The sequence below is a fragment of the Mytilus californianus genome, unplaced genomic scaffold, assembly GCF_021869535.1.
Source record: "Mytilus californianus isolate M0D057914Y unplaced genomic scaffold, xbMytCali1.0.p SCAF_1, whole genome shotgun sequence".
NCBI classification, from domain to species: Eukaryota; Metazoa; Mollusca; class Bivalvia; order Mytilida; family Mytilidae; genus Mytilus; species Mytilus californianus.
This window is the reverse complement of record NW_026262581.1, coordinates 11,230,561-11,705,687: the sequence shown is the minus strand read 5'-3', so window position 1 is coordinate 11,705,687 and position 475,127 is coordinate 11,230,561. Positions and strand designations below refer to the sequence as shown.

General features: G+C 31.7%; 15 protein-coding genes and 2 long non-coding RNA genes across 35 annotated transcripts; 9 read left to right on the top strand and 8 right to left on the bottom strand.

The window, feature by feature from the left end:
• Positions 1-12,367: 12,367 nt before the first annotated feature.
• Positions 12,368-17,162, top strand: LOC127732711 (uncharacterized). The gene is made up of 5 exons (XM_052242221.1): positions 12,368-13,179; positions 14,065-14,527; positions 15,537-15,623; positions 16,309-16,343; positions 17,093-17,162. The coding sequence occupies exons 1-5, from the start codon at positions 12,932-12,934 to the stop codon at positions 17,160-17,162; spliced, it is 903 nt and encodes a 300-aa protein (XP_052098181.1). The 5' UTR covers positions 12,368-12,931.
• Positions 17,163-17,398: 236 nt separating this feature from the next.
• Positions 17,399-25,797, bottom strand: LOC127702750 (uncharacterized). 4 transcript variants are annotated; one of them, XR_007982560.1, is made up of 6 exons: positions 25,619-25,797; positions 20,183-20,335; positions 19,321-19,521; positions 18,486-18,524; positions 17,785-17,942; positions 17,399-17,579 (listed from the first exon to the last, which is right to left on the bottom strand). It is a non-coding gene; the product is annotated as an uncharacterized LOC127702750 (long non-coding RNA). The 4 variants fall into 4 exon arrangements; XR_007982561.1 differs by having other exon boundaries at positions 25,168-25,796; XR_007982562.1 differs by having other exon boundaries at positions 19,348-19,521; positions 25,168-25,794.
• Positions 25,798-28,365: 2,568 nt separating this feature from the next.
• LOC127700068 (uncharacterized) lies at positions 28,366-104,240 on the top strand. Its single transcript, XM_052203563.1, has 54 exons — positions 28,366-28,607; positions 36,242-36,295; positions 36,860-36,916; positions 40,285-40,571; positions 43,460-43,625; positions 46,664-46,783; positions 47,484-47,593; positions 48,304-48,442; positions 49,131-49,239; positions 49,788-49,943; positions 50,464-50,620; positions 53,980-54,043; positions 54,340-54,427; positions 55,720-55,886; positions 57,370-57,534; positions 57,876-57,993; positions 58,529-58,606; positions 59,974-60,103; positions 60,814-60,964; positions 62,072-62,277; positions 62,626-62,791; positions 63,551-63,670; positions 64,094-64,169; positions 64,617-64,650; positions 70,521-70,659; positions 70,974-71,082; positions 71,734-71,880; positions 74,445-74,610; positions 75,329-75,392; positions 75,720-75,807; positions 76,351-76,502; positions 81,403-81,567; positions 81,845-81,956; positions 82,325-82,390; positions 83,072-83,201; positions 84,405-84,561; positions 85,525-85,730; positions 87,118-87,283; positions 87,750-87,869; positions 88,502-88,577; positions 90,095-90,128; positions 90,434-90,575; positions 91,242-91,350; positions 92,735-92,884; positions 94,494-94,650; positions 95,896-95,971; positions 96,639-96,726; positions 98,148-98,338; positions 98,974-99,144; positions 99,949-100,084; positions 100,325-100,396; positions 101,453-101,597; positions 102,259-102,409; positions 103,160-104,240. Exons 1-54 carry the CDS (start codon positions 28,572-28,574, stop codon positions 103,295-103,297), a joined length of 6,777 nt encoding a protein of 2,258 aa, XP_052059523.1. The 5' UTR covers positions 28,366-28,571; the 3' UTR covers positions 103,298-104,240.
• Positions 104,241-105,867: 1,627 nt separating this feature from the next.
• Positions 105,868-138,081, bottom strand: LOC127700498 (uncharacterized). Its single transcript, XM_052204034.1, has 23 exons — positions 137,973-138,081; positions 135,739-135,873; positions 133,723-133,811; positions 131,263-131,421; positions 130,429-130,558; positions 128,827-128,895; positions 127,310-127,433; positions 124,298-124,352; positions 123,814-123,912; positions 121,519-121,675; positions 120,839-120,953; positions 120,504-120,593; positions 119,821-119,943; positions 118,926-119,128; positions 117,292-117,403; positions 116,552-116,712; positions 115,438-115,563; positions 114,395-114,515; positions 113,111-113,267; positions 112,276-112,313; positions 111,199-111,342; positions 110,306-110,357; positions 105,868-107,166 (listed from the first exon to the last, which is right to left on the bottom strand). The coding sequence occupies exons 1-23, from the start codon at positions 137,996-137,998 to the stop codon at positions 106,991-106,993; spliced, it is 2,661 nt and encodes an 886-aa protein (XP_052059994.1). The 5' UTR covers positions 137,999-138,081; the 3' UTR covers positions 105,868-106,990.
• LOC127702085 (transmembrane protein 115-like) lies at positions 124,703-282,826 on the bottom strand. 2 transcript variants are annotated; one of them, XR_007982290.1, is made up of 4 exons: positions 282,099-282,826; positions 280,343-280,516; positions 278,319-279,642; positions 124,703-125,051 (listed from the first exon to the last, which is right to left on the bottom strand). XR_007982290.1 is itself a non-coding variant. In XM_052206147.1 (3 exons), the coding sequence occupies exons 1-3, from the start codon at positions 282,797-282,799 to the stop codon at positions 279,468-279,470; spliced, it is 1,050 nt and encodes a 349-aa protein (XP_052062107.1). In that variant the 5' UTR covers positions 282,800-282,826; the 3' UTR covers positions 273,801-279,467. The 2 variants fall into 2 exon arrangements, 1 of the variants encoding a protein (XP_052062107.1); XM_052206147.1 differs by lacking the exon at positions 124,703-125,051 and having other exon boundaries at positions 273,801-279,642.
• On the top strand, positions 138,464-149,061 carry LOC127702581 (RING finger protein 11-like). Its single transcript, XM_052206883.1, has 3 exons — positions 138,464-138,714; positions 139,497-139,648; positions 142,819-149,061. The coding sequence occupies exons 1-3, from the start codon at positions 138,595-138,597 to the stop codon at positions 142,988-142,990; spliced, it is 444 nt and encodes a 147-aa protein (XP_052062843.1). The 5' UTR covers positions 138,464-138,594; the 3' UTR covers positions 142,991-149,061.
• On the bottom strand, positions 163,344-171,461 carry LOC127702252 (uncharacterized). Its single transcript, XM_052206406.1, has 4 exons — positions 171,199-171,461; positions 168,582-168,785; positions 168,042-168,148; positions 163,344-164,424 (listed from the first exon to the last, which is right to left on the bottom strand). Exons 1-4 carry the CDS (start codon positions 171,425-171,427, stop codon positions 164,251-164,253), a joined length of 714 nt encoding a protein of 237 aa, XP_052062366.1. The 5' UTR covers positions 171,428-171,461; the 3' UTR covers positions 163,344-164,250.
• On the top strand, positions 176,457-197,023 carry LOC127700995 (cysteine protease ATG4C-like). The gene is made up of 9 exons (XM_052204792.1): positions 176,457-177,273; positions 177,944-178,027; positions 182,103-182,315; positions 185,194-185,380; positions 187,655-187,731; positions 188,666-188,935; positions 189,567-189,643; positions 190,373-190,492; positions 194,796-197,023. The coding sequence occupies exons 1-9, from the start codon at positions 176,511-176,513 to the stop codon at positions 194,988-194,990; spliced, it is 1,986 nt and encodes a 661-aa protein (XP_052060752.1). The 5' UTR covers positions 176,457-176,510; the 3' UTR covers positions 194,991-197,023.
• On the top strand, positions 200,564-216,810 carry LOC127701512 (uncharacterized). Its single transcript, XM_052205435.1, has 4 exons — positions 200,564-200,715; positions 205,868-206,037; positions 208,779-208,917; positions 210,729-216,810. The coding sequence occupies exons 1-4, from the start codon at positions 200,568-200,570 to the stop codon at positions 211,775-211,777; spliced, it is 1,506 nt and encodes a 501-aa protein (XP_052061395.1). The 5' UTR covers positions 200,564-200,567; the 3' UTR covers positions 211,778-216,810.
• Positions 231,130-245,203, bottom strand: LOC127701301 (serine/threonine-protein kinase Nek1-like). Its single transcript, XM_052205217.1, has 8 exons — positions 245,043-245,203; positions 235,460-235,726; positions 234,944-235,044; positions 234,043-234,139; positions 233,610-233,717; positions 233,058-233,192; positions 231,420-232,172; positions 231,130-231,178 (listed from the first exon to the last, which is right to left on the bottom strand). Exons 1-8 carry the CDS (start codon positions 245,136-245,138, stop codon positions 231,152-231,154), a joined length of 1,584 nt encoding a protein of 527 aa, XP_052061177.1. The 5' UTR covers positions 245,139-245,203; the 3' UTR covers positions 231,130-231,151.
• Positions 245,290-268,623, top strand: LOC127701406 (sugar phosphate exchanger 3-like). Of its 2 annotated transcripts, XR_007982062.1 has the most exons (17): positions 245,290-245,507; positions 248,148-248,262; positions 248,656-248,748; positions 252,053-252,084; positions 256,202-256,253; positions 256,822-256,967; positions 257,505-257,601; positions 257,828-257,912; positions 258,356-258,427; positions 258,740-258,885; positions 259,653-259,794; positions 261,646-261,747; positions 262,432-262,536; positions 262,809-262,903; positions 263,907-263,972; positions 264,721-266,474; positions 266,786-268,623. XR_007982062.1 is itself a non-coding variant. In XM_052205308.1 (16 exons), the coding sequence occupies exons 1-16, from the start codon at positions 245,443-245,445 to the stop codon at positions 264,859-264,861; spliced, it is 1,554 nt and encodes a 517-aa protein (XP_052061268.1). In that variant the 5' UTR covers positions 245,290-245,442; the 3' UTR covers positions 264,862-268,623. The 2 variants fall into 2 exon arrangements, 1 of the variants encoding a protein (XP_052061268.1); XM_052205308.1 differs by having other exon boundaries at positions 264,721-268,623.
• Positions 282,827-284,388: 1,562 nt separating the features above from the next.
• On the top strand, positions 284,389-297,360 carry LOC127702396 (ras-related protein Rab-7L1-like). 3 transcript variants are annotated; one of them, XM_052206626.1, is made up of 6 exons: positions 284,389-284,561; positions 285,328-285,527; positions 287,647-287,718; positions 288,566-288,747; positions 290,195-290,316; positions 294,895-297,360. In XM_052206626.1, exons 2-6 carry the CDS (start codon positions 285,410-285,412, stop codon positions 295,037-295,039), a joined length of 639 nt encoding a protein of 212 aa, XP_052062586.1. In that variant the 5' UTR covers positions 284,389-284,561; positions 285,328-285,409; the 3' UTR covers positions 295,040-297,360. The 3 variants fall into 3 exon arrangements, with proteins under 3 accessions (XP_052062586.1, XP_052062658.1, XP_052062735.1); XM_052206698.1 differs by lacking the exon at positions 284,389-284,561 and adding an exon at positions 284,570-284,779; XM_052206775.1 differs by lacking the exon at positions 284,389-284,561 and adding an exon at positions 284,791-284,969.
• Positions 297,361-301,331: 3,971 nt separating this feature from the next.
• LOC127699199 (ankyrin repeat domain-containing protein 26-like) lies at positions 301,332-413,109 on the bottom strand. Of its 12 annotated transcripts, none has more exons than XM_052203063.1 (56): positions 412,823-413,109; positions 408,010-408,124; positions 398,258-398,431; positions 397,501-397,607; positions 396,596-396,690; positions 396,092-396,286; positions 395,597-395,691; positions 394,767-394,802; positions 393,568-393,606; positions 391,987-392,062; positions 391,476-391,514; positions 389,752-389,942; positions 386,448-386,540; positions 385,445-385,514; positions 384,023-384,049; positions 382,463-382,677; positions 381,694-381,762; positions 380,748-380,795; positions 379,183-379,908; positions 376,265-376,327; positions 374,892-375,185; positions 374,210-374,353; positions 372,164-372,547; positions 369,198-369,263; positions 367,251-367,313; positions 364,357-364,661; positions 352,434-352,562; positions 348,343-348,518; positions 346,706-346,838; positions 345,713-345,892; positions 344,363-344,447; positions 344,111-344,140; positions 342,617-342,757; positions 342,167-342,178; positions 340,818-340,913; positions 337,381-337,620; positions 336,596-336,675; positions 331,293-331,434; positions 330,763-330,882; positions 330,208-330,254; positions 329,687-329,828; positions 328,694-328,882; positions 327,886-328,101; positions 327,253-327,372; positions 326,150-326,221; positions 324,817-324,843; positions 323,977-324,075; positions 323,248-323,298; positions 322,305-322,378; positions 319,948-320,017; positions 319,290-319,301; positions 317,541-317,639; positions 314,993-315,199; positions 314,601-314,779; positions 304,396-304,562; positions 301,332-303,613 (listed from the first exon to the last, which is right to left on the bottom strand). In XM_052203063.1, exons 1-56 carry the CDS (start codon positions 413,050-413,052, stop codon positions 303,495-303,497), a joined length of 7,413 nt encoding a protein of 2,470 aa, XP_052059023.1. In that variant the 5' UTR covers positions 413,053-413,109; the 3' UTR covers positions 301,332-303,494. The 12 variants fall into 12 exon arrangements, with proteins under 12 accessions (XP_052059023.1, XP_052059090.1, XP_052058954.1 ...); XM_052203130.1 differs by having other exon boundaries at positions 314,993-315,196; XM_052202994.1 differs by lacking the exon at positions 319,290-319,301 and adding an exon at positions 316,936-317,106 and having other exon boundaries at positions 314,993-315,196.
• Positions 413,110-421,330: 8,221 nt separating this feature from the next.
• LOC127698855 (urocanate hydratase-like) lies at positions 421,331-441,427 on the top strand. Its single transcript, XM_052202593.1, has 20 exons — positions 421,331-421,453; positions 421,822-421,952; positions 425,051-425,204; positions 425,903-426,031; positions 427,134-427,195; positions 427,382-427,448; positions 427,709-427,765; positions 428,279-428,365; positions 431,160-431,311; positions 431,597-431,705; positions 433,012-433,082; positions 433,580-433,677; positions 434,299-434,407; positions 435,366-435,454; positions 436,100-436,269; positions 436,674-436,773; positions 438,370-438,451; positions 439,584-439,632; positions 440,295-440,345; positions 441,281-441,427. The coding sequence occupies exons 1-20, from the start codon at positions 421,331-421,333 to the stop codon at positions 441,419-441,421; spliced, it is 2,031 nt and encodes a 676-aa protein (XP_052058553.1). The 3' UTR covers positions 441,422-441,427.
• Positions 441,428-441,629: 202 nt separating this feature from the next.
• LOC127698769 (mediator of RNA polymerase II transcription subunit 20-like) lies at positions 441,630-448,402 on the bottom strand. The gene is made up of 4 exons (XM_052202476.1): positions 448,366-448,402; positions 447,272-447,414; positions 445,718-445,989; positions 441,630-442,130 (listed from the first exon to the last, which is right to left on the bottom strand). The coding sequence occupies exons 1-4, from the start codon at positions 448,377-448,379 to the stop codon at positions 441,918-441,920; spliced, it is 642 nt and encodes a 213-aa protein (XP_052058436.1). The 5' UTR covers positions 448,380-448,402; the 3' UTR covers positions 441,630-441,917.
• Positions 448,403-448,615: 213 nt separating this feature from the next.
• Positions 448,616-455,310, top strand: LOC127698696 (small nuclear ribonucleoprotein F). Its single transcript, XM_052202350.1, has 4 exons — positions 448,616-448,704; positions 451,398-451,523; positions 452,035-452,099; positions 454,925-455,310. Exons 1-4 carry the CDS (start codon positions 448,699-448,701, stop codon positions 454,989-454,991), a joined length of 264 nt encoding a protein of 87 aa, XP_052058310.1. The 5' UTR covers positions 448,616-448,698; the 3' UTR covers positions 454,992-455,310.
• A 13,778-nt stretch (positions 455,311-469,088) lies between these two features.
• On the bottom strand, positions 469,089-474,910 carry LOC127714105 (uncharacterized). Its single transcript, XR_007987559.1, has 3 exons — positions 474,800-474,910; positions 470,015-470,143; positions 469,089-469,205 (listed from the first exon to the last, which is right to left on the bottom strand). It is a non-coding gene; the product is annotated as an uncharacterized LOC127714105 (long non-coding RNA).
• Positions 474,911-475,127: the final 217 nt, after the last annotated feature.

Here is a 475,127-nt window from a genome sequence, read left to right as displayed (position 1 = left end):
GTGGATTTTTCCAATAACAAATAAGCGGCAACAAATCTTTCACGATCCTTTTTACGATCGGCATCAAAATGCGGTACTCTATCTTTCACGATCCGAAATATCAATTTTTACAAATAGTACCATTTTTGCAAAGTTTCTGATTAAACTGAATCAAAATAACTTAAAGAACTATTTTAAACAGTAAAATAGAACGATATATTTAAAAGAAAGGTAGTTTATGCATTAGAAATTTGAAAAAAAAAATCTTGTTTGTTTTCATTTTTATTTCTCTGAAATTTCGATGAGCAATCTGCCTTTTGTAGTTTTGTAAAAACGGTGTACTTTTAAGCCTTAGTTTTTCTCGGATCCTGATCATTATGTTGAACCAGTTTGACAGACAGTTTTATTTTTCCAGTATTTGTCACTATAATTGATTAAATTAGATTATTTACTGACATTGCATGTGTCTTCTCGATAAGATTTCATTCACGATCCTATAGCAGATCTTTCACGATTCAATCGCAATACTTGACCACCGTTACGTATTCTTTCACGATCATTTTTCTCGATATACCGAATGACAGCCGTGGAGGTGCCCTTTATCTTTTCGAAATCAATTGAATTTGAACGTGAATCTTCAGACTGCGTATCAGATATTTAGTTTAATCTATTCTTAAAACATAACAACATCACGGAGTGGACATGTAAGCGATTTTTGTGAAAGATTTAATGGTGAAAATATACTCTGCCTATTTTGCTATTCCTTCTCTAATCTTTTAACATTTTGTTGGAATGCCTATACAAATTGCAGCGATTGAACAGCAACAGTATAATTATACATGACGATGGGTGGCTGTTTAACGTCCAGTGGCAAATTAAATGTATATTCAGGACGATCACTTGTTATTGCGATATGGATGTTGCCCTGCATTGTATTAGATCGACACACTGATCGGGATTTTTAACGTGCTAGTTAACAAGCTAACTATCCGCAGGTAGAAATGACACCTTACTCGGACACACTATTCCGACTCCGAGTCAACCAGGCTTTGCTCTTACTTCTCAACTCCTCGTACTTTTTGGAGAAGTAAAAAATACAAATTTTAAAGTCTTTGGTTCGACTCGGGCGGGGATCGAACCCACAAACCACTTAGAATGTCCTTTATTAGTAAGTCTATTAAGCAAAAGGGGCATATATCTATTTGAAGGACAATTCCTAAATTTGTAAGCTGTATTAATGATATTCACGTAGACAAATGGATGCACATTGCAACTTCTTATAAAATGTCTGCACTTTGAATCATAATTTTATAATAAATCTCTATATTTGTGATAAAATTAAGTAGAGGTTTTGACAAATTTATGATATCTTTTTTCCGAGGTAAATTTTTTTAGATAAAAAAGTAATCCTTATTTCATCTGTTTTTTTTTGCAGTTTAATCGATTAATAGTAATCAGAAAATGTATGATTACATGTGACAACATTGTAAAATGTAATTGATTACTATGATTACGATTACTGATTATGATTACCCCATGCCTGGTTTAGTAAAAGGACAGGTTCTGTGGTGATTAAACAGACTTTTCTAGTAATTTATTTATATTGATTAAAAAAGGAAGTATACAACAAGCAAAACCTATATATATATATACAACCTGTAGAGACAGACAATTGTAAAACACGTAATGTTCCTTTTAAATAGGTGGAAAGTAGTATACAAATCTTGAATGGATTGAAACTAATTGCACAGTATTTTGATTCAAATGTGTCGGACAAAATGCAACATTTTCTGACGATTTTGGCTTCCGTAGTCATCTATGACATGGATATACTCATGATAACATTCAACCAGATCATGTTGACATCCTTAAAATCCAACGGGGAGAATTCATTTGTATCTATGATGAGTTTATTTACCTCAAGGAATTCATGATTTAGAACCTGCCTTGTAAGAAGCAACACTCGTCCAAAATATGAGAATACAGGTACAGCCAAACTTCCAAACCAAACCTTCATCATATACGTGTATGTGAAAGGTTTTACTAAATTTGTGGTAGCAAACCCTGATTGATAATTACCATATATGTCACACAATGCGGGTCAGTAGAACATTATTTAATTACATAACGACAAATGTGTAATGCATTAACAGACTATACAAGTGGTGTTACAATTATTTTGATAATCGTATAATAAAATAACATTTGGACAATTTGTAACAGTATTTCTTTACATACAGACAAATCATGTGTATTTCATTAATAGACGGTACACTTTATTATACAATCCGTTTTGACTTCAATTACGCTGATACATGTATCCTCAGTGCAGCAAATTAATAACCTTACACAAGACTGACCAGGAAGATTGACCGTATATAAATACTAGGAAAGAAAAATAAACATTAGATTCCAACAGGTCTCCCCCCTCGTGGGTAGGCTGGAATTGATTCACCACCAGATGTCATTTTAGTTAGGATCGAAATTATACCACTATACGATTACGTGTCCGTGTAATAATTTGTGAACCTCGAACATTTGAACTCTAGAAACATTCTTAACCAAATACAATGAAAGTCCCAACTATGTATTGGCTTCCGAAGCTACACAAAACACCTTACAAATATAGATTCATTTCGTCTTCAAGCCATTGTTCCACTACTAAATTGTCTATTCTTCTTACCAGTACACTTGGTACAATCAAAAACCTGATAATAAATTGTTCAAATAAGGCCTTCGAAAATAGTGGAATTAATTACTTTTGGAGTGTCAAGAACTCGTTGGAAGTACTTGATAAATTACATGCATATATTGGTGATTTTGAATCTGTTCAAAGTTTTGATTTTTCTACCCTATATACCACATTGCCTCACATTCTCATTAAGAAAAAATTCACACACCTAATTAAATGGGCATTTAAAAAGTCAGAATGTGAATATATGTTCAAACTCTTTTAGGTCATTTTTTAGTAGCAATAAACAAAGAAAAACTATGTCAATTGGAAATGCTTTGATACTATATATGCCCTTGAATTTTTACTAGATAACATTTTTGTTCGCTTTGGAGATTCCGTATATCGTCAGGTTATCGGAATTCCAATGGGGACTAACTGTGCACCACTTATTGCGGACCTTTTTTTGTATTGCTATGAGTTACAATTTATGACAAAAATCAGCAAAGACACATCGAAACAACATCTGATACACAAATTTAATAATACTTTTAGATATTTGGATGATATTTTGGCTCTCAATAATGACGACTTCAGTATGTATACTAAAGAAATTTATCCTGTTGAACTTACTTTAAATAAAGCTAATACTAACAATGACCACTGCCCTTTCCTCGATCTTGATATCTATATCATTAATGGAAAGCTTAATACTAAAATATATGAAAAAAGAGATGATTTTTCATTTCCTATCGTTAATTATCCATTTTTAGATGGTGACGTTCCCTTGTCACCATCTTACGGTGTTTATATATCTCAACTTGTACGATTCGCTCGTGTATGTAACAATGTTTTAGATTTTAACGAGAGAAATTTATGTATTACTGAAAAATTATTGCACCAGGGTTTTCGATATCACAAACTAGTCAAAACATTTACTAAATTTTATCATCGGTATAAGGACATCATTCGTAAATATAGCTCAACATGCACACTTCTTATACGTTCAGGTATTTCACATCCAATTTTTTATGGAAATATTCTTTATAAAGCACAAAAATGTCAGTATTCACCTCTGAAGCTAACAAAACCTTTAAATAGACTTATTAAGAAGGGATATAGTTACGATATTGTTGTCAGGTCATTAAAGATTGCATATTTTGGCGTTAATATTGATTCACTTATAGGGTCTTTGCATCGGCACTAAACACATTTATTTAAAAACCAGTTGTTGGCATGACACGGGTTATGTTCTTCTCATATATGTTATGATGGTATGATACTAAACCCCTAACGGGAAGGATTGTGCCTGATATTCATATGATGAAGACATAATCTTTCAATCAGTTTAATTGAAGTCTGGAGCTGGCATGTCAGTTAACTGCTAGTAGTCTGTTGTTATTTATGTATTATTGTCATTTTGTTTATTTTCTGTGGTTACATTTTCTGACAACAGACTCGGACTTCTCTTGAACTGAATTTTAATGTGCGTATTGTTATGCGTTTACTTTTCTACATTGGCTAGAGGTATAGGGGGAGGGTTGAGATCTCATAAACATGTTTAACCCCGCCGCATTTTTGCGCCTGTCCCAAGTCAGGAGCCTCTAGCCTTTGTTAGTCATGTATTATTTTTAATTTTAGTTTCTTGTGTACAATTTGGAGTTTAGTATGGCGTTCATTATCACTGAACTAATATATATATTTGTTTAGGGGCCAGCTGAAGGACGCCTCCGGGTGCGGGAATTTCTCGCTGCATTGAAGACCTGTTGGTGACCTTCTGCTGTTGTCTGTTCTATGGTCGGGTTGTTGTCTCTTTGACACATTCCCCATTTCCATTCTCAATTTTAACTTTGTAATTACATAATAGATTTTATTTATTTACTGACTTCGTGATAATACTAGTATACATATAGTTTGCGTTTGTTGAAATTTTAAAATTAGTCACTACAGACACGGACATAACGAAAAAGCAGGGAAATAAAAAAAACATTAGAAGGGACCAAAAGGAAACATCGTTATCTTAATTTAAAATTGAAAATGAACAATAGGGAACGAAAAATCGTCTCTTTTTCGTAAATTTTAGCATACTGTTTTACATATGAAACTGAAATAATCAAATCCAGAAAGAGACAAATATTGCTCTTCATATCCGATTGGTCCAGATTGTATTTTTTTACAACCTCCTATGTGGTCTTGAGGTAATGTTCTGGCCTCGCATATTTGTGCATATATAGGAGAACGGATTAAACATAATTGAGACTTAAAGGAGACCTGACACGATTTTTAAAATAAACAAAAATCAATTAATTTTAACTCAATTATACTATATAAACACATTTAAAACAAAATAATTGTATTAAATGCTTCTCCGTCGAGGAGTAATAATAAAGACTTAATTGTCGGTTCGGAGTTGGAATAATGCCTTAGGTCAAGTGGACAATTAACTCAAGTTGTACGCAGCACGTTAAGAATCAGTCTCAGATAGCAATACACAGCTAGGTATGTGGTTTCGCATTTTGGCCATGGTGGATTTTTCAAATATGAAAGTTATTGTGCAATAAAATTAATTTTTAGACAGCTGATCCTTCAAAGTGGGTTTATAAGAACATCAAGATTACTTTTTATCATCGGATGTGACCTTGAGAGGTCATACCGGTGTTATGTTAATGCAAAAATTTCCTTGCCGTTTGACTGAAAACCGAACGTATTTCGTATAATTACGCGGATATTATCGAGTGCAAAAGAACATTCCTTATCGCTTGTGATATATTAATTTCATCAATAAATATTCATGAAAATAATTTTGAAGAACATAGATAAATGTATAAAAATGTTTTGTCGTGAGAAATATATATATCAATAACAAATCATGGATACTGAAAATTTGTGTTAACGCATGCGGAAGAATATCTCGAGAACGTTTTGCAACAAAATGGGAAAATATGAATGCCTACTCAAATCCAATCTATTGGGAAAAAAGGAATTATTACAGAAGAGTGTCCACCATGCACTTGCACTGCACTATCATTAGAATAGTAGAATAGAATGATATATAAATGGATGAAAATTTGCCTGTAGAGTTATTAAGATGATCTGCTATATATATATAACTGGTATACAAATATTAATATAATATATAACAACAAACCATAGTATACTGATAACAAATGATTATATCACTACAATATAATAATTATTACGGTGAGGTTGAATTCCCTGTCATTTATTCATCATCCACACAGGAACTGGTCTCAGAAAAAATATATCTTTGAGCCTTAACCTAACTTTCAGGTATAGATATGTGATATGACCATTCACTAGAACTTGCGGGCATCCGATGTTCAGTACTTCAGTACTTTGATTACATGTTATGGGCTATTTTCTGTTTGACTGTCCGTATTTTCATAGCCAGACCGGCCATGGGTCCAGAAATTATTGTAACGTTTACAAACACTTTTTTTTCACACGAACTTTTTGACACAAATTTACAACAAAAAGTGAGACCAAAGACATACGATTTTTATTTGATCTCTTGATAGATATATGTAAACAGTTTCAGAAAAGGTATCATTCCAAGGGATTGAAATTCCACTTTTGGTCAAATTTTGGGGAAATATGTGACATTTTTACCCCCCTTTTTGCAATATTTTATAGCAATTAAATGCAGATTGTTGCCATGGATACACCAAAAAGAAATTTTATTTAACCATTTTAACTACTGTAAATCAAATCTTTGGAACATACTGATTACATACATATGCACATAGTAGGCTTAATTTGTAAGAAAGCAAGGAAAAGGGGATGGTAAAATTTATTGGGGTAATTTTTATTCCCCCCCCCCTAACTGTATATTGCTACCTCAGCTTGTCGCTTTATCCAAAGCAGGGTATCATCGTCTTGACTATAAGTGCAATATTTGTCATTTACTTTTCAAGCAACCATCAAAGTATCAATCAATCTACAGTTTACTTTACTGTTAACGTTATGAAATAAATAATTATCTAACTAGATTAGATACCCATCTTAACAAATATTTGGTTTAGTATATCAGAGTGAAATACTTATAGTAAGAATTAAAAATTAAAGATGAACTTAACTTCAAGGTTATTTTCTATATAATACTGAAGAACAAAGTCACTTGCTAAAACAGGAACACACTTATCATATCAGCTGAACCAACTAACGGATAATAACTGTTTTATACATTTTTAAGACGCAGAAGAAGGACAAATATAGATTCTACCACTGCATCGAGTGTGATACGATATTTATCCACTCGAGACAGTTAAATTTTCAAATTTAAAACGCGAGGCTCGCCGAGCGTTTTAAATATTTAAAATTTAACTGTCGAGAGTGGATAAATATCGTATTACACGAGATTTGGTGGTAGAATTTGTTTCTTTAATGATTTTCAAACAATACGCAGGCAAACTTATTCCTTCTTTGCGACTGATCTGCGAAAAGATGTGTTCTTTTTATGTGACGTCATCAGGCATGGTCGCCTTTTTTCATGCCGTCACAATAGGAAATTCAGAGGAAAACAAGAAAATTCGACGTCATAATCGGATTTTAACCAATGAAGAATTTAGATCAAACGAACCACACGTTGATTAATTTTTTTATACAATGGGTGCAGAAAGGGATAAATTGACGAAGAATTAGAGAAAACTGCATCGAGTGTGATACGATATTTATCCACTCGAGACAGTTAAATTTTAATAATTTAAAACGCGATGCCTGCCGAGCGTTTTAAATATTTAAAATTTAACTGTCGAGAGTGGATAAATATCGTATTACACGAGATTTGGTGGTGGAATCTGTTTCTCTTATGATTTTCAAACAACACGCAGGCAAATTTATTCCGTCTTTTCGAATGATCTGCAAAAAGATGTGTTCTTTTTATGTGACGTCATCAGGCAAGGTCGCCTTTTTTCATGCCGTCACAATAGGAAATTCAGAGGAAAGCAAGAAAATTCGACGTCATAATCGGATTTTAACCAATGAATAACTGAGATCAAATGAACCACACGTTGATTAAATTTTTTTTATACAATGGGTGCAGAAAGGGATAAATTGACGAAGAGTTAGAGAAATATAGATTCCACCACTGCATCGAGTGTGATACGATATTTATCCGCTCGAGACAGTGAAATTTTCAAATTTAAAACGCGAGTCTCGCCGAGCGTTTTAAATATTTAAAATTTAACTGTCGAGAGTGGATAAATATCGTATTACACGAGATTTGGTGGTGGAATCTGTTTCTCTAATGATTTTCAAACAATACGCAGGCAAATGTATTCCTTCTTTTCGAATGATCTGCAAAAGATGTGTTCTTTCTATGTGACGTCATCAGGCATTGGTCGCCTTTTTTCATGCCGTCACAATAGGAAATTCAGAGGAAAGCAAGAAAATTCGACGTCATAATCGGATTTTAACCAATGAAGAACTGAGATCAAACGAACCACACGTTGATTAAATTTTTTTTATACAATGGGTGCAGAAAGGGATAAATTGACGAAGAATTAGAGAAATACATTTAATCAACAGGAAAGTTTAAAGTACACATATAAAACAATTTCCGGGGTATAATTTAAAAAAAAAAATATTTCTCGAACAGTTTTAAATCATTTCTTGAACCGTCCTAAATCATTTATTGAACAGTTTTAAATCATTTCTTGAACAATTCTAAATCATTTCTTGTACAGAAGTGGACCACAGCAAACAGCTGTAACCGATCATGACTTCACAGTTTTGTCAAGAATTGATAAAAAACTTCTGTTTAAACAGGTCGGAGTGTTTGTTCTTCTGTGATAGCATAGACACACGGTAATCTGCCCTTTGGTTGGCAAGAGTTGGTGTTTCCTAACTTCCACGAATGCATGTTTCTTTCATAAAAATTATTTGGTAAATTGTTAAATCTTGTTTTCGCTTTATTTCTTGTACTCCTTAAGCTTGTCTGTAATTTAGCTTTTAATTTATTCAAAAGGCAATGTCGAAAATGGTATTATGGTTGTTACAGGGTCCTTTCACAGGTCACGCGGCGAATCCAGCCATTTTTAAAGGGGGGTTCCAACACATGCAAGTCATATAAAAAGGGGTGTTCCAACCATATGTCACCATATAAAAGCATTAGTTGTAAAACAAAAAGGGGGTTCTAACCTCCGAAACACCCGCTGGATCCGCCACTATTTTCCACACGACGTGTTTGCGTTTGCTACACTCGACTCCTAAAAATTGCGATTTTTCTATGGTAACCCGAAATCAAAGTACTGAAGTACTGAACATCGGATGACCGCAGGTTCTTGTGTATGGTCAAAAGCACATGTCACAGAAACAGATCACATCTCTATACCTGAAACTGAGGTTAATTTACAGAGATTTTTTTTTCTGATACAAGTTCCTGCTTGGATGATGAATAAATGACAGTAAATTCAACCTCACCGTAATAACTATTATATTGTAGTGATACAAATCAGTATACCTTAGACTATTATACTAATATAATAATAGTTCCAGAGAATACACTGGTTTGTTGTTATATATTATATTAATATTACGGTTGCATGTATGTATAATTTTCATCTATTTGTATATCATTCTATTCTACTATTATTATAGTGCAGTGCAAGTGCATGGTGGACACTCTTCTGTAAAAAAAATCAAAGCCTTAAAGGCTGTAAAAGCAATTGCTGCCATGTTAATGCTTTGTGGACTTTTATTTTTCATCCATATATATAAGAATTAAACCTGACAGGACAGGAGTGTTGACTAGTGAGAAGCAAGACGGTTTTAACTTTATATCAATAAAAGACTTTAGCAGGAAATCATTTTAAATATGTTTTATATTTCACAAGGAGACAACAAGTTTACCAGGCTAAAGTTGGGGTTAATTATACATGTGCTGAAACATATAACTTAAAAAAAAATCAATATGGATTGTCCCCTGGTAGTGTTTGTAACTGGGCAATAATTTCCTTTATTGATTTAATTTTAACAATTTTCATAATTAATTTAAATTAACCATTCAGTTAAAACATTTCAACTTTCCAGACGCAAATGTTGAAAAACGGGCAAGAAATAAAATATCTTACAAGACATAAACATGTAAAAAATAAAAATATATTTCAGCTTACTAAAAATATTTTCATAATGTTACTTTGACATCATTTCTTAAAACTAAGTCCCAAACATAATTGCTCAGTTGATATGTGTCATCCTCATGCGATACGAGATAACTATAATTCTGATGCAATCCCGAAAAGGGGGGTCATCACAAACAAACATGACATTAAATTGTCATTATACGAACTAGAACAAACAGCTCTATGTTGCTTTGATATTTATCAATTTTCAGGAAACATGTGAAATAAATTTCAGGTCCATTTCATTATAGTGCCTAACAAGATTGTGTGAGGTAGACGAAATTGACCTTAAAACGATCGTATTGTCTTTTGATGTCCAAAAATAGGCAGATCGGACATATAAGGACTTTATCTAATGACTACATAAATTTGGGATTTATTATTATTATAATATTCTAATGAAACTGAAAATTGTATTTTTTTGTTAAGATAAACAACAATTTTACCTGGCGTAGCCGTGCATAAAATGTTTTTCTGCGAAAAATGGCGTATTTAATGGAATAGAACGTTAATACAGTAAACTTTCTCTTTTTTCTCCGCAATAGGCTATCAAAAATAATTTATCTAATGTGTATGTGGAAAATTATGTGAAAAGATAAAAAGTGGCAATTGTTACCTTTCATACCTTAAGTTTCATTCATATGCCGCTATTATTGTTGTTGTTGCCAATTATGCAAATCAATTGTATCTGATTTTATGCCCTTTATGGGCCCTGTAATTTGGAAAATACAAAAAAAAAATCTATTCATTGATAAAACGTAATATGGACTGGTCCAGTGTCCAGTTTGCAGGTCATTTAATTTACTGTACACATTCATGCACGCTCTGATTTAATCGATATACTCGTACGAAAAAGCATGAACAGTTTGAAGGTAATCTAATAATAACTTAATCCAATCAAATTGCATAAGATTCAATAACAATGTCCAGTCCACATCATAATGCGTAATAGGGGTAAACTTGGTAGGGAGAAAATGACAGATATTTCAAGTTAATATTTATGCAATAACGAATTAAAATTTGTCAACCAAAAGTTTTGCTACAATTTCAAAAACATGTCGTTCTGTATGGGTATAGTTTTCGGATCTTTCATTAGCGTATTTAAGGCTATAAAAAGTTTGGGCTTCAAAAGTTCACACAATTATTGACTTTATACAGAAAATTCGTCCTTGTAAAACATTTAATAGTTCACAAATGATACGCGATTTTAAAGTAAAATTATTTCTTAAAACACTGCAAAAAATTTCATTCATATTGATAAAGTGGTATCGTCATAAAGTGCGTTGAAATGAACAGTGGTATAGCAAACATCGAATTTCCTCACAAAATTTTATCACACACTATAGTAAGGGGAGTCAGTTAAGTTTGTTTATTTTTAGATTACAGGTAATCATTTGACATTACGTATACAACCTGTGTGACCTGTGTAGTGATTTTGATTTTACGATAAATTCATGAATGAATGAACGATAATTTTATGAATGAACATGAGCACCTGACCTCTTTCTTAAACACCAATTAAACATATAAAACCGTATTTAAAAGGAGATAATTCAGTCAAATTTTCAGTACTAAATCAACAACTGAAATGATTCCATTTTTTGATGAAACATCGTACGAACGGAAAACGGAATCGCAGGTATAAAAATGCACTTTTTCCCCTTGTAATGACCGCGGATCTATAATTTTTATAGATCGGTTGAAATCCCAAAACTAAATGGCATAATGGAAATTTAGGCGATAGCAATACATCGGAATGACCTGAAGGTCATCCTCTGTAAAAACAGAACACATTTTTTAAAGAGGCAAAAAAAATTAAGAACACGAATGACAATCATAATGTACTGTACAGAAAAAAAGTTTCATGTTTTATCAATATGTGATTAACAAATCTAAGTCACTGTTGTTAGGAAACTAACGTAACTTTGCTTGGACAACACTAATTCCCTTCCATGGTAACTAAAATTTGCAGGTTAAACCGAATCGGAGACAGTCATGGCCATATTGTGTTAACATTCTCCTTTACCACGAGAGACAGAAAAACTAGTAAGGACACTTCTTCTAGTTCTTTTTATTGTAGTACTTTTAAAACAATCGCTCACACTTGTATTCGTATATCAAAATATTGGTTCTCAATTTCCTCATAGGGATAGGTATAGCAAGCCGTTCTCGTCAAAACTATTGAAATGCGGTTCCTTCAACCAACATTCGTAATACATTTCAAGACTCAACTTCGTTTTTTGCTAACTCATATTCATAAGTTTGTTGCCTATAATTCAGATTATTACTAACAGTGTATCGGGATTTTTTTGCTTAAAACTGTTTATAAGCGTGTTCCTTTTCAAAAGTCTTTCAACTGTTTCCCTGATTTCGCAAGGTAATCTTTTTATATTTTTGTTACGTTTAAATGCTATAATAGGCACTTGGGTCAAAATTTCATTGCACTGTTTGTCTTTTTGCAGATTGTTCCAATGTTTTCTTATAATTTTAATAAAGTTTTTCACCATTTGCCAACGGTTATATTTTGTAATGAGAGTAAGTGGGTATTTTTCTTGTTCTATTGGTCTTTAACAGAGGTCGGATGGGAAATATTCTGCATATGCCCAAATTAATATTTAAATTAGGTTAAGTTGCGACGGCGGTTTTCATTGGCTGCTAAAAGGATACATGGTGCTCTCAAACTCCCATCATCCAATGCTGCATCCTACAGCGTCCATCTTCCGACACATTTCTTACCACTGCGATAAAGAAAAAGCTATATTTTGTCGACATTTTGATAATATATCTGAATAGATATTGAGAGTCTGTGTATATATATATTTCCTCTTTTATACGGCATCGTATTTTTGAGACAAACTAGCAAGAAAACTACGACGATAGCGTATTTTTCTGTCTAAATCTTTTGGTACCAAAACCAAAATTATTTCTGAAAATATATTTGTATATATTTGTAAATAATTGTTGTACATAAAACGAGACATAAAGTAGCCAGCTAAGTTTTTTATTGACACAGAATATAGTCCTTTTGATTGTTACGTCTTAGTGTTTTGTATTTGCCTGCAGTTGAAGGAATTTTGTAGTATTTAAATTTTTTAACATATAATTTTGATCGATATTGTTTCATACTTATATTATAGAAATGTTCAACACTAACCTTAATAAAGTTTTGAGAAGCGTTTTAATTGCAGGGGATTCCAACCTGAAGCAGCTTGTACCAATGTTTGAATACCCAGTTAGAACACTGTGCATACCTGGTGCCAAAGTACAGAATGACCGGAAAGAATTCTATTCCCAACTGATGAGTGCCATGAAGACAGAAAACCCGGACCAGATTGTTCTGCATCTAGGTTCGAATGATGTATTTGGTGATGTTGAATCAACTTTGAGGTAAGGAGGTTTAAAAAAAACAAATACAAAAATTTATACCGGTAGTCAACTTTCGATTTGTGCACTTCCCTTAAAATCCCATTTAGTATGTAACAATACACCTAATCGCTATTTGTCCGCCATTACTGGACATCACAAAGGTTCCTGTGAAATTTTGACGCCACAATGGAAAAGTGATTGTTGTATGACATCAAAAGTTAAAGCGGCGCAGATTCTCAGGCCCACTGGCGCAGATTTCCAAATATCGATAAGGTGTATGATTATGTTATTACGTCACAGTAAAAACGGATTGTTCAATGACATCATTTATGCTGATTGACCCCGTGTCAACCAGCGTTGCTCATTCATTAAAAAACAACTCGAGATTGGTGTATTGTAAACCTGTTTGCTGATACTATATAAAAATAAAAGAGATGAGGTATAATTTCCCATTAGATGACTATCCACCAAAGTTCAAATGTAGTGTATGTAAGCAATCATGAGGTTCGTAATAGGGGACCTTCATGATGAACAATGTTAAAAATTCTTGCCAAATGATGTTTTTGGTGCATTACCATGATTACGATAAAATTTACATGTTTTTTATGACGATAAAAAAAAATGAATGAATTTGGCCGAACACATTAAATTCTTTCCCAAAATAATGGTAACCGATAATTATTTGAGATCTTTGACAAATCATGTAATTTGATTGGCTGATTATTATTGATTTCAAAGAAACATTTGTTATATATAATATAAAATTACCTAGTTTCTAATGGTAATGAATTTGGCAGATATAGCTTACCTTTTAATTATAAACAATAGGTTGAATAATCTTATTTACTATAAAGAATATGATGAATATTATTTGCCTCATGTACAAGTTTCTTATTTTGTCTTTAGATCTTATAGATTCCTGATAGAGAATTTGCTGCTGAAATTTAAATCGTTGCAAATAGGTATTTGTGGCATACTTCCCCGTGCAGTAAACCACTATGAGAGTAGTTATTGGAACATGTCAGCATTGCCAAGACTGCAGAGAGATGTCGAGAAATTGAACGCTGGTATACAGTCTTTAACTTGTGGTTACAGTAGATGTTTTTTTATTGATTATGCACAGCTCTTTAAACCTGCTGTTCATCTTGGAAGGGACGGACTTCATGTAAATAGAAATGGAGCTTTTATTTTGAAGATGACTATAGAGAACTATTTAGCAGAGAGACAAAAGTGTGTTACATCCGTGACTGCAACTTTATCTCACGTACATGTACCTGATGTAGAATCTTTGTCACCCAAGATGACCTATGCAGAAGTGGTGAGACTACCAGTACCTTCTTCTGATACAGGAAAGAGACCTTTTGACACGGTATTTAATAGATTGTGTATAAGAATAGATGAAAGCATATTTGTATTTGTCTATCACTATCTTGCATGTCTGACAAATAACTTGTTAGAAATTAACATTTGATTTTCTATGATATTTTTTAAATGGTCTCCCTGGCATTTTAATTCAGGTTTTTAAATGCAGGCTCTGCCTTTGAAAAAAATAAAAGTACATTTGTTCATTGTACATGTTGATGAACTAGATAAGAAATGGAATTATAAACAAATCATAACATGATAATGACATAAGTATTACAAAATAATGGATTTACTCTGAATATTATCTTTTTGTGAAGTGTTTATTATAGTTAACACAATTGAAACAGTTTCCTTACTGTTTATGCAGGAACATATATATTGACGGGACTTGACACTACCTAATTGTAGCCAATTTTATCGTCATGTCATAGGTAATAAAGATACGATACGGAAACGGACATGTTTCAAAAACGTACTCGCTATTATCCTAATAATTTCTGATAATATCAATAAAATGTCATTCAAACTAGTTTTACAGTTGTATCAAACTTGTATTCTGTCACTTCAAGTTTGTTATAATTGCATTCATTTTATCACAGAATGGTACAGAATGCAAACGGTATTAAAAAAATGGCGCCGATTGTATTCCCAAATTCAAAAACATTATAAAACACTTCATATAAAAAAAATCACACTTATTTTGGTCATTTTATATGACAAAATATATCTACTTTATGATAAAACTTGTATTTATTTACGATTAGAATTATGTGATTACTTTATTGAGCAGTTCCGATAAATTTTCAGTCAGACGCCACCAAAATCCATAAATCTTGCGAAGTCTCGAGGAGTCCGAGATTTTATCAATTTTATACTGGAAAGCCTATCCGATTCATTTCCCGTTAGACATACTGTTCCCAGGTTTATGTAACTGCTGATTTTATATGATATGTACATGTATTAACATTTGTCTTTGATTGATGTTGAGAATTACATTTGAATGTTTATTACAGGATGCTGAACATCAGAATTCCTCTAGAACCCCTTCTAAGAGGAAGAGATTGTCTTCAGCTGGGGCAAGAAGATCAAATAATAAAAGAGTAAGTGAAAAATTAAAATTTGTACTATAGATTAAAATTTCTATTAAAATAGAAAATATCATTTTATAATACAAAACAAAGATAATATCATAAAATCATAGATTCTCTATAAGTTCATAAGCAGCTATGATAGACCCTAATTTAAAGTTATAGGATAAATTGCTAATAGATAAAAAAAAAATATAGGGCTGCTAACATACATTTTATTGACATTTCATGGGAAAATATACCTGTCATAATTTATATGTATATATGTATTTTGAATTAATAAAGATGGGATGTTAACAAAGTTCGGTGCTATATTTTTTAAAAGACTTATAAATTTATAGTATATAAATAAGTTAAAAAAACATAACTGATTAAAGGTTTGTGTCCTTGTTTTTAAGATGTAAGCCATTTAAAATTTGGTGGGAATTTATTCTCTCTAGATTTTCCATACATTTAACATTAGCACCTTTTTCTTTTAAAAACTATGTAAAATAAAAATAAAAGGCTTTTTAAACTATATGTTATAAATTCGGAAAAGAATAGACGGAGTTAGCATTCTAACTTTTTGATGGAACTACATGTGAATAAAACCAGAGGATTACCAATATCTGTCAAAAACAAAGACTAGCAAACATCCTTAAATGATTTGAACAAAAATTATATAACTTTATTTGTTTTCATTACCTTCTTAATTTAGTCTCACAGAAAACCAAGAGGAACTTATAAAACAGGGTTTGTCATCATTGCATTATTGTGTTACCTTTTAATGTGTTTTTGTTATTGTAATTACTTGAATGAAGAAGTTTTTTGATTTACAACTCCATTGATGTCTTACTAACATGAATGCATGATGTTGAACAAAACTTTGAAAGTTAATCGTTATAAGTTGAAGTATTCTAATTAATTTTAAATGACCACTAAATACCATGGCATGCCTATAAAAAGTTGATATTTTTTTCACTTGTAATTACTTGAATGAAGTATTTTTGTGGTTTAAAACTTCATTGATATCTTACTAGCATGAATGCATGATGTTGAAGAAAACTTTGGAAATTTATCGTTATAAGTTTAATTATTCTAATTTTATTTTAAATGCACACTAAATACCATGGCATGCTTTTTAAAAGTTAATATTCAAGTGTTTTAAATGCTTGCATGTTAAAAAAAATTGCAACAAAACTTCATGAGGCAACAACAATTTTAGTGTTTCTAATTTTAAATACTATCAAGGAGCTTTTACTTTAAAGGAGAGGTTATATAGAAGTCTGAAAACAAGTACACATATGATGTATATATAAATACTATAGCACATTTGAATTTATATTGTATTGCAGAAGATTCATTTGTACATGCTTAAAAAAAGGTTGAAAACAATGAAATATGAATAACAAAATCCTTTAATCCAAGATTGTACCACAACTTAAATCTCTTCATAGTTTTAAACTGTTATACTTTTCTAATTCTACTTCCACTTCTTATAGATACAGTTTAAAGAGGAATGAAATAGTCCTAGATGTTACTGAGGATCTGGCTGTTATCTTGTCATCATGACGGACGGAGTGCAAACCTAAAGTCCCCTTCGACTTCGTCGATAGGGGACTAATAAACAGGTTGAATTTTATACTTGCTTTATAATGATTTAACATATAGAACTGTTTAGCAAAAAGGATTTCCAGTAGGGAACCTCATTAGGTTGGATTTAGAGCAAAAACAATTCTATATTCTATCTGTAATAGAATGGTATAAAATGATGAAAAAACAAATAAATGAATATATTGTATTCTTACATATTTTGAAAATGGTACTATATCGTCCACCATTTTCAGCACTGAAGCCAGCTTCAGTACCACAGCCATATCTTCATTTCCATAGAGGATAATGGACACTGCATTATAAATGCAATTTCCATTTGCTGTGGACTGGTAAGCTGTACGTTCCCCTATGGAAAGTGGTATAAAGTCTTTATACCTGAAAAAAAAGGACATCTCTAATATTATCTGATTTTCAAAGAATATTAACTATAAACAAAGCAAGATAAACAAGGATTTATTTCTAATCTTGATGTAGGATTTAATTAAGGCTATATTGAAAAATCATTTTAAAACCAGCACTTACATGTAGGTTATCAACTCAAATTCTATGCCCACTAGATGAAACTAGATTAATAACTTACTTTTTGTTGGTATCTATTAAGGTGTTGGGCCTCCAAGTATTTGACAGGGTGTCTGGAAAAACAGGAATGTAATCCCAAATAACTTCTGCCAAACCCCACAAATCAAACCACAATGTAATCAAACACCTCACTTTTAAACATTTTTCTTCTAATGTAATCTAAATAAATATAAATGAAAACAATTGTTAAATGAAGGAAACAAATCTAAAAAAAAAACAACTGTTTGTTACTATATATGTGATCAATAAGTTTTAGCAATTAAAAACATTTCAGACATTTCAAAATTAAAACCAAGGAATTTTATAAGCGCAGCAAGAAACAAGGAAATGTTTTACAGTTATACACAAATGACTTTTTCAAATAGGTGAAGTACTTGTAAGATCTCAGAATATACATGATACCATTTTTCAAGTGTGTCTCTTATAAACATGCATCATTTATTATATTTGTCATTTATTTTGTCATCCTGAACATGCATGAAATATTCAACACTGGATGTTTAACAACCAATTTTCAATCAATCAATCATTTTTTTGTGTTAATGGTATATACCCAACATTTATGTTTCAACTGACCAATTTACAGCTTTCTTTGTACATTGTATTTAGTTAAAGTATAAGGCCATAACAGTGGCCTCTATGTGTAATGGTTTAAAATAAACTTCAATTTGTGCATTATAAAAAATTTAAGTTATATTTTACCTCTTCCATGAAAATTGAGTGTATTCTTTCTCTTTTCACCTATAAAATACACTTCAATATTTAAATGTTTTCAGTGCATATACTTTTATATAAAAAAAACCCCACACATTTTGTAATATAAACAGAAACATAATAAAAAAAAAAGAAAAATTTTCCTGCTTCTTAATATCTCCTGTTGCTGAAAAGTTAAAGACTTCCTTAAAAATAATGTGACTGTTCATATTGATTTTCCTACTTTACCTTGTTGTTTACCGAGCCTGGAAAATTTAGGTATGCTCTGGGTGAAGTTATCAATCGTTAAATAAACTTATTCTAAAAGGATAACAATTTAACACTGTAATTAGATCTTTAAATATTGTTTATATTGGAATAAATATTGACTATTCCATCAGTAAATTAAAATCACACTAAATATATACGCACATCTTTTGATGCCTGGATCGAGTTATTTCACAAGGTCATGTTTTTCTCTAAATGTTAATGACTGTTAATGATGTATTTACACTAAATCCAGTGTAATTCATTGGTTCTCGTTTGTTATCATAATTGTATATTGTTTTGTACACGAATCAGGCTGTTAGTTTTCAAATTTAATTTGTTTAACATTTGTTATTTCAGGGCCTTTTATGGCTTGATAAGCGGCATGGGTTTTGCTCATTGTTGAAGGCTGAACAGTAAACTATAGTTGTTAACTTCTATGGCATTTGGTCTCTCGAAAGTTGTCTCATTGGCAATCATACAACATATTTAATTTTTTTTTAATATATACAATGAATGACTTTAATTATATATGAAAAATTAAAAGTTCCTAAACATAAACAGACATAAAAAACACCTGTATCGAATGATCTTCATAACTTACGTGTGTTTCCCCCTCCGGCTCTTGCCCTTTCTCCTGTCCTGTCTCTTGAACTATTACTCCCCCTTGTTCTTCATCGGTCTCCTGCACTACCTTGTCCCCTTCCCCTGTTTCCTGAGGCTCTATTTGATCATGGTGGCCAGTTTCTATACATTCTTCTTCTGTACCATTCATATACTAAAAGATATTCAAAAGCAAGTTGCATTACAACTGATTGAGGAGACTACAAAAGTTGATGGATGGTGTAAAAGATAAGTAAAATAATGATTGTTAATTTTAACACTGTTCCATCAAAAGATTATGCCCATGGAATACACCAATTTTAAAATAGTTAAGTGTGTTGCTGAAAGAACAATTAAACCCAAAGAGCCTGTATCTTAAAAGAAATATGTAAATAACATAAATATAAGCAAAAGGCATTACAAAGAATTAACTGCCCAAGGGAAAAGAAATGGGTCAACATGCTGATGTTTTCTAAGCCAAAGGCTTTCAATATTACAATACACAAGACCAATAATCACTGTACATTAATAACAAAACAATGTTATACAAAATGGCATATAATACAATAATTCAACACTGTAGGGATATATATATTCAGTAATCTGATGACAAGTCCATCAAAGTTTTGATGTATGACATGTCATTTACTCTTGCGTCATAGCCCCCTTTATCAAGGTTAAATAGAAACTTACTATATCCTATCAGTAAGTTATAATGGTAAACCATTAAGAATGTGCTATTATAAATGTTTTCAACTTACAAGGATATAACAATGGAAACCATACGTTATTAATATTAAAGAAAGGAAAATACATAAAAATATATTGTGTCATACTAGATAGAGAAGTCAGTGGTCCAGCTGATTGGGATATCAGCGATCTCATGATGCCAACATCCAAATCATAGACCTGAGTTTCCAGCACAGAAGAGGATGGTATTGAAACAATATTATTATCATCTGGAGCCTGATCTGGAGTGTTGTCTGCCTCTGAAAAACAAACACTTTATCAGTATCATAAAATTATGGTTTAACAGCTTTAAGTTACAATATGCCCCTTTTCCCTCCCACTAAAAAGATTTATAAATACAGGTAAATATTTATATGTGTGATTATAAATACAGATATAACATAAGAGTTTTACTACAATAATTTCAGTAATTTTACACATTACTAATTGAGGTAAAAATACTTATCGTCCATGCAGAAAATCTAAATAAAACAATTGTATACTTAAATCTTCCATATTAAAACATTACATTATGAAACATAAGAAATATATATAAATAAAGAAAAATAACTTCCTTTTGTCAATAGTAGACTGGTTCTATGCTGGACAAAGTAGCTTTTGACCACTCAGCATAAGTTGAAAGTGATATATCAGCGTTTTAACAAATTTTTATTGAAAAATAACTTCAGTTATCAAAAGTATTTAGCTTAAAAAAATTATTAAATGATTTGAAATACTTAGAGGTTACACACATAACGCATAGATACATTTGCTCTTTCCACTAGATCTCCATTGTCATTAAAAATTAATGTCCCTCCTAAGGGAGACAACCAAAAAAGTTCTCTAATTACAGGAATTGGCAAACAGACTAGTGGTCCATGGTCTTCTGTTTCATTGTGGTATAAGAGTCTATGATGTGTTACTTACAGATATATAGGTCCATGGTCTCATGTGTAATATGCATATAAGACCATGGCATGTTTATGAGTCTAATTGGTCCATGGTCTTATGTTTCATTGTGGTATAAGAGTCCATGATGTGTTAATAACTTATGTATAGGTCAATGGTCTCATGCTTAATATGTATTAAAGAGACCATGGCATGTTACTTACAGTCTAGTTGGTCCAGGGTCTTCTGTTTCATTGTGATCCAGGAAGTGTTAATAGATATATAAATTATAAGTCCATGGTCTCATGTGTAAAATGCATAAAAAGAGACCATGGAATGTAACTGACAGTCTTATTGGCCCACACTCTACTGTTTCTTTGTGGTATAAGATTCCATGATATGCTTATAACAGATATATAGGTCCATGGTCTCATGTGTAATGAGTATAAAATAGACCATGGCTTGTTAATGACTGTCTAATTGGTCCATTGTGTTCTGTTCCATTGTGGTATAAGAGTCCATAATGTGTTACTAACAAATATATAGGTCCATGGTCTCATGTGTGATATGTATAAAAGAGAAAATGATATGCTTATAACAGATATACAGGTCCATGGTCTCATGCGAAATATGTATAAAAGAGGCCACAGCATGTTGTTCTAATTGGTCCATGGTCTTATGTTTCATTGTGGTATAAGAGTCCATGATGTGTTAATAACATTTGTATAGGTCCATGGTCTAATGTGTAATATGTATAAAAGAGACCATGGTAAGTTACTGACAGTCTAATTGGTTCATTGTCTTCTGTTTTATTGTGGTTTAAGAGTCCATGATGTGTTGATAACAGATATATAGGTCAATGGTCTCATGTGTAATATGTATAAAAGAGACCAGGGTATGTTACTGACAGTCTTATTGGTCTTTGGTCTTCTGTTTCATTGTGGTATAAGAGTCCATGTGTTAATAACATATGTATAGGTCCATGGTCTCATGTGTAGTGTGTATAAAAGAGACCATGGCATGTTACGGTCTAATTGGTCCATGGTCTTATGTTTCTTTGTGTGTTGAAAACAGATACATAGGTCGATGGTCTCATTTGTAATGTGTATAAAAGAGATCTTGGCATGATACAATCTAATTGGTCCATGGTTTTATGTGTTATTGTGGTATAAATGTCCATGATGTGTTAATAACATATGTATAGGTCCATGGTCTCATGCGTAATATGCGTAAATGAGACCATGACATGTTACTGACAAGTCTAATTGGTCCATGGTCTTCTGTTGCATAGCTTTATAAGAGTCCATGATGTGTTAATAACAGATATATATGTCCATGGTCCATGGTCTCATGTGTAATATGCATAAATGAGACCATGACATGTTACTGACAGTCTATGGTCCATGTTTTTATGTTTCTTTGTGGTTTAAAAGTACATGATGTGTTATTAACGTATATATATGTCCATGGTCTCATGTGTAATATGTATAAAAGAGACCATGGCATGCTACAAACAGTTTAATAGTTCTATGGTCCTATGTTTCGTTGTGGTAAAAAAGTCCTTCATGTGTTTCTAACAGAAATATAGATCCATGGTCTCATGTGTAATTTGCATAATAGCGGAAATGGCAGAGTCAACAATATCTAGTCTGATTAACCATTTGACAGTCTTAATAAAAAAAAAGTGCAAGTAAGGGGGGGCGTACGCCCTCTACGCCCCCCTCTGGATCCGCCACTGACCAGTGCTGATTATTCCCTCTCAAGGTTATAAACTGTTTTTTAAAATTTGAAAATGTTATCATCATGATTATTCACAATCCTAACCACAGCCCAGTAAAATTTTCCTCAAAAAAGCCATCATTAATTTATAGCAGACAAATTTTCTGTGTTTATTCATTCTGGATCTTACAAACACTTTTAGTTGTTGTAATTAATCATCTCAGAGTTCTCGAAATCTTTTTTTTCCTGGTGGTCATTGGGACCACCAAGACTAAAAATCTGGTGGTCCTGTAATTTTACTTGAATTTATCAAACACCTATTAGTTAAATGAAAGTCATTGCTCAATATATATAAACTCCATCCTAGTTTCTATGTTATATATTTGGTGGTTTTCAATGAAATTTTGAACTTTGCATTGTTCACTAATTTTTATACTTTGTCAGTTTGATAACATGTTTGATTTCATTTTTGTGTTAGTCTCATGCATAGTACTACCTGTAGAATACCTGTAGAGTCGTTTAAGGGCTCAAGTGTAAAGAATTTCAATAAAAATTTGTAATAAAAATAATTTATCACTAGAACTGGTACATAACATCTTCCCAATGATGATCAAGTTGTAATTTAAAGTTATCAACGGTCTTTGCAGACACAACATTTTGGGTAAACTGTTCTAATTGTTTATAATTCGTTAGGAAAAATGTCTTTTACGAAATGATGAATTACATCGAGGCTTAATAAGTTTAACAGGTTGGGTGGACTCAAGTAAGGAAAAGTGGGGTATTCCCTGTTTTCATGTTACACCCCAGTTTTCTGGTGTTAAAAAAAAACCAGTATATAGGGACTTCTTTTTTCCTATTTTATGGTATGAAATCTACAAAAGTGCACCTTTTACATCTGATAACAATGTTTTATGTTAGCAGGTGTTTTTATAAGTTCAAAAATCAAACTAATTTCAAGTCTATTTGGTACTCAACTCACAACAAAACAACTCCTTTGTTCACCAATTCATACCTTGATCATCAATAATTCAATTATGAGATGACAAAAAGATAGGTTAATCAATTGGGCATTTAAATTCAATGAATAGAAACTTTCAATAGAAGTGAACATAATTCAGTAATGGTCAGTTACACCTGGAGCATGCATCTTGGTCAGTTGATTCCTAAACAAAAGATTTGTATGTTTTTGAGTTCTAGAAAAAGAAAGGCCTCACTTATTCATGCTTTGTTGTTCATGAAATACTCTAAGTATTTACAAATACTACTGATTCATGCCATAAATTGAAATAGAAATTGGAAGTCCCTGTAAACTGGGATGTCCCTGAAAACAGTGAATACCCCACTTTTCCTGACTTGTTCCCAACCTGTGTCCACTACAATCATTTACAGTGAAAAGTGCATTAAAATTAAGAAATAAAAGAAGTCTGATGTTTATTCCTCAGCTGCAATTTTTGTAATATAGAAAAAAATGTTCAGTCTCTGTCTGTTCAAATACAAAGTCCTCTGGTTTAGCACCCCCTTTGAACGAAATGAGCCATGTGGATGCCATGATGACTTTTATGTCTGGTTATTTTTCAAAAGTATTACCGTAATTTTAAGCTAGAGGCTACAAAAGTTAAATTACAGTAGTAACCAGTTCAAAAACTATCTGAATACCAAAGAAACCGACGACTGGTTCTTTTTCAAAAGTAGTACCGTAATTTTGACCTATACAGTTAAAAGTTTGTTTACATTAGCAACCAGTTCAAAAGCTATCTGAATACCGAAAAGATGTGAAAACAAAAGTGAACAACCACCAAAATATTGTCGGTCATCAGGACTGCCACTACACATGCAATTTTCGGTCCTGGCTGATTTTTGGCGGTCAGGACCGACGATTTTCGAGAACACTGTCATCTTACAAGTTACATAGAAGATATATATAACTGCCCTCCATTAGTTAAGCTTACTTAACTCAGTTTGTATAGCAGTGGCTTACTATGCCAGGTGTTTTAGGTTCAAATCAAGGCTGAATCAGTAATTTACTTTATCAGACAAATCATGCTTTCCGGTTACAATCGGTGTCTAACTAAAAAACCAAGGGTGTTTAAAAGTAAAACCTACAGCCAGAGTAAGTGTTGTTGATATTGCCCGTATGTCATTAGGTATGTTGACGCGGGGGAGTGTAGCCGTGCTTCCCCTTCGGTACCTCGAATGACCAAATAACACTTGAAATTTTAATATTAGCACATATTGATGACTTTTAAACATTGATTATTAAATGATATTATATTTATAAGTGTATTTTATAACTTAAAAATGATTTACAGAAAGCAGGTAATTTCATAAAGATCATTATAAATATAGTGTGTACATCCAACATGGCGACCAAGGAAATCACAAATAAAAGAATGATTGCATAGGATCCCTCAATGTGTTCATTTTAGACCACAAAAGTGGAGCCCTCACGCCACTTCATGGCATTACCCCTTCCCCTTAGTCTCACCTTGTCAATACTTAACCATGTGCTTGTAGATTACTGTTTAGCTGAGTTGGTAGTGCAGCGACTTTCTTCTGTGCAATGGGTCACAGGTTCAAATCACGATTGGTTCAGTAATTCATTTTGAAAAGCAAATAATGATCTCTGGGTTACGTATTATTACTATTAATCATAGTGAAGTTAATCATATTAAGTTAAAAGTCATGTACAGCTGTGGGAGCGGTACAGCCTCTTTAAAAGGAAAATCCTATTTATTGTCGCGCGATCTTTTTATGCCTTATCCTAGTCTTTTCTTATATTTCTTCAATTCATTTATGTCATTGTTTGGGGTATCTGTAGCCGTAGATAACTTCAGTAGGCGACGGTATAAAACTATGCAAATAACTTTTGTAAGTGCTTTTTAGAGAAATCCAATTAAAAAAAACATCACTGTAAGTTTCCTCTGCCACTAAAATACATAATTGTTCTCCTTCTTCTGACTTGGCACCGCTTAAAAACACAGGGGTTTCGATGCAGGACCGTCGCCATCTTAATTACAGCTTCACCATAATGCATAAGTATCTGCATCTCCGATTGGCTCCCTGAAAGTGACGTATTAGATATCTTTATTTGGCATTTGCAGGATATTTCCCAACTATCTAGTGTTAATAACGTAGTTTTTCTATACGTTGTATTTCTAATGTTTTTTACAAAACATTTGGCGCCAAATTGAAGGACTAACGAATTCTGTCCCCTAGTTGTTTTAAGCTTGTAATAGATTCAGATTAAGTTTGCTAATTAGATTATGTGCGCATAAAAAGTGCGCACATATCTCAGTGTGTAATTTTAAAATCTCAGTGTGTAATTTCAAATTCTCAGTGTGTGTTTTTCAGTTTATTTCATCTCAGTGTGTCTTTTTGAAATCCCAGTGTGTAATTTTCAATTCTCAGTTTGTAATTTTCAATTCTCAGTGTGTGTTTTTCATTTTTTTGTAATCTCAGTGCGTCTTTATGAAATCTAAGTGTGTAATTTTTAATGTTCAGTGTGTGTTCAACTTTAGGTTTTTTAATCTCAGTGTTTTTTTAAAATTCTCAGTGTGTAAATTTTTCGAAAAATTGTTTAAACATAGTTTTGACGAGAACGGCTTGCCATAGATAGGGTCGTGATATTTCTGAGATATAAGATGGGCGGTATCTAAATATGTTATTATACATTGCTTTAATATACTCTAAGAAGTCAGTATCGATTGATTGAAATGTGCTTGCTTTTGAGTCCAGTGGCAAATACTTAGCGCATTTTTGGACAAGAACAAATTAGCAATACATACTTATGTAGGTCTGCTAAGTTGGACTGCCACTAGAAAATGAAGGCAACTCAGTTATATCGGAGCAAAACTTTTGTCTTGCAGCAGGGCACCTAGAAGGATCCATCAGAAGGTTGTTGCAAGGGTTTGTTGATGTGTAGTGCATGTGGCACTCATCTTACACGAAGCAACGGATGTAACGTCCCAGTTCTGACCGTACGTGGCTGCGAATATATATATATATTCCGAACAGCCAAATGGACGCCACATTTTAACAAGGGTTTTACTTTCGGATGCGAGAAGTCCAGGGATTACTATATTTCTATACCAAAGTCAACCTTTAGGGTGACAGAATGAGTAGTTAAGAATACAACTTCCACATATAAATACCGATTCTATGAAATAGATTTTATTAACCAATTTTGGACTAATGGGGTGTCGGGCAAATGGGGATGTCGGACGTATGAAGCGTCGGAACAAAAGGGTGTCGGAATATTGGGCGACTACAAAAAGGTTAAGTTTCGGACAAAAAGAAAATCGGACAAAAAACAACGGAAAAAAGGCAAAAATTGCGGACGAACTCAAATTTCCAGACAAAAAGTGACGAATATAAAGCAAATGCTTCTGACAAAAATCAAAATTTTTCGGACAAAAAGCAACGTCGGACAAAAAAGCAAATTACCAACAAAAAGCACTACGTACTACCCATTAACAGTTTTGTTGATTTGGCAAGTACAATTAAAAATGCTGACCATTTGTTTGACGAACAATATGGTGTTTTTTCTAACGATGGCTATCAAAAATACCTAATAAGATCTTTTGAATTTAATACACATTGTTATGCACCAAAATACATGTCAAGTTTGATTTAAGATTGCATACTTGTCGTTGAAGTATAATTCCACGGTCACTCAGATTGAAATGTCTAAATTCATTTGACTTTCATTGACTCCACATCTCCTTTTATTTATCTACATTATGTTAAAGTTTCCTTTAAGTTGGACAATCTCTTTATCTGTAATTAACTATGAATAGGATTAATCCATAATGACCTTGTGGTTTTTTTTCAGTTAGAACAAACTTGCAACTGGATTTAACATGCCACCTTATCAAAATTCGGCCTAGACAACATTGGAATGACTATCACTTGAAATGTAACAAGTTATGTTAAAACTATTAAACCAACTGGTTTTAAGTAGTCCGTTATTCGTGCCACAGAAGTAGTTTCTGAAATGATCCCAGGCATACCATATATGACAATCGTATCCGTAAACACAAAACTCTTTAAAAGAATACTACTTCGTATATTTACTTTAGATATTTTGTTTAGTTTGCGGTAGACATATGTTGTCTGCGGAGGATGACCAAGTCTTGTTAAGTGTACAAAATGTTGAATAGATAATAAAAAAGGGGAAAATAAAAAACACAGCTGTATTCATTTTCAAGTAACTACTTAAAAAACACAGCTGTATTCATTTTCAAGTAACTACTATTTCCATAATCCAGTACTCTGTTTTACATTATAATACTGTTTGGTTCCATCTGGTTTTATTTCATTTTAGAGGTCAGGCTACTGAAAAAGGGGAGGGGGGGGGGGGGGGGGGGTTGAAAATAAGTTTGTCGAACTATTCTTATAGATCATTCGTTACTTCATTTTATCACGCAGCAGAATTTCATAACTTGGAACTTCGGAGTTCCACTGTCCGAATAACTAATACAATCAGAAAGTATTCTTATATTCGTTGAAAACTTGTTTTCGTCGCTTATTTGCTGATATGATACTGCACCCAATCAATCAATAACCATATTCAGAAGAGATCCTGTTGCATACAAGCAGTTAGATAGTACGTAGTTACTGCGTCATTATTTTTTATTTCATGAAATAATATATGTTACGTTTAGTTGACATTTCAAATAAGGTGATATGAAAAGTACATTTACTATTAATATTCATATAGGAAATGTACTTTGGTTTGAATTGTTGACAATTTTTAAGTTATGAATTATATATACGCATTAAACTTTTACCATCCCAAGGAATTAGTGTGTCTCCATTTTATCACACTGTCACTCGTGATTTAATATATGGGAGAAGAAGAAAATAATTAGGACGAAAGGAATAAGCAATATGAAGGCTAACAAATACGGATTCGAATTAGTACAGGTAAGACACTTTATACATGTGTTTTGTTGTCTCAAATTTACTTCACCTATTTATATAAAAATGACTCGGTTAATGTACCATTTATGCCTTTTCGAGTGTGACGTAAATAATGTCACATTTCCGTATTTCGGTATGAAAGTACAGAAATGCATGCAAAAAAAAATGATTGCTCTCGAGGAATAACCCGAAGTATCATCACCATAAGGAGAAATGGCTCTTATAACTATTTCATTACTGTTCAAAAAAGAAAATCTGTCGATGAAAAAGAAACAAAAGTTGTAATTCATTCACAAGTAGCAGTCATATTTTTTCTATAATCATTTTCAATGTATTTCATAAGGCTAATTTGATTATGAGAAACAGAAAAAAACCAATGCTTCTAAAAATGTTCATAAAGTTTCAAAAAATGATCTTTTTTTTTAAATTGGTAGAGGGGTTTATGACTTGTATGAAATAATAAAGCAACATAGTTTTTTTTCTGTTCAGTGACATTCTATTTTTTGTATGCTTAACCCAATTTATTTTGTCTGAAATTTACAAGGACACAATGTGTACCATTTTGTTTTAAAACTACACGATAACGTAAAAATATTCAGATACTACTGTTTACAGTAATCCAAGTTCTTTCTGTAAACAAATTAGATAAATGTTATACAATTCATGCACTTAAATCTTCCTGCATATTCAAATCCCGTTTTCTCTCTCAATATAGTTATTCGGGTTGATATCTGATTTCTTTGCTTATTCATAGACGTACAGTTTTATGGCACCAATAAACCTATCTAGCCTATCAACCATTTTTTCCATTTTAAAGGAGTAGGGCCAATTTCCACCAAATTGATTTAAAACTGGGGCCATTTCCAAAAAGTCTTTCAATCTTTACATAAATTCATAGTATCAAACATCCACGGAGCTCATGCACTGTGATCACCCTAAAACATTAAAAGAGTCTTCGTGATTCAAACCCCCATTGTTTATTGGGACAAGAAAGCACTGAGTACTGAGATGATGATAACCTCTGGGACCAATAGTCCACCAGCAGTAGTATCGACACAATGCTAATAAATGACAAAATCACTTAACTTTCGTGCTTCCGATGCTCTTTTCTGTATTTAAATTCATCAGGAACGCTCATATCTAAGCATTTGAAAGCCAGGCCGCCGTTTAACAAAGCCTTCTTAACTTACGATCATCGTATCATTTTACGATCCGTTTACGTGTGGTTCTACGTTCCCGTTACGTGTGTTTCACAAAGGCATCGTAAAGGACTACTAAGTTGATCGCAAGTTACGCACTGTGTATCATCGTAAGTGTATCATAAAACGGAACAACAGGAGGTGTGAATCGTAGTTTATTTACATCGGAATATGGCACACTCTTCTTTCACAGATCGATGAGTCGAGCATGCCGATGAGAGCGGACGTGAAAATGTTTGCAGAGAGAATCATTCAACATCATTGAAATTGTTTTGCCAAATTGGTTTCATGGATAAAGATTGTTATCCTTACATCTTATATTTTATGTTTTGGATCTATTTTTTTGTTGAGAAAAGTCTCTGCAAATATTTTCAGGTTTGTTTGAGACATGTAGTCAGATGGAATCCATTAGTAGTTTCCATGTGGGAAACTATCAGACCAATCTGTTTGATGTCTGAGGGTTTTAGCTGTTGTTCCCCTAATGGATCGGTAGTTTCTTTCCGAAATGCTTTATCGTAGGATTTTCGGCTTTACTCTACCAGGAATACAGCTGGGCATTTAGCGGCATCGGTTTGGAATCCAAGTATGTCCTTTCCGGTTTCTCGTTCGTTGCCTTGGCATTTGTGCGGCATCCGGGGTGACCTTATCCTTTATTTTGCATATAATTGTTTTTATATTTTGGATTTTTATATTTTTGAGGACGAGCTAATCAGGTGAGTGGGTGTGTTCGTATGTTTTTCATTTGTAGACGAAACACAAGCCTTGTATCTTTGATGGGTTACTTCCTTTGATATTCAATAATACTTTTTTTCTTTGTATCGGAAATTTGAAATAATAGGAGAGTGACGAGACGTGTTTATATCTGATCAAAGGATTAAACGAATTTTTTAACAATTATTTGATAATGTCTAAAGTTATTATAGTACTGCAACTTTAGAGGAGATATGATTGCTTGATTGCAGTTTCTGGACGTACAGTGGCAAATATTTCATGCAGATTTATGACCAGGAGAAGAATTTTCAAACAAGAAATAAAAAGTTGCATGCGTTGTCGTTGAAAAAGAATTAAAAAAAAGTCCAATAAAAATAAACAAAACCAGTGTATATAATGTGCGAATCCTGAAATACCATTTTCATTGTATCCGTTATGAATTTCTAATGTAGAATGATAAATAAACAGACGACAAATTCATGATTTTTGAATAGAATAAGAAATCAGATATGATGTGTACTGTTTTTTTTTGTAAATTCATGATATAGGTATGAGATGCGGACGAGTTTTCATCGCGCCTACAGCCATCCAGGTGTAAAATTGATACACACATAGATAGATATTAAGAATAGTTCACGAACAGAGCGTGCAAGAGATTTAAAAGCAGCAGTTAAGTTTCATTTGCAGAAAAATGTACCTTTTAACATAATTATTAATGTTGTATAACTTAAAACATGCAGGTTTTGTTATTCAGCTTGTTGATATTGAATTAAATTCCACTATGCTGTTTTCGTTATGCGATTCATGTTTACTGTCGAATAATGATACTAGACTTTCATTTTCACTGTAGGGGCGATTCATTTCTATTGTACATGCGATGCATTTTCACGGAAGGAAATTAATTAATTTTCATCACATAACGTCTTAATTAAGCCGACTCTCTAACAAAATTTATGAAGTCAGAAGGATTGATTATATGTAACCCGCCACGACATTTCCAGCCTTATGGAGGTAGAACATCATTGTGAGAAAAACGCCGTTAACTATATGTGACTAGCCACTTCCAGGCTTATGAGGGTACATTGTCTAAAATTTGCTTTTTGTATATTTATCTAGAACATTCTGAAGAAAAAAAAAACTCTGTCATGTTATTATGACCTATTTTTTGTAATAACAATGAAACGAGTCATTTCGAATACCGACATGATAATGAGACTGTTCGATGACGAATTTTTCATTATCGAAGACACTAATTTATAAAATACAAAATTATTGTATTTTATTGGCGCTTAGTAATCTTCAACAGCGTATTTGAATAAAAATTTCAAACGAATTAAATTTACAACATTAAAAACAGTTCTTAGCTCTGTTTTAGAAAATGTAATTTAAACTTGTTAAAATGAAGTTAGTATAAAATTTGTCAAAGAAAGCTTTTAGAATTCCCTTTTTCTTTTTTTAATTTGTTTTTTAACTTAGATGTATGATGCATGTCTCTATACATAGTATGCGACGCGTAGCAGTTTATTAGTAGTTGTTCTCATATATGCATTTGATACGGTGCATTTGTTATGGATATATTTTAGACTCCATTTATGAAAATCTATAATAGAGCAGAGAATTTTGATTTTTTGTATCAATTTAAAATGTAGATTCAAATATTTATATGTCGTTGATACAGACAAAAAGATCTATCATGTCAAAATCATGATACAATAGGAAATTTTACAGAATAAGCCTATTTCTTACTGAATAGAGGAAGATGGCCAAAAGAATTACAGAATACAGAAATGTAAACCCCCACCCCCTTTTTCCCCTAATCCAGACCCCTCATATATCATTGTGACGGATAGTTTTGTTTGTTCTATTTAACTGTTTTTATTTTCGAAAAGAATATTTGTACAAGGTGTTGTTAATAAATGTAACGGACAATATATACCATGCCCTCTAAGCCGACGTCGTAATTTCATTTTTAATGAAAGAAAGTATTTAAAAGCTTCTCTCCCTGTCACAGTGCAATATGATTTATTAAACTCATTAGGCAGAGCAATTTTTATGACTACTTGCATAATTGTTTAATCGTATTAAATTCTGTATCAAATTTATATTAATAATAAAAGTTTCAGATCTTTAACATTGAAAACGGGTTAAAATTATTTACTTGCGTTAATATTGATATAAAAACAATTTTTTGTGTTTTTTTTGTAGATCTAAGAAAAAAGCAACTCTGTTACACTAAAACAATTGTCACATGGTGTCTTCTTATGTCGTCTGAATTACAATGTAAGATGCTGATCTGTAATTTATATATTCGCCATCCGTAATTATTATCTAAAATGTTTATTTGGCATGCCATACTCGATAGAAGTGCGGACGTGAAAGAAAGCACTCTTCACAAAAACGTGAACATTACATTTCGATGATTTCGTCATTTATAAAACATAATACGTGAATCTGAAGATAGAAGTTGTATTAAAATTGAATGTTGACACCGATATCGACCTGTTGGATGTAGAATTTATTTTCAAAATAGGTGTTTGTTTAGAATATACCATTCCACGTAGTCCAAATAATTATGACGTCTTGGAAGGCTATTTTAAATTTTTGCTTTGACGCCTTCCTGCGACGTCGATGTAAGGCGTCAAAGAAAAAAATATAATAGCCTTTCAAGACGTCCTAATTATTTGGACTACATTCCACGGAGATTACATGCAAATCTCTGCAGTTTTCAACTTTGTTTAGTTTTCAAGACTGATATGATTTGGAATAAATGACCATTTTTAAAACAAAATTATTTATGGTAACCTTAAAAACAAAATTATTTATGGTAACCTTATAATCAAATTTAACTCATATCACACTCTATGTTGTGCTAAATATTTAGTCTTGCTTGGTCTTCTATCCGTTAACGGGAATTACAGGTTTACGAAGTAAACATTATGACGGCCGGTACGATCACTATCGTTGTGCAATATGTACTAAACTTTATAAAAATTAAAAATATAGTTAATAAAGAAATATAAAAATCTCAGATATAAGTATAACAAGCTACGGGTATATATAACTCGAAGTCGTTAGTTTTGCTTTGTTACGGTGGGACAAATCAGTGTCATAAAATAGGCGCTTTACCGGGGAACCAGTGAGTAGCGCAAAGCTAACAAAACCTGCGTTTCAGGAGTAAGTGCATGGGACCTATTTGTATCATGTTTTATATCTGGTTCTATTGCCAATGTTATTTCATTGATACCGTGTCTATCCAGTCTGTATCTGGATATAATATCCATTTCATTTTCAAAATGATCAAATGAAGAAAGTGTGGTTCTAATATTGAAGATTCTTCTTCGTCTTCTAACATTTGCGAAATCTTTGATCGAGAATAAAGCCATCTTAGATATGATTTAATTCATATTCGCGGAAAAACTACGATCGAGATACGACTGGGTATAGCTGTAGTAAGTTACGCCAGGATTTGCGTATTATTTACGCTCATCTTAACTTACGACGGCTTTGTGAAACGGCTGTAAAACCTACGATTTATTTACGATGAACGTACGATGACACGTAGACTTACGAAGGCTTTGTGAAACGGTACTCAGGGATTTTTAAATACGTAAATATGTAAAATTGTGAAATAATAGTTTAGTTGTATGCTATAGAATTCAATTTCCTGTAGGATTTGACAGCTTTAATAATTTGACCCCGTGAGTGAAACAAATACAGTTGAAAGTGGCCCTAATCCTTTTGAAAATCTTGGCTGACGATACTGTAGTACATCACAAATTGTCATTCGCAGCTTTGATTGAATGAAAGGAGATATAGGTTATACATCAATGAGATAGCAACCCAACGACACACATAATGAAAAGACATCTAGAGATCAGCATACATAATTCAACAATACAACAATAGACATGTATTTGTACAAAGCTACCTTTGCATGTGTACCTTTGTAGTTATATACATTTTAAATACTGAATTATACCTCAAGAATGTAGGATTTTTTAAGTACATTTTGTACTTCGAAATTGTACTACTCCAGTACCATAATTTAACAATACTGGATGTTGTACTGTTTTTTTTTTGGTCTAGATCGAACGGTTATGTCATCTCTGGGGCTAGGACCGATGAAATCCAAGACGACTATCATTACATTTTCGTCAAGTGAATTACTAGAAAATATATACCAAAACTGTGTTTGAAAATACAAACAGTTTACAATTATGTTATCTCTTTTCACCAAATAATATTTATTTCAGTATATATAAAAATAAGGAGATGTGGTATGATTGCCAATGATACAACTACCCACCAAAGTTAAATGAAGTAGATGTAAGCAATCATAGGCAACCGTACGGCCTTCAACAACGAGAAAAACCCATACCGTATAGTCGGCTATAAAAGGCCCCGACATGAAAAATATGAAACAATTCAATTAACGAACTAATTTATAACAAAGAAATGACTGTAGACAGTAGTATAAAATAACAATTTACGAAAAACACATTTGACAGACATAACCAACGCCGACAACCACTGAACTACAGGCTCCTGACTTGGGATAGGAACGTGCATAAAGAATGAGGTAGGGTTAAAAATGTTTATGAGCGCTCAACCCTCCCCTAACCTATTTACTCATTCTTTCATATATGTACTGTACAATACACTACTGTTATTAGTTTATGAGAACGATTTTTTTCATTGAGTATGTAACAGATCAGTAATATACCAGTAGAATACTTTTAACTCAGCATCGCAGCCGGTATTTGAGATCAATTTAATTCCATCATTGAATATGAAGGAAAAGATTGAAATGTACTCCCAAAATATAGATATCCTTTGTTTTGACAATAGTAAGTACAAATACAACTATCCCATGTTGCAAGAATAACAAGTACGAATATCCCTTACTGTAAAAAATCAAATCAAATCAAATCAAAAGCTTAATTTAGAATCGGTACATATACATATGTAACATTACAAACATAAGCTTGTTTTAAAACCAACAAAGATACTACATAAATGCAAATTACACACATAAGACATTACATGCACAATAATATATATAGATAAAACATAAACATTTTAAAAAGCAAACACATGTCATTACACAAGTCATTTCGTGCATTTTTAAAGAGTTCAAAGCAAAGAACATATATTATATGTTTAAAACTATATAGCACTAAAACAATATATTAATGCACTAAGCTTAAGTAGTTAAAAAGTAATTGTCATTTGTTAATCTGAAGCACAAAAGTAAATAAAAGGCACAAATAATTTGAGCACATAAAACAATAAAACAGTAAAATATTGATTCATGAAAATTAATGTAAGCATTGTCGCGGCACGAGTTGCCATTCCATGAGTTTATTAAATTTTGAACTGGCCAAATGATGTTTGTGATCTAAAGTGGTCTGGCAACTCTTTAGCAGCAGCATATCGAAATTATTTTAAGCCCATACCTTGTCGTTCGTTCTGACGGAGTTTCTGTAATGTTCTGGTACTCAAATTAATATTTTTTTCCTGAATAGAAGTGATATACTGTAAGAATAAAAAGTACATTAATCTGATAAAATTGTTTGTGTGTTTCTGTGTTTGTTATGTGTGTTTGTGTCAGTGTGTGTGTGTGTTGGTGTTGTGTGTGTTATGTTAATTGTGATTGGTATAGGGGATGAAGAATGTCAATATATGAGTTCTGAATTCCCTCCACTTAATGAAAGTCATTCTTTTTAGCCCGGAGAACAACAGTCTTCGTACAGTATCGACACCATAGGATCAACACATGAGGTATGTCTTAGATAGATTATAAAAAAAATAAACTGAAATGCAAACTTATATAGGAGACAGTTTAATAACAGATTTGACAGTGGTTTCGGTTTTTGTGTACAGCTACTCAAAAGCTGTTTTACTGAATTGAACCATTTGTGCAATAAATAGAGATTTAAAATACAGTAACAGTTTCCTCAATAGAAGAAAAAGGTTCAAACAAACTCAATATCCCACCTTGCCGCCACTTCTTCCGAAGTCTATGAGTCAAAAATTATTTCAGGACACCCTTCAATCTGTTGTTATGTAGGATCCGAAGCGTTCTACACTCTTCATGTACTTCATATTAAAGTACAATGAAAAAAGTACTCTGTATTGCGACGGGCCGGAGATTGAGATGCGGATACCGCATGTCCTTACCTATTGTTCTATAATCATGATTATGTTTATTCGCAGGTACTCGATACTATTAATTTTAATTATTTATAACGCGGAGTTCCCTGGGTTGATTCTGACTGTTGTTAAACAGTAAATGAAAAACGCCATGAATAGCCATGAATATTCAAGCCAATTAATCTTTTTTAGTTGATAGGAGAGAAGAGTAATAAAAAGCCAAACAATAGACTTAGAATAGGACTTGCAGTAAGTAGCCGTTTATTTTTGTTATTTGTGTTTTATATAATGATAGTATCATACCAGAATCTGTGTTATTTTGTATGTCAATGCTACTAATGATGATGTGTCAAAAAATCCCGAAACATTGAAATCCGTTATCGGTGCAAATTTTATAATAGAGGTTTCCGGTTTGATTTTTCCACACATTTGATTTTTCACAACAGATCTGACAGTTGAAATTTTAAGGTCATGTTTTTTTTTCTTTTTAAGCCAAACAGGACATATTTATTAATGCTTTATTAATTATCATAACTGTTGCTATAGAACATACATGTAGATCTTATGGGGGATTTTAATATTAATATTATTGGCAAGGTTCCAGTACAATGTAAATATCTAAAGATCCTAGATCCAAGCTGGATATATATGTTCCTGATCCAAGGATGGATAAAGATATCAGTTTAAGATTTATATATGTTTTTTTTTGCTCAATATTATAATAGTAGTAATACAGTCTTTTTGATAAAGTTGGATAAGGTGGTTATAGCCAAATTAATTAATTTTGATACATATCCATATATGTGTTCCCATGGCCTAATCTAGGATTTGAGAGGGAGAAGTGACTTCTTTTTCTATGAGAGAATAGGGAGAAGTGAAATTCCATAACCATTTCGATTGTGTTGTGTTTTTCGTTCGTATTTATGACATATATAGGTTTTCTACATGTACATTAAGGAAATTGTTTGATTTATGCAATAAAAAAATATCTGCAGTGAATTTATATGATACTGTATATATTGAAAACCCTTAATAAAATAGCATTGACAAAGTAGTTGTTATTTACTTAGTCATATCAGTTGTACTGATAATTTGAATTTAAGTTTATGAATAAAATGTGTTGCTAATATATCTCATGTGCATCTATTTCAATTTATTTTAAAAACTCCAGAAACAAATTACACTCAGTTTGTATCTGATGACTTATTTTTTGTTTTTGTTTTTTTTTATCAAGAACTGCTTAAAAATGATTGGGCAATTTAATTTATATCACCACTTGTCCTTATTTTGTAAAACATTATTGTATGTCCAGTACATCATGTCCATTGTAACAGAGACACATATGTATCAATGGTTGTAATTTGAGATTCTCATGAATGATTGATGCCTATAAATGAAGATATCTGTCAATTAAACGTACTTTACAATTGAAAAAAATGCATTCATGATATCAAGGATTTTCAATGGTCTTACTATAAAAATCCTTGATGACACAAACTGAAAATAAAGGCCCAATTGACTCATATTTTCTGCCTAACAATTCCATTACCTACTTATATTGTACATGTATGCATTGAAGTTTTTGCATTCACAAATATGATAATTTCCAGTAAGTAAGATTGAGATGTTTGTGTATAGAAAGTGTGACCTATTGATTTATTATTGCACCAAACTTGTCCCTCTTTACAAAAATTAATATGTTGAAATAGGTTAATGACCCTATCATATAATTCACAGTTTGACATAACAGACCCATTAAAGCTTTACAACTGTACTAAATTACTACGTATAAGACTGATAGTCTGATATAAAAAAAGAAGATGTAGTAACTGTATGATTCCCAGTGAGGCAACTCTCAACCAAAGACCAAATGAAGTAGACATTAACAACTACAGGTCACTGTACAGCCTTCTACAATGAGCAAAACCCATACTGCAGAGTTAAGCTATAAAAGGCCTGAAATGACAATTGTAAAACAATTCAAACAAGAAAATTAATGGCGTGATTTATGTACAAAACAATAAACAAAAAACAAATATAATATGAGGCAACAAACAATAACCACTGAATTACAGGCTTCTGACCTAGGACAGGCACATACAGAATGTGGTGTAGTTAAACATATTTGCTAACGCCCAACCCTACCGTAACCTTGGACAGTGGTGTAGCAGCACAACATAAGAACAAACTATAAAAATCAGATGAAAAGGGCTCAACTCATCAGATCGATACATAGCTCAAAAACAACTGATAAAAATTGAAAACACGAAAGACACAAAGTACAGATCTGAGGGTACTATCAGTTACTGAAAGCTACATTTGTTTTGTAGTTTAAAGCCAAAAACTACTGATAAAAAAATCATGCATCTAAGCCTGATACTCCTGTTCCATGTTCTTGGTGTATTTTGATTATTTACATTTTGTTTCATTACATAAATGGAATAAAGCACTAATATCAAAAATATTCAGAAGCTACTTAAAGAAACTGTTTGTAAAGATTGATTAAGCTTGAGAGATTATAAGTGTGTATTCCTTTAGCTGTTGTCATGAGTAAAATTCAGGCCATTATTTCGGGCATTTAGAGAGAAGCTTATGAATGACCTAAAGGGCATAAAAAAGGTCCAAATCTGGACTTTTGGTCCTAAATGAACCAAAGCATCAGAAAATTTTCATACATATTTAGTATATGAAGAATTAAAATATGACAATGCCAGTTTACCTCCGTAATGTTGCCCTTGATTGTCTCATGGAAAAAATAATTTGTTATTATTGAAATTTATTTTTTCCCAAACTTTTGTGTTGACCAAACTTCTCTAAGTTATTTTACTGCTATAAAACAAGCTTAAATCTGTACCATGAGTTGGAGGTGTTGGTGTAAATTTAGAGCAAAATATATCCTTTTATTCATATCTGTCATTTTTTTTTTATGATACATTGTACATGTATTTTTTTTCTCAGAAATTGTATATCTTTTTATATTTTGAAAGTTTTTCTTTTAATTTGAAATTTTTAATTTACTTTTATTCTGTTCTAACCTTTACTTTTTGTCTGAGTTTCAAAGAATTATTTAATGAATGGATATGTCACATATATGTGGGGTAAATTTCAAGAAGACAGCAGCTTAAAAGAACACAATGAAACCATAAGCACACCTTGAGGTGTGGATTAAAATATTTTGAAAAGGGAGGTAGTGATTTGGTATTCAACCTGGATAAGGGATAGTTCCAATCTAATTTTTATCTATTTTAAAGAGATTACAAAAATCTTGAAAAAAGGTGGTTCCTTGATCTGCCAATATGTTCAACAAATTGTATTCAACAATAGACTAAATGTCCAAACAATTTGTTTATCTCTCAGAGACCAGTTATGAAATTATTCAACAGAAAACATCATAGATCAGCAATCACATAATCAAATCCAAAGAAATGTAAAAAACTGTAAGACTCTACACATTTATATACTGGTTTTTAAGAAAATTGAATGTTTTATTGATTGGTTTTTTCCCCTATTAAAGAGTATATATATATATTGTGCATTTATAATAATTTTTTTCATCCTGATTTCATACAAAAAATGTCTATCTGATTCAATATATTAATAAATACATTTCATTGTAGGTAGTTCTTATATCAATTGTCATACTAGTTGTTGTGTTAGTCTTGGTATTTAATAAAAAGAACGACTCTAATAAATCTGGGGAGAGCTCTGCTCAAGATCATGGTAGATATACAACATCCAGGCTTACTTCATCAACAGCAAATCAACAACCTGTATCTACAACAGATCATTATACAACATCAAAACATTCAACTAAACCACAACCAGAGTTGACAACAACTGATCCTGGGCAAGATTGGTTAAAGGAGCCATGCCAACCCCAGGATGCTGTCACATGTCCATGGAAGTAAGACTATTTTTTTATTAGCTCATGAAATAAAAGTCACATTAGTCTATAGTCTTTATCTTGATGTAAGGTTTCACGCACATCAGCTTTTTGTGGAAGATTGACGTCGAAAGCACTTGCAACATGTTGGGTTTGAACTCACAACCTCAGTGTTTACAGGCTAGTGACAGTATACTTTTTAATATTTTTTGTTTCTGACCTTATATCATGATTTTGATTGCATGGATATAAAATGGATTGATTATAAGGCAAGGAGAGAGACAAGTACCGGTATTCAAAACTCTGCTATATGTTTAATATGGTGTAGACCATTAAGAAATATTAAAAATGAAGAATAACAATAAAGCACTTCTTATTTAATTGCTAGTTTATGGTAGAAAAGCTCTTCAGTCACATTGTACTTGGTCGATACCACTGCTGGTTGACTGTTAATTTCCAAGGGTATCCCCAGCTCAGTAGTCAGTGATTCAGTACTGACATGAATTATAATCTATTTTATTTCAAAATTTTATGTTGATAGATAATTAATATATTTAGAAACTAAGGTTTCAACTCTGTCATGAAAGTTGACATTAGATGACTATTTTATTAGGTTCCTTTTGGTCCTACAGCTAACATTTCTACATTTTTATATATCCATGGTTTTCATATATTTGTGGTTGATTGTTCCTGTAGAATGTTTAAATCTTGAAAAGGGCTGCAGATGCACAAAAGTAATAAAATGCTATTTTCACTAATTTCATGAATCCTTTCTTTGATGCTTTAGTCAGTTAGTACATTGTAGAAAAATTTACACACAAAAATAAAAGTTTGCTAATGCTCATGAAGTATTTGATGCATGTTGCACTTTATGTTCTTTTACTATTAAGAAATTGGATTACAGAACACTCTATGTGCATTTTTTAACTGATATATGGAATTCATAATGTAACAATTGACAAAATTGTTATTTTGGAATCATAAATCTTGTACTGTTTTCATAGGTTGTTCAAAACTTGAATAACAGATAGTGTTAAACACACATTGTAAAGTAATTAATTTACATTTTATTCACCGGCCAGGACACATTCTGTGATAAAAGCTTAAGAAAACATGCCTAACTGATGTATTTAATCTTTTTTTCCCAAATAAGATCAATTTAATATCTGGGGTAAACAAAATTGGTGGGTCTCAGGCTTATTTATGAGATTGAGTTCCCATGCCATCATTATGCTTCTAAGTTCTTCTTGATATGTGTCCCATATATCTATGTAAGTCAGTCAATATTTAAAGGTAGATAGCAATGTCTGAGTGAAATAGAAAATTTAGTGTAAGTGTCCTTATCATGTGTGGAACAAGGATTTAAGGTTATGAGGTGCACGGAATAATCATATGGTCTGATGGTCTGGGCATCTCTCAGCACTTCCATGATAGTGTAAAATTTAAATTAAGAAATATTATACAGACTTGTTGGAAATTTTCAAATGACCTGGGTTGTTATATTCTATTTTTATTCTGAACATTGGGAGTCTAAAAATTAACAGGCATGATTATGAAATGATAGATGAAAATATCTTTGTAGGAAAGTTCTTTATGACTTGAAATAAAAAAAGTCCTAATTTGTATTATACCTGTTGAAAAATGAATCCATCAGTTATACTTGCTGAAAGGGTTTGCATAATTTTTACTAGTAAATTAAATTTATGGATAGTTTACATTGACATTTCTTTGTTCAAATATGTGTGAAAGAATAAAGAATATAGATATAAAAATTCTTTTACTGCAGGTTGTAAACCAGTTTATTTAAAGTTGTGTTACACATTGTAATTATATTATAATCCTATTTCATCTCAAATTTCCAGAATTGTCAGATTTTAACCTCAAAGTTGGGGCAAATTAACATCATCAAAAGATTATAAAACGGAAACTTTTAAACTTTTTCTCCACTTTATAAATGGGTCTGATATCTTTATAGCAGAAGGGCCATGTGAGCTTTTGCTATCACTTTGTGTCTGTCGTCTGTCCTTCTGTGTTTGTAAGTAAACTTTTCTTTAAAAATCGTCTGCTCTAAAACAGCTCAATGGATTGAAAACAAAGTTTGTCTGCTTCATCTATAGGAGGTTATCTATAGTCTTTGTGATTTTCATCCAGATTGGTCAATCAACATGGCTAGGTTAAAAGTGTAAAACTGCAGAAAAGATCAGCATGACAAGATTTATCTTCTCTGAAAATTTGACAACCCATTTTGGAGTTATTTCTCCTGAAATCATAGGAACTAGGTTAAAAATGTAAATTGCAAAAATGATCAGCAACACAAAAAGTAACTATATTATGTGCATATAAAAGTCCTAATTAGAAAATTGTTATTTGTTTCAACAGGCAAGCCTCACAGGCACAAATGTTTAAAGATAGTACTTGTTTTTGTTGATTTTAAATTTGTCAGATATGCTTGGGATAGTTGTAGATTTTTGCTAATTTTTGGACAAATAACCTGAAAAAAATCCCCTAATACAGAGGGGAATCTCTTGGCCTCACCCCAAAGTAAACCACTACATTTAAATGCTACTTTAATTCTAAGTTATAAAGTCATCCATACTCAAGTATGAAACATGGGAAGCCTCTATCAGTGTCTTACTAATATTTTTGACAGTTATGACTTCCATTTCAGTTTTTAAATGGACATTTTGGCCTTTCTTCTTGTCATTATATATTTTTATGTTTACTTTGTAGGCAATACTGACACATTGAGCTAAATCATATATGATTTTTTGAACTGATATATATATAAAAAAAATTTAATGTTGCCTTTATTCTTTTAAAAGATGTTTTTTTGATACATGTATATAGGTATATTTCTTTGAATTTATTAGTAAGAATTAGGAAAAAAAATTAGGCACATTTAATTTCAGATCAAATCCTATGTTGCTAATTTCATTGGATGGTTTCCGTGCAGAATATCTGACGAGGAACCTGACACCAACACTTCAGAGATTAACTTCCTGTGGAGTACATACACCATATATGAGGGCTGTATATCCTACATTGACATTCCCAAATCACTACACTATAGTCACAGTAAGTGAAACAAATTTATACACTATAAGATTTGAACCAATAAAAGTACATGTACCAGTATTGTCCTTTTATCAGTACATCCTTAGTCCAAATAAGTCTGAATAAGGCTATATCATGGTTTTTTCTTTGAATCTTTTTTCCCCTTTTTTCTTTTCTAAATTGAAAAAATTGCCTTCAAAAACATCATGAATATGGAACTAAACTTATCATAAACCAGTGATTAAAGTTTGAATAAGACTTCCCCTTTTTAATTAAATATTTCTGCTGTGCAGCTTTTATTTTATTTGATGATCATAATGATGTATTGTATTTCTCTTTTCCATGTCCATACATTGGCTGCTAATCCATTAGTGTGCATGCTCTCTATAAAGATGTATCAGTAGTGTTGATAAAAGTTTTTAATAATCGTTGATATTTTTACAATCATTGGATTGTGAGTTCTCTATTGATATCTGCTGAAATGATGTGGTCTTATTGTCGAGCCTGCCACTTCTGGCGCAGAAAGCTCGACAAAAGGATAGTGATATGTTGGCGGCGGTGGCGTTCTTCTAAAAACTTCTTAAAAGCTTAATATTTCAGAAGGTAGAAGACATGGATGCTTCATACTTTGTATGTAGATGCCTTATGTTATGAAGTTTCCGTCTGTCATATGTCCATTGTCCTTGACCTGATTTTCAAGGTTCAGTGACTACTTGAAAAAAAAGTTAAGATTTTTTGTAATGTTATTTTCTCTCTTATTATGAGTAAAAAGATAACTATATTTGGTATATGCGTACCTTGCCAGGTTCTTATAAATAAAATTGAGAATGGAAATGGGGAATGTGTCAAAGAGACAACAACCCGACCACAGAACAGACAGTTTTCACTTTACCTCGACCTCATTTCATGGATCAGTGAACAAGGTTAAGTTTTCATGGTCAAGTCCATATCTCAGATACTATAAGCAGTAGGTCTACTATATTAGGTATATGGAATGATTGTATGGTGTACATATCCAACTGGCAGGTGTCATCTGACCTTGACCTCATTTTCATGGTTCAGTGGTTAAAGTTAAGTTTTTGTGTTTTGGTCTGTTTTTCTAATACTATATGCAACAGGTCAACTATATTTGAACCATGAAATGATTTTAAGATGTAAATGTCTGTCTGAAAGGGTTCATCTGACCTTGACCTCATTTTCATGGTTCATTGGTCAATATTAGGTTTTCCTGTTTAAGTTTGTTTCTTAGATACTATATGCAATAGGTCAACTATATTTGATCCATGTAATGATTGTAAGATGTACATGTTTAACTGGCAGGGTTCATCTGACCTTGACCTCATTTTCATGGTTCATTGGTCAATATAAAGTTTTCATGGTTTGGTCTGTTTCTTGTATACTAGAAGCAGTAGGTCAACTATATTCAGTGTATGGAATGATTGTAAGGTGTACATGTATTTCTGGCTTGGTTTATCTGACCTTGACCTCATTTTCTTGGATCATGTTAAGTTTATGTGATACATTTAGTAAAACTTTATATTTAGGACTATCAACATAAAAGCATTGGTCAGTAAAGCAGGCGAGACTTTTCAGCGTGTGCACTCTTGTTTTGAAATGTTTAGAAAGGCAAGAATACTTGATTCTTGTCATGCAAATCTGTCTGTCTTTATATGTCAGATTCCAGGCATGTTTGTTATGCCTGTTTTTCATTAACTGATTTTTAGCTCACCTGGCCCGAAGGGCCCAGTGAGCTTTTCTCATCACTTGGCGTTTGTCGTCCGTCGTCCGTCATCGTCGTCGTCGTCGTTAGCTTTTTACAAAAATCTTCTCCTCTGAAACCACTGGGCCAAATTTAACCAAACTGGGCCTTAATCATCATTAGGGTATATAGTTTAAAAAATGTGTCGGATGACCCCGCCAACCAACCAAGATGGCCGCCATGGCTAAAAATAGAACATAGGGGTAAAATGTAGATTTTGGCTTATATCTCTGAAACCAAAGCATTTAGAGTAAATCTGACATAGGGTAAAACTGATTATCAGGTCAAGATCTATCTGCCCTGAAATTTTTTAGACAAATCTGACAACCTGTTGTTGGGTTGCTGCCCTTGAGTTGGTAATTTTAAGGAAATTTTGCAGTTTTTGGTTATTATCTTGAATATTATTATAGATAGAGATAAACTGTAAACAGCAATTATGTTCAGCAAAGTAAGATCTACAAATAAGTTGTCATGACCAAAATTGTCAGTCAACCCCTTTAGGAGTTATTGCCCTTAATAGTCAATTTTTAACAATTTTTCATAAATTTTTGTAATCTTTTACAAAAATCTTCTTCTCTGAAACTACTTAGACAAATTTAACCATACTTGGCCATAATCATTATTAGGGTATCAAGTTTAAAAGATTTGTCTGATGACCCCGCCTTCCAACCATCATGGCCATTTTGGTTAAAAATAGAACATAGGGGTAAAATGCAGTTTTTGGTTTATATCTCTGAAACTAAAGCATTTAGAGCAAATCTGACAGGTGGCAAAAATGTTCATCAGATTTAGATTTATCTGCCCTGAAATTTTCAGACGAATCCGACAACCCGTTGTTGGGTTGCTGCCCCTGAGTTAGTAATTTTACAAAATTTTGCAGTTTTTTGTTATTATCTTAGATATCATTATAATATCTAATATCTAATACTATTAATTATGATTTTAACCTTATTTTACATGATTTCCAAAGCATCAGTAAATACAGGTGAGCGACACAGGCTCTTGAGAGCCTCTAGTTCTATTTACAGGGGTTATATCCTGAGTCCCATGGTATTGTAGATAACAATATGTATGATCCAGACTTCTCTATTTACAGGGGTTATATCCTGTGTCACATGGTATTGCAGATAACAATATGTATGATCCTGACTTCTCTACTTACAGGGGTTATATCCTGAGTCACATGGTATTGTAGATAACAATATGTATGATCCTGACTTCTCTATTTACAGGGGTTATATCCTGAGTCACATGGTATTGTAGATAACAATATGTATGATCCTGACTTCTCTATTTACAGGGGTTATATCCTGAGTCACATGGAATTGTAGATAACAATATGTATGATCCTGTCATTAATGAAAAGTTCTCTCTTGGTGGATCCTCAAAAATGAATCCAGCATGGTGGGGTGGTGAACCAGTAAGTTATACAGTTGGAAGTTACTCTTATACTGTATGCATTTAAGCCAGTTCTATTCAATTTGATAAATTTTGAAAACCCTTAAGTGATCAAATAGTCTTGTTTAATTTCCTGCCGTATGCATTTGTCAAATTGCACTCAACATTTTCATTACATCCTTATAGAAACAGATTCTACCACTTTATCCTGTTAATTTTAATATTTTTCAACTACGAAAGTTTTTTAAGATTTTAATGTGCTTGGTAAACATTGCATTTTAAAGATTTAGATTTAAGTAACTTGAGTGGATAGATATAGTCATCAATAGGGTGGTATGGTAGAATCTATATATCTTTCTTACTTTTCTGTTACACCATACTTAAAGGGTTGGTGTTGGTTAAATATTGGCTGCATTTGATATCTACAGTACGTTGTTTAACTATTTAAAAATCTTCTATAAACTGCTTGGCTTGTTTTAACCCAACTAATGGCTTGAAGCTTCCATAGGGTATCTTCTTCATTTATTTAATTTTTTAATAATTATAATTTATTATTTGCATTTTGTGTGGAAAAATTGTTATAATAGGCTATATAATTTACAGAATAAACAAACATAATCATATTTTGAAAGTGGTTAAGTGAAAGAACTACCTTTTAACCAAAATAAGAATCTTTATTTTAAAGATTAAAAATATTATAATACATGTTTCATATTTTATAGATTTGGTCAACAGCCAAAAAACAAGGAAAGAAAACAGCCACCTATTTCTGGGTTGGATCTGAGGTCAACATATCTGGTATAATGCCTGATATATATTATCCTTATGATGGGTAAGGTATTGGAATTAAGTTCACATACCTTTTCAGTCTTTAGAAATTATTTTTTTAAGTACATCAAGGATAATCATTTAATTCAGTTAAAAATCTTATAAATTGCATTAAAAAAAAAGAGTTATCCTCCATTACTCAGTGAATTCACTGAGTAATGGGAGATAACTCATTGATAAATCTTTAAAATTTACCTCTGTTCAGGTGTGGCTTTATTTGTTATTTCTATTGCTATGAGAAGGAAAATTTGGATTAAAGTTTGAAAAGAAAATGGAAGTGTATTCACAAGATGATTAAAAAATATCACCATCATAATTATAATCGTAATCACCCTAGTCTAATACTCTTTGATCTGAACTGATTTTACTGTAAAGGAGAACTTTTGTTTGGATTTAAATTTTGTTTATTTCATGGATAAATATTATTTATAAGATTAAACCAAAATGATAATTAACCTGTAAAGAAAAAAACTTTCTCAAACTGGAAACCATGAATATTAATCCCAAGGAAATCAATTCAAGAAATCAAAACCTCAAAATTCTGCAAAAATTATATTCTACAGTATATTAGAATTGATTAAAATCCATTTGATTATACAGGATTTTTGAATTGACTTGCAATTAAATGTGCAATTAAAGAAATATTTTTTTCACCATATGAAAGCCTGACTTTATGATGACTTAATAATTTTTGACTATAAAACTATGTATCAGATCTGTCACATTTGAAGAACGTGTGGACACAGCATTAAAATGGTTGAGTTGGCCAGAGAATAAAAGACCTGATTTGATTACCCTGTACTTTGATGAGCCTGATCATACTGGACATGGGAATGGCCCTGTTAGTCCTGAGGTAAATGGCTCTGTTAATCCTGAGGTAGAATTCCACTATCTCTTATAATGGACATGGGAGTGGCCCTGTTTGTCCTGTGGTATATGGCACTAATAGTCCTGATGTAATAAAATCACTATCTCTTATAATGCCCTGTTTGTCCTGTTGTAAATGGCGCTAATAGTCCTGATGAAATAAAATCACTATCTCTTAAATTTTATAACATATATGTTTACTTTTTATTGAAACTTCATTTCTTAATCATGCACATATTGTTTTACCCATTTTAATCATTTTTTAATTCAGTGTTTTGTGAAAAGTACAATACTTATTGTTGAAAAAAATGAATGAAATACATGCATTTCTCTTTTAAGAATCGTCCAGATAGCTATAATAAAATGGTTTTAAATCTCACAGAGTCTAGAGAAGACAAAACAAAATCAATCCCATCTTGTTAATCAAAGTAATTAATTTTCTATGCATTATGAAGCAACTTAAAATGATCTCAATCAATTTTAAAGAGTGTCAAATTGCTTTACATACAACATTCAATTGACCTTTCTGTGAACTCAGTTCCTCTACTGTGAAAAAATACGACCTCATGATCCTTTTAGTTTAAGTTGAATTATCATATGACTTTGCCGAGGATTTTAAAATAGAGAAATTTAAGACTTTAATGATATTTATGTTTTCCTGATAATTCCTGCAGGTAGATGCCATGTTGGGTAGAGTAGATGGAGTTATAAACCGTCTGATGAATGGATTATACAGACGTCAGATACACAACTGTGTCAATTTGATAGTGCTTGCTGACCATGGTGAGGACTGATTGATTTATTTTTAACAAATTGTACTTTATTCAAACCTGCATTGAAAGTCACCTCTAAAGCCAAAATCTGTCTTGTCAGTTCATCCTCTTTTTGTCCTGTTGTAATAATAAAAATGCATTGTGAAACTCAATTCAATGGTCACCTCTCTTATAAGGTCAGTTTTCTCTGACCATGAGGGTGACCTTTATATACAGGTTTGACTATATTTGTAGATTAAATATCTTCAAAACATGAACAATGTTTTAATCACTTCAGGGATCGGTAATTTTATTTACCCTATGATAGAATTAATTTGCTCCAAATTACAAGAACTTACTAGATAACTAGGCCATGTTGCCCAAGATTTTAAAAAATGTATTAAGTTTAAGCATGTAGGTGTTCAAAATGTGTCATGATCTTCATTTTCAGAGTTATCATGTTGTCATAAGTAAATGGTAAATTGTGATCATTTAGAGCAGTTACTACAACTTTTTGTTCAATTTCTTACAGAACTTTTGCACAGAAATCTAAATACTGCAGATTTTTTTTCGTTTCAGGAATGGAATCTACCTCCTGTGACAGAAGAGTTTATCTCAATCAATATATGAATACTTCACACTTTCTCATCTTTGATGGAACAATAGGACAGTTGCATACAAAGTTTCATGAAGAAAAAGTTGGTAGAAGTTATGTAGTCAAGAAGACTTCTAATCGTGTGTATACATTTTACCAATATATAGTATTTATACTTAAAATCTGAAGTAAATTTTAATTTTTCAAATGTTTTTTCTCCACTATCTCCTAAAACAATCCATTTAAAACTGAAACAGTACAAGAATATTTCAAAATCAGTATATTTCAGGTAAGCAAGGATTTATTGCATGCAATAGGTTGATAATAAGGACAACTAACTATATAAAGGAGTAAATTTGAATAAATTGTTGTATTTCAATGGTGTGACCACAGAAATCTTTTGACTCATAAACTATTACGAGACAGCAAGAGTAGACTGTATATGAATTCAGAGAAGTTGCATGTATGAAAATCTTGAAGTCTGTAAATAATTTTGGGTACTATATGTAAAATGTATGTGATATATGAATAATGAGGTAGAAGCAGATTCTATATTTTGGAGAGTAGGTTCAAGTGCAAGGGATATGTCTTGCATTCACATGCTAGGGCATGCTTTTAATTCTACTTTAATAGTAAAAAATGTCATTCATTTTATTATAGCTTTATCATTAGAAGAAGTTAATAAATTGCTCCAGTGTAAAAGTGGACACATTCAGATGTTTGATAAAACAACAATGCCTGTTAGACATCATTACACAAACAATCAAAGAGTTGGTGATGTTATACTAGACATGCAGAACAGATGGACTGTTGCTAGGTAATGTTGTATAGTCAGACATTTAAAACAATTGAGCGTTGGTGATGTCAAACTGAACATAATGGGTTTTTACCAGTGGTCATCAATGTGCGATCTTTCTAATCACTTTAAATTGTAAAAAATTGAAGAAAACAAAATGGGAAAGATCAGTTGACACATATTTATGAGTAGGAAATGTCAAGCCTATTCAAGAGCCATGGAAGTATTTGTAAGTTAGGTGTAGTTTATATATAGACGAAAACTCTGATAAATATTTAATCCATTCTCACATGCATTCTATATTTTCGATACCAAGAACCATCTTAAGATCTTCCAAAATAGAAGTATGTTGACCTCTAGATGTCTTTTGGCTTTCTGTGTTGAAGTGTTTCTGTCTAATTGACATATACCCCACATCAAGTTTTAGTCATATCTTCATGTAAAGCTTAAATAAGTTGTTTTGATTGTGTTACAAATTAATTTATTGTGACATGGTAGCTCCTAAACAACTTGTTTTCAGTTTTGTATAAACTTTAATGCAAACATACTTTCATGAAACCCTATATTAAATGTTTTTTGTCTCCCCTGGGATTACAATCCAGCCACGTCGAAGACGGCGGCGTAAAATATTCGTATAAAGCTTTTATATTTCAGAAGCTAGAAGACCTGGATGCTTCATTACCTTGTGAGCAGATACCTTATGTTACAAAGTTTCCGTCTGTCATGTGTCCTTTGTCCTTGACCTTGTGTTCATGGTTCAGTGACTGCTTGAAAAAAAACCTGTTTAATTGAAAAGTGAAATACTTTTTATAATGAGTAATAGGGTAACTATATTTGGTATATGGTCCCTTGTGAGGTCTACATGTCTGTCAGGTAGGGTTCACCTGACCGTGACCTCATTTTCAAGGTTCATTGAACAATGTTTAGTTTTTGTGGTTTGGTCTCTATCTCAGATACTATAAGCAATAGGTCAAGTATATTAGGCGTATGGAATAATTGTAAGGTGTTCATGTCTGTCTTTCAGGTTTCATATGATCTTGACCTCATTTTCATGGTTCATTGGTCAATGACAGGTTTTTTGTGGTTATGTCAGTTTATCAGTTACTGTAAACACTAGGTCAACTGTATTTGTGGTATGGAATGATTGTAAGGTGTGCATGTCTGTCTGGCAGGGTTCATATTACCTTGACCTAATTTTCATGGTTCATTTGTCAATGTTAAGATTTTGTGGGTGATCTGTTTCTCAAGTACTGTAAGCAGTAGGACCACTATATTTGGTATATGGAATGATTGTTAGGTGTACATGTCTTGTCAGGATAAGGTTCATCTGATTGTGTCTTCATTGTCATTGATCATTGATAATTTTAAGTTTATGTGATACTTGTAGTAAAACCTTCATATTATAGACTTTCAACATGAATTCAATCGTAAATAAAACAGGCGAGACATTTCAGCATGTGCACCAAGGCTTCCAAAACGGTCATATATTCCGGACATTTGTATGATGTTCGGTAAAAGTCCGACTGGGCAAAGCATGAAATGGACATCTACTTTTTAGTTTTCAAGGCTTAAGAGACGGTCATTTTAACATAATTCGCGATCTTTTTGACCCAACCTTTTGCCTTTAACAGCCACACATTTCTGGTCATAAAAGTGACATGATCATTAAGTACTATCAAAACAACCCCTACTTTAATACCTTTTCATTTTAATCCAGGCTAATTAGTTGTCGAACAGCTGAAATTTACCTGTTCAGGTGACAGGTAAACTATTTTGAACCGGACATTGATCGGTCTATTCAAAGTTATTTTCTTACATTTCAGCGGTTTGCATCTAATTAATTTAGTCAAAAAGATTTAAACTATAAGAAATACGTTGACAAATATGATTTGATGAAAAAATTAAAAAGGTGAAAATGAAAAATCGTCATAACTACGTTGTTTGAACCAGAGAGACATGTCTCTGTTTGAACTAGTACACGTGTGCACATGTGCGCAGGTGTGAAATTTAATTATGCATCCTAATTTCTTCAAAAAATGCTTAAATTGTCATAGATACCTATATCTCACGTTTATTTCGAATATTTTCTTGAAGAAATAACGTAGAAAGAGCTACTTACACTCATTCATGCTTTGCAAACGTACACGGAATTTACGTATCCGTCTCTGGTCCATGTTTTATCATTGTCAAGAGAACATCCGGTTTAGATTTAAAAAAGAAAGTAAAGTTTTTGACAACGTTATTTTGCACAAATAAAGAGTCTAAGCAGATATAAGTACGCTGATGTTGCACACTTCGAATGATGCACTGTAAATACATTCTTTCAAACTTTTGCTTATTTTATTTTGGATCATTATATTTCAATTTTCCTGTTACATGTACTGTTTTCGTGATTAGTTTAACAGTTTACGTCAGAACTTCGAATTTGAATCAAAGAAAGTTTAATATCGTTTTTTTTTTAAATGTCAATCATTGGGATGGCCAACTCGGCAACTGATTACCATAATTGCCTTTTATTTATTTAGTCTTTAGTGGTTAAAATCGGGATAATATATAAAATGTCCGGCTGGCTAAAAATAATTTTGGAAGCCCTGATGTGCACTCTTGTTTTATTTCAGTAAAAAAATAGATTTGTAGTTTTTCCATGTCATCTTCCAATGACTACTGTAGTGGTTGATTGGTTGGTAGGTTGTTTGGTCGCTTGTCATATAAGTTTGATAGTAAATTGAGATCTGAATGAGATTTTGTTTTGTAGAAACAGTAGAAGCTATTGTTTGGTGGCTTGGTATATAAGTTTGATAGTAAATTGAGATCTAATTGAGATTTTGTTTTGTAGAAACAGTAGAAGCTATTGTTTGGTCGCTTGTCATATAAGTTTGATAGTAAATTGAGATCTGAATGAGATTTTGTTTTGTAGAAACAGTAGAAGCTATTGTTTGGTCGCTTGTCATATAAGTTTGATAGTAAATTTAGATCTGAATGAGATTTTGTTTTGTAGAAATAGTAGAAGCTATTGTTTTGTCGCCTGTCATATAAGTTTGATAGTAAATTGAGATCTGAATGAGATTTTGTTTTGTAGAAACAGTAGAAGCTATTGTTTGGTGGCTTGTCATATAAGTTTGATAGTAAATTGAGATCTAATTGAGATTTTGTTTTGTAGAAACAGTAGAAGCTATTGTTTAAAAGGAAGATTTTGTTTTGTAGAAACAGTTGAAGCTATTGTTTAAAAGAAAGATTTTGTTTTGTAGAAACAGTAGAAGCTATTGTTTAAAAGGAAGATTTTGTTTTGTAGAAACAGTTGAAGCTATTGTTTGAAAGAAAGATTTTGTTTTGTAGAAACAGTAGAAGCTATTGTTTAAAAGAAAGATTTTGTTTTGTAGAAACAGTAGAAGCTATTGTTTAAAAGGAAACCATGGATTTGACAATTTGTACAAAAGTATGCAGGTAATTTATCTCCAAGATTTTTTATTCTTTTGCACAATGCTAATTATGATAGTTATCTGTTATAGTTAATTCAGTTCATTTTTATCTCCTAGTCTATCTGAATGGAGATCTAAGCAACAAAACACTATTTTGTTTTTGAACATGCCTTGGATATATAGCAGTTAAACTATCAAAATAAGTACGTTAAAGTGTGTTTGTCTGAAAAAGTTTGAGATGTTGAACTCTGACGCAACAAATAATAATTAGATTAACTTCCAATTGTCATACTCACATGAATGTGTATCTTTGTATTACAGGCTTTATTCATGGCTCATGGTCCAGATTTTAGACAAGGAATACAAAGTGATCCTTTTGAAAATATTGAACTTTATAACCTAATGTGTGGTAAGGCGGAATTTCATTGTTAAGATTAAACTTTTTACGCCCCCGCGACAAAATGTCGGGGGGCATATTAATTTACCCCTGTCTGTCCATCTGTCCATCCGTCCATCCGTTCGTCCATCTGGATTAGGATACATTGATTGCCCTGCTATCTCCTCCTACAGTTTTGACGGTACAACTTTAATATTTTGTAGGATGTTCATACACATAATGAAGGTGTGCATGGCCACAGGATTTTGATTTTTTTCAAATATTCTGAAAATGACAGGTAGTTGGACTTAGTCATTTTTTTGGTACTTAAGTCATTTTTTTTTGGTACAAGCTGCAAAAAGAGATCATGGTTTGTCAGGCTATCTCCTCCTACAGTTTTGAAGATACAGCTTTGATATTTTGTAGGATGTTCAAACACATAATAGAGGTGTGCATGACCACAGGATTTTGATTTTTTTTTCAAGTATTCTGAAAATGACAGGTAGTTGGACTTAGTCATTTTTTTGGTACTAGCTGCATAAAGAGATCATGGTTTGTCCGGCTATCTCTTCCTACAGTTACATCATCATACATATGGTTAAATTTATAATTTCCTATGGTCAGGCGGGGGCATCATTTGTGTCTTACAGACAGCGTATCAATTTCAAGTTGTATGCCAACATCACTGTTTGTCAGATCTAAAATATGTGGAACTATACTCATGCATATGGCAGAGCAGAAAGAGGGGGGGGGGGGCATTGTCCATATCTAGTATAAATTATTTTTGGTATGAGCAATTTCTCTAGTTTTTCGGTAAATGATACACGATAACTTTATGATAGAAATACTTCTGTAATATTTCAAGTACTGCATCACAATTAATGGTAAATACTTTGGGAAAAAATTACCATAGAGCACTTAAAATTGGTTATAAAATTGCCTTGTTTTTGCTTTATTGGCATCTTCTAATTCATTGGATAAGAACTCCCCCAATATATCTAACAGCTATTTCACTATGACAACAATTACCACAAAATATTTTTTTTTTTATAAATTGCACAGTCATCAAAGGCATGTTGTAAGTCATAGCTTACTTATGGTTTACTTACTCTAAAAAAATCTTTTTTTTTTAATACTTAACCAGGGGAAGTGTACATTGTGCTTTAATATTTGTGTAACTTCACTAATTGTTCATATCGTATCTTTTATTGTTGAAATGACCAATTACCAAGAAATAGTTTAAATCCACTAAGTATTATTTGTTATATGTACCTATGTATCACTGGTACAGGGCCTGACTTAAGCATACTAACATTTCTTTACAGAATTGTTGAAAATTTCTCCAGCACCAAATAATGGTACAATGGGATCATTGAATCACTTGTTACGTAGACCTCCAGCAATACCAACATCAAACAGAACTATGTCACCAGTATGTAGTCACAACAAAGCAGCCAGTATCCCTGGCCAAGACTGTTTTTGTAGTCATAAGGTAAATCTTCAATGATTAATATCAGTCAAAACCTAGCATCCATCTGAGAGTTAAAAAAGTACTTGCTCAGAAAATGATTGAGTATATAGATAAAAGAGATGATTTTTCATTTCCTATCGTTAATTATCCATTTTTAGATGGTAACGTTCCCTTGTCACCATCTTATGGTGTTTATATATCTCAACTTTTACGATTCGCTCGTGTATGTAACAACGTATTAGATTTTAGCGAGAGAAATTTATGTATTACTGAAAAATTATTACACCAGGGTTTTCGATATCAAAAACTAGTCAAAACATTTACTAATTTTTATCATCAGTATAAGGACATCATTCGTAAATATAACTCAACATGCAGACATCTTATACGTTCGGGTATTTCACATCAAATCTTTTATGGTAATATTATTTACAAAGCACAAAAATGTCAGTATTCACCTCAAAAGCTTACAAAACCTTTAAACAGACTTATTAAGAAGGGATATAGTTACGATACTGTTGTCAGGTCATTAAAGATTGCATATTTTGGCTTTAATATTGATTCACTTATAGGGTCTTTGCATCAGAATTAAACATATTTATTCTAAAATCAGTTGTTGGCATGACACGGGTTATGTTCTTCTAATATATTTTATGATGGTATAATACTAAACCCCTGACAGGAGGGATTGTGCCTGATATTCATATGATGAAGACATAATCTTTCAATCAGTTTAATTGAGGTCTGGAGCTGGCATGTCAGTAACTGCTAGTAGTCTGTTGTTATTTATGTATTATTGTCATTTTGTTTATTTTCTTTTGTTTCCTATTCTGACATCGGACTCGGACTTCTCTTGAACTGAGTTTTACTGTGCGTACTGTTGTACGTTTTTTTTTCTACATTGGCTAGAGGGGGAGGGTTGAGATCTCAAAAAACATTGTTTAACCCCGCTGCATTTTTGCGCCTGTCCCAAGTCAGGAGCCTCTGGCCTTTGTTAGTCTTGTATCATTTTTAATTTTAGTTTCTAGTGTATAATTTGGAGTTTAGTATGTCGTCCATTATCACTGAACTAGTATACATATTTGTTTAGGGGCCAGCTGAAGGACGCCTCCGGGTGCGGGAGTTTCTCGCTGCATTGAAGACCCATTGGTGGCTTTCGGCTGTTGTCTGCTCTATGGTCGGGTAGTTGTCTCTTTGACACATTGCCCATTTCCATTCTCAATTCTATCCCTAATGTTATGTCTGAGTTAAAAAAAAATGATAAAAAAAAGTTTATAAAAGTAGCCCCAAAGAATCATGATAATTGTTCTTATATCTCTTTATAAATATTTTCCAAAATGATTTAATATTCATTATGCTATTAAGGAAATGCAAACACTCTTATAAAGGCTACATTGCCAAATTCATAGCAAAAACTTTGAAGTGTATTTTGAAAGAATTAACCCTAGATATTTGGAAAAAAATTACTAACCTTTTAAAAATACTGTTTGTAATTTTTCTTTAGGTACAATCTTTTACCAGTAATACTGTTTATAGCAGCCCATTTGGTAAACCAGAGATGAGTGTAGCTGAAGATGTGTGTATATTGGGTACTAATGATACAGTCATTGGCTACAGTAAAACACATAGGATGCCTGTATGGACTTCATTTATACTCTACCCAAATAAGGTAAGATCTACAGTAAATCACATAGGATGCCTGTATAGACTTCATTTATACTCTACCCAAATAAGGTAAGATCTATAGAAACCATATCCAGCAATTCTTGTATTAGAGTTCTCAAATACTGTTCCAATTGTTCATTTGCAATCTTTCCAAGAAGAGAATGGAGGCAGAGGCAGAATCAGTGACATCAATAGATAACCAAACAAAATGACTCACTAAGACTGTTCAGAATAGTCTACCCTATTTTATGGTACTCACCAACTTAAGTTTATCGAACAAAATGTCATCATTTAGCTGGCAAATATTGTGAAGTCATAATCATAAAAATAACTTTTTCTTTGCAGACTATAGACAATATGACTGGTAGTTGTGTGAACATTGATCCTAGAGTACAGTCACTCTCCTGCAGTAGTTATAGGAGTGATAACATGTCAATATCACACCATTTTATTGTCAATTCAGGTACGTGAAATATTGTATGTCATCTAAAGCAGTACCGTTAGTCATTTTTCACTTTGACTTAGTGGAAGATTTTTTTCCAAAAAAAGTACCATTTTATTGTGTGTTTATGACTTTAAATTATTTAATAAATAAAAAAAAAATGTTACAAAAAAGATTTAATTACACAAACAATCTTATATATTAATTTTAACTTTCATTAGACTAAAATAAAGATTAAATACATGGTTTAATAGTTACCTATCAAAGGCTTTTTATAGTGAACTAGATAGACCTTTTAAATTTTTCTTTAAACTTTATTTTTAGTTAAATTTTTATTTTGTTTTTTTTTTTTGCTTTTTTTTTAAATTAAAAAAAAACTTTAAACTTTTTTTTACTTCTTTTTTCATGTTTTTTTTTCACTAGCCTTTTTTGACGATTTTTGAGGGATGAAAAGGGGTGCGTGTTATACACAACTGCATTATATACACCTATATCATAAAAAAATATTATTAGTTAGTTGGATCAGGAATTGAATAACATTGCTATATATTTACAGGCTTTTCTTTTAAAAACTCTGACCTGGAAAACAGTCTAAGCTCTAGTCTTGTTCCTATGTATCATGGATTTAGAGATGGTAATTTATTATATTGAATTGTTTACAAAAGAAGAAATAACTATAACAATTAACCATTAAATGTTTAATTGTGAATAATAAAAAGATGTGGGGTATCCATCAATGAGAAAGCAACCTAATGACACTAAAAACCAGGAGCTAAGCATATGATCTTCAATAATAAACAAAATTGGCCTCAGTCTAGAAAGGTTGAACACAATTATTGCAATTATCCCAAAGAGACATCACTCCAATATTGGTGACTACTAAATAACTTGGTTTGCTTGATTTCAGCTCTTCATTGGTCAAAATTAATTATAATGTAAATTTTCATGATTCCCTCAGATTTCCCTTTTATGACAATACAAAAAAGGCTACCATGATAGAAAGAACACATTTTTTTGGCAGATCAATGAAAAAGAAAGATAAGTTTTGCACACATATCATCTTAAAATCATAAGAGAAACAGATTCCACCACTGTATCTTGTGTGATACAATATATCTCAGCTTTCAACAGTTGAATCTGAAAAAATATTAAATGCTTGGCAAGCCTTGTGTTTAAAATGAAAATTTATGTAACTGTCTCAAGATGGAATAAAATGTACTGTGGATTAATTTATTTTTTTTGAATTGAGGACAATTTGTCTTTTTGTGGATATTTCATTTTCATGGTTTTGTCAAAGTCTGCATACAAGCCTATAGAAAATTTGTACCTTGTTAAATCATTTAAATTCACCTCCGTTACCCACGAAATCCACAAAAATTAGTATCCCACAGATAATAATGTATCCTTAGTATCACACTTGATGCAGTGGTATATATATCTCATCCTTATCCCTCCTGTCCTGAACATGCATGAATTATTTGCCACTGGATGTTAAGCAACCAACCATCAATCAATCAATCATCCTTATCTGATCAACAAAGTATAGAAATACTGAGCATAAAAATCAGTAGAGCTAAACAGTAGAAAAGAGTGATGGCCATCTTTGCAAGGGAGATAATATTTACTCTCAACTATACAGCGGTTTTATCATCACCAAGTATGTGTTATTCTGTTTCGAAAAATGTTTTTAATACTAAAACTCCTGTCTCTTCCAGTTTTTCTGAAACTAATAATTTTCTTTCCATTTTTTTTATTTCCAACTTGGTGTTCATAAGAATTAAAAATAAAATGTTCAGGAATTCACACTGAAGATGCATCAAGACTATTCTATTAATAAATGGGGGATTTCCATCACAAGTCACATATTACTTTCTCCAACTTGCATAAAACTTTAATGACAATGTCCTTTACTTCTTAAAGTGCAGATTTTAAAAAAAATAACCACTTTATTTGAGCCTTACAAGCATTTATTGTAAAGAAATAATCAGAGGTACTTTTCAGGAATATGGGAGTACACAATGAAGTTGATGCTTGACTATAGTAATCAGAGGTCTGGTATGGAAGTGATCATTGGTTCAGCTTTTGACAATAACAGAGACGGATTATGGGAAGCTGTTTCAAATGAGACAAAGTAAGAGTTTTTTTATTTTGTATTTCCTTTTAATGTTGTCCAAATCTTAAATAACATATCTTGTATGAATAACATATTATCAAATGATTTCCTTTGGTATTTTATATTGGTCTGCATGTTGATTGAAATGAATGAGTCTTGTGAACAAACTTAAAAAGGTTTAAAATGTGCTGATCATCTTTTACATGATATGCAGAAATAATGTCAGTCTGTTATTTCTAATTTCAGTGTAGTTCTTAATTGAAAACATAGTTATTTATATGTTTAGAAAACTTCTAAATCCATTGGTCAAACTGATATCTCCAGGTTAAACTAGGTTATGTCTTTTCAAAGTAAAAGAGCGATAGAAAATCTGAAGAAGAGCAGAGCCCGATAACATGTAGACACAATGATTAGTCAAGGTACTAATCACAGTAATCTCAGATCTCCATGGCAATGAAATTAATTAACAAATAATTACTTTTAGTTCGAAGATACACAAATTTAGCAGTACAATTGTGTGTACAAGAATGTGCAGGTAATTAATAGAAATTAATTGAAATTAAGGAAAAAAAAATTTCTGAAGTATTGTTTTAAATGAGCCCAACTGGCCAAATTTATTGTAATATAACTTTGAGCTTAACAATAATTGAACTGCGATAGTGTTTGTCTCTGCACAATCATGTTATCATACTTACAAAAAATTGACACTTAAATATTTACTGTTTCAGGTATGTCAGTGATGATGGAGTACCTATACCTACACATTATTACATTATCATAATAGCCTGTAACCATGGAGATATTCTCAACTGTAAAACAGCTGATATTGAACTTATGTCATTTGTATTACCACACTTACCTGCTGTACCAAACTGTATGGTAAGTTGTTGATCCTAGATCTTTAACACATCCGATATAGAAGCTTTTATTACATTATACCAAATATACCTAATGTATCAAACTGTATGGTAAGTTGTTGAACCTAGATCTTTAACACATCCGATATAGAAGCTTTTATTACATTATACCAAATATACCTGCTGTACCAAACTGTATGGTAAGTTGTTGATCCTAGATCTTTAACACATCCGATATAGAAGCTTTTATTACATTATACCAAATATACCTGCTGTACCAAACTGTATGGTAAGTTGTTGAACCTAGATCTTTAACACATCCGATATAGAAGCTTTTATTACATTATACCAAATATACCTAATGTATCAAACTGTATGGTAAGTTGTTGATCCTAGATCTTTAACACATCCGATATAAAAGCTTTTATTACATTATACCAAATATACCTGCTGTACCAAACTGTATGGTAAGTTGTTGATCCTAGATCTTTAACACATCTGATATAAAAGCTTTTATTACATTATACCAAATATACCTGCTGTACCAAACTGTATGGTAAGTTGTTGATCCTAGATCTTTAACACATCCGATATAGAAGCTTTTATTACATTATACCAAATATACCTAATGTATCAAACTGTATGGTAAGTTGTCAAACATTTACTGGTATTTTTCATAAAACTGAAGATACAGAACTGTCATTTATATTGCTTAAATATATTGTCAAATATTGTTGTTGTTTGCAAGTACAAAGTTACTGCATTGTAAGATGTTGATGAATGTATAAAACTTTAAAAGGTTAATCAATAAAAACACAAGAATACTTTCAAAATTAAGGAGAATATAGAGAATGGTTCAAATAGGATAAAGATGTAATAAAAATAATATAAAACACTCAGTCTAATGGACAACTTATTTTGATACTCATTGTTTCATCTACCACCACACAATTTGTTCTGAAACATAGAAATGTCATTCAATACGAGCAATGCACAATATTATATCCCATATTGGTTACCTTATTTGATGATGGATGATAACTAGTGAAAAGAGGAGTTAATGTATTGACATGGCATGGTTACTAAGCTAGATTACAGTAACATTTCATTCTTTTTTATATATTTCTAGCCTGATGAGGATTATTTAATGGAGAATGTTGCTAGAATAAGAGATATAGAGTTATTAACAGGGATCCAGTTTCTGACAGGTTTACCAGATGACACGGCTGCCAGTTTAAGGACATTTTTATCTACATCATTGTGGAATCCATCAAAGATGTCCCTTCATTGGAAAGACATACCATGTAGTGTTCCAAGTACTACAAAGTGTCAAGGGTAAATTATGTTATATCCTTAAATTTCCCACCCACAATGAAATTTGAATAAAAAGATATCCGTAATTGTTTGTGAGGATCTAATATTTTATATTTTTGTGGCAGAAATGACAACATTGTTTAAAATGAAAAGAAAATGATATCTGGTTATGTTTTACTTCCAGTAAAATATGAATCAACATAAATTTCTGTCACATGACATTTTCTCAACTGCATATTTATTTTTGTTACTAGATACAATGCTGCTGACATTTATACATTGTAATTCTTTGCATTTTTATACTATCAATTTTGATGTCAATATTTTCATAAAGGCAATATTAAAATGTATTAGCATGATTATTTTCAGGAAAATTCCACTATTATTGATATCATTAGATGGGTTTAGAGCCGATTATGTGAAGAGAAAGCTAACACCTGTCATAGAGAAACTGAGGACCTGTGGTGTACATACACCATACATGAGATCTGTATATCCTACTGTCACATTCCCAAACCATTACACAATAGCTACAGTAAGTTATAATCACCATACATGTGGTTTGTATATCCTACTAAAAATCACCAAAAGGACTCAGAGAACTCTTTAAAAAGCAAAACATTTGTTATTTATATGCAGAGTTTTGAAGATGTGACTTCCATCTCAAAGCTATCTTTTAATGTTCAGTTTATTGCCAGTTTCAGTTTCAGGAATACTACCTACCTATCTTCTTCATCCAGGATGGGACATTAGGCCATAAATCTTTATGGAATATGAGCTTTTTGAACAAGAAAATAAACAATTATCCACTGCTGTTTGTTCTACTTCAAAAATAAAAACTTTTTATACCCCCGCTTTAAAAAAGTGGGGGTATACTGTTTTACCTCTGTCTTTATACCCAAGCTTTAAAAAAGTGAGGGTAAACTGTTTTACCTCTGTCTGTCCATCTGTCCATCCATCCGTCCATCCATCAGTCCGTCCGTCAGTCCGTCACATGAATATTTTTCGTCGCATCTTTCTCAGGAACTACATTACAAGGATTTCTGAAATTTGGTTACAGGGTTTATATGAATCAGCTATACCATGTGATGCGATTTCAGATTCATCACTAAACAACTTCCTGTTTACCATCAAGTATTTGGGCGGGGGTATCATCAGTGATCAGTAGCTCGCAGTTTCACTTGTTTGTTATTGTACTATTGCATGTAAAAAATAAATTTTGAATTCTGTATTAGCAGCACTTCAAAATTGCATGATTTTGTATATGTTAGTAAAAATAATGACTTGTTTTCAGGGTTTGTATCCAGAGTCCCATGGTATTATATCTAACAACATGTATGATGCAAATATAGGTGAAGTTTTTTCACTCTCAAGTCATACAAAAATGGACCCTCGATGGTGGGGAGGAGAACCAGTAAGTTTATTACTGTAACAACATTTTTTATTAGTTTTGTTATTAATATATTTAATCTAAGAAGGTTAATATGACATAAAAATGTAAGCGCCTATGAGACAGAGACCCAACAACAGAAGTAATCTAAAGACTAGTCATCGTCAAGGTCTTCTTTTTTCTGAATGTTTTATGTCAAAATTTATGTTTAAAGAAGCTATGACAACTGACAAGCTATTGTTTAAAATGGTGTTGCAAATTTCATTTTCCAAAAGAAGTTAAATTTTCTTTTTAAATGACTTTTGAAAGTACTTTATGTTGTTCATGCATTTCATCCCATTAATTGCTGTTTTTAGCTTTTCTCTATGAGATATTTCAGTGTTACAATAAGTTTTGGATTGAATATACATCTAACAGTTCATATTACAAAGTTTTGATAAATTTTAGATTTGGAATACAGCAAAGAAGCAAGGAAAGAAAGCTTATACCTTCTTTTGGCCAGGATCAGATGTTAATATCTCAGGTGATCTACAAGATATTCAATTTTCAAAAAATTATGACTTTTTTTTTCATCCAGATGGGTCAGCTGACAAAAAAATCATTTATCAGATTCCCTTGGCTCTTAGATCTTTCGATTTAGATATAGCATTATCTGTTAGAACTTACTTTCATAAAGACTTTTGATTTGAGATATTCAATGGAAATAGAACAATTCTGACCTCAGCTGGTCCTTTACCAATCAACTGCAAATTCATAGCTTATAACCTTTTTAATCTTATTTCATAATAAAGTACTCTTTTTTTTAAAGCTAAGATAAATTCATTTGTGTATCTGTTCCTGATTCCTAGGTTTGTAAAGATTTGATTAAAGAACTGCAGTTTTTCTTTTTTTTTTGAAGGGAAGGACTCCATAATCCTTTTCAGATGTTAACATTTAACTTACATTAATAAACTTTTTTGTTTTTGTTTAGGAAGTTATCCAGACGTGTGGGTAGGATACGATGGGTTAGTAAACTGGAGTTTTGTTTATTGTTTTAAGACTGTTAGAAATGCAACAGATAGATGACTTTCACATTTTTTTGGTTCCGGTTTTCAGGTACATTTCAAATGTCTCAACGCTTATGTTATTACCTCATAGTAAGAGCTGATTGTTCTTTAATGTCATTTACACTGATTAACATCAGATCAACCGTTTTTACTCATTCATATGAAAAGGAATTTGAAATATATCTATTGCAAATCATTACCTTCTTACTATATCATTCATAATACAGTATAATATTACAAGTCTTACAGGTATTATAGAAATAATTTGATTACTCTATTCAGTTATCTTTATGTTGCAATGTTTAACCAGCTTGTCGTAATTTCTGCTTCTTGCTATGTTTTTGTATAGTTTTAAAGCCAGCAAATATGAATAAACTCACAAAACTTGTGACTTAACTAAGGGATAAATAAATACGGCCGTCAAATCTGTTGTCTGTTCTCTCTCATCATTGGTAGCGTGAATAAATAATCAATAGTAGAAAATGATACTTTTATTGAACTTCTAGAACAGCCGATATATTTCCATACATGTACAATATTCGAGCAACAATTATATAATTTACATACGGGGCGGAGCTACTAAAATAACATTCTTTCTCTTGTATTTTTGTACGGACCAAACGGGATTATCTTAATAAATTCTACAATGACAACGTAAATAAATGCAAGGCATACAGCTATCTGCGCTGCTTCTTACCTCTAAACGACGACCTTACTTGTAATATAAACTGCGAGGCATACAGATAAATGCGCTGCTTCTCACCTCTAGGAACCCCCGGGCTGAGCCTTGCTGCTAGCCAAATGTAAACACAGCAAAGACTGACGAACGTGACGTTGCACTGGTATTTATTTGAAATTCCCGGAAGTAAATATTCTAAGCAAGAAGAAAAACATAACGTCAAACGCTGACATAAAATATACAAGTCCTCGACTCAAAATGCTTATAATAATACACTTTTGTTACTAAAATAATCAAGACATATTATTTCTTCCAGTTGAGAGCTCACAAATGAACACTTTTGGGTTCACAATTACAATATTAACCCAACGGTAACGTTCTGAATAATACATGACAAATTTGCGCCATATATGACGTTATCGATACATCTAATAACATAAAGTAAAACGTACGTTAATTACTCATTCAATATACTAGAAATACTAGAAATAACTTCTGACAACTCATATAAACTCTCTTAATACAATAATAACAATATTTCTTTACTTGGAAATAACCAATACACACATTTACAACACTGCCCCTCCCCCAGAATACATTTCGTCCTCGAAATATGGTCTTGTCAATTCTGACAATACATTTAAAAAAAATTTTCACAATATTGCTATGTACGTAATACTCTATTATACAAATAAAAAATCTCTAATTTGCCAAAAACAAGCAAATATTACAGCTATCTTAAAACTTAAACTTAACCATACATCAACAAACTACTGCGCCTGTTTGTGTCATAAAAACTAATGTCTGTGTTAACAAACTAATGCGCCTGTTAATACTTAAAAGGCAAAATATACATTTTTCTTCATTGTGTCATTATCGAAAATATAAAATAAAAGTCTATTTTTGCATCCAGTTACAGCACTAATACCGTATACTCCATTTAAAGTTCAATCCAAGATTCTCCATTCTATCAGACGCTAGAATTATAAACATCATGAAGCTCAACTTCTTCTAAACACCAGGCTTTAAACCATAAGCCAACAAATGTCCTATCAAGTTCTATACCACAAGGGTACCCCGCGTATAAATTTATACACAATCTTCGATACTGATGTACCATACAAACATAAGTATAAAAATAGGTACAAAAGTACAACTAATAAAAAATAGTCATCAGTATTCCCCGAGAAATATCTAAAATGGTGTAGACTATAGCTCAGCATACCCATGGTGTAACCAAAATGTATATTGCAATCTAGACTAATCATTAGCCTTAACTTAATCTCCGCCAAAACAAAAATGGCTCCTTATAAGTATCCAAACTGTCAATATACACCCACCGAAAGCAGCTTCCCACCAAAATAGTATTAAACAATCTTTACTGCATTAAGGACAACAACGCCAATAGGACCATCAAATTCTAGATTCTGATAAAAAATCACCTCTTTTCTAAAATCTTAAAAACAATTTCAATATCACAATATATTTCTTAAAGTGCAACAATCTATACATATTTGTGCTTAGTGTACTGTATACTCAGTGGATAAACAAATATTACAAGTCTTCTCAATAAACCATTAAATCACTTTTTACATTTTATCAATAACAAAAAAATCACACAAGTTTCATATATACATTATAAAAAATCCGAATCTACACAAAAATATTCTGATATTTGGCCAGTAGGCTTATCTGCTATATAGGCCCAACTATTTCTGATAATCCTGACTTGTAAATCCAAACTGGTTCCCTCCGGAAGTATTTGTATTTTCTGGTTTCCCTCTTTTTCCTCTGGAGAAAGGACAATCTCTGCTGTAATGTCCCTTAGAATCGCAATAATATCGTTATTATTCAAATTCGTCTTACTTTCCTCAATCGTCCTAGTATTCTGCACAGGCGAGTTTATAGGACTTACTGTGGGGCTGGAGGTAGATAAATTAACACCATCTTCTATACCAAAATCTATTAAATTACAGGGCTCAACAGTTCCGCTCTGTGAAATAATTATATTCTTCATACTTTCCCCCTTCCAAAATTTGGAGCTGGGATTTTTCTATTTCTAAGATCCATGTTTAAAATCAAACAATGTTCCCAATAATATGCCAATAGAAGCTAACTACACCTCTATTTCTCTAATAAATAATTATTTGGAAGCTAAATGCACCTCCTTTATATTTTTTTTTCTTGCTAGGAAGCTAAATGCACCTCCATTACAAATATTCTTTTCTTTCTAGGAAGCTGAATGCACCTCCTTTTATAAATATTTTAAATTTTTTTTCTCTAGGAAGCTAAATGCACCTCCTTTATAAATAAATATTTTCTTTTTTCTTTCTAGGAAGCTAAATGTACCTCCTTTATAAATATTTTTTTTCTAGGAAGCTAAATGCACCTCCTTTATAAATAAATATTTTCTTTTTTCTTTCTAGGAAGCTAAATGCACCTCCTTTATAAATATTTTCTTAATTTTAGAAGCTAAATGCACTCATATATTTTCCAAAATATTCTATTTATAACAGTATAATGTATAGAGCTAAATGCACTCCATACACAATATTTGTCACTTAGTGTGTTCCATAGAAATTAATATTTCTAAAAATAGACATGCCAAATTCCTTGAAACGTGAGAACTAAACCGCTGCCACCATTGTCGTAATTTCTGCTTCTTGCTATGTTTTTGTATAGTTTTAAAGCCAACAAATACGAATAAACTCACAAAACTTGTGACTTAACTAAGGGATAAATAAATACAGCCGTCAAATCTGTTGTCTGTTCTCTCTCATCATTGGTAGCGTGAATAAATAATCAATAGTAGAAAATGATACTTTTATTAAACTTCTAGAACAGCCGATATATTTCCATACATGTACAATATTCGAGCAACAATTATATAATTTACATACGGGGCGGAGCTACTAAAATAACATTCTTTCTCTTGTATTTTTGTACGGACCAAACGGGATTATCTTAATAAATTCTACAATGACAACGTAAATAAATGCAAGGCATACAGCTATCTGCGCTGCTTCTTACCTCTAAACTACGACCTTACTTGTAATATAAACTGCGAGGCATACAGCTAAATGCGCTGCTTCTCACCTCTAGGAACCCCCAGGCTGAGCCTTGCTGCAAGCCAAATGTAAACACAGCAAAGACTGACGAACGTGACGTTGCACTGGTATTTATTTGAAATTCCCGGAAGTAAATATTCTAAGCAAGAAGAAAAACATAACGTCAAACGCTGACATAAAATATACAAGTCCTCGACTCAAAATGCTTATAATAATACACTTTTGTTACTAAAATAATCAAGACATATTATTTCTTCCAGTTGAGAGCTCACAAATGAACACTTTTGGGTTCACGATTACAATATTAACCCAACGGTAACGTTCTGAATAATACATGACAAATTTGCGCCATATATGACGTTATCGATACATCTAATAACATAAAGTAAAACGTACGTTAATTACTCATTCAATATACTAGAAATACTAGAAATAACTTCTGACAACTCATATAAACTCTCTTAATACAATAATAACAATATTTCTTTACTTGGAAATAACCAATACACACATTTACAACACAGCTGCTATGATGTTATTGTCATTATTTACAGATCAATTATACAAGGCTTCCAAAATGGTCATATATTACGGACATTTGTATAATGTCCGGTAAAAGTCCGGCTTGGCAAAGCACGAAACGGTCATCTACTTTTTAGTTTTCAAGGCTTTCTTAAGAGACGGTCATTTTAACATAATTCGCGTTCTTTTTGACCCAACCTTTTGCCTTTAACAGCCACCCATTTCCGGTCATAAAAGTGACATGATCATTAAGTACTATCAAAACAACCCCTACTTTAATACCTTCTCATTTTAATCAAGGCTAATTAGTTGTCGAACAGCTGAAATTTACCTGTTCAGGTGACAGGTAAACTATTTTGAACCGGACATTGATCGGTCTATTCAAAGTTATTTTCTTACATTTCACCGGTTTGCATCTAATTAATTTAGTCAAAAAGATTTAAATTATCGGAAATACATTTACAAATATGATTTGATGAAATAATTAAAAAGGTGAAAATGAAAAATCTTCATAACCACGTTGTTTGAACCAGAGACATGTCTCCGTTTGAACTAGTACACGTGTGCGCATGTGCGCAGGTGTGAAATTTAATTATGCATCCTAATTTCTTCAAAAAATGCTTAAATTGTTTTGATACCTTCATCTCACGTTTATTTCGAATATTTTCTTGAAGAAATAACGTAGAATGAGCTACTTACACTCATTCATGCTTTGCAAACGTACACTAAATTTACGTATCCGTCTCTGGTCCATATTTTACCATTGTCAAGATAATATCCGGTATCAGATTTAAAATGAAAGTAACGTTTTTGACAACATTATTTTGCACAAATAAAGAGTCTTGGGCAGATATAAGTACGCTGATGTTGCACACTTCGAATGATGCACTGCCAATTTAACAGTTTACGTCAGAACTTCGAATTTGAATCAAAGAAAGTTTAATATCGTTTTTTTTTTAATGTCAATCATTGGGATGGCCAACTCTGCAACTGATTACCATAATTGCCTTTTGTTTATTTAGTCTTAAGGGGTTAAAATCGGGATAATATATAAAATGTCTGGCTGGCTAAAAATAATTTTGGAAGCCCTGAATCAATACCCATTATAAGTGTTTAAAAAACCTTTTTTAAAAAGTATGAAATAGTTGACTTCTTTGAAGATTAGTTTTCATTTTTTGCTTGGACACCTCCCTAGGATGTAGCAAAAAAATTAAAATAGCTATTCAAGATGTCTATTTTATTTGGACTTAAAGGATACCATAAGCATAAATATTAAACTCTCATCAATTATTTGATTGAAATTCATTTGCTTTGTAAAATCGATTTTAACAAGACTTATTCGAGCAAACAAATCTTTCATTTCCTGACATATATAATTATATATGACAACAGATTTAATTTGATGAAACTGCATAGAAAATTATATTAATGCTTTAGTTCCTTTGTAAAATTAACCATGGTAGACACTGTTTAGTCTGTCAAACTTACGGTTAATCTAGTTCAGAATTAAGGTTTTTACTATAAATGTGGCATGTTATTGTAATGTCTTATTGTTACAGTAAAATAGGATTCCCAGAAAGACTTGAGAAAGTAATGGAATGGTTACTACTACCTGATGACAAGAAACCAGACATAATTACATTATACTTTGATGAACCAGATCATGCAGGGCACCAGAAAGGACCTGATAGTGAACTGGTATTTACTTTATGAATTCAACTTCAAAACGGGGTTCATGAAACTTTTAGTACTAAAATTTTGTTAAAGACAAGTAAATGCAGCAGAAACTTAAAGAGTAACACATGGTTGACTTGCTAAAGTATTTAAAAAAAAAATGATTTTACTCCATAAAGTACAGTATTTGACCACTCATGAAAATTAAAAAAAAAACCACTATCTTGGATTCAGTCATTGAATGAAAAAAGTAATTTTTGTGTGGAAGATAACAAACTAGTCATATGTTTCAACATTAATCTTAATGTATATAGTAATGCAAATGATTTTTTCCATAGCTTAATGGTCAGTTAGAGACGGCTGACGAGATGTTAGGTAGATTGATGAACACTTTATATCAGGAAGGACTGCATGATTGTGTCAATCTTATTGTTATAGCTGATCACGGTAATTTTTTTTATTAGAATTAGAATGGCCAAACTTACCTGATTATCAAATGAGTCCATCTTTTTGTCTATAAAGGTAACAGCTGATAATAATTTGTTGTTCATGGAAAAGTTTAAAGTATCCAGACCATACTGCTGATAATAGTAAGAGTAATATACGAGAAGGATAATGGGAATCACAATACTGAACAGTACACATCACATAAACCACCAACATTTAACTTCTCTGACAAAAACAGATGCACAAACAAAGTCAAATAGACTGACTTGGTACAGGCACAAAATGTGGAGGGGTTAAACCAGTTTTATGTGTGAAACACACCCCCCCCCCCCCCCTTTTTCCCCCAAATCATATGTGCTAAAACTAAAGCACACAATAAAGAAAGCATATTATACATTAAATATTGGATATCAACACAATATGATTAATGCTGTACTGTACATAACTTTGCTCACACTTAATGTTTTTTTGGTGATCTGTTTTAATATGTACAGATGCCTTTGTAATATTTGCCAGAAAATATCTTTTTTGCAATCAATCAGTATTTCCTTGCTTGATTGATTGGACCAATTGTTATACAGGTTATTTGTTAAAGCATTTTTACAGTGAAACCTACATTACAATGAATGGAAGTTTGTCATATTTTTACAGGTATGCAGCATGTGTCTTGTAGTAACATAGTCAAGCTTCCTGAGTATATGCCTGATGACATAAAAAAAGTACTTGTATTCGATGGAACATTTGGAAGAATTGAAAATGATTATGCCAGGATATCAAAGTATAAAGTCAAAACAGAAAGTAAGCTAAATTTAATCTCAAATAATATGTTTCATAGGCCACATGGAACTGTACTAATTCTTACTTTTCAGTAGACTTTATGATATGACACTGTAATTTTAAAAGTGTGGAACCACATAATGTTAGTGTTGATAAATATTTTGCTACATAAAAGTATATGTACTTTTTGCTTCAATTTCGACCAAATTTCACTGTAGGTAAGACACAAGTCATTTTTTTCCCAGTGTAGTCATTAACATCTTATGCTTATTTCTAGGCTAGTTCTATTTCAGAATAAGCACTTATAATTGACCATTGATATTGCGTCATGTTTAAAAAATGCCAGCAGTATGTTAGACACTGTGTATATTAAGAAGCACTGCAGAATGATAAACCAATGACATTTAGAATGCTGTTCAATAAGCAATAAGCAAATCTATCATTTTTAAGGAGTATGTTAGGTAATGGCCATATTTGGCTCAAAATATTAAGTCCATTGTTTCAAGTTAAAAAAAGGTATCAAGTTAATGAAAAGACATTTAAGAAAGTGAAAAAGAACTATTTTTGTCATGCTTTTCATATAATAATAATAATAATATAATAATAATAATAATAATAAATTCTTTATTTAAAGAGGGTAAACACAGTTAGTTACAATAACTTATCTTCCATGAGGCCCTTATATACAATACAAGTAAAAAAATAATAATAAGAGAAAAAAAGCAAACATACAACATATTAACACATAGTCAGTTCACAATCGTATAGTCATGATAGTTTGAAGTGTACATGTACCATTAGAACATATAAAACAGTTACAGAGTGCATTTAGTAAATAGATATTATATACAAATCAAAATCATACATTCTAAAAAAGTAATAGTTGCAATCATTTCAAGACTGAATATTGGGACTGCCTCAAGTATCATTTTATAATTTGTTTAAAACAAAAAGTGTTTTGCACTTTACTCATCTCATATGGTAGTCCGTTCCATAAAACTGATCCAGAATAAGCAAAAGATTTTTTAAACAGTTCAGTTTTTGTCTTAGGAATTATCAAATTACCTTGAGTAACACCCCTTAAAGCATAAGGATTATTAACAGATAATAAGTAGGTACTGTGGTGCAGTAAATATTTGTGGTATTTGATTATATTTTCTACTGTCATCCATCCAAGTTCTTTAAATAAGGGGGCTGATGGGGATAAAGGGTCTGCATCAAGAATTAATCTTGCTGCTCTTTTTTGAAATTTTAATATTCTTATTATCCCTTCATTTTTAAATTCTTTTCAAACAATACAGCAGTAATCGATGAGCGGCAGAATATTCCCATTATAATATGCTTTCCTGGCATTAATATCTAAAAATTTCTTTAATTTAGAAAGAAGGTATATTCTTGATGAAATGCTAGCAAAAATTTGATCAATTTGATTTGTCCAGCTAAGTGTGCTGTCAATTTTAACACCTAATAATTTTTCACATAATGAATTTTGTAGTGTTTCTGAATTTATTTGTAAATTTGATTGAAAAGATTGAGTTGATAACTTCTAACTTCTGACTTGTTCCAGTAACCAAACATTTTGTTTTTTTAGTATTGATGAACATATTATTCATTTTGCACCATTCTTCAACTCTGCATAAATCTTCTTGTACATCATCATGTAAATTTTCAATGTTTTTCCCAGTTTTATGAAGAGTAGTATCATCAGCATACAAGTCTGTTTTACAATTTTTAATGCAAAGGGGAAGGTCATTTATAAATAAGACAAATAATAGAGGACCTAGTATAGATCCTTGGGGGCCACCAAATTTCACATCTTTTTTATCAGAATTAACATTGCAAATGTTTACTTGCTGTGTTCTATTACTTAGGTATGACCTGAAAAAACCCTACTGCATACTCACTGAATCCATAAATAGCAAGCTTTAAGCAAAGAATGTCATGATCTACAAGATCTATAAAACTATAACATTTACACCCAAACTAGGCCAAAATAGAGGTTTTGGTGAAAGCTGACAAAATTATCTGGATTTAGGGCTAGGAAACATAAAGCGTAGGCTTAGACAAACGAACTATTCAAGTTAGATATGTAAATTCTTATAAAAATATAATGTTAAAAGATCTTTTTTGTTGTAAATTTTCAGCAAAAAGATCTTTTTCCTATCAATTTATAGTTTTAGCTTTGATTCATTGTGGCGTCAGTCAGTAAATCATGATTTGAAATTTAATCTACAAATAAGGGCCATATTAAGGTCTTATAGAACCTACTCATTTGTGCCCTGGCAACCATGATTCTCAAACAGATTTAACTTGTTATTTAATTTTTATAAAAACCTTTTACAGAATTCTTAAAGCAAATGCCATAACTTTTTTGACAATATTGTATTATCTTATGAAGATAGTATCACCTCCGGTATGTCCTCTCATTATTAAAACACACAACCTAGGAGTTGATCACTATAGACAAGCTACTTAGACAGCTTGGCCTCTAAGGCCCCCAAAAACATGATGACTTTGTAATTTATTGACACAATATTCTTCTATAATGATAAAGTTTTCTGATGATTTTTATTGTATTTTTCTAGATGTCACTCATGTACCTGTATCTAAGATAACGGATGAGTTAATGTGCAAAAACCCAGCTATGAAAGTGTTTACCAAAGAAACAGCACCAAAACGCTTCCATTACCTTAACAACAAACGAATTGGTGATGTATTATTAGATATGCAGGATCAGTGGCTAGTTACAGAGTAAGTGTGGCTTTTTTTTACTTGTCAATGACCTTTCTCTCTAGATCTATGTAATTATGTAATACCAAGCAAATTGTGTTTTGTTGGCAATGTCAAAACCCCCTCCCCCCCCTCCCCCACCAAAAAAAAAAGAAAGAAATATGAATAGCTGTTGGTTGAATTAAAAAAAATATTTGTTTATCTTTTTATATAAACCTTATTTTCTGGGTAGTTGATTTTGTTCAGTTTATGTCCAGATTTCATGACAAGTATAAATTTTCATAACTAAAATCTTGTACTCTTTTGCTTGTCTTACCCAATATTGTTTACGTCTTGATCTTGATTGCTTGGATGTTAAGAAACAACAATCAATCAAATTATTGATTAAAAGCTGTCCATGTAACTATGGAAATATAAAACGAAAATAACACTATGTAATTTTTTTGTGTCCAATGGGCTTTTCTGGATTTACATTCATCAGGAAAGCTCAAAGCCAAATATTTGAAAGCCAAGTGTGTATAAGTACTGAAACTAGTGAAGAGCTATATGACCAAATCCATCTAAGGTCAACTTTGCCTGAGGGAGTTATAATCTTAGTTTCTTAATAATTTAGAAATTTATAAACGTACAATTTGAGAAATTTTGTTATAAATTATGTCAGTACAGATGTATTGACTACCAAGCTTATGATACCCTCAGGAACTAACAATCCACAATAAGTGGTTATTGTATATTTCAGTACAAAATCTTTTTGGTGTACTGGTGGAAACCATGGATGGGATAATCTTTACAAATCTATGCATGTAAGTTTTATGCACAGTAACTCAACTGATTTTATTAAAACTTTATACAAGAATGATTGTAGGGTAGTTTTCCATATGAAAAAAATTAATGTGTACTGTAAAGATTTAAAAAAAAGAATTAAGTAGGACTTGACAATTTTTTAAACAATGTAACAGGGAACACTACTTATCTGCAAGGGATTAACAAATTTCATTCTAACATGCAGATAGAATTCTGTTTTGTATTTATTTGATAGAAATAGCCTTGTCCATTGTTTGGTTATGGAATTGAGTTATAATTTATGAACTCTGTTGGCAGTATGTTTATCTGCATAATTCATATTGTAGGCTTTGTTTTTGGCACATGGACCAGCATTTAAACAACAACTAGAAATAAAACCTTTTGAAAATATTGAATTATATAATCTTATGTGTGGTAAGTACTCAGTACCTTAAGTAAAACACCTCTGAGTAAGATTGATAGCTACAACATTTCTGTTCAAATTTGATGCAATCAACTGTTTTTCTATATGATGTCATAATTTGAGGGATCAAGCATAAGCGAACCCTGTAGTGGTATTTTTTTTTATAAAGATAAGATACTTGTATAAGGCTAGATATCAATAAAATTAAGAACTTTCTCATTTAAAACGAAATAAAACTTAAAGTTTTTATACATATATTCAAGCAGTTCTGTCCAATGAAAATGATAAAAAAAGTCATCTCTCAACATAAAAAACCTGCAATCAGGTTATACTTATGAAGATATGAAAAATGCACATTTCACATAAAATAATCAAAACTGTATGAATCTCAAAGGTTTTTACCTGTTCTTTATGAATAAATTTCATTCCAGCATACATTTGTCTGCTACTTAAAGAGCCATTACTTGAATATATAAAATTGTGCCATTACAAACAAGAAAATTATCTAGCATGAAATCTAAAGGTTTAATATTTGTAAAATTGCTTTTTTTCAGAGATAGCAAGTATCACTCCAGCACCAAACAATGGAACAGTAGGAGCACTAAACCATATTTTAAATCAACCTAATATTATACCTCGAGTAAAAGCCAATGAAACTAAGAGTAATGTTACTAAACCTATTCCTCTCTGTGGATGTGATTCAAAGGTGAGATTCGTATAAATATGCTTAGTTTGATACTTTTTATATATGCAACTTCCTCAAGCAATAAAAGTTTACTGCCAGAATATAACTAGGTGTGCTGCAAGTGGTTTTAAACCAAGGCTTCCAAAACGGTCATATATGCCGGACATTTGTATAATGTCCGGTAAAAGTCCGGCTGGGCAAAGCATGAAACGGTCATCTACTTTTTAGTTTTCAAGGCTACAAGAGACGGTCATTTAAACATAATTCGCGATCTTTTTGACCCAACGTTTTGCCTTCAACAGCCACCCATTTCCGGTCATAAAAGTGACATGATCATTAAGTACTATCAAAACAACCCCTACTTTAATACCTTCTCATTTTAATCAAGGCTAATTAGTTGTCAAACAGCAGAAATTTACCTGTTCGGGTGACAGGTAAACTATTTTGAACCGGACATTGATCGGTCTATTCAAAGTTATTTTCTTACATTTCAGCGGTTTGCATCTAATTAATTTAGCCAAATAGATTTAAATTATCAGAAATACGTTTACAAATATGATTTGATGAAAAAATTCAAAAGGTGAAAATGAAAAATCGTCATAACCACGTTGTTTGAACCTAGAGACATGTCTCTGTTTGAACTAGTACACGTGTGCGCAGGTGTGAAATTAAATTATGCATCCTAATTTCTTTAAAAAATGCTTAAATTGTCATTGATACCTTTATCTCACGTTTATTTCGAATATTTTCTTGAAGAAATAACGTAGAAAGAGCTACTTCCACTCATTCACGCTTTGCAAACGTACACAGAATTTACGTATCCGTCTCTGGTCCATGTTTTACCATTGTCAAGATAACATCCAGTATAAAAACGAAAGTAAAGTAGTTTTTGACAACGTTATTTTGCACAAATAAAGAGTCTAAGGCAGATATAAGTACGCTGATGTTGCACACTTTGAATGATGCACTGCCAATTTAACAGTTTACGTCAGAACTTCGAATTTGAATCAAAGAAAGTTTAATATCGTTTTTTTTAATGTCAATCATTGGGATGGCCAACTCGGCAACTGATAACCATAATTTAATGGGCATAATTGCCTTTTGTTTATTTAGTCTTAAGGGATTAAAATCCGGATAATATATAAAATGTCTGGCTGGCTAAAAATAATTTTGGAAGCCCTGTTTTAAACAGCAACAATTAATCAATCAATCAACCTATATGCAGAAAAGTAATGTACATTTTGTGCCTACACTCTTGTATACCAGTAATTGTTTTTATTTAAATTTGTAATTCAGTTTATATCTAGACAAATTTTTGTTTTTCTAAAGATTTTTTTTCACCCCAGAATTTTACAGGAAAATCTCCAATAATGTTTGTATGATATATAGAATAAATGAAGAGCATTTTTACTCTGGCTTAAATCAAGTGAAATAGACTTTATTTGAACTTAGCAACTTATAGATCACAGAGAAATAGAGACTCCAAAAAATGCTTTTGTTTATGTTCAGAAGTACATGCAAAGAAAATGCTCACTTTTGACATAAAAACGAACTATCTTGACATATTTGTTCTGTGTCGACTACTGGTAGGCACTTTTTATACGACTGCAAAAAAATTTTGCGATCGTATATTGGTATGACGTTGGCTTCGTCGTCGTCGTCGTCGTCGTCCGAAGACACCTTGGTTTTCGCACTCTAACTTTAGTTTAAGTGAATGGATCTTTATGAAATTTTACCATAAGGTTCAATACCACAAAAGGAAGGTTGGGATTGATTTTGATGGTTATGGTACCAACAGTTAAGGAATGAGGGGCCAAAAAGGGGCCAAAAATAAGCATTTTTGTAACTTCCAGACATAACTTGTGTGTTAGTGTATGGATCTCTCTGACATTGTACCACAAGGTTCCATATCACAAAAGGAATGCTGGGATTGATTTTGGGGGTAATTGTCTCAAAATTTTAGGAATTAGGGGCAAAAAAAGGGGCAAAAAACAAGCATTTTTATATGGACAAATACTTTAGTACAAAACATAATTTAAAGCAGTGTAAGGGAGATAAATCAAATACATCATTTGTATTACCTCCCTTACACTGCATTTAAATTATGTTCAAAGTAATGGTTAATGAACAATTAAGACAATTTAAAACAGTGTAAGGGAGGTAATCCACGTACAACATTTTGATTACTTCCCTTACACTGCTTTTAAATTATGTTTAAAGAAATGCATTTTTATAAAGGAAGAACAGTAAAAATATCTGCAAATGTTGCATCTTTTTTTTTTTTTACAAAAAAATCCATATGAAAGATTTGACACCATATTTTAAATTCTATTATAAAATAGATTAAGTTAGCACTATGGTAAATTTAAATGGGTAATTATGGTTGCAAATTCCATTGGAAATATGAATTGGATTATGACCATTATGATTATTGAGGGAAAGAATTTTTTTGGGTGAAAAGGTGGGGGGGGGGGGGGGGGTAATAAGAAATTGTGGGGGGTCAATTTTTTCTCATATCAGATTTCAGAAATTAAAAAGAATTATTCTTCAAATATTATTTTTTTTTCAAATTTCAAATATTGAAAAATTTCAAGAAGTAATCTTTAATTGCACAGTATGGCGCATTAAATTTGAAAAATCTTTGACCACATTTATTTATTTGTCATGCCAAATCTGACCGTGTATTTAGATTTTTTATTTTGGGTCCAGTTTTCAAATTGGTCAACATTAAGGTCCAAAGGGTCCAAAATTAAACTTAGTTTAGTTTTAAAAAAAATTGAATATATGGGGTTATTTGATATGCTGAATCTAAACATGTATTTAGAATTTTGATTTCGGGCGCAGTTTTCGAGTTGGTCCAAATTGGGGTCCAAAATTAAACTTTGTTTAATTTCAACAAAAATTGAATATATGGGGTTCTTTGATATGCTGAATCTAACCATGTATTTAGATTTTTTATTTGTGGGCCCTGCTATCAAATTGGTTCATATTGAGGTCAAAAGGGTCCAAAATTAAACTTTGTTTTATTTCATCAAAAATTGAATTATTGGGGTTCTTTGATATGCCAAATATAACCATGTATTAAGATTTTTAATTTTGCGTCCAGTTTTCAAATTGGTCTACATTTACTTCCAAAGGGTCCAAAATTAAACTTAGTTTGATTTTAACAAAAATTGAATATATGGGGTTCTTTGATATGCTGAATCGAAACATGTATTTAGATTTTTAATTTCGGGCCCAGTTTTCAAGTTGGTCCAAATTGGGGTCCAAAATTTAACTTTTGTTTGATTTTAACAAAAATTGAATATATGGGGTTCTTTGATATGCTGAATCTAACCATGTATTTAGATTTTTTATTTGTGGGCCCTGCTATCAAATTGGTTCATATTGAGGTCAAAAGGGTCCAAAATTAAACTTTGTTTTATTTCATCAAAAATTGAATTATTGGGGTTCTTTGATATGCCAAATCTAACCGTGTATTTAGATTTTAAATTTTGGGTCCCGTTTTTTAAATTGGTCTACATAAAGGTCCAAAGGGTTCAAAATTAAACTTAGTTTGATTTTAACAAAAATTGAATTCTTGGGGTTCTTTGATATGCTGAATCTAAACATGTGTTTAGATTTTTGATTATGGGCCCAGTTTTCAAGTTGGTCCAAATTGGGGTCCAAAATTAAACTTCATTTGATTTCAACAAAAATTGAATGTATGGGGTTCTTTGATATGCTGAATCTAACCATGTATTTTGATTTTTGGGCCCCATTATCAAATTGGTCCACATTGAGGTCAAAAGGGTCCAAAATTAAACTTTGTTTGATTTTCATCAAAAATGGAATTCTTTGGATTCTTTGATATGATGAATATAACCATGTATTTAGATTTTGGATATTGGACCATAATAGGTAAATTAAAAAATTTTAAGTTCTTAGCCCACATTCATTCTGTGTCAGAAACCTATGCTGTGTCAAATATTTAATCACAATCCAAATTCAGAACTGTATCAAGCTTGAATGTTGTGTCCATACTTGCCCCAACTGTTCAGGGTTGGACCTCTGCGGTCGTATCAAGCTGCGCCAAGCGGAGCATTTTATTTCTCATACATTGATTTGCAGTAAGTTGTTTCTTTTGCTGTGTGGGATGTAAAAATATTCAACCATGTCTGTTTATATTTCGGAGGTAAATTTGATGCCTTATGTAGGTAGAGTGCTAAGCTGTCTGCATTTTAAAGAACAATTGCAGCAACTCTGAAGGATCTGTTGATTGTCGTTGAAAAGTCACCACACGCACAATTATTTTTCTGCCCATATTCCTTGTCCACCCACATTTAACAATCTCAGCTAACATGAACAAAACTTGTTTCTTAATTGTTGGTTTATTCAAATTGGCTATATTTGAGAATATATGTTGAGGAGTGTTTCCGTTTTGTTTTAAATTCTATGTTTCAATCTTACTGGGAACTAAGAGCTTTTCTCTTGTTCTTAAAAATTGCTTTTGAAGTTAAGTGCCAATCTGCCTAAGAATCAGGCAGTGGTGAAAATATGACAAACAAAAACCTGCTCAACTTTACATTAATTTATGTTCAGAATGTATAATGGTGCATGAATATAACATTGGTTTCCTTTTCCTGTTCTGGTATTTGAAGATATAATTTGGTTGAAATGTACTAGAAATTAACAACTAAGCGGAGATAACTCCATAATTTGCTATCATTCTAACCAAAATTTATCTAGATATTTTTCGATTTACCTGACCCACAGAAACGAAAGACCTACCATCTCTAACTCAGGATGAGGTTACCTTTGAAAAAGGGTGGCCATGTTTTGAAATTTTTATAAATTGCCTGTTTCTTACAAAGACTGGCACTTAAAAATAAAAAGTCCATTTAGTAATGGTTGATAAAAATGCAAATTTTTTTTTTTATAGAATTTAAATTTACCAGATACATTACCCGATTCATCCAAAAGCTTACCATTTGGAGTACCTGTATCATCTCATGGCACACTGTATACAAAACTCTATATAGACTTAGCATCAGGTTACAATGACAACAGACCTTTCTGGGCAACAGCTGTCATATCACAGACACGGGTAAGAAAGCAAAACTTATTTTTTTCTAAATTTTGTTAACCTTGTATTATTAACCATTGAACACAAAATATGATATCACAAGATGCTTTTTAATTTATAATTCAAACATTCAAATTGTTTGAATTACAAATATATATATTTTATACATTCCTTTATTAGAATTTTTTTCTCAAATGTATCTAAGTATATGTCGTGTTAAAACTATTTATATTTCTAAGCTTTGTACAGTTATTGTAAACAATGGCTACATGTGTGACTTTAAGACTTCTATTTCTAGGGAGACTTGAATTTGACAGAAATATGTTATGTAAATGACCTGAGCAGTAGAGAACTAACCTGTGATAACTATGTTAACAGAGACAGAAACATCTCATTACAAACTTTGTATCGTAAGTTAATTACTGATTTAAGGATAATTCACCAAAAAATGTTTTATTTTAGAACACTCATTCTAAAATATTGAATTTTCAAATTAACATTAATGTGAATATAAAAATATTTTAGTATGTAATTGTAAAATTTTAAAATTTTAGAAATTATATTAATCAAGATCTTGATCTGATGTATTATGTGCTATTTATATACACAGTACATGCATTGAAATTTGGTATTTTTTTTTTATGTTAACAGGGTTTATATGCTAATTTCATAAAATTTCAGATTTATTCAAAGAAGATTGTGTCAGTTTTTTCCACAATTGCTTCAATAACTAATTGATTTTACCTTGCAATTATAGTAATTTTGATTTCTCCTTTAGCGAGACCAGTTGCAGGTGCCAATTTTCTCAGTTCTGCAGTGCCAATGTTTGATGGATTTAAACATGGTATGTTTTCATAAAAGTAAATTTGTAAGTGTTAAGAGAGAATAGTCTTAATATTTAGCAAAAGATTATTGCTTTATAAAAAGGAAAAGATGTGGTATGATTGCCGATTAGACAACTTTCCAGCAGAGACCAAATTACTTAGGAGTTAGCAACTATGGGTCACTGTATGCCCTTCAACTCCAAGATGGCAAATGGTATATTGTTTTACAGTTTAAAAATCATACCATTCAGTTAAGTACAACCAGTAATACTTTAATATTTCACCTATACAATGCATTCTGACACAGAAACAAAAGTAATGTAAGCATAGATTCTTTTCACACATACACTATAAAAACTGCTCACCTTTTGGGCTTGGTTTAATTAATAATATTTTTTTGGTAATAGATCAGTTTGGTAAGGTGTTACAAACTGCAATTTGATAAAATGAGTTCAATTAGTAGCAATGACAAAACTACAACACTTATAGTCAACTCACAGTTAATGAAACTGTTGGCATAGTTAGTATAAGGTATTATTGACCACTTCTGACTTGCAAAGAGTAAGATGGTTAAACCTTGAATGGTTTATATTGCAATTTGCAACACTGTTATTGATTTACAAGCATGAGAGGTATATGCAAATATAAACATTATTGATAATATAAAACATATTTAATATTTGAATAAATGTACTTTATAGGTATATGGGAGTATATATGGCAGTTGACTAGAGATTACAGTAAAGGATATGGTAACATGAGTGTCACGACAGGACCTATATATGATTATAATGGTGATGGATCAGTAGATGTACTGTTTGACAGTCAAAGGTACATCAACTATAAGCTTTTTATTGTTGTTTATTAGTATAACCTTGCAAGTTCTGAAAAAGGGATTAAGAAATGTATTGAAATTCAAGTATTTTCTGGTACAGGCACTTTCAAATGAAAGCTGAAGGTTGTACTAGCTTTTGCATTGCACTACCAGCTTTTGCATTGCACTAAACACTTGTATGACATTAATTTCAGTTCCAAATTACCATTTACTGTGAAAGTACTTTAATTCGTGTGTATCAATTTTCGTGGTTTGAGCAAAAGTTACATGTTCATGGGTTCTTAAATTTGTGGATTTTAGTTTTCTGAAAAATTCAGGTGAGGAAATTGAAGTCATCAGGAACGAAGATTCTTGTAAGCTGCAAAATAAGGTGTTCATTTTCACTTACTTGTTCGTCTTTCATTATCGACAACATTCATCAAATTTTTAATAAAATAATTGTTTTATAAATGTACTTTGAATTGTGAATTAATATGTATAAAATATAAAAGCAGACCCAATATGATTTTTTTTCGTATGAGACTAGTGTGTGGAAATCAAATGAACACTTTATCATTGCGTATAATCACCAAAATTCTGACTTTCATTGATCGAAAGTCATTTTTCATGAACATTAAAACCATTAAAGTCGTACAGTTTAGGCTTTTTAAAGATTAAATGGGTAAAATCCTGTCTGAAGTTGTCCATATAAACAACCTGTAGTTCATTTTGTTGATATTTGATGTATTCTTTATATGCCCGTATCCATGTAGTCAAACCTACATGGGTCTTCTTCCATGTCTTAATTTGGACAACGGTTGTTATATTTCTTTGGACACTTAAATTCGTGGATAAAGCCATCCACGAAAACCACGAAAATTGGAACCCCATGAATAAAAGTACTTTCACAGTAACTTGGAATCAATGAGTTAAACTGATGTTGCTGTGCTCACAGCCAAAAAGGTTAATGATATTTAATTGAGAACTTACATATTGTTATAGATGGCTTTAAACAAGATAGTTCAAAAAATAAATACAGTTTTTTCTTATATTTCTGTCTTGAATAGGAAGAAGTTTATGTAACAAATCTTTATGTTTCAATATTTTTAAGTTAGTTGTTGATCATGTACAGTTTGCTCTTATCAAGATAAATAGAATAGAATGATTTCATCTGTCTTCTGTATTAAGAAGTTCATTAGAACTTTTTTTTTACATTTTAGCACAGTAAACAGTAACAGTACAGTAATTTTACCAACTCATTTCTATATGATATTAATGAAATGCAAAGATAAAACTCTCAATCTTCCATGTACCAATGGTGACATTGATGTACAGTCATACATATTACCACATGTACAGAGTCAACCCAATTGTTTGGTAAGTATTCTGGTGTATAGCTGTCAAAATCTATGCTAAAGATGTATATTTCACAGTAACCTGTGCCAAAAGTGCATAACTATTTTTTGGCATGTTTATTCCTTTGTTAGTGGATGACACTAACAAAGTTATATATATTTTATATATATGTATATACATTTTTGTACAACATTTTGATTATAGACTGATTTCAAGGAAACTCTCAGCACTTCATATGACATACATAATAGTTGCTTTACACCCAAACTTATAGAAGGGTAAACTACTTTCCTTCCAAATTCTAATTTGAACTAGAAACATTGCTTAGATAAAACATCTCGTTTCAGGGGATTACCTGAAAAAAAATTCATGAATATACTTGTATATCCTTTTTCTATTATGCCTGCAGATGTTTGGTACATTGGTGTATTATGATGACTTACAGATTGAGTAGGCATTTTTTTTCTGGTTGTTCAATTTTGGGAAGAATTACAGGGGCTTGGACATAGAAAACTTCATGCAATTGTTCTTGTCTGGACTTTTATGTAATTCCTGCAGATCTGGATCTGATTTGTTTGTTGAACTTGTTCATAAGTTTATAATGATAACTTAAAGATTGAGGTTGGGTTTTGTTCAGGTTGACAGACTTTTGACAGAATTATGGCCATTGGACTATTTCTGTTATGCCTGCAGATCTGGAGCTGATATTTTGGTAAAGAAATTAATATTAATGACTTACAGGCCAAGTTTGCATTTCATTCAGATTGACAGACTTTTTACAATCTTGCAGGCAAGGACATACATGTAATACATACACTCCTAATTTAGATAGCTCTACATAATAGCAAAACAGAATTGACCAATTGCAAAAAATTGGTTCACAGTTTTATGATTAAGAATGTTAAAAAAACATTATGTTGATACTCTAATAGCTAATGCATTGCTTTTGGAAGTTTATAAATTTATATTTTATGTTTATTTCAGTATAATTTGGAGTATTTAAAAGACAATGTAGCCAGGATAAGAGACATTGAATTATTAACAGGGATCAAGTTTCTCACTGAAAACATTGATCAAGCATTAGCTGCTCAACTTAGAACATATTTACCTGTAGATCTATGGCCAACAGAACTGACGGAAACCTGGTTAGATAAACCATGCCCTTCTCAACAAAAAACATGCAGCTCAGAGTAAGATATTTGCTCAGATTAAGATGTTTTTACAAAAAGGGGTTTGATAACAATATTACTGCCGATGGATTTATGTTGTTTCGTGACTTATTATAACAAAAATTGTATGGTTAGTGGATTATTAAAAAGTAAGATTTTACATTATTATACCCCATGCAACGAGTTGCGGAGGGTATAATGTTTTTGACCTGTCCGTCCGTCTGTCCTTCCATTTGTCCGTCCGTCTGTCCGTCCGTCAGTCCGTCAGTCCTATTTCTTGTCATCGCACTCCTCTCAAACCACACAACAGAATTTCACGAAACCTTTTTAGATAATAAGGACATACTATGTAGTTGAGCATATCGACAGGAAATTACGAGTCAATTTTTTTTCTAGGAGTTACGCCCCTTTGAACTAATTTACTTTAATGTACTACTGCAACCTTTTGTCATCGCAACTCCTCTCAAACCACACAACAGAATTTCATGAAACCTTTTCAGATAATAAGGACATACAACGTAGATGTGCATATTGACAGGAAATTACGATTCATTTTTTTTCTCCAGGAGTTACACCCCTTTGAACTTATTTGCCCAATATACTACTGCAACCTTTTGTCATCGCAACTCCTCTTAAACCACACATTAGAATTTCATGAAACCTTTTCAGATAATAAGGACATACTACATAGATGTGCATATCGACAGGAAATTACGATTCAATTTTTTTCCAGGAGTTACGCCCCTTTGAACTTATTTGCCCAATATACTACTGCAACCTTTTGTCATCGCAACTCCTCTCAAACCACACAACAGAATTTCATGAAACTGTGTAGATAATAAGGACATACTACGTAGATGTGCATATTGACAGGAAATTATGATTCAAATTTTTTTCCAGGAGTTACGCCCCTTTGAACTTATTTGCCCAATATACTACTGCAACCTTTTGTCATCGCAACTCCTCTCAAACCACACAACAGAATTTTATGAAACTGTGTAGATAATAAGGACATACTATGTAGATGTGCATATTGGCAGGAAATTATGATTCAATTTTTTTTTCTGATAAAATTTTTTTTTCTTACACTTATTTTATTTCTCCAATGACAATGTGGGACGTGGGGTATGTGAGCGCGCTCACTAAGGTTCTTTAATTTTCAATAAATTTTGCTATAGTCAAATGAAATAAAGTGCATATGATTTTTCCATTTGTTTGTCATTACCTCAATTTGAATTGTTCTTAATTTTTCAATATTTTAAGATAGAGGTTTACAATCAATAATTCAAATTTCTGAATATATTAAATGACTTAATTGTTTACTTGGACATAAAGGCAGTTGACATTCAGTCGTAATTTATATTAAGATTTAAGGCTATGTTTTCTAATTTTAAATGTTTATTTTCAGTTACCAGCCTCTGATTTTAATATCATTAGATGGATTTAGAGCTGATTATTTACTGAGAAACTTTACTCCTTATGTCAGAAAACTGAGTCAGTGTGGAGTACATGCTCCATATATGAGATCTGTATACCCAACAAAGACTTTCCCAAACCATTATTCTATTGTTACGGTAAGACAATTTTCTAACTATTTTTTTGACTTCAAAGTTTGAAAAAATACACACAGAAATAAACAAAATGGTGAAAAATTTAGTGTAAACATTAAAATAAAAAAAAATCTTGTGAAAAATTAAATGAAGTTTATCTAGAAAAATTGATATTTCAGTCATTAAGCCCAGGGGAGTTACAGATAATTATGGATTGCAGAAAATGGTATTGCTGCATGTAAAAAACATTTTTTTACATTATACATTCATGTTCATATGTAATGGTGCTTAAGCTAAGACTATAACTTCATCAGGCCAAGTTGACAGTATAGACTTTGCTGTTTGGGCACTTAGTTTATGTGCTCTCCAAGGTTTATATCTTTAGCTTTCCAAAATGTTAGTCTTGAGTATAGCTAATGAAGGTTATTCCGGAAATGTTTTGTTTGGATATCACTGATGGTAAAACAGATATTTATTGCCTTTTTTTCAGGGAATGTATCCTGAATCCCATGGTGTGATAGACAACAATATGTATGATGATTCTATTGGTACTTGGTTTGGTATGAGTAAAGCTAACGCTAGTGATCCAAGATGGTGGAAAGGGGAACCAGTAAGTAAAGGAGACAATTTGGTAAACTGAATTTTTCCTATCACATGGACACTTTTCCAGTTATGCTTAGTAACATTAGGAATGTACTGGAATAGTTCCAATAGAACATGCTCTACTTTATGTTATATGTTGTTATAACCTTGTTATATCTTACTGTTCTGTCATTTGGGGAATTTTGTGTTATGGTAGATTTGATGTTCTGCTGGCTTAGATTTTTGGGGAAATCCTGGAATCAAGTACATGTGTACCAAAGTAAAGTCACTGGAAGAAATCTGTTTTTACTGAGGGTTATTTAGGTTAAATTCAAATTAAAAACTAGTTTACACTGTATTAGTTTTGGTTAAGTCCGAGATATCAGAAAATGCAAGTTATAGAGGAATTATATTTTGTCAGTGGACACATCTTAGAAAGTTATGAAGAATGCTATACCATGTGATGCTTTTTCACAGCCGTTGCTCTTCAATTTCCTGTTAACCAAATACTCAAATATGGGTTACATCAGTTAAAAGATAGAACAAAAAAACCGAGCAATAGCTCACTGTTCAATTTTTTTGTTGTTTAATTGTAATCTTTGTACTAGTCATAATTTAAAATGAAATCTTTAAAATTCAACACATAGTTAAATCTTCTAGATATGGAATACAATAAAGAAGAATAATAAAAGATCAGCTACGTATTTCTGGCCAGGATCTGATGTACAGATTCAGGGTAGGTATGGCTGTCTGTACAGGATTTTGTTAAAAAGGGGGATAAGATAGCAAGGGGCATTGAAAATAATAATTTGAAAGAAGGAAACACAACACAATGACAAAAAGAAAATATTTGAACAGACAACAGTTTACAAAGCAGGACTGAAAAAAATGAGATTGAAAAACAAGAACCAGACTAAAAACTTGAGTGTAACTTTTCAAAATACTAAGCACTTCTTGCTCCATTTATGGCATCTGCATTGTTAACAAATTATGCTTTATAAATATATATTTATAAGGCCAAGCAAGTTGGATTTAATACAAGTAATACCATATAAGATTTCCATATCCATCAGTCTCTTAATCAATCTTAAGGATAACTTCAAGAAAATTTCAGTCTTAAAATCAAGCATAGGACAAGCTCTGTATTGTGGTTCAAATTGCTATGTGAAGAGGTTGAAACATAAAAAAACTGACATGATAAGTTACATTAATATAGTTATACAGGAAAATATTCAGAGTGTTTTGTTGCTAATATGTGCATACTGTAAATTCAGAAAAGGTGGGGTATCACAATAATTAGAACTCACATCATGATATTAGGAACATATAAATGTATGGAGATTTTCTTGAAATCACAATAATTAATTTCTCATTTTTGACCATTCTTCAAAAATGTCAAAAATAAATGCATGCAGTAATTTCTGAATTCACAGTACTATCCACTGGTGGCGGTGGTGGCATTGGTGGTATGAAGTATTTGTATTAAGCTTTTATATTTCAGAAGGTAGAAGACCTGGATGCCTCATACCTTCTATGCAGATACCTTATGTTACAAAGTTTCCGTCTGTGAAATCTCAAAAGAATCATTCATAGTGGTCACGGTCTGTCATATGTCCATTGTCCTTGACCTCATTTTCATGGTTAAGTAACTGCTTGCAAAAAAAATATATTTTTTTGTTATCATGTGAATTGCTCACTTACCATTATTATGAATAATAGGATAACTATATTTGGTATATGGGTTCTTTGCAACGTCTATATGTCCATCAGACAGGGTTCACCTGACCTAAACCTCATTTCATGGATCAGTGATCAAGTTGAAAGGTGCATGATTAGGTCCGTTTCTCAAATACTGTAAGCAATAGGTCAACTATAGTTGGTGTATGGAATGATTGCAAGGGTACATGTCAGTCTGTCAGGTTTATCTGACCTAGACCTCATTTTCATGGTTCATTGGTTTATGTTAAGTTTTTGTGTTTTGGTCTGCTTTTCAAGTACTATAGGCAATAATAAATCAAAATAGTACATCATAAAGATCTTACATTGTCATTGTCAGAAAGAATTCAAATGTTTCTCTTGATTAGACCACTCTGAAACCATAACATTTAAAACTGAGGTCTTCTACATATAATACCAATTAAAAATGTATCAATTGATAAATTGTAGATTCAGCTATAGATTGTATCCATTATGCCATAATTTTTTGCCATTGTGTAATATTTGTTTAATCTAATATAAAGTTTGATTTTCTAGGAATGTATCCTGATATTTGGAAGAAGTATGATGGGTAAGATTAGTTTAAATCAATGTATCCTTTCTTGGTTTTCTAATTAATATTGTATTCTCATTCAACTATTTTGAACCTATGTTATCAGGACATTACACAATGATGGATATTTATAGTGGTATGATGTGGATAGTCATATAAACTTGACCCTTTGGAACACATTTAGTATTTAAATTACATTGGTTGTATATTTGCAATAAAGTTTCTTGAAAATCTAAGAAAACTGAGATAATTAAGATCTATAATTGAAAAAAAATTCAGAATTCCAATTTGTTTTTGATAAATTTGGTATTTTTATTTTACAGAAAAATTCCATTTGACTCTCGAGTCGATGAGTTACTAAGATGGGTAGACTTACCAGCGGGACAGAGACCAGATTTTATCACATTGTATTTTGATGAACCAGATCATTCTGGACATTCCTATGGGCCTGACGATATTCCAAAGGTATATTAAATGTCATACTCTCTGATCAATGATTCATTTTTGTTACCTAATAAATATCAGAGAGACGATTTTATTCTGCTTTTTAGCAGATTCCTCAGATATTGATAATCTTGATTTGTCCTTATAGATTATCGTTGATCATCTCAACGAGATTGATTTTCTCACTTGAGCCAGTACGGTGAAAGTGAGAAAAGCAATTGAGTTGAGATGACCAATGATAATCTGTTTATCGCTATTTTACCTATGACGACATTGTTAATTTCATTGACAACGGGCACGTGCGCCCTTAGTTTCTTGCGATAATTTTTCATATCACTCTACTGTGCTGAGAAAGGAAATTATCAGTCAGTAAGATCAAAGGAAAGTTTCGTAAAATAGCGATAATTTATTATTCATTTATTATCTATTAGTAATAGGCTACTGGTATATCCATTTCTGCTTTTATTTTTGATTACCAAAATCATATGCTCTTATGAATGAATATATAAACAATATATATTTGTTGTCAGGGATATCATTGATTCAATATTAAAATATCAAAGACGTGGTCAGAATCAATACATATTAACTTGTTACTAGATTGTGGAGAGTTACAACAATAACAAAATATCAGAAGTATGAACTTACCAGCAAGGAAAAATTTTAAAAGTTATTTTCTGATTTCAGATTGGTCAGGCACTAGATAAAGTAGATGAAGCAGTAGGCAGATTAATGGAAGGGTTATATCGCCGTAACTTGCACAATTGTGCTAATATTATAATAGTAGCCGACCATGGTAGGTGTTTGAGGAGACATTCAACAAGGTTTTATAAAATATTAGACCTGTTTTTTAATTCTAAAAACTTTTTTATTCTTCCTTAGAATTTTTTCTGATTTTTGTCTCGCCTTATCGGGGTCAAAAAGCGAGACATAGGTATGCTGTTTGCCGGCGTTGGCGGCGTCAACAATGTATTAGTTTGTGATTAGGTCTAGTTCATGGTGAACCACTAGTGGTAGGTCAATGATATTTGGTATGCAGTTGTATTAGCATTGGCACATCTCATTACCATGGAGATTATTTGGCCCCGCCCCCTCAGTCAAGGTCTATTGACTTTGAAACTTTTCATAGTTTACATGTATTAGTTTGTGATTAGGTCAATTTATGGGGAACCACTAGTGGTAGGTCAATGATATTTGGTATGCAGTTGTATAAGCATTGGCATATCTCATTTCCATGGAGATTATTTGGCTCCGCCCCCTTAGTCATGGTCTATAGACTTTGAAAATTTTGCTAAGTTTACATGTATTAGTTTGTGATTAGGTCAGTTCAAGGGGAACCATACGTGGTAGGCCAATGTTAATTGGTGTTCAGTTGTATAAGCATTAACACATCTCATTTCCTTGGAAAATATTTGGCCCCGCCCCCTCAGTCATGGTCTATTTACTTTGAAACTTTTGCTTAGTTTACATGTATTAGTTTGTGATTAGATCAGTTTAAGATGAACTGCTAATGTTAAGTCAATGATATTTGGTATGCAAATTTATTGGCATTTGCAAGTATGCTTTATTTTATCACCTTGCACTTTCATGACTTGATTGTGGTTTTCTACAGCAGTTTGTCCAAATTTCTGACCAGTTGAACAGTTTGGTTTAATAAAACAAATTGCAATTTGGTCAGAATTTTGAATAAGTTGCAATAGGTTGAGAGCAACACTTACAGTCAAGTCACAGTAATGCTTTTATAATGTTAATAGAATACTTTCTACACAACTTGTGCGTTAAACCAATTTATTGGTTACTTTCTACACAACTGGTGTGTTAAACCAAATTTAGTGGTATCTTCAGTTTTTAAGAATATATATGCATTCCTTTATTTGATATAGAGTACTTTTTTTTTTAACAGTCTTTGGAATGTACAAATGTACATGATCTTAGGTACTTTTTGCATGATTTTTAATAGTACAAACTGACATCATCTTTGGTAATTTTTTGCATAATTTGAATGAATGTACAAATTTACAAGATCTTTTAAAGAAAAAAAATAGTACACATTGAGTCGAAAAACCTCTGTAAACTATATTTAATTATAAAATAGTTTTTTCATCCATAACTTACTGGGTAAACGTAACTTTAAATCAGATCTGCACTTACATATGAATTAAACACTGTATTTTTTTCAGGAATGTCAGATACATCATGTGACAGACTGATAACTGTGAGAGATTATATAACAGATTATAATAACATGTATGTCTATGAGGGAGCATTCAGCAGAATAAATCCTAAAATCAAATATGGGAGAAATCATCCTAAACCTGTACCCAATCCAGGTAATATATATGAGAAGAATAGTAAAATATGTTATTGGAGGACACATCCTCAGCTTATCTTAAATGGAAAAAACATGTTCTATATTTTGGTCACCATGACCTACATACTTCTCATCATTGACAATGATCAATTGCAAGTTTAGATCAGGGCTTCCAAAAAATATTTGAGCCAGCCGGACATTTTTTTCAATCCCGTTTTTATCCCTTTAGACAGGTTCCCCCATAACAAAAGATGGACATAACCATATGATAAAGCCATTAAACTATTAAAAGATGATAAACTTCATAGACTTCATACTTTTTTCAGTTTTTATATAAATTCCATGTTTGACATTAACAATTACATTGATAGTGCATGGTTGAATTGGCATATAACCGCAGACTTAACAAAGTGTATTAGTTAGTCGAGGACTAGCTGCGAAACCGTAGGTCATAGGTCCTTATGATATTTTTTGACAATTTGTGGACCATATGGTTCCGCAGCTAGTCTAGGACCAGCTTTAGTTATTTGATAAACACATTTTCCAATACTGGATATTTACTTGACGACAATAGATCGCAGAACGGAGACGGTTGTGCAAAATCCGTGTATTTTTATCAAGCATTGTTCCTTCCACGTTATTTCTTAGGGAAAATACTTGAGTAAGATAATGGTATAAATGACATTATTATTGTTTTGGATGAATTCAGACGCATTATCAAATAACAAATATCATATACTTGTGCACATGCGAACACTTGTAATATTTCAATCAACGTGGTTCTGTCTGTTAAACTTTTTTACCACCTTTTGTAAATTATGAGCTCATCGTTTTAAATACGTTTTTCTGATAGTCTAAATCTGTTTTGCTAAAAAGAAGTTAGATTTAAACCAGGATTGTTTTTAATTTTAATAAAAAATAATTTCCAAAAAGATCGATTGATATCCAGTACAAATAGTTAACTTGACACAGGTGATCACAGGTAAATCTCACCTGTTATAGACACTTAATTAATCTTGATTGTAATGAGAGGGGATTATAGTAGGGCTTGTTTATAGAGTACTGTCACTTTATGACCGGAAAAGTGTGGCTGTTTAAGGCAAGTCAAAAATGTTGATTTTTCTGAATTACATGAACGTTGAAATGGCAGACCCACGTAGGATGTCCGATTCACGCTTGGCCCAGCCGGACAATGTCCGATAAATTTATATTTGTCTGGCAAATGTGACTGTTTTGAAAGCCTTGGTTTAGATTCATTTTAGGAAAACAAATTACATCAGTGGTGCATGTGCTTTAATCTACTATCATCACCTATATTTGTTCTCAAATGACTTAGATTATTTAAGGGCTAACTAAGATTCATTTCATCAAATACTTTTAAAGTATTTCATCAGTGTTTCTATACCATTACTTACATCTCTTATGATCACCACACCACTATCATATATTGGTCTACAACACCTGAAACTATAATTTATACTTGAGTTTTAACTTTTGCTTAGAAATAACTCGGTAATTTTTGACAACTTTGTTTTAGTTTTTAAAGTGATAACTTATTACTGGTCATTTTTTAAACTATTAGTTAGTTTGTTTATAACTTGATATTTTTTTTAATTTTTATTTTCCAGTGCCTGTTTCAAACATTATAGCCAATATGAGTTGTAAAACACCACACATGAAAGTGTATAACAAACTTTTGTTACCAAAGAGGCATCACTATGCCAACAGTAAAAGGATAGCAGACATTATAGTTGATGTGGAAGATAAATGGTTGTTTACTTATAGGTATTTACAGATAAAAATTGCAATGCTTCAATGGATAAGGTGTAATTTTGAGATCAAAATCTTGTAATGAAATAATTTTTTTCTTTTAATTTTTAAGAAATTTTGTTTGCTCCATATATACAGTCAAACCTGTATTAAGCAGTCACTTTTTGGAAGTATCAAAAATGACCGCTCAAGAGAGATGACCTTTGAAACAAGGTTCCAAAAAATTTCAATTACGACACTGTCCGTGGCCGGGATCTGGTCAAATTGTTTAAGTGTTTTCAATCAGTAGAGTTATCGTACTTGTGAGAAGTGAAATAAAAAATGGCGTATCCCATGGAAACTGAAAAGAATGGAAAAAACTGTTTTCAAATTTCTCCTTTTATTTTGCTATCTGGGATGCAAATGGGTTTCGATTTTCATTTTGACTTCGATATTGACACCATATATTATCGTCATGTAGATTTTTGGTAGTTAAAAACATTAAAATGACTGTTGTTAAAAGTTGAAATGACGATTTTGTTTGAAAATAAGCTGACCGCGTTAGACAGGTGACCGCTGAAATGAGTTAAATTACATAGAGAAAACTTTTGGGAGGGTCTGAAGTGACCATTAGAGGCAGGTGATCGCTGAAATGAGGTGACTGTTAAGGCAGGTTTGACTGTATATGTTTTTTTTTTTATATGGCTGCAATGACTAACATTAGAACATAAGGATAAAATGCAAATAATTGTCTAATACAAGTATCTAGAAAACTCACTCACTCACAGTAGCAGACAGGTAAAATCTGACATTGGCAAACATTCTAAAAAGTCTCTATACCTACTGAAAATTTGTACTCACCAAAACTGTCAGACTATATCTCATTGAGATTCGATATTATCTTAAAAAAAATAGTCTTTTCTTATCTTGTGATCAATATCACAAAAACTCTTTCGAGAAAAAAACTCTTAAGTGATGAACATTTCAGTATGACTTCCAATCAATTTTTGTTATAAGATTTTTTATGAAAAGAGCCCCTGATATTTATGTAAATAAAATGTGATCCTGGCATTGATTAAAAATTAAAAAAATTAAACTTTGTTCACAAGAAATTTTGAATTTGGTGAAAATGAATTTGAATATGGCATATCAATGCTCATATGAGTTCTAAGCCCTAAATCAACCTATAATTTAAACAGTCCTAGAAGGTATGCATTGATGAATAAAGAATGAAAATATTATGGAATGGAGCTTTATTAAAGAATTCACAATTTTTTGTAGAGCACTTGCAGGTTATAAGAAGCGCTTCTGTGCTGGTGGAAACCATGGATATGATAACATATATAAATCTATGAACGTAAGTAAAATATATTTTTAACTGCTAACATTCGCTTTTTTCAATTAAATATTATTTGTATATGATGATTATTTGAGACATCTTTTTTGGCAGTAAAGAAAGAATAAATATCGGATGGACATAAATGAGACAACATCTCATAAATAACTAGAACTGAAACAAGGAATATATCAAAGGGACAGTGCTTTAATGGCTTCTTTATAATCAATGGAAAATCTTTAGTAACACAACTTACATCAAAGACCAGATTGTCTGTAGCATCGATTTGAATGATACTGTTTGATATCTATTAATAACTGCTATATTTTTATTGAAGAAATATAAACATGAGTACCAAATTGCATATAAAATGGGTGAATAGTGCATACAGAATGATTCAAAAATTGGAAAACTTTTTCTTATAAGGGGAGATAACTCAGATAATTTTTAGTTTTATGAATAAATGTCCTGTGAATGTATCCATTTGTTACTTTGTGCACTGAAAAAACTAAAATTGAATTTCATGATCAACTAAAAATAATATTCCTCTTATGCTTGGAGCAAAATGGTAGTTCACAGAAGACAATGAATAACCAACTTTAACTCAGTAGCAAGTTTAACAAAAAATATTGATAGAAGTACCTCTAAACCACCTGCATATAATATTTAACAATTTTGATTTTTTCAGGCTTTGTTTTTGGCACATGGGCCATCCTTTAAACAGAATCTAATAGTAGAACCATTTGAGAATATTGAGCTATACAATTTGATGTCTGGTATGTATTCCGTGGATTGATACATGTGGTTTGGTCCAGTGAACTCACACCCACAAGTTGGGGGCAAGACATTTGTACTAAATCACAAGCGTGGCCATGGTATCATTTGGGCTAAAAATTTACTGTCATGTTTACATTTGGGCTAATTATTTGTGTTTATCTGTACAGGTAATTTAAAGGTTAACATTATACCTATATCAATATTTGATTTGAAATATATAAGATCTGTATTAAAAAATTATTTAAAAAATACAACCTAAATAAAATTGGTCATTGGGAAACCATGCTTGTTTGAAAAAAAAGAACTTGAAGTTTACACCACTTTATAGAAATGAGTTTACAGTTTAGATCAGGCAGTATCACAAGATTATATTTGTTTATGGTTGTTAGCTTTAAATTCAGGACCTGAACCTGGGAAAAGAATACTGACAATATATAATGTTCCAGCCTGAACCAATCTTTGAGGAAACTTTTTATATTCTATCCTATAGTTGTTTTAAACCTTCATGTCATTCCTAGTTGTAAACAATATCTAATGCTATAGAGACTTATGTTTCTCAAAATCCCACTTTCACCTCCCTGTGGTGATCATTCACGTGCACAAACGTTCAACGTAATGGGTACATAAAACCAGAGCATGTTATTACTAGAATATCCTTTATAACTTATAGAATATCAATTTATAATTAGAATAAAGATATTTAACATGTAATTTACCTGTACATGGGAGGATTAACCCAAATGTAAATTTTAAAATTTAGCCCAAATGTAGACTTGCCATTGGCCCAAACGTAACATATTTTTAGCCCAAATGTTACATCAGTTAGCCCAAACATGCATCTCCCCTCAAGTTGTACTAGAATGGCAAGGTATTGTAAGGGCTGATACCTGTGTGATATTCTTTAGTATTTGTTCTACTGATTTCACATATAGAAAACAGCACCAAAGTCATTACTTTGAATTATGTTTCACCATATGTTAATAAATTTTTTTTTTTTTTAAATAAATTTTTTTATAAAGAAAATTAATAAAATAGACTTTTAATGAATTGTGTGAGAAGTATATATTAAGATTCCTGCAAGTTGTTGAAGCAACTTATCATAATGTTAATGATATTTGATATAGTATAGTAGAGCTGTAATACAGTAAGAGTAATCACCTCTGTATATTCAAAGACAAGATTTAATACATATGATATCTTTTCAAATAGCAATTGTTACAGATTTATAAGATTTAAAACTCAAATTCCTTACTATAAAAGTTTTTAGTTTGAATTGAATTTTCTATCAAATGGTATGATGATAATAAAGTGTTGTAATTTCATATGAAATCAATTTAAACAAATGACCACAATGAGCATACATGTTGTTGTTGTTTTTTTTCTTTCTCTTTACTTAAAATTTTACCTATAAATATTCCAGCTATATTGAATATAACTGCTGCACCAAACAATGGAACCCAAGGATCCTTGTATCAACTTCTACGACAACCACCTGTTACAATGACAAGTCCTCCCACCAATGTATACAACAAAACTATCACTGATACAATCAATATAACATTGTCATCAGAATGTCTAAAGAGATGTCCATCATTTAGAAATATAATCAAGGTACTTTTTTCTTTAAATGAAGGTTTGATCGCATGAGCTGAAATATGCATATTGCATTATCTGACTGAATGAAATATATTTTGTATCTGTATTTAAGATGTTTTCAACAGGATCTAAAAAAAAACCAAAAGACATAGGTTACAGCTGAATAACTGGAAAAGACCCTTCAACAAGAGATATATGTGCATGTAGGATTATTAGATTACAGAACAGACAGAAGAAGAGTGCATGAAAAAATGAAAGATGTGCATACAGCATGCATCCAGATATTTGGATGATATAAATATAGGTTCTTACACAATAGATAAATGTCTAGGCAATAATATATTAAAGCTCTAAACTGCCTTGAGTCTTGAAAAGAGAGATCTGCCATCATGTCTTTCATTCAAGGGTAGAATTCAAGGATTTTTGTTTATAAATTGCAAATATTACACCACCCCAAAAAAAAATCAATTTCTTTTTCTGTTAAAGGGATCATGTGTTTTTCATTTGAAGGGGATAAGATACCTTTTAATTGAACCTCATCAGTGTTATTTAATATAAGGTCTACATTTTAAGACTCTCTTTGGTGATCGAAATATAAAGTAAATGAAAGCTGTGCAGCATTGTGAATTGTCTTTAAATTCTATTTACAGTCTGCCAACAACAGGAACAGCACAGAAACAAGACACACACCTTTAGGTATCCCTGTGTTGCAGACATATCCTAGATTATCTGTAGATTTGTTATATCAGTCATCACATATCACTGGATTTGATAGAAATCTAAAAAGTCCTGCCTGGATATCATACACTATTGGTCAAAATGTGAGTATCATCAAGTTTTATATGTATATATGTATTAACTATCTAGAGGTATACATTACCTGCTGAGAGGGTCATAATCATGAAAAACTAACTATTTATGTTTTCATGAATGATAGAGAGTGTAAAGAGCTATATGTGGCCTAAATAAGTCATAATAATGGAAAAAGCAGATACCAAAGATGATATAGGGGCTATGATAACATTAAATCAACAACTTTTCAGAAATATTATATCAAATGTTTGAACAGTAGTTATTTAATTACATTAGAGTTTAACTGCCTCAACATTTGTTAAATAACAAAATCTATAATCAAATTAGATCCCTTGACCTTTGACGTCAAGTGCAAATAATTGAGATTTCTATGACATTTTTGTGTCCACCCCAAAGCTATATACATCCTTGTTTGCCATGGCATGATCTGTCTAGTGCACCATAGTGCTTGTTTTTTTGGGATAAAAAACTGTTCACATCTCCATATATGTTCTAAATTAACATAATAAGACCTTTCCAGTATACTATAGGTTTTATCCAAGGGAGTCATGCCTCGCACCCTCATATCATGAACTATTTAAATATCTCTGCAACTGTAAAAGATTTCCACCTCTAAAACCCTATACCATCTTTCTTGTGCAACATAGATTTTTACCTTTCCTTTATGGCAGTGACTTCTGTAGATGAAGGGGAAAACACAGATTCAACCACTACAATAATTTCTCCTTGTGTGTTTTCATGTTTTTTACAAGCTTTTGAAAATAACAATTATTTGTGATATGATTTTCAATTGAATTTTGCTCTTTTTGCAGTCAACTACCAGAGAGCTAGATCCTGGGTGCATGTTACCAGACAAAAGGACAGATACTCTTTCTAGTGATAACAAAACATGTGCAATTGATAGTAACTTGCCTAATAATTTTACCTGGGCATCATTTATGATTTCAGGTAAGTTATTATAGCTTACAAACACTAAGCAAAAATAAATCTTACTGTGCACAAGGATTACCTCAGGTAAATTGATTCAGGTTCTTCAGTTGTTACTGTTATTGTGATAAAATATTAAACTTATTACTTAATATGCAAAATTTGAAAAAGAAATATGATCTGAAAAATGAAGAAATTAAAATATAGTATGCCTTTACTTCTATAATGTTACAATTGACAATAGATCCATTTTATTTTCAGATGACAAAGAAGAGACGGGTTATAACAGATTATCATCAGTATTTTTACCTGTCTATAAAGGCTTTTATATGGGTAAGAAAGGAATATTTGCCCATTACTTTCAATCATTTTCATAACAAAAATCAGTACATGCCATGTGTTTTTTGTAAGTACAGGGCTCTATTGTTATTGTTACAGCTTCTCCATCTAAACCCTTAATCATAATTTAATGAAACTTTTTCAAACATTCTTAACAATATAATGATATAGTGCACCTTTTATTTTGTTTTTTATCAGAATCATTTTTGGGGTTTCCTTTACCAAATCATAGATTTGCAAGGGACTGGGGGTATCATTTTATGAGCCTTGCGCGCAAAATTTCTAGTTTTAACTATTCTGAGGTTAAACTGTATAGGTGCTGAAGAAGTAGTGAATTTAAATGATACAGGATATGAGGAATACAACAATCTATTTTTGTTGATTTCTTGGGTAAAGGTAAACCATAAATTTAAATGTTCAACGAAAATCAAATTATCTATAGGCTTGTATGGAGATTTGGCAAAACTACAAAATCTTATATCCATGAAGATACACTTTTCCACAATCTACGAAAATTGGTATCCACAAAAAATAGATTAATCCACAGTAGCATTATTATACACAATAAAAATGACAAGAATTAACAAAAATATTAGACAGTACAGCAGACCGCCTGTCACCAACATTGTACTTCTCTAAGCAAAGACGAACAATCAGTTTTACATACACACCAACCTCCTCTTTGCTTATTGAGATCACATGTCTTTAAAAAGTAAAATACACAACTAAACATCTGCACAGACAAGCTGCCAAACAGGATGACCATTAACTTGAAAAAAGAAAGTAATAATGTCACATAATTTTGGGAGCTAGGTCAAAATATGCTTGCTACAACAGGGTGCTAGCTAAAGTAGCAACAGATTTTTTTTAATTAGTGTATATGCAAGTGGCTTCTCTTATGGCCATGACTTCATTTCCTAGCTCTTTGATAAAAATCTAAATAAACTTGACACAAAATGTCAAAAAATACTATGAATGATTGCATTTTTATGCTGTAAAAAGAGTTTTTAAATCAAAATAGTTTTTAAGGTTTCAACTATTTTTCTTCAGGAATCTGGAATAAATTGAAAGAAAAAATTAATCAGTGGTCGGCAAAATACAAAGCAGTAAACATTATAGCAGGTCCTGCATATGATTATGATTATAATGGCCAAGCTGACACAACAGATATTTTACAGAAATATATTAAAAAATTGTATGTATTATGATTATAATAGGATCATTACACAAGAACACTGGTGTATATTTCTATTGGATATCTAAGTCTTAACAATTCGTTCAGAAAAAATTTAGCAAAGAAAATAAAAAAAAACATGTGCAAGGTTGACCTATTGAAAGTTCATATTTCATATTTTATCTTTTACATGTAAATATAACACTTTATAAATTTGGTGCCTCTGATGGGGTTTCTGGATCTACCTTCATCAGGAATGCTCAAACCTAAAATTTGAAAGCTGTGGATGTATAAATACTATGGACATAATATAATAGCTAAAACCATCTAAGGTAAACTTTACCAGAGGAAGTTAGAACCTTGGTTTTTCATAATAATTTCTGAATTTATCAAAAAATGTATGTTGTTAATCATGTCCGTTGCAAAGCTGTGACTACTAGACTGAAGATACCATCAGGGACTAACAGTCCACCAAGCTGTAATCAACATATAACATACACTTTTGAAATTCTTATGCATAATTCATTAAATAGTTGGACTAATGATAATATTTTGTTTCATTTGTAACTACTTGTTGATGCCAAATAATTAAATGTTGACCTTTAGTTGATTTCTGGATTTTTTTTTTTTTTCTATAAATGAAATGGCTTCAAGATTTTAAGAATTTGTTTTGTATTTGTAGCCATGGTAACAATACAGACATTGCCATACCTAGTCACCTTTTTCTTATAGTGACTAGATGTGATACTTCAGGGTCCAATTTAAATTTGTGTTCCAGTCTCAGGACCATGTCATTTATTTTACCTAACATACAATATGATAATAATTGTCAGGTAAGGTCATATATTGTCATGGCAATGAAACAAGTAATAATAAGTTGATAGTTGATATTATATGACTATAAAACTTCTGTTTTCTTATTGGCTAAAAGCATAGGGAATCTTCTTTCGTAAAACATTATAATTACTGCAGGAAAAATCTTGAGAGGTTAATAAAAGATTTGAAACAAATAACATGTGCCTAAATATAGTAATGAAGAATTTTGTGAGCTATGGTAACTGATGTATAAATAAAATGTTTTTTATGGGATAACTGAATAAATATCAACCAATCAGCTCTTTCGTCATAAAAGGGTTTTGATATAGCAGACAGAACCTAAACAAAAGTGATCACAGACTGGTAAAATGAACCAATGGTCTAATGGATATATTTGACAATCTGAAAATATTAAAATGACACTGAGAACTAAATCTAATACATTCATGCTTTCAATTAAAAAATATGCATTTCTGCTTATATCACTTTGTTAATCTGCAACTCCTTGTAGAATTGAACCAAACTTGAAGTTGTACACCTACTAATTTAATTTTGATCCGACTTGATTTAGGGTAACACATACCAAAATGTTGACCACCATTTCTGCTTATATTATTTTGAGCATGAAGGTGACACAAGTCTTTCAACGTTAGTATTCAGTATATTAAAAAAAATATAACTAAATGTCATCTAAACTGATATAATTTAATTCTGCTTGAACTTGTGAAGATTTTAAAATGAAAATCAAATGATATTTTTATTTTCAGAGTGCAGAGGACTATTTGACAGACAATGAGGCCAGATTAAGGGATATAGAATTATTGACTGGTTTACAATTTTATGTTAATTATAAAAACAGTTTACAATTGAGAACATTTTTACCTCATGGTTTATGGAGCATTTAAAAACCTATCTGTGATCTTTTTAATAATATCCAAGATTTTTTATTAATATTCAGAATTTATGTGTATAAAGATATATCTTTAATGTATAATTTAGTTTGATAGAGACAAGACATATTTGTGCAAAAGAAAAGCCAATTACCCTCTCTATTTTAGAAATAGTGAAACTGATTACATTTTTGTATGTTTGAGGAATCAGAGTATATAGTGATGACGTCGCATTGTTATCATGGGTGATAGACTATACTAAAACATGATTTGTATCTTTTATATAAAACGACTGATTTAATGTAGAAATGATTTTATAATTACCAGTTTGAATTTCAAGAAACCTTAGTGTTAGCATTGACTGTTTCTGATAGTGCTACATTTACTATATTATAACATGAAATTGCATTTAATTGGATTGTTTAATATTTTTATGTCTGAAATATCCCTCCGTCCAAAATTTTGTCTCATCAGCAAAGTAGCTTTAATAAGGAAGGATGAAACTGGTAGAGAAAAGGATAGTAGTACAAACTCCAAATTGACATATCTACTAAGTATAGAAAATAAAGACATCAACACCCATGTTATACCGATTAATAAAGAATTAATAATGTCTATATGTCTCACCACATCTACTAAGTAGTTAAGTTCATATGGCTCATTTTGTCTTCGATCAAATTTAACTCAGGGTTTTGTACCATAAAGAAAAAAATAATGTCTTTTTTCAACAAATATCTTGACTGTAAAATCCTTACTTTTATAGTGTGTAACTTTTATGATTTTGTACATTTCTTAACACAGTTTTTTTTTTTCTAGAAAAATCGACTTTTTTAGCTTTTATTTGTTAATAATGCCTTGTTTTGTCACTCAAGTCTTAATGTTCAATGATGTTTTGTGTTTATATATATATTTGCATACAAAAAGGAAAACCATTCAATAAAAGAGATGATATATTTAATTGACTTATTACTGTTATTATGAAAAACATATTGATGCTTGTTATAACTGAACTGCAATCACCTTGTCCATCTGTCCTTTCATTACATTTTAGCTTCTGTATTTAGGAATTATTATACCCTGCATTCACCTTCTTCATCTGCTTATCCTTCCATCTGTTTGTCTGACAAATATTTCTGTTGCACTTTTCTCATTGAGTACTGAAGAGAATGACTGTATATTTGGTCAGCAGCTTGATATGGATGAATTGTAAAGTTTGAGCAATTTATCGGATTTTGCTGATAATTATTTAATATGCTGAATGAACTTTATTGTCACACATTCTCCAGTACTACATAACACAATAATTTCATATTTGGTCAGCAGCTTGACAATGATAAGTTGTAACGTGTGAGCACTTTTAGGATCTGTCAGACACCTACTTCCTGTTTTCCAATTTTTAAAATTACGAGTGGGGGGTATGCTAAGCACCATAATGCATGTTGTTTGATAATTGGTCTGGAACTTTATACTGATAAATGTACCTTGTAAGTGATTTTTAGATCTAATGTGCAGTCCCTTCCTGTTTCACAATACATGTTCTATGAACTTTTATCATACCCACTGAACATTGAATGTTTTGTATGACTTAAGTAAGAGTGGTGGTAAATTTTGCATGACAGCACATGTAACTTCTTGTTATTATTAACACTTTTTCTCTCAGCTTTTAACTATGATATTGAATTTCAATTAAATAAAATACAGGTCTTTCCTTCAAATCCAAATGAGAGCAGATATGGCTGTATGAGAAAAAGAACCACAAATATCTTAATGGTATAAGAACTGTCCATATGAGAGTCACAATAATATACCAAACATTCGCTTTATATGGTTTTTAATCCACCAGCCAAAATTACTATAAGTCTACATAAGTTCTGACCAAGACAAGCCTTCAGGGAAAACAATAAATTGATCTCAAGTTAAAGGTCAAATGTCATCATTATAGTATGCTGTATATCACCATATAGTGATGCACACACATGCCAAAAAATAACTTTATTTCAAATGGTAATGGTCTAGTTTCAACATCCCAGTATGTAATCAAAGAGCTCAATAGATCTAAGGGAAAAGAAGATACATGAGAAAAAAAATTACCGGAATAACCTTTAATAATGACAGTAAAACTTTCAACACCAAACGGCAAACCTGGACTACGACAAAAAAACCATGAAAACATACTTTAGTTACTTTCAGACATACATGTATGAAATATTACCTAGTTTTTGACAATTAAAACTACATAACTCTGAAACAACAAATAAAGTGAACACAGTTCAAACATATTCAGACCCCAAGACAAGGATTCCTAATAATTTGGTGAAGTTTGAATTAAGTACACTACCATGATCACTCATCAGGGAAATTTGATTTTTGACATTTAAAAAATTACTAACTTTTGAAGATTGAAGTTCCATGAAGGTGAAAATTATTAATATGTTTGCAGAGTCCCAAACCACAATTCTTAATTCTAAATTTGATAAAGTTTGAAATAAAACAAAAGTGAAAATGGTCAAAATGTAATTTTCGGATGGATATTGCTAATAATTTTATAATAGACTTGTTTGTTTTCAATCAAAATACAAGACCAGTTCATTCTCATATTTTATTTCTGCTCAGATAATAACAATATAATAAAACTTCAACAACAGTTTTTAATAATTAAAAACGATAAAAAACATGTGCATAATTATTTCATACAATTCAACTTCTCTATTCAATGTAAAAATAATTCTATTTATTTTTCAAATAATTTATTAAGAAAATGTATCAGACTTACTTTAATGCCATCTAAAGATTTTCAAGACAATCTAATATTAACACTATTCTTAACAATTGCTGTACTTTGATCAAAATATTTAACTAAAATCCAATAATTTGAATAGGTCAATTTTAGATCCATCTGAATTCTACTGCTCTTTTTGTAAGTATGATGATATAGTTCTTGACTCCAAAAATGTTTAAAACAAAGTAACAGACAAGAGAGTCAAATACTGGTTACACTTATTGCTGAAATAGGTAGAACAATACACACTTTTAAAATTTCTGCAATGCTGGCCAGTTGACCAAATAAAGCAAGGTGCTTATAAATAATCAGGAAATGAGACTCTTTTGAAATAGTATCTTTCTGAGGCATTACATTTTTCAATAAAATGTTTCAAAAATATTCAAAAATACATTCTGTGTTTAGAATTTAACAAACAAAATTGACACCACACTAAAAAAATAATCTAGAAAATGTGTAACTACATTCTAAAATTGTAAAAAAAAACCAATGATCTATGCATCAAAGTGATTTATGTTTACAATGAGAAAATGTGGAATTCAATGAAAAAATTATCAAAAATCACTCGGCCATAAAATGTAGGTCAAAGTGACTGATTTAAGCAGGTGATCAACACCATGACAGTCTTAACAAATGGTAAAGTAAATGTCATGCTATCTATATAGCATTTTGACTTTATAAGTACAAACAGAGTATATATCATAAGACAATGGAAAATGTTAGTGGTGGATATAAAATACTAATAATAATCATATTATCTATCTCCCCACTCACCCCCTTATTTCTTTTAGGTCTTAAACCAGCCTATATTTAAGACACATTCAAAATATGATTGTGCAAACAAACTGAACCCAGACTTCATTCAGAAGTATGCTAGCTGCTACTTTTAATATTATCAACAGTTCAACAATATGAATAAATATATGATTTCATCCAACATCCATTTCATTGTGCATATTCACAGTTAATGGAAGAGTTCTTCCACATTCAGATCCATCAAGAACCAAGGAACCGTTACAGTCTTCTAAATCTTGATTCAGGTTGCAACTGGATAAATTTACAACTACTAAATTGTCTATGGCTCTTCCAAGCTCACATAAATACTCTGAAACATTGATAACAAAACAACATATTTAACTTTATTTCAATAGTAAAAGTAGTAAATTAAATAAAGATATTAATACAGTAAATTAAACTAGAGGCTCTAAAGAGCCTGTGTCACTCACCTTGGTCTATATGCATATTCAACAAATGACACTCTCCAACATTGTAGACGAGAATAGAATTAATAACAAAAATCTTTGTTTTTTTTTTATCTTTTATTGCTGATCATTGAATTCTGTTTAGTTTCTCTCTATCTTATTTAGCTTTTGCTCATAACACAAAAGAGGGTTAAAAAAAAATCATAATTTAAGGGCAATATTTCCTATAAAGAGTAACAGTCTACTAATTATATCAGCAAAATTTGACTTGTTAGTAGGTCTTGTCTTGCTTTTCATTTTTGATTATTTCAGTTTCTATCTATTATAATTTTTATCATATAAGGCAAAACACAACAAAATGGTAAAAATCGTCATTAAAGGGCAATAACTCCAATAAGGAGTTGATGACAATTTCCGCCATTTGTCTGAATTGTAGATCTTGTCTTGCTGATCATTTTTGTTAATGTTAGTTTTTTTCTATCAGGTTTTAAGATATAAGACCAAAACGCAAAACAAATTGTACAAATCGTCATCAAAGAGCAATAACTCTAATAAAGAGTCAACTGACGATTTCAACAATAGGACTTGTTTGTAGAAATTGTCCTTCTGATCATTTTTGCAATTTAAAGTTTCTCTCTATCTATTAAAGTTTACAAGATAATAGGTAAAAATGAAAAAAGTGGTAAAATTTGTCATTTAAGGACAATAACTCCTACAGAAAATCGTCTGACAGTTTTGACATATATGGACAATTGGTAGAGCTCAACATTCTGAACAATTTTACCCTTTTCAGATTTCCTCTATTTATAACCGTTATCAGAATTATACACAAAACTTGCATTTTACCCCATATGTTCTATTTTTAGCCACGTCATCCATCTTTGTTGTCAGGCAGAGTCATCGGACACATTTTTTAAATTAAATACCCAAATAATGACTGTGGCCAAGTTTGATTCTATTTGGCCCAGTAGTTTCAGAGGAGATTTTTGTAAAAGGCTACAAAAATTTACGAAAAATTGTTAAAAATTGACTATAAAGGGCAATAACTCCTTAAGGGGTCAATTGACAATTTTGGTCATGTTAACTTGTTAGTAGATCTTACTTTACTGAACATTATTGCTGTTAACAGTTTATCTCTATCTATAATAATATTCAAGATAATAATCAATAAATTGCTTCGCTGAGCGCAGTTGTATACGACCACAGATGTCCAACTGGACCAACCCTGAAAAGTTGGGGCCAAAATGGACACAATATTCATGCTTGAAACAGGTCTGAATTTGGATTGTAATTAAATTTTTGACACATAATAGGTTTCTGACACAGAATAACTGTAGTCAAAGAACTTCAAATTGGTTATATGATTTGAATTTATATTCAATTTTTTGCTTTTGTGCAATACACTATGCGAATTGACCCCCCCCCCCCCAAAAAAAAAAAATTTACCCCGTTTTTTTGCGTTTGTTCAATACACTATGCTGTTGTATATTAATCCCCAAAAAAAAATATTTGCAGAAATTTTCTTTTAATTTCTGAAATCTGAAATGAGAAAAATTGTCGCCCTCCAATTTTTTTCACCTCCCCCCTTTCCCTTATTCCAAAAAATAATTGTTTCCCTCAAGTTATGGTCAGTATCTCAGACAATCATCATTTCTTAATACATAATTTACAAGCAGTGTAAGGGAGATAATCAAACATTGTTATTTAAATTGATTTGGATTACCCCCTTACACTGCCTTTAAATTGTCTCAATTGTCCTTAAACCGGAAAAACCCTTGTTTTCCCCCTTTTTTTGCCCCTAATTCCTAAATGGTTTGAGCCATAACCCCCCAAAGTCAATCCTAACCATCCCTTTATAGTATGGAAACTTGTGGTATAATTTCAGAAAGATTCATACACTTTAACACAAGATATTGTCTGGTAACTACAAAAATGCTTATTTGAGCCTCTTTTTTGGCCCCTAATTCCTAAACAGATGGGACCATAACCCCCAAAATCAATCCCAACCTTCCTTTAGTGGTTATAAACCTTGTGTTAAAATTTTAATGATTTCTATTTACTTATACTCAAGTTATTATCCTGAAACCATCTGTCTTCGGATGACGCTGACGACGACGACAACGTGATACCAATATACGACCAAAAATTTTTAATTTTTGCCGTCGTATAAAAACTGCAAATTTTTTTTTAAATTACCAATTTAGGGGTAGCAACCCAACAATGGGTTGTCTGCTTTGTCTGAAAATTTCAGGGCAGATAGATATTGACCTGATGAACAATTTTACCCCTGTCAGATTTATTCTAAATGCTTTTGTTTCAGAGATATAAGACAAAATCTACATTTTACCCCTATGTTCTATTTTTAACCATGGCGGCCATCTTGGTTGGTGGGCCGGGACATCAGACACATTTTTTAAACTAGATACCCCAATGATGATTGTAGCCAAGTTTGGTTAACTTTGGCTCAGTAGTTTCAGAGGAGAAGATTTTTGTAAAAGTTAACGATGGATGCCAGACAACGGACGTCAGACGATGGACGCCAAGTGATGAGAAAAGATCACTTTTTTAAAGAATATGTGAGATTAATTATTAATTATTATTAATTATTAATAATTATTAATTATTGCAATTTCAAAATGCTACATACAAATAATGCTATCAAATTTCAAATGCAAGTTTTTATTTTTGCCAAACCTATGCAATTTTCACAATGATAAAAAATATGCAACATAATATTACAAACAAAGAAACAGACTAATTGATAACAACTGCGATATTCCTGACTTGGTACAGGACATTTTAAGAAAAAATGTGGGGTTGAACCTGCTTTTATGGCTAGCCAAACCTCTCGCTTATATGGCCCTGTAGTTTCAGAGGAGAATATTTTTGTAAAAGTTAACAGATGACGACTGACGACGACGGATGCCAAGTGATGAGAAAAGCTCACATGGCCCTTTGGGCAAGGTAAGCTAAAAATTAACTGCCATTACACTTGGCATAATTTCAATAAAAAAATAACATGTGCAAGATCTATCTACTTACCTTTTGTTACATAGCTGCCTTTAAATTCAAGTGTGGTCAGGTTAGGTGAATACTGAAAAAAAGGATTACCGGTATAGAAAAAATAATCAAATGGTTCTGAAAATGTCTTCATTTTCTTCCAACTCTAATACTTCAAAGTACATTCAAATTTGAGAGTGACAGTGTAATGTACTAAGTCTGCTTCACTAAAATGGTCTTCATGCAATATTGTGCTAGATATTTGAATATGTTTAATAAACTCTAGTTTGTTCACGTTTTTTGCTATGGTTTTGTCAGCTTCTTTTCCACTTTGAGTTTTGATTCTTCCTTTGATATCTTCCACCTCTTTTTGTTTTGATAATGTCATTTAAGGTGGTACCCAACACCTTGACTAATATTAATTTGGCTCGTTTAATTTTCATAAAATTTTGACAAAATGTTTACTTTGACCCTCTGACAAAATTATAAAAATTTCAAAAAATTTGAACCAACCACTTTATCAGAAAAATTTCATTGGTTATATAGCAGTTTGACAAACACTAATTGTGATCATTGAGAAGCTTAATATTTCCTAAACAATACAACGTGATTAAAATGTTTAGCTGATTTTTACAGAGTTATCTCCCTGTAGTGTTAGGTACCACCTTAAGTAAGTTTATACAAATCTGTTGTCATAGACTTTCAAACAGTGTCATATAGGTGTGTTCAAACACAGTTATTGTCCTTGACTATACAATGCCCTTCAAATAGTGTATAGGTTTGTTCACACCAAACTGATCCTCCCTAGATGTTTAAATGTCATGAAAGTTTATCAATATACAATTACGTGTCCTAGAAGTTACACAATGTTATGTAAGTTTGTTAAATATGTATTAAATTTGAATAATATGTCAATATTATATATTCCTACTTACATGAGCTAAAACATTGGCAACATGCTGAACATGTAATACATGTAAAACCATGGTTTTGAGGGCCAGTAATGGAGAACTATGATTAACCTGTAGCTGAGATAACTTGTTTAGCTGTAACAACATGTGATTCAGTCTAGGACATCCCTATAAGTAAATAATAATAAAAAAAACTCTAATTACAAATAATATTTCTTGGCATTTCTGAAGGTTTGTGGAATAATGACACATTTTTACTTCCAAGAGTAATCATATCAATTAAGGATTTAGATGATATGAATGAAGTCCAAGGGCTGTAATTCTTTGGAATGTAGGCCATTCAAAATTATCTGTTATTCACCATTATAGACCAATAAACCAAAATTCAGATCAAATGTACAGAAAAAAGTCTGAACTGCTGTTGGATTTAAAAAGGACAGACATAGGTAATACAATATGCCCAAGCCACAGAATAGCAGAGGTATAAAAAAATATCTGTTTTTCTAAACAGTACATAATGCAGACACAGCATCAAAGTTCAGGTATGACAAGTCCAACGGTAAATAGAGATACTAATTTTTTTTGAAAAACATGTATTCAAACAACAATTTTTTATTTATGTTTTATTGTGATTACTTGTATATGTGAATTAACATTATGTTGTAAAGCGCTAAGTGTAATTTTCATATATAATGCCCTGTTAAAAATACTGCATAATAATAATGCAACTTAATGTATATACATACAGTTTAATACATGGCCTTTTCCATATCGGCCCGGTTATCATCCCGAGACCCCCATATCAGCCAGAGACATTAGTTGAGGGCTGATATGGGTCTATAGATGACACTCTGGCCAATATGGAAAAGGACATGTATAAATCGTTTTATCATATACTACCGATGTATGAACGCACCAAGGCTGATAACCCCATATCAGCCAGACCATGTGACGTCACACTGGGCTGATATGGGGTTATCAGCCTGGGTGAAAATTTATGGCTAGGTTACTTCTGCTCGTTACACATATGCAAAAACTATCATTAATGCTAAGAATATGATAAATCATCTTAAATCAGTGAACAAATTTGTAAGTATTTACCTGTATCCGAAGGTATAGTAACTTTGGGCAGAAAATTTCTGTAAAATAAAAATGTTGTATATAAAACCACATGGTTTAAAGAAATAGTATCAGTTTAGTTACAAAATCCATGCATATTAATATGTCATCATTCTCTGTATAAAGAAAGTGGTTGTCTTTAGTTTATCTTTTTTTTTTTTTTTCTTAATTTTGAGTTAACAACAGATCTTTAATATTTTTGTTATATTCAATCAAACTTTTCTGGACATATGTGATTAAGAGATGTGATTTAGAGAAATAAATTTTGTATATACACTTGTTTATTATAGCAGTAGATGTGTTGACCTTTAGATGTATTTTTGTGTTGTTGGTTTGCAGTCTCATTCACATCATTCATCATATTTTTTTCATGCCTACACTTTCTTTCAAATAAATTAAAATTATGTTATACCAATTAATACCAAAAAAGTCATTTCCTACTTAGCAAAGTTTCTTAGCATATCTTACAGTAACCCTTATTAATCCCTAACTTTCTTCAACAGTTCCATCTGTTGTTTTGGTGAGTTTGAACCCTGCACATGGCAAGTGAGCTCGACTCCAATCTTATTTGAAAAGGATTGTCAGTTTTCTTGCTGAAGGTCAGTGGTTCTCGACAAGCACTCCGGCTTCCTCCACCAATAAAAACTGACTGCTACAAAACAGCCTATAGTGCTGAAAGTGGCATTAAACACCAATCAATCCATCATCTGTTGTTTTGTAAGATAACAAATTCTATCTTATGAGCAGTATTATTTCACAACTTTAAAGAGACAGACTAGATTCATTTACATAGTTTAAAATCATTGATGGAACATACCTAATTCAACTAAATCTATGCCTTGATCAAGAGTTAATGATTCTAAGTTAGGTAGTTCTAAGCACAATGCTTGCTCTTTTGGAATTGCCCTAACTTCTAGTTTAGTTAGTGTTGATGAACATGTCTTCAGTATGTCAACTCTGCTTGAGGGAGTAAACTGAAAAGATAATCATTGTGTTAAATTATCAACAGGTTAATCCATAAAAACCATTGCATCCATAAATTATAAAAAATTCTTTCACAAATTTTGTAAGCATTTCTATTATTAATTTAAAGTATTTCTTTGTTTTTTATCAATGTTTATAGAATTTTCTTCACTCATTTTTCGAACTTATTGGTGAATATCTTATAATGTGTACAATATAAAAATAAGAAGATGCGGTACGATTGCCAATGAGACAACTTTCTACCAGAGACCAAATGATTTAGAAGTTAGCAACTAAAGGTCACTATAATGCCTTTAACAATGAACAAAACCCATACCCTATAGTAAGCTATAAAAGGCCCTGAAAAGACAAATGTAAAGCAATTCACACGAGAAAATTAACAGCCTGATTTATGTACAAAACAATAATCAAAAAACAAATATGATATATGTACTGAGGAGAGAATCAGTGTGTAGAGGTTTGTTCATTTTCTGCATGCACTAATGTGTAGTCTTTATTTGGTAAGATATTTCCACATGTTGCTGGGGGAAAACCATCAATTTTAGTGTAGCTGTTATAACAAATGTGACATTTTTGTAATGCCAATGGTGGAACTTAAATTTTGAATAAACATCAATTGAAACAGATATGTGATCAAGGATTTATAGCTGTTCAATTGAAACATATCTAATACCAAGAAAAGAAATTCTTACATTCACATCATTTGGACTCTGGTGGATAGTTGTCTCATTGGTAATCATACCTCATCGCCATTTTTTTTATATTGATTAAAGCAAATCACTTTTTAAAAATCTAATGAAAAATGAACGAAATTTTCTTCAGTTTATACTAAATGTTGTGATAAGCCAAAAACAACCTAAACAATGGTTATCCAACCAATGGCTTGACGTTATTTTCATTTTGAAATTCCAACGATGAAATTACTCATAATCCTTTTATTTCTGAAACGGTGAATTCTATCACTTCCCATTTGTTATCTCTACATCAAGGGATTGTTTGTAACAAGTAGAACAGATACCAAAAAATACTATCTTTCTGTAAACATACAAGCATACCTAAAAACTAAAAATTTGTAGTAAACTGTCAATTACTTTGATCTTAATTTCAGCAAAATTACCTTTATAAGATTATTGAGTTTGAGATGCTGGATTTTGATTGGTTTTTCCATAGTTATTGATTGCAGTCGTTTGAGAGCAGTAATACTGAAAGATGTCAATCCTGATGGCACTGATATACATCTGAATAAAATAATTAGAAAACAAATTTTTGAAACGAAGCAAAGGTAACTTAACCTTTTTACTACGAAATACCTTCTACAGATTATTTTCCCTAATAAATGTCCAATCAACTTAATGACAGATAATGTAAAGACAGGTAGTATTACAATTATCTTCCATACCTACTTAAAAAGACCAAAATATAAACTATAGCGGAAAGATAAAACTTGGACTACCCTTCCTACCCTATAAGATTATACACTGACAATTGGCTGTGTTTGGATATACGCCAGAGGCGGCCTATGGTTATCCATAGGTACCTTTGGTTTGATATTCTATATATCAAAATATCAAACCATGGGTACCCAAAGATACCTATGGGTAACCATAGGCCGCCTCAGGCGTATATCCAAACACAGCCAATGTAAGATAGATAATGTTTGGATTACCTCCCTTACTATAGAGCAGATGCTGACGATGGTAAAGAGATGTAATTTAGATTATCTCCCCTACTTCCCTATAAGATCAGACACTGTCTAATAGGTTATATTAACATTACCTTCCCTACTTAACCTATGCGATCAGACACTGACAATCCCAGAGGTATTTCTTTTTATTATCTCCCCTATCTTACCATGGTAATATTTGGATTATCTCCCCTATGAAATCAGACAATGACCATGTCAGACATGTTATATTTAGATTATCTTCCTTACCTACCTCATGTAATCAGCCACAATGTAAGAGTGGTAATATTTGGAATATATTCACAATCAGAAACAATGTCAGACAGTAGATATTTGGATTATTTCCGCTACCTTTCCTATAAGATCAGATTCTGACAAAGTGAGATAGCTTATTTTTTTCATTATTTCCCCTTATCAACCGTATGCGCTGAAATACAATGTCAGAGAGGTAATATTTGATTATCTCCCCTACTCACCTTATATGATCAGAAACAGACAATGTTAGACAGGTTATATTTGGATTATCTGTAAAAAGACGATGTAATGTCACATCATCAAGTGAATTACACTTATTAATGGCTAGCTCTGTCATCTTCGGACATCTGCAATGTAAAAGACATCTTCAAATTCACTTTGATTGTAATATTATTTGTTTAGTTGTTGTAAAATTAAAAGTATTATACATGAGTAGTTGTGACCTATAGGCCTGTACAGATCACTTCACCTCTACCTTTTGTTTTCAAGCAATTTGTTAACGTGACAAAACTCATTCCATACATTTAAAAGGAACTTATAATAGATAATTGGAATGTGCAATACAGTTGCATTGGAAACGATATATTTCATATGGTGAAGAATATGAGACTCCTCTCCTCAGTTATACTGCAGTGACTTTGAAACTGTTGCATTGTTCAAAATGATGTACATATGTATTTTGAACAGGTGTGATCATAAAGAAGTATTTATAAGCCATTGATAATTGGAATGCTATTGCCTATGCATCTCTGTACTCATGGATGAAAGTACAGAATGAAGGCAACTTAAAATTAAGTTTAGGAATATATAGGGACAAAATATGTTAATATCAGGAAACTTTCATATACATATATATTATATAAATATATATATTGTTTTCTGTTTGGTATTAAATTTATAATTAAGATCCATTGTGTTACATCTGTGACCCGTTTATTTGGCAATCGCCATGGCAGTCAGCAGGGTTTAAGAACATTCGTTGTTCGACCTGCTAGTCAAATGCGTTTTGTTAAAATATACTTTTTCACTTTTTTGGTCTTTTGGAAAATGTTGTTTGTGCTGTATTTAGACCCCTCTACAAAGAAATTTGTTTTGAATGCACACATATAAAAATTGCGTTTTTTATCCAACGCAATCATAGGTTTGAACGTTGTTTTCAATTTAGACTTGTTTATATAAATATATATATATATATGTATGTACAGTTTTAAGCAGAATATAAGGCTTCAGTCCGTCAAATTGCTGGGTCTTTATATTCAAACTATCAATAAAACAATTTGAATTAATTCCATGTCACTTAATGTTTTTCCTTAGTAAATTGTTTTGAAAACTTACTTAAGAGACAAGGTATGAGAAGGTTGGGTACAAACTCCAGACAGACTAAGATCTGACAATGTTGCTGAATATAAGGTAAAGTGAGCAAAGTTACATCCAGTTACATCCAGTTTGAGCAGGTTCACATCCACAACATTGAAGTAATTTATCATACTGCACCACTGAAATTATAAATATCAAATTCTTTTTGAACAAAAAATAGTTTGAATAATCTGTTGATTCATCTCTAGTTGTTATGGTGTAATTTCTAGTTTAATAAATCATACATTTAACAGGTGTGAGATTCAGTCTGTCAAGTACTTGATGATGGCTGAGAGTTCATTGCTATAAAAGGACCACCAATAAAGTCAACTGATGTACAGAAAGAGGTGTTGAATTAAAATAATTATCAGTTAACTAAGAACTATTATTTTTCGTAGCATTCCACCAATATGGATATTAAAATTGTTAGATCACTGCAAAATGACGTTGTGTTAATAAAATATATTAAAATGCAGCAACTGTATTATAAAAAGTCTTACAAGAAAAAATACTGGCAGGTCATGAATGTTTCAGTTGAATTCATAATAAATTTTTATCATAAGAATTTTTGTAAAAAAATCTTAAAGCATGTTTGAATTAAGAGACTATGTATACTTAAATTAAAATGTAGATATCTAAAAAGTTTAAGCTTACATTTTTTAATCTTATAAAAAAACCCATTATTGAACAGAACAGTACAATATAACCATGAATAATACCTTTAAAGTCATAATTTTCAGGTTGCTAACACTGTGGACTTTAACTGTCGACAGATGATTACAACTTTCTATTGTCAAGGTAGATAACTGCTTCAAGTTTCGGAAGTGTAGTCTATAAAAAATATTTAGAACAAATTATATCACTCTACAGACAACTGAAATTTATTTTAAGACTCCAATGGAGAAAATAGCCAACATTGATATTTCATTAGCTGCCCATCAATGGAACCCTAATAAATGGAAATAAAATGCTCCGCTGGGGTGCAGCTTGATACAACTGCAGAGGTCGAAACCTGAACAGTTGGGGCAAGTATGGACACAACATTCAAGCTTGATACAGCACTGAATTTGGATTGTAATTAAATATTTGACACAGCATAGGTTTCTCACACAGAATGGAAGTGGTCTGAGAACTTAAAAATTTTTAATTTACCTATTCAAACCATATCTTTATTATTTGCTTTTATATATAAATCAGAAATAACCAATTTAAAATGGAAAATTTTAAAGAAAAAAAATGAAAAAAAAATCCCCCAACAATTTTTTGAACCCCCTTATGATTCATCACCCCCAAACTCAATCCCACCTTTCCCTTTGTGGTATGGTACCTTGCAGTACAATTTCAGAGAGATCCATACACTTGAACACAAGTTATTGTCTGGAAACTAGAAAAATGCTTGTTTTTTGGCCCCATTTTGGCCCCAAATTCCTAAACTTTTAGGGCAATTATCCCCAAACTCAAACCCAGCTTTCCCTTTGTGATATGGAACCTTGCAGTACAATTTCATAAAGATCCATACAATTACACACAAGTTATTGTCCCGAAACTAGAAAAATGCTTGTTTTTTTGCCCATTTATGGCCCCTAATTACTAAAATTTTGAGGGAATTACCCCCAAAATCAATCCCAGCATTCGCTTTGTGATATGGAACCTTGTGATACAATGTCACAGAGATCCATACACTAACACACAAGTTATTGTCATGAAACTAGAAAAATGCTTGTTTTTTGCCCCTTTTTGGCCCCTAATTCCTAAAATTTGGAGGCAATTACCCCCAAAATCAATCCCAGCATTCCCTTTGTGATATGGAACCTTGTGGTACAATGTCAGAGAGATCCATACACTTACACACAAGTTATGTCTGGAAGTTACAAAAATGCTTATTTTTGGCCCCTTTTTGGCCCCCAATTCCTTAACTGTGGGTACCATAACCCCCAAAATCAATCCCCACCTTCCTTTTGTAGTATTGAACCTTATGGTAAAATTTCATTGAGATCCATTCACTTAAACTAAAGTTAGAGTGCGAAAACTAATGTGTCTTCGGACGACGACGACGACTCCAACGTCATACCAATATACGACCACAAAAATTTTTTTGCGGTCGTATAAAAAGTCAGGGATTAATGAAAACTATACTAACTAGGCACAAAGAAACAATCTAACACCATATACTGATATTCAAAACAAAATAGGTTGTACACAACATCTTTAGTTTGGCAGGAATCATTTCCCTTGTTCATAGTCATATCACTTTGGATGAACAGAAGTATGGAAAAAAACATAACTTTTTACTTTCCTTAAATCAAAATGGAAAGATTTTTCTCACATATTTTTGGCTCATATTTATACTTACTCCTTGAGACAGGCACAATTTTTCAACTGAACATCTGTCAGATTTTTAAAATAAGACAGGGAATCAGACAACAAATGACCTTGAATCCCTGGTACCTGTTGTAGAACTAGCGTCTCTAAACCTGGTACCCCTACTCTTCCTTTAAATGGAGTATAATCACCTATACCTTTTATGAGAGTTTCTAATCCTTCAACTCCATGATTCTGAAAATATTTGAGTAACATTTAATTGTTCTGATTTTAAAGAATATGTAAGGTTTCTGAAAACACAAGAGAGAATAAGACACTAATATATAATATTTTCAATTTGAATATATCATATTGTTCTATACTCTTGTGTACATTTCTATAAACATTAGAATCATCTTTATGACAATGAAATATTCTATATTCTTATGCAATTTGTTTGCAATCAACATTTTTATTGGAAAACATCATATATTTTGAGGAGGTAAAATCAGGTTTACAGGTCTGTAACTTAGTGGACATTATTACTCTGTGATTTCTTTATCAATAAACCAAATAATCACAAGTCTCATGTGAAATCTCCTTTTGTCAAATTCTATTTCATTCTGAAGTGGACATAAAGCCAATGATTCCCTGGTATTTACGTTTGATGCCGCTAGCGTATCTTTGACGTGATACTATTAATGTTTCAAAGATGAGAACGACATTTTATGGAAGTTTTTAATTATGAGGATTCAAACCAAAATAATACTGTCCCAAATATCAATCGCAAGGTAATCTCAATATGTGACAGTAAAACCTATGTTTTACATAGCCAAGTGTTTAATCAGTCCATTTATCACCTAATTGATATGTATTAACTTTTTATGTAATTATATTTATTTGAAAGTAATGCATTGTCTACTGTGAAAAAAATCAACATAAATTACCTTTTTCTCACCAAACAGCAACCCATCCATCAAGTGTTGTTCTGTTAACCCAGAGCACTTGTCACATTTCAATGTCTTTAAGGTAGGAATGTTCAGAGCTAGGCAAGACATGATTTTATTTGTCTAAAATATAATTACAACAAGTTTCAGTTAACATCAATAAGAGATGTAAGGAAATGAAACAAATCTATGCATTTACTATCACAAAATGTCTACTGCAATATGAAAATAAGACTATAACAAATGAAGCCAGAATACAATGAAACAGAAAGCTATTTTCAAAATCATTCATAATTCATTCAATTTTCATACAATAGAATAAAAACACAAATTCTACAGATTTTGTTTGCATCATAAAACTTATGTGCATCCCAGTGATTCTTCTTTGCATCTATTTAATACTTGTCTATATTCTTCAATACACTGGATAATCTGTATATTTTGTCATAAACAATACAAACTTATGTCCTCTATTTGTCTCAGATTGAATTATGTTCATCTTGTCCCCTCGTACATGCAAACACTATACAATTCCATACCTAGGTGACTTTCAATAATGTATGAGAAATGAGTATGAACTCACTTAAATTAACTGTACAAAATTTCTTTTACAAGCATCTTTCTACCAATTAAACAACAAAACTTTAGTATTCCTAAAAAATTGTAACTAAATACTAACAAACCTTAAAACACAATGTTGTTAAATCTACTGAATTTATTTCTGTATTTGTTAAGTGGTCTCCTCCAAACACAAAAGAATTCAGATTTGGAAACTGAAAAAGATGAATTTGTTTACATAAAAGACAAAAATATAAACTAAGTAGCAATGCTTCAGTGTTAAAATTGAAAATCTGTAAGAAAAGATTTTTAAATGTTTTTAAAATAATTAGAATCTGTTTGAGTGACAGATGTAAATTAAAGCTAACTATTAGAATTTTAAAAAACCTCATTGAATATTCAAAATATCACAACAAAACTGACTGATTAAATAATAAATACGTCTGAAAATAAAAATTACCTCCTTTATAATACTATCAATATCTGCCGAATTCATCTTGTTGCATCCACTCATGTTTAAGAAGTCTACACAACTCTTAATATTTACACCAATCAAAAACTGATCAGCAGTCAAACTGCAAATAAAAAACATCACACTTATAAAAATGAATTTAATTTAAATATTTAACTATTTACGCAAAAAAAAATTATTGGCTAAGAAAGAATAAAAACAAAAATATGATAAACTTTAAAAGATCTATAGATAAAACTAGCTGATCTACAGGTGTCTTACTGAACCTGGGGATAGAGGAGGGAGGGGAGGGAAAATAATAAATTTTCAATTTTACTGGTAGCAAGTAACCAGTAAAATTGAAACTCCAAGACCTCATGAGCCACTTAAATTTTGACCATTTTTTTAAAGAAGTTACCTAAAGATTTTTGTTGATATTTATCTGAATTTGAAGCATTTTATCACAAGATTTTAAACATTATTTTTTTTGCATGATTTGCTTAAAGAGTTTGCCATTAAGAGACCTGTTTCCAACTGGCTTCCTGCTTCTAAAAAAATACTGTGAAGTGTATTGTACAGTCTGGTGTATATCATTATATCTACCTTTATTTAAAAGAATGTATACAAAAGAATAGGTGTGAATCATGGTATCAGGGAAGTTAACAGCTATATGATATAAAATGAAATACCTTTTACAATCAGAAATATCTATTGACTTTAGAACAGGGCTGTCAATGCCTATCAAATTGAGATTTTCACAACCAGACAAGTTTATTTCAGTTAACCTGACATCATAGAAATTCACAGACTTTAGATTATCACATTTAGCAATCTGGAAACAATGCACTGCAAAAAAATAATATATTATAAGTTTTCAATCTAACATACAATATTAACAATTCACAATATAGTTTTTATAATTTTATCTATATGGATTTACTGTTACATCTAACTTCTATGATAAATATAAAATTATGCATTCTCTTGTCACATTCCTAATATTGTAATCCCAATTATATGCAATGAAACAATATCATTCCACTGGATGTATTAATATTCATAGCTACCGTACATAAATATTTGATTGAATGACTTTGAACAATATAAACATACTGCCCTTGGATGAAGGTGTTAGGGTAGATTAACACACGAGGGAAAAAATTATCACCCAAGACGAAGTTTTTTTATTATACAAAATGCCTTATGATTCAAGTGTGGACTATATTATTAGAAGGACAATTGTAAAAAAAATAAAGTCATAAATTAAGATAGTTTACTAATAACAACCACAAAATGATGGAAATGATGTAGAAATAAGAATCGGTAAACCTTGGGGGGAGCAGGTGTTATTTGTTCCAGATCGGGAAACTTCGGGCTCAGCGGGTGTTAATTTTAGGCATTAGCACCCGTTGCTATGGGTGGGCAGGGCTGAAGAAAGGTTAGTGAAAATTAACAAATGTCGCGTGTCCAATGAAATGAATGGATAATATAAGAAATTCGTATAAAGTACCGTATAATAAAACATATTATTCCACTTTCTGTTATTATTGAGTGTGAAATCAATATTTGATTGGTTGAGACTATCCCATGTGAAATTGATTGAATGGTTGATTGTTGTTTGCTTAATGTCAATTGGTAAATATTTCAGGCAAGTTGAGGACAAGAACAAAATAACAATAAATAAAATAGGTCCTGCAATTGTAATCGATAGTTGTCATATTGAGAATCATACATGTACCTCATCTCCTCATACATGTTAAACATGTTATATCTATATGCTGGTTCATAAAAAATCTTAAAAGGAAATTATTCAATTGTTATATGTTTGAAAACTCTTTCCTATAATGCAAAAACAATAATTGTTATAACGAAAATAAATGTATTTTATTCCCCTCTGAACATTGTCTCTACCTTGAAGTAATTGTGGTTGATATAATGTTTCAACCCTTTTTACACAGCAATATCATTGACAATATAATGCATATGATTAAAACAGAAAAACATGTCATATAATGATGACGCCCTTGGAAAACTGTTTAACATGAACTTTCTTGGGTCAAAAAATTTTCATATTTCTCTAAGTTTAATGAAATAATTATATAGAGGACAATGTTAGGCAATCACCATATACAGGTTTTTTTTTATGAGCAATGTATTTCTTTATCCCACAGCCTTGAAGGCTATATATAGAGTATTACATGGCTTTTTCAATATCACATCCATATCAACCCAAGACACCAATATAATCCCAAGAGCTATCATATACACTTTATTATATATCTCAAGTAGATTTTTATCATGTGACGTGACGTCATACAGATTAGGTAAGGGGTTTGATAAAGCCTTTGCAACGGTGACTGATGTCGATGATGTGACATCATACAGATTAAGGGTGTGATAAAGCCTTTGCAACCGTGCTGATATCAATATCATCATGGATGGCTGATACAGCACGATTGCCATTGATCGTATTACACATACAATTTACATGTATTTACTACTAAGTATATATATGTAATAAAATGCAATATCGTATTCTTCTAAGCAACTCTTCATGTAATCAACATCATCATATTGATTTACTATATCTTTGAATTTCAATGTGACCAATGAAATAGCAGGTTTTTTTTCAGTGGAGTGATAATTCTTTTTATACTTCTTAAATGTAATGACAAGTAGACTTGGTATGATTGTCCTAATCCATGACAGAACAATGCTAAGGATGTAATCAAGTAAAGGTCACTGAACCACATTTAGTGATGAGCAAAACACATCCATATAATGGATTCTATAAAAGGTCTCTGAATAGCAAAAATTGAAAAAATCAAAAGGAATAGCTAAAGGCTAACCTTAGTAAATGTCTCTTCATGAAAACAATTATGTCCCATTCAAACAAATACAATTTTAAAAAAATGACAAAGATTTACATTTTGAAAGCTATCAGTGGATAAAATGTTCCACTCAATATTATAACTGAAACTTACATTTCGGGGCCCACATATTTACATGAAGTAACTGTGGACAATCTTTTACTCTCAAACTCTCTAACTGGTCCATCTTTTCAAAATTAACTTCTCGCATATCTGAAAGAAAAAAAACACAAACGAATCAAATTTCATACATAGTTTATTCAGCTGACCTTAAATATAAGTAATCTAATTTTCTTTCTGTTGAATTCTTTCAAAACCTGTCGAGACTCAAAGGAATAAGAACATGACATATGGATATTTGTTTTATAACGAAAATTTTTTTTTTTTCTGACATGGAAATGTGTTGTTAAATTGAAGTAGCCCACATCTCTTTTTTTATTCATTATTTAAAAACTTAATTTAACTTTTGCTCTCTTTTTATTTCTAAGTGTTTTGTTTGTTTGTTTGAATGGGGAATGGGGGTTAATATTATGTTGAAAGTTAGTACATACAAATTACAAAGTTAAGTTGTGTATATATTGATACACACATAACATACCTGGCTGAGAATATAATTTCAATGTTTTTAAAGTATTCATTCCACTTTTTTCTGTCTGAAATATAATAATAAACTGTTAACACAGAGATATGTCTCGCCTATTTCTTATTTTGATAATGCAAATGTTGAAATTAAAATAGCAATTCTTTAATATGTAAGTTATGCAAATATTCAAAGTCAATGAACCATGACTGAAGGTACATGACTTAACAATCTCCATGGAAATGAGAAGTGCCAATGCTAATACAATTGCATACCAAATACCACTGAAATCTCATAAGTCTCAAAAGTTTCAAAGTCAATGAACCATAATGAAGGTGTGGGGTTATATAATCTCCATGGAAATGAAACTTGCAATGCCAATACATTTGCATACCAAATATCATTGACTTAACATTAGTGGTTCCCCATAAACTGACCTAATCACAAACTAATACATGTAAACTAAGCAAAAGTTTCAAAGTCAATAGACAATGACTGAGGGGGCGGGGCCAAATAATCTCCATGGAAATGAGATATGCCAATGCTTATACAACTGCATACCAAATATCATTGACCTACCACTAGTGGTTCCCCATAAACTGACCTAATCACAAACCAATACATGTAAACTAAGCAAAAGTTTCAAAGTCAATAGACCATGACTGAGGGGGCGGGGCCAAATAATCTCCATGGTAATGAGATGTGCCAATGCTAATACAACTGCATACCCAATATCATTGACCTACCACTAGTGGTTCACCATAAACATGACCTAACCACAAACTAATACATTGTTGACGCCGCCACTGTCGCCGGAAACAGCATACCTATGTCTCGCTTTTTGACTCTGTCAAGGCGAGACAAAAATATATGTCAGTAACTACATTTCTTTGCATCATTTTTAAATATAGTGTCAAAGTAGTTATAAGTTTTAAATCTAATAGCTATTCTCATTACTTTGAATTAGTAGACACATATTTTTTCTATCTGTAAATAACTAAGCAAATGTGCATAAGTTTGGAAAGAAGGATTTTTTTCAAACCTGAGACTTCTGCACACAGATTTTGACATATTAAGTGGTTATCATTCCAGGAAGATCAAAACCATGTACTGTTAACCTGTTGGAAGTTAATATTAAAATGAAACCTAAGTGGAAAACTTGTTTTTTGCATTCAAATTTCCATATATTTTACCATAGCTTTTCATCTGACATATCAATGCACAACATCTGATGTACAGAAATCTTAAAATCTTTGCAATATAAAAATTTTGGTGTTGATGGCAGATCTTTAGTAGTCTCTGGTAAATGTATTCAAAACTTGTCTCAACTCCAGGACATTTAGAGCTTGACATTTGGTAGAGACACTTGGATATTATTGACCAAATCTATATTGACCACTTTATGGCTTTTTGTGGTTCTTGATGCTTTGTTTCATTGATTTTATATGAAGACATTTTGTTCAGTAATTTCTGAGAAAAGTATGATGAAAATATTTGTTGGATGAACAGATGGACTTTCAGATCAGGTGATTGCAATATAGCCCCTTAATATTGGACAAACTTACATTTGGTATAAGCCCCCTAATATTGGACAAACTTACATTAGGTATAAGCCCCCCTAATATTGGACAAACTTACATTAGGTATAAGCCCCCTAATATTGGACAAACTTACATTAGGTATAAGCCCCCCTAATATAGGACAAACTTACATTTGGTATAAGTCCCCCTTATATTGGGAAAACTTACATTAGGTCTAAGCCCCCCTAATATTGGACAAACTTACATTTGGTATAAGCCCCCCTAATATTGGACAAACTTACATTAGGTATAAGCCCCCCTAATGTTGGACAAACTTACATTAGATATAAGCCCCCTAATATTGGACAAACTTACATTTGGTATAAGCTCCCTTAATATTGGACAAACTTACATAAGGTATAAGCCCCCACTAATATTAGACAAACTTACATTAGGTATAAGCCCCCCCCTAATATTGGACAAACTTACATTAGGTATAAGCCCCCCTAATATTGGACAAACTTACATTTGGTATAAGTCCCCCTAATATTGGACAAACTTAAATTAGGTATAAGCCCCCCTAATGTTGGACAAACTTACATTTGGTATAAGCCCCCCCCCCCCCCTAATATTGGACAAACTTACATTAGGTATAAGTCCCCCTAATATTGGACAAACTTACATTAGGTATAAGTCCCCCTAATATTGGGAAAACTTACATTAGGTCTAAGCCCCCCTAATATTGGACAAACTTACATTTGGTATAAGCCCCCCTAATATTGGACAAACTTACATTAGGTATAAGCCCCCCTAATGTTGGACAAACTGACATTAGGTATAAGCCCCCTAATATTGGACAAACTTACATTTGGTATAAGCTCCCTTAATATTGGACAAACTTACATTTGGTATGAGCCCCCCTAATATTGGACAAACTTACATTTGGTATAAGCCCCCTTAATATTGGACAAACTTACATTTGGGATAAGTCCCCTTAATATAGGACAAACTTACATTTGGTATAAGCCCCCCCCCCCTAATATTGGACAAACTTACATTAGGTATAAGCCCCCCTAATATTGGACAAACTTACATTAGGTATAAGCCCCCTAATATTGGACAAACTTACATTTGGTATAAGCCCCCCTAATATTAGACAAACTTACATTTGGTATAAGCCCCCTTAATATTGGACAAACTTACATTTGGTATAAGCCCCCCTAATATTGGACAAACTTACATTAGGTATAAGCCCCCACTAATATTAGACAAACTTACATTAGGTATAAGCCCCCCCTAATATTGGACAAACTTACATTAGGTATAAGCACCCCTAATATTGGACAAACTTACATTAGGTATAAGCCCCCCTAATATTGGACAAACTTAAATTAGGTATAAGCCCCCTAATATTGGACAAACTTACATTAGGTATAAGGCTTCTATAAGCCCCCCTAATATTGGACAAACTTACATTAGGTATAAGCCCCCTAATATTGGAAAAACTTACATTAGGTATATTGCTAGGGAATCCTTGTAGAACTACATTATCAATCAAACATAGATGTTCTAACTGTACACAACTTTTTAACAATGTGGATACATTCGCTTTAAATAACTCACAGGACTCTATTCTGAAATTTAACAAACATTCTGTTTATCCTGCAAGCAATACAATTCATGGGTTCTAATTCTGTAAAAATAGGCAAAATAAACTATGAGTTCAACTTCTCTATAAATAAATAATCAAATCCATGAGTTGTCATTCTGTAAAAATAGGTAATACAACCTATGAGTTCCATTTCTCTTAAAAGTAATCAATAAAATCCATAACTTATAATTCTGTAGAAAAAAAAATATAATCCTATGTAAAATGAAATTCAAACGTAATCTCTATCTTACTTAAACACAAAATTATTTACCAAGAACCATTCACAAAACTTCTATGTGCAACAGCTGAAAAATCAACCGATGAAGAAGCTCTAGTATAATGTTTTAACATGCCAAACAATTAGATATTACTGTCATTAGTTGTTTGTATTTCTTCTCATTAATCGTATGGATTTAATAAGTAATTTGACATGACATGAAATTTTGATGAAAGCTGTTTATCAAATAATCAATTGAAATAATCAGAGGACAATTTCAAGGTGTAACAGACAAAAGATTAAAAAAGCAACAAACTTTATGTAGTCTTAAGATGGAATGCTCATTAGATGATCTAGTGAAGTTTCTGTAATGTATTGAGTTATGAGACCATTACTTTATTTTGGGTATTCAAATCTCACTAAGAGAAATAATTGTTAATGCAAATAGTTTTTGTTAAAAATTTAAATCCTTTACAAATTTCAACAAATATTACCAAAACAATTGTAGATTTAAATCAACCAAAATATAGTCATTAATATACATTTACATGAATATGAATAAGTAAGCACTTTCTATTTCACATATATTCTGTCATCTAAATTTAAAATTAATTGCATTGCAATCTCTACTGCAGCAAATTTCATTGGTAAGTTTAAAGGTGTAATTTTTACAATTTCTGTACAAAGTTAGCCCAAACTAACAGTTTTAGAAAGATGTATTAAAGCAATGGAATTGTAAAGCTTCAGTTCCTCTGAAAGTCTGTTAATTTCCTAATCCTGATAATTCAGTCGTTTTATTCCATGACTCTATTATGGTTACATTAATGCATGAAGGCCTAGTAAAGGAAAATTGTCATTTGTAATTAGCTTGAATTTTACCTACATTGATAACATTAAGGCACCAGCTGATTGGCTCTCTAATTCCGGAGAGCGCCAATCAAAATCCTGCATTTGTGACCATTTTTATCGTATAAAGTGTTCAGGCCCTCATTATTATTATTCAAGGTAATAACTTCCTGGATGAACTGGATATGATACACAAGTAATCTTGTAATATTCATTGCATAAAAGACCATGTCATTTAGATTCTGGAGGATAGTTGTGTCACTGGCAATCATACCACATCTCCTTATTCTTATATTGATCTGATTATTCATACCTTATATCCTTTAGAGTCAGAACTTTTCCTTCATCTTTATGTTTTATCATGGGAATCACATTTGTGCATCTGCAATGCAAAATAAATAAACTAAAAAAAATATAAATATCTCTTCAAATGTTTTTTCTGGTAGATGGTATCATTCATATAACTTAAAGGATCATTATTGAATGCCTTTCCAACAAAGATATACATCGAGAAAGATAAAGCAACTTCATGTTGTTGACGAAATTAAATTTTAGTCACAGAAAGAATAAAAAATTTGTACGGGGATCTGCGGAACCCTTTGTCTCACCTGCAATTGCTGCTATCATTGTAAAAGTGTAATGTTGACTTAAAAAGCCAGTCTATTTATCAGTAAAATACAGAATTTTAACAAAATTTCAAACTTTTTCTTTTGATGCTATTTCATGGTCTTGAAGATTAGCTTCTGTCCAAGTTTCATAAAAATCCACGAAGGTTTAAAAATTTATCATGTCTAAAAAGTTTAATCCCAGACTGTCTGTAAATGTTTACTGTAAAAAGTCCATCTATCAGAAAAAAACTTAAAATGAAAAAAAACATTTTCAAAAGTTTGCTTCAAACATTATCTCTTAATCATAAATAAAGCTTGTGCCAAAGTTTCATAAAATGTTACGAAGGTTTGATAGAGTAATTGATGTGTAACAAACTGTAACTCCAGACAGTATTTACTTGTTAAATGTAAAAAAAACTAAGTAAAACACTAATATTTTCAAAATTTTACTCTTGATACTGTCATAAACATAAACAAGCTTTTGTCCTAATTTCATAAAATTCCATGTCCGTTTGACAAAGTTATTGATGTCTAAAAATCTTTAACCACAGACTGAACCTAAATGTTGATGCCGATGATGCTGACATCGAAATCTAGGATCGCTTTGTCACACTTTTGCGAAATAAATTTTGCAGGCTCGACAAAAATGAAAATTGTTGACAATTACTAAATCTCATCAGCTGAGGTAAGTGATGTGGTTGAAAGAAAATATGGTAAAAGTTTTATCAATAACAGGGAAATTTCAGTGGCAATTCATATATCATTTTATAGCTATTTCCTAATGCTTGTAGTTTAAAGGTTTGGTTGGCTTGCTTGCTTTGTTTGTATAAATGTTTGCTCAAGCATTGTAATTAGGATTGACAACTGCAATCAATAGATAGGCGGGGATTCAGCTTGTATACATTATACTCTGCATTATACTTAACATCCAATAACATTTAAGTATAATGTATACAAGCTGAATCCCGCCTATCTATTGATTGCAGATGTCAATCTTAATTACAATGCTTGAACAAATATTTATACAAACAAAGCAAGCAAGCCAACCAAACCTTTAAACTACAAGCATTAGGAAAAAAGCTCTTAAATAAATTCATAGGTCAAGGTTTCTAGAAAAGGCAATTTAAAGTTATTTGCCATATTTATGTTTATTCTTTGCTTATGTACTTGGTATTTGAAGAATGTATCAATTTCTTTTTTCTCGAAAAGTATAAAAGTTAGATATATATGCTCTAGTTAATGGCAAAAATTTCATAAAAATCTGTGACATCATTCATTTATGTACCTGTTACCTTATCTAAACTTACCTAATAATATGAAGTTGACTAAGTAGTGGAAGATAAGACAGTAAATTTACAATTCCTTCATTACTGATGAAGTCATTATCTGTAAGAGTCAGACTGCGCAACTGTTCACATTTGGAACATATTGCATTTACTGAAAAAAAAATTAAAAAGACTTTTTTTTAATTATTTGTGACATAAGAGTTCTATATAAATCAATGTAACAGCTAGGTTCCAAATTAACAATGTTCCATGCGCATTTCTAAGATCAGATACAATACAATTTGAAATAATATGTCTGAACCATAGAACCAACGATTAAAAGCTATTAAAAGTATTTCACATATTGTTTACTGATTATAACTTGAAAAACTGATCCTTTACTAAAAACTGCTAAATTTATGTCTGTTTCTTATGGAATGCAAAATCTTTATAGTGAGACTGATAGGAAATCAATAGTCACCTGACCTTTAAAGAAGATGATGGATGTCTGTTTAATATGTAGCAGCAAATTAAATGATTATTCAGGATGAGAACATGTCAATGTATAAATGTGAATATTAACCCTGCTTTGTATTAGACTGACACGCTGAGCTTGATTTTTAATGTGCTAGTTCACAAGGTAACAGTATGCAGGAGGACATGTCACCCTACCACGGAATATTATTCTGACTCCGAGCCACCCAGTCTTACTTCTTAATACCACATGATTAGCATAGAAGCAGCAAATACCAATTGTTTGGTATGACTTGCTGGTATTCAAACCCACAACCTCTCGCACTTGAGCTAAACAAGCTACCATGAGACCACTGACGCAGTGTAACCTGACCTTTAAAGAAATAGTAAATAATGTATTACCAGAATTGTCAGTTAATTCTGTCATTGACAAGTTCAAATTGTATAGACTCGTACAATGCCGTAAGACTTCCAGAAGAAATCTGTCAGCAGGAGTTGTCTCCTCTTCTCTGAACTCTCTAGCATTTTCTGATGAAACCACATTAGTCAGCTTCAAAATTCCTACAAAATTAAATGATGTAAAAATTTTACCTAATTCAAATTAAAAAAAAAAACAAGAAAAAACCACATTAATAATATGTGGCAGAGAGGGCACTAGTTGAAATTACGCATGTTTTTGCCCTTCCTTTTCAAGCCAATATTTTTAGAAAGCCAGTGAAAAAAAGATAATAAATAAATCATGGAATATAAAATAAACTGCTTCGCTGAGCGCAGCTGGATACGCCCGCAGAGGTCCAACCCTGAACAGTTGGGGCAAAAATGGACACAATATTCAAGCTTGATACAGGTCTGAATTTGGATTGTAATTAAATATTTGACATTTTATAGGTTTCTGAATAAATGTAGTCAAAGAACTTGAAATTGGTTATATGAATTGAATTTATATTCAATTAAAGATTTCTTGCTGTTGTGCAATACACTATGCTGTTGCGCAATACTTAGTAAATCTGTTGCCAGACTATAAACAAATAAAATTTATAAAATTCTTAAGGGAGCTTACATCAATAGATATAATCAATTCACCAAAGTTTCATAAGAATTGCTGAAAGCATTTTTGAGTTATTGTCTGAAAACTGGAAAATCCCCCCTTTTTTAATGAATAAAACCCCATAACTCGGAAATGTAAAATCTAAAATTTATAAAATTCTAAAGGGAGCTTACATCAATAGATATCAACAATTCATCAAAGTTTCATGAGAACTGCTGAAAGCATTTATGAGTTATTGTCTGAAAACTGGAAAATCACCCTTTTTTTTTTATGAATAAAACCCCGGAACTTGGAAACGTAAAATCTAAAATTTATAAAAATCAAAAGGGAGCTCATGTAAATAGATGTAAACAATTAACCAAAATTTCTTGCAAGTTGGTGAAAGCATTCTTGAGTTATTGTCCGAAAACTGGAAAATCCCCCTTTTTTTAATGAATAAAACCAACTAACTCGGAAACGTAAAATCTAAAATTTATAAAAAACGAAAGGGAGCTCACGTCAATAGATATAAACAATTCACCAAAGTTTTATGCAAATTGGTTAAAGCGTTTTTGAGTTAATGTCCGACATGTTGACGACGGACTGACAGACGGACAGACAGACGGACAGAGGTATACCATAATACGTCCTGTAAACGGGCGTATAAAAACTATTATGAATATAACAAGGCATTTTCCCGCAATAATTATCAATTAATTGAGAGATGTTTAATGTCAAGTGGCAACTATAACATGCATTTTCAAAATGACAACATATACATGTATTTGAATAAAACTAATGTGGGGTTTACATCAATTAAACAGCAAACCAACAACACAAAAAACTAGACAACATCTAAAGGTTAACATTAGACTAGCTTCTGTCCAATATGTCAGGCTCTAAATTGACTGGAATCTATAGAGGTCTGAATAACAGAGACTACCAAAGATCTGTAATCAACACCAAAATTCAACCAGTCTTACTCCTAAATGTTTGTGCTTTAAGTAGCAGCTGATGTCTTTGGTTTGGCCTGGCAGCTCTAGAGGATCAAATCGACACTATCTCCTCTCAAGGTGAGCACACTTCTATGAAACCACTGATTCAGAAGTGGTTCTAAGCAAAATTAATTAATTGTCTTTTGACCAGAACATAAAAATCAGTAGAGAAAATTTTCATGTTGTTGCTGTATTTGTTAAATTTTCATAAATTCAAACAGTCGAATTCAAGATTTAAGTCAGTTCACTTTCAAAAGTCCAAAAATTAAAGATTAATTTGTATGCTCTCTTATTGGTGATTAAAGGTGTAATACCACCAAATCATAGTACGTCACATCCGGTTGCATACGAAAATAGGTTAAAAAAAAAATATTCCCTTGAATTTGACAGTTGTAGGTAATTAATCCTACATTTCATTGCAGTAAAACATTTCTGGGTCATAAACATATATCTTGGGTATTTCAAAGCACCATTGATTTTTTATTTGGGATTTCTATAGAATATTTTGGAAACTTGAGGTTACATGGTTACTAAAGCTTGTACACAGGTTAAAAAAAGGGAAAATTTGATTGGTTAACTTCCAGTGATGATTTTCTTATATGCAATGAAATGTTATGTGAATTTTTTTCTATAGTACTGGACAGGATAAAAATTTACACATGCCAAGTATTTCTTTATTTGAAACAAAGATAAAGTCTGCACAATTTTTTGAAAAGTGCAAATTTAACAAAGACTAATAGGGTAAAATCAATGGTGGTATTACACCTAAAATAACTTACATGTTGTAAATCTTAATTCTTCAGGAATTGGGAAACATACGATTTGCATAAAGATATTTACCTATTTGAGGACATCTTTTTACAACATCTAGAACTTTAAAGTCTAATGGAATCATACATCTACTAAAATCTAGAGATTTCAACTGTAGCCTGAAAATACCATGATTCAAAATTATCATATGAAAAACTAATGCAACAATCATAAATATTAGTCAAGAATTAATAGTGTTGATTCATTATTACTTGTGGGATACTTATTTGTATGGATTTTGTGGATGTAGGTAAACCATGAATTTTTCAACATAGCACATATTTTCTATAATCTTGTTTGCCGACTTTGGCAAAACTTTGAAATCTGATAGCCACGAAACAAAATTTTTCCTCAATCCAAGAGAATTGATATCAACGAAAATAAATGAAACCACAGTATCAGTAATAATACTGGAATTAATGCATCATTAACATAATTTCATATATTTCCCTACATCTTATTGAAAAGAAAGAATATGTTGTATAAGGTAATGACACAAAATCCCTACACATACTTAACAAACCCAAACGCAAAGGAACATGAACAATGCATTTATTGCTGTGCTTCATACTTAAATCATTTTGCAAAGTTTTTCTCAAATCCTATATCATGAACAAGAAATTTGACCTGATGACAGCCAGTATGACCTTGGAGCTATCCCATTGCCATTATGTTTTTGACCTGACATTATTATCATGATTGCAAAATTCAAAAAAATAAATAAAAAAGAACTGTTCCAATATCTATAAACTAATCTGGATACCTTATAAACATAAATTGTGCTATGAAAAAAATATTGCACACAATTCACACACAACATGTTTTTTAGTTGTAACCGTCTTTGAGTATGCTCTATGCCAACATATTACATTAGAACAAAATAAAACACTGAGAACATATAAACAACTTCATGTGCTGTGCTAAAAAGAAGACCAAACCATCTTAGGTCAGATATATCAGAGGGAACATTAGAACAAAATAAAACACTGAGAACATATAAACACCTTCATGTGCTGTGCTAAAAAGAAGACAAAACCATCTTAGGTCAGATATATCAGGGGGAACTATGCAAGGGTTTTAAAATAAATTCTAAACTTGAAAAACTGTGAATTCAAACCAGTGGCGGATCCAGAAATTTTCATAAGGGGAGGCCCACTGACTGCCTAAGAGGGGGCCCGCTCCAGTCATGCTTTAGTGATTCCCTATATAATCAACCAAATTTTTCCCACAAAAGGGGGGGCCCGGGCCCCCTGGAAAACCCTTTAAATACTCCTCTACAAACCACCTATTATCTTTTGAATCATATCAGAAAGAAATATATGTAGTATGAATTGGATAATATATACATTAGACAAAGATAATGTTGTAAATGAGACAGCTGACCAAGAATATATGGTAGCCAAAGATGTAACATTGTAAACAGGAGTAGGCAAGTATATCCTGTCCATGAGGGAGTAAACTATAACCATTGAATAACAATATGCCTTTATTATTTTACATCTTTTCAGTAAAAGCTAAAAGATAAAATACCAAGAAGGCAATACAAAGTCATTCAGTCAAAGAAGAATGCCAGAAAACATGACCAAAAGTAAAAGACAATAAAAAAAACAATAGTCCAAAAACAATTTTAGAGAAGACCAAAAAAGAGAGGTGAGATACCAAAGGGACATACAACTCACAAGCCCAAAACAAACTGATAACGCCATGGCAAAAACCAAAAGGACAAACAACAGTGCACAAAACACAACATAGAAAACTAAAGACTAAATGTTGAGCAACAGAAACCCCACTAAATATTATATAACCTTCCCATAATATCATGACCAGATGGGGCTGGGAAGTTATATATCCTGCACAGCCAATCTGACACCCCTTTTTAGAATGATTCAACTATTGGATTGGAGAAGTCTAGGTGACCTCATTTCTATACCCAAGTCAAGCCTTTGGGTTGTAAACTATTAGTCAGTTAAGAAATTACATGAGTGTTTCATAAATGTAGATTAGTAGATAATCACTGGTATAAAATTAAGATGATATTTCACTTACCAGATAGTCGCTTTGTCACATAATTGGTTGAATCTCCTACATGTCTGACTAATGTGAAAAATATCTTGCCAAGTCAAATGTTTGCAGATTTCAAATATAACACCTGATGGAAGATACTCAAGCAGGATGTTTGACCTAAAAATAATTTATAAATTTATGTTAAAATAGTTCTATATTTTGAGGTGCATTATCATCTTAAGAATATGTACATTGTAATGCATTTGTATAAACCACTTAAGAATGTTACTAGTTAATGACTTGAAATCAAACAGACCTAGAAAAATCATCACTATATGATTGCATGTGCATGTCTGTCTATTTACACTTACATGTTTATTTATGTTTAAATAGGGTCATATGCATTATAGCATGTCTTTGGATTGTTAATTGTTTCTTTCAGACTTTTTCTAATTTGGATATAAGTTTTCGCATGTTACAAATCAAAGATGAAAATCTTAGTGAAATGGATGAACATGAATTCTAATGTAATTTGTTTGGAACGATAATTTTCATTGGACATTGACAAATATTTTGAAGGGTTCGATTCCATGTTCTACCAGTTGTTAACTAAGGACAGCCACCATTTTGAATTCTGAATTTGTTTGGTATGTAATTTCTCAAAAAATAAACAAAAAAGTTGCATTTTGTGCCTCAAAATCTTCTTTTTGTCGATATTTAAACCATTCAGAAGCGTATGAAAAGTATAAATACGTCTAGTGTTCATGTTTGACTACATGAGTATACCTATGATGTCACATTGTTTAGATGCCAAAGACGAAGTAACAGTTTCGCAGACTTTTTCATTAACGGCATTTTAAAGCCAAAATATTTACTAAAATGGAATTTATTTTAATATGTGGCATTAGAATGGAGATAACTGTATTGTAATTTAAGCTTGGCCTTCTAAAAACTTGATTTAACTGTCGCAAATATCCATTTACCTAGCTCCACTATGCATTGCTAGGTAAACCTAATTTGTGACAGTAAAATCTATGTTTTACGAAGGCCAAGCTTAAAATACAATACAGTTATCTCCTAATTCGACAGCTAATTAATGCTTTAATTTTTGTTTGAGTAAAGAAAATATATTCCTGTTTACAAATTCCAAAATGTTCACACTTTTTGGTAAGTATTCATAATATAGTCTACTTCTGCTTTGAGATCTTGAGTGAAGTGAAAGAAACTTTGAAAAATAAAATAAATATAAAACTGTAACATTTTTATATGTTAGGTCAAGAATGTTACGTAATTGTGTGTATAAGGTTTACATACATTTGTATTTTCACAAATAGCCATTTAATACAGTTAGAGATCATCAGAGATATTAATTAAGAGTTATATTTAGATTTCTTTGTTTGACTAGTGAGCCCTAATGATTTGCATATGGTGCCCAAGTAAATTTATGTAAGGAGCATGGAATGCTAGGAGCCCGGATTACCAGAGCACCCGGATTACCGGAGCACCCGGTTGCCCTAGTAGTCTATATTTGTATCCGGGCTTGTAGGAGTGATATAAAGGAGAGAAAGAGCGTGAGATAGGAAAGTAGAGAGAGAGAATTTATAGTGAGGAGAGGACAGTTACGTTTATAGTAGAGAGGAGACCCGTATTGTTGAGCCTAAAGTTAGATGTACATTTTGTTATACTTGTAACTTTGTTATAGTCGTGGGATTTTGATAATACAGTATTGAACTTTTATTCGACTTCGTGTTTATGTTCACTTACAAGACTTTGTTCAGACTACACCAGGACCCATTTATTTATTTATGTGACCAGGATTCCCTTAATCACGCTACCAGTAGATTTCAAGGGTAACCCTGTTAAAGAGTATACTCGGCATTTGTCATCCGTGTAGGAGTGAAAGGCACGACCTGAAACTTTTACACCCAACAACACACCACAAACACACGGATACACACTTTAGTCAAGTTGTATACCCAACTTTTCGTCACAAAACTATCAGTTTTTTTATTTATGGGCCCATACAAATTGGATTCAAGCTGGAGGTGGTGCACCTGATAAATTCTGTGACATTGCAGCCAACAAGTTAAGGAAAATACATTTTGGGAGCTCATCAGATAGCACCTGCTTTATTTGAGGAGATGTGTATAGTTCCAAACGACAGCAAGCAAACAAAACAACAACAAAAAAGACAGAAAAAGAAAGCATTTTTCTATCACTGTATAGTGTTTACACAATAAAATCCAATGTGACATCACAAAAAATAGTTAGTTTACCATTCATATTTGTCTGTTCCTTCCATATTCAACTACCAGCAGACTAAAGAAGATTTTCTTGGGACATAATGCAGTTTGTTATTCCTGAACAACTTGCAAAATTGACAAACTGAAAGTAGATCAGAGTATCACAGAAGCTTATGTGTAGCGTAAATGTATTATACACTTATAAACATTTATGTGTTGTGATTTCTGCTGTAAAATATATTGTCCAGTAATTGGAAATAATTATGTATAAAGAAAACCCTCTCTTTAAAAGAGATTTAAAAAAACTTAAAGTGATTTAATTAAATTGCTTTCCCGTGTGCGTTTTTTTTTCTAAAATGAAAGTAGACATATTCATACGCTATGAATATTATTTCTTCTCAACAACAACAAAATGTTATTCCCCTATATTTTTGTGTAGTACTTATATATACAAAATTTCAGATGTTCCATCAAGTATATACAAAATAAGAAAAAGATTTATTCTATTTCATTATAAAAAATAATCCTCTTTATTTACGTCAACATATGCGGAAGGATAAAAAATATTGGTGTTGTTTGATGTGTTTTGGTGCAGAATTTCGTCAACAATGACCGATTAAATAATCTACTTTGAATGACAAAATATTTGTGAGATATGGGCAACTGTTTTAAAACACCAAGTACGGACGACATTACGCTGTTACATGACAATGACAGCCAAGATGGAACTCAGCAAGCAGCTCCTGTTCCAGTGGGACCTCCACCACCATATCAGGTCAATATTTCTTCTTTTATTGTCATCATGAGAAATGTATACATCACCACACACATTTATTTTCCATTAAGACTAGAATTTAATGTATATTTTTAATGTTTTGAAAATAAAAAAATATCTTAGCTGATGTCAGTATATTTGTATATTAAATGTACCCCATGATCAGCTGATCTTGACAACAAAGACAGTCTTTGTCCTATTTTTAGAACAGTGACACACACAAACACATGGACCTGTAAACAATGTATGTTTCTGCCTAATATTAAAATTCATGTTGGTTCAAAAATTAATGTCAGTTTAAAAATCTTTACAGAGACTAATAATGTATATAAAGTTATTTTAATATACAGACTACAATATAGATAAAGGTAAAATTGCATTGACTGAGAATTTTGAAAATTTCACTTCCAGAATAATGATACATGTAGTAAAGATGACTTATAAAGGAGATGCATGACATACTGGCAAAAGTAAGGTTAGGATTTGTTTCAGGTTAGGGTATTGGTTAGTTTAGTATAACTCCTTTTATAATGGGTATGGACCTCTAAAATCAAAGTAGTCCTAAACATGTTACATGTACCATGTACATGTAGAAAATAACATGTTACACTGATGTGTACCAGTGTAGACTATAGAAATTCCATTAACTGGCAATAAGGATTGTGCAGTTTGAAAATTGTGGTTCTTAAACCATTATCATGACATGTAGAAGTACATCATGTACATAGGGCTTCTTCTTTCATCAACTGTTTAACTTGTAACTTTTGTCTTGGTCATTTCAGGAGCGAGCTCCAGTGTATTATCCATCACCCAATGTCAGTCGACCAGCTAATATGCTTACAGAAGATGAACAGATAAAGATTGCCCAGCGATTAGGTCTTATAAGTCATTTACCTTTAGGAGTTTATGATGGATGTAGTAAACGAGGAAAAGAGTAAGTTGATCATATTTATACATGGATGTCACTATTTAAGTGGTTACCTAATATCATGCTTTGAATCAGGTCATATAAATGCACCTTATGATTTTCTTTAATATTTGTATGAATCGAAGTTCTCTGAAACAAAGCATGTCAACTATTTTATATAACTAAGAAAAAAGTTGAGAGCAGATTATTTTGACTAGACCATTTTCCATAACAAAGGAACACTATATTGATCATTAAAATGACATGAGAGTATTAAATTCTGTATCTCAATAATGTTAGCAAAACAACTATGACTTAGTTTTTCAAAACAGATTAAACTCAAAAGGTTTTGAAGCATACAATTTACATAAACCAAGTATTATACATTGCTTATGCACTCAAGTGCACCTGACGCACAGATTAATATCTTCATCATGTTCATGATGAATCCGAAAAGATTTAAAATGAATAAATGAGCTGCACCAACTGTCTTATTTTTGCCTAAGTTTTTCCTGAAAAAAGAACTGCCACAAAATGGGTGTTATTAAACAATGGTTAACTTTCTGTTAGTTTGTTATTGCAGTAATATTATTATCATTAATTCACATGTGTGACCCTGTCCATTATCTCCCCATGGTTACCCTGAATGGCTTGAATGTAAAAATTAAAAGTTATCAAAAATCTCTATCTTTTTTTTTAAACCTGTATGCACATATGCTTGGTTAAAATATGAAATCATCAAAATACAGACAACAAACCGGTACTTTATATATTTGAATGCTATCACAGTGAGTGAGTAACCTTCATAAAGAAATAATTTTCACCATTGAATTGGTAGCTAATGATAATAGAAGTCTAATATGAATTTTATCAGTAACTAACTGCTTTTACAAAAAGCTTCATCCACTGACATGCATACATAAAATAGAGAATGGAAATGGGGAATGTGTCAAAGAGACAGTAACCCAACCAAAGAACAGAAAATAGTATGTTTACATTCACGATAGATCTGTAGAGACAATGCAATTTCTCCAAATTTTCATTTGAAAGAGTTAGTAAAAATTTTATTTTATGACAATTATGAGTTTAAATGAAGATATAGAAGCAGGATAAAAAAGGGTCTTAAATGCTAAATCTCTACAGCAAATTGGCCAGGTAGGAGGGGACATGAAAATTGCTTGTATTTAAATACTAGTGTAATAAAGATAGTACTCAAATATTGTAATTCATTATTTATAAGGCAAATAAAATGTGGTCCCCTTACTTATTTTCACAAAAGAAACTATTTGACATCACAGATCAGAATTTTTATGCCCCCTCCGTAGCAGAGGGGGCATTAAGTTTTACCCTTGTCCGTTCTCTAACTTTAGTTTGCCAAAACCATATGTTATGAAACTTATACACAATGCTTATTACCACAAAACACAGATCAAGTTTGAATTTTGGTGGCGTCACTTTTACCGTTCTAGAGTTATGCCCCTTTATAAATGGAAAAATTGCAATTTTTTTCATTTCCGTTCTCAAACTTAAGTTTGCCCATTCCAATTGTTATGAAGTTACTTATACACAATGCTTATTACCACAAAACACAGATCAAGATCAAATTTGGGTAGCGTCACTTTTACCGTTCTTCAGTTATGTCCCTTTATAACTATATGATATGCAAGCGGGGGCATCATCTGTGTCCACATGTGGACACAATCCACATTTATTTTGTTTTGCAAACGTCCTTATGTTAATCTGCTAAAAAATGAGTTCAATCAGAGTAAAATTTATGAATTCCAAATAGGGGCAACAGGCATTTTGCTTAGTACTTTGTGTTCATAAGCTATGTTTTACATTAGGCCAGAAGTTTTAGGCTCTTTTTATAAAAAACCTAATAGTAAATTTTAAATGCTTATTATAAGATTTGTTCTGAAGAGTTACTTAGACATTGCACATAGGCTCTGAAATTTTTATTTGCTGTATAAAGATTCTGGTTATTCTAATAAAATTATCTATAGGTTATATTTCAGTTCACATAAATTTTAGTACTGTCTGCCTAATATGTTTGAAAAGTATTTATTAAAGTGTTTATTGATTTTATGTAACTAGTCATAAAAGAGTTCAATTGATTTACATTTATTTTCTCTACCATAAATAAACATACATTATTTATATTTTCATGTAAGTAGACAGGTTAAAGAAAATACACTTGGCTAACTATCTCCAAATCTAGCTTTACTAAGCACTTTAATGTGACCTACTTATTAGACCATAAGGAAGTACTCATATAGTAAACAGGAATTAGTTATGAATTGTTTCATTTACATTATTTAGTCAAAACTTCCTGTTAAGGCCACATGATATTTTTAAAGTGCATTAAAAGGTTTATTTGTAAATAAATTTATATAAAGGCCAACAAAAAATATTCATATTTTTACTGTCACAGGATGAAACAAATTAGGATTGTTAGATAAGTTATTTATTTTATATTATTTTACCCTAGTCTATTGCATAGACATTGTGTCCTTCATAGTGCTTAATGGAAATAGTAATAGAAAAAAAAGGGTAGGAGTTAAAATGGTGAAGTTTGGGTGACTGTATGCACAGGATTTTTTTTTTGGCCTAAGAAATCATTTTAAACTTTGTTTTTAAAGGATAAATATTGTCAGAATATTTCTTTAGTAGAAATTCCCCATAGCTGTGACCTTCAAAGTTTGAACTATTGCAAAATACATTTTGTTTGTACCAGGATATTGTCAATTTGATTGTAGCACATACTACTGTTTGTACTTTTAAATGTCAACAAATTGAAAAATATAAAAATGCAAACAATACAAACAAAGATGATAAAAAAACTTTTTATTTTCTTATTTAAATTGTGGTGTGCACATTAGCCCTTTCCTGTCTTACTAAATCCTTAATCATTTGTTGCAAAAGTGGAAAGGCCCTCATGAAAAGGTCATTTGTCAAGATAAGAGGCCACTCCAAGAACAAATCAGAGACAAGAAAAACCCATCCCATAAACAGTTAAATGGTAAAAAAAAGCCACTTCAGACAATAGGTCATCCAATGAAATTCATGATGGCTGATTTACTTATTGATATCATACATATGCAGGAGTCTTACATATTTCTGACCCTGACAGACCCTAACATATATATGAGGCATATGTAAATTGTTAATAGAATAATTATTTTTATTATCATTTGTAGGTGTGCAATTTGTATGTGTGAGTTTGTTATGGGTGAAGCCTTACGATATTTACCTTGTATGCATGTGTACCACAAAGACTGTATAGATGACTGGTTAATGAGATCTTTTACTTGTCCATCTTGTTGTGAACCAGTAGATGCTGCACTTCTTACGACGTATGAAACTAATTGATGGTACATTCTTCGTTCTAAAATTCGGTGCTACTTGGATGAGGGAATAATTTGTTTACAGGCTGTGATCTCACAAAGGATAACAAAAAGGGCTTTCAATATTGTTGCAATTTTTAATGTTGCAGATTAAGAAGTTGAATGTATTCTGATTTTGTTATAAAGTGAAGGAAGACATTTTTAGTCAGTGATTTGTCCATTAGATTAGAAGTTGTGTAAAATGGCAGTCAAACACTATTTTTTGGTTTGAAAAAAAAGATCTAGCGTAATATTATTAGATTTGCAATACCAAGGCAAATTTTAAAGATAATTTTAGCTTTTTTTTCGAAAGAAAATACATGTGCAATGAAAACTTATGCATATACATGTAGTTATTGTCTAGTTTGAGTATATATGTGTGATAATGTACATCTGTGATTGTATGTAACAAGTTATACAGGTCTGTTGTGTGTGAGTGCTCAAGTGTTCTTTTTTCACATGTCTGTGTGTGAGTGCTAGAGTGATTTTTTTTCATGAAAAACTCAATGATATTTGAATGCTTCAGGTTATTATGAGTTGAAACTAACATGTCTTCAAGAAAGCTCTTTGAAATATTTTCTTATCTTGACTTCCTCTGATATTCAACTTAACATTTATAAAGTTTTTTTGTGGCTTTCTCACTAATATTTTCCAACAGTATTTCACATTTTATCACTAAAATCTATGTGCCTACAGTGTTTTTTCTAAGAAAAAGGCAATATGCATATAAATATAACAAAATATTCACTTTAGATTTCAGAAAAAAGACAAATTTACTTATTCTTGTTTAAGCTGCTTTTTGTGTACAGAATGAAAGGATGAGGGAAATAACGTAGTTTTTGCATTCCAATTTGTATCTTCTTTAGTTCTGTTCTGGAAAAAATTCTACTATTTTATTTGTAATTTCTTTTGTCTCAGTTTTTTTATTTGGCTGTTGTTAATTCAGATCAATGCACATTTCAAGTATCAATATATTACGTATATTTAGGGAATTCTATCTTGCAAAGTATATAAATTGTTACAATCATTTTTTGTGGTCTTTGTCTACCTATTGATAATTTCTAGTAGATAAAATGGACAGCTGTGATAATTAAATTTTGTATAATGTAATAACATATGAATTATTGATTATAAAACAAATAATGTTAGAAATTTGCATAATGTTGAAATTGATTTTTGAAATCCATCGCAATCAGTATTGTGATTGAAGATAGGAAAAATATATTAGTCAGGAATGTTGTAGATGTTATTAAGAAGTATGAAATTGAACATAATAATATAAGATTAATCTGTCTCAATGTTTTCCTGGAAATCTTTGGAATTTTCAAGGTGTTTAGTTTAAGAAATAATATCTGATTTATGAGTTAGTCAGACTAATTTAGTTCTTCAATTTAAGGGGATAAACATATTTGAAAAGGAAAACAATTGTATTGTCCTTTTGAAAAACAAAAACCATTTTTAAATAGAAAAATTGTATGGCAACATTTTGTGTCTTGATAATATTTGTAAAAATAAAGTCTGCTATTTAGCAATACAGTAATATGAATTTTTATTATTAATTATAGAACAGGGAAGTAAATTTTGTTTTTTTTTGGTTTCCTTTTAAATATCAATAGATACATCTGAAATTTTTTGTGTTTTGTCTGTCGAATTCTATGAAATTATTAATGGCATTGGTGAATGAAAATTCTAGTAAATAAAAATCAAACTTTATCCGGCCTTACAGAGAATATTATACATGAAAATGAAAAAAAAGATGGATGTTTAAATATTGTTTGTTTTAATTCGTTATCAAGTGGGGATTGCAAATTTGAAAGGACTTGGTTCTTCATAAAAGTCACTCTCTATAATTCTCTGGCTGGAAGGATGTAAATTTTTTTAAATGATCTGAAATTACTCATTCAAATTAAACAAATTTCTGAATTAAAAGAAAGACTCCAAAATTTCCTTCTTCTGTTTTTATTTAAAAGGATAAGTCAGATGGTGGTTTTTGTAAAGAAAGACATATCCACCTTATATTATGCATGTTGTTTTTTATATAAATATTTAATGTGATATGAATAAATGGTAATCTATGAGACAGTATTGCTGCATTTAATTATGACTCGCCAATTCTCCAAAATGCATTTGAATTATCTCCCTTTGGCCATTTTCATCTCAATAATTGATATTATAGATAGATGGCATAATAAATTCCATAGCTGCATTTATACATGTAAGTGAGTGTTTTAATCTCCACAGATTCCTTAGCATACAAGGTCCATGTGTTTAAGTTCATCAGTGAGAGTCCTCAGTCTTAAGATTACTGACTGTTTATGTTGTTTTATAGTGATTCAGATTAAAAGTATCTCAATCTGTAAATACATTTTACAAAAGTTATTGTTAAAACCTTAATAAATTATTATCATTCAAAAATGGATATGCTTATAAAATAGATTATGTTATATTGTTATATACAATGTATAAAGTTTTTCCTATTTTTTTGTGCAAGGGTTGAAAATATAGCTTAAATGTAGTATGAGGTCCCGACTGCCCTTTTCAAGTGATACCTCTGAAAACTGTCCTTCAAACTGTGAATTTATGTTATTGACCTTTCTTCTACTTCAATTTTTCTAGAATATAGGCATAGAAGTGCCACATCACTTAAATTTATTTACGGTCACAAAATCTGTGTTGATGTATTTCAGATAATGTTTGTCAAATTTGTATAGTGGGGAACCAGTTCCAGTTTATTAGTAATTTAGTTACATCGATTTCAAAATTACTTTATCTTCCAATTTAAGTCGAGATAAAAACCTCAGAATGAAAGTAGACAGATAATTTGTTTCAGAGTAAATATAAATAGTAAAAAATATCAAAATTCAATATAGGAGTAATAATGGCAATATATATCTCAAACCATGGAAATGGCTTTATTTCAAATTATAAATTATGGTATTGCAGAGTTTTTTCTGCTTCCTGGGATTTCCATTTATATTCAAATTATCTTGAATGATCAAAGCTATGTTGTCTTGGGATGAATTTACATAAAATATATTGCACTGTCTGCTGAGATAAATATTCTGTCAAAAAGATATACATATTTTAAACAAATTATTTTTGAGTGCAGTTTGTGAACTTTGTATGACTGCATCTGCATGAAGATTTAAACATTTGTATTAAAATGTTCAATATTTGAAGGTTGAGTTGTATGTTATAAGAAATAGTACCAATATTAGGATTTCTCTGAAGCATCTGGTACAGTTCCAAAACTTTTATGATTTTACTGTTGGTAATAAGTTGTAGATTAAGTTGTCTTTGTGTTTCAAAATGAAATACTTCAGTCATTCAGAACCTGAATGTGAAACCAATATATTGTAATGTTATAACTTAATTACTCAATGTAAATATTATATTACAATGTTATAACTTATTACTCAATGTTTTTCTTTCTCAAATAAGTTTTTATGCATGAAACAGAAATGACAATATTTGGACAATTAAGGATGTTTGCTACTCTTCTTCAAAATAACAAGCTTTTTAAAAGACTGCTATAAATCGATAGTATATAAATAAAGGAACTAAAAAAGCAGAAAAAATGAAGGGTCTGTGTGCTTGTTTTCAAGATATAAGCCATTGAAAATTTGGCTGGAAAAAATTCTCTCTTGACTTTTCATACATTTAACATTGGCACCTTTTTTGTTTCAAAAACTGTGAAAAAATAACAAGGATTCTATAGGATTTTCAAATATGGCTTTTTAAACTATATGTAATAAAATTATAAAGAGAAAAGTAGGGGTTAGCGGGCCAAATTTTTAATGGCACTACATGGATAAAACCAGAGGATTCCGAATATCTGGCAAACTTTTAAATAGCCTGGCATCCTGACCCAATCTAGTACTTCGTCGATAGGGCCAGGCGTAATACAATCCACATGACCAACTATCAGCTCTGAACAGGACTGAATTACTGCGCATGTGCATGTTCTATAAACAAGAAATATATCGATCACATCGTTAATTAACTGGTGATTCAAGATGTTAATCAATAACGTTTGGATTATATTGTTAAATTTTTCGAAATTTGCATTTCATATGAAATTTGAAATAATTTTCAATAAATTCGTGGCAATACAAATATTTCCCGCCATGTGTCAAGAAATGACGCTATCCCAGGATGCATCATTCTAACATCCAATTAACGAAACCATGTCGTTGTACTTCGCCTGGCTCTACTGTCGAGCAGTGAGCCAGGATCCCAGGCTAACATTTAAAAACAAGAGGAGTGAACATCCTTAAAGCAAATATTTTAATGTTAAAATTCAAATCGACATTTTTAATGGTAAAAATTATTAGATTAGGAACTTTTTTTCTTGAATCCTTAAACCATAACTCTTATCATATCCATGTAATATATTGTTTTTGTAGAGTTCTATATTTATTTCCTGAATTATCTTGGAAGTTGTCCAATTTTCTGTAAATCCTTTTGATTTCTTACATACTTTGCTTTATTTTTCCTATCCAGTTAAAAGATGGAATATTTAATGGGTATGCCATAGTTTTAACATTTATTTGATCCTAGTTAAAACTCACCTTATAGCTAGCGAAAGATTTGAATTTATATGCCAGATGTGAATTTTTCTCAGATTTATCATTAACTAAATTCAATTGAAATTAATTTCCTGGTAGCTCAGTAATATGTTTTAAAATTTAAGGGGAAAATTGTGTTCTGGGCCTTTCTATGTTCATGACCAAAATTTCAGCATTTGGTTACCAAATTTTGGTATAAATCACCCATTTATAATTTTATTTCTTATGAATAAGAAAAAAGTCTTCATATTAAAATTCATAGTAAAGTCATTACAGATTACTTGTGTTCATTTTCTTTACCAAATTTTAAAATGTGTCCATATATACTAGTTTAAAATTTAGATACTTGTTTTTGTACACAAAAATATTTTTACATAATTTCTTATACATGCACTAGTTAAAATTTAACAAGTATATTAACAGAAGTAAAAACTTGATTTCAAGTTGGGAATACTTCGTTTTTCTTGAAAATTCTTTGATTTTCTTGACTTGTCATATTTTTCATCTACAATCGAGGGTCTGGATTGAGGTCTTCATTTCTTTGTTCTTTAATTATTTAGGCCATTCTTCTCTATTCTTTGTTTCCATTATTTATTATTTTGGCCAATTTTTCTCTATTCTCTAAATCCCATTCAGACCCTCATATACAAACCCTTATGGGATTCAGTGAAGGGTCGTTCGTTAATTCAGATATGATTCATTTGTTTGAACGAGGGCTCACGTTATAATGGTTCTATTTATTGGTTTTTGTTAAATTTATTTATTAAGGTTTATGTTGTGTTAGATTGTATTCAGTTTCATTATTTTTATTATGTTATTAATATTTTAAGCTTGTTTGTTAATTTTATGTAAAAATATGTGCTCTTATGTGATTTTCTTTATGATTTATATGTACAAAATGTAGCTTTACTCTTATTGTTTTCCAGGGCTTTAAATTCTATACATGCACTTGCATTCATTGCTTTGAACTCCATATCAAGAAAAATGTTTAAAGCATCTGTAATACGAGCCTTCATGACCTTGATTTTCTTGAAATATGTGTTAAAATTCCATATATTAGGTTGTTTTTTTTAAAATGGCAAAATGTTCATTTCATTTTTGGAGTTATAAACTATTATAATTGTGGTAATTACAAAAAAAAGATATACATCATTTTAAACAAAGAGTGAAAATGTGAAAGATCCTCTTTTTTCCAGGTCACAATTAAAGTAAAAAGGAACAATTACTTAATTGTTTGATAAAATGATGCGATAATTTTGTTCTTGCATTTCTATTATCAAATTTTTTATATATTTATTGTTTACGATGGACATAATGGCTTTGTTTCTAGGAAAATCAAATGATTTTTTACATTTCAATCATTATACATTTGTATGAGTGGTCATATTTAAAGTAATCGTTTTACATGTTTTTTCATCTTGACTATGTTATATGAAATTTTTCTCTCACAACATAATGTGAGAAAGATGAATAAAAGATCTTTAAATAATCTAATTTATTTTTATTTGACATATATTGCTATATTGGATGAGCATGAAGTATTATATACCTGGCAAGGATTGCTAGTTTTTCTGTTGAAAGTAGTGGTTCTATCTGGTGATTCCGGCTAATCCTCCACCAATATAACCTGGCTGCCATGATATAGCAAAGATTTCTGAAAGTGGTGTTAAACACCAACAATCAGTCAGTCAATTATATACCTGGTTTGTCTACCTTTTTGTTTTCTTGAGCAGCAGTATTCAACCAACAGCTATATCTACCAGCTGCCAAACAGTGTCCGTTCATTAACATGAAAATGCTTTGACGAAATTTTTTCAAATTTAGATATGTTGTTTCCTGTGACTAAGTAAAGGTCAAGTTCAATTTTCAGGATTTTAGCTTTTCTTGTTGTTGAGTTATATCCCTTTCCAATAGTCAAAAGTGGTACTTATAATGTGATTGAGTTATTTCCCTTTGAACAGAAATGGTTAATTATATATATAAAGTTTGATTACACTTACAGATAAGTTTTATAGATTTTTAAGACATTGTATAAATGATAAATGACATTTTGGATTTTGTTATGCCCCCACTAAGCAGAAGGGGGCATTAAGTTTTACCCTTGTCCGTCTGTACGTCCGTATGTACATATGTCCATCCGTACTTACATCCGAAAAATTGGGTTCTGTTCTCTAATTTTAGTTTGCCTCGACCAAATGTTATGAAACTTATACACAATGCTTATTACCACAAAACACAGATCAAGTTTGAATTTTGGTGGCGTCACTTTTGCCGTTCTTGAGTTATGCCCCTTTACAAATTGAAAAATTGCTGAATTTTATGTTTCCGTTCTCTAATTTTAGTTTGCGTCAACCAAATGTTATGAAACTTATACACAATGCTTATTACCACAAAACACAGATGTAGTTTAAATTATGGTGGCATCACTTTTACTGTTTAAAGTTATGCCCCTTTGCAAATGGAAAAATTGCTTAATTTTTGTCTCGCCTTGACGGAGTCAAAAAGCGAGACATAGGTATGCTGTTTCCGGCATCGGTAGTGTCAACAATGTATTAGTTTGTGATTAGGTCTAGTTTAAGGTGAACCACTACTGGTTGGTCAATGATATTTGGTAAGCAGTTGTATTAGCACTGGCACATCTCATTTCTATGGAGATTATTTGGCCCTCCCCCTTCAGTCATGGTCTATTGACTTTGAAACTTTTGCTTAGTTTACATGTATTAGTTTGTGATTAGGTCAGTTTATGGGGAACCACTAGTGGTAAATCAATGATATTTTGCATGCAGTTGTATAAGCATTGGCATATCTCATTTCCATGGAGATTATTTGGCTTAGCCCCCTCAGTCATGGTCTACTGACTTTAAAACTTATGCTTAGTTTACATGTATTAGTTTGTGATTAGGTCAGTTCAAGGGGAACCACTAGTGGTAAGTCAATGATATTTGGTATGCAGTTGTATAAGCATTGGCATATCTCATTTCCATGGAGAATATTTGGTCCCGCCCCGGCAGTCATGGTCTGTTGACTTTGAAACTTTTGCTTAGTTTGCATGTATTAGTTTGTGATTAGGTCAGTTCATGGGGAACCATTAGTGGTAGGCCAATGTTAATTGGTATGCAGTTGTATAAGCATTAGCACATCTCATTTCCATGGAGAATATTTGGTCCGGCCCCCTCAGTCATGGTCTATTGACTTTGAAACTTTTGCTTAGTTTACATGTATTAGTTTGTGATTAGATCAGTTTAAGATAAACCGCTAATGTTAAGTCAGTGATATTTGGTATGCAAATTAATAGGCATTTGCAAGTCTTGTTTCCATGGAGATTATATAACCCCACCCCCTCATCATGGTTCATTGACTTTGAAACTTTTACATAGTTAACAAGTCAATGTTTGTGTTTAGGTTTGTTGAAAGGGAACGACTTATGATAAGTCTATGGTTTTTGGTATGCAGATGTATTAGCATTGGCACATCTCATTTCCATGGAGATTGTTTTGCCATGTACCTTCAGTCATGGTTCATTGATTGTTTAGCCTTGTTCCTTCAGTCATGGTTAAAGTATTTCTATTTTAATTTCAACATTTGCATTATCAAAATTACAAAAAGGCGAGACATATCTCTGTGATAACAGTTTATTTGTTTCCGTTCTCTAACTTTAGTTTGCCTCAACCAAATGTTGTGAAACTTATACACAATGCGTATTACCACAAAACACAGATCAAGTTTGAACTTTGGTGGCGTCACTTTTATCGGTCTAAAGTTATGCCCCTTTACAAATGGAAAAATTGCTGGATTTTTTGTTTCGGTTCTCTAACTTAAGTTTGCCTCAACTAAATGTTATGAAACGTATACACAATGCTAATTACCACAAAACTCTGATCAAGTACAAATTTGGGTAGCGTCACTTTTACAGTTCTTGAGTTATGTCCCTTTATAACATATGCAAGCAGGGGCATCATCTGTGTCCCATGGACACATTCCCCATTTATTTTTCTTTTCTTTGGTAAATTGTTTGAAGAATTTTGTCAAAGCCGGGCTTCAAAGTTATTGTGAAACTGCCTATTCTAGAGGTGGCGTGAATCAGATGTGGATACTAAAAAATTCCAAAGATCTTTTAGAGTACATACAATCTAAGACTCTTTCATCTTGCAACAGTATTAAAACATTTGACTTTTCTTCACTTTACACAAGTATTCCCTATTCCAAACTAAAAGACAAATTGAAAGAGTTGGTATTGCTTTGTTTCGTAAAAAAAGAATGGCCAACATAGATACAAGTATCTTGTCTCAGGGAGGGATAAATCCTACTTTGTAAAAAAATCACTCTGATTCAAACAAAAAATTCTCTGAAACTGACATTATCAAGATGCTTGATTTCTTGATTGACAACATATTTGTTACGTTTGGAGGACGTGTTTTTCATCAAACTATCGGCATTCCCATGGGAACCAACTATGCCCCTCTTCTTGCTGACTTGTTCCTTTATTCTTGTGAGGCTGACTTCATACTGGAACTTCTTAGGAAGAAGGAAAAGAAGTTAGCAGTATCCTTTAACTTTACTTTCCGCTATATAGATGATGTTCTCTCACTAAATAATTCAAAATTTGGTGACTATGTTGAACGCATCTATCCCATCGAACTAGAGATAAAGGATACAACAGTTAAGTCTGCCTCATATATTGACTTACATCTAGAAATTGACAATGAGGGTCAGTTGAAAACAAAACTTTACAACAAAAGAGATGATTTCAGCTTCCCAATTGTGAACTTTCCATTTCTATGTAGCAATATTCCTGCAGCGCCTGCATACGGAGTTTATATCTCCCAATTGATACGATATTCCTGGACTTGTATTTCCTATCATGATTTCCTTGATAGAGGGTTGCTGCTCACAAGGAAGCTATTAAACCAAGAGTTCCAAATGGTGAAGTTGAAATTTTACGGACACCATCATGAGCTGGTTGACTGTTATGGAATATCAGTTTCACAGAAGATAGCGAATATGTTCCTAATGTCCTAACTACAATCCCGTTCCCTTTTCACGAATGTGACCTACGGAATTAGACTATTTACCGGGTTTGTTATAACATGAGCAAGACGGGTGCCACATGTGGAGCAGGATCTGCTTACCCTTCCGGAGCACCTGAGATCTCCCCCAGTTTTTGGTGGGGTTCGTGTTGCTTAGTCTTTAGTTTTCTATGTTGTGTTTTGTGTACTATTGTTTGTCTGTTTGTCTTTTTCTTTTTTAGCAATAGAGTTGAAGTTTATTTTCGATTTATGAGTTTGAATGTCCTTCTGGTATCTTTCGCCCCTCTTTTGTGATAGGTTTGTTTGTTATTCTGTATAAACTAATTTTCTGAATGCTATATATACATATTTTTTTTGGGATGAAGTGAACTCCTTTAAAAACTAAGCTCATATTGTCTATTAATAAACATATATTTAGATTTCTGATTTTGGTTTAATTTCATCAAAAACTGAATTCTTGGGGTTCTTTGATATGCTGATTCTAATAATGTTATAGTGGTTAAATCATATCTAATTTTATTGATTATAATTAGAAAATATATAACATCATATCTAATTTTAGAGAATTATTTTTTAGTGGTCAAATCATATCTAATTTTAGAGAACTATTTGTTCATCATTTATTCATTTTGAGTTATTTCCCTTTGAACAGAAAATTAATAAGTATATGGATAACATTAATATGTGTTTCATTTCAACATAAATTTAATATATATAGGGTTCTTTCAAATGCTGAATCTAAACCTGTATTTAGATATTGGATTTTTTGGGCCCAGTGTTCATGTTGGTCCAAATCAGGGTCCAAAATAAAACTTTGTTTGATTTCAACAAAAATTTAATTTATTGGTTTTTTTAAATGCTGAATCTAACCATGTATTTAGAGATTTTGGATTTTGGGCTCCTTTATCAAATTGGTCCACATTGAGGTCCAAAGGGTCCTAAATTAAACTTTTGTTTGATTTCATCAAAATTTTTAATTTTTGAGGTTCTTTGATATGCTGATTCTAACAATGTACTTAGATTTTGGATATTTGACCATAATAGGTAAATGTCCAATTTCAAATTTTTCAGTTCTTTGACCACATTCATTTTATTGTGTCACAAACCTATGCTGTATCAAATATTCAATCACAATCCAAATTCAGAGCTGTTTTAAGCTTAAATGTAGTGTCCATACTTGCTCAACTGTTCAGGGTTCGACCTCTGCAGGAAAACCAGTTTGCTGTCACTCTGACAGCCTCTTGTTTTTATTTGTAAAGCAATTAAAGATTCGATCATTTTCACTTCAATTGGGGACCAGTCAGCCTTTAAAGCTGTAATGCTTAATAGCAACAAACCATATTTCCAATCTTTGCTCCCCTTTGACAACAGCAAAGAACTTAAGCTGCAAATGTCAAAGATCAAACATTCACTTGAGTTCATTAGAACAAACAAATACTGTATGTTGACCTCTTTATAAGACGATGTAGTATGATTGTCAATGAGACTATCCACCAAAGACAAGAAAATGAATAACTACAGGTCACCCTTTATCTTCAACAATTAGTAGAACTCGTGCCAAAAAGTAATGTATAAACAATTCAAAATTCAACAACTGATTGAATTACCTGGTACACTAAAACAATGAAAGAAAAGCAAATATTGGAGACAAAAATCTACAACAACCACTGGACTACAAGCTATGGGCTTAGGACAGGCACAAACGAATAGGGTAGGGAAAACATGTTTGTGAGTGCACAACCATCCCCTAACCTATGACAATATTGAAACAGCACAACATAAGAACAGATTACAAATCCGTTGGAAAGGGCTTGACTCATTTAAAAAAAAAACTAACAAAAAGACAAGACCCAAAGAAGTAAGAGATTTTGCAGTTACCGAATTCAAATTAAAATAAGTTACAATAAACAAGCCAAGTTCAAATCTTTTTTTTTGTATAGAGGAATAGCGGTTAGTTTTATGAAACAGTCTCAATCACCTGGTCCCACTCTTTCAGAATACAATTAATTCAATGAAATGGATGTATATAGGGGTCATCAGTCTGTCTTTGTGTCCACAGCAAATCATCATGGATTTATAAATGTTGAAACCAATTTAGTTGAATTGACCATACTTGGTATTGCCTTACTCATACAAATACAGAAACTCAATATGTTGAACAGCTTATGTCATTTGCTACTTTCTCATTAAATGTTGACTTAAAACTTCTTTAAATCTGACATATTGAAATATGGAACCCTTCTGTATTATAGCCATAAACAAATTGCAGAAGTCAATCACAATTTGCTAATTTTAACTGACCTGACCAAAAGTTCTAGCCTGGCATCCTGACCCAATCTAATACTTCGTATACTGTCGTGCAGTGAGCCAGGATCAAGCTTGAGCTATTTTCACTACATGGAGCCCAGCGTCTTCATCTGCTTTTAAACCTTTTTGAAAAAAATCCTCTCTGAAACCACAGAGTCAATTTTTGATATCAGAAAATTTGAATTTTTTATATCATTCTTTATTTTTTTATATATCAAGAATGGATTTTCTTATATCCAAATTTCCAATTCCTGATATCAAAAAATAAGAAAACAATGAAGGATGGCTCCCTGTGTGTCAACAAAAGCCTCCATACTCACCCATGAGCCCAATCATCAGGAAATATATGCAAATAATGTTCCAGGTAGACCAATTGTTTCATAATGTGGAACACTGCTACAAGATATTGGTTATTATATTGATGACATCGGTTCCCTTATTACAAAAACAATAAACTTATATCAAGGATACTTCCAAGTTTTATAAACATGATTTAAACTTCAAAGCCTCCAGAAAACTGCTATTTAATAACATTTGAAGCAAAAAACATGTACAATACTCCTCAGCTTGACGAAACTGAACGAGTACTGAATTAACTCGTTATTAATAATTATTACAAAATTCGAGTCCCACCAAAAGACAATATATTGAAACTTTTAGAAATTATTCTAAAAAAATAAGACAAAATATTGAAACTTTTAGAAATTATCCTAAAAAAATAAGACAAAATATTGAAACTTTTAGAAATTATCCTAAAAAAATAAGACAAAATATTGAAACTTTTAGAAATTACCCTGAAAAAAATGACATATTTTCTTCTGCGTCAAACACTTGGAATCCCTAGTTGACCTACGACTTTACGAAATACTGGAAAATGTTTTACAAAGCTTGACACATCGAATTAGAGATTTAGAGACGATGGCTGGATGATATAATCAGGTTCAACTGACGTAATACACGATATTTTCACCTTATATATCTCTAATACAATACATACCCACCTTAATTTTACATACTTGATACGGTCGTTTACAAAGACGACGACTTCCAAAATGAAAGTATTTCAGATATATAAACGTACATCAAAACTATTGAAACTTTTCAATACTTCACAGAAAAAGCTCATATCATATAAATGTATCTAAAGGATTTATTCAAGACGAGGTACATAAGAAATATCAAACTAGCAGTCTTTCACGAAATATACGAAGTATTTGAAAATACAAAACATGCAAACAGAACCAACTTAACTAAATCCGAAACATAAACAACGGAAAAAACTAAAAACGAAATTACCAAAATACTGGGGCGTAACTTCACTAAATCCTGGCTGCACAAATCTGTCTAAGAGTAAACCAATAGTTGCTCATAACAGAAATTGGAACTTTTACGAAGTATGCGAGCACTATTCGGATCTGTCATATACCTACTCCCTGTGTTCCTATACTTTAAATTACTAGTCGGATGTGATATGCACGACAACACGTGCACTCTTTATCAGTTCTGTCATTGATTTAATGAAAACCCTTTTTTTGACGATCAATGATCCTTTTAAAAATGGCTGGATCCGCCCCTGTGTATCCTGTCGATACTTATATTTTAGAAAAATATAATGTTTTTCTCAAACTGCTTAATTATAACCTATTTATACTAATTCCGTTTGGTGGTGTACTGATTGATATTTAAGTAACTAACTAACTAACTAACTAATTTTATTCAGTATAAAATCCAGTACAAAAGGATCATCGCTGAAATACATGAAAACATAGAAAAACAAAACAAAAATAAAACATAAAGAGACAACAATTGTGACACTTATAACAAACAATAGACAAAACAACCACTTCAATATTATGCAATTCTTCCCACTGATGAATTTCTAATCAAAATACATTTGTCTATATATAAAAGAAATCTGTTGAGAACATCAGTCTCCGAACAGTTCATTAAATATCTAAATTTATCAAAATTATCTACATTACAAAAACACGGTATAATATTAACAATGTCATCATTAAACTTTTTCCTCTCGTCTTGATAGAGATTACATTTCGTTTTAAGTATGAGAGTATTGTCCTTACTGCGACCATTGCTGCAAAAGGTCAGATATACGGATGAGATAAAATGAAATTTGTTTGTATTCTTTCATCTGAAGATTTGTTTGTTACTTCAAACTTATTAAAATTATTGCACTCCCTATTCGAAGAACGAAAGAAACTCTAGAAAATATCAATGTAGTTTGGAAAAGAAAAAAAAATATCAGGAGTTGTCTCCCATAGGCCTATAAATCCAATAAGAAAACGTATTTTCTCTAGGTCACACGGTGGCTTCCAAGAGACTGTTTTGTCAATAACATTGTTTATATATTATCTGTGTCAGGCATAAGCGGCGACGACGGATTTAAGGTAACACGATACCGAATGGCATATCTCCCGATTTCTAAATTTGTTTGCACACTGGTACTTTGAATCGAGTTACATCGGAATATGAAATAAAAACTGGGGGTCACCATTTTTGTTTTTTTGAAATTTTTATAAGAAAACGTCAATTTTGGCGACAAATTTACCTAGATATATAGGGAAAATGCCTTTTTTTTTACTTATTTTTATAGATTATGGATGGCTATGTTCTTATATACGGAGATAGACTAAAAACTAATTTAAGTAACATAATATCCAGGATTGCATACTGAATCCATGCATGTATAGAAACATATATGTCACCACCCTTGTTTTTTAGATACATTGCTTCAAAAATTACCAATACGCTTAGAATTTGGCAGAAAACGTGTGACGTTACTGAATACAGAATAACGTTATTTTTAGTTATTGAAAAAATATATGTAACGGGATCTGACTGATGTTTGCGATTTTATTTTCATTTCCCCTGTCGTAAATTTCCTAATAATTCATCATTCGACTGAGTTAATTTTATTTCGTCCTAACTGGCTAACTGGGTGCACTTTTAGCTTTTAAAAATCAACATCCTGATAAAATACACATTCTAAATATAGTATACTCTGTATGATGTAAACGTTTGTGTTGTGTGCGTTGTATGTTAGTCGGACAAACCTTGCAAACTGTAAGCAAAATTTCACTTAAATAGAAAAAGTTCAACATTCTGTCATTCGTGGAAACTTGTTTAAAAAAATGATCCGGAGAATATATATGCACCTTGAATATAGGTAAAAAAACCTCGGCGCAATATATTATCAAAATGCCAAATTCAGCGGAACCTGTCATAAAAACAAATCTGACAAGACGTGCATCTTTAGTATATGTACTAATAAATGGAACATAACTTGAAAGTTTAAGCTTTAAACTGTAGTCCTAAGAAATCAGCCGTACAAACCCTTTATAACCAAGTGCGGGACGGACTGTCGAACGGACACGGGTAAAACAATATGCTCCAAGCATTTTGTCAAGGGAGCAAAATACATATATTTAGATGATATATTGGCTCTTAATAATGACGATTTCAGTATGTACACTAAAGAGATTTATCCTGCCGAACTGACTTTAAATAAAGCTAATACTAACAATGAACACTGACCTTTCCTGGATCTTGATATCTTTATCTTTAATGGGAAGCTTAATACCCGGGCAACATTTATGATAAAAGAGATGATTTTTCATTTCCTATTGTTAATAATCAATTTTTAGATGGTGACGTTCCCTTGTCGCCATCTTTTGGTGTTTATATATCTCAACTTGTTCGATTTGCTCGTGTATGTAACAACGTATTTGATTTCAACGAAAGAAATCTCTGTATTACTGAAAAATTATTACATCAGGGTTTTCGATATCACAAACTAGTCAAAACATTTACTAAATTTTATCATCGGTACAAGGACATCATTCGTAAATATAAATCAACATGCAGACATCTTATACATTCAGGTATTTCACATCCAATATTTTATGGTAATATTCTTTACAAAGAACAAAAATGTCGGCATTCACCTCAAAAGCTAACCAAACCTTTAAACAGACTTATTCGGAAAGGATATAGTTACGATACTGTTGTCAAGTCATTAAGGATTGCATATTTTGGTATTAATATTGATTCACTCATAGGGTCTTTGCATCGGAAATAAACACATTTATTCTAAAACAAGTTGTTTGCATGATACGGGTTATGTTCTTCTCATATATATTTTATGATGGTATGATACTAAACCCCTAACAAGAAGGATTGTACTTGATTTTCATATGATGAAGACACAATCTGTCAATCAGTTTAATTGAGGTCTGGAGCTGGCATGTCAGTAACTGCTAGTAGTCCTTTGTTCACTTACATATCATTGTCATTTTGCTTAGTTTCTTTTGTTACCTATTCTGACATCGGACTCGGACTTCTTTTAAACTGAGTTTTACTGTGCGTATTGCTATATGTTTCTTTATTCTACATTGGCTAGAGCTATAGGGGAGGGTTGACATCTCACAAAACATGTTTAGCCCCGCCGCATTTTTGCACCTGTCCCAAGTGAGGAGCCTCTGGCCTTTGTTAGTCTTGTATGTTTTTTTAATTTTAGTTCATTTATATGTTTTGGAGTTTAGTGTGACGTCCATTTCCACTGAACTAGTACACAATTTTATTTAGGGGCCAGCTGAGGACCAACTCCGGGTGCGGGATTTTCTCGCTGCGTTGAAGACCCATTGGTGGCCTTCGGCTGTTGTCTGCTCTTTGGTCAGGTTGTTGTCTCTTTGACATATTCCCCATTTCCATTCTCAATTTCATTAGCATTTATGATGAAGTTCTACTTTATAAATCCTTTGGTGACAAAATATCATTTTGAATATGCAGTTCATAGTGGAATGGTAATTGGGAGATCTCAAATGTAGCAACGTAAGCAAGCTAACATCTATATCATTTGGTCTATGATGTAAAGTTGTCTCATTGGAAATCATACCACATCTCTTATTTCATACAAGAAGTTTAAAGTCTAACGAATACGTTCTAGGAGACTGAAATATGTTGCTGTTATAGTTAAAATCTTACTTTTGTTGTAAGCATGTGATGTTTTAATTTGATAGATTTAATACTTGCCATACTAAATATACTTATTAACTTTCCAATTCAAGGGACCAATGAATCTTAACTAAAACAAAACTACAAATAAGCAGTAAAACAAATACTTGTCCATCCTACATTAGTCACGTGTTATCTATATGTCTTTGGTTTTGTCTGTAGTTAATTGGCCAGTTGCTGTTTTATTGTATATCCCACATTTCCATTTATGCACACAAAGAAATAACAAAATTACCCCTTTTAATTTACATAAACACTTGTATACGGTTGTTGTCTCTTTGACACATTCCCCATTTCCATTCTCAATTTTATTGTTGTAAAAACTCCTTACTGCGAATACTCTCACGCTTTTCCCGACACCTATGTGAGCAATAGGGCCATCCCTCAAAAGGCACTTTTGGTAATCGTCTGTGAGTCTTTTTGTCTCCCCACCTTGTGAAAAGGTGTGTTTTTTATCAGGTGTACCTGTACATCATGTCCAACTCAAAACACGAAAAACACACCCATCCACGAACACCAAAGTGCAAATTAATATGAATCTAAAATCAAAATGAATTTAAGATCTCGTTGGATTTTTGTCCCCCGCGCCACGCATTGTTGGGGACATAGAAATATCGGGCGTCCGTCCTTCCGTCCGTCCGTTTGTCCGTCCGATCTCGTAAGCTCTCTCACGTGTACAATTCTTGCCAGATTTTTATAAAACTTATAAATGAGGTTTATATCAGCATCGTCGCTAACAAGTTTAAAAATTAGTTACGATCAATTAATCTTTAAAGAGTTATGCCCCTAGGAAATATTAATTATATCGGAAATTGCATTGCATTTGCTCTCAAGCCTACATTTCTCTATCAACGATATTGATAAAAAAAAAATCGAAGAACAATTTTTTTTAAGGGGGCATTGGAACTTTTGATCAGTTTGTTTTTGCCGTTTGAATAAAACAGGTTAATGGAAATATCTTTTTCAACTTGTTTGCGTTCGAAGCGCTTTTCTGGTTTTACCTACACAGAAGCTCCGATCATTCATTTATTGTGGGCCGCACGTTTTTAATGAATCGTTTGATTGTAAATTTCAAGAACATAATTTATTTCAGAATGGAATTGAAAGAAAAAAATGTAACGGGATCTGAATGATTTAATTTTATTTCGTCCGAACCGAGTGCACATTTAGTTTTGACATCTCATATGTTTAAGCGTTTGTTAACTTTCTCTTTGTTCCGATGTGACGGTCCTGTTTAGACTGTGCTTATAAGATAACAATGCCATTAGTTTATTTTAAACAAGCTTCTGAAACCATATCGGATTTTTTCTGTACAGTCCAATAAATTTCAAAGACTGTTTACACTTGAAACATAGGGAAAGTTGTTTGGCCAAATAGCCGAGTTCAACTACTCTTCTTTTTTCATTCCATGGCAACAAACCATTTTCTGTCTGAGTTTATACGTCTGCTTGTACGGTGCATTCGTTCGCTAGTTTCTATCGGAATCCTTTTCCAAATAAATTTCCTTTTTGTTTTTTACTAGCGACGTTTTTCGGTGACTATTTAAAAACGAATGGGCTTCTTAGCGGAAATGCATTTTATCGGGAAACGGCGTGTATCAATAGTAAGAATGTATTGCAAAAAAAAAAAACCCAACACGGAATTAAAAACCCAGTCTGTTATGCATAAGAACACATATAGATAAATCGTACAAATGCTTAATTATCAATAGAAAAAGAACATTTCAAAAGTATATATTTAAATGTAAAGAATGAGAAGAAGAAGAAGAAGAAGAAGAAAGGGAGGAAAACGACGAAGCAATCAATGCCAAATAGCGTATTGCGTCAAATCCCTCGACACTGCATCTATGCAAGGTTACTATTAAAATGTTTATTAGGTTAATTTATTATTTAAATTTCACATAAGTGTGATTTTTTATTATTTCTCAATAGAGCAAATCTGACATGGGGTAAAATTGTTCAATTGGTCAAGATCTATCAGCTCTGAAATTTTCAGACGAATCGAACAACCTATTGTTGGGTTGCTGCCACCGAATTGGTAGTTTTAACAAAATTTTGCATTTTTTTTTTTATTGTTTTGAATATTATTATAGATATATATAAACTGTAAGCAGCAATAATGTTCAGCAAAGTAAGATCTACAAAAAAGTTAATATGACCGTAACTGTCAATTGACTCCTTAAGGAGTTATTGCCCTTTAAAGACAATTTTACACAATTTGTTCATCAAGTTTGCTAACATTTAAAAATCTTCTCCTCTGAAACTCCTTGGCCAATTACCTTCAAACTTTAACTAAATGTTCCTTAGGGTATCTTGTTTATAAATTGTATCCGAAGTTTGTATCCATCGACAAATATGGCCGCCATTGCTAAAAATAGAACATAAGGGTCAAATGCAGTTTTTGGCTTATATCTCAAAAACTAAATCTTTTAGAGCAAATGTGACATGGGGTTTAATTGTTAAATTGGTCAAGATCTATCGGCCCTGAAATTATCAGACGAATCGAACAACCCATTGTTGGGTTGCTGCCACCAAATTGGTAGTTTTAACAAAATTTTGCAGTTTTTTGTAATTATTTTGAATACTATTATAGATATACATGTATATAAACTGTAAGCAGCAATAATGTTCAGCAAAGTAAGATCTACAAAAAAGTTAATATGACCAAAATGGTCAATTGACCCCTTAAGGAGTTATTGCCCTTTAAAGACAATTTTACACAATTTGTTCATCAAGTTTGCTAACACTTAAAAATCTTCTCTGAAATACAGGTGAGCGATTCAGGCTCTTGAGAGCCTCTTGCTTTTCTTTCGTGTGAATTGCATCTTTTAAGTACAGGTTTGTTTTGTGATTGTATATGATACGATTAGAAAGCGACGCTAAAATGAAGGTATACTTAATATATAGTCATGTATATTTGCAAATTTGAAATAAAGAAACATTTATCTTTCAACTATTGAGGCAAATTCTTTGTTTAATTTGTTCTAAGTTATTATAAAACATCAGATTTTACGTTTGTCGTAGTTTTCTATGTAGTGTTTAGTATACTGTTGTTTGTCTTTTTGTCCTTTTCTTTTTTGCCATGGCGTTGCCAGTTTATTTTCGACTTTTGGGTTTGAATGTCCCTTAGGTATCTTTTTTTTAACATGTCACACGACGGTAGAATATCGTCTCATGGTGATACTACTTCGTACCTATTATCATAATAATATCAAAAGCCAACACAAAAATTTGGCCCGCACAATGTTATTGGTTGTACTATTTATACCGATCATTTGGTGTTTACAAACGTTTTGTGTATTTGTCGTCCTAAACTACTTGTGATCTCAAGTTAAACTAGTGAAGGTTATTCCCAAAACATATCATGTACCTTCGTTTTTCTCACATTTATAATAATAATAAGCAAACAAAAATAGATAAAATTTATGTAAAAATTTTTTTTTTTATAAAACTATATAATAAAGCAAAGTATATATCTAAATGATATAGTTCTGCCATCAGCTTACTTACTGTATTTTTTTAACCAGAACTTTGAGTCTATAATATATTCTAAGTAGGTGAAGGCGTGCCTATGCTTCGCAACAAGCAGGAGCAGGAGGATTTTGTAAACTACTGTTCTGCCCTGGTAAGAACAGAACAAACAATAACAATGCCCAAGACATGACGAAAATGAACATGCCACCAAACACAACACAGGCAATAATTACGTACAAAAAAAGTGAAAATAACAAAATTTTCGTATGGCTCTGTCATTCACAAAAGTAAGCCAGTATAGTAAGAAAAATCCTGCTTTCCTCCCAAAAATCAAATGGTTGTCCTCCTATCTGTTGTTGGTTAACTACACATAAAAGATACAAACTGTGTATTCCGGAATGAGGAATACGGTAAATAAGATATAACATAGCTATGCACATTAGACAAAAAAAATATTACTAAGGGAATCTGTTCAGAACACATATGTCAATAGAGAATATTCTATATCTATTAAGAGCTTTTGTTTCTTATTTTGTCAAATGAATTACAAAAGGCGTATACTTAACTTTTCCTCTTTAAAGTCATTTAAATGTCACATTTATATAAATACAAACAATTAGAATTATTCCAAGTGAATGCATACTTGATAACAAGAATACTTCCTGAAATGAGATGTGATTGTTGATTTTATCCTGAAACAAATAAATATCACATTTATTCAAGTCCGATTTTTGAAAATCAAACCAAAATCATGTTCGCCTACAGTGTGTGTGCTGACAAAATGAAACACTGCAAATTAGAAACATGTTTAACTTTATCGAATGCAGTTCTGCATAAAGACTAGACAAATTCACTACGAGGCTGTTTGAATGAAAGTTTCCATTGAGCATGTTTCTGGACATGTACTGCGAGGGTCTTCGAATCATCTTCTGGATCAGAATCTGTTTCCACTATTTCATTCAAATGAAAACGTCCTCTCTTTATTTGAATAATAACAATATCTGCAAGAATTACCTACAGAAAAGAGTAGCTCAACTTATAATTACTATAAAATTGTAATCTTTATTGAATTTTACACTCACGTGAATCAATGCAAGTACAGACAATAATGACGATAAAAGCAGTGAAATAACAATAAACTTGTTTTTGTTGGTCATCTAATCAATCTATCATCTATAAGTTTATCGTCCTGAATATGGATGAAATATTTCTCACTGGACATTAAGCCTACAACAAGTTATCAATCACTCAGCCTTTTCTACTTGTATAAACATCTAACAAAAAGTCTGCATATTTGTAATGATAATATTGTATTACGTTTTATATAAGATTGACGTAGACTTATACTTATAGTTTGAATCCGAATCGATACATACAAGATGTGAATGAATTCAACAGAAATAGTTCTTTTAGTTAGTGTACAAAAAAAGTTCAGAAAACAGGCTTAATTTCAATTCTACGGTGGTAAAAATATAATAATGTACCTAGTTAAAAATATCAGATTTTAATTTTACTGAGTAAAAGACACATAAAAATACAATTTTACTAAGGTTTGAATATGGTTTTACTAAGGTAACAAAAATTTAGTGTCTTAAAGACTGCTGTTTGTATTTTCGTCGTTATTGTCATGATATGGCAGTTTTATTTGACTAATGGTGTTACATGGTCCCGTTGGTGTCTTCTGTCTCTTTTTATATCGTGTTAGATACTATATATACGTCTCGTATTGTAAATTTTTTTAGGAAAAGTAATGCTTTTGAAAATGTATATGTATATACTTCATTAAAACATGCATGCTTTCCATGTAAGTATTTTACATTATGTAATACGCTGTACAACATAAAACGAAGCCCTACAGGCAAAGTGAAAGAAATTCTGGAAAAGACCTGATGGCAGTCTGTAAATATTGGGCTTTAGATTTCATATATCAGTGGAAATCTAGTAAACTAGAACAAAAGAAAATTCACTCTTTTCATGATAAGAGTCGAGAAAATCAATAATAAAACAATGCCGGTGACGATACTGATCAATAGTTATTTCTAAAGAACAATTGTACATTTTAAAGAAGTTATTTATTAAACTGTAAAATTAGAAATATACATGCAAATGTGAATGCTCTTTTGATCCGACGTTGGAAAGTTCCGGGCGGAAAGAACTAACAAGCCGAAAAGTTCCGGAGGAACTTATTAACTAGTTACTTTGTTCTTCCTCTGGTTTAAAAGTTCCACCGGAACAAAGTGACTAGTTGAAAAGTTCCAACGGAACATATCAACTAGTTTGAAAGTTCCTTTTTGTCAAATTAGTCAAAACCGGAACTAACAAACTAGCCCAAAAGTTCCAACGGAACTTATCAACCAGGCAGAAAGTTCCATTTGGAGAATTGATGCAAAGTAAAAGCGCAACATATTATATTTGAACCTTTCAAAGGGAAACCAAGGTACTGATTACAAAAGTCAAAAGGAACTTATCAACTAGCCACAAAGTTCCTCTTTGGCAAATAAGTCAAAACCGGAACTAACAAACTAGCCCAAAAGTTCCAATGGAACTTATCAACCAGTCACAAAGTTCCATTTGGAGAATTGATGCAAAGAACCACATGAGGAGGAGGGTATTCTTCCCTCTCTTGAGGGTACTATGAATACTAAATTTGCATGATAATGCAACTTATTCCGTTTTATGTGAGCTATGAAATACAACTTAAATTTTGCATATTTGTCCCCAAAGAAACCCCTTTCAGTGCGTTGGGTATTCTTGTAAATTAATGATTTGCTCTTATATATACTGATACTCATTCTTCCCCCTCTTTCTACAAAAAGGACGAAATATGGTATATTTGGAACGATGTAACTAGTTGTTCTGTTCCGCCAGAACTATTCAACTAGCTACATTGTTCCGGGACTTTTCAACTAGCTACTTTTTTCCGGAACTTTTCGACTGCACTCGGAATAAAACAACTAGTTGGAAAGTTCCATCGGAACGAAATAACTAGTTGAAAAGTTCCGCCGGAACAAAGTAACTGACGGAACATAGTGGCTGTTACACAAATACATGATGTTTTATGTTCAGTATTTATCGAGATAATTGTATTGAAAGCTTGTGAAACTGAAATCTAAACAATGTTAATCTTTGCTGCATGTTGATAAAAGAAATTGGAAAAAATCATGAACATACAAAATCTAAAGATCTTTCTGGTCACCAATTTTCGGAGTGTTCCACAAAGTCCTTAGCATGTTATCATTTCCCAAAATATACTTATTTTTCACATCTAAGTTTTCCAGTACACCGGTCTGCTCTTGGCACATGAACATTCAATATAGAAATATTGTCTTTTCGTGAATATAACAATTTAAAAGTCTGTCTGTGCAGGTTAAATAATTAAAGATAAATATTTTTCATAAAGGAGGTATCTATTTTTTGTACAATTGTAAGAAAAGGTCGTCTCGATTTTGGTACATGCATTTGAGGTCATCTCGGTCTATTCACATTCAATGTTTACATCGGGATGAGGTCCGTTTGAATTTGCTTAAGTTACTTAGGCTGTGTTTGGATATACGCCAGAGGTGGCCTATGGTTATCCATAGGTACCTTTGGTTTGATATTCTATATATCAAAATATCAAACCATGGGTACCCAAAGATACCTATGGGTAACCATAGGCTACCTTTGGCGTATATCCAAACACAGCCTTAATTTCAAAAGTGTTAATCTTTGCTGCATATCAATCGATTCCTTTGGAATTTTTCCTTGACTTTCTCTGAGCTAGCTGCATATATATACGGATAATTACCATGTTCATGAGAGGTATACAGCCAGCAGAAAAATAAATTGAAGTTGGTACTCAAGGAATTTATTCGCATAGCAACAGTTTAAAGCAACTTTACTTCAAGATCCTGGCTGTGTTTGGTTATACGCCTAAGGCAGCCTATGGTTACCCATGGGTATCTTTAGGTACCAATGGTTTGATATTTTGATATATAGAATATCAAACCAAAGGTACCTATGGATAACCATAGGCCACCTCTGGCGTATATCCAAACACAGCCAGAATAGCCTGCTGTACTCGTCGTTTGATATTTAAGGAGGGAAAGGATAAAATTAAATGGAAGTTTTTTTTTTATTTCAACTTATTTCTATTTTTACTATTTACCAGAACGTTTCCCCGTGAATTTATATTTGATAGCGTACTTGCTAAAACGGGACAAACATTGAACAGATCTATAGGCTGTGTTTGGATATACGCCAGAGGTGGCCTATGGTTATCCATAGGTACCTTTGGTTTGATATTCTATAATATCAAAATATCAAACCATGGGTACCAAAAGATACCTATGGGTAACCATAGGCTGCCTTAGGCGTATATCCAAACACAGCCCTAGGCTGTGTTTGGATATACGCCTAAGGCAGCCTATGGTTACCCATAGGTATCTTTGGGTACCCATGGTTTGATATTTTGATATATAGAATATCAAACCAAAGGTACCTATGGATAACCATAGGCCACCTCTGGCGTATATCCAAACACAGCCAATGTTTTCAGTGTTTACAAGGGAGGTAATATTTTGTAGATTTCCCATATTGGTCTAACTAAATGCTAAAACTTATTGTAACATGATAAACATGTCAGTGCATACCATAATTAATGAATATATTCCTCCAGCACATCCTAATCCAAAAGACCATGAAAGCTGTGATACGTGATGAGTAGCTAGTATAATACATCCTATGAGAGTTAGTAATCCTGGAAAAGATAAAAACATTGCTATTCAAATTGGTTTGACGTGTAATAAACTCTCTGCAAATTCTGAAAGCTTGAACATTTTAGATTATCCATAACCATTCTTTTTTCATTGTTTTAGCAGAATGTGAATTCTTTTTGAAGAAGATGTTTATTATTTTATCAACAGAGCCCAAAAGGAACATAGGGCTTTATCAGACATTTTTTCAGGCAAAAACAAACAAGTACACTGTACAAACAGTTTGAACATGCATTATTGCCTATTGAATAAAAAAAAAATTAGATCCACGTTATATATGTGGGTGCGTGTTCGTCATTTAATATCGTTTTGTGACGCCTATATCTGTAAGTGTAAATTAAAACCTTGAAAGATATTAGTAGTTTATACCGTATATTTTATACCAAAGAATGCGTTAAAATTAAAGCAATTACCTACCTGAAATTGTATAAATTAAATTAAAGATACAGCCTGCAATGATTTCATGGAGCCAGTCGTAGTCAAATGGGTTCCCAGATTCCGAACCGTCACCCACCACATCTCGTACATAGAAACGCCACAGCGTGAAAACTATCAAGACAACCAGCAGGCAAGTATTGAACAAAAGTGAAACTACCTGAAACCAGAGATTCACTTCGTGATCTGAAAATAAAAGTGAAATGTATAATGTAAAAAATATCGATATACATGGACAGTTATAATGCAGTGTAATATGGAAAATAAGGAGATGGTCGGCCATTTGGTTCTCTTCTTCACGACTTATTCCTTTATTTGTATGAGGCAGACTTCATAAAAGACTCTCTTAAGAGAATGCAATCCTCAATAAAGATGTCATTTTACCTAAGAATTCAGAGTTTGGTGACTATAAAGATAAGGAAATGTGGTATGATTGCCAACGAGACAACAATTCACCACATTCCTAATGACGTTGATGTAAGCAACTATATATGTCACCGTACGCCCTTCAACAATATGAAAAACACAACCGGTCGGTTATCTATATAAAAGACCCTGACATGAATCCAATCGAGATAACCAACGGCCTGATTTGTGACAAAACATTAAACTAAAAACTAATATGACAGACAGCAACCAACGACAACCACAGAATAATGGAGGCCTGGCTTTAACGAATAAAGAATGTGACGGGGTTACACGTTTGTGAACGCTCAACCCTCTCCTAACCTAGTACAGTAGTGTAACAGCACAAAATAAGAACAAACTCAGTTGGACATGACTTGGCCCTTTAGTTTGGCACGAATCAGAAAAAGCTAACTTAAAGACAAAAGACACAAAGTACCAATCTAAGAGTAAACGAAGTTACTGAAAGCCAGTCCAAAGCCAATTACAAGTTATTAAATCATCACGGTTCTCCTAGACTAAAGTATCAATCAGTACACATCCTACGGATTTAGTATAAAGACGTCGTAAACAGTCTGAAAAATGTATGACCTTGTGCAATGACAAAACATAAGTACATAGAGATGGCTGCCATATTCTTCTTCTATACACTGCACACAATCACGACGATCAAACAATATAACATCAACGCCTAATTCAGACTTTTTTTCCCCGAGCATGCAATTTATTTTTTTCGATATCCTTGAAATGTCTGGTTTTACGTAAAGATGTAGGACCTAATACCCACTTGTTTTATGCCAGGCCACTTTTAAACGGTCTTTCAATCTGGACTAAAATTTGCAGAATCACAGATTCTTGAGGTAACAGTGAGGTTCTAGTGGCACATGTAGTATTTTTCAAAAAACACTCAAAATATAAATGCTTAAGCATAAATCTTCAAAGCATATCATTGAGACTCTATTGTTTGAATTCATTGAGGTTCATTCCATCAATTTTCAGATTTTGACCCTTTGGAAATTATTGCCCCTTTCTTTCTACAAGAAAGAGGCTTAGGATCTGTAATATAGAGACGGAAGATACCAAGGGAATATTCAAAACTCTAAAGTCGAAGATAAACTGACAACGCCATCGCAAAAATACGAAAGTCGACGAAAAGACAGAGAAGTCCACAAAACACTACATAGAAAACTAAAGACTGAGCTACAGGAACCCCATCACAACTGTAACATTGTTAACACACAATTGATAAATGTGCAAGTGATTATTTGCCATCGGTTGCATCGCTCTATGATGCAACCATTGCCAGATCTGACCAATTACAAACTCTCGTTTCATTCTTATATCAAATGTTGATGCGATCACTTTTTCTTCACACCGTGACCGTGCTTTGAAATGAAAAACCGGGAATAGTAAAAGCGTTGTTCCATTGCTCTGGGTTTTGTCAACAGCATAAAGTGATTTGGTGTCATAAATTAAGTAGCATTCCATATCTATTCTTCCATGTTCTAAAAGCTACCAATATTAACTGTATATGCGAATTAAATGTTAAAGCACGCAAATCCACGGAACTAAATTGTATAATAATATAATACAACTGATAGATTAAACAGATTAAATATGAATGCGTCGATAATTCAATAAATTGTAAATAACGAATTAAATCTTAGTAGTATATGTTGCATATGCATAACTGCGTTTTTAACTCCGTTTGAAAGCAATCATACTCTTAATGTTTTGTCTATCCGTCTAAAAAGGTGATGCCAATGACTAAGGCATTTGTGTTTTAGTCGGTATAAGTACAGGTATGTAAAGTCGGTGCTTATGAATCGTGCTCGAAAAAAAAAAATTGTGAAATTACAAATTGTTCGGGTTTCAAAGAATAAAAGGGAGATCTTAGACAAAATAGGAATTTCCAAATATTCATGAGAATGTTATCTTATTTGCACCAACAACTTATCCGTTGTTTTCATGCAATACTTTTAAAGAAGAGCCATATCTGTTTTATATATTTACATAACAGGTATATATAACGGATACCTTTGACTATTTTCCTTCCTCCTAAAACTGTAAAATGTTTAGATAATTAGATCTATACAACCGAAATCGAAAGTACATGATTTGAAATAGTCATCAACGTGTGGTAAAAAATGCTGAACTATACTTAAAAATGGACTTAAAAGTTATGAATACTTACATGAACTATCGTGAATGAAGCATCCCCTTACACTGCTTGTATGATTCAATGTCATGCAGTCACTACAGCTGTAAAACAGTCCAATTTCGTGACATCCTTCGATCACCCAGAATGGTGAAAAGAATCCTATGAAATGTAGTGCATATCCGAACAAAAATATACTTAGTAAAGTGCACGGAGTTATTTGGAACACACCTATATCTATACGTACAGTTCGTCTTTTCGCCATATTTATTTTTACCTATATTTATATATATATATATACCGGTATATACCTGTTGTAAGGTCCAATGATTTCTAAAATAGTTATTATATGAGTGTAAAACGATAGCGTGGGAGATAAAAGGGACGAAAGGTGATATTTAACTAAATTGTCGATTAAATGTTAAGTTCACGTATTTTCCGTATGACTTTTTTATAACACTTTATAGAGAATAATAATAAAAACGAATATATAAAACATGGAACTACTGTCGTTTTGAATTACAGTGTTCTGATAATTGCCCACTGTCACGAATTATATATCAAGAGCGTCATTCGATATCGAGGAATCAGTCCGTTGACCTATGCGTTTGTATGAAGGTACAAAGGAGAAAAGTCCGTTGATCGAGAAGGACAAGGGTTCGTTGAAATAAAATTGTGAAAAGTTGCCATGAATTGTGTAGAATTTTATAATTTTCTCCGTTATTCATATTGTTGTAGCTAGTAATAATGAGTATTAATTAAGAAAAGAAACCGACCCGGGTTACTGTAAATTCAAGAGCCAAATGTTGGTTATACTGTGACCTACATGAACCTAAAAAGGCGACAAGACATCCATGCAAATCCTCATTCCAATGTGTTTGAAAATTTAGGATGAAAACCCGAAGAGCGATAAAAAAAAAACCGGTGAAATTTGAATCAAATCGTGACTAGATCGACAAACAACCTTAATTAATGTTTATATGCATTTTAACTATTTCCAGAGCAAAGAATGCAAAAGATGAAATATATTTAGGTTATATCAACAATATACATGGGTAATTACAAAAATCCATTATTCAATTAAAAGTAAAACACAAAACCCATCATCGATCATTGAATTTCAATACCTAAAAATAATGCTGGATATTTTTTTAACCAAGGATAACACATGAATGCCATACAGCTTATTTCCAATGGGGTCCTTTATAAGTATCGCCTTAATGTGGATATTCAAAGATGAAAATGAATAATAAGAGGGACATGGTGGTATTTAATAAAGAAAAGTGAATCCAATATTCAAAAATATACTTTCATCTACAGAAGACACGTTCCTCGCTGGTACATTTCACATGACATTTTTAAACTTTCGTAGCTGGAATTAAGATGGATTTAATTGAATCAGATGGGGAATTCCAATCCTGGATTGCATTATGATAAAGTGTAGTGGATTCGATACCTCTTATTTTAGGTCTAAAATACAATATATTTGTTATAAAACTACTAATAAACCGTCCGTTCAATGTTGAGTAATATGCATTTACTCAGTCCTTCACTATTTGTAACCATCAAACTTTCGTACATTTGATATACCAATTTTTTATTTCTACAACTTAACATAAATGTTTAAGTGGTCATAAGAAATAACTTGCTGTGCGTGGTACTTTAGACTGTAAGCTGATTGAAATGAACAAATAAGTGCAAGCTACCTTCAGTGTTGCATTTCAAATCAATCAGATTTTGAAAAAAATAAATTATCATCCTGGAATAAAAGGAGATATGAGCTACACAATACGGCATTTCAAAATCAACCAGCGCCTAAAACAGAAGATTAAAACAAGCTATGAATGAATTTAACAAAGACTTCAAAATATTTCACACCCTGAACAACATTTGAAATCCTGAATATTCTACAAACCCAACGTCGTTTGATGAAAACATAGAATCAAGCGTTATGTTACGTACCTTGAGAGTCATACAAATTTATTGTAAACAGATTTTAAACCCGCAATTTACATATACTTCGTCTGGAATTTAGCCGAACAATGTTAGATTGTCAATATGTTCTTTTCCCTGTAAGTTTTTTTAACCCATGCTTCTGTTCTGTGACATTGTGGCAACACCACCAGCACTAATCTATCATTGGGACGTTTCAAATATTCAACTTCACTACAATGAGGCTTTTTTTTATCGTACAATACAACGGACACAAGGAGATCAACAAAATCCATTTATTGGCCTACAATTCACAATTAGCTTTAAGAATCTAGCCATGGTGGCCTTTTCTCTGTTATCATTCCTAATTTAGAGAATTAGCTGTGAGAGAAAGACAAAGGAAAGAAAATTTAGAAAATAATATTTATAATTACAATTGTGCTATAACACCTTTAACCATCTTACATGATATAATATGTCATATTCAGTATAAAAGGAAAACATCAAAGTGTTAACATATATGTCGATTCCTTGCAAAGATATAGCCCTGAGTGGAGAATTGCAGTGAACATAAAAAGATATACATGTATATATATATTTTAAACAGAAGATAAATACATGCAGAAATTTTCATTTTTATTACAGCTGTAATGCAATCTAGATTGTGATTGTTATAAACACTTATGAGTTGATTTTCACTGTTCTAGAAAATGTGTACAAGTAGTGTATAGACTTTCAGATAAAGCTAAAGAAGAGTATATGTTGCCTTAAAATCTAAACTCCATATAGTGATAATGTGTATGTAAAACATGGCCTCAATTAAACAAATAAATAATTCCTAAATTAAAATTGGATCAAAAGAATGGATTTCCGATTTCAACCCAAATTGTGTAGCCCTATAGAAAAAAGTTAATTTGAGTTAACACAAAACTCAATTTTCAAAAAACATACTTGGGGTTCATGGAAAGTTTTCTTACTTAGCAGTAAGTTGTGAATTAGGTTCATTTCCTGTTAACATAAAGTCTTATAAACTTACTAGAATGTATAAATATTATGTGTGTCTTAAGATTGATGAATAGTCTGGCGGTCCACCTGGAATTCTTAGTGAATTTGAAATATATAAAACCCTCACAAAGTATAGACAGTTCATGGTCAAATAAATTATCTGAATTATCAAAACATATTGGAATATGAATTTTGTTAACAAGAATAAAAAAAAAAAGACTAGACGATTTTTACAAAACCAAAATAAAATATAGAACTGTCAGACATATATAGCAGGGTACTATATATATGTCCATGGAACTGTCTAACATAAGAGATGGCAACTCTGGGAAACGTTTAGTATTTTTTGTATTCAAATCTGTAAGGATTCAAACAGCAAAGAATATTCATTAAACTATGATGTTCCGACGGATCTTAGAAAAAAACTTATGAATGAGTGCACGCAATAGCCATAGAAACTGGTAAATATACTAACACCCTCTAGTGATAGATTTGGTAAATTTTGCACGGGACACGTTGAAAATGAGATACATTTCTTGCTCAAATGTCCGCAAAATACCAGAATTGTCCGCAATATACCAGAATTAGAACTTCAATTACTATGGAATGAAAGAAAAAGATACAAATTTTACGAATGTAATGTTTATCAAAATGACAAACCCTTATACCGAAAAGAACTAAAATCAGTTTGTATGTTTATATAAGAATCTGTCCCAAAGGGCCAGTGCACACCAGATAGAGGGGACAATGGATCATGCACCCACCCATGGGACAGGGGTCAGTCTTTCATCAGGCTTAAAGAATGCATGTTAAGCATAACTATAAGGCACACAACTATTTTCAACAATTTAAAAAAATACTGTTTAACGAATAATAAAAGAATATAAAGCCAAAACAATAATGAAACAAAATTTCCAAAATAGTCCTTTAATGTTCTTGTAATTCACAATTAGTCGTACGTCACTAATCTCATAGAACAGTCAACTATTAACGTCCAAAAAGTCCAGAAATTCGAATTGTTGAGTCGTTAAATTTGAGTTTGTTCCTGTGGTTACGTCCGAAACACGGCCACATCTTTCACAGCTATAGTGAACATCCTGAGTTGCCGCGACGGTTCTGATACTTAAGATCGTACTGCTTATTCACAGTTTTGAATCAAACTTCTTTCCTCCTACTATTATATCACTTAAAGGTATTTTGTTCTGGAGCTCAGATAACTGCTGTTACTTGATGGTCACCTTAAGTGACTATGATGTTACTGCCTCTGCATGGTGATTCCGTCTGGTGACTCTCTATTGACTGATTTCAACGGTCGCGGTTATTTTTTTTTTGATGGACGGCTTGCCAACTGGTAAATGGGCCCTGATAACTAACTTTTTGGAATAATCCATTACATTTTAATTAACATTACTGTTGAATAGAGTTTGATGAAGACTATCCTTGCGGATAATGCGCCGGAAAGCCTTATTATATAAATGTATATATGTATTTCAAAAATTTAATGTTAATGAGGAATTTAAAGACCTGTATATTCTATTCGTTTTTAATGTTGTGTGAGTTTTGTTCTTTTTCTTATTTTTTTCTTTCTTAACTTTATCTGTTTAACGTATTAAAACATTTATACGGTAAATGTATTACCAAACAATTATTCTGTTTTTATTCTATAAGAATAATGTTTTTAAAATAAACAAATTTATGACAAGTATGGATTTCTATAGTGAGACTCACTATACAAATCCTTGGTATTACTAATTTCAACTTTCATATAATTGCAGTTATCAAATTTATTACAAAACTTCATAAGTAGTGCCATTTCAATTAAGCTAATTAAAAGGTAAAACTGAATGTGTTAATGGTGTCTAAAGTCATTAATAATTAGTTATTCTGACAGAACCAAATTTACCTGGCATAATTTAATTTGTTTACAATTTTCTTAACAAATAATTTCAAAATAAAATATTAAATAAACTTAAAACACAAAAATAACTATATTAAAAAGCACAAAAATAAGCAGAAACGTATATATTATGTATGTCTCTGAATTAAGAGACCACAATACCGTTTCACCAAATATAAATTATTTAGATAAAAAAAAATTACCAATCGTACACACGATATATCTGATAAAACTATTAGTTGAAATTATTACTTATATACCATATGTAAACTAATAAGATTTCTTTGTACAGTCAGTTTATTTGTGTAATGTATTGGATCACGCCTTTGCTGTGTTCTTTTTCATGATTGCCTTGAAATATTGAATTAAATATAACTTTGGGGACAGGTTCGGGATATAATCTGTCTTTTAGAAATATCTACCCCTAGAAATAATGTCATGTGACCAATGTACACAAAGTTCAAGATGGCGGAAGACAAGTTTTGACGTTTCAGTTTCTTGTTCTACAATAATCATGGATTTAAATTCAACTTGGGGAATTCAGTCTAAAAACTTATCGAAAAACAGAAAATGCTCAGCTGACGTAACCTCATTAGACTCATGGAGTGAAGCAATTGACGACGAAGAAGTTAATTTAAAAGCGAAATCCGAACGCGAAACCGGTACAGGACAATATCTGAAAAAACAAGCTAAATCGAAAACTGAGTCACAAAAACATCTAAACGATTTAAAAAATCGGAAAAGTTTAAGTAAAACATCTGTCGTTTTGAATCCAAAAGCATTGCATAGCATCAATAATGAAGAACATGTAAGGTGGAGCTTAGATTCGAGTCCAGATAATTATTCCAATGAAACTGTACAAAATTCAACTCTACAGACATTAGACCAAATTCCATCCACCTCATCAAATAGAGTTAGTGGTTGGTCAACTTTCTCATGTGAATCTGATCAGTTCAATTCATTAGACTATTCGTCTCTTCCATTACCCCTGAACTTGTCTCTTCCGTTACCCCTGAACAGGGAATCTTCAAGTTTCCAAAGTGACATTATGAAGACACAAGGACAATCTTCAAAACTCAAAAGTAAATCTTATCAAGGGTTAAGCAAGAACTTATCTGCTGAAGTTAGTTCTTTTTTTGCTGGAGATGAAGATGAATCTGATCAACCTCGATCTCTACCTCCAGATCTGAATAGAAGTTACTTGTGGACAGATGATGTGGATCAGAAAGAAAAAGTTAAAAATAAGCTAATGTCAGTTTGGAACAACATGAAATATGGTAAAAAAATATTTAGAGGAAAAGGGCCGTTTTGAAACATAACATCTTTGGCAATTCAATGTATACTCCGTATACAATGTGTACTTTCTGAAAATACAATGTACTATGTTGTACATATTTAATTTATTAATATTTACAACTAGAGGAGATACCGGTACAATCGAGTTGATACAATCAATGTATATGTTCTCCCTCTGACCTATGTATAATTTATAAATAATAGATATTTACTACTAGAGGAGATACATGTACTGTACAATAGAATTTATACAATTAATGTTCTCATCAGACTTTTGATATCTATGTAGCACCATGCTGGTAGCATGCTATGGTCCTATAAGCTTGAGTCAATAATTTTAGTTCTTGCTAGTAAATTAGAAGTCTAATTTCAAAGATTGTGCATTTTTAAATAATTCTCCACAATGTTGTACTGTACATTGTACATCAATATGTTATTAAAAATTACGACCTACAGCTAGTATACAGTCTACCATGTGTAATTCATAAAAGCATGTACTAAAGACACTTATAGCACATAAAAAATTAATGATTGATGGTACATGTACTTTAAAGCTTAATAGAACTACAATTCTGATTTATGATGTCAGTGACTGCAATATACAATGTAGGGTATTTTATGTACATGTATATGAGCTCTTTTGAATTTTAGGTTGGACTTTAAAGACAAAAACAGCATTTAAATGTGACAGTCCAATTTTCTTATTGGGGACCTGTTACCATATAAGACCATCTGGTATGATTATTTACTAATAGCTTATATTACAAGACTACTTATATGTTTAAAACATTGTTATGTTTTACTTTATAAATATATTAAAATATTGTAGCATTTGTGCTAAAAGGAGTAGGGGCATTAAGGCCCGGTTTTGGCCCAAGAAAATAAACTGGTTGAGAACTTTTTAAAATTTGCACAAAATGATTGGAAATGCATAAAATCAAGAAATATAATTTGAGTTACATAAGATTCTCTATGTTATGACATCACAATTACGTCATGATATGCACCATTTTCATGAAAACAAAAATAACTGCAGAGTTTATGCAGTTTTTAGCTCACCTGGCCCAAAGAGCCAAGTGAGCTTTTCTCATCACTTGGCGACCGTCGTCGTCTGTCAACTTTTACAAAAATCTTCTCCTCTGAAACTAATGGGCCAAATTTAACCAGGCTTGGCTACAATCATCATTGGGTATCTAGTTTAAAAAATATGTCCGATGACCCCACCTGCCAACCAACTGACCAATATGGCAGACATGGCTAAAAATAGAACATAGGGGGTAAAATGCAGTTTTTGGCTTATATCTCTGAAACTAAAGCATTTAGAGCAAATCTGACATGGGATAAAACTGTTCACCAGGTTTAGATCTATCTGCCCTGAATTTTTCAGACGAATCAGACAACCCGTTGTTGGGTTGCTGCCCCTAAATTGGTAATTTTAAGGAAATTTTGCAGTTTTTGGTTATTATCTTGAATATTATTATAGATAGAGATAAACTGTAACAGCAATAATGTTCAGCAAAATAAGATCTACAAATAAGTCAACATGACCAAAATTATCAGTTGACCCCTTAAGGAGTTATTGCCATTTATAGTCAATTTTTCATAAATTTTTGTAATCTTTTACAAAAATCTTCTCCTTTGAAACTACTTTGCCAAATTTAATCACACTTGGCCACAATCATCATTGGGGTATCTAGTTAAAAAAATGTGTCCGATGACCCCACCTGCCAACCAACATGGCCTACATGGCTAAAAATAGAACATAGGGGTAACATGCAAGTTTTGTCTATTATTTTGAAAACCATTATAAAGAGAGAAAATCTGACAAGAACAAAAATGTTCAGAATGTTGAGCTCTACCAATTGTCCGTACATGTCAAAACTGTCAGATGACTTCTTATAGGAGTTATTGCCCCTAAATGACAAATTTTACCATTTTTTTTCACTTTTGCCTTCTATCTTGAAAACTATAATAGATACAGAGAAATTTTAAAATGATCAGCAAGACAAGTTCTACAAATAGGTCAACATGGTCGAAATGGTCAATCGACTCCTTATTAGAGTTATTGCCCTTTGATGATGATTTTGACCAATTTTTTGCGTTTTTGTCTTATATCTTAAAATTATAATAGACAGATAGAAACTTAGCTAGGCAAAAATGATCATCAAAACAAAATCTACAATGAAGACAATATGGAGGAAATAGTCAGACGACTCCTTATTGGAGTTATTGCCCTCAAAAGACGATTTTCACTTTTTTTTTGCATTTTGCCATATATGACATGTATGATAGAAAATTATAATAGATAAAGATACACTTTAAATCACAAATATGATCAGCAAGTCAAGATCTACTAAAAAGTCAAATTTTGCCGATATAGTTTAGTAGACTGTCACTCTTTATAGGCGTGATTGTCCTTAAATGAGGATTTTTTTATCCTCTTTTGTGTTATGAGCAAAAATTAAAGAAGATAGAGAGAAACTAAATAGGCTAAATTATAAGCTATACAAGATCAACAAAACAGATTTTTTTCATGAATTCTATTCCTGTCTACAATGTTGGAGAGTGTCCTTTGTTGAATATGCACATAGACTAAGGTGAGCGACACAGGCTCTTTAGAGCCTCTAGTTCATCTTTATTTCCATTGTGGATACTGCATGTGCAGCCAAGAAACAACAAAATAATTTCAGAGAAGCTTTATTATGACTATTGACATAATCTCACAAAAAAATAAGTTGTTTCTTGAGTGTGCACATACTTTTCCAATCTAATTTATACTTAAAAGATGATGTAAAACTATGAAATCAAGACATTTTACAAAATTTACAAATTTTGTCATAGTTTGTTGCCATGGTAACTTGTTGAATTTGAAATTTGTTCTTATTTTTTGAACACCTTAACTTGTACCTTGGTGTAGTTGGGACAAATTTAAGAATATACATGTATAGTAACTTTTCATTTTAAAGGGATAGTAGCTACGATTTTGACAAAATTATGACCAAGTTTTAAAGCTGCTAAAATCAAAGATATGTACTTTAAATTAACAATAAGATCGGTGGAATGTTTATATATAGTACAGAAGTGTTAATAATTGATAATTAATATCGTGTAGCGTGCATTTTCATCTCATTAATTATGCATCGGGTTTACTTCCCGAACTTTGCCGACACAGCGAGTGCGATGACCAAGATATAAATAGATATGAACGTGCTTTTGTTTTCTTACGTATTTGACAATATCTTTAGATTAAACGTACATATTTGAAACCATTTATCAAATTATGTAAACAACAAAATATACCAAATGCCTGCATATTATTCGAACCCAAGGTTCTCCAACAATGGCGATATTATACACTTGTTTTATATTTGTATGACAAAACAATGCCGATAACGTATACACGTGTTTGTGAATTGAATTTGGGCCTTCATGCAGGGTACACCGAAAGAATAATATTAAATTGTAAGAAGTTGATTTTTAATGTCTTCTAAGTTGTGAGATCACTGCTCTTAAATTTATAAAAATATTTTGGACAATAATGATTTGAACACGTCGCGATTTATTTTCATGTGATCTGGATTCGAAAAGTTCAGAAATGTTTTTTACATTTCGCAAACCGTCCTAATGTCGACTGCTTATATAATGACTTTATCTGCGTGACGGGTGTTTGTAAATGATTCTAATGACCGATCTCATCGCCGTTATTTATTTTCAATTTACAATAACTTGTCTGCACCTCTTTACTGTTTCTTTTTCTCGCAGAAACTGTAAACACACGTTCCATTTCCGCGATAACATTCCTCTGTTCGACATTTTCCCTTCGAGGGACAACTTGCGATTGCGCATTGGGAACTGCGGAGTTAAGGTCAACATAGGTCATATGAATAAGGGTTGGCTTAACTTCGAATTTTTGTCTATAGATAAGAATTAAATTTAGGTGTAAAACGTTAAAAAGCTTCTAAATGCTAATTGGAAAGTAAACAGTGATGGTTTTATTCATTCTAAATAAACCTTTTGTACAAAATCCGGCATATAGATTAGAAAAATAATTTTAATGAAAATCGTAGCTACTATCCGTTTAAACTTATATATTTGGTCCATATAAAGGCCTTATTGCCCCTATTCCTCAAAGGACAAAAGAACACAATTTTAAACATACATTTTGTACATGTATGCTAAATTGCCAATACATACATTTTTTGAAGTCACAATTTATTCAAATGGTTTTTATCTTATACACATTATATTATAATTTTGTACCCTGCACATGTACACACACTTTTATTTATTCATATCTTTTATCATGACTATTGCAAGTGTTTATGGTTCTTTAATAGATATATTTTATCCCTTGATTCTGCTTATATCATGGAAATTGTAAAATTTTTGTGTAACAATATGTGTAGGCTTTTTTTTTTTTTTTTTTTTTGCGCCTGTCCCAAGTCAGGAGCCTCTAGCCTTTGTTAGTCTTGTATTATTTTTATTTTTAGTTTCTTGTGTACAATTTGGAGTTTAGTATGGTGTTCATTATCACTGAACTAGTATATATATTTGTTTAGGGGCCAGCTGAAGGACGCCTCCGGGTGCGGGAATTTCTCGCTGCATTGAAGACCTGTTGGTGACCTTCTGCTGTTGTGTGTTCTATGGTCGGGTTGTTGTCTCTTTGACACATTCCCCATTTCCATTCTCAATTTTATTTACTATAAAAAGTTTTAAAAACAATTATAAAAAACCTGCATGTATAAGTAAAATAGACCATTGTTTTGTTTGTAATTGAATGGATTTATAATTATCCCTTAATTTTGAACAGACGAAGAAGTGAGGCCAGGTGAAAGAAAGAAAAGACCACCAAATGTTGAGATGTTTAAACAAGATTTTGCTAGTCAGATCTGGTTTACGTACCGCCAAGATTTTCCACAGATACCAGGAACAAAGATGACATCAGACTGTGGCTGGGGATGTATGTTACGAAGTGGACAGATGATGTTAGCTAGAGCTTTCCTTACTCATTTCTTAGGAAGAGGTAAAAAATGTTGTTTTATGTACATTGATTAATTTTGGAAAAGTTGACTGCTCTAATGTACTAAAAAATCTGTACAGAATCTGTTTAGGGCTTTTACCATGAAATGTATGTAATCCAAAATAGACTAAATCAAGTAAGATTTGGAAATTGCCAGCATTGATTTTTGAAGTCAGTTGAAGTTGTACTCTATCATACATAGTTACATATACAAGCCATCATTTCTTAGTAAGTTCTTATAAGTTCAAAATTTCCTTGGTTTCTTTTCACTCATTTATAATCATTCTACATGTTCTATACATGCAACAGTATCAGTCATTCAACACACACATGAACAAATATCTATGAACAAGTACAAATGTATGTTATAAATCCATACACAATAAATTTTTTGATGAATATGAAATTTGTTGATTTTATAAATCAGCTGCAAATATATTTTCAAATTGATCAAACACATTGCACATTCTGAAGTACAATGTAACTTCTGATTGACCTGACAAAACATAGAAAAATGATATTGTTTTTTGGATGTTTAAAAAATATCTGATGTAAAGGCTGGGTTTTCAACAAAAATCTGGTCATTAATAGGGGGTGGTACAACAGGTGGAAGAATGGCTTCAGCTGTTTCCATGTCATAACTTATAACTGTTCAACCAATGCTTGTCAAATTTATATATGTTGTTATTGCAGATAAAATGGAGGTCAAGTTCGATATTGACTGTTTTCACCTTTGCCATGCTAAAATCGAGAGTTATGATCCTCAATTGATTGGAAAATGGCACTTTATGTCATTTTCGTGCAATAAGTTGAGTTACTGATGACAAAAATTGTGGTCAAGTTTGATTATGACGTTTTGGTTTTCATTTTTACTCTTCAAGAGTTATGGTCTTTGATTGATTGGATTATGGCACTTAATAACAACTACGGGTGGTCACTGTCTGGCCTCCAACAATAAGCAAATCCCATACCATATAGTCATGATACATGTAGACAGCTATAAAAGGCCCAATATGACAAAATGTACAACAATTCAAACAAAAGGCCTGATAAAAGAAAAACAAATATGATGACTGCAACCAACACTGAAATACAGGATCCTGACATGGGACAGGCACATAAATTATTTGGCAGGGTTAAACATGTTTGTGGGCACTCAACACTCTCCCTAACCAGAGACAGTCATGGAACAGCACAAAATAAAAATCAGTTGGTCCATTTTTGTCTCGCCTTGACGGAGTCAAAAAGCGAGACATAGGTATGCTGTTTCCAGCGTCGGCGGCGGGGGCGGCGGCATCAACAATGTATTAGTTTGTGATTAGGTCTAGTTCATGGTGAACCACAAGTGGTAGTTCAATGATATTTGGTATGCTGTTGTATTAGCATTGGCATATCTCATTACCATGGAGATTATTTGGCCCCGACCCCTCAGTCAAGGTCTATTGACTTTGAAACTTTTCATAGTTTACATGTATTAGTTTGTGATTAGGTCAATTTATGGGGAACCACTAGTGGTTGGTCAATGATATTTGGTATGCAGTTGTATAAGCAATGGCATATCTCATTTCCATGGAGATTATTTGGCTCCGCCCCCTTAGTCATGGTCTATAGACTTTGAAAATTTTGCTAAGTTAACATGTATTAGTTTGTGATTAGGTCAGTTCAAGGGGAACCATTAGTGGTAGGCCAATGTTAATTGGTGTTCAGTTGTATAAGCATTAGCACATCTCATTTCCATGGAGAATATTTGGCCCCGCCCCCTCAGTCATGGTCTATTTACTTTGAAACTTTTGCTTAGTTTATATGTATTAGTATGTGATTAGATCAGTTTAAGATGAACCGCTAATGTTAAGTCAGTGATATTTGGTATGCAAACTTATTGGCATTTGCAAGTATTGTTGCCATGGAGATTATATAGCCCCACCCCTGATCATGGTTCATTGACTTTGAAACCTTTTACATAGTTTACAAGTTAATGTTTGTGTTTAGGTTTGTTTAAAGGGAACGACTTATAATAAGTCAATGGTATTTGGTATGCAGTTGTATTAGCATTGGCACATCTCATTCCATGGAGATTGTTTAGCCATGTACCTTCAGTCATGGTTCATCGACTTTGAATATTTGCATAACTTACATGTTAAAGTATTGCTATTTTAATTTCAACATTTGCATTATCAAAATTACAAAAAGGCGAGACATATCTCTGTGATAACAGTTTATTGTAAAATATATATCTCATCTAAGCACTCATGATGAATTTAATGTCAATATTGAGATTTTGACAAAAAAAATCTTAGATGTCAATATTATGATGCTTTCCAGATGATGTTGAAAATATATGTTCCATCACTGCATCAAGTGTGTTACGATATTTCTCCACTCGAGACAGCTACATTTTGATATTTAAAGCGTGAGGCTTGCCAAGCTTTTTGAAAAATTAAAGTTTAACTGTTGAGAGTGTAGAAATATTGTAATACACGAGTTATAGTGGTGGTATCTGTTTCTCTAATGATTTTTAGACGATGTCTAAACAAAGTTTACCTTTCCTCATGAAAGATTTGCAGAAAGTTGTGTTCTTTTTATGTGACGTCACCAGGCATGGTCGCCTTTTTTCATGACGTCACAATAGGAAATTCAGAAGAAACCAAGAAAATTTGAAGCCATAATTAAATTCGACCAATCATTTGCCAAGAACAAAGTTTTCTCTAGAGATGAGAAATATTTTTCTCACACAATATTTCTTACACCGATTGAGAAATGTGAAAAAAGCATGAAAATTAGAGAATACATTTTCTCCTCACCATGACATTTCAAATTTTTTTCCTTTTATTTATACTTTCCTTCTTTATGGTAAATAATTATTTGATATTTATGGTTTTAGATTGGAGTGTATTTCGGCAGCAATCAAGAGAGCATGATACATACAGAAGACAAATCATTCGTTGGTTTGGTGATTTTCCCAGTGAAAACTCACCATTTTCAATTCATCGGCTAGTAGAAGCTGGGAAGTCACATGGTAAACAGCCAGGTGATTGGTATGGTCCTTCTTCTGTGGCTTTTATACTCAGGTAATCTAACATTATGTGTGTATAGTATTCTGCTCTGGTTTTGTCTTGTGACTGCATTGAATAAAACAAAGCCAAACATAGATGTTGCTTTTTCAATAATTGCAATTGTCAACACTAATCTCAATTATTTGTAGTAGTTGAGGTCTCATCCCTTCAGCATATTGCAGTGCTGTGTTCTCCCCAGAATTTTCAAATAGCACCATGGAAATTAACATAGCACTGGATTTCCAAAAAATATAGCACCATGGCCCCTTTACATTCTAAAATCATAAAATCATCCAAGATAGCACCATGGTAGAAAGTATAGCACCAGGGTATCACAGTGCTTTAAGGCCCTGGGGAGAACACTGCAGTGATTTTACATTGTTTAAATGTTAAGTTTTTGATTATGTACATTTATATTTAATTAATTGGCCATTGATGTATGGTATGCTGTCATTTCATTTACAAGCAGAATGTTAGGCTGTGCCTTCTGATATTGCTCAGTGGCTTATTCATTTTGATTTTATAAGTGATAAGTTTTGAGATAACGTCAGGGGTCTCTTCCTAATCTATATAAAGGTATACACAGATGTGTCGCTTGGTGGGTCACTTTTTTGGAATGTCAATTATAGCAATGTGATGCAATTTCTTGGAGGTAATATAATAATGTTTAGAAATTTATATGTCAAGGGTCATAAATGTTGTTAGGATGTCTTTAAAAACTGTGTGCTGATCTTTTCATCTACTAATATGAATGATCCCGATCCCATGTATTTAACATCTAAATAAGATATCACATATTGTATGTCTGATAGCCAGGAAATGTATAAATTGGTTATCATTTATGACATTCCTATGAAATATATATGTGGGTAAGTATTTTCGCAAAAGTCTATATATGAAGGGGTGGGGGTGTTCTAAACCCCAGACAGCCCCCTCTAAGTTTATTTGATAATACATGTAGTACATTGAATGTTAAGTTTGCTGCTGCATTCATGTTTCATTGGATTTCAATTAAAGTTATGATTTGAGGCTTTGACTGTTTATTCATGCTTCTGTGATTTTGAAAATTTTGCTTTTCTTCAAATGTGTGTTTTCTGATTAGGTATGTTTCTTACATTAGACCATTGAGATTTCGTATACTGCTGTATTAATATGTAGCTTGTCATGTAGGAGCTGCATATATGCATCTTTTGTTAATATATTAATTTGGAACTTGAAATTATCTCCCTTATATGACAGTGCAAAGTAAAATACCTAGACAAAACAAAATTATATGTTTAGAGTTTCCCAACTGACCCTCTTATTTTTATGAATATTTCTTTCAACAATGAGCAAAAGCCATAGTTAGCTATAATAGATATAAGAAGATGTGGTATGAGTGCCAATGAGACAACTTTCCATCCAAGTCACAATTTGTAAAAGTAAACCATTATAGGTCAAAGTACGGCCTTCAACACGGAGCCTTGGCTCACACCGAACAGCAAGCTATAAAGGACCCCAAAAATGACTAGTATAAAACCATTCAAACAGGAAAACCAACAGTCTAATCTATATAAAAAACGAGAAACGAGAAACACTTATGAACCACATCAACAAACGACAACCACTGAACATCAGGTTCCTGACTTAGGACAGGTGCAAACAAATGCAGCGGGTTTGAACATTTTATCTGGCGCCAATAGGTCCAGGTTTACAAAATTCAAAAGTGAAAACCAACCACCAGATTCAAACAACAACAAACAAAAAAAAATTATGACAGAGGACAAGCAATGCCAACCACTGGATTACAGGCTCTTGGCATGGGACAAGTACTTGTGAGTGGTTGAGCACTCAACCTTGAATGACCTTTTCTTCAATACTTGAATTATGGGGTTGTTGAACATCACTTTAATCCCAGTTGGCACAAAAATTAAATTTAGTTGTTTACACTCTTGTCCTTTTGACTCTGGTGGATAGTTTTCTCATTGACAATCAAACCTCATCTCCTTATTTTTATATTGATCAATTTTAATTCAGCAGTCTTGGTAACATTCAATACAATTCATTTGTGGCATGTTTTAAAGTTTTTGAGAGAGAGAGAGAGAGAGAGAGAGAGAGAGAGAGAGAGAGAGAGAGAGAGAGAGAGAGAGAGAGAGAGAGAGAGAAGTTTTTGAGAGAGAGAGAGAGAGAGAGAGAGAGAGAGAGAGAGAGAGAGAGAGAGAGAGGAAAAGAGGAAAAACACACAAATATTATTCCATACTTTTAATTTTGATTTTGAAAATATTATTTCTAAAACTTATTTCTTTACAGAGAATCTATGCAGAAAGCAATAGAGACTCAGCCTCTTCTTGAAAACGTTGTAGTCTATGTGGCACAGGATTGTACAGGTATGATAAAACTGTAAAATAAGAATAAAAAGAATACCATCTGGCCCATGAAAGCTAGAAAGGTGACAACTATACATATTTTTACTTAAAAATAAAGATATAAATTTTATTTTATTTCAACCCTTGCCTTTATCATGTTTATTATTTTTTTGGACTGAATTGGCCAGTGCAGTTTAACATTCTGCTTTGGTGGAATTTTGGCATCTTAAAATTAGCTGATCTCATAGTGGTAGATTAATTTATTTAAAACAAAATGAAAAATTACATTTTGTGACTTTTGTTATGAAAAGAGAAGCTGTTAAAACATGAAATACTGTGTATTGATAATATACAGCTATGAAATAATATTTTTCCAAAAATTAAAAATTATAGTATTCAAACAAATTCTATGTAACCAATTTTTGTGTGGAGGTTGTAGGGAACATTTTGTTCAATAAAGGAGAATTTGACCTTTTTTGAAGGGAACATTCTATTGGAATATGGAGTGCATTTAATGTGATTAATTAGGTTTGTGATTTTTGGAGCACTTCCAGATGATTTTAAGCAAATTGTATAAATAACATGTTCAAAGATCTTTTCAATGAAGTAACCAGGGCTTTAAAATGACAAAATGCATTAATTATCTTTTAAAGCTGCATAAAGAAATATAAAAAGAATATTAAAGGTGTGAAATTATCATTAATGAGACAACTATTTATCAAAGACCAAGGGATGTTCTAGTAAATCCTTGTACATGTAGTACAAAATGTATATGATGTAAATTTTAAAGTATTTTATCAAAACACTTGATTTACAAGATTGTGTCAGCGAAAATGTTGTTCTTAATTTCTGCATGAGCTTGATAAAATATTTTTATGAAATTTGTTAATAATATACAGGGGTAACTAAGGATGAATAAGTTGTGCCATGACTACATTATTTTTTTCTGTTGTAGTATACAAAAATGACATCCATGAGATGTGTTGTGCTAGAGGAAGATCTACAACCAAATTTGGCAGTTCTGATGACTCGGCAGATACAGTTGTGGACACACAGACAGAGGAGTGGAAGAGAGCAGCAATTATTCTAGTCCCAGTCCGACTTGGAGGAGAGGAATTAAACCCTGTTTACATACCTTGCATTAAGAGTCTGCTAGCACAGGATGGTTGTATTGGTATCATAGGAGGAAAGCCTAAAACGTCCCTATATTTTGTAGGATGGCAAGGTAACTATTCTAATGTGAAACAGATATTGAAAATGAATATTTATTGTATTTTGTGAAGCATAAAAATAATGCTCTTTGCAAAATTGATTTAAGGGACATTTATCAATTATAACAATAAACTTTACCTTGAAATAGGGGCGGATCCAGAACCTTGATGTCTGGGGGTCCAAATAATGGAATGGCAGACAACAGTCTAATGGTGCTTAAAAAAAGATGTTTTTTATTCTTATAAAACCCAAAATCCATAATTGCATATGCTCTTCATGACAAAGTTACAACAATGCATAGTAATATTAAAACAAAGCAAATGAATGGCTTGATTTACATTTTTAACTTGAAGTTTTCTGGGTTTTTTTCTGTATCATATTATTAGGTTGTAATGTATTGATTGTGCACTCCTTATAAGTATGAAACACTTCCATGTTTCATGCAATATGTGCTTCAGTCAATGATTGTACACCCAAATAAAACTACAAAAAGAAACATTCAATCCATAAACATTATTGTTCAATAACTGTTAGGTTCCTCAGGTTTAGGTAAACCACACATGCTTTACAGAAATCCTTAAGAGAAAACTAAACCATTGAAAAGAAGTGAATGTTTTTATGATTTTATCTTTTTCTGTTTTCAGATGACAAAGTTATATATTTAGATCCTCACTACTGTCAAGATGCAATAGACACTAGAGAAAGAAATTTTCCAATTCAGGTATGTTGTGTTGTAGATCTGTCAGAAATTTACAGATACATATCACTTCCTTCTTCAGACACTGAAAAATATTTAGAAAAAATCGTAACCAGTTTTGAATCACCAACCATAGTCACCTCATGCAAATAACTAGGTAGTGATCTTTTGTTTGACTAATATATTTACCAGTAGATGACAAATTAATATAAATATCTTAATGTTTTAATTATTTTTAGGAATTGGGTATACATTGCAGATGTTTGAGTCTGAATTGTCAAAAGTCTTGGCTGAAAGTTATTAAACAATGAAGTTACTTGTCATGGAGTAGAATTTTTTATAATATTATTTTTGAGCTTGGTCACTACCTTCTCCTGTCAGAGTGTGAACACAGGTAAAATGTGATAAGCAATCATTAACCACTATCTCATGGGTGATTGAAATAGTAGTTAGGAGGGCCCTTCGGATTATCATACAATTCCAGGGTGGCAGTTTTATTACCAGAAAAGCATTTCTGTACAAATTTTGCATGACCTATATATCCAAGATACCATTTCTGTAATTGGCCTTTCAGATAAGGGGTTGACTGGCAAAAATGACCCTTTTCAACTTTGAGGTTACCTGTGAACACGAGAGTTGTTATTGTTGATTTTTACAATTAACTTTAAACCATTTTATTTCTACATTTTAACCTTTGTGAAATATAAAGTTTTACATAAATTTTCTCTTAATTCCATTATTTTATTTTTTCAGACTTTTCACTGTTTATCACCTAGGAAAATCTCTTTAACAAAAATGGATCCTAGCTGTACCATTGGGTTTTACTGTAAGACAAGAGCTGAATTTAACAGTTTTGTAAAGCAAACAGAAGAGGTTTGTACATTCACATCTAGTATTATATAAATCATATAGGAAGAGAGTAAGTAGCTGAAGTGGCGAACTTTGCTACAGCTAACAGTAACAAGACACATTTACTTGCAACTTATTTTTTTCTACTATTTTTATACGACCGCAAAAAAATTTTGTGGTTGTATATTGGTATGACGTTGGCGTCGTCATCCAACATCGTCGTCGTCCGAAAAACACATTGGTTTTCGAACTCTTACTTTAGTTTAAGTGAATGGATCTCTATGAAATTTTACCATTAGGTTCAATACCACAAAAGGAAGGTGGGGATTGATTTTGGGGGTTATGGTACCAACAGTTAAGGAATTAGGGGCCAAAAAGGGGCCAAAAATAAGCATTTTGGTAACTTCCAGACATAACTTGTGTGTTAGTTTATGGATCTCTCTGACATTGTACCACAAGGTTCCATAACACAAAGGGAATGCAGGGATTGATTTTGGGGTAATTGCCTCCAAATTTTATGAATTAGGGGCCAAAAAGGGGCAAAAAACAAGCATTTTTATATGACCGCAAAAAAATTTAGTTGTATATTGGTATGACGTTGGCGTCGTCGTCGTCGTCGTCGTCGTCCGGCGTCGTCCGAAGACACATTGGTTTTCGCACTCTAACTTTAGTTTAAGTGAATGGATCTCTATGAAATTTTACCACAAGGTTCAATACCACAAAAGGAAGGTTGGGATTGGTTTTGGGGGTTATGGTACCAACAGTAAAGGAATTAGGGGCCAAAAAGGGGCCAAAAATAAGCATTTTTGTAACTTCCAGACATAACTTGTGTGTTAGTGTATGGATCTCTCTGACATTGTACCACAAGGTTCCATATCACAAAAGGAATGCTGGGATTGATTTTGGGGGTAATTGCCTCAAAATCTTAGGAATTAGGGGCCAAAAAAGGGGCAAAAAACAAGCATTTTTCTAGTTTCATGACAATAACTTGTGTGTAAGTGTATGGATCTTTCTGAAATTTTACTACAAGGTTCCATATCACAAAGGGAAAGCTGGAATTGAGTTTGGGGGTAATTGCCGAAACGTTTAGGAATTGGGGGCCAAAAAGGGGCAAAAAATAAGCATTTTTCTAGTTTCCAGACAATAACTTGTGTTCAAGTGTATGGATCTCTCTGAAATTGTACTGCAAGGTACCATACCACAAAGGGAAGGCTGGGATTGATGATGGGGGTTATTGCCTCAAAATTTTAGGAATTAGGGGCCAAAAAGGGGCAAAAAACAAGCATTTTTCTAGTTTCAGGACAATAACTTGTGTGTAAGTGTATGGATCTTTCTGAAATTGTACTACAAGGTTCCATATCACAAAGGGAAAGCTGGGTTTGAGTTTGGGGGTAATTGCCCTAAACGTTTAGGAATTTGGGGCCAAAAAGGGGCCAAAAAACACATTTTTCTAGTTTCCAGACAATAACTTGTGTTCAAGTGTATGGATCTCTCTGAAATTGTACTGCAAGGTACCATACCACAAAGGGAAGGCTGGGATTGAGTTTGGGGGTGATGAATCATAAGGGGGTTCAAAAAATTTGGGGGGGGGATTTTTTTTTTTTCTTTTAAAATTTTCCATTTTAAGTTGGTTATTTCTGATTTATATTTAAAAGCAAATAATAATGATATGGTAGGAGATACACACCAAACAGGATGTGTAAATTATTATATAATAAGTAATGTGCAATAGCAAGAAATTTTCAAGTGCACAGTATTGCACAATAGCAAGAAATCTTCAATTGCACAGTATTGCGCAATAGCAAGAAATCTTCAATTGCACAGTATTGCGCAATAGCAAGAAATATCCAATAGCACAATATTGCGCAATAGCAAGAAATTGTCAATTGTACAGTATTGCGCAATAGCAAGAAATATTTAATTGCACAGTATTGTGCAAGAGAAGATACTTCGTATAAATTGCTTATTTCTTGACCAATTTCAATGGGGTTTTATTCTTGAATTCTTGAGGTTTTTTAATATGCTGAATCATACCGTGTATTCAGTTTTTGGATTTTGGGCCCCGTTTTTAAATTGGTCCACATTGAGGTCCAAAGGGTCCAAAATTAAACTTTGTTTGATTTCATCAAAAATTGAATTATTGGGGTTCTTTGATATGCCGAATCTAACCGTGTATTTAGATTCTGAATTTTTGGTTCCGTTTTCAAATTGGTCTACATTAAGGTCCAAAGGGTCCAAAATTAAACTTAGTTTGATTTTAACAAAAATTGAATTCTTAGGGTTCTTTGATATGCTGAATCTAAACATGTATTTAGATTTTTGATTATGAGCCCAGTTTTCAAGTTGGTCCAAATCGGGGTCCAAAATTAAACTTTGTTTGATTTCAACAAAAATTGAATATATGGGGTTCTTTGATATGCTGAATCTAACCATGTATTTAGATTTTTGATTTTTGGGCCCCGTTATCAACTTTGTCCACATTGAGGTCAAAAGGGTCCAAAATTAAGGTAAAGCTTTGTTTGATTTCAGCAAAAATTGAATTCTTGGGGTTCTTTGATATGCTGAATCTAAATGTATTTAGATTTTGGATATTGGACCATAATAGGTGAATGTCCAATTTAAAATTTTTAAGTTCTTAGACCACATTCATTCTGTGTCAGAAACCTATTTTCCATTTTAAATTGGTTATTTCTGATTTATATATAAAAGCAAATAATAATGATATGGTTTGAATAGGTAAATTAAAAATTTTTAAGTTCTTAGACCACATTCATTCTGTGTCAGAAACCTATGCTGTGTCAAATATTTAATTACAATCCAAATTCAGTGCTGTATCAAGCTTGAATGTTGTGTCCATACTTGCCCAACTGTTCAGGGTTCGACCTCTGCGGACGTATCAAGCTGCGCCCCAGCGGAGCATTTTATTGTGAAATATTTTTAAATACTGAAGTGTAGTTTATGACTACTTGTTGAAAAGACAGCAATTGTTACTATAAACAGATTTTTTTTTAGGAGTGTTGTTGATGGTTTAATGAGTTATACATGCTCTCAGTAAGATTTTTGATTAATTTCATCCACTGAGTTGTTTCAAAGCTTTGCAATTGAAAAATAAGGAGACGTGGTATGATTGCCAAAAAGACAGCCAAACATAAGACCAAATAACAATGGTGGGAACAACTGCAGGTCACTTGTCATGCAAATGGCACCCTGCAAATAAGAAGGTTTCATATTTTCATCTCAGGTCCATCTCATCATAAATTTAAAATAATAGTTTGAAAAATATCATTTTTTGTCTCGCCTTGATGGAGTAAAAAAGCGAGACATAGGTATGCTGTTTCCAGCGTCGTCGTCGTCAGCGGCGTCAACAATGTATTAGTTTGTGATTAGGTCAATTTAAGGTGAACCACTAGTGGTTGGTCAATGATATTTGGTATGCAGTTGTATTAGCACAGGCATATCTCATTTCTATGGAGATTATTTGGCCCTGCCCCCTCAGTCATGGTCTATTGACTTTGAAACTTTTGCTTAGTTTACATGTATCAGTTTGTGATTAGGTCAGTTTATGGGGAACCACTAGTGGAAAGTCAATAATATTTGGTATGCAGTTGTATAAGCATTGGCATATCTCATTTCCATGGAGATTATTAGGCTCCTCCCCCACAGTCATGGTCTATTGACTTTGAAACTTTTGCTTAGTTTTTCGTGTATTAGTTTGTGATTAGGTCAGTTCAATGGGAACCATTAGTGGTAGGCCAATGTTAATTGGTATGCAATTGTATAAGCATTAGCACATCTCATTTCCATGGAGATTATTTGGTCCCGCCCCCTCAGTCATGGTCTATTGATTTTGAAACTTTTGCTTAGTTTACATGTATTAGTTTGTGATTAGATCAGTTTAAGATGAGCCTCTAATGTTAAGTCAATGATATTTGGTATGAAAATTTATTGGCATTTGCAAGTCTCGTTTCCATGGAGATTATATAGCCCCACCCCCTCATCATGGTTCATTGACTTTGAAACTTTTACATAGTTTACAAGTCAATGTTTGTGTTTAGGTTTGTTGAAAGGGAACGACTTATGATAAGTCTATGGTATTTGGTATGCAGTTGTATTAGCATTGGCACAACCATGGAGATTGTTTTGCCATGTACCTTCAGTCATGGTTCATTGACTTTGAATATTTGCATAACTTACATGTTAAAGTATTGCTATTTTAATTTCAACATTCGCATTATCAAAAGTACAAAAAGGCAAGACATATCTGTGTTAATAGTTTATGATAATAATGACACATATTAAATAACTGCATATTTTTGTATATTTTTAGATGATTTCACCACCTAAACAAAAACTTTCCTATCCAATGTTCGTATTCAATGAAGGAAACGCAACAGATGCTAATATAGAGAGTGATAGCTTTGAGAAAGAAGACCGTCTGCTTAGAGTGAAACATTATAAAATGGATCAGTATGGACGTATTAGATCTGGAACAGAAGAAACAGAAGAATTTGTTGTATTATAACAAAGATTTTAATAGGGTTGACATTTGTTTTTTAACAGCTATGTTATTGAAATGCTAAATATTAGGAAACTTATTTTGAATTTGTTTTAAGCTTTATTGTTTATAAATAAAACACATTATTAGTCAAGTAGATATAATTAATATCTAATTTTTAAAAAAGTTGAAAAGAAATTGAAAGTTATTTAAAAAAATTATTATGGAAGTTTCAGCTGAAAAACTTGTTATTTACATTCAGATTTGGGACTAAAAAATTTTCAAATTATGAATATGATTCTGCATTTGCATAATATTATTTTGAATATGGCTGGGAAGTACTTGAATGTTTGAACACTCTTATCTAAGTTCTAAATTATAATAAATGAAAACCAGTTATCAATCTTGATAAAATATTGATTAATAAGCAATATAAAATAAATTAACCTTTATAATCTGGACTGTTGAGAAAAGGCAGATTTAAAAAAAAATTGTTGCATTGAAATGTCACGGGTCAGCGCTAGTGTTTAAATCCCTCCAATCTGTTTTCAGATTATGTTCAGTTGGTCAGTAACAAATAAATATGTTTTAAATAGATTATTTTATTTGCATTTCATGATTTTAAAATTATTTATATACAAAAGATGACATATATTCTATTAAAACAATTTTAAGCTGTTTTAAAAAAACACTTTCATGGATTTTTAAATTTGTTTCCTTAACTCTGAATGAAAAATTAAAAATGCATAAGAAATTAATTTATATATTAAGAGTAAAAAATTGGCTTGTTACTTTTATATTAGCAGTTCCACCATCCACAAAAAAATCAGAAGCAAAAATTTTATGTTTTGGATTGGAAAGCTATATGGATATTGTTCTCCTGTGTTTATAGTTTGAACCCTGGTGAATGTGTGATGAAATAGACTTATTAATAATGTTGTTAGCATTTTAGCTACATATTAGTATCTGTCCTAATTCATGTACAGATTTTAGATAAAATATAAATTTGGAAAACAATGCTACATTTATTATTGTAAATCTTTGACAGTTAAAAAAAAATATATTACATTGTGATTTACATTAAACCATTGTAAGAAATGGAAATGAAAAAACATTCTAAAAATTTTACTTTTTATACTTATCATTTCCCATTTACTAGTAGGATTGTCAGTGGTCAAATGTTTTCATTATTTTTGTTTCTTTTTCTTAGAAATGTCTGCAGATTCTATGGATTTAGGTTAATTTTTAATCATAATTGTTTTTAATGGTAATTTAAATACAAATTTACCCTATTTTTACAATTTTAATTCAATTGATTTGTACAGAAATTTTCCAGGTGAAATTTTATACATTTAGTAGTTTAAATCAAAAAGAAAAAATAATGATTTTTTCATTAAAAACAAATGCACTATGATCAATTTTGAAACTTTTATCTCTTATTTGAAGAAAAATAGACCAGACAAGATTATTTCCCTTTTATATTTCATGAGATTACAAAGGGAAGATATATAAATCATGATGAATACTGATGAAAAGTATAATGTAGCATAAACCTGTAAATTTACAATATTAGTCATGAGGTGCAATATTGCCATAATATATTTATATATATATAATCTGTTAAGAATTTTGTTATGTACATAATGTTTGAGATTTGTAGATATGTTATTTATTTTTTTCTAATTTTTTTCAGTGTTGACTGTATGTTTTGTTTTTCCTCTACTTGAAAACATATAGTATCTGTCATTATTAATTGTTAAATTGGTGATAATTCCAAGTAAAAAAAAATCTTTTAGATATTAACAAGAAAATCTTTTAACATTAAATCATTGCTCTTAACTTGAAGAATTAAATTCTTCCCTTTGATATTTTTTCCCAGTAAATCAATTTTTTTTATCAGCTTTGTGTATGCATTGAACAGACTTTGGGGACTCTGGTGGATAGTTGTCTAATTGGCAATCATACCACTTCTCATTAATTCATCAGCTTTGTGTATGCACTGAACATACTTGTTGCATTTTATAAGGAATGAAGTTAATATTGCACCTTTCACAATCTAAACTTGCATTTCTTCATTCATTAGCATTACAGGTATCAGTGGTAATAATTGAAAGATGATACTTATATTTATATTCATTCTCACAAAGGGTGTTACTGGAATACTGTGAATTCATATTCTTGGGTTTTAATTTTTGTGGTTTGGGGAAAAATTGCATTTTTGATTTTGTGGTTTTGATCAAGTCTGCATTCAAATCTACAGACATTTGTACTTTGTTGAACATTTAAATTTGTGGTTTACCAATACCCACGAAACTCACAAAAATTGATATCCCGTGAATAATAATGAATCCAAAGCAGCTAGTTAGACAGTCTTTGGTCAATTTTGCCTCAGAGAATTAAAGCCTTAGTATTAGTATTATTACATAGTTAATGAACTTACAATAAACAGTCAGAATATATCATTTTATTCATACCTCTAAAAAGGTACTAGACAATGGGTGCATTGTACCTTTGAGGATTGAATGTCCTCGAACTAGGGTACTGACCCAGTGGTCCTAATTAAAAAAAACTCAGATAAACTTGAGTGAAAGTTAGGGAAGCCAAATACATAAAAGGTGTGAGTTTGAAACCAAAAAGTCCTAAACAGAACAGACATTGTCTTAAATCATTTTTTTGCCAGAGGGAGTTGCAACATTACTGTTAATACAAATTGAAGAAATTCATTTCATTGTCAATTACTGTCTTGTATATGTCTCTCTATAATCCTTCCCTTAATGTGCAAGTATATAAAGTCTGTTTAGAGAATGTTGTTTTTTAGTAGATTCCTGGCATAAAAATGAAATTAAATGTAACTACCCACAGTCTGAATTATACAATCTGTAGGTTTCTGCCAGAGTGAGTGTCTCTTGAACATATTCAAACACATTGTATATGCCTTCGATTCAAGAAGAAAATTGATTTGTACTTAAATTAATTAAAAAACATATCCTGCATCCACGCTTTCCTTACAAGGATCTGACAACACTTAGTTCTAATTTCTGTTTATGTTTATTATAATACCAGCCAATGACATTTCTGCCTACAAATTTTTTAAGGTGTGTATCACTACGACAAAACCAGATGATTCCTCTTTAAAACAGAAAGTAAAACTTTTGTTAGTGTTGTCATATCTTTGTAAGCAAAACATTGACACAGGATCTGTGTACCTATGTCTATCCTGTCTATTTTAATTAATAATAAATTCACACAGTATCTTTAATCTCGATGTCCATATTCTCAAGAGCCTATAGAATACTTAATTGTCTCAGCCCTTAAAGATTGAAGAATTTGTAATTTTATGCCATTATTCTAGAAAGCCCCCGAGGTAGCCAGGAGCAGCCTTGAGCCATCTATGACTGTGCATCTAATAATACAAATAGAGAGACTATATAAATTCATAGTTTGTGTAAAGAATAGGATTCAATTCAGAGACTGTAAATAGCATTTTCAGGAATCAACAGTAAAGTTCAAATTGTACATTGCCAAAATCAGGCAGCTGGTGACTGAAAAAGGCTTCAAGGGATTAAAAAAAATAAATGAAATTAGAAAATAAATTTATTCTATTTTATATGAAGTATCTATTTAAGATGCCTTTAGCAACTGTAAACATTTGGATTTGTACAGTCCTTCTAGATACGCCTGTGGTGAAGAAAAGTTAATTACTATACAGAATATCATTTATTCTTTTTATATCATTTTTTTTGTGTTCATTCATATAATTTTTATCCCAATTATTTTTTGATATTCAGTGTGCACTTAACAGTCGGCCTTGGAGTTCATCTTGTCTTAAAACGATGACCTGACATATATAGTTGATGTCTAGACACACTTTAAACAATTTGGGGGAAGTATTTTTTTTAATAAAAGGCAAAACTTAAACCTTTTAAATAAACAATTATTCTAAGATATGTTATGTCTTCATACTTATAGTTCATTGATATAAAAAAAAATCGATAAGAATATTTTGATAATTGACTTTTCTTCTCATATTTAAAGCCTTATTAAAGTCCCCAATTATCATAAAAATGTATCAATATTTGTTATGAATTTAAATGCATGAATAAATGATAATTTGTTTTTGTTTTAGTTGTCTTTTTTATTGGTTTGGTTGTCCTAGACTGAATCTACCAGGTTTTTGTTTTTTTATATATAAACCACTATGATTGAAGTGGGCAGTTAAAATAATAATCATGCAGTTTGAGTTTTGCTATGAAGTCGAGGAAGCAAGTCAGTTTCAGCAGCCTCAACAATTGTTTAATTTTGTGATAAGGTCAGTTTAAGGGGAACCTCTACATGTAATGGTAAGTCGATAATATATGGTATGGGGTCAAAGTATACCCCTCTGTCATGGTCCATTGATGCTGAAACAATGTATTATTTTTTCTTCAACATATGATTCTGCTCGTTCGTTTATTATCTTCTGCCTCTTTTTTACATGTTGGAAGTTTGTGATTTAATAGGTCATTTTAATGGGTACAACTAATGGTTAAGCAGTGAGATTTTGTTTTGCATATTTATCACAGAATACCACAGAATTAGTTGAAATAAAGTATTACTTACCTAAATGATGTACAATATGATAAAATTACAAGTTTCCCTTGCATAATTATACCCCCTGCTTACTAAAGTGATGGGGAGTCTGTCTATCTGTCCGTATGTCTGTTCCTTCATCCATTTGAATGTCCTCCTGTCCCACTTTTGTATCCGCAACTTCTCCAGATCTCCAGAACAGAATTTTATGAAATTTTCACAGAATCTTCCTCACATGAAATACATTTACAACTTTATTTCGTTTATTCATCTAAATGAATTTTGGGTTTACTCTGGGATGACATAGACTTTTTCATATCTATATACTATTGGAGTATAGTACTCATTTGTATCTGCAACTCCTCCTATTCCCCTTTTTATAATGTATTGAAACTTTCTCAGAATCTTTACCATATAATGCCAATGTGCACCTCCTTTTTTGTGTTTAATTTTTTTTCGTCTGGTTTCCCTTACCAAAGCATGGACTTTGCCATAATTCATGCTTTTTTTAGAGCAGGCCCACAAACTAGACAAAATTTGTAGTTGAACCAGTAAAAAGTCTGGATTAACCATAAATGAAGCTCCATGAGAGGGGGTGCCTAAATCCGCCTCTGCTGTGGGGCGTAGTGGACATAGGCCAACCTTTGCTTTGAAATAATAACATTTTTCACTTAAAGTTGTTAAACATTATATTTTTACCATTATGGTATAAATTTACACACACCATTTTCTTGAAACCAGGATCTATTCCTGTACATTATTCAGTTAAAAATACTTTATTCTATAAACCAAGGATTTATATAGTGAGACTATACAAATCCTTGTATAAACTAAAAATAAAAAAAAAGTAGAGGTATTTTGCGGTATTTTATGTGGTATGTCTTTAAAAATAAGTTTACTTCCTATATCGCATAAACTTAACAAAATCTAAAAAGGTCGAGTTATCGAAAGTACGAGTTAGTGAACATTGGTACGAATTCGCGAAGGGACGAGTTCGGCCTAAACCAGAATATTCATTCGGAACTCTCCACTGAGATGGCTTCTCGTCGTCTGAAATCTTTGAAATCGTTTTGTTTGCAGAAAATAGCAAGAAACTTTGAAACATTCTGGTTTAAACCTTTTGAGGAGCAATTTAGCTCAGCAGGAAAACTTCTCCACGTTATTGGTCCTTTTGATGACCTCAGTAAGTCTTCTGTAAATTTTATAGCAGTGCTACTGTTTTGTTTTGGTTGTGAAATACTTTCACTCAGTAGGTCAAAATCTAGTACATTAACTTAACGATTTTCATATTATTGTCTCGCCTTGACGGAGTCAAAAAGCGAGACATAGGTATGCTGTTTCCGGCGTCGGCGGCGGCGGCGTCAATAATGTATTAGTTTGTGACTAGGTCTCGTTTATGGTGAACCACAAGTGGTAGGTCAATGATATTTTGTATGCAGTTGTATAAGCATTGGCACATCTCATTTCCATGGAGATTATTTAGCCCTGCCCCCTCAGTCATGGTCTATTGACTTTGAAACATTTGCTTAGTTTATATGTATTAGTTTGTGATTAGATCAGTTTAAGATGAACTGCTAATGTTAATTAAGTCAATGATATTTGGTATGAATGAAAATTTATTGGCATTTGCAAGTCTTATTTCAATGGAGAATATAAAGCCCCACCCCCTCATCATGGTTCATTGACTTTTAAACTTTTACATAGTTTACAAGTTAATGTTTGTGTTTAGGTTTGTTTAAAGGGAACGACTTATGATAAGTCAATGGTATTTGGTATGCAGTTGTATTAACATTGGCACATCTCATTTCCATGGAGATTGTTCAGCCATGTACCTTCAGTCATGGTTCATTGACTTTGAATATTTGCATAACTTACATGTTTAAGTATTGCTATTTTAATTTCAACATTTGCATTATCAAAATTTCAAAAAGGCGAGACATATCTCTGTGATAACAGTTTATTTTGACAGTAACGTCAATGTTTAAACGATGAAATTTATTCTTAGTGCAGAGTGCAACTGGACAAATTTAAACATTACAACAACAACAACAATTTTTATTTGTCAATCAAGACGCATAATTTGAGGAGCAGAACAATTATAGTTTATATATAAGTTTACAAATAATTTTGATGATTTTTCTATTGAAAAATTACAATAAACTAAAACTATATATGAGAAGGGAGACAACAAAGACAGTGTATCCCCAAAGATAATGAGTGAGTGAACACAATCAGTACCATTGTATTATTTCCCATTAAATAAAAGCCAGAATTGGTATCTTTGATGTATATATGTTACAGTGAATTTGTATAATCAGGGATTATGTAGAATCCCTAAAATCTTCAGGGAATGTGTAGAATCACTGGTTAGTTTAGGGATTATATATAATCACTGAAATTTTCAGGGATTATGTATAATCACTAGAAAAAACGTCAGGGATTATACATAATAACTGAAATGAAGAAACAGTTTTGTGTATAAAGAAAATGAATGAAAGTTAAATAATTTATTCTATCAAATCATATTAAAACTTCATTATAAATATGGTTTGTTAAGCACAATACATGTATTTATTACAATGTTAGGCACAATCTATCAAAATGTTATTTAAAGCACAATATATAAAAATGATAACCTTAATATATAATTAAAATGTTAGGCATAATATTTTAAAATGTTACACAAAATTAAAATATTAAGCACTACATATTAAAATGATATTAACCTCAATATGTATTATAATGTTAGGCACAATATATTAAAATGTTAAGTACAATATATTAAAATGTTAAGTACAATATATTAAAACAATCTTTAAATAAATTTGGATGGCATCGACTATTGCACATTTGACCTGCTTTTCTACAAGCACTTCTATTTGACTCGCATCTGTTTTACCACATTATCCACATTTAAAAAAACCTAGCTTGTCCTTCACATATCGAATCAGATTTTACAGCACTTCTAAGTGAAATAAAGTTTTCAATACAAACATCTGAAGGTACCCAAAAAAAAGGAATCAGCAGCCTCGAACTGATTTTTGGTGTAAGATCCGAGCAGAATTCTGTTGTATTAGTTCTCTCAGTTTGAATTTCATGTTTATGTACCCCACCTTTGTACAACGCCCCCCCCCCCCCCCAAATCCCAACTCGAATCAATCACTGATTTGTTATAAAAAAAATAGTATACCAATGAGAAGCAAATTTGATTTATGTGCATAGTTTTTACAGCTTTTGCTTTTCACAAAATATATTTTTTTCGTCAGATATGTAAGATTGTTTTTTTAGATCCATGCCCAATAACCCCCTTCCTCTCCTATAGTAATGAATAATGCTGTAAAGAGTGTACTATGTATGAAATATAAAGGATAGTATAGCAGCCTTAAAACAATTCAAATATTTATTTTGTCAGCAGATAGTAATAAGCAGGAGTTTTGTCTTCTTAACTTGGTTCTTTTGTCATCAAAGTAAAAATACTATTGTATTTGTTCCTTGTCCATATCTTGTATCTTATTTGTTTGTGAAATTATGTGGTTCAACAGTTAAATAAACAGTTGAATAAAATATCACGGGTAGAACTGTTCACTTAATTTGATTTTTTTTTTATTATTGATAATCCCTGAAATCATATTAGGGAATTTGTAAAATAATTAGTAAAATATTCAGTGATTATGTAAAATCACTGGTCATTTTCAGGGATTATATATAATCACTAATGAGTTTAGTGATTCTACATAATCCCTGAAAAATCAGGGATTCTACATAATCGCTGTTATACAAATTCCCTGTAACATATATACAGATTGAAGGAAGAGCTGGCGGGGCACTCGTGTCTAATTACTTAATTTTGCTCTTCTAGTCTTTTTTAAACTATCTATCAATTTTATCTTTATAGTATTAGTCCCCTACCGACGAAGTCGAAGGGGACGTTAGGTTTGCACTCTGTCCGTCTGTTTGTCTGTCCATCCGTCAGTCCGGCAAATCAGTTTTCCACACTTTTTTTCTTCGTGCTTGAAGATATTGATTTGATATTTGGTATACAGTTTAATCATGACTAATTACAGATCAAGTTAGAATTTTGTTCCGGTCTGATGATTTTGTGCTGAGTTTTGGTCCTTGGACTTAGAAAATTCACGCAAGTAATCAGTTTTCCACACTTCTTTTGTCATGCTTGAAGATATTGATTTGATATGTAGTATGTAGTTTTATCATGACTAGTTACAGATCTCAAGTTCGAATTTTGTTCCGGTCTGATTTTGTGCAGAGATATGCATGGTCCTTGGACTTAAAAAAAAAATCAGGAAAGAAATCAGTTTTCCACATTTTTTTCATCATGCTTGAAGATATTGATTTGATATTTGTTATAAAGTTTACACCATGACAAGTTATAGATCAAGTTAGCATTTTGTTCAAGTACAATGGATTTTTAACCGGTAGGGGACTATGTATTGCCATGCAATACTCTCAGAATGCTTGTTAACTAATGGATTTTCATTTGACATCAACCATATAAATTTTGATTTGATTTACATGACTCAAGATTCGATTAACCAATTAAGGATCCTCTAAGGACATATAATCAACTAACTGGAATAATTCTGTGTGCCTAATAGTGCTACAGTTATGGTAATGCAGCAATCAAAGAGTCGGTCAAATATCTGCGAAATATAATAGAAGATGATTCCATGTATTTGATTGACTTAATGCTTTCTAGAGGAGTCCCATGTTATGGAATGAGTCACTTAATATCAGGCAAGGGGCGAATTACATAGCAATGTAATGCATTATATTACAATTACTTTGACAAAACCATGCATTGAATTACAATTACAATTACATTCATTTATCAAAGTAATGCATTACATTACAATTACTTTTGCTAAGTAATACATTGAATTACACATTACATTTGTAAATTTTATTATTGGGTGAATAGAAAAATCAAACATTTTGAAAAACAACACGCAGTCACAAAAGATTCTAGCATATGCAGTAACTGTTCCATGCATTGAATTTAAGTATACATGTAAACAGCTAGAATATTTTATTCGGCTATTACATTTTTAATTATTTTAACTTAATGTTGACTATACTTTTATAAATATATTTTTTTGTTTTTTTTTTTAATTTCAATCAAAATATTTAATAACTGAGAATTTCTTTCCTAATTATATAATAAACATAGAGCTTAATTAATGAACAATTGTCCAATTAATGAAAATATTGTTTGTAAAATAAACTTATTAGTGTTTTATAACAAACTTCAATAATCTTTTATTTAATCAAGACAAGGTATTCTTTGATCTTATGACAACAATATAGTAATGCTTTTCAAATATCAATCTTTTTATGCAGGAAAATGTATGAAATAAAATTAAATAAAGAATATATTCAAATAATTAATATATTCTTAGTTAATCAAGAAATCTTAAATTCTGCTTTAGTTAAATCTCCAACAATTTTTTAAAGATGAAGTATGTGAAAAAAGTAATGCCATGTAATGCAATGTAATGCATGAAATTACACAACTTTTTGCTAAAGTAATGCATTATATTACAATTACATGTAATGCAAAAATTGCTGCATTACGCATTATATACAATTACTTGGAAAAATGTAATGCAATACCATGCATTACAATTACAAATTTGCATTACCCCATGCCTGCTTAATACCTTTCCTGATTTATTGAATATATAACTGTTTTGGTTTTGTTCAAATCTACTTTTAAGCACAAGTCATGATATCACAGAATTTCTATATTCTACTGAGCTTATTTTGGGGACCTAGAGCAGAATGGGATGGTAAATTAATGTCATCTGCATACTTTAGACACTCAACTCTAAGTTTATTTAAAAATACTAGACAAAATGGTTCAGATAAGTAATTTAGGGTCATTAATAAAAATGTTGAATAGATTAGGACTCTATACATCACCCTGTCTGATGCTCACACAGGAGCTAAATGGTTTAGTAAGCTCATCAGCTAATTTTACATTCGCTTTCAAGAGTTTAATAAATATAGGAATATGTAAAAGTGTATCGTATGCCTTCAATATGGAAATTTACAAAATAGTATAGATCTTTTTATTCTGTGAGAAATACTTATCTATATGGGCTTGTATTTAATCCTAATGTATTGACAAGTAAGTCCTTATTTACACCAAAAAAATTAAATCTTGAGTAAAGACAAACCTGTGCACCTAGAAAAGCTTTAAGACATGGCAGGACCTATAGATCAATTCAAATGCATTTTATGTTTCAGTAAATTAAAAACTTTCATGATTAGAGCCCCTTTATACAATATTATGATAGAAGTGCATTTTCTTCTTTCAGCCAGTGAATTGAATCAATATTTGTTGGATGTTCTGGTGAAAGAAAAGTTACTTAAGACAAAATATTTACAACTCCTTATCAGTAGCAGACTAGTGGAGTTAAATTTGAGCAAGGCACCAAATTATGTGTACAGTGATGGTATAGTAAATTGCATAGCTGATAGATGTCATGTAAGTAGCCACACAGTTCATGGTATACCATGTAGTAGTTTGTCTGCAACAATCTGGTTACTGTGTAATCATTATTGATTTTAACTCATTAAAATGTTGAAAGAGATCTTGGTAAAATTCTGAACTGAGCTGAAGGAAATGGTTTTTAACCACTGTTCAAGTCTTACTTCTTCTTTTTATACGACCGCAAAAAAAATTTTGTGGTCGTATATTGGTATGACGTTGGCGTCGTCGTCGTCGTCGTCTGAAGACACATTAGTTTTCGCACTCTAACTTTAGTTTAAGTGAATGGATCTCAATGAAATTTTACCATAAGGTTCAATACCACAAAAGGAAGGTGCGGATTGATTTTTGGGGTAATTGCCTCCAAATTTTAGGAATTAGGGGCCAAAAATAAGCATTTTTGTAATTTCCAGACATAACTTGTGTGTAAGTGTATAGATCTCTCTGACATTGTACCACAAGGTTCCATATCACAAAGGGAATGCTGGGATTGATTTTGGGGGTAATTGCCTCCAAATTTTAGGAATTAGGGGCCAAAAAGGGGAAAAAACAAGCATTTTTCTTGTTTCATGACAATAACTTGTGTGTAAGTGTATGGATCTCTCTGACATTGTATCACAAAGTTCCATAACACAAAGGGAATGCTGGGATTGATTTTGGGAGTAATTGCCTCCAAATTTTAGGAATTAGGGGCCAAAAAGGGGCAAAAAACAAGCATTTTTCTAGTTTCATGACAATAACTTGTGTGTAAGTGTATGGATCTTTATGAAATTGTACAAAAAGGTTCCATATCACAAAGGGAAAGCTGGAATTGAGTTTGGAGGTAATTGCCCAAAAAGTTTAGGAAAAGGGGGCCAAAAATAAGCATTTTTCTAGTTTCCAGACAATAACTTGTGTTCAAGTGTATGGATCTCTCTGAAATTGTACTGCAAGGTACCATACCACAAAGGGAAGGCTGGGATTGATTTTTGGGGTAATTCCCTCAAATTTTTAGTAATTAGGGGCCATAAAAGGGCAAAAAAACAAGCATTTTTTTAGTTTCAGGACAATAACGTGTGTGTAAGTGTACGGATCTTTATTAAATTGTACTGCAAGGTTCCATATCACAAAGGGAAAGCTGGGTTTGAGTTTGGGGGTAATTGCCCTAAACGTTTAGGAATTTGGGGCCAAAAAACAAGCATTTTTCTAGTTTCCAGATAATAACTTGTGTTCAAGTGTATGGATCTCTCTGAAATTGTACTGCAAGGTACCATACCACAAAGGAAAGGCTGGGATTGAGTTTGGGGGTGATGAATCATAAGGGGGTTCAAAAAATTGGGGGGGGGGATTTTTTTTCCATTTTTTTCTTTACAATTTTCCATTTTAAATTGGTTATTTCTGATTTATATATAAAAGCAAATAATAATGATATGGTTTGAATAGGTAAATTTAAAATTTTTAAATTCTTAGACCACTTTCATTCTGTGTCAGAAACCTATGCTGTGTCAAATATTTAATTACAATCCAAATTCAGTGCTGTATCAAGCTTGAATGTTGTGTCCATACTTGCCCCAACTGTTCAGGGTTCGACCTCTGCGGTCGTATCAAGCTGCGCCCCAGCGGAGCATTTTATTTAGCCATGGCGTTGTCCGTTTATTTTCGACTTATGAGTTTGAATGTCCCTTTGGTATCTTTGGCCTCTCTTTTACTGTAAGTGATTTTGTCAGCATTTTAACTTTTATGCTTTTCCCCTTCATAATGATTTTAAAGTCACAATATAGTGACTTTCTCTGTTTTTATTCCCCCCGCAGTAGTGGAGGGGGCATTAAGTTTAACCCTTGTCCGTCCGTACTTCTGTACGTACCAAAAGTTTTTGTTCTCTAACTTTAGTTTGCCTCAACCAAATGTTATGAAACTTATACACAATGCTTATTACCACAAAACACAGATCAAGTTGGAATTTAGGTGTTGTCTATTAAACCATTCTAGAGTTATGCCCCTTTACAAATGGAAAAATTGCTGAATTTTTCGTTTCTGTTCTCTAACTTTAATTTGCCTCAACCAAATGTTATGAAACTTATACACAATTGTTATTACCACAAAATACAGATTAAGTTTGAATTTTGGTGGTGTCACTTTAACAGTTTCTAGAGTTATGCCCGTTTATAAATGGAAAAATTGCTGAATTTTTTGTTTCTGTTCTCTAACTTAAGTTTGCCTCAACCAAATGTTATGAAACTTATACACAATGCTTATTACCACAAAAGTTGAAAACACAGATCAATTTGAATTTTGATGGTGTCACTTTTACTGTTCTAGAGTTATGCCCCTTTACAAATGGAAAAATTGCTGAATTTTTTGTTTCAGTTCTCTAACTTAAGTTTGCTTCAACCAAATGTTATGAAACTTATACACAATACTTATTACCACAAAACTCAGATCCTTTTTACCATACTTCAGTTATGTCCCTTTATAACTTTATATGATATGCAAGCGAGGGCATCATCTGTGTCCCATGGACACATTCCCCATTTATTTCTCCAATAACTAGCTTAATTGTTGTAATGTGCTATAATACACCCAGATGAGAAAAAAATCATTGACTGGAAAGAAAATGCCAATAACTGGGAGCAAAAACTGAAACCCATTGTAGATCACTTATGCCAGAGAAAGATAAACACTGTGCGTATAAATGAACCTTTTTATAAGTGTGCAGAACAAAGTAAAATATAATAAAAAAAGTCTGTCTTTCATTTCAGAAACTAACAAAGCTGAATTTATCCTACTGTAATAAAGTATCTTCCAGAGCCTTAGAAAATGTTGTAACCCAGCTGTTAACACTACAGATTCTCATCCTTAAAAGTACTAAATGTGACGATAAAGTTCTCATTGCAATAAGTAAGTACCGGTACATGTTTTCAGGTATTAATTTATATCACTTTTAAAATTAGTTTTGTTTTCTACTAAGTAAAAACATGGATGATATTTATATTTACACAGCAGGTGCTTAGTATCACTTAATGGTCAGTTCCGACAGACCATGAAAATATGAGTTTCAGAAGGTATTTTAACGTTTCTCTAATAATCCTTCATAAATAATTTTCAAATGCAACAGCCAAGAAATTTTTATGAATTTTGGTGGCGTCACTTAAACCATTCTAGAGTTATGCCCCTTTACAAATGGAAAAATTGCTGAATTTTTCGTTTCCGTTCTCTAACTTTAGTTTGCCTCAACCAAATGTTATGAAACTTATACACAATGCTTATAACCACAAAACACAGATCAAGTTTGAATTTTGGTGGCGTCACTTTTACCATTCTAGAGTTCTGCCCCTTTACAAATGGAAAAATTGCTGAATTTTTTGTTTCTGTTCTCTTACTTTAGTTAGCCTCAACCAAATGTTATGAAACTTATACACAATGCTTATTACCACAAAACACAGATCAAGTTGGAATTTTGGTGGCGACACTTTTATCGTTCTAGAGTTATGCCCCTTTACAAATGGAAAAATTGCTGAATTTTTTGTTTCCGTTCTCTTACTTTAGTTTGCCTCAACCAAATGTTATGAAACTTATACACAATGCTAATTGCCACAAAACAGAGATCAATTTGAATTTTGATGGTGTCACTTTTACTGTTCTAGAGTTATGCCCCTTTACAAATGGAAAAATTGCTGAAAAATTCGTTTCTGTTCTCTAACTTTAGTTTGCCTCAACCAAATGTTATGAAACTTATGCACAATGCTAATTACCACAAAACACAGATCAAGTTTGAATTTTGGTGGCGTCACTTTTTCCGTTCTAGAGTTATACCCCTTTACAAATGGAAAAATTGCTGAATTTTTCATTTCCGTTCTCTAACTTAAGTTTGCCTCAACTAAATGTTATGAAACTTATGGTTATTACCACAAAACTCAGATCAAGTACAAATTTGGGTAGAGTCACTTTTACAGTTATTGAGTTATGTCCCTTTATAATGTTATATGCAAGCGGGGTCATCATCTGTGTCCCATGGACACATTCCCCATTTATTTTTTTAAAATTTGACCTTTCCATGGCCACCTTTGGGCTAGTTCAACACTTTAAAATGGAATACTCTCCCTGCTTATAAAATGTCACTCAACAAGAATAAGTTGAATATTTCATAACAATCATTAAATTGATTGGACTGTATCGCTGAACACATTAAACATATAGCAGATTTATTGAGTAAACTTTGCATGCAATTTCATGTAAGACCTCTTTTAAAAGTAGGTCTGTCCTTAACTGACTTTATATGTTTTCAAATCTATTGAAATTGTCAGTGATGTATATGCTTCAGTTTACAAGGAAGATCATACGTCAGGTTAAGTGTGTGCCAAGGTTTTTATCAAAACATATTGTAATCTGTATAATTCACTTAAATTTGCAAAGATAAACATTAGAGCTAAATATAGGTCAGTATATAGTGAAAGTATGTCATTCTGATCTAGTTTTCATGGTTCACTTACTTTTAACTTATTTATCAAAATATTTTTTCTCATTTGTAAAATAATAATTTCACTTCTGAATGCATTTAGATTTGAATGTTATTGTAAAATTTCATATTTTAGGTAAATATTTTTCTTTGAGACAAGCTAATTTTTGTTCTGACACTCAAAGTTTAATGGTCGATCATATCTGATTAATGGTGTTTTGTTTTAATTTTCTTTACTAAACTTTTTTTCTAGGTCAGTATAGCTGTGATTTACGACATTTAGACGTTTCAAGTTGCAAGATATCACAGCGAGGATTAAATGCCTTGTGCTCAGATGACAGTCATCTGCCATGTCCAAAGTTACAGACTTTGAGGATAAGAGATTGTGGAGTGTGTAAACCATCAATTACCATAGATCGTGTTGCCTCATTGTTACTACAAAGAACAAAGACATTTGACCTTGACTATGACAAGATCCATATGGTGTTGTCCAGAATTCACAAACTTAACAATTCACCTAATATTATCACTCCAAATCTCCAGTATCCCAGAATTCAATGTTTAGATTTTGGAACTGAAGATATCTTCACTACTGATGTTGAGTTAATCTGTAAATATTGTCCTAATATTACAATGGCAGCATTAAATCCAGTTGCACATGATGACCAAGTCCTTCAACTTATGACTTTGAAGCATTTATGCCATTTAGAAATTGTTTCCGACACACATGACGGTGTGACCTTATCATTTGAAGGATCAGTTTCACCCTTGTTATGCAGTGTTGGCATGTATCTTCAAGTCTTGTTGCTTATAGAATTAACTGATGTATGTTTATACACAATTGGTAAATATTGTCCTCATCTGAAAAATTTGAACTTAATGGTGTCTACATTACAGGACAACAGAAGCCATTTTCCAGACAAGATGACATGTTATACAGAACTTGAACAGTTTAAATGTATCATTATCGGTGAGAATGACATGCTACCAGAAGATTCTCTGTCAGTCGTTTTGAAAAATTCAAAAGACTTGCGGTCACTTTTATTGACCAATATACAGTTTCTGACCACTGAAGAACTTGGGCGTTATATAAATCATAATGCTTTGCCAAACTTGGAAGAGCTAGAATTGACTAATTGTAATCATATTGAGGGTTCTATATTTTATCATTTTTTAACTATTTCGCAATGTTTGACGAACTTAACATTAGATGTTTGTCAGCAAGTAACAAGGGCTGACTTTTCAAAGTTGTTAAAATATTCAGAACAGCATCTACCACAACTTCAGGTACAATGGACATGATCTGAATAAAAGTTATTGTACAATTCCATCATAGAACATTTTTGTAAGTCTTATTGACCAATCAGAATCTGAAACTATCAGCTTTACCGAGAAAAAAAAACGAGACAATATACCTCCATGCTAAAATCATGCAGCCATATACAAAAACAGTGAACAAAAATTCCAAATGTGCCATTGTGGCCTTAGAACAAAGAATAAATTTGATATTTCTCTTTAGACATCAATGGATTTAGACTAGTATTGTTATACCTCACGGTGAATAACCTCGACAGATTGTACCGTCCGATGAATAACCTTATTATTATTCACTGCCGCTGAGGCAAATATTTGTTTTGTATAATAAAACAGTTACAACCCTATGAGTTGGGAGATATCCAAAATTGTCAACCATGCTAAGGGTTATTCCCCTCGGGCTATTTGACAATTTTAGATATCCCCCTCCTCAGAGGGCCGTAATTGTATATTATTATTTATCTTATCAAACATCTCTTTAATGAACAAAAAATCCATTTGTCACTTGAGAAAGGCTGAGCACAAAATTCAAAACTTGGACTGAGTGATCATTTGACATGAATGATTTAAACATTTTCAGTTTTTTGTAATTACTGGTTTACTAAAGAACAAAAGAAAACAAGAATCAACATTAAGCAAAACTAGGGTTTTTCATGTTTATTTCCTGTATAGCCAGTGATTTAAAATTGTGTTGTTTTGATTTGAAACAAACAGGAAAATTTTAATAGTCAGATAATAAGCACTTTATTCCAAACAAATTAACTAAAGTCTACTGGAATGTATAAAATCTATGAGAAAAAAATATAAATATCTTCCAGACTATATTTAAATATCTTTATTTTGCATGGCTATCATGCCATCCTTTAGAAAACTATTGTGTCAACCTACTTGTGATGCAAACTGACATTTTAACCATGATTTCGATGAATTTATAAAGTTCAGACATCACTGCTTAAATTATTTAAGTCAAGATAAATTATATTGATTGTTCAAAATTCAGAATTTCTGAAATACATGTTGAGAATCTATTTTATTAGTTTGAGAAAGAGGCTTCTCAAGTAGCACTGAGTATAATTACAAAATTCACTTCCTGTGTAAATATATTTTTGGGCAACAGTTGAGCTCAATATTATATTTCTCTGCAAGTGCATGTCTAATAGTCAATGGGTCATGTTATCAAATTTGCTGTAAAAGCAATGAAAAGGACATACTTTAATTAGTTGCAGTGTTTTATTTAAATTCATCCATTCAACATTTTATTCTGCAGATTGAAGAAAAATTGAAATTCATTTGATATAAGGGCTACTGTGGAAATAAATAATACATCTCCTTACCAGTTGAACAAAAAATGTTCTTTACATGTGTAATTCAGGTTTTTAAGAATTTTTAATTAGGTATATTTTTATGTTGTTCAGTTTTATTTACAGAAAATGTTACATAACATGTATTTATAGATTTAATTGTTAAATCTTTGTCTTTCACGTAAATATTGATTATAGGTTATTGAGTTTATTGGGATTTGAATTGATATTCTACTTTGTTACTTGTGAATAATTAGAAAAGCAATATTGAAATAGAGAAAACAAATATCTTTTGATTGAACAACATTCTTAGATTTACATCTGAACTTCACATAGCTCCACTTTTCTTGATGTGCATTCATCAGAGTTCCCCCATCAATGGGAAGATATAGATGATCTAACATTTTTTTTATCCCCCCCCCCCCCCATTATTACCACAAAACACAGATCAAGTTCGAATTTGGGTGGAGTCACTTCTCCCGTTCTTGAGATGTGCCTCTTTATAACTTTATATGTAAGGGGGGCATCATCTGTGTCCCATGGACACATTCTCCATTTATTAGTCCCCTTCCGACGAAGTCGAAGGGGACTTTTAGGTTTGCACTCCATCCGTCTGTCTGTCTGTCTGTCTGTCTGTCTGTCTGTCTGTCTGTCTGTCTGTCTGTCTGTCTGTCTGTCTGTCTGTCTGTCTGTCTGTCTGTCTGTCTGTCTGTCTGTCTGCTGTCTGTCTGTCTGTCTGTCTGTCTAGCCGTCAGTCCGGCAAATCAGTTTTCCACACTTTTTTTTTCGTGCTTGAAGTATATAGTTTTATCATGACAAGTTACAGATCAAGTTCCAATATTGATTCGGTCTGATGATTTTGTACAGAGTTATGGTCCTTGGACTTAGAAAATTCACTTAAATAACCATTTTTCCAACACTTTGTTAGCTCACTGGGGCCCGAAAGAGCCCCATGTGAGCTTATGCCATCACTTAGCGTCTGTCGTCGTCATCGTCTGTCGTCGTCGTCTGTTGTCGTCGTAAACTATTTAAAAAATCTTCTCCTCTGAAACTACTGGGCCAAATACCTTCAAACTTTAATTAAATGTTCCTTAGGGTATCTAGTTTATAAATTGTATCCGAAGTTTTGATCAATCGACAAACATGGCCGCCATGGCTAAAAATAGAACATAGGGGTCAAATGCAGTTTTTTGCTTATATCTCAAAAACTCAAGCTTTTAGAGCAAATCTGACACGGGGGTAAAATTGTTCAATTGGTCAAGATCTATCAGCCCTGAAATTTTCAGACAAATCGAACAACTCATTGTTGGGTTGCTGCCACTAAATTGGTAGTTTTAAGGAAATTTTGCAGTTTTTTGTTATTATCTTGAATATTATTATAAATAGATATAAACTGTAAACAGCAATAATGTTCAGCAAAGTAAGATCTACAAAAAAGTTGATATGACCAAAATTGTCAATTGGCCCCTTAAGGAGTTATTGTCTTTAAAAGACAATTTTACACGATTTGTTCATCAAGTTTGCTAACATTTAAAAATCTTCTCCTCTGACACTACTGGGTCAAATACCTTTAAACTTCATCTAAATGTTCCTTAGGATATCTAGTTTATAAATTGTATCCGAAGTTTTAATCCATCGACAAACATGGCCGCCATGGCTAAAAATAGAACATAGGGTCAAATGCAGTTTTTTGCTTATATCTCAAAAACTCAAGCTTTTAGAGCAAACTGACATGGGTAAAATTGTTCAATTGGTCAAGATCTATCAGCCCTGAAATTTTCAGACAAATAGAACAACACATTGTTGGGTTGCTGCCACTAAATTGGTAGTTTTGAGGAAATTTTGCAGTTTTTGGTTATTATCTTGAATATTATTATAGATAGATATAAACTGTATACAGCAATAATGTTCAGCAAAGTAAGATCTACAGAAAAATTAAATGACCAAATTTGTCAATTGACCCCTTAAGGAGTTATTGCCCTTTAAAGAATTTTACGAAATGTGTTCATCAAGTTTGCTAACATTTAAAAATCTTCTCTTCTGAAACTATTGTGCCTAATACTTCTTAACTTTGAATGAATGTTCCTTTAGGAATCTAGTTTATGAATTGTATCCGAAATTTTGATCCATCAACAAACATGGCCGCCATGGCTAAAAATAGAACATAGGGGTGAAATGCAGTTTTTGGCTTATATCTCAGAAACTAAAGCATTTAGAGCAAATCTGACATGGGGTTAAAATGTTCAAAAGGTCAAGATCTATCAGCCCTGAAATTTTCAGACACACCGAACATCCCAATGTTGGGTTGCTGCCACTAAATTGGTTGTTTTAAGGAAATTTTGCAGTTTTTGGTTATTATCTTGAATATTATTGAAGATAAAGATAAACTGTAAACAGCAAAAATGTTCAGCAAAGTAAGATCTACAAAAAAGTTTATATGACCAAAATTGTCAATTAACCCCTTAAGGAGTTATTGCCCTTTAAGGACAATTTTACACAAGTTGTTTTATGTTTTTTTAACTTTAAAAATCTTCTCAAATGAATCTAGTATAAATTTTGTATTTCATTTCCTTGTACGTCACTATGGCTAAAATGGAACATATGGGTAAAAAGCAAAAATAATCATTGATGAAAGATTTAAGCAAAAAAATTAACAGGTGAGCGATTCAGGCTCTTGAGAGCCTCTTGTTTCGTCATGCTTGAAGATATTGACTTGACATTTGTTATAAAGTTTACACCATGACAAGTTATAGATCAAGTGAGCATTTTTTTCCAGTACAATGAATTTTTAACCTGTAGGGGACTATGTATTGCCATGCAATACTCTCAGAATGCTTGTTTTTATTATTATACCATCTGCAAACAAAATTTTTGGGGAGTATATAGGAATAACCCTATCAATCTTGTCTCTATGTCTATCCATGTGCCTTGTAAGATATAATTGATTGTAAATTTTACACAGCTGTAGTTCACTACCCCTGGTTCAACATGTTCAAGGGGAGATAATCAAATTTACTTCCTTTAATAATGCAGTATGTGGTAATAACTTGTAAGCGTAAATACAACTTATCAGTTACACCAAGACAGATATTGATGAAACTTCATACAGTTGCTCAACACTACCTTAGGATTTTCATAAAGGAATATAATCCCAGTCCTGTTCAAGGGGAGATAATGGAACTGACTTACTTCAATATTACAATATGAGTAATAGTCTCTCCTATGCTAGTGCATTGCAAACTTTTAAGACTTCTTGACCTTGATAAGTGGTTTTTATGTTTTAATGATGATCAAAACAATTCCTTTTTATTATGTATTTGATATTTAAATTTGTGAAATGATATTTCATTAAACTCTTTATGAACAAGAGAAGCCTTGAAAAAAAGATCTTAGACCTTTACCCAAATTGAAAATAAATTTGTGATAACCTGACTTACTGATAAGTGTTTTATGTACAAATGTTATATACTTATATGTTAATCAGTATGATGGTAAGTGGTGCATATAAAATAAATGCAAAAGGAACAAAGGAAGATGACAAGGTACTGTAATGTGTATTCAATAATGCTGTGCATATTTTAATTCTTTTCCTTATCTTTTTATAGTGGATCAGTAAAATTGTAATTCAATAATAATTGTGATATATTTATATATGAATTTTAAAAAGATGTAGTATATATATATGTATAACCTATTTATAGAATACAGATTTCAAAAGAAGTGTTGCCTATTCTGTATATTAATATATATAATTGTGTTTGTAAGTTTAAAATTTTGATTCCATCTTTCTTTATTTAAGATAGCAGGCACTGATCCAGCCAGTTTGAAAAGGGTGGTTCCAAGTTGAACTTCCAACCTCCAGAACACCATGAAATGTCCACATGATTAAAAAAATATAGAAAAATTTTGGGGGGGGGTGTTCATCCCCCTTAATATACCCACTGGATCTGTCAATGGATAGCACTTCAATCTAATTAAGAAAAATTGATATTAGTGGGTGACATTTCATCCTGAAAATGAATCAAAAATAGGCTGCTAGGCACCAAATATCCATTTATTTATTTATAAGATTTCATTTGTCACCAGTTGAATCACATATTTGTCAAATTTGCTTGAATGATAACAATATTTGAAAAGGGTGTGTTTGAAACACCCGAATATTCTTTCTTGATAGTGGTTTGCTGCTTAAAAGGAAGCTATTGAACAAAGGGTTCTATATGGTAAAGTTAAGTCCTCTTTTTAAAATTTTATCGATCACCATCGTGATATGCTTGACTGTTATTGAATATCTGTGTCACAGATAACCATGGATATGTTCATCTTGTCAAAGCCACAATCCTGTCCTCTTAACCTGATTGTGACATCACTGTATGCTACTTATCACTAAATTCCTTGCAATGAGTAACATGACAGGTGCCACCAGTGGTGCAGGAACTGCTAACCCTTCCAGTACACCTGAGTTCACCCCTGGTTGTCGAGCCTGCGACTTTTGTCGCAGAAAGCTCGACATAGGGATAGTGATCCGGCGGCGGCGTTAGCTCACTTCTTAAAAGCATTATATTTTAGAAGGTGGAAGACCTGGATGCTTCATACTTTGTATATGGATGCCTCATGTTACAAAGTTTCCGTCAGTCTTGACCTCATTTTCATGGTTCAGTGACTACTTGAAAAAAAAGTTAAGATTTTTTGTAATGTTAAATTCTCTCTTATTATAAGTAATAGGATAACTATATTTGGTATGTGCATACCTTGCAAGGTCCTCATGCCTGTCAAACAGTTTTCACTTGACCTCGACCTCATTTCATGGATCAGTGAACAAGGTTAAGTTTTGGTGGTCAAGTCCATATCTCAGATACTATAAGCAATAGGTCTAGTATATTCGGTGTATGGAAGGACTGTAAGGTGTACATGTCCAACTGGCAGGTGTCATCTGACCTTGACCTCATTTTCATGGTTCAGTGGTTATAGTTAAGTTTTTGTGTTTTGGTCTGTTTTTCTTATACTGTTTGCAATAGGTCTACTATATTTGGTGTATGGAATGATTGTAAGGTGTACATGTCTAGCTGGCAGGTGTCACCTGACCATGACCTCATTTTCATGGTTCAGTGGTTATAGTTTAGTTTTTGTGTTTTGGTCCATTTTTCTTATACTTCATGCAATAGATCTTCTATATTTGGTGTATGGAATGATTGTAAGGTGTACATGTCCAACTGGCAGGTGTCATCTGACTTTGACCTCATTTTCATGGTTCAGTGGTCAAAGTTAAGTTTTTGAGTTTTGGTCTTTTTTCTTATACTATATGCAATAAGTCAACTATATTTGGTGTATGGAAATATTCTATGATGTACACGTCAGTCTCGCAGGTTTTATTTGACCTTGACCTCATTTTCACGGTTCATTGCTCAGTGTTAAGTTTATGTGTTTCAGTCTGTTTTTCTTAAACTATAAGCAATAGGTCAGCTATACTTGTTGTATGGAAGGATTGTAAGCTGTTCATGTCTGCCTGGCATGGTTCATCTGACCTTGACCTCATTTTCACGATTCATTGGTCAATGTTTAGTTTTCATGGTTAAGTCTGTTTCTTAGAAACTATAAGCAATAGGTCAACTATATTTAGTGTATTGAATGATTGTAAGGTGTACGTGTATTTCTCGTTTGGTTTATATGACCTTGACTTCATTTTCTTGGATCATGTTAAGTTTATGTAATAGTTGTAGTAAAGCTTTCATTTAGGACTATCAACATAACATCAATGGTTAGTAAAGAAGGCGAGACATTTCAGCATGTGCACTCTTGTTTTTATTGAGGTTCATCTTTTTTAATCTTTAGTTTTCTATGTAGTGCTTCAGTTGTCTGTCTTTGATTATGGCATTGCCCCTTGGTATCTTTTCCTTTTTATACTTTCCTATCAACAGTTATAAACTAGCAAAACAAAAATCAATATAAGACAATAGTAGTTATTTAAAAAAAATCATCAAGGGCAATAACTCCTATTTGTAGTCATTTGTTTCTTCAGCCATTTAGCTTTCTGGTACTGGTAATATTGTATTGCTTATCATTTTTGCTGTTTACAGTTTCTGTTTATTCATAATATTTTTCAAGATAATAGAAACACTAAAATTGAAATAAAAATAATTTTAAGGGCCATAACTCAATAAGTCAGTATATACTGTAAATTGATTAAATTTACTAAAATTTTCTAAATGATTTATTTTTCATGAACATACAATATCTGCACCAAGCTGCAAATATAATCAATATTGTAAAAGGAGAAATGTAAATGATTTACACTATAAATAATATAAGGACAATAATAATTAAAGATATGTCTGCTTCATGTTGAATAAGGTTACAGAGACAGATACTCCAACTTTTTTCTAAAACAAAAGATTAATTCAAGATTAAATAAAAATAAGTCATCATTAATATTCAAAATAACTGATATGAGACATACTATGCAGTCATCTATAATTCTTAGTAATTTTAAATGTCTTTGAAATGTACTCAATAAGATGGGATCCATCACAAAATCACCATTTCTTACACATTCACAAAATGAAGATTATCAAATATTATAACATTTCAGAACAAAGCAATGATTTGTGTACAAAATGTTGGGGGAGTGATTGGTTTCTAAAAAAAAGAGACTCACAGCGTGTTCCACATTAAAAATAAATGTGGATTGTGTCCACATGTGGACACAGATGATGTCCCCGCTTGCATATCATATAGTTATAAAGGGACATAACTGAAGAACGATAAAAGTGATGCTACCCAAATTCAAACTTGATCTGTATTAAGTGGAAATAAGCATTGTGTATAAGTTTCATAACATTTGATTGAGGCAAACTTAAGTTACAGAACCGAAACTAAAAATTTTGCAATTTTTCCATTATAAAGGGGCATAACTCTAGAACCATTTAAGTGATGCCACCAAAATTCAAACTTGATCTGTGTTTTGTGGTAATAAGCATTATGTATTAAGTTTCATAACATTTGGTTGAGGCAAACTTAAGTTAGAGAACGGAAACTAAAAATTTAGCAATTTTTCCATTATAAAGGGGCATAACTCTAGAACCATTTAAGTGATGCCACCAAAATTCAAACTTGATCTGCAATTTGTGGTAATAAGCATTTGGTATAAGTTTCACAATGTTTGGCTGAAGCAAACTAAAGTTAGAGAACGGAAACCAACTTTGGGAGTACATACTGACGGACGTACAAACAGATGTACGTACGTACGTACAGAGGGACAAGGGTAAAACTTAATGCCCCCTCTGCTACGGCGGGGGCATAAAAAATATTGAGAATTATGGATGGCCTTGTTAGCATTTGAAACCATCTGTATAAATTTATAGTTTTACACCACACTGCATTATCAAAATATAGTTACAATGCATCATACAAAACAGTTATAATGCATCATACAATATAAGAGCATTTAAAATATTTTGGTTAATATTACCATGGAAGTATTATATTGACAGGAACTCCAACAAGCGGACTTCAAACGTTTATAGTGCGATGCCGCAAAATCGTTAAGTATCTGTTAATTAACTCGACTGTCTTATGGATGCATGGGTTCCGATAAAATTTTTGGAACCTCGTGAATGATCGTAATTTCGGAACATACCGAAATAACCGGATGTGTACTTAATTGTCAAGGAAATGACATTTACCGACCATGTGAATGACAAATATAATGTCAGTTTTTACGGGTTTTGCTGCTTAAAAACAAATAAAAAGAAAAGAAACGAAACGAAATCCCCGCCCCATTAAAAAGACAAAAAAAAAAAAAAACTGAAGAGTAAAAATACTCACAAGCCATAAACATTTCAGTTTAAGTTACAATCAATTTTAAAATAGTAAGATTTATTCATGAGAGTGCCGTTGGCTAAACACACGTAACTGTTATATACAAGTTAGGCTTGAAAATCATAAAATTCTCATATAAAGTAAACGGAAAAGTTTTTATCAGTAATTATTATCGCGTTTTACTGCTAACTTTGACAAATATTTTACTGAAGTGTTTAATGAAAGAATTTCCAACAAAAATTTAATCCAAAAGTTGGCCGGGGGGGGGGGGGGGGGGACGGGGTTAAAGAGCTTTGATCCTAAAAAATATCAAATATTTTGATTTATTGTTTACTGAAAGTCCAATGGCAAATATTTCATGCAATTAAACAAGAAACAAAATCATAAATTGCTTAGCACACGGTGTAAGATGTTTCAGAACTGTTAAGCTTTTAAACACATAAATAAATTCTAATTTGGTTTCCATGATAAAAAAAAAAAAAACTGCTTAGGGCCCATCATGGTGATCTTCTTTAAATGCACCCAGAAATATTTAAAGCCATCCGTAAAAATAAATCTGTCAGACGTCAGAGTATTTCGGACTAGGTTGAATGTTTAAGGTTGTTTACAACTTTGGAATTATTATAAAAGGTGTAACAATTCATCTGCATGTCTCGTAACCTGATATTGCTATGTAGAGGTCATCACATGCGTGTAATTATTAACCTCTTTTAGTCTTTAAAACATATTTGATAAATAAGTTAATAACATTTTACGATATTTTACGATAGAGAAAACCATAAATATTTGTGTTACACTCGATAAAAGTTTACAATCTTTAACTTAAAATTTGAGTTATCCGGCACCATCCGGCACACTACACGCGCATCACATTATTTTTTGCAAACACTCTACTTCAGAATCATGTAATTTTCCTAATCGGATATTTCCCGATTTCCAAGTTCCAATGATTAAAACATACTCAACAAAACTAAAAATAAGCTTGCCCTCTTTCCGAATGCAGTTAATTTTCTTACGTCATTCTGTTAACTATGGACCGATTTTTTCGATCTTTTCAGCTTTGTTCTTCATTTATTGAACGGAAACAGGTGTTGTTATTCATGTGGCGATTCACAAATAACCACGGGAGTTTCCGTGTTTATTTACATTGGTAGGTAGATAAGACAATCGATACCAAATCACGTGATAAGACCAGCTAAAGTTAAAAGAACAGGCGAAGGCGGCATCACAGATACCCCACAAAGGAGTTATCACGTACTTGACAAACTGAGTCTGAACCTTTTATTTTCTTAAAGAAATCAGTGGGATGGGAATGTGCTAATTTTTCGTTGGAGTTCCTGTCAATATAATACTTCCATGATATTACAAAAGCATAGATGCAGTGTTGATCGACACAATATTGTCCTCTTACAAAAATTCTTAAATAAATTATTGTAATGTTAAAACTTTAATCTGTCTAATATCTGTAAATAATACAAGAAGTGATATGCTGAAATGTCTTGCCTGCTTTACTGATCATGATTGAATTTATACTGAAAGACTTTCAGATATATGTTTAATACAAATATCATATGGTCAAGGTTAGATAAATCATGTCAGATCCACTTCATTTGAACTTTGGTGGATAGTTGTCTCATTGGCAATCAATCATGCCATACACCAAATATACTTGATCTATTGTTTTATAGTACCTGCGAAAAAGATTTAACCACAAAAAATTTACCTAGACCAATTAACCATGAAAATGAGGTCAAGATCAGATGAACCCTGCCAGATGAAAACCATACAATCTTTAAAAACACCAAATACAGTTGACCTATTGCTTATAGTTTATGAGAAGCAGACCTCGTAACAAACAATAACATTGACCAATAACCATGAAAATGAAGTCAAGGTTAGATAAACCCTGCCAAACAAACATGTTCACCTTGTAATCATTCCATACACCATATATAGTTGACCTGTTGCTTAAAGTATTTGAGTTAAGGACTCAACCATGAACAAATTAACATTGATCACTGATAAAATGAAATGTGGTCAAGGTCAGGTGAATCCAGTCAGAGGACATGTCGACATTGCAAGGATCCCTTTTACCAAATATAGTTATCCTAATACTCATAATACTGTTTTTTTAAGCAGTCACTGAACAATGAAAATGAGGAAAATTGTGAATATAAGGCATATATTTATACAAGGCATGAAGCATCAAGGTCTTCTCCCTTCTGAAATAAAACGTTTAACTTTTATACAATTAGTTTTTCCTGCACAGGATTTGCCTCAATTTCTTCAACTTTTGTTGCAGACGAGACAACAACACAAAATGATAGGTGATAAAAAACAAGTGAAATGACAAAAAAAATCATTTACTAGTAATATATAACTATTAATAAGGTCAACCATAGTTATCAACATTTTAGCACGATTTAAATAAAAAAATATAATATTTCTTTAACTCTTTATTTCCCTAAATAAATGTCATATCAAAATTAATTTAGGCTTTCCAAGTTTTTTATTTTTTTTATGATATAATTTAGTTTGGAAGACAGTCTTAATAAATCATTCTAAATTTGCATGAAACATTTGCCACTTGACATAAAACTGTGTATCAACTCTTAGTAAGTCAATATAGCAATGAAAATTATAGTTAACATATCACATTAGGTCAATTTGCCTTCTTGTTATACAAGAATTCAAACCAAGTGGATAAGAAGAGGATTTAAAAAAAGTCATGCAAAAAGTATAAAACCTCCCTTTACTATGTGTGTGATGTCAATTCTGTAAAATGTTAATAATTATGGTTAAATCTAGAGGTAAAACTTCTCAATTTGAGCACCTTTGGTAGTCAAAATACATAAATGGAAATGTTATGATAAAATAGTTTATATAAACATACTTTGATAGGGAAAAACGAATAGATATCAGTTCAAAACAATTAAAGCAAAATATATATAATAAATGATTCCAATGCACCTCTCTATATTAAATATATGGCATATAAAAATAAATATGATAAAAATTTGTAACATGAGCACAAAAATGGCTCAACACTAACCATTCTTACAAAACATAATTTATGCCCTATGATTCACAACTGACAAAACGGTAATGTAAATTTGTTAACAGTAAATGACCTCAACCTTACAAAACATTTTCATGAATTTACCGTATGTGCTATACTTCACAACTGACAAACTGAAATGTAAATTAGTTAAAGGTACATGACCTTAAATTTTGACTGCTATTTTCATTAATTTTAGAAAGGTCACATGTATTATAAAAGAATCTTACATGACTCTTTTAAATATAATAATGGTTTACTTTCATTAGTGATATATCGTTTGAAATTATATTTATTTACTTGCTTTTTCTTGTTGTCCTTTGAAGAAGATCTTATAAATGAAAAATAACAATGTGTGTAAAGTTATTTAAATACCATATTTGATGTGATACTAATTTTTGCTATCTATGATTTACCGAATAGGATTTAATGAAAGACAATACATCATAATATTGTAAAGTTTGAAAATAAATACATGTGGACTTGTTGAGAAAAATAAAAGTGCAAAAATCTGACACCACTTAAAACTCTAGTCAATAAGCAAGCTTCTATATTTTCAAATTGGATAATATTTTTTTAAAATACAAGATTGTCAGACTTTCCTGAATATTTACTTAAAAATACTGGCAACAGATATAGTGAGTAGGTACCAACTATCCAATTTTTCCAGATGAGGCAAAGTTTTTTTATCAAGACAATTTTTTTTTAATCAACTTTTTTTTTCATATAAACATACAGAAACAAGAATTTTTTTTCTAAATACCAATGTTGGTTATATTTTATTTTATCAATTTTCACTATTTTTTCAATTTCTTTCTGAAACAATACCTACCAAAGAAATGTATAATCAAACCAATGTATTAAAAAAATGGCCTCCTTACCCCAGAAGATGACTGGTCTGTGCCTTAGTACATGTAGTATTTATTCATCCCAATTCATATACCAATAGATTATCAACAAATTTTGGAATGTAAATTGATTAATAAATAAAAATCCTAAATTTTCACAACCTTGATTTAAATATCCATATGACTGTCAACACTTGCCAATAGGGGCATTAACAAATAAAATGGACAAAAAATGAGACATTTATCACAGAGTTTTTGTGACTTGTATGTTATTTCGCTGTTATTTCACTGTCATATCCTGTGTTCTACTAGAAACTTTATCAGGACTTTGCTGCTGAACTCATTTCAAACATTCGTAGATAAAACAGTTGCTCCTTATATTCCTCATACTTTTTTGGTCCTAAAATTTCTCGTAGTGCAGCCTAAAATAAATAAGTTACAGTTTTACAATGGTTGAATGTGCAGAAATATATTCATTTTAATCAAATTGCAACGAGAGAATTTCACAGAAAACAAAATGAACATCAAAATCAAAACTTGAATTAGATTGTCAACACAATTTTGAATTGTAAAATGTAAACTGCTAGTTTTTTTGGAATTCCATATTTTTCCTGCACGGATCTTTTTCGTATGCTCATATTTACAATAAGTACTTGACCAGAGAAATTTCTTTCAGATATTTCCAGAAACCATGAAGAACTTTATATGTCTTATAAGTAGCTGGGCAAAGTTCTACATGTAGATTATTAAAAGCATCCACTGATAGTTAACCAATAGAATGTTAATTTATTTTTCAATATCTGATGAGTTATAATCTCCTTTTCCGAGTTACCAATAACATTCATCTTTTTTCTATCACTTTTCTTCTTTAGTCTCCTTTTTATACAAAGACTTCCATGTATCATTATCTTTTGAAATCTTTGTTCAACTATCCAACATCGAGGAGAGTTGAATAATGTCACTTACTGTGGATTCATATTTATTCATGGGATTTCGTGGGTATAGACGAACAACAAATTTTAAAGTTCAACATAGTACAAACTTTATATAGGTCTGTATGCAGACTTTGGCAAAACCACAAAATCTTGTATCCACGAAAATACAATTGTTCCTCAATCCATGAGTATTGGTACCCACGAAAGTAAATGAATAGGAAGTATTTGATGTATGGGAACATAGAGGTTAAAATTTGAAACCTCTAAAGTTGGAGATCTTGCTCTGATGAACATTTGCAAAATTTTGTGTAGGTTAATTTATTATCAAAATATTGCTCCCGTTTAAAAAAAATATGTAACTTTGGAATTAAATGGAAGTGTTTCATTATTATGGTCTTACTGTATGCAAGTGCTTTAAAAACAAGCTATGTTTTCTATGGATGGGTTGTTACCTGAACTATTTTATCATCTTCAACCTGACCCATTACACCATAACACTTTGACAACTGTTGCTCTCCAATGTCTTTAGCAATGTCTCTACAAATTTAAAAAAAAATTTAATGAAAAACTAAACTATGCACAAATTTTTTTTTGCATCAGACACAACAAATGTATTTTTGCAAGCATGCCCAGTGCACTATATTTGTTGTAATTAAGACATTTTCCAACTAGTAAAATTCTCTACAGAAAATTATCAATGTTTACCAAGACAGTAAAATATTCAATTTAATTCAAAACCCCTTTATTGTATCTTTATTTCTTAGATCAAATTTGCTTGGTATTTTGAAACAAATAAGGTCAACACTGATGTCTTTATGGGTGTATCACAACTTCTACATGGAAGGGGTTATCAGTTAGCTATCATGGAAGTTTATTTTCATTAGAAAACTTACTACTACATGTACTACTGCTGGAAAAATCCATATACAAATGAAGGGGTAATGTTTGAGGATATCTATTGACACTATATATAATGTACCTTTGTAACTGTGCTATCTGGTCCATAACTATGGTCTTGTTGTTGGGATCTCCTAGCATTGCTAAAATATACCAAATACTGACTTCAGTAAATCACGTCAAGGGTGGAGATGCATTTTTTACTTGTGATAAAAAGATATGGTAAATCATATTAATTATTTTAAATGTGAAATCAATTTTTGAAATATACCTTCAATAACAAAGAGTAGAACTCTTGATGGTATTTTTTGAGTTTGCAAAGTGTACATAAGATTTCTGATAATGAGTATCCCATACTTTGTCTGAACAAAACCTTTGATTTCATTCAGAAAAGAAATATGTTAGGTTTGAAAAGTTAAGTAATAACTGAATCACAGCGCATTATTCAAGAGATGATAACTTTGATTTTCAGTTTACTCTTTTTAAGGCAAAGGCATGCTTTTTTATAAGGAAGACAGGTGGGAAGGTAAGATTAAGTATTGAAATAATGTATATCTGAAAGTGCAGCAGAAAATCAGCAAATATCATATATTGTGGAAACATTAATTTCCAGGAGGTATAAATTATCATTAATGTCTGGGTTCATTGAGACCACTAAATTTTTTCCCTACACAATTTACACTTTTTATGAAACCATGGCTATTCAAACCTGTAAACAATTTATCAATCTTTAGTATTGGACAACTATCAATTTCATGATATTTTCAGCTATCATTTTTAATGGATTTGCTTCATAATCTTTATTCAGACATGTACTAATAAATAATTGACGAAGTTTTAACATTACATGGTAACGAATGATATGAACAAGGTTATGAATAGAATTAAATGTTAATAGGAAACAAGGAAAGTCAATATTTCAGGAAGCCAAAACCAAGTTTGATTCTAAAGTCTCATAAAAGATCACTTTGGGTATTCCTGTGATGGGAAAACACTTCATACTCACTTGCATCTATAAGAAGTAAAAAATACTTTGGTTAATAAAAGCAATTAATAAAAAATATAAATTTATGTAAACTAGATCATAGTGAGTATTTGTTGATAATGCTGCGTAAAACATACATAGACCACAGAATTATACTAAAAATAGAAATACAGGTATGTAAATCTATGACCAATTGAATTTCCTCTCAATACATTGTTATGATTCTATAAAAGATCAGTTTTACCTGTAATTCCTCTCAATACATTGTTATGATTCTATAAAAGATCAGTATTACCTGTAATTCCTCTCAATACATTGTAATATTTCTATGTAAGATCAGTTTTACCTGTAATTCCTCTCAGTGATTCAGTTGTTACTTTTCTTTCAAATGGCTCATGGCTTCTAAAACACAAATTACATATAAAACTTATTAAAATAGTGGTTTTTAAAATCAAATAGATGGAAAAAAATGAAATTGTTTCAAAGTTTTACACATTAATATTATTAAATTTCTCGTACATGTTATATAAATAACTAATGTGAAGTAGTCACCAAACAAAAAAAGTTTTCTAAAACATTTGTATAGGCTTTAATCAAAGGACAAGCCCACACATATGATAAGTGCTTAATCACCCAAAGTCTAGATAAGTTGTATAGTATTTTTGATCTGTAATAAGCCCATTTGATCATATTAAACCAAAGTTTGAGAAGCTTATGCATAAAAGTATTGATACATAGCATAAAATAAACAGGTTAACAAAGATGAATGACATGTCAATCTCCCAACAATCTTTAAATGTTTTCTAACACCGTGTAAAGGAGTAAGTTGGAAAAGGCCCTAAAATGGCCACTTATTCTAGCTTAAATTTGAAATTAGGTTTTATTGACCAATGTCACAATGAATCATAGCTAATACAATGACTAGATAGTCTTTTTATTGAAAATTTACGTTCTTACGTAAATTTTCATTGATAATTTTGACAGGAAACATAGAGCACATGTGTCGACAAAATAGATCTTTTAACATAATGTTTGTCATGACATATTACATATCTGACTTGAATATTTAGTTTGTCGACGCCTGAGCTCTATGTTTCCTAAACCTTAATTTGGTTGAAATCCAGACGATTTTGTCCTAATTCACAGAAATCTCTATTTTTTACCTATTTTGGATGTTTTGAACGTTTGAAAAAAAGTTTTTTTCTGTAAAATTATTGTAGTATATCTCAACTCTGGAATTGAAAAAAGTAATATATAATCCACCAGTTCAGGTTATTAGTGCATGAGTAAATAAGTATTAGTGTTTGATATCAAATATTTAATAAGTTTATAAACACCTATTACCATCTTGAACTCAACTGATCAGTTGCTCAGCAAGAATTTGTATGGAAAAAGAAAAAAAATTATATATATCATTGAATTCTAGTAGTATTTTTTGGTACCAGTGTAAAAATAAAAATCTCTTTTTGTCATAATTTGCTAATGCTTATCAAAGATAAAATGTATTTTACTTCTCAAAATATTAAAGTTAAATGACAGAAATTTATTTATCACAGTAAAAGAATTTGTGACTTGATAACAGGGATAAATTCAAATAAAACATCAGTAACTTGCATCCAATAAACCTAAACCAATAAAACTTGAGATTGATGTATACGTACAATAAAATTTAAAATTGTCTACCTATCAGTTTTGAAGAACACATTTTCAAAGCATACTCTAGCAACTGGAGTGTGAAAATGAATGTGACAAATAATGCTGACTTATCACACTTACATAGTGCGAACCAACCTGGTTACAGGAGGGAAAACAGAGAGTAATTTTTTTAGTGACAATGACAGGCTGACAAGGTTTTGTCATTAGCTAAATGTATACAATTTTGAGCTTAGTTAAAGAGAGGATGAGATATAAAGGTATTTGTAATTGTTGAAATCTCTGTTATCAAAGTAACACATGTTTCTGGCTTCTGAAGAGCTAAATTGTAAGTGATACAAAAATGAAGTGTACTCTAAGGTATATACTAAAAGCTGATATATGTTATTTATTGCATATTGTGTTATCATATATCCCAAAACACATTGTCTCAACAAGGCAAAGGCAGGATCTTGATATATAAAATTACTAAAAAATTAAATGGTATTACTACAAAAAATGATTAAATCAAACATTGTCAAAACAGCAAACAATCAGCATGCTAAATCAGTTTACAACATTTGACATTTGTATGTACATCAATGAAAATTTAAAAGGGCTTTAAATAAGCCTTAAAGAAATTCTGTCTATGTGATTGCTACAGCTATTCTATAAACACTGCATGTTTGTTTTGGGTATAATACTGGAATAATTAGAAGACACCTTTTTAGAATGTCAACCATGCATTAAAGTTTTAAACTGACTTTCCATCATGTTCTTACAAATATATCTCTATTACAAAATAACCTATAAAATTCTACAAAAGTGTCTTCCAAACAAGGATTCAGATATCTTTAGAATAGCTATTGGACAATCATATAGAAGATAAAGCTAGTACCTATCATCATTAAGATAACTAAAATCCTGATCACTGTCTTTGCCTTTAGGGCTGTATGATACATACTCTCTTCTTGGGTAAAGTCTGACAGCCTGGGCAGAGGCATAGGAGGTGTCTGGTGACTAAAATTACAATGTACAATTCTATTAAATTGAATATAACATATCAATTATCAAGACATTTTAAGCAATTAATTTGATTTTCAAAAATTCATGAGTGATATTTGTGTATATATTTATTAATACTTAATATTTGAGTGATGTTTCTTTATATATTCATACTTAATATTTACTGTTTTTATCCAAATAATCGAGTTTGTCAATTAAATTGGAAATTAAATGGATTCCTCTTCCAACAAATATGTTTTGACAAACAAACTTAGACAGCACCTAATTTGAATGACTAAAGAAAGTATGTCTTCCTATTTTGAATTAACAATCACCTTTACATAACAAAATTTTGTCAAATGTACTGGTACTCACCAGACTGGTACCTGGATCACTGTATTTTCTGTTCCTTGCTAAAATTTACAGAAAATGACAGAATGGTTGACATGTCAGATTTATACAGTATAAAGTTAATAGGAGTTTATATATGGCTGTCATCAAGGTTCAAAGTGCTTAAAGCAGTAGATTTTCTGTTTGAATTAGAAATAAAAGCAATCATTATAGATGCAGGGCTTAAACAAATTTATCTAAATTTCTATAAATTGTGTGCTGGTATTGACTTGAACTTCAACCTTTAAGTTATTTACTTCTCTGTTTGTGCTTGTATTTGATTGTTTTTTGTTCTGATTGTGCATTGCAGATTTTCTGTACAGTATTTACAGCATTAAATTTAATTACAATAAATGGTATAATGAAATTGAAATTACCAAAGCAAATATCTAAAGTAATCTTTGATGTGAACAAAATCGAAGTTTATTTAAAACAGTTTAGCAGTATTTCAGAAAAATTTTAACTGATTAAGTGTCTTATTATTACCTTCCTTCTTTTAATATCCTGCTTTCTTCTTTTTCAACTATAAGGAGACAAATGTACATTTTTTACAATATATGTGGGTATGCTAAATAATTTCTAACTTATCATTATGATCATGGCAACAGCAATAAATTGAATTTGAGGGAAAAAAAAAGATAACTCTTTTTAGCTGAAGTTCTGAAGACATTTTCATAGCAGCATTTATCTCACTACGAATATTTTCACATAATTTGTACTTCTATTTTGTAAAATTTTATAATCAGTTAGGGTAAAATACTAACATGCTTCTCCTCCTCCTTCTGTATGTCCTGCAGAATTCCATCAGATTTCTCATCATCCAATGACATAGTCTTCTTCAGTCCCTGAACAATTTGTTTTGCTGCATCTTTGGGATTTTTCTTCAATAAATTTTTTAGATCTTCCCCACTTAAACCCCTATGTTCTTCAGTCGGACTTTCCTTTCTATTAAGAAGAGTAGCTGCAACTAAGTCCTCTTTCAGATTTTTGCCGGTATTAGAATGTTTAAGTTTCTCTGGACTAGAATTTATACCATTAACATTGCTGTTGGGTTGTATGTTCACAGGATGTAATATTGTCCCCTCATCATCTGAATCACTTAAATGCTTTATAGTCCCATGGTAAACAAACGTTCCTTGATCCTCTTCATCGGAATCACTTTCACTCTTGAGTGTTCCTCTATAAACAAATGTTCCTGAGTCTTCTTCATCACAATCCTCGTTCTTTTCCACCAGAGTATCACTTGCATTTTTCTGATTTTTTGGCTTTTTTTTTAAATGACGGTATTTATTTAACTCTAGTGAGTTTACCAATTCATGAACTTTTTTTTCATTCAATTTCCTGATATCATCCTCCATTTCATGAATACGATTTGTGATATTTTTCCATGAAGTCAATGAGGAGCCACTACCACTGCTGCTGCCGTCGGAACTACCTAGTGATCTGATTTTCTTTTTCTTTGATCTAACGGCAAGTTCTTGGTCATAATCTTCATCAAAATTGTCAAATGCATTTGTCTAAAATAATAAATTACTTTTTTATTCAAAGTGTCTCTCAATTTATATATTTTTACATGCATTTTCAAATTAATAGTCAATCTTTCACTTAACCTATCCAACTTTTACCAACAAAGATATAACCAAACAAAAGAATAATAGTAATATTTGTACTAAGACACTGGATTAAATTGTCCCAAGTCAGAAATATTGTAAGTGATTACCAATGTCTCTTCAAGTATATTTGGAAATTTAAATTGGTTGTCTTTGTTGAAGTCATTCATTCACAGACTAGCCTCATGGCTATTAACAGACTGTAAAAAGACAGGGATGGGGCTTGTTAATTAGTAATGTCTAGATGTTTTTTTGGGGGTATACTTATGTTCTCCTTTTGTTAATAATCAACATAATACTTAAGTTATATTTTTATATAAAATAGTTAAAACTAATTATACTTGTTTAAGATAAAAAGATAACAGCTGTGAATTTTCATCACAGATAAAAAGTATACTTTTCTCAATTTAATACACACAAGAACCTTTCCATCAATAAAAGGTTAAAGCAAAGGTTTTCAAAGTTTATGATTCAGCAAGCATACAAAAAATTAATTGATGTTTGTTATGAATGACTTAAGACTTATTTCATATTTAAATGCCAATCTGTACAACAGGCCTCAATGGTTGAGTGGTTTAAGTAGATTATCTACAAAGATAGCTAGCCTCTCAACACTGAAGTTGTGAGGTCAAATCCCGCTCAAAGAAGGTGTGTCTGACTCCAATCTTAATTGACTAGGATTGGCAGTTTTCCTGCTGAAGGTCGGTGGTAAAACCGAGAGTGCTGAAAATGGCATTAAATACAAACAATCAATCCAATCTGTACTAACACATAATAAGTAAATTGTCATACCTTTAGTAAATTCTTTTGAACATACTGGTGATTCATGATGTAGAAAGCTGTTGGTCTTAAAAAGTCATCCTTTTGCAACATGGCGTATGCAAGATCTTCTAGAGTTGAGCTATACCCTTGAGGCAGCTTAGGAGGCTGAAGCAAATGACAAATGCAAGTAAATATTCTGTGTGAAAATTTTTGCAGCTGGATTTCCTTATAAAACAACCAATTATTATAAGGATTTATTGGACAATGACTGTCAATATACAAGTAGGCTTTGCAAGGTAGTCAGGCAAATTTAAATTTGATTAAGTCTGAATATATATATAAATAAATAAATAAAAAATTGAAAATATTAATGGAAATTCTGCCTCATTTACTTTAAAAAATATGCTGAGCATAACAAAATTTCAATTATAACACTTAATGATCAACTTCTACTTAATTCAGACTACCTTTTATAAAGTATCATGAAAATAAATTCATCTCACTCAAAATTTTGAAACATTTGAATTTACTGAAATAAAAAGTATGTTTTATGATATTTTTCTAGTACAAGTTTATACAAACCTTCCCTGATATCACATTGTGGATTATTTTAAATATAGCTTTTCCTTCAAATGCTTTCTTTAGTGCCATCATTTCAAAAACACAGCATCCTAAGCTCCAAATGTCAGACTGAAAAAAATTAAGTTGTCATATTTAGAGGGACAAATACATGTATACCTGATGTTAAGCTGAACTACATTTCCCTAATAACCCTGATCATCCATATTGTTATTTAATATATCACTTTATATCACAATAGCTTTTTTGATTCATAAAATGAAGATTTTATTCTATATTTTACCATAAAAGGTTGCTAAGACATAATCAACCAATTTTTTTAACCAAATTTGGTGGATGTAGAGCTTTCTGATAAATCACAATTTTATGTCAGTTAAAATGTAACATAGACATTTAGATTACAAAATTCTTTGTACAAGTACCATTTTATACTTACACGATTGTTATAAGCTTTTTGTTCGAACAATTCAGGACACATATAGGCAGGTGTTCCCACAAAACTGTTAGCTTTACTCTGACCAAGGTCCAGCACTCTAAAAAATATATTTCATCTTTATGTATCAATCAAATCTTACAAAAATGCATGCATTGATTTTTTAACATCATTTTCAAATGGACATTAAAAGCGAGCATAATTCAAGAAAAAAAATTACCCATCAGCAAAAGTTTGAATTACATTGTACAATGAATATCATTTGCATTAAACAGTCTAACATTGAAAAAAAAAAAAAAAACTTTTTGGAACTTCAAGACAAAAATTGGCAGAGGATCCCTATTCACGGCCTGTCTTTGAACCCAAAATAGAAGCATTCTCTTTTAAAATTTTGAGCTTTTAATAAGTTGAATTTATAATATTATCTGTAATCATTTGATCAGAATAGCTTTTTTTGGGAAACTCATTCTCCAAAAAGTTAGATTGTGGTATTCTAAATCTAGCATAACATGTGAGAAGTTCAAAAGCAGGTCAACCCTACTTATACTTATAATGGATCTAAACCTCACATTAAAGATCATTTACACAAAATAAGCTCAATAACTTATTTAATGACTTGCACAGCAGAAAAATGTTATTTTTTTGTAAATGTCCTACTTAATCGGTCAAAATTTAGTAAAAAAAAAGTAGGTCAACTTGAACATCATGCTTATCTTGAATTTAATGCAGGTACCATATTTTCACATCACTGAAGAAATTCAGTTATCATCAAAACACTGAACAACATATATTGCTACTTTATGTATTTTCATTCTTTATCATAATAATAGATGTTATCTCTTGCACGTCACAAAGGATCAATTTATTGATTTCTAAAAACCTACTATCTATGTATATAACTTACTTTGCTATACCTAGATCACCAATTCTAACATTCCAGTCAGTCATGATAAAAATGTTCTTTGTTTTTAAATCTCTGTGTAATATCTTTCTTTCATGTAAATACTAAAAATAAACATCATATATATGAAATAAAAATTTGTATTGTGTAATTCTTCTATCATTTGTCTGTAAACTGAAACTAAACAATTACCTGCACACCAACCCTTTTACCTTCAGGAAGAGATAAATAAATATCTTGTTGGTTGTATTTCTTGTATAACAATATATATAAATATTAATTTAGGCATAAGAGTATATTCAGCAATCTATTTGTTGTTGAGGAAAATTTCCATTAAAACTTTTGTTGTTCAGGAAAACGTTAAATCACTGTAAAGAATGTGATGCACTTAGGACCTTATTTTGGTTGGAACATTGTTTTACAAAATCTCTTGATATTTGCATAAAAATGATTGATTTATAATGAAGGTATGTATCTGAACTGTAAGGTTATTAATGTTTTTTGTAAATTTAAACTTACATGTAAACCACTTGCTATCTGATATATCCATATTGCTATCTTATTTTCTGGTAACCTTTCCTCTTGTCGTGACTTGTATTCCAAGTAAGTCTCTAGATCACCACGTTCACAGTATTCTGTCACAATAAACAAGCTATCATCCTCTTCAAATGACTCCACATACTGTAAGATATTGTCATGGCGAAGGTTTGATAACAAATCTGCTTCTCTTTTAGCCTGTTCCCTTTCTGATTCTTGATCACAAAAGTCTATCCTTTTGAGAGCAAACTACAATCAAACAATATATATAACAATGTGAGGCAAAACATCAATGAGACAGCAACCCAAAAACACAATTAGTTGTCAACATACAGCATTCAACCATAGGCAATTATCATTATCACAGGGTTCTCACTAAGGATTTTTGTAGGCGAGTCCAGGAACTCATTGTTTTTGGGCATAGCAATACATTAACTAAATATTTTTAAGTCTTCATGACAAAATAGAGCAAGGATTGGAAATGAAATCACATTCAGGTTAATTTTTAAGTTCTTGCTATGAAATAATGATAACTGAACTATGAGCTGGTGCAACCTTGATTCATTTTCAGACTCACTTAAACAGATATGTACACTTATATGTATGTAACAACGTATTTGATTTCAACGAAAGAAATCTCTGTATTACTGAAAAATTATTACACCAGGGTTTTCGATATCACAAACTAGTCAAAACATTTACTAAATTTTATCATTGGTACAAGGACATCATTCGTAAATATAAATCAACATGCAGACATCTTATACTTTCGGGTATTTCACATCCAATATTTTATGGTAATATTCTTTACAAAGCACGAAAATGTCGGCATTCACCTTAAAAGCTAACCAAACCTTTAAACAGACTTATTCGGAAAGGATATAGTTACGATACCGTTGTCAAGTCATTAAGGATTGCATATTTTGGTATTAATATTGATTCACTCATAGGGTCTTTGCATCAGAAATAAACATATTTATTCTAAAACCAGTTATTGGCATGATACGGGTTATGTTCTTCTCATATATTTTATGATGGTATGATACTAAACCCCTTACAGGAGGGATTGTACTTAATTTTCATATGATGAAGACATAATCTTTCAATCAGTTTGATTGAGGTCTGGAGCTGGCATGTCAGTAACTGCTAGTAGTCCTTTGTTCATTTATGTATCATTGTCATTTTGCTTAGTTTCTTTTGTTACCTATTCTGACATCAGACTTCTTTTAAACTGAGTTTTACTGTGCGTATTGCTATGTGTTTCTTTATTCTACATTGGCTAGAGGTATAGGGGAGGGTTGAGATCTCAGAAAACATGCTTAACCCCGCCGCATTTTGGCGCCTGTCCCAAGTCAGGAGCCTCTGGCCTTTGTTAGTCTTGTATGTTTTTTTAATTTTAGTTCATATATATGTAATTGTTTTGGAGTTTAGTGTGACGTCCATTTTCACTGAACTAGTACACAATTTTATTTAGGGGCCAGCTGAGGACCACCTCCGTGCTGGATTTTCTCGCTGCGTTGAAGACCCATTGGTGGCCTTCGACTGTTGTCTGCTCTTTGGTCGGGTTGTTGTCTCTTTGATATATTCCCCATTTCCATTCTCAATTTTAGAAAATGATGAGCCGAGAAAGATTTTTTAAAATCCTGTACTCATGGATTCCTCTTAGTGAGAACCATGTTATCAACCTATAAATTGCAACAGACTCTAGCCAATTCAAGCTGCAAATAAATTAAACTGCCATAAAAGCAATTCTTTAAAATAAAAAAAAAAACTAAGATAAAAACAAAGACAACCATTTAAAAAGTTCCTGACTTGGGACAAGCATACTGACATGAAGTGGAATTTTTTTTTAATACTCTACTCTCCCTCCTTTTTTCTCCTGTATCAGTTTCAAAGTAGAATTATAAGTATGATTAAGTAATCCTAAAAGCATTATCAAAACTGAATATGTTAAAAAATCTTCCATCCTCTCTCTCCTCAAATTAAAAAGCCTTACAAGAAACAGTAATGTCAATATTAACGTCTGACCCGAGCAATTAAATCAGGAACCATAATGTCAGGAACTGTTAAATTGACAATATGTTTAATTGATCTTATGGGTTCGGTTGAGCAGGGTGAATTTTTAGGCTTAATACAAGCTTCACTCGTTATTTTCTAAATGGACTATAGGGTCTCACTCTGGGGTAAAAGTCAATTAAAATTAAAATTGAAATCTGGTTACTGTACTTGTTTTCCTTCACATAGTAAATCATATCTGACCCATTTCATTTTCTTTACAGTATTTTTTTCTACTTGGCTGTATATATTTTGTCTTTTCTCTTTTTATGACCCTTGTCAATGGAAGAAGACTGAATTATCCAATAAAGAATTGTACACATCAAAGATATTGGAATAATCCATGAAAACTTGCCCTTTACTTTCCATCAATTCAACTAGCCCCTCTTTCTACCAACTTGCCCCACTCATGTTAATAACCTCATCCCACTAACAATGACTTATGAAAATGAATTTAATCCTGATGAATAAAGGCCTGCCAATTGCAACTGGCCCAACTAATTAAAAGGATTTCAACTAAAATATATGAAATATGCTGTTTAATGCTTAATTTTATGATACATGATGTACCACTTTTGGTTTTCCAGCTTTATTTATGTTACTCCTATATCCACTTGTTGACACAAAATAGGATTAAAAAAATCTGAATCATTATTAGTTTTACTTTCTTGTTCACTTATTAAGGTACAACGATTTCCTGAGAACTCCCAAAAACTCAATATGAATCAGAGAACCGATTGATATTACCTGAAAATGAACAGCACATGCTACTACATTGTAGAGGATACTTCAATATCAGACAGACTTTTGAATTCAAAATGTCCAAAATTACTAAATAAAGTAACAGCCCTTTGTGGATAAATATAAAATAAAGCTTATACTTAATAATAAATCTTACATGGCCAGTAAGGGGTACTACTTGTACAAGTAGTTTTTATTTATTTGAAGAAGTAAATATTAATATACTTATATCAGTAAATTTGTAAGATGCTTATACAAGTGTATTTTATTTACTTGTTTAGGTAAAGTATTTTATTGGCTTAGTTATGTCCCTTAAACATTAAGATTTTTTTACTTATACAAGTAAAAAAGTCATACTAGCTTTTTTTCTTGAATTTCTCAGGACTTCTTTGCTCTAATAGAATTTCTAATTGTCTGTCTTTTGCAGATGTCTTTACATCATGTAAGTGTAATTTCATGGACAACGAAAATCTCATTTGTTTGTTATCTTCAGAACACTGCTCATTTCAATTTTTGAATGCCTTGCGCAATTAGTTTCTTTGTTGAATCAATGAGATGAAACATTGAACTCTAATAAAAAATTATGAACTAACCAGAGAAAAATCATTAAAGGCATGTTTTTACATCTCAAAACTAGAGAATTTTAGGGATTGTAAAAAAAATTACTTATACAAGTAAATTTTTGGAGAAAATTAAGGGGAGATTATTCAAACATTATAAGAGTAATGAACATAACAAAATTTACTTATATAAGTACATTATTATTTATTTCTTCAGGAAAATAAAAATGACTTGTACAAGTAGAACCCCTGACTGATGGCACTAAAACTATCTTTCTCTTTGGTAACAAATTGTTTCAATGCGAAAAGTAATCTATTGCAATAGATTTTCATTATTATTTTATATTCACATAATTGTTTGCATTTTACTACAATGTTTATCTATTCGGTCATTACCATTTATTGTAAATGCGTTTGTGCCAATAAAATATTGTCTATTGTCTATTAAACTCAGTCTGACAGGAATTTGATTTGTGTCCTGTATGCAAGTTCCTTGTATAACAATATGGTGTACCTAATACAGTACTACCTGTGACATTATCTTACTAATGGTGGCCATAAAAAATATGGTCACCATGATGGCCCTAAATGTCCATCATTGTACCTCCTGTTGCTTAATTAATACACAAGGTATTAATCAAAAACTAGTCAAGGATAAAGGGAAATCATGACTGCATTGAAGTGTTAAAATTATATAACTTACAGGTAAAGTGTCTCAGGTAAAATATATGTGTTTGTCAAATTTAATAACTGTGATTATGACAAGAAAATTCTAAAATAAAATGAAATAATAAAACTAGTTGAACATATAGCTTCCTAACTTTTTTTTGTAAAATTTTTCTCATGACTGTTTGTTTTGATATTATACCATGTATACCTTTTAAATAATTCTCTCAATTTAAGTTATTTGTTACATGTATTTTTTAGCAAGTGTATGACAAATGAATATCATCTTCTAATATAATGCAAACTTTCACATCGCCTGCCTTTTTCTATTGAAAAGGTGTTCTCAAATTAATTTTCTAAAATCAAAATTGTTTACTGCTTACTGCATTCAACATTGTTTAACAAATGTTTAAGATTATCTTTAGGACTTACTCTAAATAAAATTTAGGCAATTCATTATTTCTCTATTGAATAGATACATGTATATCAATACAGAAAAATTTGATAATATTTTTACTGTCATATAAACATTTTACAATTTAATCAAGTTTCTGACAAAAAAAAACAAAAAAACAAACATTATAATGCAAAGAAATAACAATTCTATAAGAAATCAAAACACATGGAAAAAAAATATTAGGTTTCTGCCCTCAGTTCCAATGACTTTTTTTATAAAGGAGCCAATATTTTAAACATGTTCCATGTTATAGAGGTTTAGCATTTCTTTTACTTTTTGTTCTTGGTTAAGATTTTATTCATAAGATTCAAGATTTTATTCATAAACTGGTCAGAGACATTATTATGAGAAGGTAAACAATTTTCAAATTGATTATCTCTAAGTTGTTATGTTTATTTTACAAACAATTCTATCCTTTATAGGAATTTTTATCCACCATCTTCTATTTCTAAATTATGACCACTAATTCTTTACTTATTGAAGCATTTGAGTTTACTGTTTTCATCATAAGTTTTTATTTTATTTTCAAAAATGTTTTTATTTTTTTTCTTAAATTTAATTTTTAATCAAGGGCTTTAAAGAATCTAATTCATTCAAATCCCTGCAATTATTAACTTTATCTAAAAGGCCTGAGTTGAGTGAAATATTTTTTGCAAATGTATACCAAGAATAAGTATCATGCATATGCCAGTCCTGCACTTTCCAACAATATAATACACAGAACAAAACATGATTTAATTAATGGACCATAAAAATGTCACAATCTATATGGAAGTGTACCTTATTTTTTTCTGGAGACAAATTTTGCCTGTTAACTGACAAAATTAGCCAAACTGAAGATAACATACTTGATAAGTTTACAATTGTTTCAACAGAGACATATATATGTGTATATATGTCTCTGGTTTCAAAAAGCAAGACAATTTTTTCTTTAAATACAATTTCTTTTCATAAGATTTACTTTATTCAGAGATAAGAACATTTTTCATTATGATTAGCATTTATCAAAATATTATAATAACTAGGTAGCCATTTGGGAAATTTAAGTCTCTTTAGTGGTTCTTCATGCACAACTCCAGTTTTGAGATTTGAAAAATATAAAAGATAAACAAAAATAGTTTATTCCTATACCATATAATGACATTTGTAGTTTTCCTGAATAATAATCATGATATTAGATTATACAACTTTGTTAACAAAATTTATTGTAAATGGATTGATATTCATGATATTGATAATTTTAATTTGTTAAGAAACAGGCTTGTTAAATTACTTGCTTGATGGTTCCTTTAAACATACCATTTTCATGATTATAAGTTATAATTACTAATAATTCATATTATAATGCAAACAAACAATAGAATTCCATGCACATCATGTACAATAACTTTTTTTTTCTGAAAAAAATAATTATTTAAAGGATTCTCTGTTTTGTTTTCAAATGCTAGTCAATAACTTATCTATGAATTTTTGTCATTTTTACTGAAGATTCTTTCCAAGAAGAAATTAAAAGAATAAGAAGCAAAAAAACAATTAAAAAAGAAAAAATAACATAAAAAAAGAAAAACATTTGAAAAAAAAGAAAAAATGTAAATTTAGACAGAAAAATCAACAAATGAAATGAATTAAGTTCAATTTGTTAATAGACTAAAGCAACATTCTATTCTACATTTTCAAGATAAGGTGAAATGTCAATTTGAGAGAAAACCTGAGATACCTGTACAGGTAAATTTTAATGAAACATACAAGCTGGAAACTTCAATGCTGATTGATTTCAACAGGTAACATAATTAGATAAAACATCAACCTATGTTTTATGACCCCAATAAATGGCCAACATCTCAAGATTGAATACCCCAATAAATGGCCACCATTCAATGGTGACCATACAAGAGGGTGGACATAACTAAGAGGAAGTCACAGGTTGTACTGTACTTCACAAGGTAAATAAAAGTATAAAAAATATTGAGGGATTAGATCCTTTAACAATTGAAATTTGAAAAGTAAATACATTATTTGGAAAACTTAAATTTAAAAAATGATTAAGTATTTTTTATACTTTAATGAATAAGATGTAGTTATCTGCCTTTCCAAATAATTACATCCACTATATTGTCACACAAGGAATTGTCTACAATACAAATATCAAATTCCTGAAGTTACAATGTAAATTTTACATTTTTTTAATAAACATTTGTAAGGGTTCCGCGGAACCCAGTGTCTCGCCTACTTTTGCTGTTAGTCGCAGGCTCAACAAAAATGGGAAAATAATTATTAAAAATTTTCCTCTAGATACTATCTTTTGAATGTAAGAAGCTTCTGTTCAAGTTTGGTAAGAATCCAGGATGGTTTATGAATCTAATGTTTTAAAAACTTTAACTGCAGACTGTATGTAATGTTAACTGGAAGAAAAACTAAGTCCATTTATAAGTAATATACGGAAAAACAGGAAATTTTTTTTTTACAAAATTTCCTTCTTGATACTAGATTTTGATCATAAACAAGCTTCTGTCCAAGTTTGGTACAAATCAAGAATAGTTTAAGAAAGTTATTAAAATTTTGAAAACTTTAACCACAGAGTGAATGTAATGTTAACTGGCAGAAAAACTAAGTCCATTTATAAGTAAAATATGAATGAACAGGATTTTTTTTTAACAAATTTACTTTTGAATACTATCTTATGATCATAAACAAGCTTCTGTCCAAGTATGGTACAAATCCAGGATAGTTTAAGAAAGTTATTAATATTTGAAAAACTTTAACCACAGAGTGAATGTAATGTTAACTGGCAGAAAAACTAAGTCCATTTATGAGTAAAATATGGAAAAACAGGATTTTTTTTGTTACAAAATTTACTTCTGGATACTATCTTATGATCATAAACAAGCTTCTGTCCAAGTATGGTACAAATCCAGGATAGTTTAACAGTGTTCCAGCTTGAATCTCAGGGCAGAAGGGTGCTAGTTGTCTGAAAGGGCATTTTAGCGTTATAACCCAGATTTTAAGGGCAATGTTGGACAGTGTATAAATTACCTTGAATATTGCTAGGCTCAGCTGGAGACCATTAGTTGTATTTAAACCATATTCAAAAATAATGTGTTCTTGATGTTGGTTCCAATAAGAATTTTTTTTTATCAAATTTGGTAAGGAAAATAGTCATCAGAAATTTCAATGTTTTATAACTTATACCAAAATAGACAAGCAGTTTTGAAAGATGGAGTTATACATGCAAAATTGAATGTTTAATGTAATTAAATTATCTACATTTAAATTACTTGTTCAAACATATAGTATATATGTTATTGAGAGTAATTTATTATCATTTGAATTGTTACAAAAAAGTATTTTTAAGTGCACACCAAAGTGCTCCTCAGTAAGGAGTTTTATAAATATAACAGGTTAGACAGGAGATGATCATATTATATTGATGCAATAATATATTGCAGAAGGTATAAACAGTTACTTTTTTCTCCATCATTGTTAAAAATAAGATTGTTGTGTGCTCTTATGTCAGGAAGATTATAAAATACAAGAAGTAAAACAGGAAGTGAATCTTGTTATGTTCAAAGTACAAATTTCTTTGATTCTTCTTTAAATTCATACTCATGGTTATGAAACAAAACATTTTTTTTTACCAATTAAGTTTAAACTATGTATGCCTTTAAAACTGTTTAAGATTTTATTTTTTATGTTATGCCTACTGAAATAAATTTTTCAGGTGTACATGCTGTACATAAACATTACAAATGGATAACATGTGGACATTTCATTCTGTATTAAATATCTAGTATTTGTTCAATTATCTTAAATCCACTAATTAGCAGTAAACAATCATTAACAAAGGTGATAAAACTGCCAAAGCATTAGGTATTTAACTTAATCCCATTGTCAGTTAATTAGTGTTACACAATCAGGTAACAATTTTACCGGAAACGCCGGTAGGCATGAAATTTGGAAATTTTATTTTTTTGAAAAGGCAGAGGGGTGCATTCTTTTGCTTTGGAGGGCAGAAGGGCGGGGGTAAGGGCACCAAGGGCGGGCCGCCCTTCTATTTAGGGCAGGCGGGAACACTGGTTTAAGAAAGTTATCAAAATTGGAAAAACTTAACCACAGAGTGAATGTAATGTTAACTGGCAGAAAAACTAAGTCCATTTATGAGTAAAATACGGATAAACAGGATTTTTTTTTTACAAAATTTACTTCTGGATACTATCTTATGATCATAAACAAGCTTCTGTCCAAGTTTGGTAGAAATCCAGGATAGTTTAAGAAAGTTATTAAAATTTGAAAAACCACAGAGTGAATATTTGTGGACGCCGACGACGATTAGCAATCATTTCATATAATTAACAATTGTTGGAATAATATGAGTTAATTACAATAATCTTTTGTTATTTGTGTAACATGTATCTTTTTGATTTTAATTAGGGCTTCTGAGTATCATGATTATTTTTAACTGGTTGTTGATTAATTTCACAATATTCCTCTTTAATCTTTTTGAGTTAATTTAACCCCCTTTAATCTTCAATATCTAATTTTGCTTAAAATTCATTTTTTTTTATTATACACCTTAAAGTATAGTCAACAATACAACTACAATACTGGGCTATCAGTAATGTACCAGTATTGCTGTTTTTTTTTCTAAAAAGTTACAATACTGGTACAAAATTTTTATACCAGTATTGTGCACAATACTAGTATACTGCAGTATTGCGATCACCAACTAGAGGAGATCCCTAAATTCCTTTTTCTTGAAATATCTATTGCTTCTCAGGTTCATTTCCAATTTTTTGGGGTTCTCGATAAAACGTTGTACCCCACTTATCAAACTGCAGTTAAATAAAGGTTTCACAAATTGCATGTTCAGATAATTATGAATGTATGAAAAAATGTTAAAACTCCTAACTACATTGTGTAGCTTAATTTTGTGTGAATCGTGGAAAGAAGAGACATAAACACTGATCTCTAGGGGGTAAAATATTTGACAGAATTTGATTTTGTTTATTTTAGTCAGTTAGTAAGTTGAGTTAGTTGGCAGCTGTTTAGAATGTGTCAACTGTTGCTGTTCAACTCCAATGATTCATACTTTTTTGTTTGTTTCAATATCTGTTATTTGATATACAATTCCGAACGATCCTTCTCCAAGCAACTTTTCTAATTTGATTTTATCTGATCTTTCCATTAGGTATATATGTTATATTGTTTTGCCCATGTGCAACTGTTTTTCTTTACTTGTTGTCCCTTTGAAATATAAACTTCCGGTTTAATGACAGGTGCTCGTTATCAGACGAACGTTTGACATCAACAGTAATTGCAAGTTCTAAAATTTTTGAAAGGAGATTTGATTTGACATTGAAAACATTTTTGTCCCATGATCGCAGAGATCTGTCAACTATTACATTTACAGTTTACAGTTTAATAAGTGTAAAATTAATGACAATGTATTGAATATTGATTATTGAAATGCATACAAACTGAACCTCAAGATGAAGAGTGAAACCTCTAAATTTACAACACACCATCTGGTTGTATTTTTACTGACATTTTTCAGGTAACATTAATTTATTTACTGTTTATTTACATGCTTAATTTTGTTCATTCTTATACATAACATGGGACTGTGCTGAGACTTGATAACATGTTAATTTCATCTGGAGACACAAAAAAAAAACCTGCTTCCGGTGATTATTTTTGAGTCACGATATACAATTTTCCAATTACTAATCTTTATCCTGACTTCTTAAACAGTCTCACTCATCATATTCATAAGTGTCAAGAAGCGACAAGAAGAAAAAAATTAGTGACAAGAAGAAAAAATTAGTGACAAGAAGACAAATTTAGCGACAAGAAAGTTTATATACTATTTAAAACAATAAATTTATAAAAAAGTCAATTAATTACAGTTGATTATTTGCTGTTTTATAAAGTTTCAAATTTTGCTATATTTAGTAGCACTATGTACGTCTTGCAATGATTTTTTGTAAAAATTATTTTATTACATTATTTTAAAGTATATATCAATCTGAACATTTTGTAACAATCCCATGTCCAATCTTACAATGTATATGGACCTTTTTAGTGAAATAAATAAAGATTAGATTATCTTATAATTTGGTTTGAACCTTTGATATATCAACCATGATGACTCTACATATAATTGATCCATTCATTTATACACTAAACTATAAACTCATTACTGTAAATATATCTATTTAAAAATATCCTTGATAACAAAAAAACTCTTTCTAGAACATATGAATAAATGTTTATTTTCCTCTCTCAGTATCATCATGAAATAATGAAAACTTGCGTATATTTAAAACAAAACCACACACACTTTAATGCATGTTTCTATGTCTATTTACTTTAAATAACCATTATTTCGATATTTCAACGCTAAATCTATTTTCTTGTCGCTAAATTATTCTTCTTGTCGCTAATTAGTGAGACCCTTCTTAAAACAAATATCTTTATTAGGGTCTCAAAACAAATATCTTTATATCACAATGTCCTATATGATACGTTTTTCCTCCAATGACCTCCAGTCACATAGGGAAGTTTATTTTTAAAATAGAAATTGGAAACTTGCCTATTTACTTGATGTCAAAATTGTTTTGCTAGCATAATTTAACAAATACCAGAGACCAATACAGGTAAATTATGTTGTCTGCAATCAAGCAAAAATCACCTGTATAGATCCTTTTATTTATGTCTTCAAGTTCCTTTTACTATTAAACAGTTTAAATGTTCGCACTGATGAACCTAAACAGATGTGAAAATAAATTATCAACTGATTGACCAAAACATGTCATGATGACCATCTAGAATAAATTGAAAATAATTGCCATAAAGTCAAATGAAGTATTAGTTTTATATTCTAATCTTTGAAATAATTAGAGATAATAGTAAACCTGTGGATGTTTAATTATAAATATTGGTGGTTTTCTGTGGGATCTCCAGCTTCCTCCACCATTAAAGACTCGCCGCTACAATCAAGCCGATAGTGCTGTTCTGGCGATAAATACCAACAATCAATCTTCAAGGTTAAAATGTGACACTTCCTGTTTCAATGTAAACAAACAATGATCTTCTGTTATGCTTGCTATTAAAGTTGGAAAGGCTTTTCCAATGGTTAATTATGAACAAGCTTAAGGAAATCGTTATTAAAAAAAAAATTGATATCGAATACATGCAATAGCATGAATTATCTTTTAAAGGCATGCACATAACAAAACGAGATGAATGTTTGAAAAAAAGAGGATACATTGAACACTGCACAAATATTTTGAAACTCAAAAAAATTTGATGCTGGTGACAACTGTATTTTAATTGAATCTATTTACATAAAATGAGACAGGATTTATTAATCTTTTTATGAAGTTATACCTTAATTGTTTATTCTCTTGATTTAAACAAGATTTTTAATAGTAAGAAGAATTGGAATCTCTTGGATAAGTTTGCATACACTGTGTGGAAATATGTTCAATGGGTTTTTAGAGTTTTTGCAATATTTTCCTTTAAACATATCACTTCATTGTTTGGCTTGCCTGTTAAATGGCTAAAGTTTATAGTTTCTTCAAGTGTGAATAGTGATGTTTGTCATGAATTAATCATTGTTAATACACCATATCCTTTTTTTTCAATTGGATCTTTTAATTTGACTAAAAACTCTACATCTGAATTAACAAGCAGTCACATGAGAAAATGAAAAATGTAGACTAGAAATCTCTTCTTAAATTGTATGATCTATTTTCAATGCTATTTTTTCCTAGTAGCTGTTCTCTGTTGCTTTGTTTACTAAATCTTATTGATTTATATTTTAAGTAGTAGCTGTACTCTTTTGCTTTGTTTACTAAATCTTATTGATTTATATTTTAAGTAGTAGCTGTACTCTGTTGCTTTGTCTAAATCTTATTGATTTATATTTTAAGTAGTAGCTGTACTCTGTTGCTTTGTTTACTAAATCTTATTGATTTATATTTTAAGTAGTAGCTGTACTCTGTTGCTTTGTTTACTAAATCTTATTGATTTATATTCCTTCCTAGTAGCTGTACTCTGTTGCTTTGTTTACTAAATCTTATTGATTTATATTTTAAGTAGTAGCTGTACTCTGTTGCTTTGTTTACTAAATCTTATTGATTTATATTTTAAGTAGTAGTAAGTAATAGTTTTAACATTTATATTTTGTTAGCTATGCCTTTTTTCATGCAACAAGAAAGACCTTCAGCAATGTCAAAACTACAATTTCAGCAGAGTGGACACCATCATTCCATAATTCTACTGTTAACAAGACTAAACCAGACAAGGTAATATATGTGTAAGACATAATATATCCAAGAGATTTTGAACGCATCTATTCATAAAAGTAATATAGAATTCCTTTTAATTTTTAAAACATACCTTATCAATATTTTCTTGCATCTGGTCTGTTTAATTTGAATTTTATAGAAATGTATAGCTTGGTTATATCCACAAACTGATTTGAAGAATGCTGCTGCATTACCAAAAGATCCAATAACAAGAAAACCAATCACTTCCTAGTTTTCAAGTAGTAAGTACTAAGAAGATCATTGTGTATTTATGTTAGACGACATTGAAGATATTGAATATTAACTGTACCTGTAACTAAATCAGTTTAAGAATTATTGGCTGAAACCAAAATTATTATAAATGTTTTCCACTTATATATCATTTAACAGATATGGAATTCTCACACAATGTTTGACAATCCAAAAGATGCTGAACCATTCCTTGGAATGTTAGATGGGGCCTTTCTAATTTCTTATGCTGTGGTATGCTTTAAGATTATATGATTTTTGTCAGAAATTTAATTGATCAAAATTAACTGATTTACATTCTTTGAACATAAATTTAAAATTAATTAAGTGCAAAAAGTTATAACATTGAAAACATGATAATGATGAATGATGATAAATGAAATCAACATTTTTATACGACCGCAAAAAAATTTTTGTGGTCGTATATTGGTATGACGTTGGCGTCGTCGTCGTCGTCGTCGTCGTCCGGCGTCGTCGTCGTCGTCCTGCGTCGTCGTCCGAATACACATTGGTTTTCGCACTCTAACTTTAGTTTAAGTGAATGGATCTTTTTGAAATTTTACCATAAGGTTAAATACCACAAAAGGAAGGTTGGGATTGATTTTGGGGGTTATGGTACCAACAGTTAAGGAATTAGGGGCCAAAAAGGGGCCAAAAATAAGCATTTTCTAGTTTCCAGACAATAACTGTGGAGCAGTGTATGGATCTCTCTGAAATTATACTACAAGTTTCCATACCACAAAGGGATGGTTAGGATTTGCTTTGGGGGGTTATGGCTCAAACCGTTTAGGAATTAGGGGCAAAAAAGGGGGAAAACAAGGTTGTCCTGGTTAATGGACAAATACTTTAGTACAAAACATAATTTAAAGCAGTGTAAGGGAGATAAATCAAATACATCATTGAAATTATCTCCCTTACACTGCTTTTAAATTATGTATAAAGTAATGGTTAATGAACAATAAAGATAATTTAAAACAGTGTAAGGGAGGTAATCAAAATACAACGTTTTGGTTACTTCCCTTACACTGCTTTTAAATTATGTTTAAAGAAATGCATATTTATAAAGGAAGACCAGTAAAAATATCTGCAAATGTTGCATCATTTTATTTTACAAAAAAATCTATGTGAAAGATTTGACACTATATTTTTAATTCTATTATAAAATAGATTAAGTTAGCACTATGGTAAAATTAAATGGGTAATTATGGTTGCCAACTCCATTGGAAATTTGAATTGAGATTATGACCATATCTTGAGGGAAAGAATTTTTTGGGGGAAAAAAGGGGGGGGGGATAAAAAGAAATTGTGGGGGGTCATTTTTTTCTCATTTCAGATTTCAGAAATTAAAAAGAATTATTCTTCAAATATTATTTTTTTTTCAAATTTCAAATATTGAAAAATTTCAAGAAGTAATCTTTAATTGCACAGTATGGCCCATTAGATTTGTAAAATCTTTGATCACATTTATTTATTTGTTATGCCGAATCTAACAGTGTATTTAGATTTTTAATTTTGGGTCCAGTTTTCAAAATAGTCTACATTAAGGTCCAAAGGGTCCAAAATTAAACTTTGTTTGATTTTAGCAAAAATTGAATATATGAGGTTCTTTGATATGCTGAATCTAAACATGTATTTAGATTTTTGATTTTTGGCCCAGTTTTCAAGTTGTTCCAAATTGGGGTCCAAAATTTAACTTTGTTTGATTTCAACAAAAATTTAATATATGGGGTTCTTTGATATGCTGAATCTAACCATGTATTTAGATTTTTTATTTGTGGACCCCGTTATCAAATTGGTTCATATTGAGGTCAAAAGGGTCCAAAATTAAACTTTGTTTGATTTCATCTAAAATTGAATTATTGGGGCTCTTTGATATTCCAAATCTAACCGTGTATTTAGATTTTTAATTTTGGGTCCTGTTTTTTAAATTGGTCTACATTAAGGTCCAAAGGGTCCAAAATTAAACTTAGTTTGATTTTAACAAAAATTGAATTCTTGGGGTTCTTTGATATGCTGAATCTAAACATGTGTTTAGATTTTTGATTATGGGCCCAGTTTTCAAGTTGGTCCAAGATAGGGTCCAGTATTTAAACTTTGTTTGATTTCAACAAAAATTGAATATATGGGGTTCTTTGATATGCTGAATCTAAACATGTATTTAGATTTTTGATTATGGGCCCAGTTTTCAAGTTGGTCCAAATTGGGGTCAAAAATTAAACTTTGTTTGATTTCAACAAAAATTGAATATATGAGGTTCTTTGATATGCTGAATCTAAACATGTATTTAGATTTTAGATTTTTGGCCCAGTTTTCAAGTTGGTCCAAATTGGGGTCCAAAATTAAACTTTGTTTGATTTCAACAAAAATTGAATATATTGGGTTCTTTGATATGCTGAATCTTATCATGTATTTAGATTTTTTATTTGTGGGCCCGCTATCAAATTGGTTCATATTGAGGTCAAAAGGGTCCAAAATTAAACTTTGTTTGATTTCATCAAAAATTGAATTATTGGGGTTCTTTGATATGCCAAATCTAACCGTGTATTTAGATTTTTAATTTTGGGTACTGTTTTTTAAATTGGTCTACATTAAGGTCCAAAGGGTCCAAAATTAAACTTAGTTTGATTTTAACAAAAATTGAATTTTTGGGGTTCTTTGATATGCTGAATCTAAACATGTGTTTAGATTTTTGATTATGGGACCAGTTTTCAAGTTGGTCCAAGTTGGGGTCCAAAATTAAACTTTGTTTGATTTCAACAAAAATTGAATATATGGGGTTCTTTGATATGCTGAATCTAAACATGTATTTAGATTTTAGATTTTTGGCCCAGTTTTCAAGTTGGTCCAAATTGGGGTCCAAAATTAAACTTTGTTTGATTTCAACAAAAATTGAATATATGGGGTTCTTTGATATGCTGAATCTTACCATGTATCTAGATTTTTTATTTGTGGGCCCGCTATCAAATTGGTTCATATTGAGGTCAAAAGGGTCCAAAATTAAACTTTGTTTGATTTCATCAAAAATTGAATATATGGGGTTCTTTGATATGCCAAATCTAACCGTGTTTTTAGATTTTTAATTTTGGGTCCCGTTTTTTAAATTTGTCTACATTAAGGTCCAAAATTAAACTTAGTTTGATTTTAACAAAAATTGAATTCTTGGGGTTCTTTGATATGCTGAATCTAACCATGTATTTTGATTTTGGACATTGGACTATAATAGGTAAATTAAAAAAATTCAAGTTCTTAGACCACATTCTTTCTGTGTCAGAAACCTATGCTGTGTCAAATATTTAATCACAATCCAAATTCAGAGCTGTATCAAGCTTGAATGTTGTGTCCATACTTGCCCCAACTGTTCAGGGTTCGACCTCTGCGGTCGTATCAAGCTGCGCCAAGCGAAGCATTTTATTATGTACTTATATTTTACTTTAATTTATAGTAGAATTACAATATCAAATAATATAACCTGATTAAATATGAAGCTAATCTTATTGGAATGAACAGTAATAATAAAAAAAAGCAATTTTATTTGTAGGGACTCTATATCAGCGGAATAATTGGTGACAGGTAAGAAACTAAGGGGAGATAATTTTAGGTTTTATAATGAGAGAAATGAGAGAGAATTATTCTCATTATTTAATTTAAATTGTAATAATAAACTTGCAGAATGCTCGTTTATTATTATATTGAAATTAAATAACTCTAGTTGATATCAAGCGATATCCAATTCTCACGAGTTGTTAAACCTATTTCTCTTATAGTCAACACTCTCATTGTGTGAAATTAAAAATTCTGTGAATCGTTGATCTAGTCTTTTGCACATACCAGTATGACATCATATGTCCTATTCCTGCGACAAACTTTGACATCAGACATATTAAAACTTTTTGTACGCTTCAGAATGCAATAACTTTTGATAAAAAGAAGATTTTCCTGTGAAAAGTGTGAGTGTGTTTTGTATATTATCAAAGAAATCACATATGTGTGTTGCCATGGAGGAAATGTACATTGTCTTAACCTTTGAAAGTTATTAATGACCTAATGAATAGCCAATGGAAATGTCGTAATATTGTCTCAGGATGCTGGATAAGCCAATCAAATTAACTCAGTTTTTATATCTCCGTGCAGTATGATATGAGAAATATCTCTTCATGCAAGAAATAGATAACAGGTCACAACCATAAGAGAAATCAAAATAAACTTTGTATTATGATAACACCCCTATAAAAAAGTAAGAAGATACCAAGGGAATTATCAGAATATTAAATTAAGAAGGAAAGATGAAATATTAACCTCTATATGTCTGTCAGTTTTTGTGTCATTGGGTTGCTCTCTTATTGATGTCTATCCCACATCAGTTATTTATAACCATTGCTAAAAAACATAATGTCAAAAAGACATAATTGTTGAAATGTTTTTACTTCCTCCTACTTTTCTACCACCAGGTGTTGATAGTAAGCATAGAACGGTATTTTATATTCAATGACCAAGATGACCATGCAATGTAACATACACTAAAAATACAACATAAGAGTGAAACCAAAAACTGAAAGTTTTGAATTTCTATTAGTTAGCCAGGTGGATCTAAATGATCCTTTGAAATGATCATATAGTGCTTAACTTAGTGTGTTGAATTATGCTAGTTCAATCCTGTTCACCAACCAAAAAGACAATGATATGAATTATTTAACTATTTAAATTAGTAATATTTTATAGGGTTATTGCATGAATATTAGTGAGTATTGTCCTGAGTAGATTCTTATAATGCACAAGCTTGCAAGTGCAATTATATTCTGTGAGGGATTATATTCACAAATATTCATGCATTAATCCTTCTTTTATATAGAAAAGCTTGAAAACGTGTTATACCATATACATGAAATATAAATGTCACTGATTATATCACTTATTTGAAGTATAGCTGTACTAGAACAATATGTTTTATTATTGCATTATAACTTTTTGTTACATTCTGTATTTATTAAATATGTTGTTGCTATTTTTATACGGCCGCAAAAAAATTTTTGTGGTCGTATATTGGTATGACGTTGGCGTCGTAGTCGTCGTCGTCCAGCGTCGTCCGAAGACAAATTGGTTTTCGCACTCTAACTTTAGTTTAAGTGAATGGATCTCTTTGAAATTTTACCACAAGGTTCAATACCACAAAAGGAAGGTTGGGATTGATTTTGGGGGTTATGGTACCAACAGTAAAGGAATAAGGGGCCCAAAAGGGGTCACAAATAAGCATTTTTGTAACTTCCAGACATAACTTGTGTGTTAGAGTATGGATCTCTCTGACATTGTACCACAAGGTTCCATATCTCAAAGGGAATGCTGGGATTGATTTTGGGGGTAATTGCCTCAAAATTTTAGGAATTAGGGGCCAAAAAAGTGCAAAAAACAAGCATTTTTCTAGTTTCATGACATTCACTTGTGTGTAAGTGTATGGATCTTTCTGAAATTGTACTACAAGGTTTCATATCACAAAGGGAAAGCTGGAATCGAGTTTGGGGGTAATTGCCGAAACGTTTAGGAATTGGGGGCCAAAAAGGGGCCAAAAATAAGCATTTTTCTAGTTTCCAGACAATAACTTGTGTTCAAGTGTATGGATCTCTCTGAAATTGTACTGCAAGGTACCATACCACAAAGGGAAGGCTGGGATTGATGATGGGGGTAATTGCCTCAATATTTTAGGAATTAGGGGCCAAAAAGGGGTAAAAAACAAGAATTTTTCTAGTTTCAGGACAATAACTTGTGTGAAAGTGTATGGATCTTTCTGAAATTGTACTACAAGGTTCCATATCACAAAGGGAAAGCTGGGTTTGAGTTTAGGGGTAATTGCCCTAAATGTTTAGGAATTTGGGGCCAAAAAGGGGCCAAAAAACACATCTTTCTAGTTTCCAGACAATAACTTATAAATGTTCAAGTGTATGGATCTCTCTGAAATTGTACTGCAAGGTACCATACCACAAAGGGAAGGCTGGGATTGAGTTTGGGGGTGATGAATCATAAGAAGGTTCAAAAAATTTGGGGGGGGGGATTTTTTTTTTTTTTCCTTTTTTTTCTTTTTTTCCTTTTTTTTTTCTTTTAAAATTTTCCATTTTAAGTTGGTTATTTCTGATTTATATTTAAAAGCAAATAATAATGATATGGTAGGAGATACACACCAAACAGGATGTGTAAATTATTATATAATAAGTATTGTGCAATAGCAAGAAATTTTCAATTGCACAGTATTGCACAATAGCAAGAAATCTTCAATTGCACAGTATTGCGCAATAGCAAGAAATCTTCAATTGCACAGTATTGCGCAATAGCAAGAAATACCCAATAGCACAATACTGCGCAATAGCAAGAAATTGTCAATTGTACAGTATTGTGCAATAGCAAGAAATATTTAATTGCACAGTATTGTGCAAAAGAAGATACTTCGTATAAATTGCTTATTTCTTGACCAATTTCAATGGGGTTTTATTCTTGAATTCTTGGGGTTCTTTAATATGCTGAATCTAACAGTGTATTTAGTTTTTGGATTTTGGGCCCCGTTTTTAAATTGGTCCACATTGAGGTCCAAAGGGTCCAAAATTAAACTTTGTTTGATTTCATCAAAAATTGAAATATTGGGGTTGTTTGATATGCCGAATCTAACCGTGTATTTAAATTCTTAATTTTTGGTTCTGTTTTCAAATTGGTCTACATTAAGGTCCAAAGGGTCCAAAATTAAACTTAGTTTGATTTTAACAAAAATTGAATTCTTAGGGTTCTTTGATATGCTGAATCTAAACATGTATTTAGATTTTTGATTATGGGCCCAGTTTTCAAGTTGGTCCAAATCGGGGTCCAAAATTAAACTTTGTTTGATTTAAAAAAAATTGAATATATGGGGTTCTTTGATATGCTGAATCTAACCATGTATTTAGATTTTTGATTTTTGGACCCCGTTATCAACTTTGTCCACATTGAGGTCAAAAGGGTCCAAAATTAAACTTTGTTTGATTTCATCAAAAATTGAATTCTTGGGGTTCTTTGATATGCTGAATCTAACCATGTATTTAAATTTTGGATATTGGACCATAATAGGTGAATGTCCAATTTAAAATTTTTAAGTTCTTAGACCACATTCATTCTGTGTCAGAAACCTATGCTGTGTCAAATATTTAATCACAATCCAAATGCAAAACTGTATCAAGCTTGAATGTTGTGTCCATACTTGCCCCAACTGTTCAGGGTTCGACCTCTGCGGTCGTAAAAAGCTGCGCCCTGCTGAGCATTTTATTTTATAATATTGAAATATATGAATACAATATATATATTTTTGATTCAAACTGCTACATGTATATGTCTGCAGGTTGCTCTTGTTATATATAACAGTAGAGGTTCTTAGTTAATGTGCTGGTTTAGATATTTTATGACTTAAGAGCTCCCTTGGTGTTGGGCTAAAAAATGTTTTGTGTTCATTTGAAATGACAAATTTTGTTAGAGATGAAGCTGAATTAGGTTTTAAGTCTGTATTTAAAATTTTCACAGCAAAAAACATTAAGAATGTAAAATAGAACAATTGCAAGAAAATTCAACACATGAAGGGTATATGCTGCAAGAAAATCAGTGAACATGAGATTTCATAACTAAAGATTAAATTAATATAGGCTTATATGTTCAGTTTGATGATTAATTTTCATTTCAGATTGAATATGAGATTAGTTCTGTCTTTTGGGATGGTTTCATCAGGATTGAGTGTAAGATATATAATTATTTCGTTATGTTTTAAAATGTTAACAAATCAAGCTAAATGGACCCCTCATGGCCTATTAACATCATGGTACAGTAATGTGATGTCATTTTGCTTGAATGTGATGCTGTCTGAAAAGATTTCATAAAAGATTTTGTTTATTTAGAGGAAGAATTTTTGTCACACTAACCTTGAAGTCTTTATATACAGGTGGTCACAAAGAAATTTCTGACTGTATTTGGATATCATACTTCTTAAAATAAATTGTTTTTTTACAATTAAAGTATATATATTAGACAAATAATCAATTCTATGTAAGTAAGAAATAAACATGTAAACAAGACTTTGACATTGTACAAATTGAGGAAATTGGATGCACACTCATCTGCTAAGTGTTATGGCCAGAAATTACCTTTAAATTGTAGCCAACAAAAGACAAAAATCAATAATAAATTCAACAAGTATGTTCATGTGTGTTATTGTTTCTGGGCTTTTATATTTGGGACTGTCTTTGGATTGCTTACTGCACCAAGCATGATATGTATGTTAATGTCTATGAGTTTTGATTTTTCTAGGTATTTATATTTGGGACTTTGTTTGAGTGGATTGGTTACTACAATAAATATGTATATGTGATAGTGTGGATATTGAATGGACTCCTTCAGTCAACGGGATGGCCTACTGTTGTAGCTGTCATGGGTAACTGGTTTGGTAGATCAAGGTAAAATATAATGAGATTTGTAATTAGACAAAGTAAAAATATAATAACCTTACTTGTACACACATATTAAAGTTGTGCACCTGATGTTATAGAATTGTTTGAGGAATTTCGTCCCATTTTTCTTCAAAATTTCCAAAAAGACTAAACAATTTGGTGTTATCAACTTTTCTTATAGTTTTCAACCCAGATCCATTGAACTTTAGAAAAAGTTAGCCCACATTGAAGTTGAACTCATTCCATTGTGGAGTTGTTTAAAGATTTTTTTCCTATTTTTGTCTCGCCAGCATTGATAGTCCAATGTGAGACATATGGATTCTTATCCTTCAGTTTATTGTCTCCATAAATTTTGTTCAATGTTTTTGTTATAAACTTAATAAAAAGTCTACCTGTATCACTAGAGGGTGTATTTTAGATACCAGCAATATACAATTCTACCTGAAGATTTTCTCCAGAATCTGATATAAATCTTAAACCAGATATTTAAATCTTTCAGTCTGACATGAATCGGAACAATATTGCGTTTTTTTGTATTTTTAGTCGTGGTTTGGTGCTAGGGTTATGGAGTGCCTGTGCTTCTGTTGGGAATATCATCGGAGCACTTCTAGCTTCAGCAGTCCTAGATTATGGATATGATGTAAGTTAATGTGCTACAGTTAGTTCATTTGGTTTAAATTCTTTTCTTAGAACAATACTTCTTCCAATTTCATCACCAATACATTTTGCAATAATATTTGTGTCAGAAAATTTAAATTTAAGGAAATTTAGATTTGACAGAATAAAAAATTTGTTTAAAAAATCAATTATAATGCCCAATTAAAGAAAAGTTAAAAGAATGAAAGTATTTTTATTTTATATTTCAGTATGCCTTCTTATTATCATCAACAGTTCTTATGGCTGGAGGAATAGCCATATTCTTTGGTTTGGTCAGTACGCCAAAAGAACTAGGTATGATATAACAGTATATATTTTGGGAATTTAAGTAAGTTGACATAGTTTTTAGTGGTCTAAAACTTTTGCAAAGTTTACATTAAAGGTTTTTTATTAGGTCAGTTCAAGGGGACCCTCTTTTTGTTATTAGTAAATGATATTTGGTTTGCTGTTGTATTAGCATAAGCTATTTTCATTTTAATTTAGATTATTTTGCCCCTACCCCTCAGTCACAGGTCTTTTGACTAAAGGTTTTGATTAGTTTACATGTTAAAGTTTTGCCATTTCAGTTTCAAGATTTGCATTATGCCATCAAAATTATATACATGTACAGACGTGACATATCTTTGTGTCAACAGTTTATTTATTTCAAAGGGCCGATTTGGTGACCGAATCATACCTATGGTGAAGAAACTTGCAGCAACAAGTAAACAAAGTGTTTTTTTTTTAATTCTGTAAAGGTTTACCCGTTCCTGATGAGATGATCACAAACCAAGAAGTTACCGTTGATGTTAATTCTGCCATTAATTCAGGTTAGTAGACAACTGTATGGTACTTGTTGATAAGGTCATGGTAATTACATTTATACAGGTAAGAGATAGTTAAGAAGCCTTCACACATTTTGATGCTCAGCTATCTAATAATTTTTGTCCCATGATAAGAATGACTACCATTATTATATTTTCTGTGTTAAATCTAGCGCGATTTGCAAAAATAAATACTCAAGGGTATTAAACTTAGTTAGATATTACTTTTAAATTGGAAAGGCTCTTTGCACTATAATAAATCTGTATTTTTCTTAATTTCAATTCAGTTTTTATTTAAATTGTGTTTTCTATTTATAGAAAATATAGAATCTTTAGAAAGTGATAGTGATGATAGTGAAAGTGAACGGCTGCTCAGCAATTCCTCAGGTCAAGATAAAGATGTTGTTACCAGACCTAAAGCTCTTGGCTTTATTCAAGCTTTGTTATTACCTGGAGTTATATTGGTAAGTTATAAGTATGTTTATCACACATGTATTGTACTGCTAAATCTGATATCTGGTATTTTAAACAGTAGTTTTTCGTTGTAGCATAGGGGAGAATTAACCTGAGACCTGCTGTCTGTGAAGAGCTCTTGCCAAATTTCTTTCTGAATGGGTTTTTGAAAAAGGTGTAATTCAAATTGATGTCTTTAATGGTTGCAAATGACAAACAATTAATAAATGCTAAATTTATCAAAACATATTTTAACATATTTTTATGGAAAAGTTAAAGAGTGAATACCTTTATGGCATACTGGAACAGACTGGCTTTTGGGAATCTGCTCAAATTATTTCATTAATGCAATTCAAAAAGGGACTCTTTGCATATTTTTATACCTTAAATTGCAGATTTGATTTTGATTTTTGGTGTTTTAACGCCACTTTTAAGCACCGTTTTTGGGCTATTTCGTGGCGGCCAGTTTTTATTTGTGGAGGAAGCCGGAGTGCCAGGAGAAAACCACGACCTTCGATAGGAAAACTGACAATCCTAGTCAATTAAGATTGGAGTCGAGTGCACCTGCACAAGCGGGGTTCGAACTCACAACCTCACTGTTGACTGGCTAGTGATTACAGTAGTAACTACTTAGACCACTCGGCCACCGAGGCCCCTTAAATTGCAGAAGTTCATACTGTATTTGAAATGAGAGAGAAAAATTAAAAGTGAATATTATTTATAGATAATGGGTGAGTCATACATGCTCCTTTGAGCTTAAGTTTCTTTTTATTTTCAGTATGCCTTATCATATGCCTGTTTGAAGTTTGTGAATTATTCCTTCTTCTTTTGGCTACCATTTTATTTACATGGAGCCTTTGGTTGGAAGGAGACGGTGGCAGATGACATATCTATATGGTATGATGTTGGTGGAATTATAGGTATGTATTAGACCTGATTGGTACCATATTGGTCTTCCTTTACATTTTTTCATCACAAGATCTTTTCCATAAAAAAACATAATATTTTTGTAATCTATATGATTGGCTGTCACATATATTTTGTTCAGAAATGAATTTTTAAAAGTTTAAATGTCTAATCATACTTCATTCAAATGACCAAGGACAAGTTATATTTTAAAATACCATTTTTGTCTCGCCTTGACGGAGTCAAAAAGCAAGACATAGTTATGCTGTTTCCGGCGTCGGCGGCGGTGCCGACGGCGGCGTCAACAATGTGTTAGTTTGTGATTAGGTCTTGTTCATGGTGAACTACTAGTGGTAGGTCAATGATATTTGGTGTGCAGTTGTATTAGCATTGGCACATCTCATTACCATGGAGATTATTTGGCCCGCCCCCTCAGTCAAGGTCTATTGACTTTGAAACTTTGCTTAGTTTACATGTATTAGTTTGTGATTAGGTCAGTTTATGGGGAACCACTAGTGGTAGGTCAATGATATTTGGTATGCAGTTGTATTAACATTGGCACATCTCATTACCATGGAGATTATTTAGCCCTGCCCCCTCAGTCAAGGTCTATTGACTTTGGAACTTTGCTTAGTTTACATGTATTAGTTTGTGATTAGGTCAGTTTATGGGGAACCACTAGTGGTAGGTCAATGATATTTGGTACACAGTTGTATAAGCATTGGCATATCTCATTTCCATGGAGATTATTTGGCCCCGCCCCCTCATTCATGGTCTATTGACTTTGAAACTTTTGCTTAGTTTTCATGTATTAGCTTGTGATTAGGTCAGTTTAAGGGTAACTGTTAGTGGTAGGTCAATGATAATTGGTATGCAGTTGTATAAGCATTAGCACATCTCGTTTCTATGGAGATTATTTGGTCCTTACCCCTCAGTCATGGTCTATTGACTTTGAAACTTTTGCTTAGTTTACATGTATTGGTTTGTGATTAGGTCAGTTCAAGATGAACCACTAATGTTAACTCAATGATATTCGGTATGCAAATGTATTGGCATTTGCAAGTTTCATTTCCATGGAGATTATATAACCCCACCCCCTAATTATGGTTTATTGACTTTGAAACTTTTACATAGTTTACAAGTTAATGTATGTGTTTAGGTTTGTTTAAAGGGAACGACTTATGAAAAGTCAATGGTATTTGGTTTGCAGTTGTATTAGCATTGGCACATCTCATTTCCATGAAGATTGTTTAGCCCTGTACCTTCAGTCATGGTTCATTGACTTTGAATATTTGCATAACTTACATGTTAAAGTATTGCTATTTTAATTTCAACATTTGCATTATCAAAATAACAAATAGGCGAGACATATCTCTGTGTTAACAGTTTATTTTAATAAATGAATTAAAAATGTGATTTTTGATGATCATGTATAAAGAAATGAAAATTGGATATAAGTTAAAAAAAACAGCAACTTAATTTTACAAAAACCCACTGAAGACAAGCAGTCAACAACAGCAATATGTATGCATGAAATATTTGCCACTGGATGTTAAGCAAATAACAATAAAACAATCCAAACTTCATCTCCAGATCTATATTGCCTCATATCTAGGCAAGCTGATGATGTTCCTGGCTCTGGACAGTTTGATGATATGGCAGGTTAAACTTAGTTCTTATCCTACCCTTTTTAATCTTGATCAGTGGAGTAACAAAAGCTACATAGAATATAAGAATGTATACTAGAATTACCTCAACTTTGTTTGTCCTAATTAGGAATTATCAACAGAAAATGTTCATTGCAATTTTTTGCAATTCCTGATAATGGCAGGCTGTATATCTATGTATATTTTTTGTTATCGTAGGTGGCACAATAGCGGGTTTTATATCGGATAGATTTAGAAAAAGATCCATAATAGTAATACCAATGTTAGTTTTAGCAATACCAGCATTATTTATCTATAGTCGTAAGTATATTTTTAAAGTTATTGTTTCAAATTATTAAAACTTATCTTACGAGATTTTAGAGAGACTACACATAGTTGTCACTTTTTTGGGAAAAAATGAATCATTACATTTGTAAATATGTTGACTGAATGGAGTACATGTTATAAATTTGTATTATTTACATGCATTATCAAAATGTGTAGCTCTAGTAGTCTACATCAGGTAGACATCAGTCTTTTCTTTTCCAACTTAAAGTTTTCTTTTGAATCAACAATAGACCATACATTGAAATTAAAAAAAAGGAAAAAGTATAATTTGTAGTAAAGTAAAATGTTTAAAACAGTGATAGGTTTACATGTAGCAAAGTCTAAGAATATGACCGAACTTGCACTTTATTTCTGCCAAGATGCACTTACTCACGTGATACAGTTTCAAATAACTTGACCTATTGCAAGTACCGGTAGTTAAAATGTCTACGTTTTTATGCAGTACATCAAGTTAATAGGAAAGAAAAAAGTCAAAAATGCATACTGAAGCGATGATCTGTAATTCTATTACATTGTGTATTGTGTTGGGAAACCATCACAAATCAACTTTTGATACCAATACTTCCATATTGCAGTTTGACTATTGCATTTCAATATTGCCATTCCATCTCAAAGAGGATAGACAACTCACAAATGTTTGTATATTTTTGTTTACAGATTCACCAAATAACAAAACAATAAATGCTGTATTAATGACAGTAGCAGGGTTCTTTGTTGGAGGAGTGGCAAATCTCATTAGTGCTGCTATTTCTGCTGATTTAGGTAACTATATCAGTCTTGCTTAAATGGTTGAATATTTGTTTGTTGTTTGTCTTGATGTCCAGTGCGGTTGAATTAAAGTCTATTAAAAAAATTGTAAATAAAATGAAATACTATAATACATTGAGCTCTTTATGTACATGTACATAGAAAATGACTGTTCTATTGATCCTGAAACAATGAATCATGGCTGGTTTTTTTAATGTTCAGTTCTGTTTATGTGCATGATGTTCATTTTGTTCAGCTGTACTGTAATATTTATATGTTACACACAGGTCGTCAAGGCCCTGTACAAGGTAATGCTGAAGCCTTAGCAACAGTAACAGGTATAGTTGATGGAACAGGTAGTGCTGGTGCTGCCATTGGCCAGGTAACTTTAACAACTATTATTTAAATTAAGAATCTGATTATTACAAGTGAACGAAATATGATTTCATGCAAGTGACTTGAGAGTGATAGAAGGATTTTGAAAGAATAGAACTGTAACTTATGATAAAAAAAGGCAAAGAAGCAACACATATTTCTGATGATAACCATGCTGTTCAAAGGTATTTGATACCAAAATTACAGAATATTTTAGAATTATCTGTGAAACTGTGTAAAATTAAACATACATGTAAATGCATTACCCGGTGTGTCTTACATTGAATACTCACAAAGTAAAAATGTTTTAATAGCTTATTATGTTCAGATTTTCAAAGATCTGTTAGTTCTTCCTCCTTATGAAAAGAAAAATATGAACTGTGAATGAAAAGCTATTTCTCTTCTCGATTCTCATGTTTCCATTTTATGATAATATTGTTCTTAATTTTGTAATTATTCGTATTTAGTTTTAAAACATTAATCTGTTCAGGTCAATTGACATTCAATAGCATGCTAAACTTGAAGTTATGATTTAGAAAGGAGATAATTTTGGTCCTTTATTGCTCCCATTTGCTCTGTCTGTCAATAACATTGTCCAGCATTATGGATATCTCTTCTTAATGCAAAAGTAAACATTATTGATTAGATCAAATTCATGATAGATAAATGATATTTAACAAAGGTGAATTTCTGTGTAAACATGGAAAGTTTTCCACTCAGATGGGTGGCAAATCTGCACAACTGTTATCTGTTACCAAAATGTTTAAAAGAAATTTATAAAATATGATTTAGGCACACATTTTTGTAATTGAATGGAAGATGTAAATTAGTTGAATATGATATGGGAATCGTAAGGAGAGTAGTATATCAGTATATCGAGCAGGTAGTTTTGAAGTATTTTATCTGAAAAGAAATCTTAACTGGAAATTTCAGTTGTTTTAAAATATAATACATATAACACTGTAGCATTCTAATTATAACACCAACTTAAACTGTGATTTTCATGTTAGGTACTGGTACCTGTTATTCAGGAGAAGTTTGGTTGGAAATCAGTTTTTGTTGTATTTATGATAATGGTAAGTTCCTGAACAATATTGATGGTAACCTTCTATGTGGTTAGAATGACTTGTCACTCTTCGTCTTAAAACTTGCATTTCTTATTGTTACATGTACGTCAAAGTAAAAAAAATGTATATTTTCAATAATATTTTGTAAATGGATCCCTTATTTTGATAGGCAAATGTTTATTAATATTCTTCTTGTAATCGGTCAATCATTTAGGATTTTATCTTGAGCTATTTGAACAATTGCTAGGTACTGAAATCAATATATATATTCAATCACAACTAAACATCATCTTGACATTTATTCCCTTTCCAAGTTAAGCAATTGGAAAATTCATTTCATTTCATTTAACTTAATGCAAAAAGAGCCCATGATTTCCCAGTCAGCGTAAACAGAAAAACAGATATTTCGCATGTGAAAAAACAGTGTATTTTCACTCATCATACAATAACAGGTATCATCAAGATAAAGTCAACAAAGATCCATCAACATGAAGTGAGAACCTATAGAAATATACTGCTCCTTGCATATTCTGCTTTATTTACATTAAAATAAAATAAAGAAAAAAGAATGACTAACAAAAGAATTCAAATATTCAAAGTATTCAAGGAGTGACCAAAAAACACATTCACGAATATGTTTAGCGCACAAGTAAATTTTAAGTGTTGTTAAACCACAAGTTAGATTTTTTCAACATTTAAATTATTCAATAAATTATTCCCATAAATCTTATTGAATGATTTTTTTCTTCTTTTACAGATAGCATTGACAATAGCCTGTATATTTCCTATGTTTATCAAAGAATGTAAGGGTGCCATCGCTAATTATACCTTCTCATGGTATAGTGGTTTAACCAAAAAAAGAACAGTCATCGTAGAGGATGAGTTTGATGAAACTTAACCTATCTTACAATTAAGGGGGTTGACCTAGGTTAAAACAACTCGGGCACATTTGTATTAACCATTTCATAAATACATTCCAAGCTTCTAAATAAAACAGATTTTTTATATTCTGTTTAACGTGGATGATGTACCTGACTTTTACACATTCATTACTCATTTAAAGAGTTATCTTCCGTAATCTGGTTAAGCTCCCTTGAATGAACTGTCATTCCAAATAATGCAGGGTGCTAGTCATTTTATTCTTACTGTTGATATTATATATACATAAATGTTTGATTGAATGTCAATGTGTATTGTTGTTTGACATTGCATAATAATCGTATTGCTAATACTGTGATATTGATCAGATTTGAAGTAAGGAGATTTTCTTATTACATTTCATTGTTAGGTTGCTGTCTTATTTACATTTTTATCATATTTCATATTCCTGCTGAACATCAAAAGTCATCACTACAAGAGTGTTGTATAAGATGTATGCTGTGTGTATGAAATGCAACTAAAAGTAGTTCAATAGTTTTTATACGACCGCAAAAATTAAAAAAATTTTGGTCGTATATTGGTATGACGTTGGCATCGTCGTCGTCCGAAGACACATTGGTTTTCGCACTCTAACTTTAGTTTAAGTGAATGGATCTCTATGAAATTTTACCATAAGGTTCAATACCACAAAAGGAAGATTGGGATTAATTTTGGGGGTTATGGTACCAACAGTTAAGGAATTAGAGCCCAAAAAGGGGCCAAAAATAAGCATTTTTGTAACTTCCAGACATAACTTGTGTTGTAGTGTATGGATCTCTCTGACATTGTACCACAAGGTTCCATATCACAAAGGGAATGCTGGGATTGATTTTTGGGGAAATTGCCTCAAAATTTTAGGAATTAGGGGCCAAAAAAGGGGCAAAAAACAAGCATTTTTCTAGTTTCATGATAATAACTTGTGTGGAAGTGTATGGATCTTTATGAAATTGTACTACAAGGTTCCATATCACAAAGGGAAAGCTGGAATTGAGTTTGGGGGTAATTGCCCAAAACGTTTAGGAATAAGGGGCCAAAAAGGGGCCAAAAATAAGCATTTTTCTAGTTTCCAGACAATAACTTGTGTTCAAGTGTATGGATCTCTCTGAAATTGTACTGCAAGGTACCATACCACAAAGGGAAGGCTGGGATTGATTTTGGGGGTAATTGCCTCAAAATTTTAGGAATCAGGGGGCAAAAAACAAGCAATTTTCTAGTTTCAGGACAATAACTTGTGTGTAGGTGTATGGATCTTTATGAAATTGTACTACAAGGTTCCATATCACAAAGGGAAAGCTGGGTTTGAGTTTGGGGGTAATTGCCCTAAACGTTTAGGAATTTGGGGCCAAAAAGGGGCCTAAAAACAAGCATTTTCTAGTTTCCAGACAATAACTTGTGTTCAAGTGTAAGGATCTCTCTGAAATTGTACCGCAAGGTACCATACCACAAAGGGAGGGCTGGGATTGATTTTGGGGGTAATTGCCTCAAAATTTTAGGAATTAGGGGCAAAAAAGAGGCAAAAAACAAGCATTTTTCTAGTTTCATCACAATAACTTGTGTATAAGTGTATGGATCTTTATGAAATTGTACTACAAGGTTTCATATCACAAAGGGAAGCTGGAATTGAATTTGGGGGTAATTGCCTCAAAATTCTAGGAATAAGGGGCCAAAAATAAGCATTTTTCTAGTTTCCAGACAATAACTTGTGTTCAAGAGTATGGATCTCTCTGAAATTGTACTGCAAGGCACCATACCACAAAGGGAAGGCTGGGATTGATTTTGGGGGTAATTCCCTCAAAATTTTAGGAATTAGGGGCCATAAAGGGGCAAAAAAACAAGCATTTTTCTAGTTTCCGGACAATAACTTGTGTGTAAGTTTATGGATCTTTATGAAATTGTACTGCAAGGTTCCATATCACAAAGGGAAAGCTGGGTTTGAGTTTGGGGGTAATTGCCCTAAACGTTTAGGAATTTGGGGCCAAAAAGGGGCCTAAAAACAAGCATTTTTCTAGTTTCCAGACAATAACTTGTGTTCAGGTGTATGGATCTCTCTGAAATTGTACTGCAAGGTACCATACCACAAAGGGAAGGCTGGGATTAAGTTTGGGGATGATGAATCATAAGGGGGTTCAAAAAATTTGGGGGGGATTTTTTTTCCTTTTTTTTCTTTAAAATTTTCCATTTTAAATTGGTTGTTTCTGATTTATATATAAAAGCAAATAATAATGATATGGTTTGAATAGGTAAATTAAAAATTTTTAAGTTCTTAGACCACATTCATTCTGTGTCAGAAACCTATGCTGTGTCAAATATTTAATTACAATCCAAATTCAGTGCTGTATCAAGCTTGAATGTTGAGTCCATACTTGCCCCAACTGTTCAGGGTTCGACCTCTGTGGTCGTAACAAGCTGCGCCCCAGCAGAGCATTTTATTGTTTAAGCGAAAGGATCATCAAGCAGTACTTTTATACACTAGGGACTTGTAAAAGGATGATGGAATTTGAGATTCCGGGGGGAAATGCCAGTCTTATAGTTTATGTTTTGATTTTACAACATTTTCTATGAATTAAATGATGATTAATAACAACTAAAAAACTATGAACGGCTTTTGTGTTGCCTGCTAAGAAGGCTCATCTGATCTTGACCTCGTATTCATGGTTCATTAGTCAATGTTAAGTTTTCATGGTTATGTCTATTTCTCAGATACTATAAGCAATATGCTAACTATATTTGGTGTATGGTACAATTGTAAGGTGTACATATCTGTTTGGCTGGATGCATTGTTCTGACCTTGTCCATATTTACATTATTATTTATAATGCTATTTGAACTATGACATGGTCGTTGAGTGTATGATAGAAAATCAGTATTTTTACATGGGTAAAATAAAGTTAGCTTAGATCATGAAAACATTTCTTTTTGTTGTATTATTATTTTTATGGAACTGCCAATTATATATTGTACATATATAAACAGGGATCACTACAGATAAATTGTTTGATTATTTTGTAATTCCTTGTTTGTTATATTTCAATGTATTTCATGAGGGCTTCAGGAAAGATTAGTTTTATAGCTAACTGTGTAACCCTCTTTAAATAAAGAATTATTATTATTATCATTATTATTATTAAATTGTTGTAAATATTTTGCAATACTTATAATTTTATATATATACATATATAAACAGAATTATAGTCAATTAAAATTAAAATGATTAAGAATTATTTTTCCTACTTTTCTCACCTACATTGTATATCTGTAATCTAATCATTTGTAATGGTGCTGTAAAAATCAAGAGTAATGCCGGAACTTCCCAGGGTGTTTCCAAAAATTCACTGGTGGAGATACACCTTTCTTTATTAGCCTGTGGTGATCCCTGATAAATGATGACTATACACAATTCTTTATTAGCCTGTGGTGATCCCTGATAAATGATGACTATACACAATTCTTTATTAGCCTGTGGTGATCCCTGATAAATGATGACTATACACAATTCTTTATTAGCCTGTGGTGATCCCTGATAAATGATGACCATATATTTGGTTGTATATGTTTACCAATTTACCAATTTGTATTTTATATCAGTCAGTTTGTCATTGAAGTGTGAGAATTGTCCTGGTTTTGTAACTGAAGTAACTTTATATAAATGTGTGTACAAATTACTTTGAAAAAGATACTTTGTTATGATTGTTTATATTCTATTTTTATTACTTTACGGGAAATAAACATGCAATTATTTTGATTGTGTTACTTTTATTGGAAGGATTAATTGTCAATGAATAGAGGATACAGCTGGAATGCTGGATGATACATTCAAATTGTTATATTTTTGTTTTAAAGGAATATTTCTTCACGGGAATCTTCTAGGCATATTTGGTTTCAACTGGTGTAACAGTTCTAAGAAGATTTTCAATTTTTTCAGAGGGTGTATTCACTTGCCAATTTGCACCATACATTCATAACAGAAACCTTTCTGTTATATATTTGGTTCTGAATGGTTTAAAAAATTAATAAATATCATCCGACGGGGTTGTATTTAAAAGCACCTTGTTTTCAGTTATTTCATTACTTGACTATACAAGTACCTGTAGTTGCTTTGTCGTAACCTTAAAAGGATTACGTTTTTTGTTGTTGCAGAGTGCCAGACATTGGGATGCTTTCAAATATTTCAGAAGACAGATGTTTCAGTGACGGCTTAAGACTAGAGTGCACACGCTGAAATGTCTCGCCTACTATACTGACCATTGATTTTATGCTGATAGTCCTAAATATAAAAGTTTTACTATAAGTATCACATGAACATTTATGATCTAACAAAATCAAGGTCAGATAAACCAAGCCAGCAATACATGTACACCTTTAATACAATCATTCCATACACTCAATATAGATGACCTATTGCTTATAGTATAAAAGAAACCGACCAAACCATGGAAATTTTATATTGACCAATGAACCATGAAAATGAAGTGAAGGTCAGATGAACCCTGCCAGACAGACATATACACCTTTAAATCATTCCATGCATCAAATATGGTTGACCTATTGCTTAAGTTTAAGAAAAACAGACCAAAACACAAAAACTTAACATTGAGCATTGAACCATGAAAATGAGGTGAAGGTCAGATGATACCTGCCAGACAGACATAAACACATTACAATCATTCCATACACCAAATAAAGTTGACCTATTGCTTAAAGTTTAAGAAAAACAGACCAAATCACAAAACTTAACATTGAGCAATGAACCATGAAAATGAGGTCAAGGTCAAATAAAACCTGCCAGACTGACATGTACATCGCAAAATATTTCCATACAAAAATATAGTTGACCCAATGCATAGTGTATAAGAAAAACAGATCAAAACAAAAAACCTGCCAGTTGGACATGTACACCTTACAATCATTATATACACCAAATATAGTAGACCTATTGCTTATAGTATCTGAGATATGGACTTTACCACGAAAACTTAACCTTGTTCACTGATCCATGAAATGAGGATGAGGTCAAGTGAAACCTGTCTAACAGGCATGAGGACCTTGCAAGGTATGCACATATCAAATATAGTTATCCTATTACTCATAATAAGAGAGAAAATAACATTACAAAAAATCTTAACTTTTTTTTCAAGTAGTCACTGAACCATGAAAATGAGGTCAAGGACAATGGACATATGACAGACGAAAACTTCATATCATAAGGCATCTATATACAAAGTATGAAGCATCCAGGTATTCTACCTTCAGAAATATTTAGCTTTTAAGAAATTAGTTAATGCCGCCGCCCGATCACTATTCCTATGTCGAGCTTTCTGCGACAGAAGTCGCAGGCTAGACAAAAACTGATAAGTTGTTTTGCCTCATGCTCTTTTCAATTATTATTAGAAATAGGATAATTATATTAAGTAACAGTATTTTGAATCAGCATAAGGTGCACATGTCTATCTGACAGGGTTCAACTGACCTTGACCTCGTCATAATTCAGTAGTAAATGTTATTTTTTCGTGATTAGGTCTGTAACCGAGATACTTTAGCAAGATATTTATTTGGCATATAAAATGTTTGTAAGGTGTACACACCTGCCTGATTTCTAAAATCATGAGAAAAAATTGTCCCCACCCCCATTTTTTTTCCATAATAACCCATTTAAATACATCATAAAAGTCTAAAAACAGAAAATGACATACATAATCATTGCTAAAATTAATATACCTTAATCAGCATTTTTAAAATTATTAAATAAAATGCTTCGCTGAGCGCAGCCCGATACGACCGCAGAGGTCGAACCCTGAACAGTTGGCAAATTTGGACACAATATTCAAACTTGATACTGTCTGAATTTGGATTGTGATCAAATTTTTGACATAATATAGGTTTCTGACACAAAATAAATGTGGTCAAAGATGTTATAAATCCATTGCACAATACTGTGCAATTGAAGATTTCTTCTTGAAACTTTCAAAATTCGAAATTTTAAAAATTTTGAAAAAAAAATATGAATCCCTTTAAAAAAATTGGGGAAAAAATCCCCCCCCAACTTTTTGAAACCCCCCTTGGAGCAATAACCCCAAAACTCAATCCCAGCCTTTCCTTTGTAGTATGGAACCTTGTAGTACAATTTCAGAGAGATCCATACACTTACACACAAGTTATAGTCTGGAAACTAGAAAAATGCTTGTTTTTGGCCCTTTTTTGGCCCATAATTCCTACATGTTTGGGACAATTAACCCCAAACTCAATCCCAGCCTTCCCTTTGTTATATGAAACATTGTGGTACAATGTCACAGAGATCCATACACTTACACACAAGTTATTGTCTGGAAACTAGAAAACTGCTTGTTTTTTGCCCCTTTTTGGCCCTTAATTCCTAAACTGTTGGCCCCCATAACCCCTAAAATGAATCCCAACCTTCTGTTTGTGGTAGTAAACATTGTGGTACAATTTCAGAGCAATAGAAATACTTATACACAAGTTATTATCCTGAAACTAGAAAAATGCTTGTTTTGGGCCCCTTATTCCGAAACGGTTGGGACCATCGTCCCCAAAATCAATCCCAACCTTCCTTTTGTGGTATTGAACCTTCTTAAAACATTTCATAGAGATCCATTCACTTAAACTAAAGTTATTGTCCAGAAACCAATGTGTCTTCGGATGACGACACAGACGACGACATCATACCATTATACGATCCCAAAAAAATTTTTGCGGTCGTATAAATAGTAACTTCTAACAAGCATTCTGAGAGTATTGCATGGCAATACATAGTCCCCTACCAGGTAAAAATTCATTATACTGGAACAAAATGCTAACTTGTTCTATAACTAGTCATGGTGTAAACAAAAAGAAAATATCAAGTCAATATCTTCAAGCATGACTAAAAACAGTGTGGAAAACTGAATATATGAGTGAATTTTTTCAAGTCCAAGGACCATAACTCTGCACAAAATTATCAGACCGAAACAAAAATTTGAACTTGATCTGTAACTTGTCATGATAAAACTATTTACCAATTGTCAATCAATATCTTCAAGCATGATGAAAAAAAGTGTGGAAAACCTATAACACTCTAACATTAGATATGATGTAATACAATGTATATCTATTTTCAAATTACAATCAAATATAATTAATAGTTCCAAATATTTTTTCTTTCATTTGTCACAAACTAGTATAGATTTGTAACTTACCTATAAAATGTCAACAACTTTTATCTACACAATGTAATGTAATGAAATATATACCTTAATAAAAATAGATTATTATCTAATTAAAGGATTTCACCTAATAAAAAAATATATATATATATACATGTAGCATTCAGAAAATTAGTTTATACAAAATAACATATAAACCTGCCACAAAATTCCTCAAACAATTTACCAAAGAATGTCCTTTAAAAAATGAGTTATCTCCCTTTGTACAGTTTATATGGTTTAACATAGTACTCTAACATTAGTTATGGAGTTTTTTCATGGACCATAACTCTGGATAAATCATCAGACCGTAACAAAATTCGAACTTGATCTATAACTTGTCATGATAAAACTATATACCAAATATCAAATCAATATCTTCAAGAACGAAGAAAAAAAGTGTGGAAAGCTGAGTTGCCGGACTGACAGATGGACAGACGGACAGACAGACAGACGGACAGGGTGCAAACCTAAAGTCCCCTTCGACTTCGTCAGTAGGGGACTAAAATAAATTGACAGCTAATCACCTCAAGACAATGCAACATTTCTTTATACATAATTTAAAAGCAGTGTAAGGGAGGTAATTCAAACACATCATTGTATCCCATCATAACCACCCAAAGCCAATTCTTACCATCCCTTTGTGGTATGGAAACTTGTGGTATAATTTCAGAGAGATCCATACACCGTTTCACAAATCATTGTCTGGAAACTAGAAAAATGCTTATTTGGGCCCCTAATTCCTAAACTGTTGGGACCATAACCCCCAAAATCAATCCCAACCTTCCTTTTGTGGTTATAAACCTTGTGTTTAAATTTCACAGATTTCTATTTACTAATACTAAAGTTATTGTCCAGAAACCAAATGTCTTCAGATGATGACGAGGCTGACGTGATACCAATATACAACCGCAAAATTTTTTGCGGTCGTATAAAAATAAATTGGGAATGTGTCCATGGGACACAGATGATGCCCCTGCTTCCATATCATATAAAGTAATAAAGGGACATAACTGAAGAACGGTAAAAGTGATGCTACCCAACTTTGTTATTGATCTGAGTTTTGTAGTAATAAGTATTGTGTATAAGTTTCATAACATTTGGTCAAGGCAAACTTAAGTTAGAGAACGGAAACAAAAAATTCAGCAATTTTTCCTTTTGTAAAGGGGCATAACTCTAGAATAGTAAAAGTGACACCACCAAAAATTTAACTTGATCTGTATTTTGTTGTAATAAGCATTGTGTATAAGTTTCATAACATTTGGTTGAGGCTAACTTGAGTAAGAGAACAGAAACAAATAATTCAGCAATTTTTCCATTTGTAAAGGGACATAATGCTAGAACGGTTAAAGTGACACCACCAAAATTCAAACTTGATCTGTATTTTGTGGTAATAAGCATTGTGTATAAGTTTCATAACATTTGGTTGAGGCAAACTAAAGTTAGAGAACGGAAATGAAAAATTCAGCAATTTTTCTTTTTGTAAAGGGGCATAACTCTAGACCTGTAAAAGTTACGCCACCAAAATTCAATCTTGATCTGTGTTTTGTGGTAATAAGCATTGTGAATAAGTTTCATAACATTTGGTTGAGGCAAACTAAAGTTAAAGAACGGAAACCAACTTTGGGATGTACGGAGGGACAATGGTAAAACTTAATGCCCCCTCCGCTACGGCGGGGGCATTAAAATACATATCAAAATTAATAATAAAATAAAGTCTTAATAATGGAAGCATTAATTTATTTCAAATATTTCAATAATAACACATGAATAAAACACATTTCTACTCTTAACATGTAACCATGATAGATGATGTCTACATAAGACATCTTAATAAATATAATCCTCTTTATAAGAGCTGGAAAAATACACATTCTAAAACTACATTCTCTGAGGTATGAAACATAGATACAGATGAATTTACATAAATGTTTTTTTGCAATTTATACAAAGATGCAACAAAAGAACATTAAACAATCTGTATTTATCTAGTAATTAGATGACTTATACATTTACAACCCACCAGATATTGCTCTGCTATAACTGTACAATAAGACATTTGTTGCCGAAGCCTTGCCCACACCAAATCATCCTTCACAGTTCTGAAGCAGTGGAAAAAAAAAATTTCCTCACAAAATATTTGACCATCTTTTACATTGTTAGTTATTGTTAAAATTAATTGTTACTTTTAATTTGTCCACGTTTGATTCATTTTGGTGTACTGATCTTTAGCTAATTGCATATGTCACTTTGGTGTACCGATCTTTAGCTGATTACATGTGTCATTTTGGTGTAATGATCTTTAGCTGATTGCATGTGTCAATTTCTAAATGTGTAAATGTAAAAATTTGTGGTCTCCATAGAACAAGATAAAATTGATAATTTTGAAATGAAAATATTACAACAAAAATGAGTTCACCAATATGTTAAAGCAACAATATTACCCAAATTAAATTCATGATAAAGACAATATGTGTTTAGTGTTGTTAAATATAAGCTGTATTTGCACTAGATTTGAAACAGGATTAATGTTTGCTTTAGCTTTAATTTCACCTATTTCTTAGTTTAGTTTGAATACAACAGATATTTGAAGACACTAAACACATATTGTCTGTTTCTGATCAAATACTCTTCTCAATAGTATATAGCATTAAAATGAATATGTTCGAAAAAGTAATATATTTTGTACCTGAATATACCTGCAATAAATTAAAGTTTTAAAGTCAATGGATCATGACTGAGGAGGCAACAAATACAGTAGACTCCGGCAAATCGGATACCCAAAATGTCAGCTAAAAATATCCGATTACCAGATATATTCAATTAGACGATGAATGTATATTCATTGAATATTCTGCAATAATGAGTAGATATAATCCTGAGATGTCACTAACCCTGACAATTGCTAAATATGTGAAAGGGTTGGAGGATTGATGGAGTGATTTTTATCAGTTACATCACCACGATGTTTTTGTAAAAAATTATCAGCTGATTATGTAATGATTAAATTTGTTTGCAGTTTTTAAATCCTTTATTTATTAAAATAAATCAAATGTCCTGAAATATTTATGTGAATTTTTATCTACCATCCATAGTTTGTCTTTATTTGTTTTGTAAGCAAATTAATTATAGAATAACTAATCAAAGATTTCAAAAAGAGAAAAATATTCAACGAGTGACCGAACAACACATTAATTCACGAATGCGCGTAGTGCATGAGTTAATTATCAGTGTTATTCGGTCACGAGTTGAATATTTTTCGATATTTGAATTCTTTGATTAGTTATTCTTTTTATTACATTGGCAAATGGCTTTTTTTTAATGAAATTAATGTAGAAAATGTAAGGAACTATATCTTTTTTCTACGCATTCACAATTTGTTTTGATCCGACGTTATCGACGTCTTGACAACGCCTATTGTTGTATGACGTCAGAGAGTGAAATAACCACGTTTATTTCACATGTGAAATTATCGGTTTTTATTTGACTGGGAAATCAATGTAATTCAATGCTACCAATGTAATAATATCCATTATTTACATTATCACACAGGTAAACTAATTTGGCTATAAATAGATCTAAGCATGTCTGTGTAGAATCTCCAAACTAAAATTGTATTTGTTATAATTTTATTTCTTTAAATAATCAAATTTAGATTTATGAAAATAATCATGATTGATAAAATATTATTGCATAAAGTTTACGTTTTCTGAAGACTATTTATATTTAGGTCATAGTTCTAGAGGCTTCCTCACAAATTTGTAAACATCCAAAATGGCGTCCATGACATGTGGTTACTTTTGCACATGTGAAAAAAATATATCTGACAAAAGTCAGATTTCTCTTGTCAAAAGGGATTTATATTTATATTGCAATAAATTATTCAGAAGGAGGTACATTCAGTTTAGATTATATTTCTGATTCTGTGAACATTTAGAGTTTAATCAAAATTCTACAGCAACGTCAACTTGTCAACTGAGTCTTGCATATTTTATAAATAAATTCAAACCATTTGAAGTAAAAGGGCATCTAATCCACATGACAAAGGAATACAATGATTAAAGACAACAATTTATTAAGAAATAGTTCCTTTTATTTAGTAAAAACAAAATCTTCTTGTCTGCAAGATTGTAAATTCCTAACTTCCGGGTCCATTTCCTGTCAGAAAAAACATTGAAAATATCCGATTGTGCACGGTTTTGAACAAAATTACCTGAATATTCTTATCCGATTTGCCGATATATTCTAATATCCGATATTCGATTACATGATATAATCAACATTAAACATATAGGGAAGGGTTTGGTGTTTTGAAATAATATTACAATAGCCGATATATTCGTTTAGCCGATATCCGATTAGGTGGAGTCTACTGTAATTTCCATGGACATGAGATGTTCTAATACTAATACAACTGCATACCAATTATTATTGACTTATCATTAGTAGTTCTCCTTAAACTGACCTAACCACTAAATTTAAATAACAATTGTTGACACTGCTATTGCCAGAAACAGCACACCCAAGTCTTAATTCCACAACTTTGTTGTAAGCAAGACAAAAATTATGAAAAAGTTAATTATTTTGATAGAAAAATAATTGATACTGTCAAAGATAGAAAATTTTAATTTGAGAAAATTTATAAAAAAGAACTCTCAAAATTTAAATTAATTTGAAACAAACAAATAAACTCTTATTCCTGCTGTTTCTCTTCATTTGTTACAATTTTAACCAAAATGTCAAATAGTCATCTAATTTAATAAGTAAGAAGCAGAGAAACACACTCAATACATCACTAACAAGAATCAAGTATACATTTAAATACAAAAATCCCTCATTCAAATTTACAAACAAAATCAAAACCCCATTCATGAATAAAATAGATATAAATATATCAACTGCATGCGCTTTTTGAAAATTACATCAAATATTCATGACTTTAAATAGTCAGTACATATGTTTATAGTTGGGTAATATGGACTACTTTTAATAAAATTATTAAAAAAAATTGAATTTATCCTTAAATGAAAAACAAAGTTTTACTCACATACTTATAAGAAATCTCATCTAGCTTATGGTACATGTAGTATGGTAGTATTTAAAAAAATGAATTTGTTTATACTTTGCAAAAATATAGTATACATCATGCTATTTTCAAAAATAAAATAAAAAGTAGGTCACCAATGCAAGCTTGTTTTCAAACTACAGGTTGTTAAAAATTAACACATTTTGTAATGGTTATACAGGTGGATAGAAAGAAAACAAAATGATTTTTTTTTTTTTTAATATAAGATGAAAAGATAGCTTTAGTTCAATAAATGATGAACATTTCTCTTTTCCAATTACTGTGGTAAAAAAATAGTTTATGTATAATACATAAATGTTTATAATACACAGATCTTTACAATATTGGTGAACTGCTTATATCACCTGATTCATGTCATGATTTAAAAGCTGATTATATTTTACTTAGATTGATTCATCAGCCACAATGTATTGTTATGCCATCATAATTTGAGAAAAAAAATAGAAATACAACCAGTATTGTTTTCTAGCCATAATCATTTAAACTTTTGTTGTTTTAAAAATTTAATTCTTTATAGGTTATGATTTCTTAAAATGAACCATGATGAGGGGGTGGGGCTATACAATCTCCATGGAAATGAGACTTGCAAATGCCAATAAATTTGCATACCAAATATCATTGACTTAACATAAGCAGTTCATCTTAAACTAATCTAATCACAAACTAATACATGTAAACTAAGCAAAAGTTTCAATGTCAAGAGACCATGACTGAGGGGGTGGAGTCATATATTCTCCATGGAAATGAGATGTGCTAATTGCTTATACAACTGCATACCAAATATCATTGACTTACTACAAATGGTTCCCCTTGAACTGACCTAATCACCAACTTATACATGTAAACTAAGCAAAAGTTTCAAAGTCAACAGACCATGACTGAGGGGGCGGAGCCAAATAATCTTCATGGAAATGAGATATGCCAATGCTTATACAACTGCATACCAAATATCATTGACCTACCACTAGTGGCTCCCCATAAACTGACCTAATCACAAACTAATACATGTAAACTAAACAAAAGTTTCAAAGTCATTAGACCATGACTGAGGGGGCAGGGCAAAATAATCTCCATGGAAATGAGATTTGCCAATGCTAATACAAATGCATACCAAATATCATTGACCTACCACAAGTGGTTCACCATAAACTAGACCTAATCACAAACTAATACATTGTTGAAGCCGCCGTCGTCGCCGCCGCTGAAAAAAGCATACCTATGTCTCACTTTTTGACCCTGTCAAGGCCAGACAAAAATTAAAGATATGTGTGTAATTGTATGTCAATAATCTAATAACTGATTGTGATTTTAGATAAATACAATATCTGTTACTATCAAATCAGAATTAAGCACAAGCATTATCATGTATTATTGCAGAACATAAATAACTGATAAAAATGTCACTGTGAGATTGATAGTTTTATAGTACCTCTATGTGTCTATACTACTCTGCTCTGACAGTGGCAAAAGCAGAACTTATCAAGCTTTCATCCAGTTAAATAACCAACATGACCAAGCCCCAAAAAATAAAATGAAGGCCTAAGAACAAAAATGATTCCAGAATGTCAATGAGTATGATTAACAGATTTATTTATAAGGATTTTTTCTGTGATATCATAATTTTTTTAATTATAGATTGATAATTATATTTGCATAAAAGTATTCACGAGTATATATCTTTTAATATACCTTAAATGCAAATTATTTGCTACATTTAAAACAAATTTTGTTAATTATTTCAGGATGTAACAATCTATTTATACTGAGATAATATGTAGAAATATTGCGAAATTCCCATAATGACAGCACCTCACAAGCAATTTTAAACTAATTAAGCCAATTAGAATCAACACCATTCAACACAAAGTAAAGCAGTGTATAAAACAAAGTACAAAACAATTCTTAGTTACACTCTTAGACTTTTTTTAACATACTACATCTTGTTTTTATATGAATTTTACAATAATTTAGTATCCACTGGAATGATAATTGGTTGAGCATAATTAATCTCAAAAGACTTGAGAGAAGATAACTTACAGGAGAAAACACAGGAAAAACATCAGTTGTGAGAGCATATACATTTGTAAACTTAGCATATATGAATGGCATACAAAGCTTTCAGAATTCTAGCTTTCATTTTCAGTATCATTTTCTTTACAATTCAAATGGTGTTAAACCATCTTTCTACTTGTTCTTTACATAAACATACACACCCAACAATAATAAGCCCAAAAGAATCACAGTTCTGACACTTGTAAGTAATTTGGTTACTTCAGCCACATCTTTTATAACATGTATTAATTATCAACCCTCAGTACTATTTTCTTTAAAATCAGGAACAGGAAGTTTGACTTCTTCTTTTTTTACTTCTTTCTTTTCTTTGCTTTCACTTTTTTCCTCTTCATCTATCAAAGAAGGCCAGTTTGACTGACCCTCAGCTTTAACAAGTCTCTCATTCAGGGCTTTCAAAGCAACTTGTCTGGAAAAAGAAAATTCAAAATTAGCTCACCATGGATAAATACTAGTTTTGATCAATTTCTTGTAGAACTTTGGAAATTTGGTGTTGAAAGTAACTGAACAAATGGCTTTCATAAGGATCTCTTTCCTGTAAGAAATGAGTTTAGAAGATACATGTATGCAGTACTATGCACACAATATTAACACTTTTAATGTACTCAATTTTTTTTTTATTAATTACTTGAGTAGAAAAAAAACCTGTTTTCTCTTCTTTAGAACTTGCTATAATTTCTTATAGCTTTTATTTATTACATATAAGTTTATTTCAGTTTTGGTACACCTGTTAATATATATCTTTCTAACTCAATTTGCTGGAATCTTTCAATGTTTCCACATTTGTACTATCATTTATTTCTCATCTGGAATAAATATACCAGTCCTATAATTTCAATGATTTTTTTTTTATGTTTGTTGAAATCAAGTTCACTTGCATGTACATGTACCAAATAAATACAAAAAAAAAAAATCACAAATACTTTATATGAAAATGTTTTTTTTTGAGGGGGCCTAAATGCTATTTGGAATATATTGTTTTAAAACCACACTGTTGTGAAAATCATCAAGAATTTCAAAATAATTGTGAAGCTTAAGTTATTTTAATTGAACTGGGTTGAAGGGATCTCATGGAATTTGCATGATACAAGAAACATATGCATAAATACCTCCTTCTTTCAGCATCTAGAGGGTCTGTACCAGGTAAAGTTATAGTGATAGTTGATGGAGAACTAACATCATACTTCCTCTGGGGCTTCTTGCACACTTTTATCTTCACCAAGGCAAAGAACACTGTGTTTGCCAGAATTGAGACTAAAGGTTGAAGCTGGCTAGGAAAAAAGCTGAAATAAAAAATGGAAACTACATGTATTATCTATCATTAGACATTACAACTAAATTATGGATGTAATACATGCACAATGTATGTTAAAATTGTAAAATATTAAATTGTTATTATACATGACTTTAGGTACATTTTTTGTTAGTCTGTAATGAAGGTTCAAGGATGTCACGATTACTTTAATGTTATATTGTTTTCATCATGATCTTAAATTTTGACAAATCTATATTGCACATCCTGGAACTCAATTTTCCCAGTAAAGAGTGATCTATGTACAATGTATGTCTATCAAAAAATGTATGACTCTTTCTCTCCTTAACAGGAAATTTTGAATGGATGTTGCCATGATCAACATGCAAAGTTTATAACAAAAGAAGACTGAACAAAAACATTTTGCAATCAAAATTTTATTCTCCATCACATTTTTTACTCTACTTGAATACATGTACCCAAATCCAGTGACATGTCTTATTAATTCCCAACCAGAATATACATGTATCATTGAATAAAAAAACTCATGATTTTATACTGCAAATAGTGTTTCCTACAAGAGGTTTTCAGGGTTCTCATTAAGGCGAGTCCATCATGCAGGGCCTATTCTTAGATTTTGGAGAGGGAGAGGTAAAATTCCATTACCATTTTGATTGTGTTGTGTTTTCATGCTTATCTACATGTATGACATACATAAAATTGAGAATGGAATACATGTACATTAAGGAAATTGTTTGATATATGCAATAAAAAATATACCAGCAGTGTTTTTATATGATACTGATTATATTGAAAACCCTTAATAAAATAGTATTGACAATGTAATTGTTATTTATTTAGCATGTTTAGTCATATCATTTGTACTAATAATTTGAATTACTGCAGCCTTATAAAATATGACAGAAATGGGGCATGTCACCATGACATTTTTACAAAAAAGGGAAGGGCCTCAAGAAAACACAGTGGGCACCAAGCCCCCTTTTCGTCGTATTTTATAAGGCCCTGCTGTAATTTATGATAGCTTCTGCAATTCATCTTTTCATAAGACCATTTCGAGATATTTCCCTTTGAACAAAATCAAATTTGCTTTCGAAACGTTTCGGCCACACAACCAGTTCAGTCATAGGTGGTTTCGGCCACAGTACCAGTTAGCTCATGCCAATGATCATGATAATAAAAAACAATAGCATGCATATTTTTTTGTTTTTCCCTTAACAAGCATCATAATATGCCTATGTGTTGCCTTAAAATGAAAGCAAACTCATCACATGTACATGTAGTTGTGGGTATTTCTGAAGTAGTCAATTAATCCATGGGTATGGATAATCATTCTGCTTGAAACGGAAAGAATCATGAAAAAAAGGGGTGACGCATTGGAGATACATGTATGTCCCTTTTTCAGAAACATTATATAGATGTATATCCATACTTTTTTCTCATTTTTTTACATATGTTTAGCTCAATGCATTAATGATACATGTACATTGTAGCTTCATCATGTGTGCAATTCCCTTTGTTATTATACTTTTTTGAGCAATAACCATCATACATTTTTATTGTACATGTAAAAGCTGACAACAGGTCAAATGTACCTTGAAAATCCAAAATTATCTGCCATGTCACCACGATTTCCATTGCTGTGCTTTTGATAAAACCTTAGATATATCCAACTAACTACAATTCCAAATCCAAACATAAATGGATACGGCCCTTCTAATAGACCAATAAGCCTCAATGTAATGCTAACGAAAAGCAATAACAATGGAATATGAGTGTTTCTGAGTTTCCCGAATGGTGATGTTGCTAATACATGATCAGGCATAGCTTGCTTAACTGCCACTGAAAATCCTGCAATATAGCCGGCAAGTCCATAAATGTATGTTTCAAATAAATATTCTTCATTTTTTGTTACTAAATAAAATGCAATATAAACAAACGCAGTTCCTATGGCAACTCCTGTATTAATTATGACAAAGAATATTAACATATCTAATGCACCCCATAATGGTTCCAACAGTTTACCACATAGGACTAAAACGGAAACATCGATGAGAACATCCCATACGTGCATTTCGATAAATGGATGAGTAATGAAAGTCCAAAATCGAAAATTTGGAGGCATAACATAGCCAGGTGTTACGGCTAGGTAAGGAATAGCTGAAGAGGCAAATGACAGGAAATATCCCAGTGTCACAGCAACAGTTACACCCTTAACAACCACACTACTGTTCCCTATAGTCATTGTAACTTGTTCCTTTAGGAAAGGCAAATTCTTCTTGATAGTATCCGCCATGTTGACGGAAGTTGTTACATGTCAACTACGTGCGTTCGAGTTACTACTCGATTATTCGCAAGCAGATTATTGGTGTTATTGGCCTCTTCGACGTCCGCTTAACGTGTGTAATGAGGGTATTGGTGGGTTTTACAGAATAGAGAATAATGACCAAAACAAATGATGAATAGAGAAAAAAAAGAAAAAAACTATAAAGAAAAGAGAATAATGGGGTGCAAAAATATAAAGAATAACTGTGAAAAATAATAGAATAATTATGTCATATAATAATGATTACAGAAATAAACCATGTACAGTATAAAGAAATCATCTAATATTACAGAAAATTTGAATAATAAAATCATTTTCATGAGAATTATACAGAATAAGCGTTATTTTTTAAAGATAAAAAAAAAATGCGCTAAATATTAAAAGAAATGAAGGACCTCGATCCCTGGATCCCGCGACGCTGGCCTTATCTTACTTTGATTTGGATAATATCCATTATTTTACTATCCATACTTAAAAATATTAAATTGAGTATTCAACGAAAAAAAAACATTAAAAGTCCAGGCTACTATATTTCTATACTGCAATAAACCCACGGAGAAAGTATAGTGCACATTTTATGAGATAGGCATTACATTGTGACTATCAGTTTAGGGACCAATATAGGGACCAAGCATAATCAATTGTAATATTTTTTTTATAATCTGACACACGATACCTCTACCAGTACAGAGAACTAAATACCTACAAAATATGAAGCCTTTCAGTAAGAGCTGTGATACTTTTAATACACTTAGTTTAGTCATGGACCATGAGTAAATTAATAAGGATAAAAATACCGTCTATACTCAAGTTATGATTTAAAATGATAGCGTCATTATTGGAGATCCGTTCACTTTTAAGCACGTTAAAAACAAACAACACTTAATTGATCTCAGATCAATAAATGTTAATCAGTATGTTAATTATTCCAATATTTATTACGTTTTAATACCAGAGACATATACATATATGTAATATTTAATATGTCTCTGCTTGTCACAAGTTGCGTTTTTTTTGGGATGGGATGTCGGCAACAGTGGGGGATCCAGAAATTTTTATAAGGGGGTCCTACTGACCGCCATAAGAGGGGGCCCGCTCCAGTCATGCTTCAGTGGTCCCTAAATAATCAACCAATAATTTTCCCCACAAAAGGGGGACCCGGACACCCGGCACCCTCTAAATCCGCCTCTGGGTAAGAAAAATGTACATCATTGTCTCTTCTTTATTTGATATGTTGTTTTTATTTATTTGTGATTCATTGTAACTAATCTGCTTAATTCTTGTTGTCACTGTGATTAGCAACAATAAATTAAAGTATCTTTATCTGATACATAAAAACATTTTATTGTTATATCTTAGGATAATGCCCTCGGCAAACTTAAAGGTAATCTCTAACTGTCGCCAAAAGACTTGGTTTTCACACTTGATCAGCGTGGACCAATGACTAATATATTGTAATAGTCCGAGCCTGAACATATTCAATACGTTCACAGAGAATACATGTTTTACGAAGATAGCCAGGGCTATTTTTTAGAACGCGAAATCAAAACCGCACATCCGGTAATCACGTGTGTGCTTCTTTTGTCATGTGATCGTAAAGTGAAAGTTGAGTAAAAAAAAAAAACAACACATGCACAAATGAGATTTTCATAGAGTATGATTGTCGGTGATTTTTATTAACTAAGAAGAAATTTATCAATCAGCGACAAATTTTTAAGGATCCAAGAAATAGGTATTTCATAAGACATGACATGTCATATGAGTCGTTATGTTTTTTTTATTATCACAATATCAGTAGTACAGTACACATGAACTCCAGCTTTTGACAGTTCTGGCAATTCCCAAATTATGACCTTACCTTTCATGTGACATTACCAAAGATAGTTAAATTTCAGTTCAACTTGGTCATTGTCAAGCAGACAGTGAATAACAAATGTGATAGGGGTGTTTGTAAGTATAACTACCAACTTTAAACTGACCAGATGTTTGTGGCTCATAGTAGATTTGGACATACTAAACATGGAATAAAAGAGTTGTGATTAAGTTTCATTTTTACCAATCAGAAGCAATATTTTCAGTATTGTGTATGAGAAAATATTTAAAACTAGCAGTGAGTAGCTAGGATATATACTGCCCTCAGGTAAGTTTATAGCAATCATCAAATGAAAAAAATGAAAGTTTCTTATTTAGTTATCATGTAAACTCAGATTCTATACACTTAAGAGATGATCTAAACAGTCTATTTAAACAATAAATCAATCTATTCAAATTTCTGACATTATATGAAAAAAAAACAGTACAAAGATTTGAATGATTTTATTCTCATAAACTAGTACACAGTTACATACATGTAGAAAATAACAGTTCATATATAATACATATTTTGTTTTGCATGTCAATAAGGTTGAAGATAATTGTTGTTTACAAGGTTACAAGCTAAAAAAATGACCTTTTAAAAGAATTTCTATCTTGTTTTTTTTCTGTTAAATATATTTTAGTGTCATCAGTTAAAGTACAAATCTAAAAGACAAGAAGATGATAAACAAATAGAGTGATATGTCATAGGAACACATTTAGAAAATGACAGAACTTTTATTCAAGATCATTATTATTGGTGATCCAACAGTTGGAAAGACATCCTTTATTCAGAGATATGTCAATGATTCCTTCCGCAGAGATTATAAAATGACCATTGGAGGTTAGATATTTATATATATATATTTATATGAGGATGTGGATGGGGCTTTACAGAATAAAGAATAATGGGCAAAAAATATAAAGAATAGAGAAAAATGGACAAAAAAATAAAGAATAGAGAATAATAAGGTGCTAAAATATAAAGAATAGAGAAAAATGGCCTAAAAAATTAAAGAATATGGATTCCGAAATGAAAGACCCTTCAACCAGATCCTCATGTACTTTTTTGTGTGAAACTTCAATTCAGACCCAACTGAAATGAATTCATTGTTTATTTATATAATAAATGATAAACACATCAGAGGTTGACTTAATAAAATTTAAAAGTATGGCCCATAGGGCCAGTTAGTCGACTTAATAAAATTTAAAAGTATGGCCAATAGGGCCAGTTAGAGCATAAATTCACTGGCCCAACTCAAATAAAATTTGCCCTAATAATACTATCTAAGTGAAAATATAATCAAATGTACTGGCCAATGGGACCAGTAGTCTTTATGTTCAATTGGCCTCGGGCCAGTGGCCCGTGCTTAAGTCAACCCCTGCTGACATATTTCTTGCAGGTTGATTGTATTACTAATGTTAAGAGTTTCATGTGGAAGTTGGTTAAATCATACCCACATGACAATGTTATATATATTGGAGTTCAGTTTACCCTTTTATGACAATGATAAATGTTTGTTTTGCCTTGTATTCAACATATATTTGTGTTTTTGTTTTATTTTCATGTGTTTTCCTTTAAGATATAATTAAGTGTTTATCTAATAATATCACTATAACATCTTTATAGATCATATTGGATTTAACATGCATGGTCTATAAACTGATGTGGTCTGACTCAACTCAAATACTGTAAAAGGAGATCCATTCTGTTTTACTATATAAATAAATGTGAACTATATATTTACATGTGTAGTGCAACAATTATATGGTCAAAAAGAGTAATACTATTATTAAAAGAGGAAATAACCAAAGAATCCAGAAATGTTCAATGTTGGTTTAGTGTTTTTTTCTCCCTTATTTGTCAAAATGTTTTAGATTACCTTAAAAGCTTTAGGAATTGAGGTGGGAGATAAACATAGTGTAATTACTTAAGTTGATACACAGATTACAACATGTTTTCTTTTCAATATCCTCCCTGGTATAGCCCCTGATCCATACCCAATAAGGTCCATACTAATGTATGATATACAAGTAACCAGAAATTAATTGTCAGAAAGAATGATTGATTGTTGGTTGCTTAACATCTAGTGGCAAATATTTCATGCATGATCAGGATGATGAACAAAGATGTTTACTTATAGTTTTCTATTTATGTTGTACACATATTTTGTTCACAATATTTAAAAGAGTTACATTTAGTTTGTAAAACAGGATAATGATGGCCAACGTTGAACATTATAATTTGTACTTATGAATAAGAGGATTAACTTTTGAGACCTTATGAGGAATAAGTCAGTTAAAAGGTAAACATGATTAAAAGTAAAAGGCACCAATGATCTCTCTAAAGTTATTTTTATATCTCTTTTTGAAAATAAATTTTACTGTGTTTTTATGCCCCACCTATGATAGTAGAGGGCATATGGTTTTCTGTCCATCTGTTAGCCCATCATTCTGAGGTCAAATTTTTTGGTTTAGGTAATTTACCATGAAGTTGTGGTCACATCAACTTGTACTTAACTTAGTGCACATGGTGTGAACTTTTTAAATAATATGCCAAAATAGGGTTTTATCCAAATTTTGTGGTTCACTGTACATAGGAAAATATTGTTAGTGTGAGTGGGGCATGGTGTCCTGTAGACATATTCTTTTTTATTATATGGCAAAGAAGAGGTAATAAGCATTGGACTTGACCAGAAGCATTTAATACAATTTTATTATAGGATTGTCTGTCTTGACAATTGAAAAGACAAAACAAGTTAAGAAGACAGGATTTTTCAAAAAGCATTGATTTGAAACACTCAGATCTGTTTAATCCAATTAACAATTGAAAAAGTTCAAAGTTAGGCAAAGGACATACCTATAAATATCTATGATAGCCAAAGTCAAAATGACCAATGAAAATATGATTCAATTAATTTAGAAAATAACAGTATTTAACATATGACTTATTTATTTATTAGTTGATTTTGCGCTGAAAGTTGTGAAATGGACAGAAAACCAGATGATAAAACTACAGCTATGGGACATAGCAGGTACAGGTTAAGATATGTAGAGATTGAAAGTACAGTCAGCAGTGACTGTGACAGAGGAAAATGAAAATGAAGAAAATCTATTGACGATACAAGACTGAAAACACTGCAAAAAGATGAAGAATATTGTACAATCGCAATGCCATTAAGACATTTGTTATATTTAAGATTAATGCAAAAAACATTTTATACCAATTTTTTTCAATTTACTTCTTTACAATCTTAACATTGATTGATTGATTTTTGATTGCTTAATATCCAGTGGCAAATATTCCATGCATGTTGAGGACGATCTTATTTTTAGACAAAAATTATATGATAATTTGTAATACTGTGGATTCATTTATTTTCGTGGTTATCAATTTTCGAGGATTGAGGGAAACTTGCATTTTCGTGGATATTTGATTTCGTGGTTTTGCAAATCTCCACATACATAGCCTATAGAAAATTTACAATTCGTTGAACATTTGAATTTGTGGTTCACCTGTACCCACGAAACGCACGAAAATTGGTATCCAACGAATAATAATGAATCCACAGTATAAGTAGTGTAAGTCTTCCAAGTGTAGCACATGATCCAATTGTTGATCGGAATAATTTTAGTAGGATATTTAAGTTTAAATCTGAATAATTCTTTCTGGAGAAAGTATGCCAAAACTCAAACATAGATGAGAAACTTGTTTCTTTTTTAATAGCAGAAAAAAATTCAAAAGCAATCAGTCAAATGTATGTTTTTATTTCATCACAGATAGAATGATTATTCACAGAGTTGTACTCTTTGCAAATAAAAACTGCAATGTCAGTATAATGTTTTGAAATAATACTTTACACATATTCAAAACATTTATAGGTCAAGAGAGGTTTACATCAATGACCAGAGTCTATTACAAAGATGCTCATGCTTGTGTCATAATGTTTGATGTGACTCAACGATCCACATTCCAAAATGCTGTTAACTGGAAAAAGGATCTGGATTCAAAGTGTTCTTTAACTGATGGTACTCCAGTTCCATGCTTACTCTTAGCGAACAAGGTAATTATTTAAAGTTTAACTGATGGTACTCCAGTTCCATGCTTACTCTTAGCAAGCAAGGTAATTATCTAAAGTTTAACTGATGGTACTCCAGTTCCATGTTTACTCTTAGCAAACAAGGTAATTATTTAAAGTTTAACTGATGGTACTCCAGTTCCATGCTTACTCTTAGCAAGCAAGGTAATTATCTAAAGTTTAACTGATGGTACTCCAGTTCCATTTTTACTCTTAGTAAGCAAGGTAATTATCTAAAGTTTAACTGATGGTACTCCAGTTCCATGTTTACTCTTAGTAAGCAAGGTAATTATCTAAAGTTTAACTGATGGTACTCCAGTTCCATGCTTACTCTTAGCAAACAAGGTAATTATTTAAAGTTTAACTGATGGTACTCCAGTTCCATGCTTACTCTTAGCAAACAAAGTAATTATTTAAAGTTTATGTGATGGTTCTCCAGTTCCATGCTTACTCTTAGCAAACAAGGTAATTATTTAAAGTTTAACTGATGGTACTCCTGTTCCATGCTTACTCTTATCAAACAAGGTAATTATCGAAGGTTTAACTGATGGTACTCCAGTTCCTTGCTTAATAACTCTTAGCAAACAAGGTATTTTTTTTTACAGTTAACATTTTTCAGTAGAAATCAATTTAACTTTAAACCAGGGACATCATTAAATTTACTTCTCAAAAGATTAAAAAAAATTAAGATAAAAAGTGGATTCATTTAATTTTCATGAGGAAAAATTAAATTTTTGTAGAAACTTGATTTCATGGTTTAATCAAATTCTGCAAACAAACCTTGAGAAAATTTTTTTGAACACTTAAATTCGCGGTTGTTAAATTCATGGACCCACGAAATCCACAAAATTACCCCAAAAATAAAATGAATCCACAGTATATAAAGTTAGTAAAGCATAAATAAAATTGATTAATCAATTTATCATTTGAGTTATCATACATTTAACTTTAAATAAAGGTCATATTCAGGGAATATTCAGGGAATAACAGACATATGTACACATATGGACTTATTTTGATAGTTTCAAACATACATGTTTCTACAAAGAGATCAGTAAAGGTTCCTCCCAAGATTCACAAAATTGAAATTCTCCCTTAGACCAGTCTGAAGGAGATAAAAATATTTCCCTTTTGCAAGAAATTTCAAAAATGGTTATCCTTTACTATTTATTATGACCAGGGCTTGTACTTTTTCCTGTTAAAACTGTCCAATTGTATGATTTTTTTTAACATCATATAAACTGTTCAAAGCTGTTGTTTTCTTTACCAGTAAGTTAAAATGCTTAACACCCAATGGGCAATATCAAATATATATAACCAAGGATTTGTATAGTAATAACTGAAATTTCTTTTCCAAAGCGGTTTCAAATGATATAATGCAAATTTTCAGTTGAAATATTTATGAATAATCATGCCACATTTCTTTTGATAGTGTGATCTCAGTCATAAAGAAGTGGAACAGTCTGAGATAGAAGAAATGTGTAGGGAACATGATTTCATTGGCTGGACTGAAATATCAGTCAAAGAGGGTTTAATGATTGAAGAACCAATGAGGTGAGTCATTTGATAAATGTACGATTTGATTGGCTGGACTAAAATATCAGTCAAAGAAGGTTTATTGATTTAAGAACCAATGAGGTGAGTCATTTATAGATAAATGTACGATTTTATTGGCTTGACTGAAATATAGGTCAAAGAGGGTTTAATGATTGAAGAACCAATGAGGTGAGTCGTTAGATAATTAGATGAATATGTGATTTTATTGGCTGGACTGAAATATCACTCAAAGAGGGTTTAATGATTGAAGAACCAATGAGGTAAGCTAGATGGGTAAATGTATGATTTCATTGGTTGAAATATCAATCTGATAAAGATAAATGATTGAAGAATCATTGAGGTAAGTCACCGACTGTGCAAGATCCTCATGAGTAGTCAAGGACCCCCCTCGTCATCGAGGTAAGTCTGTTGGATAAATGTATGATTTCTTTGGCTGGACTAAACTATCAGTCAAAGAGGGATTATTGATTGAAGAACCAATGAGATGAGTCAGTTGGATAAATGTATGATTTCTTATGGTGGACTGAATAGGGACAAATGATTGAAGAACCTATGAGGTAAGTCAGTTGGTTGAATGTATGATATTATTGGTTGGACTAGAATTTGGGTCAGATAGAAGATAGATGTCTTTATTTTAGTATATAACACAAAATAACTACTTTCTCCAAATTATTTTTTGCCTAAATTCATGAACACATGTTTAGGCCTATTTGGTTTTTACATCTTATTTAGCGACTAAATTTGCAGTAACATTTGGCACAACAAATTTCAATAAGTCTTTGCCTTCTTGGTCTGGCTGCAGCTATTTGCATCAACTTTTGGAAACTAAATTCATTAGAGACAATAATAGTCACTATTGGCATAACAAAATTCTCCACTCTTTACCTGGCTGCAGATGTACTGCAACAATGTCACTGATGTTCTTTGTCATCATTTGGCTTTTTCTATTTGTTTCCAATAAAATGATCTCTTTGGCTTTATGTTTGGTACATAAATCATTTAAATATTTTGGTATGCACATGTTCGTCTGTCTGTCTGTAAGAAGGGGCCTTGGTGACCGAGTGGTCTAAGTTGTCGAACTACTGTATCACTAGCCTGTCAATTCTGAGACTGTCTCAGTTTGAATCCCGCACGTGGCAGGTGCACTCGACTCCAATCTTAATTGACTAGGATTGTCAGTTTTCCTACCGAAGATCAGTGGTTCTCTCCGGCACTCTGGCTTCCTCCACCAATAAAAACTGACCACCACGAAATAGCACAATAGTGTTGAAAGTGGCTTTAAACACCAACCAATCAATCAATCTGTCACAAGTTTTGTTTCCTTTGAACACAATGTCACAGATTTTTATGATTTTGACATATACCATTAAAAAGTTATTCCCTTAGAGGATTTTATGTTCTACTGTACTGAACTGCTTTTCAAGTATAAGTCCAAGCTAACTATAATAGCTGTACAGTAAAATAATTTTTTTCAATCTTTTTGCTATACTGTTTTGGAAATTTAAATAAATAAATGGTCTTGTTTCACTTGAATGAGTTACTGTCCTGCTTGATAGTAATACTATAATGCAACAGGAATAATCTGAGAGGGGAATACCACAGATATGAATATGAATACAAATACAAATTCTTTATTAAGGTGGTATCTAACACCTTGACTAATATTAATTTGGCTCGTTTAATTTTCATAAAATTTTGACAAAATGTTTACTTTGACCCTTTGACAAAAATGTAAAATTTTCAAAAAATTTGAACCAACCACTTTATCAGAAAAATTTCATTGGTTATATAGCAGTTTGACAAACACTAATTTTGATCATTGAGAAGCTTAATATTTCCTTAACAATACAAGGTAATTAAAACGTTTAGCTGATTTTTACAGAGTTATCTCCCTGTAGTGTTAGGTACCACCTTAAACCAATTATTAGCCCATAAAGGGCATGTTACATATTATGATTACAAAAGACATGCGTAAAGAAACAATAATGATAATTCTTATGATACCGGTAGTATGGATTTAACTATAGCAGTTGTTTCTTTATTGTAAAGATAAGAGAAAGATTATGAGTCTGTCAGACACAGATGCCCTGCCATAAAGGAATGTAGGAAAAACACTTCTACTAGGACTGCAAATCATTACTTTCGCTAGTCAAGTGTAAAATATAGGTCATGCTGATCCAAATGTACAAGGACCCCCACTTATGTAGCTTCATATATTACAAATGCATAGACTTTTTACAAGGATCACTCCAAATGTTGGCTTGCCAGTCGTCCCCCTTTTTTCCAAATCCTAGATTTATTTTCATACTTCCACATAAAACCGTATGCTTATAAACTTTATAATGTGTCTGTAAAATTTGTTGCTCTAGATAGTTAATTATAATAGGATATATATCAAGGTCAAAAGCTGTACTGTAGGATTAGACATTTAAGCTACCTACAGTTTTAAATATTGAAACATGTTGTTCACATCTAGACACAAATAAGGCAAACGCAATCGTACTAAATAAGTTTTGATCTGGTAAATTTATAATGCAGAAATATCTTTAAAAAAATCTTAGAAACAGGTCTTCAGTTTTGAATGGCATAAGGAATGATAATCAATATATTAGGTTCACATACCAAAGAAAGGACCACACTCGCGGCAAGCGTAAAATCCTCATCTTGATAGGTGAATGCACTGTTCTAATGTTTTTTATATAAAGAAATTAGAGTATACAAGGTAATAATGGGTTCAGGATGTTTAGACATAAAGGATTAAATACAGGAAGTTATAATACATTAACATTGTACAGTCAGAAATGGTGATGATTATGAAGAAATCACATTTTAAGGTTAGAAATTGTGATGTTGATAATAAAGAAGATGTTTCATTGACGTCTTGTTACTCTTCCATGTACATTAGATGTATAAATTTGAATGACTGGAATTGTAAAACAAATCAGAACTTTATTTAATTGAAAAACAAAGGATATGGGGTTTCATCCATGACACAAAATCAGTACATGCACAGCAAAAAGCACACAAAAAGCAAAGGAACCACACTTTTATTGCTGTTCTTCATCTCAAAGTAACAATGAGGCTTAAACCCGGTTCATAAACTGGAAATTTAATCATTTCAAGTCCTAATTGTAACTTCTTTTTCAAGGCATCATGTATATGATTTTCAATATTTTTCCAAAACTATTTCATGGCATGAAATGGTTTCACCATCACTTGCTGTATTCACATGATATTTTTTCCACCATCTCTAACGGTTTAAAGCTGTTACATAGATAGTCAAAGTATTTCAAAATCTTTGAAATTTCATCCAAAAAATTATGAAGTAGAAATTTATCAATTAAGGACTTTTGACGAGGTCAATACGTTATATATGGACCTGTTCAGACTATATTGACCGAGGACGAAGTCCGAGTGTCAATATAATCTAACAGGTCCATATATAACGTATTGACTGAGTGAAAGTCCTTAATTTTTATATTACATATGAACTAATGAATTAAGATGGACTGCAATGTTCTCTCTGTGTATTTTTAAATTGTATTTTGTAAGATTTTAACATGCCATTGAAAATATCAATAAATAAGATGAACTTGTTTGATTGTAAACAAATACAGAACATATCTTTTTTTTCTGTTTAGAACAAATAAGAATTCAAATTATACAATTTTCGTCTGCTGCACGCTTCTCCTTTAATTGTTATGTTTGACGTCATGACGTTGAATAATTTCAGACCGGAACAGCTTATATAGTCAAAGTATTTCAAAAACATTTGAAATTTCATCCAAAAAATTATGAAGTAGATATTTATCAATTAAGGACTTTTGACGAGGTCAATACGTTATATATGGACCTGTTCAGACTATATTGACCGAAGACGAAGTCCGAGTGTCAGTATAATCTAACAGGTCCATATATAACGTATTGACTGAGTGAAAGTCCTTAATTTTTATATTACATATGAACTATTGAATTAAGATGGACTGCAATGTTCTCTCTGTGTATTTTTAAATTGTATTTTGTAAGATTTTAACATGCCTATGAAAATATCAATAAATAAGATGAACTTGTTTTATTGTAAACAAATACACAACATATCTTTTTTTTCTGTTAAGAACAAATAAGAATTCAAATTATATAATTTTCGTCTGCTGCACGCTTCTCCTTTAATTGTTATGTTTGACGTCATGACGTTGAATAATTTCAGACCGGAACAGCTTATATCCAGATCTAAATTTAGCAAGATTTTTTAAATTGACCGTCAATATACATATAAATAGAAACATAGCGTCAATATACTTAAAAATAGAAACAAGGCTTCAGATACACGAAATAATCTTTGAAACATGTGAAATAACCAATGAAAAAAGTAGAATGCTACACCATATGTAATATTTTAAGATATTCTCCATGGATTTATAACATAAAGAAAGAAATTTGTGGAATATCAATATTTTCCAAACTCAAATAATTCAGTAGTTATATTCAGCTACTCTACAATGGCTGCAAGGGAGAGAATCGTGGACACAGAGGGGGATTGAATTATTTAAGTAAATATTTTCCTTGTAATTGTAGATTTTTGATGGAAGAGATGATGATAAAACACACAGAAATGGAAGGATTTTCAGAATCTATGAGACAAGCAGCATCCAACCCTGAAGCCATCCATCTAAAGCAACAAAGTACTGTATTATCTACACAGTCAGGATGTGGTTGTTAATGACTGTAGATTTATATAGATTAGTGTTACTTATATTGTTAATAACTATAGATTTATGTGGGTCAGTGAAACCTACATTGTTGACAACTGAAGCTGTTCAAGCTTTAAATAGATCAACGAATCTTATATTAACAATATTCAACTAGAATTAATACCATATTCACAGGAATTAATTGAATTGTAAAATCTGAAGGATTGCATTTTAAATGCTTCAATGTAAAGAAAAATTAAGAGTTGTCTACTCAGAAAAAAATAAATGGTCGAATATTAGATTGATTGGTTGGTATTTAACAACACTTTCAGCACTATTGTACTATTTTGTGGCGGTCAGTTTTTATTGTTGGAATATTAGAAGAGAATGTAATATTTTAAAAGATTTCATTTACTCAATTGGTACTGCTATATTAAACTTTTTGTCTTTTCTTTTCACGATAGATTGCAATTTTGTTTTTGCTTGGTAGCACATAAAATGTGCTAAATCTATTAGGGTTGGTGAATTTTCACAGTTTAACTTCTTTCATACAGGTTAAATGGCAATAACCTTTTGTCAATCTGCTTGTTTAAAAGTTTCATTGAAGTATTTCATATTCATAATTCCATTATTGTAGAACCTTTAAAACCAAAACCATAAACATGTTAACCAATTTTTATGCAGAGGATCAGTTCAAATTGAATTTTATTCACAGCTGTCTAAGATACTGATACTGATTATTCTACATTCTTGTAATCAATAATGCTTTGGCAAAACTATTTGCCTAAGGTGAGATACCTTAGCTTAGATTTACCTGAGTTCTTTCTTGGCTATTTGGTTTCAATACCTTATGTTTTCAAATAGCTCTTGATAGAAAATTAATAAAACACTTGCAAGAAGATTTGTTAACACTAATATGGTTTGGGGGTTTTATTTAACATGTTAATTAAAGGCCAACATATTGTGATATTAAGTTTCCTCATTAAGTCTGCCTATTTAGTTGGTTTAATGTGAGCTTTGTAAGGCTTGGAATATCTGAAGTGTAATATTTTGTTTTAATCTGTGATATAATAAAGTAATACAAATTTTTAATTTGTGTATATAGTATTTTTACAGATTTTAAAAAAAAATTTTATAATCATATAATATTGACATAAACTTGTAATTAACATTAGGTTGATTAATTTTTTAATGATTTTTTGATAAACATAATATTGACATGGACTTGTCCATCAGGTAGAAAGATAGATGGTAGTTATCATTTCTTGTCGATCAAGATTGATTAAGAAATTGCAATATATTGATTTGAAATCCAGGATGTGAAGTGAATTTGTCTAAATTTCAAGTTCTGAACCATTGCTGATCATGGTCTATGTTGTATGTTTGAATTATTCTTGTTTTTGCTTGTGTTTTAAATTATTTTTCAGTTACAGTTTTCACACAATACCAACAATGTAGTATATTTATTCAGAAGGTTTCATGACTGCTTTCTATGTTATATTCACCAATTTTTTGATATTCAAAGCCATTTTGTCTTAAGTTTAAATATAGTGACATTCATTACATGTCAAAACAATACCTTTGCCTGGCTTGTGCGGAAAGATTCAACATACCTTTAATTGCATATAGGTAGGTACCTGCTGGTTCCCAGAAGTTAGGAAATACATAAACAAGTGTTTCTGATCCGAGGAACAGACAAAATATGCCCTTATATTTCAATTTTTTCATACCTTTTTAATTTTTCAAAATAAACATTCATCAAAGGTTCAACAGTGATACCAGTTCCTTAAACTTCCATTTTTTCAACAAAAGAATACCCAAATATTTTACTTATTTTGAAATTTGCAAAGGATCTCTATGGTATGCATGATCATGTTTATTAAATTAAATCAAAACCCATATAAGACCAAACGCATGAAAGATTCTAAGGAACTTTTATTTGGTCTAAATGTTTCTGTGGGTTGAAAAACGGTCATCAGGACAATTTTCTATATATGTTCTGAGCTTGAGTGGTTTGGTAGGTTCTTGTTACTTGACGTCATAAACAACAGTTGAAACTAAAGAGAATAAAAATGACAGGTCTGGAATGAAAAAAGTGACATTAAAGACATCGGTTAGTAAGGATAACAATTAAAATAAGAATAAAATAAAGACCGTTTTGAAGTTATTGTTTTCTAAGAAAATTATAGATTCCGAGTACAAATAGTTTTAAATGCCATAATTGTTCCGGCACGGTGGCACCTTGTCTGTAAGAAACCCTTGAAGTAGCTTTAAATAGAAATAAGCTTATTTTTTTTCATAATTGAAAAAATTTAAATAGTTGACAATTACAGCAGATTCCATTGAGTGTGTAGCCAAAGGTAATACATGTATCTTTGGTTAGCTTGCTTGTTAGCTGAACCGTGAAGTCATTATTAGGTCAGGTATACTACCCTCCTTTCGAAGTAGCATAGTCCAACAGACAGATCGATTGGTTTTCTGTCGGACAAGTCTATTCTTAAAGTAGGGTAGTTTACCTAACCTAACAATGACTTCACGGTTCAGCTAACAAGCAAGCTAACCAAAGATATTACCTTTGGCTACACACTCAATGGAATCTGCTGTAATCAGTCTGACTTAATAAGTTTGCATAACCAGTAAATAACAACTTTAAATTAAATATGTAATCAGCAGTTTATATGACAATCATTGTGATTTCTAAATAATAATACTTGATGCTAATGTTTGGTTTGCATTCTACTAGGAATATAGTCTTGTGTACTATAATAAAGTATGCAGCTTTAGTTCACATGAGAAAAAGTTTTTAAAATACATTTGTCATGTACTTAAGAATTTCAGAACATTAAAATTGTTATTTTTAATATGTTTTTTTTTATGGTTGTTCAAAAGTGAGGTTGAGTACAGGTACTCTTTAGCTGCCACTTAATTACAGTTTAATCTATGATATATAATTTTATGATAAATGTTTTATATATTTATATAATAAAAGTTGTTGAAATTTCTTTTACCAGGTACTTCCTTATAAATCGATAGTTTTCCAATCACAGCAGTGAACTTCCAGCCTCTTATTTGTCTTTTAATAAGACCTCCCGTTCTCAAAAGTTATAAGCTCCTAAAAGGTTGACTTGGGTATTGAAATAAAGTCATCCTTGGATTCCACCATCCTGCTGTAAAAGGCATGCTAAAGAGTGGTGTCTGTTTGGCTATACAGGATGTATACATATGCAGCCATCTGGTTGGATAGGTGACATAAAATCCAACACCTCTGACAGGGAGAGTGCCTCACTCACTGCATATTAAAGAACAAATAAAACAACTCTGGTGGCCTTTTGCAAGACAAAATAGGTACCCCTTTTCAAAGCAGCAAAACACCTGCTGCTGCAACCAGAGTTACCTGGTGATATTCTTCTTATTTTTAGCTCACCTAGCCTAAAAGGCCAAGTGAACTTTTCTCATCACTTGGCGTCTGTCGTCGTTGTTAATTTTTACAAAAATCTTCTCCTCTAAAACTACTGGCCCAAATTTAACCAAACTTGGTCACAATCATCATTGGGGTATCTAGTTTAAAAAATGTGTCCGATGACCCAGCCTGCCAACCAAGATGGCTGAAATGGCTAAAAATAGAACATAGGGGTAAAATGCAAGTTTTGTCTATTATTTTGAAAACTGTTATAAATAGAGAAAATCTGACAGTGTCAAAAATGTTCAGAATTATGAGCTCTACCATGGAAGTATTATATTGACAGGAACTCCAACGAAAAATTAACACATTCCCATCCCACTGATTTCTTTAAGAAAATAAAAGGTTCCGACTCAGTTTGTCAAGTACGTGATAACTCCTTTGTGGGGTATCTGTGATGCCGCCTTCGCCTGTTCTTTTAACTGAAGCTGGTCTTATCACATGATTTGGTATCGATTGTCTTATCTACCTACCAATGTAAATAAACACGGAAACTCCTGTGGTTATTTGTGAATCGCCACATGAATAACAACACCTTTTCCCGTTCAATAAATGAAGAACAAAGCTGAAAAGATCGAAAAAATCGGTCCATATTTAACAGAATGACATAAGAAAATTAACTGCATTCGGAAAGAGGGCAAGCTTATTTTTAGTTTTGTTGAGTATGTTTTAATCATTGGAACTTGGAAATCGGGAAATATCCGATTATGAAAATTACATGATTCTGAAGTAGAGTGTTTGCAGAAAATAATGTGATGCGCGTGTAGTGAGCCGGATGGTGCCTGATAACTCAAATTTTAAGTTAAAGATTGTAAACTGTTATCGAGTGTAACACAAATATTTATGGTTTTCTCTATCGTAAAATATCGTAAAATGTTATTAACTTATTTATCAAATATGTTTTAAAGACTAAAAGAGGTTAATAATTACACGCATGTGATAACCTCTCCATAGCAATATCAGGTTACGAGACATGCGGATGAATTTTTACACCTTTTATAATTAATCCAAAGTTGTAAACAACCTTAAACATTCAACCAAGTCCGAGATTACTCTGACGTCTGACAGATTTATTTTTACGGCTGGCTTTAAATATTTCTGGATGCATTTAAAGAACGATCACCATGATGATGGGCCTTAAGCAGTTTAATTTTTTTTTATCATGGAAACCAAATTAGAATTTATTTATGTGTTTAAAAGCTTAACAGTTCTGAAACATCTTACACCGTATGCTAAGCAATTTATGTTTTTGTGTTTCTTGTTTAATTGCATGAAATATTTGCCATTGGACTTTCAGTAAACAATAAATCAAAATATTTGATATTTTTTCGGATCAAAGTAACCCCGTCCACCCCCCCCTCCCCGGCCAACTTTTCAGTGGATTAAATTTTTGTTGGAAATTCTTTCATTAAACACTTCAGTAAAATATTTGTCAAAGTTAGCAGTAAAACGCGATAATGATTACTAATAAAAACTTTTAATTCCGTTTACTTTTCATGAGAATTTTATGATTTTCATGCCTAACATGTATATAACAGTTACACGTGTTTAGCCAACGGCCCTCTCATGAATTAAAATCTTACTATTTTAAAATTGATTGTAACTTAAACTGAAATGTTTATGGCTTGTGAGTATTTTTACTCCAGTTTTTTTTGTTTGTTTTTTAAATAGGTGAAAACAGTTGCGGGGATTTCGTTTCTTTTCTTTTTATTTGTTATTTAGCAGCAAAACCCGTCAAACTGACATTATATTTGTAACATGGTCGGTAAATGTCATTTCCTTGACAATTAAGTACACATCTGGTTATTTCGGTATGTTCCGTAATTACGATCATTCACGAGGTTCCAAAAATTTGATCGGAACCCATGCATCCAAAAACATGTCGAGTTAATTAACAGATACTTAACGATTTTGCGGCATCACACTATAAACGTTTGAAGTCCTCTTGTTGGAGTTCCTGTCAATATAATACTTCCATGGCTCTACCAATTGTTCATATACGTCAAAACTATCAGACGACTTCTTATAGGAGTTATTTCCCTTAAATGACAATTTTTTTTTACCATTTTTGTTCATTTTTGCCTATTATCTTGAAAACTATAATAGATAGAGAGATACTTTAAATTGCAAAAATGATAAGCATGACAAGTTCTACAAATAAGTCTGCATGATCTAAATCACAGTCGACTTCTCATTAGAGTTATAGCCCTTTGATGACAATTTTTACCAACTTTTTGCATTTTCGCCTTGTATCTTAAAAATCATAATAGATAAATAGAAACTTAAATAAGCAAAAATGATCAGCAAGACAAGATCTATAATTAGGGCAATATGGAGGAAATTGTTCAACGACTCCTTATTGGAATTATTGCCCTTTGATGACGATTTTTACAATTTTTTTTGCGTTTTGCCTTATATGTTAAAAATAATAATAGATAAATAGACACTCAAATTTCAAAAATGATCAACAAGGAAAGTTCTACTAACAAGTCAAATTTTGCCGATATAGTTAGTAGACTGTCACTCTTTGTAGGAGTGATTGCCCTTAAATTGGGAATTGTTTTTTACCCTCTTTTGTGTTTTGAGCAAAAACTAAAGAAGAAAATGGACACTAATCAGACTAAATGATCAGCAATACAAGATCAACAAAACAGATTTTTGTCATGAATTCTGTTCTTGTCTACAATGTTGGAGAGTTTCCTTTGTTGAATTTGCACATAGACCTAAGGTGAGCGACACAGGCTCTTTAGAGCCTCTAGTTTATATATTAACATGAATTTGTGTAGTGACAACAGTAAACCAGGAACCAGGGCAATTTTAATTTCAGATGACCATGGTAACAATGCATATTGATAAAGACATCTGTTTGATATATTTTATTAAAATAACTGTTTTGATGTATAAAGTTTTACAAAATGAGTAACAAATAAAATGTGTATAAAAAATGAAAACAATAAATTGTGACTTGATATAAATATAATAATTGTCAAATAATATTTGATATGATAATATTGCAGTTAAACTGGCTTTGGATATACCGAGTACAATACTATACTTTAACTATGTTCAATATATTATAAAATTCTCATGAATTAAAACGTTATTCCATGTAAACTATGTTGTTGAATGGATCTGAATGAGTGAAATATTCTTTCATAGAAATGACAGCGAAAACAGAAAGAATATTTCATGATCATCTGGTTTGTATGGAACTGACACAAAACAATTTTGACTCATGAGGGGTCTGGCAATGACCAAGACATGTAACACTAAACAAAACAGTGGACGGATACAATGTCATGCACAAATTTTATCACACATGTGGACGGATACAAGTACAAATTTTAATCACTTTTGTGGATGGATACATGTCATGTATCATTTTCTCAATTTACAGAAAATCATTTTATATTTGTTTTAAATATTAAGATTGTCAACAAAATCACATTCCTACTTTCACTTTACTTTTTCATGGACCTCAGGGGTAAACTATTCATAATTATAAATAAATGTCTAACTTACATTTACATATAATTATGCTACCTATGCTAATTAATTTTGACGAAAACATCAAGGTATTATGGTTGTTGAGTCGTAAATTGCACCAACATTACCCTTGATCACATTAATATCATTGATATACATGTACCGAACAAATAATTAAACTAAATACTTCAATTCAAAGCATGTCTTTTTTATAATTCTAAGCTTGAATCACCTTAATATCAAATAGATTTGTCTTCTGCATGATCCATTTTTAATTCAATATGTAATACACTAATTAAAAAATATCACTCAGTTAAAAAATCATTCTGGTCTAAAGATTCAACTGCAACAACAGACCAACAACAAAAATAACAACTAAGTAAAATCAATTTTAACAACAGCAGAAGTAACCCACTCATACTATACACATTTTGTGACTGACTGAATCACACATCACTCTCAGAAATGAAATCCTTGACAATACTGGGATTACTGGATGCAGCAAGAAATACAACACTTCATGCACACTTTCCAACATTTGAACCACAAAAATTTATTCTAAAAAGGGTGACTAAAGTCATAGCTTTTGGAAGAAGGCATTTATATTGATGTTAAAATTTACAGAATACAAAGAAAATATTGTTTTGATGAATGAATAATATCTTGACACTCTAAATAAATCCAGTAGCTCAAACAGGAAACTACTATTGAATTTTTTATTTCCTGGATTTTTTCGAAAGCAGTGGCAAATATGCACCACACTTTACACTCAATAAATGAATATTCATGATTTAACCAATGCAAAACAGAAACAGTTGTGTTGCACAAAAAATCTTTGGTTTCTTTTTATCTTTTTTTTTAAATTACTGCAGAAATAAATCGCCAAAACTGTGCAAAAGGGAGATAAATGTTTATCTATAGGTGATCTATTACAAATATCTACATGTATATAAAGAAACACACTGATTCTGAGTACAAACAATTACTGGAAGGATATTCTTGTGATTCTTTTTAAGATTAAATATTATCTTAATCCCACAAATATAAGCACTTAAAAATATAGTTCTTATAAATCATAAAAAAATCAACATCCCTTCAACTTGGAACAAAATGATTAAAACATTTAAATCATTAAATAAATATGGAAGTCATTGTGCATATTGATTTCAGTATAATCATTCTACATATGATTATTGCAATTTGCATAATCTTGTTATAAAAATGTGACGATTAAACAATGATAAAACTCCTTCCAAGTTTTAGTAGGATATGCAGATTACGTAAAAACAAATAACATGAAAAGTAAACTGCATCATCAACTGATCTTTGACTAAATCAAAACTAAATGTTTGGCAGCATTCTTGTAAAATTTTGAAAACTAAAATCTGTGACGACTAAAAATTCCCTTAACAATTACTACTTTCTGTGTAATCATACACAGATTTTTCAGTATTAATCTTTAACAGAGTATCATAATAATATCATTGGCTGGACGGTCAATAGAACACATGTTATAAAGTTTCTACCCTATGGCACTGCTATACACAGTATTTACGTTTTAACAGTTCTAAGTATTCTGCACTAGATTTGGCAAACGAAGAGTTCATGATACTGTCGTCATGAGTTCGTATCGCAGGCTGTATGTTGTCATGGGGGGCTACAAAAGAAATAAGAAAATATATAGCTACTTGTATTATACAGATTGATTTTCTATCATGTTCCACTAAACTATCAACTTTTCTTAAACAAAAATAAGACTTGAAAATTAGGAAAAAATTAATTCATAAATTATTTTTTTTTAGATTTTGACAAGAGTTACATTAAGGATGTTCACTACTCTGTTTCAAAATAACAAGCTTTTTAACAGACTGTTATTAATTGATATTATATAAATAAAGGAACTAAAAAGGCAGAAAAAAATGAAGGGTCAGTGTGCTTGTTTTTGAGATATAACCCATTGAAAATTTGGCGGGAAATGATTCTCTCTAGATTTTTCATATATTTTACATTGGCACCTTTTTTCTTTCAAAAACATTGAAAAAATAACAAGAGTTTTATAAGATTTTCAGATATGGCTTTTAAAACTATATGTTATAAAACTATGAAAAGAAAAGTAGGGGTTAGCGGGCAAAATTTATAAAGGCACTACATGGATAAAACAAGAGGATTCCAAATATCTGGCAAAAAATTCAAAAACAAGAGGAGCGAACATCCTTAAATAGAAATAGGACCAGAGTTTGATTTGAGCCAAATGACATTAAATTTGATAACCCCTGTCACAAAGGGTTTCTTTTTTTTTTCTTTGGTGAATTGTTCTATCAATTTAAATACATAGCCAAGATTGAGAAATTGTGTGCATTTATTTTTCAAAAGAACAGAGCCTACTTTTGAAAAAAGAGAACCATTCTAATCATTTCCTATCAACAAAGAAGACCTTACCTGCTTCTAAATGTTTGGCTATGCTACGATCTAACTCCACCCTCAGTCTATTACTGAGAATGTCGTCTCCATTCATACTCAGTCTGCTATAGTCCAATGCATTACCATTAACTGGTGAGGAAAATGATAAATTGTTTTGAATTCTTCCTCTCTGTCTTTCGGCACTGCTAGAAAAAATATCAATGCAACAATAAATCATTTGGATTCTCAATCTGTCTTCAAGGATGATTGCTTTATTTTCACATTTTCAACTTTTCCTTAATACTTTGAAACCTCTCTGACTTTTTTCTAAGCAATGCATTAAGAAATATTGCCTAGCAAGCCTTATTTGTGATTTTTTTTCAAAAGCATATACTTAAAAAAAATACCTATACAAAATATTTTCAAATTATTATTACATTTTTCATAAAGTTTAATATTTTTTTTCCTCACATACATTTCAAATAAAAATTCCAGACAAATATCCCACCTTCCTAAAAAAAATACATCTAATTATTCAAATGCTTGTATCTCCAAAACAAGCACACAACACTATCTATATTGACCCAAAATTTTGATGCCAATTAATGAAAATGTTGTCGATCTGAATTTTACAGTAAATAATGTAATAAACATATACATTCTCTAACCCTTGACCAATTCTTAGCTGATTTATATTTCCTGAATGGTTGATTATTTATTTTATAACAAAGTTTGGTTCACTTGATCTTAAATATTCATTGGTTAACATATCGATTGTTAAGTTTGATGAACACTTAAATCCATGATGATTTGAACTATAAATTTATGATATTTGAAATATGTAGAAAAATTTCAATAACTCTAGTTCTAATTGTTTATAATGTTAATTTTAAGTTTAATAATACAAGTGTCCAGTCTGGTTAAGTAAAATATAATGGTATAGATAATAATAGTACTGTGGATTCATTATTTTTGTTGGATACTAATTTTCGTTGATTTAATGGGTAAAGGTGATTCACGAATTTAAATGTTCAACCAAGTACAAACTTTCAATAGGCTTGTAAGCAGACTTAGGAAAAACAACGAAATCAAGTATCCACGAAAATACAAATTTTTCTCTATCCACGAAAATAAATGAATCCACAGTATTTCATTGCTCATTATTACAATAGCTATATCTGTAGATCCACTTATCATCTGAAAACTGAAAATGAGCATTAACATTGTAAAGCTACACATAGATGAATGCTAAGGTATTGCAATAGTCCTCTCTACTGTAGAAAGCTAATGAAAAATGTGTGAAAAGATAGCTATCGACTATGTGACTAATACTTGTGTATATGTTGACCTCTATGAAAATGCTATGTATATCAGATAAAATGTCTACATACAATATAAAAATTATACAGGTGAAATCAAATCTTGTTTCATGTCTAGCAATTAAAAATCAACAACTAATTCCATACACACAATAAGAAAAACAAACTAGTAGTTATTAAATAAAAGACTGAAAGAATTGAATGGAAAATATTTTAAATAGAAATCAATGAAAATGCTGTCAAGGATAATGGATATGGGCAATAATTTGGTATTCGGCCTTTGGTTTCTTTTTGTATCTTTTTTTTTAAGTTCCAAAACTTTAACTTTTATTCTGTGGATTGTGTTGGTGTGAGAATAGTACTAATGGAACAAGTGGGTTTTTCGAGCAAAAATTAATCCATTGTGATTCACCGTTTTCGTGACAGGAAACCAAACAGGAAACAAAACTTTATTTTCTTTATTTTGCACAATTTATTTCAAAAGACATAAATGAACACAATTACTAGTGTTACTTGCTTCATGTTATTATTTAAAATCTATTTTCAATGTTAAATTAAGGTTTTTTTTAAATGCGACAGGAAACCATAAGAAACCAAAAGCATTTTTTTTAGTTTTATTTTATTGGAAAATCAGCTTAAAATAATCTGAACAGTAAACTTTTTCTTGTTAATGTTACTTATAACTTTGGTTTTTAAATTTAGGACTGTTTTTGATAATTTTTTTCCAATAGACAATAAAAACTATGAGAATATAGAAACAAGGGTGTCACTAAAATAAATTATTTTTTGGGCGCCAACTGATTTTGACTACCAATGTATTTTCTCTTGCTTTTTGTTATAATTCTTATACACTTTTATATGTAGCACATGTGCCTACTAACCCTTAGAAACCCAATGCAGTGTGCTAGCTAGCTCTGTAACACAATTGCATGGTTTACACTTTGTGCTTATGCGTCACTAACCAGAAAATTCAAGCACTGTATAAACTGGGAGATCTAGCTAGTGCTACTTATCTTATATAATGTACTTTTCTATAAAGGGCTGTTCCAGAACTGAATGTATGGGGGTGTTGGGAGGCACTTTCTCAGCTCTAACTTTTGATTCAATTGGAAAGATGCAGGACATTTTAAATTTCTAAATTTTATTGAACACAAAACAAAAAGCGTGATCCAACAAACATATCAATGTTTGGAACATCCAATATGTTAGTGATAAAAATAAAATTGAGAATGGAAATGGGGAATATGTCAAAGAGACAACAACCCGACCAAAGAGCAGACAACAGCCGAAGTCCACCAATGCGTCTTCAATGCAGATGCAGCGAGAAAATCCCGCACCCGGAGGTGGTCCTCAGCTGGCCCCTAAATAAAATTGTGTACTAGTTCAGTGAAAATGGATGTCACACTAAACTCCAAAGCATATAAATGAACTAAAATTAAAAAACATACAAGACTAACAAAAGCCAGAGGCCCCTGACTTGGGACAGGCGCAAAAATGCAGCGGGGTTAAACATGTTTTGTGAGATCTCAACCCTCCCCCTATACCTCAAGTCAACGTAGAAGAAAGAAACACATAGCAATACGCACAGTAAAACTCAGTTTAAAAGAAGTCCAAGGCCGATGTAAGAATAGGTAACAAAAGAAACTAAGCAAAATGACAATGATACATCAATGAACATAGGACTACTAGCAGTTACTGACATGCTAGCTCCAAAATTACTAGTGTAAAACCATTCAAACGGAAAAACCAACGGTCTAATCTATATAAAAACGAGAAACGAGAAACACGTATGAACTACTAGGTCTTCATCATATGAAAATCAAGTACAATCCCTCCTGTTAGGGGTTTAGTATCATACCATCATACCATCATAAAATATATGAGAAGAACATAACCTGTATCATGCCAACAACTGGTTTTAGAATAAATGTGTTTATTTCCGATGCAAAGACCCTATGATTGAATCAATATTAATACCAAAATATGCCATCCTTAATGATTTTGATGTCCATTTTATCCACAGTATAAGTAGTATCTTGTAACTTCCACCCTGTCCCTTGCTTTTTGTAAAATTGCATGTTTTTATATAGATTAGACTGTTGGTTTTCCCGTTTGAATGGTTTAACACTAGTAATTTTTGGGGCCCTTTATAGCTTGCTGTTTGGTGTGAGCCAAGGCTCAGTGTTGAAGACCGTACTTTGACCTATATTGGTTTGCTTTAATAAATTTTGACTTGGATGGAGAGTTGTCTCATTGGCACTCATACCACATCTTCTTATATCCAATAAAAGTTTGAATTGTTTTACATTTGTGATTTCAGGACCTTTTATAGCTGACTGTGTGGTATGGGCTTTGCTCATTGTTAAAGGCCGTACCTATAGCTCAGCTGTAAATTTCTGTGTCATTTGGTCTCTTGTGGAGAGTTGTCTAATTGGCAATCATACCACATCTTCTTTTTTATATAGACAAGATTCCATATACAAAACATTATTTTGCGGGTGTATAGAAATTCAATGAAATCTTATAATTGTTCACACCCATTCATTACAACTGCTGGAAAATTACAATTAAGTATCATGGATTACAGAAATATAACCAAAAACCTGATATTCCAAAAAGAATAGCCCGGTTTATTTCACTCAATTTCTTTCCAAAATTTGTGACCACAAATATATAAATCTGATTAAAAAAAATTCTGGTAAGTTGTTATTGGGCTCGTTTCTCTAAAGGTCACAAGTTTGATTGTAACTTCTTATCATTCAATACAAATTATGACCGATCTTCAAAGTCACAAGTCCTGTCATTAAACAGAACCCTATAGTTCCTTTCAGCAAGGGCAACTGTAACTAGAGGCTCTCAAGAGCCTGTGTCGCTCACCTGATTCTACTTTGGTTTTGGAAATCATGTAAAAATAGATTAAAATCATAACAGATACCCTAATAATGAGTGAGGCCAAATTTGGTTTAATATTGGTCCTGTAATTTAATAAAAAATCCTGGTGGCCATCTTGAACAGTAAATCGGCAACAAAGTAGCAACACTTAATCAGCACCTCATAAGAAACATTTATGCCATGTTTTGGTTTCATTCCATTCAGTGCACCTCTAGAAGAAGCATTTGTATGTATTTCCCATAGGGTCTTATGTTAAAGGAAGTCCCCCCATTGGCGGCCATCATGGATGAAGGATCAGCTTCAAAGTAACAAGACTTGGTCAGCACCTCAAAAGGAACATGCATGCCATGTTTGGTTTCATTCCATTCAGTGGTTCTTTAAAAGAAGACATTTGTATGTATTTCCCATAGGGTCCTATGTTAAACTAAGTCCACCGCTGGCGTCCATCTTGGATTATGGATCGGCTTCAAAGTAACAACACTCGGTCAGCACCTCATAAGAAACATTCATGCCATGTTTGGTTTCATTCCATTCAGTGGTTCTCTAAAAGAAGACATTTGTATGTATTTCCCATAGGGTCCTATGTTAAACTAAGTCCACCGCTGGCGGCCATCTTGGATGATGGATCCGCTACAAAGTAACAACACTTGGTCAGCACCTCATAAGGAACATTCATGCCATGTTTGGTTTCATTCCATTCAGTGGTTCTCTAAAAGAAGACATTTGTATGTATTTCCCATAGGGTCCTATGTTAAACTAAGTCCACCGCTGGCGGCCATCTTGGATGATGGATCCGCTACAAAGTAACAACACTTGGTCAGCACCTCATAAGGAACATTCATACCATGTTTGGTTTCATTCCATTCAGTGGTTCTCTAAAAGAAGACATTTGTATGTATTTCCCATAGGGTCCTATGTTAAACTAAGTCCACCGCTGGCGTCCATCTTGGATTATGGATCGGCTTCAAAGTAACAACACTCGGTCAGCACCTCATAAGAAACATTCATGCCATGTTTGGTTTCATTCCATTCAGTGGTTCTCTAAAAGAAGACATTTGTATGTATTTCCCATAGGGTCCTATGTTAAACCAAGTCCACCGCTGGCGGCCATCTTGGATGATGGATCCGCTACAAAGTAACAACACTTGGTCAGCACCTCATAAGGAACATTCATGCTATGTTTGGTTTCATTGCATTCAGTGGTTCTCTAAAAGAAGACATTTGTATGTATTTCCCATAGGGTCCTATGTTAAACTAAGTCCACCGCTGGCGGCCATCTTGGATGATGGATCGGCTACAAAGTAACAACACTTGGTCAGCACCTCATAAGGAACATTCATGCCATGTTTGGTTTCATTCCATTCAGTGGTTCTCTAGAAGAAGTTCAAAATGTAAAAAGTTTACGCCGACGACGGACGACGGACGACGGACGCCAAGTGATGAGAAAAACTCACTTGGCCCTTCGGGCCAGGTGAGCTAAAAAGCTTATTTTAAATGTCAACATTAAAGTGACATGTTATTTCATGCAATGTTTTATCATGGCAAATTTGATATAGGTGAACATATTTTCAAAGCAAAATGTTACTTTTAAGTTGAAAAGAAAACTGTTTTGATATATTGGCCATGCAGGCAGTGAACCGGCACTACTTACCTGAAGGGAAATAACACTTTTGAAAAGCTATGAAATTGTAACGCATGCAACTGAACTGGATACAACATTGGCGGTTTCCATGTATTGATTTACTACTGGCATACTTATGCATTTAGATTTGCATCTCTGGTTAAAATCTGTCTTAAATGTAATAGTATTACTATAAAACTCCTAAATATGTGTTTGTTTTGAAAAAAAATAGTGCAATTTATTCAGAAATTTCCACGTTTTCTTAAATGATACAGGATACCATAATCATTGTATCTTGATGTTTTAGCCAAAAAAATGTAATTATTGGTTTTGAAATTCCAGTTTTATACAATTAATTCCAATGTCAAATTCCTATTAATCCAGTAAAGTAAAAAAAACTTTTAACTTGGAACTAAAATCTTATAGTAGGCATCATGTGATATTTGTGACCTGTACACCATCTACATGGTTTCCACATGTTAGCCTTCTTTAGTGGGCTAAAATCGATAAAGTACTTCCTTTTAAGTCATGCATGGTAAAAGTTTACTTCTCCTTTGACAATATTATTGCATTTTTGAAAAGTATTTGCTGAATATTATTTAAATTAAAAAAAAAATAAATTGTGACAAAGATACCAACTCTCTACATTCCAAGTGTAACGGTATATCAACATGTATTTTTTAAAAAATTATCTTCATTTACCTAAAATATCAAGTACAATTTACTGCTAAAGCAAAATCAATTCAACGAGCAGCGGCAGAATGATAAGAGACGTAATGTTGAATGAATTCTCCAAGGAATCTTTTCATCGTTATCCGGAAACAAAGGGTGTTGTAACGTCCCTCGAATAAGAAATCGATTTTGTCAAGTCATTGGGCATTTATTTTAACTCAAGATAGTATGTAACATTATGCACGTAGGAAAAATAATAGACCCCCGTCGCGATCTCTTTGAAAATTGTATTTTCCTTTTTTAAACAATATGAAAACAGTCTACAGAATGTGCTTGCTACTATCCCGTTGGAAACAAAAACGATGTTTAGACCTAATATTTTATATACCCGGCCGTAAGCGCTTAATCACATGTTCGCCACATGTTTCACGTATGACCAGAAATGATTTGGACTGAACGACAAAAACAATTTTAATAAATAAAAAGTAAATAACTGGACTTCTGTTTTGTGTGAAATGTAACGCATAACGATAACGTCATTTTCTAACTTAATTATTACGAAGAACAAAACTAGAATGTAAATAATCACTGATTTACCTGTTTGAACATCTCGCGAGAGTTCATATTTGCATATTGTTATGAAGAATTCATTTACAATAAAGCAGACTACACCATCTAAAATTTGCGTTACGAAATCGGAAACCAAAGTAATGCTACTTTTCTTACACCTGCTACAAAAATAGTTATAGTTCTCGGCAATTTCTTCTGACTATTCTTTTTGATCGATGTTCTTTATTATTTGAAAGCAAAAGTTACGATTTTGCAGGCGACGATTATCTTTCAATCGGGCAGCGTTACGCACTTCGGAAGCGAAAATAACGCTAAGAAATGACATACAAAAGTGGCCAAATAATCTTAAATATTTGTTTATTTCAAGTTCTCTCTAGGGGAGATTAGAAAGCACCTATATTTTAATAGAAATAATAGCATTTGATGGTGGAGCAACAACTTCTCTCAACAAAATACAATATTTTATCACTTTTCTATCCTTATCGGAAACGGTCCCAATACCAAATTATTGCCCATATATGAAAGACCATAAAGCTTCTGTTCTTCGAGATATGGATTATGCAGCTCTTCTAGCTTCTTAAATATTAAGCTTTACACAAATAGTTTAGGCCACCACCAGAAAAACATTATTGTCCCTCTGGACAATTATCAAATTTTCAAAACAAAAGTGTAAATCTGTATCTGTCACACATTTTGTCAAAAAAAAATTTGTTTATTCAATTCCCATGAAAGAAATTTTATAAAGAAACAAGATTTGATAAATTACATTATTACACAAGAAAATGGTCCGAAATGGATATTTATTACAAGATATAGAAATGCTAATATATTGCTATAAAGCTATAGGTGTCAGACAACCATGTCAAAATCCTTCTTCATTCAACAAAATTTATCAAATTTCACAGCTCTCTTAACATTTAACCTTCATTTTAACTTCATGAAAACCATGCATATTCTGAATTATACATGTGTCAACTTTCTACATGCCAATTTTCAACCATTGTTTAAAGTTTTGTAGTGACACAAGATGTTCTGAAAGTCCCCTACTACTAACTAGAGGCTCTAAAGAGCCTGTGTCGCTCACCTTGGTCTATGTGAATATTAAATAAAGGACGCAGATGGATTCATGACAAAATTGTGTTTTGGTGATGGTGATGTGTTTGTACATCTTAATTTACTGAACATTTTTCCTGCTTACAATTATCTCTATCTATAATTAACTTGGCCCAGTAGTTTCAGAGGAGAAGATTTTTGTAAAAGATTACTAAGATTTACGAAAAAATGGTTAAAAATTGACTATAAAGGGCAATAACTCCTAAAGGGGTCAACTGACAATTTCGGTCATGTTGACTTATTTGTAGATCTTACTTTGCCGACATTTATTGTTTTTTACAGTTTATCTCTATCTATAATAATATTCAAGATAATAACCAAAAACAGCAAAATTACCTTAAAATTACCAATTCAAAGGCAGCAACCCAACAACGGGTTGTCCGATTCATCTGAAAATTTCAGGGCAGATAGATCTTGACCTGATAAACAATTTTACTTCATGTCAGATTTGCTTTAAATGCTTTGGTTTTTGAGTTAAAAGCCAAAAACTGAATTTTACCCTTATGTTCTATTTTTAGCCGTGGCGGCCATCTTGGTTGGTTGACCAGGTCACGCCACACATTTTTAAAACTAGATAACCAAATGATGATTGTGGCCAAGTTTGGTTTAATTTGGCCACGTAGTTTCAGAGGAGAAGATTTTTGTAAAAGATTACTAAGATTTACGAAAAATTGTTAAAAATTGACTATAAAGGGCAATAACTCCTAAAGGGGTCAACTGACCATTTCAGTCATGTTGACTTATTTGTAGATCTTACTTTGCTGAACATTATTGCTGTTTACAGTTTATCTCTATCTATAATAATATTCAAGATAATAACCAAAAACAGCAAAATTTCCTTAAAATTACCAATTCAGGGGCAGCAACCCAACAACAGGTTGTTCGATTCATCTGAAAATTTCAGGGCAGATAGATCTTGACCTGATAAACAATTTTACTTCATGTCAGATTTGCTCTAAATGCTTTGGTTTTTGAGTTATAAGCCAAAAACTGCATTTTACCCCTATGTTTTATTTTTAGCTGTGGCCGCCATCTTGGTTGGTTGGCCGGGTCACGCCACACATTTTTTAAACTAGATACCCCAATGATGATTGTGGCCAAGTTTGGTTTAGTTTGGCCCAGTTGTTTCAGAGGAGAAGATTTTTGTAAAAGATAACTAAGATTTACGAAAAATGGTTAAAAATTGACTATAAAGGGCAATAACTCCTAAAGGGGTCAACTGACCATTTCAGTCATGTTGACTTATTTGTTAATCTTACTTTGCTGAACATAATTGCTGTTTACAGTTTATCTCTATCTATAATAATATTCAAGATAATAACCAAAATCAGCAAAATTTCCTTAAAATTACCAATTCAGGGGCAGCAACCCAATAACGGGTTGTCCGATTCATCTGAAAATTTCAGGGCAGATAGATCTTGACCTGATGAACAATTTTACCCCGTGTCAGATTTGCTCTTAATGCTTTGGTTTTTGAGTTATAAGCTAAAAACTGCATTTTACCCCTATGTTCTATTTTTAGCCGTGGCGGCCATCTTGGTTGGTTGACCAGGTCACGCCACACATTTTTAAAACTAGATACCCCAATGATGATTGTGGCCAAGTTTGGTTAAATTTGGCCCAGTAGTTTCAGAGGAGAAGATTTTTGTAAAAGTTTACGGACGACGGACGACGGACGCAGGACGACGGACGACGGACGCAAAGTGATGAGAAAAGCTCACTTGACCTTTCAGGTCAGGTGAGCTAAAAATAGCATGTTATGTTACTGAAAATCTTCATTAGAATACTATTGAGCACATCTACCCTAAAATTGAGTTGGGAGTTCATGTACAAGTCAATCTGAGCTCAAAATGATCAAAATATATTTCCCACAGGAAAAGTTACATTTTTAACTTCATCAGCTAGTTTAAGTAAACAGCAATGTCAAAAGCACTATTTTTTGTTCTAAATTAGTGAGGATGAATTGGTGGTCTGACATCTTAAGTAACTTTTGGGAGACAGAAAGAGAAAAAAGCCACCAAGAGAAGCTAATTTAAGCTAGACCCAGTGGCACTTACACTAACTTTGATTTGTACCCATATGCCTTGTCTGTAGTCCGTACTAACTGTTCACTTAGTCTCATCCTCCACTGCATTTCACTATCATACAGGTCACGGAAACGTTTGGCTTCCATTTCCTTGCTATCCTTTTGTGCTTTGATCTGCTCATTTTGTATTTTTAGAGATGTGTTTTCATCCTGTAATTATAAATACCATCATCAAAGTTTGGAGGACCAAATTAGGTGGATTAGGTCTTTAATTTCAAGGAAACTATTATCAATTTCATTGATCAATTACAATATTTGTTTTTGCACATTACAAGTAATACTCTATCCCACTTTTTGCCTAAATAATGAGAATTCAGTCATCACTTTTTTTTTATCTAAACAAAACACAAACCATGTCCATACCTCAAGTTTTCTCCTGGCATCTTTGATTTTATATTCTGTTTCATCCCTGGAGTTATCAAGCCTTTCTCTAGCTCTGGCCTGTTGTTCCAGGTAATTATTAATCTCATCTAACTTCCTGTTTAATTGAAGCCTGTAGTGGGCCTCTAGTTCTTTTTCCTTTTGATTTAGCTCATCTTTGTTGACATAACTATTTTCTATCTTGGCCTGCTTTGATAAAGGAGAAAACAGATTTATAATGATTTAATGCTTAAAATACAGTACCAGTGCAACAAAATATTATGATTCCTCTCTTCCACAGAGTTACATATAAATTTCAAAATAAGTCTGCTTAATTGAAGCCCTCTGCTAATATAAACACTTTGAATCACTGAGAGAAATAGGCAAGACCAAAAGAAAGAATAACATAATTTACAAAAACCTATGAAATGACCATTATATGTCTTGAGTTAATTAATTTTTGGTGAAAAAAAAAGAAATATATTGTTTTCTTGTATATTACTGTGATTTGTGATAAAATAAAAGCTGATCCAGTGTTAAGACAAACAAATATTCTAATCATAGTACAACACAAGCGTCTTTGTTTTGAGAAAATGCTGCCATGTATGTAAACATGACGTCTGGATTTTCAATTAAATCTCACATGTTGCTGACAATACAGGAAGTATTTGAAACCTGCATGCATTTTAATGATAACCAAGAACCACAACATTAACATAAACAGTGTTCTGAAATGCATCCATTTTACAAGATTCATGCAGTTCTTACACAATATTTTAATGCAGGGAATTTAGATTCATTTAAGGGGGTTTCCATGACAAACAAAAATAAACTGTTAACACAGAGATATGTCTCGCCTATTTGTTATTTTGATAATGCAAAGGTTGAAATTAAAATAGCAATACTTTAACGTTATGCAAATATTCAAAGTCAATGAACCATGACTGAAGGTACAGGGCTAAACAATCTCCATGGAAATGAGATGTACCAATGCTAATACAACTGCAAACCAAATAACCATTGACTTTTCATAAGTCGTTACCTTTAAACAAACCTAAACATAAACATTCACTTGTAAACTATGTAAAAGTTTCAAAGTCAATGAACCATAATTAGGGGGTGGGTTTATATAATCTCCATGAAAATGAAAGTTGCAAATGCCAATACATTTGCATACCAAATATCATTGACTTAACATTAGTGGTTCATCTTAAACTGACCTAATCACAAACTAATACATGTAAACTAAGCAAAAGTTTCAAAGTCATTAGACCATGACTGAGGAGAAAGGACCAAATATTCTCCATAGAAATGAGATGTGCTAACGCTTATACAACTGCATACCAATTATCATTGACCTACCACTAACAGTTCCCCTTAAACTGACCTAATCACAAACTAATACATGAAAACTAAGCAAAAGTTTAAAATTCAATAGACCATGATTGAGGGGGCGGGGTCAAATAATCTCCATGGAAATGAGATATGCCAATGCTTATAAAACTGCATACCAAATATCATTGACCTACCACTAGTGGTTCCCCATAAACTGACCTAATCACAAACTAATACATGTATACTAAGCAAAGTTTCAAAGACAATAGACCTTAACTGAGGGGGCAGGGCCAAATAATCTCCATCGTATTGAGATGTGCCAATGCTAATACAACTGCATACCAAATATCATTGACCTACCACTAGTGGTTCACCATAAACTAGACCTAATCACAAACTAATACATTGTTGACGTCGCCGCTGCCGACGCTGGAAACAGCATACCTATTTCTCGCTTTTTGACTCCCTCAAGGCGAGACAAAAATTGTAAATGTCATGCAGACCTGACCTTCACCAAAAAATAAAATAAAATAAAAGGTTGAACGCATGCAATAATTCTCCAACTCTGTCATTCCTGTGAAGCATGCTCAGTGGTAACGATCCCATGATACCTTGTACATTTTGTAGTCCTCCTCCAATTTATATTTACTATTTTCCAGTTTGTCAACATTTTTCTCCAAATGTTTCAGAGAGGCAATTTTTGTCTGAAGGTGTACATTTTTGGAATGTAATTTTTCTTTTTCATCAGCTTCACTTTCCAGGGTTTGCTGTAAGCTGGCAATCTACACCACAACAAATATTTGGGGAGATGAGACACAATATTGGAAACAACAATATATGTATTTAACAACAAATGAGACACATGTTTCCCTCCTTTATAACAATACAGTATTATAATTAATGCCAGAAATATTAAATAAGTAATACCATCACATTCTTGGTGGGATCTCTAGCCATTACAACCATATATTATTTTACCAATGCCGATATTTTTTTTTCTTCTAGTAGTTAACAATTGAACTTATATTAGACATCAAAGATCAGTTTATTTGCAATATTTCAATATATTCATAAGTTTCTTTATCATCTTAATAGTTACACTGATAGTGATACAATCAATGCAATAACAGAAATACTGCCAAGCATATAATCTGAAAACACAAAATTTCCCAATCCTGTTGTCTATCATATGGGATACAACATTAAGTAATTCTACCTGTTGTCTAGCCTCGGAGAGAGTGCCTTCCATGGTTAATCTTTCCTTGTCAAATTCTGTGATGATGGTGTTCACACGTGAATCACTCGTGTCCAGAACCTGTGCAATGTTAGATTGATAACATGTTAAGACAGTTGTGCTATCCACACAAGAAACAGTGATGCAAAGGGAAGCAACTTCTATTACATATGTATTTGCACTTTGTTTAGTAAAGGGTACAGGTTATAGGTCAAACTCAAAAGAAAGAAAGTTAGTTAAAGATACATCTATTTCATGACCCTTGCATAAATATGCAAATGATTACTTTTTAATTTAAGAGTTTCATAGGTGTGTAATACATTTTAACTTCTTTCATGTCATTGTGTGTAGAATAGTACTTTATACTGCAACTGTGCTATTGTGTCATTTGTGATACAGTCACTGACCGTATATCACCTTGTTTGTAATGATGTTAATGCATTTCTGTATAGTTTAACTTATGACGTCAAAGAACACAAGTTTGCAGAATATTTACCTCTGTCACATCAAAATTATAAAATTGATGGTTTGTCTTGAATTATAAATTTTTATTTGAAAATACTGAGAATACTAAAATTATCAGCATAAAAAGTATAAAATTCATTTGTACTCCGCTAGAAACAGGTAAGAAATGTTCGGCCTCACATTCTACCAGTTTCTTAGTCTTGTACATATATACTTAAATTTGAAGACAAAGTATAGATATTCTATATATATAAATGTATATTACATCTGGTGTATCAGTACATATTTGCTTATACAAAGGTGACAGACTATATGAATCTAAAATTGGGAAATATACTAAAACTACTGTAAGGCAATGTCTTGTTTTAGTATAATCTGTATGTATTGTCTATATATGACACTTTGTATAAAAACTGCTATCAAAATTGTGGTTTCATTCATATTCAAAGATAAAAGTTTAATACATTATTGTAGAAACTTAAATGATCAACAACCAATCATGAATTTACTACACTGCAGAAATATTAAACAGAGTATTTGCAATTTCTTCCAAGAACCATACTTTTTTTTATTAAACAAATGTTGTGAGATATTATCAATAAAGTCACTGTAACTGCAAGATAAGATTTAAAACTACAAATCTGCTAGTAAATGGGATGACAGGAAATTCTTCAAAGTGACTGGGTATGAAAGTTGTCATGTAGATAATGTCAAATAAAGAAGGAATAATTAATAACCCCCTATACTTCAAGCTTTATGACAAGAGGTATGGATAGATTTTTATATTTCATTATTTCTTCTTGGGTGTCTATTTTTATTTTTTGTTTGTCTCACTGATGTTTACCCAAATCTTCTTTAATTTATAATTAAATGCAAAGAATTTAAAATCAATACCATAGAGACAGCATTATTTTATCAATCAATTAATGTTAAATAAATATGTTTCCTTACATGTGAAGCTCTATGACCAAATAAATTGATTTGATGACTAATTGAAGAGGATGAGGAACTTTGTTGGAAATTCTTGTGTTATGGTTTCATATTTCAAAACTTAAAAAAAAAAATTAGTTAATTTTGCTATATATCAATTTATACAAGGGTACTTTTTTGGAAACTATAACTTATTTTGAGAACATTCCTGTCAGCCCTGTTAAATCTGTGTGCAATATAAATAATCTCCAAGTGTAAATTATCACTACATCAGCTAAACTCTACAATAGTATCAGTTACTTTTAAAGCAGATAAAAGGTGCACTCTAATACCTACACTTTCTGGGTCCTACAATTTAAATATATTTTGTGATTTTTTTTCTCTTTGGTACACAATCATTGAGTTGTCTCATCACCTCATCACTGGCAGCAACTAAAATTGCAACAATTACAGATTTTCCTTGAAAAATCTATTTCCTGATAATGTTTTTACACAGAGGGTCCAATTTCTATGTGAATTATAAGTTTAACGCTTTTAAAGATACCAAAAAAATAAAAACATGTTTGAAAGAAACATTATCGGTTACTTTCTAGCACAAAACAGAGAACATGGCTTTCGTGCATAAATCTTTAATCAGTACTCCGAGTTCAAAATTTGTGCTAGCGACACCAAATCCTTATTTTGATTGGTTGATTTCTGAGTCTGAGAATTGTGCTTGAATTTTTTCTGACCACAAGGCCAGGTTCTTGTCTGTAATTCATCCAGTAGCATTCTATCCTGTTATGAAAAGCCAATGGACTATAAATTTTCATTTATAGGGAAAGGCTTTTCATATGGTGGCTATAAATAATAGATATAAAACACATCATAGCGCAAAGCAACTGAGGTACACAGATCACCACAAGTAAGGATAAAACACCGTAGCCAACATATTACTGCTCCATAGTGCATCTAACATTCACCTCATTCATATTATGTATATCTGTATACTTACTTTCAGTTTCCTCTTTGCCATCTTCAAGTAACCTTTCATAGTAGCCAATTCTTTCTGTAGTTCTACATTCCTACAATGTAATGACAAATAAAATGCTCCGCAGGGCGCAGCTTGATACGACCGCAGAGGTCGAACCCTGAACAGTTGGGGCAAGTATGGACACAACATTCAAGCTTGATACAGCTCTGAATTTGGATTGTGATTAAATATTTTACACAGCATAGGTTTCTGACACAGAATGAATGTGGTCTAAGAACTTAAAAATTTTAAATTGGACATTCACCTATTATGGTCCAATATCCAAAATCTAAATACATGGTTAGATTCAGCATATCAAAGAACCCCAAGAATTCAATTTTTGATGAAATCAAACAAAGTTTAATTTTGGACCCCGATTTGGACCAACTTGAAAACTGGGCCCATAATCAAAAATCTAAATACATGTTTAGATTCAGCATATCAAAGAACCCTAAAAATTCAATTTTTGTTAAAATCAAACTAAGTTTAATTTTGGACCCTTTGGACCTTAATGTAGACCAATTTGAAAACGGAACCAAAAATTAAGAATCTAAATACACGGTTAGATTCGGCATATTAAAGAACCCCAATAATTCAATTTTTGATGAAATCAAACAAAGTTTAATTTTGGACCCTTTTGACATTAATGTGGACAAAGTTGATAACGGGGCCCAAAAATCAAAAATCTAAATACATGGTTAGATTCAGCATATCAAAGAACCCCATATATTCAATTTTTGTTGAAATCAAACAAAGTTTAATTTTGGACCCCGATTTGGACCAACTTGAAAACTGGGCCCATAATCAAAAATCTAAATACATGTTTAGATTCAGCATATCAAAGAACCCTAAAAATTCAATTTTTGTTAAAATCAAACTAAGTTTAATTTTGGACCCTTTGGACCTTAATGTAGACCAATTTGAAAACGGAACCAAAATCCAAAAACTTAATACACGGTTAGATTCAGCATATTAAAGAACCCCAAGAATTCAAGAATAAAAAACCCCATTGAAATTGGTCAAGAAATAAGCAATTTATACGAAGTATCTTCTTTTGCACAATACTGTGCAATTGAATATTTCTTGCTATTGCGCAATACTGTACAATTGACAATTTCTTGCTATTGCGCAATATTGTGCTATTGGATATTTCTTGCTATTGCGCAATACTGTGCAATTGAAGATTTCTTGCTATTGCGCAATACTGTGCAATTGAAGATTTCTTGCTATTGTGCAATACTGTGCAATTGAAAATTTCTTGCTATTGCACAATACTTATTAGATAATAATTTACACATCCTGTTTGGTGTGTATCTCCTACCATATCATTATTATTTGCTTTTAAATATTAATCAGAAATAACCAACTTAAAATGGAAAATTTTAAAAGAAAAAAAAAAGGAAAAAAAGAAAAAAAAAGAAAAAAAAAAAATCCACCCCCAAATTTTTGAACCCCCCTTATAAATCATCACCCCCAAACTCAATCCCAGCCTTCCCTTTGTGGTATGGTACCTTGCAGTACAATTTCAGAGAGATCCATACACTTGAACACAAGTTATTGTCTGGAAACTAGAAAAATGCTTATTTTTGGCCCCTTTTTGGCCCCAAATTCCTAAACGTTTCGGGCAATTACCCCCAAACTCAATCCAAGCTTTCCCTTTGTGATATGGAACCTTGTAGTACAATTTCAAAAATATCCAAACACTTACACACACGTTATTGTCATGAAACTAGAAAAATGCTTGTTTTTTGCCCCTTTTTTGGCCCCTAATTCCTAAAATTTTGAGGCAATTACCCCCAAAATCAATTACAGCCTTTCCTTTGTGATATGGAACCTTGTGGTACAATGTCAGAGAGATCCATACACTTACACACAAGTTATTGTCTGGAAGTTACAAAAATGCTTATTTTTGGCCCCTAATTCCTTAACTGTTGGTACCATAACCCCCAAAATCAATCCCAACCTTCCTTTCGTGGTATTGAACCTTATGGTAAAATTTCATGGAGATCCATTCACTTAAACTAAAGTTAGAGTGCGAAAACCAATGTGTCTTCGGACGACGCCGGACGACGCCGACGACGACGCCAACGTCATACCAATATACGACCAAAAATTTTTTAATTTTTGCGGTCGTATAAAAAATCTTACATACATAAACAATTTCAAAAGTCATAACTGAATATGTCAGGAAAATACCCTGTCATCTAAAGAAAACAGACATACGTTTGTGAAACCCAAAATTTGAATAAATTCTAATAAATAGAGTGAGCAAAATTATCTTATCACTTAATTATCCTTAAATGTGTGCACAGTTTGCAGCTACTCAAACACAAACATACTTTTCTTGTTCTGCTTCCAGCTTGGTTTCAGCAATTTTCACTTTTTCTGTAGCTTTTCTTGCCTTTCTTCTTTCCTACAATAACAAAAGATTACATTTAATTTACAGCAAATCTACATCTTAAAACAAAGCAGTAGAATGTACAGTACATCCTAAATATCTTTAATAAATAATATAATATACTGTGCAAGCAAGGATTTTCTCATACTAATAGTTACACAGTGTGCTAGTGACCTAATACGATATATATGGGGTCAGTAAATTCCATATGGGGTGAGAGCGAAGCTTGAACCCCATGTGAAATTTACTGACCCCATATATATGGTATTAGTTCACAAGCATACTGTGTAACGAATTTATCTTACTGTCTATCTTAACATGTGACATTTATACTAGTGGTCTATCAAAGTGATCAAGTCTTCAATATAAAGAACCTACTTCCATTGGTCCATACAAAAACAAATGCCAACAATAACAACTTGTTAGCTTTTAATGTGTTTTCTGCATTTATTTCAAATATTCATCATCAATTTTCTTCGTCTGTTGTCCGGGCGAAATGTTTCAAATTTTTCCTCAATGTCGTGTAGTTTTTACAAAGGGACGTAACACCACTACTAACAGTGTATTAAAATAAACCATGCCTACTATCCCAATATGAAATATACACCACCGTCGCTTTTTTAACCAATGATATTCCTAGAACTGTAGGAGGTAAGATAAATATATATATATCTGACAAATTTGCAGAAATGAAATGTTAACCATTGTACTTCTTGCAAGTTATGATTTGAACATTATACATTTCAGGAATAACATTGCACAGTAACTATTTGAAAACATTTTGAATAAAAATATAAAAATAAGGTGATGTGGTATGATTGCCAATGAGACAAATGTCCCCCAGAGTTCAAATTACATGGATTTGTTTTTCACAAATGGCTTACCTCCTCTAAATGTGACAATGCTTCCTGTCTTTGTTTCTCATACTGTGAGACCTACAACACACAATACAATCATATATTTTACCCTAAAACCATTCAAGTATTTACCAGGTGTATTTGTATTAGGCAACTGGCAAAAGTGCCATTTTTCAAACTTTTGAATGAATTTAACATATATTTTGTCTGAAAAGCCACACCAAATTATTTGTTGTTTTTTTTTTCACTTATTTGCTTAAAATTTGGACAAGGCTTTTTATGGACTGATAATAATATCATTTTACATGAACTCTCAAATTATTAATAAACAGTCTTAAATATAATATGCCAAGGAAACAATATATTTTAAACTCAAAGAATGAATGTTTTATGGTATTAAAATTTCAGGAACAAGTGGGTCCAAAGAATACCAAATCAGTTTGGAGTGGCCCTATCCTATTTTACTAGATGTGTAAGAGATCATAACTGGCTGACAAATATTAACATATTGATCAATAAATAACATTTAGAATGCAAGTAGATGCTCAGATAATTTAATTAATCTATCATTTTCTAGCCTTAATCATTATGTATCAAAAATGAAACGTAAAATTCATGAGTTATAACAAATTAAATCATCATTTGATTAATGGCATAAGTTATATTTGAAAAATTGTAACTATCACTACTAACTACTAGTAAAAGAAAAAAAGAGCTCAAGAAATGAAGCAAAGTGAAGAAGATAGATAGACTCACCCTGAGACCAAGTTTAGAACGTGATATAACCTCTTTTTCCCAGAGTTCCTTGTTTTCTTCTGCTTCCTGTGTTAACAGTACCCGAGTGGTCACCTCATCCTATATAAACAAGCCACAGGAAAGATTGCTCAAAGATAGTAATGATAGTAAACACTCTGCAGCATGCAAGAATTATAGAGGAAAGCAAGCTAATCTATAATTTCTACTAAATGTTGACATGCAGCAAAAGACAATACCCAATATAGTGATTCCTGAACGCAGGACGGGTCCCCACATCCCATAACAAAAAAAGATTTGTTGAATAAAACAATATTTGTGACGTTTTAACCAAATCAATACTAATTTATTTGAAGAAATTATTTTCTTCATTTTCCAATATGAATAGGTTTCTTACAAATAAATATTCTTTTAGGTTAAATGGAATTATTCTTCCTAACTTCTAATGAAAAATGAGGTCAATCACTGGAATTGTGAGAATATTTTTAAAACTTAGTGAAATGAATTAATGATTTTGCCTATTGTTATTTGGAAATGGCAAATCCTTTAGGATAAGACAACACTATTTCAGTGGTAATGCTATCAAAATAAATGAAACAGCTATTGAGAAATAACTACACTAATGGACTGGAAGTCATGCTTAAGAGAGAAGCAAGTTAAAATGATGTGGTTTTAATTCAGATAAGCTCAAGGAGTAATTGGAATGAAGGATAAATCATAGACCCCATGCCATTACCACTATAGAAATAAAGCATGCATTTAGTTCTAGCTAATAAAAAGCAAGTATAAACCAGCCACCTATAGAAATCACTAAAGTTTACAAAATAAAATGCTCCCACTTACGTCCATGCTATTATCTGACTGAACATGCTGAAATAATAGTGTTATCTCCCTTTAAATGTGTTATTTACAACAATAATCAACCTTTACTGAATGAAAGAAATAATAAACATATGTGGGTACAGATTATATGTGGAACACTAGTTTCACCCTCTCACAACATCAACCCTTCAAGCTTTGGAAATGTTGCCTTATTTATGGGTTTTCTCTAGTGCTGGGTTTATTAACAAAGAAATTACTATTTATTTTTCATTACAATAAATACTTTTAATAGGAGTGTAGATCCTAAAAAGGGTTGGACCACTGTAGAGATGAACCAAAAATTATTTACCAAAAAATATTTTCTCAGTTATTGGGTACTTTACTTAATAGGAAAACATAACAATTCCATGAAATAAAGTACCCATAAAAAGAAACAAATTTCTCTTAAGCCTTGAAAATTAACAACACATCAATTGAATGAATTTAAAATTAAACAAAAATAACAGCCCTAAAGATCCCTTTAGTTTTGAGTTATGGTTCTACAGAAACACATTTCTTTATAGAAACATACAGGAACTCAGTAAAGGTTGAAGCATTGTGAATATATCAAAAATACATATGATTATTAATTACTACATCAATATATGTGTTACAAAATCATAATGATATTGTTTAAACATGATCAGAAATTATGTGTCATGTGTCAAAAAATGAATCCTACAGTTGTATAAACACACTGTGAAATATGCAAAAGATAAGTTTACATTTATAATTCTAGTCCACTAACAGATGGTTTCTTCAATAGTGCCTACAAAAATTACCCTATTACACTGTTTCTGGAAAATATCAATATCTTAATATACAGTATCATGTGCAATTTCAATACTCAAATACTTGTAACCAAGTTGAGGAGAGAAAAATAAATTGTGGACTTGACTGAAATATATCCAGTGATAAAAATCTCAATAAAAGTTTAATGATGCGGAAAATTGAGTCAAGATTTTTTTTCCAAGTCTCAAATATTTTGGTATTTGTCTGTTGTCAAGATGCATATTTTCATGCCAAGACTGGCATCATGTCAGAATACATTCCATCTGTGTTCACGGGTAAATAACATTACAGAAGGACTTGTAATTTCAAATATTTCCTGGTTTAAAAACAGCATGAAACATTAATATTGTATTGATCCATCTGTGGTTTTGTACATTTTTATGGCCTCGTCTGTAATGCTGAACATTTTGGCTTTGAATTGACAATACTTGGGGGTCAAGATAATTCTTATAGTATAAGTGAACAGTTTTCAGTGTTTTTTGACAATATTCTAAACACATGAACAAGGTTCTACAATTATTACCTCTCTCTTATCTTCTAACATATTATTTGCTGATTTCAGATTTGAACACAAGGCTTCCATACTACTTCGAACCTGAAAAATAAAAAATGCCATTTGGAGATTATTCCTACTAATATCTTTATAAATGGGACAGGTGTATGAAAGTTTTCTTGAAATTTTTCTAGGTTCAGATATAAAAGCAATCCCTTAACTATAGAAATAAAGATTATTCAGATTTATAACTGTTAATTTGTTGTTTCTTTTAAATTGATGAAATATTGAGCGATTGCTCTATAATGATATTACATTTAGTGTTTGTTAAAAAGGAGAATACTAATGCTAAGGTTGGAGAATAATGAAATAAAGGAGAAGGTCTGGTAAGGGCTAATTTCGGCCTAAAATTTGAAGTACATCTGATGAAAGATTTTTGAGATTTTTTAAACACTTAAGTGTCTACTTCAGTCGATTCAATTAGTTTATGTCAAAGATTTCAACTGATTTGGTCATTAAAAACGCTCAAATTCAAGCTCAAAAATGAAAAATCTATCAAATATTCCATTAAACGTCACTTTTCAGATGGGTTTTGTCTAAAATGGAAGTAGCCGCATTAGTGTTCAGTCTCAACATTTATATGTGTTATGTATTATCATTAGATACAACATATATTTAAATATCAAGACTGAACACAAATGCGGCCACTTCCATTTTAGACAAAAACCGTCTTAAAATTAGCACAAATGCTAAAATTGTGAAAATTTCAGTATTTTTGCATGACATAATGATGCTAGTACCTGATGCATGTCCATTGTATTGCCAAAAACAACCCATATTTATGTAACAAATTTATTTTACTTTCTTATAAATAGCTTAAAGTTTACATTTTAACAACTTTGTAAAAATCCTATATTTTGGGGCCAAAAATGGGTCTTACTGGGCCTACTCCTTTCCTGACCTACTTTTTATTTATCTAAAAAATTGGAGCATGATCAACACAGACCTGTAACATTTCATCAAGTTTAATTTATTGATGTCAACTTATTTGTGAGTATTAAAATTTTCATGCAAAAGATATTTCTATTTCAACCATTGAAATATTATGAAATTTGTGACATGCCATCACTTACTTTCTGTGAATCTTGCAAATCTTTCTGTAACTGTTCAACCCTTTGTCTCTCATGTTTAAGTTCAGCATCTAATCTGGCATTGTCTATCTGTATATGATGTAAAGTTCCCTCTAAATCCTGCTGTAATAATATAGTTCTTATTTCACATTTCTGTTTTTCAAAAGGCAAAAAACATACATAAACCTCAAAACTAACAGATTATGAATTAAAAATAAAAGTTATAACAATATATATAACTATTCTATTTTTGTTGAATTTAAATTATATGGCATCTATAATGAATTTGCAAATACATTGTTGTTGCAGGAATGGTGTCTACTTTTTATTGTTTTAACCTTTATCCAATTACACATATATATTCAACTGTGACCATTAAAAGATGCATTTAATATTATCTAAAGTAATATTTTGAATCATTAAAACATTACTTATGAGCAAAGCATTGAGGTTAATTTTCTTTAAAATATCCTACAAGCTATTCAATTAGTTAAGATTGCATGCATAGCCTATTTGTTGACTACTTTTTTGTATAATTAAAAATTTGTCATGTACACAGTATGGGTAATATAAGTAATTCCTTTCTGTTGAAAGTATACAAATAGACTCATGGTAAGTAATGTGTGATCTACTGACTCGGATCTTGTTTCCTTCATCCTGATTAAGGGATGTGTTCATCAGCTCAGCCCTAGCTTGGTCACGGACATTCTCAGCTTTCTTGACATGCTCTGTTATTTCAGTGACCCTGGTCTGTAATTCTAGACATTTTTGTTGTGCAGTCTCATATTTCTGTTGAGTCCTTTCTAGATCCATGGCAAGTTTATGTTTTTCTGAGTCTAGGTGTTCTTTAGCCTATTCAACAGTACATGTTTTTTGTAAGTATCTATTAACTAATTAAGCACATTCTATTTAATCTTGTGTGCAAATCTATAAATATTACTAAGTGCTCACATATAGTATAAGAATGCATATTAGCAAAACATCTAAAAATAGCTACACTACAAAAAGTAATTTTAAACCCTCATATCAAAGGAATTCTCTATAACTTTTCCCTGGTGGTCATACATGATTTAAATTTTCAGATTATCATTTCCCTCCTTAATTATTAAACTGCTATAAGGTAAAAAAATCATATACACACAGCTTAATATGTTCCCTTTTAAGTAAATGTTAAAAATTGACAACACCATGGAAGAGTTACAGTACATGCATCCCTAAGATAAATATCTTTGCAAAACTATTAGACTAAAATTCAAACAGAGATCTACTTGATGAAAAAAACGCTAAATGTTTTAATCCATCTTTCTATGTCAATTTAAAAAATTACAACAATGCTTTATGTCAAAGCCAAGATTAAGTTTAATTTTTGAAAGTTAATGTAGCATTGTACAAGTAGGCAGTTTAGCAAAATATATAGTTATGAAACATGCAACTTATCCGTTACCTTACTGCTAACTTCATGTGAGGCTTCAGCTACAGATAATTTTTTAAACATATCTGTATATTCCCTGTTCAGTCGCTGATTATCTTGTTCCAAGTTACCCCTTCTTCCTTCCAAGCTTCTGTTTTCATCCTTTAGCTTTGTCACTTGTTCTGAGAGACTTGAGTTTCTTTCTTCCAGATTTAAACGAGCCTTAGTTGGAAAGGAAACATGTTTTAATAAATCAAGAAGGGCCAATGGAAGTTTCCCTTCACTTAACCTTGCTACACTATTACTACAACTTAGTTTTACAAAACAGATTTAGTATTCTACCTTTACCAAACCATAAAAGTTAAAACTGTCAAATTTCACAAAAAACATACCTGAAGTTCTGGGTACTTCTGGAAAATCTGTTTTAATATTGATAAAACTGACTTTGTTATTCCATATTTTGTTACAGGATCTTATTCCAAATTAAGCTTTCTTACTTTCTAAAACTTCAGTAACTACTAGCCCAACTCAAAGTTTTATTTCCTTGGTTAAGGGTTTTCCATTAGAATGGATATGGCATGGTAGGAAGAAACTTTAAAAAAAAAACTGTCTAAATTTTTAAAAACAAAAAGTATTTTTGGGTAGCTGTATCACAAGCTGCAGCTCAGATGTTCTATAACAGCTGTTCAATCTTAACTTTCCTTTGAGTGCAAAATAATAACAATGTCACAATTATCTCTTTTTCTATTTTAAAATATATATTTGTGGTGGTGTAACTGTAACAAAAATAGGAATAGAATGACTTCAGGACTGTCAGAATAAATTTCATTTCAACCTTATGCTTTGTAATAGTTGAGGTTCAACTGAGTACCTTTGACCTAGACGCATTAAATTTCTGTTATAATGCTATAAGCCTCATAATTTATACAATATTCAAGGGATATCAAGAAAAGCTATAAAACACTAATAGGTAACAGGCAATTGTTAATCTGAAAATTACTTCAAAATTCTGTGTTTGCTACTCACCTTTTCGTTCTCAGTTTTGAGAGAAGCTAGCATGCTAGTAAACTTCTCATGTGCATCTTCCCCTGATCTATCACTCAGCACATGTTGTAAAGATTCTAGCTGTTGTTTAAGTGTTAGATTTTCATGTTGGAAACCTGTAACCCTGCAAATAAAAACATATATTACACTGACAAGTGAGTCTGGGTGAGGACGACACTACCCATAAAGTTATAGATTTATACCCTCGTTTTAATGCCTGCATTTTATGTTGGAAAGCTGATGTCGTGTTAAAATCAAATGTGAAAAACAGGAATGTCAAGATACCCTTGTGCATGCTAAAAAATCTTTCTGTACTCAGATAAAATGGTCAAATTTAATGTCTGTAAAATATCATTTTTGTTGGAAACACATATTTAAAACTACAGAACAGGGAAAATTATCTTTTCTGACAAAATGATGTAGATTTATATGTTTAAATGTGATAATTATTCACCAAGTCAGGTCACTTCAATACAGTACTAAAGAACACAAGGAAAACTTACTTTTCTTGTAGACCTTCTACTTTGGTCTGGAGCTTCGAATTATGCTCCTGAAAAATAAATGTGAGATAAATCATCATTGTGAAATTATTTCTTTTCAATGAAACTGAAAGTTCACATGGAAAACAGATGACATTTATCTTCTCTCGCTAGAACACATAGAAAGATTACAAAATCAATAGAAATAATACAGTTTTTCTATCTGAGGGCAAAATGGCCTTAGCCATAATTGGCACAAATTTTTGGAATTTTTTGTTTTCAATGCTCTTCAACTAAATTTGGCCTTCCATCTATTTTGATGATAGTGTCACTAATGAGTCTTATGTAGATAAAACACAACTCAAGTATATTGAATTATAATTATAACCCTTGTATCATAATGACTTTTTAGGAAAAATTTACAAAACTAATGTAACTTATGAAAGACATTTGTATGAAATGTTTGATTGTCAAGGAAAAAAAAGCAAAAAAAAAACCCAATCACATTAAACACAATTTCTATTAATTTCAGGACAAACAAGAACAATACTAATTGCATATTTCAATTTTCTGTAATACCTTTTCTAATTTATAGTTCTGGTCGTAATTATCCTGGGCGGATTTATAGTATTCTAGATCTTTCTGACATTGCTGTAACTGGTTAGTTCTCTCTAACAGGGAAGTATTGGCAACATGTAACTGTAAAAAAGAATACAAATTATATGTTTAATGTAAAACTGCCATAGGTTATAGATACCAAAATTAAAATTCCCAGACATTGATTGAACTGTCCAATATACAGGATACGTTATTGCTGTATGTATGTTAGTATTAATGTACGGGAAAAAATTGTTTAACATAAGTACCCTCAAACATTACACTTTTTTTCAGTTCATGGTTTATTGCAAAGCAAATTTTTAAAATATGTTCAGAATTTAAAGTTATGATGATGGTTAATAATTTCACCTGTTCTATTATTCCTTGCATTTCACTTTTAGCCAAATAAAATGCACAGACTTACTAGAAAATAACTTTAATGGGTATACTGTTTCTATAGATTTTCAAATTGAATTGCTTTATCTTTTATTTCTGCCTTTAAAGCTACTAACCTCATTTTCTACAGAGTTTAATTTGGCTTCTAGACTAGATAATCTATGTAACAGAGTTTGCTGTTGGTCCTTTAGTAATGTATTATCTTTCTGACTGTTTTCTAACTGCTTTGTCCATTCTTCCTTCTCGTACTGTAACCTCCTACAGATGCAAGATCAGATGAAAAAATTAAGAATAAAATGCTTCGCTGGGCGCAGCTTGATACGACCGCGGAGGTCGAACCCTGAACAGTTGGGGCAAGTATGGACACAACATTCAAGCTTGATACAGCTCTGAATTTGGATTGTGATTAAATATTTGACACAGCATAGGTTTCTGACACAGAAAGAATGTGGTCTAAGAACTTGATTTTTTTTAATTTACCTATTATGGTCCAATGTCCAAAATCAAAATACATGGTTAGATTCAGCATATCAAAGAACCCCATATATTCAATTTTTGTTGAAATCAAACTAAGTTTAATTTTGGACCCCAACTTGGACCAACTTGAAAACTGGGCCCATAATCAAAAATCTAAACACATGTTTAGATTCAGCATATCAAAGAACCCCAAGAATTCAATTTTTGTTAAAATCAAACTAAGTTTAATTTTGGACCTTTCGGACCTTAATGTAGACCAATTTAAAAAACGGGACCCAAAATTAAAAATCTAAAAACACGGTTAGATTTGGCATATCAAAGAACTCCAATAATTCAGTTTTTGATGAAATCAAACAAAGTTTAATTTTGGACCCTTTTGACCTCAATATGAACCAATTTGATAGCGGGCCCACAAATAAAAAATCTAAATACATGGTTAGATTCAGCATATCAAAGAACCCCACATATTCAATTTTTGTTGAAATCAAACAAAGTTTAATTTTGGACCCCAATTTGGACCAACTTGAAAACTGGGCCAAAAATCTAAAATCTAAATACATGTTTAGATTCAGCATATCAAAGAACCCTATATATTCAATTTTTGTTGAAATCAAACAAAGTTTAATTTTGGACCCCAACTTGGACCAACTTGAAAACTGGGCCCATAATCAAAAATCTAAACACATGTTTAGATTCAGCATATCAAAGAACCCCAAGAATTCAATTTTTGTTAAAATCAAACTAAGTTTAATTTTGGACCCTTTGGACCTTAATGTTGACCAATTTAAAAAACAGGACCCAAAATTAAAAATCTAAATACACGGTTAGATTTGGCATATCAAAGAACCCCAATACTTCAATTTTTGATGAAATCAAACGAAGTTTAATTTTGGACCCTTTTGACCTCAATATGAACCAATTTGATAGCGGGGTCCACAAATAAAAAATCTAAATACATGGTTAGATTCAGCATATCAAAGAACCCCATATATTCAATTTTTGTTGAAATCAAACAAAGTTTAATTTTGGACCCCAATTTGGACCAACTTGAAAACTGGGCCAAAAATCAAAAATCCAAATACATGTTTAGATTCAGCATATCCAAGAAACCCATATATTCAATTTTTGTTAAAATCAAACAAAGTTTAATTTTGGACCCTTTGGAGGTGGCACGGTAGTATTTCCTGGCCCATAAGGGATAATGATAGCCTTTTTAGGATTTTCACCACTTTCTAGCACTGCGAAAAATTCTACATACACAGTTAACTGAAGTACTTTCATTATACTAATCAGAAATAAATTTGAATATGTATCATGACCGTTTACTTTTTTTGCTATTTTTAAAAACCTAAGGCCACTAGTGCTTTTAGGTCTTTTATCATGCAGTGAAAACAAAATTTAAAAAAATTCTCAAAAATTCATTTTCACCTGTTTGTAAAATTATTTCATATTTTTCTACACCTGATTCATCCCTCAGTTTGGGAAAGTATGTTCAGTTGATACTGTATTTTTAGTCCAATCATAATGTTCAGATACATTGACTTAAGTAGGGTACACAAAAGAGCAACCTAAATTCTGGAATGCAAATACTACCGTGCTACCTTAACCAAGACATTACAAACTTTAAATCTGTCATGACACCTATGATGCATAGACTTCTTACTAGGAAACATATTACAATAAAGAATACTAGTCTTCACTTATTTCTTACCAAAAAAAAATTAAAAAGTATACCCCTACCCCAGCTGGCAGATTTTCACTTTTTTTCATCTGAACATTTTTACTTAAGGAGTGAACAAAACCCAAATATATGTTGTTTCAAATCAACACAGAAGTAAACCATGGTGATTCAGGAGGAATTATTGGATTGCCAACTCTATTTATAGTTAATCTGACTGAAAGAAACAGTTTAAGCACCAAATCATGAAAACTGATAGTAAAGTCCATTCCACATTTTACAGCATGCCTTACATTCCTTTAAGCATTTCCAGATTATGAAGGCAATATAACAAGACTCTTTAGATGGCAGTTTACTATTATTCAAAGATCTTTTTGACAATACATGTACTAGAATATATCTTTAAGTTGACTCATTGTCTATTTCTCATGTATGCATTCAGTTAAATTATGTTCCCTTACATAATCAATTTAGCTTTATTGTGCTTTTCAGGGTCAGAAAATCAAATAAATTAATGACATTTGCATGGAAAATGAATAAACTATTTAATCTTGCTGATATACAATCATAATCACATTCTTTGTCCAAAAAATTGTCTTGTCAATGTAAAGAAACCCCTAATGCTATCTCTATTTCAGCTAAATATGAGGGCTAAATGAATAAGTAAGGATCCCTTAACCACTTACTAGTTCCAAAAAAGCTCTTTACTGGTGTCATGTTACCACAGAACTACAAATTAAACCTGAAGAAAACTAGTATAGCTGTACTTGTGTGGAAAAAAATAAAAAATTATGCACTTTATTACGGTGAAAATTATAGGAGGTACAGGCGACTAAAATATGTCGCGTCTCAAATTCCAGTTGTTGCACAAGTGTCAGACACTGCGAAAAGTTAAAACTAAACTTTATAATTAAAAATGTATTGCAAGTTACTTAAAAATAAAGAAATTTTACTTTCTAGGTAAATATTAACATTATTACCCACAGATCAGGCAAAATTTGCTGAATCAGCAATTTTCACTCCCAGGGGTGAAATTTAAGGGCTGTTTTTATTCTAGTTGCCCTTAATCAACTTTTTATTGATAAACTTACAAATTGCATAGGTAAAACAAATACCTTTATTGATTTTGTGTAAACATATATATCCCAGTTAAGGTGGCACGGTAGTATTTCCTGGCCCATAAGGGATAATGATAGCCTTTTTAGGATTTTCACCACTTTCTAGCACTGCGAAAAATTCTACATACACAGTTAACTGAAGTACTTTCATTATACTAATCAGAAATAAATTTGAATATGTATCATGACCGTTTACTTTTTTTGCTATTTTTAAAAACCTAAGGCCACTAGTGCTTTTAGGTCTTTTATCATGCAGTGAATACAAAATTTAAAAAAATTCTCAAAAATTCATTTTCACCTGTTTGTAAAATTATTTCATATTTTTCTACACCTGATTCATCCCTCAGTTTGGGAAAGTATGTTCAGTTGATACTGTATTTTTAGTCCAATCACACTGTTCAGATACATTGACCTAAGTAGGGTACACAAAAGAGCAACCTAAATTCTGGAATGCAAATACTACCGTGCTACCTGGACCTTAATGTAGACCAATTTGAAAACTGGACCCAAAATTAAAAATCTAAATACACGGTTAGATTCGGCATAACAAATAAATAAATGTGGTCAAAGATTTTACAAATCTAATGCGCCATACTGTGCAATTAAAGATTACTTCTTGAAATTTTTCAATATTTGAAATTTGAAAAAAAAATAATATTTGAAGAATAATTCTTTTTAATTTCTGAAATCTGAAATGAGAAAAAATTGACCCCCCCACAATTCCTTTTTACCCCCCCCCCCCCCTTTTTTCCCCCAAAAAATTCTTTCCCTCAAGATATGGTCATAATCTCAATTCAAATTTCCAATGGAGTTTGCAACCATAATTACCCATTTAAATTTACCATAGTGCTAACTTACTCTATTTTATAATAGAATTTAAAATATAGTGTCAAATCTTTCATATGGATTTTTTTGTAAAAAAAAAAGATGCAACATTTGCAGATATTTTTACTGGTCTTCCTTTATAAATATGCATTTCTTTAAACATAATTTAAAAGCAGTGTAAGGGAAGTAACCAAAACGTTGTTACCTCCCTTACACTGTTTTAAATTATCTTAATTGTTCATTAACCATTACTTTATACATAATTTAAAAGCAGTGTAAGGGAGATAATTTCAATGATGTATTTGATTTATCTCCCTTACACTGCTTTACATTATGTTTTGTACTAAAGTATTTGTCCATTAAACAGGACAACCTTGTTTTTCCCCCTTTTTTGCCCCTAATTCCTAAACGGTTTGAGCCATAACCCCCCAAAGCAAATCCTAACCATACCTTTGTGGTATGGAAACTTGTAGTATAATTTCAGAGAGATCCATACACCGTACCACAGTTATTGTCTGGAAACTAGAAAATGCTTATTTTTGGCCCCTTTTTGGCCCCTAATTCCTTAACTGTTGGTACCATAACCCCCAAAATCAATCCCCACCTTCCTTTTGTGGTATTGAACCTTATGGTAAAATTTCAAAGCGATCCATTTACTTAAACTAAAGTTAGAGTTCGAAAACCAATGTGTCCTCGGACGACGACGCCGACGTCATACCAATATACGACCGCAAAAAATTTTTGCGGTCGTATAAAAACAATGTCAGAGCAAATTTAGCTTCCTGAATAATGCTAAACCTGGATGAAAGATTTTGGTTCCCTATTAATATGATTTAAATTATGAATGTAAAACAACTATAAAATGCTTGCATGACAATAAATACCATTTAAAAATTTTTTTAAAAATGTCTTACTGTTAACTTACAATAATACACAAGCCTTCATTTTCTTCCATATACAAATCACCAATTTTACTTACACATATAAATTTCTTCCGGTTTTCAATAGTTTAATGTAAACAACTTTATCTTACATGTTTAGAGAAAATTCTGAAGTATTTTCATAAAGGCACTTGAAAGGTGTAAATGACTTCAACAAGACAATAAACAAGTCAACTTCAAGTGGTTAACGGACTGAAATACATTTTTTTAAGATAACAGTCCTACACCAATACCATGATTATTTCAACTTAAAATTCCATTGAATATTCAATGTGGAAAAACAGTACTTGTCGAAATATATGACTGGTACTTTGTCAAACATAAGAGTGTTGAAAGGTAAAATGGAAATAATAGAATGAATAAAGTACAATTCAACATACCTCTCTACTTCACTCCTAGCCTGCTCTGCCTTGTCAACCTCCCAACTACTACTCTGTAATCTGGTCTTCAATGATTCAAGCTTAAATATTGAACAAAATGACTGTAGTTTTTCTACTTCTGTGGATTCATTCTGATTTGTGGGATACCATATTTCGTGGATTTTTTTAACATAGCAAAACCACCAATTTAAATGTTCCACAAAATACACATTTTCTACAGGCTTGTATTCAACCTTTGGCCAAATCATGAAATCAAATATCAAAGAAAATGCAGGTTTTCTATAATTCATGAATATTGGTATAAAGGAAAATAATAGAATCCACAATAAACTGTTATTTCAATGAAATATGGTGTTGGACTTAGAATTTGAACGTAAAGGAGTGTATGATTTAAAAGTACAAAAGTAAATAAATGGATTTTTTTCCAAGCTATTCATTCTTGATTAGCTGTCATGTCAGTTTTCATAGCCATTTCCCTGGTTCTCTCCAAGAATGACATGGATCAGTACTGAACTTCAAGTTGACAGAATTTTTGTCAGATGTTTTATCCAATGAATGCATACAATAAATTAATGAAGGATATTACCTCTGGTCACATGTGATATGATGTAAACATAATGCTATAAAAAAATCATAAATTACCAGCAAGCAATAGGAAGAAGTGTTAATGATCAAAACATCTAAATACAAATTTTTCTGAAATAATTTTTTTAGTTCCGAATTGTCTTAAATGATAAAACAGTTGGTTTGCCTGTAAGTATATACTCATGATATGTATGACCTACCTCAGCGTCCACTTTTTCTTTAGATGCTCTCTCTTTCTCATACTGAGAATTGATAATGGTTATTTCTGTGTTCAGATTACTGACTTGTAAACTATGTGCCATTGTGGCCTTCGTCAGAGCATCTTCTGTCATTTTATTCTCATTCTTCAGGTCCTCAATCCTACCCTGAAGTTCCTCACTTTCACCAGACATCATAGAAGCTTCATCACGTCTTCTTTTTCTTTCCTTCTCTAATTCACTCTATAAATGAATATGCTTTCAATATTATACTAAATCAACTGAAAAAAGTTTTCAGATTTTATTTAACTTTTGCAAACCAGAATTCAGTTCCACAGAGGATAACTATAAAATTGTAATAAGCTTAGTTAACTCTAGCATTTTGAAAACTCTTTATAGTTTCTCCATTTTAATCATGCAGATACAAACATCCAAACGGACACCATCTATGGAGGCATTAAAATGGTTATACTATTTCTTTCCTACCCTATCACAGAATTTGAATTAAAATAATTCATGTCTTAACATGGGTATTATTATTATCTAAAACATTATATTATCTGTGCTAATTCACCCACAATTGTCTTCCATGAATTATTTCTTTGACCTATTAAGGGCTCTGTAAATTATTGAAAAAAATAGTAATGGGAATATTCACAATCACAAACAGCATCAACTAATAACAATAAAAGTTTCATGTACAAAAATTGTCATATTTTTTATAATGACTTCAGATGTGAATGCCTACAAATCCTGATACAGTACGCACAGAGAGTTTGTAATTGCGAACTCTAATCACGGATTTCGGAGTGTAGCGGTGTCACACCGCGTATCACGGATTATACTCCCAATTTCCTCCAAAGATTCTCTCCCAACACAGCGTGGCTGTTAATTGGTTTATTGCCCATCGGATGTACTGAAAATTAATGACGCGTGACAACATAATCGGATTAGCCAGATGTATTACCTTTGTACATTTAATCGATCTTGATTGCACCTGTGTGCTTTAAAACACGGTATTAAAATTTCCTTTCTTTGACAGATAAAAATGTGACATTTTCATTCAAAATAAGATAATTATTCTTGTATTTATTTGCCCCATGTCATTGTCATTTGAAATAAAACGTACAAACGTATAAAAATACGAATAAAATACTTATTTTGTATTTTTATTATAGTCTGGTCAGGTCATAATTTTTGTTTTTTCAACAAAGACGATTTTACTACAAAAAAAATGAATCTTTTATGACCTAGTCAGTGAGCAATATCCGGTTCATTAATTGTTCAATATATAAATATCAACTGGCTTAAAACAAAATGATGTTTTTATGGTAATTTGTCCAATCTAAACCCAAGAGTTAATTTATTGGATCAACAAGTGAACTCTGTTACTTTCAATTTATTTTGCAATGTAAAATATTATGTTTCACTACCTCGGTAGATTACCGACTTGAAATATTTGAACTCAGAAAGGAAACTGTAAAGTGACAACTCTGTTGAACGAAGGGAAAACGTTTTGTATGCAATGTGCCCTATATTCATAAAAACACAACACTGAGAGACATTCCCCGCCCAGACACAACACAATAATCACAACCCAATTTAATTATATGAAGAAAAAAAATCATGTCTTGTTTATCTCTGTTATGATCTGTTATTGATCCTTTATTATTTAAAATGAAATTGGATGGGCGCAATCCGTATTTTACTGCTCGTTAAAAGTCCTTGGCGAAATTTAAAAAAGAAGTATTTCAACAATTAATACTATAGAATATTTAAATGAAATTATATCGTGTTCTACAAGAAAGAAATATGTGAAAAAAATGTGGATCGGATTTTTACAATCTACACATTTTCACAGAGGATCTCTACCAACGCCCAACAGGAACTGAACGACATGCATCCTGTTTTCATCTACCATTTATGTATATTGTTGACCATGGACGTATAAATAATGTCCAGGTTTATGTCCTGTGTTGACTGAGAAACGTAAAATTAAAAGGCTGGTGTTCGTTTATTCAGAAAAGGATTATATTTTAGATTCCGGTTAACCAATTGTAAAAGGACCTTCTAGAGCCTCAATCTTAAGGCATACAAATGTCAATCATTCCAAAGCAAATTTAAACCCCGAATGAATTTTCCCACGGTCATCCAGAAAGGTCACCTGAGTTTACTGTTACGTGATAATATTTCCCACCAAATAAAAATCTCGTGGACAAAATTGATGTCACTATTTTTAGCATTCAATATTGTGAGCGAAGTCAAGTTCAAAGTTCAACCACGGACTGTTGATCACTGAGATGTGTATCGTCTTCCCACGGCAATTAATTTCTTTTAAAAAATTTAAAACTCACTGTCCTTTATACAACACACAAGTTTACATTCATTGTGCGTAAATGAATATTATGCAACGACGAGTTGAAGCAGCTATAGAAGTATTCCTGTTGTAGCCGAAATGTAATATTATTTATCCTAAAGTAATGCTAGCAAATCATAAAGAGAAAATGCCGTAGACTTATTAAGCATAACGAATGGTGAATAGTATTTTCTTTTTCACTTGCATATACAAATTTTGAGACACGTAATTTTCTTTAAACTGCTCACATTTATATTCAGCGTTAGTTTCCGTTTATTTTTACGCAAGTATGTCTCTTTTCGTAAATAAAATAATTTACCGATGAACTTAAACAAGGTCAAAATCAAGTATAGTTTTTGTTATAAAACTTTAATGCAATTGAAAGAATTAACAACAACATTCTGCTTTTAAATCTTTAATTTGTTTCAAGCAATTATGTAATCGTAAAATGAAAATGGCATGGACTTATTAGCATAACGAATAGTGAATAATATTTTCTTTTTTACTTGTATACAAAACTTTGAGACATGTAATTTTCATTTAAACTGCCCACATTTATTCAGCGTAAGTCTCCGTTTATTTTTACACAAGTATATCTCTTTTGTAAATTAAATATTAATTTACTGACCAGAAAAAAAAACGAGGTAAAAATCAAATATAGTTTTTTTTTAATAAAACTATTTTTAAATGTACAGTGTAATTGAAAGAATTAACAACAAAGTTTTGCTTTTATATCTTTTATTTGTTTCAAGCAATCAGAAATATAACTGATTATCAATAGACAGGAAATACAATTGTTTAATTACATAAGTAATCTCACATACCTTGACTGTCGCGTGCCGGTATAGATCAGAAGGATTAGGGCAATTAATTACCTGGTGTGACACCGCGTCACACCGGACTGGGAGAGATGTCGCTAATACAATAAACAAAAGGTAGCGAATTTACGCGGGAGTCTGAGGGAATACTCCCAAATTTCTCCGAGAACTTAGGGAGGGATGTCGGAGTTTCCTGGTGTCACACCAAGAAAAAACTTGGTGTTCGGAGTTTGGGAAGCCTGTCGCGAAATTTGTACTTTAAATACCTTAAGTGCAGTGAGTTCAGCCCTGAGTATACTCAGAGAGTCATGGGCATGTTTTCTGTCCTCATCAGCAACCTCCAACTGATTTTCAGCATCAAACTGGAAAAACATCAAAAGATATGCCTTAAACCTTAAAACAATTATTCTTAGACTAAATTTCTTAACCTATATTCAATTTAACTTACTACCGGGTATTTTCAATAATTGGTTTCAAAATAGTAATAAAACCTTCTGTTTTTTTGTGAATTATACAGTGAAAAATATATGTCACAAGTCGTTTACAGCTACAAAATTAAATAAATAACGTGCTGGTTTGAAGATTTCTAGCTGATAGTTTCTTGGTACAGTAGAAAATAATATTTAATTGGAATGAAAGTCCAGGAGAAAATTCAAAGATTTCCTATTCTGCTGATATCACCATTTACTACTTCTCTTGATATGACTCAAACTTGAATATGATGAGTAAATTTAAGCATTTGTCATTTTCTAAAGCAAGTAACATTTTCAACGTTCATACTCTCTACTTACTAAAAGGAGACTACAAAATATGTTATTCTAAAAGCAGCATAAAAAAGGGGGATGTTAATGACAGAAAAATGCAAAAATGGCAAAAAAGATAATGATGATGGACATAAATACAAAAGCAAACCACCTCACAACAGCTCAAGTGTGTTTTAGAAAGTTAAGATATGAGTAATATTCACTCTGACAAATATTAGATGTTATTCTACAGATCAAAAAAAAAAAACAAACAAAAAACCCCCCAAAAAACCCTTACAAAGTAATGACCTTGCCCTTGCGGACATATGTTCCAACCTTTCAAGCAACACTCTCTCTCTGGTAGTGGGTAACAATATTATCAAGCATCATTCATATCCTTAAAGGCATTCACAAGTTCTTACTTTGAAACAACTTTGTATAATTGAAACTATATGTATGTGACATTTTTCCTTACTCACAGACATTTGCTAAACAACCTGTAGTGGTTGGCAACAATAAGATCAGGTATCATTAATATCCTAATGTTTAAAAGTTCTGGGTTGGACACAACTTAATAATTTTGTATATGGAGATGTAAAGTTGACCTTGGAGACAGATATTCCTACCTTACTTGCTACCCCAACCCTGCTAGTGGGGTACATTAATACCAAGCATCATTAATGTTTTTCAAGGCATTCAAAAGTTATGAACCAAACATGACTTACACATAATCCCCTAACTTTATTGTTGGGGGGTTAGAGTTCATTCAGCAAACTAATAACTAATTTTGGCAAATACAGATCTATACTAATTTCTTTACAAACTGACTTAGTTAGATGTCAAACTACTATCATTATTGTGCATAAGCTTACCGGTACACTTTCCTAAAAATATCATATTGTGTTATAAATATACAAAAGAAGAGTTTAAGAAGAGTTCTTTACATGCATTACAATTTTGGCACAAAACAGTAATTTTAACAGTTAAATGTACTTTTAATGTCTGTTATATTTGTTTTTCTTAAATTGTTTTGTTATGAATTAGGCCAATAGTTTTCTCAATTGAACTGTTTCACATTTTTCATTTCCGTGCCTTTTATAGACGACTATATGGTATTGGTTTTTCTCATCGATGAAGGCCATATGGTTGCCTATAATTGCTTCCATCCACTTCATTTGAACTTTGGTGGATAGTTGTCTCATTGGCAATCATACCACATCTCCTTATTTCTATATTTTAACATACTTAATGCTAATATCTCCATTAAAGGCACAAAAGATAAATGTTTGGTTTTAAAAGCTTTTTTTACAACTGAACCTTACTTGTTTAGAAGCAATTTCTGCCTGTTTGAACTGTAGCTGTTCATGAAGACGGTGTTGTTCCTCATTAATCTGCTCCTGCATTTGTCGTGCATTCTTCTCGTGTTGTGCTTGTTGCTGGTATTCCTCTTTTTCCTCTTCAAGCTAACAACAATAATTTAACATATGCATGGAATGTTATGAGATGAATAAAGATACAATGTAAATTCTTTTTAAAGCTTCATTCCCTTCCAAATTCCTATGGTAAGCAAATATTCAGAAGTCAAAGAATTCTCATATATATCTTATTTCTTGGTACTTTTTGTAATATGTATGTAATCATTTTCAAAATAGAACATAAAATCATTGACTTTTAACAGACAATATCAAAACTTCAATATGCATCCTAAAAATATTTCACATTACTGAGCATTAAGTATTTCATTATAATGAAATCAGCGTGTGTGGAAATTCTCAATATTGTCTGTATGGTAATCCATGGGTAACCACCACCTTCTCAAAATAACAGTTGGGTCAATATTCGTTTATTTAGCACATGTATTTACTGCAAGTAGATTTACAGATGACTTTCACCAAAGATCTAGGTAAAAAGTTGTCATTAGGACAGTGATTAAAGTTTGATCATCAACAAGGTCACAGAAAAAAAGTTAATGTCAAAATCAGACAAAACAGCTATGCTCATCTTCATCAATCTAAGTATATAAATGTGATAGTAATTCATTATACGAGGACATGTTGACCCTTATAGCAGTCCAAAGTAAGAGGTCAAAGGCCAAGCTAAAGAAAACAAACTAAAACTATGCTGACAGTTTCATGTCAACATTATAAAGACCATATGCATCAAATTATGTGATGTACAAAGACCAAGATTTGATGATAACCATTTGAGTTTCAAGGTCAGAGGTCAAAATCTAAAAAGTCAATTTACAGCAGAAGATTGTCATAACAAAAATGTGGGGCTTGAAATGCAAAATATATTTTATAAAGTCAGAGAATGCTTGGTAAATCATCAATTTTTTTATTCAATGCAATACAATTATTTTTTGTTATTAGTAAGTATCAAAATAATAAAATTAGGTACCAACTTAGTATTAAACACATTTCTTTAACCTTGAAAATTGATTATTATAAATGAATTCACAGCAAATTTGTAAATAAAAGCTTTTCACTTTGGCATTATAAAATGATTCAATAATTTTCAATAATAAGTACGTTGGTATACCCGAGACACTGGTAGATAATTTGAAACACGGAACACATATTTTGGAAGATCTGTAGGGAAATTAGTCTTTAGATCAATGTATAAGCACACAGATTAGAAACCAACAAACAGTCCCATGGTTTTTACATTATATTTCCAGAGGTTAAACACTCAAAAATTCACATCACAAGCAAAAATAAATTTGATCATTTTTTAATGAAGATGAAATTGTCAATGTTTTATTTAAAATATGAGGTTCAGATGCATGCTTGGAGAAATTTTCTGAAAATTACCACCTTTTTCTTTTTCTCAATGGAATCTCTCATCTACAAGATTGTCAATATCTATTACCAAACTTACAACTTGAAAAGAAGAAAGTAATTTTAAAATCTAGGGATAATATATAGAAATGTGGGTAAAAGAATTATTAAACAATATCAGGCTGAATTTATTCATCAGAATTTACTCTATTTGTTTTATTTTCTATCGAAATATTTTGGACAAAATTTTTGAAGTTCTCTGTGTTGAAATAAAGGAAGGCAACTCACCTGTTTAATTGAGTTGTTGGCAGATCTGAGCTCCATTTGTAAATTTCTCATCTGTAATTCTGCTGCCTGTTTGGCTTCAATCTCACTGTATATGATAAATTGGTTTATTAAGCAACATACTATTGATATTATAATTTATCATATACTTATAGCAAATAACATATAATTTTTACAGTTTGATAACAGCATTGAATTTACGTGAATTCCATATTTTTCCGAAATGGTGTTTAGCGGGCTAATATGAAAAATTTATCACATGCTTCAATTATTACCACATGCCTTTCCGTAACGTTATCGCATGGCATTCTGGCGATACTCAGCAAATTCTGGAAAATACACCTCAATGATACGTTTTAAGTGAAAAACATTACAATTAAAGTAGGGTACAAAACAATTATTACGATACAGGATAATATATTATGTAAAATAAAAAATAAAAAAATAAAAAATGATCAAATAAATGCATTTTTAAAAGTTTCCAGCATAATTTAGAAAGTTACTTTACAAATGTTTTTACAAATTTTTCCAAACAGTGTTCATTATGTTTTGTTGATTTTTTTTTATCGTCAATATAAAAATATATCATGCTGTTGTTTTTTTTCTCTCTGTTGAGGCATATGTTAGAAAGATTTCATATCGGATGTACTACATTTGGCGTCCGACGTCCGTAAACTTTTCACTTTTTGAACTTCTAGGTGAGAACCACTAAAAAGGATCAATATATTAAACTGTTATTTTTCTCTTTTGTTGAAGCATATGATAAAAAGATCATAACATGTCATTTTTCATATCAGATGTATTATCAGCCCTCGAGCCTTCAGCTCTTGGGTTGATATTGAACCTTGGGCTGATAATACATCTGATATGAAAAATGCTATGTAATAATCTGATAATATTTCATAGAGAGTGGAAATTTATTGATAACTTGACAAAAAAAACATAGCACAAAATTAACTTTAAATAAGTTTACAAAATATTTTTTTGTCCGTTCTAAATGTAGCAGGAGGAATATATTTTTATTTTGTCTAATTTTTGTCTAATTTTTGTTTACCTTTGCACTGTGTGTGGCATTTTTCTTAAGTGAACTACGAATTATTCAAATGTATAAGCAGAGCGAGTTGCTTATCCTTAATGCTTAATACAAACATTTAAGAAAGTTTGAAGGCTCTGTGTTGAAAACATTAGGATAAGTTGATTACACAAAATGGGCACCCTCCATTAAGAAAAGTGCAGACAATAGACCCGGTTTCACAATCCAGAAAAAAAACCAGCAAATCCGAAGTTGCACATTAAATGTTTATGCAAACATTCTTTCTTTTCCTATTTTTATCTAAATTTTAGTAAATTGACCTAGTATACTGTTCTTCTTTTTTGTTGAGCTGGTCTTTTGTTTTTGACAGCAATGTCTCAGCATTTTTCCTCATTTCTGATTCTTCACTAAGTTTATAGTCTAAATTCCTGATTCTGGTTTCCAAATCCAGCTTCTCCTGCTCCAAATTAGACCTCTGTTGATTGAGGCCATCAGCCTTCCTATAATACAAAACACACAATTTGAAAAAAAAGTTTGTTTTTTTATAATACAAATTAAAAGAGTATTTCTGGTTTTGTTTGGTTTTTTTTTTAGGGGGAGGGCTTCAGAAGTTCACCCTTTTACAAGACTTTGCATTCTGCATTCTCTTATAAGACTCTGGCCATTCAGCTTATAAGTCTTCTTTTTTGTACTTTGTACTATGAATAAAAGGAAAGTGACATCAAGAAGTCAACATTCATCATAAACAATAGACTATAGTGTTTAGACCATATGACACCCCATCAAAGATAATGTTGTGTCAGAGTAAATTAATAAGTATCTGCACAATGATTGATCCTATGTTAACTGGAAAAGGTCTTTGCAAAGCAAGTGTGATGTCCTCAGCAAATATTGGAAATCTTGGGAAATAATTTTCACTGGGTAAATTTCTTTGGAAGATTTCAACAGGTTTTTTACATTTTTTTCCTTCTATGGAACATTACATTTGTCAAAAATATAACCGTTTGCTCATTTTTTCCAAAGATATAATAATTACCCACCATTCTAATTAAGGTCCAGGCTTAACAGAATGTACTAAACATTTGCCATCTGCAGCAAGTTTTGAACTGGACAAAAATACAAAACTTTAATGCAAACCAAAAAAAACACCAGCACTGACAATTTTCCAGACTTGGGAGAGGCACATTGGGTTGGTGTTAAACTGGTTTATTGAGTCAACCCTTCCCTCGTTTTCTATACAGTTACATTTAACCTGTTAATATGGTGGCCTTTTTTTGGTGAAGGGTATCAGTTATGTTCCCCTGATGACTTACTTTTGAAGTTCATTTTTTTCTTTAAATAAAGATTTATATTTGTTTTCCATTGTTATTCTTGCATTCCTTTCATGATCAAGTCGTTTATTCTGTTCATGCATATGGTCCTGAAGTTTCAGCACTGTTCCTGGGTCTGCAACATAAACATGAGAAAGATTACAACTACAAGCTAACAAGTTGAAATGTTTCCATTGTGCATACAATAACAAGACCATTCATTTCACTTTAGAAGCACTAACTTTTTAAAAATATACACTTTATACATAAATACATTTTGTATAAGTCAAATATAAAACAAATAAAAAAAAGAACAATATCATGCACATTTATAACTAAATCAATACATTAATTCAATGCAAAAATGATTTCAACTTATAACAAGAATCTGAGTCCATAAAACACCATGCCCCACTTGCACTCTATTAACATGGTCAGTGGACTGAAATAGGGGTACACAAATGCAACCTAAAAATGCTTCATACATATAGGACCTGAATCATCAAAAAAATAAATTAAGAAGTCATTCTTTGCTTTTCAACTTAAAACAAGAAGCTCTGCCCATAGGACACTGTGCACACTTGCAGTATATTTCAATGTTCAGTAAACTTTGAAATAGGGGTCAAAACATCATAATGAACATGTGAACAAAGTTTCAAATTGATTTGATCACAACTAACTAACTTAACCAAAAATTTAAATATAACAAGCATTCTGAGAGTATTGCATAGCAATACATAGTCCCCTACCAGTTAAAAATTCATTGTACTGGAACAAAATGCTAACTTGATCTATAACTTGTCATGGTGTAAACTATATAACAAATGTCAAGTCAATAACTTCAATCATGACGAAAAAAAGTGTGGAAAACTGATTATTTTAGTGAATTTCTAAGTCCAAGGACCATAACTCTGCACAAAATCATTGGACTGGAACAAAATTTCAAACTTGATCTGTAACTTGTCATGATAAAACTATATACTAATTATCAAATCAATATCTTCAAGCATGACGAAAAAAAGTGTGGAAAACTGATTATTTGAGTGAATTTTCTAAGTCCAAGGACCATAACTCTGCACAAAATCATCAGACCAAAACAAATTTCAAACTTGATCTGTAACTTGTCATGATAAAAACAATATACCAGATATCAAATCAATATCTTCAAGCACGAAGAAAAAAACTGTGGAAAACTGATTATTTTAGTAAATTACTAAGTCCAAGGACCATAACTCTGCACAAAATCATTGGACTGGAACAAAATTTGAACTTGATCTGTAACTTGTCATGATAAAACTATATACCAATTATCAAATCAATATCTTCAAGCATGACGAAAAAAAGTGTGGAAAACTGATTATTTGAGTGAATTTTCTAAGTCCAAGGACCATAACTCTGCACAAAATCATCAGACCAAAACAAAATTTAAACTTGACCTGTAACTTGTCATGATAAAATAATATACCAAATATCAAATCAATATCTTCAAGCGCGATGAAAAAAAGTGTGGAAAACTGATTTGCCAGACTGACGGATGGACAGACAGACAGACAGACAGAGTGCGTCGGTATAGGACTAATTATTAAATATTCTAATAAATACTATTTCTAGAACATAAAATTTTTAATTGTAAATATTACCACTGAGATTCATATTTGCGAGAATGTCTTTCCCATATGGTGTGTTTGGTTGGTAAGTCATACTGTCATCGACTTCTGTGGAGGTCAGGGAGATAAGGTCATCATCGAAAAAACCATTATATTTGTATGCACTGTAACTGGATGGGAGAGTCCGCAGATATGATCCCATATCCTGCCTGAAAAATAGAAAATCAAGGTCAGACATTCTCAGATAATTTCATAGATTGTTACAAATCCTTCCAAAATAAATGCTGTTTGAGTTTAGGGATGATAAAAACATATTCCCTTGAAATAATGTGAATCTACTATCATTTAGAATTATGACAAATGATTTCACAAGAAAATGTATAAACCTGAAGTACATAAAAATATGTTTACATTTCAGTTTATTGGAAATGACAATCTAATATAAAAATTCATAAGGGTTCCGCGGAACCCAGTGTCTCGCCTACTTTTTCTGTTAATTGCAGGCTCAACAAAAATGAGGAAGTAAATCAATAAAAATATTCCACTTGATACTATCTTTTGATTGTAAGAAGCTTCTGTCCAAGTTTGGTAAAAATCAAGGATAGTTTATGAATCTAATAAATGTTTAAAAACTTTAACTGCAGACTGAATGTAATGTTAACTGGGAGAAAACAAAATTTCCTTCTAGATACTAGCTTTTGATCATAAACAAGCTTCTGTCCAAGTTTGGTACAAATCCAAAATAGTATAAGAAAGTTATTAAAATTTTAAAAACATTAACCACAGAGTGAATGTGTTGTTTCTTGGCAGAAAATCTAAGTCCATTTAAAAGAAAAATACGGAAAAAATGGATTTATTTTTTTACAAAATTTCCTTCTAGATACTAGCTTTTGATCATAAACAAGCTTCTGTCCAAGTTTGGTACAAATCCAAAATAGTATGAGAAAGTTATTAAAATTTTAAAAACTTTAACCACAGAGTGAATGTGTTGTTTCCTGGCAGAAAATCTAAGTCCATTTAAAAGTAAAATAAGGAAAAAATGGATTTATTTTTTTACAAAATTTACTTCTGGATACTATCTTATGATCATAAACAAGCTTCTGTCCAAGTTTGGTACAAACCCAGGATAGTTTAAGAAAGTTATTAAAATTTTAAAAACTTTAACCACAGAGTGAATGTAATATTTCCTGGCAGAAAAACTAAGTCCATTTATAAGTAAAATACGGAAAAAATGGAATTTTATTTTTACAAAATTTACTTCTGGATACTATCTTTTGATCATAAACAAGCTTCTGTCCAAGTTTGGTAGAAATCCAGGATAGTTTAAGAAAGTTATTAAAATTTCAAAAACTTTAACCACAGAGTGAATATTTGTGGACGCCGCAGACGACAACGACGACGGAATGTAGGATCGCTATGTCTCGCTTTTTCGACTAAAGTCGAAGGCTCGACAAAAATAAATAGAGATGTGATATGATTGCCAATGAGACTACTATCCACCAGAGTAAAAATGAAGTAGTAGTAAGCAATTATAGGCCACTTTACGGCCTTCAACAATTAGAATAAATTGCTTTGCCGAGCGCAGCTGGATACGACTGCAGAGGGCCAACCATGAACAGTTGGGGCAAAAATGGACGCAATATTCGCGCTTGATACAGTCTGAATTTGGATTGTAATTAAATATTTGACACATTATAGGTTTCTGACACAGAATAACTGTAATCAAAGAACTTAGAATTGGTTATATGATTTGAATTTATATTCATTTTTTTTTGCTTTTGTGCAATACACTATGCTGTTGCGAATTGACCCCCCCCCCCCCCCTTTTTTTTGCAAAAAAAAAAAAAAAAAAAAAAAATTTGATGAAATTTTCTTTTTATTTTTTGAAATCTGAAATGAGAAAAAAATGTCCCCTCCCCCACAATTTCTTTTTCACCTCCCCCACTTTTTAAAAAAAAATTTCCCTCGAGATATGGTCATAATCTCAATTCAAATTTCCAATGGAGTTTGCAACCATAATTACCCATTTAAATACATCATAAAAGTCTTAAAATAGAAAATGACATACATAATCATGGTTAAAATTAATATTCCTTAATCAGCATTTTTAATAGTAACTTCTAAAAATAAATTGACAGCTAATCACCTCAAGACAATACAACATTTCTTTATACAAAATTTAAAAGCAGTGTAAGGGAGGTAATCCAAACATAACATTGTACCTTTAATTGACCATTAACCAGGAAACCCTTGTTTTTCACCCTTTTTTGCCCCTTATTCCTAAACAGTTTGAGCCATAACCCCCCATAGCCAATCCTAACCATCCCTTTGTGGTATGGAAACTTGTGGTCTAATTACAGAGAGATCCATACACCTTTCCACAAGTTATTGTCTGGAAACTAGAAACATGCTTATTTGGGCCCCTTTTTGGCCCCTAATTCCTAAACTGTTAGGACCATAACCCCCAAAATCAATCCCAACCTTCCTTTTGTGGTTATAAACCTTGTGTTTAAATTTCATAGATTTCTATTTACATGTACTAAAGTTATTGTCTGGAAACCAAATGTCTTCGGACGACGACGATGAATACCAATATACAACCGCAAAATTTTTTGCAGTCGTATAAAAACCCATGCTGTATAGTCGGTTATAAAAAGGACCTGACATGAAAAATGTGAAACAATTCAAGCAAGAAAACTAAAGGGACTTTTAGATTAAGCACAACGTGAATTTTAGTAATGATTGAAATTTAAAATTTTTTTTATTAAAAAATAAAATTGATATTAGTGTAAGGTTACATTCATCAGTTCAAATGGCATCTTTCAAAGAGCAAATTCTTCACTCCTCACAACTTTATAGGATATTCTGTTATTGAATGATATAACTTGTCTCCCAACAATTCTTACCAGATGTATCAGATAGTTTTCTCATAAAGGAAAAGAGAACTACTTTTGCAAAAACTATTTTGTATTTTATTAACAAAGGGATCAGGAAATGGCTAATGAGCAGGAACACTGAACAGAGAGAAGTTGTTCAGGATAGCAGTGCAGAACAAAATATAAAATCCAATAGACTTTTTTGGGATATATCAGGTTCACAAATCTTTGCATCAAAAATGGATCAAAGCTTCACAACTTTTTACACACAAAATTAAAGTGACTGCTCCTACAATCATACACACATCTTCTTTACTAGTGAGGACGATAAGAACAGAACAATTGTCTCAATGAGATGCACAACATATTATCTTACTTGACCCTAACCTAACCTATCCCTAATTTGGCATAAAGTACAGGGACCACTTAGTAAAAGAAGGCCATAAATGATATCATCAGAATAGTGACTAGTGTACACTTAGGTTATCAAAGAAAAAAATAAATAATAACAAGCAATCAGCAGTGTAAACAACATTTCATTCATAACCACACAACATTTACTTTCAGCCTATCACCCTGCTGATACTTTTATCAACCAACCTCATGCACTTTTTATGCTGCCATTACTCTGTTTACATAGTTTCCATAGTAAAAATACGGGAAAATAAGCTCAAACAACATGCAGAAATTAAAATTTAATCATCACTATAGATGACGTCATCATCAACTTTACTGTGACGTCATGATTATCTGTGCTCAGGAAAGTGTGATGTCACAATGCTCAAATGCATACAGTGACAAAGATTATTTTATACTTGTTTCAGATTTTACTCAATTTTTTTCAGATATCAACCAATGTTCTTGCAACTTGGCAAATCAATCTAATTCAAGTTTTTTTAATTTAATGAAGAGCTGTTTAAAATATCTGTTGTTACCAAATTTGCTCAGGTGAAACTCAAGTGAACTTATATTAAAAGGCTGCTTCATAAAGGTATTATTGTATTCAATTCCCAACAAATGTTTGTCTATCAATAATTCCAGGTGATCTGATTAGTTGCAAAAAAATTAGTCAACACCTTCTGTATTAATTCAGTTTATTACAATACACCACATTTCCAAATAAACAATTTGACTTTTATCTAATCAATTTGTTTTTAATAAAATAAATATTTCAAATAATTTAGAATAAAAAAAAAAAAAAATATGAAACAAAAGGTCTTGATTTTGAAACCACAATAAACGCCATACCTTTCAGGATCAGCAACATGATCCATATCAACGGACTCATCGTCATCATCAGCTGTTATATCTATACTTTCTAGAGACATTGGTCGCCTTTTCTGTTCTTTTGAAGAGTCAATAGATTTCTCTACATCACTGGGGAAAAATAAATAAAATTGTGCAAATTATAATACAACATACATGCATAAAAAAGTAGGTGAACACTTGTAAATCAAATAACTTTTTAAGATTCTGACTCGGGACATGGGTAAAAAGTCATATGCCAACAGGCATTCGAAACATGCTTTTTTTTTAATCTTATAGTATACATTTTCAAAAGAATGATTTTATGTTTAATTTTGGTCAGATTTGTATTAAATCTTTAGAACCATTTACAGTGCCCTAGTTTAATTAGTAGTAATTTTATTTTCATTAATAATTTTAATAAACTTAAATAAATAACAATGTGTTAAAATAATCAGAAACCAAATTAAAAAAAATTGAATTCTTTTCAACAAATGCCTACCTTGTTAACCTTAATGACCAGTAAGACAATGATTTACCATATTTTCATTTCATGAATAATTATTTTATACAAAAATTTCAGAACTAAACACAACAACAAATATTTAATATCAGTAGAAAATTCAATACTTTACTCAAATAAGGTATTTGGTCATGTACTTAAAAGTTCATGAGATGAAATCCTAAACTATTTAGTTTAAAGATGGGTTTCATCAATTAAGTAACAAACTAGGACAATCCAAAACAAGAATGTGTCCATAGTACACGGATGCCCCACTCGCACTATCATTTTCTATGTTCAGCGGACCGTGAAATTGGGGTCAAAACTCTAATTTGGCACTAAAATTAGAAAGATCATATCATAGGGAACATGTGTACTAAGTTTCAAGTTGATTGGACTTCAACTTTATCAAAAACTACCTTGACCAAAAACTTTAACCTGAAGGGGGACAGACGGACGAACGAAGGGACGCACAGACCGAAAAACATAATGCCCCTCCACTATCTTAGGTGGGGCATAAAAATACTTTACCTGGCCTATGTCCACAAGTAATAATTATGTCACATATTGAATTTCAAAATACAAAGAATGTATTTGAAGGGAAAAAATCTTGATGTAAACATTCTGCATATGCACTAATATTTTACACTTTAACTAAATATTTTATTAAAGCATATTGCAGATTCAGTTATCTTTAATTTTCCAATAAGTTAAACACCCATTAAAATTTTAAATGAATCCATCAAAACATTTCTTTTAATATTTTTTTTTTTAGGTTGGATACCAAACATGTCTAGTGTCGATTTCAGGTCTAATTTTGTATCTTTTGTATCAAAATCAAATATTTACACAATTCATATATATTTGTAAATTGTTCAGAAAAAGGTAAAGTTACATTAACACCCTTGATTAAATTACAGTGACCATGACCATTTCAAAGGCCAGAAAAACCTCAATGAAATTTATATCATTAAACTATATATAAATAGTATAGGCCCATGTTTAAATAAATGATAAATAAACTTTGCATGTGTCAATAAGTAATTTAAGAATAAGGAGTGAAGTATATTTTGAAGGTTTATTTACATGTCAATCTGACCTAAGAAGCAACTTTGACATGTAAATCCTTAATTTGTACTTTATGTAAAAGGATAATCATTGCTTAATTTCTAAGGATGGGGGATATCAAGTGTCATCATGAACAGGGCTCTTTTTAAAAATAGATAGCTATAGTAGATTTGTTATTATGAATTTAAGTTTTAAAAAAAATAATCTGGTTATTTTCAAATCGAAGCAAATGTTAAAGTATGAAAAAAGAATATGTTTCCACAAGACATCATGTGCTGTTCACACTATCACAGTTCACTGAATTGCAGAATCTTGGTCAACCCAAATTGGTTTCTATTTAAAAAAGTTCATGTAAAAAGTTACAAGTTGATGTGACCACAACTACATGGTAAACTAGAACTATAACCTGAACATTAAAATTTAGGTTAAAACCATATTTTGGCATATTTTTTTTACAAAGTTCACATCATCTGATCATAATGAAAATGTGGACTAACGTTCAAGTTGCGTATACAACAAATTCATGGTGAATCAAAACTTTAACCTGATACAGGACAAACAGACAAACTATCTGACTAAAACACATATATTGACCCTATTAAACATAAGTGGGCATAAAGAAGGAGGAAAAAGATACCAAGGGGCTATAAAAAACCACATGTCAAAGATAACCAAGCAAATGCCATGTCCAAAAAGAAAAACGATAAAAAAGCAATCATGAACACAAAACACTGCAAAGAAAACTAAAGATTATAGCAATACAACAATATGCATTTCAATACAATAACTATAGTCTGACCAATGTGATTGTACAATTGATGATAAATGCATGATCACCAAGACTATAAAATTAAGTATATATAAACCATCTTTAACACAGTTATAAACTATGTCTTGTATAACTTGATCTTTTTTACCCTTTTACGAGAAAAAAATAAACTTCCAAAAAAAAATAAGAGAAAGAAGTTAGTGCAAGATTGCTATCTTATCTGTTAGGACTTTTTTTTAGGATTTCAAACTGAAGTAATTTCAAAGATTTCTCTTGTTTTTCTAAATGCTCCTCCAACAACTATAAATTAGCTGTTTATACCAAACATTTTGTTCTTCAATTAATATGTAGTATTTCTATCTTAACTGTGATGCAGTAATTCTTTTTTACCGAGATCATACTGCGATTATTCTATATTTACTAAGATTATATTGCAGTCATTCTATTTTTACTGAGATTATACTGCAGTCATTCTATTTTTACTGAGATTATACTGCAGTCATTCTATTTTTACTGAGATTATACTGCAGTCATTCTATTTTAACTGAGATTATACTGTGGTCATTCTATTTTTACTGAGATTATACTGCAGTCATTCTATTTTAACTGAGATTATACTGTGGTCATTCTATTTTTACTGAGATTATATTGCAGTCATTCTATTTTTACTGAGATTATACTGCAGTCATTCTATTTTTACTGAGATTATACTGCAGTCATTCTATTTGTTCTGAGATCATACTGATGTCATTCTATTTTCATAGAATAATTTTGATATTACCTTATATAAGAATGATATTATTATATCTACCTGAGATAACGATGTAATAATTCCATACATTTCACATCATCAGTGGAATAAGTAAGACCGTTATCCATATTGCATATAAGGTAATTTCTCAAGTCCACTTTGTTGCAACAGTTTATAAATTTTCAAAACTACTCAAACTAATGCCTTTTTATAAGAATGTTAAAACATAAAATTGTAATTTCAGATCTAAAAGGCTATTTTATACACCATCAATTTTCAATAGTCACAAAAAACATCTAATTGCTAACTTAACTGCAAAACTGACAATTGCACAAAAATTGAAATATCTTTGAAAACTCCTATTTCAATGGTACAGTTGATTATTTCTGATCCACACTCTACTCGAATTCCATTTCTGCCACCCATCAATGAAGTATCCTTTTAAAAATTCTTTTCTCGATTATTATGCCAACTTATTCAACTTCGTTACATTTTGGTTACATTGTAATATATTTCACATCTCAATAAACACATCTGAATTGAAAAATGAGGACTGTCATTAAAGATTTTGTCCTCTCAGTGGTGGTGATAACGGAAGATTATATGTTTTAATTCGATCCATGTTTCCCCGATAAAAAATGTGGATTTAAATCTCCAACAATGTCAACATGAAATTTGTCCCTATCATGAAATAGACACTAATTTATACAACAAATTACTGTCAAGAGATTGGAAGGCCTTTAGTCATCTCAAACTGCTTAAGCTGCTTTTCTTTTGAAAATAAATATAATAAAGTTTTGTTTTATTTGTGAAACTTCACGTAACAAACTGTCATTGACAAAAACATTATTGTATTATTTCATCACCTTTCTAATTAACTGGCCTACTAATTCCCATTCATTCTTCCTGGTATTAACAAACTGTTATTTCACAGTTATTACTACTTATAATCGCTAATCAAAATAATAAGCTAATAGTTTGCATTAAACAGGGGGAAGTAACTCCTATTATTGTTGTTGCAATTAATTTTATTTTCAATGACTTATTTCCACTTTGAAGTCTCTGACAAATAGCTTTTAGTCTGACCAAATATTTATATCCAACCAAATAATAATTACCTCTTGAACATCAAAATGTTCTATTTACCGATATTAATTATAAAAAAGGTATAAGGCTACAATGTTTCCATAGGTAAAAAGAAATATAACTAGAGGAAACTATTGATGATAGAAATATGTTTGAAAATTATGGGCTTAGCATAATGTAACAGGACAGATAAGTGCCCATTATGATACATTTTATTAAAGTTTCAAAAATATTTGAATGTTGCTTAATTTAACGATGAGGTTAATGTTTAAGAGACACAAGTTTATATTTATGATTTTTGCATTTCTGACCTCATGATAAAGTAATAATGTAAGGATAGGGTTTTTTAATTTGTTGGTTTACAAATTTCTAATGTGAATAGTTAAGTTAGTGAGTCAGAAATACAAGAAAATAAATGGGACAAAGTCTCAAATAGCTGGGTTGCAATATTTGTGACTTAATTTTGCTGAAAAATGGGAAAAACTTCCTCAAACAATTCCATAATAACAGGTGCACAACAACATATGTGCAATCTTGATGTGAAGTTTCAGGAATCTCGGTTGAAATCTGTAGGAGGAGATGATTACACAAAACTTGTACCCTCTTTCACAGATTTTGCTTAAAATAACTACTTTCCCAAGTCTGGGAAAATGAGAAAAGCTTTCCTCAAACACTTTCATAACAACAGGTGCACAACTTCAAAATATGTGCAATACTCTTGTAAAGTATCAGGGATCTGGGTTGAAAACTGTAGGAGGATTTGATTTCATAAAATTGGTACCCACTTTTCCCTGCATGCCTGTCATCACCATACTATAAGCCGGTTTTGGACTGAGTCCAACCTGGCCAATATTCATATAAGACATCAGTGTGTATAGCTTAACTGTGTATTTCATTTTTATTGAAATAATTTTTTTCAGCTTTTTTGTCATCAAAACCTTAAAATTTTTATTTGAAACATTTTGGATTGGCTGTTTCCTTACAATTAGTTACAAGGTACAATTCAGTCTTATTGAAGACAGAGATGCATATTCTTGAATAATTTCTGTACAACTATTCTATAGAAGTAAAATATAAGCATGCTATTTCATAATTTCATAATATGGAATTATTTGCTAATTTCTATACCTCTATAGTGAACCAATTAATGTGTGTTGATTATCAACAATCAAAGGGTAAATCTTAAACCCAAATATTGAATAATTGTAACAGTTTAAAAGTGAAAACCACACACAAATAATCAGTGGTTAACAAGGACATACCAAATAAAGGATTTTTGTTAAAGTCAACACTCTCACCTTTAACTATAGAATGTTTCAATGTTTGTTATATAAAGGCTAACAGAATTCAAAAGATGTAAAACCTTAAATCTTATTTGGAATATTAGAAACACTGGGGGTTAATTCGGTTTTATGTGCCATGTCAAGAAGCCATAGTTTGACTTGTAAGAATTATTTAAAATAAAGAGGAGATAAATTTTATACTAAAGATAAATGTTTTTATAGAAAAGTCCTTGACAATATTTTATTTGTTTGCAATAAACATATTTAAAATTTACATTAAAATATTTTTCTATGTAGCCATTAAATCTGTTAGATAAATCGATAATGTATAACATCAATAATCAACTGGATAAAGATGACTTGGAGGAACATTGAAAATATTCCACAAAACCGTTATCATATAAATGTCCATTTTTAATTTCATCTCATTGACAAGAAGTATCCATTAAATACCATGAAATCTAGTACCTATTAAAAACATTTTTTCTCTCAAATGGTGAACATTGGTACTCACAAAAATATATGAATTCGCAGTATCTCTTAAGTCTAATAAGGTCGGAATTCAACAGTATGGATTACTGCATATAACTTAAAATAATGTTAACAGCTGATAAAACAAACTTTCAATGCATAATCGTCCTAATGATCAGCCCGTTTTAAGTCAGAAAGCAAAATTTTCTAAGTATCTGTTAGTAAACTATTAAGTTTATATCCAAATCCTGATAGTCAACATAAACTTTTTTATGCATGTCACAGTGACCTACTTTTACATACAACCTTATTTATCTAGGAGATAATCAACACACAAGATTTGATGATTATGATTATGAAAGGTATCAACTGTGTAAGACTAAACGAAGCACTTATGAAGCACAATGCTTGATTAATTTATTAACAACCATGCATAGCCACAATAAAACCTGAAAACAAATCTGATAGAAGTTAAAAATATTGTATGCACTAATAACTCAAAAGTATAAAAATTCAAATTAAAGAAAAAAAGTAGACACACAGTTATACCTTTTTCCAGAAGAAATTACACTCCACAAGATTATGCATATAAGCAAAATATTACCCCATTTAACATTTACTTTCTTAATCCTAGTTTGACACAAGGTTATAATTAATCCACAAGATCAAGTAAGAATTACTACAGAATAAAAATATGCGTCATATTTTAAGTTATACAGCGATTAAAACATTAAGCTGTGTACAATCAAATATGGCCATGCATTGTTCTGACTGAAAATCCATTCATTACAAACTCTGATTAAAATCATCTGTCAATAGTTCCATGCATGGAGAGATTTCACTCCAATGAAGATAAATAAACAAAAAACAAATCTATAAATTACCCCATTGCACCTGTGACATTAAGGAAAAATAACAGGCAGAAATTATACAGTTTTGATTTAAAAAGATTTTTTATCTATATATCTGTGGCTAAACTCAACCAGAAATAATTTAAATCAATTTAATTAAACTAAACATGTACACTGCTGCACATGAACATTGTTTGTTCAAAATTAGCTCACAGGTGTATCATTATTAAGATTAGTAGTATACATAGTCCCAAAAATACAATGGATTTATTAAAAATAATCTAAATCAAGTGATCAATAACCTAACCCATAAACTTTATTTATCTTTTTACCATTTAAATTTATTCTTACAATGCTTTTTTGCAAAAATTTGTTTTTAATGTTATTGACATTTGAAAGAAAGAAAATGTTCCTAGTAATCAAATATGCACATTTAGAGCTTTAAAATTCAATTAAGTACCCTGCATAAAATACTGAAAAGTTAGTCAGTTTTAACATTGGAACACAAGGCTTTCATTTTAATTTTTGTCACACACTTAAAAGATTTGACGAAATTCATCAAATGACATTTGTCAGACAAACTCGTTGATTCATCTGACTGACCAAAATATCAGTCAGACTGAAAATTAACGGAAAATTCTGCTATAGGTAAAATCCAAAAAAATAATCTGTTTTCTCTGAGACCATTTCCGATTTAGACTCTGTATTAGGTATTTAGCGCATGCTCAGCAAATATATACACTAAATTGTTAATTTTGTATTAAAAGAATTTCTTAATGATTTATAGTATCTATGCCAGTATGGTAAAAATGAACTAAAAAAGCTAGTGGTATCAATGTATTAGTATTAATCAAAATGATGATGACAACAAAAACTGTATCAAAATTTGTTTTTATTTTGATATCTGAATATGGGGTCAGACATATGTTTGTACCAGACATTTGGACTGGTGAATGACCAATATTTGTCTGACCCACAGCATATCTTTTGGATTTGTTCAATGGTCCAGTGTATTTGGTGAAGTCAAGTTATCAAGTTTGTAACTTACTAATAGCAGACCAATAAATAAGAAATGTAAATTTCAATATAGGTTAGACTGAAAATGAAAATATATATTTACTCCACAAGACGGTTAAACGCCCATTTTCATCTCACGATTCCATCATTAAAGACAGTAAAATTTTGTCCTTTAAATAACAAATTTTTAATAGAAATCTTTTAGCTGATCCCATTCAAGATACAAATATTGAAGACCTACTCCAAACAATAACCTTTTCAATATTCACATACAAATTAAGAAGATAATACATTATATCTATGTGTCTTATGACAATATTTAAACTATGTTTGTTATCTTTAATGACTTTTGGATGAAAGACATGAAAAATCACTTCAATAATTTTTTCTGACAAAATAATAATCTTTTTATTAAAAGGAGACCAGGAATTTTATTTAGATCTGTTAGAACTATAAATTTAAATTAAATTTTTTCCTGTTTTCACAATCAATTTGGGATCAAAAGTGGTCAAAAAAGATAAACCTATCAACATCTCACCGAGTAGACAATATTAATATTATTAAATATTAATATGACAGGCCTTTGATAGGTCTCGACTTGTTGTGATTGATTTTATATGATGACACAAACCATTCAGTATACTATGGACTGTACAAAATATATTTCTAGATAGAATTGTACTACATGGCATATAGTGGAGGGGTCCTTTCTGCTTTTAAATCTATAAAAAATATCTGCTTCATTTCCAATACAAACTAAACTTTTAGTATGTGAGAAATATAGGTTTCATAACGAGTGAGAATTGAACATCGCTTGATATGAACCTCAAGTTATTTAATTTCAATATAAGAATGAAGACTCTTTGTAGAGTATATTATTATTATTAAAATCTAATAACTAGAGTCATTATCCAATTCTCAAGATTTGTTAAACCTATTTCTCTTATAGAGAAAAAAAATTTTTGGTAAAATCTTTTTGATTTTGCAAGCTTTACTTCAAAAGTAATTTCCCTAAAGGTTTTGAGAATATTGTGTCAGGAACCCAAACTACTGTTAAGATTAGACATTTTCATGCTTTTTGTACACTTCAGAATGAAATAAAATTTGACAAAAAGAATATTTACATCACAAATCTCCATTGCCAAGGGGGATATGTGACTTTTGAAAGTCATTATTTACCTTACAAATACCATAAGGAAATGTTGCAATTTCATAACACATTCAGTTTTAAATATCGCTTTTGTACAAGAAATAGATAACAGGTCAGAACTATTAGAGAAACTATTCTATCTAGTTATCAAATGAAAAATTAAAGTGACTGTAATGAAATAGACACACTTTTACCCCTATTTACGCATATTTTGGGTCATTAATACTATAAGTTTTCTGGAATAAAAGGGAAAAATTAAAACGAACAGATACACGGATGAACAGATGTAAATCTTCATGCCAGTTTGCTTGATGCTTACATGACAATATAGATTTCTAATTTGAGGGGTTTAGGAAGAAAGAATGATACCTTATGATAACTTAAATATGGCATTCTGATTGTTCAGGGAGAAATAATTAGAGAGAATAATTTAAGATGCTGATAAATGGATTGGAACACCACCCTTCCACCTCCTTCAGGGCCTGCATTAATTGAATCTTATGTATGACATCACCACAGTAGTGCTAGCTGTTGTTTACAACTGTGAATGTTTGTGCTTCTTTTGAATTGGAAATAAAATTTATAAACTTAAATACAGCTGCATACTTTATATTAACTTTTCATCAAAAATTCCTTTTTACATCGGATGTGACCTTGAGAGGTCATACCGATGTTATGTTGCCACAGAAATTTCTTGCGCTTTTGACAGATAACCGAACGTATTTCGTATAAATACACGGATATTATCGAGTGCAAAATAACATTCCTTATTGCTTGTTATAAATTCATTTCTTCAGTGAATACTCATGAAATTATTTTAAATGATGTGAAAAAGTTTTATCGTGAGAAATATATATATATCAGTATCAAATCATGAATACCGAAAATGTGTGTTAACGAACGCAGAAGAATATTTCGAGGACGTTTTGCACTGACAAGGATGAAAATTTGCCTGTAGAGTTATTAAAATGATCTGCTATATATATAACTGTTTTACAAGTATTAATATAATTTATAACAACCAGCTTTATTATATTGATAACAAATGATTATATCACTACAATATAATAATTATTACAGTGAGGTTGAATTCCCTGTCATTTATTCATCATCCACACAGGAACTTGTCTCAGAAAAAAAAACATATCTATGTTCCTTAACCTAACTTTCAGGTAAAGAGATAAGATTTTTTTTCTGAAACAAGTGCCTGTGACCATCCACCAGAACTTGCAGTCATCCAATGTTCAGTACTTCAGTACTTGGATTGTACTAATTGGGACACATAGTAACCCTAACTTATTGAAGAGATACAACAAATAGAACCTACCAGATAAACCATTAATTCACACATATTTGTTATAATCCATGTAAATTCTGCTTCAATCTAACTCTTTCATAAAAAGAAAGTGGCACACAACTTGATTCTATTCAGAATGTATAACATCATTATTAAATAATTAATGAATTGATGAGTAAACCACCTGTCAAGGTGTTGTTTTTTTTTACCTGTATAAGGTAGTCAATGTATCTACTTATAATTACGGAGTATTGATTTAGTAATTAATGTAATCACTGTCAAATATCTGACATAATTTCGGGTAATCAACTATATAAAAAAGTCTATTATTTGACCATAACACACAGGGTTATTAACCACACAATATTTCTTCTGATGCAAGTTGCTGTAGAAAACTATTCTCCAGTTCAATGACTATCTGTTATGTGATATTACACCATACTTCAAACTTCAATACATATTCATACACCAAAGCTAAGACAACATAGAATTTGTTTACTCCAAAACATTAAAGCATTGAAGGGTAAAGATTTCTTTCATTTTGCAATATGAACTTAAAATTGAACATTGCATTTTATTGAGCAATGGAACACGTTCAGGCAATATTTTCAATAGGAGTTATCTATCTTTGTCCATTACTACAATTTGTAGATGAACATATTTTTCTAAAAGTTGATTCTTATACCATGGTCCATGCACAAAAATCTGAAATCATATCATTAATAAATCGCTTGACATGAACTTGGATAGGATCTAAAGAATATTTACCTCACTGCAGAATGATGTTTGTGCTCTTTAAGGTAAAGATGAGGCTTGGAAAATATAGTATAGCTATCAAGCCAGTGGTATAAGGGTTTTGATTGCATTTCACACAATTCTTACCAAACTTAAACAACATTATTGTGATTATTTGAAAGGTTCTTTTTTAATAATTACTCATCCTTCTATACCTCTTAATTAATAAGCTTCAAACAAATGTACCAATGTCGGAGGCACTATAATGATATTGCTTAAAATTCATTACTGTAAAATGCTCTTGAAGTTGATGTCCTGGTGATAGAATCTAATGTAATTTGAAATACTTTTTAACATTTTATTGTAATAATAGTATAGAAATTTAAATAACTTAAAATATTGCCTAAAATTGATCATTTAGATGAGTTTTTGGCAGTCTTTCAATGTTTAGATACTGATAGAAAGCTCTTATTGAGAATAGTGCTGTAAGCTGGAATGTCTAAGTCAAGTTTATAAAACAATAACATCTTATGAAGGAAGTGACTCAATATATCAGTTATGGTATTCAAATAGAAAAAATAAAACCAAATGTATCCATAGGACACAATAATCTGCTCCCAATTTTACATTTCCATTTTCAGTCAATAACCACAAAATCTCGGAGAAAACCTTAACATAGCATATATTTAAAAAAGTCCACTTAATAATGAATAGCTGTGGTAAGTTTCTAGTTGATGTGGCAACAAATTCATGGTAAACTATCTTCAACCAAATCTTATTCCTGATAGGGGACAGATGAACAGACAGACCAGAAAAAATAATGCTCCTCAACTATCCAAGGTGGGGCATAAAAATTTTGGTAGCGAGCTGCAAATTGCATATGACACATTAACAATTGCAGGTGTGGAACATTAAATTCAGAAATCCAAGTATAAGAAAAACTTACCGTTTTGTGTTAGTTGTCTTGATTGGCTGCCGTGAGGAGAAAGAAGTAACGCTCTCTTCAACCTGTCCCTTCATTGAAGTGTATGACCTTGATTTGTCTTCTTTCTGTATTGTCTCCTCTACTATGGGGGTAGCTGAATAAGATGACTGAACAGCTGATGCAGTCTCCTTTACAACAGGGGCGGAGACAGGAGCAGTAAAGGACATTAAATCATCTGCCTTTTCTAACGATTCTTCAACAACAGGTTTTGAACTGGTTCCTTCTTTCTGCTGAGCTTTATTCATAGTTACATTAGCTTTGTATATCTGGAAGGAATGTTCATAAAGTATATAGCTGAGCTTTATCTGTAGTGTCTTACACATTCTTACAGACATTCAAATAATTTTGAAAGCTAGAACAGATGTAGAAAATGTGATAAATCTTGGAAGCATTTTAGAGTTTGTGTGGGAAAAAAAAAAGATTACTATCAGACTTTGTCCAAAAAAAAAACTCTTATTTGAAGGAATATAGATCAAATTCTACACATTTGCAAATTAAAAATTTGAAGAATTAAAAAATATTGAATATCTTACCATCTCAGAACCTCAACATCAAAATCAATATTCTACTATACTAACTTTCATTCCAGTCAAAAGAATCAATAATTAAAAAAATCAAGCTTTCAGTTACAAACAAAGTAAATAAACTATAGAACACTTCTTGATCTTTAGAAATTTATACAATTTAGAAAAATTTGTTTGGACTCTCATTTAATTAGCTTATTAGGAATGCAGTCTAAATTGTACACAATAAAACTGTACCAGAAGATGAATATATTATATTGGTTCAAATACAAAATATTAATTGTACAACAGGCTAAAAAGTGCATATCATGTTTAGGATGAATTTAACAGGTCCAAAAAACTATCTTTGGCATTTCAAATATCTTTGTATCAGCTTTTCTACTATTTGGTAAGAAGATACATCCTTAAGAATTAGCATAGGCATTTTATGACATGCAATATATATATACATTGATTACAAAAGTGAACGTATTCTAGAGTATATATACTAAAGCAGCTATGTTAAAGATATTTTTCTGGCATAAATACACACTAATATTCAACTGAACAAAGAACTGTACATTGCTGCAAAAAATAAAAAGCTCTTCAGTTGTGTAAATGATGACGCCCTAACATGCTTGCAAGTCATTTTAAAAAGGACTTTATTACTTGAAAAAATAATTCTTTTTTATTTAAAATGTTACATCTCCATAACTTAATATTTACTTCTATAAGTAATTCTAGATGACACATTGAATTTAATTGAAACATCATCCAAGTGGATCCATAAGGATGAAGAATGGGAAAAGTGTATGATGAATGGATAAACAGGGTATGTTTGACAGGGGCAAAACATTTGCCTTGCAACAAGCCACCATACAATGCACTTACAGGGAATATGAGCTCATGTCCTATGTGAACAATTATGTTATTCTAGAATAATTCTTATATGATTTGCATATTAGAGAATACATTGATATGATTGGTCGAGAGGACTTCCGGCAGCTGTTCTTGACGTTGTTTATTTTTCGATAGACTACGTTGACCAAACTTCTTTTTGTAACCAATGTAAACAAGATGGCGGCGATAATAACACAATCCGACTGGACGTTAAAAATATTTGTTTTCACTTCACGTTAATCGTTAAATAAAATGATCAACATAAAACATTTATTCGAATGATAATAAGAGTTTTTGTATCTTTTTTTTATCAGATAGCAAATTTCATGGAGTACAAATTTTTTTGCGTTAATCAACAAATATATTCATGCGCCAGGCCAAATCAATGACACAAATATACAAATTACGTGTGATAGATATAACAAGTGTGGAAAATTAAATTTGTTATCTTAAATTTTAAAGAATTATAAGGATTAAACATCTTTTTAAAGGAATTTATTGGTGTATAAACTGGACCAAGTCACTCACAAACATATCATAAAAGTCCTTCAGACTTTTTTTTTGTTTGTGAGTGACTTGGTCGAGTTTATACACCAATAAATTCCTTTAAAAAGGCTTTTAATCCTATAGTGTCCCGACTTCAACATTGACTACCATTCTGTAAAAAGCTCTTAAGAGCTTATGTTTGTATTGTTATATGTGAACCGAATCAAAATAAAACTTTCGTATTCGTATTCGTATTCGTATTCGTATTCGTATTCGTATTCTGATCTTTGTGTTTGTTTACATAGTATATGGGCTCATATCCCATTGCAGGATTAGCTGGTATTTCACTCCAGTATAATCTTATGTACAAAATTGATTTGTTTGGTGTCACCTAATATTATATATACAACATAAACAATGCATATATATTTATATTTGTAGAAATATAGAGATTAAAGAGATATTGATGACATGTATAGCGTATAAATAGTATGTATAAATAGTAGCCATTACTTAGCAGATATCTATATATATTTATATGTTTTGTGACAGTTTTTTCAGGACATGCAACATTAAAAAGTTTGAGTCTTTATATTAATAACATGGATCTTCCAGCATCCCTTTTCAGAACACAAAGTTTGTAAAATCTAATCTGTTGAAAATAGTTAAAACCAAATCCATTCTTTGAAACTTTATTAGTCAAAAACATTTGCTGTGAAAGTTCGTTTTCCCTTATATTCAGTGTAAAGCCTGTTGTCTGACTCCATGTCATAAGTATAACTGTTTAAATTGGTTTGACCTTAGAATGACTTTCAAAAAGATGTAACTATATAAATCAAAATTTACAGAAAAATATCACACAAATTTTACAAATGATAGTATACATGAATGAGCCAAAAAGAAATATGTCCTGAAAAAAATCACATGATATAACTAGAAGCTCTATATAGGTCACACATGTAATACCTCAGACTTGGTGGACTTTAGAAAGTCTGTCACACTGAGGAGGTTTACTCGCCTCATTTCAAACTGTGTTAACATAAGTGTACTTATTACTGATTATCTTGTTTGGTAAATCTATATTACTACGATTCTCATAAGCAGCAAACCTAACATTGTTGCAAGCATTTTACAACAAAGCTAATTATCAATGTCCTGAACACATTTTGATTATCACTCCTTAGAATATTGGTGAAATTTTGGACCTTTCATATACTGTTCCTGATACTTCCAGTTCAATTTTTGAATTAAAGTAGCTATTGATTGTGTTCAGGTTATTGCAATCAACTGTGGTCAATATTCTATTTTCAGTTTTTCTAAATTCAATATATTTCTGTCTACTCTACTTTTCACCATTTAATTAATACTTTCATGCAATTATAGTAGTGATGTAACATTTTTCTTTTTAAATATCTAAACGTGTGAAAATGGAGAAATTTTTTGTTAATGTTTAAACAGAAAATTAAGATATTAACAATAATCACCGGGGATCAACTAAACCCCTGTGATCAACTAAATTAAGTTTTAGTTTAACATTTTGCAAATGAAGTTACATGCAAGTAAAAAGATACAAAAACATATTTATAATATCTTTAATAATGAGGATATTGGCATTTAGATAGTAGATTAACATGCAAACATTAAAAATAATGTCATACAAAATAAATCCTAAGCTTTCCAGGTCTTTCAGATAAGGCAAAAAGGTACTCTTTATCATGTTTATATTTTCCATCAAAAAAATTATATCAGTTTATCTGATATCTGTAAAAGAAAAAAATTAATTCTCTGAATTTGATTTCAAAAAGAAAGAAAAAAAGGTCTATGAGGCAAGTTTTTGAGTAGAATGAAGGAGGACCTGATAAACTATATAGTTTTTATTTTGTCAGAAGAAAGACAAAATATTTAGAGTGAAACATTATAAACTATTTAAAATAATCAAATGAAGAATTTATAACTATAAAAAGTTTTTTTCTTTCATATTAGAGATAATCATTAAAAAATCAGATAAAATCACAAACTACAACTTATTAAAGCATTAAGTAGCAAAACAGACTAAAAGATAGATTCTTACCACTTCATTTTCCTAGCAATAAAAATACATATATGTAGATAGGATTGTGATGCTTACACAGAAAACTCACTGAATCAAAAACACTTCAATAATTAAGCAGAACTTAGAAATCTATAGACTTGCAGACAAGGGTAAATCTAAATGCTCCTGACATATTCATGCCATAGTCCACAGCGTAATATAATTTTATGCATCTTGCAGACAAGAGCAACAAAATTTTTAATATAATCTATGTTCGAAAATAAAGAAATTCAAAGGTGATTGCTGGCTCTATAAGTCGAGATTTTTTTAACCCTGAACATAAAATTTTATTTCAAAATTCCATAAGATGTTTTCCAAACAACCAAATCGAAATTTAAGTCAATTCCACTGATTTACAACTTTTTTTCCTCTCTATATTGGTATGACATGTGCACAATTCTCTTGAAAGAAATAAACCCATTTTCTAAAATAGTGTATTATGATGCTGAACTGATAGACAATTATAGATTTATTCAATTTTACCAATGGATGTTAAAGCACAACAGAGGACTGAAAGTCGTATTTAAGTATTCAATTTTTTCCTCCAATTTTTTCATACAATATAGAGCCAAATGAAACCAACTTCAAAATGAAATATTTTATTTCATATTTAACTTGTTTATTTTAAGATAGCAATTATAATTTATGTCCTTCTAAAATTTGGAAGTCTTTAACTCAGAAGCACTAAGGGTTACTGAAAATGAAAGAGGTTAATTGTAATTTGCAACCTCTACGTGCATTCACCAAATACCAAATGGAAAAATGCAAAGGTACCACATACAACTAATGAAGTTTTAAAAGACTTGTACAAGTATTCTTACCCTTCTTGGTGATGAAGTTTCTTCATCTTTAAATGAATTTTTCTTAGTTAATTTATCACTTCCATTCTGAAAAAAAGTAAAATAAGATACATTTATTAACAAATTTCCAATAGTTTTCAAAAATGTGCTTTTATAGTTTATTTGAAAAACACAGCAAAATAAAAGTCATGAAGGCACATATAATGCCCAGTCATATGATCTAAACAAGTTGAACTGTGAGCTATTGCTTACTAATGATAACCCCCCTATAAGTATTTGAAAAACAGGAAGTTGATGAGTGCAGGGCCTAATCTAGGATTATGTAGAGGGAGAAGTGACTTCTCTTTTCACGAGAGAGTAGGGAGAAGTGGTCAATTTCTTGGAGAAATGAAATTCCATTACCGTTTCGGTTGCATAGTGTTTTCGCGCTTATCACTGGAAATTGTTTTATATATGGAATAAAAAATATACTTGCAGTGTTTTATATGATATTGTAAAAAATGTATATATTGAAATTCTTTATAAAAAAAAGTTTAAAGAATATAGTTGTTATGTATTTATTCATACCATCAATTGTACTGTCAATGTGAATTTAAGTTGAAATAAAATTTGTTGCTAGCCTAGTAATATTATCATGCATTAATCTCATGTGCATCTGCCTCAATTTATATTTAAATTTCTAGAAAACTATGACTCCCAGTTTATCTGATGACTTTTAAATGACTGGGCAATTCAATGTATATCACCACTAGTCATAATTTTGCAAAACAGCATTGAACGTCAAGGACATCATGTCATTTGTAAATAGAGATTCTCGTAAAAGATTGTTAGCCTATAAATGAAGATTTCTGTCACCACATATTAATTAACCAATAAAGAGCTTATTTTATAAAAGAGATCTCCCTTATTAATGATTTGGTTTGTGAAAAAACACACTGCTGATGACAAGCTGGCCATGTGTCCTACGTTTGTAATCACAATATTCATCAGCTGTCTTTCTACCTTTTATATTTCAATTTTTATGCAATGAATATAAAACAATCACCCGTTATTTCCACCCTTAACCTACCAAATAGTGCAACTGATCGACTCGTAATAACTAATAAACTGTTAACACAGAGATATGTCTCACCTTTTGTAATTTTGATAATGCAAATGTTGAAATTAAAATAGCAATACTTTAACATGTAAGTTATGCAAATATTCAAAGTCAATGCACCATGACTGAAGGTATGTGGCTAAAACATCTCCATGGAAATGAGATGTGCCAATGCATACCAAATGCCATCGACTAATCATAAGTTGTTCCCTTTAAACAAACCTAAACACAAGCAAACATTAGTTTGTAAACTATGTAAAAGTTTCAAAGTCAATGAACCATGATGAGGAGGTGGGGCTATATAATATCCATGGAAACAAGACTTGCAAATGCCAATACATTTGCATACCAAATATCATTGACTTAACATTAGCGGTTCATCATAAACTGATCTAATCACAAACTAATACCCTGTAAACTAAGCAAAAGTTTTAAAGTTAATAGCCATGATTGAGGGGGCGGGGCCAAATATTCTCCATGGAAATGAGATGTGCTAATGCTTATACAACTGCATACCAATTAACATTGGCCTACCACTAATGGTTCCCTTGAACTGACCTAATCACAAACTAAGACATGTAAACTAAGCAAAATTTTCAAAGACAATAGACCATGACTGAGGGGGTGGAGCCAAACAATCTCCATGGAAATGAGATGTACCAATGCTAATACAACTGCATACAAAATATCATTGACCTACCACTAGTGATTCACCATAAACTAGACCTAATCATAAAGTAATACATTATTGACGACGCCGCAGGCGACGGAAACAGTATACCTATGTCTCGCTTTTTGACTCCGTCAAGGCGAGACATAAATAAAACAAATCAGCTGATTGGTTACGTAACATCCTCAGATGGAAATCATTGTAAAATGATAACTCAAACAGTCGCTCAGCTTCCCGTTTTAATAGTTTTGAATGTTTAATCTGAGGATGTTCAAATTCGCCTTTGTATTTATTTCATTTAATCGTCGACAGTATTAGTCCTTGGTCGTTTTGAAAATCTTGATTTTCCTTGTCAGTCGCCATTTTTGTTTACCTGTGCGACTTGTAAATTACAAGTTGTCTCCCTTATACCGATTTTGATAGCGATTTGACTTCGCTATGAAGTCAGTCGGCTGGCGAGTTTTAGCGATTTTCAAAATTCTTTGGCAACTTAAATCGTCAGCCTGGATGAGTGATGGATGTAAAATCTTATCACACGTTAAAACTTGCTCAAATGAAGGTTGTTTAAAAAAATGCATCACATAGTATAGCATGATCATGTGAAGATTCAGGTAGATCAGATTTGTAATTTCTGACAAAAATTGGACCTAAATTTCATTGGACTAATAGATTGATAGAAACATGAATGGAAGTAAGGATGGACAGACGGAAACTATTATACCCCTAGTTTGGTGCATGAGTATAATCATATTTAAATTACATCCATTTAACTAACAATGCACCCTAAAATTATCTAAAAGATTACAAAGTTCAACACCTAGTAGTTTCATGGAACATTTTGTGAAAAATACAAATTGCAGCCTCATGCCAACTTTCAGTATATTTTTTGCAAATTACAGCAGTTCAAGGTTGAAAAACAGTATGAGGGGTACAAACCATGTATCCTAATAAAAACTACACTCATATTTACGACAACTAATAAAAGTTTTGAGAAAGATCAACATTTTTTTTGCATGGTCATCTACATATAAGTAAAATTGTTTGAAAAATTACAAAGGTACTTGCTTGTAAATTTTAAAAGAAGAAAAGTCCAATCTGCAGATGTTACTTTATCATATTTACAAAACTAGGTAATTGGTTTATATTTCAAGGACTGGATGGTTACCAGAAATACAAAGCTTGGACAAACAGAGAAGACCAGATAAATATTAAAATAACCTTCTGTATCTGTTCTTTCTTTTGTCTTTCTTCCTCCTGTCTATGAGCCTCCTCTTCTAATTGTTGTCTATGAGCCTCCTCCTCTAAATGTTGCTTATGAGCCTCTTCTTCCAATTGTTGCCTGTGAGCTTCTTCTAGTTGCTGCCTCCGAGCCTCTTCTTCCATTCTTTGCCTTTGTGCATCCTCCTCCATTTGTCTTTTCAAAGCCTCCTCTTCTTCTAACTTCTGTCTTAATGCTTCCTCTTCTTCCTCTCTCTTGAGCTGTTCTTGTCGCTGAAGTTCCTCCCATTCTTCCTGCTCAGCCAATCTTTCTGCCTCCCTTTGTCTTTCTAATTCTTCTTCTCTCCTTCTTTCTGCCTCCTCTTCTAACTTTTGTTTATGCTCCTATGAATATGCATTAACATTTTAACAAGAGGCTCTCAAGAGCCTGAATCGCTCACCTGATTTGTTAAAGCTTAATTCATTCATCAATCATGATTTATATTTTTGAGTAATAATGTATATGTGTTTGCTTAAAAAGGCACCTTTTTTTTTTGGGGGGGGGGGGGGGGGGGGGTCATTGTTCTGAACATGTTCATGCAGATAGATCAATACTATTTTTCTCATTTACACTTTCTTCTTATCTACTATAATTTTCAAGAAAATAATCAAAATCTAAAATTTCCTAATAAATAACTACTTCTAACAGTAACCCAACAATAAATTCTCCAAATTCTCCAATTGGCATGAAAATTTCATAATAGATAAATATTTACCTAATCATCACTCTAACTCTCTTTCACGTTTGCTCTATAACTGCTTTAGTTTTTGAGATGTAAGCCGAAAACTGCATTTGACCCCTATGTTTTATTTTTAGCCATGGCAGCCATGTTTGTTGATAGATCAAAACTATGAATACAATTTATAAACTAGATACCCAAAGGAACATTCATTTAAAGTTTGAAGGTATTTGGCCCATTAGTTTCAGAGGAGAAGATTTTTGAAATAGTAAGACAAAAAATTACCAATTTAGTGGCAGCAACCCAACAATGGTTTGTTTGATTTGTTTGAAAATTTCAGGGCTGGTAGATGTTGACCTGTTTAACATTTTTACCCCCTGTCAGATTTGCTCTAAATGCTTTACTTTTTGAGATATAAGCCAAAAACTGCATTTGACCCCTATGTTCTATTTTTAGTCATGGCGGCCATGTTTGTTGATGGATCAAAATTTCGGATACAATTTATAAACTAGATACCCTAAGGAACATTCATTTAAAGTTTGAAGGTATTTGGCCCAGAAGTTTCAGAGGAGAAGATTTTTTAAATAGTTTACGACGACAGATGATGGACGCAAAGTGATGGCATAAGCTCACATGGGACCCTTCGGGCCCGGTGAGCTAATAATGTCAAATATGAAAATTGCCATAAACACAGCTGTCAATTTTTCAGACGTCAATAGGAGAAATGTCTGAGAAATTTTTGCCGTTAAACTATAAATGTTTTAAAACATTTATACATTCAAGAGTCCCGTTCCCACTTTCATCATGTTTAGTAGGGTGAACGGTGAAATCTGTGTCAAAACTGTATGGCTAGTTTAGCATATATTTTGAAAAGCTCACATTGTAGTGAACATGAATTTTAATTTGATGTGACTATGACTTGACAACAAACTTCCTTAAACCAATATGTTAACCTGAGAATGTACTGATTTCACACTATCACATTTCCATGTTTGGTGAAGCACAAACCCTGGCTTTGCTTTGCCACAGGTGACAACATAAAGAAATCACTTTTATTTCTATCAATATAATAAAAATTACAATAGGAAAAATATTTTTATTTTGTTAAAGGCCTTCTATGGCTGAGCTGATCAAATTGAAACTAGCAAAAGCAAGAAACAAAATACATGTTTGTCTAACATAACACATACAAACTGTTTTTGTAGAAAATAACAAGAACAATTTTCCACAACAAATTTCTGTTTTATAACCTGTAGTTATCATACATGACAGTTTTAAGCTGTACTCAAATAGGTCAATGGATAAAAAAAATCAAGGGCAAAATCACCTTTTCTCTTAGTCTTTCTAACTCCCATTCACTGACAGATTCTTCGTCTTCATCCTCTTCTTCTTCTACAGAGAATTCAGAGCCTCTGACAATGGGAGAAACACCAATAGGTGGACTGACATTATCCACACAATCTATATCTTCCTAAAATATGAAAAAATATTGTAAGAAATAATGGACTTATCATTTCAAACTAAAAGCCTACCATAACAGTATGAAACAAATGTACTTTGAGGTATGCTCACACATGTACCTAACCCATGCAAATAACCATTCAATTAAATAAGAAAAAAACAGTTTTATCTAGCTATATATCTCTTTTCATTCAGAATTTAGAAACCCTTAAAAAACATTTAAAGTTTAAAAAACACACATGACACTTTCCAACAATTTTTCTTGTCTCAACTTGAATCTAGATGGTAACACCAGAAACTATTTGGAAAAAGCTGTTTTTGTGTAAAATCTTGATACATCTCTGTGTTTAAATGCCAACCTTTTTTAACCTGATGATTTAGTTTATAGAGTTAACTGCTCTATTCATCATTATTACTTCACAAAATCAGTTTTCATATGTGGTCTGCAGGATATTTTAGGAAGATGATAATCCAGATAAGCCGCTTTGAACAACAAGTAACTTTTCATCAATTTTTTATCTGCTATTATAGGATTTTATAAATCTTACATCTGAATCCCACTCTGAATCTTCATCCTCTTCATCCTCTGGTTGATCTTGATCCTGATCCTTTGTCACCTGTATTACAGTATTTTTAGATGAATGGCTATCAGTTGTTACATAGCTGATATGAGAACCTCCAGTATGGTTCAATGCATCAACAGTCTCTTCCATAACTTCCTGTTGTGGTTCTTCTACAACTTCCTTGTGTACTGGTACCTGTACTGGTACCTCTGCTTCCTCATCAAAATCATCATCCTCTTCATCTTCATCTACCCCTACCACTATTGCAGAAGTTGTCAACTAAAATAGGGAACAACATCTTTTATAAAGTGAGACAAAAATCCCCAATGATTAAACAATTATCGATAAAATTAAAAGACAATAAAATATTGAATTGTTAATCTCTACATCTACATTAATTCAGGCAGACCATAGTAATTTTCTGTTGTCTGTTCTCTCTGTTTAGGGCATACAATACAGTTACAGAGGAAGTAATGACGTTGCTAACGTAAATTGTTATGTTCGCAACGTCAAACAGTGACTTATCTGGAAAAGATGCAGTTTTCGACTGATTTTTATCATTCAAACTGATTGAACTTGAAAACGAGTTCATGGACCCTTTTTTTTTAAAATGACATTTGGTTTGATTACATACGAAGATTATGTGTACCAATTTTCATGAAAAAGTCAATAGTGCAATTATTTCAAATTTGATAAATATACAGCAAAAAATGACGTTTTTTTTCTACATTTATGAACATTTGATAAATATGAGTTATTTGTAAAAATAAAATGTACAAATTTATAGAACATTTATATAAAACAGAAATTACAAATAATTTAACAAAAAACAGCTTGTGTTTATCTTTTAAAACAAAAAAGTTATGTATTTCTGTCGAAAGGAAAACTACGTCCACAAATCCGAATTTTGAGGAAATATCTGAAATTTCAACCTGAATTTACTCAAAAAGTAGCATATGATGGTATATTTTTTATTGCACATTTGATTTAATCAGGTAAAAAAAAGCCTATATGCAAATTTTCATCAAAATTTCATTACGGGATCAAAACTGTATCGTATGCCCTTAACTAATCTCTCTCAATTAATTATGGTATAAAATCTGGTTATATTTATATTGTTATACTGTAATCTTACTTCAAGTTATACACCTGAGTTGCAACATTTTATGATGTATGTACATATTCTATTATTGATATAATTTTTAATATGGTACAAACACACTAAACCTTTTAAATATCATAGTACTGTTTTCTTTAAAATATACCAACCCACTCATTATCAAAGCTTAAAAACAGATATTTTTATCAGAAGCATCACAAGATTCATTCAATTAACAGATATAACTTGAGATACTAACCCTGGATGGAGGCCCTCTAGGTGTGGCAGCATCATTAGAGGAATCCCAATTACTACCTCCTGACTGTAATAAGAAAAATAAAACTTTATATAATGCAGTTTTGGTTACAGATTAACGTTTATCACAATTCTCTTTTTAATATAATTTAATGTAATTTAAAGGATAAATATACATTTCCCCCTTTTTAACATATTTCAATGCAATTCAAAAAATACAAATTCATGCAATAACAAGTTGCATAGTTTAGTCTTTTTGTACAGTGTTGTTCCACAGAACTTTAATACATTCCATTCTAGCACATACAAATATAGATATAATTTTCTCCAAAAACAGAAGTTTAGGGTTAGCTCAAACAATTATGAGCAGTCAGTTGACTATAAACATATATCTTTTATTTGATCATGTTGACTTCATTGAAAATTTGTACTTATATTTGATTGATTTTTAAATCCTGATAATTAAACATTTTAATTCTTAATGTATCCCCTTATCAGAATTTTTTGTCAAACAAATAAAATCCTTAAAATCACAAAAATCATAAAAATACACAATATATGAAACCTCGACCAGTTGCAGCAAAGAAGATGTAATGTGTGTGTGTGTGTGTGTATGTCATATGTGTGCTGAAACTGGAATGGTGGATCATAAACTGAAAATGCATAGAAATAAAGTAAATAATTAAGTTTATACATCATCTTCTGAAACAAGACAACATTAAGTTTTGTACAGTTCACAAATCTGGTGAATTTCCAGTGACAGTTCAAAATGATTACAGATGAAAGAACCTTAGTGAGCGCGCTCACATACCCCACGTCCCCACATTGTCATTGGAGAAATAAAATAAGTGTAAGAAAAAAAAATTGTATAAAAAAAAAATATTGAATCATAATTTCCTGTCAATATGCACATCTACGTAGTATGTCCTTATTATCTGAAAAAGTTTCATGAAATTCTGTTGTGTGGTTTGAGAGGAGTTGCGATGACAAACTGTTGTAGAAGTACATTAAAGTAAATAAGTTCAAAGGGGCGTAACTCCTAGAAAAAGAATTGAATCGTAATTTCCTGTTGATATGCACAACTACATAGTATGTCCTTATTATCTAAAAAGGTTTCGTGAAATTCTGTTGTGTGGTTTGAGAGGAGTTGCGATGACAAAAGGTTGCAGTAGTATATTGGACAAATAAGTTCAAAGGGGCGTAACTCCTGAAAAAAAAATTGAATCCTGATTTCCTGTCGATATGCACATCTACATAGTATGTCCTTATTATCTGAAAAGGTTTCATGAAATTCTGTTGTGTGGTTTGAGAGGAGTTGAGATGACAAACTGTTGCAGTAGTACATTAAAGTAAATAAGTTCAAAGGGGCGTAACTCCTAGAAAAAGAATTGAATCATAATTTCCTGTCGATATGCACAACTACATAGTATGTCCTTATTATCTAAAAAGGTTTCGTGAAATTCTGTTGTGTGGTTTGAGAGGAGTTGCGATGACAAAAGGTTGCAGTACTATATTGGGCAAATAAGTTCAAAGGGGCGTAACTCCTGGGAAAAAAAATTGAATCGTGATTTCCTGTCTATATGCACATCTACGTAGTATGTCCTTATTATCTGAAAAGGTTTCATGAAATTCTGTTGTGTGGTTTGAGAGGAGTTGCGATGACAAACTGCTGCAGTAGTATATTGGGCAAATAAGTTCAAAGGGGCGTAACTCCTGGAAAAAGAATTGAATCGTAGTTTCCTGTCGATATGCACAACTACATAGTATGTCCTTATTATATAAAAAGGTTTCGTGAAATTCGGTTGTGTGGTTTGAGAGGAGTTGCGATGACAAGAAACAGGACTGACGGACGGACAGACGGACAGACGGATAGAAAGACGGGTCAAAAACATTATTCCCTCCGCAACTCGTTGCGTGGGGTATAATAAAGAAAAAGATATTTCCATTTCACTGGAAACCAGTGATAAACATGTGTCCAGTACTCAGTGGAGTGTCAAGAGACAATATCCAGAGACCAGTGATAAACATGTGTCCAGTATTAAGTGGAGTGTGAACAGACAACATCCAGTGACCAGTGATAAACCTGGGTCCAGTATTGAGTGGAGTGTGAACAGACAACACCCAGAAACCAGTGATAAACATGTGTCCAGTACTAAGTGAAATATGAACACACAAAATCCAGAAACCAGTGATAAACATGTGTCCAGTACTTAGTGGAGTGTGAACAGACAACATCCAGAAACTAGTGATAAACATGTGTCCAGTACTCAGTGGAATGTGAACAATCAACATTCAGAAACCAGTGATAAACATGTGTCAAGTACTGAGTGGAGTGTTAACAGACATCCAGAAACCAGTGATAAACATGTGTCCAGTATTATGTGGAGTGTTAAAAGACAACATCCAGAGACCAGTGATAAAATGTCTCCAGTATTGAGTGGAGTGTTAACAGACAACATCCAGAGACCAGTGATAAACATGTGTCCAGTATTAAGTGGAGTGTTAACAGACAACATCCAGAAACCAGTGATAAACATGTGTCAAGTACTGAGTGGAATGTTAACAGACAACATCCAGAAACCAGTGATAAACATGTGTCAAGTACTGAGTGGAATGTTAACAGACAACATCCAGAAACTAGTGATTAACATGTGTCCAGTATTAAGTGGAGTGACAGACAACATCCAGAAACCAGTGATAAACATGTGTCCAATATTAAGTGGAGTGTGAACAGACAACATTCAGAAACCAGTGATTAACATGTGTCCAGTATTGAGTGGAGTGTGAACAGACTACATCTAGAAACCAGTGATAAACATGTGTCCAGTATTAAGTGGAGTGTTAACAGACAACATCCAGAAACCAGTGATAAACATGTGTCCAGTACTGAGTGGAGTGTGAACAGAGACAATATATAAACACCTCAGAATGTCCTCCAATGTTCTGTGAAATACTCTGCTCAACAAACTCTTCGACTGCCTCCTGTCTTCCTATAAAGGATGGCCTTTGACTTTCCAATTCTTCCTGGTTCTTTATACTGGAGGAATCATGATCTTCATCATGAACATCAAGGTCAAACCCTTGTGATTCTCGACCTTCATCTAAAACCAGGTTAAACTCTTTTGATGGTTGACCTTCATCTTGACCTTCCCCAGGTGATGGTAAAATTTGTTTGACTGAGTGGCTGATGTCCTCTTTATAAGACAAACTTTTGTCATCTTCTGCTTTGAATACTTCAGCAACTTCACTGTCTACTTCCTGATCTTCATCATCATGTAATTCAATTGGTGACATACCAACTCCCTGAATACTCCCATCCTCCCCGATTTCAAACATTTTATTACCATCCACTTGTTCATCTGCTGTATTGAAACCGTCAGTGTCTGAATCCCAAGAATCTGTCCTATCAAAATCAATGATATTCTGCTGTTCGTCCTCACTTTCCTCAATCATAGCTTTTGGTGTTTCTTTTTCCAATGAAACCGGAGTTTTGGGAATATTATCCTCTGTTAAATCTTGAGTCTCTCTTATAACTATTGGTGAATCACCTATACCACTCACACTACCATCTCCATGGACTTCATATCTCTTTCCAAGATGTCTAGGACTCTCCTGATCAATATTCATCCCTTCTTTTATGTCTTTTTTCTGAATATTCAATGCATAAACATATTACCAATTTCCCATATTTTTTCTTTTATAGTCATCTAAATATAGCTGAATTTGTATTTTGAAAAAGCAGGTACGAAATAATAATGTAAGTATAAATAAATGTGGAAAATTTGCTTTTTTCATTAATAAGCATCAAATAAGCAGAATCAATAAATATAAACAGGTAAACTTCTATATAATCTAAAGTTCAGGTGGATTCTGCTTTCTCAGTACAGAGATTCAAATTAAGGTAGGTGGGAGGTCTTGGACCTGTCTTTTCTGAAAGGGAACCCTTTACTTTTTAATTACAAATGTCCAGGACCTCCCATCATTTAAATTGATGCTTAATATAGAACCTATAAATTTCTCAAGAAGGTCTTTCAATTGAAAGCTCAAATGGTCCTGGACCTTTAATTCTTTAATGCAAATTTGAAGCCCAGAGTACTGAGGATTGAACTGATATCCACTCATCATATGGGATGGGTATGCTTTACACAGAATTTACTTTTGAATTAATTTTGAGAGAAACACTATGAAGGATATGTTCTTTTTTAAAGGCATCATATATTAATCTAAAAAAAAAAACTTAATAACACATTCTTCAAATGATTGCTGACCATTTGTTGGTGAATTTTTAAAGTTTAGTAACATCTATTCCAAGATAAGGTTGATGTTTAAGCCCTTTCATGCAATTGATAATAGAATGGTAGCAGTAGTATGAAGATGGAAAACTTGATTTTGATCTCTGTTGGCAGCTGAAAAAACAAAATCCACAGTAGCTCTAGTGACATTTAAAAATCAATAAAAGAATAAAAGAACAAAATTCTGTCTCCTACCTTTTTAGGATCAAGCATGTCCTCTACATCACTATCCCATTCTGATGTCTGAAAATAAAACAACAATTCCCTTTATGTCATACACAATAAATTATCTGGTCTTAAGATTCCACTCTGGAAACTATTTACTCTGGTCAATATTGTCAACAACAAAATTTAACACAGTATTCCTAAAATCTCTGTCAGTTTAAAAGATAAGGAGAAGTCATACTAAAATCAAAAGTGCTTGTAAGCAATGAAAGGGTAGATATTGCTTTCATCTTGCAATTTTGTGAATTCAAAATAAAATATTGAATTGTTATTAACTAGGCAAATTATAAATTTGAGTTGCAGTCATCTTCCTTTGTTCATGATTGTACATTGTAGTTGAGCCTATTTTTATAACAGATTCATATGCCATGCACTGACTGGATAGGATCTAAAGAATGATCACTTCAGTGCACTATTTTGTTTGAACTATCAAAGGTAGTGATAAACCTTGGAAGTTTTAAATATCAAGTCAGTACCATAGGGTTTTGATTGCATTTTATGCAAACTTTACCCAAAAACCTTGAGTTTTCTTTAGAAAATCACTAGCAGTGATGTCAAAATTGCATTATTAAAAATTTCCCAGAAAGTAATAATAATTAACAACTAAAAATAAATCAGAACTAATTTTTTTTTTATTGATACTTCTATTTATGTTACTTTACTCTTAATCACATTTCCACTAATGAACTTTGTATTTCATAACATTTTAAAAAAAATAATTTTAATTCATAAATAGTTTTAAAAAAATAAATTCCTACCAGTATAAGGATTAAGTTTTATAATTCAACTTAAATTTTCTAATGTTTATCAAATTTTATATTCCCTCGTAAGTAAATGTATGCTTTGACAAAGGGTATTTTGAAGTTTTGCTGTATTAATTTCATTTTCATTACAAATCTATACACAGTTTACATACTTCTTCATCAGATCTTGGAGATAGTGGTTGTTTCTTTGGCTGTATTTGTTGTTGTGTTTCTCCTTCATACTGAAATGAACATCATTATATCATACAATAAAAGAACAGCTTAAATGTTCAGGCAGCAATTTCTGGTAATATATTTTTTTCTTCATGTATATATGTTTCCTAGTCATATTTTAAAATTTTCACAATTTTGAGCCAATTACCATGAGCATTTCTTTTTTTTTTTAAATGACATTTTAGACATAATGTTTTCAAGTTCTTGCTATTTCTGTTACATTTTTCATACAGCTTGTCATCAAATTCATTCTGTAAAATTTGTATAAGCATCTAAACAAATTTATTTTCAAGCCAATAAAAGCTTTTATTTCAAAACAAGCAAAAGGATCTTTATTCTAAGGCCATGGACATTAATTTTTTCGGTTCTCAGATACCACAATGTCAGCAAATGTTAACATTCATCGATCACAGACAAAAATGTGTTCTAATCAAGCATGATAATTCAAAGAATAAAAGTGGAGGTTTACAGTTATAGACTGGTTAACAGACTTATATAAATAAGAAGATATGGTATGAGTGCCAATGAGACAACTCTCCATCTATGTCACAATGTATAAAAAGTTAACAATTATAGGTCAAAGTATGGCCTTCAACACTAGTTTATTTTTAGTTTTTTTAGGTTACATTAGACTCTGGGGAATCAAGAAACTATAATAATGGTGTTCTATAATTCAGGAGATTGAGAGATAGATCCAACAATACTAACCTGTCTATTAGAAGTTTTCAGTATACTCTTTTGTGTTCTAGGAGTTATACCAGGCTCTGTTGAATCCCAGTCACTGTCATGCTGTTTACTCTGTGTCGGGGGGTTCTCTGGCGGTTTAGGAGCAGTCTCTATAGGTTCAGACATTTCAGAAATGTCAGGTGTAGATGTGAAGTCATCAACATCATCATCTTCTAGCCCAATGTCCTTCATAAAATCTGAATGATATTGAGAAAACATAAATTTCATTTGGTTATAAAAGGCATTAAATCAGTAATTTTGAAAAATTAAATGAAAACTGTTATAGTATTATTCAGCATATAAATAATGTCTAGATATTTATAGAGACAAGATTTTTCATCAAATAAATAATAACTCAAATATCAATTTAGGATTCATATATAAGATTTAATTGTTTATTCTTTAAACTAACATTTGTTCAATAATACTGCACTAAATTTTAAACTGATATTGAAACATTAACATCTTCATACACGTGCTTAATAATAAATATAAGCATATACACTTTTAAATACCAATTTTTATGTAAAATGCTAAATATTTGAACTTATACTGAAATAGTAGATTGAAAAATAAAGAGTGTACAATTCTAATCTAAAGTTCTAAACTTCTATGTGAAAAAGGGTGAGAATATGCCTTTAGCTTCAGTAGTTTCAAAACCTTTTTTTACTTATTATCAAATTGTTTTCTTCAACTTATAGAGATCTATAAAGCAAACTTTCACATTACTTTTTTGTCTAGAAGACTAACATTTTATCCTTTTTTGAATATTTTATTAAAATAAAACACATACGAGATCAGAAGACCATAAAATCAGTTCCACTTCAGTTTTTTCATCATTTTTCATATCTTTAGAAAAAGTAGGACCCCTTGCACACATGATGAAAAATCAAAATGGCATACATATTAGAAAATATTTCTCCAAAAATACCTGCTACAGTTTTCCTGAAATATTTTCTGAAATAACACCTAGTTAGGAAAATATTTTCGTCAGATTTTTACACATTTAATGGAAGCAGCACATTTTTCATACAATCAATTTCTTAAAAAAAAAAACCTCATAGGCAGAGGTTCTTTCAAGTTCAATAATGATAGTAGTATTGTTAAATAAGGTAAGGCAGAGGTTCTTTGCAGTTCAGAAATGCTTTAAATCAACATGAAACCACCAATGGTAAAAAGGTATTACCAGGTACCATTAATTAAAATTATCAACACATGTGGTAAAATGAGATGACTTGCCAAAAGATACATTTACAAATCTTAAATACCATCCCAACCATGACATTTAATCCTATGAATAATTTCATTTTTCAATAATTCTTTTCAATAACTCTATGTTTTTTTTCCATACACTATATAGTTCCATCTAACTGCTTTTTAAAGTCATCATTAACTAATCTACCATAAAAATGTAAAAATATTTAGTGAAAATATTGGCAAACTGATGGAAAATTCAGCAGCATGAAATGATGTTAGAAATGTTAAAGGAGAAAAAGAAAATGATGAGAGAAAGATAAGGCAGTGAACACTCGTACAACATACCGGTACCATTGGCATACTCATTTTCAACTGTAAACAATAACAACATGCTAAAATGTGCTTATAAACAACAACATGCCGGTGGAATCCTTCCCACTTCTCTGCTCGGGGTAACAAAATATTTACTGTGGTTTTGTAACTTATGCAGTGTTCTGGCCAACAAACATAATACACAGTAATTGGGATACTGCAGCAGTTTATATCAATGATGTAATAAGTGAAAGTGTAAAAGCAATAGGTGTGGTTCTATCACAGGATGCCTCAAGGTTCGATAAGTTTCTCAACCTAATCCTTGTATTCTTGCATTAGGTCAATTTAAGTAACATTTTATCAAGAACCAAAAAAAAAAAGTTTTGAGGAAAAATTTTCAAAAAACTTGTGGTTATCTCATGCAAATACAATTGTATTCAACAAACATTTTTTTACAAATATTGCTCAATAAAATCTAAATTAAGAAGACAAGCTCCAAGAAATCATTGCTTTTAAATACAGGTACTTTTATTGTCGATTCAAGAAATAAATCATACTTTTTACACCAGATTTCACAGTCTAGTAAAAAAGCAGATTAGCCTCTTGAGTTAAAAATAATGCAAAGAATTTGATTTACACTTTGGTTGGGACTTTAATCAGATTTCAACAGAAGACTTCATATTTTTCTGAGTAACTATACCCTAACAGTGCTAATAAGTCATTTCATTTTTGTCTTTAGTGCCTGCTAATCTACAATACATATAACACACTAATAATAATCTATCACATATAACTGTTTTACAATGGTGTTCAACAAACAAAACTAAAAAAAAACAAACTAGCAAAATACAACACAAAGTTACTAAAATCCACTGTTTTTTAAAGTATCATATTCTAAAGCCTTTAAATTTTTGTATCAAAAGTCAAATTGAAAATAATGCAATCTACTTAAAGGCTATTCAGAAATTTAAGAAATTTCAGACTAAACAGTGTGCATTTAGTATCTTCATAATAAACTAAGGTTCTTGTAGTAACATTACCCCTGTTTTTTCCTTTACAAACAAGACATATGAAGAACAATTTTAGTTTCATGCATAAAGTACATAATACTTGTCCCAAGGACTAGTTATAACACAGAAAGTACACAAAACTGATCTCAGGTAATCATTATGCTTATTATTTCACATATTAGTAATGCATGCTAAAAGTTCATTCTATCTTTATTCCAATTTAAAGATTGAGTTTGTGTGGTTGCATTTCAGCCCACTGCAAGTACTGTTACAGTTCTATCGATCTCCATATGTATACTGTATGCAGTATTTTAACTATATAAAACACTCTTATATTACACTGAATCAAATTATATGATGCTAAATGTTATTTCTTCATCAAATGCTTAAATCCACAGAAATAAATTTAAAAACATGAAAGTAAAGTTATTTTTCTTTATGTTACCTCTGAGTTTCTGTTGGCTCAGTTCATCATTAGCAACCCCTGTTAATCCTGTTGGTGTGTATCCAGAATTCTGGGGAAAATCAATAGGTTTCAATCAGTGATAAAAATTATTTTCATTATTTAATTATAATGGATAAATACCATTAGCATAAATTTTTCCAACTGAAAATCATGAAATACTAGTACTGTTTTTACTGTGCAAATTACATTTACTGGTTTAAATGAAACAATTATATACACTAATTTTTTTTATCATTAAGGTAGATGGGGTGTCTAAATTGTAATCCATAGACTTTTTTAATAATTTGCCAAAATGTAGTTTATATCAAGCTTTTTAAAAAAAAATGATAAAAAGAATGGGTCACGGGGCTTATTTTCACGCTACAGGTTGTTCAAAATTAACAGATTTTGTATAGATTATGCATGGAAAACCCAATTTTCTGCCATAAAACGAAAACTACACCATAGAATTTTGAGATAAAATATGAGAAGATAGCTTTAATATTATGCTTTCAGATAAGAAAAAGAAAAAATGGGGTCACCGGACTCGTTTTCTTGCTACATAATAAAATAGGTAAATTCCTAACACATTCTATTGTAAAAGTACCTTGTTCTGAATTATCTGCCCTTACAGTTGAGTTGCCTCCCCTTATGTGGCAAAGTTGGAAAAAATTGAATCAAACAAAAGTTTTCTGTTTTTTGTAAAATACAACCATAAATATGATAAAACATGTTATTTTCTATATTGAAATGAAAATTGTTACACATGAATTACCTACTACTCTCAAAATTTGCACATTCTATTAAAGATCCAGACCGATTGTTTTCAGGTATTACAAAATCCAAGATGGAGGAAGACACCCTATCTACCTTAATCAATATTATAATTTCAGATATTTTAAGTATTTCCCAGTGTAAATATTTCATAAAAATTATTTTTTGGAGAAAACCTCTGTGATTAAAGACACATAAATCCATACATAATTTTTCAGTTGTAAGTTACCTGCTGTTGTTGAAATGTGTGGTCATATTTTGGTCGTTTGGCCTCTGACCCTTGGTATTCCCCACCATCGTCAGTTTCACTTTCTGTTGCAGTCTGAAATAAATATATAAAATGCGTAGTGGTACCCAGACCATATTATTAGATAACTCATAGCTCAGTTCTGAATAGAATAGCAATGCAACAACAAATTTCTGCAACAAAAACACAGGTTTAATCATTCTTTATAGCATAATTCCATATTCTAAAGAAAAGAAATTATAAACTGTTATCACAGAGATATGTCTCGCCTTTTTGTAATTTTGATAATGCAAATGTTGAAATTAAAATAGCAATACTTTAACATCAATACTTTAACATGTTAGTTATGCAAATATTCAAAGTCGATGAACCATGACTGAAGGTACATGGCTAAACAATCTCCATTGAATGAGATGTGCCAATGCTAATACAACTGCATACCAAATACCATTGACTTACTATAAGTCGTTCCCTTTAAACAAACCTAAACACAAACATTAACTTGTAAACTATGTAAAAGTTTCAAAGTCAATGAACCATGATCAGGGGTGGGGCTATATAATCTCCATGGAAACGATACTTGCAAATGCCAATACATTTGCATACCAAATATCATTGACTTAACATTAGCAGTTCATCTTAAACTGATCTAATCACAAACTAATACATGTGAACTAACCAAAAGTTTCAAAGTCAATAGACCATGACTGAGGGGGCGGGGCCAAATATTCTCCATGGAAATGAGATGTGCTAATGCTTATACAACTGAACACCAATTAACATTGGCCTACCACTAATGGTTCCCATTGAACTGACCTAATCACAAACTAATACATGTTAACTTAGCAAAATTTTCAAAGTCTATAGACCATGACTAAGGGGGCAGAGCTAAATAATCTCCATGGAAATGAGATATGCCAATGATTATACAACTGCATACAAAATATCATTGACCTACCACTAGTGGTTCCCCATAAATTGACCTAATCACAAACTAATACATGTAAACTATGAAAAGTTTCAAAGTCAATAGACCTTGACTGAGGGGGCGGGGCCAAATTATCTCCATGGTAATGAGATGTGCCAATGCTAATACAACTGCATACCAAATATCATTGACCTACCACTAGTGGTTCACCATGAACTAGACCTAATTACAAACTAATACATTGTTGACGCCACCGCCCCTGCCGGAAACAGCATACCTATGTCTCGCTTTTTGAATCCATCAAGGCGAGACAAAAACTATGCAGTGTTCTCCCCAGGATTTTTGGATAGCACCAGGGTTACGCGTGTGAACAGCTTGGTGAAATGATTCAAACAATCAGTTGTGTCGCGTTGCGTCGCTATATTTCTAGTTACTGCATTTTTTATGTCTCTTGTTTAGTTTTAATACTGTGGTACTGTGTTATGTCAGAATATTATTGGTTAAAAAGATCAATAAACAGTTTGTATACTTTTAATATTCTTTAAAAATAAATAAAACATGATTCATTACATAATATTCATCTAAATTTAAAGTAATTAAATTTTTTTTTAAATCCATGATCAATAAAAATAAAATATCATTCAAACAGGAACATATAAATTGTTAGATATACTGTTCCCAGATTCAAAAGAGAACAAAAATGTTCAATTTAAAAAACTTTCTAGTTTCTAGAAAGAAAGTTGTTGTATGTGAAAGGATTCCTGTCATAAGGAGATTTAAAATTAACAAGAACAAAATTGTGTAATAATTTGAACCAGTTTCTATCTTAAATTTTAATAAAAAGAAATTTTTCATAAATTTTAAAACATTTTGCCATAGATTTCATAAACATGTAAATATTAATCTTTCTTGTGTTTGGTGATAATCAAACATAGATACAGACTTAATACTGCACTGAAATCTAAATCTTTATTTGTCATGATCCATTTAAAAAGAATTCCTAAATCTATAAATTTATCTTAGGTCTAAAGATCTAGAAGTAGCATATTCAATGTCAACAACAAAGTCTCCCTATTTTCCCGCCTAAATAACAGGAAGTAGATATAAATAGATTTAACATGTGCTTATGGATTAAAATTGCAAGCTCACTTCTGTTATTCATTAATGATCATATGGATATATATATCCAGTTTGAAGGTACAGTCATGCATTTTATTTATAAAATAGAATAGATTGCAGTTAATTGTAAATAATCTTGAATATTCTACGTGAACTAACTGGGTCATTTGATCCTTCCCCTTTGAATTACTTGTTGACAGTTTGAAATCGGAATATCATGCAATAACTATGTCATAATTAAAGATAATTTTGGCCATGGCTTAATCAGAGACATATAAAACTATAATATAAGTATTGAGCTAACTTTATAATGTACAAAATATGTACCGTCATGTGTACAACTATCGGGTCAACACCGTTTGTTTACAAAGTATTTGCCGACTTGTCAGGTGATGAGTGAAGCCTTAAAATAGTTATCTTTGATCATAAAGTTATCATCTCTAAATTAAAACACAAAAGAATCATGTAAAAAGTGTTAATTACATCGATTAAATCCAATCAACAAAGGTTAACCTCATAAAGGTAAATCGATCACGTGGTGTAAACAATCCGTGTTGAACTGGTTTGGACTGGTCAAATTTCACCTGGAATTTTATACCGCACGGAAAAGATTTAACAAGTCGTTTAAAACTTTACCGATTTACGATTTTTTAACTGAAAATTTTAGCACCACGGAGAAAAATTATACATCGCGGTAAGAACGATACCACCACGGTGAAAAATTATACATCGCAGGCCCGCGGTCCTTTACGGGCCTGGGGAGAACACTGCTATGTACACGATTGTTGATGACTTTGGCACATAAATGTCTATGAAACAACATGACCTCACATACACATTTAAAGTGTAAATCATTAATTTTTCTTTTATCTTTATGTATGTTTCTAATAAGGATTATATCAGGGAGAATCATAGTCTTTAAGATAGGCATTTTTATTAATTAATGCATTATTGTCACATAGAATAGTCTCAACCAATCAAATATCTATTTGCCTATGATCTTTACAAAAGTTAAACACCATTATTATTTTTCAATAACTTTTATAAAATATACATATAATTGCAAAAGATGATCAAATCTAAGCTTGAATGACATACAGTTGGTTGTTTGGTGGTGTTAGTCTAAGGTTATCTGTACAGGTACATGTCGTTCAATTCAATGCTAACAGTCGATTCATATCCCATACTTCCTTATTCCTACTATAACAATGTCTTAACTACAATAGACAAATAACTTACAATTTCATGGATTTCTGATACATCTTTATCTATAAATGAAACTTTGGATGAAGATGATTTTCTAGGTGTGTTGACAGGAGAATTCTCATCTTCGTCTGACCATTCAATTTCCGCCGAGGTTACTGATTGGATAGATTTGGCAGACAGTCTTTTGACAGGTATGTCATGCCCTTCACTGTCACCTTCTTTATCTGTTTGGAATAAGAAATGGGTTAAAATCTAATGAGGGAATTACAAAATATATTCAATCAAACTTTGGATAAAAGGAATGGGTTTCTACATATATTTCTTTTCAACATTTGGTTATATTTCATTGTTTTGTCCATCCTTAGTCTTTAAACCGAAATGTCTATTCAATGCTAGATCATAAATTAGAGTCAAGAGATTTACAACTTGCAAATCAACATTAAGTTGTAGACAGGAACAACAAATGAATCAATTGAAATTTTTCATATATAGTTCAAAACATTTCTCTTTTAACAAGACCACATAAACATTTCTAATACCAGTTGTCATTGTTGTTTAATTGCACTTTTTAACACAGTAAACATTTTCTCTCAAATGATAATTTATTGAGTGTGGATAAAAGAGGGTCTTATTTCAGCAATAAATCTGTATATATATTTGAGAATTTTACAGCAGTTTATTTTTTCAGGTAGCTTCTTCAAACCTTGATAATCCCATCAATTTTACTATGTAAATTCTACCATACTTCAATTTACTGTTTGACTTTGACCCCCCAAAAAGAGTAACAGCAACAATCAGAAACAGCACTACTCAAGTTCAGCTTCCATTCTTCCAATAACATTCCAGCAAACACTAATAAAGCCAGACTAACCAGCATACAAACAAAGTGTAAACATACAAACTCATTAGACAGCAGATGTCAAGAAAAAAGTAAACATATCCATAGCCCAATGCTCTGTTAAAAAGTTTTCTAAATACTATAGTCTAAGAAAAAATGTCAAATGACATGTTGCTGTAAATCAGGGTGTACACAATGTAATTTTATGCTACAAAATATGCTACAAAACATGAAAAACTTGTGACTGCAAAACACTAATTCACTAATTTTCTATGCACATTTGTGAATCAAGATGCTGTTCAAGTATTGGTCTTTTTTTCATATTCAAATTCCACGAGTACCTTTCCTTCAAACTTCACAAAATAAAATATATAACTGGAGTTATTGTCTATTCATACCTAAATAATTATAATGTTAGTCCTTACTGATTATTGATTTCTTTTACTTTTATACCATAAACTCTTCTGCAATTTTTATTTAAAAAACAGAACAAACTCTTCTTTGAATACTATATATACAATGGAAAATATGTTCCTGACTTTTCTAACTTAGCATAAAATAGCACTTAAAAGAAAGATGATGAATAAAAAAAAAATGTGTGAATACCCTTAGAGGCTTCGTTTCTTGTAACTTCTCAGCAAAAATAACAGAAAGATAAAAAATAATAAAGGTTTTTTTTTCTTAGTTTGAAAATTAAGCTAATAGAGATGTACATATATTATGTACATATATTGTATTTGAAATCAGGATTCTGAATTATTGAACATGCCAGCCTTTTTTCTTCTCTGTGGTCCTTTTAACAATAAAAAATACAAGCAATAAAAACAAAGGAATAAAATTCAAATCACTGAAGGTTGTTAAGTCAGGAAGATTTGTTAATGTGGCAGACACACACCAAGGGGCAGACAACTCATGTTACCTGAAAATGAACTGTTCTTTCTCAAACAGGAACGAAGTGCTAAAGATAAGACATGACTTACTTTAAATATAATTTTTAACTTTAAATATACATAAAAATGAGTAAAAATACAGAAATTACTATTTTCTATTCTTCACTGTGTTAAAAGTCAAACCTTGTTTAACAGAATAATTCAACTCCTAAATCAATGGTGTTTTCTCACAATACAATGTATCACAGAAAATCCTGCTTATATTTCAATGATGGTTTGATTTCATTTTCCAAACATCAAAGAACTAATGGTTTTTTGTTGAATAAATTGATCTTGATTTTTGGCTCGATGGAAAAAAAAACAACCCAATAAAATCCAGTAAAAATTCCATTATCAAAGATTTAAACATCCATCATCTCTTCATTCACTCAAATGAGGAAAAAAATTCACTAAAACAAGATTTGACTAAAAAAACTAAATTAAAAAATTGGCAGGCACATAAATTATTTGAACATGCTGTAAGACAAAATAATACAATACCTTCATTATCTGAAGCATCACTTCCAGTAGTAATACGATTCAATGCTTTGGCAAGATTTACTTTTGGCGTTGCACCCTATAAAGATAAAAAATATATCAATATAACATCAAATCATTCACAAAATTAGTATAAAGTGATTTTCTCAGGTCCTTTCATATGCAACTTTTCAAATAATTGATGCATGTTAACCTTAGTATATATAACATTCTTTTTTGCAGGAAAATTCAGTAGTATGGCATGCAAATTATTGATTAATCCCTCAAATGTTCCTTCAAAGACACATGTGGACATCCAACAGTACCCCTGAAGTAGTAGATGTCCATTTGAGAATAATGCAAACATTAATTTTAGGGAAGACTACAAATGAATTGTTTTGGTACTTCAGTTGACAATATGGGAATTTGGATCTTGTAGTAATGTGTGAGCTGTTTAGTTCAGATCTGAAGACTTTCCAGAAATGCACAAAATGAAGCACTGCATTAAAAGTACTGTTACATTAAAATACTGGTTATTAATTCATAGGACAGTCATTTCATGTATTTTCAAACATGTGACTTTACACGGTCAGTTTTACAATTACAATTGATCATAAGTTATACTGAAATGTTTATGACATACAAGTATTTTAACTAGTTAACATTTTTTGTGAAATGAGTTGCTCATCTTTTAAAGTAAAAAGATACAATTAAGTAGTTTATATAACTTAATATAATTCTGTTATCTGTAAACATAGTTATATTCATTTAATACACCTTATAGCAAATTTCTCTGTCATAACTGGAATGGACATTATAGACAACCCTGCAGCATTATGACATCACAAGAAGAAATGTTTGACACCATAGTGCAATATTGATGTTGTACGATGTCATTTGTCACAAAATCTTGAGTCAATTGCTTCAAATCACAAAAAGTGATAAGGTATATACTCAAATGATTGATTTACTAATATGAAATTTAAATCTTTTAAAACAATGTGTATCCAATTAGTTGGAGTCTCAAACAATATGTGCAGGTAACATAAAGAAAGATAACTACACAAGAAATCATAGAATTTATATTGCAGCTTTTTCTGAGGGCAAAATTTTACTTTCCTTTTTGAACAGTAGCATTCTGTTTAAGGTAATTATAAAGATGAACTCAGATTAAACTTTAAAATGATATAATTAACAATTAGAAAGAAAAGAATATTTTCTACATATATAAGAATTTACTTGATGATTTTTTCTCTGTCTATAATTAGAATATGTACTTAAAAAATAAACATAAAACAAACTGTACATTTATAGAATACAAGTATGCAAATAAAATATATATCCTTCACCTTATAAAATACAAGTAAATTAAGTGATTTCTGATAGGTGCATTTACAAAAATAAATACTTAAATATCAGAACATTACAAAACACAAAATAAAGGTGAGGTGGTGTACAGATATACAATAGCTTCAATTTGAATGTGGTAAAAGTCTGCTTATAATTTAAATATCTATAATGCACAGAAAAATGGCGCTACCACAACATAAGAGGTCATGACCTCTGTACCTACCACACAATAAAGAGGGCAGCACTTCTACCTACCTCCTCCCTCGGCATTTCCACTTCCTCATCTGTATCGTCCTTTATTTATAAAAATATTTTGAAACTTATATTTTTCATGAGACTGAATTATTTTAAATTTATGGACATTAATCATTTCAGCCACTGTTTGGACTTTTCAACTCATTTTTCTCCCTCTATTATTTCTTTTATCACTGATAAATTTATTACAGGTACAATTTATTTTAATTTTTCATAACACATTTAGATGGATTATATTCAAATAATTGTACATGTATTAATTTTTCTTTATTAAGCCACACCACACTTATAAATTTCATTCAGTAAGCAGAAGCTAAATCATTTAATTTTTATGATATTTACTATATATATTCTGTGGTGTAATAATTTTGTACAATATTATTCTGACTTGTAAAAATGTTTATGTAATTTTGCAGCGTATAATCAAATAAGTATTATTCACTTGCACATACAAGGAACATAGGCCCCTGTGAAAGTATGGGAAAAAAACATTGTGATGAATGAATGGTTTAGCCTAGATCTCACTCAAGTGAAAGATCCCTTTACCACAGATTGTGTAAATGATGTCTAGAATGACTATAGTGATTTAAAAGTTTACATAGCAAGTTTGCAACATCTGAACTCATTGCAATATTTTATGTGGAATCTAAAAATTCTCTAGAAGTATGGGTAATAGTATTTAAATGATTGAGAATTCAAGCTTATAGCATTCACAATACACCAAGTTAGTCAAACAAAATCAAGACAAAATAATTAATAGAAAATTAAATTGAACATGTTATTTCTATGATTTAATGGGTTCAGACTCTTAATGAATGCTCAGATACTGATCATATTTAGCCCTTATAGTTCAGGGTATAGTTTATCATAAGTTGTTAAAAAAATATTTTAGGTCAAGAATAGAATATAATTCCTAGAATCTTGACTGAACCAGGAATTTATATTGGCACAGGTTGATAATTTTAGGTTTCATTTAAAATTGAATAAAAAAATCGGAGAGTGCAAAAAATAAACTGCATGCATTATACATTCACTATGATGGCATGAATTAAACGCTGCAATTAAATTGTTGCAATATCTATATTTTCATAATTTTTTTTTTAACTGTGCTGATTTCCTTTACATGGGAGTAAAATGTTCCTATCAATACATGTCACAACATATTTCACAATGAGTTCAGAAAACAAAAGATAACTTACTAAAGTCGGTGAAGGTAGTTTCAAACCTCCTGTTCTCTATGAGAAATTAATAAATTACAACCATCAGTTAAGAAATAATGTACTGAAATATTGTGCAATATTTTTTCATTTATGTTTCTACTTTTTAATCTATTTTCATCCTTTTTCAGGATAATACAAACATATTTAAAAACTTTGAAAGATACAAAAAGCTTTTGGACCCCTGAAAAAAAAACAGTGACATCACCCTAAATACAATTCTTTGTTGCCATCATGGACTTATTGTTCCCCTTTAATTTCAAGAAAAGAATGCTAATTCGTTTTCATAACAAATGGTTGCCAAAGTGTCAATCATTAATTTTGCATCAGTACTTCATCAAGATTGGTTAATAGGCTATTAACTTGGTTGTGCTTAAGACACAGGTTCTGTAAATAAACTTTGAACATTCAAAAAATCAGTTAGATCTTAGAATAACAAAGATATAATCTTAATTTTGACAAAGTAAATAGTATGAACTGACCTTTTAGGCTAGATAGCTATCTTCTAGGTTATAGTACAATCGAAGATGACAACACAGAATTGTTTATTAGCAGTATAAATGTTTTTCAAGTGACTGTACAAGTAAAATAATCAGTTTTCCTAGTGGAATATTAAAATTGGAAAACTATTTAACAATGTTTAGGACGAAGAATCATTCATTTTTTAATACATCACAGTGTTAACAACATATAACTGAAACTGACTCAAAGGCCTCTTCATGTCTATTAAAAATTTATATGTTACTATCTATTTATTGAGTTATACATTAGTTATATAATTGAGACATGCTCTCACATGTAAGTGTTCTCACCTTCCCGTGTAGACTAAGACTCATGTCAGCATCAGATTTCCAGGAGTCATCTCCAGCACTTTTACTAAAGGTGCCATCTTCATCAGAGTCATAATCTACAATTTTCAAAAATGTATTTATTTACTTAAAAGTAAGTCCTAAAACCAATTCAAAACACTTTGAACTTAATCAGAATGTAGGATCTGTTCATTAAAATATGTATCAGTATTGATTCCCCCCATGCACTGTTTGGGGATCTGTTGATTTATTATCTAAATACCAGTAATATCAAATATTGACAGTAGTTTGCTTACTGTGTATAGTTTTACAAAAAATGAAAATATTTGTCCTTTTTCAGTTTTTTTTTTTTTTTAAACTGAAATGGAGTGCCTGTCTCTTTAGGAAGCTATAATAATGTTCATATGCTGTGCCTGTATTTTCTGATAAGCTTAACTAGTATGAGAAATAATCAGAAGTTCCTACTAGCCATACTGATGAAATAATAATTTTTCTTACCATTTGCCATATTTGTAGCAGGCAACCCAAACATTAAATCACTACTCTCCTGTCTGGGTGTATTAGTTCTACTTGATATGGATGGCATCCTTGGTGTACTGGCCACACTACCTGACTGTTTGTTGTTATGTTCTATCAGTAGATGGGAACAAGCATGCTGACCCTTTTGATTGGCTATATCTTCAGCATTGAATCCTGGAATCAAGAATAAGAAATACTGAATTCTTTTGAAAATTTAAAAATACCTGTTTGTGTAAGATGTCAAAGTTGTCTGTTTTTTTTTTAATTCTAAATTTAAATCCAATACTGATTTTAAATCTTCAATTAATTTTTTTTTAATTATTCTAGATGAGTTACGTAAAAGCACCATATTTACCTATAATATCTTGTCCAAAGGGACAAATGAAAAGATTGTGATATTTTCCAATTTTTTTAAAAAAGTATCAATTACTCATTTTATAGCTGATTATGATAAGAAAACAATTTCAAAACAAATCTAAATACCTTTTGTATCTTTGATTTGGGTATCTGCACCAACTGTTATCAAATCTTTCACCTGAGTTATTGCCCCTTCATAACAAGCATACATCAATGGTGTCCTGAAAAAAATAAAAACATTTGCTTCAAAAAATCAGCATCAACTTGTATCAACATTTCAAACAATTTAAATCTTGTTTTTCCATGTTATCTTAAATTATGAATATTTGAAATATTTTTCATCCATCTGAAATATTGCCTCTGATTATAATCAAGCAAGATCTGTTTGATATTCTGTCTTTCAATACAACCTAGATATTATACCACAAAATTTTTTTTTGTACAAAACATTATATTTGTACTAGAAAAAATTGTTTTTAAAAACTTGTTTAAAAGCATAATAGAGTTGAGTTAGTCCAAATTATAATTTTTCTGTGGTAAATTGAGGCCATTCTAGAAAATATCTAAATAGTCAAAATATTTTCTGTCCGTAAAATATGTAAAAGGACCACCATACCATAAATAATTAGCTAACCCCTGTACAAAGTAAGACTATCTCAACTCTCATTTACTTTATGTATGTTTTCTTTCAGACTGAGAGTTGCTGGACAGTTTTGTTTTTTGAGTGGATAGATCTTGCAGATTGCTTTGAGGTGCTCATTTCCCAAATCTAGCTTTTTTAGGGGGTAATTTTTGTTACCTGCCCAAATTATTTTGTCCATTTTTCACACTTCCCTAACTTTTTTTCCCTTCTTCTACTCAGATCCCACTTTTTTACCCCCTATATCTCACATCCCAATTTTTTACCCCCTATCTCTCAGATCCCACTTTTTTACCCCCTATATTCCACATCCCAACAGTGTGTCATCCCCTCATGTATTCAAGATAATAAGTTAATAAAATGGTTACTTAAAAATTATGCCTTAAATTACCTCCCATCTCCATCCATCACATCAAAGTCAGCTTTATTTTGTAACAATATCTTTGTCACTTCATCTTTTTTATTCTTCACAGCAAGATGTAAAGGAGCAAAACCACTCTACAAAATATAAACACGACATTATTTAAAATATTCATAGATTTTTGACACAGAGATATGTCGTGTTTAACAGATTTGACACAGAGATATGTCATGTTGAACAGATTTGACACAGAGATATGTCATGTTTAACAGATTTGACACAGAGATATGTCATGTTTAACAGAATAATGCAAATGTTAAAATTTATATGGTAACATTTTAACATGTCAACTTGATCTTTATTGTTTTTATCAGCAGCAACATATAATTTAAATCAGTTGGGGTCTGGTGGCCGCCCGTCCCTATGCACAACCCCAAATCAATACCCTGATTTCAGAAGGAGAACAAAGTTATAAATCATGATGTGCATGTTCCATATAAATAATCTAATTTTTTTTACACAATTTTGAGCCAAAATTCAGTTTCAAGGATTTTTTCCCATTGACATTTTCAAAATATCTTGAGCCTCAAATAATAATTTGCATTTGTAATTTCGGAACAAAATCACATTTATTGTGTCTATATTCTAAAAACATGAATATTGAATACCAAAAAATAAGTCTGGCTGTAACTGGTCAAATAAAGATTGATTGATTGATTGATTGGTGATTGCTTTATGCTGCATCAGCACAAAAAGCCTATATCAAATAAAGATCGGTATTACTAACCTTATTTCTAATGTTGATTTCTGCTCCACTTTTGATCAGGAGACGTAAAATATTGGTATAACTATTTTTTACAGCAACATGTACAGCAGTATCTCCGAGTCTGTCTCGTGTGTCAACATCAGCAGTGTGTTGTAGTAATAACATGACACAATCTTCATTCTTACATTCAACAGCCTGAATAATAATACAAATCAAACAGCATGATTATAAGGTTATAAAGTTTTTCCCCAATTTTCAAAAAAGTCATACCACAAAAAATTTTTAAAAAATGAATGAAAAACACAGTAAAATGAACTTGAAAAGAATAGATTGTTGGATACTTACATGTTACTACATATATATACATGTTCAGCTTCATGGACACCCAAGATAATAACATTTTAGGTAAAACTGAAGTTATATATATCATATTATGAATAAATCACCATAACTATATATTATAATACATGTACATATATCAGGGTTGGACATTATTTTTTTTACCAACTAGTTTTATCGGGATAAGTGTCAACAAAATTTCACTATTCACTAATTTCTTTAAATTGATGCATTAAAAGACATTTTAAAGGGAAATCACACTATTTATAATACTAATAATAATTCATTGAAATTTTGCATGTAGACAGATCATACTTATTAAGATATTTTAGGCGAAAAAAAGATTGGGGTCACCGATGTTGTTTTCGAGATATGACGTCATCAAAACTTAAAGAATCGCGTTATAACGAAATATAGAAATACCACTCTAAATTGTTAAAAAAAGACAAACTTATTGAAAAACCATGTTTAACTGGAATAACAAAAACAGTCAAATGTAACTTGTACCTAATGAACATTTATTTGTCTCGGTTTTCTTATTTTTGAAGGCATTTGAACATTTCCCGCCATTTTAATTGCTATTTATAATAGATTTTTCTTGAAATAAAAAAAATCTACTAATGTTTTTCCCTTTAAACTTCTGCATAAGTTGCAGCTTCAGGGGAGATTTTAAAAGCAAAAATAAAAAAGGGGGGTCATCGATGTTTTAAATCCGCTAAAACGGAAATAATCTTTATTATTGAATTTTTGCGGGAACTATAACCTTTTAACGTTATAGAACGACGTTGCTGGCATAACAGCATTTCTTGCAACGCTTGGGTTGAATTAAACCTTTTCACTACAAAATATAATATCATTTTTGAACATTTTTTAAGGTATTTTGATTATTCATTGATATCTTTATCAATCTATCGAATCGTTAAACATAGATACAATACTGAACAGTTTATTATAAAGTAATAAAGTCATCTCATTTTTTAAATTGCATTTGTTGTATGGGGAAAACGAATGTTTGCTTCATGCCGTATTATAGAAATAATTTTCGGCTTCCAGATAAAGAATCTTCTACCTCGGAAGACTGAGGGTATCCGGGCTGAAAAGTAACACGTTCCTTTTAGACTGCAGGCAGAATAATTTCGTTACCATAATTTCACTAGCTTGTCCATTCGCACCGGGAAGATAAAACCTGAAATGCCGTGTTAAAAATGCCACAAACTCAGCACGTTAAAAGAAACCTATTTTCGGTAGGAATTTAAAATTGGTTCCGTAATTACACAACGCTTCATAATTTATTCGAACTGTGGAAACCAAATTTTTTTCTGAGTTCTATCATCCCGCACCCATTTTTCATACATCGTTTCATGTTCATTGTACATAATATGTTCAATGTTCATCGCCTGTGTATTAAAACTTTATGTATTACGTATATTTTATTACTGTTCGATTAATCGCTCAACGTTGGTATATTATGAGAAATACAATGCATCTGATAATTTAGAGTTAATTGACAATGAAATACACATCGCCATATTGAAATCAGGAACATATAATGTTCCCAGTTCATTTATGTGAAAAAATCTTTTAATTTGTAATAAACGGCTCTAGTTTTTTTTTCTTATTCTGCTACATCTATCCGTGTTTCTGTGGACATGTCGATACTATTTATCTAACTCTAGTTGTTTTGTCGAGCCTTCGACTAAAGTCGAAAAAGCGAGACATAGCGATCCTACATTCCGTCGTCGGCGTCGGCGGCGTCCACAAATATTCACTCTGTGATTAAAGTTTTTGAAGTTTTAATAACTTTCTTAAACTATCCTGGATTTCTACCAAACTTAGACAGAAGCTTGTTTATGATCACAAGATGGTATCCAGAAGTAAATTTTGTAAAAATAAAATTCCTGTTTTTCCATATTTGACTTATAAATGGACTTGATTTTTCTGCCAGGAAACAATACATTTACTCTGTGGTTAGAGTTTTTAAATTTTTAATTACTTTCTTAAACTATCCTGGATTTATACCAAACTTTGTCAGAAGCTTGTTTATGATCATAAGATAGTATCCAGAAGTAAATTTTGTAAAAAAAAATCTATTTTTTCCGTTTTTTACTTATAAATTGACTTAGTTGTTCTGCCAGGAAACAATACATTCACTCTGTGGTTAAAGTTTTTTAAGATTTCAATAACTTTCTTAAACTATCCTGGATATGTACCAAACTTGGACAGAAGCTTGTTTATGATCAAAAGCTTGTATCTCGAAGGAAATTTTGTCAAAATTTTGTACCTGTTTATCCGTATTTTACTTATAAATGGACTTAGTTTTTCTTCCAGTTAACATTACATACAGTATGCAGTTAAAGTTTTTAAAACATTTATTAGATCCATAAACTATCCTAGATTTATACCAAACTTGGACAGTCTAAGCTTCTTATAATCAAAAGATAGTATCGAGTGGAATATTTTTATTGATTTTTTTCCTCATTTTTGTTGAGCCTGCGATTAACAGCAAAAGTAGGCGAGACACTGGGTTCCGTGGAACCCTTACGAATTTTTTTATCAGATGACAAATAAGAGTGTGGATAACCTTTGGTGTAGAATAAGAGTTCGAGTTCCAGCTAAATTTAGAGTTAAAGTTCCAGTTTTATTTTTAGTTCGAATGTTTATTCGAGTAAGAGTTCTAGTTAAAGCTCGAGTTCCACTTAGAAACTTCCGAGTTATACTGTAAGATAGAATAAATTCTGGTAAAAGTTAAAATTTTGAGATCTGAGATCGGATGAAATTAAAAGAAAGATTGCACTTTCTATTTTCTGTTGGTGCACCTCTCTTTCTAGAGTTGTATATTCTTTTATCACATTTATGTTTCAGTATGGTATAGCCTATATACTTTTTTTGCCAAAACTGATTAATGATAGGTAATTTGAAAATAACTGATTGATTGTGTGTGCCACTTTTTGCACTCTGCTATATCATGTTGGCCGTTTTTTTTTAAAGAACCAAGGTATCAAGAGTAAATCAGCTACCTTTGTATTAAACAAATGGTTGTCCTTTACAGTCATGATCGGAATCTGACAATCTCCCTATATCACTGTTTGTTGACAGGTAAGTGATCACATTGAGTGATCTGAACACGAACCTACATCTGAATTACTAGTTTTTGTTTTGTTTTTGTTTTCGTTTTTTTCTTGATTTTTGTAAAACTTTCAGTGGCAAATATTACATGAATATCAGCACAAAATTTTTTTCTATATGAGATGAATACTCTTTCCCAAGACGGACCTTAATGTGATGGTTACAGATTAGCACTCTGAAAGACATGTTACTTTACATAAATACACGTGTATGTGTTAAATATTTCTCTTGTTGGAGTCTTGTAAAGCCAAATATACAGTGTGGATTTTTTGTTGTTGTTGTAGGCAGTACGGTCATCAATAGTACAAAAATAACTAGGCATAGTGTTTGATATTCCCAGATTGCTCTGACGTCTAGCGGCCTTATTTTTTAACTTGCTGGTCGTACAGTTCGCTATAATTGACAGTATGAAGAAATACTACAAAATATGATTTTTTTTGGTGCCCAAATTATGTAAGCCTGTACAAAGCATTAAAGGAAGATTGCGTATAATGTACTATATAATACGGTGCTAAATTTTCTTTGATTTCGACAGCCAGCAACCGATGTAAAATTTTGTATGCTTCTTTTACAGTGATGTTTAACTGGCGTTATTCTTAAATAACGTTTGATATTTCAGCAAATATGATTACTCTACGAATCACTCGTGTTCATGTGTTTGTGCCCCCCATACCCCACTTCTCAAAAAAAAAAGAAACAGAGAGACTACGAATCACTCGTGTTCATGTGTTTGTGCCCCCCATACCCCACTTCTCAAAAAAAAAAGAAACAGAGAGAGAGAGAGAGAGAGAGAGAGAGAGAGAGAGAGAGGCGTTTGACACCAAAGGAACATCGAAACTCATTGTTCTTATTTACATCCCTCTGTTGGACAGAAAACTACAAATTCCGGAAGCTGTACGCTTACATGCTGTTACTCCTGGTATATTGTTATTTTTCCCAGTATATTCCAACATACGGCATCGCGACGATTAACGCTGCCAACAGTTGGGTTACACTAATGACAGGACAATTGCCCGTATTGACCGGATGCGATATAAATAGGCAGAACTTTTTTGTTATTTGACTATATTTTATGAAAATCTAACAAAAAAAAGTTGACTGGACGGATTTCACACTCACTGATGTACGCTTTACAATATTGAACTGATCGACAAAAATTGTTACTAGTAATATCTCTTTTGTTTTACAATATTTTTTCATACAACTAAGAAATCTGCGAGATTAATAGTTATCTTTTATGAAAATTTAAACTTCATAGTAAAACAAAATGTTTTTCTAAAAAAAAAGTTGACTGGACGGATTTCACATTCCCCGATGTACGCTTTGATTATACTGAAATGATCGATAAAAAGTGTTATAAATATCTCTTTTGCTTTTAAATATTTTTTTTCTTCGTGAAACTAAGAAATCTGCGAGATCAAAATATTGTTAATATATGAAAATATAAACTTTACAGTAAATAAAAAAAGTTTTTCTACAAAAAAAAAGTTGAGCTGACGGATTTCGCTACAAATAATAAAGACCAGATCAACAAAAAATCTTTATATTTCTCATATCTAACAATATTTTTCGGTGAAATTAATAAATCTTTAAGAAAAAATATTGTATAAATGGTATTGTATGTAAATACTAACTCAATAATAATAATAATAATAATAATAATAATATCTTTATTTAAAAAGAGTAACTCATTTGAATTAAACCCAATCGTAAGGTAATTCAAGACCATATCAAGACCACTTTCGGCTATTTTTTTGCCATACATTTTGTCCGTTTCGAGTAGCATTTTCATTTTTTGCACTTAAATCAAAACGTCATTTGCATTTGCATTTCCCTTTGAGCGGGCCGCCATTTTAGAAATTAGCAACCTTTACGACGGACTCGAAACGGCGACGTCATAATACGGTCACGACACTATAGCGGCGCCGAGAGCGATGCGTATAAACAATAGTGTGATTTCCCTTTAACTGTAACTTGATTGTGATTTGTTTGGGTTTTTTTTTTGCTATTCAAAGAATGTGGTACTGATCATGATTGTCCTGTTTAATTTATACACAAACTTTTTAGAGTCAAGTAAGAGCTTGATATATATTGAAAGGTTAAACCACTTGCCCAAATTTACATTGACTCACAAAAGCTAAACATAGAACATAACAAGCATATAAAGGCAACTATTATTATGAATAAAAGTTTTACATGTATCTTTTATTGTAATACGTAACAGTTGACATCCATGTTCTCTACATATGTGATCATTATGCACACAAGGCATGAGTTCAGTAACTAAATACAGACAAATTTATTATAAATATTTTTTAAAAAGAGGGTATTGTCTTTATGAAAAACCTGTACATCTTTTCAATTTCCTTCTCATTAGATCTTGTTTCAACTGTAATTGAAAATGGTGTGCCAGTGGTCATTAATACTCATTCATTTCATTTTACTACATTAGGTAACAGCATAAATTTGAGGTTAATCCTTAATTCTAGGACAAAGGATTGTTTAAATTTGTCCCCCTTTTTTATATTTATTGCTCTATATAATATCGTGTGATCAAATACACCTTAATATCTATCCTGAAACAAACTTATTGGTCAAGAAGAACTAAACCAAATAAAAAGCTTTACTTAAATGTCATGTAACAATACTAGTATTTGCATTTAATCAATGGCAAAATATTCAGAAATATTTTACATAACTCTTAATCAGTCATTTTAACTTGACCCCTGAGTCTATATTTCAATCCATTTAAATACTACAACTATATGTATTGTTCAATCAAATTCAATTATTTTCAAAATTAAATAAAAGCAAACAATATTTTGACTTTATTTTGAAACAACTAAAGAATAAAAAAGCAAGAAAATAATTAAAATGCCCAAAATGGAAGTTTTGCAACTGCATAAAGGCAGAATCATTTTCCACATATTCTAAAGCTCTTCATTGCCTATCACGTATCTTACACAATCATATATAAAGTACATTTACTTATACTTTAATACCACAATGATAATTCACATGCTAAGTTTTGGCAATGATAAGAGAAACGTTTTTGTGGTGTACTGATTAAGAAAAGAGGATTTAATAGGACTACCATTCACATGCTATATATCAGTATTAGTTGTGAAAGGATTTATCTTCACAAATATTCCAACAAGTTATTTTAAGTGTCCCAGGTAAACAGATACTGCCAATTCATTGGGAATTCAGACCAACTGTTCATTCATCAATTATTGATATAACTGACTAAAGAATAAGGCTGCAAATATTTGTCCATTAATGAATCAATATAAGTGTTCACTTTTGATCACATGAAGTAAGTTGTTTGTCCTAAAAATACTGCATACCTCTCAAAAACATATATTAAATCATAGTTAGGCCATACACTATCAGTGTAAATTCTCAATCGGCTTCTAGGTGTCAGAAAAAAAATAGTCAAGTTTGAGGAAAATACTATTCTGATTTACACTGGGATTCCCCATTAAGCAGAGGAGGATTTAGGGGGTGACCCCCCCTCCCCCATTATGGAGCTATATATATGATAAATGCATATACTTTTTACAAGCATCAGTTCAAACATTGAGCAACTAGGGGCCCCATGTTTTCAAAATCCTGGATCCGCACCTGAGTACAATTTTCATCAAACCACATTAAACATGTTTTAAAATACTTAAAGAGATACTTCTGGTAAATTCTGATACTTTTCTAATACAATGTACGTATACATGTAGAATGCAAATTACTGTCAATTCAGAAATTTATGCATGCATTTATTATTGCGATTTTTTGCAATACAAATAATGCTATCAACATTTAAATTGCAATTAAAAATGTTCGCAATGATAAAAACATTACAAAAATTTCTGGGGTATGGTCAACTAGGCAAAGTTACTTTCCACCCAGTTAAAAGAGTTTGTAGTGCAAACTTGTTATCAAGAATACAAATCTTATCTTTTTGTCATTGGGTTGCTGTCTCATTGACATATCCCCACATCTCTTTTTGTTCCTATATAGATCATATGAACTTCCAAGATAAAAATTTTTAAACTGGTGGCAACATTCCAACTTGTACAGGCAATACTGACATTGAATTAAAATCTTCCTAAACGGATTTTAAAAAGTTTTCATTCACCTGCTGTCATTTTTATTTGTTAAAGAATATGACAATATCTATATATTTTGATTAATATCTATTCACGATCTTGTGTCACCCTTTTCCGAACAGTAACCTAAATTCTTTAATCAATATATGAATGATATATATTACCCCAAAAATGTACAATTTCTTTCCTAGTCTGACAGTTTCTATCAATTGATAAAAGTAATAATTCTAAGTAAACAACAGGCATTTAAAAAATGGATCTATATATACTGATAATTCAGAGTACTTGAAATTCCATTTAAATATCTCTTAAATTTATTAAAAATACAACAAAATTTCTTTTTGTTATATAAATATGAGTTTAACAATTTTACATTAAAAAAAACATGAAAACCCCTCTTTTTCTGTGCCTTATTTATACATGTAAATTACAAAATGTAACCAGTTACCCAAAATAAATTTTACTTGCATGTATTGACTGCTTGTGACCTTACCTACCAGAAGTGACACATTTGCTTATGGTCAAGACAAATAGTAATAAAAGAACAGAGTTCCATTGCCCCACGTGTTGCACATATTTTATCTATCCAAGGTACAAGGGCAATCAATAACTGAAAAAGCACTTTTTTTTTGTTCTATAAGACTTTTATTAACATGTTAGAGATATGAAGGCTTTAGAGCAAATGTAATGTGATTGCCATTATAATTAATATTTCCATGATCAGGGGCATACATGTGTAACTCGTTAAAAATATTTGATCAGAACTTATTTTCGAAAGTGTCAAAGACATTGCTGATATAAACCTCTGATATAAGATTCATAAATTCTGGCAAAAATTGAACTTATGGCAGTGCTAACAATGCAATTTTCCGTATAATCAATATTTCCAAAGGGCATAACTCTTTTAAAAATAATTGATCGGCACTGATTTTCGAACTCGTCAAAGTCATTGATGATATAAACCTATAATGTAAATTTCGCAAACTAGCAACGCGTTGCACAGGGGACAATAACTCTATGAAGTATTACAAGGGAAACAATGGAAAAGAAGGCAGTATAAATGTCCAATACATGATTTTGATACATTTACCAATACACAATTTTGATACATTTAGTAATAGGTGTGACTTTATTTCGAATCATCAAATATTTTTGATCAGGGACAACAAGCTATATAGCTGATATCAAAACTTAAGGTGACCTTCAATTGCTAACCTTCTACATCATTTGGTCTCTGGTTGACACTTGTCTCATTGGCAATCATACCACATCTCATTTTTATATTTATATGCAAAAGCTATGACCAGGGCCAGGAGCTTGTTATTCAGTGGTTACTGTTGGTTGTCGTCTCACAGCATAGTTTTTTTTTAATTTAATGTTATTTGCTTAGATCAGGCTGTTCATTTTCTCTTTTGAGTTGTTCCATATTTTTTTATCTTAGGGCTTTTTATAGCTTACTACATGTACAGTGTGTATATATCATTGACATTTTCAATCATACCACATCCTATTGTTTAAAACACACTGTACATGTACAGTGCAAATATATGGCCCAGATATAATGTTTCAATATTCATCTCGGCTTTGACATTGAAAATATCAAATATTCAAATAGGGACTCATTAAAATGCCTTTAATATCTACCAGTAATCTTTTAATAATAAATGTAAGTATAGACACTTTGTATGGTATTATAAAAGTTTTTTTCTCTTGTCAATTTTATCATTACTTCATCTGTTATAAACTCAATAAGAGGTATAGTGCCATGTAATACGTTTTGTACATATTTACTCTGGCATCAACACTTCTTCAGTTCATCTGAGTAAACTACTGAAAGAAGATACTAGTTCTTAGACAGAAAAGAAATGTGACTATACAGTATGGATTTTTCTCCTTGTTTAAGTCCATCAGGTGACCTAGAATAGCTTATATCCACTTATTTGAACTCCAGTGGATAGTTGTCTCATTGGCAATCATACCACACCTCTTTATTTTTATATTGCACATGTACATGAAACAACATAAAATTTGATGCACAGCAATTCATTGGATGGATAATTATAATAACAACAATTACACAGTTTTACATCATGATGGACAATGACCAATCACCTATATTATATACTTTAATTGGTACATGTATCAATTTTTGTTATACCATATACATTATATTTGTTATTTTACAAAAGATAATTTATGCCATACCTTAAGAAGGGGAGTTTTGCCTTCATTGTCTCCAATATTTGGTTTGGCATGCCACTCCAATAATTCCTGGACAATTGGTTTACTACCTTTCACACAAGCAAGATGTAAAGGGGTTCTGAAATGAAAAATATAGACTAGGTTTTGGATATTTTATAGCTTGACATATTGTAACAGACATCTATTTTCAAAGACTGTATGTGTAAGCCTCTAGATGCAATACTTTGCTCAATTTTGTCATTTGGTTGCTTTCTCATTGATGTATACTTCAAATCCCCTTTATTCATATCTACGAAAAAGAATTTCCTTTGATACCTGAATATCAAATTGTGTGCTATTTTAAAGACTCAACCTAACTTTTTCTCTGTAAACATTTGAAAAATACATGTATCCCTTTAATAATGAAACGTTACAATGCATGAATAGCATGGAAGCTTTTAATAAACAACATTTATATATTTAATATGCACATGATTCATGAATTAACTTCATATGCAGGCATAACAAATGTGATCTGCATGTCTAATTAGAGGCCTTTACATGGAACTAGTACTTATTGTAAATATTTTGAAAATAGTGATTTTCTGGTGAAAATGTTTTGGAGGCCAGTGACAGGACTAATTTTGTGGTAAAAAGGGAAGTCAATATTCTTGGTCTAAGGGGACTATGTCCATAAAACAATAATTTTTAATGCGTTTTAAGTATTTAAATATATATGGATTAATTTAATACAGGGATGATTCTACTAGCAGCGGAATCAGACCCCTTCATATACAATTGACGAAAATACTATGGGAGTATTTGATCTTGTAAAAGTAATCTAATTTATTTTGACGTCTTGATTGGCCAATTTTATTTTTTTGCTGTGCCGCCTTCCTACGACAGCAAAAAAATAAATCATTAGCCTTTCAAAACGTCATAATTGTTGGACTTTCATAAAAGCAGATCGCCCATCAGGTAGATAAAAAAGATGCTTTTTGTCAAAATTGGTTTAGTAAAAGCACACCTTGGCAGAGAGCAAAATTTAGATTTTGATATAACATCATTGAACATTGATGATTTTAATTGGGACCCATCTCATAAAAGCAGATCAATCAGAGGAACCATTATATAATATGATGGAAACTTGTTTTATAAAAAAAAAGTATTTCATATTTTGTCTGGCCCCATTTCCTCAAGACAAAAGTCTGACTGTCTGAACGTTTTAGAAAAAAAACATGTTGATAGATCATTCACGAAATACACATTATGGCTATTTGGAAATCTGCCCGGTTCAATTTTTGACGTCATACAACAATCACTTTTCCATTGTGGCGTCAGATATTTTCTATTGTGACGTCAAAATTTTACGGGAACCTTTGTGATGTCCAGTAATGGCGGACAAATAGCGATAAGGTGTATAGGGTATCGACACATTATGGAACTGTTTCAGAAGTTGGGAAGATGATCCAAATAATATAATAAATACAATGGTTCAATGCTTAAATTTCCTGTTTTTTTAGAGTTACACGTAAAGTAAAACTGGGACATTAGTATAATAATTCCAGTGTAAAACTATGACAACCATCTACATTTTAAACAGCAAGCAAATATCACAAAAAATATCTGATCAATTAAGTACTAAAACTTTTGTAATTGCTTTTCTGAATTCAACAGTAGGCATTTCAATTTGAAATCGATTTACATCAAGGAAAATTTATAAAGATGACCTGTTGTTGAAAAAATTACTCAATGGATGATTTTTTTCAGGGGTTTATCTTGGCTGTTACATATATAAAAGGTAACACCATAGCTAAGATGCAAGCCTAGAATAGTGCATCATGTGGAATGATTTTCATGTAACAACTTCCCTGGTCTCAATCCACTAAAGTCGAGCAATCTGGTAATCATATGTATATCATAATCATTAGCCCCTTCAGGATTATTCCAAATGTTACAACTTCGTACAGCAGTGTTCAGGTTAAGCTCAATACATTTTCTGTTTTTACAGGAAAATAATGTTATTTCGTCTAAGATTTTATGCATAACAAAATTCCCAATTGGGATGAAAATTCCCAATTTGCTGGTTAAGGGACCCATTTGAAAACACCTGGAATCATCCCTGTAATATGTAATCATATTCAGTTTCATTCATTTTATTAATTAATAATCCAATAATTACCAAACTGTATATCTTATATGACTAACGAAATAAAAAGAGTTTTCTAGAGTGCTTTTGCCACTGCTCGTAATTTGGACATATACCATTTACAGTAGTTTACAGTAGATAAAAATGTATTACAGGAAGACAAATAATGTAATGAACTCATCACCATTTAACTTGAAATCTGTTAAAATCATTTAAAATATGATGTATTTTGGCTGTTCAACCATTTCAAAACGACGGCCGTTGAATTAACTTGTACTTTGTATAAGTCTTCAAAAGTAGGAGCACCTCCAAATACAAAAATTTTGTTCAAGAAAGATATTCAATTATCCTTTTATCATCACTACAGACACAGGCATAGCGAATGAGTTGTGATATATAAACACCATAAGACTGTGCCAAAAAGAACATCACCGTCCGAAAAAGGAAAATTTACAATAGGGAAAGAAAAATAGTTCCTTTTGTCGTAGAGGTTTAGAGTTTGTCATGTAAAACTGAAATATCTAAATCTAGATAAGGACAGTTATTATTGTTAATACTAGATTTATTTAAAGTAAGTTCATTTGGGTAAGTTTTAGCAGTTTTTTTTAGAGAATTCTTGATTATTTAACGAAAAATTATCATCAAGATATTATGTATTGTTGAATTTATTAATTAAATCGAATTTAGACAGGTCTTTACTGAGTTTGGCCATAAACTGTGATTCATAACAGTACAGGATCAAGTCTGCTATTAAAGGGGCACAACTGGTGCTCATAGGAATACCTACAACCTGATGATAAACTTTTATAGCTTACTATGCGGTATGGGCTTTGCTCATTGTTGAAGGCCGTACATTGACCTACATATATAGTTGTTAATTTCTGTGTCATTTAAATTTGGTCTCTTGTGGAGAGTTGTCTCATTGGCAATCATTCAACATCTTCTTATGTTTATATTTATTGCTGAAACGTACAAAAGCTAACCAAACCTTTAAACAGACTTATTTGGAAGGGATATAGTTACGATACTGTTGTCAAGTCATTTTGGATTGCATATTTTGGCATTAATATTGATTCACTCGTAGGGTCTTTGCATCGGAAATAAACACATTTATTCTAAAACCAGTTGTTGGCATGATAAGGGTTATGTACTTATATATTTTATGATGGTATGATACTAAACCCCTAACGAGAGGGATTTAATTGATTTTCATATGATGAAGACATAATCTTTCGGTCAGTTTAATTGAGGTCTGGAGCTGGCATGTCAGAAACTGCTAGTAGTCCTTTGTTAATTTATGTATCATTGTCATTTTGTTTAGTTTCTTTTGATACCTTTTCTGACATCGGACTCGGACTTCTTTTAAACTGAGTTTTACTGTGCGTATCGCTGTGTGTTTCTTTATTCTACATTGGCTAGAGGTATAGGGGGAGGGTTCAGATCTCACAAAACATGTTTAACCCCGCCGCATTTTGGCGCCTGTCCCAAGTCAGGAGCCTCTGGCCTTTGTTAGTCTTATATGTTATTTAATTTTAGTTCATTTCTATGTTTTGAAGTTTAGTATGACGTCCATTTTCACTGAACTAGTACACATTTTTAATTTAGGGCCAGCTGAGGACCACCTCCGGGTGCGGGATTTTCTCGCTGCGTTGATGACCCATTGGTGGCCTTCGGCTGTTATCTGCTCTTTGGCCGGGTTGTTGTCTCTTTGACATATTCCCCATTTCCATTCTCAATTTTATGAATGTTGTCAGGGAGAAAATTTACAGCTTTTAATAATCATGTCATCACACCTCCAGTTGGTATATCTACAATGTAGCATATTTACCTTTCTCATAAATTTGAGAAAAACGCTTTATATGAGTTGCAGCAAATAAATTTGCAATCAGAATCAGAGATAAGATTCTGTGGAAGTGTAGTTTAAAGAGTGGAAAAGTCAAACTGTCAACCAAATCAAAAGGACCATCAAAAGCACGTAATTTATCGAAAACATCAACAGAATTTTTTATACTCCAAAAATAGTTATTTCCAGATACATTTTGTGAAGCCTGTTGTTATATTTTTAAATGTATACAAATTAATGTATTTAAGCCCATGCAATAACTGCCCTAGCCCTATCATGCTATGCTGTTACCCCCCAAAAAAGTACATACATGTATAAAAGTAAGTTTTAGTATCACATAAAAGTGACAATAAAGCCCTCAAAATCCTAGCTAAATCATGTCATGTTTTTTATTTGGAAAACTACACCTTTTCAAGACACATATGTACAAGCACCCTAAGAAAAATTTATGAATGTCAAGTGTTATACACAGTTTGAAAAATAAAATGAAATATTATTTTTGAGGGAAAGTGTTTAATTTTTCCATTCATAAAAAGTATTTTTAATTTTCATTAAAGGTGAAATTTTTTTATATACATGTACACAATTTCGTGGGTAACCTGTTTATTGTTTTACACTTTTTAATAACTGATGTTATCAGATGATTTTTTATTAATACTAGTAGCAATGTGAGAGTCAAAAAAATATCTATAGATCACCGAGTGACATTTAACGCGAAAACATCGTGTCTTGTCATGTTTTGTTTTGATTCTGCATGGATGGTTGAGCAAGAATGTTTGGAATGGGGACGTCGTGCACCCTGACAGCTGATCACAATATGCATTATATAACAATGGTGCATTTACCTGTTTTCCTTATCTAAACCGTTCGCATCCTTCTTAACTAAGGACTTTACTTTCGCTAAATCGTCATTCCAAACAGCTTTATGAAGCTTCGGCAAGTCCTTTTCTCTCACTTCATAACCAACATAAACCCCTCCTGTAGCTCCAATTGCCCCAAGATTTGGCGATGGTGGCGGTGTTGGTCTTCCAGGTTCACCTTTTTTCTTTCCAAGTTTCCCGAAAAACTTCTTCATATTTGGTTTCTAATAACGCTTTCAGTTGCCAGTTCGAACATCCATGCTGAATATGACCTCGATTTGAATGAATACATACAAGGGAGATAAACGATTTCCCCGCGGTTAATGAGGGAGTTCCTAAAAAAAATAAGATTGTTTAAAAATAATACACCACGGAACGGTGAAAACGAGAGAACAGCGGAACATTCAAAATATTAAGAATGGCTGAATGAAGTGTTATAAGATGTTCATGGTATAATAAATGTTTTAGATTAAACAAGAAATCGAAATCTTACTTTTTTCTATATTTTTTTATTAATTTCATGAGGCTAAACTGGAAGCTAGGCTGTAAATTGTTTTGACCTCGAATCGGAAATTCCAATTCATGTTCCATAGAAGTCTCAATCGACCATCATGACAATCACTTTTACTTTCTAAAAACATCAAGAGTCAGGTAATCCGTCGCTATAGTTCGACCAAAACTAAAATATTTATGTTCAATATGTGGGACACTTATTCAATTGAACATACTACAAAGATTGGTATGGTCCAACGCAGAACCGTTTGTAACCAATATCATAAAATCAGGAGTGTAACAGAAATGGATTATAACACGGCCAACTGGCCAACATTACAAGAAAGAAGACTATGCACGAGATAAATTAATTATGCTTTACAAAATAGTCCATTTAATCGCAGCAAATCCATCTGCTATTCTCATACCATCTGACAGTAGAAACCGCAAATTAGCCACACATTTACATGTAAAGACTATTTTTGGCTACAAAAGATACATATATATTGAATTTACATTTTTTCCATATACTATAATCAGGAACATATATATTGACATATATATATATGATATACTGTTCCCAGCTATAATCCAATGGAATTTACTACCAACACCAACTGTTAGTTACCGCCACTACAGTTGACACATTTAGAGAGCTGCTACCCTTTGCTGTTCTCCACACCATCAATTAAATCTTCATCATGATATATCAAATTATGTAGATAGTTTTAATTCCAAATTCTAGGCACTTCGTATATATCAGTTCCACTTTTTGAAATATGTGTATTAAACGCCATGCTGCGGAAACGGTAATTAATATTCAGATACATTGAATGATAACTGAAACCTATTAAGAAAAAGATGATCACCTATACAGGTTGAGCATGGGCTTTGCCGGGAACACGCAATATAGTTACTAAATTTGCAATTGCAAAGGTCCCACAGTCATGCTGGAATACACCAAATATATAATGACTGATTTGTTATTGGAACTTTTAAATAAAAAAAACAAAAAAACACACAGAACATGTGCTTGTTTTGTTCAACCAATGTATCAAACGATGAATCACAGACATTATTCCATCTTGTTCACATCCTCTATTTGTAACGACAAGCCAGCGAGTTCCTGAATTATCCGATGTTCTGTTTAAAAAATTTGGACACACGGTTCGTTCTTGAAATGGAACACAGGACTGCAAACCTTCAACTTCTTGGAACTGTGAATGAATAATATGCATAGAACTGTCTACGATGAGACCATTTCACCAACTACACGAATCTGTTATACAATTATTGTCTGTGATATAATTTAGAAATCCCCTATTTTTTTCGTCAGCAGGAATCCAAACCTCAATGCTGTATCTTAAATCATTTGCAGCACATGCTTTCATTTAGATTTTCGACTGTGATATATTCGATTTGAATGTAAAAAGAGTCATAAATATGTATTTTGTCTTTTTACTTGAATTGCGATTCGTCAAAAACCTGTCCATGATGCTACTGTTATGAACTTTTCCGTTTTGATCATATACAATGTATAAATAGTGTACGTCATTGCATTATTTTTTTTCAGTAGAAATAAGTGAATTTAGTACAAAATCGTAGATTTTTCAATTTTTTTTTACATATCACACAAAATTAAATGATTTTGACTTGAAAAAAAAACGAATACGCTGTTGACCCTATAATTCTATATCAATAAGATGAAAATGTTCAAAATATATACATATAGTTTTTAAACTATATTCTGCGGACGAAATTAACGCAATTCAAAATTGGTTCGCAGACAATAACTTTAGTGTAAGTGTATGCATGTGCAAGAAATTTTAGTTCAATGTTCCATACCAGAATAGGAGGGTTGCGATTGATTCACGGGTTTATTGTCTTAGCTGTTTTGTAATTAGGGGCAAGAAAGGGGCCAAAAACAATTATTTGTCTGGTTTTAAGACAATTACTTGAGTATAAGAGATATTTCATTGGTCAAATTTTAACACAAGATTCCACACCACAATAGGAAGGTTGGGATTAATTTTGAGGGTTATTGTCATAGCTGTTTAGGAATTAGAGGCCAACAACAAGCATTTTTCATGTTTCAGGACAATAATTGATGTATAAGAGTGAAGATTTCTAAAAACTAGGATTTTCTGATTTCTGGACAATAACTTGAGTATAAGTCTATTTATTGCTATTTAATTGTGCCACTATGTGTTATACCGTAAAATAAAGTTTGGGATTGATTTTAGGGGTAATGACCCTATTGCATGGTTTAGTTAAAAGGGGTCAAAACCAGTACTTTGTATACATTGCTTATTTTTTTTAGCAATTTCAATGGGGTTTAATTCGAAAGTCTTCAATTCCTGGGAGTCTTTAACATGCTGAATCTAATTGGGTATTTAATATTTGGATTTTAGGGTCTGTTTTTGAAATGATTCATATATATTAAGGTCTAAAAGGTCCAAAATTAAACTTTGTTTGATTTCTTTAAAAATTATATTATTGGTGTTCCTTGATATGCTGAATCTAATTGTGTATTTAGATTTTTTTTAATTTTGAGGTCTGTCTTCAAATTGGTCCACATTAAGGTCCAAAGTGTCCAAAATACAACTTTTTTTATTTAAAAAAAAAAATGAATTGTTGGGATTCTTTGATATGCTGAATCTAAGCGTGTATTTAGATTTTTGATTTGGGGCATGGTCGGTCCACATTAAGGTCCAAAGTGTCAAAAATTAAACTTTGTTTGATTTTAAAAAGAAAAGAATGGTTGGAGTTCTTTGATATACTGAATCTAAGTGGTATTTAGATATTTGATTTTGGGCACAGTATTCAAGATGGTCCACAATGGGGTCCAAAATTGAACATTGTTTGATTTCATCAAAACTTAAATTGTTTATGTTATTTGATATTGTCAATCCATCAGTGTTTTAGATTTTTTGATTTTGTGCTTGGTTTTCAAAATTGGTCCAAATAGGGGTCCAAAATTAAACTTTGTTTGATTTCTTCAAAAATTAAATCATTGGTGTTCTTTGATGTGTGCAATCTAACAGTGTTTTAAATTTTTGATTTTGGGCCCGTTTTTCAAACTGAACCCCATAAAGGTCCAAAGTATCCAAAACAAAACCGTTTGATTTTAACAACAAATGAAACAATGTGGTTATTTGATATGCTGATCCAACCATGTATTTAGAATTTGAATATTGGACCATAATTGGTAAATGTCTAAGTTTAAAATTATTTAAGAACTTATACCACATTCATTCTGTGCCAGAAACTATGCTATTATTAGATATTTGCCCAGAATCTAAATTCAGAGATGTTATTGGACAATTAACAGAAATTTTAAGTTGGGTCATAGTTGAAAAAGATATAACATCATATCTAATTTTAGAGAACTATTTTTGTGGTTTACATCAAGGGTTCATGGAAAATAAATTGGTTCACAGACAATAACTTATTATAAGTGTATGGATGTGTAAGAAATTTTAGCACAAGGTTCCATACCACAATAGGAGGGTTGAGATATTAAAAAAATAATCAAGCTCTACATTTATAGATTTATTATAGAAATTTCAAATTGAGTCATAGTTTAAAATAGTTTTGCTGATTCAGATATATTAATTGTGGTCATAATTGTGTATGCATTGTGTTCTATTTAAAGATAGTTAACATGTTTGAATATTTTCTTATTGTTGAAAATTCCCTTGGAAATTAAAATAGACCTTTGTCCATTTGTTGAAGTGGAGTGTATGTAAGTGAAGTTTAAAAATACAATTGTGCCATACATTATGTTATGTTACATCTTAATAAAAACAAATTTATTTTTAGATAATAATCTATTTTTATCAAAAGATATATTTCATTACAATACATTGTGTAGATAAAGTTGTTGACATTGAAGGATAAGTTGCAGATATTAGATTGTGACAAATGAAAGAAAAAATATTGGGAACTATTTATTATATATATATAAAGTTTGATTACACTAAGTGTTTTTATAGAGCTAAAATTTATTTGCCTTTTTTAATTTTTGTTGTTGTTTGTTTTCCAGTTCGATAACTGTGAAATACCATGCCCGGACTGTATTAATCTATATTAATGATAAGAAATGATCGTAAAATCAATTACACAATTATAATTGGAGTGACATATTTATTTAAAAATTTTGTGTTTCCTAACTGTTGTTGATGATAAGCTCTGTAGGACAGTATAATTATATTTTGAAATTTACTGTTCATTATTAGATATTTTGAAGATATATATAATTACAGTTTTATAGATTTTTTAAAGACATTGTATTAATGATAAATGATATTTTGGAAATTATTTTTTCTTTTCTTTGGTAAATTGTGTGAAGAATTTTGTGGTAGGTATGTTTGTTATTCTGTATAAACTAATTTTCTGAATACTATTTATATTTTTATGCCTCTGCCGTAGCGGAGGGGGCATTAAGTTTTACCTTTGTCCGTCTGTACGTCCGTACATCCGTAAGTCCCAAAATTAGTTTCCGTTCACTAACTTTAGTTTGCCTCAACCAAATACTATGAAACTTATACACAATGCTGATTACCACAAAATACAGATCAAGTTTGAATTTTGGTGGCGTCACTTTTCAAGTATCGTTCTAGAGTTATTCTCCTTTACAAATGGAAAAATGCTGATATTTTCGTTTCCGTTCTCTAACTTAAGTTTGCCTCCACCAAATGTTATGATACTTACACACTATGCTTATTACCACAAAACTCAGATCAAGTACAAATTTGGGTAGCGTCACTTTTAATGTTCTTGAGTTATGTCCCTTTATAACGTTATATGCAAGCGGGGCATCATCTGTGTCCCATGGACACATTTCCCTTTTTTTTTTTGATGAAGCGAACTCCTTTAAAAACTAAGTTTATATTGTCTGTCTAAACCTGTATTTAAATTTTGGATTTTTGGGCCCAGTTTTCAAGTTGATCCAAATCAGGGTCCAAAATTAGACATTGTTTGATTTCAACAAAAAGTGAATTTATGGGGTTCTTTGAAATGCTGAATCTAACCATGTATTTAGACTTTGGATTTTTGGCTCCGTTATAAAATTGGTCTACATTGAGGTCCAAAGGGTCCTAAATTAAACTTTTGTTTAATTTCAACAAAAAATAAATTCTTGGGGTTCTTTGATATGCTGATTCTAACCATGTACTTTGATTTTGGATATTGGACCATTATAGGTAAATGTCCAATTTAAAAATTTTCAATTTTTTGACCACATTCATTTTGTGTAACAAACCTATGTTGTGTCAAATATTCAATCACAATCCAAACTCACAGCTGTTTTAAGTGTCCATACTTGCCCCAACTATTCATGGTTCGACCTCTGCGATCGTATCACCTTAGCATTTTATTTTAATTGAATTGGTTTTGTTTTTATAATTCAGGAGTTACATGAAAAATCCTAAAAATAATTATGTAAACTCATTTTTCAATTAGAATATCTCTTCTAAAGAAAGTAGAAAAAAATGCAGGATAATTGATATATTTTTTATTAGAGTAAATAAAAGATTATTCGACAAGACAAGATAAACACTTTATTTAAGTCCCAACACTTGTTAGAGATAAAATATACAACATAATAAAACAAAATCTACAAGTTAACATTATACAAGAAGTACTCTAGAAAGAGTTACGAGAGACTATAAAACAATTTTATTTACAAATAAAATTTTCGCTTTATTCATTATAACATTTCAATGCAGATTTTAGCAGTATAAAACAATCATATTTGTATTTGTAAAGAGAAATACCAGCTTTTCAGTATCAGGCACATATAAATAAGTTAAAAAAAAAACTGTCATTAACAACACGAGAAACATGTCTCTGAAAACATGAAATAATTAAAAGAACATCGTCCCAATGATCCCCACGTAGCAAATACTTATCTGTCCAACGGCAATAACTCAAAACAAGTAAATTTGGTGGATCTTTAAACTTTTAATAAATATGCTACAAGAATTATAGGCATGATGTCGAGAACATTAACAATGTTATTTATTTTAGTCTAATTTCGTTTAAAGTTTGAGAGTGCTTTCTATGAACTACTATGCAATGTTCAATATAAATTACATTTCGAAGAGACACAACTCCTGCAAAAATAATCGATCATCACTGATTATCGAACTCAAAGAATGATTGCTAATACAAATTTTATAACAATGGTACAAGTATGGTATAGGTGTGAAAGTACTTATAATTCAATTTTTATATAGCTTATATTTCCAAGGGAAATAACTCTTTCAAAATTAGTTGATCGGCACTGATTTTCGAACTTTTCCAAGCCATTGCTGATATAAACCTATGATATAAATTTATGACAATCCCTCAAGAAATGTATGTTGGCGCTCTACCCGAGGAATGTGCACTCTCCGACGACAGCCGAACGCCTGGTGGGACTTTACGGATCCCTGAAACCAAACGTCCGCCGCCCGACAACGGCATAATGAATTTCCCGGGCCGACTTTGCGGATCCACCCGTTTACCTCTAAGCGGTTTCACGTTCTCTTGAACTCTCTCTTCAAAGTTCTTTTCAACTTTCCCTCACGGTGCTTGTCCGCTATCGGACTCGTATCGGTATTTAGCTTTTGATGGATATTACCACCCGCTTTGGACTGCATTCTCAAACATCCCGACTCCAAGGAGGCTCTGATGCACGACAGCAGGTGCCGGTAAAGGCCTGACACCCGCTCTGGGAGAAGCCCCGATTAGGAGGACCAAGGCTGACCCGGACATCGCGCCAATAGACGTCCCAAACACCACAGTTCCCTGCAGGGCAAGGCTGCGAGATTCGGTGCTGAGCTCTTCCCGCTTTATTCGCCATTTCTAGGGGAATCCTAGTTAGTTTCTTTTCCTCCTCTTAGTGATATGCTTAAATTCAGCGGGTACTCTCGTCAGATATGAAATCGGATGATGATTGACTTTTAAAAAAGTCGATCTAATCGTGGTCTGCCGTCACTTTGATAAATGACCCTTTCTTCTTTTTGCCTCTCCCGTATGCTTTAGAATCGCTTTAGGCTGAGCTTGGTCAGGTTGGGAGCGCGGGAAAAACCCTAACGGGCCGTTTCCAAGACTGGCGTCCCCTCCACAGCTTTATAATGTATGACCAAATGAAGGTGTTAGATTGCTAATAATAAAATTTTCTTTTAAATTTATATTTCAAAGGGGCATAACCCTTGAAGAATAGTTGATCAGCACTGATTTTCGTACTCATCCGAGACATTGCTGATATATACCTATGACATAAATTTCATAAAAACCTGGAAAGAATTGTACACGTTAGAGCGCTTGCAACACCGGAAGCAAGGATGGATGGATGGACGGACACCCGGTATTTCTATGTCCCTGTACCGCGTAGCCCGGGAGAGATAAAACATTACGGATATATGCATATACATGACAATTTTAACAAAACATTGTTTTTAATCTTCAACTTCACCAGTATAATTAAAACATACTCTATTTCTACCTTAATATTTAGTTAAAGACTATAGTTGCAACTACGATTGACAGTATCTACCAGATATATTAAGAAATAAATAATTTCTACACCATGCACATTTTTTAACATACTATATGTACGTAATTTTTTTTATCATTTGACATAATTTTGTCATACCATTCTTATTACACGTCTTGTTTTATTATGAAAACATGTTTGATTGTCATGAAATAATAATGCCCCAAATGGCTGCTCTATTATTTTTTTTTTCTCATTAAAAATACTCTTTATATTTTTTCATTTATTCTCTCTTTTAGTTTCGATTTTATTCATTGTACATATACATGATATATGTGTACTGTATAGTTTTTCTGTTGTCCTACACTTAGTAATTCCTAAGGTATTTCCTGTGAAACAAACACCAACTGGACATACTTAATCTTAGATATGCTTTATCGTACCAATGATAATATACTGTACTTATAAGTTATGTTCAGTCAATTTACTTGTAAGTATTTATCTCCGTTTAGATTATAATGTCTTCGCTGAAAGAGATATGTGACGGTATCCCAGACCCTCTCCCACCGAGGCGTCAGAGGGATGATACAGTCCCACATGCACCGATCAGGACACCTGATCTAACACCGGCCGAACAGAGGGTAAGTTCGCACACTTTAATTATTGAGATCAATATAAGTTTTCTGTTCAATTTGTCTCGATCCTGTTAGTTTTGTTTACCTCCAGTCAAAGGTTCAAGAACAGTTGTGGACATAAGATTCCGGTACCCTCTTGTCTATGTACTGCACAATCTTTCACAGGGAAACCTCATAAATCATAAATAATTACTGACATTAGGTATATTTCATATTCCCTGACAATAGTGACTGGTTATATGATAGTACCCAATGACATTGTGCAGCTGTCTGAATACCATTAAGTATCTAAGATTTTGTGATAATACTTCAAACTAAACGGTAGATAAAACAATGTGATTTAATTAATGACCAAATTTACATTTACTTTCTAGCTAGCACTACAGAATGCACTACGATACTTTCCACCAGACCAGCATGAAATTTTAGCCCATGAGTTTGCCGATGAATTACGTAATTACGGCCATATATACATGTACAGGCTTTTACCTTCGTTTGATATGAGGTAAAATATACCATAACCAAAACTAGGAAATTATTTCGCTTTCTTCACTAGCCTCGATATTGTTTTTTGAAGCTATATGGTCATATGACCTGTACTGACATGACATATGATTGATACAGTAATTTTTTATAAATTTCTTGTTACTAAAGCGTTAATATCATTCAAAACACAAAGGTTTTCCTATCCCAATATATATATATGGCACTAGCCTGATTTGGCACAACAAATAGGAATTTTGCGTTTTCAACGCTCTTCAAAAAGTAAAATCACAAAAATACTGAACTCCGAGGAAAATTCAAAAAGGAAAGTCCCTAATCAAATGGCAAAATCAAAAGCTCAAACACATCAAACGAATGGATAACAACTGTCATATTCCTGACTTAGTACAGGCATTTTCTTATGTAGATTGAACCTGGTTTTATAGCTTATATGCAATTAATTTGGACTACTTACTGCGTGTATTCCAGTGCCAGGCCAACTGCTGAGTCTTTTTAGACGAAAAACTATAACAAAAATACCGAACTCCAACGTAAATTCGAAAAGGGGAAAAGTCTATAAAACTGACAAAATCAAACGTTAGACTTTATAACCCAACGGAACGAACAGAAAAAAAACTTGTCATATTCCTGACCTGGTAAAGGCATTTTTTGGGAAGTTAAACCTCATGCACTGCGTATTACATTATAAGACTGGTATCTTTGATGAGTTTTACAACCACTGGGTCGATGTCACTGTTGATGGACGTTTCTACCTCGATTTAACATTGGCGTAGCTTACGTTTAGGCAACCGAGGCAGTTAGTTGCCTCGGTAAAAAAAAAATATGAAAAAAAATAAAATTAAAAAACTTTTCTTCATAATCTTTTAAACAATTTTCACAAAATGCAGCAGACTCGTTACCAAACGCGTACACACCGACTTGTATTGTCTTGTTGCCGTTATTGATTCATACCCTTTCAAGACTTATGGAAACATTTCCTTCCTCTAATTGGAAATCCCTATCCATTTGCGGTAGTTTTCACTAATCTTAATATGTCAAAGTCAAAGAAATCGGCACAACTGAAGCTTGCAAATTTATATAATGCTACCCCAATCAACATCAGTATAATATATATGATCCAACTCATGAAGGTATGATTATCACCTGCCCAGTTGGGGGTGCTCTTATACTGACAAGGAATATCCTTGATACGGTCATTTCCGATGATTTTCTGATAGTATGGTAGTTGTAATCAATGTTCATTTGCTGTGCATGAAATACCAATAATTCGGTCATTATCTGTAAATTAACTGTTACTTAACCGTAAATATAATTTAGAACACTAAGGTTTTCCTACCCTTATACATATATGGCCTAAGTCTGAATTGGCACAACACTTGGAATTTTTGGTTTTTATTGCTCTATAACTTCGTAATTGGCCTTCCAACTGTTTGAATTCCAGCACCAGGTCCACTGCTGAGTCTTATGTAGACAAAACATGCGTATTACGTGTTATATTATAAGCCCGGTATTTTTTATTAAATTTTTACAACCACTGGGACGATGTCGCTGTTGATGGACGTTTCGACCCCGAGGGTTTAGTCAGTCCAGTTGTGGGTGCTTCTGTATTGACATGATAGAGCTTTAATACGGTCATTTACTGTGAATTTATTGTGATCGAAGAGTTAATAACATTCAAAAACGCTAAGGTTGTCCTTCCCCAAAACATATATGGCCTTAGCCAGATTTAGCACAACATTTTGAAACTTTATTTTCAAATTATCTTCATTTTTGTAGTTGATTTGGCCTTCCAACTGTTTGGATTTCAGCGCCAGGCCAACTTCTGATTTTCTTCTAGACGAAACGCGCGTATTATGTTTTACATTACAAGCCTGGTATCTTTGATGAGGTTTTTTTCATATACTTGACATATGAGTTTAAAGAACATCAATAAATACCTTAATGGGTATCCGTTTTATACATGTAAATACGCTTAAACCTGGTTTAAACAAGTAATTTTATTGTGCATTGGGCTGATTACTTAATTAACTATAACTTTAGTGTTGTTATCTGTTGTAGTGGTATTTCATACATTAGATGCACAAAAGAAAGAATGACCAGAAACGACTATCTTTAGTGTTTTTATTTTGTTTGCATCTATGTAATAGTATATTTTTACCTATATTTGTTTTATGTTATGAGAAATTGACAGGCTGTAACAAAACATAAAACTTCTTGCTGCTCCGTCTGTCAAGCAAATTAATGAAAACATTGTTTTCAAACATCAGTACTAGCGATTATTTAACCTTACGAGTTCCTTCAGAACATTTCTGGTTCGAATCTCTGCGTTTGAGAAATGTGGGGATTGCACGTTCTCCGAAAATGAAAGATTTCTTTAACAACAAATCTCAATAAGTGTCCAGTATGTGAATTGTTTTACAATTCATTTAGTAACTCTTAAATTAATTTAGCATTACAGGCAAAATTAGAATGCTAATGTCAACTTCTCATAACATAAAATTTACGGTACCAATTAGAATCGCATTTCGGTAATTTATGCATCTTCAGTGATGCCTGTAACGATTTAAATCAAATTTACCGAATGGTGTTTTCATCAAGTGATCGTCCTTTACTAGTATGTATAATTCCACTGGATGTTAAACGATTAAGTCAAATTTTATATGTTCCTGCTTTTGTATTTTTGTATTATCCTACTGGGACCTATCTTCGCTAGCCAAGGGTTACGATCCACTTCCCTCCTCTCCACGTGGAGAGGAGGGAAGTGGATCGTAACCCTTGGCTAGCGAAGATGACTGGCACCAAGTTTTGATTGTTTCTATATTTCTTTTCATAAACAAATTCAAAATATTTTTGTTTTCATGCTTCCTCTTTTGAGTCCCCTTTGATATTAGTATTACAGACTGCAAAATAGTAAGTATAGACATGGACGATAATTATGACGGTTTGGCTGTTTGAATTTAGGTGCAATGAAAGCCAAATATGCGATTTAGCAAACACTATATAATATAATCAACACTCAAATTAGAAAGAAGTTGTAAATCAAATTATAGTTTCAATTGTCACCACGCCATTTCAACTTATAAGGGTTGTTTATTGCAGAGCATATCCAATTGACGAGATACCTGGGAGAAACAGACAAGCAGCAGCAATCATCCATATGATACTTAATAACTTAGACCCTCATGTGGCCCAATTTCCACAAGAATTGGTTACATATGGAGGAAACGGGCAGGTTTTCTCGAACTGGGCCCAGGTATTACTTGAAAAAATAGTATTATGATTTTTAACACATTTTTTATACGCGTACGAAGATAGTCATTCATTAATGGTCAAATCAGTTACATCACGATTGGTGTGTGCAATTTGCTATACATGCAGAGAACGTAGAAGTAAGAGAACTTGGAGAACTCTCACTTGGAGAACAATAACCAGTACTTAATAAGCACTAGACTGAGGAAAATATTATCATTTTCTGTGTTCATAAATAGGAAAAGGACATGCATGTACATGGAACAGCAGTCAAAAATTTCCACTAAATACTAGAAGGGTACAATAGATAAATACATATGTGCAAGTAACAAAGGAAACGTTCAAACAATACGAACACCAAAAAAAAAATATTAGTGAAATCAGAGAGAAAACGATTTTCAGCTATTACAGGTTGAGAGTCTGCATTTGTTCGTGATAGTGAAAATGCAAGACTAACAGAAACTACATGAAAAAGTAACTCACTTAGAATTGAAGAAAAAATCATACATTAAGATTTATCTTCACGTTATAAGCATAAGATTAAAATATTGTAATAAAGTCTTATTTGTGAATAAACTCATACCAGAATTAAAATTTTGTACGCCAAATAGTATGTTTTTGACCTATTTTGTAAAGCCTTCCTGTTCTTTTGAAATTTCTTTTAATTGTACACATCTCATAATGACGATATGTTTGATTCAGTTTTGGATCACCCTCTCCTACCTCTCAGAAATGTCTGAAGAACAAACGTTAGTGATGTACTCCGGTCATCCAATGGGACTATTCCCAAGTAGCCCGGCAGCACCAAGGCTCGTTATAACTAACGGTATGGTAGGTACACATTATTCAGTTTCTTTTCTGCTTATTCAGTACACTGTGTCCTTGTCTTTCATAAGCACCAAGTCTTATCATCAACAACCTAATGGTATGTTTATTTAAACCTTGTACACACTGGTCATAGTATGGACTATATCAAAGTAGCACTGAAAAATTTGTATAACCAGCAACACTGAAAGTATTCTTCATTGTTGTTTTATGTTGGACCATTTCCAAGCAGTATAATAGTCCAACACTTGAGATAACCAAATTGAATGTCTTTACCTGTTTATGATACAAATGGGAGGTTTACCTAGCTATAAAACCCGGATTAACCAACCATTTTTTTCCAGGAAAATACCTATGACAGTTGTTTTTCATTCGTTCCGTTGGTTGAAAAGTCGAGCATTTGGACTTTCCTTTTTTTTAATTTACCTTGGAGTTCGATATTTTTCAAATCAAACGATAAAACCCCAGGAAAAAACAAATAAAAGTTTTTTCACGGTTTTATATGCGGCCAAAACAACAACAACATGTAAACTAGCTATAAAACAGATTTTACCCACCATTTTCTTCGAAAAATGCCTGACCATATCCGGAATATAGCAGTTGTTTTTCACTTGTTCCGTTGATTGATAAAGTTTGATTTTGTCAGTTTTCATGGACTTCCCCTTTTGTAGTTGCCTTTGAGACTGGTATTTTTATTATACTTTTTTAATATGATCCTTCTTTTACCCTGCATACTCTGAGATTCTGGAAACAAACAAATTATGTAGTTGCAACCTCCAAATTCCAAAAAAAACCAAACAAAACAGACGACGACGGGCCTATGACAAAAATACAATACTCAAATATTATTGGTATCATTTGATACTGTTCTCTCTAATGAACAAAATTTCAGCTTTTTTAAACAAAGTTTATGATGAATTGTGGATTGTCTTCCAGCAGTCAATACTAGGACAAAATGTGAATTATGAAACACCTATTAAAGAATAAAGTAACAATCTTTTTTTTTAATGTATTTTATGAATAACAAATCGTTTTGGTTTAAAAAAAAGTATCAATACTTTGTCCTATTACCGAGAACAAACTCATTAAATTTTTTTTTATATTATAGGTCATACCAAACTACTCATCAAGAGAAATGTACGAGAAAATGTTTGCACTCGGAAACACAATGTAAGTTTTCTTTTTTAAACTGAGTTAATTCTAAATACTGTTTTTGGGTGCATGATATTGGAATGATTACATCTCTACCTGAACATAGGCTACAAATGAAATTCTAAATAACGCGAGTAATGGTTGGTCATTGGTAGATTGTACGAAAACTGATAGAGTAGTTTTAACTGTTTCATTTTTAATCAGGTATGGTCAGATGACAGCTGGTAGTTTCTGCTATATAGGACCACAAGGGATAGTTCATGGCACAACGGTAAGCTAAATTATACTGAAGTTGTGATTCTAAGTTTTCCTCCGAACATGGATTTACTGATTGACAACGCCGCTTTATGGTGAACGATACAGAAATGAAAGTCCAGACTCTCTATTGTCAAACGGATAAAGAATATATTATTAATATACATAAAAAAAACTTTAATGATCTTCATTGACGACTTTTTAATGTTCAATATATAAATACTACATTCAAACAAATCTTATTTCTTGATGTCACATCTCACTTTAATATTTTAGTTGACAGTACTGAATGCAGCTAGGCGACATCTGGGTACCACGGATATGAGGGGAAAGGTAAACCAGCATTTGTTTATTTACAAATTTACAAAGACAATTTTTGCTATATTTTAAGCGTAACATTAGTTTGCCTTCATCAAAATAGACCTTCCGAATATACTTTCTTTTCTTTTTATAATTTGTTATTTTCACACAATCATTTTTGTGAGATGCTTGACGGCTGATCAAAACATTATTATCATTATTAATATTTGCATATTTTATGTTTATCGACATTTATGAAAATATAAAATTAGAAGATACCAAAGTTCAATTATTAAACAATATGCGCATTTCGAAAATATTTGTCTTCAGTGGTGATCGAAACCAAATATTCGAAAATCTAGAAGTTTCAAATATAAAACAGCAAAAAACACAAAAATCTAGTTGCAGAAAACCGGTATAATGTAATGATAACCTTATATTGTTTTGATAATTAAAAGAGTATAAAATGTATGAGTATACACTGTTATTCTAACAGCCAGTTCCCGAGAAGATAAAATGTATATATAAATATAAATTCGATTTTAGGTGTTCGTTACATCTGGATTGGGTGGAATGAGTGGGGCACAACCAAAGGCAGCAACAATATGTGGATGTATAAGTGTAACAGCTGAGGTACACCTGTTCAATATCAAACAAAACATTTTTTATAGTCTCTCGTAACTGAAAATGAACAAATAAAAAAATGCTGGAGGGGTCATGTCCCTAGTTATACGACCGCAAAAATTTAAAAATTTTTGGTCGTATATTGGTATGACGTTGGCGTCGTCGTCGTCGTCCGAAGACACATTGGTTTTCGCACTCTAACTTTAGTTTAAGTGAATGGATCTCCGTGAAATTTTACCATAAGGTTCAATACCACAAAAGGAAGGTTGGGATTGATTTTGGGGGTAATTGCCTCAAAATTTTAGGAATTAGGGGCCAAAAAAGGGGCAAAAAACAAGCATTTTTCTAGTTTCATGATAATAACTTGTGTGTAAGTGTATGGATCTTTCTGAAATTGAACTACAAGGTTCCATATCACAAAGGGAAAGCTGGAATTGAGTTTGGGGGCAAAAATAGCATTTTTCTAGTTTCCAGACAATTACTTGTGTTCAAGTGTATGGATCTCTCTGAAATTGTACTGCAAAGTACCATACCACAAAGGGAAGGCTGGGATTGATTTTGGGGGTAATTGCCTCAAAATTTTAGGAATTAGGGACCAAAAAGGGGAAAAAACAAGCATTTTTCTAGTTTCAGGACAATAACTTGTGTGTTAGTGTATTGATCTTTATGAAATTGTACTACAAGGTTCCATATCACAAGAGGAAAGCTGGGTTTGAGTTTGGGGGTAATTGCCCTAAACGTTTAGGATTTTGGGGCCAAAAAGGGGCCTTAAAACAAGCATTTTTCTAGTTTCCAGACAATAACTTGTGTTCAAGTGTATGGATCTCTCTGAAATTGTACTGCAAGGTACCATACCACAAAGGGAAGGCTGGGATTGAGTTTGGGGGTGATGAATCATAAGGGGTTTTAAAAAATTTGGGGGGGGGGGGATTTTTTGTTTTCCTTTTTTTCTTTTTTTCCTTTTTTTTTTTCTTTTAAAATTTTCCATTTTAAGTTGGTTATTTCTGATTTATATTTAAAAGCAAATAATAATGATATGGTAGGAGATACACACCAAACAGGATGTGTAAATTATTATATAATAAGTATTGTACAATAGCAAGAAATTTTCAATTGCACAGTATTGCACAATAGCAAGAAATCTTCCATTGCACAGTATTGCGCAATAGCAAGAAATCTTCAATTGCACAGTATTGCGCAATAGCAAGAAATATCCAATAGCACAATATTGCGCAATAGCAAAAAAATGTCAATTGTACAGTATTGCTCAATAGTAAGAAATATTCAATTGCACAGTATTGTGCAAAAGAAGATACTTCGTATAAAATGCTTATTTCTTGACCTATTTCAATGGGGTTTTATTCTTGAATTCTTGGGGTTCTTTAATATGCTGAATCTAACCGTGTATTAAGTTTTTGGATTTTGGGCCCCGTTTTTAAATTGGTCCACATTGAGGTCCAAAGGGTCCAAAATTAAACTTTGTTTGATTTCATCAAAAATTGAATTATTGGGGTTCTTTGATATGCCGAATCTAACCGTGTATTTAGATTCTTAATTTTTGGTTCCGTTTTCAAATTGGTCTACATTAAGGTCCAAAGGGTCCAAAATCAAACTTAGTTTGATTTTAACAAAAATTGAATTCTTAGGGTTCTTTGATATCCTGAATCTAAACATGTATTTAGATTTTTGATTATGGGCCCAGTTTTCAAGTTGGTCCAAATCGGGGTCCAAAATTAAACTTTGTTTGATTTCAACAAAAATTGAATTATTGGGGTTCTTTGATATGCTGAATCTAACCATGTATTTAGATTTTTGATTTTTGGGCCCCGTTATGAACTTTGTCCACATTGAGGTCAAAACGGTCCAAAATTAAACTTTGTTTGATTTCATCAAAAATTGAATTATTGGGGTTCTTTGATATGCTGAATCTAACCATGTATTTAGATTTTGGATATTGGACCATAATAGGTGAATGTCCAATTTAAAATTTTTAAGTTCTTAGACCACATTCATTCTGTGTCAGTAACCTATGCTGTGTCAAATATTCAATCACAATCCAAATTCAGAGCTGTATCAAGCTTGAATGTTGTGTCCATACTTGCCCCGACTGTTCAGGGTTCGACCTCTGCGGTCGTATCAAGCTGCGCCCTGCGGAGCATTTTATTTTTATTTTGCTTTCATGTTCTTTTTTTTTTGTTTTGACTATTATTATTTTTTTGTTTGAAGTTGTCACACTTTCACACTATTTATTTTCTCTTTAATGAAATACTATACTGATTTAACAATTATAGCGTATTTAAATGCTTTCGTGGATATGCATACAGTGTATGCCTCGTAAAGAAACCAATACTTCAACTAGAAAATACAAAAAGTAAACCAAACGTTGTAACTATATATTCCACAGTGTTTAGTCGATGATAGTTTTTAAGATAAGCGGTTTTCTGTTATGCTTCATTTTGAGTCGTTATCAAAGCAGTAAAGCTGTAAAAATGAGCTGCTCTTATTCAACTGCTTTGTTGTTGTTCTTGTGTTCTTGTGTTCATTGTCAATTGTAATTGAAGCAGAAAATTTACACAAATACGAAAAAAAAATGATCACCTTAAAATGATATTAAAACTCCAGAAAGCGTTTCCACACCCAAATACATTAAACGTGTGTAAGCAACAAGTTAGTATTATCATTTTGGGAAAATGACACTACCACTGTTATCAAGCATCTGTAAAATATCAAGATTGTCAGAATAATAATCAAAGTAACAAAAGGAGAAGATAGTGAATTTTAAATGTGGCTTTTTATCACTTAGGTAAGTAAAGAGGCTTTAGAGAAACGCCACAACCAAGGATGGGTTGCAACCATCGCAAACAACTTGGACGAATGTATTGGTAAAATACGACACGCAAGACGTCAGAAAGAAGCTATCAGCATTGGGTATCATGGAAATATTGTAGATTTATGGTTAGTATGTTAACATGATGATTAATAACCAATTCTTTTTTAATTACTAGTATGTTTTGTCTGCATTCAGTTTATTTTCTTCTAAAAAATATACGCAAAAAGTGAATGGTATATACGGCTAGGAAAATTGATAATAGCAAATATAGTATATATATTCTAGAATATCTGGACCACATTCTCAGCACGTTTTCGACAACAAAAAATTTATCAATTATTCAAAAAAATAATTTAAGTGTCTTTTAACCAAGAAAAGTTATTACTATAGTTATTTTTTTATACTGATAGGGAAAGATTCGTAGAAGAATATGAGAATACAGGCGATCTATTAGTAGAACTAGGTTCAGATCAAACCTCATGTCACAATCCATATCTTGGAGGATATTATCCTGTGCAGGTATTTTACAAATGTTGATCTGTGGGCAATTGCTCACTGATAATACCCCGCTATAAGTATTCGGTGAACAGGAAGTTGATAAGCGATGGTTGAAAAAATGCATCACTCGGTTGAGCATGCTCACATAAAGTTTGATTCCAGACCGGTAGACCCTGGGAAAGTTGCGACGAAAATTTCATATATATTTGTAAGAATATGACAAAATTTAATGTACATTTAAACAAAATGTACATTTTTCATATTGTTACACAAACTTGGACAAATTTACGTCATAGGCTGGGCAGTTGGTATGTCTCTACTCACGATAGAAGAACTGAGATCATCGTATGGGTCTCAAATTGTAGAAATAAGAATATGAAAGTGTTCGATTAACAGGAACGTAATGAGTGATAAATGTGAAAATGCATCACATTGTATAGTATGCTTACATGAACCTTGGTACCAATTGTTAGGAAGTTCTTATTTGTAGTTCCTGAGAAATAGGCGAAGAAATTTTATAGGACGGAAACACGGTCGGAAGGATGGACAGAAACACGGACAGACGTAAACCAGTATACGCCATTTCCTTCTTTGCAGCGGGGGTATAAATATGAAGTTAAAATTCACACAAAAACCAACAAAATTGGATCGAAATGATCGACATCGCAATGTCTCAAACCGAAGTGATATCAGCTCTGGTGACAAAGTATTTGCATAAAAGCATTTCCTTTTAAGTGTGCGTCATTATGCGATTCTAGGGTCATATCTAGTAAAAAGTGTAACGGAAAGTAATACAACAAAGCAAGTAAAAATACTAATAATATAAAACAGATGATAGATAACTTGTAAGGTCTATTACAGTATTTATACATTTAAACTTCACAAACCAACCTATTCGATTATATTAAGTCGGTCTTCCCTGTTGAAGTAGCTTTTCTTGTTAAAAGTTCACCACTTTATTGGTAAATTCACTATATGTATCATGAATACATTCTCTTGTTGATAGCACAAACTTGGACAAATTTACGTCATAGGCTGGGCAGTTGGTATGTTTCTACTCACGATAGAAGAACTGAGATCATCGTATGGGTCTCAAATTGTAGTTTTGAGTTGCACTTTTTGTCAATTTGGAAAAGGTATTATACTCAAATCTTCTCATCTCTAAAATTTCAAATCAAAGTTTAATTAAAACAAATTATACTTATCTGCACAACGTTTCTTACCTGTAAAGAAATATAAAAATATACTTGACCTATACCCATTTTTTACTCATTGTAACGGTACACCATGTGGACCACGAATTTGACGCTCAAATCCCATATTTCAGCTAACGTATGATGAGTCGAGGATTATGATGCATGAAGATCCAATAAGGTTCAAGAATCTAGTACAGGAAAGGCAAGTTTAAAACAAACACAGAAACTATCGTACAAACAAAAATATGCCCAAAATTGCTATCTCCGTTTACCATTCTTATAGAAGAAACCCAAACTCCAGTTAGCGAAACATAATCCAAATGAAATCTTTGTTAAAGAAAAGTATATAAGATCTTACAAATGAGAACGAGGAATACATTAACGATATAGTTATAACATATGTATTTATTGTTAAACTTAAAATTTATTGTCCGAAGACAAAACTCATCGAGGATAACATGTTTATAATTTTGTACGCAACACGCGGGTTTCGTTTACAAAAGACTCATCAGTGACGCTCCAAACAAAAACATTATTAGGCCAAATATAGTAATAAGTTGAATTACACAATGACATTGATATCATACGTATATTTTGGATAAAAATATCAAATAATTTGTTTCTATACAGGCGTACTTAAGCATTTTAAAACTTTGACAATAAACTGGAATCATAGTTGCCATTTTGTCTTTGTTTTAGCCTCAGAAGACAGGTCACAGCAATCAATAAGCTGTCTAACCTTGGACTGTATTTTTGGGACTATGGAAATGCGTTTCTTTTGGAAGCTTCAAGAGCGGGTAAATACTGACATTTTTTAGGACTACTATAATAGTAATGAAAATAAATTCAAAAAAGAAAATATAATAATTTAGTGTGTTTTTCATATTGAGAACCTAAGTGACCGGGTGGTCTAGAAAATTTTGTAAATATCCAAATTCATGTACAGGTCATTTTGCTTTCGTTTTAATGTCGATCGTATTATGCCAGAAAGAGCAATTTACACTAAATCTATCAGTTGTTTGTTCTCAGCTTTTTATCGCAAGTCGATGGTTTACACCGAAAAAGTAAGAAAACTGTTAGTGGCAATCAAAAGAATAAGTCGAAAAAAAATCATAAAAGATAAACAAGACATACTATACGCAGGAAACATAAATTGTAGCCAACGAATGCCATGAAAAACCAGAGGTGAACTCAGGTACTCCGTAAGGGAAAGCATTTCTAGCTCCAATAATGGGCTTCCATCGAATTGTTGCTCCTTTCTGTGCCATATCACAAACGAAGCAAATAATCAAAGGACTGGGGCTATGACAAACGGAACATATTCTTGATCATCTATGACACTGAAATTCTGCAGAGCTCAACCAAGTAGGGTGAAATTTTTGCATAACTCTACATTATGTCTATCACTATATTTTCAGGAGCTGACGTAGGAAGAGATGAAAGTGCCACTGGAACCTTGTTCCGCTATCCATCATATGTACAGGACATTATGGGAGATATATTTTCTTTGGGATTTGGTCCGTTTAGGTATTGTTCGTTTCTTATGTCAGTACATCTAATAGTAACCAAGAGTGCTCTATCAATGATATATACTACTCTCATATAAAAGATTCTGATTCAACCAGAAAAAAAACCAATTGTGTCATAATAACTCTACATTTAAACATCTGCGCAAGTATTGTGATTATCCCATTGTGAAACGGATCAACCCACTTCCCTTGTATAAGAGAAAACGATTCACCTATATTGGATCGCAAAAGCTTTGGTTAAACACTTAAACTTCAACTTCCAAGACACTTATTGGAATCTATCAATAGTTCTCTTATGAATTATGCAACAATTCGGATTAAAAATGAAAGGGTTTTCATTTGATCATCAATTTAAGTTTCTTTTCAAGCTTGTGTAAAAGAGAGGCGAAAGATACCAAAGTGACATTCAAACTCATATTAAAGTCAAAAATAAACTGACAACACCATGGCTAAAACAGAAAAAGACCAACAGACAAACAACAGTAGACAAAACGCAACATAGAAAACTAAAGACTGAACAACACCAACCCCACCAAAAACTTGGGGTGATCTCAGGTGCTCCGGAAGGGTAAGCAGATCCTGCTCCGCATATGGCACCCGTTACTTGTAATTTGTAATTTGGTAAAATAACATTTTCATTCATCTTTAGTTAATTTAAAAAAAAACCCAGTATAAACGATTTTTTCATACCCTTTTACCTAAGAAATAAGTTTAATTCGTAACTCTTTATATAACATCGTGTTTGAAGTATTCTGTTAAGTTTTAATCATAAATGAAAATATCAAATGAAAGACCAAAGGAAAAATTATTGCATCAGCACTATATTAGAAGGGATAGAAAAAGTTATATTCCTTGATCATTGAGGAATAATTTTTACTTTGTAATGTGAATAAAAATAAATTTTGCCTAATACTTTCTACTATTGTGGTACTTTTTGGAATACGTTCTATATGCAGATGGGTGTGTACATCAGGATGTCCGAGTGACTTGGACACAACGGATGAAATTTCAGCCAATGTCTTGGAGGATATTATAAATGAAGGAGGTAAAAGGGCGGCTTAATATGAAATAGTGCTAGGGAATCAATTATTATTGATTAAAAGAAGGGTCGCTGTTTTATAAACAAAAACAAAAAAATTTATCGACTAATTTTGAAAAACAAATGGTTTTATTGCTTTGAAAATTGATATGACTAATTTTTTTCCTGATTGGTATATTATTGAATCAAAGTTAAACAAAACAATGCTGATTTTATGCATTAAAAAGAATCTTGAATTTACACAGAAAAGTAATATTTGTTATATCGGGTCCTGAATAGAAAGTAACATTTTCCTAACGACTGACAGAACATAAACTCACCATAGATACAGTCATGATTAAAAGTTTGTACGCCAGAAGCGCGTTTCGTCTACAAAAGACCCACCAGTAAGGCTCATATCAAAAGTTAAAAAGGCCAAATAAAGTACGAATTTGAAGAGCATTATTTGCGTAATATTATAAGGCCAATAACAAAAAAGATATATTCTTGAGTTCATTTTTCGAAAGTTATTCATACAGTGTATGTAACAATACCACTTTTAACTAGACTTATAAGATTCTGTGTAAAAATTGTTTTTTCTCAAGTTAAGTTTTATATATTTTTTTAAAAGATTTTTTGTCGAAAACTGTCATTATGGCACTGATATTTCAGTTCCAGAAACTATAAAACAACAGTACAATGATAATATAAGATGGATTCGTGAAGCAAAGAATAATAAATTAGTAGTTGGATCACAGGCACGAATATTGTATTCAGATCAAGTGGGCAGAACAAAAATAGCCACTGCTTTCAACAATGCTGTCAAGGACGGTAAACTAAAGGTAAGAAGTATTTAATTGTGAGGGTGATGGAACTTGAAGAATAACAGAAGATGCTTAACGATGTCGAAGCACCCGGTCTCGCTCCTTTTGGAGTTCGTGCGATTGCTACACGTTTTCTCTTAGTTTTGTATAATTAAAATGAATTTATTGGTTTTGAACTTCTGTAAAGTACTTTTGCGTCTTATTTTGCATTCATGTAGTAGTTTTTTTTCAATTTTTATGCTGCATCTGCAATCTTAGTTACAAGGGATATTTTTTATCAATTGCATGGTTTTGCATTTATATTTGTATATAGTGATTTTTGAACATTTTAGCACAAACTATAAGATAAGATATATTTTATTACCAATTAAGGACCCACAAGGGGCAAACTATATATTTTCACAATCTTGTACTACTTTCAGGGTCCGGTTGTTATTAGCAGAGATCACCATGATGTCAGTGGTACAGATAGTCCATTCAGAGAAACTTCCAATATATATGACGGTTCAGCATTTTGTGCAGGTTAAATTCAGACACACTAATTTGAATTTGTCTGTGTCTTGTCAATAACCTTTCACGTATTTAATTCTGCGTTTCATGCTTTAAAAAAATGAACTTTGACACTATTGGTTCTTCAATGGATATCATAATTGCTGATCAGGTTGTAAAATATATATTGAAGTATCATACTTTAAATATACAATAATCGTTTATTTTGGAAATCTTTTTAAATTAAAGAATGGTTCTCCCTTATGCATAGCTCTGATTCTTTGTCCATATTTTGCTTCAAAATGAAAATGACAGTCGAGTATCAATGAAGAGACATTAATTGTCGAAATGTGCATCGGGTGCAGTAAAATTGGGACCGTTAATCTATTTCTAGTATAAATACTAAACACTTGCAATTTCGAGATTTTTTTTTAACACGAAACGGTTGATTCTGGACATATATTCCTTAAAACACATTTTAATATTTTAATATCAGTTAATGGTGGGATTCGTGTTGCTCAGTCTTTAGTTTTCTATTTTGTGTTTTGTGTACTGTTGTTTGTCTGTTGTTTTTTTTTTCTTTTTTAACCATGGCGTTGTCAGTTAAGGTAGCACAATACAAAGATTTTTTTACTTCCAATCTCCAACCTTGAAAATGCTGTTACTTTCTAAAATATGCATATAAATTAATAAAAGAGGTACATATAGATAGATAAAAGATTAATCTTTTAAATGAATGCAATATTTTTGTTATGCAATCATTATGTAATCAATTATCATGCAATTAATGGCAAAATCTTGGTCAGTTCACTTGAATGAATTTAGCTCTTTCATCTCTATAACTATACAGGAAATTTTAACGAAATCTTAATCAACACAGCAGGAGCTACAAAGGGGTGTCTCAAATTATCGCTATGGTATTCCATTCTCTCATAAATCTGTAATTAGTGTAAACATCCTTACCACATAAAAGTAGATGATGTTTGATTAGGTGTAAAATTTTATCTATACATTCTATCCAAAATCTGAGACACCCTTTTGTAGATAATGGCTCTAGGAACAACATATAATAAAATCAACCCTCTAGGGGTTACCATGAAGAAGCTAATTTCAATTGAAAGTGGAAATTTCTTGAAAAGTTTTGTAGACACAGTTAACATTATAATTGATTACATAATTGTTGTATGATACTAACATTGCATTAATTTGAAAGAGTAATCTGTTAGCTATCCATAAATACCACTTTTATAAATTTTCAAGCATTATAAAGAAAGTTACAGCATTTTAAAACTGGGGAATTGGAGGTATAAAATCTTTGTATTGTGCTACCTTAAATTTCGACTTATGAGTTTGAATGTCCCTTTGGTATCTTTCGTCCCTCTTTTAATGATCACAGCACCCAATCACAAACGAAATGATGGTCAATCGAAAATGATAAGTCAAATTAAAACAGACAAATCAATGACACAGATGAAAATTCGGACCAATGCAGACGAATAAATGCAAGTTCAGTACAAACTTCTTAAAACCCCTACTCAAGAGCTAAAGAGGGGCGTCCGTTATGTAACACTTACAACTGAATTTACTCATAGTAACAAAGCACTTTGGAGAATTTTTTTTATTCTATAGATATGGCAGTCCAGAACGTAATAGGTGATGCATGCCGAGGAGCCACATGGGTTGCCTTACACAATGGTGGTGGCTGTGGATGGTAATATGTTAATCAAATATTATCAATGTCCGGTGAAATAGATTAAAACGAATTTTAATAGGAATACTCATATAGATTAAAAAATCAGAATAAAAGAAATATCAGTGCAAATACATATTGCAAGAAAATGTATCATCGGAAAATGAAATATGAATGCCTTTTCTACAGCACAAAAAGATAGAAAGCAATTCCAGTCGAACAAATAAGGTATATAAAAAAATAATATTATTACACTGCTTTTTAGGAAGAATGAAAATAAGCTAGAATTATCCTTGAACTTCACTTTCCGCTATATAGATGATGTCCTCTCTAGAAAAATGAAAACAACACGTAAATAATTCAATGTTTGGAAACTCGGTTGAACGCATCTATCCCATAGAACTTGAAATAAAGGATACAACAGATACAGTTAAGTAAGCCTCATATCTTGATTAACATCTAGAATTGATAATGAGGGTCGGTTGTGGGCAAAACTTTACGACAAAAGAGATGATTTCAGCTTCCCAATAGTGAACTTTCCATTTCTATGTAGCAACATTCCAGCAGCTCCTTCAAATGGAGTCTTTAGCTCCCATTTGATACGATATTCAAGGGCTTGCATTTCCTATTCATGATTTCCTTGATAGAGGTTTGCTGCTCACAAGGAAGCTATTTAACTAAGAGTTCAAAGTGGTAAAGTTGAAATCATCCCTTCGAAATTTTTACGGACGCCATCACGAGTTGGTTGACCGTTATGGAATATCAGTTTCACAGATGACGACGGATATGTTCCAATTGTCGTAACCACAATCCTATCCCCGAATGTGACTTATCACCGGGATTGTAATTACACGACACGACAGGTGCCACAAATGGAGCAGGATCTGCTTACCCTTCCAGAGCACCTGATATCACCCCCGGTTTTTGGTGGGGTTCGTGTTGCTCAGTCTGTAGTTTTCTATGTTGTGTTTTGTTTACTGTTGTTTGTCTTTTGGTCTTTTTCGTTTTTTGCCATGGGTTGTCAGTTTATTTTCGACTTATGAGTTTGAAAATCCCTTTGGTATCTTTCGCTTCTCTTTTTCTATCTTTTTTGACGGTTTCAGCTTTTGCCAGATTCTACAGGAATTTTCTGACAAAACATTATTATTTTCAGGGGTGAAGTTATAAATGGAGGATTTGGATTGGTGCTTGATGGTACACAGGTATATAAATATCTACAATCAACTTATATTTCATTTCAAAGAATGATACTTATTTGCAAACATTTTTAACTTTCCTGGAGTAAAACTGTTATTGAAAATATTTTTTTCCCATTGGTTTAGGGGGAGTTTAATAATACAAAATGCAGAAGAACAAACAAATTACTTAAGTTGAATGGACAATCAAACATATACCTACAAACTCAGCAATGACGTGTAGTTGCTTTCATGGAGGTCTTTTGGACAGGTGGATAGTTATCAAATTGGCAATCATGCTCCATTTCCTTGTTTTTATATACACAACAATCATTATACAGCTACAAGGTAGTTAAATTCTGCTTAACAATCAATCTTTCTAAGAGAATGTTTAAAAATTTAAAGAATGCACCAATCTAAAATCTTTCTAAAGGCACTGGTTTATCATATTTCCCATAATTGAATAATGAAGATCTTTGCACTGAATTAAGACTTTTATTACTTTGACTGACTGTATATAATGCAACCCTACCCTTGAAGTATAAACCTCTTGATTTACCTGTTACATAATTGGATATTACAAACTGCAATTTGGTTAAAAACTATTAGACTGAAAGGCAGGGCAGCAACACTTCAGAGTGAAATCACAATAATATCATTCATGTGACTGACTATTAAATTTATTTCAGGATGCTGGCGACAGAGCACAAAAAATGTTGGCCTGGGATGTATCAAATGGGGTAATTCATTTCATTTAAACATCTGGTCTGATGTCAGGCATTGACCAAGCATTTTATTACTATGATATATTGTTCCATATATATTCACAACTTCAGTTTGCCCTGCTCCTTATATTTGAATGTTGCATGGATATCATTTCACAATTTTGCTCTGAAAATACTGTTAACATAAAGGGGTTTGCTAATCAAGCTTTGATTGCAGATATCTACTTTTACACTTTATACAATATGAACAGTTTTCCAGTGGTTCTTTTTTTCAAGTTTTTGTATGAAGTGCAAAAATAGCAAAAAGCACTGACTAAGATTCATACAAAATATAACATCTACGTCATTTGGTCTCTAGTAGAGAGTTGTCTCGTTGGCAATCATACCATATCTTCTTATTTTTATAATGAGAAAACAATTCTACAAAACTGTTCAATGTATAACCCTATGTCCTAGTGTGTATTGAGCATATAGGGCATGGTTCAAACACATTAGTAAATTAGTTCTTATATGGTCTTTGACACATTCCCCATTTCCATTCTAAATTTTAGTATTTAACCATAGTAAATTAGATCATACAATCCATGGTAGTGTTAACTAAGAATGAGTCCTCACTTACATGTCTAATACAAGAGATAAATAAGTTACCTAAAATGGTGTGTAAATGTGTGTGGCCTCAGAGATTTCAACAGTACCCACCAAATTCAGAAATAATATAAATAATCTTCAAAATATCAGCAAAAACTTTTCTTTTATTCCAATATAGTGTTCCATACACAATAAAGCATTTTCTAAGAAGTGAGTATACCATCTTTGGCTAATTTGTCAAATGTAAATGACATATGATCCAAAAGAAACAATTACCACAATAAAAACTGGAAGCAAAATATCCAAGCAATGAGAAAACATCTAATTATACAGCCATATCTAACTAAAATTGACCATTGCAGGTTGCTAGAAGATGTTGGTCAGGTAACAACAATGCAGAAGAGACAATCTGTAGAACTATGGACCATAACAAATCACTGAAAGTTACATTACCAAATCATGTTCAGGACCTGGATCTATTAGACAGGGCATTACAGGAGTAAATGGGCAAATAAGACAGAGCTTTACAGGAATACAATTAACTGAACAGATACAGCTTGGAACAGATTTCTCCCACTGATGGAATCAATTCAACTTGTACTTATATCTTGCAGTTGATATTAAGAAAATTCATCATTGACTGGATGCAAGCTGGCAATGGGTTTTATGGTGATGGCTTTTATATAAATCATTAAATGAATGTCAAAAAACTTCTACCTATTTGATTTAATAAATACATGAAGTTTATACTGTTTTGTTGGTATCTGTACATGTAACACAAGACATTTCATTTATTATATGTACAACTTTTCAATCAAGCACCATTTTTATCTCTGCATTTCAAGTGAAAATAATACTTTTGTCTCTCTAAAGGAAAGACCTACCGCCTGATGCACCCAGTGTCATCGATCAATGTATCTTGAAAATTTTGGACCATTCGGAATTCAGTAGCATTCATATTTGATTGCTCTGTATTAAATTCTGTATATTTGATAAGGTTCATCTACTGGGCTGTCCTTGAGGTGCTGTTTTCCTGAAGTTATTAAAATGTTCTAGATACTGATTAACTGTGTCAGATGGAGAATATACAGGATCTGTTTTATTTTTTATGTACATGGGTGGATTGTCTGCTACATTTCCCACAATGCTTTGTGCCATTTCTTTGATGAGATTCCAACAATCACCAGCTACTACACATGGACAGTATTCTACCTATAATATATGAAATAAAATTTAATCATCATCTATTGTGGGAGATAATAATCGATTAATGATCAGCAATGCTCATTTAAACTCACAAAAAAATAAAGTTTATTCTTGAAACAAGCCCATATGTCTTCTCCTTTTCATCTATCTAAGTAACAAAGGACAGTTACTCTTAGAAAATATATTCTTTTCAGACGAAAACTTTTGCACTGATAAGTTTTCTTCAAGTTTTCTCCAATTCATGTGTACACTGTAGGATATTTTGTATTGATAAAAAAATGGTTTTGTTCTGATGATAAATAATATAAAAGGTGTGCAACTAACTATTTATGTTTTAATTGTATCAAAAATTTGTTGCCATGTTTCATTCAGTTCCAATATAAACATGGTAAACTGTGTGTTGACAAAAAATCCAAGCATTAAGGAATAAAAAACTAATAGTGATTATACATGTATTGCTATGGGAAAATCCCAAAGTCATTCTGATAGCACTTACAGCTCCTATTGAAATAAAATGCTCCGCAGGGCGCAGCTTGATACGACCGCAGAGGTCGAACCCTGAACAGTTGGGGCAAGTATGGACACAACATTCAAGCTTGATACAGCTCTGAATTTGGATTGTGATTAAATATTTGACACAGCATAGGTTTCTGACACAGAATGAATGTGGTCTCAGAACTTAAAAATTTTAAATTGGACATTCACCTCTTATGGTCCAATATCCAAAATTTAAATACATGGTTAGATTCAGCATATCAAAGAACCCCAAGAATTCAATTTTTAATGTAATCAAACAAAGTTTAATTTTGGACCCTTTTGACCTCAATGTGGACAAAGTTGATAACGGGGCCCAAAAATCAAAAATCTAAATACATGGTTAGATTCAGCATATCAAAGAACCCCATATATTCAATTTTTGTTGAAATCAAACAAAGTTTAATTTTGGACCCCGATTTGGACCAACTTGAAAACTGGGCCCATAATCAAAAATCTAAATACATGTTTAGATTCAGCATATCAAAGAACCCTAAGAATTCAATTTTTGTTTAAATCAAACTAAGTTTAATTTTGGACCCTTTGGACCTTAATGTAGACCAATTTGAAAACGGAACCAAAAATTAAGAATCTAAATACACGGTTAGATTCGGCATATCAAAGAACCCCAATAATTCAATTTTTGATGATATCAAACAAAGTTTAATTTTGGACCCTTTGGACCTCAATGTGGACCAATTTAAAAACGGGGCCCAAAATCCAAAAACTTAATACACGGTTAGATTCAGCATATTAAACAACCCCAAGAATTCAAGAATAAAACCCCATTGAAATTGGTCAAGAAATAAGCAATTTATACGAAGTATCTTCTTTTGCACAATACTGTGCAATTGAATATTTCTTGCTATTGCGCAATACTGCACAATTGACAATTTCTTGCTATTGCACAATATTGTGCTATTGGATATTTCTTGCTATTGCGCAATACTGTGCAATTGAAGATTTCTTGCTATTGCGCAATACTGTGCAATTGAAGATTTCTTGCTATTGTGCAATACTGTGCAATTGAAAATTTCTTGCTATTGCACAATACTTATTATATAATAATTTACACATCCTGTTTGGTGTGTATCTCCTACCATATCATTATTATTTGCATTTAAATATAAATCAGAAATAACCAACTTAAAATGGAAAATTTTAAAAGTAAAAAAAAAGTAAAAAAAAATAAAATCCCCCCCCCCCCAAATTTTTTGAACCCCCTTATGATTCATCACCCCCAAACTCAATCCCAGCCTTCCCTTTGTGAAATGGTACCTTGCAGTACAATTTCAGAGAGATCCATACACTTGAATACAAGTTATTGTCTGGAAACTAGAAAAATGTGTTTTTTGGCCCCTTTTTGGCCCCCAATTCCTAAACGTTTCGGGCAATTACCCCCAAACTCAATTCCAGCTTTTCCTTTGTGATATGGAACCTTGTAGTACAATTTCAGAAATATCCAAAGACTTACACACAAGTTATTGTCATGAAACTAGAAAAATGCTTGTTTTTTTACCCTTTTTTGGCCCCTAATTCCAAAAATTTTGAGGCAATTACCCCCAAAATCAATCCCAGCATTCCCTGTGTGATATGGAACCTTGTGGTACAATTTCAGAGAGATCCATACACTTGAACACAAGTTATTGTCTGGAAACTATTAAAATGCTTATTTTGGCCCCTTTTTGGCCCCTTATTCCTAAACGTTTTAGGCAATTACCCCCAAACTCAATTCCAGCTTTCCCTTTGTGATATAGAACCTTGTAGTACAATTTCAGAAAGATCCATACACTTTCACACAAGTTATTGTCATGAAACTAGAAAAATGCTTGTTTTTTGCCCCTTTTTTGGCCCCTAATTCCTAATATTTTGAGGCAATTACCCCCAAAATCAATCCCAGCATTCCCTTTATGATATGGAACCTTGTTGTACAATGTCAGAGAGATCCATACACTAACACACAAGTTATGTCTGGAAGTTGCAAAAATGCTTATTTTTGGCCCCTAATTCCTTAACTGTTGGTACCATAACCCCCAAAATCAATCCCAACCTTCCTTTTGTGGTATTGAACCTTATGGAAAAAAATTTCATAGAGATCCATTCACTTAAACTAAAGTTAGAGTGCGAAAACCAATGTGTCTTCGGACAACGCAGGACGACGACGACGCCAACGTCATACCAATATACGACCGCAAAAATTTTTGCGGTCGTATAATAAAAACTTAAAAGAATTATTTCATACTACAATCATTTTGTTATGCACCTTCTATTTTATGTCCTCTATTTTTAATTATTTATTATTCCATTTGCCTAGTATGTCATCATAGTCAAGGCTGTGATAATTTGTGGGTTTTATAGACTTTGTATCTGATACAAAACTGTTCATCAGTTAAGTGCATTATAAAATACTTCAGATTTCAATCGGTTCTCAATGAGCAAAACAATACTGTAAAGTCAGCTATAAAAGGCCGAAACATGAAGACAGGTAAACATCAAAATCTTGGTCAAAACATTAATTTGGCATATATTCTTAAAAAGTTCATATCATAATGAATATGTTTACTAGGTTTCAAGTTGATGTGACAAAAAATCATGGTAAATAAACACATCATAGACACAATGTACCAGGATTAAAATTTTGTAGGCCAGACAAATTCAAAGTTTTGCAAACAGAAATAATTCATAATTATGACCATATCAAAGATAATTCATGTCAACACAGAAGTGCTGACTTCTTGGCTTGTGATACCCTTAGGGATGAAACCTCCAACAGCATTGGCAAAACTACCTTAAACTAAAACTTTAACCTTAAGGGACATAGGGACGAACGCACAAACAAGAAAAAAAAACATACTATTTCAGGCAGGGAATAACAACATTTATGTTCATTATATATGTTAGGCTTTTTCAACAGAAAGTTTTACAATGATTCAGATCAGATTTTGATTTCTATGCAATCAGTTTAAGTGACCTTTCACATTTTGATGCAAAATTTATATATTTTGCACTTAAAATAATCCTACTGCCAGTAAAAACATGTATATGATATAAAGGCTTACCTCTACCAAAATTCCTTTAAAGTTTGATGCAAGAGACACAGATCCAATTTTGATAACAAAATCCCATAACTCATATCTCTGCCCTCTACTTTCAATCCTAAAACCTTTTCTCTGTTGGTAGAAACTCTCTCGTCCTGTCTTAGCAGCTGTTAATTTAGACATGAGTACATCAAACAATAAATCTGACACAAGAATTGTCCCTGTGTCCAGTGCAGCAAAACATGACGCAGGGTGTTCACTGTTGTGTAGAATATGAATTAGTCTTTGTGAAACTGAAAGATAAATCACAAATGCCTAGTACATGTATTACAGCTTATATTCATAGTTTGTATTTGGTCATGATCAAGTCAGGTGATATCTAGTTAATTAACTGGTCACATCTACACTGTACAATTTCCCTTTGTCATATCACCGGTTTGAACCTTGTTGCAGTTATATTTGTAACATTAAATAATACCTTTTTTATTGGTTTGTGAAATGTGATAGTAAGCTGTCAATAAATAGTGGTAGTTTAGCCTGAGCATTCTAGATTTCACTGACTTCTCTTTAGAATTTTGGCTATATTCCACCAATTAAAACAAGTGAATATTTTTTAGTTGTCAACTGAAAATGACACTTAAAATGCTTAAGACTGAGAAACATGAACCCTATTAAAAACCAAGGGTAACTTCAGGTGATCCAAAGGGTAAGCATATTCTGCTCCCCTACAGTCAGGGGTACTACTTGTACATGTAATTTTTATTTACTTTAAAAAGTAAATAATAATATACCTATATAAGTAAATTTGCTATATTCATATTTTCTTACAATGTTTGAATAACCTCCCCTTAATTTTCTTAAAAAGTATTTTTTTTTATAATCCCAAAAATTCTCAAGTTTTGGGATGTAAAAACATGCCTTAAACAATTTTTCCCTGGTTAGCTCATAATTTTCTATTAGAGTTCAATATTTCATCTCATTAATTCAACAGAGAAACTAATTGCGCAAAGATCTTAAGTAATTGCGCACGGCCTTCAAAAATTGGAGGCTTGTAAATGAGCAGTGTTTTGAAGATAACAGACTAATGAGATTTTCATTGTCCATGGTATTACATGGAAATTAAATTTAATGATTTGTAAAAACATCTGCAAAGGACAGACAATTGAAAATTCTATTAGAGCAAAGAATCCTGAGAAATTCAAGAAAAGAAGATAATATGACTTTACACTTGTATAAGTATCTTACAAATTTACTTATATAAGTATATTAATATTTACTTCTTAAAGTAAATAAAATTAACTTGAACAAGTAGTAACCCTGACTGCCCTAGTAGTACACATCATGATGACAGATGTTGCTTATGAAGTATAACAATCTAGACATATTTGAAATGTATAATGAATGACAAAAGGGTGACAGTTGTTGCAACAACAAAAATACCATAGTATTTGGTCTTCTTTGACACAGATATTCCATAAATGTCAACCATATCGTAAGAACTAAACTCATTTCCAGTAATAAAGATCCCCTAACATAAATTATGATTCAAGGAAACAAAAACAATGTACAACTTACTATTCTGTGAATTTGACTGGTACGTTTCACAATCAACACAAAAGTTACCAGATCTTGTGGCTCCTAGTAATTCTACATTTTTCTGTAACATATCAACTGCTTGTTGCCCACTCTTACCCTCAGGCACAGCATAGCTAAAAATACTACAAAGACAAATTAAAACAAAGATAAATATGATTATTTTAAAAAAAAGTATAGCAAAGGGAAACTGAAAGGTGTAGGACAAGGCCCTAAATTTTTAATGATTTCATATATATAACCTAATTACCAATACTTATAATCTTAAATGTGCAAAATTAAATAAACAAAACATATTTTTCTGCTAAATATTTGTTTTAGAAAGTTTTGAATGCTTTAAAAAATCACAATATTCCCTTTTTTGTTTTGCCAAATTCCCTGTTTAACTGCATTCCTTCTGTAACAGGTCATAGATTGACTATAAATTAATAATTAAACCACTTTTATAGAAGGTTCAGCCACTGGCCTTCTTCAGTTTCTTTATTATCCTTTTAATTAAAAACATGGTAGTTAATTCACTTTTCACAATCATTTCAATGATTATAAAATAGTTTAATTACTACAACATGTACAATAATATAAAATGTGTTTGCTATTGGATGCTCTATAAAAAATTGGGGATCTGGAAGGAGTGATGCACACAGGAAGAGTTAAGAAATTTCTACTATTCTTCAAAACCAAATCTTGTTTGTCTTTTAATTTAGACATGGCACATTCTTTCCTAACAATAACCATGATAACATGGATAGCAGTGCTCAAATGAGAGAAAAAGACACGAGTGTTTGTTCTGGTTGAAGAAATTAATCTCAAATTATGTTTATGTGTTTTAGCACTGACAATTTTAGATTTCAAGATGTTTACAAGAAAATAAAAAATAAACAATTCTTCAAAATATTCATGATATAATTTTAGTTGATGCATCATGATGGTATGAAAATCAGTCACAGTGTCTTGTCTGTCCTATCAAATATGGGGCCAAATTCGGAAGGAAAAATCTTGAAAAGAATCAATGGAATGAGAAGAAAAGGTCTGTTTGAATTTAAGCTTTTGCATTGAACCTATATTAAACAATTTACCACACAACTCCCATTTCATTCCATTATTTTTATACAAAAAGGGAAATAACTTGATGTTTTTTTTGAATTTTTCATACAAAACGAATTTTAATTACCTATATGTTTATGTGTATTTGAAGAAGCCTCAACAATAAAACTCTATTCAATTTAAATAGAATCACTCATTCTAATGTTATTTCAGAAAGTTCAATGTATGATCTGTAAATAAAATTATTTTTAATTCAATGTTTCGTTTTCCGATAGGGAAATAATTCCTCATTATTTATTTACCACCGGCGGCGAACGAAAAGACCACGCTGTTGTTATTAATCGATTCACAGAAGAAAACACACGATGGCCGTACGTATAAATTGATAATCTTCAATGCACTGTTCCCTGATTTACTCTTCTCCTCCCTTAAATGGTCAAGATATTCTATTCTGTCATCAAGCGACGGGAATCCAGGATGTCACGTAAAAAAGGGGGAGGACACAACAAAGCTATTTTATTAATATTTGTGTATGCATTAATACCATTATCTCGTATTTCATTTCAATTTTATCACCAGAACCTATTAAAATTAGTTTTTGACGCAGATCTTTACACTGTTAGAGCCTACTTGTCAAGCTATGTTTATTTGTAAATTGTAGTTAAACTTCCCAGGCTGATATGCTGCGGTCCCTCAGCGCCTTCCAAATATTTTCGTTGACCCTGCATTGCTTTTATTGCACTTTCTAAAAAGATAACCTTGCAGCATGTAAATATTCATATTTAGGAACTGTTGATAACTTTTGTAAAGTTAAAGATCACTGTTGAGAAGAAAGTCAATATTACACCAAATTACACAATTATTGATTATTGCTTATAAAACAACAAATAGGTCTAGTACAAGAGATGAGACCTTCACATTTATCATGTTAAGCAATATAGATACATGGATCTCCATAACCTGTTTGATGATGGCACACCGCCGTCGTTAAAATATCTTCCACCATCGTCAAATGATCCCTGCAAAATTTTGATTTCGTTTAGCTAGCCACAACCATTTTTTTGTCTCGCCTCGAAGGAGTCAAAAAGCGAGACAAAGGTATGCTGTTTCCGGCGGCTGCGGCTTCAACAATGTATTAGTTTGTGATTAGGTTCAGTTCATGGTGAACCACTAGTGGTAGGTCAATGATATTTGGTATGCAGTTGTATTAGCATTGGCACATCTCATTACCATGGAGATTATTTGGCCCTGCCCCCTCAGTCAAGGTCTATTGACTTTGAAACTTTGCTTAGTTTACATGTATTAGTTTGTGATTACATGTAGGTCAGTTTAAGGGGAACCACTAGTGGTAGGTCAATGATAATTGGTATGCAGTTGTATAAGCATTAGCACATCTCATTTCCATGGAGAATATTTGGTCCTTACCCTTCAGTCATAGTCTATTGACTTTGAAACTTTTGCTTAGTTTACATGTATTAGTTTGTGATTAGGTCAGTTTAAGATGAACCACTAATGTTAAGTCAATGATATTCGGTATGCAAATGTGTTGGCTTTTGCAAGTTTCATTTCCATGGAGATTATATAACCCCACCCCCTAATTATGGTTCATTGACTTTGAAACTTTTACATAGTTTACAAGTTAATGTTTGTTGTTAGATTTGTTTAAAGGAAACAAATTATGAAAAGTCAATGGTATTTGGTTTGCAGTTGTATTAGCATTGGCACATCTCATTTCCATGGAGATTGTTTAGCCCTGTACCTTCAGTCATGGTTCATTGACTTTGAATATTTGCATAACTTACATGTTAAAGTACAAATGTATTGCTATTTTAATTTCAACATTTGCATTATCAAAATAACGAATAGGTGAGACATATCTCTGTGTTAACATGTACAGTTTATGTTAGCAATTATAATCAATTGCATGTAATTGCATAACCCTTATTGTACATGTATTATAATCCAAAGACCCCTCCTGATTACAGTTTTAAAGCCCTGAGGGATGTCCAGCTAAATATCGCTAATCACTTGTACAGGTAGATCATCACACCTGACAGGAGAACACTTGATCAAGATAGATATTTGATTGCATTATTTCATTACGTTTCAGCAAATGCTAATGAAAACATAGATTAGAAAATAAATTTTAAATCCAGTTACGAAGAAAAAAGTTATCAAATCGAACACATGCTTTTATATTGACTTACGCAATCAGCATCCCCCTTTTTAAACGAGTTCTAAATAAGACGTAACACAGAACATAATTTCATGCCACATAACACGAGTGCAATTGTCGATAATTTTGAATCACTTTACAATTTTAAAACCAAATACATGAATATTAACTACAACTTGATAATGATAATCTGAAGAAATTTCGTATCGTTATTCCGAATTCATTTCAATGTTAACAATCAAATTAATACATCTGGTTTACATTCAGAATCGGGAGATGCATGTTGCATAGTCTATTTCTATGAAATTTGTATTTTTAAAGTCATTAAAACAATTTATAAGTTGTAAACGTTTGCCCTCCAAATCTTTCTTCTACGTTTTACAAAACGGGTACAAAACTTATTGTTGTTGATGCTGCAAATCGTTGATGCTGGTTCATGTATTCTGAATTGGACAGTGAAAAAAAGAACTCCCTGATTTTTAAGTCCTAAACAATTACCAAAATAGTAAGAAAACAACTTGTGAACCTTAAGGACAGCTTGTGGTCATACTTGTCTAAGGGGAGCCATGCAGGCTTGACATTGGAATTGTAACAAATTTGACAATGAAAATATTGGTTATTTTATAATGAAATAAATATAAAAACAATATACATATATCAGTCTGTTCACCATTCCTTACATAGAAATGGAGGAATGAAATACTTTCGATCACGCCACACCGTAGACACAGGGTTTTGTCATGGTGAAAGTTCCTCCATCGTTAAATTTTCATCTGTGGAGATCCCTGAAATATATGTACAGTAAAATATTGTCTACAAACTTTTTTTACCTGACTAATTTAGTTTGATATAATTTAGACACTGTTTTGTGTTTTTGTTTACTTTTAGGCTTTACCTATGAACCCCAAACCATTTTTGAATGGACTTACAGGAAAACCAGTGATGGTCAAGCTAAAATGGGGAATGGAATATAAAGGTTATTTGGTGTCTGTAGATGGTTACATGAATTTACAGGTCAGTTTATATATAATGTAACCGTACCCAAATTGCACCGAGTACCCAATTTACACTACATGTATTTTACTTGAAAAACGACTGGTATCTCATAGGTTTTCAAAGAGACTAAACAATTCATAGTTTTGTCATATATCAGTATGCACATCTTTCAACATAGCTTTAAAAATATTAAAGATACACAAAACGGTCAAATTATATATCAGCAGATGAACTATATATTTAGTGAAAAGTAAAATTTAAGAAAACTTTGCATGTGATCCAAAAATCAAGAGCAAAGTTTAAATTTAAGCTGTTGTTGCACATGTACAATTAGATCCAAATGTATTATTCATCTTTCATTTTGCTAGAAGCTGGAAGTATCCTTGATCATTTAGGTGGACTGATTGATAAAAGTTGATGATATCTCATACATACCTGTAGCTACAATGTAAAAGATAAGGAGATGTGGTTTCAAGAAAATGTGTAGTGCTATGTATCATTAAATCTTTTGTGTATTTTATGTTTCTAGCTTGCTAACACAGAAGAATTCATTGATGGTATTCAGACAGGAAACCTTGGGGAGGTTTTAATCAGGTATTTAAAGAATAATATATAATTACGTTCACTGCAAATATTTAAAATAGATTTTGTGTATTTTATTATTATCATAGAGCTGTTAGCTTTGTAAAAATTTTGTTTGCAGATATCCTTTTAATCAAATGCACACTTTAAAAAGCATGTAATTCTAAAGATGTATACTGAGTTTCCTGTCTTTTCTAAAGATACAAATGTACATGTAACTATTAATTTATTTACTTTCAACTAACAATAAATTTCCAGAAATACTTGTTATACTTTGGAATGTGTGTTATTGTACCCCCTAAAAATATTAGAGGAAAGTTAAAGATTTTTTTTTAAGATGGAAAACCAATGGCACACATAACAGTAAGGATTCTACTTTGTCAAAATTATTTCCCCATTATCCCATCTAATTTTTTAAATCGTGAAAATGGAAGCCATTGTAAGGATGACACTATCAATTTAGCTCTTGAAAACCGATAAATTTATCCACATAGCTTCATAACGATTCTTACATGACAATTGTATTTAAAAGACAAATGTATCGACTAGCTATTAAGCATCATTTAATGAACTTATAGGCCTTTTGTCAACTTAAAAATAATTTTCTGATCAGTTGTCGGGGAATTTTTATACGACCACAAAAATTAAAAAATTTTTGTTATACGACTGCAAAAATTAAAAAATTTTTGGTCGTATATTGGTATCACGTTGTCGTCGTCCGAAGACAGATGGTTTCCAGATAATAACTTTAGTATAAGTAAATAAAAATCAATAAAATTTTAACACAAGGTTTATAACCACTAAAGGAAGGTTGGGATTGATTTTGGGGGTTATGGTCCTATTTGTTTAGGAATTAGAGGCCAAAAAGGGGCCTAAATAAGCATTTTTGTAGTTTCCAGACAATAACTTTTGTTTAAGTGTATGAATCTCTCTGAAATTATACCACAAGTTTCCATACTACAAAGGGATGGTTAGGATTGACTTTGGGGGGGGGGGGGGGGGGGGGTTATGGCTCAACCCAATTAGTAATTAGGGGCAAAAAAAGGGGAAAACAAGGGTTTTTCTGGTTAAAGGACAATTGAGACAATTTAAAAGCAGTGTAAGGGAGGTAATCCAAATCAATTAAAAGAACACTGTTTGATTACCTCCCTTACACTGCTTGTAAATTATGTATTAAGAAATGATGATTGTCTTGAGGTGATAAGCTGTCAATTTATTTTTAGCAGTTACTATTAATTAATATTAATTTTAGCCATGACTATGTATGTCATTTTATATTTTAAAACTTTTATGATGTATTTAAATGGGTAATTATGATTGCAAACTCCATTAGAAATTTGAATTGAGATACTGACCATATCTTGAGGGAAAGATTTTTTTTGGGGAATAAGGGAAAGGGGAAGGTGAAAAAAATTGGAGGGGGGGGGGGGGGACAATTTTTCTCATTTCAGATTTCAGAAATTAAAAGAAAATTTCTTCAAATTTTTTTTTTGGGGTTAATATTCAACAGCATAGTGTATTGCACAAAAGCAAAAAACCGGGGTAATTTTTTTTTGGGGGGGGATTCAATTCGCAACAGCATAGTGTATTGCACAAAAGCAAAAAATTGAATATAAATTCAAATCATATAACCAATTTGAAGTTCTTTGACTACAGTTATTCTTTGTCAGAAACCTATTATGTGTCAAAAATTTAGTTACAATCCAAATTCAGACCTGTATCAAGCGTGAATATTGTGTCCATTTTGGCCCCAACTTTTCAGGGTTGGACATCTGCGGTCGTATCCAGCTGCGCTCAGCGAAGCAATTTATTGAAAGTTAAAAAGGTACTAAAAAAATTCAAATCAAGTATTTCGTGGAAGGGCAGACTAAATATTTTCAGAGGTTGAAGACTTATTACCCTGGATACCACAAAACAAAAAGATTTTTTTTGAACTTATGCATCTTTAAGATCCACTTGTAAAGTCTGTCGTCAAGTACTTTTAGTTAAAATTTGATAAATCAAACACACCAACTCTGTTATTATGACTCATTAGAAAGGTAATTCACTTGACCCATATATTTCATTTTTTAGTACTGTGATTTTTAATGTTATTATACATGTATCAACCTGTAGCCTAAATATATAAAAATGATATAATGTGAAGCGAGATGATGTATCAAATATGCTTGCTTTATACGTTTTCAAGACAAAACAGTCAATTCAAACACTCCTGAACATAAAAAGGTGTACTCGACATTCTCTTTTCAGTGAGATTATTGCCCATTTTTAGGATTTTTTCTTGAAAAACTGTCCCCAGGGGCAGAGATGCAAATTAATGCTTTAAAAAGATCATTCTTTTATTTTTCTGTGTAATTTTTTTGGTGGAATTTATGCTTATGCACAAAAAAGATCCACATGTATTTGTACCTACTGCAATCGACTGTTTTGTGAAAATTTGTCTTTTATTTAAAATTTTACAAATATTTCCGATGTACCATATTGTAATTTACATAAAAACACATAGATGAGATGCAAAAAATCCTAAATTATGCACCTACATTAAACATGTTAAACTTTTAAAACCCATAGAAACAGATGTAAACAATTCAAATATACATGTACCAACTTGGTCTGTTTTACCTTCTCTAATAATGAGTTCCATTTCTTTTGGTTAATTTCAACTGGATATCAGCCAGATTAAATGCCAGCCATGTACAGTAAAATTATTAAACAGAAAGCCATAAAAATTATTATGAATAAAAGTATGTAGCAGAAAGTTTTATGTAAGATTCAATATAAGAATTATAATGCCTTTAATGTTAAATAAATAAATGTCCATTATTACTTTATTTCAGATGTAACAATGTGTTGTACATCAGAGGAGTGGAAGAAGAAGATGAGGAGGGAGAAATGAAAGACTAAGATCTCCATTTTACCATCTCTCATTCATACATCATCATTATCATCTCATCTTTTTTATAGATTTGGAACATTTTAATCCTTTGAATATCATGTATATGTATGTTTTCTTTAAATTGTGAAGTGAATCATGAATGCAAAGTTTAGTGAGCAGAAGTTGAGCAATATTCATCCATTTTTGTATCTGATTTATGCTAATGCAGACAAGTCTTGGAACAAACATGAAAAAATAAACATCACGCATATTAATACATGATTGTAAAATTTTATTATGTTGTACATATTTTGTTATAGCAACAAATAAAGTAAATTTGTTGTGGTATATCAGACTTTTTTTCAGGCCCAAGATATTGTAGACATTTTAATAATGCGTTAACTGATCACATATCCTTTAAAAGGAACTGATCTTATATTATCTCTTTTTCCAAACCAATGTAGGGGGAATTATTTTTATCGGCCGCTTTTACACAAGCTTTCATCAAACAATTCTGTTTTTTTCAGTAAATTAAAATTGTTACTTTCTTCTACTGTGATAAAAATTATCCTTTAAAAAAAATTTAATGTATAACACATTTATCGCCGTATAAATATTCTATTCTCTTCCAAATAGCCTATTAAAGATTGTCTGACTGTATGGTCTGATATCCACCATCCTAAGCACAGATCTAAAGCAAACCTAAATGACTAGAATCAGAATTTGTACAATGAAGTTCCGAAGTATACAGACCTCTTTTCACAGAAGAATAATTAGTAAAAAAAAAAATGAAAAATACATAATCAAAAAGCATACATAGAAGTTTTGTTAGAATCCCTAAGTACTTGTAAATATGTAGCTTTTTAACTCAACTGACCTGACACTTACCACTAGTGTCTGTAGTCCTCGTACTTGTTTTTGTCTCGCCTTTGACAATAGTGGCAGAATGTGAGACAGGGTGGCAGCCATGTATACTATTTATATAAAGCTTTATATTTCAGAAGGTAGAAAACCTTGTATGCAGATGCCTTATGTTACCAAGTTTCGATCTGTCATATGTCCATTGTCCTTGAACTCGTTTTCATGGTTCAGCAACTGCTTGAAAAAATGTTTAGTTTTTATACGCCCGTTTACGGGACGTATTATGGTATACCTCTGTCCGTCTGTCCGTCCGTCGTCAACATGTCGGACATTAACTCAAAAAGGCTTTAACCAATTTGCATAAAACTTTGGTGAATTGTTTATATCTATTGACGTGAGCTCCCTTTCGTTTTTTATAAATTTTAGATTTTACGTTTCCGAGTAATGGGGTTTTATTCATTAAAAAAAGGGGGATTTTCCAGTTTTCGGACAACAACTCAAGAATGCTTTCACCAACTTGCAAGAAATTGTGGTGAATTGTTTATATCTATTGACATGAGCTCCCTTTCGATTTTTTTTATTTTAGGTTTTACGTTTCCGAGTTGCAGGGTTTTATTCATAAAAAAAGGGGGATTTTCCAGTTTTCGGACAAAAAATCAAAAATGCTTTCAGCAGTTCTTATCAAACTTTGGTGAATTGTTTATATCTATTGATGTAAGCTCCGTTTAGAATTTTATAAATTTTACATTTTAAATTTCTGAGTTATGGGGTTTTATTCATTAAAAAAGGGGGGATTTTCCAGTTTTCGGACAATAACTCAAAAATGCTGTCAGCAATTCTCATGAAACTTTGGTGAATTGTTTATATCTATTGATGTAAGCTCCCTTTACATTTTTATAAATTTCTAATATGACATTGAGAATAAATTGAACTTTATTTGTTTATAGTCTGACAACAGATTTACTAAGTATTGCGCAACAGCACAGTGTATTGCACAACAGCAAGAAATCTTTAATTGAATATAAATTCAATTCATATAACCAATTTCAAGTTCTTTGACTACATTTATTCAGAAACCTATAATATGTCAAATATTTAATTACAATCCAAATTCAGACCTGTATCAAGCTTGAATATTTTGTCCATTTTTGCCCCAACTGTTCAGGGTTGGACCTCTGCGGGCGTATCCAGCTGCGCTCAGCGAAGCAGTTTATTTGTCATGAAATACTCATTTATGAGTAATAAGATAACTATGTTTGGTATATGGGATCCTTGCAAGGTCTTCATGTCTGTATGAAATAATTCACCTGACCTCCACCTCATTTTATGGATCAAACAGTGATGAAGGTTAAGTTTTCATGGTGAAGTCCGTATCTCTGATACTATAAGCATGTCAATATAATACTTCCATGCTATAAGCAATAGGTCAACTATATGTGGTGTATGAAATGTTTGTAAAGTGTACATGTTAAACTGGAAGGTTTTATCTGACCTTTTTTTCATTGTTCACTTATCGATTTAGAGTTTTTGTGGTTTGGTCTGTTACTCAGATACTCTAAGCAACAGTTCATCTGTATTTGGTGTATGGAATGATTGTAAGGTGTACAAGTCCATCTGGAATGAATTTTGTCATTTTAGTAGTTACTAGTGTACAAGTTTGACTATGCAAATATGAATACTTGCCCCGAAGAGACAGTATACGTGACAAACAAAGCAGGATTACCATATAGGCAGTGTTGTCGGACACACCTGGATTCACTCTATTTAAAGTTCATGACAATGGATGTATGAACATCAAGATATGCTTACTCTGTAGACATAGTGTTGACTGACACTGGGTAATACACTCTGCTTACACTAGGCACTTTTGTCTGACAAACCATGATTCTCTCTGCTTGAACTGTAGGCAGTGTTGTTGGACACATCTGGATTCAGTCTGCTTACACCAGACAGTGTTGTTGCACACACCTAGATTCACTCTGCTTATTCTGTAGACCGTGTTGTCGGACACACCAAGCTTAATTTTGCTTATCCTGTAGACAGTATTGATAACACACCGTGATTGACCCGGCTTACACTGTAGACAGTTGTCAGACACACCTAAATTCACTCTGCTTACACTATAGAAAGTGTTGTTGCATACACCTTAATTCACTATGCTTTCCCTGAAGACCGTGTTATCGGACACACCTACATTAAGTATGCTTACACTGTATATAGTATTGTCCGACATACCTAGATTAACTCTGCTTATTCTGTAGACTGCGTTATCAGACACACCTAGCTTAATTTTGCTTATCCTATAGACCGTGATTCACTCTTTTAAGCCTGTAGACAGTTTTGACGAACACACCTAGATTAACTATGCTTACCCTAAAAGACACTATTGTCATACACCCCTGGATTCCCTCTACTTACCCTGTAGACAGCGTTGTTGGAAACACTTGGATTCACTCTGCTTACCCTGAAGATAGCGTTGTTGGACACTCCTAAATTCACTCTGCTTATCTTGAAGACCGTGTTGTCGGGCACACATAGATTCACCCTGCTTACCTTTTAGACTGTTGTCGGACACACCAAGATTATCCTGCTTAACTTTTAGACTGTGTTGTCGGACACACTAAGATGAAATCTGCTTACCCTGTAAACATTGTTGTCGGACACACCTAGATTCACTCTGCTCACCAGTGAGACAATGTTGTGGGATACACCTAGATTTACTCTGTATACAGTGTTGAAGGGCAAACCTAAATTCACTATGAAATCTCGGTAGACAGGGATGTCGGAAACACCTAAATTCACTATGCTTTCTTTAGGCCTGTAGATAGTGTTGTTGGACGCACCTTGATTCACTCTGCTTTCCCATTAGACATTGATGTCGGACACATCTAAATTCCCTCTGCTTACTCGAAGACATTGTAGGACACAGATATAATTATTAACTCTGCCTACCATGTGAAAAATGTTGACAGAAACACCTGAATCCACTTTGTCTACTTTGTCTACCCTGTAGACAGCATTGTCCGACACACCAAGATTCACGCTGCTTATTCTGTAGACCGTGTTGTCAGACACACCTAGATTCATTTTGCTTATACTGTAGAGTGTTGTCGGACATACCTAAATTCACTCTGCTTACTCTGAAGACAGTTTTGTTGGACACACCTAAATTCACTCGGCTTTCACTGAATACAGTTGTCAGACACACCTAGATTCATTTTGCTTATACTGTAGAGTGTTGTCGGACACACCTAAATTCACTCTGCCTACTCTGAAGACAGTTTTGTTGGACACATCCCTAAATTCACTCGGCTTTTCCTGAATACAGTGTTGTCAGACACACCTAGATTCATTTTGCTTATACCATAGAGTGTTGTCGGACACACCTAAATTCACTCTGCTTACTCTGAAGACAGTTTTGTTGGACACACCTAAATTCACTCGGCTTTCACTGAATACAGTGTGGACAGACACGCCTAAATTTGTTTATGCTTACTCTAGGCCTGTAGGTAGTTGTCAGGCACACCATATTTCACTCAGCTTACTCTATAGACAGTGTTTTCAGATAAACCTTGTTTCACTCTTTAAAACCCTGTATATGGTGTTGTCGGACACACCTAAATTCACTCTGCTTTCCCTGTAGGCAGTGTTGTGTGACACATCTAAATTTTGTACTTACCTGAGACCTGTAGATAGTGTTGTCGGACAATTTTATATTTACTTAGCTTCCCCTATAGACTGTGTTGTCAGACAAACCGTGATTCACGCTGTTAACCATGTAGACAGTGTTGTCTGACACACCTAGATTAACTATGCTTACACTGAAGACAGTGTTGTCGGACACACTTAAATTCTCTCTGCTTATCATGTAGACAGTGTAGTTGAACTCACCCAAATACACCTTGCTTACCCTGTAAATAATGTTGTCGGACACACCTAACTTCACTCTGCCTACTCTGTAGACAGTTTTGTCGGACACATCTAACTTACTCTACTTTCCCTGAATGCAGTGCTGTCAGACACACCTAAAATTTTAAGCTAACTGTAGGCCTGAAGATAGTGTTGTCAGGCACACCTATATTTACTCAGCTTACCCTATAGACACTGTTGTCAGATAAGCCTTGATTCACTCTGTTGACCCTGTAGACGGTGTTGTCGGACACATTTAAATTCGCTTTAATTAACCGATGCCTGTAGATAGTGTTGTAGGACATTTCTTTATTTGTTCAGCTAAATAGACCTTGCTTACCCTGTAAACAATATTGTCGGACACACCCAAATTCACTCTATTACTCTGTAGACAGTTTTGTCGGACACATCTAATTTACTCTACTTTCCCTGAATGCAGTGCTGTCAGACACACCTAACATTTTTTGTTCTAATTAACTGTAGGCCTGAAGATAGTGTTGTCAGGCACACCTATATTTACTCAGCTTACCCTATAGACACTGTTGTCCGATAAACCTTGATTCACTCTGTTGACCCTGTAGACGGTGTTGTCGGACACATTTAAATTCGCTATAATTAACCGAGGCCTGTAGATAGTGTTGTAGAACATTTCTTTATTTATTCAGCTTTTTCCCCTGTAGACTGTACAAAACTAGATTCACTCTGCTTACTCCGTATACAGTGTTTTAAGACACACCTAAATTCAGAATGAAGTCTCGTAAGACAGGGATGTCGGAAACACCTAAATTCACTATGTTTTCTTTAGGCCTGTACATAGTGTTGTCGGACACACCTGAGTTCACTCTGCTTTCCCTTTAGACAGTGTTGTCGGACACATCTAAATTCATTCTGCTTACCCGGAGACTGTGTTGTAGGACACACTTATATAAACACCTGCCTACCCTGTAGTAAAAAATGTTGACAGAAACACCTGAATCCACTCTGCCTACCCTGTAGAAAGTGTTGTCGGACACACCAAGATTTAAACTGCTTACCCTGTAAACATTGTTGTCGGACACACCTAGATTTACTCTGCTCACCCTTGAGACAGTGTTGTGGGAAACACCTAGATTTACTCTGTATACAGTGTTGAAGGACACACCTAAATTCATTATAAAATCTCGGTAGACAGGGATGTCGGAAACACCTAAATTCACTATGCTATTTTTGGGCCTGTAGATAGTGTTGTCGGACGCACCTTGATTCACTCTGCTTTCCCATTAGACATCGATGTCGGACACATCTAAATTCCCTCTGCTTACCCGAAGACATTGTAGGACACAGATATATTAACTCTGCCTACCATGTGAAAAATGTTGACAGAAACACCTGAATCCACTTTGTCTACTTTGTCTACCCTGTAGACAGTATTGTCCGACACACCAAGATTCACGCTGCTTATTCTGTAGACCGTGTTGTCAGACGCACCTAGATTCATTTTTGCTTATACTGTAGAGTGTTGTCGGAAACACCTAAATTCACTCTGCTTACTCTGAAGACAGTTTTGTTGGACACACCTAAATTCACTCGGCTTTCACTGAATACAGTGTTGTCAGACACATCTAAATTTGTTTATGCTAACTCTAGGCCTGAAGGTTGTTGTCAGGCACACCTTATTTCACTCAGCTTACTCTATAGACAGTGTTTTCAGATCAACCTTGTTTCACTCTTTTAAACCCTGTATATGGTGTTGTCGGACACACCTAAATTCACTCTGCTTTCCCTGTAGGCAGTGTTGTCTGACTTTTCTAAATTTTATACTTACCTGAGGCCTGTAGATAGTGTCGTCGGACAATTTTATATTTACTTAGCTTCCCCTATAAACTGTGTTGTCAGACAAACCGTGATTCACGCTGTTAACCATGTAGACAGTGTTGTCCGACACACCTAGATTAACTATGCTTACACTGAAGACAGCGTTGTCGGACACACTTAAATTCTCTCTGCTTATCATGTAGACAGTGTAGTTGAACTCACCTAAATATACCTTGCTTATCCTGTAAACAATGTCGGACACACCTTAATTCACTCTGCCTACTCTGTAGACAGTTTTGTCGGACACATCTAATTTACTCTACTTTCCCTGAATGCAGTGCTGTCAGACACACCTAAAATTTTATGCTAACTTTAGGCCTGAAGAAAGTGTTGTCAGGCACACCTATATTCACTCAGCTTACTCTATAGACAGTGTTGTCGGATAAACCTTGATTCACTCTGTTGACCCTGTAGACGGTGTTGTCGGACACATTTAAATTCGCTATAATTAACCGAGGCCTGTAGATAGTGTTGTAGGACATTTCTATATTTATTCAGCTCTTCCCCCTGTAGACTGTACAAACCTAGATTCACTCTGCTTACTCCGTATACAGTGTTTTAAGACACACCTAAATTCAGAATGAAGTCTCGTAAGACGGGGATGTCGGAAACACCTAAATTCACTATGCTTTATTTAGGCCTGTAGATATTGTTGTCGGACACACCTGAGTTCACTCTGCTTTCCCTTTAAACAGTGTTGTCGGACACATCTTAATTTACTCTGCTTCCCCTTTAGACTGTGTTGTCGGACACATCTAAATTCACTCTGCTTACCCGAAGACAGTGTTGTAGGACATACTTATATAAACATCTGCCTACCCTGTAAAAAATGTTGACAGAAACACCTGAATCCACTCTGCCTACCCTGTAGACAGTGTTGTCGGACACATCTAGATTCATTCTGCATACAGTTAAGACAATTTTGTCAGACACACCTGGATTCCATTTGTTTGTAGGTCATGACATTTGATGTATGAAAATCAAAAGATGCTAACCTTGTAGACAGTGTGGCATGACACATCTGAATTCAATAATTTAGTTCAAGGCAACAGATGCACGATATCAGAAAGGACGCTTACTCTGTATACAGTGTAGACAGACACACTCTGATTTAACTCTGCTTACTCTGTAGACAGTTTTGTCGGCCACACCTATATTAACTCAGCTTGACATGCATACCGTGTTGTCAGAAAAACCTTGATTCACTCTGTTTACTCTGTAGACAGTGTTGTCGGACAAACCATGTTTCACTCGTCTTTTGTCTTTAGACAGTGTTTGTAACACAATTGTGTTCCATACGTTAATCATCCGGAAGTAACTAAATACAGCAAATCCGAAACGATTGCATGTAACCTTTAGACACTTAATAACAATCTGTACGAATATTATAGACATATACCCTGCAGCCAATAAATGACCATGTCTACTGTGAAATAACATGTATCCGTCAGGGGTTAATTGCATAGTTTGACAATTAACCACAGACTAGTATTACTCCACAACCAGACTACTACGTAACCGGCCTACAGCTATGGGCCATTGTGTAACGATGGATGACCCCTCTGAACTATATAAGATCCAGCTTTGGACTCGAAGGATAGATTCGTACAGAGAGAATCCGACAGGAGATTCCGCCAAGGTCTCCCCCCTTGTGGGTAGGCTGGAATTAATTCACTAACCATCCGAATTACTCAGTCTGGACCGAACAGTTATACCACTATATGATCACGTGTCTGTGTGACGATATGAACATTCGAACAATTCAACTTTAGAGACAGTTTGTGAACAATCTAACATTTGAACTTTAGAAACAGTCTTAACTTTGTAATTACATAATAAAAATTATTTATCCACTTACTGACTTCGTTACAAGTCGTAAATTTGGTGCCGAGACAGCAGGATCGACTTGGAATCACGCTTAAACAACGCAAAGGAATATAAAACGTAAGAACTAAGTTACTTTCATTTTTTTTCTTTATGGACGATCAAGATATTTCTATGTCAGTGCAAAAAGTAGAAATGGCTTTTCAAGGGATGGCACACATGTTAAGTACAGTTTTTAATTTTAAAGGGAGTGAGGCCGTATATTTAAAAGGCTTAAAATCAGAAGTTTGTTCAAGAGCTGTGGTTCGCACGAAATTTTTATTAGTATTTTTAGAAATTGTTCGTCAATTTAAGAATTATGAATACACATATTCTTAAAACAATTGAAGATAATTTTTTAGTTATTTTTATATGCAGTTATTTAATAGATAGGATACTTTATATATAATAAGTATGATTCTTAAAAATAAAACTTTTTTTTTAGTTTGAAGAAGCTAGTTTTTCGTTTAGAGTAAATATGTAAAAAAGTAAAATGTCTGATACTATAGCATTTTTTCGTATTTATGGTTTTTGATCATATATAATATGGGTTGTTTTCTTGAAGATACATTTAATTATTCTAGAAAATATATATCTTACGTAAAATTAGCAGAGCACCGGTATATATGAAGGCTGATTTAGAACCTTTGGTAGATGAAGTTAAGGGTACATTGTGGGTTCATATGTTTGCGATATTTTAGCCATTGACGATTATGGTTTACGCAGTTGGGTAGTGTGTATGCACGTTTGTTTAGAGAAAAACAAATAGTCTATAATTTTAGATTCCAACCCCTTCTTCGGATGATTAACATAAGTGATGTTAAGTAATTAAATGGTGCAAGTTGTTTTATGGTGTTAGATTACGCCTTATTTACATAAAATAAATGTTAATAGATAAAGAGAAGTATCTTCAGAAAATAGCACATTAAAGATAAATGTTGATATGTTTTGCCCTAAGGGATTTACAGTATTTTTGTGGTAGATCGATATTTGTAAAAAATGAGAGACATATGAACTTCATGACTAATGACAACATTTAAGTGAAATAGATAATTGATATTAAAGGAAAACTAGCATTAAAATAAAATAGATTTTTTTTTTTTTAAATTATGAGGATAATTATCAAAAATTAAAATAAGAATAAGAAAATAATCAATTTAGTAGTAAAACAAATAATGAGTCTAAGCAATGGGTTTTGTTCATAAATAAGCATAGAAAAAACTTTAAATTGTTTTGGTTTTTAAGAAATAAGTCAAGTTTAAAAAAAAAAGAATGAATAAAATCTCAACAATATTGAAATGTATAACAAAGAAAAGGCAGTTAGTTGCTGAAGTTTAAAAAGCAAATTAAAAAAAAAATATATATATAAAAAAAGAAAGGAAATATTTTGATGAGGAAACTATATACTAATTTTGGAAAAATGTAATAGATTAAGGAGAAAGACATTTTTTTTTTCGCAACAAGGTGTTGTAGTCAAATATGAAATATAGAGTCAGTAACTTAGTTTGTGCTAGACGTAGTTAAAATTTTATCAATGGAATCTTACATGAATGATTTTTTTTAAGAGTAATGAGAATAAATCTGTGGTGTATTTTTAGCGTAAGATTAAATAATGAGACACTAAGGTTAAAGAAGTAAAAGTATTACAATTGGTAACGAAGTAACACATAAAAATTTTAGTATTTATTTTTATAGGTATCATGTAGGTGTAGGGTTATATAAAATGATCGAATTGAACTTATTTGATTGTAAATTTATAATGATTTTCTCACGTCTTGTGTAAATACACATATTTTTTTTTATAATGTAGGATTCTCAAACTTGTAGAAGTTGAATACAACAGTTTCCCCCTTTTATTTTTTGTTTGTTTTAAACAGATAATTCGATATAAAAAAAGAACGTATTGATTTATATATAGGAATTGTTTTACAAAATGTTGCTAGGCTTGAATAACCCAGCGACCTAAAGGCGAGTGAACAAACTATCAATAATCTGATTGATAAATAAAAAAGAAATAAGAGGAAGTTAACAAGTTTAAGTTTTTCCAAATTGAGATAAGTTTATCAGTGGGGTTTAGGTGCGATCTTCATTGGAATAGCCATATTTTTGTACTGTTAATTTGTTCAGAATGTATCTTGGTTGGCCAAAAAGAAAGGTGTGAGTTTTTGTTCTAATGCCACGAACAATGGGTACAAAATGGTGTCTACGTGATTGGTTGGGACAGATGTTACTGATTCCAGAGAGATGTCTTCCTCTGCGCCATTGATCAAGGACGAAACTTAACCGAAGGCCGATGTTAACAGCCTCTTAAGAAGGATGAACTAACCAGCTAGATGCGTCAACTACTTCGTAATGGAGATGATGATGACAGACACATGTACAAAAGTGGGCCCTTTCCAGCAGTTGATGAACAATATGCTATAATGGTGACGGGAAAAAGTATGCACAATATATATCCAAATATTGAATTTATGAATCATATGAACTCTATGTGTCCAGATGTTGGACTTGCCGCATTTTATGAACTATAGATATGTGGTGATGGTTAAGGGAAACCTTACAATAATTAAACTATTAGAATAACCTACAGGAAGAAAAATACCGTATTTTATTGAACTTTCGTTCTATTTTGGATGGAAGGCATTATGTAACACAATTGTGTTCCATACGTTAATCATCCGGAAGTAACTAAATACAGCAAATCCGAAACGATTACATGTAACCTTTAGACACTTAATAACAATCTGTACGAATATTATAGACATATACCCTGCAGCCAATAAATGACCATGTCTACTGTGAAATAACATGTATCCGTCAGGGGTTAATTGCATAGTTTGACAATTAACCACAGACTAGTATTACTCCACAACCAGACTACTACGTAACTGGCCTACAGCTATGGGCCATTGTGTAACGATGGATGACCCCTCTGAACTATATAAGATCCAGCTTTGGACTCGAAGGATAGATTCGTACAGAGAGAATCCGACAGGAGATTCCGCCAAGGTCTCCCCCCTTGTGGGTAGGCTGGAATTAATTCACTAACCATCCGAATTACTCAGTCTGGACCGAACAGTTATACCACTATATGATCACGTGTCCGTGTGACGATATGAACATTCGAACAATTCAACTTTAGAGACAGTTTGTGAACAATCTAACATTTGAACTTTAGAAACAGTCTTAACTTTGTAATTACATAATAAAAATTATTTATCCACTTACTGACTTCGTTACATGTTGTCGGACATACCATGATTAAATCTGTTCATCTTGTAGACATTGTTGTCGGACCGACCTAGATTCACTCTCCCTACCCTGTAGACAGTTGTTGGATACACCTATATTCACTCAGCTTACCCTGTAGACCGTGTTGTCAGATAAACATTGATTCACTCTGTACCCTGTAGACAGTGTTGTCGGACACACATAGATTCACTCTGCTTGCTATGTAGAGAGTGTTGTCAAACACACCTTAATTCACTCTGCTTACCAGGTATACCCTAGGCCTGTAGACAATGTTGTCAGATAAACCAGGATTCATTGTTTACACGACAGTGTTGCCATACACACCTTAATTACCTATGCTTACCATAGGCCTGTATACAGTATTGTCAGACACGCCTTTATATTCACTCAGCTTACCCTGTATACAGCATTATCAGATGTATCATGATTCACTCTGTTTAGCCTGTAAAAAAATTGTCAGGTAGTCTTTAATTCACTCAGCTTTTCATGTAGACAGTGTTGCCATACACACTTAAATTCACTAGTATTACCCTAGGCCTGTAAATCGTGTGGTCGTACACACCTATATTCACTCAGCTTACCCTGTATACTGTGATGTCAGAAAAACCTTGATTCGGTGTTTACCCTGTAGACAGTATTGTCGGACAAACCATGTATCACTCGTCTTTTATCTTTAGACAGTGTTGTCCGACATACCATGATTAAATCTGCTCATCTTGTAGACATTGTTGTCGACCCACCTGGATTCACTCTCCCAACCCTGTAGACAGTTGTTGGATACACCTATATTCACTCAGCTTACCCTGTAGACCGTGTTGTCAGATAAACATTGATTCACTCTGTACCCTGTAGACAGTGTTGTCGGACACACATAGATTCACTCTGCTTGCTATGTAGAGAGTGTTGTCAAACACACCTTAATTCACTCTGCTTACCAGGTATACCCTAGGCCTGTAGACAATGTTGTCAGATAAACCTGGATTCATTGTTTACACGACAGTGTTGCCATACACACCTTAATTACCTATGCTTACCATAGGCCTGTAGACAGTATTGTCAGACACGCCTATATATTCACTCAGCTTACCCTGTATACAGTATTGTCAGATGTATCATGATTCACTCTGTTTAACCTATAAAAAAAATTGTCAGGCAGTCTTTAATTCTAGGCCTGTCTGTAGATAGTGTTGTCGGACAGACCTAAATTCACTTTGCTTTCCATGTAGACAGTGTTGTCGGACACATATTGATTCACTCTGCTTAACTGTAGACAGTGTTGTCGGACACACATATATTTACTCTGCCTACCCTGTAAACAGTGTTGACAGAACACCTGGATCCACTCTGCCTACTCTGTAGACAATGTTGTCAGACACACCTAGATTCACTCTGCTTACTCTGTAGACAGTGTTGTCGGACACACCTAAATTGACTTAGCTTTCCCTGTAAACAGTGCTGTCAGACACACCTTAATTCACTCTGCTTTCCCTGTAGACAGTGTTGTCAGACACATATAAATTCACTCTGCTTACCTCGAGACAGAGTTGTCGGACACACATAGATTTACTCTGCCTTTGCTGTAAGCAGTGTTGACAGAAACACCTGGATTTACTTTTAGATTTCATGAAAACAGATGTATGAACATTAAATGATGAATACCCTGTAAACACAGTGTTGTCTGACAAAACTGGATTCATTGTGTTTGGAATTTAGAAGATTCTCTTCACTCCTTTGTTTGTGTTTTTGCTGAAATTATGATGTTTAAACTTAATTTTTCAGCATCCTGAATATTGTCTTATTTTTGTAAACTTCTGATTAATATTTCAAACTTTTTGCTTTTAAAAATATCAGTCAAAGGTGAAAACACCTTGGTGCCTCAGGGTTTCTGCCTATATCTGAATCTTAAAAAAATATACATAAGATCGAAATTCCCAAACACATCAGTAACTTAATGCTTGTCTTATATAAGTGTAAACACTTCCAATGTTAACATTACAGCTGATAAGTGACATTGTACTGCATATGCAATACCCTCAGAATGCTTGTATAATGAACCTTACTTTATGGGATGGGTTTTGCTCATTGTTGAATGCAGTACAGTGACCAGTAATTGTTCACATCTTTATCCTTTGGTCTATCTGAATAGTTGTCAGGTTGTCACATTGACAATCATAAGACACCTGATTATGTTTAGATCTTACTAATTTTCATGTAAGTCAAAGGTACTCCCTATTTAAGCAATCAACAATTTACACATCTTAAAATTCTGATAGACCCATGATGCATTGAGAAAAATTTGAACAGGGCAGACAAAACTCAATCTCTCAGAACCCAGTAATAAATCTGAAAGTGTATAAAAATTGTCATTGTAAATAAGGCAACAGTCATAAAAATAATGATTCTTTTAATATTTTAATAATCCTTTCAACTCTTTCCATTCTACATATCACAGGTAGCTAAGTTCTATGGTGTCATTGGTCTGGTTTTACTCTATGATTCACATTCTGCAAAAACAAAGATAACAAAATCATGAAATATTCATTGGTCAGTACTGGAGGTTCATATATGCAAAAGAAGCACAAAAATGGAAAATACTTTTATAATCTTTAACTGTTAAAAAAAATGTAAAGTATGTCAAATGATCATTCTGTACCAAATAAATTTTACAAACTAGACCGAAAAGTCAATTTTAATATCTTTCTTCTGTTAGCCTAAATAAATAGTTTCCTCATTTTCACTACTCTCGGGCAACGGGCTAGGGACTTAAAGTACAGATCAAATGACATCAACAATATCAATAGGAAGGACCTTTTAAAAACTACATACAGCTATCATTGAATCAATTTAGGATTTTTTTTATGCATAAATGACATATCAAGAATGACAATACACCAAGCAATAAAAGTGATTTCAAAGTGCCTTTCCTGGATGTCCAATATATTTCAATGCAATAACATGCATAAACTCATTGTAACAATTGATATAAATACAAATTGTAACATCAATAAAAATATAAATACTATAAACTCAAACTTTAACTGATATGAAAGGGAATGTCATATGTTAACATTGTCACATGACAGTCTATTCTTTTCAAATAAAATTTACATGTACCTTGGTGACAAACATTTTTCTATAGCTCAATTTGTTTCGTATGATGAGAGCAATACATTGTAATAGTGATGGTATTCAATACAATGGATTGACTTCCTTTTATTAATTTTTAGACAGTTGATCATTTTCTGTCACTTGTATTTATGTTTTCTGCCTACCAAATAAAGATTTTCAAACTTTTAATGAGAGAGTGTCTTACCTTTAAAACATTTAAGACGGAATGACTTTCTGGGCTGCTGCCTCGATAGCTTGTTCTGCTTCAGCCTTTGCCATCTCTCTGGCAACAAAAATAGCTACTAGGAATACACCCCAACTTTTACCCAAAGTCCTAAAAGACATTTCAAAACATTCAAACAAATTTAAATAATTTCAAGTCCTAACAATATTTTTGCAAAGCTCCAGACAAATTTTCAAGAGCAAATGGCTTCCATGTCTAGCTGGCGCTGTTAAGTTTGTGTTTTGGTATTACCTACTTTTTATTTGGCTTTCATCCCTTAATTTAGGGCAAGTTTTTGGTTTGATCATTTAAATGTTTTTGTTGTTTTTTCTCCCCATTACGTTAGACTTAACTGCATACAATACATTGCCCTTAAATCAATTTGGTAGTTTCACATTAAGAAATCATATATAGCAGTTAAACTATTATTAATTAAGATGTTATAATAATATGAACACTTTTGTATAAACTACTGTGAATTTTGTCTGGTATAAAAATAGTGAAGGAGAAAAGTCTCTGTTTTTGTACATATATATACGTACATGGTGAAAAGAGTACAAAGACCTTTATGAATTTGATAGTTTGAAGTACTTAGTCAGTTGATTAGCTTTCAAGGAAAGGATATTTAATGATCAGATTATATTTCAAAATTGGAATAAATATACATGTACTTTGATCAAGGAGAACCTAGTTTTTACTTTCTGAAATGTAGACATACATGTATAATTATCATCACTCCACTGGTGTAAATTAAAGAGCTGATTAAATGATTTATAGTGAAACTGTTTATTGTAAAATTCTGCATGCGTAGGTCTTTGTCTTTAACAGTATCAAACAGTTTGGCCTTAAACAAGGGAAATAACTCCAACATGAATTACCTCAATGGAAAAATTGATATGAACTCCATGTAGATCACTGCAGAAAAAGGTATAGGGACAGTCAGGCGACAATCAATACATTTTTTTAAACCTAAACTGGCAATGTCTGAACGATAGTTAGATGCTTAGAACTGCTTTTTGTGTAGGGTTTTTACTATATATAAAATGAGTTATTTGAAAAATATATAAACAACTTTTTTTATCATGTTTATAGACATGATAGAAAATGAAATATTTTTTCTCAGTGAACCATATATGTTCATTTTCCAGGTTTAAAAAAGTTACTAGCCTTGAAAATAGCAAATTTTTCAAGGTTTTCATAGGCTAATACAGCTTCTTGGTCATTCAGTTTAGGACTGTTAATCTTTTGTCCAAAAATTTGCTGTGTTTTCATATTAATTTGTGCCATTTCAAGTATAACATGTATAACATGGGAATAAAAAAATATGAGTTGTTTAACACTATGACTAGAAAAGTACCCCTCATTTGAAGAATACATTATGATAATTTACTCATTATGGGGAACTATGGGTAACACGAATCACCAAATAACACCGTTATTAGCCAAATAACACTTGTAATCACCGAATAACACTTGAAATTTTAATATTAGCACAATATTGGTGACATTTAAACATTGATAATTAAATAATATTGTATTATAAGTGTATTTTATAACTTAAAAATGATTTATAGAAAGCAGGTAAGTTCATAAAGATCGCATTAAATATTAGTGTGTACATCCAACATGGCGACCAAGGAAAACACAATGGGAAGAATAAAAGAATGATTGCATACAATCCCTCAACGTGTTCATTTTAGACCACCAAAGTGGAGCCCTCACGCCACGTCAAAGCAATGAACAATGTGAGGGTTGGCGCCTCCCCTTTTAAAGAAAATATGGAATATTTAACTGTTTACAATAATAATTTTTTTTTATAGTTATTAAAAAAATAATATTATAATCAAAAGTTTCTACTTTTAAATAAAATATCTGTGTATTATTTATTTTTTTTTAATTTAAAAATGGAGAGAAACCAAGCCCTTTTTAAAACTACTAAGATATCCTGCACAAGGCACGGGCTTATCTGTTATAGTCCGCGAAAACAATTTATTTAGAAATTATTGTAAAAAATTAAAACTACTAAGATATCCTGCACAAGGCATGGGCTTATCTATCGTAGTCCGCGATAACAATTTATTTAGAATTTTATTGTAAAAAATTAAAACTACTAAGATATCCTGCACAAGGCACGGGCTTATCTGTCATAGTCCGCGAAAACAATTTATTTAGAATTTTATTGTGAAAAATTAAAACTACTAAGATATCACGAGTCCTGCACAAGGCACGGGCTTATCTATCGTAGTCCGCGATAACAATTTATTTAGAATTTATTGTAAAAAATTAAAACTACTAAGATATCCTGCACAAGGCACGGGCTTATCTGTCATAGTCCGTGAAAACAATTTATTTAGAATTTTAATGTGAAAAATTAAAACTACTAAGATATCCTGCACAAGGCACGGGCTTATCTGTCGTAGTCCGCGAAAACAACATTTTATTTAGAATTTATTTAGAATTTTATTGTAAAAAATTAAAACTACTAAGATATCCTGCACAAGGCACGGGCTTATCTGTCATAGTCCGCGAAAACAATTTATTTAGAACTTATTGTTAAAAAATATTTCTTATAATAGTCCTTGGTCACCGAAGATGCTGTCTAGTACGGACTCTCTATCTTTTTTGTTGATTCCATCCTGCGGGGGGAAATAAGATCGGATCGGTATCTTCATTGCGGCACTCAGTGCATACATATGCATCATGTCAGCGTATGTACCAAATTAATTTTAAAACTATTCAATTAAAGACTTAAAGCTTGGTATTTGAACAACAAACGTTCACAGGTTAATTTTATCTAAATAAGAAACAAGTTAAATATAATCGAATAAGTGAAATTAATGTCTTCATTAAAATTAAATATGTACAATTTCACATTTGTTCTTTATATATTTCATATACATTCTAATAAATATTATGTTGAAAATATACTTTATAAAATTACTTACCTTTCTAGGGACTTGGCCATGACGTACTCAGTCAGGGGTGCTATTTAAACAAGTGATTTCATCATCACTTATTTCAGTGATTTGATAAATTCAGTTATCACCTATTTAAGTGATTTTAGTGTTTTCTTTGATCTTCAAATGCTAATTTCATTGATTTTCCATATTTTCACAATCTTTTCTATAATTTTCCTACATAAATCAATTATCCCTTTTTCTTTGTATATTAATTTCACCAGTGCGCTTGGGCAGTAAGTTAGTGCGCTAAAGCTTTTAAAAGTACCCTTGGGAATTTTTCTGTAATCAAAAATTCATTAACTACTCTTACTATCAGACAAAGATCAACAATATTAGGTAACCTGATTGGTTTTCTTTAGAGTTAGAATGATCTACTTCAAGGTTATGACCTGATCTACAAACTATTCCAGTTTTTGCATATTTTAAAAAAACTGTAAAAGTGTCGGGCTTATCAAGCAAAAGACAATTTCTGCATGTACATACACATGTAGTTGTTTTTTCAATGGAATTGTTGTCTTTTTACCAATAAAAAAATCAAGCTTGTGGGAAAAATATCAAGAAAATGTTATAAACACTTATTAAAGTGATTACATTTTAACTTCTAAAATTACTTGTTTCAGTGATTTTAAAAAGTCTGTGTGAAAATTTTTAATACTTCACAGCCAAAATCACTTGAGGAAGTGATTCTGAAATCACTTGTTTAAGTAGTACCCCTGACTGGTACTTGTTGTCTGTAAAGCAGCAGTCCTTACATAGGAACTTTAGAGACACATCTGACCAGGCCGATAACATTGAATCATTCATTGGGACACAAGCACTGTGAACCCAACGATCACAACTACTGCACTGAATTGTGCAATCAACACAAGGATATAAAGCCATTTTAAAAATGGAAGACAGCACATATGTCTTCACATGTTTTTATACCAATTTTTGGTAACTTGTAAAAACATTAATATTTGCCAATGAAAATCTTTAATACAATACTCTGTATATACAGTACATTATTTAATATTTTATTTTCATAGCTTTTCCCTTTGTATGCATATGCAATCATTCTTTTATTCTTCCCATTGTGTTTTCCTTGGTCGCCATGTTGGATGTACACACTAATATTTAATGCGATCTTTATGAACTTACCTGCTTTCTGTAAATCATTTTTAAGTTAAACAATACACTTATAATACAATATTATTTAATAATCAATGTTTAAATGTCACCAATATGTGCTTATATTAAAATTTCAAGTGTTATTCGGTGATTACAAGTGTTATTTGGCTAATAACGGTCTTATTCGGCGATTCGAGGTACCGGGGAACTATTCCCGTTTTGCTGGTTGTCCCCAACCTGTTTTACATGTTTGAAAATAAATATTATTCATTTAATGATTCATATTCATGTAATCAATATCAAGAGAAAAAAATTCATCCCTATAGGGATTCCTAGGTCAGAGATGTTTTCAGAGAAGAGCCAAATAAGAACATGTACAGCAGAAAACAGCAAGTTGACCTCCAAATCCAAAACTGGTTTAGAGCTAGCCTACATGTAGTTTCATCTTTAGAGGTAAATCATAACATATCAAATACATCAGATTTAATTATTCAAGAGTAGTTCCAATGGTGTAAGAAACATTTATAGCTTCTGAGGCATGTGACAGCCTGTCGATGTGCAACAACCCACATGACCTGAGTTATGTCATGAGAAACGTATACATATAAAATTATGCAATATGCAAGACGTCCAAATTTACAGGAAGGAATGGTTACCTATAATAACGTTCGTTCTATATGAAAAAATCTCTAGTTACCAAACAAACGGGTTATTCCACAGATTTTTAGCTACCCCTTTAAAATCCATGTTGACTTTTGTGTTTTGTTCACCACACGCTTCTTCCGGTGACAGCACTGTAGTGGTGAGTGGAACGGATATATCGTGTGTTTTTTTTATGTCATGTTAAATTATGGCTCCCATGTAGGAGCACTCATACTTGAACAGTTTTTCCGTTTATACTTTTTTTTTCTTCTTCATATTTGGAATCCTTTCGAAGCACAGAAGTGTTTGAACAATAGTTCTTATATGATTTGCATATCTTCAAATATGGGATTGGTCCGTTAGAACTGAGACTATATATAGTA

Excerpts from the sequence above, each read along its gene's own strand:
- LOC127701301 (XM_052205217.1), bottom strand. The coding sequence starts at position 245,138 with ATGGAAAGATCAGATAAAATCAAATTAGAAAAGTTGCTTGGAGAAGGA. Across the intron at positions 235,045-235,459 it reads AGATAGCAAGTGGTTTACAT|TATTTACATGAAAGAAAGAT; the intron begins GTAAGTTTAAAT and ends GTTTATTTTTAG. Across the intron at positions 233,718-234,042 it reads AAAAAGCTTATAACAATCGT|TCTGACATTTGGAGCTTAGG; the intron begins GTAAGTATAAAA and ends AATTTTTTTCAG.
- LOC127732711 (XM_052242221.1), top strand. The coding sequence starts at position 12,932 with ATGTTCAACACTAACCTTAATAAAGTTTTGAGAAGCGTTTTAATTGCA. Across the intron at positions 15,624-16,308 it reads GAAGATCAAATAATAAAAGA|TCTCACAGAAAACCAAGAGG; the intron begins GTAAGTGAAAAA and ends TTCTTAATTTAG. Across the intron at positions 16,344-17,092 it reads AGAGGAACTTATAAAACAGG|ATACAGTTTAAAGAGGAATG; the intron begins GTTTGTCATCAT and ends CACTTCTTATAG.
- LOC127700498 (XM_052204034.1), bottom strand. The coding sequence starts at position 137,998 with ATGGAAGGAACAGACAAATATGAATG. Across the intron at positions 133,812-135,738 it reads TGTGACAAAGCGACTATCTG|GCTACAGTTGAAATCTCTAG; the intron begins GTAAGTGAAATA and ends TGGTATTTTCAG. Across the intron at positions 111,343-112,275 it reads TACTATACCTTCGGATACAG|GGATGTCCTAGACTGAATCA; the intron begins GTAAATACTTAC and ends ATTTACTTATAG.
- LOC127698769 (XM_052202476.1), bottom strand. Across the intron at positions 445,990-447,271 it reads CCAGTCAAATTCACAGAATA|TTTCACAAAGACTAATTCAT; the intron begins GTAAGTTGTACA and ends TTTATCTTTCAG. Across the intron at positions 442,131-445,717 it reads TTAAAGGAATTTTGGTAGAG|GTAGAATACTGTCCATGTGT; the intron begins GTAAGCCTTTAT and ends CATATATTATAG.
- LOC127702581 (XM_052206883.1), top strand. The coding sequence starts at position 138,595 with ATGGGCAACTGTTTTAAAACACCAAGTACGGACGACATTACGCTGTTA. Across the intron at positions 138,715-139,496 it reads GACCTCCACCACCATATCAG|GAGCGAGCTCCAGTGTATTA; the intron begins GTCAATATTTCT and ends TGGTCATTTCAG. Across the intron at positions 139,649-142,818 it reads TGTAGTAAACGAGGAAAAGA|GTGTGCAATTTGTATGTGTG; the intron begins GTAAGTTGATCA and ends TATCATTTGTAG.
- LOC127698855 (XM_052202593.1), top strand. The coding sequence starts at position 421,331 with ATGTCTTCGCTGAAAGAGATATGTGACGGTATCCCAGACCCTCTCCCA. Across the intron at positions 436,774-438,369 it reads CGGTTCAGCATTTTGTGCAG|ATATGGCAGTCCAGAACGTA; the intron begins GTTAAATTCAGA and ends TTTATTCTATAG. Across the intron at positions 438,452-439,583 it reads AATGGTGGTGGCTGTGGATG|GGGTGAAGTTATAAATGGAG; the intron begins GTAATATGTTAA and ends TATTATTTTCAG.
- LOC127700068 (XM_052203563.1), top strand. The coding sequence starts at position 28,572 with ATGAAGGCTAACAAATACGGATTCGAATTAGTACAG. Across the intron at positions 57,994-58,528 it reads CCATTTTATTGTCAATTCAG|GCTTTTCTTTTAAAAACTCT; the intron begins GTACGTGAAATA and ends ATATATTTACAG. Across the intron at positions 64,651-70,520 it reads GTGTGGGTAGGATACGATGG|TAAAATAGGATTCCCAGAAA; the intron begins GTTAGTAAACTG and ends TTATTGTTACAG.
- LOC127700995 (XM_052204792.1), top strand. The coding sequence starts at position 176,511 with ATGGATTTAAATTCAACTTGGGGAATTCAGTCTAAAAACTTATCGAAA. Across the intron at positions 178,028-182,102 it reads TTACCATATAAGACCATCTG|ACGAAGAAGTGAGGCCAGGT; the intron begins GTATGATTATTT and ends AATTTTGAACAG. Across the intron at positions 182,316-185,193 it reads TACTCATTTCTTAGGAAGAG|ATTGGAGTGTATTTCGGCAG; the intron begins GTAAAAAATGTT and ends TTATGGTTTTAG.
- LOC127702085 (XM_052206147.1), bottom strand. The coding sequence starts at position 282,799 with ATGGCGGATACTATCAAGAAGAATTTGCCTTTCCTAAAGGAACAAGTT. Across the intron at positions 280,517-282,098 it reads GATAATTTTGGATTTTCAAG|CTTTTTTCCTAGCCAGCTTC; the intron begins GTACATTTGACC and ends TTTTTATTTCAG. Across the intron at positions 279,643-280,342 it reads CTAGATGCTGAAAGAAGGAG|ACAAGTTGCTTTGAAAGCCC; the intron begins GTATTTATGCAT and ends TTCTTTTTCCAG.
- LOC127702252 (XM_052206406.1), bottom strand. The coding sequence starts at position 171,427 with ATGGCGAAAAGACGAACTGTACGTATAGATATAGGTGTGTTCCAAATA. Across the intron at positions 168,786-171,198 it reads CTTCATTCACGATAGTTCAT|ATCACGAAGTGAATCTCTGG; the intron begins GTAAGTATTCAT and ends TTTTATTTTCAG. Across the intron at positions 164,425-168,041 it reads GAATATATTCATTAATTATG|GTAATTCTTGCAGATATTGT; the intron begins GTATGCACTGAC and ends TCTTTTCTGTAG.
- LOC127702396 (XM_052206626.1), top strand. The coding sequence starts at position 285,410 with ATGACAGAACTTTTATTCAAGATCATTATTATTGGTGATCCAACAGTT. Across the intron at positions 285,528-287,646 it reads TTATAAAATGACCATTGGAG|TTGATTTTGCGCTGAAAGTT; the intron begins GTTAGATATTTA and ends TTTATTTATTAG. Across the intron at positions 290,317-294,894 it reads ATGATTGAAGAACCAATGAG|ATTTTTGATGGAAGAGATGA; the intron begins GTGAGTCATTTG and ends TTGTAATTGTAG.
- LOC127698696 (XM_052202350.1), top strand. Across the intron at positions 451,524-452,034 it reads ATGGTTACATGAATTTACAG|CTTGCTAACACAGAAGAATT; the intron begins GTCAGTTTATAT and ends TTATGTTTCTAG. Across the intron at positions 452,100-454,924 it reads CTTGGGGAGGTTTTAATCAG|ATGTAACAATGTGTTGTACA; the intron begins GTATTTAAAGAA and ends ACTTTATTTCAG.
- LOC127701406 (XM_052205308.1), top strand. The coding sequence starts at position 245,443 with ATGAAGAGTGAAACCTCTAAATTTACAACACACCATCTGGTTGTATTT. Across the intron at positions 256,254-256,821 it reads TGGTTTCATCAGGATTGAGT|GTATTTATATTTGGGACTTT; the intron begins GTAAGATATATA and ends TGATTTTTCTAG. Across the intron at positions 259,795-261,645 it reads TGATGTTGGTGGAATTATAG|GTGGCACAATAGCGGGTTTT; the intron begins GTATGTATTAGA and ends TTGTTATCGTAG.
- LOC127699199 (XM_052202994.1), bottom strand. The coding sequence starts at position 413,052 with ATGAAGAAGTTTTTCGGGAAACTTGGAAAGAAAAAAGGTGAACCTGGA. Across the intron at positions 386,541-389,751 it reads TATCAGAAATCCATGAAATT|ACTGCAACAGAAAGTGAAAC; the intron begins GTAAGTTATTTG and ends TATTTATTTCAG. Across the intron at positions 336,676-337,380 it reads AAGAAAAAGTGGACGCTGAG|CTTGAATCATTGAAGACCAG; the intron begins GTAGGTCATACA and ends TCAATATTTAAG.
- LOC127701512 (XM_052205435.1), top strand. The coding sequence starts at position 200,568 with ATGGCTTCTCGTCGTCTGAAATCTTTGAAATCGTTTTGTTTGCAGAAA. Across the intron at positions 206,038-208,778 it reads GCATAGCTGATAGATGTCAT|AAACTAACAAAGCTGAATTT; the intron begins GTAAGTAGCCAC and ends CTTTCATTTCAG. Across the intron at positions 208,918-210,728 it reads TAAAGTTCTCATTGCAATAA|GTCAGTATAGCTGTGATTTA; the intron begins GTAAGTACCGGT and ends CTTTTTTTCTAG.